Source organism: Rhinolophus sinicus, chromosome 18 (assembly GCF_057876585.1).
Source record: "Rhinolophus sinicus isolate RSI-liver-muscle chromosome 18, RSI-T2T, whole genome shotgun sequence".
Taxonomy (NCBI): Eukaryota; Metazoa; Chordata; class Mammalia; order Chiroptera; family Rhinolophidae; genus Rhinolophus; species Rhinolophus sinicus.
The window spans coordinates 104,655,457-105,232,172 of record NC_142518.1 but is presented as its reverse complement, the minus strand read 5'-3'; the positions used below and the strand labels follow the sequence as shown (position 1 = coordinate 105,232,172).

At 37.9% G+C, this 576,716-nt stretch overlaps 1 protein-coding gene, 2 long non-coding RNA genes, 2 other non-coding genes and 4 pseudogenes across 9 annotated transcripts; 7 read left to right on the top strand and 2 right to left on the bottom strand.

Moving 5' to 3' along the window:
• The first annotated feature begins 16,644 nt into the window (after positions 1-16,644).
• LOC109456650 (putative MAGE domain-containing protein MAGEA13P) lies at positions 16,645-122,204 on the top strand. Of its 5 annotated transcripts, none has more exons than XM_074323735.2 (5): positions 16,645-16,915; positions 20,889-20,993; positions 51,783-51,923; positions 117,283-117,450; positions 120,778-122,204. In XM_074323735.2, the coding sequence occupies exons 4-5, from the start codon at positions 117,433-117,435 to the stop codon at positions 121,681-121,683; spliced, it is 924 nt and encodes a 307-aa protein (XP_074179836.2). In that variant the 5' UTR covers positions 16,645-16,915; positions 20,889-20,993; positions 51,783-51,923; positions 117,283-117,432; the 3' UTR covers positions 121,684-122,204. The 5 variants fall into 5 exon arrangements, with proteins under 5 accessions (XP_074179836.2, XP_074179832.2, XP_074179834.2 ...); XM_074323731.2 differs by having other exon boundaries at positions 120,576-122,204; XM_074323733.2 differs by having other exon boundaries at positions 20,889-21,011; positions 120,576-122,204.
• LOC109456642 (translation machinery-associated protein 7 pseudogene) lies at positions 103,609-103,791 on the bottom strand (annotated as a pseudogene).
• Positions 122,205-148,307: 26,103 nt separating the features above from the next.
• LOC141569766 (U6 spliceosomal RNA) lies at positions 148,308-148,413 on the top strand. Its single transcript, XR_012493566.1, has one exon. It is a non-coding gene; the product is annotated as a U6 spliceosomal RNA (small nuclear RNA).
• Positions 148,414-287,725: 139,312 nt separating this feature from the next.
• LOC148754690 (uncharacterized) lies at positions 287,726-318,532 on the top strand. The gene is made up of 3 exons (XR_016020005.1): positions 287,726-287,861; positions 290,791-290,893; positions 318,487-318,532. It is a non-coding gene; the product is annotated as an uncharacterized LOC148754690 (long non-coding RNA).
• On the top strand, positions 318,529-575,688 carry LOC148754689 (uncharacterized). The gene is made up of 5 exons (XR_016020004.1): positions 318,529-318,641; positions 366,007-366,188; positions 462,574-462,749; positions 575,056-575,151; positions 575,478-575,688. It is a non-coding gene; the product is annotated as an uncharacterized LOC148754689 (long non-coding RNA).
• Positions 340,955-342,624, top strand: LOC109456649 (ATP synthase peripheral stalk subunit b, mitochondrial pseudogene; annotated as a pseudogene).
• Positions 360,268-360,689, top strand: LOC109456647 (small ribosomal subunit protein eS24 pseudogene; annotated as a pseudogene).
• On the bottom strand, positions 382,102-382,208 carry LOC141569842 (U6 spliceosomal RNA). The gene has a single exon (XR_012493623.1). It is a non-coding gene; the product is annotated as a U6 spliceosomal RNA (small nuclear RNA).
• Positions 552,839-560,964, top strand: LOC109456646 (neuronal membrane glycoprotein M6-b pseudogene; annotated as a pseudogene).
• Positions 575,689-576,716: the final 1,028 nt, after the last annotated feature.

Below are 576,716 nucleotides of genomic sequence, written 5' to 3'. Positions count from 1 at the left end.
TCTTATTAAGCCTTAAAGACAAGATATGTATACGCTTTTGGAACCAGACATTTTGTAAATTGTTTTTAGAGTGTGGAATATTTAATTTGGTGCTAAGTTTCATTTTGAAGTGTTTTTTTCCAAAGGTTAAAGGACTGAAATTAAATAAACTGAAAACGTCCAGAGTTCCCACTCAACACCAGGACCTCTGCTAGGCTTTGCAGATATGGAGGCACACATAAGGCAGAGTCCCTGACCGCAAGAATCCTGCATGACCTCAGAAAACATTTGAGAAAAGAAGCTAAGCAGAGTTTTTTCACCCATCAGCTTTTAAGTCAATGATATGGTATCTTTTATCTGGACTGCAGATCTCTAATTAAATCTTTCTGGCACTTTAACTCTAGGGAAACCCAGTTGATGATTCAAAGCCAGTCATTGAATGTGATTTAAAATCAATAAGAGTGAAAGACACCCTGGGTGTGCTGTCCTTTCAGAGGAAGTAGGAGCACTTTCATGCCTGGTTTGCAGAAAATCGATTATCTAAAGCAGCTACCAGGATAATATAGACAGAGAGAGCTTATGTCTATGGATAGGCCACCGTTGTTATTTCTGATCTGCGTACATTATAACCATTTAACACTATTACATTGAATGCTCTGTTATAGGACCTACTGAAATGCTTGCTGTTAGAGTAGCGGGTTACAGATTTCTATGCCTGGAGAGCTGTGGTTGACCAAAAGCAAATGTTAGAGTGCCTTGTTTCCTAAAAGAGCCCTGCTATGTATTGAAATATTCATGGATACATTGCCACATTCCACAAAGAACTGTGGATACTTCGAGTTAAAAAAGGATACTTAGGGTTAGACAAGAAACATAAAGAAGAAGCCATGAACAGAGAAAATAGATATCTAAATAGAAAAACAACAACATAAGATCAGTATCAGATGGGTGTTGCTCCCCTTGGAAAGGATAGCATATTATGCTTCAGACAAGTCACTGCCTATTGCAAAAGCTTGCTCCTTAGTAATTACAAACTACAGTGCAAACCTGTTAGACTTACACTGAAGGTCCCCTATAAAGAGACCTCCTCTTACCTTTCTTGTAATAGCCATAACAATCTCTATTCAAGCAACTTATGCTCCAGAAAACGTCACTAATGCAGTGATTTCCCTAAGCCCCCTGTTTCCCTCTTTTCCTGTATCAATGCTATCCTGTGACCCAAAACCTAACATCCTCCAAAATCCAGCATAACTGCAACCTCCCAAAGACCTTTTCTCTATGACTCCATTAAATATTAGTTTTTCCATTCCCTCTACTCACTCATTTTATTGTTTACTACTTGCTGCCCTTATGAGCGTTGAATACGTGGCCAGAGGGGTAAACTTATTAGAAATCAGCAGTGTGATGTAAAATATTATCAGAAGGAGTTATCTAGGACTATAAGGGGAGAGAATCACTCTACTCTGCAAAGTAGATCGAACGATCTGTTTTGAAAATACAATTTTACAAAATAGACAAACTGGAGAGTAGCTAAGAGGTGGAAGGAATTCAAACCAGAGGCTTCTTTCATTAGAAGTCAAGGGGAATTCTGTCCTTATATTAAGAACATCCCTTTGCAGAATACCACGGGCAGAGGCTAAGAGAGTGCCCATGGACTCACAATAAGAGCACCACCAGATGACTGGCCCAGAGGCTTCTTTCAGCAGAGGTCAAGTGAAAGCCCCAGAATTCCACATGCCCCTGGCAAGGCCCCTTACCCTGGTGCCTTCGCTACAGACTTTGTCACCACTTTCTGCCTTGAGATGATCACAACTAAATTTCATCCTGCCTTCTCTTCAAAGAATGATGCTGGGAACTGGATATTCACATGTAAAAGAATGAAATTGGACCCTTATCTGACATCACACAAAAATAAACTCAAGGGCAGCCGGTTAGCTCAGTTGGTCAGAGCTCTTAACAACAACGTTGCCAGTTTGATCCCCACATGGGCCCCTGTGAGCTGCGCCCTCCACAACTAGATTGAAACAACTACTTGATTTGGAGTTGATGGGTCCTGGAAAAACACACTTAAATAAATAAAAGTTTGGGGCAGCCGGTTGTTTCAGTTGGTTAGAGCGCAATGCTCATAACACCAGAGTCACCAGTTAGATTCCCACATGGGCCGGTGAGCTGTGCCCTCCACAACTAGATGAAAACGACTTGACTTGGAGCTGATGGGTCCTGGAAAAACACACTGTTCCCCAATAAAAATTTAAAATAAATAAATAAAAGTTTTAAAAAGTAATAGTAAAAATAAACTCAAAATTCTTTAAAGATTTAAGTATAAAAATCCTAGAAGAAAGCATACCGGAAAAACTTCATCACATTGGTGTGAGCAGGAATTTCTTTCTTTTTTTCTTTTTTTTTCTTTTTTTGGCTTTCTTGTACATGACATCAAAAGCATAGGCAACAAAAGTAAAAATAGAAAAGTGGGACTACATAAGAATACCAAGCTTCTGCACAGCAAAAGAAACATCAACAAAATGAAAAGGCAACCTACCGAATGGGAGAAAATATTTGCAAATTATGTACTTGATAAGGGTATAATATCCAAAAAATATAAAGAACTCATACAACTCAATCACCAAAAAAATCTAATTTTAAAACGGGCAAATGACCTGAATAGACATTTTCCCAGAACAGACATACAAATGGCCAACAGGTACATAAAAGCATGCTCAATATCACTAAACATCAGAAAAATGGAAATAAAAACCACAATGAGATATCTCTTCACACCTGTAAGAATTGCTATTATCAAAACAACAAAAGATAAGGGCAGGCTGGCAAAGATGTAGACCAAAGGGAACCCTCGTGCACTGTTGGTGAGAATGTAAATTGGTACAGACACTATGGAAAACAGTAAGGGAGTTTCTCAAAAAATTAAAAAAGAGATCTACCATGTGATCTAGCAACCGCACTTCTGCGTATATAACCAAAGGAAATGAAATCAGGCTAGATAGATAGATGATAGATAGATAGATAGATAGATAGATAGATAGATAGATAGATAGATAGATGAATATTATTCAGTCATGAGAAGGAAGAAAATCCTGGCCTTTGCAACAACATGGATGGACCCTGAGGGCATTATCTTAAGTAAATAAGTCAGCCAGAGAAAGGCAAATACTGTATGATCTCACTTATATGTGGAATCTAAAAAAACCTGAACAGAGAGTACTAAGTGGTGGTTACCAAGGGGCTGGGGGGATGAAGGAAATGGGGAGATGCTAGTCAGAGGGTACAAACTTCAGTTACAAGATTAACAAGTTCTGGGGATATAATGTACAGGATGATATTATAGTTAATAATACTCTAATATATACTTGAATGTTGGAAAGAGAGGTCTTAAATTTTCTCCCCACAAAAAAAGAAATGGTAATTATGTAACGTGATGGAGGTGTTAGCTACGGTTATGGTAGTAGTCATTTTGCAATATATAAGTCTATCAAATCAAAACTTTATACACCTTAAACTTACACAATGTTATATGTCAATTATATCTCAATAAAGCCGGAAAATTAAAAAAACAAATAACCAACAGGTGTATGAAAAGATGCTCAACATCACGAATTATGAGAGAAATGCAAATCAAAACCAAAATGAGGTATCGCCTCATACCTGCTAGGATGGCCATTGCATATTATATATATATGTGTGTGTATATATATACACATATATATGAAATATATATATGAAAAAATATATATGGAAATTATATATATACATGCATATATACACATATATGTGTATATATATACATATATATATATATATACATATATATATATATATATATGTATATATACGAGAAAATAACAAGTGTTGGCAAGGATGTGGAGAAATTGGAACCCTTGTGCATGGTTGGTGGGAATGTAAATTTAGTACAGCCACTACAGAGAACAGGAAAACAGTATGGAGGTCCCTCAAAAAATTAAAAATAGAAGTACCTTATGACCCAGCAATCTTACTTCTGTGTACTTATCCAAAACAATTCAAATCAGGATCTCAAAAAGGTTATTTTCACTACCATGTTCATTGCAGCATTATTCACAATAGACAAGAGGTAGAAACAATGTATAATAAATACCTATTGATAGATAAATGAATAAAAAAAAGTGTGGTATATGCATACAATGGAATATTATTCAGATTTTTTAAAAGAAGGAAATTTTGACACACACTACAACATGGATGAACCTTGAGGACATTATATTAAGCAAAATAAACCAGTTACAGAAGGACAAATACTGCACGATTCCACTTATATGAGGTATGTAAAGTAGTCAAATTCAGAGAAGCATATGTGAGAAGAATGGTGGTTCAGAGAAGAATGGTGGTTGCCAGGGGCTGAAGGGAGTGAAAAATGGGGAGGTGCTGTTCAATGAGTATAGAGTTTCAGTCATGCAAGATAAAAATATTCTAGAAGTCTGCTGTACAACAATATGCATATAGTTAACAAGACTGTACTGTACACTTAAAAATTTTTTAAGAGTTTAGGTTTCACATTACATGTTTTTTGCCACAGCAAACAAGAAAAATAATTTCGTAGTATTTTTAATATATGTTGATGAAAGTTACCACAAGAAGCAGGAGTCCTAAGTCACCCATCCTTCATGGACTGGACTCTAAAAGCCATACTGCAGTGTCTTTTCTATTTCTCCCAACTCCTGAAATGTATTCACTGGACCCTCTGAAAATGATCACCATCAACATAAACCCCTTCCATTTGCAAAGGATCTCATCTTTTCACAGCACAGACCCCATTGTCCCTCCTTTTTGTTGCAAGCATTCACACATGCTTGGCTTCCTGTAACTCTCCAACATGTCACTTTCTCCAACACTATTCCTGTCGTAATTCTGGGCAATTTCAGTATAGACACAGGAGGTTCTACCAGTCCTTTGTCCTCTTATTTCCTATCTTCTCCTCCAGTGAGCTTGTTTTGCAGTCCCTTAGTCAGTCACTCCCATGGCCATATCCCAGACTGGATCATTTCCTATAACCACACAACTCCATAAACCCATTTTTTGACGAAACCTCCTAACTTTTCAACTCACTCCCAATAGTACCACATCTAAAACATTCTTTGATCCTTCTAGGATCTCTAATACATTGAACCTACAGCCTTTTGTCATCTGCCACCCCACTTATATCCTCAGATCCCACCTTATCCAGATGAAATTATATAGTCAAGAATCCAAATCCTTAATTGCATGCATGCCTCTTTCTAGTAGCTGTGCTGCTGTACTCCATTGGGTAAATCACAACTATGATAGGTTAATATTTCAAATGTTTGGCCAAGAGCTCATTGTTACATAAACCAATAATACATTGAGGATGTATTAGAGGGGGTACGTTTGAGTTATGGGAATGAAATTGACAAGACATACTGACAACAGGTGATCAGAGAGGGTGAGTTACTAAGGGTGACTTCTATATATCTATCTTGGGAGACAGAGTAGAGATAGTGGGGACATTAACTGGTTTAGGTTAATACAAAGAGGGATGTGTGTATGGGAGAAGATAATTAATGTGCTTCCAGTTCCACTGAGTTTTAGTTGTCTCTGTCACCCAGGTGGAGATATCCAGTCAGTAGTTCAAAACTACGGCCTCAGAGCTCAGAAGAAAATTCAGAATAGGAGTTATTGAAGTATAGTAAAAGAGCTAAATCCATATGAGTGAAGGAAATCCTTCAAGGGAAACACTATAAAACGACACAAAATATAAAGAGAAGAGACTGCATCAAGAACAAAATAAAACCTGCTTTGAGAATGTTTGCTTTAGTTTTGCTTTTACTATTTATTGATGTCAATCACAGTGTGTAATCAATATACTAACGCTCCCCCAAAAGAAGGAAATTATACAAAAATAGAGATACATTTATCTCCATAATAACAAGCTATATAAGTCTTCCCAAATACTCACTTTTTGCATAGTTCCAAAGGGATGGATTATTAGAAAAATTGTTTTCTGGTTAAAACATTACCTATCACGACAAGAAAATGCATTGCTTTATTTCATTCACATATATTTTGGTCCTAAGGGCTTTTTCCTTATGATTTAAAATCCACTATAAACATTCATCTATTTATGTTAGGATCTCTGTAAACAAAGCCCCTTCTCAAATATTGGGTCTGAGTGCCTGAACTATTCTGATTCTCAAACAAACTCCAGCATTTGCAGGTGGTATGTCCTAAGTACTGGAAAGAGGGAGATTTATCAGAAATCACTGAATGCCCATTAAATTCTAAATGATTGCACAGGCAGGTTGGAGCTCAGTAGCTGTGCTTGGTCATTTTCCTGTTTGCTTTCAGAAACGTTCTTCCCTCAAATATAGCATCATCATCCCTGTAACAAGAACAATTCCATTTCCTGAAGTTATCCTCAAATTCAAAGGCAAAATTGGGTTACCAACTTGGCCCAGCTTTTTGTTAGCCATGTAATAGTCCCCAAAACCTTGACCTCTTTAGAACTCAGTTTCCTTACATATAATATTTTAAAAATACTTTATATAATTACCAAGAGGATTAAAAAAGATTGTTGTGTGACATGTAAGGTATTAACTCTCAAATGCAGTTGCACGAAAAGAGCAGTTTTTTCTCTGTTGTGCTTATTGATGGCTCCCAAGGGCCCAGGAGAACAGCGGACATAAAGTAGGTAAGGTATGGGATAGAAGCAGTGTTCTATAATCTCATTAAAATCTCAGTCCTTTAGTGTGTCCCTGGACTGTGGCCTTCCCAACTGTTTCGCAGCTTCCATTCCCCATTGCGTGAGACAGGAAAGCTAGAGGGCGCTGGAGTTGAATAACTGCCCTTTTCTGGGGTCTGAGAAGACTTTGGTAAAATCTTTTCCCTCGGAGAGTAGGCCTTGGTTATAGAGAATGCTCTGTTTCAAAATGGACACTTTTTTCCTCCTCCTACCAGAGCCACGAAGGAATTTTCCTTGGCTCTTCAGCATGAGGACCTGATGGGAATCCTGGAACCCATAAAAACATGGAGGCCTTCGGGAAGACTACAGCCTTGAGAAGTTTCTCATGCTCACCCCAATCCACACTCAGCCTCTAGCAATGCATCAACACTTCTGTTTAAATGCACACACCAGTTTGCAGCTCCAGTGTACTCTACTCCAGGTAAAGTGAGCTCAGCTGTGATTCTCTGTGTTTGCCTGTCATCCGCATGTGGGAGTAGATTTTGCCCGGTGACTTCAATTCCCTGATGGGTCCAAGAAAAGCCATTTATTTTCAGTTTGTTCAGCTTTTTTCTGGCTTTCAGGATGGGAGTTTTGACTTTCAAGCTCTTTACATGTCAGAGCTGAAACCAGAAGTTCTCGATTTCATTTTCTTATGCTTAAGAATCACAGAGGTAGTTTAAATTCTAGAAAATCAAATGTACTAATTAAAATCTTCTTCTATTTTTATCTTTGTTTATATTTAGCCTTATGCATGATTTGCTGTTTTCACTGATGGATATTCTTCAAAATTTAATTCACACAATTAAAAGTTGAAGGAAATTCTAATTTTCTCCATTTGGAGATGAAATGAACACTTATTTCTCACATAATTTTGTTGACAGATTATTTTATTTCTTGTGCACACCTGTTTTTATTTTTTGAAGCTTACCCATGTACAGAAGGTTATTTATTTAAAAAAATTAAAATTCAGCAGCTCATCGTTTCATACTGAAGTTTAAGATATGCTGTTGAATCGCAGGAGAAGATGTTCTTAAAATAACACCAACAATTTTATACAGAGTTAGAATCGGGCAAACTAAATACTATTTAGAAACAGTATTCTGTCTCTGCTTAACAGCCTAAGGGTGTCTCAAAAGAAGTTCACAGCCAGAATTCTCTAATAGGTTCAATAAAATAAAAGTCACAGGATTAGAAAAGTAAGGATTTGTGGAGATCATGTGACTTCTTTTGGCTAAAGAGAAACAAACGAATACTGGGAAATAAAATACTATACGTGTTTGGGTATGTGTATAGTAGAAATATGGAAATGACACCTCTGTGAAATTTTGCCTGCCTTGAGATTTATCACTGACTTTGGATGCCAAATGGGACAAATATCTTAGGTTTTTTTTAAAAAATATCAAGAATAATAGGTTTGAATAATATGAATAATTTGAAATAAATGGCAAAACATTATGGAAAGTAACATTATGAAAAGTATCATGAACAAAGATGTGACAAATGAACAACTAGAAACATCATGAAAATTGTATGACATACAATATCCAGATAGTTTTGGTTGCAAGTGACAGAAAACTTCCTGATTTTTAGAAATTTCTATTTTCTCAGCTTGCAGAAATTTCTGGCATTAGTTATATGACAGCTCTGGATCTATTGTCTGTGTTGCTATTGATTCCGTACTTTCTAGTGTTGGCTTCATCCTCATTTTGGCTTCCTTCATATTCATAAGATGTTTGTGACTGGCAGCTGGGGCTATATTATTCTGTTTGTTCCAAGGGGAGAAAATGTTCTATCTACTTCCCATAATCATCAAAAAATTTCTTGAGCTTATTTCTGATTAGATCACTCTTAAACCAAATCACAGTGTTCAGGGAATATTTCCATCACTTAATTTACTTAAGCTTGGGCTAGTACCGTTCCCTGTGGAAAGTAGGGTGTAATAACCCCAACTGTCTTCATTTAGTGTTCCTCCATTGGAGTGGTACTGGCCAGCTCTGAACTAATTAGTATTGGCTTAGGCCTGAACTAATAACCAGGGATAAAAGATGGAATTATCCTCTATGGTCTAGACCAGGGGTGTCCAAACTTTTTTCAATGTTTTTTACCAAGGGCCATATGCGGTAAAATACACAAACAGCCGGCTACTCACTCAAGGTGAAGTACGTATTGCCTCACCTAGTTTATTTAAGTAAACTAAATATATTTTTGGAATTTGCTGCGGGCCAATTAAAAATGGATTGTGGGCCGCAGTTTGGACACCCCTGGTCTAGACCAATCAGAATCTACTCCTGGCCCTGAGAGTGGGGTTAATCTATTCCAAACCACCTGAATGCTAGAAAACTGAGAAAGGGTAAGTTTAATGCTGCAGAAGCAACTGCAATATTTACTGCCTAGACAAAATGCCAATCGTTTTTTATAAATAAAAGTTATTATAAGTAAGGAAAAGACAAACACAAAATGAAAAACAGCAAAGGATGTGATCAAGAAACTCACAAAAGAAGAAATACAAGTGATCAATACCAATAAAATATAAAAAGATATTTTATCTCACTAGTAATCAAATATATACATATTTTAAAGTGTGGTTACTTTTTCACGTATTGTATTTGCAAAAATGAATAACACTCTTCCTATATTAGATTGTCAAGGGTGTGAAGAAAATGGCATTCTCATCTATTTTCAGTCAGACAATGAATTGGCGACGAGAACTTTTCTGAAAGATAGCTTGGCAATTCACGTAACAAGTCTAAAAACAACATACATTTTCACTTAGCATTTTAACTTTCAGGCATTTAATCTAAAAATATTACCAACGAGTTTGTTTGAAGCATTGTTTGTAACAGCAAAGGTTGAAAAACAACCTGAAAATCCACAATTAATAATTAAGCACATTATCTAGGTTTTTATATTCCAGACACTCTCTAAATGCTAGGGATATGACAATGAATACGACACACGTGCTCCATGTCTTCACGGAACTTGCATCCAGCAGGGGATATGCAAGAATCTGAAAACTACAGTAGTCATTCAAAGTTCACAGACACTTGTTTGTTGACATGGAAAGATTTTTTTCCCAATATATTGTGTTGAAAGGGAAGGCTGCATTGACTTCTGGATTTACTAGTTATAAATAACATGACCTTGCATAAGTGCTTGACTATCTCGTTTGATAGAAGATAATAATACCTACCTCAGATGTTTATTAAGAAGATTAAACGTGAAAATGGCTGTGAAAGCACAGCACAATACCTGACATATGAATAAAATAAATTTTAAGTGGTTAAAAAAGAAAGAAGAAAAGTTGGATTCCATTTCTATAAATAAAATATATATTCATTTATGTATATGCACACATCCTATATATTATACACATTTTAGCAATATATAATATACATAATATATAACATATATTATAAACATTTAGGGTAGAACAATAAATACCAAAATCTTAAGAGTACATATGTCTGTGAGATGGTATTATTGGTGCTCTCTAATTTCATTGTTTATACTTTTTTTGCATTTCCAAATTGTTTTGCATTGAGTATATATTTATAATCACAAAGTAGTAATAAAACTCTTTCAAAGCCGAGTAATACAGCCATTAAATTAACATATGCCCAGGTTTCTTACCTTGTTATATCTCCAGGGCCACGTTTCTTCCCAATCCCCCATCATACCTTAGATTCCAGTCATATTCAATGCATGTACTCCCAAGGAACCAGTGTTTTCTTGGGTCTCAGTGCCTTTGCAGATTCTTCCTCCTCCTTTCCCCTGGAAAACACTTTCCCACCTTTCACTGGGTTACAGATCTACTTCTGGCATTTTAGGATTGATCTCAGATGTCCTCCCTTAAAAGCACCCTTCCCCCACCTCCTTGCCTTCAGACTATGACAAACATCCGTTTGTGTGCTGTGAACCAATCATCATGTAAATGGGAGAATAGATTTAATATTACTTTCCTCCTTGTCTTGTTCCCTCTCACCAGCAACTCATCTCTTTCTACTCTCCTCCTCCTGGTTCCACTTGCACCAGCTTCCTTGCTTTTTCAGAAGGGCACAGACCATACCAATTTAGGGCTTTTGCTCTGGCTGTTTCTTTCGCCAAGAATTTATCCCCCAAGTTATTCACACAGTCAATCCCTCACTTCTTTAAATCTTTGCTTAAATGCCCTAGATTAATAAGGCCTTCCCTCACTAACGGGGGAACTCCCCATTTCTTATCACTACAACTTTCTCTTGATACCGTATAATTTACCATTTTGTTGTTAATGTTTACCTCCCATCTTCCTGGACCAGAACATAAGCTCCATGAGGGCAGAGATCCATATCTCTTTGGTTACAGATGTGTCCCTTGTACCCACAACTGTGTCTGAAACAGTAGGGGTTTAATTAATAGCTGCTGAGTGAGTAAACAGTACACCACAGAATTCCTCTTCCTTTTTACTGTCAAATAAAAACAAACCCAGAATTATGTAAGAAGAAACTTTATTTGAAAACACTATTGTGATAGGGAAGAAAGCTCTGATCACAAGTTCTGCATGTGTTTCAAAACTGAACAGAAAACGGAGATGAGGGTAAGGGGGATCAAATATATGGTGATGGAAGGAGAACTGACTCTGGGTGGTGAACACACAATGGGATTTATAGATGATGTAATACAGAATTGTACACCTGAAATCTATGTAATTTTACTAACAATTGTCACCCCAATAAATTTTAAAAATAAATAAAAAACAAAAGAAAACGGGGTTTCTTTCATAGGGAAATATAATCAAGGATAGCAGGAACTTTGTGAGGGGAGCAAACAGCATGACTGCTTAACAGGAAATGGTGCTGTGTGTGGTTAGTTGATTCTCAGAATGAGCTGCAAGGGAGGGAGATGTCGGCATCTTAGCGCTTTCTTAAGATTGGAGGTGAACCAAAGTTCAGGGCCCTGTGAGAAGGACAGAAACCTGACTAAAGTTTGGTCAAATCAAGTCAGTGGGTACGTGATGGATAATTGTGAGCACCTGGTCAGTCGCTGCTGTTGTTTATGATAAGCAAAGTCTGTCCTTAAACACTATTAGGGATACTCATTATGAGGTTAAGGTTGGTAAACTAGGTTTCAGGGCTGAGCTGGCCTTCCCGTTCTTGCTGGCTTTAGGGATAAGCTACATTACCTGTTGAGCATGTTATCAACTGACAGCCATTGGAGGGTCTTAGAGATAAGCCACTGGTGATGGGTATGGCTAGAAATATAATTTAAAAGAGTGATTATTAAAAGTTGAGTAAGGGAGTAAAACCAACATCTGAGGTTGGGAGGGTGCCAGTCAAGAGGACTCCAGGACATTGGACCCAAAGTGTCCTTAGATGGCAGAGTGAGAATCACAGTGGTGATCTGATGAATTTGCCGGTTTGTGTCTTGACTATTTTGGTGATGGCATAGACATCAGAGATGTTTAGGGCAACCCATACACAGCAGCCACTTTTGACCACTGACCATTGTGTAAGAGGCCCTCTGGGAAGCCACGATCACGTCCAATGCCAGACAATTTTAGAGGACCATTTGTTGGAGTTGATGTAGTTCTGTGGTGATCATGTTGGTAGATTTGGTAAGACTGTCCACAGTCCTGGTTACTTCCCAGAGCAAAAACTGAAAAATGTGGCAGTTTGTAAAGAACTTTTAAAAGTGAGACGACTTTAGTTTCTTAATCACAGATACGAGAAAATTAACACAAAAGCCTAGGGAATTACTCGGATACAACACAGTACTTCTGTCTTTTAGGCAAATTACTTAGAAGTCAAAGAAAAAATTTATAATTTCTTTTTAAGAGAAGACCAACAATCGAAGAAAAAATTGTCATTCAACTGAGAGAAAAACCAAATTCCAGTTTTGCCTTAGTATAATGTTTGACATTAAATTTACTTTTTAAGGTAGATGAGGGTAAAGGGGATTCAATATATGGTGATGGAAAGAGAAGTGACTCTGGGTGGTGAACACACAATGTGATGTATAGATGATGTAATACAGAATTGTGCACCTGTAATCTATGTAAACTTACTAACAATTGTTACCCAAATAAACTTTAATTAAAAATAAAAACAAATGTACTTTTTAAAAAATTATAAATAAACCCATTAATCCTTCTCCAGCTTTGACCAAAACAAATAAAATTCCTCTTTACAACTTTTTATCTCCAGCCAAATTTTATCCTACATTTTCTTCTTTTTTATTTTGGAACAACCAGTCATTTCACTTGAGGGTAAAACATTTTTTTCTTAATAAAAACGTATCTTCTATACTTTACATACAGTGTTGTTCTCATATGCTACCAGTGCTCTTAGTAGTTTTATTCACATAAGTTGATTAAACATTCATTCACAGGAACTTATATTTTGGAGAAAATCAGGAAGTGGATAATTGTGAACTGTCTGTCACACAGTATTTTGTAGCAGACTAGCAGGGCTTATGAATATATTAGGTTGGTGCAAAAGTAATTGCAGTTTAAAAGGTTAAAAATAAAGGCAAAACCTGCAATTACTTGTGCACCACCCTAATACATCTCACAATTTTTTAGTCATAACTGTCCCTTATACAGTACAATTCAATGAGGTAAAAATGAATATGTTCATTAATAGATCCAAACATATATAGCCTTAAAAGTATGCATAGGAATTAATATTTCAGTATTTTATCTTATTTTAAAATGACCTAGTTATTTAATAAATATTCATTAATTAATTTAGCATAAAGGTTTTAACTTACCAAAAGATCTTAAAAACTGTTTTCAAGCTGACATAATATAAAACATAATTAGTGTTAAAATAAATTTGTCAGGATAATGATTTAATTTAGTTAAACATAAATTTACATTTTTTATAATCTTAAATATTTTATAGATGTAGTGCTAATCTATTCAATCAGTAAACCTGTGTAAGTTTAGGACAAATATCCCAAATAGAATAAAAATGTATGCTTATATTTTAGCTGAACTTTATATCTCAGGAGACAGCTGATTTTATTAAACTATTCATGTTTGCCAAGATTTACTTAAATTATGTGAACTTAAGTTTTTAAAATATGTGGGTTCATTTCTACAAGAATATTTTTGAAAGTCTTAGATGTACATTTCCTTAATTTTTGAGAATTTTAGGAACATTTAATTTATAGAAGTACTTATTTGTCTCTAAGCCAATCAGAATATAATTCCTTTGAGGCATTTTATAATCTAATATGGTAGTACTATCTGGAGGTAGGAAAATGACATACATAATATACATACATAAGTACCCAGACAGGCACAAATAGAGAACTGATGGCTTTAATTTAAAAATTTTAACTCATTGGTTTATATAAAAGAGCTGGCTCTTGCCCTTGACCACCTTTACATTAAAAAAAAAAAAAATCAGGATTGCATTTCTGGTAGATGGAGCAAATTGAGGTTACCTACTCAATAGGAGAGCTGAAGTATCCCCAACAATATTAGTGGAGGAGACCCTTAAGATTTTATTTGTCTTGATATGCCATCTTATGGAGGCTGTGAACTGAATTGTGGGCTAGGGACTGAGAATACACCAAGTGACATTTGAGTGTCTCTAAAGCTCGGTATCTGTAAAGTTCATCTGAGTTAATAAATCATCCATCCTGTTTCCAATTCGCTTTTTCAGTATTGTTTGCTCTTGGGATCCCTGAGCCCTCAACAGAGAGACGGGCCTAGAGTTCAAGTGAGTATAGGACATGGAAGGGCTGAAGTGGGATGGAGAAGGTTTGGCAGAGTTGAAGAGAGGGATGGAGGAGGTAGGAGTGTTGAAGGGGGGCAGACAGATCCAAGGATTCAAGGGAGCTAAAGGGGAGTCTGAAGGTCATGACAAGGAGGAAGAAGGATGGAAGAGGGGGTGATGAGAAAGGATAGGTACTTGATGAGCCAGAATGGGGAGATCCCATATTTCCCAACGAGACTATTGAAATTCTAAGTTGCCTTTAGTAAAATTTGCCATTTTCAAGATATTGAACTGAATGAATGCCATAATGGTACAGCATACAGTTAGCAGGGAAAGAAGAAACAGAGTGAGAGTTACCCATGGGATTAGTTAATTAAATCAGAGAGAAGCCCTTAAAGGAGCCAGGAAAGAGTAATGCTAGATTACTCCCTGGCACTGTCCCTGTCTGAAGGGCCAAGGAAATTCCCTCCCCCAACCCCCACTAGGGGAGCCAAAGAAACACAGAAGAGTCCTCACACAGAAGAGTAGGGGAGGTTCCTGCTCAAAACTCAGGGAATGATTCCTCACTCAAAATACCAAAGAAAAATTTCTTTGCTCAGAAGACTCAAATTCACTCCTAACTGCGCTGTAACAGACATAATGCCCGGAGCACTGGTTTGAGAAGTGAATTCACCAACGGATTCCCGAATTCAAGAGGGGAGTTCAAAGGATTTGCAAGGTGCCATTAATTACCTGGGCAAGGATGACAGGGTTCCGTGAGTGAGGTCCAATCTTGAGTCCAGTCATGGCACCGTAAAACTGTCAAATAAAACAAACGCAGACTTAGATAAAGAGAGACTTGATTTGAAAAGACTATTGCAATAGAGAGAATGCTCGGACCACGAGATCCACAGGTGTCTCAAAATCAAACAGCAAAAGGCTTTTTGTAATAGGGAGGGATAAGCGGGGCTAGCAGGAACTTTGCTGGGGGGTGGGGGAGATGTGGGGGTGAGTAGACAGCATGATTGGGGCAGTTTAATGGGAAATATTTCTCTTGTGGACAGTCAGGAATAAGTTGCATCTTAGTCCTGTTTAAGCTTGAGAGTGAGCCACAATTTAGGGTTCCGCAGAGAGGAGAGAAGCTCAGAGTTGGTTAAACTAATGGGTTACTCATGAGTAATCACATGAGCACTTGGTCATTATCATTCTGAAAACTCTTTTCTGAATTATCACGTGGTCGTTACCACTCTGAAAACACTTTCCTCAGTTCCCACTTTGCATCACTCTTCAAGTTGGTATTGCTCAGTGTTCTCAAGAATGATAAAAAAATATACTTTAGAAAGTCAAAGCCTCAGAGCAGCTAAGTTTCCAGTGTAACCATGTCCTCGGCTTCTCAGACTTCAGTGCTCCCTGGTCAAACTTCAATGTGATCCCAGACTTTTTCATATGTCAGACATGTTACTCAGGGCTATTTCTGTCATTAGCTTACAAGAAATAACTATGTAATCATGATGAGTAGCTTTAATTAAGTAGATATTTCACAGCGGTTTTTCTGACAGAATCTCAACTCCCTATGCAGACACTCACTGAAATTTCAGGTGAAATAATAGTCACTTCTCAGCAAGGAGATGAGATCATGATATCCCAAACTTTTACTCAGGGTTCAGATGCTCCCTGTCCACATGTGCTGTGACCATTGCAGCCACCATCCCCACAGGAAATGACACTTGGTAAGTCACTTTTTTTTTTCCAACTCGGTCTCAAATTCCTAAAAGGAATTGAATGTATCTCAGGATATGCAGTAAGAAATATCTGGATAAAATAGTATTGCTCACTGGTTTGGAACACAATCTCTAACTACATCTAACTACACAGGGCAGGAGAGATTTCTTTCTCTCTTCTTTTCTACCTCCCCCACCCCCCGGGGGAACCAGAGTGAAGAGCCACCCTAATCTATCTGCTTCAGGACCACTTGGGCATGCCTCCTCCACCTTCACCACCATGGTCCAGTTTTAAGTCTTTTCTCTGGTTCCTGATTGAAAATGCTGATATTTACAAAACTGACTTTAAAGCTTTAGATTAGGTGTATTGAATGGGACCATATTTATTATTAATAGCTCCCAGGCCCTTAGCCTTTGCCTGGGCTGCGGAACTACATTACCCAGAAGGCTCTCCACCGTGAGCCAATGGAGGAGCCGGAGAGGGATGTTTCCGTGCCTTGGCGCCACATCGGGGCGGGACTTTGGCCCTGTTCTCGCGGCGGTTATTTTATCTGTTCTGGGCTTGGGCCACTGGATGAGAGGCTCCGCAGCACTATGTCATACCCGAGGTGACGGGAGGGAAAGCGTTGTCCCCACTGCACAGATGCAGGTCTGAGGGTTGGCAGTGTCGCCGCCCGGTGTCACCCGTCGCTGGGGCCGGGCTGGGGACGACGGAGCCCGGATTCCCGCCCTGTCGCCCGCTGCTCCCGGCCTCACTCCGGCTGCAGGCTCCGATGGCGGCGGCTGCGCTGTTGGACCTGGCGCAGGTGGGTGCTGCCATTCCCAGGTCGTCACCCGACCCGAATCCCAAAGCCCCGAATGAGGGCACCTGCTCAGATCATTAAGCCCAGGCCGCTGTGGTCAGGACAGTGGGGTGCTCGTTAGTGGGGTCCGCATATCTGACAGCCAGTGAGAAATGTGGTAGACTTGCAGGCAGGGGAGCCAGATTGTGAAAAGGCCTAAATGTGCTACTGAATGGGGAGCATTTGGGAAACCTCTGGGGAACGCAGGATCCATGTGTTGGCTGAAAGGAATAGAGCATGATGGGAGTCACACCTGAAATGGCAACCTGAACTGCTGGGCCTTCATTCCTAGGGCGCACCAAGCCAGGGGCATTGTGAACAGAAGAGGGACACAAGATTTTTAAAATTTCCTAAAGGTTGGTCAGGGGAGATTGGGGGCTGGAGGGAGCCAGATGAAGGTGGAGGTAAGGAGACCAATGAGGCTGCTGTAGTGGGATCCAGGACAGTTGTGATGGGGTCAAGACCAGAGTGATGGCAGTGGAGGAGGCCCAAGTCATCCGATTCCAGATAGATCCTAAGCATAGAACCCTCAGGGTTTCCTGCTGCGTCAGATGATGTGAAGGAAAGTAGGGAATGAAGTACCATCCTGAGTTTCTTTTTCCTGTTTTCCTTATACTTTTTTTTTGGTTGTTGAACATCTGGAAGCATGGAGATGGAGAACTTGTGTGGATGGAGTAGGTTGTGGGGGAAAGGTCAAAGGTTGGATTTTGGACTTGGTGATTCTGAGCTGTTCCAGAAGCGAGTGTGTGTGTGTGAGAGAGAGAGGGAGACAGAGACATGGACAGCTGGACACACGTCTGCAGTTTTAGGAGGGGTCTATACTAGGGAGATCCAGAGGGGCTGTAGATCTGGACCAGGGCATAGCCTGGCGATCAAATTTCGGACACGGAATGTTAAGCTTGTCTTTTCACATGGGCCTGAAGTGAGAGAGGAAAGGGCTGGAGGGAAGGCATAGGAGGTGAGCATACCTGGTGCTGTCTCCAGAGGGGAGGGGCCTTCAGTGCCAGTGGGTTGTGGCTGTTAGGTGACAGAAGGAAGGCCTGTAGTGCAGAAGGAGCCAGGCAGGGACAGAGATGGAACTGTGCGATGGAGTATGTTTAGTGTTCTGTGGGCTCAGCAGGACTTTGTGTGTACCCGCTAAGCGCAAAACAAAAGTTAGCTAGGCTGCTAGAGCAACCCAGGCCAGACCAGGGCAAGAGTGTACCAGCATATCCAGCTCTTTGAGGCCCTCAGCAGGAGGGTTGATCCAGTGTTTCACTGGAAGGTTCCTTGAGCAGGTTCTTCAGGAGAGCAGGCAGGCGGTATCGCTGAAGAAGCTAACATCCCACTTGCCTGCTCAGACCTACCCTCAGAATGTATTGATTGATTTACGGAATAACTGAGTCCTTAAACATTTCTCTAAATAAAAACACAACAGAAATTGAACCCTTAGGGATTTAATGAGTTAAATGTGTGCCAAGTCTTACTAATTGTTTGAAAAAATATTTCAAAACATTTGATTAAAATCAAAAGTCTTAAATCTCACATTCTCTGAAACGCTAAAAAAGCAGGAAAGTTACCCACGTTCTCAAAAGCTCGTCACCTTATTTGCACCACAAGTATTTACCAAAGCGTTAATCCTGTGGCCAGTAAAAGAAGACACTCAGCACCTGCCGTGTACTAAAGTGTTTGATAGCAACAACAGCCCTGTGAGATGGGTACCGATATGCCTATTGGACAGATGAAGAAACTGAGGCACAGAGATTGAGTCCTGTGCAAGTTCTTGCAGCTAGTAGGCAGTACTGTCATTTGAACCCAGGTGTCCCTTGGGCTGTCAACATGTGCCAGGCCCAGTTAACTCTCCAGCAGCCATCCTGTTTACTCTCATCATAGCCCTGATCGCTGTCAGGACTTGCCTTATTTTTAAATTTGTCATCCATGTGGCTCGATCCCTCACCTCATTCTAGGCTCCCCCAATATCCCCTCCTCTGAGAAGCCTTCCTTGTTTGCCCCATAGGAAGTTACCCCCATCTCTCTTGTCTCCTCACTCTTATTTTGTTATCTTCAAGATTCTCTTGATCATTTTTTAAATTCCTGGGGGATGATCTCCAGCCCTAAAATGTGTGAGCTCCTCTTCAAGCTGTATCCCCAGGCCTTAGAGCACTGCTGGTCTGTATCAGGGGCCTCCATAAATGAGTGCACGACACTCCCCTTCCGGGGCTGTCATCACACTTAGAATAAATCCAAGCTCCCTGCCATGCCTTGGAATGCCCCCTCCTGAGGGACCATCTCTGTCCTTGTCTCCTATTCTCTTGCTCACTGCCATCTAGCCGCGCTAACCTGAATATGCCCAGCTCTTCCCTCTTTCCAGCCCGTGCCCAAGGAGTTCCCTCTGACTGGAATACTGACGTCATCACATCTCTCCTTGGCTGTCCTTTCCCATCCTTCCAGGCTCTGTTCAAATGCTACTTCTTTGAAGAGGCTTTTCCTGGCAGTTCCAGCTAAAATAGCCCCTGTCCCCACCTGCCCTCATTTTGGAATTTTTTGTGCAGGGAATTTGGCACAATTACAGAAGCAAAGATACAGGCTGGGTTGAGCTTTTCCAGGTTGCTGAGGGAGCAGATGGGGAAAATACTAACAACAAAACAATCATAAAAGTTGGTCTTCATTGAGCCCTTGATATGCAGTTATGATGTACCAGCTTGTTTAACTCTCACCTCCTTAGAATTAGATTCTGTTGTTATCCTTACTTTATAGGAGAGGAACTTGAGGCTCAGAGAAGTTCCGTTACCTGCCCAACGTCACAGAGCTCTTAAGTAGGAGAAACGCAAACTCACTATGTCAACCATCAGAGCTTCTGCTCTTAACCATGACGATACTTAACCTGGGGGTGACACCTCAAGTTAAGTTTGCAGAGTGGGTTTAGGCTTAGCGATGAGGAGGGCATGGGGGCATTCCAGGCAGAGGGAAGCGCATGGGCAAAGCAGGGATATATATTGTTCAAGGAGGCCCAGGAGGGCCTGTATGGTTGCTGAAGGACCCCTCCATCTCCTGAGACATGTCCCTGAGGGCCAGACTGTGAGATCATTTGCTGGATGTTCATCCCCACCCCCCACCCCCATTGCGGTGATGGAGGAATATGGGGGTTATGCACACGGACCCTGAGCCAGAGGGACCTGAGTTCAGATCTGTGCTTATTAGACATGGGACTCTGTTTGACTTCCGGTTGACTGTCCCTGAGCCTTAGCGCACTGCCTGTGACAAGATGGTGATAGCGTTGACTTCATGTTGCAAAAACACACGGAGCACAGACATGGGCCCGGCCTTCCAGCGTTTGCCGTGTGAGCATTTTCTCTTTCATTCTCACCACAAGCCTGCTGACGTGGGAACTATTAGTGTATTGATACGGAAATTGGTGCACAGGAACACAAAGTGACACCCCCAGGGTCGCACAGCGGACAAGTGTCAGATTCCAGAAGTGGGATTCAAACCTAGGAGTCTGTCTGACTCCAGTGCTGGGGACATTTCATCACTTTAATATGGCATGTGAAGTGCTCAGCACGGAGCAAGGAACCTGCTGAGGACCAGAAAGACTCAGCAGCTGCTGCTGTTGTCATTACTAGTGTTGGGATTACTGTTAAAATGATTTCCTCCTTCCTCTGACGTCCTCCAGGCTTACTACGTATCTGGTCCTCCCAGGACATGGGGGCTTGCTGCTGTTTTGTGTCATTCTCCAATGGCTTCCCCCGTAGAAGACTTTTCACTCTCGACACACTTGTATTCTGTCCAAAGGCAGCATCTGCCTCCCCCTGAGCCCAGCATAGAACTAGGCCCTCAGGAGATGCACAGTGATGCAGACCTTGGGTCCCCCTGGACCTTTTCCAATTACTGAGTGACAGATGCTAATTGCATCCTATGGCTACAGGACCAACATCCCTGCCTCTCTTTGACTTTCTAGAGATTGGTGACCTTTGAGGATGTGGCCTGACCTTCACTCGGAGGTCCTGGCCCAGAGGACGGAACCCAAAGGACCCGGTACCAGGAAGTGATGCCACAGACCTAGGCAAGTTGCTCTCGCTGGGTAGGTCCTCACCCATGTCCCCTTAGGGAGCCTGCAGCCTCCTTCAGTCTGCCCTCGCCGTCCAGACCGGGCTGTTCCAGAAGGCATGGGGGTCTGCCCTCCCTCCAACCCCACAGCGCCTGCCTTGTTTGGGTCTCATTTCCTGCCTGGTCTCCCTGTGTCTCTACCAGGGATTGGTAGGGCTAGAATCAGAGTCCCCATCAACATGATTTGGAACAAAGGGAGAATTTATTTGAAGGGAATGAGGATATATTGCAGAAGCCAAGGGCACAATGTCCAGCTGGACCCTGTGAGACACTGAAATCAAAAAGGGAAAGGACCCACGATATGTCCTGGCCGTGGCTCTCTTGTCACCGCTTCTCTCTTTGTGTCTGCTCGTGCCACGCTTTGCTGATTGGCTCTTTCTGCTGCAGTGAATTTGAGGCAGGAACTGGCCAGCCCTGTTCTCAGTCTCAAAGGCTCCAGATTCTTTGTCTCTACTTTTCTCTGCAGTTTTCCACCTTTTACTCTCAGTCTCTCTTGCAGTTGGACTTTCCTTCATGGGCATTCTTGAGGCAGGAAGTGGCCACCCAAGGCTATATTTCCCTTGACTTCTCACCCCAGTGACATCACAGGCTGGCTTCAGTCTGGACCCTTACCCCATAATTTCCCAAGAGGAATGCTGGCTGGCCCAGCTTAGTTGGTGGGAGGAGGGGGGATCCCCACAGCCTGGCTCCCTCACAAGGGTCTCAGGATGACTAGGGTACTCCCGCTTCACCAATTACCCTCTCCTCCCACCCCCCAAAAATGCTTTCTCTTCATGAGGATTGCTTTGTCGAGGTCATCTGCCTGCCTCAGATTTCTGACTATGTGGGGGTGCCTTTTGCTAAGTGATGTAGACCTGTGCTTTTCAACCCTCCCTGCCTCCTTAGGCTGCACTGCGTCTCCCCCTTATTCTATCTAGGAACTCCTACTTCTGCGTTAGGATCCAACTCGTGGGATACCTCCTCTGGGATGCCTCACTAGTCCCTTTCTCATCTCACCTGGGCCTGGTTAGGCACAACTTCCCTGCACTCTCGTCATATCAGCAAACATCCTCTGTCAGATCAGACGCAGCACACAAAGTGTCTTCATTACTCTGTCCACTCACCCCCACTCTGCACTGCGAGGAACAGATCCCACTCCGGTCCCTCTGTCCCCTGCCTGAGCCTGCCTTCCCGGATTTCCTTTCCAAGGTGTCAGGAGTCCAAGGCTCAGAAAAGAAAGCAATTGCAAACATAGGTTTCAGAAATGTCAAAACACAGCAGGCACAAGGACACTCTTTTCATCTCTGTTTCCCCCCTGAAGTGGTAATTTTGCTTCTTCTCCATCTCTATCCTAATAGCCTACTTTTATATACAAGATTCCCTTCAGGTGACTGAGCAAAACCAGACACCACAGACACTTCCACTTCTCAGCTGGCCTGGCCTGAAGGATCCTCGCTGCAGGGACAGCTGACTCAGGGAGCCTTAGGGGAGTCCAGATTGGGGGGACCCATGGATCAGTAAGAAGGGCCTTCAGAAATGGAGGAAAGGTGCCCCAGGCCCTCGCCAAACCTCTAGTAGAAGGCCTACCCTAGGAAATCGAGCCTTGAAAACCATAGTCTAGGGACAGATGACAGGATGTGCTCAAGGGTTTTGCAGCAGCCATTCTCTCTGGGAGATACTCCCTATGAGTGGAAAATATCCAAATGCGTCTTTGCTAAAATGGCACATTAACAAACACTACTGATCTAATAGGTTATGATCTAAAGCAAGACCGGAAGAACGCAGTACCTAAGGTCAATTTCATATTTTACTTGCTAATCCTTAATCACCACTTAAATTTGCCACTACTTAATATAACTACCACCTTCCCTAAATATAACATGTCTTCCAACTCTACTGTTCTCCTTAAAGTAGTGAAAACTTTTGCAAGAATAGTTTCAGCTCTGACATGTCTGCCTAATTTTCTGTGAAAAGCTTTTGTAGTTGAAAAGTAACTGTCAGAGATCCTAAGGACTGGTCCTTCTAAGGGTGTCTACACTTGGGAAAATTTTATTTCATTGACCTTGACTCCCGGTAAACAGTCAGGTGTGTGTGTGTGTGTGTGTGTGTGTGTGTGTGTGTGTTTATTTTCTTAGATGCTAGCACGCAGTAAGTGGGCACGCATGGCATGTGTTCAGTCCTCAGAATACTTGGGAAGGATCAAGACTTTATATATGTAGAACCTCTGTGAGATCAGGATGGGGCAAGATTTTTTTCGGCAGGTAGAATCTTTCTGCTGTATGAGTAGTATCACTGGCTCCTGCACATCTGGTCCCCTCGGAGATGTTTTATGGCTTTTTCTTAATCACATCACTGTGCTCGGCTAATACCTGTGCAGGAGGAGTCTTCCTTCTGTTGATAAAGACCTTGGTTCCTCACACAACCAGTAACAAGATGCTGAGTTTCGTTCCCAGAGTTCAAAGTTAGCTAGCTGAAGGCTCAGCATGCCTGATTATTTAAATTTGGAAAGAGAGAAAAAAAAATAGTCATTAGCACTGTGCCTCCACGGTCAGCCCTGTGATCATCGTCTCACATTCAGAAGGACATTTCCCAGCTGTTTGATTGCATCTCTTAACCTTAACTCTGTGTCCATTGAAGGTGGAGCTTTGATGGTTCAAACATAAACTGAATAGTCCCTTAGCAACCATTGAACTCACTGGGTTAGGTACTAAACTGTAATGTGGTAGCAAATGTCTCCTAAAAAAATAAAATAAATAAATAAAAAGCTTTGAGTTACACAATCCAGACTTATTGAAAGCTAAATTAAAATATGCCACATTTAATTGGTGTAAGAAGATTTTTCAAACAGATGGAATGTAGTGTCACTACAGCGCCAGTAAGCTTAAAGTGGAACATTCCTCCTTCTTGTCTTCACCTAAACCAAACCAGATTTGGAGTCCCGTGTGTCTCTGCTCTGCTGGAGATTGCCTTGCTTGTTTCAACGCTGCTAGGGAAGTGCACACAACAGGCACTCAAACACAGGAACTCACTATTTAAGCAAGTGGAATCAGAAAGTCAAGGATGCTCTGCAATTAAGGAAAAGACAATGACTCTGGCATTTTGAGGACTCCCCCTTAACTGTGACACTGGGAATTTATTCACATGGAAAATCAAGTAAAGAAGTCTATAGAATTGGATACTCTTCTCTTCCATGGGGCTTTTGTTGTCTTTTCCATCCTGGAGCACGAATTTGGAAATCCCAAAAAGGTGGCTGTTAAACTTTACAGTGCACCCATATCATGTTTTCATTTAAAGTGCAGATTCCCAGGAACCGTGTTCCAAAGTTGTATTTTACTAAGTGTTGTCTAGGGTGTCAGGGACTCTGCCTTTGTAACAAGCACCCCAGGTGACTTGGTAAAGGTCAAAGTTAGACTATAATTTAAGGAAAACTTGACCCTGGTGACTTCCTGAAATCTGGAGGCGTAAGCTGTTAGGCTCCATCCTGCTACAAACATAGAAATGTGGGATAAGATTTAACAAAAACTGGTTTAATATGTACCTGAGTTTAAACTAAGAGGAAGTATCCTCGTGCTAGAAAAAAGAGACATAAAAGCCAGAAAACTTATAACTACTTTCCAATAAATTTGTTTAATTTAATTCTCATGTTTAATTCTCACAACAATGCTTCAAGGTCTGACCAGTATAAATACGCTATATATAAGATATATGCTAGGTCTAACTACCATGATGAAATTGAGATACAAAGACGTGAGATAACTTACTTAAGATTATGCCATAATTTCCATAACTGTGATTGAAATCAGGAAATTGGCTACAAATTCAACACTCCTAACCACTCCTACAATTTCAGATAATAAGCAATAAGGTATCTATCATTTGAAAAGAAAGGAAGGAAAGTTATTTGTAGATGATATGATTATCTACATAGAAAATACAGAAACATCTATAAAATAAGTTTTAGGAAGAAGATTTTATCAGCAATTTGTACACATAACAACAAGGTACCAAAAACATTTCTACATAGCCACCACCGCCAATTAAACAAGGTTACAATAATTAAAAAATTCACACTAGCAATCAAAACTCTGGGGTGTGTGATAGTTAATTTTATCTTTCAACCTGACTAGGTCACCAGCTGCACAGACATTTGGCCAAACATTATTCAGGGAGTGTCTGTGGGGGTATTTCTCGATGACATTGACATTTGAATTGGTAGACTGAGTAAAGTAGTTTGCCCTTCATAACAAGGTTAGGCCTCATCCATTTACTTGAAGACCTAAAAGAACAAAAAGGATGAGTAAAAGGGAACTCCTCCTGCCTGACTGCTTCAGTTGGGACATTGGTCTTCTCTGGTCTTTGGATTCCGACTGCCATATTGACTCTTCTCGGGTCTTCAGCCTGCCAGCTTTGTGACTGGTACTTACACCATTGGATCTCCTGCTATCCAGGCCGTTAGTTAGACTAGAAATACACATCAGCTCTCCTGAGTCTGCAACTTACTGACCGAAGATTGTGGGACTTGTCAGCCTCCATAATCATGTGAGCCAACTCCTTGTAATCAATCAATTTGTCAATTTCCGTCTCTCTGTCTCTCCATATGTAAATATACATAGGAGGTCTGACAATTTAGTTCACGAACTTGTTGCCATGATGTTGCTAACCTTTTTTGATATCAGAGGGATTATTCATGATGAATTTGTACTAATTGGACAAACAGTGAACCAATTTACTATTTGGAAGTGCTGAAAAGGCTGCGTGAAAAAGTTAGACGACCTGAACTGCTTGCCAACAATTCATGGCTCTTGCATCACGACAATGTACCAACTCACATGGCACCATCTGTGAGGGAGTTTTTAGCCAGGAAACAAATAACTGTATTGGAACACCCTCCCTACTCACCTGATCTGGCCCCCAATGACTTCTTTCTTTACCTAAAGAGAAAGGAAATATTGAAAGGAAGACATTTGGATGACATTCAGGACATCAAGGGTAATACAACGACAGCTCTGATGGCCATTCCAGAAAAAGAATTCCAAAATTGCTTTGAAGGGTGGACTAGGCACTGGCATTGGTGCATAGCTTCCCAAGGGGAGTACTTCAAAGGTGACTTTAGTGATATCTAGCAATGAGGTGTGTAGCACTTTGTCTAGGATGAATTCGTGAACTTAATTGTCAGACCTTTGTATAGCTATATACATACATATACACACACCTATTGGATCTGTTTCTCTGAAGAACCCCTGACTAATACAGGGTGTGTAGGAATTACTCAAATAATGTACAAGGTCTGCTCATGGATAGGAAGAAATAATATTCACAACATTCAAACACTGCTAGCTCTTCAAGACTGAATCAGGGCATAATTTCCACCTACAGGCTCAGGTTCACTCCGTCTTCTGTCCGAATGCTGAATAAAACAGGAAGTGTAACTACCCCCTCTATGCTGTCCACTGCCACCATATACCAGGGCAGTGGTTCTCAAATTACAGCCCATGGGGCAGCAGCATCAGGAATAGCACCACCTGGGAACTTATTAGAAATACTCCACCTCAGATCGATTAAATTAGAAGCACTGGAGTTGGATACCCAAAATCTGTTTTGGAACAAGCTCTCCAAGTGCTGGGGTCTGAGAGTTACTGTGCTAGATCCATGTTTCTCAAATTTAGTGTGCATGGCCATCTCCTGCTGGTCATGTTGAAATTCAGATGTTGACCCAGTAGGTCCGAGGTTGGGCCTGAGACTCTGCATTTCTGATAAGCTCAAATGCACTGCGGTAGCTGCTCTAGGGACCATGCTTTGAGTAAAGATGGTCTAGGATTTACAATGAAATCATCCTCCCAGATCCAGGGTTCCCAGTAAACAGGTGGAATTCTTAAATTTCTTCCTCAGTGTTGTTGACAGCCAGACCTTGATGTCAGAAACATACCTACTTCCCCCACTCCTAGTTATTTCCCAGTCACATATCTTCCTCCCTGTAATCCTTTCTACTTGTGTGTGTGTGTGTGTACACGCACATCCTCACTTACTTACAAAGGTCGGACAATTAAGTTCATGAACTCGTCCTAGGAAAAATGCTACATACCTCATTGCTGAATATATCACTACAGTCACCTTTGAAGTACTCCCCTTGGGAAGCTATGCACCGACGCCCGCACCTAGTCCACCCTTCAAAGCAATTTTGGAACTCTTTTCCTGGAATGGCCATCAGAGCTGTCGTATTACCCTTGATGTCCTGAATGTCATCCAAACATCTTCCTTTCAATATTTCTTTTATCTTTGGGTAAAGAAAGAAGTCATTGGGGGCCAGATCAGGTGAATAGGGAGGGTGTTCCAATATAGTTATTTGTTTACTGGCTAAAAACTCCCTCCCAGACGGTGCCATGTGAGCTAGTGCATTGTCATGATACAAGAGCCATGAATTGTTGGCGAAAAGTTCAGGTATTTTTCACACAGCCTTTTCAGCACTTCCAAATAGTAAACTTGGTTAACTGTCCAGTTGGTACAAATTCATAATGAATATTCTATCTGATATCAAATAAGGTAAGCAACATCGTTGCAACAAGTTCGCGAACTTAATTTTCACACCTGGTACTTGCCCTTTCACTCAGGCTCCCCAGGGCCTGTAGGCTGGAGGTGATGATGGTAGGTCCCTACCTCTTACTTCGGACCAAAGGACCTATTCTGTGTCCCATGCCCTCTACTCTGAATTTAAGTCTGGTATGTAATGTTCTAGTTTTCTGACTTGTTCATGACAGGCCTTCACCCTAGGCCAGGTCAGTATTTTATGAACTTGGCAAGTTATCTCAAGAAAAGATAAGTGCCCAAGAGTCTGTGGATCATAGTTTGAGAAAAAGTACAATAGGATCTAAAGGATGTCACTCTAGGTGGTCATTTGGTGCCATTTAAACACAAATGGAAATGCAGGGACACTGATACATGGGCAGAACTCTTTTGATGATCATAATCCAAATAATACAGAATATGCTTTTATTAATTTTTGTAGATTATCATGAACATGGAAATAAAACATGGAACAATCCTCACAGAGTTCCCAGTATGAAATAAATACTGGCTTAGAGCAATGCCTACATTCCCAGCAGATAGCTACTCTCCCATCTGTGTCATAACATACACCACAGTGTTAATGTTTAAGAGCCAAGCTACCTGGAGTTCCTTCCTGGTTTTTAATTATTTCATTTCCTGGCTGTGTGACCTTGGGCAAATTATTTTATTGAATGTGGTAAGCCCTCAATAAACGTCCTTTTATATACGTGTGTGTGTGTGTGTGTGTGTGTAGTATGTGTATACACATACACATATGTAGGGTCACTACACGAGAGTGAAGGAGGGTGTAGATGGTTTCTAGACTGTTCTGTTAGAGGGCAGATTTCTGTATTAAGGATTAGTAACAACGTCAGTATGATGCAGAAGTTGATTTGGCTCATGCTCTTTTTTTTTTCCCATCACAGCGTAAACTTTTGTACCATTAAATAACAGGGCTGAATGCAAGTAGATTGACAGTGAATCCAGAAAGCCACAGAGGAGTCCATTAGTGCATATATGTGTTAAATTGTGTCCCCCACCTCCAAAATACAAAGGGTGTCATAAAAATGTGATACACTTTTTTAGATACATTTTAAGAAAGGAAAAAACTATATTAAAATTGTGCTGATGGTAACCACTTTGAGCACCTCTTGTAATTGCAGAAGCCAAACGTGACTTGTATTCATCTTTTGTTATCGGTATATATTGAGTATTACAATTGTAACACAGTATTTTCCTTTCTTAAAATGTATATACATGTTTTTGGCACCTATTTATTTTGGCACCCTCTGTATATGTTGGCGTCCTACCCCCCAGTAGCTCACGATGTGAACTTATTTGCAGATAGTGTCTTTCCAAAGGTAATAAGATGAGGTCCTTAGGGTGGGCCCTAATCCAGTATGACTGATGTCCTTATGAAAAGGGGAAATTTGGACACAGAGATACGCATAGAGGGAAGACGGTGTGAAGAGACATAGGAAGAGACAGCCATCTACAAGCCAAGGAGAGAGGCCTGGGACAGATCCTTCCCTCAGCCCTCAGAAGGAACCAACCCTGCCCACACCTGATCTTGGACTGCTAGCCTCCAGAGCTGGGAGACAATACATTTCTATTGTTTAAGCCCCCTAGTCTGTGGGTCTTTGTTATGGCAGCCCTAGCAAACTCATACACTGTACATGATATCCATTCCCCACCTTGCTTTTCCTAATGGCTTAGACAACCTCCTCTGCTTGGAAAGTACTTATCATTCAGTTCTCTCAGCTCTGTGCATATTGGACCTTTGTCCAAATGACTAACACTTCCTAACTCAGTCCTAACTCTTCCTTACGCCAACTTTCATCAAGTTACCTTTAACACTTTTGGGTGAGGTTAAGGTGTGTGTTTACTATAATATTCCTATATTTGTTAGTAATTTACCATCTTTTAAATTTTCCCAGGATTTTCTTGTTCTTGTTTTTGTTTGTGCTCCATTCATACCATTGCATGATTTTTAAGTGGTTTGTCACAACCTTGTTTTTCCCATAAACACTTTTATATTTTATGTATGAATGTATATACTGAGTTTTTCCAGGAATATATATATTGCATTGTATTAGTCTTCTGTTGCTATATAAGAAATTAACACACACGTGGTGTCTTAAACAACACGTGCATTTGTTACCGTGTTTCCTCGAAAATAAGACCTAGCTGGACAATCAGCTCTAATGCGTCTTTTGGAGCAAAAATTAATATAAGACCTGGTATTATATATTATATTATATTATATTATATTATATTATATTATATTATATTATATTATATTAATTATATTATATTAATTATATTATACTACACTATACTATACTATATTATATTATGTTACATTATATTAAAGACTGAGTCTTACATTATAGTAAAATAGACTGGGTCTTGTATTAATTTTTGCTCCAAAAGACGCATTAGAGATTATCCATCTAGGTCTTATTTTTGGGGAAACAGGGTAACTCAGTTTCTGTGAACCAGGAGTCTGTGGGCATGGTTTAGTTGGGTCCTCTGTTTCAGAGTCTCATAAATCTGCAGTCAAAATGTTTGCTGGAGCTGAGATTCTCTTCTGGGATCTTGATTGAGGAAAAATTCACTTCTAAGCTCATTCAGGCAACTGCAGAATTCATTTTCTTGAAACTTTATTATTAAGAACCCTGGATATTTACTATCAGCTGGAGGCTGACTCCAGATCCTAGAAGTCACTTGTAGTGTTTTCCCTCGTGGGCTTCTCCAACATGGCCGCGTACTTCAAGCCTACAAAGAGAGTCTCTCATTCCAGTCTGTTAAAATGGAATCTTATATAATGTAACATAATCACAGTTGTGACACCCCATCACCTTTGCCATATAATGTAACCAAATCATGGGAGTGATATCCATCACCTTTGAAATCTATTGGTTAGAAGCGAGTCACACATTGTGTCCACTCTCAAGAGGAGGGGATTACACAAAGGCATGACTAGGAGGTACGAGTCACTAGAGGTCACTTTAGGATATGGCAAGGTTATCTTTAATATGAGACTCTTGTAGCCCACTGCATAGTGTGTCAATTAAGAAACAGTCAGTGTAGCCAGGCCACCCAACCATGGTGAACAGATGTTTGGGGAGGTCTCAGCTCCATTTTCTTCCAGGTGTACACATAATGTTTCAGGATTCAGACATGAACTCTAGTATTCAAAAATTCACAACCAACATCTGACAGAAAAGACTGCCTCATGAATCCTGTAAAACCTCTGTCCCTTCCCATTTTCCTGGGCTTAATTTCTCTTCTCTTTTCTTTATGGAGCTTTAAAGATCCTAATTTCATAGACCGGGGTGGAAAAGGGGAGGTCTGACAACTGCTTCTTCCTTCAGTGTTTTTGTTTTGTTTTTTTCTACTTCCCTGGCCCTGAATTTTTTCCTGGCCTCGATAGTCTGACACTCCAACTATGGATTCGCCAGTTTATTCATCATCTTAAACTCTGTGTCTATCGATTCCTTCGTGTTCCGAGGTGTTTACAATGAAGGACACCCACTTGATGCTTGCAAGAGCAGCACCTTGAAAGAAGTGTCTAGAAAAATGGGAATTGATTTCTTCATAGCATTTTAAACAGTGTGACATTCTATAAGTACCCATTTTCAGAAAAGCCTTGCTGTTCTTCACAAGAGGATAAACTGTGGCTTGTACAAATAAAGCATGCAGCCTTTTATTTAGTCTTCCTTTATAACCATGTAGTCTCGAATATCTTTCCCATATGTCAAATTATTTTTAATGTTCAATGTATTAGTAAAATGGCTCAGTACTAACCACTTGGGTATTTTCAAAGAGAAGTGTGGTCGAATCTCCCAAATTGCATTTACATTGAAAGATGCTTCATGCCAGTGACTCAGATCTTGACAAACGAGGCACGACATTCATTAGTTTAATGTTTTTCCCCTTATTGTGATAGAAATACATAATGACACAGCCTAAGTAATGTGAAATTATTCAGCAATGTGAGAAAAAAAATTCAATAAGCAGTGCCTACCAGTTACAATTCTTAAGCTCATCTTTAGATTTCTTCAGTTGAAAATTCTTTAGGAGAATGTGGAAAACTTGCTATCTTTTTTATTATAAACTTAACTAAAATTAGCACCCCTGATTGATATTTACTCATTTTTTCTCAAAACAGCCAAATTAATACATTGAATTCTTAGCTTCTATGAATCTTTAGGATAAAGGATACAGAGAGTCACGAAGAGGCTAAGATAGCTTGATTGTGGTAAGCATTTCACAATGTATATAAATGTAAAGTCATCACATTATACACCTTAAGTATACATAATTTTTATTTGTCAAGTATACCTCAATAAAGCTAGAAGGAAAAGAGGATAAGATAACACTGTTACTAGATATCAGTGTGTATAATCTTGTGCCAGGTATTATAGAATCAGAGATTTTACCTTAAAAGAATGAAGGCAGTGTCAGGAGGTCATCTGTCCAATCTTTTTGGCTTTAGGCAGCACTACATCTAAACCCTCTAAAATTGCATGATGTAATGGAAAGAATGATAGCTTAGATATCAGGAGACCGCTGTTCTAGTCCAGGCTCTGCCTTATATTTTCTAGAGTTTAGTCTCTTCATTTACAAAATAAGTGGTTGGACTCCTCTAGTCACTAGATCACAAAGTACCTTTTAAATAAATTTCAAATTAAAGAAGGATCTGGATAGATCCATTAGTGAGTTCTTTTTATTTTATATCATTCACATATTTTTCTATTTAAATACCATTTTTCTCCTTAATTATGAAGTCAAATAGTTGATTACTACTTTATAAAGTTGTGCATCTCCTTCCCTAATACATAGGTATTATTTGATCCATCAAATTGCATTGTTCAGCTCTGACATAAAGCAATGATTCACTGTGCTACATTGTAATAAGGACAGAAATTGTCAACAGGTTGACCTGGGTTCAACCCCTGGCTCTACACATTTCTAGGTTCATGATATTGGGTGAATCTTTGACCTTCTATGAGCCTGTTTATTTGTCTGTAAAGAGGTCGATCATTATAATCACTCCTATATGTACACTCACAATTGCTCATCTCTCATTTCATTATATTCCTTTAGCAAAGCCACCCCAGGTTGAATACAACTCTCAGGCTATTCTATATGTGTATGGCAGGGCTGAGTAGGTTAGAAACAAAGCCACTCTGTTTTAACTGGTCTCACTTGAAATTCCTAATCACAAACCTAAGGTAGGCTTTCAGTGCTTCTAAAGCCATACTATTTCCATCACCATATATTAGATCCCTTTTACCCTCATCTACCACCCCCTCCACCCCCTTACCCTCTGGTAACCACTAAACTATTGTCTGTGTCTATGACTTTGTTTCTCCATTTGTTTGTCTTATTCCTTTGTTGTTTTCAGTTTTATATATCACATATTAGTGAAATCATATGGTTCTCTGCTTTTTCTGTCTGACTTATTTCGCTTAGCATAATAATCTCAAGATCCATCCATGTTGTCCAAATGGCACTCTTTCATTTTTTCTTATGGCAGAACAGTATTCTATTGTGTGATATATAGATGATGTATTACAGAATTGTACACCTGAAATCTATGTAACTTTACTAACATTTGTCACCCCAATAAACTTTAATTTAAGAAACTGAATAAAGGGGGTGGCCGGATGGCTCAGTTGGTTAGAGCGCAAGCTCTGAACAACAGGGTTGCTGGTTCGATTCCCACATGGGCCAGTGAGCTGTGCTCTCTACAACTAGATTGAAGATGATGAGCTGCAGCTGAGCTGCGGGATGGCTCAGTTGGTTGGAGCGCGAGCTCTCAACAACAAGGTTGCCGGTTCAATTCCCACATGGGATGGTGGGCTGTGCCCCCTGCAACTGAAGATTGAAAACAGCAACTGGACTTGAAGCTGAGCTGTGCCCTCCACAACTAAATTGAAGAACAATGACTTGGAGCTGAGGGGCCCTGGAGAAACACACTGTTCCCCAATGTTCACCAATAAAATTAAATAAATAAACAAACAAAAATAAAGCCATACTACTTTCCCCAGTTTACTTTCCCGCTCTCTTAGATGACTATATTTTACCTTCTCTTTCCTTAATGCTCTCCCAGCTCCCTTGCCTTAACTCTCAGATGATGAGTGTTCTGCTAGGAGTGGCCATGTGACTAACTTTGGGCTTTTGTAACGGGAGTGGAAGTCATGTGTTTGAATTCCAGGCCATCTCACATTAAAATGAACTTCGATGGATTGTTTTTCTCTACCCATGAACTAGGACATGAGCATAGCAACAGCCCTGTTTTGACCATGCAGTCGAAGACAATTTTAGGGAATAGCAGAGCAAAAAGAATATATGAATGTGGTTCCCTGAGTGACTACGTTGACCAGAGTAGCTCCTCCAGCTCAGAGCAGCTTAACTGTTACATGAGAGAAAAATAAACTTTGGTTTTATATAAGCCACTATATGTTGGTGTTTCTTTGTTAGTTACATAGCCTCAACTCTAAGAATACATATTTTATGACACAGGTGCAAATTACATACAATAAAATGCATAGATCTCAGGTGTCCAATTCATTAAAATTTATAAACTCATATGACCAGCACCCCAAAAATATATGATTTTTTTTTTACCCCAGAAATTCCCTTGTCTTCTCTTCCCATTAATCCCCATAGGTAACTTCTTCCTAATTTCTATCCATATAGATTAGATTTGTTTCTTATAACTTTATATAAATGGGAAAACACAGTATGTACTGTTTTGTGTCTGGCTTTACTGAGCATAATGTCTTTGAGATTCATCCATGTGTTACACTCTTATTTTGAAGCTGTAATTTTTTTATATGAATATACCACTTTATCCATTTCCCAATTGATTGACATTTGAGTTGTTCTCCAGTTTAGGCTGTTATGAATTATGATACTATTATCATTCTATGAAAGTCTCTTTTTATGGATCTGTGTTTTCATTTCTCCAGGTAAATATCTAGGAGTGTAATCAATGGATCATAGTACAGATGCATATTTAATTTTTGTAAGAGACTGACAAATAATTATCCGAAGTCATTGTGATATTTTACACATCTACCAGCAATATGTGATAGTTTCTGTCGCTTTTCTTGCTGAACAGTATTTGTTATACTGGGTCTAGTCTGTTATTAATCCCATTGGATAAGTTCTTCATTTATGATGTTGTATTTTCTAATCCTTGTATTTTCTAATCCTAGCATTTTCATTTTGAAATTTTAAAAAATGCTTTCTATCTCTTTAGTGAAATTCTTCATCTGTTACCATACATTGTCCACTTTTAAAAATAAATACCCTACATATTTCTCATAGTCATTGTAAAGCCCCTGCTTGATAATTTCAACCATCTCTGGGTTGCTTCTATTGGCTGTTTTCTCTCTTGATCATCGGTTATAATTTATTGCTTCTTAACATTTCTTGTAATTTACTGTGTGCTGGATATTGTGTGTGAAAAACACAGTCGAATCTAAAGTACATACCATTTGTCCCAGGAAAAGGTCATATCTGTTCTTCTGTTAGGCCATAATGTGTTGGAGGTGGGGCGTCAAGTAAATCTAATCTACAGTTTACCTGAGTATGGACTTTTTTTTTCCATTTTAGTTAGATTTATTTCACCATTGATTTAGATTATTTCATTGGTGGGGTCAGAATTCCCCTTTCAAAGGAGATCAAAGCGTCAGCAAGACTCTGGAAGACTCTTTATGTTTAATGCTGCAGTCACCAGCTTTCAGATCCATGGGAAATCACTGCTTTACAGCTTGGCTGACAGTGATTGCGTTGCCTTAGAATTCTCTTGGCTTTCAGTCTTGCCCCTGGATTTTTGCTCCTTGGGTGATCTCTTCCTTGCCCAAAGCCTTTTGAGGGCCACTGCAATGACCTTGATGAAGAGCCAGCTCTCCTGTCCTATCTTTAGGCCTTTGCCTTTCATACTCAGTCTGCTGTGCTACCCCTGTTATCTTGTTGAAGGCCCATGGGAAAGAGTTGGCAGGTAGATACAGACTTGCTCTGAGGCAGGAGCTCTTAAGAATTCTATCGTCTAACTCCAAGCCATATGTATCTATTAAATGTTTATTAAACTTTTGTTCTTTTCTCCTATGCCTATCTAGTGGATTTTTCTTTCACTTCCCACTTTGGCAGGGATGGAAGCAGCAGCAGTTCTCTTATAACCTAGAAAGGCTTGAAATCTATGTGTTTAGTTCATTGAGACATTCTCAGCTCTCTGATGGGTTTTTTAAATTTATGACTTTGTATATTATCTAGATTCTCCGCATTGAGAGGGTAAGGACAATCTCTTTTGACTTTCTATATCCTAACTAGAATTGGATACAATTTCTATTAATTATTGAATAGAATATGGAATACATTAAAGCTCTGAATATCTTATCCAATACAATAAAATAAAAAATAAGAAATGAGTGATTAACATTGGCAAGGAAGGTATAAAGTCAGTGTTATTGCAGGTAATATTCTCATCTACATAGAAAATCAATGAGAACAAAGTAACAAATTAGAGGTAGTAGAAAAGATCAGTAAAATGGCATTCAAGGTAGCAGCAAGAAAAACATAAAAAGATAAACAGCTTTCCTATATACCAACAATATTATCTCTGCCACAAAGACCTTATCTAACCACCCTTCACTCTGTTAGAGCTAGGTGTTTCTTTCTGCACTTACAAAATTTCTTATACATTTCAATGGCAAAATTGTATCTTTATTATGATTGCCTTATATGTATCTCTGTCCCCCAAAAGACTTTGAAAACTTGAGGACAAGGATAGACTTATTAATGTCTGCATCATGAGCATTTAGCATAAAGCCTAGTAAAGAGGAAGAAGCTTAGTAAGTATTGAACAATCGAGTAAGTGAAAGATTCCAAAGGTCTATTCCAAGTATGAAGATAATAATTTTATAAATCATCCTTTTAGGAGTCTAAAATAACTCATGAAATATTCACACACACACACACACACACACACACACACACACACACACACCCAAATAATACTGCACATACTTAAGCCTTTTGGTATGGTGTGGTTTTTGTAATTACAGTACTTAAAGGTAATGTATGGCAAATCATTAGGTTAAGTCAATGTTTCAGAGGAAGATGGAACAAATGAGTAATGTGATCAAGCTTTGTACCATTGAGTGACCCTAAGAACTGACATTTCATTTGGTTGTTTGCTATTTCTTTAATGAACCACAGCAGTTTTCTTAATTAGCAAGGGCCCATCTGTTTCCAGAACAAATGGCAGTTACTATAACAAGGGCTGAAACAATAAGACAACTTAATTTTGGAGTGCAAATGGCAATACCAAGTGACATAATTACTAGTTTCTGCTTTCCAGATATGGTTTGGTAGGTCTTCTAGAATAGAGGTCAATCTGCTCATCTTGTCCTTTAATAATTCATAATGTACTGATTGTTTTATTTCTTTATAGAAGAGGAAATTGCATCTGTTAAAGGGCAGAAGTAGCTATTTATGAAATAGCAAGCTTCTTTGGGTTTATAATTTGACATATACAATAAGGCTGTTATTTTTTAGGCAAATATATTGTTTGTAACTTGTTTTCAATATTAGGGGTTTTCATAGGAGAAAGGTCTGTTTTTTATTTCTATAAAATTTTCATTACATTTACTATGTAATGAATATTCTATAGTCCTTTACAATTTTATAGCTCTTTTAGGTACTTACCCAATTCCAGGATGACTCCTTCCTTTGGTTAGACGTAATTCTGGTGCCTTCAAAATAAGCAATGAGACAAAATTCTGTATGTACCATCTCTCTCCACTCCTTGTAGGAAGCATAGAACTGCATAGACAATGGGAAAATAGAAAAATCACAAGGAGAGGGCCAAAACTATCTGAATAATATCTGCATGCTGTTTAATATTATTTAAGGTAAAAGATAATGGGGCAAAAGAAAAATATTTAACTGGTTTATATCTTTTGGTTCCTGTAATTTCTATCTCATTGCTTATTTTGAAGGGACCCATGACATGACACATCCCTGGGCAGAAATGATTGACCATAGTAACAGCCAATCACAATTCGATTGTCTGGTTTGCCTCTTTTCTTTCTTTCTTTCTTTCTTTCTTTCTTTCTTTCTTTCTTTCTTTCTTTCTTTCTTTCTTTCTTTCTTTCTTTCTTATTTATTTATTGGTTTGCCTCTTTTCTACTAACACTACTAAAATAGCAAACACAAAAATGAGCACAAATATGTCTCTTGTACAAAAACTACACAAGCATTTCATGTGACATGCTTGAGTTATTCATTCAACTTCAGTTTACTCAATATCTACTATGAGGCAAGCATTGTGCTAAACCATGGCAATATAGCAGTGAAAGAAATAGAAAATATCCCCCCCTCAGGGAGCTTACATTATAGTGAGGAAAGACAGACAATAAATAAAATAAATAAGTAATGATTTAATGAGATGTCACATAGTACTAAGTGTCCTGAGTTAACATGAAGTGGGTAAGGGAAGAGAGAATGACAGCAGAGCTCTCCTGAGCAGGTACTAATTCATGGAGGAAATGAGTATGTATGTCCCTGTCTGGCTGTAAGAGGGTCTTAGGCAGAATAACAAGCAACAGCAGAGATGATACTGAATCCGGCTTAATGTGTCTGAGGGATAACAGTGTAGCACATGTAGTTGGATTCCAATGAATGAAGTGGATAGTGCTGGGGTATGTGGTTGATGAAGTAGGCTGGATCATGTAGCTGAAAGGTCAAGTAAGATGACAACTGAAAAATGACAGCTGGATTTGGCAACTAATTCATTGGAGACCTTGTCTGATGTGTTTTTCCACGCCACGTTATAGTGCACTGTTGGGGACAAGAGTCTGATTGTTCAGTGTTCAAGAGAGAATGAGAAGTGAAAAAGTGAAGACAAGTATAAACATCTCTTTCAGTAAAGTTTGCTATAAAAAGGAGCAGAAACATGGTGTTCATTCATCACTTTTGTAAAAGAGACAGTAAAGTGTCGTAGATGCATACTACGTAATACTACGCAGCAGTGAAAAGCAATGAACTAGGTAAACACAGCCACATAGATATATGTTACAATTGTATGTTCGAGTGAAAGAATTAAAGAAGATAATGGAATCTATACACAATACCATGCACATCAGTTAAAATACTGATGGAGAAAAGACTTAGATATTTCAGAAGCATACGTATAGGTTCAAGGACCTATAGCAATCACAGTATTGAGTTAAAGAAGAAGAGCTGATATTCTTGCTGAGGTGAGCGATGGCGATCACTGCTGTAGTGGTAGTAATTGTAGTAATAGTAGTAGTAGTAAATTTACAAAAATGAAACAAACATATCCGCAACTTAACACAGTTTTCAGAGAGAACAGACAAAAGATGCGGACAAAGATGTTCAAGAATTACCATAAATAAATCAGAAAAATCTAGATCGTCAGAGTCAGGTCAGTAATGGTAGAGAGGATGAAAAGAAAGATGGTATTACTTGGAGAAACTATTGGACTCATGAATATATTTTCTCCAATTACCCAGAAATATGTTGAATGAAAGGCTCAAATATTGATAAGGCAGCCCAGCCTGAGCTCTGGTTTAATCCAAGTTGGCCAAAGAAGCATATCAGTTTGAGTAATTCATACCAGCTTGACAAGTGACTATTCGATCCAGGTTGTTGAATCCAAGAGGTCTGGGTATAGTGAATTCAACGCTGAATTAGACTAACTGTTGAGAATGAGAAGTACTAAAGTGGCCAAGAAAGTGGCATAAGGTACACTGGCCAAGTTATTTCATGATGAAGCAAGGTGGATATTAGACACTGGAGGATGCTGATATTATGAGACAACAATTACAGGAATCCTAAAGCAGAAGCTGGCAAAAATAGCAGATGAAGTGATACACACTTTGCATCCTTAAGAGCCAGAAAAGAGCCGACTGCTAATTTGAAGACAAATGGCCTTATAAGATAAAGGAAGGAAGGAAATGTCTAATCACCATGTTGTTTTGTACACCTGAAACTAATAAAAAAAACATAAAGGAAGGCAGTCAGAAAGCTATTTTGAAAAATCAGTTTTGCTCAGATGGATTGTATCTTACTCTTGGCATTGAGATCATAGTCAACTAAACCCAATCCTGCTAGGTCCTCTCGACACCAACTTGTATTAAACCAACTTCCTTCATACTGTACCTGTGTATAACTGACTTTTTGAAAGGAAATGCAAGCCAGTCCCTGTTAAAAAGGTCTCTATTTTTTTTAGACACAGTTATATGCGCTCTTTGAAATACCTGAGAATAATATAATACATTCACTAGCTAGCTCACCCAGATGTGTATCTGTCAATATACTTTGTGGGCTCTGCTTCCTCTACATACCATGTAACTATCACTGTGACCCATGGTTTTGGCCTCCATTTTTATAACTTCACGCATGGTTCCTGGGTGATATGATTAGCATCTGTGTCTAAAACCAGCATGTATATACTGATGCATCTGTAAAAACTGTCTCAATCCCAGAATTCTCTCCTGAGTTCCAGACTCAGATTTCTATTGCTCACTAACCATCTCTTCTTGACTTTCCCACAAGTACCACAAACTGCACATTTAAAACTAAACATACATAAGCTACAAAGTGAGAATGGAGGCAGGGGGTAACCGTGATTTCCCAGAACACACTGTGGTACTGGGGGCCAGGGGAGGTACTGACAGAAGCCGGAGCAGTGGCTGAGTGGAGGGCTTAGGCCAGTGTATTTGAGCTTGCACAGACTTAAATGAAAACACTCAAGTTTCCAGGATCTGAAGGTCTCAGTGACTGGTGATCACAGCAAGACCACACACAACCATCAACAGTAGAGAGCAAAATACAATGAAATCAATAGAAGAATATGACCTACATCTCAGAGAAAGACAATGGAGACTCCTGGTTACTGTGGACCAGATGCCCCCAGCTCCCTCTGATTTCAAGACAGACAGAAACACCTTCCATCCTCCTAGGGAGAAGAGGGAGAGGGAAATTCTCGACTTGACGATGCAAAAGAAACTGAGTTGTAAACTGGAAGTGACTAAGTTGATTTTGAGTCCGACTGAATCATCTTACCACTGTTGAGTGCCAGTGGAGGCTTCAGTAACAGAAAAATTTACCTTTTGTACGTCTGAAGACACGTCTATGAAATTCAACTATAGGAATTCAAATACATTCAATAAAGAAAATAGAATTCAATGTTTGGTAAAACAGTCTTAGAAAATTTCTTTAAGAAAGACTTAAAGACCACAAGAAGAGTAAGGATGTGCTAGTTTGATAATAGGAAATTTGGGCACATTTAAAAATAAACAAAGGCAGTATCCACCATTGATTGGGCGGGACATGCTCTAGAATTAGGCTTTCTAATGTGGGCAAGTTATTTACCCTCTGTAAGCCATAGTTTCTTTACTTGAAAATAAGGATAATTGTGTCACTAACCTCATAAGAAAGTCATGTGTGTTAAATGAGATACCCCCATAAAGCATTTAACTTAGGGTCTGACATATTTCAATAAATATGAGATATTGAAAAAATTGAACCCATTGTTTCCCATCTTACAATGTTCTCTATCTTTTTACTGATATAACTATTCATCCAGTAGCCACGTCAGAAATTTGGCAGTGATCCTAGATGCTTTTCCCTCGTTCCCGACCATGACCATGACATTTACATCATATGTCTTGAATCAGCTCCTTCCTCTTCATTCCTGTAGCCATCACCTTAGTTCAGTCCCTTATCATATCTGTCCTGGAATACTACAAGAGCCACCTCATGAGTCTCCTGGAAATTCATTTTAGATTTCAGATCCTCTTTTTGGAGGACCTGATAGTAGACTATTTCCCATGAATATTTGAATATCCTTTCCCTCAAATTCAGACTACATGCCTGCCCATGAAATATGTGCCATTATCTGAATTTTATAGATGATAAAAGAGGTTCATAAGAGATTTTTCCAAGGTCTTACAGTTATTAAGTAGCAATGGAAGTACCATGAGGACACTGTAGAAAATAAGAAAATTAAAGCAAAGTAGATGTATTATTTAGAGGAAATGTGATCTTAGAAAACAAATTCCTGAAGAAGGCTTCAAAAAAATGACAGCACTCGCTCATTTGTTTGCATAAGTTACAGGGTTTCTGTACAAAAACATCACTCATATTCCAGTCATTATGCTTTTCAATTATATAGTAGCACTACGACACAGGCCGGTGTCATAAGGACTGTGTTAATATCAACCTAGAGACACGTGATACGAGTTACTTTAACATAAGTAAAAATTCTAGCAAATTAACTGATCCAAGATGGCAACATAGAGAAAGAGACACGGCATTTTCCCAGTTGGAGGTACAGCTCTTCCAGCCCCACATAAGGCCACACAATTGTCAATGATGTTGCATAATCAGGATTAGGATTTGATCAAGTCTTTCAAGAAGATAAAGCCGAGCACTGTCCTGCTCATCTTTTTGTTGTTGTTTTTTCTGGGGGGGGAGCGGTCTCATTCCCCTGTGGCAACCTCTCATTGTTCTGAGAGACATGAAGAAATCCTGACTCCACACCAGCCAGCTGGCCTGATGATGCATAAATCAATTGCATGAGGGTATTAATGCATCTTGCCTTTCAACATTCATATCCATTCAGTCACCTTATCAGTAAGGGAGCTAGTACAAGACTCTGGCCTGGATTAAATCAGAAGCCACTTCCAGGCATCTACCTCATTAAAATGAGGCTTCAGACCTGCCTGAAGTTTCCAGCCTCATATTGGTAAAGAAAAGAGAACAGAAAAACAAGAATAGAAAACATGAAATCTGAATTCAATTTCTATACTAATGTGTACCAAGTTTTTTCTCTATGAAACAAAAATAAATTATGTCCAAAGTAGAATATTAAGTATGTTTAATTCAACACTTATTGAGGGCTTACTATTTGCAAGAAAGGTTACACTGTGGAAGATTACTGATGAGGACAGTTTTGCTGCCATGGAAAACTGACAGGCTAATATAGGGATAAGGGATAGGGTGAGTATTTTTGTAACTGGTAAAAGAAATCCATAGGCCAGTGTGGCTGGAGTGTTAATTGTAAGCAGTGGGTTAGTGGGAAATGAAGCGATGGAATGCTTTGTGCTAGAGAACTTTGATAAAATTAAATTGAGCTTTTGCACTGCCTACCTACACATATGGGAACATTAAATGAGATACATAAGAGGTTAGTTTCGCTTTTCAAATTCAATGAATTGAAAGTAATAGATAATTCCATGAAAGCCAGCATAGTAAAGAGCACATTTTATAAAGGAGAAAGTCAGGCTATTTATTGAACCATCTTCAAACCACATGACACTCCAAATCCAAGGGTAAAATCTATAGAATTGTTCTATTTTGCTGAAGTTTAAAAATCACTTGTAGCTTCCTTAATATCAATCTACACAAGACTCTGTCAGGTCCAAAAGGAGAGGCAATTACTTGTTTTATACTCATAAGCTACAGCTCAGCCAGCTGTCACTCTAGCAACATACCGATGTGAGAACAGACATTGCGAAGACAGCTGCAGATAGAACACACACAAGACACCGTAGACTACTAAGATGGGACAGGGAAAAACGGAAAGAAATTACTGAATTGTATTGACATCAGAGGCAATTCATTCAGCTAGCTAACATACTCAAATAATGGAAGAAAGAAAGGATAAGTAAAAATGTAACTTCAGATCATTCAGGGTTATTAGTACAGGCGAATGCTCTTTGTTTTGGCAACTCTGAGAAGTGCTTCATCAAATAAACAAGTCATATTACACCATAAACATCATAAAACTACCCTTGACAACTAGCCTGTTGTCAGATTCAAGATTAAGCATGTGTTTACCATCCACATCCTGGGCAGGACGTTTTGACATTTGTGACCTCTGATACAATCTCCATGTGCTGAGAGGGACGGGGGGTTTGGTTACCTGTCAGGTCTTTGGTTTTCTTAACTGTCACTGAGTTTATTGTTCATTTTCTTGTCCAAATGACAAAGTAATTTGATTCACAGTCATAGCATTGAAAATCCCAATTGGTTTATGTTTTTAGCTGTGCCAGAGGCAGGAACTGTACATAATATGACTAAATGTAGAAAATATCAGGAAGGCAGGAAATAGATCAGATGGGAATTACAAAGCATTATTTGGTTATGGATAGGAAAATGGTGGTATTTTTTCAATTGGTTTTAACATCTATTTTTAAATTTCACTTTTAGCATCTTTATGATACATATTTTAGTGTTATATGCTTTCATAATTAGATAGATTTTATCTGCTAAATAATCTTTAGTGAAAGCATTATATCTACCAACCTAGGTTTGACACAAATAGGATATAGATAGATTTATATGAATGAATAAAAGAGAATAAAGACTTCCATTTCCAGCAATATGACAGCCTAGATATCCTGAAAACCCTCCAGAAATCCAAAACCAAAACCGACCAAGAAATGCTGGATAAAATAAAGTAACATCATCTCAAATAAATACCCGAACTCACAATAAAATTAGGGAAATGCCCAGAGAATGAAATGTAGCAAGAGAACAGAAATCCACCGCAATAAGTTGTTTGGGGAATTTTCTTGTCTTAATAAGGAAGAGGCTTGTATTTGAAAGGTCGTAAGATTACAGGAGACCTTGAACTCGTACAAGGTGGGGGTTTATATTTAAAACACTTTTTAAAATTTCTTTGTTAACCCATGGGTTTGTTGGTAGTATACCAGGGGTGCCAAAAAAATGTATACACATTTTAAGAAAGGAAAAAACTGTATTAAAATTATAATACTCAATATATACTGGTAACAAAAGATGAATACAAGTCACGTGTGACATCTGCAATGACAAGAGGTGCTCAAAGTGGTTACCATCAGCATCCAGACACTTCTGATTATGGTGAACTACTGCTTGAGCAACACTGACCAAAGTGTCCACTTGTACACATTTTTTGGCACCCACGGTGTACTGTCCAAATATGGGTGGGAATATTTTTGTTTTCATATTTTTAATGTAATTGAAGCGAGATCTGAGATCATGGTTTGTATGACACCCAGTCTTTGAAATTTTTTGAGGTTTTCTTTATGGTATGACCTAGTTCAATATTTTACTTTCCCTGTGTACTTAAGAAATTATGGATATTCTAATTGTTGGAAGGCTATCATCTATCTATTATCTATCTATCTATCTATCTATCTATCTATCTATCTATCTATCTATTTATCTTTCATCTATCGACCTACCTACACACAAATATACTCGCACATATATCCTAATTTCCATTACACAATATCCTGATATCAATTATATAACATCTGAATATCCATTAGGTGAAGCTTAAATGTTTCATTCATATCTTTTATATCCTTTTTAATTTTATTTTTATGATTCACCTATCAATTGAGAGTTGTTTTGAAATCTTCAAAAGGAAGATAGTTCCATCACTTTATTTTTGCGATTCTACAAATATTACTTCATAAATTTTAAGGCTATTTTAGTAGGTCCATACATATTTCACATTGCTAGATCTTCTATTATAATGTAAATATTTAACTTTATATGTGGTGAACTTTACCATCCCTAATGATATTTTTGTGTGTGTTAATGTCTAATTTTATCTGATACTAATATACCCATGCTAGCTTTCTTTGGATTTATGGTTTCTTCATATGTTTTTTTTCCATCATTTTACTTACAACTTTGTATGTACTTAATGTACCTCTAGTACACTGCACTTATTTTAATTTTCCCCAATTAGTCAATCTTTGTCTTTTAACTGGCCAGTTTATTCCATTTGCATGTATTCTAATTAGTGATATATTTAGACCTATTTCTGTCATACTATCATATTTCCATTTGTCCCCTAATTTTTCTGCTTCACCTTATCCTTTGTTACTTTATTTTATTGTCATAAGCCAAGAACTTTAGTGTCATCACACATTCATTGGTCTCCCACACTCCCAACCTCCATCGTGGAAATACTTGAACTGTGAGTTACTATGAATAGATTTTCTCCCCTTTTCCCCTTGGCCTTAGGTTTTAAAATGCTAGCATTGAATCTTGCCAACATATTTGATCACCTTCATTTTGTTTATCTCCTCCCCTTTGTTGTCTCTTGTTTAAGCACTTCACTCAAACTATTGCAGTCTGAGGCTTTGTGTGGCAAAATCCTGGGGTCCTTTTACACTTACGATTTTTATAATGACTTTACATTTGAAAGATGCTTTGGCTGAATACAAATTGCACGTTCTCAGTTATTTTCCTTCTGTACTTCAAAAATTCTACTCCATTATTGTTATAAGTCCAGTTTTACTGTTGAAAAATCTAACGTGAATTTGGTTTTTGTTCCTTTACATGTCATCTTCTCTTTCTGAAAGATTTATTTTTCTATTTTCTATTAATACTTTCCCCGCTATGCGTGTCTAGGTCTGGCTTTTTCTTATTCTTCCACATTGGCCCCCTATGGAAGCTTTCGCTCTGAGGTCTTTCATTTTTCAGTTGGGGAAAGTTTATCTTTGTTATTGCTTCAAATCTTTCCACTAATTTTTCTCTTTTTTATATGCTGCCTACTTCTATCATCCATATTTCTTAGCTTTTCTTTTATAGTTCCTATTTTCTTTTCTTACTCTTTTTATGAGATTTCTTCAATCTGGTTTATAAATTTCCTGATTTCTTCCTCAGTGATATCTATTCTGTTCTTTATCTGATGTATTTGTATAGTTTATTTCGATTATTATGTAGTTTTTTCCACTTAATACAATTTTCTTCTTCATCTTCTTGTGTTCTTTTTTTATATTGCTTATATCTTTTAGTAAGTTTATTAGACTAATTACGTGTTATTAGCCTCCCTGTTCTAATGCTTTTGCTTTTGTGGAATTCGTATCTAGAATGCTAGACTTTTTTACAGTTTATGCTTCTCAATTCATTGTTATCTTTGCCTGTTTGCTCCTCCCCCTTGGAGTATGGGCTCTGCTGTTAAGTAATGCTATGTCCTTTTGAAACACTCCTTGGAAGCCACCTGCCAAGCTGGGAGGAAGCCTAAGCAACCATTTGGGAATGCCCACATGGGAGAGAAGCAAGGTCAACATCCCCATCTGTGTTCCCAGACAATTGGTAGCCATATGAATGAAGCCATTTTGGACATTCCAGCTACCCCCACGCCCCAGCTACCATGACCACACTAAGTAGAAAACCACCCAGCCACCTCATAAAACAATGAGAAATAGTTGTTTTAAGCTATGAAATTTGGAGGTGGTTTGTTACACAGCAACAGATAACCAAAACACATGGCCTTTCCATGTAGCTTTATACAGCATGGTATTTGGGTTCCCGGAAGTAATGTCTCAAGATGACAAACACTAATCGCTAGTACAGTGGTACCTCGGTTTTCGAACATAATCCGTTCCAGAAGATCGTTCAAGTTCTGAAACTTTCGAAAACCGACGCACGGTTTCCCCATAGAAAGTACTGCAAAATGGATTAATCCGTTCCAGACCTTTAAAATCAACCTCTAAAAGTGCAAATTTAGCATGAATGTTACTATCTAACAATACCATAGATCCATAAAATTTGCAGTGTTTGTAAACCGAAATGTTCATCAAGGGAGATGTTTGAAAACCAAGGTACCACTGTATTTATAAAGTTCCATCTTGTGTTCTTATTGCTAATGTTTCATTGTCCAGAGCTTATCAAATGGCCAAGTCCAGAGTCAATATGGTAGGCATATTGTAGAAGGGAATGAATAAAGGGAGTTGTCGTACACTGAAAGCCACCAAAGCAACAATCTACCATGGTACATGTCAAAGAATACAGACCTCATTCTTTGGCCACAGTGAAATTGAGTTAGAAACCAATAAGAAAAATATAAAATTTTAAAAATCCATAGATTTGGAATTAAAAAGAAAACATACCTTAAAAAGTCAGGAGACAAAGAATACATAAAAATGGAAATTAGGAAACTAGGAAACTGAGTGCTAATGAAAATAACCATATCAAAATTCATTGGATTCAGCTGTCATATTTAAAGTGAAATGTATAGCATTTAGTTCTATATTTAAAAGGAAACACTGAAACTTAGTGGCCTGTACATCTAACTTGGGAAGTTAGAAAAAGAATGGAAGAATTGCTGTTTAAACAATACAAACAACTTAAAATTGCATTGACTTATAATTGCTGAAAGAGCTTTCGCATACATTATCTCATTTAATTCATTTATAATAATTTATTTATAGTCCTTTGGTCATGAAAACCCAGTGAGTAGTTACAGCAGGTATTATTAAAGCCAATTTTAGAGATAATGGTGTTGAGGTTCAGAGAGTTTAGTGACTTATTGAATAACACATGGCTTGTAAATGACAGTAGTGATTCAAAACAAGGTTTATGGATCTAAGTCTGGAGATCATTTCGCTACATTATAGTGATAGCTTATATTAGGAGAAAGTATATCACATGGATGGATATAATATGACCACCATTGAACAGGTATTTGGTTTTCTTTTCATCTCCTAGAACTGCCTACCCCACATTCTGAGCCACAGGATTAAAGAGGTGGCTCCAAGCAACTTTGTTTCTGCTCTGTGGCCTTGTATTTACCCCAATCTGAAATAGTTGATTTATTAAAGTCAATCTGGTCTTGAACCAATCTAGTCCTAACAGAATGCCTTTCCTAAGAATTTGGTATTAGGACAATGAGACGACATGATTCAGACTCTCTTAGGTTTTTCTGGAGGATCACATATAATCTCAGAAAATGTATGGTGCATCTCTTCCGTTGACCATGTGAACCAGAGGAAAAGATTCAGCTTATGTAACCACTGTGGCTTAAGCTTAAGAGAGAGTTCTAGGAAACTGCCATTGTAGTATCAGCTACTCTTATGATCTTCAGTAAGAAACTACAAGTCATTCAGCGCTAAAAAGAAATGAGCTATCACACCATGAAAAGATATGGAGGAAACTTAAATGCATATTGCTAAATGAAAGAGTCAACCTGAAAAGGTTCCATGCTGTATGATTCAAATTATATGACATTCTAGAAAGGCAAAACTATGGAGACAGTCAACAGATCAATGGTTGCCAAGGGTTAGGGTAGGGGATGGGATGAATAGGAGAAGCACAGAGGATTTTTAGGGCAGTGAAAATGCTCTGACATTATAATTATGGATCCGTGTCATTATACATTTATTCAAATCCATAGAATGTACAACACCAAAAGTGAACCCTAAGGTAAACTATGGACTTTGAGTAACTGTGATATGTCAGTGTAGGATCATCAGTTGTAACAAATGTCCCACTCTGGTGGGGGAAGTTGGTAATGGGGGAGGCCGTGCATGAGAGGGGGTAAGAGGTATATAGGCAATCTCGGTATCTTCCTCTCAAATTTTCAGTGACCTTAAAATTACTCTAAAAACAAATCAAGTCTTTAAAAAAGAAACTGTCAGAGAGTGAGGCATGCTCGTTATCTTATCTGTCCGTTTAGAACCACCCTTCACCCTTCTCTACCCAGCTCTGTGCCATGGTAGGCTGACCCACATGGACTTCGTCAGCGATTTCCCTTGACCTTCAGTATCTGGCTGGGATCTGACCATGAGAAAAAAATAGATGGGCAGAAGAAAAATGAGCTCAGGGCTTTCATTCCCATGCTGCACACTCTGTTGGGTAACCATGGTTTAGTCCCTTTATGGAAGCCCACAGCTCCTGCCAGTGAGCCCTCTCCATACATCTACCGACTAAATTTCAGTAGCTGGTCCCTCCATTTGTACTTTTAGGTCTAACAGTCGTAAGACCTACCTGTTGTTAGTCCTGGGATACCACCCTCCCGTCACTGGTTTTCCTAAACCCTGAACACAGCTGTATTAATAGTCCCTTTACTATTTTATTTTCAAATCACTCATTTTGACCATGCCATCAATGTCTTTCTAGGGTGCTGAAAGATTAAAAACAACAACAAAAAAACACAAAAAAGTCCCCCACAAATGTTGAATAATAAGTGCTGCGATCCATGGTTGTTCACCTGAAAATCTAGAATGACAGGGAAAGCTCTGTTAAGGAAGTCCTTTCTGACTTCAGCCAGCGTTATTGAGACTGCTGAAATGTCTATAGTCATGAACTTTGCTGAATGGAAGTAGTCAAATTCTCTGTAGCGGCCAATTTCTAAAATTAAAATAGGTGTACTGATTAGGTAAACAAGTGCTATATTGGTTTAAATGGGGAGCCAGAGAAATTGGAGAAATCAGAAACTCAGGGCCTCTCCAGTGCATCTCCTGCACTCTCACTAATAAATAAAAAATAAGTGATAACGGGACATACTGGAATGAAGCACAGAAGCCAACTTTACATTCTAAGGAAGATTAGAGATGTCCCCTACCCCAACGCGCCAGCCTAATGGTGTTCTTATCCGAGAGAAAAGAGTTTTGCATCCAGGAGAAACAAAGAAGCCCCAACGGGTTCATTTGCTCACTCAGGGATTCAAACTGCATGACCCAGTGGGGCTTTTGGCATTACTTGCTATCAGATAGAATTCTCCAGAATGACTTGTCAGGCAGTCAACTAAAGTTTTACTTGATCTATAATTCCAGGAAGAAAACAAATCTGGCAGAGACTGGTGCTTGCTCAGCCTCTCAATCAATCGTAAATTCCCAAGGCCAGAAGCAAGAAGTAACGGGCATCTAAATTAGTAGGAACAACCACCCTGCTCCAGCTTTGGGGAAACCCTTAGTAATTTGTCAGTGGGATTGAGGGGCCCTTTAAAGGGAAATCATCTGAATAGGCAGAAGCAGAGATGGCCAGACTGACCATATAAGGCACTGCTTATTTGTCCAGGAGATGCTCGTGAGTCACTGATCCAATCACTGAACTCTCCATTCCTGTCCAGCATGATATAATCACTCTTTGGACTAGTAAATAATGAATGTTGTGTCTTCCCCACACTCCTTAAAAAGAAAGCTTTGCATAAATATTTACTGACGATGACAAAAGCAGTTGTACATGAATTTACTCCTGAATATATGCATAAGATTATGGTTTCATTTTTAAGTGCTTTCAGAACTTTCTTTACATTATGAAAATTTCAAACATACAATAATATGAAAAGTATAATATAATGAACACCTGTGTTCCCATGACCAAGGTAAAGAACGAAGCATTACCAAAAAAAAAGTCAAACTCATAGTAACAAATAATAGAATGGTGGTTACCAGAGTCTCCAGTAGGGGGAAGGGGAGATATTGATGAAATGGTACAAACGTTCAGCTATAAGAAGAATAATTTCTGGAAACCTCATTTACAGCATGGTAACTATAGTCAGTCATAATATATTTTTTACTTGAAATTTGCCGAGAGAGTAAATATCAACGGTTCTCATCACCCCCACACAAAAATAGTAACTGTGAGAGGTGATGGATATGTTATTTAGTTTGATTGTGGTAATTATTTCAAAATGTATACATATATCAAAATATCACGTTGCATACCTCAAATATATATAACGTTTTTGTCAAAAATAAAGAACAAAGCATTACAAATTCAATTAAATCTCCCGAACCTCCTTGAAATTACACTCCCCTCCCTCTTTCACCCTTTCGCTTTCCCAGTGCTGTCCACTATCCTAAATTTGGTATTTATCACACACATACATGTCTTAATTAGTTTACTAATATGTAAGATTCCTATATCATATATATATATATATATATATATATATATATATATATCATGTAAAATGTAACCTTATACAATTCGTTTTCACTATGCAATATGTTAAGGTGTATACAAGTTGATACTGCTCTAATTCATTGATTTCCACTGATGAAAACATTCTATTGTATGAATATATCATAACCCATATGTTATTATAATTCCTTGCTTTCTCATTACACTCTAAGATTCATGAGAGTATGGTGTGTCTCATTTATATTCATCACTAAATCCCAAATTCCTAGTACAGGTCTCAATAAACACTAGACACTCAATAAACACTTGTTAACTGAAAGGTTGCTTTCATGCATGCTGACTCTGCTCCTTTAGCTCATATTCCCTAGAGGTGCAGTTCTGGGTAGCTATGTGACTCAGTTCTAGCCAATGGAATGTGAGCCAAAATGAGCTGTGCCACTTTAAGGCCTGCACTGTAAAAAAACAAAGAAACAAAACAAAAGAAAACACTTTATCCATCTCTGCTGTTTTGCCCTTTTAGGTGGATGGAATGGAGATGACACCTAGGGAAGCCCTGAAAGCCAGAAATTCAATATGGCAGAACCTCCATTAGCCAGAGGCTCCCAATGACTGTGTGGAAGAGGGTAGCCCTCTGAGCTCTTCGCCTACACTGTACTTTTACGTGAGTAAGAGATATACCTCTGTTGTGTTTGAGCCATTCTATGTGCAGATCATTTGTTATAACCACAAGCCTATTCTAAATAATAAAAATGTCTGTATGAATTTACCTCTGAGCTGTGATTGAGCTATTATCTTAGAGTTCCTTATATATACCATTTTCATTGTTGCTATTTCCTGAGATTCTAACATTTTCGTTGTGATTTGCTCTGTGAATCAAGTTGTTTGGTAGAGGATTTAAATTTTATTTTGTATTTAAGTTTTCCAGAGAGGATGAATATTTGCTTTTTTAGTTTTATAATCCACGACGAGTATTATTGTTCAGATATAATGATCAGAAAATGTCTGCCCTGCTTCTAATGATTTGGGGTGTATTAATTTTTCTTTAGGGTCACTGTAGTGAATGCTTTATGTGTATTGGAATAGGGTGGAGGGTTTCGGTTTTCAGGTGATAGAGTTCCACATACATCAATTAGCTTTACTTGATGTCAGGTGATTCAGTCCCTTATCCTTATCACGGAAGATAGTGTTTTCCAAAGATGACCACAGGGATAACGCCTATCCCCCATGCTCTTCTGCAATGAGACTTGCCACGCTCCCATCCAAAGGAGCCTGCTTCTCCACCCCCTCGAATCTTGACAAATCCTGTGATTGTTTTGACCAATGAAATCATGCAGAAATGGCACTGTGCCAGTTCCCGGCACAGCACATAACGGACCTGGCAGCTTCTACCTCCTGCCTCTTGGATGCCAGACAGCAGCAGGAAGTGTGACTAACCTGAGAATGACATGCTGTGACAAAGCCCTAGACCATGTGGAGAGACTGACAGTTCCCAGCTTTTCCAGCCACCCCAGCCCAGGAACCAGACATGTGAGTGAAGATGCCTTCACTTGATTCCATCCATGGCATTTGATGGCATCCTAGTGAGAACCATTCACCTGAACTCAGTCAACACCAAGAACTGTGAGAAATATAGTAATAAATTATTTTCCTGCCTCTAAGTAATCAGGTATTTTGTCATGCAGCAAAAGATACATTTTTTTGTTTGTTTACATGACATTTCAAGGGCAAAAGAAGGAAATGAAAGGCTATCTTTCTGATCTATTTATTGCATGACTGTTTTAAGTGGTCATGCCACAGAAGTGGGATGGACCCTCTCATCCCAAATTTGGTACAGATGTTAAGACCGATAATACCACATATGTACCAAAAGTGTTTGAAAGCGGGTAGCTCCCAACGAGGTCTGCAAACGGCTTGATAGGGCAGGTAAAGGAGACTGGCTTGAGGTTTCCATCGTGGATGGGGCGGGGTGGGCTGGAGTGGGAGTTCTCCCTGTGTGGGCCTGGGCTCGCATGGCTGGAACTTCCCACCAGCACTAAAGGGGTGAGACTTTCTTATCACCGTGCAGAAGGCGAGGAGTAGCGGGGCTTGACTGCAGTTAAACAATGATGGAATCAGACTCTTTATCACACCTGTGGTATCACAGTGTACATTTTGATGCCATGTTATTTGGTACATAAAATTCGTAACTGAAAACATGCATTGTTCATGGTTCATTTTTCTCACTATGAAGTACCCTTCATTGTGTTGTTTAATGCTTTTGTCTCTGATATCAATATCATAACCTATTTTGATTCAGTCACAATTTATGTCAAGTGAAATGCACAGATGTTCAGTGTAGATGTGATGAATTTTAATAAATATATATGTCCATGTAACCACCACCACACAGAGTATTTCTGTTACCCCAAAATATTTCCTTTTACCCCTTCCAGTCCATTCCCATCCCTGTTGTCAATAACTGTTCTCATGTTTGTCCCCATAGATTACTTTTAACTGTTCTTAAATAGCATATAGATGGAATCTTACAATCTGTACTCTTTTGTGTCTGTATTATTTCACACAGTATGACTTTTTAAATATTTTGTTAGGAACTATTTCAAACATATTAAAAAGTTGCAAGAGTTTGAATGTGAAAACCCATATACCACCCCAACTAGTGTCTACCCTTAACCTTTTATTCTACTGGCTTTCTCACATGTCTATCGATACGTCTTAGATTTTGATACATATCAAAATTAGTTGCATATATTACTATAATACATCCTAAACACTTCAGCATGCATATCTTTAATTATAGTTTAAAATGTCCTTATAGTTCCTTTTTTCCTTTAGTGGTACATTTTACATATAATAAAATGCTTAAACATTAGGAGTACTATTTATTGAATTGGAACAAATACATACATCCGTGTATTCACAGCTTTTAAACTATAGAATATTACCATCATTCCAGAAAGCTTCCTTATGCCTGTTTTTAGTGAAGCCTCCCTTTCACTTTAAATTTCTGAATACTGCTTGAGCTGTATCCAACAAAGTTTTGGTAAATCCTATTTTAGAATAGCTTTAGATTTACAGACTCATACAACAAATTTTCATAGGTTCCTTTATTACCATTTATTTAAAAACATTTTCTAGTTTTACTTTTGATTGTGAAAGACTTTATGTGCTGTGCTTCATGGATGCAGATATTTTTTTCCTCTACTTTAGTATTTTATAAACCAATGGTTCACATCCCATTAGACCATAAAATAAATTTAATGGCTATAATAAGCCAGCATTTAAAAAATTAAATAATATGTCCCAAATAGCAGAATGTAAACATATAAGAAAATTAACTGTTGTTTTGTTACATTTTTGTTTCAATTGTATACGTGTGTGACTGTGTGTATGTGACGGTGTGTGTGTGAGTGTGTGTGTGTGTGTGTGTGTGTAGGTTCATGTGCAAATATGCATTTGTGCATACGCTGGGTTCTGATAAACATAGTATCTCTTCCTATAAAGTTGCAGTGAAAAAGACTGACAAACACTGCTATTGAAAATTGGATTTCATGTAGAATAACATGATTACATTTACATTTTAGAAATACAACTCAGGCAGCAGTTTGTCGGGTTGATTATAGGTGGGCAAAAGTACATGCAAGGAGAACAATTAGAAACTTATTATAATCCTCCAGACAACAGATGGTTTTAGCGCAAGGTTTAGAAAAAAAAGGAGAAATGTACCACATAAAGGGACTTTGTCATTGATTGAAATCGGAATTGAGTGAGAAGTCTAGGTGACTCACATATTTCTCGGATGGCTGCATAATGCCATTATTCAGATTAGAAAATAACAAAGAAGGAGAACATTTGCAAGGAAAAACATCCATATTAGGTTTTGGCTGTATTTAGTGCAAGATTTCTGTCTTTGTCCATTTGGGCTGCTATACCACAGATACCGTTGACTGGGTGTCTTATAAACAACAGAAGTTTATTTCTCACAGTTCTCACATGATAGATGGGACATCGGAGCCCCTGGGGTCTCTTTTATAAAGGCATGAATCCCATTCATGAGAGTCCCGCCCTCATGACCTCATCACCTTCCAAAGGCCCCACCTCCTAATAACATCACATTGGAATTAGGTTTCAACATATGAATTTTGGGAGACACAAACATTCGGTTTATGGCAGTTATTAAAAGATATCCACTGAGGGATATGTAGACATTTGCCTATACAGGGGTACCTTGGTTTTCGAATGTAATCTGTTCGGGAAAGACCGTTTGAGTTCTGAAACATTTGAAACCGAGGTGCAGTTTCCCCGTAGAAAGTAATGCAAAACGGATTAATCCATTCCAGACCTTTAAAGTCAACCCCTAAAACAGCAAATTTAGCATGAATTTTACTATCTAATGATACCATAAATCCATAAAATTTACAGCATTCGTAAATTGAAATGTTCGTCAATGGAGCCGTTCAAAAATCAAGGTACCACTGTATAATGCCAAGAGAGATATCTAGGCCAGAAATAGAGATTTAATAACTTATCAAACCATAAGGTATTAAACCTTGTGAGTAGCTGACTTTGTCCAAAGAGTGACTATTATAAGACTAGAAATCTTAGGTTAGAAGAGCTTGGAATATCAGTATTTAAGATGTAGGAAATAGAAGAGAGATGAAAATAAGGGACTTGGATTGAACTATGATAAAAGCAAAGGAGTGAGTTCTGTAAGCTAAGAATATTTCACATTTTAAAAAAAAGAGTCATTGAGTGCCAAATGCTACAAAGAAATCAAATAAAAAAGAATTGACTTTAGCAACTAGGAATTGGTGACTTTGGCAAAAGCAGTTTCATTCAATTTTGACAGTATCATGATATTGAAAGCTCTGGTGTTCTGGCAAATGTTTAACGAGCTCTCAGAAAAAGTCTGTGGTATACATATATATTTTTTAAATAAATGTTAATGATATCAAGGATTGTGCAGCATGCAATTTACAAATACTATTAAAATATACAATATTCTTTTTTTGTACCTTATTGTCAATTCTATATAAAATTATTCTCACAGAATGCATTTGTTGATTTTTGCCAAACTCCTGTATTTAGGTCACAATTGATCGATTAATGTAGTTATGACATAAATGTTGGTTGATATTTATGTTAAGAAGTAAGATGAAAGTGAAACATCAAAAGTGAATATTGAAACTTCACTCATTTTGTCAAGGACGTGAGTGAATTTGTGCTACATTGGATGATAGATTTTAAATATTGGAAGAATAGTCTCTCATTTATTTCTGCTATTCACAACATAATGTCTACAGTCATGGAACACTTTTATGTTACTCTGCATTAATGTTTTCTCTATCACTATATTAGATCTAGAAAAGCACCAGGACAGTAAACCAAGCTCTGGTTTGTAGCATTCGCTGATTTCCATGGTGTAAATATGGCTGATTTCAAGCTACCAACATGACACCACTATGGTTTATTTCAAGCTACCACATGATGTCACTGAATGGGGAGCCTGAAATAGATACACAGCAGGGCCCCATTGTATGTTATTTCCACCATACAGATACAATAGCCCTAATAACCTCAAGAACACAGATAATAAGTATAGTAAAAGAACGAGGAAGTGATGACTTTTGAGTATTTATTAACTTTCTAAAATATGATTTATTTGATAATAGGCTTATACAGTTTACTTTTTAATAATGGCTGAAAAATCCCTGAAAATGTAACAATTGGCCCTTGTACACCAGTAGTACAGGAGAGCACCAGCGAGCCACTGGTTGTGAGAAAAGGGGAACAGTCCTATATATGAATCGTGGCTACGGTCTACCATTGGATCCAGCAAGTGTGATTTTGATCAAGTGATTTTATTCTTTGGAGTCTCTACTTCCCCGTCTTAAAATTTAGGATCTTAACATTTATTTTCATGTTATTAAGATCACTAGAGTTAATGAATACAACTCATACATGTGAGGCCTCCAATATATAGAAATAGTTTTCATTCTTTTCATGACTGCTATTTAAGGACTGGTGATCGAAGAAGTCCCATGGGAATTTTTGCTGTTGTTAACTTATTTTTTAACTATTCCATATGATCTCTTTTGACTTGGAAGAGCCCAGTTGATTTGTAGGCTATCTTCTTTCTTTTCAACTGAATTTCCAACCAAGTTTCTAATACTTCAAGAGTCTTTTCAAAATTAACTGTAAATTCCCATGCTGCCTAACTAGTTAGGCATTTCCTTCTTTGAATTCCTAACACAAGAGTCGATCGGGAAGGATGATGCAATTTCAGGAAGATCCGAGAAGTGCCATCTTATTAGGTGATGATTGATGTGAAGTAATATACCCACCAATTATTCACATAGGCCTGGGGCATGGGGAAATGGAGGAGATTCAGCTACTCTAAGTCTCTAAACAAAAGCGAGCCTGTTCTCTAAAATAATCATCTTTCTCCTCTCAGTTCTTTTCATTCTTTCCCACAGATGTGATATCCTTGACATCATCCAGAAATGGTTACATATACTGAGAATTTGAATGTCAGATGAATGGCCTTGAATGCTGCTTTTGAGCTTCCTACTTTATTTAATCTATTTATAAGTTCTATTTTGCAAAGGAAAAATCTATTACCTTCTGAAGTCATATTAATAACTACTTATCTATGTGTTTGCGTGGCATTATGACTAATAGTTTAAGACTACTTCATTCCCCTTAGTATTTGTGAGATCAAAATAAAGCTGCAGAGCAGTCTAGATTACTTAGCAAATAAAAAAGAAATATATAACGTACAACAAACTGGTTATATTTTACCCTTTAAAATTATTTTTGTTGAAATAACTTCATGAACAAAAAAATTTTAAGTGTCTGATTCTCTGCTACATATCATTTTTATTTTCAACACACAATTTAAAGTTAATGTGGCTAATGGAAATAAAAGATGAACACAGATGCTTTATATGGAAATCATTTTACATCATTTAAAAAACCCTTTAAACCTATGAAAATAATCATGAGTTTCCAAACCTATGAAAATAATCATGAGTTTCCAAATAAGATCATTCTAATGATATTTTAGCTAGGTTTAAAGACCACAGTCATATAAGAAAACTTAATATGTGAAAGAAAATACTGATAAAATGTGACTATGCTAAGAAAAGTGAGTGATTGCCCAATTGAAGGACTTATATAATAAATTATCAGAGCTATTATTCAAATATTTCTTTTTATTCTCTCCTCTAGTTTCATGGGAGGATTGCATTCTGTGGCCCCTTTGTGGTTGCGTGAACTCATGCGGCTAGTTTGAAACAATGAGTTGTGAGCAGACGTACCATGCTACTTCCGGGCCAGGCCAATTAAACACCACTGTGAGATCTGTCTCTCTCTCTATCTCTCTCTCTCTCTTTCTCTCTCTCTCTCACTCTCTCAATCATGCCTACTTAATGAAACCACAATAAAAAGCCCCAATAACAGTCTTGACACCAAAGCTTGGCTGAGCTTCCCTGGTTGACAATACTCTGTGCTGACAGGATGATCTGTCCTAACTCCACAGGGAGAACGCCATAGAAGGTTCGCATTTGGGATACTCCCAGACCTGGCTCTTTGTGTCTCTTTTGTCTGGTTATGATTTGTGTTCCTTTTGCTATAATAAAACTGTGATATTAAGTGTAACACTTTCCTGAATTCTGCGAGTTGTTCTAGTGAATTATTGAAACGGAGGAGAGAGTGTGAACCCAATATTTAGCTAGTTGGTCAGAAGTGTGAGTGGCCCTGGAACCTCCAAGCTTATGGCTGATATCTGAAGTGAGGGCAGATGTGGAGAACTGTACCCTTAACTTGTGAAGTTTGGCCTAACTCTAGGTGGTTCGCATCAGAAGCCATGGCACTGAGTGACTAAGCTGAGTAGAGCTTTCCTGTTGATCCACAAGAGAGCTCTGATATGCGGAAGAAATATTGCTTTGTTGCTTTACATAACTGAGGTGCTAGAGTTCTGTACTACTTTGCATTTCTCAGCTGACATGTATGATGCAGAAATACCTAACAGAAAACATATGGACAGAGCAATGCAGTTATCGTCAGTTCATACAAACGCATGGTTGGAGAGGCCTTAGAAATGATCTGCCTATCCCATCCTCGCTACTTGAAACACCTCTGCGATACCTCTGCCAAATGGCTATCCAATCTCTTCTTAAAACCTAAATTGCTCCAACGTTCTCTTGAGGAACCTCATTCTTTTAATGGGAAGTCTTTAATAGTCCAACATTCCATTTTTATTTTAAGCCAAATCTTCTGCCCTGCCATTTCTGCCACAGGTCCCTATTCTGTCCTTGCGCACCATGGAAACCAAGACTAATCCCTTAACAGTTCACAAATATAATGGCAATAAAGGGACCTATACCATGTCTCTTCTTCCTGTAAAAGCTTTCAAATTCATGTCGATAATCCTCACGTGACATGGTTTAAGGTCACTTTACCATCTGGTTAGCCTCTTTCAAACACAGTCTAGCTTGACTACGAGCTCTGACAATTAAGTTCGAGAAGTTGTTGCAATGATGGTGCTAAACTTTTTTGATATCAGAGGGATTATTCATTATGAATTTGTATCAGCTGGACAAACAGTTCACCAAGTTCACTATTTAGAAGTGCTAAAAAGGCTGCATGAAAATGTTAGACAAAAATTACCTGAACTTTTCGCCAACCATTTATGGCTCTTGCATCACAACAATGCACCAGTTCACACGACACTGTCTGTGAGGGAGTTTTTAGCCAGTAAACAAATACCTGGATCGGAACATCCTCCCTACTCACCTGATCTGGCCCCCAGTGACTTCTTTCTTTACCCAAAGGTAAAGGAAATAGTGAAAGGAAGACATTTGGATGACATTCAGGACATCAAGGGTAATATGATGACAGCTCTGATGGCCATTCCAGAAAAAGAGTTCCAGAATTGCTTTGAAGGGTGGACTAAGTGCATAGCTTCCCAAGGGGAGTACTTCAAAGGTGACTGTAATGATATTCAGCACTGAGGTATGTAGCACTTTCTGTAGGATGAGTTCGCGAACCTAATTGTCAGACCTCGTATATCCCTCCTGGAATGCAATGCCTAGAACTGAATGTAGACAGACCATAGAGAAGTGGATGGATCCCACATGCCAGGTTTTTGTTGGTCATTTCATAGAGTTCACATATTTTATGTGTACCAACATTCAAAATCCAAGCCGTTTCTATGTGTACTGCTTTTAAATCATGTTTAAAACATTATTCCTTCACCTATTCTTTTAACTTATAACATAAGAGAAATAGCAAAGACTTAGAGTCTGACAGATACAGTTTCAAATCACTACTCTTGCACTTATTAACTGTAACTTTGGAAGTTACCCCGCCACCTTGAACTTTAATTGTCATATATGTTAAATAGGATTAATAATTTGTACCATACAAGGATGTTTTGAGGATGCATATAGAGTAATCTTGTGCCAGAAAAAACTCAGTACATAACAAATGATAATTAAAAACAGTAAGATCAATTCAAAATACCAAATCAGAAGCATGGAAATGAAGAAGTAGCCTCAATTATGAAAACTGTAAAGGTTAACTTGTTTGTTTGGGTTTTCGTTTCAAAATTTGGCCCAATATTTCCGAAAACCAAGGCAAAAGGAGACAAACCTATGAACAGCTGCAACAACAAAACCTTGCGTAATCCTCATTATTATTGCAAAGCGGAAAGTTCATCCATCTCTAAGGAAACCCAACTTTTTTTTTTCCATGAAACCATATTGTAAGATAATCTTGCATTTGAGGTTTTATTCAGAGGCCCTCAAGAGACGGAGGGGCCATTTTCTTTATACCAGATGCCATAATAAGCAACACAAAGTGAGCACTTAGTAAATGTATTATAGCTAGGTGGTACGTTAAATACATGACATATGCATTATCACATATACTAGTCACAGAAACCCCACGAGGACGCATTCATAGCACCTATATATTACTGAAGAGAAAGAGGATGATTGGAGAGGAAAGGAAGGTGTGTAAGGTCACACAGAGCACAACTCCATCCTCAGTCCATTTGAGTCAACTCCCCATCTTTTTACTTCTTTGCTCTACTGCCCATCTGATGGTTATTAAATCTAGTTATCTCTGTCTCTCAAATCCATGGGAGCAAAACTTCTTTTTCATTGACCTTTCTTCTTTGTTGTCAATTTCTAACTCTATAGGAGTGCACAAAAGTTGTTTTTGCCAGCTTTGTTCCAACACTGACTGTTTGCAGCAGAATCAGAACCACTTTGGCCACGTTTTTCTCTGTCTCTTTCTCTATTGCTTCGTCCACATCCTACACCCAAATGCTGGCAATTTTCCAAGTGTCCATCCTAGGTTCTCTCTGCTTCTGTTCTTATGCCCTATCGCCGAGCTTTAACCATTGCCTCTATTTTCCTTGAATTTTGGGGAGTAGGCCTCCTTTTCTACTAGGCTTCCATTTTTCATTTCCAACTGCCTATTCTATGTTCCATGTGGAGGACTTACAGGTCCACCAAACCACTATGTCCAGAGCATGTACAAACTTGAACTCAGCTTTCGTCCAGTCGTCCTCCTCTTTCTGATCCTGTATTGCAGTGATTGGCCATTACTGACCATTCTTTCATTATGTCTCACTGGGATATTTAAAAGCTTCCTAAACCATGCTAATTTTGTTTATATTTCTTTCTTCAAAATCTTCAAAGATTCCCAATTGCTAACATGATAAAATTAAAACTCTTTAGCGCAGTACTGAAGACTCTCAAAAATTTCAGCCCAAACCACCCTTCCAATGTTATGTTCTATTTGCGTCCTTCACACACTCATTTCCAGCCCAACTGATTTAGTGATCATACTCCATCAACCTCCTACATTATTCCCCTCTCTGTTTTTGCTAATATTGGAATAACTAATTGAGGTTCTTCTTGTGTCCAACTGTGTATAGCCCAAATCTCACCACTGTCCCAGGCCCGACTCAAATCCTAATCACTAATTTGTATTCAGGTTGATACAGCCACAGATGTAGGTTAAGAGGTGTTCTTGCAGCAGCCCTAGCCCAAGGCGACCCCTAGTGGTTAGACCTGCCCAGATCACTCCCTGATGAAGGTCATAGCTTCAAACCAATGAAAACACAAACTGAAACCTGAGGATTACTTTTCCGTTGATGTAGTAAGACATTACGTGAATAAAATATAAAATCAAGTAAGGCAACGTATTGATTGATACCTTACATTAAGATCATGGTTTTCTCAGGGATACAAATAAACTGTGAGTTACTTGGTCTATAAAGACTCCTACAGCCATGAGAATTATTTTCCTAGATAGAACAGCCTTAAATTGTTTTTACAACTTCTTTTGGCCTGTAGTAATTTGTACTGACTTCCTTAACTAAATAAATTCCCCCTTTTATATTTTCTCTTAACCCTGTGCATCTCCAGCATCGGCGTTACAGAATTATAATTAAATTGAATAAATGATTGGCAAAAAAGCTCCATGAGGGCTGGGGTTAGTGTAGTATCTGGTACGTCACAGGGACTCACATATTTCTGGGATGAATGACCCCCTTCACCAACCCTACAAATATGGGAGTTCACATATCTGTTGAATGAACAAACTCCCCCCACAAAAGTTTCACTCACATTTCTCAATATGAGAAAGAAAATTCACGTTTGTTTTCTGTGCTCTAATCTGGTACCATCTGGCTATGCAACTCTCCCCTTTCACCTAGGTTTCCATTTCCCTAGCTGGGCCATCTAAGACGGCTTCCAGCAATGACATATAACTCCTATTATAGAAGTAAATATGATTTACATAAAATCTCCCATCTTCTAGTCCCTCACTTTTCTTCAAAGAGTGCAGCTCAGATTTTCATGAGTGATACCGGCAACTTTTGAACAAATGTTGTGAGTTAGGTGTAAGCTGATTCTCTTTCGACTAATGAAAACACTAGCTGCAATAGAGTGCAATGTCGTTGGAATGCTAAATCATTCATTTGAAAAATGACAATGTTTTCAGGCCTGCAGAATATAATTAAATCAATCTAAATTTGCAGTACTGAAGTAATTTCTCCTCATTTTCCATTAGCTTACTTCGTTTTGTTTTCATTCACATAAAAAATTAGAAGAAATCTTCAGTGAATCCCTATTGCCTAGGGAATAAAGTATGGGCTTCTTATCCTAGTATTAAGATCTACCACAGTTTGTGCAATGGTTTGAATAATTACCTTGAAAGGATCATACCGACACACACAAGATGATAATCAGATATAGCTACTGTTTACTGAGAGCTTAGATTCGAAGTTTAAACTATTTTGAATTCTCACAGTGATCCTGAGATAAGCATTATTTATACCCTTTTCACAGATTAGAAAATAGGCTTGTAGATGAAGAGTAATATAAAAGAGATCGCAGGAAGTGTCTGAGCTAGAATTCAGCTCAGCTCTGACTCCAAAGCCTATATTTCTTTCATTGAGGTATGCTGCTCCAGAATTAACGTCGTTTAATGAAAAGTCAGAGTCCATACTCCATTAGTACTGGGGCATATTTCAGTCTGTTGTAGCCAATATGTGTTAGCAGAGACCCACGGCTTAGTTCACATGCACAAATGGACTCTGCCATAACTGTACCTCCAGAAACTGGATGAGAAAGGATCTTCCAGTAGATTTCAAAGTTTAATGTCACCGTAGTTTCTTCTTGCTAGTAGGCTGGTATTAATTTTGCCTATTATGAAAAATGATATGCTGGGGGCACATGTCAAACACCCATTTCTCCTGTAACCTTTTACTGTTAAGGTTAACATCCCATATGCATGGGCTTATCCACAAAAGATACCCTAAGTAAATGTATATATCACTTGGGGGTTTCACCGTGCAACCCTACGCCCTTGCAGCTGGAATAAACCCATTTAAGAAGCAAGATAACTTTACTAAACTGGAAGACACATCCACTGGCTTTTAGTCATTTATGCCCCAGGCCTCACCCTACTCTTTTATATCAAGATATTGTTATTCTAGGTTCATTTATGCTGGACACCCAACTCTCTATCTTCACAATCTAGTTTATCAGAGTGAATTCCATGATAACAGATCTGATTCTTCTGTGGGGTAAACTGAGTGAAAGGCCTTGAACTCTGCTTGAGGAGAAGTTTTAGACCTGAACTTACATACTTTTAAGGAGTCCAAGTATAAGTTGCATGCACTTTAGAAAGTATTAAGTTTTTTATGTGAATCATAGCATATACATATTCAAAAACACTTGAGAGGGAAAGGTTCACTGCTTTCATCAGAGTCTCAACAGAATCTTTGGACCCTCCCCTAAATTAAGAACCACTGCCCTAAAGTTTAAGGCGTAGCCAACACTTTCCTGACTTTTGTTCTTCTCCTGTCAACTCAGTGAATGTGACAAGCAAGTGGTCGTCAAACAAGTATATGGCCATCAGTCTGGGTGGGGAGGCAGGGAGATTAATGGAGTCCAAGTAGGAAATACACAGTTCAGAATAGCTCGGAAGGTTGAGAAAACACAGAAATGTGTAAATAAGTCCTAGGAAGTAATGAAGTGTTGGGGCATGTACCTTGGGCACGTAGTAAGTTCTGTAGAGCACCAGATGAGGAATTAAGAAATCTTGGTCAGGGCAGCCCATTAGCTCAGTTGGTTAGAGCGCAGTGCTCTTAACAACAAGGTTGCCAGTTCGATCCCCACATGGGCCCCTGTGAGCTGCGCCCTCTATAACTAGATTGAAATACTACTTGACTTGGAGCTGGTGGGTCCTGGAAAAACACAAATAAATAAAATGTTTTAAAAAAATAAAAGAAATCTTGGTCTTGGTAGGGTGGTCTCACAAGTAGTACATTGACTGTCATCGGGGAAAGAACTATCTGCAAGAAGTCTAACCCCTTTTTGAAGCCTTGACTTTCTTCTTAAGCACTGTAATCTCATCCAAACGTTTGAAGACTCCTACTTGATAGTGTGCTGGAAATTCTTCTAAACAAAGCAAACTAGGCTTCAGCATTTGTAGCACACTACATACCAAAGAGAAGAGAAAATCATAGACCTTTTCCTCCCGTAGTTTTCTTTTGTCTTGGCAGTGATATTATAAAAGCATATTCATGTGATAAATGGGATGCAATGGGTGAGTGAAGATGCAGGATTCCCTGTGATCGTATGAATGTACCGGGAGAATACAGTTAACCTCAGTCTACTCGTTAATAATACTGTGTCCGCTCAAACTCCTATCACAAAGCTCTTAGCACTCATAGGTCTTACTGTGCTATTACTAGTTTCCACTTCACTTCATACCATAATATGTTTCATTCAAATCCTATACTATCAACTTCATCTTCACATTTATAACTCCACTTACTGTCTCATCTCTCTAGCTCATAAGTTGCTTCTGTGCAGCATATTGTAGTGCTGTTAGTGCTGTATTCTCATAAATGGCATTTAGAATGTGGAACACTCAATTCAAATTCATTAGCTTGCTTTTACACACACACACACACACACACACACACACACACACTTGATTAAAAAAAGAGGGTTTAATACCATCTCTGGTAAATTCAATTGTGACTATTTTGTTGATCTCTCTGTCATCACAAGAAATGCAATGAGATTTCACTAAAGAATCCTTCTTATATTCTGGACCACACCAATGAGGTAAAAGCCAAAAAAACAGATAGGTGAAGGTCATGGGATATTTGTAATAATTTACATTTCCAATTGTAAAGGACATCCACGCTCACTGCAGATAATTTGGAAAATATACATAGATATTTACACACGTACATGCGCATCCACACACACCACATATATATGTCTATATAAAGAAAAGAAAACAACCCATGCAAGTATAATGATCTTTTAATATTTGGGTACATTTCATTCCAGGTCTCTTTCCCACCTATTACATGCACGTGCACATACAAGGAAGACACACACATGTATTCATGAACCATGGCCCTACGATTATTGGCTGCATAATATCAATCAAATCATGTAACTACAAAAGCCTTGGAGTCCTCGTTTTTATCATGGGGAATATAATTTTCCCTACCTCAAAGGGAAGTTGTGAGATTTAAATGAGTAAATGTAAAGCATTTGGCATAGTCCCTGGCACATAGTAAGTGCTCAATAAATGTCAGTTATGGTTACCATTAATGCTACTGTGATTATTGTAATTGCTGTTTATGTACGATACCCTAATACTTTCTTAGTGTAAGTATCTTTTTTTTTAGGACTCAAAAATACTCTACTCATGGACACATTGTGATTTGTTTTACCGGTACCCTCTTTTGAGTGATTTAGATTGTTTCTAATTTTTTATACCCGACACTGATATCTTTTCACAAACTTTTTTTTTTTTTTTTTGCTACATCTCTATTTACTTAGAATATATTCCTGGAGATGGAATTACTGTGTCTTAGATGGTTACAAATCTTGGTTACTGTATTGGGTTTACTTTATTTTCCTCTCATCTGACTTGTTCCTGTCATTCTGAAAAGTTTTCTTTTATAAAGAGACCCTTCTTGGTAGTGATCAACATGTTCTCTTAAGATGTCTTTTAATATACACAATCTGAAAATCATAATAGGATGGCAAATAACTAACTCACCCACATGTTACTCTCCCTAGCACCCTATTAAGTATTGCTGAATATCGTCCCCACTCCTTTATTAAGTACATGATTCTCCATATGTACCAAAGGCACTAGTAACTTATTAAATGCATGTATACCCATGGTTTAGTCTAAAAATTGCCTACACTTGGGATGAATAATTAATATTTTAACAGAAGGGAACCCTAGTGGTTGACCATGGTTTCCCAACCTTAACCCAATATTATAGAAGGATGGTGTTTTTTGAAAAGAAAAGAAAAAGAAAAGATATATCAAACTTCTGGTCAACAAGGCTCAGTGAGTTTATGCATTCACACATACATTGCAATCATATAGCAATAACAGATGAAATCAAAACAAAAAGTAAGCATGTCCATTCTCAAAAATATGATACGTATCTCTGAGGACAAGAAACAGAATAGAATCACAAAGCACTGAGTAGGCAGCCAGAGAACATTCTCCAAGATAACAAGTCTTAGCAAATTTCAGAAGATTAAAATCATACCAAGTATCTTTTCTGATCACAATGGTATGAAACCAAATATCAATAACATGAGGAAAGCTGAAAAATTCAATATATGGGGAAATTAATAAATATAATCCTGAACAACCATTGGGTCAAAAAAGAAATCAAAAGACAATTAAAAAAAAACTTGAAACAAGTTAAATTAGAAGCACAATATCCCAAAACCCTCAGGATACAGCAAAAGCAGTTCTAAGAGGGAAGTTTATAGTGATGGATGCTTATGTGAAAGAAAAAGAAATATCTCAAATAAACAATCTAAATTTACACCTCAAGAAACTAGAAAAACAAGAACAAACTAAGCCCAAAGTGAGCATACGGGAAGAAATAACAAAAATCAGAGCAAAAATAAATGAAATAGAAACCAGAAAACATCAACAAAACTAAGGTAGTTTTTTTTTTGTTTGTTTTTTGTTTGTTTGTTTTTGTGGAGGGTGGGAGGGAAGGGAGATAAACAAATTTGGCAAATCAATAGCTAGACTACTAGACTAAGAAGACGAATCAAGACTAATGAAAATAAATAACATCAGAAATGAAAGAGAAGACAAAATACAACATCTTTTCGTGATAAAAACTCTCAGCAAGTTGGGTATACAAGGAATATACCGCAACAGAATAAAGGCCATATATGACAAAGACAGAGCTGATACCATACTCACTGGTCAGAGACTGAAAGCTTTCCATCTAAGATCAGGAACAATACAGTGGTTCCAACTCTCACCACTCCTATTCAACATAGTACGGAGAATCCTACTGTTTCCCCCAAAATAAGACCTAACCAGAAAATAAGCCCTACCATGATTTTTCAGGATGACATCCCCTGAACATAAGCCCTAATGCGTCTTTTGGAGCAAAAATTAATATAAGACTAGGTCTTATTTTCGGGGAAACACAGTAGCTAGAGCAATCAGGCAAGAAAAGGAATAACAGGCATCCAAATTGGAAAGGAAGAAGTACAGTTACCTTTGTTTGCAGAGGATAGCAACTTATCTAGAGGAAATCCCATTGAATCCACCAAAAAACAGCACTAATCAACACATGTAGTAAAGTTGCAAGATACAAAATCAATATACAGAATTCAGTTGTGTTTTTATACATTAACAATGAGATATCTGAAATAGAAAATTTTAAAAATCCCATTCAAAATAGCATCAAAAACAATAAAATACTTAGGAATAAATTCAACCAAGGAAGTGAAAGATCTGTACCAGAAATCTATAAGACTTTGATGAAAGAAATTAAGAAGAAAGAAACAAATGGAAAGATATCTTGTGTTCATAGATTGGAAGAATTAATTTTGTTAAAATGTCCGTACTATTCAGAATCATCTACAGATTCAGTGCAATCCTTATCAAAATTCCAATGGTATTTTTCACAGCAGTAGAAAAAAAAATCTTAAAATTTGTATGGAACCCCCAAAACCTGAATAGCCAAAACAATTTTGAGAAAGAACAAAGTTGGAGGCCTCACGCTTCCTGATTTCAAACTATACTACAAAACTAAAGTAATCAAAGCAGTATGGTCCTGGAAAAAAGGGGGGGGGGGCGGGAGGGACACATAGACCAATGGAACAGAATCAAGAGCCTAAAATTAAACACTTGCATATACAGTCAACTAATATTTATAAGGAAGTCAAGAATACTTAATGGGGAAAGAATAGTCTCTTCAATATATGGTATTGATTAAACCAGATAAGCACATGCAGAAGAAATTGGAGGGGTTTTGTAAGATAGCCCCTATCTTACAAAACTCACAAAAATTAAATCAAAATGGATTAAAGATTTAAACATAAGACTTGAAATTGTAAAACTCCTAGAAGAAAACTTAGGGGAAAAGCTTCTTGACATTAGTCTTGGACAATGATTTTTTTTTTTTTTTTTGACATGAAACCAAAAGCATAAGCAACGAAAGCAAAAATTAATCTTAGATTATATCAAAATAAAAAGCTTCTGCACAGCAAAATAAACAATCAATAAAGTGAAAAGGAAATCTATGCAATGGGACAATATATTTGCAAACCTTATATCTGATAGGGGGTTAATATCCAAAAGACATAAAGACCTCATACAACCCAATAGCAAAAACATTAAAAACAAACAATCCAATAAAAAATGAGCAAAGGACCTGAATTGACATTTTCCCAAAGAAGACATACAAATGGCAACAGGTACATGAAAAGGTGCTTGATATCACTAATCATCAGGAAAATGCAAATCAAAATCACAATGAGATACCACCTCACTCCTGTCAGAATGGTCATCATCAATAAATCAACAAACAGCAAGTCTTGGCGAGGACATGGAGAAAAGGGAACCCTCGTGCACTGTGGGTGGGATTGCAAGTTGGTGCAGCCACTATGGAAAACATTATGGAGAACCTTCAAAAAATTAAAAATAGAACTACCTCATGACCCAGCAATTCCACTTCTGGATATTTATCCGAAGAAATCCAAAATACTAATTTGAAAAGATATATGCACCCCTATGTTCACTGCAGTGTTATTTACAATAGCCAAGATATGGAAGCAACCTAAGTGCCCATCAATACACAATTGGATAAAGAAGAGGTGGTACATATATACAATAAAATATTACTCGGCCATAAAAAAGAATGAAATCTTACCATTTGTGACAACACGGATGAACATGGAGGGTATTAAGCTAAGTGAAATAAGTCAGATTGAGAAGGACAGATAATACCATATGATCTCACCTATCTGTGGAGTCTAAAGAACAAAATAAACAAAAAAATAGACTTAGAGAACAAATTGATGGTTGTTAGATGGGAGTGAGGTTGGGTGGCTGGGTGAGAAAGGTAAAGAGATTAAGAAGTACAAATTGGTAGTTACAAAATAGTCACAGGGATGTAAAGTACAGCATAGGGAATATAATCAATAATATTGTAAAAGCTATGTAGGGGTGTCAGATGGGCACTAGACTTATTGGGGGGAATCACTTCATAAATTATATAAATGTCTAACCACTACACTGTACACCTGAAACTAATACAAAATAATATTGAATGTCAACTATAATTTTTAAAAAAATAGTCACAAGGATATAAAGTACAGCATAGGGAATATAGTCAATTGTATTGTAATAGCTCTATATGGTGTCAGATGGGAAATAGACTTATTGGGTTCATCACTTTGTGAGGTGTATAAATGTTTAATCACTATGTTGTTTGGTACACCTGATACTAATTTTTAAAAAAAGAAGAAAATTAATCATGGTCCCCTCTTCACTGCCACAGTTTTTTGTTTCAAGTTCTCTTTAAGTACATAGAAGAGTTCCAATCTAATAATTAAGGTCTGTATGTATGGGTTACTATCTCCCATATTTTTTTAAAACACAGAAAATATATCTTTGGTAACAAATATTTCTAGAAAGAACCATACGGCATAATGTGATATCATCAAGTCCATGAAAAGTATGATTAATGTGACCTTGGAACAAGGAGGAATTACCTGGCAGTTTCTTATCAATGAAATAGGGTACTAGTGTATACATAGAGAAAGCATCCAAGTTTTTTTATGTCTGTAAGTAATAATGGAAAAAATATATGCAAATAATGATATAGTCAACAAAAAGTCTAATTGAAAGTACAGTGCCTATTTAGAAGTAAAAAATTAAATAAGTGTTTTCAGCAGCTATGACATCTAACTACTGGCTTGACTGTTGTGTTTGCTTTTTACTTACTGAACTGAGTAATTTGGTCATTATATAGATACAACCGTACTGGTTGATGACACTATACTTGAGATGTGATCAACTCTTAAAAGTGGTGAATTGAAAATACCTAGTAAGTTTGATTTAAAGACCCCTAAATGTATTTCGTAGCTGGGATTCTAGTCAGGGATTTCAGCTATTTGTATACTATTGAAGAATAAAGATTCCTTCATTCACCATGTGGGAAAGCTGTCCTCTTTGATAACATGGCTTCAGAAGGGATGCACATAGAATAGTTCTCACCAGTGTGACACATGAGGAAGACATCACTGCCCAGAATTTGACCGGTGCTTTCTAATGAACCAATATATGGCACTAAAATAGTAATAATAGTAATAATAATAATAATAATAATAGTAACAATAATAAGGAAATACATCAATTTTGTTATCTGTAAGGATAGAAACTTTCTATAAATACTGAAGATTTACTGGATGTTAAGTCAAACCTTATGTCTTACTCATAGTTATCTTTGATCTCCATATTATTACTAGTAGTTTACATTTATAATACAGTTTTTAACTGTTAGAATCCATTTCACCATCTATTATTTTCCTTTTCAGTTGGCTACACATAACAGTTTAGGATTTATGCCAATTAACCATGGTCCATATGGATGTCTGGATGTGACATGTTTGTGAGCATGTAGGGATCACGCGTGATACACCTCCTGTGTCACTGCAAGACATTTAATGCTAAATATGATCTGCCATTATGGCAATGGTTTCTTCTTGGTCAGGAGATAGCTGGATTCTTTATTCTTTTCCTAATTCAAGGTGATACAGAGGAGGCTATTGTTAAGGGACAGTCTTAGCATGAAAACATATGTTAGAGGAAGCAAGAATCTATATATAAGTTTTATTTTCATTAGGATTGAAAACACAAGTGATTCTTGGCCTGAAGGTGAGTCACAGATGGACAGGGCTCAGATGGCACATGAGGATACAGAAGTGAGTGAGATTCCCTAGTGAGAATTGAAAGTGCATCTTGGCAAAAGATGAATTTGTCCCGTATATAGTGGGGTCATTACACTCAATGCTTGCCCATTCCTCCATCTGGTTTCTATGTCAGATAGCATTAATTCGGTTTTTAGTGGTCCGATTCTCAACTAGTTCTAACATAGCAAATATCCAAGACATATACTAAAATGTACATGTATATGGTTCCATTCGTATGTAATTGTTTGAGAGTGGAGAAGAGGTAATGCTCGCATCAATGAAAAGAATAAATGTGTTATAAAGTCAAATTACTATAGTAACGATTTTCCAAGTGCAAGTATAAAAAGAAATCTCATTCTTTAGAAGCCTTTTCTATTATCCTTGTTATTTTATCTTGTACATTGAACCCTTGTCATTGAAAGAGTTACCAGCTTTAGTGAAAAATGCCTGGATAAAAAACAGAAATTAAGAAGTGATTCAGTGTTTGCAAAAATACCACCTTATGAACCACCATTTAAAGGAAGAATAGTTTACTTTCCTCAAAGAGAAAAAGCACTCAGAATTTAATAGTGACCATAAATTCTGTTCTCTACATTGTTTGGCAGTTGATGTATAGCCATTCTAACCCAGGAATAATATCAAGGTCATTTTACCATTATTACTCCTAGATCACTGCGAAATGGAAGGTGATTAACTCAAAGTAGTGTACTTTATTGAATTGTTTTCAGTCTCTGGTTATCTTTGTGCTTCATTGTTGGATCAATTAAAATCCATGGTGAGTCTCCTTGGACATAGATTTCTCCCAAAGAAATAAGTAGTTACTTTAAAATTAGCTTTATCAGCCTGATTGACCTGAAGGGGAAAAGCAAACCAACAAGACTGTGTATGTTTTATGAGTCATTTTGAAATTCTGGAGACAGTCTAGTAATTGCAAACTATTATTAAGGTATCAATTAATTGACTATAGAAAATTGTTATTTGATAGTATCTCAGTGACCTAAGTAAATTATCCCCACTCCCCCAAAAAACTGTAGCAGTTGCACTTAGTGGACTAAGTATACACTGTGAAAAATTGACTGATAGAATGCATTCTTTTACATTGTACTGTGAATATATACATGGGTTGACAGTCTTTAGCATTTGTTGAGTTCCTATTGCATGTAAAGCCTTGTGCTAGTTACTGTGGGGAGATACATGACGTAGAAAATGGACTTCCTTTGCTTGATACTTTCAGTCTCAATTGAGTTTCATAAGAACATATATGCATGGGGCAAATAGACTTTGGAATTAGTATGAAGCAAAATATTAATAAATACGATAGAAATGAGAAGGCAAATGATGAGACGTAAAGGTAAGGAATGATCAAGAGTGACTCAGCTTTTATTGAAAGTGGTTAGTAACTGATATGACTAAACCCTAAGTGGAGTATAGTATAGTCCCATCAATACTTTTGAGCTAATGGAAAGGAACAGCAGAAAGCTATGCTGGCAATCCTTCAAAGGAAAATATGTTCACTGATGACATGGTCCACCTCATATCCAATGTGAACAGATTGTGGAAGGTCAGAGGGGAAAAAAAAAGGATGATGGCAAACAATACAGAGTAGAACTATGTAGAGACCTTAATTAAAGCGACTCTACTTGGCTTCCTGTTAAAAAAAGGGGGAGAGAGGGGGTAAGAAGCTGCCTAAAAGGAAAGAAAACAAAACTGTTTCTACAATATGAATTCCTTTAAAAAAATAACAACTTTACCAAGAATGTAATCTAACATTAGCCTAATAGCATAGATCTGATCATATAACAGTATATATCCTTAACAGCAGCGTTATTGAGAAACATGCTGATTTTGTGCTAACCAAATATAAATGATCACAAGTATAATGTTCTCCTAGAGTTGGTACTGTGTTAAATAAATGCACTTGGTCAGTCATTTTTCCTTGTTAGTGTCATACTCCTGAATGTAAACAACTGAGAATGGATGTAATTACAAGCTATTCAAATAGACTAGCTCTACAGAACTATTTTTAAGCATCCATATTTTAATCAATAGTGCAGAAGGCAACTATGGTAGAAATCTTTTCTATTCTGACTATATTTGCATATTTGTATCAGTTGCTTGATTCAAACCAATTAGACTACAGTTATCTATGAAAACCATATGGTGCACAAAGAAAGCATATAAGACCAGTTAAACATCAAAAGTGTATCGTTTGTATAGTAGAAAGGAACGTTGACAAGGAATATATTTATTATTCAAGAAGTATACTACCTAATAAAGGCACTATCTTTATATTTTCTATCTATATGTACTGAAGCAAATGATAACTCTTCAACTATTTGTTAATATTGTACTAACTTGAGGCAAAGGGCATAAAACATCAGTGATGTGAGGAGCAGAAGTCAGACAACTGTTTCTTGTGAAAATTGTATTTTTCATAGGTAAATCAATGACAGAATGACCTAACATTCTATTGGAATTTCTAACTTAAGCTTTTCTATTATAGTAGGACTACTGTTATCAACACTTAAGAACATAATCATCACTAATTTATTTAATTATGGTTATGACATTTCATTTCTTGAAAGACTGACCTAAAATAAACACATAAAACATTTCATCACTTTCTTTACTTTGGGGGACTACTTTAAAAAAAAAAACACAAAACACACGGCTACCATGTTTAGGTCATCTAGGTCATATACCCACATCAGGCAACCAAAGATGTCTAGGTTTTAACCCCCAAAATTTGTGAATATGTTAATTTACATGGTAAAAAGAACTTTGTAGATGAGATTAAGATTAAGGATTTTGAGGTGGGGGGATTAGCTTGGATTATTCTAGGTGGACCCAATGTAATTACAAGGGTCCTCTTAACAGGGAGACAGGAGGTTCAGAGTCCAGAGTAGGAGATGAGATGATGGAAGCAGACGGGTGTGTCTCTCTCGTGTGTGTGTGTGTGTGTGTGTGTGTGTGTGTGTGTGTGTAGTGGGGGGAGGTGGAGGGAAAAAGGAAGAGGGAGAGGGATAGAAAGAAAGAGGACAGGGAAAGATTTGAAGATGCTATGCTGTTGGCTTTAAATATGGAGGAAAGGGCTATTGAGTCAAGGAATAGGGGTGGCCTCTAGCAGCTGGAAAAGGCAAGGAATGGACTCTCCCCTAGAACCCTCCAGAAGGAACCCAGTCCTGTTGACCCATTTTAAATTTCTGACCTCCTTAGCTGTAAGATAATAAATCTGTGTCATTTTAAGGCAGTAAGTTTGTATCAATAGGAATTTTCAGCCAGTAAGTTTGTGTCAGTAGGAATTAATACAGAGTCCCTCCCCATGAAAGTTCTCAGCTACCACCTAAAACTTTTCCTGTCTCTTTCAATTGTGCCCTTTTAATAGACATATCATCAGGGAGTGACTTGGTCACTTACACAACACTTTTACCTTGGAATATCCAACACATCTATACGTCCTCTGGTCCTTCTAAGAGAGTCACTCATCTTTTTCAAACAACTCTTTTTTGTAATGTGTGCAACAATATACTGGACACAAAAATATCACACAGCCATTATCATTTTCAAATATTTCAGAATTTTGTGTTGTTTTGTTATATTATATGACAAGTCATAGTACATGCACCTGGTTCAAGTTATGTTTGTTCATGTTGGGACAGCTTTTTTCCTGCGAGCACAGCCGCTAGGAGCTTTCCGTCCCCCTCCCTCCTCCGACATCTTATCAGAGCAGTTTTCCTGAGAGCACAGCAGTTAGAGGCTTTCCCATCAAAACAGTATTGAGCGATCACAGCTGTTAGGGACGGACCTCCCCGGCACCCCGGCCAGATTTAACCAATCAGTAGCGCCGCAATAGCAATGGCGAATCCCCCCCCCCCAAAACCCGGAGGCCTAACCCTATAAAACAAAGCGCCTGACCCCAGTAAGTGCTCAGTCTTTGGGAACAATCCCACTGAGCCCGCTGGTGTAAGTAATAAAGTTGTGTTCTCCCTGATCTCTGCGTGCCGCTTGAGTCTCTCGGTCTCCGCCGTTTTCCGCAACATTAAAACATAGGTGTATGATCAGACTTATAAACTAGAATGTGACATAACTTTGAATAGAGTTATGTCTGGAGTTATATTAATCCTTTAAAATGTGGTTCCTTGATAACCAATGATAAATGTTGAAACAGTATTCCCCATTTCCCATAGTGTGAAGCACATAGCACAACTCAATAAATACTGGTTATAAATAATCAATGAAGTAAGTAATCTTAGAAACACAAACTAAAGAATTTTAAAATCAAGGCATAGCCTCTTCACCATCATCTGGTGATCAAAATATCTGTAAAATGCAAATAATACATAAAAAATCCAACACACACCATTTTAATCTTTAATTATGATAGTGTACTAATTTACAAAAATTTCTTCCATGTTGATAAATGCATATAAACTTCAATCTTTCAATGAGCTATTTGTATAAATAATGCTCACTACCATTCTTGCTGGATTTCAGTTCAGGGATGGAATTCTGTCTTTTTAATATTCATTAGAGGGGTGACCGGTTAGCTCAGTTGGTTAGAGCGCGGTGCTCTGAACAACAAGGTTACTGGTTTGATCCCCACATGGGCCATGTGTGAGCTGTGCCCTCCACAACTAGATTGGAACAACTACTTGACTTGGAGCTGATGGGTCCTGGAAACACACACTTACAATAAATAAAAGTTTAAGATTCATTAGAGTGTAAGGTATTCCCAAATTACTATGGGATGCCTAGTGCCTCACAAAGAATTAAGTCAGTGAGCTCCCTTATTGCTGAAAGTGTTACCACGCAAAAGGTCCACTGCTCCCTCTGAAAGCCAAAACTCAAGAGGTGAGCTTGGTGAAAAGAAAGGCAGATTTATTCAAATGTGGATATTCTGGGAGGATGGCAGACACCTCTCCAAAGGCCATCTCCTGCCTCCCAGCATGGCCTAAAGCTTTTAGAGGCAGGTGAGGAGAGGCAGAACAAAGGAAAAGAGAAGTTGGTTAGGCTCCTCCAGAAAAAAGCTTCCCAGAGGCTGATGTGTCTCGGGGTCAGGAGCAGATCCCATACAAATGCAAAAACCTCTCCCAAGTCACTGGGCCAGGCATGCACTCAACTGGCCTGAAATAAACAGAACCATTGAAACTAGTGGATGTTCATTGTAAACAGAATCATTAGGGTTTGGTGGGAGGGAAGCAAAGAAAAAAAAGCAACTCACCAAGTCCCAAGCCAACCCATACTGTCAAATCTAATTACATCGGAGGTTTAAATCTCAAAATAGAAGGTATAGAGTCACCCTTACAAAAGGGGTGAGGCAAAGTCTAGATACAAATATGCCAAGCACTTTGAAAAAGGGTCTTCTGAATCAGAAAGGAGATTGAATTAGAAATGGACTCTAAGGCCCCTTCCACCTTGAAGAAAGTATGATTCTACCATGTAACTTCAGAATGGCTATCCACATGGATCATAGCAGAATCAGCTTTGACGGTTCAATTCTTTTCACTAGTTACCATGGCTGAACTATTTCTGTACCATCTTATTACATTAATGCAGACTCGACTTTACAGGATCAATATTTTCATCATTAATATAGTCAACTCAGAAGGGATTCCCGTCAGTTTGCTCTTTAACTTTTGTAAGACAGAGTTAGGAAATGACATCAGGTGCCAGAAACAGAATTGTTTTCCTAGGCAGAATGAAGAAAAAGCGAGATCACTGTCTTATAGTGGGAACTCAGATTCAGCATTACAAAACACTAGAGTATGTAAATTGGACTGCCATTCCCCTCTGGCCTGTACCCTTGCCCACAAGTACATTCCTCAGGGAACATGTCATCTCATAGAAAATACATCATTCTATACTCAATGAATCAGAGAGAGCTAATGGATATTATCTTGCGTCAAAACAATACAGCATTTCTCTTTTGCGATGCAAGTTCTCGGTATAAAACATTATTCAGAAAGAGGGGGTCATCTGAATTCAAGAAAAAGATGAGATCGCACAATGTATCCTTATTTGTGGTCCTATCTAGGAGACACTTTAGGAAGTAGCTATGACCAAAGTTTGCCCTGTGTCTAAACCCAAAACAGTCGCTATATGTCTTGGAATTTTACAATCTTTATATAATTTCTTTTTCTTCCATACATAACTGTCAAAAATGTTTGAATAAATCAATGTACCAAAAACCTAAGTATTTCTCAACTGATTACACTGATACAGCAATAATCTGGCTGTTAAAACCCTCTAATTCCCTCCAAAGTTTTCTAGGCTTCTGCCTCATGAAAGGTTAGACTTCTCATTGGAACACAAGTCAAATTGAACTGAAAATAAATAAACAAACAAACAAACATATGTAATTTGTTTAATATATTATTCATATTATAGTGTGTCATATGTTATCATTCTAATTATTATTGTAATTATCAGGGTACCCAAGAAACCTGTTGTTTTATATTGTTAGTGCAGGTTTCTTTAGGCTTTCACTACTAACAAATTTACATATGTAAGTCACATGTTAATATTAAATTTACTTAGTTTTGTAATGGGGACTTTTCCTTTGCAAATTCAGTTTTGTTTTGTTTTCAAATTCAGCTTTTAAAAAAGGCACTCTGGTATTACAAAAGGAACACGGGTCTGTTGGGTTCTTAATCCAGTAGCCATATGGCTAAGTAGGCTGAGAAGGTTCTGAGAACCCACAGTCTTCTTGTCAGTATTGTATAATTGGCAGAGATGGAAGCTATCAGGGTTAGAGAAGTCTGATTGAAGAAAGTCATGGTTAAGGAAAAAAAAATAATGACTTCACACTTCTACACAGTACTAAGTGAGCGGATACTATTACGAACAACTATTATTTATTGAGATTCTCTCTCTCCCTCCCTCCCTCCCTCCCTCCCCCATATATGTGTGTCTTAAAAATACATTTTGAATTTACTTCCATGTAAATAATTGCATATTGTTAGTGAAGCTTAATTTAGCCTTTCATTACTGACACAAATTTACATATGGAATATATATATTCCATGTAAATAAATATATTCTTTCATAATCAGGTACATAAAAGATCACAAAGCTGGTGAGTAAGCAGAACTAGTATTTTGAACCTAAGACTTCCCAATTCAAAACCTCCCATTCTATTCAAAACAGCATACCACCTAAGGCTAATGGGGGAGGGTAGTGATTTATCTTCTAATTTAAACACAATAAAATCCACTTTTTGGTATAGGAGTTTTGGCAAATGCATAGAAGCCACATAATCACCACCACAATCAACATAGAAAACAGTTCCATAATTTCCCCCAAGTCTCCTCAGGGTGCCCCTTTGGACGGAAACCTTTCTCCCATCCTAATCATAGTGAAAAGAAAAAGAAAGAAAAGAGAGGGAAAAAGGGAAAGACATTCCGCCCAGTTCTCAGGTGAACCTTTATCTTGGTCCTCTGGCCATGAAGAGATTTCTCTAGGAGTTTTCTCTTTGGATTTCTGCAACTTGGATCAAAGCCAGGAGATGATAAAGGAGGAAAACAGCAGACAAACAAACAAACAGGAAACACACCATGGTACTTGTTCTTCACATTTTGATTTCCCTCTCCAGACAGCCAATCATTCCTTACTTTTCAAAGTCCTCAGGTAGTTGCTTTTTTATATTCAGTCCATACTTTTTTTTTGAGTAGTGATTGATGGGAGAGAGAGGCTGTCGGGGGGACTCACTCCAAGTTGATTAGCACGAGAAGTTCAGTTTGAATTGAAGGAAGGGGCCTGAATGCTTTGGTAGACTACTGGTTCAACTCCAAAGGGCAAAACACATTTTACTACCATTTAGCCTAGAATAGCACGAGAAGATGCTCTGTCAGTGATACTTAAGATAACATGGATCTAAACCTGAGTAAGTTAACTTTCATCCTGCAGCTGAGTTTTAAGAAGAATGATAAAGTTAAGAATAGTTTTGAGATGTCTGACCAGCAATGAATGAAAGATATTTTGGATGTGTCACCTGTTTTGAGGTAGGAATTTCAATAAATGAAAGACCAGGTTTCTAGCAGGTGTGAGAAGTAGAATATCCTCGGAGTGCCTGAGACCCTTGTTGTTCTTTCTATCTTGAACTCAAAAGTTTTGATCTACTCAATTATTTCTGCAGATCAATATTACATCTGTATATCCATCCCTTTTGTTTTTAAATACAAAGGATATCATAGTAAAAAGAAAACTGTACTTCAAAGGATATGATTGCCCTCTAGTGGGGGCCACCCAAACTGCAAACCACAATTACCAAAGTCTCCAGGAGGCTCTGCGGAAGAACCTGGCAAAATCAACTACATACTGTTATAACATCGAGAACTCTCTTCATGCTCATTCCAAAGATGCAGAATTTGGCTGGATATTTCATTTTCTAAGGTCCATTTTTTTCTGATTTCAATATCATCGTGACCTTCAGAGTTCCTAGTTCTAAATAGCAAGCAGGGGTATGTTTGTGATAAGGAAATAACAATGGAGAAACTATTCTGAGAAGTTCTTCCAAAGGTTGGAACTCTGGCCAGTGTCTTTACTTCAAACACATCAGGGTATATTACTTTACTTTGTATTTATGTTGAACTTAATCATATGCTGTATTTTGTTATTTAAATTAACCCAACAAATATTTATTGAGAACCTGTAATGTTACATTAAGATGAAAGGAACGATTCATCAGGAAAAAGCAACAATTATGCATGTGAATGTACCTAATAATAGAGCTTCGAAATACATGGAGGAAAAAACTGACAAAATTAAAAAGAGAAACAGACAAATTCACAAAGATCGTACGTAGTTGGAGAGTTTAAGTTTCTTCACTAAGTTATTGGTAGAACAATTGGAAAAAGAAATAGCTGAAGATACAACCAAAGTATCTGCTTACAGGCAATATTCTTTGAGCCCAGGATACCACCCTGTAGGTCAGAGTACATACAGTGAATCAGAAACTTTTATCTGACACTGTGTCCTTTTGGTAGGCTGAATGATACAACACGTTCACTTCCTAATCCCCAGAACCTGTCAATGTTACATTTTATGGTAAAAGGGGGCATTGCAGATGTGATTAATGATCTTGAGATGGGGACATTACGCTACATTATCCCGGTGGGCCCTGAAGTGTCCTTCTAAGAGGGGGGCAGAAGGATATTTGGCTACAGAAGAGAAGCTGCTATGATGACAGCAGAAATTACAGTGATGTACTTTGACAATGGAAGAAGAAGCCACAAACCTGTGAACATAGGAGGAGACTAGAAGCTGAAAAAGGCAAGGAAATGGTGCCTCCATAAGGAACCAGCCTTGACTCGAGCCCAGTGAAATTGATTTCACACTGATGACTCCCAGTAACGTATAAGGGAATACGTTTCTTTTGTTTTAAGCTACTGAGTTTGTGGTGATTTGTTACAGCAGCAATAGAGCACTAATACAATCTACACCAATAAGACGACGTGGGTCTGGGAAATTAGGGGTGGAGTCAGGAGTAACTATAATGACCATCACTCCTAATAACTAACTAAAGGAGACTAAAGAGACATGTCAACTTAATGCAATGCCTGTTTGTTTTTTAAATATCATTGATTATGTTGTATTGTTTGCTTGCCTCATTGAGATATAATTGACATCGTCTAAGTTTAAGGTACTTAATGTATGATTTGATACATTTATAGATTGTGAAATGATTACTAGAGTAGGGTTAGTTAACACCTCCATAACCTCACAGAATTACCATTTCTTTTTTGGGGGTAAGAACATTTATTATCTACTTTCTTAGAAACTTTCAAGTATATAGTACAGAATTGTTACTGATAACCACTATGCTGTACATTACGTCCCCAGAAATTATTCATCTTATAACTGGAAGTTTTTTCCCTTTGACCGACATCTCCCCATTTCTCTTACCACTAGTCCCGGCAACCACCATTCTACTTTGTTTCTATGAGTTAGATAGACCCTTTTAGATTCCACATACAAGTGAGATCATATAGTATTTGTGTTTCTCTCTCTGAAATCTCACTTATTATAATGCTCTCAGAGTCAGTTCCTGTTCTTGCAAAAGCCAGAATTTCTCTTTCCCATAACTGAATAATATTTCATTGTTTAATTAATTTAGATACATAATTTATGTAATATATATCATATATATGTCATACATATCACCTTCTTTATCCATCATCTGTACGTGGACATTTAGGTTGTTTCCATTTCTTGCCTGTTGTGAATAATGCTACAGTAAACATGGGAGTGCAACCATCTCTTCCATATCCTGATTTCAATTTCCTTTGGATAAATACCCAAAAGTAGAATTTCTGGATCATATGGTAGTTCTATTTTTATCTTTTTTAGGAATCTCCATACTGTTTTCCACAGTGGCTGTAACAATTTACATTTCCACCAACAGTGCTCTAGGTTCCCTTTTCTCCGCACTCTCACCAACACTTCTTACATGATGTCATATTAATGATAGCCATTCAAACAGGTGTGAGATGATATCTCATTGTGTTTGATTTGTATTTCCCTGATGATGAGTGAAGTTAAGCATCTTTTCATGTACCTGCTGGCCATTTGTATGTCTTCTTTGGTAAAATATCTATCTACTCAGTTCCTCCGCCCATTTTTTAATCAGATTTTTTTTTTTTTGCTATGAAGTTGAATGACTTCCTTATATATTTTGAATATTGACTTCTTATCAGATATATGGTACACTCATATTTTCTATCATTCAATAGGCCTTTTCATTTTGCTGATTGTTTCTTTTGCTTTGTGGAACCTTTTTGTTTGATGTAGTCCCACATTTATTTTTGCTTTTGTTGCTTGTGCTTTTCTTGTCATATCCAAAAAAAACATTGCCAAGAACAATATCAAGCACCTCTTTCCCTGTTTTATATTTTTCCCCCTAGGAGATTTACAGTTTCAAGTATTATGTTTATGTCCTAATTCATTACAAGTTAAATATGTGAGTGGTGTAAGATAGAGACCAATTTCATTCTTATGCATGTGATTATCTTGTATTCCCAAAATTTATTGAAGAGACCATTCTTTCCCCATTGAATATTCTTGGCTCCCTTGTCAAATATTAGTTGACCATATATATGTGGCTTTATTTCTGGGCCCTTAATTCTGTTTCACTGGTTTATGTATCTATATTTATGCCAGTACCATACTGTGTTCATTACTATAATTTGTAATATAGTTTGAAACCAGGAAGTGTGATGTCTCCAGCTTTGTTCTTTTTTCTCAGGATTCCTTCGACTCTTTGGGGTCTTTTATGGTTGCATACGAATTTTAGGATTGTTTATTCTATTTCTGTGAAAAAAAATGCCATTGGAACTTTGATGGGGATTACAATGAATCTATAAACAGCATTGGCTAGTATGGATGTTTTCACAACATTAATATTCTGATCCTTGAACATGAAATATAGTTCCATTTATTTGCTTTTCCTTCAACTTCTTTCATCGAAGTTTCAGTTTTCAAAATACAGATCATTCACTTTCTTGGTTAAATTTATCCCAAAATATTTTGTTTCGATGCTATTGTGAATGGGATTGATTGCTTTCTATATTTCATTGTTAGTGCAGAGACATACAACAGATCTGTATGTTGATTTTAAATCATGCAACTTTACTGAATTCATTGATTAGTGCCAATATTTTTTTGGTTGAGTCTTTAGGATTTTTTTATATGTAAGACCTTATCATCTGCAAACAGAGACAGTTTTACTTCTTTCTTTCCAATTTGGATGACATTTATTTCTTTTTCTTGCCTGATTGCTCTGGCTAGAACTTTCACTTCTATGTTGAATAGGAGTGGTGAGAGTGGCCACCCTTGCTTTGTTCTTGATCTTAGAGGAAATATTTTCAATTTTTTTACCATTGAGTATGTTAGCTATTGCCTTCTCATATATGGCATTTATTATATTGCAGTTTTTATCATGAAAGGATGTTATATTTTGTAAAATGCTTTTTCTTCATCTATTATGACAATCATATGATTTTTACTTTTCATTTTAATAATGTGGTGTTTCACATTTATTGATTTGCATATATTAAAACATCCTTCCTTGCAAGGAATAAATCCCAGTTAATCCTGGTATATGATCCTTTTAATGTGCTTTTGAATCGAGTTTGCTAGTATTTTGTTGACATTTTTTGCACCTATATTTATCAGTGATATTGGCCTGCAGTTTTATTTTATTGTAGTCTGCTTAAGAGGCTTTAGTATCAGGAAGGCTTTCCAGTTTTTGGAAGAGTTGGAGAAGGATTGGTGTTAATTCTTTTTAAATATTCAGTAGAATTCACGAGGGAAACCATCTGGTCCTGAATTTTCTTTCCTGGGAAATTTTTGATTACCAATTGAATCTCCTCACTCATTATTGGTCTGTTCAGATTTTCTATTTCTTCATGATTCAGTCTTGGTAGTTGGAATTTTGCTAGGAATTTATCTATTTCTTCTAGGTTATCCAATTTGTTGGTGTATGATTGTTCGTAGTAATTTCTTATGATCTTTTACATTTCTGTGATGTCAGTTGTAATGCCTCTTCTTTCATTTCTGATTTTGAGTCTTTTCTCTTTTTTTCTTAGCTAGTGTAGCTAAAGGTTTGTCAATTTTGTTTATATTTTGAAAAAACTGCTTTTAGTTTTGTTGCTCTTTTCTAATGCTTTTCGAGTCTCAATTTCATTCATTTCTGCTTCAATCTTTGTGATATTTATTCTGTGTTATAACCTGGGCTCTCCTGGAGAATGTTCTGTGTGTGCTTGAGGAGAAGAATGTGTATTCTACAGTGTTAGATGGAATGTTCTGTATATGTCTGTTAGTTCCATTTGATTTAAAGGATGCTTCAAGTCCAACGTTTCCTTGTTGATTTTCTGTCTAAATTATCTATCCATTGCTGCAAGTGAAATATTGAAGTCTCCTACTATTATTGCATTGTTGTTTATTTCCCCTTCAGATCTGTTAGTATTTGCATATATTTAGGTGCTCTGATTTTGGGTGCATATGTATTTATGATTGTTCTATCTTCTTGAAAAATGAACCCTTTTATAATTATATAATGTGCTTCTCTGTCTCTTGTTACAGATTTTGCTTTAAAATCTATTTGTCTGATATAAGTGTAGATAGCCCTGCTGTTTTTGGGTTGTCATTTGCATGGAATATCTTTTTCCTTCCCTTCACTTCAAGTTATGTATGTCCTTAAACCTGAAGTTGTTCTCTTTTAGGCAGCATATAGTTTGGTCTCATTTTTTTTTTAAATACATTCAGCCACTCTAGGCCTTTACATTGCAAAATTTAATCCATTTACATTTAGAGCAATTATTGATAGGTATGGAATTGCTAATGCCATCTTATTGTTTTCTGGGTGATCTGTTCTTTTCTCCTACTCTTGATGCCCTCCTTTGTGTATTGGTGATTTTCCATATGGTATACTTTGAATCTCTTCTATCTTTTGTGTATCTATAACAGGTTTTTGCTTTGTTGTTTTCATGAGGCTGGCATCAAACCTCTGATAGATACAACTGTCTATTTTAAGCTGATAACAATTTAACTTTGATTTCATATGAACTTTCTACCCTTGTACACCTTCCTACTTCTGTGTTTTTGATGTAACAATTTAATTTTTTTATATTGTGTATTTATTAACAAATTATTATAGATACAGTTTGTTTGTGTTTTAATTTTTATTGGGGAACAGTGTGTTTTTTCAGGACCCATCAGTTTCAAGTCAAGTCATTGTTTTCAATCTGGTTGTGGAGGGTGCAGCTCACTGGCCCATGTGGGAATCGAACCGGCAACCTTGGTATTATGGGCACTGCACTCTAACCAACTAAGCCAACCAGCAGCTCAGCTCCAAGTCAAGCAGTTGTTTTCACTCTAGTTGCTGAGGGCACAGCTCACAGTGGCCCATGTGGGGATTGAACCAGTAACCTTGTTGTTAAGAGCACCACGTTCTAACCAACTGAGCTAACCAGCTGCCCCTAGATATAGTTATTTTTAATACTTTTGTGCTTCAACTTTTATACTAGAGTTAAGTGCCATAATTACAGTATTAGAATATTCTGAATCTGACTGTATACTTACCTTTACCAGTGTTGTATATTTTCATATATTTATATGTTACTAATTAGTGTCTAATTTCTACCCTAAGAACTACTTTCAACATTTCTTGTAAGGCAGGTATAGTGCTGATGAACTCCCTCAGCTTTTGTTTGTTAATTTTTCACCTCTCCTTCATTTCTGAAGGATAGCTCTGTCAGGTGAGCATATTCTGTGGTGGCATTTTTCTTTTATCACATTACATATATCACCCCACTCTCTCCTGGATTTCTACTGAGTAATTTGCTGATAGCCTTATCAGGGCTCCCTTTTAAGTTACAAGATTCTTTTCCTTTTGTTGCTTTTTAGATTCTCTCTTTGTCTTTGATTTTTGACAGTTTTCTTATAATATACCTTGAAGAATATCTCTTTTTAACTGAGTTTAGTAACCTGTGAGATTTATGAACTTGGATGTCCAAATCTCTCCTCAGGTTGGGAATGTTCTCAGATATCATTTCTTTAAGTAAGCTTTCTACCCTCTTCTTCCTCACTTCTTCTAGGATTCATTAATTTGCACATTGCATCTTTTTTTTTTTAAACTTTTATTTATTTTAAGTGTGTTTTTCCAGGACCCATTAGCTCCAAGTCAAGTAGTTGTTTCAATCTAGTTGTGGAGGGTGCAGCTCACAGTGACCCATGTGGGGATTGAACTGGCAACCTTGTTGTTAAGAGCACCGCGCTCTGACCAACTGAGCTAACCAGCCACCCGTGAACATTGCATCTTTTAATGGTATCCCATAGATCACATAGGTTTCCTTCACTCTTTTTCATTCTTTTTTCTTCTCTTGGATAACCTCAAAGGTCCTATCTTCTTATTTACATATTCTTTTTTTTCCCCATTTATCCTGATGTTGATGCTCTCTATTTCATTTTTCATTTAATTCATTGACCACTTCAGCTACAGAATTTCTGTTTGGTTCTTTTTTATGATTTCTATTTCTTTGTTAAATTTCTCATTTGCACTGTTTTCCCTATTTCATTGAATTATCTTTCTGTGTCTCCTTGTATTAGGTTGGTACAAAAGTATTTGCGATATTTGAAATTATTTTTAACCTTTTAAACTGCAGTTATTTTTGCACCAACCTAATAGTTCATTGGCCTTCCTTAAAACAGGTATTTTGAATTATTTTTCAGATAAATCACAGATCTCCACACCTTTGGGGTTGATTACTAGATTATTGTGATCCCTTGGTGGTGTCAAGTTTCCTGGATCTTTCATGTTCTTTAAAATCTTTCACACTTGGGGCCGGCCCGGTGGCTCAGGCGGTTAGAGCTCTGTGCTCCTAACTCCGAAGGCTGCCGGTTCGATTCCCACATGGGCCAGTGGGCTCTCAACCACAAGGTTGCCAGTTCAATTCCTCGAGTCCCGCAAGGGATGGTGGGCTCTGCCCCCTGCAACTAAGATTGAACACGGCACCTTGAGCTGAGCTGCCTCCCGGATGGCTCAGTTGTTGGTTGGAGCGCGGGCTCTCAACCACAAGGTTGCCAGTTCAATTCCTCGACTCCCGCAAGGGATGGTGGGCAGCGCCCCCTGCAACTAAAAAAAAAAAAAAAAAAAATTGAACACGGCACCTTGAGCTGAGCTGCCGCTGAGCTCCCGGATGGCTCAGTTGGTTGGAGCCTGTCCTCTCAACCACAAGGTTGCCGGTTCGACTCCCGCAAGGGATGGTGGGCTGTGCCCCCTGCAACTAGCAACGGCAACTGGACCTGGTGCTGAGCTGTGCCCTCCACAACTAAGACTGCAAGAACAACAACTTGAAGCTGAACAGAACCCTCCACAACTAAGATTGAAAGGACAACAATTTGACCATTGTTCCCCAATAAAGTCCTATTCCCCTTCCCCAATTAAAAAAAAAAAAAAAAAATCTTTCACACTTGAAGTAGCAGTCACCTTCGCCAATCTTTACTGCCTTTAGAAGAGAAACACTTTCTGTCAGCCCTGTTAGTGATTCTGAGGCTTTGTCAGAGCTTCTATGAATATGTCTTATCCACAATTCTTGCCCCCTCTTGTGGCAGAATTCTTAAGCTTGTATGCCTTCTTTTCATCCTGCAATGTACCAGGCCAAGTGCTGACAACCTCTATTTGGTTTCTCAAGGGCAGAGCTAAAGATCAAGTTTGTGGTCTCTCCTTGGCATGCCTATGTGGTCTGGCTTTCTGTGTATGCTCGCTAGCTAGCTGCCAAAGTTCACGTTTGCCTCCACCAGGAGCATGCACAAAGAGTTAGCCACAAGGTGTGGGGGGGTGGCGGGAGGGGCATGTATGAGGCATGCCAAGCATTGGTGTGCCCAATGGCCAGTGGTGGGATTTGCGAGCGAGGTGTCCCCAGTAGCTCGTGGGCGGGCTTCTTGATGAAGTCTGTGATGCAGTGAATAGGATCCTTGTCCCTTTAACACCCTCCAAGAATAATATCTACCACTCACCCAGCTTCCTTCTACCCCACCCCCAATTATGCAGCATGTGACTCAGTATTGCTCTCTAATGCATCGAAACTTGTTTCCCTTCCTTTCCTCCAATGATGGACTGGAACTTCTCCACTGGAAACTTGGACTTCCACAAAGACTCTCTCATCCGTGGGTGATTGTCTAAGACAGTGTTCACCAGGGGATCCCGGACTACAGCGAAGAGGGGCTGGACCTGGGTCACGGGCCATGGCAGGGCCTGCCACTGGGATCCGGGTCTATACGCATATTACCCAATGCATAGGCAGGCAAGACTCATCCACATTTCCTTGGCATGGGGTCCTGGATCCCACAGCTCCCACAAAGGCACTTTTATCTATGGATGGATGCCAAATTATTGTTGTTGGGGAGGGATAGTTTGAGAGACATTTTATTCGGCCATGTTGCTGATGTACAATGCCTGATTCTTGGCTGTCTCAAGCACTATGGGATAAAAACCTATAAGATTTTTATCTCATTATTGAGACATTTGATATATTTGAATTTTTATTCTAAATTAGATAATAATATTGTATCAGTGCTAACTGTCCTTATTTTAATAGTTCTACTATGGTTATAGCAGTTATGGAAGAGACGTCTTAGAGGAAAGACATCTAAATACTTACGGGTAAATGAGCCATGTGTGCGACTTAATCTCACATGATGGGAGGCAGAAAGAAAGAGTGAGAAAGACAGAGAGAGTGAGAAATTGATATATATATTGAATATATATATAGATATATATTGATATATATAGAAATTGATATATATATAGAGAGAGAGAGAGAGTGCGTGTGCGAGAGAGAGCACAAATGAAGGGATACAAGGTAAACAATTAGAGAATCTGGGTAAAGCATATTCAGGATTTCTTGTACTAGTCTTCTAATTCTTATGCAATTTTATATAAAAAATAAAATGGGGGGTGGCCGGTTAGCTCAGTTGGTTAGAGCGTGGTGCTCGTAGCACCAGGGTTGCCGGTTCAATCCCCACATGGGCTACTGTGAGCTGCGCCTTCCTTAAAAATAATAATAATAATAATTAATTAATTAATTAATTAATTAAATGGGCAGCATGCTTGCCTGGCGGTCCTGTGGATTTCTCTTGCTTCAATATGGTTTAGATGGAACAGATCCAAGGACTCCCGTTCTTCCAGCTTCTAACCACCCTCCAACCTCCTCTCTGGTTATGACTTCTGGGAACGTCCTCTGGCCCATCCTGTGCTTCTGGAACCAGTCAACACTACTTTTTTTTTTTTTGGCAAGCTTGTTACCAACCATGAGCTCCCTATCCCAGCAGCATGGCCAACTGCATCTGTAGGCCTCCCACATCTGTCGCTCTCAGCTTCTGTTTAGAAGGCGACCGTGTGGCCATTGAGAGCCTGGGCTACTTCTTCCGTGAAATGGCCCAGGAGAAGTGCCAGGGTGCCGAGGGTCCCTTGAAGGTGTGAAACTAGTGCAGCAACTGTGCTCTCTTTCAGGATGGGCAGAAGCTCTCCCAAGATGAGTGAAGCAGTAGAGTGAATGCCATGGAAACTTCCATGGCCCTGGAGGAGAACATGAACCAGGCCCTTTTGGATCTACACATCCTGGGTTCTGCCTGCACAGATCCCCACCTCTGTGACTTCCTGGAGAGCCATTACCTAGATGAGGAGGTGAAACTCATCAAGAAGATGAGCAACCACCTGACTAACCTTGATATGCTAGACAGCACCCAAGCTAGGAGCCCTCCAAGGACACAGCTAGGAGGCCTTGGAGCCCAACAACTTTTGATGGGCCTCTCTCATCTCCCTGATATCAGGACTTCTGAGTAAGTCTCTCTCTCTCCCACCACTGGGCAGCTTTTTAACCACCCAGGAGCCCTATCCCAGGCCATGACCAAATGAAAACAATAATATTTTTGCAGCATGAAATAGAATAAAACAAAGTAAGATATTACACTGAAGAAGTCTATTTGCTGTGTCTAAAATATGTACTATTCCAGGGAAGGAGACATTTACAGTATGAGATAAACTGAAAAGGGAAGCAGATTTGGATAGTGGAAGGAGCATTGCCAGCACTTGAGAAGAAACTAAAAATTACTTCCTGGATACGTTAACAATATTTTAATGTTGCAGTAGTTTAAATAATTTACGCTCCTTTCAAATCTTTGTTACAAATATCAGCAAAAGAGTCAGAGCAAATATTTCAGAAATCAATACTTTTCCCAAATAATAAGCAAAAACAACTATTTCTTCAAGAATATTATGTCAGGAATATGATACATTCTAAGATAAAATCCTAATAAAATATTTTAAATATTGAGGTCCTAAAATATTTGATTACATAAAAAAAAATCAGAAAATGCAAATCAAGAGATAAACCCTTTCAGGGTTGTTTTGCATTCACCTTTAAATTATATATAAATAACTATGCCAGAGGCTTTAATAAATTATCCTAACCATTCATCGGAGCAAATCTGTGAGGATATATTACTATTCCCATTATACAGATAAAGAAATGGGTGCACAAAGTAGATAGACACCTTAACATCCCATAGCATATAAAATTTCTGTAAATGCAGATACAGTCTCCTACTCATGAAAATAACATTTAGATAATGAAATAAATGTTCCTTTCAGGTTTCTCAGCAGGGGAGATTTACTTCAGTTTTAGCTCCCAATTTTTATTTTAGAATAGAATAAAAGTAGAGTAGAACAGAACAGAATAGAATAGAATAGAATAGAATAGAATAGAATAGAATAGAATAGAATAGGGGAGTGACTCTTTCCCCCCACATTATTTTGTAATTATGCCATTTTATTTACTGAATAAATATTCTCTAACCTCTTTTTCTTCTCTTTATATATAGTCTCAGAACTACCCTGTTCAAAAAAATTATTTTCCTTTAAGCACCTGAAATGATAAATTGTGTTCTGGTTTATTGGAACAACTTTCAGGTAAGGGTTCCAAGCCACTCTCAGTAATGATTAAGAAATCATAAAGAATGAGAAAAATGATGGAAAAATTACGATAAGCAAATCAACTCATAGGTTTCATAATTAGAAGAAAGCACATTCCGCAGACCATAGTCCAATGTATTTGACAGTAATACCAGACACATGTTTACTGGATTGTTAGAGAGATGTCCTGAGAGCATTTGGAAACCATGACTGTAAAATGAATCTCCTTTGTTAAACGATCACTGCACTGTTGGACTAGGAGGCGGCTGCCAAAAAAGTCTAACTCTTGTCACCGATGCCCCTAACGCTGTACTTCATCTGGTCCACATACTGCGCCAAATTTAAATATCTAGTTTTAAATAAGAATTTGCATAATTTCAATATCAATAGTAAATCAGAAAAGAAACACAATATTAAAATTATATCCCAAATGAGCACTGTCGGCAGCAACCTCAAAGGGGTTCATTAGCTACAGCAAATTTTGTATTGTTTCTTTGCTCTGGGCAGGATAATATTGCTCAGCATTAATTTAACAAGTGGTGTTTTTTTTAAAAAAAGTTTTAAGATGACTTAAGGATTTGACTCATGAAACTGCGATTGGTTTTTATCAGGAAAACCCTGCATCATGTGATCTATAATTGCTTTTCCAGCTGCCATAGCATTTCTAAATCAAGCCCTGATTGTTAATTAACATGTGGAAATGGGAACGATATCATTATGCTCTCTGTATCCAAATTGTTTCCATTGTAGTCTGTGTTGCAATTCTACTTAAGAAAGGATTTGAAACGTTCCTGAATGTCTTTAAGGCTTGTAAGCAACTCATTACTTTCATACTGTAGAGAATGGAAATGTAAAAATCCTAAATCTGTAACTCCATTTTTAGGACCTTGCCAAGTTTTCCCCCAGACATTATACAATTACTGACAAATCCCTATGAAAGCGCTTTCTATTACTGCAAACTTAAAGTATTCTCCTGGCAGTGAACCCCATTATAAAGCTAGTATTGAATGTTGGGGGACAGGATCAGCCTATCCTTATGACAGACACCAGATAACAAGTACCAAGTTTTTCTATATATAATTTCAACTTAATAATATGTAACTTTTACCTCTAGTTATAAAATACTGAGCAAAAAAATGTAATAGAGAGAAAAATATTAAAACGAAGAAAATACCTATAGTTTAATGACCTCAAGATAAAAACTGATGTAATTGTATGTTTTCCAAGTTTTCTCTATTTGAATGTATTACTTGCCTACATTTTACCCACAAATGAGGGTCTTACTTTATGTGCTCCTGCTTTATAGGTTTTTTCAATTTAGTAGTATACCATCACCATTATCCCATTATATTAGATATCCTTATAAAATATTATTCTTACAACTACATAGTTGCTATATGTTTAAGGTCAAAGCTTAGATTTATGACCTAGCAGAAGCAGCCTAATACTTTATTTTGATTATTTAACTTATATGCTATGATTTAATCTTTTGGAGAATATTTCTGTTCTTAGTTATTTAAACCTAATATACCCAAAATATACTGTTCTAAATAGTCCATAACTTACATATGTTTTGCCTGTCATCATTTTTAGCATTAATGTACAAAAGACCTTGAAGCAGATACACTATTTCAGAGAATTTTTTGAAGTGGGTATAATTTTTCTACCCAAATAATTTGACAGAAAGCATATATAAAACTAGCATTCCTGGCTAGTCTGCAAAACTTTCTCTGGAGAAAACAGCAAAATTCAAGTATATGAGATTTACATTTAATGAAATTTTCCATTGTCATTTCCCAAGTAACAAAGATAGAATTTCTCATCTATCATTATCCATACCATTCATATATATTCTTAAATGTAATAAACGTGATTAGAAAATCCACTAGATTTGTTTCTGAAATATTCAGTATAATTTGAAATATATTCATCTTGTCCGCTTCTGCATAATTTGTTCAAAAGCATGGAATATTTTCAATTCTCAAAGTTGAAACACATTTGTTTTGTCAACACTTTAATGTAATGAATGTATGCAGTAATTTCTTTGAATTAAAAATAAAATTCAAGGTAATGAATTCCGAAAATATTTACTGTTTTTTCTTTTTTTCTATAGTTGTTGTTATAAACACTAAGTTTTACAAAAACAGATCTGTTGAACACATTTTGCCCAACATTTGTGTGACTGTGTATGTGTACATGTGAGCAAAGCATGCAAATATGGTTTTATATCCTCAACACTGGAGCTTACCAACCAGTCAAATGACATCCAGACAGAAGAGTCTGTTGTATTTTCAAGGAATATATTCAGAAACCCTGGAGAATCTCCACATTCAAGAATAACACTACAGCATATAGTTTTCTTCAAAAACTCCTAGTAATAATAATAATTACAACTAACATTTACTGAATAGTAACCATGTACTTAGCACAATGTGAAGTACTTTATCTAACTTTAACCTCACAACAAGCCCATATGGTAGGAACTATGATCATCACAAAATTTAAAAAAAGAAACGTTCCATTGCCAATAAATGACAAAATCAGATCTTGAATCCAAGTATCCAGGGATAAAATACAGGCTCTTAACCAGTACATTATTAATACCATCTGCTACAGACTTAATCGCATCCCCCTAAAAAATTCATATGTTGAAGCCCTACCCCTCAATGTGATGGCATTTAGATATGGGACCTTTGGGAGAAAATTGGAGTTAGATGAGGTCATAAAGATCGGTGGCCTTATAAGAAGAAGAGATGAGATGATTGGCTAAAGAAGATGTGGTGTATAGACACAGTGGAATACTATTCTGCCATAAGAAAAGATGAAATAGTGCCATTTGCGACAACATGGATGGATCTTGAGATTATCATGCTGAGTGAAATAAGTCAGACAGAAAAAGTCAAGAACCTCATGACTTCATTCATATGTGGGATATAAAACTGAAAGCAACAAAGAAACAAAAACTCATAGACACAGACAATAGTTTAGTGGTTACCAGAGGGTAAGGGGGGTGGGGGGTAGTAGATGAGGGTAAGGGGGATCAAATATATGGTGATGGAAGGAGAACTGACTCTGGGTGGTGAACACACAATGTGATATATAGATGATGTATTATAGAAATGTGCACTTGAAACCTATATAATTTTATTAACCAATGTCACCCCCAATAAATTTAATTTTTTAAAAAAAGAAGAGATGTCTCTCTCTCTCTCTCTCTCTCTCTCTCTCTCTCTCTCTCTCTCTCTCCTTCACCCATATGCATGAACTGAGGAAAGGTCATGTTAGGATACAGCAAGATGGCCATTTTTAAGCCACAAAGACAGCTTTCACCGGAACCTAACCATGCTGGCATTGTGATCTAAGACTCCAGCCTCTAGAACTGTGAAAAAATAAATTTGGGGTTTTTAAGCCACCCAGTCTATGGTATATTGTTATGACAACCCAAGCTAACTAAGATACGATCAAAAAGTAAATAATGGGTTACAGTTGTGCCCTTATTGGTGCTCTCAAAAATTGGGGTGGCTGGAACCTCATTCCACCTTCCCCCATCCCCCATCCCCCACATCAGCTTTCTACAGCTCTAGGCATCCCTCTGGTTTGGAAAGTAGATAATTATTTAAAGATTGTTACAAGGAGCGTGACGTCGACATCGTGGCAGCATAATATGTCCCTCCTTCTTGTCTCTTCTTGGTAACAACTAAATTCAGTACTCACCCACAAACACAAGTACCTCTGTGGGATTTGTGGGATCCAGGAATATATGCCAAGGGACCTGGTTGGGTCTAATGTCCCTCTGTATGAGGTGTGAGGCAGAGAGACCACAGTATGGGCTCCAGAACCAGCCAAAGCCTCTCTAGGCCACAGTTGGGTGAAACCAGGAGAGTGCTGACTTGGGCAGACACCCACAGATAAGAGAATATTTGTAGAAATCCAGCCTTCTCAAGGAGAGACTCCACTGTGTTGGAGCAAAAAAATACAAGTTTGGATGCAGTGGAGAGTATACGAGAAACTGCCTGCACCACCCCTTCCCTAAGGTCGCACAGTGTGGGGCTCAAGTAGATGGCAGTGACCTCTCCTATGGGGGACAGGGAGAGAAGTGAGTGAGTGCCTGGCTACCCCAACTGTGTACCTGGGGTACACAGATGCCGGTTTCTCTCCAGCAGCACCCAGAGTATTGAGGTGGGACCTCCGTGACTGGGGGAAGGGAGGAGATCAAGAAAGAGACAGATGAGACTATCAAAGGGCATTTAAGGGATGTGGCTCCTGCTGGCTGCTTTCAGGACGCCAGCAGGAAGCCTGCCCATTAGCCACTGGGAGAACCTCAACTTGTGATTCCCCCACCTGGCCCATGGGCGCCCTCTCAATAGGAATTTAACATTTAACATATAGTAGACAATGTGGACGATAAATGATACGTTAGATATCATCTCTCAGCTCCTAGAGATTATAACTCAGGACGCTGATCACATCGTACCTAAGACCTCTCGGGCCATCATTTTCCTCTGACCTTGCTGATTTCTCTCCATACCTTGGTCTGCTCTTCCCCAATCTTCCCATGAAAAATCTATCAACATGAATTCTATCATATTTTTGCTGCTTGTACACCAAACTAATACACTCTACTGAGTATTTATGTTGTGCCCGGCACAGGTGTTTTATGTATGTTATCTTAATTAATACTTAAAAACTCCTACAAGGTGGATATTATTGCCCCCATTTGAAACAATGTGTTAACCAAATCACGGAGAGATTTAGTAAATGGCCAGTGTCATATATCTAGTAAGTGTTACTGTTGTGAATTTGAACCAAAATGTTAATATTTCTGTCTACTTACTCCAAGTGGTTAAATGATCCTTTTATTTGTGCTTTTGGGGGTGGGTAAAGAGTCGGGGATAGGGCGGCAGGTTAGCTCAGTTGGTTAGAGCACGGTGCTCTTAACAACAAGGTTACCGGTTTGATCCCCACATGGGCCACTGTGAGCTGCACCTTCCACAACTAGACTGAAACAGCTACTTGACTTAGAGCTGGTGGGTCCTAGAGAAACACACTTAAATAAATTAAAAAGCTTAGAAAAATAAATAAAGAGTACAGGGCAGAATTGAGAAATAGAATTGCAGTATTAAATGTGATCATTTCTAAGTCTACATTTGACTGCTTTAGAATACCAAGTAATTAGAGTACATTATACTTCTAATAAATATTGTCTTAATTTTGTTTCTTAGAATCAAAGGTTTTATCATTTTTATGCTGAAACAAATGCATTTTTTGTTTTACTTTTGTGTGTTTTTTTTTGTTTTTTTCATTTACTTATGAGTGTCTAGTTCTTTCAAGGAGACCTAGATATTTACAAGTTTCCAATTGTTCTAACTCTTCAACAGTTAGCTTTTTTGTGCACGGTGAACGTGCCTGTTCTTTCATACTTTCTGTTTATTTGCATTATAAAAATCAAGCTCTGTCTTAATATAATTGCTAAAGTAACTGGGAATTGTAAGTGGTTTATGAACCTATTTTCAGAGTTGGCATTTTTATTGATTATTGTAATTATCTTTAATAACAGGTCAATTACTCCTGGGGGCACACGTGATATTTGAATATATCCACACTTCAAAGAATTAAAGTATCACATCTCAGAGTTTGAAGAAACCTTATAGGTCAACCAACCAAATTTAACTTTAAAATTTAAAAAATAATCCCTATTCAAAATATACACGTATGACCCAGACCAACTCAAGCAAAACATACATTGAAGGACATTTTCCAGTAGTAGTCAGGGGAGGAAAAACATTACTTTTTAACATTTAGATAAAAAACAAAGTAACTATGTCAATGACACTTAGTAATCAGAGCACTCAAGATGTGCCAAGCACTATTCTAAGTTCTTACATGTATGAACTCATGTAATCCTGGATAAAGATATGATTATTATTCCCATTTTACAGACGATGAAACTGAGGTGCAGAGGGGTGAAATAAATCTGCTCAAGGTCACACAACTAGTTAATGACAGAGCTAGGTTTCAGATTCAGGCAGTCTGACTACAGAACCCATACACTTAATGGCTGCACTATATTTTCTTCTTTAATCTGGTAAAACATCATCAGAACATTTGTTCACTGATGGAGTTTGGCCTTTCTACATAGATTTTCCAACTTTCTCATTTAGATGGACATTTTGGATTGTACAGGGCTTTGTAGCCAGATTATTCTAACGCACAAGAACAAGAGGACAGGATACCCACCATTTAATCACAGAAATATCTACGTTCTACATTCTGTTGGAACTTTTGTTTTTTGAAGAATATATTTATTCTTACCATTGGAAATGCACAGCTTCAGCTGCGAGTCAAATACATCTCAGTGAATCTGTTACACTCAGTGTTTGAAAAGAATGTGCATCATTTCTTCAGTCAGCTGGATTTCTTTCCATAATGACGCGCTACATTGATCAGCTGTGAAAATATTTATAACCCACCTCATCTTAATGGAACTATTAATACTCCTGATGTTATAACAAACAGCATTAATCGTTTTAGTGTTGACATATTGACAAACGATTTGATAAGTGGAAAAGAAAAATATAATCAAAGACAACCAAATTACATCTTTCAGCTGCTCATGGGAAAAAATAATGTTAACATAATTTAAAGTTTCAAAGAAGATTAACAACCATGCTGGTGAGACTGTACACAACAAAAACAATCTAGTAATAAGTTAGCAGTAGATGCCGGCAATAAAACAAGATGTGCCAGTTATGGACATATTATATATTATAAAATTATACCATTCCAGAATGAAGCATCAATATTAAATTTGTGGAATTAAATACATAATTCTGAACCTTTACTTATCTCATTGGTTTGGTTTGCAAGCGTCATAATAAAGTTTGACAGGGAGGATATTATAGGCTAGGAGTCTTCAAACTCATTGTACCTTGTAGACGGTGATGGAAATCTCTAGAATTTGGTTTATGTTAACACCATGAATAGAATAGATGACAGAAATGATAGACATTGATATGATTTGATGATAAAAAGCACACTATAAAATATAATCAGAGAATATAAAATAATTTAACACTTACATGTGTACCTATAAGAAATTACACATTCTTTCTATGCAAATTAAACATACTAACTTTGATACATAGTAAGCCTTATACGTTCAATGAAGGTGTTGCTTCAAAATAAAACTTGCTCCAATGCTATCGTTAGTGCTCAGAACAGGTTGGATTTCACCATTTAGAATTTTCTTGGAAGCCTGCTGAAAGCCGTTTGAGAAATTTGCCTAAGTAATTACTCCCTCTTTTTTTAGACCGAACTATTAGTCAATCTCACATTTATTAGAGTAATTCACATTACTTTTTAGGTTTTAAAAAAATCTTATCCATCTGATGGGAACAATACAAAAATGGTGACAGGTGCATGGAAGATGCTAAATTAATGTTTCGTGGATAAATGATTGCGAGGCACACGCTCCAGAGATAACTCCAAGAACGGAGCTTCATGAATTATTTGAGCAGTGGCTTCATCACTGAAATAAGTTTATGTTCTCCCATGTGGACGACTTAGAAGGGGATGACACTTATTGGGATGGATGAGTTCAAATCTTCCCATTCTAAAATCAATCATCATATTTTTAAGTCACACTTTGTATATTCAGAGTTTAACTTCTATTCCAAGATTTTTCAGAATTTGAATTTATTCAAATATATTTTATATTCTGTAAGGCAAATCAGAAGTTATCCACTGCTCTATAAATAATGCATAGGGAATAGGAACAGAGGTAATAACGTGAAGTTAGACTATTATGAGGGAAAAAATATTTAACATCAATTCTGTTCAAATACAACTGAAAAACATGAGCAATGCTTCATATTCTTTGCCCTCTCTTTATCAATAGTCACCCCACTGGCAGGCTACCATTAGAGCAATGCTACCCTGAGGTCCTCAGGCAGATTTTTCTATGCCAATAATGAAGGAAATAGTATCAGCCAAACTCGCTAACCAATGGATTGACTTCAGTGAAATGGCCAGGAATTGGGGGTGGCGATGGGGAGGGGTTATCTACTGTTAGGTAACAAGTTTGTTTGAATTTTTCCAATTTTCAACCGCTTATTTAGGTGCAATATACTTTCAGTACGTCAGTAAGGGCAAAACATAACAGAACAAATAAACAGGGACTGGATTAGAGCCCTCGAATTCTGTTCACACCAAAAGCATAGTATAATGAAAAGATGACTGTTCTAGGAGTTTCAACAGCTAGGACATCCTGAGACTAAACTTTATGTATTTTTGAGCCAGTTATTGTTGCCATGGCTCCTTCTTCAAGGTACCTAGGAATCCCACGGAGAGAGTAAATGAAGGAAAAGGAGCCATCTTTTTTCTTGCTGCCAACTTCGGGATTATAATATAAGCAGCTTCCTCTTTGAGTTTACAGTGAAACTTACCCTTGATCTTAAAGTTTTGAAATAGAAAGGGTACCTTCTCCTCACAGAATCCATGGGGCCGATTGTCCTACTGGTAATTTTTAAAATGGATATTGAGTAACTAATGAAACTCTTGAAAGCATGCTGAATTGCTTGCGATTTCTTCCTGTCTGCTTATCCTTTAATATTCAGATTTTACTTGCAATCTGAAAACCGCATTTGTTTCTACTAATGTCATATAGAAACCAGGACATCTGCCAATAGGAACACCATGCAATAGTTACACTTTATATATTAGCTTTGCTCCAAGGACGTGGCTAATATGGCTATGAATTATCTGTATTTTGTCTTAAAGGAAATAACCTTACAATTTAGAATACGTAGAGAGAAAAACATGAGGAAATGATTTGTCCAACGTTCACTAACACATGGAACTGGAACTGGAATGTATTTTGTCCTAACACAACATTTCTCTGGGGGTTGAGAAGCATTGAATTAAAATCAGAGGACTTGGGAACTTGTGTCCTGTGTTTTGTTTGTAGAAGCATATCATGAAGGACAGAAGGTAAAGTTGTCAAAAACAATAAATTCTCGAGCATCTCCCGGCCTATTGCCTTGAATTTGATTGCAGATTTAAAGAAAACTGTTAAGAAGGCCTGTATACTCATTTTTTAAAATTCATTGTTATAGTCCATTCTCCCTGTCACCGAATTCATCTAAGTTTTCATCATTCTCTCTTTCGCAGTTGAGGACTAAATGAGTTAGTATATGAAAAGTGCTTGGAACAGTGTCTGACACAGCATGATTCAACCTACTGAACACCCACCAAGGCATTACAGGAAACAGAGAGATGTTTAAGCCTTTTAAGTACCCAGAATCCAGTGGGCAAGACAGAAACGGAAATACCTGCATTGTATGGCAGATTATACCCAGTGCCATAATAAAGCCACAAATAAGGATGAGAAGTGTAGGAAATGTACCTTTATGATTACACGCTCATTCATTCATTAATATAAATTTACTCACACTCTTATTACAGTCTTGTAAGGTAAGCTGGATAGATGTTCCTCTGAGCATTTATACAGTACTTGATAATTTATAAAGTGCTTTCATGCGCTGTCTCTTTTATTGTCACCCTCACAACAGCTTCATAATGGAGATGCTGCCATTATTTTTATTGCATAGAAACGAAACTGAGGTTTGGAAAGAATATTTGATATAGTTCGTGAAATGTCACAGGTGTTCTGATGTCAAAGCCAGGATGAGGAACCTGAGGTCCAGGGTGACACAGACTGGCCCAAGGTCACACACACGTAGCTATTTAGTAGGAAAAGCTCAATGTGAGATCTTATTTTGTAAAGGCAGATTCAGGACAGGAAGTCCACACCTCAGCAGGGATGGAGTGAACAATGTATCTATTTCCCCCACCCTCTAGTCCCTGGGATGTCTGTTAGTATCTAGGAAAAAAACCTACTACATAGGACTTGTTAGAAGCTGCACGGCTATCTGCCTTGAACTGCTTTCAGGACCTATCTTCATAGCATATGACTCTTGTCTGGCATCCGGTACAGCCTTTGCAGATAAGAAAAATGATGACAGCAATTGACATTTTAAAAAGTGTTTTCAGGAAGGGATTGGTGGAGTGGCCAGTTAGCTCAGTTGGTTAGAGCGTGGTGCTGATAACACCAAGGTTGTCAGTTCAATCCCCACCTGGGCCATTGTGAGCTGCGCCCTCCACAACTAGATTGAAACAACTACTTGACTTGGAGCTGATAGGTCCTGGGAAAACACACTTAAAAAGAAAAAGTTAAAAGAAAAAAAGAAGGGATTGGCAAGTAAGTCATTTTCATTTGGGAGGCTTACCCTTCCAGATTTAGTATTTATATTGAGAGTGCATTCTTTCAGAGTGCATTGCTTTACATTAAATACTGAGGGAATATTTCAAATTAGTCTCTTATGTGGACTCATTTTTATTAGAATGCCAGGAATATAATCAAGTATAGCATTGTTAATCAGAGTAAATTTCTATGCCACTTATCCTGCAGTGAGTTCTACAATATGGGTAGGCTGATGTAGGAATAATTAGTTAGACCAAGTGATTTTCTTTTTCTAAATAGTCAAATGAATTACCATTAAATGAACAGAATGGTGAAAATAGTTATGTATTAACTTGAACTTGTCTCCCATTTAGGATGTTCCAAAATTCATTTAAATCAGGTTTGTAAGTAAACTTAGAAGATAAAAATTATATATTACTGCTAAAATTATAGAACTAGATCTCTGAAACTCATGTGAACATATAATATTTTAAAAAGAAAGTTGAGATGTATGGATAGTTTGGTTAAGGATTATAGAGCCTTTTGTAGAGAAGTGATATATTTATGAATGAAAAATCAAAAAATTCATAGTATTGCTAATGTCTATTTGTCCATCAAAATTCAGGTCAAATAAGCATAGTATGAAAGCTGTACACAAACATTTTAACAATGGGTATAAGGGTACTGTGGTAGACATTGTTTGTTCACAATTATTCCCTTCAAGCCCTTGTCATGCCTTTCCTGCAAGCAGAATATACTCCTGTCCCACTGATTTGGGGTTTGACCATGAGATTGTAACCTGTGGAATAAGAGTGGCAGTTACAGTATAATACTTCTAAGTGAAAGCTTTAAGACCATTATTTGTTTTTCATCACCTTGTTATGCCCATTCTCAAAATACTCTCATTTCTAAAGAGAAGAATGTAGCTCAGAGACTTGTTTGTAATCATATATCAGAGGGATTATTCATTATGAATTTGTACCAACTGGACAAACAGTTCACCAAGTTTACTATTTGGAAGTGCTGAAAAGGCTGCATGAAAAAGTTAGACAACCTGAACTTTCGCCAACAATTCATGGCTCTTGCATCACGACAATGCACCAGCTCACACGGCACTGTCTGTGAGGGAGTTTTTAGCCAGTAAACACATAACTGTATTGGAACACCCTCCCTCCTCAACTGATCTGGCCCCCAATGACTTCTTTCTTTACCCAAAGATATAGGAAATATGGAAAGGAAGACATTTTGATGACATTCAGGACATCAAGGGTAATACGATGACAGCTCTGATGGCCATTCCAGAAAAAGAGTTCCAAAATTGCTTTGAAGGGTGGACTAGGCGCTGGCGTTGGTGCATAGCTTCCCCAGGGGAGTACTTCGAAGGTGACCATAGTGATATTCAGCAATGAGGTGTGTAGCACTTTTTCTAGGATGAGTTCGTGAACTTAATTGCCCAGCCTCATATAGCTCATGAGTTTTTCAAATCCGTAAAATTTGGAAGTAGCATTCATCTTTTATACCTTTCAAAACTTCTGTTCATTCTAGTTACTGTTTTCTCAGAATATTTTTACCCAAGTCACAATGAGTGTTTTTCCACAATCGTTTGTTCATTGTGAAGAGAAAAGAAGAGTGATGAGAATCTTCTCAATTCACACTAACGGGTCACAGTAAGTGATCTTTTTTCTTTACAAAAGTTTCTTCTTCAATATACAACAGGCTCCAAGACCACAATTCATTCTAGCTATAGGTGAAAACAGGTGTTATGGCAGGGAATCCAGATGTTAAAACCGGAATGGAATTAAGGATCACCATTGCCCCAGACACAAGGAATAGCTCACTTTTTGCCAGATTTCTTAATTCCACCTGTGACCAGGGCGTCCTTCCACTTAGTCTTCGCCTTTAGCTCCTTGAGTTTCTTCTTTTGCTTCTGCCTGAATGCCTTATCTTCCTAGTCCATCTCCTCGGCCTACCTCTCGGGCTGTTTCAGGGACTTCTTGCCACCTTCACAGCCGGACATGGCGCCTGCCGCCCCGTTCCCAAACCCTGCCCAAGTGATCTTTTTCTGTACATTTGGGCATAAATAATACGATTTGACTCATAATGTCATTTAAGAAAACTGTAAGATAAATACTAGAAGCTGGGCTTAACTCTGGCCCTTTAAGACCATAGTTCATCTTTTTTAACATCTGTCGACGGTGAATGCCTATTGTGTACTGTTGCGATTCCAGGATCTTTACCCACAGCTTCAACATCTGGCTCCTGCCTTTTATCTGTGTTTAAGACTAACCTGAAAATGACTGAAATCTACCCTAGACGATCCAGTGTCAGACAGACACACATCATAAATTCCATTCCATTTTTGTAGACTGAAAATGAGAGAAGTCAAATTGATGGTTTTTGTACACCAACTTGTCTTTACATATAGGCTTTTCCTCATGCTGAACGACCACATTTTGCAATCAACTAAATTTCATTTGCAAGGTATTACCATTTTTCAATTGTTTCTCCAGGTATTCCTCATTACAGAAAAATGCAGGAATTTGCTCGAAACCCCTGCTGATGGAAACAAAATCTGCATTGCTATTCAAATTATTATGAGTTACCTACAGCACTTGGCTAAAGCAGTTGCATGGAAACTGTTTCATAAAACATTCTCCCTTCATAAAGAAAGTGTGACAAGAATAGGATGTGATTTCATCATTTCAGTAAATCTCTTCCTCATTCAACTAAAAAATGGTCAGGGTGAAAAGAGGTAACAAGGAATAGTGAGGGGTTTTCCAACTTGACACTCTGGAGCTCTGATAAATCAAAACCTATGTGACATGGGTCACTGTGGGAAGAGAGGAAAGGGGACAATCAAAAGTAGGTTTGACCCCTTCCTTCAACAGAGCAGTTCTGATTTTTGCCTTTATTAATGATGCTTCAATAATACTCCGTTTTTAAAAAGGTCCATGGGAAAATTTTTTTTAAACCACCGAGCTGTACAATGAGAACAGGTTTTAAAATCAGTCAGATTAGGTTTCAATCCTGGCTACAACTATGTGACCTTGGGTGAGTAACTTAACTCTCTAAGCTTCAGTTTCCTTATCTGTAAAATGTGAATAATATTTCTCAGACATATTTTGAGGCTAAAATGAAGTCATGCATCCATGTACCTAGAATATGGCAGGTATTTACTAAAGGGTAACATTTGTATTTATTAATATTGCATAGAATAACATGATATATAATACATGATCTTCACAAATTTATCAAGGGAATGAATCACTTGCTCACTGCCCTTGAAAACTTTACAGCCCAATTGGTAAGATGATACATAGCGTTAAAAAAATCAACAATCAAACAGGGTAGTATAGGCCAAGAACTCATTGACTTGGATTCCCTGGCTGAGAAGAGAAATGGCTGGAAGAAAAAAATAAGTATGTTCAAGCACATGATCTCATCCTCTTGGCATGAGTCTCTGTGTGACCACATTAGGAAGACTATCCCCAAAATGAGAGACTGAAACAATCACTAATTTTCTGACTGCCATGCCACATCTCCATTTCATGGGGAAAATGAGTGCCAAGGGCAAATAGCTATCAACTATTGTTGTTCCCTAAGGGAGAAACAATTAGAAACTATGGTCTCACCACAGATTCTCTACTATGTCTCCACACTATCAGACCATTTGTCAACATTCTTGAAACAAACAAAAACAAAACAACTATATTTTTCAATTGAACTACATTAGCTGAGGGTAAGCAATATGGAAGGGAGTGTAATGTGTAGCAAACACTGTCCATGGTGAAAATGGTACAATGGCTACATGACAGAGAGGATGCAGGGCAGACACGTCCATTCAGAATATTACAATGAGAATCAGTCCACAAATCATGAAAGGGCTGATTGATGAACTTGCGTAACCAAAGCCCAGAGCCTCATCTGCAGCGTTCAGTCATGGATGATGCTGCATCTCTTTCCTAGTGTCATTTATTCACTCAACAAAAAAAGTATGGAGCATTGTTGTGGGGCTAACACAGTGAATAAAACAAGGTTGCTGTGGTTCAGGGCGTTACAGCTCAGTGAGGGATACAAACAAACACCCTTATTATGATCAGATTTGTTTTTGAACAATTACGCTAGGAGAAGAATGGACCAGACACCTAGACACCATTCAAGAGACTGTTGGAGCAACTGCGATGGGGTTTTCCTGGACGAGGAGAGGCTCACCGGAGATGGAGATAAATGAACAGATACAAAAACATTTAAGAAATAAAATAAAATCAACAAGACTTGGTGATCTATTAGATGTAGAAGATGAACACAAGGAGACTTCTAAGTCTTGGGATAAGCACAGCAAAAAAAAACAGATAGCTGCAGAGAATCCCGAGAAAGCATGGCTAGAGATAAGTGGGAAGAAAATAGGCGAGTACACTGTCATAGAACCTAGACGAAAAAAGTCTCCAAGGAGGATGGTAGTGTATGAAGTGATAGTAAGTAATACTAAGCCTTCTTAAATTTAAAAGTTGTTAGTGGATTCAACATCAAGTGAATTACCCGTAACCTGGGCACATTGTCGAAGCAGTTTTAGTGGCACCTAAAAGTGATGAGTGTTTCTATTTCTAGCAATATGGAAAAACGGACAGCCCGAAAAACCACCAAGTACAAAACGCATAGAAATGCAAGGCCCAATAAAACAAAAATCCTTGAAATACATAGCTGAGACCACAAGGTATTACATACAGTTGAGATCATTTTCAAATTCCAGAAGAATTGTAAATATAGTACATAAAGTTTCCATATGCCCTTTATTCAGTTCCTCTAATGTTAACATCTCACATAACCATAGTTCAGTGATAAAAACTAAGAGATCAAAATTTGTACAACATGATTAAACTATAGACTGTATTCAGAGTCTATCAGTTTTTCTACTCAGGTGCTTTTTGTGTTCCAGGATGCAATCCATGATAGCACATGACTTTTAGTTGTCATTTCTCCTTAGTTTCCTCTGATCCATCACATTTTCTCGATCCTTCCTTACCTTCAGGACATTTACAGTTTTGAAGAGCATTAGTCATCTATGGTGTACAATGTCCCTCAATTTAATTTTATCTGATGCTGTCTCGTGAATACATTGAAGTTATGCCTTTTTTTACAAAAATACTACAGATGTGATATTGATAATGTTGTTTCCTTCGCAATGCCTCACGGTCAGGTGGGAATCCTTAGGTCTCAGGAGCCTGGCCTTCTCAGTCCTCTTATTCTTCCTCTAGCTGTAGTTAGTTCTAGCCCCAGAACTCCTGTCACTCCCCCAGAATAGATTTTTAAACATTTCTTCCTGGGGCGGCCAGTTAGCTCAGCTGGTTAGAGTGCGGTGCTCTTAACAACAAGGTTGCCAGTTCAACCCCCACATGGGCCACTGTGAGCTGCGCCCTCTACAACTAGATTGAAACAACTACTTGACTTGGAGCTGATGGGTCCTGGAAAAGCACACTTAGAATAAAAAAAAATTTTTTTAAAGTTAAAAACAAAAAAAAAATCTTCCTTTTTCCCCATTACAATGGATTTTTTTTTTTTTTAAGATTTTATTGGGGAAGGGGAACAGGACTTTATTGAGGAATAGTGTGTACTTCCAGGCCTTTTTTTCCAAGTCAAGTTGTTGTCCTTTCAATCTTAGTTGTGGAGGGTGCTATTCAGCTTCAAGTTGTTGTCCTTTCCGTCTTAGTTTTGGAGGGCGCAGCTCAGCTCCAAGTCCAGTCATCGTTTTCAATCTTTAGTTGAAGGGAGCACGGCCCACCATCCCATGCGGGAATTGAACCGGCAACCCTGCTGTTGAGAGCTTGTGCTCTAACCAACTGAGCCATCTGGCCGCCCCTATTTTCTTTAAAATATTTTAAAAATAAAAATTATTATGTTTTTTATTCATGACCTTATTAGTTTATTTGTCATGGTTTTAATACATCTTATTATTACACTGTTTCTCGAACAAGCCTATGGCTGTAACATTTTACCTGTCTATTTGAAAGTATATGACTCGTACTTAGAGGTGAAGGATCCTTTTGGTAATAACTCAAACCCCATGGCTCCAGAATCTGCTGAATAGTGCATATTTTCCTAAGCAGTGCCCAAAGTGCTTATGTAAATACAATACAAAATGTGTGATTTTGGAATTTACATAAACAGACACATTTTACTGGTACTATTAAAATAGCAATTGGAATGCATTGAGGCACAGACAGAAGTTAAATGATTGCTTCTAGATTTGACTTTATTCCTCAATGTTTAGGTTGTTCTGTTTAATAAAGACATACTTGTGTGTAAAGCACATTTTTGAGTTTTCAGATCTCTTTAAATGTTCTTAATACCCAACAGTGCTGGCTGATATTTTTCAAGTATTCTTATATGTGAAACAGTCTATTAATACACAACAGATAAATGCACTGAGTATTTATTTACTGTAGCTATTATTTACTGCTAGAATAACTTGTACTATGTCTTAAAGGAATCTGATGTAATTACTTGGTCACCAAATTTGCAATTATTTCTGAAATAACTTGTACTCACAATTCACCTTTATCAATTATATATATAGTTTTCTTGTCTAACTCTAGCTCCCTTTAACACCTATGAAGCAAAATTATTCATGACACAGAGGACAGATTATGAACTCTGGATAAGATGAATCTGTATTCACATCTTGGCTCTTCCACTTGACTAATCTAGAACAATTTGCTATAGCTTTCTGGGCCTCAATTTACTCATCTGTAAAGTGACCTCATATTGTTGGCATACTAAGATTTGGAATAATATATGCAAAACAATGAGCAGAATTACTGGTGTATAGCCGATATGCAATAGATTATAGCTATTATTACTATTTTTAATACATCAAAGGGAATGCCACTTACGATAAGACTCAAGGTGGTGACCTTGGCAATAGATAATATAACCAGTTCTATGTTTTATCACTAGAGAAAATTTCAAAAGCTATTTATTGACAGTTGAGATAAAGCATATTTTTTTAACAATACCTAAAGAAAATTTCTAAAACTATTAACTTTCATCTGTAAATTTCTTTTTATTCCAACTTCATTGGAGTATAATTGACAAATACAATTGTAATATATTTAAAATTTATAGCATGATGAGTTCATATATGTGAGTAACTTGTGAAAGGATCCCACAATCAAATTAATGAACCCATCTATAACCTCACATGGTTACCTTTTTCCACTTTTCTTACCTGTAAATTTCTGATCTTGTGATTTTTCTGACTTCAGATGTCACATAATATGAATACCTGACAAGAATGTTTTAGACACTCAGCGCTGCCCCTCACCACTCTCTTCTCTAAATACTGTCCTTCTCACAGGTTACGTGTAGGTCAGCTGGTCTTATTTATCCTCCTCTGAAAGAGGATTTGACTTGGAGGCTTGGGGCTGTATTGTTGTTTTTTGGTTTTTTTTAAAGATAACAATAGCGACTGAACCTCATGCATCCTTGAGTCATGTATCCAGTAACTCAATGATCCCATGCGCCATATACTATACCGGGACTTAAGGACTGAAACATGGATAGGTATATTCTCTTCCTTGGGAAATGCACAATTTACCAGGTATAAAAAGGCATAATATACTGTAATAAGTGCAACACAAGAAGTAAGTAAAAATAGCTGTGTAAGCTGGAGGAGAGAGAAAATGTGATGGCGACATTTGAGGACGGCTTCAAAAAAGAGGTGCTATTTTAGCTGTTCCTGAAAGGGTAAATTGTGTAGTACTAGCCAAGGGAATAACGTTTACAACGAATGTAGTTGTGAGAGAGCTTAGATTTCTCAAGGAACAGTGAGAAGGTGAGTGTAGCTAGAGTGCAGGGCATGAATGGGGTGACAGGAGCTGACACTGCAGGAGGTTGGGATGAGTTTGTAAGAGGTTTCATGTACCTTGATGAGGAGTATGGGTGGCTACAGTGAGATAATGGAGTGAATGTTTTTGTCCCCCCTAAATTCATATGCTGAAATCCTATCCCCTGATGTGATGGTATTGGAGATGGGGCCTTTGTGGGCAGCTTAGGTCATGAGGGTGGATCCTTCATGAATGAGATTAGTGCCCTTCTAAAAGGGAGGGCTGTAGCTCTCTTTCCACCATATGAGGACACAATGAGAAGACAGCAGTTTGCAACACGGAAGACGGTGCTCACCAGAAGCCAGCCATATTGGCTGGCACCCTGATGTTGGACTTTCAGCCTCCAGAACTGAGAAATATGTTTCTGTTGTTTATAAGCCACTCAGTCTATGTTACTTTGTTATACAGCAGCCAGAATGGACTAAGACAGTGAGCCAAGTTCAGGGTATGGTCCTGGTACCATGGTTCTGAAATGTCTCAGATTAAAGCTGCTAAACTCCACTGACATCAAACTCTCAACCAATACCCTGAAGAGGACTAAAATAAAGGCCACTGGCTATTTTATACTATCTGAAAAACAAAGATTTACCAATCAGACATGGCTTCCTAACTCAATAAAACTGATACGCATTTGATGCTCTCAAACATAAATGTCTTTTATCAGACAACTTACTATATTCATGGGCCTCCATTAAATTGTGTCTGAGACTTAACAGGATTAAGTAGTTTTTCCAATTATTCCTCAGTTGTTCAAGGGCAGGATCAGACAATGATTCAGCTCTGTTGCCCTAGTAGGATATAGCTCATTTCATAAAAGCTCTTGTGGAGCCACCAAGGTATAGTGAGTGATAATATTTATTGGTCACTGATACAAGGGTAAGAATTAGCAAAAATTTTTAGTAGATAACTAGCTTAATGGCACTAATGTGCATAATGCCACTTTTGCCCATCTATGCTAGTGGTACCTAACAATCAGACTCACTGTTATGATGATCAGCAGATTCATACTTTTATAGCTTTAAGAAGACATAATTGACATGGCATAAAATTTATCAATTGTAAGTATGAATACAACGATTTTCAGTACATTTATAGAGCTGTATGACAAGCATCAAAATCTAGTTCTACGACATTTGTATCACCCCGTCTTAGTCCATTCGGGCTACTATAACAAAATACCACAGAATGGCTGGCTTATTAAAAACAGAAATTTATTTCTCACAGTCCTGGAAGCTGGGAACTCCAAGCTCACGGCTCCAGTCTGGTCACATTGTGATGGAGGCCTACTTCCTGGTTCACAGCCTTCTTGCTGTGTCTTCATTTGATGGAAGGGGCGAGGGATCTCTCTAGATCCTCTTTTACAAGGGCACTAATCCCATTTATGAGCACTCCCTCCACCCTCATGCTCTAAGTACTTCCCAAAGGCCCCACCTCGTAATACCATTATCTTTATGGGTTAAGATTTCAATATATGCATTTTGGGGAACACATTCAGACAATAGCAACCCCCAAAATTCCCTCAAAATAACTTACAATCAATCTGCATTCGCATTTTAGCCACAGAAAAACATTTATATGTTTTTTGTCTCTAAGTTGCCTTTTCTGGAAATTTCATAAAAATGGAATCATAATATGTGGTCTTTGGATCTTGCGTCTTTCACTTGGCATGTTTTTAACACCCCACCATGCTCTACACAATGCATCAATAGTTTGTTCCTTTGAGTTGAAGAACGTAACGTTATTATATGGACTTACTGCTTTTTAAAAATACATTTACCAGTTGATGACATTTGGGTTGCTTCCACTTTTTGGCTGTTATGATTAATGCTGCTATGAATGTTCCCTTACAAGTCTTTGTGCGGACATGAGTTGTTTTACCGGGTGTTGTTGTAAGTTGATGTTTTAATTTTTAAGAAAATTAACTGTTTTACAAATTGGGTGTACAATTTAAATACCTAACAGCAATATATGAAAGTTCCAATTTCTCTAAAATACCATAAACATTTATTGCTTTTTTAAAATTTTAGCGATTCTGGTAGCTATAAAGTGGTATCTCATTATGGTTTTAATTTGAATTTCCCCAATGACCTTAGCATCTTTGTTAAGCATACTTTTACATATCGGTTCATATACTTGTATCTTCTTTGGTGCAATTTTTATATAAACCTTTTACATATCTATTATTAGGTTGTTTGCCTTCTTAATATTGAGTTATAAGAGTTCTTTATGTTTTCTGGATATGAGTCTGGCATATACATGATTTGCAAGTACTTTCTCTTTGTCTGTGGATTGTCTTTTCATTTTTTTTAATGGTGTCTTTTGAAGTGAAAACTTTTTAATTTTGATGAACTCCAATTTATATATACAGAGGGTGCCAAAAAAATGTATGCACATTTTAAGAAAGGAAAACTGTCTTAAAATTTTAATACTCAATATATACCAATAACAAAAGATGAATACAAGTCACATATAACTTCTGCAATCACAAAAGGTGCTCAAAGTGGTTACCACCAGTGTTCAGACACTTCTGATTACGGCGAACTACTGCTTGAGCAACGTTGACCAAAGTGTCCACTTGTTTTCATGTTGTTGGCACTCCCAGTATTTTTGCACGTAAGACACCCAATTTTCCTAGCATCATTTGTTGAAAAAAACTGTCCTTTCTTCCACTGAATTGTCTTGGCCCTTTTATCAAAAATCAATTAACCATAAACTTGTGTTTATTTCTGCACTTTCAATTCTATTCCATTGATCTTTATGCCAGCACTTCAATCAATACTTCACTGTGTTAATCACTGTAGTTTTATAGCATGTTTTTGAATTGGATAGAGTAAGTCCTTCAACTTTGTTTTTCTTTTGTAATATCTCTGGCATTTAAGAAAAAAGGGAAATTGTGAAACTGGGTGGCCATTGTTGAGTACCAGTGATGCTTTTAAGAGAAAAAGTAACAGGTTTATGTCAATTAATCACCAATTCAAAGCAATGTGTAAGTTAGAGTTCGACTCCTTGGCAGTGTTTAAAGAGACTCCCATCTGCTACCACAGAGTTGACCGAGCTAAAGTTTAGATCCAGGTCTTACTTGTTAGAGTAGCAGAATTTCAGAAGATGTTGAATGGATTCTTATCTTTGGTGAGTGTCATATGCCAAAGTCAGGCCCCTAAACGGGAAGGAGTTGGAAACTGACATATGGGAGAGTTATATTTGTGTAAATGCACTTGAGAGTCTTGAACCTATAGATTTTCTTAAATCCTCTTAGCCTACAGAAATGGTTCACTGCTCCTTGAAAGAAGAGCTCCCTCAGTTGCCTTTTTACTGTTTAAAGGACCTTTATACTAAGCAGAGGACTACAGTGCTACATGCCCTCTTTACATCTGTGCCCATCAGACCAATATCTATGTTCAAATCTTAGTATGACCCCTACAACTAATAAGTAAACATAACAAGGTCACAAGATACAGAGTCAAACAATAAAACAATCCAGTCTCTATATACCGCCAATGCACAATTGTGAAGTTAAATTTTTAAACATACCATTTAAAATAACTCAAAAAATGAAAATACTGAGTTATTGACCTATGAAAACATGTACTAGATCTGTATGCTGCAAACTCAAAAAACATTGATGAAAGAAATAAAAGAAAACCTGCATAAATAAAGAGATGTTGTTTTAATGGACTAGAAGATGCAGAATAATAAATGTCTACCCTCTCCAAATTGATCTATAAATTGAGCATGATTCCAATCAAAATCCCAACAGGATTTTTATAGATCTAGATAAGCTTATTCTAAAATTTATATGGAAAGGGAATGGGACCTAGAGTAGATAAAATAATTTTGGAAAAAGAAGAAGAAAGTGGGAGGAACATCACCCAGTTTTAAGAGATCTGATTCAAGCCACAGTAATCAAAACAATGTGGTATAAGCAAAGGGATAGACGTATAGATGAATGTAAAAGAACAAAGCACCCAGAAATAGAGCCACAGAAAAATGTCCACGGCATTTTGACAAAGGTTCAAAAGCAACTGAATGGAAGAAGGATGGCCTTTTCTATGAATGGTAAAAATGAACCTTCACACCTCACATTTCATCCAAAAATTAATTCAAAATGAATCATAGATGTAAATATAAAGTGTAAAACCAAAAAATTTAGAAAAAAAAAGGGAGATATCATTGCAACTCAGGTTAAGCAAAGATTTCTGAGACTTGAAACCAAAAGCACAATTCATAAAAGGGGGAAAAATGACAAATTAGGCTTCATCAAAATTAAAATCTTTTACTCTGTGAAACACATTGTTAAGAGAACAAAAATAGAAATTCTAATAGCATAAGTAAGAGTGATATACTCAACTTGTAAAATATTCAAACAATAAACATGAAGATATACAACACTCTCTGTGTGATACATCTCAAGTGGTACTCAATGAGAAGTGTAGGCTTAAAGAGATGTATTAGAACACGAGAAATATTTAAAACAGCCAAGCAAGTCAAGAAGCTACAGAATAAATAGCATATTCAATCTAAAGAAGCAGAAACCAGGAAATAATAAAGATAAATGCAGAATTAATAATGCAGAAAACAGCAGAGCCAACACATACAAGCCATTCCTTGGAAAATCTTAAACACATTGTTGCAAATATGATCAATTACTAAAGAGAAAAGCAGGAACAAACAAGTTAAGTAAATTTGTACAAAATTTAGATGCAGTAAAGATTTTAATATAATGGAACACAACAAGTTCCCTTCAGGATAACCAAACTATGGACAGAAAAATGTATCTACACACAAGTTTTTATTGTGCTTTGCTTTATCATGCTTCATAGATGTTGCATTTTTTTTACAAATGGAAGGCAAGACCTTCCACCAGCAAAAAGATTATGATTCGCTTTATTGCAATACTCGCTTTATGACTGTGGTTTGGAACAAAACCTGCAATATCAATGAGATATGCCTGTATAAAATTGTTTACGTTAACTAAGAAATGAGAGAATGATCATTCTGTGAACCCTAAGGGATTAATAAATAAAAGTCATTATCATCAATGACTGCTCACATCAATACAAAAGGACACAACCAGGTATATATACCTCCCAATGGAGGTACTCAGCATCACCTATGGAGTGGTCTTGTGGATGGAAGGAAAAAGGAAGGAAGAAAAGAAAGAAGGAGGGAAGGAAGGAAGGAAGGAAGGAAGGAAGGAAGGAAGGAAGGAAGGAAGGAAGGAAACAAAAACCAGTCTGATCAAGTTTCTACCTCTAACTCTCAATTTAAGAAATACAGGGGCCTGAAAAACCTGTTTAAGCATACCAAAGTGTCACAGTCAGCAAAATCCAGACTATGGGAAATAGGGCAAAACACAAGACTTTTGTTTTTGAATGCAAGGAGAAAGCGGTGATATGGAGGAAATCTATAGATGAAAACAAGGCTTAAAGGATATAATCAGAGTTGTTAGACTGTATTTGGACATCAATTCAAAGAAATTAAATTTTTTAAAAGTATTAGGCTCTCAGATAACTGTGAAAAATAACTGGATATTTGATACTAATGACAAAGATTTTTAGGACTAATAATTGTATTAAGTTTACATTTTTAAAAAGATTCATTATCTTTTAGAAATGTGTGCTGAAATACTTAGATGTGATACCTTGGACTTGCTTCACATTGTCCCAGTTGCAGAAATGGGGGGTGGGGGGCTAGTGGGGGGGGTAATTGGAAACACATTGGCCATGTATTGATAATTGTTGATGCTGAATATCACGTATATTGCCTTCATTATCCTATTCTTTCTACTGGTGTATAAGTTTAGGAGTTTCTGCAATACTTTTTATTATAAATATCGTGCCATTAACCTTGAAATCCTTAGTAAAATGGACCACTTCTTAGAAAATAAATAACCAAATTGATCCATTAAAAAAACTTCAATGCAAAAATACAAATGGAAACTATTTAAAATTTAAGCCACTCTCAAATATCCAGAATAAGACCATTTTGAAGCCACTTCTACCAAGGTCAGGGAAAATTAACTGCTAGCTTTTGTGAACTTTTCCAAAGCATGAAAAAAAAAAAAAAAAAGGAAATTATTCAACTCATTGTCCCTAGCCAGCTCTCCTTGATTCAAAAACCAAATGAGAACATTGGTCCCCACTCACACAAAGAAAAACACTTGAGCCAAGCTATTCACATAGCAGTAAATAAATAAATCTTAAATAAAATAGCATAGTCAACACAGCAGTGAATTAAATGAGCAAATAAATGGTGCCGAGGAATGAAAACATGATTTAACATTAGAAAATACTTTGAACTGTAATCCCCCACATTAACAAATTAGAGGAGAAAAAACATTTGATTGGGCCGTCCTGGTGTCTCAGGCAGTTGGAGCTCTGTGCTCCTAACTCCGAAAGCTGCCGGTTCGATTCCCACATGGGCCAGTGGGCTCTCAACCACAAGGTTGCCAGTTCAATTCCTTGAGTCCCGCAAGGGATGGTGGGCTCTGCCCCCTGCAACTAAGATTGAACACGACACCTTAAGCTGAGCTGCCTCCCGGATGGCTCCGTTGGTTGGAATGCGGGTTCTCAACCACAAGGTTGCTGGTTCGACCCCCACAAGGGATGGTGGGCTGTGCCCCCTGCAACTAGCAACGGCAACTGGACCTGGAATTGAGCTGTGCCCTCCACAACTAAGACTGAAAGGACAACAACTTGATCTGGGAAAAAAAAGTCCTGAAAGTACACACTGTTCCCCAACAAAGTCCTGTAAAAACAACAACAACAACATCAACAAAAAACATTTGATTGTTCCAATAGGTATAGAAAAAGCCTATGAAAGAAATTCAACGTGAGTTGACGGTACAAACTTCTGGCAAACTCAGACGGGAACTTCCTTTTTCTCAATTCTACAGCAAACATAGTTAGATGTGAAATGGTAGAAGCGTTCTCATTGAAATCAGGAACAAGACAGATATAGACTCTCACCTCTACTGTTCAAACCTGCAGTGGAACACAAAGCCAGAGCTATGCATGTAAAAATAAATAAGAGATATGAACATTGAAAAGAAAGAGATGCTATTTGGTAACAATATGCCCATCTGCCTAGAAAAGTAAAAGGAATAGGCCTGTGGAATATACAAATAAATAAGGAAGTTCAGAAAGATAGTGTACGGAAGGTTACTACACCAAATCAAGAGCCTTACCCCACAAAAACAGTAACTAATTAGAACACATAATAGAAAATATCCCACGCGCAACAGCAACAAATCCAAAAGTTACCTAAGAGAAATTACAAATCATAAAAATGTAAGCGCTCTTCGTGGAGACAGATGTAACAGTTTACTGATAGATTCAGATTTTTAAAGAAGTCCCAAATAGATAGAGAAGTATACCATAGTCACTAATGTGAAACAAAATATTGTAAACATGTCAGTCCTCCTGAAATTATTTACAGACTTAGTGCTTTACCTGTAGTTGCCAAAAGGACAATGACGTTTGTGCTGCTATCTTCCGCTCCCAAAATCAATCCTGGAAATCTGTAAAAGGGAGAATAAAAACAATGATGTATCCTTTTCCTGGGGCTGCTGTATCAAACTACCATGGACTGGGTGGCTTAAACAATAGAAATTTATTCTCTTACAGTTCTGGAAGCCAGATGCTCAAAATCAGTTTCACTGGGCCGAAATCAAGGTGCCAGAAGGGTTGCACTTCCTCTGGAGACTGTAGGGTAGGATCCATTCCTTGCCTCTTCCAGCTTCTGGTCGCTGCCGGCATTCCTTGGCTTGTGGCGACATGACTACAATCTTCAAGGTCAGCATCTTCAAACATCTCTCTGCTCCATGTTCACACTGTCTCCTCTGTTTGTTGACTCTTCTCCTGCCTCCGTCTTAAAAGGATACATATGATTACATTTAGGGCTCACCTGGATAATCCAGGGTAATCCCCCCCATCAAAAGAGTATTAAATTAATCACATCTACAAAGACTCTTTTTCCAAAGAAGGCAGCGTTTACAGGTTCTAGGGACTGGGGTAGACTTTGGGGTGGGGGGAGCTTTTTCAGCCTACCAAAAATATCAACAACAGAATCTAAATAACAGAACATGAGAAACCCGTGTTGAACTAGTACTTGTTTCTGGTGGGGGAGTGGGAGGCGCCAGTGAAGTTTGGGAGGGTCCATAGCCTGTAATAGATGGCAGATGACACCGTACGTAGGAGGAAACCTTTAAAACTTCTGCCCCTGCTTCACTGCACAAATCTGAGACATCAGTTCAGACCACAGGCCAGGAACCCTGGCATAGTATCAGATATTGGGCAAGATTGGCTGGATTGATGCAGTGTGACTCCAGAGTCTGTGCTAATAACCACCTGAAACCACGTTAGTGATAAAGACGGGCCTTTTAAAACAATATTTTAATAGAATAAAAAGAATGGACTAAAAATGGAATGGCAAGCATCAGGGTGAACAACACACAAGCCTCCCCCGAGCCCCCGCCATTTCCGGATCAGGGATGGCAGGGTAGAGATGCAAAATAACTTCTTAATTTCAATGAGACTTAAGAAAAGTGGAAATGACTGTACTGAATGATGCAATGTCAGACAATCTCAAAAGAGCAGTAACTCCCCAAATCACGCTGCTCAGTCACTTCAGTGTAGAGAATAAGCTTTTGGAACAAAACGTTTCCAAAGTCTACATCTGGTGGGTGAAGACACGTCATGGAAAGGTAGGCTTCTTTTCTGAATCTCCACCACCTGTCAGGGGGGCTGCTGCTCTCCCATCTAGCATTTAGCCTGGGAACCAAAACCTTTGTCTGAAAGAGTTGCAGTTGGGCAAACGCTCCCAGCTGGCAGAGAGGATGGAATCTCCCAGAGAGTATTTAATCAAGGAGCTGGGAGAACCCTCATGAGGAGTGAGGGCTCCACCCATCCCAGAATAGTGTGGACCTCCCACAATACCACTCCACCCCTGATGTCAGTCTTGGGAGACCCTATGCAGGGGCCTTGGGTATAGTGTTTCCTGACTTTGAGCTTTGGAGTCTGAAGGAGATCAGGTTTCAACCGGGGTGACTAGACTAAGGTCAGCAAGGTAAGGGTTCCCAGATACTGCCAGTCGTCAAGGTGAGGATCCTAAAGAAACCTTCCCCCTGCAGACAGCCTGTTCCCACAGACACCTGCCTGTGCTATCAGCCCTGTGAGGCTCCAAGCACGCTTGACAGACAAAGCGCCCTCCCACCCCCACTTACCTTTCGGGGACTCAAGAGATGGTGGCCTTGACCTGCAGGACATATCCTCGGAAGGAAGGGCTCCCAGGCCCTATTAGCGGTAAAGATGAATACCTTGAGGAAGACTGAGATTACCCCCCACCTCTGAACCAGAGAGGTCCCCACAGAAATTCAGACCCTGGGCAGTGCTGGAAGGATAAGCCTCTCTACCCATCACCATTTCAGGATCAGGGATGGCGGGGAGATGAGATCCCAGGTCTGAAGGGGCTAGCCTCAGGTCAGCAGGAAGAGGAGTTCCAGGCCCTGCCAAGAATCAAAGTGAGAACTGTGAGGAAGGGCAGGCTTCCAGATGAGGACGCTGAGGGAAGACTAAGGAAAGTTTTCTGTGTACACAGACAAAGCCCCGCCTACCTCCCGGCTCACTCCAGTTGTCAGCCTTGGGCAAAGCTGTGAGGCAGCGGCACCTCCCCCCAGCCTCTGCTTTCTTGATGGTGATTTCAGGGAGATTGAGGCCATGGCCTGAGGGAGGGAGTCTCAGGTCAGCAGAATGTAGAAGGCCTAAGCCCTGTCTAGAGTAATTGTGACTACACTGAAAAGGGTTGAGGGTACCTCCCCACTCCAGAGGGGGCACCCACAGAAACCTGCCCTGCTCCTGCTGCCAGCCCTGCGAGACCTCACGCAGGAGTAGCTGGATGTGGCGTCTTTTCACTTTTGTCTCAGTGGTGTCAGGGAGGTCTGAGGACGAGTCGACAGGTGGGGGCGGGGCGGTTGAGGCCCTGCCAGATGTAAAGTTGAATACTCTGAAGGAGTACTGAGGGTACCCCTACCCCCAAAAAGATGAGGCCAGCCCCAGCTGTCATACCTGCAAGATACTAAGCAGACATGGCCAGTTGTGATAGGCTATCCCTTCTACCATAGGGGTGGTGGACGAGGTTCCTCTCAGAGAGTGGAGGCTTCAGTCTGTGGATGCCCGTCAGGTCAGCTGAGGTGGGGAAGGGAGCAGGCCCTCTCAGGAGTAAAGATTAATAACATAATGGGCCCGCTTAACCTAGACAAAGGAGGCCCCACTGAAGCCCACACGGTCCCTGCTATGGGCCCGAGGAGGCCCTAGGCAAGTATGGCTAGATGTGGTGCCTCCTCACTTCCTCTGCTTAGGAAGTGAGAGGAGGGAAGCCCATTCCCTGACAGGGGAAAGATTAGGATTCTGAGTGAGCACTGAGGAAACTACCCCAAAACAAGCGGGACTTCAGAGTCTGGCCCCATCCCTCCTGCGAGCATGGGGGGAGGGGGGCAGGACTGTGTCTGTAGTCTGCATCCTGAGGTATCCCCTCAGTTCTTCTAGCAACTAGGAGGTGAGGGCCTTGGTCTGAGGCACGTGTCCTCAGGTCAGCCTATTAGAAGAGGCCCAGGAAATACCAGAAGTCAAGGTGAGGTGCACCCGAATGTCTACTAAGGGTTCCACCTACCCCACAACAAAAGGGCCCCTCAGTGCCTAACCCTGCCCAGCCTTTCAGCCCTGGAATCCTCAGGCAGTGTTGGCTGGCTACACACTGAGGAGCCGTCTCACTTCTTTTCAGTTCTTAGCAGCCCAGAGAACAGGAGCCCTGTGAGGACAGAAAACCCCCGTAAAGAAGAGACCTATGAGTTGCCTTTGTCAGAGCCATCATGGGTGAGTTTCTCAGCTAAGGTCACTGACACTCTCCCTCTCTCCCCAAGGTCTGTGGGTCCCAATTGCCCACCCTCCTGCCAGCTGCCCCCAACACAAGTCATGTCTCATGGTCAGAAGAGTGAGCACTGCAAGCTTGAGGAACACCTTCAGGCCCCAAGAAAGGCACAAGGCCTGGTAGGTTTGCAGGCTCCCATGGCTGAGGAGGAAGCCACCACCACCTCTTCCTCCTCTCTCTCTTCTTTGATCCAGGGCACTCCAGAGGAGATGCCTGCCACTGGGACACTGAGTCCTCTCCAGAGCTCTCAGAGTGCCTGCTCCTCCCCCAGTGCCATCACAGCCAGCCCAGCGAGTCAATCTGATGAGAGTTCTAGAAGCCAAGAAGAGGAGGGGCCCAGCACCTCACAGGCTCCACCAGATCCTGAGTCCTTGCTCACCGACGATGTGCTCCACAAGAAGGTGGCTGAATTGGTGCAGTTTCTGAGTGTCAAGTATATAACAAAGGAGCCCATCACAATGGCAGAAATGCTGAAGAGTGTCATCAAGGAGCACAAGGAACACTTCCCTGTGATCTTCAAGAAAGTCTGTGAATGCATGGAGGTTGTCTTTGGCATTGAAGTGAAGGAAGTGGACCCCACCAGCCATTCCTATGTGCTCGTCAAAACGCTAGACCTCACCTATGATGGGATGCTGAGTGATGGCCAGGGCATGCCCAAGACCGGCCTCTTGATACTTATCCTGGGCGTAATCTTCATGGAGGGTAACCGTGCCCCTGAGGAGAAAATCTGGGAAGTGCTGAAAGTGATGGGAGTGTTTGCTGGGAAGAAGGACTTCATCTATGGGGAGCCCAGGAAGCTCATCACTGAAGATTTAGTGCAGGAGAATTACCTGGAGTACCAGCAGGTACCCAACAGTGATCCTCCACGCTACGAGTTCCTGTGGGGTCCAAGAGCCCACGCTGAAACCAGCAAGATGAAAGTCCTGAAGTTTTTTGCCAAGATCAGTGGGGCTGATCCCACTTCCTTCCCACACTGGTATGAGGAGGCTCTGAGAGATGAGAGAGAGCGAGCCCAGCCCAGAGCTGATGTGGATGATACTACTGCCACAGCCAGGGAAAGTTCCAGTGTCACGTCCAGCAGCGTCTACTGTCCTGAGTGAAGTCTGAGGAAGATTCTTCACTTTTCCTTTGAAGGCAACGGCCAAAGATCTAAGTATTGAAGGGCCAGACTGGATCTGGAGGGGACACAGTATATACCATCTTTGTGTTCCTGTTCAATCTGGGTGATTTGGAGACGTCATTTTTTGTTGTTGTTTTTTGTTTTTCAAATGTTGTTTCTTGTAATAAAAAGTTTAATTAGCTTCAGAATCAAGTTTATGAATGACAGTGGTCACATATTGATAGCTATTTCTCAGGTTTAAGAATAAGAGTTTTGCAATTTTGCACCCATCTTTTTTTGGTAATCTGTCACAAGATAACATGGCATTAGCATAGGAATTTCCTTGTGAAAGAGCCCAGGAAAATAGAGAGTTTCGAGGAACAGAGGAAAAAACATGCAGGATGGCGAATTTATGGATTCATTTATTCCTTTTAGTCTGTCATTCTGTAACATTAAATTATATATATTTGTGTGGCTAATTCAAGATTATAGGAGAAATTAAATCTTAAATCTTAAATGAAATATCTTTCTCACCGGCTCATTTATTCCCCAAACATGAATTAAGTGCTTGCTCTTTAGTCCTCCGAGGGCTAACAAACAAGACAAGGGGAGAGGTGGTGGGACTCCAGATGCGAGCAGTCAAGTAAAAATGCCCTGAGCCACTGCAGATGGGGGCTTTGGGAAACTAAGATTCCTTCTGTGGGAGATGATTGTAGTGAAGCTGGGTGGTGGCAGGGGCCAGACTCTCACAGAGTGTGTCTTACCATTGAGAAAAAAGTCTAGAATGGAAAACTGCGTTTAGCAGTTACTCTGGGATCATGGATAAACCAGAGAGAAATCTCCACCTGGGGTAGGTATGGACGGTGTCCTGAACTCTTGTAAAAACCCAGTGCAGTGGAACATAGTATATGATGTAGGTGTTCTAGACACATCATCTGCAAGAATGTCCAAAAAAAATGTGTGATGTTCCCTTGAAGTGATGCCCAGAAACCACTAGGCTGGCACTCTTTTCCTTGGCCTGGGAGAGCCAGAGCCCCTCTATTAAAATGGCATCTTAATTAGGTTACCTTCAGTTCACTTTGGCCAACTCTAACAAGGACTAGATTTTTGGTGGCAGTGACATGAATGTAAACAGTGTTTTGGATGGAAGAGCAGCCCGGAGGGAAGGAAAGAGTTGGTCTTTGACTTCAATTCTAGGAACTTCGAGTTGAATCCAATTGGGAAAGACTAAACCACACCCAAATGAAATAATGTATTCTCTAAGAGAACATTTACTGAATTTTAGTTATGAAGCAGCATTTTGGGCTGATTTGGTGTCCAGTGTCTAAGAATACCCACTGCATAATCTCTGAGAGGTCTTGGATACAAAACAAATTCCCAGAGAGGGTGGCCGATTCTGAGGTCAAAATAATATTAGAAACAACTGCCATGTTTCTAACATTATCATATTATCATAACAACTATCATGAGCTGGAGTGCGAGCTAAGCTACTAGGTGTCAGAGAGGCTGATTGAAGCTACCAGCCAGATACAGTAGAGTTCAACCTTTGATCACTTCCTGTGATGGCATAAGAGTGTCAAATAGGAACAAGTGCCGATTCCTCCTGTTCTATTTTCCTCCACGGAACAGCACACCAGTGTGGGTTGGGTGCATCAGCACAGACCTGGGGATCACCTTGCTGTTCAGGGAGCCAGAACACAGGGCTCTGGCAGTTTTGTGGATCCTGGAATCAGAGGAAGAAAAGGAGGAAGGGCTAGCAGTGGAAAAGTGGTGGGAAAAGCATCTTCAAGGTTTCCTCCTCCTGCCTCCACAAGGAGGCCTCAGCAGAGGCCCTGCAAAGGACATCTGTCCAAGGCCTCAGATACAGACACTTGAGAGTGAAAGCACAAGGGCTACGAATGCAATGCCAGTAGGAGAAGAGAATAACCTGCCAGACGGACCTGAGTCTTTGACTGCCACCCCCTTCCAAGACCGCAATCCATCGGTTGTGCAGTCTGAGGTGGGGAGGGCAGCGTCCTCCAGGAGGCCTGCCAGGTAAAGCCTTTGTAATTGCCTATGCTCACACCCGAAAAATCACACATTAGGATTTTTAACCAGAAGTTGGATTCCTCACCATTCATTAAAGATCCAATATATGCCAGGCGTTGTGAAAGGGGCTTTACATACCTACGCGTACTCCAACAGTTCTACAAGACAGGACTTTCTAAACTCACTGCACAGGTGAAAAACTGAGGTTCATAGTACCTGATAATTTCCCTATGATCACATGACTAGTAAGTGACAGGGTTGAGACTAGCCCTCTGGTCTAAATTCATCAGGAGTCCATGTTGTTTTCACACCTCCTAGCTGGAGGCAGACCTTTCATCTCTTAATTTATTTCCTTTCTCAGTTCTCCATAACGTCTTTCAGGCCACACACACACACACACACACACACGAATAGGTCTCTGTACCAGGATACGAAAAGCAGGCCTAAAGAAGGAAGGTGACAATGCGAATCAAACGTGATTTGGGTACTGCCTGTGGGCTTTATTAAACTAGGGTTTTACTGCCCAAATCCCAGGATTCCTTGAGAGTTGATTCTATCTTTCTTTCTGATCCCAGCACTGTCCTGAATTATAGCACCTTTCCCCTGGTCTTCCCCTGTATGCCCCTTTGTCCAACTCTGGAGCCTAACCTACTTACAAGCTCTTCACTACATCTTCCTCTGAAGGCTGTGCCCTACTCCCAGTGGAACAGTCTAGAATCACCCACCCTTCCCCTGACATAAAGCATTCCTACTCTTTTCAGAAGACCCCTTGCTGCCCCATCCCTCACCCTGGAACCTCTTTGATAGCAACAGCCCGTTCAACTTGAAGGTTCACTTTGGGTGCTGACGTTCAGATGCTTGGTCACTCCCCCCACCACCTCGGCCTCTTCGACCACTCTTCTAGTGTTTCCCAGCAGGACTTGTACGTAGAGTCCGACTTGGCACACAATCTACTGGTTCGGGAGTTATAACCCTGAAATTAGAGAGTTTTCTTAACCACTCTGATATTTGCAGTAAGATTTTAATAGGGTGTCTTTTTTGAAACTGGCCAGTGAACACATACACAGGTGAATGAGCTCACCTAGGAACTAAAAACCAAAGGATCCCTCATAAGTGGTAGGTGAGGAAAGGCCATAGAAATCGCTGTGGAGCAAACATCTACTAAAGATGAATTCCTAAAACCATGGAGTCCTCCTAGGAATTGAAGATTGGTTCTTTGGTGGATATGATAACTCTGATTAAAGAAGAAAAAAATATTCCACTGCCTCTGGTCTGTGTACCTGCCGCACAAGAAAATCCTGGTTTTCAGTTTGCTTAATAGCACCTGTACAGGTGTTCAGGCATGTTCGGTCCTGTGGACGGTCGCAGAGGCTCCCAAGTTAAAATTTGACCATGCATCAAAAGGAAGGAGAACATTCTCAGCCTATGAGATTATAGAGGTTATTGCAAAGGGCAGTACAGAAAAGTGCTGCTGAGTGAAGAAGCATATGTTTTCCCTGCTGACATTCACATGACCCTTTGAAAACCAGATGTGACCCTGTGTTTGAAAGCACCTGTCATATAGAAGGCACTTGAAAATTTGGAGGGTTTCAAAGCAAATCTGGCTTTCTCAGGAATTCCTCCAAGAAATGAAGAGAGTTTATACACATTATAATGATTGATTTTGTTGAGTGTCTACTATTGACAGCTTGTGGGAGAAACTACAAGTACTTATCCACATCTGATCTTTCTCTTTTTCCTGGACAAAGGGGAAAGTTATATTGCCAGACAATGTGTCATTAGACAGAAGCCTGTGAGCCATTCCTATGCTTTCTCTTCCACTCGGCAGCAAACATGGCTACCCCATGTTTCCACGGTGAAGCAAAAGGATGGAAGCAGCCTGGATCCCTGAGTCACCTGAGAGCAGAGAGACCCTGCCAACTGCCATCAGAATATATGTAAACAAAAGTAACTTTCGTTGTGTTGTTAAGCCAGCCAATTTTAGGTTTTGTCTGTTGTATCAGCTAGCAGTTATGTTAACCAGGAACATAGTACATAGCTGATATTTCTATTGTGAGGAGTATTTAAATATTTTAATTACAAAGGTAGTATTGCATTATTCTTTTTGTTTCTTTTTCTTCAGCTTCATGGAGGTGCAACTGACGTATAAAAATGTAAGATATTTAAACTGTACGTCATGGTGATTTGATATACACATACAGTATGAAACGATTCTCCCATCTAGTTAATGAACACATCCATCACCTCACATATTTATCTTTTTTTTTTTTTTTTGGTGACAACATTTAAGTCTACTGTGTTAGCAAATATCAATTATACAATACAGTGTTATCAATTATAGCCACCAGGTTTAACATTAGGTCCTCAGACTATTGGTCTTATAGCTGCAACTTTGTACTTTACAAACCTCTCCCTATTTCCGCCACCTCCCGCCCCCAGTAACCACTTTTTTATTCTCTGTTTCTATGAATTTAACTTTTCTTTTTTTAGATACCACATATAAGTGACACCATGCAGTATTTGTCTTTGTCTTCCTGGTTTATTTCAACTAGCATAATGCCCTCAAGTTCCATCCACATTGTTACAAAGAGCTTCAGCTTTAAGGGAACATGGGGAAATGGTCTATTTTTATTTGAAGGCAGCCCGATATTAAAATGTATATTATAAACCCTAGGGTAACAACTGACAAACTTTTTAAAGGGTATATATATATATATATATATATATAATGAGTAAAGAGAAAGATAAAATTAAATGAAAATGCTCAGTTAACCCAAGTAAAGTTAGAAAGGAGTAGAAACAAAGAAAAGATGAAAGAAATAGAAAATAGTGATATAGATTTTAATCCAACCCAATCAATGATTTTAAATGAGTAGCCTAAACATACCAGTTAAAAGTCAGAGATTGTCAAATTGGATAAAATAAAGCAAGACATAAGTATATGCTATTTTCAAGAAACTTACCTTATGTATAAAGATATAATGCACCTTAAAGTAAAAAGATGAGGAAGTTAGGTAGTGCATATGTTAAAACGAAAGCTGAAGTAGTTTTGTTGATGTCAGAGAAAGTGGAAATCAGAACAAGAAATACTATCATGGATAAAGAGAAACCTTACATTAGACAACGATAAAGTGGCCAATTATTCAAGGAGATAGAACATAAATACTTTATCCTGGTTACAGCCTTAAGAAGTAGAAGAGTTGAGGTTTAAACAAAAGCTCTTTCATAATATAGTTCCCGTGTGTATTCAAAATTCTTTCTGACCGTGCAAACCAGTTTCACTAAGTTATCTGTTAATTTCTATGCCAGTGCCACACTCTTAACTAACATTGCTTTGTAGTACATTTTAATTCCTGTAGGGGTTCATTACTTTGCTATTCTTTATGGAAAGTTTCTTGATGCTTTTTGTAAATATCCTTCAATATTAATTTTAAATGATAAACAATAGATATGATTTTTATTTTTAATGTGTTAAGATTTATTTTATGACACTAAGGGTGTGTGCCCCTAACAGCAGAGCTTCAAAAATGCATGAAGCAAACGAGACCTGAAAAGAGAAATGGACAAATCCGCAACTGTACTTGGAGATTTCAATACTCATTTCTCAGTAATTGATAGAACAAGTATGAATAATATTAGTAAGGATACTGATGACCTGAACTATACCATTAACTCCCTAAATATAATTGACATTTATGGAACTCTACTCAGCAACAGAATACACTTGAGAGTGGTACTCAAATATGCATGGGATGTTTACAAATTAGACCAAATTCTGAGTCATAAAATAAACTTTAATACATTTAAAAATAGAAATCATATGAATTACGTTCTTGGTCCACAAAGGAATTAAAGTTGCAATAAGTAACAGAAAGATACCTAAAAAATCATCAAATATTTTAAAATTAAATAACATACATGTAAACCTTAAGGGAAAAATAAATTATTGAAATGAATTAAAATTATAGGGGAAAACGTCAACGTTTACGGGATGCACTTAAGCAAAACCCACAGACTATTATAACATTAAATGCTTATATTTAATGACATTTATTGTATTAAATTATGTTTAATGAAGCAGTAAAAGAAAAAAGTTTTAAAATAATAACCTAATCTTCAACTTGAAGAAATTCTGGGGAAAAAACTAATTAAACACAAAACAAGCACAAGGGAAGAAATAATAGAGATTTGAGCAGAAATAAATTCAATGGAAAACATAAAACAATAGAAAAAGATCAGTCAAATGAAAAGTTTTCTTGAGAGCAATAAAAATCAGTAAACTTCTAGCCATTCCTGCAAAGAAAAAAGAGAGAACACAAATTACCACTATCAGGAATGGAAGAGGAGGATACATTAAATAAATACTACTGCTTACAGATACATTAAATAAATAAGAAGCGAATGTCACAAACAACTCGTCCAAAATCTTAACAATTTAAATGAAATGTATGATGAATTTCTTCAAAGATAATAATCTCCAGAACCCACTCGAAATGAGAGAGATAATCTGAACAATCCTACATCTACTAAAGAAATTGAGTTTGTAGTTAAAAAACTTTCCAAAACCAAGAAGACTCCAGGCCTAAATGGTTTTACTGGCAAATTCTATCAAACATTTAAAGAACAAGAGATACCAATTCTATACAATATCATCCAGAAAGTAGAAGAGTAATAAATACCTCTTTTCTCATATTATAATTCCAGCATTATCCTAATACCAAAAATGGACAATGACATTACAGAGCAGTATCTATACAGACCAATATCCCTCATGAACAGAAATGCAAAAACCATCATCAAAATTGTCACAAATCCAATCTACTATACATAATAAGGATAATACACCAAAAACAAGTGGGTTTCATTCCAAGAATGAAAGGCTGGTTTAACATTTTAAAATTAATCAATGTATTTTAACATATGGACAGACTACATAGAAGGAAATCATATGATCATTTCAATAGATTCACAAAAATTATTCAACAAATGTCAAAAGCAAATCCTAATAAAATGTCAAGAAATGTGGAATAACCTCATGAAGGCCATTTATTAAAAACCCTGCAGCTAACAACATACTTAATGGTGAAGAGTATGAATACTTTTCCCCTAAATTCAAGAACAAGACAAAAATGTCTTCTCTTACTACTGCTTTTGAACATCATACTTTAAGTCTTAAACTGTTTTATAAGTCAGAAAAAAATAATTTGAAATAAAGAATTCAAACTCTCTCTAGTAGCAGATAACATTACTGCTTATGTAGAATACAAGGTCAAATACGAAATAAAGCATGTTCTTATAACAGCAATGAACAATTGGAGTTTGAAATAAAAAATACAATACCACTGACACTAACACAAAGATAATAAATACTTAGGTGTGATTGTAACAAAATATGTGCCAGGTCATTGTGTAGCATGCTACAAAACTGATGAATCAGAAAAGACCTAAGAGAGATATTTCATAATCACAGATTGGGAGACTCAATATTGTCAAATTGTCCGTTCTCTGTAATTTGATCCATAGGTACAACATAATTCATCAAAAGAGCAGCAAGCTTTTTGTAGCGATTGACAACCTGATTCTAAAATTTATATGTAAAGGCAGAGGAACTAGAATATCCAAAACAATTCTGAAAAACAACCATGTTTGAATATTCAAACTATTGGATCTCAACATATTACCACGTTTCCCGGAAAATAAGACCTAACCGGAACATAAGCCCTAGCATGATTTTTCAGGATGCTCGTAATATAAAATAAGTCCTGCCATATTTCCCCAAAAATAAGACCAGGTCTTATATTAATTTTTGCTCCAAAAGACGCATTAGGGCTTATTTTTTATTAAGAGCATCCTGAAAAATCATGCTAGGGCTTATGTTCTGGTTAGGTCTTATTTTCGGGGAAACATGGTATAAAGCTACAGTTAACACTGTGCTGTGGCACTAGGAACTACACTTTTATCTATGTAACAAATATCAGACCCAGAAAAGTTCCCACACAAATAGACTCAAGTGATTTTTAACAATTCAATGGATCATCTTTCCAACAAATGGTGGTAACACAATAGAACATTCACAAGCAAAAAAAAAAAATGAACTTTGTCACGTACTGCACAATTTACACTAAAAGTAGCTAAAAATTTGTGTGACTTTAGGTTTGTCAAAGAGCTTTTAGATAAAACACCAAAAGCAATAAACTGATAAATTGGATTTTATGAAAATTAAAAACTTTTGCTCTACAAAAGACATTGCTAATGGAATGAAAAGACAAGCTGCAAACTGAGAGAACATTTTGCAAGCAAGATTTGATTATATGATTACACATATTCTCTATGGAATAGAAAGTTAAAACTCAACAAGAAAAAAATAATAATATTTTTTTTTTGTTAATCTGAACAGACATTTCACCAAAGAAGATATATGGATTGCAAAAAAGCATTGGAAAAGTTATTCAACATCACTATTCATTAGGGAAATGAAAATTAAAACCACAATATGATAGCCATACACATTTACTAATAGACAAAAATAAAAAAAAAAATGTACTGTTGAGAATGTATCTGTAACTCTTAACACAATGGGTGGGAATGCAAACTTTGGCTTTTTCTTACAAAGAGAAGCAAACACTTGCCATACAACCAGCAATCCCACTTCTAGGCATTTACCCAAATGAATCGACAACTTATGTTCCCACAAAAAACCTGTGTATGAATGTTTATTCATAATTGCCGAAATCTGAGAAAACAAAATAAAACAGATGTCTCTCAAGGAGTTAATGTGTAACCAAACCACAGTACATTCAAAACACACAATGCTACTCAGAAATGAAAGGGAAGGAACTATTGATCTATGCAACAAACAATATGAATGGTTTTCAAGTATATTTTTCTAATTGAAAGAAGCCAGACAGAAAAGCTGCATGTTGTATTATTCCATGATCTTGCATTCTGGAAAAGGCATATGTATAGGGATGGAAAACAGGACCAGTGCTTTCAGTGACTGGGGAAAGGAGGTGGACTTCAATAGGTCAGTACAAGCTAATTTTTGCAGTTTGGGACCTGTTCTGTATGATACTGTGATGCTGGAGACAGGACTTCAAGCATTTGTCAAAACCCTTAAAACTCTACACTACAAAGATTTAGTTTTAGTGAAAAAAATCCAAAATCAAACAGAATGTCCTAGGACCTCAAGATGGCATGCAGCCTCACAAGTGAATCTAACTGTATTAAAATGTAGATCATAACCATACTGAAAGAGATGGGGAAGAGAGAGGCAGACTTTGGTAACTTTGACTAGATACTGTAAGATTAAAGACAACAAGACTTGTACACAAGCCTCGTACTCTCATTGTTAAATTTGTTCTCCACAGGAGTAGGGGTTAGCAAATCTGAAATCACTGTACATGTATCCTGGGTTTTTAAAAATACAATACAGTGTAGCAATGAGAGCCAACTTCCTCATTGTCAAAGAAAGAAGTTACAATTAAGCCAAGGGGAGTGCTAAAATGAACGCTGTGGTGGTGGATTAGTGTTGGAAATATCATGAAGAACTCATGTTTGTTTTAGTATGTATACAGTTACAAAAATATAGAGCAATGTATATTTACAATTATACAAATACATATATATTTTGTATACTTGAGTTAGTTTGCATACCTTAACTTACCTTTAATTCATAAGTCTTTCTGCCTAGAGGGCTAAGAAGCAATGACACCCCAACAGCACCACACACACCTAGCACCCAGATTTTGGTCTTTAAACACCATTCACTAATAAAAGGGGCCAAGCAAGGCTCCTTGAGTGATGATTAATTCCAGGGCTTGGTGATGCACCTAGAATATCTCGTGATGCCAGAATGCACAGAAGTGCAAAAAAGAAGGGAGCCACAATGAGCATTAATGTCAGAAGGACATAGGTGCCGATCTGAAAGAGATCCAAATGGCCCCAGTTGGAACAATGTGAAAAATAAAAGAAACAATGGCAGTTGGGGATTAAAACCCAAAGAATGCAATTGATATCCATAAGCCCACACTGATGTAAATAAATGAGCAAAATCATAAATGAATGGTGATGAAAGGACAACTCCTGATTACAAAACCAATTAATAAATGGAGAGAGAATGCAAAAATAGATAACCACCATTAGGACATCACAGTAATCATTGTGGCAGGCAAGATCCACTATGAAAAGTACCATTAGTGGGCAAACGTTTAAGAGAAACAGGACATTTGCATAAACCTAAAGTATCTCCCTCCCAAAATGAATTACGTTGGTGGTTTTAACATTTGTACACAAATTTTTTGATATACTTCAAGAGGTGTAGCTTAATTTTCAAACACTTGAGCATGAGCAGGCCTTAATTACAAGTCTCTCAGGTATAGTATATGGAAAGGAAAAATAACTTTAGGGTGGAGAAATGTGGCAGATACCAACTTCACCAAGCGATCAAGGTTTTCGATACCAGCCATAGGTTTTAGTGATATTACGGATGTCCTTATGTGATGCAATGAAAGTCGCATCACCTCTGTGGTATTTGTCCACCAAATCTATAACTTCAGTCTAATCAAGAAAAAAAATTATTAAACAAAAACAAATTGAGGGACATTCAACACCTGGCCAGACTTTCAAGTTTATGAAAGAAAAGGAAAGACTGAGGAATTGTCACAGATTGGAGGAGACTAAGGGAACATAACAATGAAATAAAATGTGGTACCCTGGATTGGATCCTGGAACAACAACCAAAAGACATTATTAGTAGAAAAACTGATGAAATCTGAATGAAGTCCACAGTTTAGTAAAGAGGACTGTACCAACGTAAATGTCTTAGTTTTGCTAATTGTCTCATGCTTATGTAAGATAACATTAGAGGAAGGTATACAGGAACTCTCTGTACTCTTTGCAACTCTTTCATAAGTCTCAAATTATTTTCAAATAAAACGTTAAAAAGGACACAACAGACTGGAAGACAATATTTTGAGGATACATGACAAAAAGTTATTCCTAATATGTAAGGTGAATCTATATGTTCAAAACAAAAATAAGCCAATAGAAAACCAGGCAAGGAAGATACACAGGATATTCACAGAAAAAGAAATATAAATGATTAGTAAATATATGAAAAGATGCTTTAGGGAAACAAACTTTAAATGATTATTGTAAAACACTAGTGGTTCGGTGAGGCATATGGACACACTGGAATACATTTCTTAGATCAGTGTGCGTGTATGTTTGTATATGTGCTAATATTATGAATACATGTAGATATATGTTGTACATATTTATGAATACAGATACGTATGTGTTCTAAATGTGTGCATCCAAATGTGTGATTTATGTTACATACGTGACCATAATGTTTTCCAAAATTCAAATTCATTTATAATACAAACAAGATCTTTTCGATGATTATAACATTCCAGAAATAATGAAGGAGCTGAAATTCTATTGCAGGAGTGAGAATGGAGAGAAGACATTAGACATGAGAGGGGCACACCCTTGGCACAGCTTACTAGAATGACTTCTTCAAGAACAGGACGTTCAACTTTCATTTTCACTGCTGCTTACAGGCCAAGCACATGAATAAATTCACAGTATATTTTGAATCAAACTAACTATGGGTATGAAAAAAAGAGGAAAATAATCATAACATAAAAATAACTACTTAAAGAATAGAGAAAAATCTATGATATACAATTTAAGAAAAAGAAATGTATGAAGTTATAAACAGACACTTTTTGCCAATGTAAGTAATATGTACTATGAAAACCTTTAAAATACAGGAAAGGTTTTGATCTCACTTATAGCATTCTACAGATGTCAGATTGAATCAATTTCAGTTGCTCAACCAAATTATTCTTAAGGCCATTCTTTCACTTCATTCCAACTCTATTTAAAATGTCTTAATGGTTCTCTAATGTAACTATTGTTACAAGTAATAAAATGGAAATGCATATTTATAGCCTTCATGCCGTAAATATATTTAGCATATTTTGGTATATCAGACTTATGTCTTAAAGTGAATCTTTATTCCACTTGGTTGGAAGTGTGGCAAATCTCATATTTATATTCAATATATGCACGAATTCAGCCATTTAGAAGGTAATAGAAGACATTGGGCACTGTCTTTGGAACATATATGAATATTACTCTTATAAAAGTTCACTAATGATATTGGATTAAAGAAGTTATGCCAGAACACCAAGTATGTCAGTCTTACCACTGAGAGTGGTATTTCAAAGTCAATAGTAAAATTATATTTATATATTTATATATAAAGTAATAATTAAGAGTGTATGCAAATGTTGAGAAAAATAAATTCTAAAATAACAGCTATTAATAACAGTGAATTTGGAGTAGTTTTCGATTTGCTCCTTAGAGCTCATTGTGCTTTAATTTGGTCTTTGTTAATATTTAACGATGCAAATTTAATTTGATCTTCATTGATATGTGAAGATGCAAAAATTTTACATGCTATTGATGTAGGATATTTTCTTTGTGTTGGGATGGTGTCTCGTGAAACTGAAGAATGGAAGCACAGACCAAGGAGAGGCGAGGAGCTGTAAAAGAGGATGGTTTATTCAAAGTAAAGAGTAAAGAGTCGCAGCTCTGGGAACGAGAGGGGGTCAAGACTGGGTTGCCCAGTAACTGAGGCAAAAGTTCTTACTTTTACACCTTCCGTTGCCTGCTTGGGGAGGGTGACTGGCATCTTCTAATGGAATTCATCTATCAGTTTTGTCCTATTTGCCCACCCTAAAGGGATTAATAAACCCGTCCTTATCTATCAGATCCTGAAGGGATTAACGAACCCATCCCTATCTGCCAGATCTGCTCCTTTGTCCCGCCAAAAGGGATTTATGAGATAATTTATTAACCTCAAGGCACATTCTCATGTCTTTGTCCTGGAGTGAAGGAGACATTCCAGAACCTAGAGTTTCAGGATATGGCTGCTTTTTGTTTATTCCACCAGGGACCTCCCTGTCTACCTAGCAACATGCTAACTAACTTGTCTCACTATCAGTTTTATAGTGTACCTATCCACATATATGTATTTATTAGCAAGGAAAATATAGCAGGGTAAAGTGATTTCATGATGTCTTCTATTTGAAATAGGTATTGATGCTAGGTGCTGATAGAAAATATAAGTTAAATATGCTATCATCGAGTGGTAGTTTGTCAAACAATGTAAAATGCATAAATTCTAAACCATTAGAAGAAAAATGAAACAAAGAAAATTCCATTAATTCAGCAAGAGCATTCTTAAGAAGCAAAAACACGAGGGGTGGCTGGTTAGCTCAGTTGGTTAGTGGGTGGTGCTGATAACACCAATGTTGCCAGTTCAATCCCCGCATGGGCCACTGTGAGCTGTGCCCTCCATTAAAAAAAATAAAAACAAAAAAGAAGAAGCAAAAGCATGAAAGCATGGAAATTTTTTTTTTAAAGTATATAAAATAAGATATCAGGGCTAAAACCAAGCATTCCAGAAATTGTAAAAAATGTCAATGTGTTAAATTCCCCTATTAAAAGTTAGAGATTTCAAAATAGAAGAAAACAAAGCAAAACATACAATAGTAAAACAACTATAAGCTGTTCACAAGGGACACTCTGAAAGCATAATGATACAGAGAGTTTGATAATAAAGGATGGAAAACGATTTATTAATGAAATGCTAAAAGAATCAAAGCAGAGGAGTATTAGACATATTAGATAAAGTAGGATTCAAGGTTAAAAAAAATCACTGAAAAGGATAAGCAATGATGCATTTTTTTTGATAAATGGTATAATACACCAGGATGCAATTTTAGTAATCAACTTCTATGAACTTAATTACATAACTTTAAAAAATTAATTATTTTTTATTGTTGTAAAAACACTTACCATAAAATCTACCCTCTTAACAGATTTTTAAGTGTAAAATACAATACTGTCATCTAGTGACATAATGTTGAACATCAGATCTCTAGAACTTATCTTGCATACATGAAATTTTATACACATTGATTGGCAACTACCCCCACCCCAGCCTCTGACAAGCACCATTCTGTTCTTTGCTTCTACGAGATTGTCAATTTTAGAAATCTCATGTAAGTGCACTCAAGCCGTATTTGTCTTTCTGAGACCGGCTCATTTCACTTAGCATAATGTCCTCAAGATTCATCCATATTATTGCATTATTGCAGGGGTTTTTTCCCTGCTTATTGGAATATTATAATATTCCATTGTGTGTATAAACCACATTTCCATTATCCATTCATTCACCCATAGACTGACATTGAGGTTGTTTTTCACATCTTGGCTATTATGAATAGCACTGTCATGAAAACTGAATGCTAATATCTCTTCGATATCCTCATTTCAATTCTTTTGGGTAAATACCCAGAAATGAGATTGCTGGATCATATACTAGCTCTATTTTTAAATTTTAAGGAGCCTCCATACTTTTCTCCATAGCAGCTTACATTATTTTGCATTCCCACCAACACTGTATAAGGATTTCAATTTTTCCACATCCTTGCCAAAACTTGTTAGGATGGCTACTATCAAAACAACTATTTACAGTTTTCAAATATAAAAAGCATTAGTTGGCAGATGCATAAGGAAACCAGGAACGGGACAGATCTACAATTCTAATAGGAGACTTGAACACATCTCTTTCAGAATTCAAAACGATCCATATTGAAACCAAAAAACAACAACAAAAAAATGAAAACACAACATTTTTGATGAAGTAGAACTATGTATATATAACCCAGGCTACATATGCATATATGATGCATATATATGATCTATATACATGTACATATATACGTATATGTGATTTTTCAAATATTTCTGGAACATATAAATTCACCACATATTGAGCCATATATTCCAAGAGAAATAAATCAAATGGGCAATATTCTCTCAATATAGAATAAAATTTAGTCAAAAAGTATTTTTTATATTGAAGAAAAGCTTCTTTTTATATACTTCAGAACTTTCAGAATTAGTAGAAACAAATGTCAATGAGTTTACCATTTATTAAAACTTGTGGGGCAGCCGGATGGCTCAGGTGGTTGGAGCGCGAGCTCTCAACAACAAGGTTGCCAGTTCAATTCCCGCATGGGATGGTGGGCTGTGCCCCCTGCAACTAAAGATTGAAAACGGTGACTGGACTTGGAGCTGAGCTGCACTCTCCACAACTAGATTGAAGGACAATGACTTGGAGCTGATGGGCCCTGGAGAAACACACTGTTCCCCAATATTCCCCAATAAAATTAAAAACAAAACAAAAAACAACTTGTGAACTCTTAATGGTTTTTTGTTTTGTTGTGTTTTTTTAATGTGGGGGATGTACAGCTGTTCATTTAATCATTGTTCTTTAAATAGTGCATGTATATTATATACTTTTTTCATATTTATTTCTCAATTGTTTTAGAGGAAATGAAAGCCAAAGAGGCTAAAAAGGGCTGAGGTGCATCGAACTGCTTTGGCATTAAATAGCTAATTTTTAAAAGAAATTTTGTATTGTATAAAATATATTTTTCTGGTAATTTTAAAATGCATTTTGTATTTATTCCACTAGGAAATTCTATCTAACTTTTAAACATTTAGGTCGAAAGATTTTTCTCTCCTTAGTCCTAACACATACATATTATTAATTTACTCTATACTTTAGCATTTCAACACATCACATTACAATGATACTTATGTTAAAATTACCACGTTTTATATTTGAAATGTTATTATTACCTTTACCTAATCATATTTAACCCTGGCAATTTCAACTTTTGAATAGAACCGAGGCATTCTGTTATTTGATCTGAGAAGATGTTGATTTAAAGGTTTATCATAGAAGTTTTTCTGTACCAATCCAGGGAAATGTTGTAATTGAAGTCCCTAACTTTCAATAAGTATGTACAATATGATTTCATTTTCTATACTAATTTCAGGCACAAAAATAGTACTATGCACCAACTTGAAAAGTAAACTACAAATGGTTATAAAGAAGAAAACTTGAAGTTGCAATGGAACTAAAAAGACAATTATTATAATTCTGGTCAAATATACATAGCCACTTTGCAGCAGTATATTATTAACTGGAATTTTCTTTGGAGAGATATTCTCATTTTAATTAAGACTATTGTACTTCAGTGTATAGGTAGTCTGTTCATTCACTCTACAGTTGATTGTCACGGAGATGACTGGCTTATTTTGAGAATTCCAAAGATACAACTTGATTTCACTTTCCCTCTTTTTGTCTTTCCCATCTGTTACTTCTTAGCTTAACTCTAGTTATCTGTTCTTAACAATTCTCTTGACATTGAGTCCTTTGACATTTTCAAATATAAATGAATAAATGGTAAAAATATTTCCTATCAAAGAAGAAGTAGATAATTTGGGGGTTTTTTTACATTTCTCTCTTTTTTTTTTTCTTGAGTGCATCTAATTTCCCAGGACCAGTCTTTGAGTGTCAATTGAGAGAATGAACTTAAACTCCGAGAGCCTCAGACTCTCTTCAGGTCTCCCCTACTATATACTATAATAGTTTTATAAAAGGACAGCTGCCCTGGATGATACTGCATTTCACTTCTCCAGTTTAGAAATAATATGTGGAATACCAGGAACACAGACATCTTTGATTTGCCTTCTTCCCCATTCAAAATGAGCGGCAGCTGTGATTCCTTGACATTTCGAGAAGCGTTAAGTACGTATGTGGTAAGGTTTTTCCATTATAAATGCTTTTCCATTACACATACTGCCGCTCCAGGCACACTGATTGCATGATGGTGTTGTTAGTCCATTTCTTCTTGATCCATTTTCAAGAACCCCACTATTCAGGGTTGACGCTTTCTCAGATCTCCAGTTTTTCTTACAACCTTTGAAAATTAAGAGATTATAACTATGGTTTTCATCTGCTAACCCAGTGTTGGAATCTCCTTTACAACCACAACAAATTGTAACCTCCCCACCTCACCCCATCTCTGGGAATCATTAATAGGTTCTCCATCTGTATAATTTTGTCATTTCAAGAATATTATATAAATGGAGTCATACAGTATGTGATCTTTTGACAGTTGTTTTTCCACTTAGCATAATACCCTTAATATCCATCCAAGTTGTTATGTATTTTAATAGTTAGTTCCTTTTCATTACTGAGTAGTATTCCACAGTATGGATATGTCACAATTTTTTCAGCCATTCACATTTTAAGGAATATTTTAATTGCTTTGAGTTTTGGACTTTAGAGGTACTGTGAACTTTTATACACAGGTTTTTGTAATAAGTTTTCGTTTCTCTGCGATGGACGTCCAACAATTGCAACTGCTGGGCTGTATGATTATTGCATTTTTTAAAAAAGATTTTATTGGGGAAGGGGAACAGGACTTTATTGGGGAACAGTGTGTACTTCCAGGACTTTTTTTCCAAGTCAAGTTGTTGTCCTTTCAGTCTTAGTTGTGGAGGGCACAGCTCAGCTCCAGGTCCAGTTGCCATTGCTAGTTGCAGGGGGCGCAGCCCACCATCCCTTGCGGGACTCGAGGAGTTGAACCGGCAACCTTGTGGTTGAGAGCCCACTGGCCCATGTGGGAATCGAACCGGCAGCCTTCGGAGTTAGGCGCACAGAGCTTTAACTGCCTGAGCCATTGGGCTGGCCCTGATTATTGCACTTTTGATTTTGTGGAAACTGCCATATTCTTTTCCAAAGTGGCTGTACCATTTTACATTCCAAACTGCCATTATGAGTGAGCCAGTTTCTCTGAGTCCTTGCCATCATTTGGTTTTATCACTATTTTTTTTCAGCTTTCTTAATATATAATTGACATACAACATTGCATAAGTTTAAGGATATACAAAGTGTTGATTTGATGCACTTATATATTTCAAAATGATTGCCACCATAGTGGTAGCTAACACTGTCAACACATCATGTAATTGCCTTTGTGTGTGTGTGTGGTAGAACATTTAAGATCTACTCTCTTAGAAACTTGGAAATATATGATGCAATATTATCAACAAAAATCACCATGCTGTATATTAGATCCCCAGAACTTCATCTTACAACTGGAAGTATGTAGCCTTTGACCAACATCTCCCCTTGTCTCCAACTCCCCATCCTCTGGGAAACACCATTCTAGTCTGCTTCCATGAATTTCCTTATTTCAGATTCCATATATAAGTAAAATCATACAGTATTTGTCTTTTTCTGTTTGATTTCTTTCACTTAGCATAATACCCACAAAGTCCATCCATTTTACTGCCAATGGCAGGATTTCCTTCTTTCTCATGGCTGAATAATATCTCATTGTGTGTGTGTGTGTGTGTGTGTGTGTGTGTGTGTGTGTGTGTGTGATCTTGTGTATCCACTCATCCACTGATGAACACTTAGGTTGTTTCCATATCTTGGCTATTGTGAATAATGCTGCAGTGAACGTGGGATACCTCTTTGAGATCCTGTTTTCATTTCCTTTGCATATATGCCCAGAAAAGGGATTGCCGGATCATATGGTAGTTCTACTTTTAATTTTTTGTGGAACCTCCATTCTGTTTTTCATTGTGGCTGTACCAGTTTACGTTCCCACCAACGGTGTACAAGGGTTCCCTTTTCTCCCCATCCTTGCCAACACTTACCTTGTCTTTTGGATTATAGACATTCTAACAGGTGTGAGGTGAAATCTCATTGTATTGTTACCACTATTTTTTATTTCAGCCATTCTGATAGTTTTATAGTGATATTTCATTGTGCTCTTAATTTACATTTCCTCAATGGCAAATGATATTCAATATCTTTTCATGTGCTTATTTGCTACCTGTATGTCTTCTTTGGTGACACGTCATTTCAAGTGTTTTGCCCATTTTTTAATTAGGTTTGTTGCCTTTTCACTGCTAAGCTTGGGGAGTTCCTTATATATTCTGAGTACAAGTCTTTTGTCGAGTATGACATTTACAAATATTTTCTCCCAGTCTAGAGCTTCTCTTTTCATTGTCTTAACAGTGCCTTTCACAATGCAACTTTTAAAATTTTGATTAAATGTATACTTGAGTATTTTATTTTCTCTGGAGTGATTGTAAATAGCATTGTATTTTTAATTTTGGCTTCCAGATGTTCATTGCTAAAATATAGAAACATGACTGATTTTTCTGTGTTGTTCTTGTACATGATGACGCTACTAAGCATGCTAATTACTTCTAGGAGACTTGTAGATTCCTTAGGATTTTCTATGTACACAACCATGTCCTCTGCAAATAGGGACAATATGATTCCTTTCCAATCTGTATGCTTTCTCTTTTTCTTTACTTTTTTAAAAAAATATTGCATTATTGCACTGCCTAGAACTTCCAGTACTATGTCGCATATCACATTTGGAAATTCCAAATTACACTTTATCTATCACTTCATTGGTCAAATTTTTCAATGTTATACTGTTGATATTTAGTTACTTCTTTCATCAAATAAAGTAAAATTCCATATTTAAGTTTAATATAACAACAGAATGGCTCATATTCTGTCCATAAAAGATCACCTAATTTCTTCTATATCCATCAAATAATTGTGAATTTGTTTATTCTAAATTACAGGATTTTATCAATCACTCGTAATAAGGATACAAGATGGAATTTTAAGACAGAGTTTCTTATGTCATTTACATGACTAGTTTTACTTATGAGGGCAGAGGACAACTTGAAAGTCATTTTCCTAGGGTTGCAGATGTTTAACTTTCTCCAACAATTGTCCTAGTACTTTGGTATTCAGTGGTCATTTCTGTGACAATTCACATCATAAAAGCTCTTTGAACTATGGATATTCTTTTTCCCTATTAAAGATGAAGAACTTAGAGACAGAGTTTATGAATGTTATTCCAGTGGCAATACTGAACAAGGTAAAGAATCATGCCGTTTTATTCACCGGACAGCTGTCTTCATTTCATGAATAGTTAAATGAAGGAATAGCCACATTTAATGAGAAAAATATTTTCTTGGGCTTCATGAACTACTGTGATTTTTATGAGAATTATTCCTTCCTTACTCCCACAGAAAATTGCTTGCATCATTCTTAGTGTCTTTGACTCTGCTGTTTCTCCTAGTTGCTTACGTACTTGTCTCACCTATTTTATTGCAAACTCAAAAAAAGAGAGAAACATTCTTTGTTGCACACCGAGAACCCCCAACTCAGTGGCTAGTATATTATAGTCAGAAAAATGATTGAACTAATGATTTCTTGTTCGTCTCAATACCAAGGAACTACGTGTTATTAGCTCAGTGCATGCTGTTCATCACCCATCTACGACTTCCGGTTTGCAAACAATCAATAGGTACAAGTTAATGTTCAATAGGCCACATATTCTTCCCCAAGTAGATTATACAGTGTGAGGATTGGCTCAGTGAGAAGCTCAGAGATGTGTTGGAGTCTTTAGAAATCCTATCACAGTCACGTGCCACATAATGACATTTCTGTCAATGATGGACTGCATATACGAAAGTGGTCCTATGAGATTATAATAGAGCTGAAAAATCCTATTGCCTAGTGACGTCATAGCCATTGTGACATCATAGCACAATGCATTATTCATGTGTCTGTGGTGATGCTGGTGTAAATAAACCTAATGTGCTGCCAGTCATATAAATGTACAGCATATACAATTATAGTAATAGTTCAGTACATAACACTTGATAATGATAATAAATGACTGTTACTGGTTTATGTATTTACTATACTATACTTTTCATTATTTTACAGTGTACTCTTACTTCTTAAAAAAGTTTGCTGTTAAACAGTATGCCGTGTTACACCAGCAGCAGCCTTGTACATCTCGAGTTGACCACATCTCTTGATTGCATCATTTTCTCTTGTGCTCAATTTAATCTCATGTTGTTCTGTACAGTGACAGGCTGTACATACAGGCTTGCAGCAATAGGCTATACCATACAGCGTAGGTGTGGAGTAGGTTCTAGCACTTAGGTTTGTGTAAGTGCACTCTGATGTTTGCACAATGATGAAATTACCCAATGATGCATTTCTCGGTACATATCTCAGCCGCTAAGTGACACATGACTATACAAATAAAGATGCTATAAATATTTGTGTATATCTCTGTGTGTATATATGTACATATATGTAAATACACATACACTTTCATTTTAGTGCATGTTTAACTTTTTAACAAACTGATAAATTGTTTTCCAAAGTGACTGTACTGTTTTGCATTCTCCTCTCAATGTATAAGAGTTCTAGCCACTCTACATTCTACAAACATTTGGTATGTCAGTCTTTTTAATTTTAGCCATTTTAATAGGTGTGTAGCAGTACCTCATTGTGGTCTTAATTTGCGTTTTAATAACGACTAATAATGTTAAGCATCTTTTCATGTGCTTGCATTTGGAGATATTTTATCTCAAAAAATTTCCTCCAGTGTATGGCTTCTCTTTTCATTCTCTAGTAGTGTCTTTCAAAGAGCAAAAATTAATTTTAATGAAGCCCAATTTATTAGTATAATTTTTATGGATTTCTTTTATATTATGAATTTGGTGTAGAAATAATATTTCCATTAATCAAGGTCACACAAACTTTCTTTCTCTTACAGTTTTAAATTTTTAGAATTTTACATTTATGTCTTGACCCATTTTGAGTTCATTTTATATGGAGCTATGGTTCATTTTTTTGCTTCTAGATAGACAATTATTATAGCTCAATTTGCTGAAAAGAATAATTTTATTCATTATATTGCCTTTGAGCATTTGTAGAAAATCAGTTAACCATATGTGTAAATTTTTTTCTTGTTTTTTAAATATGTTGCACCAATCTATGTGTCTAACTTTATACCAATACCACATTGTAGCTTTATGATGAGTCTTGAAATCAGATGCTGTAAGTATTCCAACTTTGTTTTACTTTAGCAAAATTGTTTTGATTTTTCCAGGTCCTTTCAATTTCCATATGAACTTTCGAACAAGCTTGTCAATTTCTGGCCCCCAAAACACACAATGAACCCCCCAAAACAAGCCTCTCATTTCTGACTTGTTTTTAATTGTTTTTTTCTCATTATGAGTTGTATGTTTTGACTGCATGCCAACTAATGTAATTTTTACCATCAATATTATTGTACATCCATAAATTGCAATTTCCTACCAAATTCCCAGATAATGTTTTAGCATTGCGTTAAAGTTGTTTTTCCAAATTACTGCTTTATAAGGAAAATTCAATACATATGTAAGAAAATGTTCTCAAATTTTTTGTTTTGCCAAGTCGTCCTTGAACAATTTGGAAGCGTCTCACTAACCATCATATGCAATAAGTGATTTATCTAAAGTTATACAGATAGTAAATGGTAGAGCCCCATATAAGTCCAGTCAGTCTGACACCAGTAGCTATATTTGTAATAGTTATACTTTATGTCTTTCCAGGGGAAATAGAATCAAAGCTGTACCTTTAAAAGTATAGTATGACTTGATAGGAATCTTTGAGGAACAAGAGGAGTAAATTTTTTTTTGAGGGGGGGAAGGGGAACAGGACTTTTATTGGGGAACAGTGTGTACTTCCAGGACTTTTTTCCAAGTCAAGTTGTTGTCCTTTCAATCTTAGTTGTGCAGGGTGCTGATCAGCTTCAAGTTGTTGTCCTTTCAGTGTTAGTTGTGGAGGGCGCAGCTCAGCTCCAGGTCCAGTTGCCGTTTCTAGTTGCAGGGGGCACAGCCCACCATCCCTTGCGGGACTCGAGGAATCGAACTGGCAACCTTGTGGTTGAGAGGATGTGCTCCAACCAACTGAGCCATTCCGGGAGCTCAGCGGTAGCTCAGCTCAAGGTGCCATGTTCAATCTTAGTTGCAGGGGGCGCTGCCCATCATCCCTTGCAGGACTTGAGGCGTTGAACCAGCAACCTTGTGGTTGAGAGCCCGCTGACCCATGTGGGAATCGAACCGGCAGCCTTCGGAGTTAGGAGCACGGAGCTCCAACAGCCTGAGCCACAGGGCCGGCCCAAGAGAAGTAAATTTTGAGCAAAGTCACAAATGCCAGAGTATTACAGTTGATTTGGCAGAAACACTAATATACCAGGTTAGATAGAAAGTATAGTGCATGGGAAGATGTAAAAAGTGCTAAAGCTGGGAAGGCAGGCTTGAGCAAAAGAGTAAAGAACCTTGATTGAAAGATTGAGGTGTTTTTCCTGAAGTTTTCTGAACAATGGAATGTTATCACCTAGCTGTTTTCTTGTGTTTGTTTTTTTTCACCCTACGCAGCCTGCCCTCACCACCTACCTGTTTTCAAAGAAAGTGTCCCTGGTGTTATAAGAAAAACAGATTATTGAGGAGAGAGGAGGTGACTAGAGACAGATCATTTAGTCCAGGCTTCAAGTATTAATGTTCCGAAATAGGGCAGTGACAGTGAAAATGGAGATGAGGAAATAGATGCAAGCAATTGTACAGAAAAAGAACAGATAGAGATAAGGAGTAAGTCAGAGGGAGCTAATGATGTGGAAGGAAATAAATTTAAAGGTTAATTTTAGAGAAAGCAATTCATATATTCAAATGAAGACAATGATCTTTGAGTGAAAATGGTCTTCCACTTTTTTTCCTGTTAATCTAGTATTTTATTGGCTCCTGTAAATTTCATTTAGATTCCAAAAGAGCCAAAAGGTTTTTCATGGTTCTGAATTAGTTTTCTAAGGAAAAGATTAACACAGTATTAAAGAGAGTCATCTTAGAGATCTCAAATATCATCCTCCAACCATTACCCACTCCAAAAGTAGAAAGCAATAAAATGAATGTAAACTGCAGGCTGGAAATGTAGTTGTTTCCAACTATTTTTAAAGGAATCACAAAAATATGCAGAAATGTGGTGACAATCAGTATATATAATGTAGTACTAGCAATCGGTACTTGAAATGTTATGTTAAAAACACTTATATGTTAAAAACTCTCCAGAAATCTGTTTTTCATTTAAAGTCATTTCTGTTGTATGTAATAGCTTTGAAAACACTTAAAAATTACTTCAATACATTCAAAATTGTCGGTTCTGTTAACTGAAAGTCACAAAGGCATTCTAAATGTAATTAACAATTAGTTCAAGAAATTTCAAAACCAAATGATAGTTATATTATAGATGCAACTAAAATAAAATACTTGAAACATATAATTCATATCAAAATAGAAAATTCAATATAACTTCTAGGGATGTAAAAATGGCCAAGGTATTTTTCAAGCGATTAAAATTAATGAGAGGAAACATTCCTTTCTTCTTTCACTACAAAGGGTTATTGGACAAAGAAAATATGCAAATGTTAAGATGTGACAAGTAAGATGTTAGTTTGCAGAAAGTGATGGTCTGTTGTTATGTGATGTCCCAAAGAACAGATATAGAATCACTATTAGAAGCTATAGCTGAAAATGAAACTGCAAACAAGCAAACAAACCAGTTCAGGAAACAGAAGTACAGAATAGACAAATACATCCAAAGACAGGTTATCCTGTTCAGAAAGTACTGAGTTTATTAATTTAATTGCTGCACGTATTTGAGCACAGGTTAAAGAATGTCTCATAGTGTAGGTGCCTTATACTTCATAGAGAAATTTAAGCATATGAGACATATGTTCCTTGAAATTATTACCCAGTTACCTATGAATTTCCCCACCTTCAGGGTGTGAGGTTCTTATTCCCGTTTTGAGAAAAATCCCTCATTGTTCAGTATTGTTCCATCTCATCTAGGATGCTATGTAGGACTTTCCAAATGTATTTTCAAATTCTCCCATTATTTACCATTTTCCTATAAAAACTAAAAATGCTCAAGAAGCTCCTATTGTAAAACAAAAAAAGAAACACAAAAGAGGTCTTGGACTGCCATAGCCCCTTTAAATTACTGCTATACTCTCTCGTCTTTGTATTACAGTCAATGTCCTCAAAAAAAGAAAAAAAAATCCACAAATGACATATTACCTTCCTCAGCAACAGTGTGGTTTTTCAAAAATAATTTATGAAATATTTCTGATGTATAAAAAAAGTGTAAAAAATAGTAAAACAAACAGCCATATACCCACCAACTAGACTAAGAAATAAAATATTATCAGGACGGTCAAACTATGCTATGTATACCAGCCGGATCACATGGCCCTCCACCTCCCACTCTGTAGGGCTAACCTGGGTCCTAATTTAGGTGTTCATTGTTGCCTAAGACATGTCTTCTTCACCTTGTACAAAATAAGTTAAATAGATAGTACAAACTCTGGAAGTTTTATAAGATTGACATTAGCTATTTTCTGGATATTGGATGGAAATCACCTATAAAGCCACCAGAGTCCATTCATATATGGCAAGGTGGTTAAGAGTAGATTTTAACTACTGACTCCATTTTTTTAATGGTTTTAAATCTATCAGGTTTTCTGATACAGTAATCCCCCCTTATCTGCAGGGGATACATTCCAAGCCCTCCAGTGGATGCCTGAAACTGCGGATAGTATGGAACACTATACGTGCTGTTTTCTCTTGTACAGACATACCTATGATAAAGTTCAATTTGTAAATTAGGCACAGGAAGAGATTAACAACAAAAATGAATAAAAGAGAACAATTATAACAATATACTGTAATAAAAGAATGCTCTTTCTCTCTCTCTTTCTAATAGCCCAGATGGCTATTAAGTAACCAACGAGTGGGTAGCACATACAGGATACAATGGACAAGGGGACCATTCAATTCCCAGGCAGGAAAGAGCGGGATGGTGTGACACTTCCTCACGCAACTCAGAACGATGGGCAATTTAAAACTTACAAATTGTTTATTTCTGGAATTTTCCAAATAATATTTTCAGACCACCATTGGCCACAGGTAAGTGAAACTGTATAAGGGGAACTACTGTACTTTATCTTCTTGAGTTATGGAATCCTGGATTTCTCCCAAGGACACCGCTTCCCCTATGCATGTTTTTCACACAATCCTACTACTATTAGGCCTGAAGATGCCGTAGGAGTCCTTCTTGATCCTCTTCACTGCTTCTAGATTGTTCTTCCCTCAAACACGCAGTTTTGAATCGCATATTTTTAGAATATGCCACCCACTCTCCCTCCTCGTTGCAGTAATCTACATATCCCTGGATGCTCTTCCTCATTTCTTGAACATTTAATTGCAGTCTCACTGACATGCACTCTAACACTCTCCTTGTCACAAATAGCGGTGATTTCATCATCTACGCTGATGGTTCTTAAAACATGTCCAACATTTTAACCTCTCTTGCATGTTCTTTATTCCTTTCTACTGCTGCTACCTATTTCCGTGGTCATACCTGAAGGGAACCAAAATTTTGCCACCCTGAAGCTGCTTTTTGGGATATTGATTTTAAGCTGTTTATTAACAAACAAGACTCAGAAAGAACCTTTGAGCCTCCCTCTTTCCTGCCCAAGAGATTCAGACAGGAAATCTTAGAATGCTGCCTTAGCCGAATTTGAATTAAGTATGATACAAAGAGGACATTAGGTAGGCACCTGTTAGCTAAATACCCCGTGTTGTTTCTGAGTGGCAAGTTTCTAGCAAGAATTTGCCCGCCTTGTGTGTTCTGCTCTTCCTCACCTACCTGTAAATCACCCATTCTCACTTCTGAAATCTAATACTCCAACTCCTGTCTTTTCTCCTTTGTCAAGAATGTCTGTGCTCCCTTCCGCAGCACATATACTAAAACTGGAACAATCGGAGAAGAAGAGCACAGACCTTGTGCAAGGATGACACACAACTTCATGAAGCATTCCATATTTTTATGACCAATGTGCTTGCTGTACAACTGAAGCTGAAGTAGAATAATATTGAATGTCAACTGTAAGAAAAAAAATAAAAAGAAAAAAAAAATATATATATATACATATAGTCACGGGATGTGGAGTACAGCATAGGGAATATAGTCAATGGAATTGTAACAGCTACATACGATGTCAGAGGGGTAGTAGATTGGGGGAGTTATCACTTTGTGAGGGGTGTAAATGTCTAACTATTGTGTTGCTTTGTACACCTGAAACTAATTTTTAAAAAAAAGAAAGAAAGAAATGTCTTATATACTCAAGGTTGCTTCACTGTATTTGGAATTTTCATGCTTATGTGAATTACCCACACATATGTATTAAAATTTTGATTTTCTCCTGTCAGTCTGATTATTAGCCCAGCTAGAAGAACATACCAGGTGGGAGGAAAAATATTATTGTTTTAGCCTCCCTAGACCCTCATCATCCTCATGCCATGATTTGAATCATTAACCATTTAAAATTCATGATCCATCGATAAAATCATTTGGCTGCGTACACTCTCAACTCTCCTCCACTTCACTTGCTTCATTCTCTTCGTCTTACTCATTGGGAAGAACCCATACCCTGGTTAAACTGAACTCGGCCTCTGCTCACATTTCCCCAAGAAGTTTACCTGGCTGAGAAAAGACACACAGCTATGCTGACTAGCCTTGCTTTAACCTGAGGATTGCTATCTCAAGTAGGCATGTAACACATTCACTCTCATTGCTCATAGAAAACTATTTTCTATCTTCTCCTTTCTCTTAAAGTCCCCAGTACTATCCCCCATCCTTATTATCTGCTGATATTGCTTATTTACGTACTTATTTCCTCGCTTCCTAGTAACTAAGAAAATTAAAGAAATTAGAAGAGAATTTCCATGAGCTGCCACCATCACAACTTCCTACCTACATCTGACTCCATATACTCTCCATTCTCTCTCCTATTATATGAAATAGTGGTGTGCCTAGCTAATTCCAATCACTCCAGTTGGTGCTGGATTCTTCACTGCTTGCTTCCTCTTGGCAATGCTCACCTCTCGAGCCTGCGTCACCATTTCCCGCCCATAGTGCCTCTTTTCCAAATTTATATTAAAAACTCTTGACACACAGTTCTCTGTGTAGCTGTTAATCTGTGTCTCTTTTTACAGCAAAACACCTCAAAATTGTGGTATATATTCACTGTCTCCATTCTTCTCTTCCCATTCTCTTGGAATCCCTGCTAATCTCGATGCCTTGACCAAAACTGCTTTTATAAAGCCTACCAATGACCCCTAAATTGCAAAGCCCAACGTGATTCTTCTTTTTTTTAAATTTAATTGGGGAATAGTGTGTTTTACCAGGGCCCATCAGCTCCAAGTCAAGTAGTTGTTTCTGTCTAGTTGTGGAGGGCGCAACTCACTGGCCCTTGTGGGAATCGAACCAACGACCTTGGTGTTATGAGCACTGCACTCTAACCAACTGAGCCAACTGGCCCTCCCCCAATGTGATTCTTACTTTAAACATCAGCAGCGTTTAACACAGTTGATTACTCCCTTATCCTTGAAATGCTTTCTTTAATAGGCTTCCCAACACTTTTAGTTTACTGTAAAAATCCTTCTCATTATTTTGTACTTCTTCTTCCTTATCTACCCTATCTCTAAAGTTTGGGGTACTCCAGAGCTCCATCCTTGAGTCTCTCCTCTTTTCTAGTTATCCTATTAGTGATCACAGCCAGTATTATAGCTTTTAATACCATTTATCCCCAGCATAGATCCCTCTAGTAAACTCTTGACTCACATATCCATCCAATGGCCCCAACATCCCCATTTGGAAGTCTACTGATATGCAAATTTGATCTTCTTCTCTCACAAACTTGTTTCTTCAACAGCCATTTTCATCTTAATTAACGGTAATTCTATACCTATAGGGCTCAAGGACAAACATTTTGATATCATCCTTCAATTCCCTTTTCTCTCATTCCCTGTCTCCTCCATGTCAGAGCGAATTGGTGGCTCTGTCCTCTATTTATATCTGATCATCTCTGACTACCCACACTGTTATCACCCTGGGCCCAATACACCATCATTTTTCACATGGATTTCTTCTATAGCCCATGCTGCTGTAATAATCTCTTTTTAAAAAAATCTCCCTGCTTCAACAACCCTTGTCAAACAATGATACAGGCACAAGCAGCTTGTAAGAGAACAGATAAAATAAGTTAATTATGATTGACAGAATTAGGAAAGTAGGATGTGGCATCCCAGCTCCAATACTTCTTTTTTTTTTTTTTATATTAGTTTCAGGTGTACAAAACAATGTAATAGACATTTGCACCCCTCACAAAGTGATAACCCCCCTCCCCCAATCTACTACCCCTCTGATATCTTATATAGCTGTTACAATTCCTGGACTCTATTCCCTATGCTGTATACTCCACATCCCGTAACTATATATATATAATTATAGCTGACATTCAGTATTATTTAGCTTCAGCTTTGGGTGTCCACTGCAGTGGTCAGGCACCTACACCGTCCATGAAGTGGTATCTCTATTAAGACAAGTGTCCATGAAATACCCTGCAAAATCTTTACACCATTAGTGATTATTAATTGTGACTTTGAGCAAGTTACTTAAACTCAACGCTTCAGTTTCCTCATCTATAAAATATGGATAATAGTAAGACCTACTTTGTTGGTCGTTCTGAGTATTACACAAGTTAATGTATATGTAAAGTGGTGAGGAGATTGCCTGGCAATTGCTATATACCTGTTAAGATATTATTATGAGATAAGCAATGAAACACCAGTAGAGTTTCCATAAGTAGATAATGTATAGAGATGGTTTTCTTTATGCAATTAAGGACCTTTTGAAAAACTTAAATGAATATACAACAAAACCATGTTACATTTCATCTCCATAATTTATCACTAGTGAGAATTTTGATAAAGGTTATATTTACATTTATCTTTTGTGATCAATAAAAAATGTTTCTTACAACATTAAATTATATACTTTAAGGATTATAGAAAAGTTCAATTCATTCAATTCACTGAATAATTATAATTATATTTCTGCTACCTTAATTGTAAGGGTGAAATTTGGTAAATCAATAACATAATTAGACTTAGCTAGTTTGCAGTTAGATCCACCCTGATATTCAGCTGTATTCTCTTTGTTTCTCTGCTCACTGATTAACTAATGAACTCTATTTTATTCCCTTTCACAAGACTACCCATACATTGTTAATCCACTTAATTAACAAAATCCTAACCTGGAAAGGGCAATTTTTTAGTCCTCAGGTACCCAGACACCGGGATACACAGAAAGCCCCAGGCTGCATCCCAGAGTCCAGAGATAACATTATCTTAAAACAGACCAGACCCCAGGAAGTCACGTCAGCCCTGGACCTGCCTGACCAACTCCCCCTGCTTTTCTTTCCACCAACCATGTCTCTTGATTTTTAACTTTTTCAAGCGGCAGGCAGCCGGATCTTAGCATGTGTGGGGGCGGAGCCCCAGAGAGTAGTTTCCAGGCTCTCGGCCTCACATAGAAAGGTGTTGGCTCAGGTAGTAAATGGCCAACTGTGATTGCATGGCCATCAGCTGTGGCTAGTTGGCCGTCAGCTGTAACCAGTGAGCCATTGGCCACAATATAACTGCTGTGGCTACGAGGAGGAGAGAGAGAGAAGAAAGATGGCGAAGGGAGAGAAAGAGAAGAAGGATGGGGCTAGCAAGAAGATGGCGGCTGGGCTGGCAAGCGTGGATGGCGGTTTGCGGACAGTGTGTATCCAGCCTCCAGTGAGAGTATAGTGCCGCCAGAGAGAATAAAGTGGTATGACTCCCCTACCTATGGCTCCGTGGGTGTTCCTTTTTGGCCTCACCATGTCCTGCGTTCTTGTATGGGGAGCGGGAGCAGAGACCCCGCAGGCCTCCCCGCATGACAAATGGCGCAGCGAGCAGGGTCACCCGCACGACACATGGCATAGTCGGCAGGATATGGTGCTGGCCAAAGCTCTCCAAAGGACGGTGGAGCAGTTTGTGTGTATGAACACTCAGTCTGAGGAAGACCAGGAGGAGCAGCTGCCGGAGAGCTGGACCCCCGTGGAGGGGTGGGAGGACGTGGACGGTTCTCCCACCAGCACAGGAAAAGCCATGCAGCTGCTGCAGAGCTGGAGCCCCGTGGAGAGGTGGAAAGATGTGGACGGTTCCCCAACCAGCACAGGCCGGAGAAAGCGAAGGTCGTTGCAGCCCTGTGGGCTGGGGAAGATCCTGCTCAGGCAGCCCGGATGCAGGACTTGTAGTCCCAGGAGGTAACGCTTGCTGAGTCCTCCGTGGGAGATGAGGGTGAGGTCAAGGTCATCCCTCACCCCCAGGACAGCCCTGGTGAATGACTATGGACTATGGGGAATTGCCTTCCATCTCTAATTTAATGGACCGCTTGACTGTTTGTTTGGGAACTGTTGTTAGTGGAACTGGGGGATATTTGCTTTTGTCTCTTGACTGGCCGCCATTGAGAATATGTAAGCACCTTGGTTGTGAGTCGCTGTTGTTCCAGCAGGGTACCCTGAGAGGCACAGAGAGAGTGGCAGTGCCCTGAGAGCCCTGGCTGAGTCCAGGAAGTCTGGCTGAGCCCTGAAGATACCCTGGCTGTGCCCAGGAAGTCGGGCTGTTCCCAGAGAGAGTAGAGCCCTGGCTGAGTCCAGGAAGTCTGGCTGAGCCCTGAAGATACCCTGGCTGTGCCCAGGAAGTCGGGCTGTTCCCAGAGAGAGTGGCAGTGCCCTGAGAGCCCTGGCTGTGTCCAGGAAGTGTGGCTGTGGCAGTGCCCTGAGAGCCCTGGCTGTGTCCAGGAAGTGTGGCTGTGCCCACAGAGAGTGGCAGTGCCCTGAAAGCCCTGGCTGTGTCCAGGAAGTGTGGCTGTTCCCAGAGAAAGTGGCAGCGCCCTGAGAAATCCTAGCTGTGCCCGGGGAAACTAGTGGTACCCTAAGAAGTCCAGGAAGTCTGGCTGTGCCCAGGAGTACTGGTGGTGCCCTGAGAAACCCTGGCTGTGTCCGGGAAGACAGGTGGTACCCTAAGAAGTCCAGGAAGTCTGGCAGTGCCCAGGAGTACTGGTGGTGCCCTGAGAAACCCTGGCTGTGTCCGGGAAGACAGGTGGTACCCTAAGAAGTCCAGGAAGTCTGGCAGTGCCCAGGAGTACTGGTGGTGCCCTGAGAAACCCTGGCTGTGTCCGGGAAGACAGGTGGTACCCTAAGAAGTCCAGGAAGTTTGGCAGTGCCCAGGAGTACTGGTGGTGCCCTGAGAAACCCTGGCTGTGTCCGGGAAGACAGGTGGTACCCTAAGAAGTCCAGGAAGTCTGGCCGTGCCCAGAAGCACTGGTGGTGCCCTGAGAAACCCTGGCTGTGCCCAGAGAGCCTGGCTGTGTCCAGGATATTGCATTCACCCCCAGGCTCCTCGCACAGGTCCCCTCGCGGAAGACGCTTGTCGCGTAGATTGTGAGGCGAGAGCCTGTAGGGGTGGAGTGTGGGGGCGGAGCCCCAGAGAGTAGTTTCCAGGCTCTCGGCCTCACATAGAAAGGTGTTGGCTCAGGTAGTAAATGGCCAACTGTGATTGCATGGCCATCAGCTGTGGCTAGTTGGCCGTCAGCTGTAACCAGTGAGCCATTGGCCACAATATAACTGCTGTGGCTACGAGGAGGAGAGAGAGAGAAGAAAGATGGCGAAGGGAGAGAAAGAGAAGAAGGATGGGGCTAGCAAGAAGATGGCGGCTGGGCCGGCAAGCGTGGATGGCGGTTTGCGGACAGTGTGTATCCAGCCTCCAGTGAGAGTATAGAGCCGCCAGAGAGAATAAAGTGGTATGACTCCCCTACCTATGGCTCCGTGGGTGTTCCTTTTTGGCCTCACCATGTCCTGCGTTCTTGTATGGGGAGCGGGAGCAGAGACCCCGCAGGCCTCCCCGCACGACAGCATGGTATCACAATGAGAATTATATACAATAAATGTTGATGCATATGCTTTATATAAAGAAGATAAATTTCCCCCAATGTTAATTTTATTGACGTTTGGGAAAAACATAAAACTGTTTAAATAGAAAACAGCTGCTAGGGCATCACTTTACTATGTACATTAAGAACAGCTTGAGTAAAAGTAGGTTTGTAGCATCTTGTTTCTTTCCTTCTTATTATTCGTTACCAAAAATACTTTTGTTTATTGATTCATCTATTTTCTGCTCCTCTCTCAAGACAATGTAATCTCCCTGAGGCCAGTGTACACAACCCTTTTTGTTCCCCATTTTATGCTCAGCAACTATAACAGTGCCTGGGACTTATAATAACTCAGTAAATATCTTTTGGAGGATCACATAAATGGCTGCATAGATACACGGAGGAACTAATAATTCAGAAATTCAGCTGAAGCAGGAAAAAAGATCGAGGGCCCTGGTAACAATGAACTTAATGAAGCTCATTACAGGCAATGGGCCCAATTCTAAACTCAGTATTAGTATAAAATCATTACTCCATTTTTCTTGGGATATGGGACTATTCCAGACTCATTTCTCACCGGCAGCTTGGGTCATGGATCAAGGAAGTACAGGCATACCTTGTTTTATTGTGTTTTGCTTTATTGCACTTTGCAGATATTGTGTTTTTTACAAATTAAATGTTTGTGTCAACCCCGCATGAACCAAGCCTAGCCCCACAATTTGTCCAACAGGCTCAGATGATGCTTAGCACTTTTTAGCAATAAAGTGTATTTTAATTAATGTATGTACACTGATTTTGAAGGCATAATGCTATTACATACACAATATACTACAATAAGGTATAAGCATAACTTTTATATGCACTGGGAAATTTTTTAAAATTGTGTGACTTGCTTTATTGCAATATTGTTTACCATGCTACAGGTCTGGCTGCTCACCGCATGAAAGCCAAAACTCGAGACGAAGGTTGGTGAAAAGAGCAGGTTTATTCAGAATGCCAGCATTCTGGGAGGATGGCCGAGTTCTGTCCAAAGGCCATCTCCGCCCGCCCCCGCCCCCTTTCCCCCAGCATGGCCAAAAGGTTTTATAGGCTCCTAAAGGAGAGGCAGAACAAAGGATAAAGGGGGATGGGGAGATGGACTTGGCCTGGAGTAAATAGAACCATCGAAACTGGTATGCGTTGTAAATATATAGTAAACAGAATCATTAAGGTTTGCCTGTTGGCGGGGGGTGGGTGGGGGGGGTGGGGGGGGTGCGGGGGGTGCGGGGAGGGGGCAAAGAAAAGGAAAAAACTTTCCAAAAAGTCCCAAGCTAAACTACACTGTTAAATTGAATTACACTAAAGGTTAAATCTCAAAATACAAAATACAGTGTCACCCTTACATTATTCTCTTTATTGCAGTGGTCAGGAATGGAACTGAGACAGGTTAGTGAGTATGATTGTTAGGTAGATAGGTAGGTCCCTGGTAAGATAAAGAAAAGACAGCCATATCCTACAACTTCAGGTTTTGAAATCACTCCTTCACTCCAGGACATACTGTAACAAGGCCTTGAGGTTAATCATAAAATTCCTTTTGGCCTGACAAACGGAACAGATCTGATACACAAGAGTGGGTTACTTTGCTAATTCCTTTAGGATGGGCAAGCAGAACCAACCTGGTAGACGAATTTCATTAGAAGGCGCCAGTTCCCTTCTTCAAACAGCTCCCCTTCCCCAAGCAGACAAGGGATGGTATAAAAGTAAGAGCTTTTGCCACAGTCATGGGGCACCCCCCATTCGGGACCCCCTCCTGCTCGGGAGCTGCAACCTCTTCTCCTGCCTCTAATAAACTCTCCTCTTTTTAAAACTTTTTGCCTGTCCCTGGTCCGTGTTTCCATTCTTCAGCTTCACAAGACACGATCCCGGCCTGCACTCAGAAACTGCCAGCAGATCCAACATCACCTACATCAGAACCAGCAATATATCCCCAAGGTATGTCTGTAATTTTCAATGTGATACCCAACCTTTCCAAAAAACCTTACTGATGGAGGAATATTTTTCCTGTGAATCCTCAAATGATGTAGGTGATGTTGGATCTGCCGGCAGTTTCTGGGTGTGGGCCGGGATCCTGTCTCATGAAGCCGAAGAATGGAAACACGGACCCAGGAGAGGCAAAAAGTTTTAAAAAGAGGAGAGTTTATTGAAAGCAAAGAATCAGATCTCCAGAGCGGGAGGGGGTCCCGAGTGGGGGTGCCCCATGACTGAGGCCAAAGATCTTACTTTTATAGGTGTCTTACTTTTATAGGGTAGGTGTCGTCTGGTGATTGGCTCAAGGTGTGGCTTGGAGGGGGTTATGCGGAAGTGGGCTGGGGCTTAGACTGGGGACTTCTCTCTCCCCGCTGGGGCCACCATTTTAGCTCAGTTCCACGTGGCAGGGAACCATTTTAGGTCAGTTTCCCCATCAAGCCCACTGGTGTAATAAAGCTGACTCTCCTAACTCTGAGTGCCGCTTGGGTTCTTTCTGGTCTTGGATTCTGCTACAATAGAAATACACAATGAAAAATGGCTAGGAAGTAAAATCAGAATAAAACAATAAAATGAAAGATGCAATGTTTTATTAAGTTTCTAGAATACATTACAGTTTTTAAAAGTGAATCCTGAGCAAGAAGTGATATTCCTTAAAGGGGGATTTTTTGAAAGGTACATTAGCTCTATGTTGAAGGATTATCTCTTACATTATACATCACAAGAATTATGCTATTTAATAACATTACCTGACTCCAGCGTCCATACTCTTTCCATTGTTCTATAGAATCTTCCATACTTGCTACAATTTCGACCCCTAAGTTACACTGTTCTATGACCATCCCCCCTCGACATTCATTACAAACTTGTATTCCTACCCTCAAGTTTCCTGAATGACAGTAGAGGTCACAACTTTCAGACCAAGTTATGGAAGACTGAGCAGAACTTGCCAACACAAAATATGCCTCTTTAGCATAAGAATTATTTTGAGCTGGCTAATGTTAAGAAACAACAAAACAGGGAGAAGCTCAGAAAACCTAGTAGAAGTTACCTTTGTGGTAGAGACATTTACATTCATAAGGGAAATCTCCATTTGTAAGGGTGCCCCCACTCTTAGTACCTGGAATAGGAGGAAGACTCTAAATGTCTAGAAACTCTTATCAATGCAGAAGGGAAAGACCTAAATCTGCATAACAACAGTACCGTTGTTTACTGAGCTTTGCCTAGTAACCTCCCATAAACGACTCCCCACCCCCAACATCATCTTTTGTCTTTAGCTGTAAATAGTTTTTAAACTAGTGGCTGGGGCCATTTTGGGGAGTTAACTCAGTTTTCCTGAGTCTCTCCCATGTATGCAGGAGAGATCCATGTTATTAAACTTCTGTTTTTCTGCTGTTCATCTGTCTTTTGTTACAGAGGGATTTCAGCCAAGAACCTAGAAGAGTAGACGGGAAATTATTTTTCCTTCCATACATTTGTAAGACAGATGTCAGGTATTTAGTAATGGTTAAAATTTTGAAAGAACTCAGGGAAAAATCCCACATCTAAATCACTGTGAAAATACGCCCAGGAAAATCTGGCTCCTTAAATTAATTACTTGCCCCATTGGACATGAATGCATCATTACTGTTCAATATATCAACTTGTAGACCGGGAAATATTTCTATTTGATTTATTTTCTAATCACAATTATTTTTACTATTTTGTTTCATGTAACATTTCAATTTCTTTTCCCTATTGGTGCAATGCAAAATAACTCTGGCATTTAGAACCCAAAACTATGTGTTCATCTCATTATCCTAAATTGATTTTGCAAAAATATATTTATAGCGAGGTCATGTTTCAATGTCTTTGAATGTGTTTGTGTTTCAGGTTCTTTGTATCTCATGGAATGTGTTTTTAAGCTTTCTATTGAGTGCTCCTTTCTCACCATTGTTCATAGGAAACAATGAACTCTGGAGAGATGGCTGACAGGTCTACTCCATCATTAAATCCCATTACCTAAGCAGACTGTAACTGATTATTGGATATAACATTTGAATGCTTCTTAACAACTTGGCCCCTTTAAAATTCAGGAGCCAAGAGAGAAAGTTAACTGAAAAGTTAGCTAAATATGAAAAGAAAAACAATAATTGACATTAATGCATTTTAGGACACAGTCGACCTTAGATGACCATTACTGAAAGTGATTCATTTTATAATAAAGCTATCGTGTATTAATCATTAACTGTGTGACAATTAATCCTAAAAATAACTCTCCCAGGTAGGTATTATCCTCCAATCACAAATGAGGAAACTGAGGTTCAGAGAAGTTAATAGCTTGTTCTAAGAGTACACAGCTAAATAAGAGGTGGCATGTTGTCCTCACCTGTTTCATGACCATGATCAAAATAACACCCTGGCGAGGCTTTCACTACCATTCTATTTAAATCTGCAAACACCCACCCCCAGCACATCCTTTCCCTTCCCCCGATTTATTTTTATCCATGTAACTTATTAGCATCTAAATGACTATAATTCACTTATTTGTTCCATTTATTGTCTGTCTCCCTTCCCTACAAGGTCAATTCCATGAGGGCAGGGATTTGTGTCAATTTTGTTAACTGCTTAACCCAAGCATCCAGTACAGTGCCTGACGCATAGAAGAATTCATTGACTATGTGGAGCAGGAATCCATAAACCAGAAGGAAAGTGATGTGATCGGGCAAACAGTTTGTCCACCCAGCGCTGCAGACAGCCAATTACGTTGACACTAGGGTACAGTGAAAGAAAGTGGCGTTAACTGTGTGGCACTACACAATGGAGAACAGGCAGCTTGTGCTGGAAAAATCCGAACTACTAGATGTTTACGGACAAGGGGTTTTTATAGATCAAAAATGGTCATGAGTAAGGGTTCGGGGGTCCTGGGTCTTGCTGATTGGTCAAGAATGAGGTAAGGGTAGTAAATCTTTATTTCAGGATTTGAGGTCGGCTTCTGTGTCCTTCCGTCTGGTTTCATGAGGATGTGGCCAGGGGGTGGGTCTGCTTTAGGGCTCAGGAGCTGGAACACAACTGAAGCCATGATGTTATCCTTAGCTTAACAGAAACCCATGCCTGGGGCCCTTAGTCCAGACATGGCCACTGTTTTTGGCTGCTCCAGGGCATTAATGACCGGAAGGAAAAGGGCTAAAGCTCACAGGGCCCACTGTGAACAAATGAGAGAGTGCTGGGGATACGTATTAAATCAAAATCATACATAAATCAGGACCCTGGGTTTCAGTTGGTCGTTCGCTTTGTGGGCTGCAACACATCTTAACAATGCACGTTACTAAGTTATCTTGATGTGCAGGTGCGGAAGCTATACATCTTGTGACTCCTACTCATTGTATGTTATTATTATTTCTGTTGTCTTGGTTATTTATTTAACAGGCCCTAAGATACTTTTTTTTTTAGCATTTAATTTTTTTTTAGCATTTAATTTCTTTTTTTTTTTAGCATTTAATTTTTTTAAATTTCTTTTTCAATTACAGTTGACCTACAATATTATATTAGTTTCAGGTGTACACCATAGTGGTTAGACATTTACATAACTTAGGAAGTGGTCCCCCGATAAGTCTAGTAACTACCTGACACCATCCATAGTTATTACAATATTATTGACTACATTCCCTGAAGCAACTTCTATAATGGTTAACAGGGTGCTATGTGACTTCTTTCTTGTGGCTGTTAGTCCAAGCTAGCATACAATCCCTCCCGCCCTTTTTTTTAATGAAAGATATTTTGTGAAGAGTTTCAAATCCTTGGCTTCAGTGAGAGGCAGTTAGTGTGTGTGCATATTTAATTACCATCTTCTTATTTGACATATTGGATTTTAAAAGTGAGGGAAGTGGTAGTTATTACACTGAACATTAACATATAAACATAAGGGATTATTTTCATTATTCCATCCTTTAAACCAGGGGTGTCCAAACTGTGGCCCACGGGCCAACTGAGGCCTGCAATCCATTTTTAATTGGCCCGCAGCAAATTCCAAAAATACATTTAGTTTACTTAAATAAACCAGGTGAGGTAATACGTACTTTACCTCGAGTGAGTGGTCCAGCTGTCTGTGTATTTTACTGCATATGGCCCTTGGTGAAAAACGTTGAAAAAAGTTTGGACACCCTTGCTTTAAACATTTTCTCTGTCTATTGAATCAACGACTATAACATGGTAGAAAAAAAAGGGGCGGGGGGTCGGTATATGTCCTTACCCTGAATCAGATAGCCTACTTTTACAAACATGTTTAGAGGAGAAAGAAGGAAGAAAAACTTCTCTTTTCCTTGGTAACTACAAAGTAGTTGAGAGTATGGAAATGCTCCCTGTTTCCTGGGAAACATTTACACAGATTATCTGATTTTAAGGCAAACATAATAGAGGCTCACAAACATGCTTCCACAAAGCCTAGTATATTTGATTAACATCAGGTAAAACAAACAAATTTTCTCAACGACGCAAAAATTTCTGAGGTGTTCTAAATTAAATTACAGTAGCCAGAAAGTTCGAGAAAGAGACAGAACAGTTAGCCTGTTAATAGCTGTGAGCCAGCTCTGAGAAAAGACAACTCACTCTCCTTAGTGTATGTTGGAACTTTGAATTGACTTCCGGGTAGCTATTTCGTGATTATTCTAAAGAGAGAGCCGCCAGTTGCCTTCATACCCCGGGAGCCTATGCTTCTTATTTACACATGAACTTTCCAGACTTGCCCACAAACTATGCAAGGAAGCAAACACAGTTTCCTTGGACTCTGCGCCTATCCCAGAACCAGCCCTACTTCCCCTTCTCTGGTCCCCTTTGTCTACAGCCAATGGACAGGGTGGCTGGTTTGCTCACTTGGTTGGAGTGTGGTGCTAGTTAACACCAAGGTTGCCGGTTCGATCCCCGCATGGGCCAGTGTGAGCTGCACCCTCTTTAAAAAAAAAAAAATAAGGTTCTACAGCCAATATAAATTCCTTCAGAATGGCCTCATCTTTCTCCCCCTTACTTGATGTATAAAAACACTTGCAAAACTCTGCAATGGATGGACGTGTTTGTCTTTCCTACCTAGCCATGCTGCTGCTGGTTTAGACTCCATGTCCCAAGACTCATCTTCCTTTTTGCTAGCAATGGCCTAATAAGCCCTTTCTTTTAAAAAGGGTTTCAGCCATGGAGTTAACACCGACTACAAAAGAGAAGATTTAGACTTTGGGTCAGAGGATTTTCCCTCTAAGGTGAGATAGTCAGGAAAAGAAAAATCAAGCACAAGTGGAGGGGTCATTCTCAGAACAGAAAATAAACTCATTTTTTATGAGTGAGAAAAGAAAGGATTAGGGACATTCTGAGGTGGGAAAGAAGGAATATGACCGTCCATGTTAATATGACTCAAGCCCTTTTGGAAATGGCTGGGGACTTCATTTGCTGAAAATGTTAGAGCAGGTTGGGTCTGGCCATTTCCTGTGTCTCTGTTTCCTCCTTTGTTTGTGATAAATTTGCCCTGCCTCACTCCCAGGATTCTTATGAGGTTCAAAGAGCATACTGCCTGAAGACTTCTTTTTTTTAACAGATACATTTGCATTTCACATAAGGATAGTGAACAGTCTGTTCTTTACAATAAGCAAAGGAAATGTAGAATTTCCCAAAAGGATAATTCGTTATTCAACTGTAGCCTCCTAATTCAGAGGCAGGCAGGTCCCAGCTACCCTGGGTCTGTTAGAAGTGTTGAAAAGGAACAAGGGCCTGCCCAGACACCTTAATCATCCCGTATCTAGACTTCTGTGGGAGGACGGAGACTCAATGTAGGGGTTGTGGCTGCCATCTGCTGAAAACTGTCTTGTCCCTTGGGGGGCTGATTCATACTGCTAAAGATGGGGTAAGATATATACACTCTGCAACAGCAGGCAGAGTTAAGAGGCATCAAGTTTCTGTCCTTCGCTCACCCAGAACTTTTCTCTCCTGTACCATAAAGGCAGAAGGGGGCTTCACAAACAAGAAGAAAGACTGGTTGGTGTAAACTGCAAATAAAACATGTATCGGGATGGCTGGTTAGCTCAGTTAGCGTGGTGCCAGTTCAATCCCCGCATGGGCCACGTTGAGCTGCTCCCTCCTTAAATAAAAATAAAAATAAAACATCTATTATCTATTTTTAGACTGAAGTTATATTTGAGAAAACACTGATTCCTCTTTTGTTTTTGTAAACAACCAGCTTCATCCTGCCAAGGTTGAAACCTATGCTTAAGCAATGTAAGAAAAAAAAAGGGGGGGAATAGATGCTTTGTGCACCGTTTCAATTTCCTGAGGAAGGAAGGAATAATCTGGTAAGAAACTATTTTAGAGAGAGCAATAATAGGTTAAAATAGGTTCTAAGGTCTACTTTTACTTTCTTCCTCCTGATGTTTCTAGAGAAAACTATTGAGGGCATTTGGAGCATTAACTATACACTTTGCAGCACAGCTGTGGAGGTCTAATGTGTTAGTCCATTTTGTAGACACTCTGAACTCAGATATAAGATTCAGCTCAGCATTTATCACAGTGTATCTCTTACTCTCAGGATGTTTGTTCTGTGTTTTTCTTTAGACTTATAGTTCCTTGAGGTCAAGGATGATGTAGACTAAGTACTTGATGGATCTAATAAAATTGATAGAGGATCCATTAGATTGATCAGAACTAAAAGAAAACCAGAAAGTCGCGCCAAGAATGAATCAGTTGATGACAAAAGGGAAGAGGGGGTGAAATGGACCCATCTTAGGGGATCCATTTGAAGAAACAGGAAGATAAGTCATTTGTTCGGTAGTACTTAGTGTACAAAACAGACAAAATTCCTGCTCTTGTTGGGTATCCAATATAGAGGATGAGAAAGGTATTAAAGGGTCCCTAATAATAATGATTATTGTAATAAAGACTAACAAGAAATTCATGGAGCTATAAGAATTTTAAGCAGAAGGACCTGATCCAATCATAAGAGTGAGGGGAGATTCCACAGAGAAAATCTTTTCAGCAAAGAATTGATGGAGTTGAGAGTAGGTGATGAGATCCATTGGATGAGGAACCAAAGACCATTTTCACAAAACTTAAAATTATGGTGTGAGAAGGCATGAGAGGGCTACAAACAAAACTCCAAAAGCATACACCTGAGAAGCAGCCTGTTTGATAAAGAAGACTCGGTGAGGGGGTGGCCAGTTATCTCAGTTGGTTAGAGCGAGGTGCTAATAACACCAAGGTTGTCGGTTCGATCCCCGCATGGGCCACTGTGAGCTGCGCTCTCCTTAAAAATAAATGAATAAAAAAGAAGAGTTGGAGTTGGTGATAGCTGAAAATACAATGCTATACATATACGAGCAGACATTTAAGAGATGTTTGATTGCTATCATGAGCTCAGAGTGTGGACTCTAGTGTAACAATCCTAGCTCTCAGACCTTGGACAAATGACTTAAACTGTTCATGTATCAACTTCTTTGTAAACTGAGGTGTGTAACAGTACCTGTCTCCCAGGCTATTGTGAGCATTGAATATGTTACTATATAAAAAGCACTTAGAACACTGCCTGGAGCATTCTACCTGCTGAATATATGTTGGCTGCTATTATTTTTGTTACCACTATTCGTTACAATGGTAAGAGCCAAGAACCATATTAGGGAAAAGTTAGTAGTAACATTAAGAAAGGATTACAAATTTGTTCACAGCTAACTTGCTTGTACGAAAGAGGAATAAGCCTCATACCCAGAGGGGAAACACATTTTTTTTTTTTTTTAAAGACTTTCCTTTATTGGGGAAGGGGAACAGGACTCCACTGGGGAACAATGGTCAAATTGTTGTCCTTTCAATCTTAGTTGCAGAGGGTTCTGTTCAGCTTCAAGTTGTTCTTTCAGTCCTAGCTGTGGAGGGCGCAGCTCAGCTCCAGGTCCAGCCACCGTTGCTAGTTGCAGGGGGCACAGCCCACCATCCCTTGCGGGAGTCGAACTGGCAACCTTGTGGTTGAGAGGACAGGCTCCAACCAACTGAGCCATCTGGGAGCTCAGCGGCAGCTCAGCTCAAGGTGCCGTGTTCAATCTTAGTTGCAGGGGGCGCTGCCCACCATCCCTTGCGGGACTCGAGGAATTGAACTGGCAACCTTGTGGTTGAGAGCCCACTGGCCCATGTGGGAATCTAACCGGCAGCCTTCGGAGCTAGGAACACGGAGCTCCAACCTCCCGAGCCACCGGGCCGGCCCAGGGAAACACATTTTTGCAAGCCCCTCAAAGTACGGTGGGTCCAAGGAGTAGGAAGGAAGATGTAGGGTATACATCAAAGAGTAGGAAGGATTATGGGGGAATAGATTATATTTTAGTTTAGAGGAAACTGATTGTTTCTCGTTTGCTCAGCTATCTAGAGGCAATGTAATAGGAAATCTGTTTATTTCAACCTGCTGCTCACCAGAAGGTTCCAGCCCTACAAAAACTCTTATCCACTGTTTTGCCTCCCTGAGCATATCACTCCCCACCTCTTACTGCTCACTCCAGGAGTAAGCCCTACATACCTATGAATACATATAAAAGCCCTTTTTATTCTGTGGCAGGAAGGAAGAACTAAGGGTACCTCAGCCTGGGTTCCTTCTCATGCTCAGAAATATAGAACATGAGATAAAATGGCAGGCTTATTATATCTTTATTTGTTCAACTATTTCATGCCGAAAGCAAAACTGAAATGTGTTAATAACCTGATCACACTTTTATTCCTTCCCATAAAACATTCTGTAACTATCATCACAAAGATAAGTTTCACAGTCTCTTCTATTACAACACTTTTTATCAGTTAACATATCAACATATAGATATTCACACATTTGCTAAAAATCTCACCAAACTGCTCTCCTATGGCATATTCGATGATATGAAATTGAGTTTTTATACCACTGAAAGCTACTTATTAAGCAGTTGTTGAATCAGCAATGCTATATCCCTGTTACTTCTACTAGGCAGCCTTTATCTTGATGGAATTTTAAAATCATCTTTGCATAATTAACCTAATTCCTGGTATGCAGTAGGCACTAAAGAAATCTACTGTTTCCCCAAAAACAAGACCTAGCAGGACAATCGGCTCTAATGTGTCTTTTGGAGCAAAAATTAATATAAGACCTGGTTTTATTTTACTATAATATAAGACTGGGTCTTTAATATAATATAATATAATATAATATAATATAATATAATATAATATAATATAATACAATACAATACAATACAATACAATACAATACAATACAACACAACACAACACAACACAACACAACATAACATATAATATAATACCGGGTCTTATATAAGACCAGGTCTTATATTAATTTTTGCTCCAAAAGACGCATTAGAGCTGATTGTCCGGCTAGGTCTTATTTTCGGGGAAACACAGTATGTAGAATTGAGCTGCTCCTGGAGCTCAGTTTCAGTTGTTCAACAGAAAGAATGGGTGTCAGAGAAGATATTATGTCCAAATGAGTAGAACCATGAAACAATACGGTACATTCAGGACTTGATATGACCTTGAAAACATCCATGGAAGTGTGTCACAGGTGTTTACAGTGTCCAGTATGTGTGTTATGCTAAACCAAATAATGTGGGAAGTTCCAGTAGTATGTTGAATAGAAGTGGTGAAAGCATGCTTTCTTGCCTTGTCCCTTATTTTAGAGGAAAAGCTTTCAGCCTATCACGGTTGAGTATGATACGACTGGAACCTCTATCCCAGATTATACGAGAAGAAAAAAGGTATAGTCAATGCATATCATGTGACAAAAATCAGATGATTTTGTAAACACAATATTTATTCAACATTCTTGAGGTAAATGATTTCTATTTCACTTGAGGAATGCTCACTAAACATCTTTTACATTCAGTGAATTCTAATAAACATTTAAAGAAGAACCAACACCACTATTTCTCAAAACTTTTCCAAAAAATTGAAGAAGTGGGAACACCTCCTAACTCATTCTATGAGGCCAGCAAACCTAGTTACCAAAGCCAGACAATGACACTACAAGAAAACTACCAACCAAATATCCCTTTTGAACACTGCTGGAAAATTTCTCAACAACATACTAGCACACCAAATTCAACAGTGCATTACAAGGATTATACACCATGACCAATTGGGATTTATTCCTAGAATATAAGGATGGTTCAACATAAGAAAATTAATCCATGTAATACACCATATCAACAGAATGAAGAAAAAAACACATGATCATCTCAATTGATGCAGATAAGCTTTTGACAAAAATCCAACACCCTTTCATGATAAAACACTCAACAAGCTACATAGGAATAGAAGGAAACTGCCTCAACATAATAAAAGCCATATACAAAAGACCCAAAGCAAACATCATGCTCAATTGTAAAAGATTGAAAGCTTTTCCTCTAAAGTCAGGAACAAGGCAAGAATGCACGCTTTCACCGCCTCTATTCAACATAGCACTGGAAGTCTTAGCCAGACCAATTAGGAAAGAAGAAATAAAACGCATTTTAATTGGAAAGGAAGAAATAAAATTATTTCTGTTCACATGATAAAAAGGCAACCTATGGAATGGGAGAAAATATTTGCAAATCATATATCTTATGTGATTAATATCCAGAATATATATAGAACCCTTAAACCTCAAAAACAAACAAACAAACAAACAAACAAACAAACAAACTCAATTCAAAAATGGGTAAAGGACTTGAATAAACATTTCTCCAAAGAAGATATACAGATGGCCAACAAACACATAAAAAGATGCTCAACATAACTTATTATTAGGGAAATAAAAATTAAAACCACAATCAGATACTACCTCACACCCATTAGAATGGCTGCTATCAACAAAACAGAAAACAAGAAATGTTGGTGAGGATGTGAAGAAATTGGAACCCTTGTGCAGTATTGGTGGAAATGTAAAATAGCGCAGCTGCTGTGGAAAACAGTATAACGGTTCTTCAAAAAGTTAAACAGAATTACCATATGATCCATAATTCCACTTCTGGATATATACCCAAAGAATTGATGTAGAGTCTGGAGCAGATATATCCACACCCATGTTCACAGTAGCATTATTCGCAATAGCTGAAATGTTGAAGCAACCGAAGTGTCCATCAGAAGATGAATGGATAAGGAAAATGTGGCATATACATACAATAGAATATGATTTAGCCATAAAAAAGAAATTCTATCATATACCACAACATTGATGAACCTTGAGGACATTATGTTAAGTGAAATAAACCAGTCACAAAAAGGCAAATACTGTATGATTCTATTTACACGAGCTACCTAGAATAGTCAAAATAATAGAAATACAAAGTAGGATGGTAGTTGCCAGGAACTGGGGGAGGAGGAATGGGGAATTATTATTTCGTGGGTAAAGAGTTTCAGTTTCACGATATGAAAAGAGTTAGGAGATGGATGGTGGCAATGGTGGCCCAACAATATGAATTTACTTAATGCCACTGAACTAAATACCACTGAACTTAATACCACTGCAACTAAAATGGTTAACACGACAAATTTTGTGTTGTATTTTATCCACAACAAATTTTTTAAAAGCTCATGAATATGCAAACATTAATATGGGATACTCAGCCACTGAATGATTTAATTTCCTAATCATTGCAGCTCAATCTAGTGTTTAGAAGTCCAGTGTACTATCCATTGCACTATGAAGCCAAGTCTAATTTTTAAAGTAACCTATATTCTCTAAGCCTACAAAATCTCAAAATGAGCCTTAACAAACAGGAAATGTTCAAAGTGTCAAGTACTGTTGTAAGAAGTATATACCCAATAACAGATAAAGTGATAGCAAACTAAAGAAAAAGTAGAATGGGTAGCTTGGGGGTTCTCTAGAAACATGGGAAAATGTGTGAGAATATGATATATATGTGCACATTTGGAGGAAGGTTAAAGGATAAACCTAGTGAGAAGGGATTCAAGGAGATACTACGTATACGGGGGCAAGTTTCAAGAGACCTTCTCAAACCTAGAAATTCATGTGTCCCTAGAAATTTGAAGGACAGAATCACTTGGTATTTTACACTTTCAAGAAAAATGGAAAGTACAAGAAATAATTGGTTAACTGCTTTGAGGGCATAATGAAGGAGAAGTAAGGCAGTGAACATGGTGACTTGAACTCCAGATTTGTCCAGGCAAAGTATGTTTGAATGTTTCTGGATGTGGGCTACCCATAGGAAAGTTCCAGAAAGGGGAAGCTGAAGGAAATGCAGGTTGGGTAAAGTACTAAGAATGGAATAAGGGAGCAGACAGATACTTTATCTTGTCAAGTGGACTGCACATATGAGAAACCTAATGGAGGAGAAGCGCGGAGGAATGCAATACCCATAAGGCAAAAAGTCAGTTTTAAATTAATGCTAGACACAGAAAGCACAAATATCTGATCACCAGGCAAATCAGAATTCTTACACTTCCTTTTATTCTTATTCCCGGTACTCTGGAAAGGTCGGATATAAGGTTGGCAACATAGAAGAAAAAGAATAGAAGCTGTAGATAGGAAAGCCACAAGAAAGCTGCCACTCCGGCCTTCTCCAACTTCAGGCTTCCTCTTGGAACATGGCGGAACTTGCAGAAAGGAAAAAGTCTGACGTAAAAGAGGATTCAAGCAATACCAATTATATTGGGCAGGGCATTGTAACTCCTAAACTAAGAGTGGTTCTGTTTGTTTGGTTTGGTTTCAGATAAAGAGTTCGAAAAACTATTACGTAGAAATGACTAGAAAAATTCTACCAAAGTTGGAATCTGGGGCAGAGAAAGCACAAAGGTGACAGAAAAGACTTAAAGGAGCAGTGGGAAGAAAAAAATTGTGTCTTTGTAAGCACGTTCTATGAGTTTTGCTTTCTCGTTTTAATAGCTACACATACATCCCATGTGCTTTTTGGGGGGAAGTTACTAAAATATTAAGAAATATGGGTAATTACAAAGGCTCACGATGGTCTGCTGGAAGAAAATTTAAACTAATTTTTGGAAATGAGTGCAAATATGTGAAGTTTCTGGTAACAAAAATATTTTTAAAACATCATTGAAATTACCATTACTGCAATGAACAACTTAGGTGACACATTCCTCTGAAGCTAATATGTCAAGGCATTCTGGAATTTTCTGAATATTTTCCTTCAGATCCATTAACATGTTTTTTGCAATCCAGATATTCTCCAAAGACTCATTGTCCCTAACCTTAATTCTGTAACTGGGTATGTGAGGTGATAGAGATATTAACTAATGTTATTGTGGTAATAATTTCACAATATATACAAATGTCAAATCATCACACTGTAAACCTTAAACTTCCACAATGTTATTTGTAAAATATATCTCAATAAAGCTGGAAATTGGAAATGAAAAGTATTTATATCTCGGTGCAAAAAGAAAAAGAAACCTTTGGATATATACATTTTAAGTATAACAATAAAGTCTTTTACCTTTCTAAAAACTAAAATTGAAGAAGAGACTTATTCATACAAGAAATTTTTATTCAAATTGGCAACCAAGCAACAGTCATCTACCAGGGATGAGAGCTGTATTTCGTTTCTCTTTATTTCATGTATGTATCTACATATGTATTATGTATGTATGTGCATGCTTATGAATAGAGCCATTATTCAAATCTTAAAAAAAAAAAAAGGATCCTGTAATTATTGAAAGAGTGTGGTCACTCTGGATAGCAATGTAACCTTTTAGGTAACAAAGCAACAATTCGTGAATTTAAATGCATTGAATAAACTAAGTATGAATGTTAAAAATCAAAGCAAGATAAACATGTGTTTCACGTCTGTGAGGATTTTTTTCTATGGTTCCCTTAAGTTCACTGTGCAGCTGGTTGGACTGGGGATGTTAATAAATATGACAATTACCAATGACCACATGGTTACCATATACATTAAAGACCCTTTCCAGGTTGTTACCTGTGGGAAATGGAAACATCAAAGTTCAAGTTTTGAAACCGCTTTGGAATTTGCCTGGAAATTCAGCCATAGCACTAGAACTACTTGATACACAAGTGGATTGATTCATCATTCCTTTCTGTTCATTACGGCCACCTAGCTAAAGAGATACTTCTTTCAGGATCTACATTAATTCAGCATATAAATAACTGCCTCAAAACCCAAGCCATTTAGTTTCTTGACCTACTTTCACTAAAGAGTCAGTGTTCTTCCTAGTGTATGGAGAAGAATGTGCCCAGCAAATGAGAGCTTTAGTTTATCACCATTACGTGGATGTGAAGGAAAAAGTTGTAGCAGTAATAACAAAATTCTGATTAATCATACGTTTCCAAAGAATAATGCAGTCTAGAAGTAATGCACATTATAACTTTCTGATTTTCCCATCTTTCTTGCAAAGGAATTCTTCCAACTGCTGAATTTAAACAGTAAATTTCATGTTTTGATATTAACACAACTATAACTTGCCATGGTCTTCAAGTTATTTTGGACCATTTTATTAATGCCAACTGAATATTAGAAATTATACTGAAAGCTTTTCTTTATTTTTATTTTGCTCTCCACGTTGAGATAGTTTAGTTATGTCCTCTACATGAAATGACAGTGACCTTTTTATACATAAGCTACACTTTTACCATCTGCAGTGATCAAAAGACCACATTAGCATGTCGTTAATTGGTTGTGGTAGAACGGTCATAGCAACGGCGCCATTTTTTTAGTAAAGTTGAGCTCCTGAGTGCTCAGGTTTAACTGTCAACCCAGACATTGTACATTCAAAAATCTAATCACTTGTACTTCTAGTTAATGCAAAATGTAAACCTTAGGAGAAGAGTTCCCTAGGATTCACCCACTGCCAGACAATGTACCAATATGTAAAGAAAGGTATTATGAATAAAATATTTGGATTGATCAAAACGTCCTTCCACAGGCAATTGAATAAACCAATTATCCAGTCATTAAAAAGATGAAGCATATCTGGGTGTGCTCATGTGGAAACATATCCATGAAATAGGATTGTTCTTTTAAAAACACATCCCGTAGAAGAATATGTGTAATGGGATCCTATTTACATTTTTTAAATGAAAAATACTTATGCTTACATATACATTAACACTTCTGGAATGATGCACAAATGCTAGTGGGACTGAAGTATGGGGAAATGACTTTTATATGTATATACTCTCTTCTACTGTTTGAATTTTGTACTGTGAGCATAAATTTTATAATTTTTAATAACTTTTTTACACTGGTATTTCCAGACTCACTTAGATAATAAATGCCAGAGCCAGTACATGGTTTGTGCTTTCAAAATCCACATACCGTGGTCTTTCCATTATTAAACCAGTGGGTAAATTAAGCATTATCAATACGTACAATGACCTTGCCAGTTTCCATTCAGAAAATGTTGTGATGGACAATTTTAGTTTTCAATGAATGTGTACTAAATTTTTAATTCTCCAGGCTATGCTTAACTAATTATATACATTAAAGTATATATAGTATACTTTATCCCCACTTTAGTCCCACTAGCTAGTGGGACTTTAGTCCCACTAGCATTTGTGCATCATTCCAGAAGTGTTAATGTATATGTAAGCATAAGTATTTTTCATTTAAAAAATGTAAATAGGATCACAGTACACATATTCTTCTACGGGATGTGTTTTTAGAAGAACAATCCTATTTCATGGATATGTTTCCACATGAGCACACCCAGATATGCTTCATCTTTTTAATGACTAGATAATAGTAAAACAGTAGCTAATATAACTGGCTAATATGCTTAGAGAATGTCCACATTTTTAAAGTTTAGAAGAAAGGTTTACAAAATGAGGTTATTTTTCTATTGTTTCCATTTTTCAGCTTAAATTCCAAGGACTCTTAATGTTTTTCACCAGTTTGTTACCCAAGATTAGTACGTCTATGAAACTCTCTTCTACCTCTTTAGCTTTATTTGTTTTATTTTATTTGTTTCAGGTGTACAAAACAATGTAATAGTTAGATATTTCACCCCTCACAAAGTGATAACCCCCCCTCCCCCAATCTATTGTCCCTCTGACATTGTATATATCTATTACAATTCCATTGACTCTATTCCCTATGCTGTACTCCATATCCCGTGACTATATATATATATTTAATTATAGTTCACATTCATTGTTATTCAGCTTCAGCTTCAGGTGTACACTGCAGTGGTCAGGCATCTACACTGTCCATGATGTGATCTCCCTAATAAGACATGTGCCTAGCCTATCCCCTACAAAATCTTTACAACATTATTGATTATATTCCCCAAACTGTCTTTCCTATCCCCATGGCAATATTGTGGTTACCTCTTTAGCTTTATTTTTAACTGAGAGTGTTCAAAAGTGATAAAAATGTGATTCTTGACAGGATTCTGTTTCAACAAGAAATTCTCTGAATACTTTTGTTCAACCAAACAATAGTCACCCATTAGAGAAGGATGACTATTGAGTATAATGGCTCATGAGAGGTAATTCAACATTTTAATTCCTAACATGAAAAAATGATGAATGCAAGGAAACCTGCCATATTTGCGATCATCTCCACTGACTTGCTGCCCTGCATATAAAATAAAAAGAGGTTTGGCTCAAACCGATGGATGTTGCTAGCTTTCCTTTCCACACCTTATCTTAAATAGCAGTTGACTCTGATGTTTGTAAGAGAACAAAGCATATGAAATTGTTAAAATCGCTATCAGGCTTTGTTTTGTTTTGTTTTGACCTTTATTTGCTTTCTCTCCCTCTTCCAAGGATAATGTACTGCTTCCTAATGTAAAAGCTAGAGGTAACACCTCAACAGTAAATGTCAGCCAGTAGCATTCAAAGACAGGGCTAATTTCGTATCTGCGGAGTTTAACTGAGTGGGAGCGAAATTATGAAATTTTCCCCCCTCCATTTTTTGGGGAAAGGGAATAATTAGCTTGCTTTTAGGAAATACATTGTTCATGTTTACAAAATAAAGACTTCAATACATATAGTGAAATGCTATAAAATTGGCTCCGTTACTATGCATTTTGAATGTTTTCATTTTCAGGAGATCTCATTTTTACCTATTAAGGTATATTGTTGTACATGGGGTTTATTATAATTAGATTTTCTGAGAAAACGTTGCTGCAATGAAATCATCCCAAACTTAGATTCTTGTTCAGCTGTAAGATTTTGTCTTATTTTTTCTTGATTAAGATATCAGCAGTTTACCCAAATTAAACCCTTATTATAGTGTATTAAAATTCGTTCATACATCTCACAATTTGCCCCATTCATATCTCATTTAATGAAATACAAGGTCAGACAATTAAGTTCATGAACTCACCCTAGAAAAAGTGCTACATAACTCATTGCTGAATATCACTATGATCACCTTCGAAGTACTCCCCTTGGGAAGCTATGCACCAACACCAGCACCTAGTCCACCCTTCAAAGCAATTGTGGAACTCTTTTCCTGGAATGCCCATCAGAGCTGTCATCCTATTACCCCCTGATGTCCTGAATGTCATCCTTTCCATATTTCCTTTATCTTTGGGCAAAGAAAGAAGTCATTGGGACCAGATCAGGTGAGCAGGGAGGGTGTTCCAGTACAGTTATTTGTTTACTGGCTAAAAACTCCCTCACAGACAGTGCCGTTGGAGCTGGTGCATTGTCGTGATGCAAGAGCCATGAATTGTTGGCGAAAAGTTCAGGTCGTCTCACTTTTTCACGCAGCCTTTTCAGCACTTCCTAATAGCCAACTTGGTTAACTGTTTGTCCACTTGGTACAAATTCATAATGAATAATCCCTCTGATATAAAAAAAAAAGGTTAGCAACATTGTTGCAACAAGTTCGCAAACTTAATTGTCAGACCCCATGTATAGAAAGTGGTCACCTTTGCATTAGGATGATGTCATCTACCATACCGACTGAAACACCCAAAATATGCTCCATTAGACCAGAATTCCTTTAATCATGATAGATCCTACGGCACCCACTTCTAAAGTTTTTAAACCATTATCCTTCACATCCCAAATTTTAATGTCTCTAAATGTTCACAGCATTTCTCAGGAACTCTATGTCCTTATGGAATTACCTCTCTCTTTCAGCCCTCTCCACACAGCATTGGCAATGTAGAAGTGGAATATACCTAAATGTTTAGGCATGACAGCAAATATATTCTTTGAGCCCTAAGTCAGTCAATTCAGTAATTCCGTTCTCGTTATTTAGATGACACCTCCCTGCAAAATGCTGAAGGTGTGACTAAAAAGCCCCAACACAGACATTAAAATACATCTTAAAGAAATAGTCAAGTCAAAACTGAAGATGCTTTAGTTCAATTCAGGCTCAAACGTTTCGCATCACATAACCTTCTTCATCCTCTATCATTCTTCACGCTTTGCATTAGTTCAAGCTTCTAGAATCATCTTAAAAGGTATGTTTTACACCTCTCCCTTCTTTCCCTTCCTACTTCTACTCCTGCTGCACTCCTATTGATTTCCTTTCTCTTCAGGAAAATGGCAATTATTTTAACTCAGTTTCCCAAGCTTGCCTCTGTGGAACACTGGGTTCCATGAAATAGGTGACTCTTAGGAGTTCCACATGAGAAATATGGGGTTAAATGTGTTTTTTAATTGCAGTATTTCTCAGAGCAATTAAATTGCTAATTTTATTGACCAGGTAACTTACATACCAGGCACCATGGTAGATCTTCTTATAGTATTTTTCTCAAAAGTTATGTTGTTATTATTTGGTTTATCGATCATACAGCTAGGAAGTGATGAGGCCAGGATTTAATTGCAGCTTTGTCTCAATCCAAAATCTCTGCTCTTTCCATATTTCCATTTTCAGACGAGACATCATAACATTTCCTTAACGGTCATAATGTACTCATTAGCGACATGTTTCCTTCTCGTCATAAAAAATGAACATTTTGATATTTTGAAGAGAGAAAATTAAATTTGCTTTATTATGGAGTTGATACTGCAGAGGTTAATGGTATTCATCTTTGTATTAGACAATGTAATTCAAATTTTCTTTCTACAAATTACTAGCTGTGTGAAAAATGATAAGTCCTTTAAGCACTTAAAACCTATTTCTTACTACTACTGAAAAAAACAAAACCTTATTTCCTCATTTGTACAATGGATAAAGTAGTTATTTCAGGGAGATATTTGTCAGGATTAAATGTGATTATGTAGGTAAAATGCTTGGAACAATTTCACACATAATCAGTATTGAATTATAATATTATTATTAATAAATAATAATAGGGTGGCCGGTTGGCTCAGTTGGTTAGAGTGCGGTGCTCATAACACCAAGGTTGCTGGTTCGATTCCCACATGGGCCAGTGAGCTGCGCCCTCAACAACTAGATTGAAGGCAACAACTTGACTCGGAGCTGATGTGTCCTGGAAAAACACACTGTTCCCCAATATTTCCCAATAAAATAAATAAATAAATAAATAAATAAATAAATAAATAATAACACATGACGTTCCTAAGACTCAGTTCTCTGGGTTTCTTGAAGGACAAAAAAGATTAACTTTAATTTTTCCCTAAGGCCTTGTGCCCCAAATACTTACAGGAACCTATTTTGATTCTAAGTACAAAAAACTAGGCATTATCATGCATTCTCTGGAATGGTATAAACTAAGGATGTTGTAGATTGAAGCGGTCTTAGTAAGTATTGATATAGTTTAACAACAATGGTCAACTATAAACTTAGCTATATTCCTAGAAGATGAAGTAGTTTTTCTTGCAAAATAAAGTTGGTAAGCTCAAAATGAATCTGCATTTTTGCATCCACAAAATAAAAATGAATAGTTGTTATAATACAATTAATCATGTACTTTACTATTACATTTGCAATGATAAATTTAAGTCCAATGAAGGAAATGTCTTAAAAGATGTTATTGCATTATATCTAAAGAAAAACTCCATAATTGAAATGCATTATTCTCATTAATAGTCATAGATTTAAAACAGAATCCTATTTTTTAAGTTAGTTGCTTGCTATAATTGATTTATACATAAACTAAAAGATCTTTTAACTACTAGATAGAGCTTTGCTACAACATAGTAAATAACATCCACTAAATCTATGGAAAACTTGTCATGTCTTCTATACATGCATGCTTTGCCTCTAGACATTTGTTTCCAGACCTGTTTAAGGAAGTTCTGAAAAGACATTTAATTTTCTCCTCTGTCAGTAAAGCATGAGTTAGAAATTCCCTTACCTCAAGGCATGCCACTTAGTGTTTTGTCCATAGCTCATTGAGGAAATGAGAATCAATTGGTTTTTCTCTAAGATGCTCTAATGTCAAAGAACTAACTTTGGACCAATTTAGAGAATAATTAATGATTCCTAATTATTTGCATTGTTAGAGGCCAGATTTATTAGACTGGTTGAGATGAAACTGTTTTCATTAAAATATAACCCTTGAGAAAATTCAATTGGACCATCACTAGTGTTGACTTTGAGCATCTTCAGCAGCTTCCTAGAATAGTAGCACATGGTCTTTGAAAGCGCATCAACTACATTATGTGTTTATTGGTCACCTCTGTAGGAACTAGGAAAAAAGACCTAAATACCTCCTCCTATAAAAGAATTGACAAGCTGTCTTGGCTAAGGACCTCTAGGTCTGAAATTACTTCAGCACCAGGGCTGCAGAACCCAAGAAAACACTCACACTTGGCATAATCATTCTCCCCAGATGGGGGAATGTCCATATTTCTACCACTCAAAATATAAAGACCCCAAGATGTGGAAAAGTTATTTCCTACATTTTCAATAAATTTAAGGTAAAGTGCACATGTATGTTCTCCCTCCAAAATTATATCCCCAAATTCATAAGAGATGTAACTGAATAACTGAAGTACTTGAAAATGATGGCAGGGCAACACATTTTATATAAGATTGATCACAAATATATTATGACATAAAGACAAATGTAGATATCAAATTACTTGGCTTGTCTTTGGGTGGTTGGTGCTATAGGTTTGTTTGTTTTTCATTTTCTATTTTTCTGTCTTTAAAATATGAGTTTATAATTGGAAATTGGGACAAATATACTTTAAAAAAACAAAGGAAAATGGGACTAGAGGAAGTTTATATATATAAACATTAGTCCCATTATTAGGCCACTCATATTCCTTTCATTAAGGACAAATCATATTGTTTAGCATTTGAAAACAAAAACAAGACCCATTTTTGCCCTTGGAGGTATTGTAATGTTCAAATAGAAAGACAAGAGTTAGTGTCTGTTTGCTGGTGGGCTCCCTCATTGATTTTCATCTGGAGAGTAATGGATAGGTTCTTGATCACTCTGTTAGTATTTATGTAACTGGACATAGAGTGAACACTGGTATCGGGGATTGAAAAAACATGCGTCTAATCCTATGGACAGACATGTACGGGCAGGCACACAGCATAGCACGCATACACATGTGTGTGTTCGAGTGCTTGTACACACGCGCGCATACACACACACACACACACATAGAAGCCAGTGGCATGCTGATTCAAAGAACTAAAGCTAGCCTTATTTCTGAGTTAAGACAGCAGTATGAGCATGAGGAAAATCACACAACTCCCTTCTCCTAAATTATCATTGATCAACTAAATAAATATACAAATGGGAAAAGCCATTTTCATCAGCCATGAAAACAGAGTTGGTATTCCACACCAGAAAGTTCTGTTCGAGAGCCAGGGATAGATTGAAGGAACCCAAAGAAGGAACCCATTTTGACAGAAAGTGATGTTTCCAGGAAATAAGGGGTGGGGGAACCCACTCAGAACTGACACTGATATTCTGGAACTTATAGTTATGGCTGACATTACGTGTTTCTGAACATAAAGGCCAAAGGAAGAGCTGTTAGGAGTTGCAACAACTGGGTTCCTTCTCACCTCTGGAGATGGGTACCTTTGAGATTCCGTACTGATGTGAGGCAACACCTCCTTACATATCCTGACCCTCCTGGTGGCTCAAAGCAGAAGCTTTTAGGTAGCCATGTTTCTGATACAAGTGGGTGATGATCTGAACTGGTTATCAGCTGATTTTGTTAAATTTTTCTTTCATGAGATCACAGTGCAGGCTGGAAGAGAGAAGGTAGCGTACTCAGATTAGGGACCATGGGCATTTGGTTCACTTCTTCATGTACCTTACTTGTACCTTCCTGCTCTACTCAGGTACAGTCACACAAATTCCACTTCCAGAGTGCTGCTGTGTAAGCCCAACTTTATAACTTGGTGGGTCAGACAACATAGGTCCGACAATTAAGTTCACAAACTTGTTGCAACGCTGTTGCTATCCTTTTTTGATATCTGAGGGGTTATTCCTTATGAATTTGTACCAATTGGACAAACAGTTCACCAAGTTTACTATGTGGAAGTACAAAAAAGCTGCGTGAAAAAGTGAGACGACCTGAACTTTTCACCAACAATTCACGTCTCTTGCATCACGACAATGCACCAGCTCACACGGCACTGTCTGTGAGGGAGTTTTTAGCCAGGAAACAAATCACTGTATTGGAACACCCTCCCTACTCTCCTGATCTGGCCCTCAGTGACTTCTTTCTTTACCCAAAGATAAAGGAGATATTGAAAGGAAGACATTTTGATGACATTCAGGACATCAAGGGTAATATGACAGCTCTGATGGCCATTCCAGAAAAAAGAGTTCCAAACTTGCTTTGAAGGGTGGACTAGGTGCTGGCGTCGGTGCATAGCTTCCCAAGGGCAGTACTTCGAAGGTGACCATAGTGACATTCAGCAATGAGGTAGGTAGCACTTTTTCTAGGATGAATTCATGAACTTAATTGTCATGACGTGCAGCTCAGGCTGCATGGTAAATTGGAGTCCTATGGTCAAGCGTGCAGTCTCCACTTAGGCCCCATGGCAGAACAAGAGCAGTTTCTCAAAAGGAGAGTAGTTACCGTGGATGACAGTAGGGTCTTTCTCCCAAATCCTAAAGGCCTGCAACGTGATTCCTCTATAGGGGCTGCCAAAGGGGTGGCAAACGTCATCCCTCTCTATACTGCCACTTCAAGCACCATTGGATCTGATGGATTAGGTGGCCCAAGGGACAGAGTAGCTTTCATAGCAGCCTGGGTATGTTGCAGAGTCTTCTCTTGTTCTGGGCCCCATTCAGAACAAGCAGATTTTCTGGTCACTCAGTCATAGGAGAGTCACACACACAGCTGAGGAAGATGTTTCCTCCAAACCCAAGGAAGCCCACTAGGTGCTGTGCCTCTTGTTTGGATGAGGTGCCAGATGCAACAACTTATCCTTCACCTTAGAAGTGATTCTTCAGATGCCTCACACCACTGGACCCCTGAAACTTCACTGAGGTAGGAGCCCCTGAATTTCAGTTTTATTCAGGATATATGTTCTACTCTCTGACACCCAGATGACTCGCCAATAAGTCTAGAGTACTTGCTTTTACCTGCTCGCTAGGTACCATCAGCATAGTGTCAACAATGCAATGGACCAGCGTCACATCTGGGAAGAAAAAGATGATCAAGATCTCTGGGAACTAGGGAATGACGTCACCAAGATGGCAGGTAGAAGACCCCAGACTCCACCCACCCACAAAAATCAACAATGAGATAGCTTTCCATGAATGAAAACACACCTAGGAGAGATCAGGAATCAACTTAAGAAGCTTCAGCAACACAGTGGAACAGAAAACCTGAGAATAACTGCGCAGTAAAGGGTAGGAAGAATGGCGTGCTTTGACCTGCATCGTCCTATAACCTAAGCTGGCACTGCAGTGCTGGCACTGCTTAGCACCCACAGGGAACCCCCAGGCTCAACAGACCTATCTTTGCTGGGAAAAGGACATCAGGCTGAGTGACAAGCTACCACAGCCTTTCAGGCACTACTCAAAGGATTCAGTTTCACCTCACCCAGAGACCCACAAAGCTGAGACAGGTAGACACCAGGAACAAGGCAGAAGGGCACAGTAACCAGTATGAGCCACCCAGCGGGAGCATGGTTCCCAGTGCCCTGCTCTGCAGATGACTCTAGCGGCCTGTGCTGCCAAAAACCTCAACAGCCCTTGTGGATGCTGCGGACCGCCTCAGCTTTCATCACCGACGATCTCATCACAGACCCCAACAGACTGTTCTGCGGAAGATCCCCCACCTTTTGCCACTGAAGAAACCAAAGGCCAGCACAGCGCTGCAGAACTCCTGAAGATTTCACCATGGAAATTGTCACCTACTGGTTTTGGCATTTACAGACACTAGCCTCCTGAGTCCCTCTCCGCTCCCTCCTCTCCCCTCCCACGGGAGCCCGGGATCTACACTGGCAACCAGCTCCAACTTCTATAGCTGTGTGCATGCAAAATGCCAGCCTAGACTGAGGTCCCCGCCCTCGTCGTGGTGCATGCTCTCATGGTTATTTCTGCAGTTACGTACCTGCATGCTGCCAGCCTGATTCCTGTCACCGGCCTCCACTGCCATGCACACGCCTGGGGTGAGACCCTGCAACAACATAAGTGCATGTCAAGTGCCAAGGCCACATACCTGCTCGTGGGCCCAGATTCTGCCCTATCTCCTGCCACTGGCCTGCCCCATTGGGCTCACTTGAAGCTGGCAGCTACAGCAGTGCACCTGTACACTGCCATCGTGACTGCAATCACTGGCCTCCACTGCCATGTGTGTGCCCTGGGAGCCCCTGCATCTGTACTATGCACAATGACAGACAGGGCCCTTGCAGCTGGTAGTGTGCCTATAGTCAAACTTAGCTCTGCTGTGGTCCCCAGCCCTCACCGCTACTTATGTGTATGCAGCCTGTCCCTGACACTACACAGGCCTATGCAGCTGGTTAAGTGTATGCACCAGCTCTGGCCACCACTACCGACCGCCCTGGTCCCTAGCCATTGGATCTGGAGGCACTATTGAGGACCCCAACAACCCTTGGAGGCATTTCGAACCCTCTACAGCACTTGCCAAGGATCATGCAGTAGGTAATGTCATGGACCCCAGTGGCCTAAGCTGATAAGACATCAAGACCTTGCAGCCATGATGCTGGAACTGCCCCATGCCCTCATATTAGGCACCCTGCACCACTAAACCTAGAGTCACAGTATGCTCCAGAGTGCCTCCACTCACATGTGAAGGTCTTTCCTTAGTTAACTTAAATATTATTTGAATATAATTTGGAGGTAAGGTTAATTATGCGTGCACATTTTAAACTCCAGGGTAATAACTCAATAGTGCATGGTGGGCAAACTTTCTTTAAAGGGCCAGACAGCAAATATTTTAGACTTTCAGGCTATATGATTTCTCTGCAACCACTCAACTCTGCTTTTGTACTGTTACATACGTAAAGGAATGGGCTTAGTTATGTTCCAATGAAAACTTATTTATGTGGAAACAGGCAGCTGGCCCATGGGCCATAGCTTATTGACCTGTATTGAATGGTGCAGATTAAATGGAATAAAAACACTCAATCCAAAAGAAAGCATACAAAGAGGAAAAAAGATACATTGAGCAGATGTAATAAAGAGACATCCGTTAGCAAGATGGTATACTTTGAGCCAACCATAATTATAATTTTATTACGTGTAAAGTTCCTAAAACACAAAGTAAAATATAGGTTGGATTAAAAAAGGCGAGACACAAATATAGGCTGTATACAAGAAATTCTTTTCGAATAAAAAGAAATAGACAAAAGTAAAAAAATGAAAAAATACACCGCATAAAAACAAAAAGCTGAAGGAGGGTGAAGTAGCTATATTAATATCAGACGAAGTGGATTTCAGAATGAGGAATATTACCGGAAGTCAAGAAGGACATTACCTATTTATAAAGGAGTCAGTTCTCCAAGACAACATAATAATTCTAAGTGCGTATGCACCTAACAATAGAGCTTCAAATAATAGACCTGAAAGAAGAAATAGACAAATCCACAATTATATTTGAAGACTTCAACTCTCCTCTCCTAGTTATGGATGCAGTAATTATGATGTAGGGATGTTGGATCTGCCGGCAGTTTCTGGGTGTGGGCCGGGATCGTGTCTCGTGAAGCCGAAGAATGGAAACACGAACCAGGGAGAGGCAAAACGTTTTAAAAAGAAGATAGTTTATTAGAGGCAGGAGAAGAGGTTGCAGCTCCCGAGCAGGAGGGGGTCCCGAATGGGGGTGCCCGTGACTGAGGCAAAAGCTCTTACTTTTATACCTTCCCTTGCCTGTTTGGGGAAGGGGAGCTGTTTGGAGAAGGGAACTGGCGCCTTCTAATGAAATTCGTCTAACAGGTTTGTTCTGCTTGTCCATCCTAAAGGAATTAGCAAAGTAACCCACTCTTATCTATCAGATCTGCTCCGTTTGTCAGGCCAAAAGGAATTTTATGATTAACCTCAAGGCCTTGTTACATTATGTCCTGGAGTGAAGGAGTGATTTCAAAACCTGGAGTTTTAGGATATGGCTGTCTTTGTTTATTCCACCAGGGACCTTCCTGTCTACCTAGGGACGTGCTAACTCTCCTGTATCAGTTAGAAAGAAAATCAGTAAGGATATAGACCTGAACAACGTTCAGTCACCTTTCTCTAACTGATATTTATAGAACATTCTACCCAACAACATCAGAATATACATTTTTTCAGGTGTACCAGTGAGACAGGTTAGTTAGCATGTTGCTAGGTAGACAGGGGGGGGTCCCTGGTGGAAAAAACAAAAGGCAGCCATATCCTGAAACTCCAGGTCCTGGAATGTCCCCTTCACTCCAGGGCAGAGACATGAGAATATGCCTTTAGGTTAATAGATAATCTCAAATCCCTTTTGGCCGGACAAAGGAACAGATCTGATAGATTAGAATGGGTTATTTCTTAATCCCTTCAGGATGAGCAAACAGGACAGACCTAATAGATGAATTCCATTAGAAGGCTCCAGCCCCCTTCCCCAAGCAGGCAGGGGAAAGTATAAAATTAAGAGCTTTTGCCTCAGTCATGGGGCACCCCCATTGAGGACCCCCTCCTGCTCGGGAGCTGCAACCTCTTCTCCTGCCTCTAATAAACTATCTTCCTTTACAACTCTTTGCCTCTCCCTGGTCTGTGAGTCCACTCTTCGGCCTCACGAGATACAATCCCACCCCACACCCAGAAACTGCCGGCAGATCCAACATCACCTACATCATTTGGGGACTCACAGAAGAATATTCCCACTTCACCAGTATAGATGATATTCTAGGCCATAAGGAAAGCTTACTGAGTTTAAAAGAATTCAAATCATAAAAAAAATATTTCTGACAACATAGGAATGAAATTAGAATTCCAGAGTGGACAAAAATCAGGAAAATACCCAAATGTTTGGAAAGTAAATGACACACCTCAAAATAACCCATGTATCAAAGAAGAAATCAAGAGAAAAATTAACATTTTGAAAGGAATGAAAATGAAAACACAACATATCAACATTTATGAGAAGCAGCCAAAGCGGTGATGAAGTGAAAATGTAGAGCGTTGAAGTCCTACAATAAAAAAAGAATCTCTGAAAACTTGATAAAATGTCCACCTTAAGAAACTACAAAAATAAGAGCAAATTGAACCCAGATAAGCAGAAGGCAGTAAATAACACAGATTAAAGCACAAATCAACAAAATCGCAAACTTTGCAACTCAAAATATGGACTCCATATATCAAAACACTTTGTATGGCACATATTAAATTGTACTTATTTGTATGCCACATGATTGCAATGATTTCAATTAAGACTCCTATGCCTCCAAAAACCATGCCCCTCTCATCTGAGAAGAGGTGACTGAAACTGACCAAAGTCAACCCAGCTAAATGGTGCTCACAAATGGTATGTAAATTCATTTAATTCACCATGCTTCACTCAAAATTCTCATATACAGGTGCACTCAAATTCCTGCTTCAGTTTTCATAAGAGGAAAAAGAATATATGCCATCACTAACAACTGACCTCTGCAGAACTCACCTTCTCAATTCATAATAGTTATTTGCTGGAGTGTAGTTATTGGCTTGTCAAGTCAATAAATTGTTAAAAAGTAAGTTAATTACTTAAATAAAATATGTTTGGGATGATGCATTGAAACATTGCTTGGCTTCTCAGATTTAGAGGAAAAGGTGAAGTATAATTAACAGAACACTATTACCTAAGAGTGTTTCTCCCGAGGGGTATTTTCTCATGAATTTTCAGGAGAGGACATTTATGGTTACACATGGTAAAATTAGATATATATTGAAAAATATATTATTAAAACAAATCCAAATATTATGGAAATTGCCAAACTTTCAAAAGTATTGAATTCTGTAAATGCAACCATGACATCAGAACAAATTGTTCTAGAATTTCAGGTGTGTGTTTGATTTTCAGGGAGACAACTAATGCCCTTAAAACTCTAATAAATTTAAAATGCTGTTACCTCTCTTTTAATTAATGTTTTAATTTGCACAACTGTCAGTGAAGGAGAAAATACAAATCATGCTAATGAAAGCAAATGAGTATATTTCAATAATAAAAGAGAAAACGTTAGTATTTGTGACTTTAATCTATTGCAAACTATAATTAGTTGATGCTCCTCTAAAACTATGCTGAATATTGCATACAAACTAAATCATTTACAGATTATGCCTACAGCAAGTATGCATGCTTCAATTAAAATAATGGTATTGGATAAATTATCTCAAATATAATAGTTTTTAGGATTGTTTCACATGATTTTTAAAAGTTTGCAAGCCACAATATATAGCATGCTAGCATAAACATAAAGTTTGTGTTAATTGCCAATAAAAAAAATAAAACGCATTAAGTAGGTGAAAGCAAACTTGCAAAGCTTTGTCTTGAAAACACCAAGGGAAGATTATTATTACTGAAATATGCTCATTTGCTTTGACGCTTCCTGACTGCTTGTAGCAAATTTCAAGAAGTGAGAAATGACTTAAAGATGGGATTGTCAAGCAAAAAAGCAGCAGAATTTAAAGATTTGGAAAATTCTTCGCCTATCTATTAATATATTACCCAAAAAAAAGAACGTTAAGGGTGTGGCCAAATGACCATTTGATAGGGAAATTAATTCGAGTGTGAAACACTTAACTTTATCAGTCATCCCAGGAGGAAAACTGCCATTTTGAACTGAAAGGGAAGATGAGAAGGAATGAAGGAAGACTGTTGAACTTCTTGGATTATACAGGTTGGGACTACAGAGCTATTCAGCTGAGAACAGGCACTGTTATTAAAAAAAAGTGAAGAATGATCCTGAAGGTGATTCAGAGATTCTGAGGCTGCCTCCTTAGTTTCGAAATGGGGGTTCCATTGCTCTGCTTTCAATAGGCCAACCCGCTTCCCAGAGTCATGGGGGCAGGGATGCCCAGAGCTGTGGTGGTGGGACCACAAGGCAGAGCCCTGGGGGTGCCATTAATGCCAAGGAGAGCTTTGGGGGCAGTACTTTGGCCCCCAGTAGGTTCAGAAGGAAAGACCTCCGCCCCAGTGGGTCTCAAAAGCTGGCTTGATGATCCAGTGGGTCCAGAAGGCAAGACTACAGCTCCAGTGAGCCTGAAGGACAGAGCATAGAGCCAAAGAGAATTATTCTAGAGCCTTAAGATCTCATGGAATTTGCTGTTAAGACAGGGGATTGTAATGGTGGCACTAAATCTTCTATTTTAAGATTTGGATCTCTGGTCTTTTTGAAAGCTTTCTTTTCTTTGCCTCTTAATGATTCTGCTTCCTACACACTTACTATGCAGACCATTTTCAAAGTTTCTATTTACTTCAACCCAGTGCAGGTCCTGTGACTTAGGAGAGGTTAATGCATTTGTATGGGACCCACTCCTGGCTCCAACTTAAATCTACATAACATATACAAAGGTTGCAGATAACAAGTTTAAGGGCACCTTTCCCCCACTTGAACCGACAAAGCCTAACTCAACAGAAAATTCCACTACAGGCTGAAGAGATTTACATCCTGGTTAGAAAATATACTGTTAGGCCTGGAGCAGAAACCGCCTTAGGTCTGGAGAAGCGGCCGGGAATGTGCTGAATAGAAACCATCTTATCTTAGACGACATCTTGTCCTGCCCCCTGCTTGCTTGCAGCCTGTTTACCTCTCCTTATAAAACTCCAAACCCCTCTTACTCGGGGAGGTTATGGTCTTTTCTAACTTGACCCCCTGCTGCTCAAACATGCCAAATAAATTCTAGTGGACCAATTTTGGTCTCCCACGACTCATTCCTCCGGCTGTACCTAGCATTGGCCTTGCTAGATTTTGGACTTGCTTGACACCCATCACTCCTTCCTTCCTATTTATTTCTTTTGAATGGGACCATCTGTGTTATGTCTGTTCCACCGTTGTTGTTTGGAAGCATATAACTTGTTTGATTTCACAGATTCACAGCTAGAGAGGAATTTTGTCTCAGGATGAATCTTACCTTGAATCTCACCCGTATCTGATTTAGATGACATTTAGATGAAACCTTAAACTTTAGACTTCAGAGTTGATACTGGAACAAGTTAAGATTTGGGGGGCTTGGGGATGAATGACTGTATTTTGCATGCCAGAAGGACATGAATTTGGGGGAGGGTAGGGATAGAATGTTACAAACTGAATGTCTTTGTCTTCCCCAAATTTACATGTTGAAACTATACTCCAATGTAATGATATTGGAAGGTGAGGCCTTTGAGAGGTAATTAGTGTTAGATGACGTTAGAGTCCTTGTGAATGGGATTAGTGCCCTTAAAAGAGTTAAGAGAGAGTATGCATCCCCTCCCTGCTCTCCACCATGTGAAGAAACAATACATCAGCCATCTGCAGCCTGGAAGAGGCCCTTCATTAGAACCTGACCATACAGGTACTCTGATCTTGGACTTCTAGCCTCCAGAACGCCAAGAAATAAATGTCTGTAGTTTGTAAACCACCCAGTCTGTCGTAGCCCAAATGGACTAAGACGGAAGGCATCAGTCCTACATTTACAAAGTGAAAGTTGGAGAAATTGAAAATCAATGATTTTTCTTGGACCCATCAGAGAACTGATGTGACACCCATGCAGAAATCTGAAAAGAGAGGCAAATGCAGAGTCATAGCCAATACCTGCTTACCTAGAACAGAAGCCACTGTGATGATAAGCTGGTAGGAACACTAACATTGGTAATTTTGATGAATTTCTGTAGGTTAAGTGCCAACAAATGGTCAAGTGAAAAACTCCTGGGGCCCACACTCTTGGTGTGGGAAGAGGCACAATTTCCTGGGAATTACTGGCAGAAATACTATCAGTTTACCATGGTGAAAATCCGAGAAAAATACTCCTGGCTCAGGGAGGTTTGGGGTGGTGGTGGTGGAGAGTAATGACTATGACATATACCCAGATTTTTCTCCATAACAAAAACCTACTCTCCAGGAGAGAAACAAAAATTTCCCAGAGCCTTATCCTACCTAGGTGAAGGGCATTCATCCCAACCCAGCCCCCTCTAGCATTCCTATCTCACTTATGAGGTAAGGGGATGGGTCGAGGGGAATCTCCCTATACCACTGGAAAAACACTTGTGAAGATCAGAGCCAACAAACATAGGACTGTTAAAGACTAAACTTTACTAATAAGATTATAGAATGCTTCCACTTCCCAACATTGCCACCATACTAACAAGAGAGGTGGTGGTTGACCACTCCCACTCCTCACCATTCCTTGGGAGGCCTCTGCTCCCCCTACCCCAGTTCCTTAGCGAGAAAGTGGCCGAATCAGTTGTTGGGTTTGTGGTCTTCAAACACCTTTATTCAATGAGGATGCTATGATGTCTATAACTTAGTAGGATGAGATTTTTGGTCCTTGCTTACAGCAAAGGGGTGGAGAGCAACAAACACCACTACGAGGTAGGCAATGTGCATTTTGGGGGTGGGAATGCTACCCCACCCACATCACACTTTCTTCATCTGGGTTCCAGCAATCTAAACTCTGATGCCTCCCCAACCCTCCAAGCCATTCCCCATCTGCGCTCCACTCCACCCCCATCCCAACACACACTCACACAGACACCAAATCCTTTCACTCCTTGTTAGTGGAATAAAATGTTAAGGAGATAAAGTTGTCTTCAGCTTTCAGTCTTGACCCAGTCCTTATCCTCCAGAGTCTGGCTAAGTGTGGACCTGTGGGTCTGGCCCAGTCCCTAAAGGACTCCCCCACTCCTCTGACACACCTGCTTCTCCTTTCCCTCCCTCCCTCCCACCAGAGAACTCAGAGACACACACATCTTTTCAAATCTTGTTAACTTTATTTTGATCATTGCAATCTGTGTACACTGTTGGTGTTACCTTGGTGTAACCTGTTGGTCTCTACATGGTTGGCCATTTCTGTAAAGGTTCCGCTGGGAACTCTGCAGATGGTTGTAGGCCCCTTTATATACAGTGCACTATTTGGATCGGTAGAATTCTCGTGGGTCTCTTGGTTCTCCTCTAGCTAATTTCATCTCTTATTTTGATTCACTGTCTTCACCAGCTGCTGGTAACAGAGAAATATTGTTGGTCATGTTTCTCTTTTGTGCTTCCTTGCACAGGTGGTAGATATTTCAGAGGATCTTCAGGCTGCACACGTTTGCAGGGGCATCTCCACCTGTCTGTCTGCCTTCCACACCTGGAAGGGTGACTGGCTGAGCATTAAAGCATTGCTTGGGGGAAGAGGCTGGAGACTGGACGGGAAGGGGGCTTCATAAGAACAGGTGCAGGCTGAGGAAGGGGTTTGTGCCAGGCAAAGACAGGGTAGGGGTCTTGGGTGGGGGATCATTGAGGAAGAGGAGGAGGAGCATGGGTAGGGTCCTTGTGACCTGGACACTGTCTCTGCAGTTGTGTTGACCTGGCGTCCTCCTCTCCTTCCTTTCTTGAGTGCTTGTGGATGGTTGTTCCCTGCTTGTGGCTGGTTGTTCTCCACTTGTAGTTGGTTGTTCTCCATTTGTGGTTGCTTGGTCTACATCTGTGCTAAAATCCTGTGGTTTGCTGGTAATTTCAGCCACGCTGAAATCTCCCAGTGGTCAGCTCCAGAGCTCCCGATTTCCTTATATATACTCTCCTGAGAGAATGAGTCCATTTGTTTGGTCATCAAGGCACTGCTCCAGCCAATAGTTGCCCTGGGGTGGCTTAAATATGACAAAGTACCACTTCTGACACCTTGAGGGGATGATGAGAAGGAAAGGGGGACGAACAAGGAAATTTTTGTGGGCGATGGATATATTGACTCCCTTGATTGTGTTGATGTATATACAGGTACAAATAGGTTCAAAGCTAAGTCAAATTTACACTTTAAATATGTGCAGATTATTGTAATTCAATTACTGCTCAATAGAGCTATTTAAAGATTAGTTCTTGCAGAAAAACAAACAACTCTGGAAAGAAAAAGAAATTGGTAGGGGGAGGAGTAATTTATCAGTGACATTATTTAGAAATGCTAGAGTATGGTGATAATAAAAAACAAGCCGGGCTTTACTCAGCTTTATTATTATTTAAAAATGTTGTTCCCCTTTAGTGCCCATACAGGGAATGAAATACTCCCACTGCCTTACCCTCCGTAAGCCACTCCACCACCTCGTCACTTAGCAAGAAAGTGTCGTGTTTGTGGTTTCCAAATAGTATTATTGCGTGTGGTGTTGGTCATTTTCTGTAGGGTTAGTTTTTTGGCCCTTTTGAAGGTCTTTTTTTTTGTTTTAAGGAGGGCACAGCTCACAGTGACCCATGCGAGGATGGAACCGGCAACCTCGGTGTTATCAGCACCACGCTGTAACCAACTGAGCTAACCGACCCCCCTATTGAAGGCCTTTAGTTGCTTACAGCATAGGGTAGATTACAACACACACCACAACCAGGTAAATGCCTGGAAGCAATTACTCTGTGTGCTTTTTTGGGGAGTACACTGCCACCCCGTACACATCATGCCTCTCATGTGGGCCCTCCTCTCCCCAGTTCAAGCAGGAACACCAAGCCCTTTGTCGTCCTTGTCTGTGCGATAAAGTGTTCAGAAGGGAAATTCGTATTCAGTGCTGATTGTTCATTCATTGTTTATTCCCAGTGTCTGGCTCACTGTGCACGTGCCATTCTGGCCCTTGACTTTGAAGGACCCCACCTCCATTCCTGCTCACACACCTGCCTCATCCATTCCTTCCTCTCCATCATCAGAGAACTTGCAGAGACACACACTCATTCCCTGGATGAGGAAGCTTTTCACAAATTGTTGATATTACTTTAACCATTTCTATTTACGCAAGATTTGGTCTGTATGTGGCTGGCCATAACTCACTAGCTTGGCCACTGGAGACACAACAGATTGTTCCGAGGTTTGTCTGGCTTTGCTGTATAATTACTGCCTGTCCCAGTCAGTACTTGGAGTGGTAGATTTCTCCAGTGTCTCTTGGTCCTGCTCTGGCTGATTTTGATTCATTTTCTTGATCAGCCAGTGGTAACAGACTACTATTATTGGTGGTTTGCTCTCTTAGGTCTTCTCAACCTCCGTTGAAGGGGTCTGTTTATCTTCAAGGTTTTCCTCTGCACCTGGAAGGGCAGCAGGGTGAGCCCAGAATGGCATTGATTTGGGGGAGGAAGATAGTGACTCAACAGGAATGGAGGCTTTATAAGAAGGGGTGTAGGTTGACAAGGGCACATGTGCCAGGTAACGACAGGGTAGGAGTCTTGGGGGGAGGCATCTTTGGGAAAAAGGAGCACGAGTAGGGCCATCTGACATTGTCACACTGCCACTGTCTCTGATCCTGGGTTGACAGGAGGTCGTCCTTTCCTTCTTTCTTTGGTGCTTCCAGTTAGCTGTTGCAAATGTGTGATAGTCTCTTGTGGTGTGCAGGTCTCCTTAGTCATAACAGAAGCTCCCTGTGGCCTACCCCAGGGAGACTTCCCTTCTTTTTTTGGGGGGTGTGGGTGTGGGATATTGGGGAACAGTGTTTCTCCAGGGCCCATCAATTCCAAGTCGTTGTCCTTCAATCTAGTTATGGAGGGCGCAGCTCAGCTCTAAGTTCAGTCCCTGTTTTGAATCTTTAGTTACGGGGTGAGGGAGGGGGGTGCAGCCCACCATCCCATGTGGGAATTGAACTGGCAAACTTGTTGAAAGCTCGCGCTCTAACCAACTGTGCCATCCGGCCGCCCCTCTGGCAGCTCAGCCCCAGCTCTTTCTCTTCAATGTAGTTGTGGAAGACGCAGCTCACTGGCCCATGTGGGAATCGAACTGGCAACCCTGTTGTTTAGAGCTCGTGCTCTAACCAACTGAGCCATCTGGCCGCCCTGAGACTTCCCTTCTTGTATGTACCACTCTCCTGGACCCAAAAATCCACACCCTTCAGCTTTGCGAGGTCAGCAAGTAATACCCCCAGCCAATGTTGGCTAAGGGTTGGCTTAGACTTCAGAAAGTCCCACTCCTGACACTTCCACAGTAGGGGCATGCTGGGAAGGCCAAGATATTGTGGTTGGAGAAAGGGAGTGTTTCCTCAACACCCTGTAAATATACGCCCCAAACTGACTTGCCAACCCTCCTCCTCTCCCCTTGTTCAATTCTTGTGGTGCGCATGCCCAGGAGCCCACTGATAGAATCCACAGGGAACGGCCTCCCAGGACAGACAGCAGGGTCAGGAAGGGTGGAGAGTGGATCTGAAAGGGCAGAGGGAAGGGGTCCGACAGGATGCAAGACGCACAGTGACCCCAAGAGGCGGGCACCATTTATGGCTCCCATCCACGTGGGAGGGAATTGGGGCTGAGAGAAGCTAAATCACTTGTGCAACATTGTGAAACACAATTCAGACTCAGGTTCCTCAGGCCCCAAGTCTCTTTTTCTTCCTGGTGCTCTGGGTAAATGGCACACGTTCTCTGGGCTTCAGTTCCCGTCTATGGCACGAGGAGATTGGAATAACTGCTGCGAACTTTAAAAAATGTGCTATTATTCTATAATTCTCACTTTCCCCAATATTATGATTCCTTTACACTCTTAGCCATAGGATTGTAACCAATGAGTCTTACAAGCCCAGAGCAGAACACCAAGTGTGGGGCTCTCCTGGCTTGAACAACCCTCTTGTCCTTTCTCATCCATTCGTCACCGGAAGGGCACCAGACCCCGCCGGCCCCCAAGAACACAGCTCTTGGTTGAATCGGGAGGATTAGACCAGAAAGAGGGCGCTTTAGACAGAGGTAAACCATAGAACAAATACCATTCAGTCGCTCAACAACCCTTGAAGAAGCACGTGTTCTCTTAAGCTCTGTGTTTGGCACCAGGCATCTAAAGACCAAGGAAAGGGTCCTTGCCAGGCACTTCGTGAGGAAAATTTCTCTTGCCCATGCCTTCCCAAATGTATACTTCCATATCTGAATAGTCAGGCATCTTCTACAATGCTCAGCATTTTGCTGTTTTCCCCACTGAGAGGCCCGAGGCTAAGGAGTGTGATCCTTTATTACTAAGCCTGACATGAAAGGGGCTGCAACGCCACGTGAGGGAAGGAAATATCAGTTTGCAATAAGAAAGCCCTTCAGTTGTACATATCACACAGAGAGGAAAAAAAGCATCGTGATTTTTTTATTTTACCCCATGGCCTAAGAACTTGAAAGAATATCCTTTTATTCCAAAGAGGCTATTTTGGGGAACTTTTCTGGAAATCAATGCTATATATTTAGGTATTTGAGGAAGAAAAGAAAATTGTACTATTAAAAGTGGCTTTTTTTTGTCTCTCTTGATACTTAGAATACTTGATTTCTCCTATTTTAACTTTGTCATGTTTTCAGTGACAATGTAGAACCGAGCATAATAAAATTAGAACGGTAATTTGCCCTACATTTTGCTTTACCCCCGCATCTATCCTGAGAAGACCTTTCTGTTTTACTCATATTTTAGGTTTAATTATTTTCCCAAGGTCTTCCGAACTCTCACCGGAAAGGTGTTATCTGAAGGTCAGTTCAAAGACAGAGAAACTGAGAACCTGCTGTTCACACTTGGTCTCCAAGGCGAATGCCTGAGGTGTCTTGTCCCTCGAACTGATGTGTAGCCACCAAACAGCGTTTTTTGTTTTGTTTGTTTTTTACTATAAAGATTAAACTGTCTGACATTTTAAAACTCATTTGACCAATTCCTATAGCCTTAATTAAATTGCGCATTTCGGGAAAGGATAGCACCAAGCAGAAATGTCCTAAAGCCACTCACAGCCACGCTGGCATCAAAGATGTCCCCACGCTCCACACAAGACCCACATCACTGAGGGGCACTTCACATTCCACTTGCAAAAAAGCTCTTCACACTTCCCAGGCTTTCCTTTCCTCGTCCCAACTAATGGCAATTTTCAGTATGTGCACTTGGCGGGTATCAACACACTTATCGGATACACTTACGTTGGTGAAAGACTCAGTTCACTGCCCCAGAACATCAACATGTGGGATGCATTGAAATTTTTGTGTCAGAATTGCCTTTCAGTCATTATACAATGAGCAACCTTTTCCTGCTATTTACTTACACATCCATACAGTATTTTAACTCGTTCAGTGCTCCATATTTTATAGAACGTTTGCACCTGATCGAGCATGTATTCTCACACGGGTATGTCTAAGCATCGGAAGAATGGGGGCAGCTTCTCTCACATTGACATTCACCAGAACAGCGTGCTGCAATGTGCAGCTGGATGAACATACACAGACCTCCATTTCTAACAGAGCCGTTTTGCTCTTTCCACGGGGGGCACAATCCATCTTTCGCGTGGGACTCACATACTCCTCTGAGGCCCTTTCAGTTCCATCAGAATCAAGAGCTATGGTTTGCAAACGCTGCCAGGGTGTCAGATAGCGGAACATGGAGACCACATGCTCTGCTGGGGGACTCCAGGAGACGGAGGGAAGTCAGGGCAGAGAGACTTCCAGGTTTTCCCAAACAGGGCTTAGAATGAGCACTGTTCTCACCTGGCTAAGCTTGGCTCTGGGATGAATAACAATTAAGCACTGGCAATGAGAGAGGAAAATACGATTTTCACTAGTGATGATTTGTTTCGTGCAAATTCCTCAGTTAACTGTTTTGCCCTACTGGAAGAGATGTTTCTATTTTGCCAGGATCCCTCTGATCATCTGAAAAATTCTGGGTGTGATACTGGACGATAACTAGGTTTACAAATGACTGAATCCCATGAGGTCAGCACCAGAAACAACCAATTCAAGTCATGAAAACACCTGCACCATACTATTGGACTTCCAGTTGACTTGTAACGAGAATACATTCTACCCCCAGCCAGCCTTCCATTTAACGCCTGCACCAGAGAAGCTTATGGGAACGGCAGGTCCATTTCTGAGCACTTTCTCAGTTGAAATCCCTGATCTTCTACTGAGCGCCTTCCCTGGGCCAGGCACTGAGCTGTGAGGGTCACACTCACAAATCAGACATGGAGCCTCCCTGGAAAAAAATGGTGCAATATGGGACGAGTGAGGGGGAGCAGTTAAAGGGAGGTATGGGGCACTGCTGAGGCTCAAAGAGGGGCAGATCACAGAAGATAGAAAGGGTCTATGGAGGAGGTGAAATCTGGGAAGGGCTTTTACAGATGGAGGATATGTTATGGGGAAGAAAGAAGCCATTCAAGAAGGGGCCGCTTGGGGGAAGGAGGACACGGGTCAGGCTGACTCCCACACACCCTCAAAGCACTGCACATTTTTGCACTTATCACACCCGTTTTCGCGTCTGCTTATTTGTCAGTCTCCCTCACAGTGCTGTGGATCCCATGAGAGCAGGAACTACCATGTGCTCATCTCCAGCGTAAAACAGCCAGTGGCAACCGTAAGTAAGATATTCATCAATATTTGTTCAACCGATGGATACATGGGTGCAGAAATAAAACTCCGAGAGCTAAAGGGACTTGCCAAAGTCACCACGCGCACTTATGAGGTGGGGAGCTGGGAGCCAAACACAAGTTCCACTAACTCCAAACCCAGGGATTTAAAACACTGTGTCATGCTAGACTCTGACATTCAGATGCTAAGGGAGAGAAGGTACAAAGGGGTGCCTTTTCCCATCAGGTGACATAGAAATCATGAAAGTCACACCGTGTCATCTTTCACTGTTTACCTTCTTGTGGGGTTGGAGACAAGGGCTGCCCTAACTGAAAGCAGTAGGGGGCATCCCGAGACAGCCCAGGGTTAATGTCCATCAATGTCTGGGCTTTCCATTTCAAATGAATCAATATCCTGGGAGAAGCTGGATGAGACCTGATGATGAGGGTGAAGCCAGGGCCAGACTTTGAAATCCACAGACATAAGATCAAATCCCAGCAAGGCCACGTGCCACCCCTATGCCTGGGGACACATTCACCAACCTCTCAGCCTGTTTCCTCAGGAAATAAAGTCACCTGTGGCACAGGTGTGCTGTGAAGAGGCAAAGCAGACAATGCCTGTAATCCACTGAGCCAGTCAATGTCGGCCATCACTACTGAGACAAACGCACACACCCTTCCCCAACCACAACTCAGAAGGGGGAACTGGAGGGAGTTCCCCAGGCAGGAGCTGAATGACAGTGAACTGTCACTCAGAGGCATGGCCTTTTGTAAGACTTGCCATAGAGAGGGATTGCATATTGACTCAGAGGTTGACACGGCCATGAAATTGCCCCTGGGGATGTGACAATTTGAGCAGAAGGCCGGAGTTTGCATGTTAATGTTGGAGGTGGGGACAGTGCAGGGTTCTTGGCAGCACAAGTTGTTCCAGGCAGGGCTGCTGTTCAGCTGGTGCAAACCCATCCGGCCAGACCTGGAAGCACAGCCAGTGTCGTTCTGACTGATCAAGGCCCGTGCCATCCCAGTGTCCAAAATTTTACTGTCGCCCCCGCTTCTAGGACGTGCACCTGTGCTCGGACAGGCAAGGGCCCTAGAGCATCACCAGCTGGGCACTGCGTGTCCCAAAGCTCCCTAATGAGGCAGGAACTAGGGGATGGCGTAAGGGAAATGACCACGGGTGCCAGGGCCACAAGGGCCTCCAGAATCTGTGAGAAAACAGACTCCCTGCCCCTCACCATGGCAGACCCTTGCTCCTGAGCTTTCTAAGGGGGTTGGGGCCTGCATAAACTGGGTTCTAAGGATAACATTCTTGTTTCCTCATGAAGCTTTCCTTTGTGCCAGGCACTGTGCCAGGAGCTTTAAAGGCTTGCATGTCATTTGGTACTCCTGACAGCTCCACAAAGTAGGTGGTGTGATCTGCCCATTTTACAGTGAGAAAAGCACTCAAAAGGTCAATGCAAATCAAAAGCGCAATGAGATATCACTGCACACCTGTTAGAATGGCTATTATCAATAAATCAACAAACAACAAGTGTTGGAGAGGATGTGGAGAAAAGGGAACCATCGTTCACTGTTGGGGGGATTGCAAATTGGTGCAGCCACTATGGAAAACAGTATGGAGGTGTCTCAAAAATTAAACATAGAACTGCCTTATGACCCAGCAGTTCTACTTCTGAGTATATAACAAAAGAAAATGACGTCAGAGTCTGAAAGAGACAGCTGCACACCCATATTTTTGCAGCATTATTTACAATAGCCAAGACATGGAAACAACCTAAGTGTGCATTGATGGAAGAATGGATAAAGAAAGTATAATATATATGAATATGATATGAGGTCGGACAATTAAGTTCACAAACTCATCCTAGAAAAAGTGCTACCTACCTCATTGCTGAATATCACTATGGTCACCTTCAAAGTACTCCTCTTGGGAAGCTATGATCTTACACCAGCACCTAGTCCACCCTTCAAAGGAATTTTGGAACTCTTTTTCTGCAATGGCCATGAGAGCTGTCATTGCATTACCCTTGATGTCCTGAATGTCATCAAAATGTCTTCCTTTCAATATCTCCTTTATCTTTGGGTAAAGAAAGAAGTCATTGGGGGCCGGATCAGGTGAGGAGGGAGGGTGTTCCAATACAGTTATTTGTTTACTGGCTAAAAACTCCCTCACAGGCGGTGCCGTGTGAGCTGGTGCATTGTCGTGATGCAAGAGCCATGAATTGTTGGCGAAAAGTTCAGGTCATCTAACTTTTTCACGCAACCTTTTCAGCACCTCCAAATAATAAACTTGGTGAACTGTTTGTCCAGTTGGTACAAATTCATAATGAATAATCCCTCTGATATCAAAAAAGGTTAGCAACATCATTGCAACAAGTTGGGGCACTTAATTGTCAGCCTTTTGTATACATGAGTATCATATATATAATGGAATATTATTCAGCCATAAAAAGGAGATCCTGCCATTTGCAACAACATGGATGGACCTTGAGGGTATTATGCTAAGTGAAATAAGGTAGACAGAGAAAGATGAATACTGTATGATCTCACTTACATTGGGAATCTAATACAAACTAATTCATAAATACAGAGAAATGATTGATGGTTGCCACAGGCAGAGGTTGGGGTAGGGTGTGGGTGTGGGTGAGCAAAATGGTTGAAGGTGGTCAAAAGGTGCAAACTTTCAGTTATAAAATACATAAGTCATGGGGATGTAATGTATACTATGGTGACTATAGTTAATAATACTGTATTGGATATTTTAAAGTTGCTAAGATAGTAAAAAAAAGATGTGTTTGATCTTAGGTACATCACCTCTCTATACCTTAGTTTCCTCATAAAAAATGAGGATAATTGTAGTACCTACTTGTAAGAGTGATTGTGATTAATAAATAAGTGAACATACAGAAAGTGCTTAGTGTAATATAAGTACTTAAATATTTTTTCTTTCATTCATTCCTAGCAGGCTCGCTGTGTAGAATAGTCAATACCTATCATCTATTATTCTATCTATCTATCTATCTATCTATAAATCAATCAATCAATCATCCATTTATCTGTTTATCTGTCTATCTGTATTATACTGACAATCTTTTCTACTAGATTACTACAAGACTACTAGGTCTTGAAGGACTAAGGATTTTGTTTTATTTTCCTTAGCACCACACATACAGCCCAGTGGCTGCAACAATGTAACTACTCAATTAATATTTGCCGAATGAATGACAAATTACTACATTTTCAATGAACGCTCCTCGGATGATTTGATTAACTCCATTAAACATTTATATTCTAATTACAAAATGAAGTTGAGCTAGAGAAATGAAAGAAATGTACTTACCTCACACTTCTAATCCAGCATTCACCAATTGTGTCATTGTTATCACTGCAATCATTTCTTTCTTCTTACTGAACTCTCCTTCCCATGGAAACTTTATTTTAGGGAGATAAAAACACATAATTATCTTTGCAATTGCAACAGACAGGAGATAGATTAGAATTTACAGCGATATGAATGAAGAGATAAAGACTTGAACTTCATAATGAAAAAAGGCTTAATTCATCAGGAATATATAACAGCTGTCAGTCATTTTGTTTTTGCTAACAATGTATAAAAGGATAATTAGTACAACTATAATGAGAAATTGAAAAATTTTGCAAACATAGCAAACTGGTCTCAATAATGGACAGGTCAAGCGAACAAAAATATTAGTAAAGATATTGAAAATTAGAATTAAAGCATTAACAATTTAAACATCATAACTGCTGTATAATTCCTGAAGAATACAAATTCTAAAAACCACACGCTGCACATTTGTAAACACTGACTATACCCTTGGCCACAAAGCTAGTCTCAATAAAAATCAAATGATTTTAATTATGGAATATTCTCTTTGACCACAGTTACATCAGCAATCAATATCACAAAGATAAAATAAAAAATTCTCATGTGTTTCTAAATATAAAAACTACTCTTTAGGGGTGACTGGTTAGCTCAGTTGGTTGGAGTGTGGTACTAATAACACCGAGGTTGCTGGTTTGATCCCTGTGTGGGCCACTGTGAGCTGTGCCCTCCTTAAAAAAAAAAAATACTCTTTAAAAATCTTTGGGCAAACAAATGAGTCTTAATGGAACTTAGAACTATTTGGAAGTAAAAGTTAATACAAATACTACATCTAAATGTCTAGGATGAAGATAAAGTCATGCTAAGCAGGAAATTTATTCCTTAAATACATATATTAAAAATGAATGAAGGATGAAAATCAATGCACCAATTGCCTATTTCAACAAGCATAGAAAAAAAAAAACAGAAATAGACCCGAAAAACATGAAAGGAAGACTATTAAAAATGAGAACCAAATTAATGAAATAGCAAATGAATATATAATAAAGAGGATAGAGTCAATCAAAATTGGTCCCTTGACATAAATAACACAATTGATAGATTTCTGGTTTCACCACTGATGTGAAAGGGGCTTGAAAGTTGTCATTTCGATCCTTACAAAAAGAAAAAAGCTGAACAAATTAAAAATCAATAACTTTGCTTGGCTACTTCAGAGAATTGAGGTCTCAGGGACCCCCCCCCCCCCCAACCACCCAAAATCTGTAAAGACGGGCAAATACAGAGGACCATGATGAAGTACTAACCTGTAGCAGAAGTCACTGGAGCCATAATTGGTGAAAACACTTAAATGGTAACATGAAATGCTGGAATTTGAGTGTGGCCTAGCAAGGGAATGAGAAATTCCTGGGGGCCCAATCTTAGGGAGAATCCCAGGCTTTCCTGGGCTTTCACTCCAGGAATTACACCCTGTTCTCAAAGTAAGGATCCAGGAAAAATTTCCCCTTGTTTCTGGCAGGAGGGGAAAAAAAAACAACAAAAAAACATTTTGAAATACTGCCAGAGAGTTCTCCATAACAAAGACCCACTCTCCACTGGAAAAGATTTTAACTGAGCCTATTCCACCTAAAGAAAAAGGCATTTACTTGACTGCCAACACCCTTTAGCCTGTCTGTTTTACCTGAGAGCGGGATGGATATCCAAGAAACACTTTTCATTTTGTATTTTTTTATTTATTTTTTTTGTATTGGGGAAATTGGGGAACAGTGTGTTTCTCCAGGGCCCATCAGCTCCAAGTCATTGTCCTTCAATCTAGTTGTGGAGGGCGCAGCTCAGCTCCAAGTGCAGTAGCCATTCTCAATCTTAGTTGCATGGGGCACAGCCCACCATCCTATGTGGGAATTGAACCAGCAACCTTGTTGTTAAGAGCTCATGCTCTAACCAACTGAGCCATCCGGCCGCCCCTCTAGCAGCTCAGCTGCAGCTCGTTTTCTTCAATTTAGTTGCGGAGGGCGTAGCTCACTGGCCCACGTGGGAATCGAACCGGCAACCCTGTTGTTCAGAGTTCACGCTCTAACCAACTGAGCCATCTGGCCGCCCTGAAGAAACACTTTTGAAGTTCACAGCTCAGGGACATAAGACCACTAAAATTTTAATCATAAGATCATAGAACATGCTCTCTGACATACACACCACCAACCATAGCAATAGGACTATAATATAATTCAGAGTACTACAACTGAAAGAACTGCAGGACACAGACTCTGAGAAATTCTCAGGAAAGCCAACAGACAACAGGGGAGACAAATAGAAGGATATGACAGGAATTCAAAGCTTCTGGAATCTACAGCAAACGCAAACATTAAACATAGGCCAGCTCTTAACCAGACTGACATAAAACATCACACTAGAAGTTGAACTTGGTTTGTATTACTCAGAACATCATGCCTGGTTTTTAACAACAAATTCAAGGTATGAGAAACAACAAGAAAGAAGTCTGGAAAGACAAAGTAAGCATCAAGGCAAGACTCAGATGTGAAACAAATTTTGGAATTACCAAGCAGGAAATTTAACATAACAAGGAGTAATATGTTAAGGAGTGTAATGGAAAAGTAGATGATATGAAAGAAATAGATGAGTAATATAAGCAGAGACACAGACATTATAATAAAAACTCAAATTTTTTGTTTGGAAAACTAGAGCAGTGTGACATAAATGAAGAATGCCTTTGATAGGCTCATCGGAAGAATGGTCATGCTGAGGAAAGAATCAGTGAATTTGAAAATGTATCAATAGAATCTTAAATTGTAATACAAAAGGGGGAAAAAGAATGAAAAATTAAAGAACAAAATATCCAAGAATTCCAAAATATGCCATATATGACTAATTTGACTACCAGAAAGAGAAGAAAGAGAAACACAGTAGAAAAAACATTTGAACTAGTCATGGCCAATAATTATCCCAAATTAATTATAGACAACCGACAGATACAGGAAGCTCAAAGAACACCAAGCAGAATAGTTAAAAAAACATACACTTAGACATATCATATTCAAACTGTAGAAAGACAAAGTCTAAAAAGAACCCAAAGGAAAAAAACACACCTTACTTTATAGAGGAATAAAGATAAGAACCACAGTGGAGTTCTCATAAAATACTATGGAAACAAGAAGAGATTAGAGTGAAAAATTCAGTGTTGAAAGATAAACCCACCAACCTGAAATTTTACATCCAGCAAAATTTTCCATCAACAGCAAAGGAGAAATAAAGATATTCTTTATCAAAACCTAAGGAAAAAAAATTTCCAGGAGACTTGCGCTGTAAGGACCGTTTAAAAAGTTATTCAGGTAGAAGGAAATTATACAAGTGAGAAAGTTAGACCTATATAAACAAAGGAAGAGCACTGGAGAAAAAATAAAGAAAAAATAAATTCTTCTCTTCATCTTCTTCTTAATTGATCTAAAAGGTAATTGTTTCTTTAAAGTAATAACAGCAATAATGTATTGAGTGATTATACTCTATGGATGACGGAAATAAAAGACAGCAATATCATAATGATATGAGGTAGAAATTGGAAATTCTTTGTTATAAAATACCTATACTACATGTGAAGTGGTTTGATGTCATTTAATAATGTTATTTTATAACTTAGACTAGTTATAAAAATATATTGCAAATGTTAAGGCAAACACTAAAAAAATTTACAAAGAAGAATAATAGATAAGCTAAGAGAGGAGACGAAATAGAATCGTGTATAATAGTCGATTAAAACCAGAAAATGCAGAAAGAGTGAGAAAAATAAAGGACAACTGCAATGAATATAAAACAGTTTCAAACTAAATATTAATCCATCTGTATTAAAAAATCACTTTAAATGGGAATGGTCTAAAATCAATTACAAGCGACTGTCAAAGTGGATATAAAAACAACCATACATTGTCTACAAGACACTCATTTTAAATACAGAGACTTTGATTAAAAAGAAAAAATATATACAATGAAATAATATGTTAAAACCAATCTAAACAAAGCTGGCATTGCTATATTAACTTTAGATGAAGCTGACTTCAGAGAAAGAAAATTATCAGGGATTAAGAGAGATGTATTGTGCAGGGCTCTCCAGAAACAGAAACAGTAGGATCCATATACAGAGAGAGCTGCCAATGGAGTCACCACTTGGTTAAGTTTATGATAGTTCACTGACACTCTCCCAGATCCATCTGTCTTCTGCACAGGCCAAATAGGAAAGCTGAATGAGGATGTGGGGGAAATCACCCGCATCTTTTAAGTCCTGGATGGTGGCACTAATCTGTACAATTCCTCAAGGGATGCAGTATTGCTTTTGATTTACGATTTTCCTACATAGAGGCAGGTCTTGTTTGTTTTTTGTTTGTTTTTTAATTTTTATTAAATTTATTGGGGTGACAATAGTTAGTAAAATTACATAGATTTCAGGTGTACAATTCTGTATTACATCATCTATAAATCCCATTGTGTGCTCACCACCCAGAGTCAGTTCTCCTTCCATCACCATATATTTGATCCCCCTTACCCTCATCTCCCAGCCCCCACCCCCCTTACCCTCTGGTAACCACTAAACTGTTGTCTTTGTCTATGATTTTTGTTTGTTTGTTTGTTTGTTTTGTTCGTTTTTGCTTTCAGTCTTATGTCACACATATGAGGGAAGTCACTCACATGTGGGATAGAGGCAGTTCTAATGGCCTTTCCCACCATGTTAGTCCTCACTCTACAGGTCAGGACACCAACGTGGGGATTCTGCCAGAGGCTGAATATATTACAATTATGCATTCTATAACTGGTGAAATAGCCACAGAATGTGTTCAGAAATCCACTGGACTCACTGTGAGATGGACAAGAGCTAAAACTCTATTTGAACTTGACTTCTATGAGCCCCTATCTGACTGGAGGGCCACAATTATGTTTCAGGTCTCCTGGAATCAGTGTCAGTTCAGAGCCAATGACCAGTAGTCCCCAAAGGTCTGATTATTTTCTTCTTTCCAAAGTACAATTACCCTGGTGAAAGGCTCCTTTGGGGAAGGCTGTAAGAAAGAGTAACAGTATAAATATTTGGTAGTCTGCTAGGGTCCTTCCTCAAGAGGACACGGCCTCCCCTCCATTCAAGTGGTTCAGGGTCTGGGACCTGGCTCAAGCCTGGGACAAAAACTCATTCAAGTAAAATTAGATAATCTTCTGAATAGGCCTAGAACTATTACAGAAAATGAATCAAAAATTAATAACCTTCCAAAAAAGGAAGCATCAGGCTCAAACGATTTCACTGGTGAATTCTACCAAACATTTAATGAAGAAATGATATTAATTCTTTATAATCTCTTCCAGGAAATAGGAGCAGAGGGAACACTTCCTAACTTATTCTATGAGGCCAGTATTACCCTCATATGAATACCAAATAAAGATATCACAAGAAAGAACTACAGACCAATCTCTCATGAATATAGATTCAAACATCTTCAATAAAATATTAGCTAATTAAATCCCACATATATTAAAACATACATACCATGACAAAGAGTGATTTATTCCAAATATGCAAGGCTGGTTCAACATTCAAAAATCAATGAATGTAATCCACATCTATCGTTTAAAGAAAAAAGCATCATGTGATAATGCCAGTTAATACAGAAAAAGCATCAGACAATATCCAACATCCATTCATAAGTCATGTTCATAGCACATACCCTAACCCTAGTCTAATGATAAGAAAAGCATCAGACAAATACCAATTTAAGGATGTTCTATAAAATACCTGATCAATACTTCTAAAAACATTGACATCAAAACTATAAGAAAAGCTTCAAAAATTGTCACTGCCTAGAAGAGCCTCAGCAGACATGGCAACCAAATGTAATTGTGGGATCCTGGATGAGATCCTGGAACAGAAAAAAGACATTATGTGACAAGTAAGAAAATCCGATAAAGTATAGACTTAGTTAGTAATAATATATCGATATCGATGGCTAATTTTTACCAAATTTAGGGTATTAATATAACACATTAATAATTGGGGAAACTGGATATGGAACATACAGGAAGTCTGTACTATCTTTGCTATTTTTCTGTAATTAAAACTATTCTAAAAATAAAGTTTATTCTAAAAATTCAGTAAATCTCTGCCAAAACACATTAAGAATGAACAGCAGAATATTGTCAGAGATTCTTCAGACATTAATAAAATAATAAGAGAATGTCATGAACAACTTTATGTCAATATAGTGAATATAGAAAAGAAAATTAGTCTGACATTTTAAAGGTATGTTATCTTAGACGTGAAAAGACAATAGACAGACTCACTTAAAGTAAAGATTGACCTTTGTCAAGGAAGCTACAGGCCTAGAATGTGACTACCCCCATGACCCGCTTTTAGTTAGGAATTTTTATGTTCAGACCACCTTGTGTGGTTAATTTTGGTCTCTGAGTTTGTAGGGCCTGCCATGGTGGCCTCCCCTGAGCTTGTCAGGTTTAGTATGCGGCCCCTTTTTTGTCCACAAACCCTTGTCGACTAATGTTGGCTGGCTGGCTTGCGTGTTTCAAAAGGCAATATGATGTGAAAAACATTGAACTTGCAGGTTCTGCAAATCAGGAGGCTGCGGAAGAATTTTAAAAGTATCTGCTAAGTGTTATATAAATAAAGAGAAATGGAAAGAGCAGGTTTCCAATGCTGATGAGACTGGCTTGTCTTATAATGATATTTGTAAACGAACCCATATGACACAAATGGTGTTTCAGTTGATGAAAATGTGACCAGAGACTCAAAGGAACCTAATCCTGTATTTTTCCTAAGAGCATAGTTCAACATTTGCTAACTCAATGTTCATGGTGACTTTATAGAACATAACTACTATGAATAATGAGGATCAAATACACACACACGCACACACACACACACACACACACACAGGGTGTCAAAAAAATGTATACACATTTTAAGAAAGAAAAAAACTATTAAAATTGTAATAATATATACTGATAACAAAGGATGAATACAAGTCACGTCTGACTTCTGCAGTTACAAGAGGAGGGAACTCAAAGTGGATACCATCAGCGTCCAGACACTTCTGATTACAGCAAACTACTGCTTGAGCAACGGTGACCAAAGTGTCTGCTTGTATACATTGTTTTGGCACCCCTGGTATGTGTGTTTGTGTGTGTGTGTAATATATATATATAATATACAATATAATTGTTGATTATATTATATATAATACATATATCCTACAAATCAATTTAAAAAATGGACAGCACCTCTATAAAAAAAATGGACAAAATATTTGAACAGTTCCTTGAAAATAGAGGCATTCCACATGTCCAAACATCATATGAGTTAGTACTTAACCTCAATGGTAATCAGAAAAATACAAATGAAAACCGTGGTACGAGATCATGACCCACATTCCAGACTGTCAAAATTTTATAATCTGACAACATCCAGTGGTGAAAAGGATATCATTCTAATTCTCTACTGGTGGGAATACACAATTAGTACAACCACTTTGGAAAACAGTTGGGAATTATCTAGTAAGGTTGAAGACGTACTTACTCTGTAGTCTAGCAGTTTGACGCTTGAATACATATCATAGAAAAGTGCATGTGTATATGCACCAGAAGATATTGAAAAGACTCTCCATAGTAGCACTAGTCCTAATAGCCAAAACAACAACAAAAAAATCCACAGGCACATTATTGGTGAAGCTAGGAATAACATGTGGTATATCTTCTCATAGGGAGCCTAAGAACTCTAACAGGGAGAGCACCCATATTTTCTGAATGATTACTATGCTCACGTTTTGTGGTTTTTGTTTTTAAATATTTGATCTCAGAGCAGGTTGCAGAGAATGGTAGTGTGCTTTAGTCTAAGAGTAACTGAAATCTTTTACCAGATTTGCTCTATTTTTAAAAGCATAACAATTTTCATTTGCTTAGCTTAAGATTCCATTATTTAAAATATTTTAAGTGTGTCAGCCTGTTAAAATCCACATAAAGTTCAAGAAGCATTACCCTGCTGTTGTTATGTTTATGGGCATGTCATTTAACTCATTTAAGTTTCATTTTCCTCACCTGATAAATGGTGATGAATCAACAGCATTAACTAGGAATGTATTAACCATTAACGGAATACCAGAGTAACCGTGGCTCAACCAAATAGGAGCTACCTTCTCTCACAATAACAAAGATCCAAAACTGAACTCTTGCAGACATTGTTTCAGGTGCTCAACAATGAATTAAGGGACTCAGGCTCTTTCTAACTTTCTGTTTCACCGTCATTGCCATGTGGTTGCAAGATAGCTTCAGAACTTTCAGGCATCGCATCTGTGTGTTACAGGAGGAACGGGGAAAGAGGGAAACAGGCTACACCGACTACAGCTGTTCTTCTTTTCATCAGTAATCAAAATTATTTCTCAGAACACTACTTAGATTTTTCCTTCTTCATATTTTTGGCTAGAACTACGTCATAAGGTCAGCCTTGGTTGCAGGGGACACTGGGAAACCAACAATTCATCTTCCCAGCCTGTAGAGTAGAAGGATGTAAAAGAGAAAGTGTGAAGGAATAAACATGTATGAACCAATGCAATGCCAGGCACATTATTGGTTAAGCTGGGAATAATTTGCAGTATTTATGAAGGTGAGGTACATTCAACTTACCTTTGTCAAAGGGTCGTTATGAGGATTGTGCTATCAGACTTGAAATTCTTTAAAACTTACAAAGTGCTAATCAAATGTAAGAAATCATTTGCTCATGTTTTGGAACTAAGCATCATTTGGTACTGAACTCAAAATACGATTCAATGATTAATTACAGAGAAAATGGTCTCTATGAAAACATTATACTAGATGATTTAAATCTATTCTTATCTATTTCGAACATCAGCTAGCAACTTCTAGCTTGGGACTTGGCTCAGGGTAGAATATCTCAACTTAATGAACCAGTGTGAAAAATCCCTTTCTTTTCTAGGAGATGAATCTGGAAAGCTTGTCATATTATTTATCTCTGACGAAAGTTTCTACTGTGGATAGATGGAAGGCAAAGAAAAAATATTCCCTATAGAAATAGGCAAGGGAAAACTGATATTGATTTTTGCAAAATAAATTCAGAGTAACTCTCACAGCCATTAGGTGTATCTAGGTCACTGGGAAAAATAAGACTGAAACATTTTGCTGACAGATAGGAGAAATATGGTTATTTCTTACACATGGCTATTAAATGGATTCAGAACCTTTTTATTATTATACCAAGATTATTTCAACCAAGTAGAAGCTATATACATATATTAACAGAATGCAGGAAAATAAATTTGACAACACTATGCATTTAGATCAATTTCCATAAGGAATGGTTAAATTAACTTTAAAATCCCCAATAAAATCACTTATCAAAACTTCACATCATTTAAAAGTGACAGCTACTTCACACATAATTATGCGGCCCTAAGAGAGTCTAGTGGTTATTTCTCTCTGCTTGAACTCCAAAATCATTCAATGTGCCACAGGGGCATTCTAGGAGCTATCGAAATGACTAGTCTTAAATATTGACAAAAGTAGTAATTTAGCAATCCCAACGTATGAATCCAATGGACTAGAAAGAAAAATATCTTTATTAGCTAAGAGTAAACAATAACGGTAGCAATAACATCTTTGTCTACCTAATCAGGCAACAAAGCTATGTTAAACACCTAATATGAGCCAGGCTCTATGCTAAGCCCTAGGAATACAGTGGTGAATAAAAAGACACCATATCTGTCATATCTTTTCATAGAGCATACAGTCTAGGGTAAACATACGAGGTCTGACAATTAAGTTTGCGAACTTGTTGCAATGGTGTTGCTAACCTCTTTTGATATCAGAGGGATTATTCATTATGAATTTGTACCAACTGGGCAAACAGTTCACCAAGTTTACTATTTGGAAGTGCTGAAAAGGCTGCATGAAAAAGTTAGATGACCTGAACTTTTTGCCAACAATCCATGGCTCTTGCATCACGACAGTGCACCAGCTCACACAGTACTGTCTGTGAGGGAGTTCTTAGCAAGCTGGAACACCCTCCCTACTCACCTGATCTGGCCCCCAATGACTTCCTTCTTTACCCAAAGATAAAGGAAATATTGAAAGGAAGACATTTTGATGACATTCAGGACATCAAGGGGAATACAACGACAGCTCTGGTGGCCATTCCAGAAAACGAGTTCCAAAATTGCTTTGAAGGGTGGACTAGGTGCTAGCATCAGTGCATAGCTTCCCAAGAGAAGCACTTCGAAGGTGACCTCAGCAATGAGATGTGTAGCACTTTTTCTAAGATGTTTGTGAACTTATTTCTTACCTCGTATACTTAAATGAGAGCATTCTTAAGTGCTTAACACAATATCCAGTGTAATAGTAATCATTCAGTAAATGTCGACTACTACCACTATTGCTGATACATACATACATACATACATACATACATACATACATACATACGTGCGACATGCTATGAAAACATAAAGCAGGAGGACTAAATCTATTTTGGACAGGTCAGAAAATGCTTCTTAAAGATCTGATATTTAAACTGAGTTCTGAAGGATTGGTAGGTATTATTAACTCAGCAAAAAGAAGATATATGCCTATTAGTTTCTAAAACGAGCGTCATATGATGATTGCTCTATTCACTGATCCCTAAAAATACCTTGCAATTATATGCTGATAACTTTGCTCAAGTCAATATCCCGTGTTAATGAGTGCTCTCACACCAGTTTTCCACGAATTCTGATCCCATTTCTTTGAGCCTAAATCTGTTGAATCACTCTGCCAAATTCCGTCTTCTTTCAAAGGTGACATTTAGTTTTAATCATCAGTTATCTAGGAGCTAAGATATTTGGGATGTAGCGGTAGATGCAGTACAATATTAAATAAGTCTTATATATGTGCAATTGGACTCCCAGAAAAAAGGCAGAAAGGACAGAAAAAATATTAGAAGCAACATTAGTCAGGCATTTTCCAAAATTAGTGACAGCAAACCAGAGATGCAAGAACCTCAGAGACTCAATACACACACAAAACCCCCAAATAAACATAAGCATAGCATATTCAAAATGCTGCAAAACAAAGATAACTTACTATTTCAGCCCCAACATGCAAAGAGCTTGGAAATGCTCACTCCCATACATACGAGAAAAAAAACCCTGAAGAACAATGACCTTTCTTGAAACCATCAGACAAGAGAAGTTTCAGGGCAAAATGCTAACCCAAAATCTGGAGAGAGAGGTGAATGCAGGGAAGAGTTGAGATCAGCTTACTGGGGTCAGAAGCCAGTAAAGACATACGCTGGTAAGAATTAAACAGTAACTTGGAGAAATTACTGGAGGCAATGTGTAAACCCAAAACTCTTGGGGGCTGAAGTCCTAGGGTGGCCTCCACACTTGGAATCCCACCAGGTTCTCATGTTAAAGAGCCAAGGAATATTCTCTCCTGTCTCTGGCAGGGGGTCCAGGGAGTAACTAAGACCCAACTCTATGTTATCATAAGGGGAAGCTGAATGACGGACACATGGGAACTCTTTGTACTATTATATATTTATAACTTCTTGTGAATCTAAAGTTACTTCAAACTATAAAATTAAATAATGATTAAAACAATTAGAACAATTTTGATCATTTGTGTTAGCATTGAAGATGGATAATCTCATATGATCCTCACAGCAATCCTATGATTTAGAAAATATTATTAATTCTATATCACAGGATTGCCATGAGGTATCAGTGAGGAAGTTCTTTTGGAAGATTAAAAGCAACATAGAAATGTAAACCATTATATTATCACAACATATCTCAAATTTTGTACACGTCCCTTATAAAAGCACACACATCCACTTACATATACACATTTACAAATTGAAATACAATATATAGAAACACCCTTACTATACACCATGAAATCTCTTATTCTTTTGAATTTTTTCTTATGCCTTTAAAAAATAAGATAACTCCTGCTATGAGCAGCCAACCAATGACTGGTGACCAACTACCTCAGCCTGAGGGTGGGGGACAGGCGGGAGTGGGGGGTGCGCAAGGCTCATAATACCAGCATGGACCAGGGAGCTGTGTCCTACACAACTAGACTGAGAAACAACAGCTTGAACCGGAGTTGGGGGTGGGGGTGGGGGGGAGTGGGGGGTGGCGGAAGAAGGGAAAAAAAAAAAGATAACTCAAAAGAATAAAAAAGGAAAATAACATCACTCAAGTCCACTGATGTCAAAACTCACAAATAGCTCACAACTCATATTTTGAAAAACATTAATCTATAGTAATGTCCACACTACATATCTAAGATAGAAAATGATTTACAGAAAAGTGTGTGTAATATTGTTCTGTATTTCACTAATTAAAAATAAGCAGTGATACCGTATCTATGTCAGTTATGTGGTTTTGATATTGTATTAGATTTATGCAAGATTGGTGGAGGCTGGGGGAAGAGTGCTTGGGATCCACCTGTACATTTTTTGCAATGTCCTGTTGATGTATCCTTATTTCAAAATGAAAAGTTTAAAAAGGTTAAAAATCCATAAAAAGAAAAAGAAAAAAGTAGTTACATTTTCACACACATTGATATATTTTTTTATGTTTAAAATGGAAAATTTAGACTGAGAATGAAAAATATATTGATCAAAATATAGTATAGATCATAAATGAAAATAAGGGGGTGGCTGGTTAGCTCAGTTGGTTAGAGCGTGGTGCTAATAACACCAAGGTTGTCGGTTCGATTCCTGCATGGGCCAGTGTGAGCTGCACCCTCCTTAAAAAGAAAGAAAAAAAAGAAAATAAGCTTACTCTATTTAATCTCCACAAGATATAACTTTTCCTACTATTACAATAAAGTGATAATTTATGCTTTTATACCACTAAAAAGTGCAAAGATAATTAACCTTTATTTAATTCTTAACTTCCTTGACAGCTAGAGTGCTTCAAAATTTCATGTAGATTATCTCATGGAACCTTCAAAAAATATGGTATTGAAATTATTATTGACTCTATACCACAAATATGTTGTGAACATTGAATAACAATATGAGAAAATATTTTTGTAAACGATCAAGCAACGTGAAAATAGAAGCAACTACATTATTCTAACATTTGATTCCCTAACAAAATGTTTTCCTAATACACACTTATTTTCTATTTAGAACTGAAGCTGTCTGAAGAATACATTTTAGTAATTAATTTGAGTAATATTATTAATTAGCTATTATTAAAACCTACTATTATATTTTTTTAAGAAAAAAGATTGTAAGTTATTTGTTTTCAGGAGATTGCCAGAGCAAACCTGGATAAGGTGGCAACAAAATCACTTCAAACTTGATCCCAAAATAGAGGTAAACATCCAATATCTAAAAAGTACATGTCAAGAATGGTGTGACCTATTAAACTGGTGAATATAATTGTATTAAAATTGAGTCTCCCTTCCTGAGCTAACAAAACACAATAGCAAAATGCAATAAAAAGAAAAATTTAAACAATCACAATAGAATAAAGTGACCTAAATTCCAAGGAATAGCCTTAGATATTGTTATAATATTTATGAGTAAGAGAAGAAAATCTCATTGAAGAATAGAAGAAAAGTAAGTTTGATAAAAATGGATAATTGCACATATCAGAAAAGGAGAAAACTCTGGGCAAGATCTTGTATTTTCTTTAATTAATTTAGTCATCCTAGAATAAAAAAGCTGTTATGAATTTGTCAAATTAACACTTGTTCAGTGGTGCACAGGGTGCCAGATCCCAAGAGAAATTGAAATAAAGGAGTTTATTACTCACAGGTCCTGGAGGAAGTACCCGGCATACCTCAAGAGGCCGCAGGAGGAGGTTCAGGAAGTAGGAAGCCAAAGAGAGACGGGACTTGGGTGGGACACATGCCTTTGTTAGGGTCCACAGGTGGAGTGCTTTGGGGTTCCCAAGCTCAAGATGGATTGATCAATTCGAACCAAGAGTGGAGTTTTGGTAAGCCTCACTGGGGCCTTATCTAAGGGACACGTAAGGGGAAGGCCCTGGGAGGGACGGGAGACCTTTGACCACAGGGCTGTTGGGGGAGTCGTATTAAGTGTACTTATATAGGCTGCTATCTAGGGCATGCGATGACATGAGGGGCTAGTGTCAATTTAAGGTCACCGTAGTCTGCTTGGCCAAACAAAAGGTTTGCCAAGGCAACATTACCATGGAGTAGCTTAGCTAAACTCTAAACAAAAGCCCGAAGCGACATTTTCCTAAATAAGGAAAGCAGATGTTGATGTTAATATCTAAAAGCAAATGGGTGGAATATTTCATGAAATCCTTAAATAAAGAGGATATTGCAGGCATTTGAAACCAGGTCCTCAATGGTATTATAATGTTATAGTAATGAAACCTTGGGGTATTGACTCAATTATTGACAAATATCAATAAACTGAATGGAGAGTTCTGCTCTTGCATAAAGTGGGTATTTAACAGAAATGAGCATCCACACAGACATTGTCAATTTATAACATACCCAAACTCCATCTGCATATATTAAAATTTGAATTTAAAAAAGGGCATTAATTACTTTCGCCCAGATGGAGGTTCCTGATGAGTTATTTAATGAAAAAGATATATCGTGAGAGTAAAAGGCTAGTGTGTTTCAAGGTCTCCTGTGAGTCACGGGATCAGGATGTAATCATAGTCAAACTCTATAAACTCCCTTGGAAAATCACTCCAAACTGATTACCCAGTACTGAAAAGCCCAGCTAAAGGTCAGGTGTTGAAGTCAGCAACAAAAACACACTGCAGAATGTGAATAGTATAATCCCATGTTTCTAGAAGCTGCCAAGGCCAAACTCTGTAGGCTGGCTTTGAAGAGACAGAGAAATAGAAATGTTAGTATCACAGTGTTTGATTCTGTACAAAGACATGCCTGAATACATGCAATTTTGGAGGATGATATATGGTTCTGAATGTGGCAAATCTTGAATAAAATGAAGAAGGCAATTAATATTGATTAAAAAAGAAGTCTGAAATGAAGGGTTAGTGGAGAAGGTGTTACTTTGTCTTTATTATTATGTCTTGTTGCCTGGTATCACTAGTGATGGTGAAAAATAATTTGTAATATTATTAAGAAAATTATTTTGAGAAATAATAAAAATAATTGGTACCATACACCAGTTATTTGATACGATATTGCAAATAATAAAAATAATGATAATAATCATTAGCACAATGCTTACTCTTATGTATCTGGCAGAGGGCTTAGTGCTTATATATAGTTACACTTTACCCTCAACAATCTTACGCTATAAAAATATTATGAATTGTATATACAGAATCATCATGAGAATTCAGTGAGGCAACATATGGAAACACACTTTTGGAATCTGAGAAGTAACAATAGAAACATAAATGGTTTTATTATCACAAAATTAAATTTTATAAAAAATACACACTTCATAATCACATTTGATTTGTTGTGTAGAATACACTTTCCTACCTATGAAATACGAAGTTGGACTAGGTTGTTACTCATAGTCCCCAAAATCAAAGTGCTGCTTAACTTGTTTCATATGATTATTCATGAAAATTCTGATGATGACGTAGTGTGTAGTTTGGTTTTAATATTCTAATACCCCCCAAAATAAACGTTATTATTAATCACCTAAAAAAAATTAAGGAAATCCACTGGAAAAAAAGTCAGTAATGTCATTTGATAAGAGAAGCAGTATTTAAGGAAGTAAATACAAATAATGGTTTCCCTATGTGTTAGGAATGAATCTTTTAAAAATAACAATTTATTAAAGAAACTATCCACAACAGGAAGAAGAAAATGAAAAAAGATGCCAATGAAAAAATTTAAATGTACAGAACACTCTAATTGTATGTAAATACTATCGTGTGTGTTTGTGTATGTGTGTGTGTGTGTGTTCACACACATAACAGATCCTGAATAGAAAGAGAATATACTGAAAAATAGTTAATCAGATTATAATTTGAAAGTAATTTTGTTTTTTGATATTGGACATAGTATTGTTACAATTCAATATGCAAGAACAAACAGTGGGAATACATGTGAGAAACGTAATAAAGAACACCAATGAATAATATTTGATGTGTTAAACCGTACTATAAAGCTATAATAATTAAAAACACCATCAAAGAGTATCAATAGCTCAAATAAATATGGGAGAATTCAACAGCTGCAAACTCATTTCTCACTGTTAAATGGATGCATTATATACATTTTTGAAGGTTGTACTTTAAAATATCCAAAAACTAAAAATCAACTAACCAGCAAATACAGCCATGATTGTTGAAAGCAAGTAGTAGCTGAGTTTATAAAGCGTGACTCCTTTTTTGTGAAATAAAGAAAAAGTAAACAAAAAAACAAAAAAAACCCAACTCTCTATGTTTATATGTCATGAGTGAGTATATATAATTTTATGGAAGGAAATGATGAAGAGAAATTCTCACATGCTGTTAGTAATGGAAAAAAGTGGAAGCTAGGCTTCCATTGAATAATTTTGATAATTAAGTGAAACTATCAGGAAATATTCTCCATTGCAACCTAACCCATTCATTATCAGAGGTGTAATGTGAAAATAATAAAATAATGACTTAAAGAAGTTAATTTCAATACTTCGGCGCTTTACTTACATTAAAATATATGTTATGCATCATTTCCAAATACCAATGTTATTTTTTAAAAAATGATATGAAACACTACCGTGTTTCCCTGAAAATAAGACCTAGCCAGACCATCAGCTCTAATGCGTCTTTTGGAGCAAAAATTAATATAAGCTTCGGTCTTATATTTCATAAGACCTGGTATTATATTATACCTGGTCTTTGTAGTAAAATAAGACCGGGTCTTATATTAATTATTGCTCCAAAAAACGCATTAGAGCTGATGGTCTGGCTAGGTCTTATTTTCGGGGAAACACGGTATCCCATACCACATGTAATACCTTTAAAATTCTTCTATTGATAATGCTACTAGCAACCAAGTTAATTGGTTTCTTGACCACTAAGTAGGACACTGAAATAGAACAAATATGGGTATTAAGATGGAAAAACAATGGGGAAAATGTGTAAGAGTAATCCTGTATTTTTACCAGCAAAACAACAACAAAATAGGAATACATTTGAAGATTTATTAATATATAGTTTCATTGGTAAAATGCAGTTAAAATTGTGAAATGGATTTGCAGAAAGAAATTATTAGATTTTTTTTTATTATATGAATTTGCCCAGTTTCACTAATGAGACTGAGAAAGCATTAGTTACTCAAAATGAATAGAGATAATACATTTAAAAAGGAAAATAAATGTAGGTCACTTAATCTCCAATAACCCCATGTTTTCCTAGTTTTAAAAGGTTTAATACTACCATCTCATATCATTAATAACCATATTTTTTCCATTAAATTTTACTTAATGTCTACTTACCTGTTAGGTAGAGTTCTAAGTGCTTTCATGTAGATTATTTCATTAACCCCTTACAATCAACTAAATATATGGTAACTATAATTAAATGTATGCTACAGGTTTGACATGAACTTGGATAAGGTAACATGCGAAAATAGTTTTGTGAGCTTCAAAGCAAAACACAAGCAACCGTATTCACTTGTCATTCATTTCACTAACAAAATACACTTGTTTAAGAAATGTTGAGTCTGTACTTACAACTTACCAGCATGTCAGTAACTTGAATAGGTCTATTTACTTGCTAATATTAAATTTCACTATTAAACTCACATCTGAGTGTTGCTTGGCTTTCAGATGGCTGTGAATGAAACCCTGGATGAGTTGGCATCCAAGTTACTACAAACTTGTTTTGTGAACGCCTGGATTCCAAAATACAGAAGTGTATCGAAGGTCTAAGGGGCACATATTAAGCATAATCCCAAAATAAGTACCACTTGAATTGTTTGGGAGAAGAACAGAAGGTATATATTTTCAGGATGAGATGTATGGAAGATTTTTTAAGATTTTGATTCATGGAAGAGAGAGCTGTTATTAGTCACCTAGGAAAATCCAGAAATTCATATTGAAAAAATTGAGAACCTGTACTTTGTTCAAGGAGGATACAGGCAGATAGGAATTATATAATAACCAATAGCTTTCCCAATTATCACATTAATCTATCAGTAATGAAAATGGAAAGAAACAAAACTAAAAACAGAACAGAGAGATATCATCTAAAATCCTAAGGGATATTTATCAGGTATTTTCAAGGACATTTATGATGAAACCGAAAACCTACACAGAAAGATAAAAAAAGAAAGTTGAAAAATAGTAATAAACACATATAGAAAGAAAAGGCTCAATATTGTAAAGTTGTTTAATATTTAATGAATTAATTTACAGTCATTTTGGAATTAAAAGTTCTAATATAACCTAATGTAATTTTGATAAATTTAATAAAGTGAGGTGATGGTAATCTTTAAAAGTAAACCGATGATATGTGGCATAAAATCAATGGCTAAGGAGAATAGGAAAAACAATTGAATAACAGGATTTTCATTACAATAACGCTGTAATAATTTAGACAACTTGCTGCTGGCTCAATCATTGGTCATCACAGTTTATTTGAGAGTTAGCTGTAGCACAAGTTGATATTTGGCAGAAAACCATACATAAATCCTCAATTTAAAACATATACCCAAATCCAGCCCACAGGAGTCAAAATTTAAATTTCGTAATTTTCAAACATTAATCCATAAAGCAACCTGACTTAGACATCGGTGATGTACTTAGGTTTTATATAGTGTGATGAAAAATGAAAAAATATATTTATACAATATTCCCCATTGTAAAAATAAATCTCCAAATACCTTAGAGTTTGTATTCATGTATGTGTATGTATGTCTATATTAGAGTTTTTCTGAGCATACAGAAAAGTATGGAGTAGATGCACTAAGTAAGCAATCTTCACTGTTTATAAAAGGACTGGAGAAATATGTGGGGTGTGTTGGGAGATCATTACATTTTCATTTATGTGTCTATATTATTTACTATTTAAAATGAGCAAACATTTCTCTTCAAATAAGACACGATTTAAAAAGAAAATACAATGCTGTTAAAAACAAGAAGAAATTTTGCTTAATTCTTTTGTGACTGACAAGCAGTACACTTAGTGCTTTTATGTGGATTGCTTTGCTTGATCTTCACTCACAAAAAGCATATACCAGTAGTATAGTTAATTCTATGTTACAGATTTGTCAGGGTGACTTAGCAAATTAATATGGGGGAAAATTATTACTTAAAGAGTTTACAATGCTCTGGTCCATCTCCCAAAATAAAACAAATATGAATAAAAGTAAAATAAATAAAAATAAAAGCGTTTTCCCTGCTGGCTTTTAAGATCCTATTTAGAAATCTATTTGAATTGTTACTAAAGTTAATCACCTTATCAACCTCCAATTTTGTAGAGTAACATATATACTATAATTCTCAGTTCATAAAAGAGACAGTTAAAAATCCTGTTTATTTGTATATATTTGAATACATACAGGCATATCTATTTTTAAGTTTCTTTGAGCAAAGAGAATGATTAGGAAATATACCACAATTGTTAACATTTCTAACTAAAAGAGGCGTATGGCGTAGAGGGTTGGTGTAGGTAAGAAGGCAATTGCTGATTTTTATTACATGTCCTTAGCTAGTGCCATTTGAGATGGTGGAAAGGAGCTATTTTGTTATTTAAAGTAATCAGAGATAAAGAGATAAAAAAGGAAGATTCTACAGGAAAATCATTTAATGTGGAAATTGAAAAGGTCACTTAACTTCTAGAAACCATACATTTTCTTGTCTGTAAACCAAAGGTATTAACCATACTTATTATTAAAATTGGACAAAAATAATAGCAGTAAAGATTATTAAGATTTAAAGACTACTTACATGACAGGCCGACTGCTTGGTGTATGTTTGTGGATAATCTTACTTGAACCTTGTAAAAGTTCTGTGGTACACATGATATTATTAATTCTGGGGATGCAATTTCTCTTGGAAATTGAGAAGAGATTAAAAAAAACAAGGTATTAAAGCACCATGTTTGCTTCGAAGCCAAAATACACATTTAATTATGTTCTCTTGATATCTCCTTTAGAAGCCAATTATCTACATTATCAGAATGTGGTTATCTGGAATAATCCTTTGTATTCTCTGTGATTAACTATCACTGTTCAAATTAATTGTCATTTTATGCCCCAAGGTCTCAGATGAAACTGAAAAGCAAGAGACTGCCACAGGCAAAGTCTGTGAATTGGCTGCCATGTGACTGAACTGACCAGGTGAAGATCAGAATTTTAGAATAGAGGTGAAGATCCCAGGTCTGAAGAACATGAGTAAGAAATGTTTAAGAGTGTCTATTCTGTTGATCTACATGTCTGTCTTTCTGTAAGTATCACACTGTCTTGTTTGCTGTAGCTTTGTAGGAAGTTTTCAAATTGTTCAGTGTAAGTCTTTCACTGTTGTTCTTTTTAAATATTGTTTTGGTTTTTACAGGTCTCTTGCATTACTATATGAATTTCAGAATGAGCTTGTCAATATCTGTGAAAAAAGACAGCTAGCATTTTGATAAGGACTGTGTGGAATCTATAGATCAATTTGAGAGTATTGCCATCTTAATGTTATTGATTCTTTCAAACGTTCCTCCATTTATTTAGATCTCATTGAGTATCTTTCAGCAATATTTTATAGTTTTCTGTGTACAAGACATGGGCTTTTTTTGTTAAACATATTCCTCAGTATTTTATTCACTTTGATGACATTGTGAATGGAATTGATTTATTCATTTCCTGTTTCGATTGTTAATTGCTAGTATTTACACATACTATTTTTTTTTTTTTAACTTGTAAGCATGTTTTTCCAGGACCCATCAGCTCCGAGTCAAGTAGTTGTTTCAATCTAGTTGTGGAGGGCCCACAGTGGCCCATGTGGGGATCCAACTAGCAACCTTGTTGTTAAGAGCACCGCACTCTAACCACCTGAGCTAACCGGCCGCCCAACACATGCTGTTGATGTTTGTATGTTGATCTTGGGCGCTGAGACCTTGCCGAGCTTGTTTATTAGTTCCAGTTTTGTGTGTGTGTGTGGATTCCTTAGGATTTTCTACGTACAGGATTATGTTTTCTGCAAATAAAGACAGTTTTAATTCTTCCCTTCCAATCTGAATTTTTAAACATTTCTTTTACTAACCTAACTGTATTGGCTAGAACCACCAAGTACAATGTTAAATAAAAGTGGTAAGAGTAAATATCCGTGGCTTGTTCCCAATCTTGGGGGGAAAGGCATTCTTCCACCATTATATCTGATGTTGTTAGCTGGGTTTTTTTTCCCCCTCTCTTTTACTGGTACAACCTAAATATTGGGGGTGCCAAAAAAATGTATACACATGACTTGTATTCATCTTTTGTTATCAGTATATATTGAGTATTACAATTTTAATACAGTTTTTTCCTTTCTTAAAATGTGTACACATGTTTTTGGCACCCTCTGTATTAGGTTCTGTGGGCAGGCCGTTCTCAGCAATGTTGCCCCTCCCTCAGCTATAGGAGACCCCTAATGATCTGAGCCCAGATCATTGTCCTGTCCCTCCCCCAGGAGTAGAGACTATTTTTCTTTCCCTTATACTCAGCTTCAATGGATTATTCCGTGCCCTGGGTAAAGCAAGATTTGCAGTCCTACCCCCAGAACCCTAGAACAATAGAAAAGACTTTTGGCAGCGCTTCATGACTTTCTCTTAACAATGGCTGCTCACCTGGTCCAAAACTTACCCCAGTGTTTCTTCTTATGACTTTCGTGGAGATTACCTTGCAAATATTCACGAGCTGTCCCTCAAGGTTTCTATACCCTTGCGAGGAGTCTGCATGCATTCTTTGGTACTTCGTTAAAAAAATTAGCTGAATATTTCTCACCTGTTTATCATCATAGTACTGAAAATTATATCCAGCACAATAAAACAAGAAAAAATAAACAAATGCCATACAAATAAAAAAGGAAGAAATAAAAGTGCTTTTATTTGAAGAAAGCATGGTTTTCCACACAGAATACCCAAAACAACTCTCCTGAAATTAGTAAATGAATTTAATTAGGTCACAGGATACAAGGTCTATATACAAAAATCAATTGTATTTTGATATACTAGCAATGAACACATAGAAATAAATATTTGAAATACGTACCATTATAATCACTCAATATGAAATACATAGGTGTAATTTTTTTTGGAAATAAGATTATATTCAAAATATAAAAAGCAATAGACAAAATGCCTGGTACAGTATCTCATGAATAGTAGGCATGCAGACATTTTTTGAATGAATAAAAATTAACTATTAATATTCATAAATTAATGAATAAAAATATGCCAGGACTTATATTTAGAAGTCTTTGATACATAGAAATACATACTGTATTCTTAATATAAAACTTTATGTAGATACATAAAACTTTTCAAGTTGTTGGAATGAATTAACAACTTTGCGATGGTGACTCTTCCAATTCATGAATATAATATGTCTTCATTTATTTAGATATTCTTTGATATTTTTCATCAATATTTTGTAGTTTTCAGCATACAACATAGGTGTAATTCTAACAAAACATATACAAGGCTTGTATGCTGTATATTCATTGAATTGGAAGATATTCGTAAGTCCTCTCCCCCCAAAAAAGAACCTGGACCTAAACTTCACAATTTATAGAAAAATTAACTCATCACAACCAAATAACAATCCATAACTCACATAGATTTTAATTAGCTTACTTAATTATTTATGGTGATTAAGTTACAACCTAAACTATGATCCTGATACTCATTCAATAAGAAAAATATGACTTTTTAATTACATTTTTTATGAATAGTTAATTTTTATTTTAATATAAAACATGCAATGGAAAGCGCATGTGCCTGTAATACTTTCAAGTATATTCTATCCTGATAATTTGCTTACATACCAACATGATTTTTATGTATTTTCCAATACTTTGAATATTGCTAATCTTGAGACAGGCTCACCTACAATACCAAATAGATATATTAATTGTGCTATTTTTACTATTGCAAATAATTTTAGTAAAATTTGCTGGTTTTCTAATGAAAAAACAGACTTCCAAGCCTATATTAAATGACAACTTCACGTTAGTTTTAAAAACCAAATAGCTGCCATACATTGATCTCTGCAGTCCCCATGGCAACCATGTGATACTAATCTTTTTAATAAATATTAAAATCTCAACCAAACCATTGCACATTGTGCAAAGAAAATAAAAAAGATAAGATTTTATCGAATCAATCTATTCAAGAGGAAATTCTTCATAAGAATTTTTAGGATTTTTGGTTAGAATTATAGTCACAGTAATATTGAGCAATTTATTAGAATAATAATTTAAGGAAATATATAAACTCAAAATTACTAGAATCAGTTTTTTTTTAAAAAAAGGAAATTATCCATAATGTTCTTTAAGCACATTTATGTATTTATTTATAAAGGAATTCATAGAAACTAATAGTCTGATATGTTTTTGAGTTTATAGATTATTATTCATTAACATTATAACAGTAGTGAATAGAAAATTAAATGCTAAAGGGTTTTCTCTACTGCCTTTATAGATATTTCTATATTACTGAAAATAATATATTTATTAATGGAATTATGTGGAAATACCTCAATGTGAACATAATGTGACATCAGGGAACACTCAATGCTCTTGAACTCTTTCAGCATCAGTTTTCACTACTACAAAATTAGGAGATAAATAAGTGTGCAGTTACATATACAAGTTAGGTAAGTTATTTAAGGCAGATATTAGTATTTAAAATTATAAATGCCTGTGGGCGGTTGGTTGGCTCAGTTGGTTGGAGCACAGTGCTTCCCACAATTAGATTGAAAAACAATGACTTGACTTGGAGCTGATGGGTTCTGGAAAAACACACCGTTCCCCAATATTCCCCCATTAAAAAAAATTATAAATGCCTGTAAATATGTTTATTTATTCAATTTGAGATTATTTTAAGTCCGTAAAATATAATAATGCAAATGCTTCAGTTACTACGTAAATTATTCATTTTGACCACAAACAGGTTTCAATTGGAATAATAAGGTTATAAGCCAGCTCCATATTCTTAATGTTCTCATTTAGATTTCATTTAGATTTAGAATCATTTAGATTTCATTTTCATTTAGATCAAAAGCCTACACTAAATTAGTAAAGACATTGCACCTATTTCTTTAAGCAAAACATGCCAACTTTTGAAAAAAATCTATGTGTAAATGGTGAGAAAAATTACCATTAAATAGCATAGTCAAAAATTTTGTAGGATATACTTATACCAAAATAATTGTGTTTATCTAAAATTCAAATGTAACTGGGCATCTTCTATTATTTTTTGGTAAATATAACAACCATACCTTTGAATAATACAGATTTAGGAAAACATACATTTATTATATGAAAATATGACAGTGAATCTGACACTCCCAAATGGCCCTTCCAGTTAGATGGGAGAAACTGTTTCCCACCTGCGTTTCTTTGTTCAGAACATATTAGTTAACATTAAAACTATTAATTACCAGGTATTGTGAACAGAGATAATAGAAACATCATTAATATCCAGTCAACTTAGATAGATGATTGAAAAATAAAAGTTTTGAGGGGACAGTCTGAAGCGGGTAAAATAAACTCTAGTTCCTCAGGAAATAGCATTTTAAAATTAGTTAAATGTTTCAAGGACCACATTGAGATAAGAGAACAAAAAAAAACCATAACTAGTGCCAATAGAAAGAGTCGTTTTTCATAGGGACTTATGTGCACAAAAACAATTTGTCTTAGGGAGTTAGAGTGAAATAGGCAATCCGCATTTCCCCCTGTGTCTTGCTCAGAGTTAAGAGGATTATAAATTTGCTTTCATCATTTTGAGACTTGAAATGAAATACCATAATAGAGGATTTCTAGTATGAGCACATTAGTTTAAAGTCACTTATCTTCCTTCTCCTCTTGGAATTCACAAGGAGAATAAGGCAACAGAAATGCACACCTCTTATATGAAGCCAGCAGCAGCCGAAACCCCAAACAATGAAAAGCTTTCAGGGTTGCCAAATGCAGTGGAGATAGGACAGTCGTATGACCGGGAGTAAGTAGAGAGGATATGCCACAAATGCAGATCCCAGAGGTATCTGGCAATGTACAGTTCTTGAATTTGAAGACAGGGGCCTGAGTTGAAATGAGAATCTCCCTGTGTGTAGCAATGGGAAGTGTGTCCAAAGGCTGGAGGTGTGATTTTGTTCTGAGAGGCATAGAGCAACCACATAGATAAGAAATTTTAGTTTGAGGAAATCTTTCAGGAGAAGCAAGAAGAAATGAAAAAAAGAAAAAAGAAGCTAAGATATATAAATTGGTTTGTTACTACCTGGACAATAGAACCCCAGAAAGATAGAAATGAAAATGCAGAAAAGGATTTGCAAAGCCAATGGAGATAAATTTCTCAGACTTAATGAAACACAGAAGTAACAAAATGGAAGAAATTCAGAGTATTTTAAAAATGGAAAAAGAAATAAATTGCAACACACAGACATTATTACAGTAGAGTGAATTTTTTTCTAAATGTCAAAGAAAAGGAGGAAATTCTAGACGCTTAGAGACATAAAGCAAAAGCAAGAGTCATATTGATATCAGATGTTTGAATAGTAGCACATAAAGCAAGAAATTGAAGAGAAAGAATGTAAATTTTTTTTTTTTAATTTTTATTGGGGAATATTGGGGAGCAGTGTGTTTTTCCAGGACCCATCAGCTCCAAGTCAAGTACTTGTTTTCAATCTAGTTGTGGAGGGAGCAGTTCTCTGGCCTATGTGGGAATCGAACTGGCGACTTTCGTGTCACTCTAATCAATTGAACCAACCAGCTGCCCAAGAATGTAAAATTTAGCATATATTTATCCAAACTGTCATTGAAATATAAGTGCAAGATGAAATTATTCTCAGGCATACAAGCCCTAGAAGTTTTGTTCCAAAATATTTATAAGCAAAACAGTACTTAAATAAGAGGAGAAAATATTCCAGCAGTTGCTTAAGGACATATAGAAGAAAAGGTGATAAATTATATTAAAGTTCATTGTGGTAAAAAACAAGTAGATGAGAGAGAGAGAGAGAGAGAGAGAGAGAGAGAGAGAGAGAGAGAGAGAGAGAGAGAAGAGACTAGCCATAATTACACTGAAATAAAAGTCTATAAAGTATTAACATGAATAAAAAAAGACATTAGTGGAAAAATTGTTGAGATCTAAAAAATCCTGGATTTTTGTTAATAGTAAGCTACCAGCATTAATTTCTTAGTTTTGAAATATGTACCATGGCAATATAAGATATTCACATTAGTAGAAACTCGGCAAAATTGTACTATATTTGCAACTTTTCTGTAAATCTGATGTAATTTTCAAATAAAAAGTGTGCTAAAACACCAAAAAATTACTCAGAATGGAAACAAACTGTAAAAGTATAAAACTTTAAAAAAATAACATAAGAGAAAAACTTCAGGATCTAGGGTTTTGTGGAGATTTATTAAACATGACGCCAAAAGCGTAATCCATAAAAGAAAAAAATGACAAATTGGACTTTGTCAAAATTAAAAACTTTTGTTGTATATAAGACCTTTTAAGGAGGATAAAATGATAAGCTACAGACTTAAAGGAGATGTTTGAAAACCACATATGTGGCAGAGGACTTATCTCTAGATTACATAAAAAACTCTCAAAACTCAACAATAAGAAGAAAAACAATCCATCTAGAAAATGGGAAAAGATGTGAGACATTTCACTGAAGAGGAGATAATGGGTGGCAAATAAGCTCATGAGAGGATATTCAATATCACTAGACATTATGGAAATATAATTAAGGCCACAATTAGATATCACTACACAAAGAGCTAAAATATAAAATAATCACAACACTGAACGCTGACAAGGATGCAGAGAAACTAGATCTTTTATACATTGCTGGTGGGAATATGAAATGGTGCAGCAACTCTGGACAAGCTTGGCATTTTCTTAAAAATTAAACATACCTCATCTCACAATTTCACTCCTGGGTACTTATCCCAAAGACATGAAAACAAGTTTACACAAAATCCTGTACACGAGTGCCCATAGCAGTTCCAATTGTAATAGCCAAAGTGTGGAGACAACCAAAACGGTCTTCAATAGGTAAACAGTGGTGCAGCCATTATAGAATTCTACTCAGGAATTACACACCAGCTTGGTTGGCTGTCAAGGGCATTACACTGTACAAAACAAAGCCAATCTCAATAGGTCACATATTGCATGATTCCACTTAGATACCACTCTTGAAAAGATAAAATAGCGGTAGGAGACAGATTAGTTGTTGTTAGGAGTCAGCTCCAGTGGGTGATATGGAATGGTTGTAACTATAAAGCAGTAAACTGAGTGAGATATTTTTGATTCTGGAACAGGTTTGTATCTTGATTGTGATAAAATGACACAAAACAAAACACACAAGTTATGCCACTGTCGAATTATTTTTGATATTATAGTTTAACTATGAAAGATGTAACCATCCAGGGAAAGTGAGTGAAAGGATACACGATACCTTTCTGTACTATCTTTGCAACTTCCTGTGTATTTATAAGTATTTCCAAATAAAACCTTTAAAAAAAATGTTAGGAAAAAGCTTATCGTACATGAAGACACACGAAATTACTGAACTTGTTTATTAGTCATGATACACATTTGTCTAATGGCATATTTTTTTAATTGTAGAGGACCAGGAAGTTAAACCTGATTAAGAAGATATGGAACAAATAACTTTCCCATATATTCTCCAATTTTCCTAATTATGTTGAGATAACAGTACATTTATTGCTAAAAATAGAACCACCATATGATCCAGCAATTCTACTTCTGGGTATTTATTTGAAGAAAATGAAAACACTAATTTGAAAAGATATGTGCACCCCTATGTTCATTGCAGCATTGTTTACAATAGCCACGATATGGAAACAATCTAAGTGTCCATCGATAGATGAATGGATAAAGAAAATATGGACATATATATATATATATATATATATATATATATATATATACATATATATGTTGTATATAATGGTATATTATTCTGCCATAAAAAAGAATGGAATCTTTCCATTTGCAAAAACATGGATAGACCTTGAAGGCATTTTGTTAAGTAAAATAAGTCAGACAAAGACAAGTATTATGTGATCTCACTTATATGTGAAATCTAAAAACAAACAAACAAACAAAACAACCCTCCCCAAACCCCAAGTTAATAGATACAGAAAACAGACTGCTTTTTGCCAGGGGTAGAGGGGATGGGAATGGGTGAAGGGGGTTAAAAGGTACAAACCTCCAGGTATAAAATAAATGTCATAGGGCTGTAAGGTATGGCATGGTGACTATAGTTAGCAATACTGTATTGCATATTTGAAAGTTGCTAAGAGAGTTCTTAAAAGTCCTCATCACAAGAAAAAAAAATTGTAACTGTGTGGTATTAGAATAATGATAGAAATATGCAAACAGAATGTGAGAGTCCAGAGGGGGGAAAAAAAAAAAAATATATATATATATATATATATATATATATATATATATATATATATATATATAGTAAATTTCACAATCATTTTGGGAAACAGCTTGGCAGATTCATAAAAAGTCACATATATAGCTACTGTATAATTGATCCATTCTAAACCTAGGTATTTATTCAAACAGCATGAAAACATGTGATACAAAGAATTATGCACAAATGTTCATAACAGCTTTATTCATAATTATGAAAAACTGAAAACAACCCAAATGTACACCAACAAGGGTATGGATAAATGAATTTTGGTATATCTATATAATGGAATACTATTCAGCCATAGAAATGAATGAACTATAGGTACACATAACAGCATGCATGGATTGATTGCAAAATAATTATGCTGAGTGAAAGAAAGACAAAAAGGAGTGCAAATTGTGTGATTCTGTCTATGTATATCTCCAGAAAATTCAAACTGATTTATCGTCACCTGGCTTCTCCTCTGAGGATGCTGCTTTCTTTGGATCCTTCTCAAGTGGTGGCTGTTTGCTCTTCCTCACTCCTGGATCTCATGGTACTCTCCCACCCCATTGTCACTTCCATACCATTCTCTCCCTCTCATGCCTTAAAACCCCAGTTGTAAATCCATTGCTTTTAAAACTATACCAACTATACCACTCACTTTCAATCCTTGTTGCAGTTATTCAGAGACTCCCAGCATCCCTCTAAACCATTTACAAAATGACACTAACCTAGGGTGGCAGGTTGGCTCAGTTGGTTAGAGCGTGAGCTCTTAACAGCAGAGTTGCCAGTTTGATTCCCTCATGGGCCAGTGAGCTGCACCCTCCACAACTAGATTGAAGGACAACGACTTGGAGCTGATGGGCCCTGGAGAAACACACTGTTCCCCAATATTCCCCAATTAAAAAATAAAATAAAAAAACAAAACAAAGCACGACACTAACCTAATTCTCCCGGCATTCCCTCTCCTTAGGAGTTGTATTTTTCACCATAGCATGTATCACCACCTGATATACATACAATGCATTTTACTTCTTTTATTATTAATTGTCTACCACTCCCCTCTAGAATGTAGACTCTACAAAGACAGGAATTTCGTCTGTCTTTAAGCATTGTAACCCCAGCAATGAGAATAGTGCCTAGTATATGGAGGTACTAATTAAAATTTCCTAAATGCATAACTGTCTCAGAAATAGATCTTATCTAGGAAATTAAAATATTTATACTGAATATATACTATTTGATTTGGAATATAAAAAAGTGATAATATTAATAACACTTCCAGAAATAATTCTTGGACTATATAAATCTAATAAAACCCCTTTTAAATTATCTCTAACATCCATTTAGGGATCCATTTAGTAAAATATTTGAAGAGGAAAAAACTATGAGGGAAATGTAAGTTATAAATTAGTAAAAGTAAAATTAATTAAATAAAATTAATTGGTAAAAGTATAAAATGACTTAAAGACAAGTAGAAATTTTCTCTTTTAGCTCCCTATCTTACGCTCAGCTGTCTCATATGCCACACTTTTTTTTTTCCTACTCTTAAGACACTTTTCTCTATTTTCTATGTCTACATAAGTTTATGAACTTACATGGAGAACTTCACACTTATTCCTATGAAATTTCAAATTGACTTTGGTCCACCATTAATTAAGAAGATGTGTTTTAAAGTATCTGTTTGGCTGCAGTTACCTGTACAAGTAAGATGAAGATGCTATTTTTTATGGAGATATAATTGACACATAACATTGTATAAGTTTGCGGTATACAACATAATGACTTGATATATGCATATATTACAAAATGATTACCACAATAAGTTTAGTTACTATCCATTGTCACACATAGTTATTTTTTTTTCTTGTCATGAGAACTTTTAAGAAAACATTGGGGGCTGGAGGGTGGGGGAAATAGTAAAAGAGTACAAACTTTTCCTTATGAGATGAATAAGGTCTGAGGATCTAATGTATGACATAGTGACTATAGTTGTTAACACTGTGTTGTCTAATGGAAATTTGCTAAGAGTGTGGAACTGAAATGGTCACATAAAACTATATATACCATATATATTATATATACCATATATATTGTATTATGTATGATATATATATAATATATACGATAAATTGATATAGATATTGATAGTGGGGTGATGGATATGTTAATTACATGGGAGGAATCCTTTCACAATGTATACATACCAAATGATCATGAGGTATACTTCAATATCATACAATTTTATTGTCAATTGTACCTCAAGAAAGCTGAAAAAAGTAGAAAACAATTTATATCATTCTTTTTCTGGGACCTGGCAAATGTCTTTGAACAGTCACTAATATCCTCCTTTTCCTAAATGTATTAAAATTATTGAGTTTTATTAAGAAAACCAATAAGAATAATGATCACTATAATCATTTACTCAGTGCCTACTCACCCCTCACTCATCGAGTTTAGTTTATATTTTTTGATCGTTTCATTTAATTTTGACAATTCCAGGATCATTTACATATTTAAATGATGAATAATTTTGAGGGAATTTACGTCTAAGATGCAAAGTTTGTGTCTTTCCTCATTTATTTCCGTATGGGCATCCATTTGTACCATCACCATTTGTTGATGATGACTAAAGACCACAAGACTAAAAAGACTAAAAGACTATCCTTTCTGTCTTGAAGTGTCTTTATTCCTATGACGAAAGTCAAGTTGTCCGTATTTGCATAGGTCTCTTTGTGAATGCTCTATTCTGTTCCCTTTATCTATGTGCCTATTTGTTTTAAAATATCATGCTCTCTTGTCAATATCCACAAAATACCTTGTGAGATTTTTATTGGGATTGCACTGATTCTTTAGGTCAATTTAAGAAGAATTGACATTAATAATAATGCCTTTTGATTGCAAACAAGGGATACAACTCAATTGATTTATTTTTCTTTCATCACTTTCAAGAGTGTTTCATATTTTTTCGCACAGAGATAGAGATTTGTAAATATTTTGTTGGATTTGTACTTTAGGATTTTCTTTTTTGGTGTATTATAAATGGTATTGTTTCTTTCATATTTCAGTTACTTGTTACTGGTATATAGAAAATCAACCGATTTTTGTATATTGATTTTGATCTTAGCTTCATAGTATCTCTATAAATTCTCATGTAAGCATAGAACAATGGGTTCCGTTTCTGTGTGAAGTTCCTGAATTGAGGCACTGAATAATCTCAGTGCTGAATTTCAGGGATTCACCAAGAAGAAGCAAAGCAACCACTAAACTACGGTAGGTGTGCGCTTCTTGCGGGGCCAGTAGGGGGCGCGCGAACCCTCCATTTCTGGCCTGCGTGACACGCATGCGTGGTCCGCCCACAGATGTCTACACCTGGTCCACGGTGAAGACGAGCATTTAGTTTCCTGAGGACCAAGAAGGTGCCCCTACAGCTCTACAGCTTCAGGACAAGTTGGGGCCACGTCAGGGGTAAGAAAAAGTTTCCTGTCCATGGCCCTTACGCCTGAGGAGGGGGCTTTGCCACAGTTTCTCCCGGACGTTTTTCTAAATAGTGAGTATAGAACTTTTAATTTTCTAAAATGTTACCACCTACTTTCTGCTTTACTTTCTCGTATAATATGTTAACAAGAATTAATTTGCAAGATTCTCCATTCACTGAGAGTTTTTAAGGGTCGAATTCATAGCATCTGTATCGTTTAGTAGTTACTTTTCAGGATTGTTTCTCGGCAGAAATCGCAATACAGTTTCAGACAGAGGGAAACACATAAACAGTCTTGAAATTAATATAAAACTTGGGACTAGCCAGCCTTCCATGTCGTAGCCCGAGGCAAAGGAAGAAAAGTAGCCCCTCAATACATTCTTTTGTACTGTTAATTTTGTACTCAGCACAATCATTTGTATTGTTAATTTTTCTACCAAGGACTCAACGGAGAGCAGATCTGTGCTTTATTCCCACTCAATTCCGGAGACCCCACAAGCATTGCCTTGCTGAGCAATACTCAGAAAGGTGCAGTTCATATTGTAATCTGTGTGAGGCCACCTTCCTGGCTAGAGCACTGAAAGCGGTGGGGCTAAATATGGTATCCCCGTTTTCCCTTCCTCTCCCTAAAACTTAAGAGATATAATTTTCATACTATACAATTCACAGGTTTAATGTTGTACAGTTCAGTGAGTTTTAGTAAACTGAGAGGTGTGCACCCATCACTACAAATTTACAAGATTACCTTCTCCCAAAAAGAAACCCACCGCTCATTTGTACTTGGCTACCTGTGGTATGTACTCCCAGCCCCAGGCAAACACTGATCTGTATTCTTTGCTTTAGATTTGAATTTCTGAGCATTTCATATAAATGGAATTATACCATGTGAGGTAGTTTATGCCTGTGTTTTTCAATTACATTATTCCAAGGGACATAGATGTTGTAACATGGATCAATACCACATTCCTCTTTATGGCTGGGACACTTTTCCATTGTATGGAGAAATGCCGTTTTGTTTATCTGTCCATCAGTTGATGGACATTTGGATTGCTTCCATGTTTTTGGCTGTTAGGAATATGAACAATGCTACAATGAGCATTCAGGTACAAGTTTTGACCTATGACCTATGTTCATTTCCCTTGGGTATATAATTAGGTGTGGGCATGCCCACTTGTAAGGAAAATCTATGTTTAACATTTTGAGGAATAGCTAAGGTGTTTTCCAAGGTGGCTCGATGAACCTTGAAAATTTTATGCTGGGTGAAAGAACACAGATATAAGATAGTGCCCGTGCCTTGCACCCCTCCAGGGACCCTTCCCTTGGCCATCTGAGATGGGCCAAACTCCACATGAGGAATCGAACTACTTCAATGGTTGGCTCAAATATTTGGTATATGCTAGTGCAGGGTTAGGAATGAGGACCCAAGATGCTGTGGTGAGGTGACAGAGCAGGAACACTGGGCAGGGATGGTCTGAGTTCAAGTAACAGCTTGGCAGCAGGCTGTGAGATGCCGAGGCAGTTGTTAAACTTCTTTTCCTTCTCATTAGTAAAAAGGGGTGTATATTCTAGCTCCTACGTCATAGGGTTCTTGTAAGAACTCAATAAATGCATGTGTATGAACAACTTCAAATAACCGTTGGCACGTTATTATAAGCATTAGTGTTGATGGCTGTCCTCAACATTTATGTTGCTGTTTCCTTGGGTAAGTCCCTAGTCCATGTGTGACTAAGGTATCAAATCTGTGAAATGAAGATAGTAACGCACTGAATACACATGGCCTCTTCCAACACTAACATTTTTAACAATTAAGGTAAACTACCATAAAACCTATCCTTTAAAGTCTGCAACTCAGTGGATTTCAGTTTATTCACAGGTTGTGTAACTATCACTACCGTCTTATTCCAGGATGTTTCTATCACCCCCAAAAAGAAACTCCATACCATCAGCAGTCACTGGATATCCCCCTGCCCCAGCATCTAGCAACCACTGTTCTCCTTTGTATCTCTATAGATTTGCTTATAACGGACATTTCATGTAAATGGAATCATATACTATGTGGCTTTTGTGTCTGTGTTATTTCACCTAGCATAATATTTTCAAGGCTTATTGATGTAGCCTGTATGAGTACTTCATACCTTTTTATCACTGAACACTATTCTATTGTACAGATAGATATGTCACAATGTGTTTGTCCACTTATCTGTTTCTGGTCATGTGGGCTAGTTCCATTTCTTCGCTCTTATAAATAATGGTCTGATGAATATGACTGTACAAGTTTTTGTGTGTGCATATGTTTTGACTTCTCTTGGGTATACAACCAGGTGGAATTGCTGGATCATATGGTAACTATGTTTAACGTTTTGAGGAACTGCCAGGCTTTGTTCAAAAGTGTCTTTAATATTTACATTCCCACCAGCAATGGTTTCTCAACAACCTTACAAAAAATTGCTATTGTCTTATTAAAAATTTTTAGCTATTTTTTCAGGATGCGTAGTATTGCATTGTGATTTTGACTGCATCCCCCTACGCCCCTCATGACTGATATTGAGCATCTCCTTATGTACATATTGACCATTTGTTCATCTTCTTTGGGGAAATACCTATCCAGATTCCTTTTCCATTTAAAAAGATTAGATTTTTTTTAATTGTTAAGTTGCAAAAGTTATTGGTGTATCCTGGATAATACCGTGTTTCCCCGAAAATAAGACCTAGCTAGACAATCAGCTCTAATGCTCCTTTTGGAACAAAAATTAATATGAGACCTGATATTATATTATATTATATTATATTATATTATATTATATTATATTATATTATATTATATATTATACTATATTATATTATACCCAGTCTTGTATTAAAATAAGACCCTGTCTCATATTAATTTTTGCTCCAAAAGACGCATTAGAGCTGATGGTCTGGCTAGGTCTCATTTTCGGGGAAACACGGTGTGAACGTTTGTGACAGAGTTTGTCGGGATGTGGTGTTGACTTCTAGTCTCCTCCCCGTGATAAGAGTGAATCTTCTGTGATTGATGAAACTCCCTAGGAAGGGATTTATGACAACTGAGTTCCTTTTGGAGGATCTGTCTTTAGACAGATAAGGGGAGTTCAGAGAAAAGTCTCTCTCCCTAAATTTGCTATTTATCAAAAGCCTACAGCCCCAAATTATCAAAATACCAAAGTGGCATATTTGGGAGTGGCATATTCTGCTACCCTTCAAGGACTTCCTTGATCGCTTTATTTAATTTTACAACCAGTGCTCATACCAGAATTCAGATCCCCTTTAACCTTGATGTTCATTTTTTCCCTTGACCTTTTTCTTCATCACCTTCTAATGGTATACAGAGGGTGCCAAAAAATGTATACACATTTTAAGAAAGGAAAAACTGTGTCAAAATTACACTGATGGTAACCACTTTGAGCACCTCTTGTAATTGCAGAAGTCAAACGTGACTTGTATTCATCTTTTGTTATCGGTATATATTTAGTATTAATACAGTTTTTTGCTTTCTTAAAATGTGTATACATTTTTTGGGCACACTTTATACAATTTACTTATGTCTGTGCCCCCTCCCCCTACGTAGAATGCAAGTTCCATGAGGACAAATATTCTTGGTTCTTTAAACGATGGCATGTAATTAGCACCAATCAATATTTGTTGATTAAATACCAAATGGCAGTGTTTAACTATTGTAATTAAAACAGTTGAATATCTGGTTCAAGAAGTGACTAAAGCATCAATGTAACAAAATGTTTTGAGGCCCAATTTTATATTAGCAAAAAAAAAAAAAAAAAAAAAAGTAAAGTTAAAAATCTCGTCTTCCCAGTACTTACCGAAATAAATTCCACATGGGGTGAAGAGGTAGTGCATAAAATATGAACTATGAAATCTCCTTGATCCAGAGAGGGACATATACTATCTTTTGTTAAGGAAGGAATGCAAGTTGCAGAAAAATGTTCTTATAAAATGAGCTCAACTTGCACAAACAAAAAGAAGGTGAAAAAGGAAAAAAGCCTTACATGTGTACATATATGAGTTAGTGGATTGTTGTATGAGCAAGGAAAACAGTGTAGACAGATAAGTACAGGGTTGTTGGTAATGGTTGAGGCGGGGTATGGGGATTGACTAAGCATTTTTTTCTATATATAGTTGTTCATTCTCTCAAATATTAGAATAAGCTAGTGTCTTTTAATTAAAATTTCACAATTTTTTAAATTAAAGTAAACTTAGCTCCTATCACATTAAAGAAATTAAAGTCTTCAAAATCTCAAGCTTCCCAATCTCTAAAAAGGGATAATTCGTGGCCTTATCAGTGGTAATGACAATTATGATAATGACAATTATTAACATTTGCCGCGTTTTCCCTGACATTTCAGGCAGTGCCTTTATGTGGTTCTACTCATTTAATCTGCATAATAAAACTCATAACAGGTAATATTATTCCATCTGCCTCAGTGATCTATCAGGAGGATTAAATGAGCCAACACATGAAAATACTGCTATAAAGTGAACACAATCTAGAAATGGAAGTAATTACATCATTGTAAAAAGCAGTCACATCTCACAAGACAAATTTATGGATAAGTTTATTCCTTGAGAACTTGTATACCTAGCGTTCAGCATCTGAGCAGCTGAATAATCCAACCTATTAGCTAAGCTTAATTACCACTAGGGTGTGACCATGTTGTTGAGTATGGTAGCTGCTAGCCATGTATGTCTACCAGCACTTAAAATTATGTGGCCTGTCCAAGTGGAGATGTGCTGTAAGTGTAAAATGCACACTAGATTTTAAGCATTTCGAGTGAAAAAAGAAAGGAAAAGATTTCATTGATACGCTTTTTATATTGATTCCCCGTGGAGATTATACTATTTTGGCTCTATCCAAGTAAATAGATTGCTAAAATTATTTCAACCTGTTCCTTTCGTATTTTTTTTTTTTTAATGTAGCCACTAGAAAATTTTAAATGACATATGTGGCTCTACGTCTGTTTCTATTGGATAGAGCCGCTTCATACCAGATTGTTTCTAGGGAGTTTGTTTTTTTCCTGTGGCTAGTATGGCATTCCTTGATCAGTGGCACCCAAATCCTTGTGAAGCATATTTTACTCAAGGCCTTTCTCAGAACACAGTTGAAACATTCTGGAGTAAAATGAATGGTTGTGGTGGTGGGATGGTCAATGGGGTATAAACCCCAAAGCAAGGAGATTGAAAAATGTTTCAGTTTCAGAATTCATCGGTAACATTTATTGAATGTGATGACCCAGTGTGTTTCTTGTGAGGACAGAGTGAGCCAACCAATGTGAAAATAGTTTTGTGACCTGGGAACTGACATAAAACGATGAGGGGTGATGACAGAGTGGTTTCCAGGTCTAAGCAAACACTTGCTGTGCACATTTGGCTACTGGGAGCCCATATACCAGGCTGTGAGCACCAGAGATGAGTCCATCAGAGGCTCCAGTTCACCGGCAGGGCTTCATGACAATTCTTGTTACCAACATGTGTGTTTGGCTCTCACGAGGCTGCCCAGACAACTGGGGTTTCTGTCTGACTCACCGTGCTGGCCACGCACAGCCCCTCCTGTGTGTCAGGAGACGGCTCTTCTCCAGGTTGGAGTCTTGCAAAGCATCCCCCGTGTGGGATAAAATGCCCTTCCTGAAAACTCAAGGACATCAGGTAAAAATCGGAGCGCTCCACAGAGGGTTCAGCAGGGTAGGCAGACAGGAATAAAGACACAGCCGAGCTCTCAGAGCCCTGAGCCTGGAAAAGAGCCCTGCAGTACAGAAAGAGGAAGGCAAACGTTCTAGTGAGAAACCAGTAAAGCTTTGTCTCGGACCCGAATGAAGAAACTCACAGAACTCCCATGAGGGCTGGAAAGGCGTGGCACGTGCCCGTGGCCCTGCTTGTCCTGGGTCCACGGTGAGATGGCCTGAGTCCACGACTGCCAACTGAAATCCCTCTGTGGAGCCATGACATTCCGAAGTCAGTGCAGCAAACAGTAGTAGTGAAACTCATCTGCAGCAGTAAATGGGTGAGAAAATGCATAAAATTACTCATAAAAGCAGAGTAATGAGGGACACTTGCCAGGCCCACGGTGCTGTGAAATGAAGGTATTTCAAACGCTACCAGGGAGATGGGTGCTGACGCAGATCCCAGGATCAGAATCAAGAGCTCATCTGACACGGGGCAGATTGGATGTTTGTGGGTGAGGCTCAAGGTGGGGAACAAGTTAATCCTCGCATCTCACGGAAAAGTCACACGCACACACAAATTCAAAATTGTTTCTGATCAGAGTCTGAGAAAATTCTGCATAGGATCAGGAAGTTGAGCCTTTACAACAGGAAGCGTAACCACATCCCCTGAAGGGGTGTCCTGGGGCTCTCCTCCCGGAGGAGAGTGAGTTATAGGACAGTGTGCCGACTGGGACCCCCCACGTGTAGAGAGAAGAGATCAGGCCTGCCCTACTGTGTGCCCGGCTGGGAGGGGTCCGGAGAGGCTGGAGCCCCCACGCATAATCTCCTAAACTTTCCTCGTCCTGCCTCCACCCTACCATGGCTTAGGCAATTGCAACAGTAAATTATGTGGTCACCCTATCTATGAAACACGTAGAAGTGCACATAAATGAAAATAAAGGGATAGCGAGTTATATATGAGACACGTGTAAGCTAAAGGAAAGACAGCATTTTTATGTCAGACAAAATAGAATTTGAAGTGAAAACATCATAAAAGACAAATGGGGTGTTATTTACTGATAATAGGAGAAATGGCTCAAGATCCATGACAATAGCACTATAAAGCTGTAAATGACAATGATAGAGAAAATACTTGATGAAAATTTTACTTGGTAGTATTAACACAGTTCTGTTGGAAATTGATGGACAGGGATACAAAAACAAAAAACAAAAACAAAACCCTAAAAAAAACTCCAATGAATTGGGAGATTCAAATAGCACAATTAAAAGAGGAGTGATAAGTAGTATATAAGAGCATGGACTCTGAAGCCAGACTGCCTGGGTTCAAATTTCACCTCTCTACTCTCTTCTAGCTGTGTGATTTGGGGAAAAGTATGTAACACTTCTTTGCCTCAGTTTTTTTCCTTTGTAAAGTGGAGATAATACATACCTCACAGGATTTGGGTGAGGAACAAATGAGTTACTATAAAGTGCTAAGGAAGTATCAGATACACATTAATTATTATAAATAAAAGTGCATAAATTTATACCCAACAGAGAATATACATTATTTTTTTGAGATAAAATTGATATATAACTTTGTATTAGTTTTAGGTGTACAAGAATATACATTATTTTTTAACACAAATGAAATGTTCACAAAATTTCACAGTGACACAAAAGAAGTCTAAATATATTCTAAAGAATCAGCATCATACACAATGTTCCTCTGACCATAATGAAATAAAATCACATATCAGTCAAAAGAGATGACTTAAAAAGGCATTGTCTAGAAAAATATACTAATAACACTTTAATTTAAAAGTAAAAATAAGGGAAATAATGGAATACTTAAATGGGAATGATAATAAAAACACATGTCAAATGTGTGGAACACAGCTAAAGCAGAACTTGGACAGACACACACACACACACACACACACGAAGTCAGACAATTAAGTTCGCGAACTCATCCTAGACAAAGTGCTACATACCTCACTGCTGAATATCACTATGGTCACCTTTGAAGTACTCTCCTTGGGAAGCTATGCACTGACACCAGCACCTAGTCCACCCTTCAAAGCAATTTTGGAACTCTTTTTCTGGAATGGTCATCAGAGCTGTCGTCGTATTACCCTGGATATCCTGAATGTCATCCAAATGTCTTCCTTTCAATATTTCCTTTATTTTAGGGTCAAGAAAGAAGTCACTGGGGGCCAGATCAGGTGAGTAGGGAGGGTGTTCCAATACAGTGATTTGATTACTGGCTAAAAACTCCCTCACAGACAGTGCCCGGTGAGCTGGTGCATTCTTGGGATGCAAGAGCCACGAATTGTTGGCAAAAAGTCTTTCTAAAGACTTTTGTCTTTTTTACGTAGCCTTTTCAGCACTTCCAAATAGTAAACTTGGTGAACTGTATGTCCAGTTGGTACAAATTCATAATGAATAACCCCTTTGATATCAAAAAAGGTTAGCAACATCGTTGCAAGAAGTTTGGGAACTTAATTGTCAGACCAGTGTGTGTGTGTGTGTGTGTGTGTGTGTTGCAGATGAACTTGGAATTGGAATCTTCCTTCACAAGGTTTGGGCTTGATGTCACATTATAGCACATTGCCCGTCAGTGTCACTGAGTAACGGCTTGTTTTCCCATTGCTGGGATTCCTTCGTCTGTTCTCATAAACGCATACTACATAGTTTATCTGTGTGGTATGTTCTAATTCGGTATAAAGGAGAGCTACTGCCAGCAAGAATTGGGAAGGTGGGACTTGGGTTATGTAACAGCTTTCTCTTGTTACAAGGTTAAAGAGTAATGTAAATTAAAATTTTCCATTGTAAAGATGAATTTTACTGATACTATTGTTACACTCCTGCTTGCCACCATCTGTAACAAAATCTCCAACCATTGGCCCCGTCTCACAATTCTTTTGGTGTATTAAGTTTTAATTTGTGTGGAGTCTGTGGAAAGGTAGGCGAGAAAGGAGAAAGGAATGACGTATGTGTTGCCAAGGCTGGCTTTTACTGGAAATGTACAAACCAGTATAAAAGATAAAACAAAGCTGGACATTAGTTAAAGTGTTAATGACAGATTTTAATCAGTAATATACTATTGTAATAGGGAAGAAGGTCCAGGGTTGAACAGAATTCAAGTTTGATTTGTATAGAGATGACGTTGTATTTTAAAGGGAGAAGGAGGGAGTAGGGATGGGGGAGAGTCAGGGAGTGTCATGCTAGGGATACGGCTTTAGGCTTTTAGGTCCTGTGTTAATGTTTGTTCAGGTCTTGTAATGTGTGTGCGCAAAATCATTTGGGCTGAGAGTCTGCATATTATTATCAAAGTGGCCCTAGGACAAAATTGATCAGGAACTACTCTCTTAAGGGAGAAAACACAGAGGCCTAATAATAATCTGCCTCCAAGATTTCCCCCTCAAATCCCTTCTCTATACTGTCATTTTAGTAATCTTTCTAAACTTATGACCATGTGACTTCCTTTTGTAAAACATATGATGTATTTGTTATCTGACCATCAGAATTGAGAAACTGCCTTTCTCACCTTCAAATTACCAATACCTAGCAAATAGGTGCTGACTGCATGTTTATTACGCAGAATTGATGCGGAAAATCTTCACCATTTGTTTATGCAAAAAGATTGGTATCCAAAAAAATGGCAGTGGAGAAAGAGAGGAGGGGAGACATGGGGTCATGAATTCATAGAGATCACATTTTCTTGGGCGGGGGGTGAGGAAGGTGGGGGGTGTCCCTGTCTCCAAATTCATTTCTTTATGAACAGTTTTACTTAATTTTTCTTCTTAGCCTAAAAAAATCTAATCTTTACAAACTCTTAGTGCTCATCTGAAAGAGGTGATGTTGTGTCTACTCGCTCACGGGATGTGAAAGCATTCACGAGGCAGGTAGAAATACAGAAGGAAAATTTATTAAAGAGAAGGATCGGCTGGGCAGAGTCTGCTGGAAACTACTGGAAACTACTGCATCAATCTTTGTTTGGTCTCCTTTTATATTTTCTAACCAGGTTGGAAGGTGTGGTTAAGCTGATTATCACAAGCTTTGCATATGTTATGTAGATTTAAGTTGGAGCCAGGAGTGGATTCCATACAGATGCAAAACCTCTCCCAAGTCACAGGGCCTGCACTGGGCCGAAGTAAATAGAAACTTTGAAACTGGTCTGCATAGTAAGTGTGTAGGAAGCAGAACCATTAAGAGGCAAAGAAAGAAAAGAAAGCTTTCAAAAAGTCCCAAGCTAAATTACACTTGTTAAATCAAATTATACCGGATATCCAAATCTCAAAATAGAAGATACAGTACCACTATTACAAACCCCTGTCTTAATGTAATTTAAAGACTAAAGTTGCTAAAGGAAGATGTCGTCCTAATAAATTTGTTTCAACAATCTTATACTCTCTTCTGCTTATGTTTTGTTGAGACCATTTAAGTGAAAATGAATAGATAGGTAGGTAGATAGATAGATAGATAGATAACGGAAGGATGGATGGATGAATGGACGGATGGATAGGTAGATTGGTAGATAGGTCTGTACACAGGCAGACCGTCCTGAAAATTTGTGGTATGTGTAATCCTAAAAGGCGATTCATCCAGAAATTATTTATGACTCATTGAAGGATTTTTTTTTTTTTTTAATTATTTTATGTAATTTTGTTCTTCAGATCATTTATATTTGCTTGCATCCTCTAGCACAAGAGAGAAGCAGCATAGGTGGCCACTCTGTAAGAGGTAATCAGTTGACTTTCCAGTCCACAAACTTCACTCAATGAAAGCAAATACAGACCCTCATGAACAGCAGTGGGGGATTGTTTTGCTGGAAATCTAAAAATAAAAGTATCAAAATGCTTCTTTAAAATGGGAGTAATGGCAAAACAGCACACCTAAGGCCATTTCCCTGGCATGTAAGAAATGTATCATTCTGACAACAGAGGATGGACAAAGGCTTCAGCTCTCTTTATGCATTTAGGTATTTTAAACATCTAAAAGAAAAGAACATTCTGTTGTTCTCCGTAAATTTCTTTGTAGTTTAAAGCCAGGTGACTACATGGAGAAGGCTTATTTTAAAAGCTGCGTGTCATTTAATCTAAAGGCGTCCTACAAATCAAAACAAATCTTGGAAAGATAAGAGATGCTGGCACCGGACCTATGATACGTATTAATGTTCAAGACACTAGAAAAATATCAACTTCTGTCTGTATAGATCTGGTGCAAAGAAATTTCTCGAGACTCAACACCTTGTGTAAATCCATAGTAGATTAAAGAAAGAAAGGGAAAATAACATTTCGTCAATGTCCTGTTAGGTACCTTAGCAGGAAATAACTTCTAAAAATAAGTCCTTTCCTCTTGTAAACAAGTTCTCAGAAGCACAATAATCCCCACAGGAAGCTGTTAAAACAGGTGAGCTCCAGGATGCCTGCTAGTAAAAGGTGGCTCTTTGGCATTTTAACTACTTGCCAGTGTGGGTAGGAGCAGAGCTGCAGTGTATCCTAGGAACAGTTGTGGTCACATAGTAACATTCACTGAGCATTGACCTCAGGCAAGATGCTTTGCTAAATGCTTTAAATGAACCCATTATGGTAGGTGCTCGGGAAATATTTATGGAAGTGTATAATCATCATATTTAAGCATTTTACCACCTGAAGTAACATAAATCTGACCATTGTAACAATACATTAATAACGATATTGCTATCAGCATTTTCCAGATAAACTCACTGATACACAAAGAGATGAAGTGGCTTAACCAAGGTCAAGTAGCTTGTAAGTCAATCATGTATGAGGTCACACAATTAAGGGCGTGAACTCATCCTAGAGGAAGAGCTACATACCTCATTGCTGAATATCACTATGGTCACCTTCGAAGTACTCCCCTTGGGAAGCTATGCACCGACGGCAGCGCCTAGTCCACCCTTCAAAGCAAGTTTGGAACTGTTTTTCTGGAGTGGCCATCAGAGCTGTCATCGTATTACCCTTGATGTCCTGAATGTCATCAGCATGTCTTCCTTTCAATATTTCCTTTATCTTTAGGTAAAGAAAGAAGTCATTGGGAGCCAGATCAGGTGAGTAGGGAGGGTGTTGCAATACAGTTATTTGTTTACTGGCTAAAAACTCCCTCACAGACAGTGTCGTGTGAGCTGGTGCATTGTCGTGATGCAAGAGCCATGAATAGTTGGCGAAAAGTTCAGGTCATCTCACTTTTTCACGCAGCCTTTTCAGCACTTCCAAATAGTAAACTTGGTTAACTGTTTTTCCAGTTGGTACAAATTCATAATGAATAATCCCTCAGATATCGAAAAAGATCATGTTGGAAACCTTTAGATTACTGAGTGATTTAGTAAACTAGGCCCTTGCTTACATGCCTCCAATCTTTAACTAAATTTCCTCCCAATAGTCTCCATAACAATGGGCATCCCTTCTACCTTACTGAAATTCTCACAGTTTCTAGCTGAATTCTAAAACCAGTGAGGATGCATTGCTTATAGAACACTCCAGTTTAAATGCTTGGGTACTGTGATAGTTAATTTTATGTGTCACCCTTGACTGGGTTAAAGTATGTCCAGATGGCTGGTAAAAACGTTATTTCTGGGTGTGTCTATGAGGGTGTTTCCAGAAGAGATTAGCATTTGAAGCTGTGGACGGAGTATAGATCACCCTCACCAATATGGATTGGGCATCATGCCATCCATTAAGGGCCCCAAGAAAACAGAAAGTCAGAGGAAGGGCAAATTCACTCCCCCTTCTTGAGCTGGGACGTCCGTTCATCTTTTTCTGCCATAAGACATCAGAGCGCCTGGTTCTGAGGCCTTTAGACTCCTGGACTTACACCAGTGTCCCCCAACCCCACCTCCCTCAGTTTCTTAGGCCTCTGGCCTTGGACTGGGAGTTACACCATTGTCTTCCCTGGTTCTAAGGCCTTTGGGCTCAGACTGAATTACACCACTGGCTTCTTGGATTTCCAGCTTGCTCATGGCAGGTTGTGGGACTTCTCAGCCTCCATAACCACGTGAGCTAAACCTATAATAAATAAATAAGTATGCACAGTGGCAAGTTCAGGGTGTGTGTGTGTATGTATATACCGGGGTGCTCAAAAAATGTGTACAAATGACTTGTATTCATCTTTTGTTATCGGTCTATGAGGTCTGACAATTAGGTTCGCGAACTTGCAGCTGTGTGCTTACATTGGCAGCACTGTACAAACAGCTCGGTGAGGTTTCATAAGTTGGTGTATCAGTGTCTCACAGCTGTGTTCATGTTGATGTGTGATGGTGTCTTGCTGAGTGGTGTTCATTATTGCGTATTTTTGTGTGCCGTCACGAGAATGTCTGAGCTTGAATTAGAGCAGCAAACAAACATTAAATTTCTTGTTAAACTTGGCAAGACTGGAAATGAAGTCAGGGACCTGTTAGCCCAAGTATATGGGGATAATGCCATGAAGAAAACGGCAGTGTACAAATGGATTAAACGTTTTTCTGAGGGGAGAGAATGTGTCACTGATGAAGAGAGGTCAGAGCATCCAGTAACAAGCAAAACTGACAAAGCATTGCAAAAAATTGTCAAGTGGCGCGTCACAATCGTTGGCTGACTGTGAGAAGCATAGCAGACCAAGTAAACATCGATAGAGAAACAGTTAGGAAAATCTTAATGGAAAATCTTGGTGTTAGAAAGGTGTGTGGAAAAATGGTCCTGAAGGAGCTCACCAATGAACAAAAGCAAAGGAGAGCTGAAGTTTGCCAAGACCTTTTGGAGAGACAACATGATGTTTTGGGCTGTGTTATCTCTGGTGATGAAACATGGGTGTACCAATACGACCCTGAAACAAAGCGTCAATGTGCACAGTGGAAGTCAGCCAATTAATTATCCACGACCAAAAAAGTTCCGTCAGTCCAAATCAAGAGTCAAAACGATGTTGCTAACCGTTTTTGATATCAGAGAGATTATTCATTATGAATTTGTACCAACTGGACAAACAGTTAACTAAGTTTACTATTTGGAAGTGCTGAAAAGGCTGCATGAAAAAGTTAGATGACCTGAGCTTTTCGCCAACAATTCATGGCTCTTGCATCACGACAATGCACCAGCTCACACGGCACTGTCTGTGAGGGAGTTTGTAGCCAGGAAACACATAACTGTATTGGAACACCCTCCCTACTCACCTGATCTGGCCCCCAATGACTTCTTTCTTTACCCAAAGATAAAGGAAATATTGAAAGGAAGACATTTTGATGACATTCAGGACGTCAAGGGTAATGTGACAACAGCTCTGATGGTCATTTCAGAAAAAAGAATTCCAAAATTGCTTTGGAAGGGCTCGTCCGGTGGCTCAGGTGGTTGGAGCTCCAGGCTCCTAACTCTGAAGGCAGCCAGTTCAATTCCCATATGGGCCAGTGGGCTCTGAACCATAAGGTTGCCAGTTCAAGTGCCACAATGGATGGTGGGCTCCGCCCCCTGCAACTAACATTGAACACGGCACCTTGAGCTGAGCTGCCACTGAGCTCCCGGATGGCTCAGTTGGTTGGAGCGCATCCTCTCAACCACAAGGTTGCCGGTTCAACTCCCGCAAGGGATGGTGGGCTGCGCCCCCTGCAACTAACAACGGCAACTGGACCTGGAGCTGAGCTGCACCCTCCACAACTAAGACTGAAAAGGACAACAACTTGAAGCTGAACGGCACCCTCCACGACTGAGATTGAAAGGACAACAACTTGGAAAAAATCCTGGAAAATACACAGTTCCCCAATAAAGTCCTGTTCCCCTTCCCCAATAAAATCTTTTTAAAAAAATTGCTTTGAAGCGTGGACTAGGCACTGGCATTGGTGCATGGCTTCCCAAGGGGAGTGCTTCGAAGGTGACCATAGTGATATTCAGCGATGAGGTATGTAGCACTTTGTCTAGGATGAGTTCACGAACTTAACTGTCCTTGTATGTTGAGTATTACAATTTTAATACAGTCTTTTTCTTAAAATGCGTATACATATAAATGTATATATCTATATCTGTATCTATATCTGTAGCTATGTCTATGTCTATGTCTATATCTATATGTATATATCTATATCTAGTGATTCTCCAGAGAACCGTGACTAATATAAGTATTATCTGGGAAAACACATTAGCCAAACTCTACCATCATCTACTGGCCAGCTTTCACATTGGACCTGAGAGAATGATGCATACAGTGTGTGCATTTGGGATGCCACATGGATCAAAAGGGATTTAATATAGAGAAGACAAGTTAGAATGCTGCTGTGAAAAGAACTGATGACAGTCTAAATGTGTGCATTTGATAGAGAAAGAATATTCCCAGGAGAAATATCAAAACTTTGAAAAGTATAATTTATAAGATGTGTGTAATTCTGAGTTATCAGACTTCCCCCCATGCTTAGCTGAGGTATGCATAATAACTGAGAGAAAAAAAATCGGGGTGTTTTTCCTTTAAAATAAAGTATTTTGCTTGTATTGCCTTTGAAGCTAAATAAAATCAGGTGTGACCTTATTATAAAGTTATTTACACCATTTATCTTAAAGATGGTCTCCATTGGGAATAAAAAAAGATTGAATCCATAACATATTAATCTATTGCTGTTGTGCATAAGTAACACATTTCTATATTGAGTGTTTGCATATTGATTATAGCTTGACCTTAACAATTTATCATTTAGTCTCGTCCCATCACCCTCTGTGATAGATGTTACAGCTAAGGGACTAGCAGCCATTTCATTATAGTCTTCATGTTTCAGGGTTTCATAAATAAGCAGTCAAAATCTACTGCAGGCTATGAGATGTTTTAGTTTGCATATCTTTATTATCATTTTAGTTGCATAGTGTAGCTTCCATCCATCATCTGTGGAATCATTTTTCATTTTCAGAGGCAGTTCCTATAAGAAACCATTTTAATGACCATCAAGCGAGGAGAAAACTTGAAAAAGAAGGTAAAGAATGGGTATTAAATCCCATTCCTCCCCACCAATATAAATAAATTGAATGGATTAATAATGCAAATTCTACTCTATGATACATACAGATGAGGTTTACAAATGCTTATAGAAGTAATCAGTAAGCATGTAAACTGACTGTTTATTATGGCCAAGCCCAGTAAGTATATGCTTAATGTATAAATAAATAGGTTAATATTGTGGAACATATAAATTTGAAGGCTATGCCCATGACCTCAACCAACTTAAAATCCAAGAGGGGAGATAAGATAGATAAAATTATTCTGGAAAAAATAATTCTAGAATGGGGTTTAATACCTATCCCTTCTCTTTGCATGCTATCTGTCAAAAATGACTACTACTACAAGACTTGAAGGGAAAGAAAAATACATTTGTTAGTGCTTATGCAACTGTCCAGTTACCCAAATGGTTAGCCCAGAAAAGGGTAGTGTGGGCTCAGGCAATCTTTAAATTTCTCTCTGCCTTGATATACACAGGCCTTGGGCCTACCGGAAGCGTATGATACTTCTGACCCTGCTATGCTGCCTGTTTTAATATCACTTTCAACACTGAACTCTCACAACCCCTCACATCCATTGTATTTCTGCTCATATTAACCCTTTTCTCCTGTTCTGCTTGGATTAAAGTGTCTTTCTCTGAATTTCCCACATGTTTAAATTTTAGCAAGTCTCTTTACTTTTCTGCATTTCAGGATCTTCATCTATATAATACATAATAATCATACTTATTTATTGATAGGAATGTTATAAAAATTAGGTGAGATGATGTGCATAAAAATTTTTCTGTGTGCTCTAAAACACACACATACATGAAAAGTGATATATTAGAGGTAGTAATAATAGTAAACTGTAACAGCCTGTTGAACTTACTATGGTTAATATTGTAGTACTAATACTGATACGTGTAGTGGGTCGAATAATGTCCCCTCAAAATTCATGTCCACCCAGAACCTCAGAATGTGATGTCATTTAGAAATAGTGTCTTTGCAGATGTAATTAAGGATCTTGAGATGAAATCATCCTGGATTGAGGGTGGGCCTTACATCCAGTGTCTGGTGTCTTTTATGAGAGCGGGAGATTTGGACACAGAGACACCGGGAAGAAGGCCATGTAAAGATGGAGGCAGTGACTAGACTGATACAGCTCTAAGCCAAGGAATGCCAAGGATTTCTGGGAGCCATCCAAAGTTAGGAAGAGGAAAGGAAGGATTCTCCCCTTGAGCCTTCAGAAGCAGCATGGCCTGCTGGCATCTTCATTTCACACTTCTGGCTTCCAGAATTGTGAGACAATAAATTTATGTTGTAAGTCACACAGTTTTTGTCATTTGATGCAACAATCCTGGGAAACTGATAATAGTTTTACTTATTTTCAACCAATATACATTGTTCTGTGGGTAAAGAATATCTTTTTTTTTTTTTAATTAAAGTTTGTTGGGGTGACAATTGTTCGTAGAGTTACGTAGGTTTCAGGTATACAATTCTGTAATACATCATCTATATATCACATTGTGTGTTCACCACCCAGAGTCAGTTCTCCTTCCATCACCATATATTTGATCCCCCTTACCCTCATCTACCACCCCCTCCCCCCTTACCCTCTGGTAACCACTAAACTATTGTCTGTGTCTATGAGTTTTTGTTTCTCATTTGTTTGTCTTGTTCTTTTGTTGTTTTCAGTTTTATATCTGACATATCAGTGAAATCATATGGTTCTCGACTTTTTCTGTTTGACTTATTTCGGTTAGCATAATAATCTCAAGATCCGTCCATGTTGTCGCAAATGGCAATATTTCATCTTTTCTTATGGCAGAATAGTACTCCATTGTGTATATATGTATATATATACAATAGTATTCCATTGTGTATATATACCACAACTTCTTTATCCATTCATCTATTGAAGGACACTTTGGTTGTTTCCATGTCTTGGCCACTGTAAATAAAGCTGCAATGAACATCAGAGCACATATATCTTTACGTATAAATGTTTTCAGATTTTTTGGGTAGATACCCAGAAGAGGGATTGCTGGGTCATATGGCAATTCTATTCGTAATTTTTTGAGGAACCTCCACACTGCCTTCCATAGCGGCTGCACCAGTCTGCATTCCCACCAACAGTGTATGACGGTTCCTTTTTCTCCACAGCCTCTCCAACATTTGTTATTGTTTGTCTTGTTGATGATAGCCATTCTGACTGGGTGAGGTGATAGCTCATTGTGGATAAGGAATGTCTTGGGATACCTAATTTAGTGGATCTTGTTGAATTATCCGAGGTCCGGGCCTGGGCTCTGGTTTCAGATGTGCAGAATGTCCTCTAAGTATTGTTGGTCACCCCCAATCCCTTCCCACTTAATAGAGTTGGTTGCTGAGCTACATATTCTTGGTCTAAAGTACTGGATGTCTATACTGAGTGCAGTCTTTGGTGGAATGGGGGACAGCTATGGTGTCATGGAAAAATTCTGAGTGAGAGACAGAGAAACATGCTGTCTATTAAAAATGTGAACTGAGGTATGACACTTAATTTTGGCCTTGTTTTCATTATCTGTAAAATGAGACTAAATTTTGATTCACAAGATTGCTATAGAAATCAAAAGAGAAAACATGTGAAAGCACAAAGCACAATTCCTGACCTTGTGCACAGTTCATAAATCTTCCCTTTACTCCCAATGTGCCTTTCATGTCCTCTTCTTCTGTTTTCCTTTGCACAACCCCACTTTTTCACAATAGGGATATGGAACACAGAATTTTAAAAAGAGTATGAATTGACTCAGTGACAATTATGGGTAACCAAGTTTTTCTCAAAAGCAATAGAACAAATGTAATGTCCAAATGGCCATCGTTTGTGAAATATTTTAATTTTTAAGTATGTGCTGGTGGAAAGTAAGACGTAGCTGCTGCCCACCCCCATCACCATATTTTAGGAAATATTGCCACAGAATGGATTTTGATAACATGAATCAGCAATGCCTAATATGTTTATTAGATGTCTTAAAAGTGCTATGTATGGCTTGAGACAAAAATGGATTGCTTTCAGAATGAGAAAGTGAGCCGCGAATCTCTACTGAGTGGATAACTAAAAGAATTGAGGAACATTATAAAACAATAGTAAGTAGTCTGCAGTGATCTTTTAAAAGCAGCATAGAAGATTTGTTAGAAATACAGTGTACTTTTTGTTATGGAAGGTTAAGTCCTGTTTTTAGAAACATGTCTACCTTAGATTATTCTCTTCTCCATCTCATATCATGATTCCCCAGAACCATCACCCACTTTATATATACAGTGGTACCTTGGTTTTCAAATGTAATCCGTTCCGGAAGACCGTTCGAGTTCTGAAACGTTGGAAAACAGCCAACAGCTACTAGGCCTCAGGATCTTGCACTCAGCGGAAGCCCCATGACATGTTCGACTTCCGAGGCGTGTTAAAAAACCGAAGCATTTCCTTCCGGTTTTACAGCGTTCATAAACCGAAATGTTCGTCAACAGAGATGTTTGGAAACCGAGGTACAACTGTGTGTGTGTGTGTGTGTGTGTGTGTGTGTGTGTGTGTGTGTATAAATAAAAGATAAGTGATTGAAACAGAGGACTTTTTGGAAGGTATGACCTTATCCCAACAGAACTAAAAATCAGGCAGAATAACTCTGCTTCCTTTGCTTCTGTGTCTATATGTATATGTCACAATTACCTTCAGGAAATTTTAGATATCACTCAGACTCATAATCTTGAATTCTTAGCAGTGATAACAGATCTTTTGTCATTTTTCTGCGGAGGAGAGCGTAAGATAAAAAAAGTTAAGAGTGTTTTTTATTCTTTTTTATGTTTATTTTCCTGATATACATATAACACAAATTAGCTTCTTGAGTTTGTCTTTCCTGAGAGATAACTTTTGAGGCAGGTCTCACTGAACTTCTAAAGAAATGCATTAGAGAACCTGGTAACCTTCCTGCTGAAAAAAACACACCAAAACAGAGAAGACATCCTTTCAAAGGTATAGTTGAGCTTGGAAAAAAGTAAGGGACATTTCTAGATTCCAAAGGCAAGGAGGGCTGGTGGCTTATTTCCTTGTACAAGAGGCTTGGTTTTTAGTGGTCTCATATGAGCCTGCATGAATCTTTGAGGGGGAATTTTAGCCTCTGTATAGGTGAAATAGAGGAACAGCAAAAATTCACTGGTGAAAACAGAGGGAGATGAAGAAAACATTTATCCGTCTATTGGGCTTTGTGGTGGGGAGGGAACTTTACTGAATATGTGTAACCAGACACCTGCCCCCAGTGGGTTTCCCCTTCCCCTTTCTTCCGCCTCCCCCCCTCCCACTCTGCTTCAAGCAGTTGTTTCTCAGTCTAGTTGTGTAGGACACAGCTCCCTGGCCCATGCTGGTATTATGAGCCTTGCGCTCCCCCTCAGCTGAGGCAGTGGGTTGCCAGTTGGAACCGGTGACCTCAGGGTTAGGAGCACGATGCTCCAACCACCTGAGCCACTCAGCTGTCACTCTCCCCTCCCCCCCAGTGTTTTTTCAGGTTAAACAGACACTATCTGCAAAGCATAGAAACTCTCAAGATGAAAAATTAGTATAAAAAGTGTTACCAGCTGGTATGTGCAGAAGAAAACACAAGGTCTCTTTGGAGGGATATGCTATCAACTTGCAAATATCACAACTATCAAGCATAAAGCTGAGGAGGAATTTGCAATCCGAATTTCTAAAACCACAAAGAAACAATCCAACGTGAGAGTCAGTCAACTGACATTAAAAAACGCAAGATTATATTTCCAAGAACATCTGACAATAAAATACTCAAAAGACCATAAAGTGGGTACGTTTTAAAAAGTAAATGTATCAATCTAAAATGTGAGAAAAGAATGAGATATTATTAAAAATGGATCGATCATACTGAAAAAAGGATCCACAGAACTGGAAATGAAACGTGTAATCATTGCAACTGAACCTCAATGGCTCTCCTAGAAAAATGTCGTAGAGAAACTCTTGCACATGTGTACCAGCATTAGTTTTATCAGTACTTCTTCCAAAGATACAAGGAGTAAGTTCCAAACTTACACAAACCCCCTGGTTTTTTGGGGAAAAAAATTGTCAACTCATTTAATGGAACTAGCAAAACTTTAAAACCAAAAGTGAGGAAGGACAGTATAATAAGGAAAATTACAGGGCACCATTTTCATGAACGTAGATGCAATGATCATTAATAAAATAATAGCAAAACAAATTCTCCTGTATTTTAAAAAGACAAAGTTAGGTTTACCCCAGGAATGTTAAAGAGATGTCAGGGAAGGGGAGAATTATCCCCCTCTACCATTCCTGAGTTCTTTCGGCTAGACTAATAATAAAGTTGATGCAAGACCAAATTAGCAGGAGAAAAAACAGTTCATTACGTGTGCACGGGAGATCATAAGTAATGCTCATAGAAATGATAAACCAGCCAGTTTTTTATACCGTTTATACAAAGAAACAGTAAATTTGTGAAGAATTGACAGGACAAAGATACACTTAGGTTTGGGTGCTCAATTAGTGATGAATCTAACCAAAGTTTGGACATCAGTAGTAGATTGGTAAAGGAGTAACAAGCTTTGTTTACATAAGCTTTTCAGCCCTGGATTCCTCAACTCTGGTGATCAGCGCGTCTCTCTTCGCTCCCCCCAGAGCAAGGAGGGCACTTTTCACAGGGGACATTTACTTCCTGCATTCAAGGGGACAAGTGAGGTTCAACGTGCCCTTTTTGCATCAGCTGCTTCTCAGAATTCAAAGTCATCATCATGCCAATCTGGGGTATTTGGGAACAGCCTACCCTGGGCCTTGACAATGGCATTGTACTCGGAAATCAATGAACTGACTCTGTTTACTTATTCATGGGGAAAATAATATGACTGCCTGCATATGTGCCAAAAAAAGTTTGATAAAATTAAACACCTACTCTTTATTAAAACAGAAAAAAAGAAACTTTAGCAAGAATAGAAGACTTCTTTATTAGCCTGATAAAGGGTGTCTATAAAAAATTCACAGGAAGCATCATAGTTAATGGTAAAGTAATGGAAATTTTCCATTTAAAATCTGTAATGACAAAAGGTTTCCCACCGCCGCTACTTCTGTTCAGCGCTGTGCTTAATATCAGAGTCAGTGTAGCAAGGCAAGAGAAAAAAAGATACAAGGATTAGAAAAACGCTACTCATTATCTGTATATGATAATCATTTATGTACAAAATCCAAAAGATATACAGATAAATGAGTCTAATAAATTATTAGAATTGATTGCAAAGTGATGGTATGCATGACCAACACACACAAAATGGATTTCTATCCTGTAGCCATGTAGAGTTAGAAAGTATAATAAAAATGGTACCAATTATTAAAAAAAATCAATAATTATAAATTACACAGGGATAAATCTTACTCAAAAACATCCAAGACCTTTGAGGAGAAAATTGTATCATTTTACTGGAAAGCATTAGAAAAATCTAAATAAATGGAGAGAATCACCACATTCATGGATTAGAAGGCTCTGTGTTATAAAGGCATCCCTACATTGATTTGTAAAGACAATAAAATTCCAGTCAAAATCCACACATTTTCCTGTGGAACTTGGGAAGCTAATTCCTAAAAATGGAAAATCAAAAGTCCAGAATAGTCCTGAAGTAAACACCAAGTGAGGTGTTACCAGGTTTCAAGAATGTTTATGAAAATATGGCAGTTAAAGCACTGTGGGATACTGACACAGAAAGAGACAAATACCATGTTTCCCAAAAAATAAGACCTAGCCAGACAATCAGCTCTAATGTGTCTTTTGGAGCAAAAATTAATATAAGACCCGATGTTACATTATATTACATGTATTACATTATATTACATTATATTACATTACATTATATTATATTATATTATATTATATTATATTATATTATATTATATTATATTATTATATTCCCGGTCTTATAGTATAGTAAAGTAAGACCGGGTCTTATATTAATTTTTGCTCCAAAAGATGCATTAGAGCTGATTGTCCGGCTTGGTCTTATTTTCAGGGAAACACGGTAGATGAGCAGTATAGAAAAAAGAGACCAGAGATGGAGTCACTCATATTTGGAAACTTGAATTAGGACAGAGGTGGTACTGTAAATCAACTGGGAAATGCTGATGGGACAAATGCTTATTCATATAAAAAAAGCAAAATTTGAGTCCTACCTCAAACCAGAAACAAAAATCAGTTCCAGGTAAATTAAACATTTAAATGTGACAAAGAAAACTATTAAAGTGTTTGTTAGAAAGAAAGGTAAGAGCGTTAGGTCCTTGGGGTCAGAAACTATTATATCTCTTAATATAGAGAAAGCACAAACTGCAAAGAAAATGTTTGAAAGTCAACCATATTAAAATTAAGAACACAGTTCTTGACAAGACCCATAAATAAAGCTGAAAGACAAGACATAACTTAGAAGAAAATTGCAACGCATGTAATTCACAACAGGTTAGTATCCACAATATGTGAAAAACATACTTAAAAAACAGACAAATAATCCAGTAGAAAGACAGGCAAAGTAATTCAGAGACACTTTAAAAACAAATGGCAAATAAATGTCTGAGAAGATGTGCAGCCTCTTTAGTAATCAGGAAAATGCACATTGCAATAATTGAACATCATTTTGCACCCATAAATTTGTTAACAATATAAAAAAATCTGACAATATCAAATGTTAGGATGTGGAGAAACCCAAACTTGTCATCACTGTACATAGGACAATAAACTGGTTCAAAAACTTTGGAAAATAATTTGCTATTATCTCAAAAAATTGAAGGGACACATCCCGTATGACACAGCAAGTCCTCTTTCAAATTATTATCCCAGTCTCTTGTGCTGGTGAACAAGGAGATGTAAATAAGGACTTTTATAATTGTTTCTTTCTTTTTTTTTTAATGGGGTGACAATTGTTAGTAAAATTACATAGATTTCAGGTGTACAATTCTGTATTACATCATCTATAACTCCCATTGTGTGCTCACCACCCAGAGTCAGTTCTCCTTCCATCACCATATATTTGATCCCCCTTACCCTCATCTCCCACCCCCATCCCCCTATAATTGTTTCTAATTGCAAAAACCTGGAAACAACCCACATATCTTTCAACAGCAGAATGAATAAATACAGAGGGTGCCAAAAAATGTATACACATTTTAAGAAAGGAAAAAACTGTATTAAAATTATAATACTCAATATATATGGATAACAAAAGATGAATGCAAGTCGTGTGTACATTTTTTTGACAGCCCTGGTGTGGCGACAAGATGAAATGTTAAATGGTAATGAAAAATTAATAAATTACAGCCACGAAACTACATGGTTGCCTATCAGGGAGATAACTATGAGGTAAGAAAAGGAAAAAGAACACATTTAGTGTGTTTCCATTTATAAAACATTCAAAACCAGGCAAAATTAAACAGTATCCTGTTTACGATGACAGAGATGTATAATAAAACTACATGAAGAAAAATAAGGAGCTGATAAATGCAAAATATCTCTTCATGTGGCTGGAGAGGTGGGAAGGAGGTGAGATGAGAAATCACACAAGGAGTGTTCACAGGTATTCATTGGATTATTATTTCTCATATTGTACACTGTTTATAAATATCCCTTTGCATCCCCGTAGGAAACATAATCAAAGAAAAAAATGCCCCCAAACCAACCCCAAACTACAGAAGATACAGCACGCAAAAATGGGCTTCATCAACAGCGGATGCCGCAATGAGATGATTTTTCTCTCAGACTCCTCAGAGTTAGGGGAATTAATTGTGCTGGTGGCTTAGATATTTGAGAAAATCCGGGGTGGGTTGTACAGACAAGTGACTGGCAGGGGGAAACGGGATATAAGGAGGAGAAAGCTCCGTAAATGGAGGTTAAGAAAACCCTAATACCTGAGAAAGCAGTATTTTAATGCTGAACTCACTTTTCAGCATGAAGTCTGTCCCTCAGACAAAAGTCAGTGAAGGGTATTTACATGTTAGCACGGGGTATGTGGGATGGGGATGGGGAACCTACGACAAAGGTTGAATATTAAATGACTTTCAGTGTTTTACTTCAAAATGCTTTTATGATTGAAAAAGCCCCATAAATCGCATTACATGTCCATGACCAACTTTCTCAGCACGTTTTTATTTTTAGCTGAGGAGTCAAAGAACTTGAACTAAATTGGTATGGTTACTGACTACTAGCATTCATGCTAAGCCTGCCACCCCAAATCCGATAATAAGAAATTGGGTAACTATTAATAACAGCCTGTTCATCATTTTATAGCGGGGGTTATTGAAATCTTGATCTAGTATATTCTTAAGGCCCTTTATTATTCTGAGTCTCCATAACTTTCTGTTTAACAGTACTTAGTAGGAAATGGTCACTTTTACCCCAGTCCTGGTTTAGGAGAGATACTGCTTCTGGGATCGTTTCAGGAAGGATCACAGTGGATTTTTTTTTTTTTTTTTAAATTCATTGGGGTGACAATAGCTAGTAAAATTACATGGGTTTCAGGTGTACAATTCTGTAATACATCATCTATATATCACATTGTGTGTTCACCACCCAGAGTCAGTTCTCCTTCCATCACCATATATTTTATCCCCTTTACCCTCATCTCCCACCCCGTTACCCTCTGGTAACCACTAAACTATTGTCTGTGTCTATGAGTTTTTGTTTCTCATTTGTTTATCTTGTTCCTTTGTTGCTTTCAGTTTTATATCCCACATATGAGTGAAGTCATGGTTCTTGACTTTTTCTCTCTGACTTATTTCTCTTTGCATGATAATCTCAAGATCCATGGCTCTGAAATGACAAGAACACATGTATGTCAGAGTTTGGATGTCGTCTTTCTGCATCCTAGACCAGGCCACAGACACTGCAACCACAGAGTTGCTTGGGCCTCTGAAATCTGGCCCAAAAAGAGCTCAGAACTGTTACCCCTTTTTGATGACATCTTCAAATCATCAAACCTTAAGGATTTTTTGCTTGTCACCATACCGGTCTGGTTGTCAGGAGATAGGGCTTCTAATTCTGCCTCTGACTGTAACTTACTGCATACCTTTGGGCATGCTATTTTCAGGACCTCAGTTTCGCCATTGATCACATGAAAGATTTGGACCAGGTGGTCTCTAAAGCCTTCTCAGAGGTCTGACATGCTAAACTTTGATTCTAGCTGATTTCACCTACTCTCATGGTCCCTTTCTTAGGTATGTTGGTGAAGAACCCTTCCTCAAGTCTATTAAATGAATGCACGAATAAACAAAACAAAAACAAAAAATACTGGCTTATTAAGGCTGTGGCTTTCAAAAGTCCAAGAAAAAGGAAATATGAATGTATTACTACTGATCCTACCCTTCTACGGTGTCATTTATTTTTTTCCATTTTTACCAATAGTATAGGATAAATATTTTAGAATGAAATTTGAAAGAGTTGGATGAACACATTATGATGCTACAGCTTAAAAGTATTGATAGCAATAATTCTGTAACTGGTAAAATTAAGCTGCAGAGCAAGATTTGTATGATGGGATTAAAAAACACTATTGTTCTTCTGCCCCCTTGTGGAACTTTTCGTGTACTACAACATCCTAGGCCATGCATCTCTTGCAAAACAGGTTCTCAGTCCTAAAGAGGTTAAGAGGTTCTCTGTAAAAGCCCAAGCCCATTCTGCATGTTCCCAGAGTATTTTGTTATAATTTTTATTACTCCATTTAAATCAAACTTTTTTCTGCATAACTTTGAGAATTCTTCAGAGATTTCTATAATTTTTTTCTAAGAGAGATCCAGTCTGAAAGACTACTATAAAATCTAAAATCTTTATAGTTCCCCAACCCTGCCAAGGCTTACTTCGACTGTGTATAATTTAAAAATCAGTAGTCGCAAAACTATTCACTATCATGTTTTTGAGAAAACCAGTACATTCTGATTGTAAAATGCATGTTGATTAGAGAAAAAATTTAAAATCCAAAAGGTACAAAGAAAAATCACCAGTATTTCCAATAAGCACTATTGACTCTTTCAATTATTTTATTCTGCATTCTGCTAGAGCAAATTTTGTACTCTTTTATCTCTTCCATGTCCAGTGAAATATGCCAGGGGCGCTTTCACCTTGTTGATAAACTTTTCTAAACATACAGCAGGTTCTCAACTTACGTTGTTTTGTTGAATCTCATTTCATTATAACATTGATGAGAAGAAAAAAAAACGATTCCCCGGGTCAGGCCACGGTCTGTGTGGTTTGCATGTTCTCCCCATGTCTGCATGGGTTTTCTCTGGGGACTGCAGTGTCCTCCCACATCCCAGAGATGTGCCCATTAGGTCACCTGGCATGTCTACACTGTCCCAGTCTGAGTGAATGTGGGTGGCCCTGCGATGGAAGGGCGTCCTGTCCAGGATGGGCTCCTGCCTCACACCCTGAGCTGCCTGGAGAGGCTCCGCCCACCTGGGACCCTGGACTGGAATAAGCGGGTTGGAAAATCATGATCTGTTTCATTTGTGTTTATTTTCTCAAATGGATGTATAGCTGACATTTATTTCAGTAGTTAATATTAGAAGTGATTTGGGTCTTTATTTAGAAGTTTGGTGATGTTTTGTGGTCAGAAATATGCCTTAGGAACTTAACTCTTGTTTATGTTAATTAGCCTATGGTAAAATTGGTTTCATGATATGTCATTTTGCTTAAGTCACAGTTTCCAAGAAACCTATCAACGATGTTAAGTGAGGACTACTGTATTTACCATTGTTGCTTATAGTAGGTGATTAGTAAACAATTGCTGAATACATAGGAATATATAAGCATCTCCTCTTTTCATTAAATGTCATTTGTAAACATAATTTTAATCTCGAAAATAGTCACTCAAATTAATGTGTAATCACACTTCATTATGTTTTTATGGTACATGATAAATCTTAATATGTTCCAGAAGGTGTGCACTATTTAATATTCCTACTAGGATATAAAGTTATTCATCTCACTGAACCCTTGCCAAAATTCAATATTGTTTATGTTTTTACTAAATTGAAGGATGGCAATGTATCTCACAAATGTCCATCCTTTCATTTATCTGTGTGTGTATATACACACACATACACACATATGCATGTGACAAATATATACATGTATGCATAATATACATAGAGAAAGGTGATGCAGTTGGCATTTTTGTTTTGTTTTTATTATGCTCAAATTTTAATGTTTCACATAAGCAAATATCCATATTTTCACTTGTAACTTCTTCCTTGCCTTCAAACTTTAAAAGTATTACCGTCAGCAATTTGATAATCACTTGTATTTTTATGGTTTGATTTTTTTAAAAAATCTCTCTTATTTAGTATATGCCACACTAAAAATTTCAGATGAAGCGTACTGTAGCTAAACAGTGAATATTCATTTAAATTTAATGCGTTTCAGGGAAAAACCAATTTCTTCATAGGGTCAGATGTCACCACAGTATATTTAAAAATCAGCTTATTAAAATACAGATTTTTGGGGCGGCTGGATGGCTCAGTTGGTTAGAGCGTAAGCTCTGAACAACAGGGTTGCCGGTTCAATTCCCACATGGGCCAGTGAGCTGCACCCTCCACAACTAGATTGAAGACAACGAGCTGCCACTGAGCTTCCAGAGGGGCGGCCAGATGGCTTAGTTGGTTAGAGTGCGAGCTCTCAACAGCAAGGTTGCCGGTTCAATTCCCGCATGGGATGGTGGGCTGTGCCCCCTGCAACTAAAGATTGAAAACGGCAACTGGACTTGGAACTGAGCTGCGCCCTCCATAACTAGATTGAAGGACAACGACTTGGAACTAGGAAAACATCAAGGTGCTTAGGCTAATTGTTCAAAAGTCGTACAGCCCAATTAGCGTTTCTTAAACATAGCTGGTATTATCTGGACTCTTCCTGAACTGGCATGAAATACGAAACCGCTGAAAGAACTTGGAACCTGCATTCATTCAATTTCAGTGATTAAGAATTGAGCCTTGAGAAACTTTTAAGACTCTTTCTTCATCTCCAAGTCTTTTAAAATATATAAGAATCTAGTTGATGACTTGCAAATAAAGTATGTTTCATAATGGAAATAATTTGAGAAATTTCAAAATGACTGACTAACTTGGTTGATAACTCCAAAATATTAGATTGTTCATGTGGAATTCAAGGGTTTTTAGGTGCGGTGTGAGGCCCAATATTTCAGAGATTTCTTAACGTGAACTCTTGCTTTCATTAGAATGAAAAATAGATTCTAGTGGATAAGTTTATCAACAAGGTGAGAGTGCCCATGGCATATTTCACTGGACATGGAAGAGATAGGAGTACAACATTCGGTCTAGCAGAATACAGTAATATTGAGCACTTATTATGTGCCAAGTTCTATGGTAAATTTGATGTCAGTTTTTAATTTTCATGTAGCAACTGTATGAAATAATTACTGTTATTGTCTATTTAACAGATGGGGGAATGGGGCTTAAAGTTGTTAATTACCTTGTGGGAGTTCACACAATTGATAAAAGCATTCAAACTTAGGTCTGTGTGATGTCACCAGTTTTAACCCTTTACCATCTGTGCTCCATTGCTGGGGATACACATTTGTGAGCCAGATTAGATCTACTGTAGAAGAGAGAAAGTTTTCATAAAGGTCTTGGGTAGGTAGAACTTGGATAACGAAAAAAGAGGAGAGGATTGTTTTTCAGGGCCAACAGGGAGAGCCAAAGCAGGGAGGTATAAATAAGTCATAGAGGAAGTGAAAAAAAACTTTTTTTTTTTTTTAACTGTATGACAATTGTACTGTTTTCAAAGCAATTCTGTGTTTTGAATAAAACAATTTTAAAAACATACAAAAGCACAAAAGGAAATTAAAATTACCCACAACCCCACTTCTCAGAAATATATAAATATAGATTTTAATAGTATCATTGCATATAGAAGTCTGTGTTTTTAACTACATATCATTCATATTTTCTATCCCTATGATATTATTATTTACTTTCGTTGTCAATCTAATTGCCCTGTTGTAGATTTATAATGAAAGCATCCACCAAAGTTGGTTTATTTTCATTTTTCCTTGTAATGTTAACAAATGATGACTCATCATGGATTTTTGCCTTTTATCAACATAACAAGTCCCAGAAATACTCTGAACGAGTCACTGAAATTGTTTTCTTTTGCATCTGTATTCCTTTGTCAGTTCTCTTATTTTTAAACCTTTGGCTCAATTTTGTTTTAGGTAGATGTTTTTGTTAGCTCCTCTGTTGTTATTTTTCTTTTAATAGATAGTTTTCAACCAATTTTCATTATTGTCTTGCTTCTGTTATTTTAAGCTTGCTAATTTTAATGTTTTTTTTACAATTTCTTTTCTATTCTGATTCCTGTTATTGTCCTGATTGTTTTCTCTTCCTCACCCTCTTTTTCTGCGGGTTCTTATTCTTTCACTGCTAAATAACCAGTAATATAAGTAAAGAGCATCCTGACATTAAACAGCAATAATTTTTAAGACAGACTTGTAGCAACAAAACTTGGAGAATTTGTTTAAGTCTCTAAAAGCCCAAGGCAATAGGTCTATTTTCAGAAATTCTTTTTTTTTTTTCATAAAGCCCAAATCAGTGTATTATTAGTCACATCAAATTTATTGGAGGGAATAGATTCCAAATTTGTGAAACATTATTTCACATATATAAACTGGCAAAATTATCACCTTGAATATGTTTCAAATGTAACGTCAGAATAATTAACAAGTTGCAAAGATTTCAGAAGTATGTGAATTAATTTTTATTAGTTTCATGTGTACAAAACAATGTAAAAGTTAGACATTTATCATTTATATCCCTCACACAGTGATAACCCCCCTCCTCCCATCCACTATCCCTCTGACGTCGCACACAGCCATTACATTTCCACTGTCTCTATTCCTAATGCTGTGCTCCACTTCTTGTAGCCATATATATATATATATATATATATATATATACACACATAAACTTGTAGTTGACATTCAATATTGTTCAGCTTCAGCTTCAGGTGTACAGTGCAGTGATCAGGCATCTACATCATCCCTGAAGTGGTCTCCCTAATAAGACAAGTGTCCATCGGATACCTTACAAAATCTTTACAATATTATTGATTACAGTGAAGTAATTTTTTAAAAATTCTGTAAGAATCTACACTTCACGGGTAAGTTGGGGGTGGGAAATTCAAGACATACTATCTCTTTGGTATGAAAGTTTTATAAATATATCAAAATGTACTATGAAACTTAAAGATTGTGAAGTAAGAGTACACAAGGGTATACCTACCATGTTTCTCTGAAAATAAGACCTACTTGGACCATCAGCTCTACTGCATCTTTTGGAGTAAAAATTAATATAATACCGGGTCTTATATAAGACCCGATATTATATTTCATTATATATTATATCATATTATATTATGCCTGGTCTTATATTATTATAAGACCTGGTATTTATATTATATTATAGTGTATTATATTATATTATATTGTATTATATTATAAGATCTTATATTAATTTTTGCTCCAAAAGATGCATTTTAGCTGATGGTCCGGCTAGGTCTTATTTTCGGGGAAACACGGTAACTTACAGAAACTTACTAAGAAGCTTAGCCATTTTCAGTGATTAGGTCATGGAAAAATCCAACAATAATTTTTCATGAGAAAAATGGATGTCTCAAAGCATTTTGCAGTAGACATTAATTAGGCTGAGTTCTAATCCTATGATTTTCTCTAGGAAACAGCATGATATTGTTTACTAAGCACTTAACTATCACGTGCCCAGTGAGAAATACAGGTCGAGCAAGACAACACTTCAGTTTTTAGGATGGAAAAGTAAGGAGTCATAAAACCACTTGCTTGGGACCTTCATAGTATTTACCAAAAGTAATGATATAACCGAATCCTAGGACAGGTGACTTCTTAACCCTTTTGCATAATTTGTTAGTTTAGCCAAAGGGAAATGAGTCCATTTTATTCTCCATAACATCGAAGTATTATTTTTATTGCTTAGATGTTAAAACCACAAATATTTGACTGTAATTTTTGAAGTGAAGTTTTAAAAAAGTCTTTACATATTTTGAATTCCCTTAGATCTGTGGAGAAAAGGCAATATTTAAAGCGGTCCAGTTTAATGTTTTTTTTCCCTCAAAATAGAAAGCATTTAATTACAAAGAAAAGGAAAGTGTTTCCCAAAGCTTGGATGATCTCAGGCAATTACAGAATCACAACACATCCTTTGAAGGATGTGTTTAAGAATGCAACCTGAGGTCGTTGTCCTCCTGTTCTATTTCCCAAACAGGAAAAGATGCTAAGACCTAATACAGTGGTTCTCCACAGAACATTTCAAATACTCTGCTTTGGTTCAGTCCCTGTGAGACCCAATACGCGTATGCAAACGAAGTAAATACCGATGTGAACCACAGACTTCTGTGACTTGTCACTTTAACTTTTGGATTTGAGGATTTGGGAAGCTTTTGGTGAGTCCTTTCTATCATCACATTTCCTATGAAATAACTATGGAAAACTAACAATCTGTGAAAAAGTCTAGCCAAGGGAAGGGAGCCATTTTGTGGGAGGACACCCCTGCACCTCCTACCCCTTTAGAAGGTTCTGGAAAACCCCAGCTGGCTTTGTGTACCGAAAGCCATGAGAAGAGGTTAGATCCCTGGCTTGCTGGATTCATGGCTTCTGTGTTTAATTTTGCATGAGAACATTTTGATATTTTTCCTGGTTGATAGTTATTAGAATTGTATATTTATCTAATTCAGGGTTCTGCAAAGTTTTTCTGTAAAAGGCAAATATTTTAGGCTTCATGGGCCATACAGTCTGCTGCAGCTACAGACAATAAGTAAATGAATGGGTATCGCTGTGTTCCGATAAATCATTATGTACAGAAACAAACTGGAAAACAGTAATTGAGGATGGAGTGTAAAGCATCTGTGATGTCTCCTTTTCCTAGCTTAATGTTCCATGGGTTGAGATCAAGCAGAAAAAGGGTAAATAAAATTGATTTTTAAAGGAATTAAAAATACAGGCTGGGATTTATACCTAGAGGCCCCACTTAAATGCTCTTTGCAGGAGTGTTGACTAGTGTGAGGCTCTTTGATCCAACTGCTAAAAAACAAGTCCTCGTCACCTGTAACTCACCCTCATAAACACTGCTGATGCAATTTTTGTCCGTCGTGGTCATCCTCCTACATATTTATGTTCCAGAGAAAATACGTAGTAAACAAGGGAATCTTTATTAAGGAAACTGTGTAATTTTTGTCTCTGCCAGATGACTTTTTTACTTATCTGGCGTTGGCGCCAAATGCTAATGGCATTTGGGCACATGACACTGCCACATTAAACTTAGAGACATAAGCTAATATGCTTTTTGCCTGTTTATTGCTTCTCTTTGCCTATGGTTTCCTGCCCACTGCGGTACATCCATAATAAGGCAGATTTCAGGAGGGTCCTTACCCCATCACTTAATCCTTTCCCCTTTAACGGCCCATAAATTTGACTACCATTTGCCTTCTTCTCTGCTTTTATAAAACAATGTTCTCATTTTCAAAAATGTTTTGAATAATTTAAAAGTTGTTTCAAAAGTAGAACATTTTCCCAAGTGGCATCCCCAAAATGTGGGTTGGTTTTATAACTTTTACTTCTCACAGTTCTAGTGCCTTAATCGACCTCCGTTGATAGATATATTTTGAGCATTTACTATGGGCAAGACATTCTATTAAGTGCTGTACCAAACTAATATCTGCTGTTCCACTGGAGCAATTAGATAAAAATTGGAGACAAATATCAAAGGTACATTTTTAAGCTACCAAAAAAATCAGTTTCACATAGGATATTGTCCGCAGTTATCTGCACACCACACTCTATTTTCTGATTGACTTTGCTGGAGGAGATTTAGATACAGTGTTCTCAATACCAAATATACTGGTATATTCTGAGAAAATCATCATCCAAGTTAGTTATCTGTGTAGTGAAGATAGAAATACGAGCTTCTTCGGTACAGCATGATATATTCAGAACCTAGCCACTTCCTTAGACCAGGGCTGTGCCTACGTGGAAAACTATGTCGTTGTGATCACGGAGAATACATGATTTTGTACTCTTGATTGTTTTCATTTTAACACTATAAAATGAGTATTTCTCCATGTGATTATAAGATAATGTTTAATCACTGCCTGATAAATGAGATACCGTTCCCCTATTCTTTTACAGGTTGGATGTGTCTGTTTCTGAAAGACTAGTTTTTAAAGAGCAGTTTTAGGGTCACAGCAAAATTGAGAGGAAGGTACAGGGGTTTCCCATGTACACTCTGCCCCCACACAGGCATAGCCTCCCCCACTATCAACACCACAACCAGAGGGGTGCATTTGTTACAACTGATGACCCTACATTGACACATCATCACCAGCCAAAGTCCATAGTTGACATTAAGCATCACTCTTGGTGTCGTACATTCTGTGTTGTTGGACAAATGTATAATGACGTCGATCCATCACTATAGTTATCATAGAGTATTTTCACTTTCCCCCAAACCGTCTGTGCTCTACCTGTTCATTCCTCCTCCACAACCCTGGCAACCACTGCTCTTTTTATCGTCTCCATAGCTTTGCCTTTTCTAGGCAAAACTCAACTTTTATAGTTGAGATCATACAGTATTTTGTGTCTGTTTTTCACTGTGTAAATTATGATACCATAAAATAATCTACCCGTATCAAGATTTTTCCACTCTCAGGATTATTTTCTTATGCCAGATTCATACACAAACTGAATGAAAGGGACATCATTATGTATTTCATTTTACAAATTGACTATTTTATTTTATTTTTTTAAGTTTGTTTTTTATTTTATTTTATTTTATTTTTTAGCATATTTTTATTAGTTTCAGGTGCACAAAACAATGTAATAGTTAAACATTTATCATTTATATCCCTCACAAAGTGATAACCCCCCTCCCCCTGTCTACTACCCCTCTGACATCGCACACAGCCATTACATTTTCACTGCCTCTATTCCTAATGCTGTACTCCACTTCTTGTAACTATATATATGTAAAATTGTAGTTGACATTCATTATTGTTCAGTTTCAGCTTCAGGTGTACAGTGCAGTGATCAGGCATCTACAAAATCCCTGAGGTGGTCTCCCAAATTGACTATTTTAGTAGATAGAAAGTAGAACCATACATTGTTTGATGAGAAAAATGTGACTTTATTTTTTGCATTTTTATTTTTTGGACATCTACTCATGTTGAATCTTTTTCGCCAATGTATTAGCAATTTCTTTTTCACTATTTGTGAATTATATGTTGCTCAACTTTATATAAATGGTTTTAACAACTTTCTTAAACATTTATATTGAGCTTTTAAAATAAATTGCCATATTCATTACATTTCTCAATTTAGTGTTTGCCTATTTATTTTCCTAGCTATACTTTGAAATTCAGATATTTTGTGATTTATTCTAGTCATTTGTATCAATATTACTTTATGGTTTCTTTCTGCTCTGAGAGTGAGGAAGCCCCCCTGCCCATACTTAAAAAAATATTCATGTCTGTGTTCTTCTAGGATTTTATTGATTAATTTTACATTTATTTATGTAACCCAGCTGAAATTTATTTTGCTGCATGAAATAAGATGAATATATAAATTATTTCCTCAGTACCTAAAAAATAGTACCACCATCATTTATCCCTTTCCCAGTGCTTTATGATGTGCTTCATCATATATTACATTTTATATATGACAGGATCTTTTTTTGAATTACCTAGTAGAGGTCTCCAAACTTTTTTGATCCCACATGCCTACCAATACAAATTATTTGTGTATGTACCGTCAATATATGTATATTTACTTTTATTATATACTTGTACTACTGTCAATTCATATGCTAGCAGTAATATTAATTTATATCTTGAGATCAGATGGAAATATACTTTCTAATATTTGTCATCCCGCCTCTGGTGAATTTATTTTTGCATGTTACACACTGCTTATCACATGGTTTCTATTATTTTTAGCTTTGTTAAAAATTAGATATTACTATCATTACAGTTCTTTTCTTTTTTTACAAATTTATATTGGGGAACAGTGTGTTTTTCCAGGACCCATCAGCTCCAAGTCAAGTTGTTGTTGTTTTCAGTCTAGTTGTGGAGGGTGCAGCTCACTGGCCCATGTGGGAATCGAACTGGCGACCTCGGTGTTATGAGCACCACGCTCTAACCACTGAGCAAACCAGCTGCCCCTGTTTTAGCTTTATGTTATACTTTAATTTCCCTTATATCTAGTTTTTCCCTCAGGGTTATTCTTTCTTCAAACATTTATTTGATATTCACTTCTACATAAACATATGTATCATTTTGTAGTTTCCTGAAAAATCCCATTTGGACTATAACTGTAGCTTTATTGAACTTATGTATTTTTCTATTTTGCCATCTTTAGATGGTCTTCTACTTCTTGGTCACAGTATAGCTTTTGTCATCTTTATGTCTCTTGACAGAAGTTTGAAAATGACTCTTAAAAATGATTAATGTTACTTAATTCCAGGCACTGTATGTATATACTTGCTGCTATGGAAACTTGATGTTTTCTCTTTTTTCTATGTTATTATTATTATTATTATTATTATTATTATTATTATTAGGGAGGGCACAGCTAACAGTGGCCCATGCAGGGATCGAACCGGCAACATTGGCATTATTAGCACCGCGCTGTAACCAACTGAGCTAACTAGTCACCCCTCTAAATTATTTTTAACAGGTTATTGCAAGTATAGGGTGACTTTATAATTTTAACATCCAAACCAGTTTAATTTTGAGAGTGAAAGGGGGCACTATTAATTCTAACACTGGGATAGCAGGCATAAATGAATCTCACCTAGGGAAACCAGGCTGCTTGTTAATTCTAGGAACCCAGAAAGCTTTGTACACTGGAGAATGCAAATGTAGAAAATTCTTGAAATAACTTCCTCTGTGAAGGGAAGGAATAAGAGAATGGTAGAGGCAGGGCAACACAGGATCAAATACTGTTGTTTATTTTTAATTGAACCTATTTAAATATTGGTAAGAAGAAATCAGTAAAAATAGAGATGTTCAAATTATATTCGAAGGGTGAGTAATTAATGAAGAGAGGTCTGTGCTTAGTAGGAAAAAGGGAAAGATGGCTTCGTATGAAAATCAATTTGCAGGTAGAGGCTGGGTACCAATGTTATTCCTGTCACCTATCAAAACATATACCGTGTTTCCCCCAAAATAAGACCTAGCCAGACCATCAGCTCTAATGCGTCTTTTGGAGCAAAAATCAATATAAGACCGGTCTTATTTTAATATAAGACCGGGTCTTTATAATATAATATAATATAATATAATATAATATAATATAATATAATATAATATAATAATATAATTAATATAATATGATACCAGGTCTTATATTAAATTTTGCTCCAAAAGATGCATTAGAGCTAATGGTCCAGCTAGGTCTTATTTTTGGGGAAACATGGTACCTTGGTGAAAAAGACACAACAAACTGGTTATTTAGTATATGTATGTGCTGCTGAAGCAAGCGAGCACTGAACTGGTTATTTAAAGAAGGTAAAAGACTTGGTTTACCTATCATACGAGGTCTGACAATTAAGTTTGCAAACTCATCCTAGACAAAGTGCTGCATACCTCATTGCTGAATATCACTACGGTCACTTTTGAAGTATTCCCCTTGGGAAGCTATGCACCGATGCCAGCACCTAGTCCACCCTTCAAAGCAATTTTGGAACTCTTTTTCTGGAATGGCCATCAGAGCTGTCATCCTATTACCCTTGATGTCCTGAATGTCATCAAAATGTCTTCCTTTCAATATTTCCTTTATCTTTAGGTAAAGAAAGAAGTCATTGGGGGCCAGATCAGGTGAGTAGGGAGGGTGTTCCAATACAGTTATTTGTTTACTGGCTAAAAACTCCCTCACAGACAGTGCCGTGTGAGCTGGTGCATTGTCGTGATGCAAGAGCCATGAATTGTTGGCGAAAAGTTCAAGTCGTCTCACTTTTTCACTCAGCCTTTTCAGCACTTCCACATAGTAAAGTTGGTTCACTGTTTGTCCAGTTGGTACAAATTCATAATGAATAATCCCTCTGATATCAAAAAAGATTAGCAACATCGTTGCAACAAGTTCACAGACTTACTTGTCAAACCTCATAGGTCCAGTCCAGGGCAGATGTTTTACAAGGTGAGTATGGTAGTGGATAGGAGTAAAAGGTGCAGGTGAGAGGGGCCTGGTATAGAGACGGAAGAGGCCGGTAGGGAGACAATTAAATGTGAGAAAATGGTAAAGTCGAGGGAGACAGTAATGGTCTCAGTGACGCTGAAGAAGCAAGGTGGTCAGAGTCAGTGGGGATGTGAGAACTGGGAAGAACCCCAGTGACTTATTTGCACTCTTTCCAACAGATGAATCTGTTCTACAGTGTTTCTGAGTGAGGTCCTAGGTGCTATGACGTTTAAAAGATGAAGGCACTAAAAGACTCAGTGGAGACATGAGAAGTCCACACACACAGGGAATTGCCCTGGGAGGATGGATGGGATTGGATTACACATAGTAATCCGCATTCCAGAATGCCCAGTGAATATTAGCGAGTGCTCAGGGGGGGTCCTGGAGATGACCATAATGAATTGGCGTAGACTATGGTTTAGTGAGGTGGCATGAGTTTCCAAGAAGCAAAGCTGTGTTATTTTTTCTACATGAGTGTAAATATATGTAGAGTGTTGGACAGTAAACAGGCTCTGATTAAGAAAGTTTCAGAGGAATGGCGTCCTCTGATGGAAGTCAGGTTTTAGTTGACTTTTGTGAAGAATTTGTATGTAAGGGATGTAGGAGCATAGCATTGAATGAGGCTCATGGAGGACCCAGTGCAAAGATTGGTTTTTTTGAGGGGGCGGTGTTCTTGTATTATTGAGAGAAGTACAAACTAGTATGAAGAGAAGAGTAACAGGGATGTGTGTGCACTCTGGTATCGCGTTGACTTGGCCTAAATCCTAGGGCCCCCAGTAAAAGCCCTGTAAGTGTGAACAAGTTATTAACTTGAGTTCCTTGTTTGTAAAATGAAGTTATAACATATGCAGCTCATAGTATTATTGTAAAGAGTAAGTAATGAGTTAATGCACGTGTACTGCTTAGCCCATTGTAAGTGCTAAATAAAAATATTAGGTTGGTGCAAAAGTAATTGCGGTTTTTGCCTTGATTTTTAACCTTTTAAACTGCAATCACTTTTATACCAACCTAATAGTTATTATTATTAGGATCAATGACAATAAAGAGATGACCAAAGATAATAGAGACGTGAGGCCTAGTGGCATTCACTGACTTGAACGCTGAGTTAGAAATCTGGGGATGTTTGTATCTCTGGTCTAGTATGAGACACTTAGGCCATCATTTTGGAACATGGTGCTGGGGCACCAGTGGGCATGCCAGAGATACCCATCTGGTTTATCGGATGCCATGCTCAGGCCTTCAATAGTGGCAAGAGTAACAGTGGGAGTTAGAAGTGGGAAAGTAATGGGAAAAGTAAGGGTGATTCTACTATCCACTGTCTTACACTTTGCTACAGAGAGAAGTCACATTTAGGGGAAGAATTCGGGACTGTGAAAAAGATGAACTAATTGCCACTTAAAATATGTTTTGTTACTATTTTGTGGTTGTGGCTATTCTATGTACTCAGTAGCCCTGCTAGATCCGAGGATTATTAGGAAGCATAGCTTATTTTTATATTCTTCCCTGAAAACCCTGGGTTCTTGCAGAAATCTTATGGATAAGCTACAATGTCCAATGGAGAATAGGAAACATCAAATCCACTACTTTTGAAAGATACTCTCACCTTAGAATTAGATCAACTAGGATAGAAAAATCACCCTCTAATGTAAGGTTTGAGCTGTGTGACCTAAACCCCTAAACTCTTAGCCTAATGAACCATCTCTCTCCTCCATCTTATGTATACTTTTTATTTCTTTTTTAATTGTGAAATATATCAAAGATAGAGAAAAGCATGGAAGAAAATATTAATAGCTAACATTCCTTGTGTTTATTTTGTACTGGCACTGTTCTCTGTGCTTTACATGTATCAACCCACTTAATCCATAAAACTAGGCTATGAGATAGGCTGTTGTTAATATTCCTAATTTGCAGATGAAAATAGTCTCAGAGAGGCCATATCATTTCTCTAGGATCACACAGCTAGTAGGCAGTCTTTCTCTTAACCACTTACACTATAGTGCTTTTCATGCGCCATCTTGAACAAATTTTGCATATTTGCTTCAGATCTTTTTTAATTAAAAAAATTACAGAATAGAGTTCAAATCCCCTCGCTGTGTACTTCTACTGAATCCTTTCTCATCTTTCTTCCCAAAGGTAATCACTATCTTGAATTCGATGTTTATCAATTCCATGCATGTTTCTCCAATTTTCCTATATATGTATTTCTGCAAAAATACTACATAGAAGTAGTTTGCAAACTTTTTACACTTTGTTTTTTATTCTTAACATAACCTTTTTCAGATGTAGCCTTGTTTATATAGAGAGCTGGAGTTTGTTCATTGTTATTGCTTTAGAGAGTACTCCAGTGAACAGACACTGTACCTGTTCTCTTATTAATGAACCTGTGGTAGATTGCATTATTCCCAGTTCTTCACCCCTCCCTGTATGTATACCCTTTTCAGTGTGACTGTTTAATTTTTTCCATTAGTGTCAGAACATATTTTCGCACCCTGTTAATGTTAGACTTAGCCATGTGACTTGCTTTGACCAAAGGAATGTTAGCAGGCGTGGCACAAAGGGGGCTTTATATGCGTTTCTACATTTGAACTTGCCCTCTTGCATTTCTGCCAATGTCATGGCAGGAAAAAAAAAAAAAGCCCTGGCTAGTCCACTTGTCCAAAAAGAATCAATGGCACATGGAGGAAATCTAAATCAAATCTGCGGCCTGGAACAAAGACCAGATTAGCTCAGCTGAGATCATTAGAGTCTCCTTAGGCAACCTACATATGTGAGCAAGAATAAGTAAGTTGTTTTAAGCCACTGATTTTGGGTGTGGGTATAGCTAACTGAGACAAACTTTGTTTGTTTCCCATATTTTACTACTAAAAACAATTGTGCTATAAATGATGTACAGATTTCCTTGACTATATCTGTGGGTTTCTCGAAGGTATACATCTCGAAGTTGAATGTCTGGATTATAGAGTATGCACGTTTTCAGCCTCACTAGGCACAGTGCTGGTTTTCTCTGCAAAGTGTAACTAATGAAATATGTTTTAGTGTTTGTTCTCTACCTCCTCACTAATAATTAATATTTCCAGAATTTGGTTTGCCATTCGGACAGGTGTGCAATCATATCTCATTTTACTTTACATTTCCATGATTGCTAATAAGGTTTAACCTATTTTTCATATTTATTGACTACAAGGAGTGCCAAAAAAATATATACAAGTGAACACTTTGGTCAACGTTGCTCAAGCAGTGGTTTGCTGAAATCAGAAGTGTCTGGATGCTGACGGTAACCACTTTGAGCACCTCTTGTCATTGCAGAAGTCAAATGTGACTTGTATTCATCTTTTGTTATCAGTATATATTGAGTATTAACAATTTTAATACAGTTTTTTCCTTTCTTAAAATGTGTATACATTTTTTGGCACCCTCTGTTTGTGTGTGTGTGTGTGTGTGTGTGTGTGTATCTTTAATTATAGTTGACATTCAATATTATTTTGTATTAGTTTCAGGTGTACAGTGAAATGGTTAGGCAGTTATATAATCTATGACGTGATCCCCTGATAAGTCCAGTACCCATCTTACACCCTACATAGTTTTTACAACATCATTGACTATATTCCCCATACTGTATTTCATATCCCTGTGACTATTTTGTGACTACCTATTTGTACTTCTTAATCACTTCACCTTCCTCACCCAACCCCCAAACCCCTCTCCCATGTAGCAACCATCAGTTTTTTTCTCTGTATCTGAGTCTATTTCTGTTTTGTTTGCTCATTTATTCTGTTCTTTAGATTTCACATATAAGTGAGATCATGTGGTATTTGTCTTTCTCAGTCTGACTTATTTCACTTGGCATAATGTCCTCTAGGTCCATCCATGTTGTTGCAAATGGTAAGATTTCATTCATTTTATTCCTTTGCCCATTTTTCTGTTTATTTTACAAGATTTTTAATGTTTCATATCTATCTGTTCTTGTTTCATTTATCCCATTGCCAATAATTTCTTTTTTTTAATGGAGGTAATTGCTTTATTTATCTCTTTGAGCACCATAGAAACACTTCTTTTAAAGTCTTTCTCTAATTCAAGGACATGCAGACATTTTTCTGGAAAAGGACAGATAGTAAATATTGTAGGATTTGTGAGCAAGACTCCATTACAACTACTGAATTCTGTCATAGTAGTGTGAAAGCAGCCAGAGACCATACACACTTGAATGGGTATGGCTGTGTTCCAATAAAACTTTATTTACAAAAACAGGCATTAAGCTGGACTTAGCATGAGGGCCACCGGATTACCTATGCTCTACAACTAATTTCATTTGGAGTAAATTCCTATTTAGGTGATTGATTTTGTTTATTGTTCTTAGCAATATACAGAGGGTGCCAAAAAATGTATACACGTTTTAAGAAAGGAAAAAACTGTATTAAAATTACACTGATGGTTACCACTTTGAGCACCTCTTGTCATTGCAGAAGTCAAACGTGACTTGTATTCATCTTTTGTTATTGCTATATAGTATTACAATTTTAATACAGTTTTTTCCTTTCTTAAAATGTGTATACATTCTTTTGGCACCCTCTGCATGGCTCTGTGTTTTAGATTGTGGTTTCTCTTTAAGGGTAAGTGCTTTTCCCCAACAATTGCCTTCACCCAGTTATAGAAACCTCCACTCAACTACAAGTCAGGTAATATTTGTGAAATCTCACAAGAAAGGTGATACCTCTTTCCTCTAGACTATTTATTTATGTTATATATAATTCTGTCATTGAATATATTGCACTTTGTATTTCTGACAGAGGAGGAGAGTGGGGGGAGGAGTTAAACCCATATTTTCTAGTATTATTTTTATTAGTCTCAGGTGTACAAAACAGTGTAATACCGTACTTAGACATTTGCACCCCTCACAAAGTGATAACCCCCTCCTCCAATCTACTGCCCCTCTGACCTCGTGTATAGCTGTTACAATTCCATTTCCATTGACTCTATTCTCTCTGCTGTACTCCACATCCTGTGTCTATATATTAAATTATAGTTGACATTCAATGTTATTCTACTTCAGTTTCAGGTGTACAGCGCAGTGGTCAGACGTCTACACAGGTCATGAAGTGGGCTCCCTAATAAGACAAGTGCCCATCTGACACCCTACAAGAATAGTGATCAAAACAGCATGGTACTGGCATAAAAACAGACACATAGATCGGTGGAACAGAATAGAGAGCCCAGAAATAAATCCGTACCTATATGGTCATTTAATCTACAACAAAGGAAGCAAGAATGTACACTGGGATAAAGACAATCTATTCAATAAAAGGTGCTGGGAAAACTGGACAGACACATGCAAAAAAATGAAGCTGGACCACCTCTAGTATGTTTTTAATTCCTTGGAAACAGAGTCTGTGTATTATTATTTCTCTGTGCCTAATGACGAGTAAAATATTTGCTGGACCTCTTGGTCTATTTTCATTATGAGTTTTAGAGGAATGTAGATTTAGAGAAAATACTAAAATTGAATCAAAATATTTGATTTCAAAAGGTTTCTTCTCTTCCAATATTGTACACTGCTAACTGTGAAGTAGAGAACCTTAAAAGGTATTTATAGACTCTTACTTTCTTACTACTTGATTAATCAGAATTGACCTGGAATGAGTTCTTACTGTAATGAGTATTCTGACAGACTCATTTGAAGAAAGTTAATAGAGACAAGGCTCTTCCTTTAGTATAATAACAATGATTATAATTAATAATTGTACATACATTTTTATCCAAACATAATTTGAATCCATTTACTTTGAGAGCCCTTGTACACAGAAAAAACATTAAACTGAATGAAAAGTTAGAAGTCTCAGAAGAGTTTCAAATGAAGCGATTAACACTGAGGACATAATTGAAGGACTGTTAACGGGAGTATTTCAAAGAAATGCTTTTCAAATGAAAGTCTTATTATATAGTAGTTAATTTTATTTTCTGACCTAAAAAAAGCATCAAAGGCTTGACTATATGCAGTTGATTATCAGTTTGCTTGTTAGCTCTAATTGCTCATAATTTGCATTTTTTTCTTAGCTTAATGCCAACATCATGCAGTGGACCCTGTCTATTTTTAAGTGATTTTTCACATCATAATTTCTCTTTTATATTGTGTAAAACATATTCCACTTTTCTTCTTCTTTACCTGTTACTATATTTTAAGTTAAATGCTGCACCATTATTTTACTTCAATGCAATCACATATTGAAGAGTTTTTGCACAATTTAAGAAACAAAGAGTTTTAAATTGGCACCATTCTGGGGGTTAGGATTTCTTTTTATTTTGTCCTTTCAGTTGAAGCTGGCCTGTATTTATCGTAGTCAACACATTTAAGTTACGCGTATGATCTATATGTATCTCTGACCAAAGATTAAAATGGAAAGTATCAATGTGCATTCTCGCCTTGAATAATCCCCACTAAATTATTTCAGAAAAAAGGGCCGACCTAATGTTATAGTCACTTTTGACTCCAGGGGGCAGTATAAAATAAGAAATGATAAGGTCTTACAGACTTGCAGTTTATATTTAATGTAATTATCAAGGCCAGAGGGAAATGATGGATTTTATGAAGCCAACCAAGATTTCACTATGTAAGTTATATCCTTGTGAGATGGCTCTTTAAATGGAGCCAGAGTGTCCATTTGAATCTTCATGCGCAGGCTAATAACTGCCGCCCTGCCATGTTTCAGTGTTTTCATCTGCACATCTTGTATGATTTTAACACAGACAATGTGGTTCCTCTAAAGGACTTTAAAAAATTCTCTATATTTCAAGTGGACCTTTCCTTATACATACACACGTACAAGTGAACAGGCAGGCTTACACCTACGCGTGTCATATAGACAGTCCGACATAAGAAGCTGTTAGCATACTCTAATGGCGATATACTTAAGCAGATGATGTACTAAAACGGCGGTACCAAAAGCTGTTTATTAAGTACCTACTTAATGGCAGGCTCTGTGCTAGGACGTTTATATATTCAATCTCATTCAACCCTGTAACAAAATCCCATTTTTACAGACAAGGAAATTGAATTTCAGCAATTTACCCCAAACTGCCAACTAGCAAATGGCTAATGAGGATTCAAAAACATGTTATTTTTAATGTGGTAACCTCTATGCCTATACTCTACACGGCATATATTTTGTGCAAGAGAAATAAATACCAGTTAGAAACAGATTTTATGATCTCATTCTGGATGTCTGTTTTAGTGCCACAGCAGTTATTTTAAAAGACTCTCAGTTTTTGTTTGAGAAGAACAATTTTACCACTTCAGTATTTAGTGTGCACTTGCTAAAAATCACATCTCCAGACTAATGGATTTTAAAAGACCACCTTTCTCAGCTCCTAAAGTAATTCTGTCTCCATCGCAAAGGCTCTTGTGTTCAGTGCATAGGGTCTGGTTGTACAGGCTAGAATTACTTGACTCATCATATTAGAAAGACATGCAAAGAGCATTTTTGGCTACACAACCAAGGAATTAATATTTGGCTATTACTATGCTATGATCAGTCCATTATACATCCTGCCTTATCTACTTCACAGAGGAGTGCTAAGGACATCTGAGAGGATAAGCACTTAAAATCCTTTGTATTAAAAAAACACAAATGAACCAGGATCCACCTTCATTTTCACCTTCCCGTACAGTGGTGATATGGGTGGACTAGATTAAATTAGGAATTCAGATTGATAAATGGTGATTGCAAATCCTTGAAGAACATGTGAGTTAAGCTCTAAAGTAACTGGTATTAATAAATATTGTAAAATACTTACCAGTGCTTAGAGTGATAGATTGTTAGACATGATAGAGACCGTAAAAGTTCCCTTCCTCCAATTCCCTCCTTTTACACATGTGGAAATTGATCCGTGAAAAGGCTGAGATATGTGCATTGTGTAGCAAACCCATTTAAGAGTAAACATCATTATGACATCATTCCATAAGAGGTACTGTTTACATGACCTTGACAAATCCAGTCCCCAAACCTAGATTATAATTGTCCATTACATATTACTAGTCTGTATATACTGGGGGGAGGGGATGCCAAAAAAATGTATCCAAATGGACACTTTGGTCAACGTTGCTCAAGCAGCAGTTCGCCGTAATCAGAAGTGTCTGGACGCTGATGGTAACCACTTTGAGCACCTCTTGTAATTGCAGAAGTCAAACGTGACTTGTATTCATCTTTTGTTATCGGTATATATTGAGTATTATAATTTTAATACAATTTTCCTTTCTTAAAATGTGTATACATTTTTTTGGCACCCTCTCTCTATATGTGCAACAGGAATTTCAGAAGGGGCTCTTTAACTTACAATTTATAAAGATAATAAAATGATTGAGAATAAAGCAGTGTTCAGATATTCGTTTAAAATTCCCTTTCAACAGGAAGAAGTGCTGAAACCCTGAGGAAAATGGCTGCCTTCTTTGCTCCTTGACTTTTTCTCCAGACTCTTTATCTGGGTACTGCTTAGCATCCTTTTAGATCCCACACTGTGGGGGTCTCCCTGGCTATCTTGGCATGATCTCTCTCTTGTAGTAGGACCTTAATTACTAATTGCAGAGGTGTCTTGGTCTCTTTTGCATCTGGAATTGTTTAAAGTTCAGATTTTTAAATAACAACTCTTCCTCAATTGATTCTAAAGGAGGCTGTTTTCCTCTAAATTGGATCTGCAACATGACTTCTCATTACAGGAAATGGCTTATCTCTCTATTTGTATGGGTCTGCAGGTTTCTGCTTCTCTGAACCTCTCCCTCTACTGCTAGTGACTTCTCCCTGCTGAGACACTTAATGGCAGGCTGCTGGGATGGTTATATTCCTTTCATTTTTGTGGGTAGTCTAACATCTAGGTTGGGATCTGATCTACAAAAATTTCCTCCAGTGGAAAGAGGCATAGATCTATAGTACTTTATAGAAATACAAGTCCATGTCCTCTGGTTATGGCAGGCGTGAAGTTTACTCTTCAAACCATTTAATTTCTAGTTTGTTCAATAAACATTAGGATTTTGACCATTTATAACATTGTTTTAAATTAAAATTTATTAGGGTGACAATGGTCAACAAAACTACCTAGGTTTCTAGTGTACAATTCTATAATACATCATCTATATATTGCATTGTGTGTTCACCACCCAGAATTATTTCTCCTTCCATCACCATATATTTGACCCTGTTTACCCTCTTGTACCACACCCTTCCCCCCTTACCCTCTGGTAACCACTAAACTGTTGTCTGTGTCTATGAGTTTTTGTTTCTTCATTTGTTTGTCTTGTTCCTTTGTTGCCTTCAGTTTTATTAGTTGGTGCAAAAGTAATTGCAGTTTTTGCAATTATTAACCTTTTAAACCACAATTACTTTTGCATCAACCTAATATATCCCACATATGAGTGAAGTCATACGGTTCTCGACTTTTTCTGACTTACTTCACTTGGCATGATAATCTCAAGATCCATCCATGTTGTCGCAAGTGGTACTATTTCATCTTTTCTTGTGGCAGAATAGTATTCCATTGTGTATATATAGCACATCTTCTTTATCCATTCATCTGTCGAAGGACACTTTGGTTGTTTCCATGTCTTGACCACCGTAAATAATGCTGCAATGAACATCAGGGTACATAAATATTTATGGATAAATTTTTTCAGATTTTTTGCACAGATACCCAGGAAAGGGATTGCTGGGTCATATGGTAATTCTATTAATTTTTTGAAGACCCTCCATACTGTTTTCCATAGTGGCTGTACCAATTTACATTCTCGCCAACATAACTATTAAGTTTATTTTTGGTATTAGCTGAATAATTAAAGCATTCAGAAGGGAACTCTATGTTTTGTCCCCACATAATCACCCAGACAAGTTGTCTGTATACACGTATTCTCTCCACCTTCTTTTCAATGACAGTAGAAACACCATCATTCTTATTAAAGCTCCTCTTGTCCACTTATACCTCGTATCCCATTTCTTCTTGCATGTTCAAGAATAGTAGACCCTCCACCATCTCCTTTCCTGTATCATCAACTTCTCATTCTCTGCTGGATGCTTCTCAGCAGTAAACAAATGTACTCTAGTTTCTCCCATTTTAAAGTCAAACTCTTTCTTCATCCCTTGCTTCTAAGTTCTGTCTTTCCTTCACATCAAAGCTTGCATATTTGCATTTGCCTCCATATTCACTGTTATTTCTTTAGCTGCCACACATTTAGGCTTGTGTCCCCTCCACTCCACTGAAACTGCTCTGGTCAAAGTCATCAACAACTTCCATGGTGCCAAATGCAATTATTAAAAACATCATTATGACATCATTCCGTAAGAGATACTGTTTACATGACAGTACCTCTTATTAAACCTTACATGTTAATTCTCAAGTCATTCAGCCTATTAAGTGTTATTCCACAGAGCTGACCCAGCCATCTGTAAAACTCATCTCCTCTTGCCTTCTGGAATATCACACAATCCAGGTTTTACTGCTGCCTCACTGGCCACTGTTTATTAGTCTTCTTTTCTGTGCTCCTCCTCCTCTTTCTAATTCTTACAGTTTGGAGTTTCCAGGGTTTCATCTTTGGCCTCCGTCCCCAGCTGTACTCATTCTTCAGTCCTATGACTACATTCTGTCTATATTGTTACAGTTTGCTAATTTTTATATATAATTTTTTTTTAAAAGATTTTATTGGGGAAGGGGAACAGGACTTTATTGGGGAACAGTGTGTACTTCCAGGACTTTTTTCCAAGTCAAGTTGTTGTCCTTTCAATCTTAGTTGTGGAGGGTGCTGTTCAGCTTCAAGCTGTTGTCCTTTCAGTCTTAGTTGTGGAGGGCACAGCTCAGCTCCAGGTCCAGTTGCCCTTGCTAGTTGCAGAGGGCACAGCCCACCATCCCTTGTGGGAGTCGAACCGGCAACGTTTTGTTTGAGAGCCCACTGGCCCATGTGGGAATTGAACCGGCAGCCTTCAGCATTAGGATCACAGAGCTCCAACTGCCTGAGCCACTGGGCTGGCCCCCTAATTTATATTTTTAACTTGAATTCTCTCCAAGTTCTAGACTTATGTTTTCAGCTGCCTCTATGCCATCGCCACTTGGAGAACTTTCTTAAATTTAACATGGCTGAAATGGAAGTTTTGATCCCTGCCCTTTCGCTCTCACCCCACATCTACTCGTCTCCTATTATCCATCTCAATAATTAGCATTATCAAGAAAAAGGAACCCTCATACATTGTTGGTGGGAATGTAAATTGATACAGACACTATGGAAGGCAGTATGGAGGTTCCTCAACAAAATTAAGAATAGAATTACCACATGACCCAGCAATCCCTCTCCTGGGTATCTACCCCAAAAATCTGAAAACATTTAGCCCTATGTTCATTGCAGCATTATTCACGGTGGCCAAGACATGGAAACAACCAAAGTGTCCTTTGGTAGATGATTGGGTAAAGGAGATGTGGTACATATACACAATGGAATACTACTCTGCCATAAAAAGGGTGAAATAGTGCCATTTACAGCAACGTGGATGGATCATGAGATTATCACGCTAAATGAAATAAATCACAAGAAAAATTCAAGAACCATGTGATGTTACTCATATGTGGGATATAAAACTGAAAGCAACAAACAAGACAAATAAACAAAAACTCATAGACACAGACAATAGTTTAGTGGTTACCAGAGGGTAAAGGGGGTCAAATATATGGTGATGGAAGGAGAACTGACTCTGGGTGGTGAACACACAACGTGATATATAGATGATGTGTTATAGAAATGTACACTTGCAACCTATATAATTTTACTAACCAATGTCACCCCAATAAATTTAATAAAAAATTAAAAAATATTAACACCACCATTTATCCAGTTGCTCAAATCAAAATATTAGGTGTCATTTTTTTATTCCTCTCTCTCGTTCTCTATATCCAATCCATAGTAAGTCCTTTGAGTTCTGTCTCTCTCTCTGTCTGTTTTTATCTGTCTATCTCTCTTTTGTAATCCTTCAAACTTGTCCCTTTCTGTCCATTTCTCCTCTTGTCACTCTAGTCCAAACCACCATCACTTATATCATGAACTTAACCAGTTTCCTTGTTTCCTTTTGTAGCCAAAGTGATCTTGGTAGAACATAAAGCAAATTATGCTACACTTTTGCTTAATAGCTGCTAGTGGCTTCCCGTGACTTAACAGTAAAACCCAGACTCCTTACCGTGACCTCCAGGGCCCTATATGATTTAGCTCTTGTCTACCTTTGTTAACCAGTCCCTATTGCTAACTTTGCCATGCTGGCCTTCCTTCTGTTTCTCCAACGTACCAAGCTACTTCCTACGTCAGATTTTTGCATTTCCTGTATGCTCTTCTGGGAATCATGTTCCTTAATATCTTAGTAGGCTCGCTTCTTCCCTCCCTCAGCACTTTGTGAAGTTGCATCTCCCTCACCTGTTACTATCAAACTACACTGTTACTTAAAAAAATAAAAATCTTCCTAGCACTTATCTCTGATCTTACCTCAGCTATTTGTATATTTTCTAAAAGTTGCTATCAGAACCCACTAAGCTCCATGAGAAGAGGAACCTTGGCTGTCTTGTTTATCACTAGATCCCTTGGCTTTGAACAGGGTCTGGCTAAAGTAGGTGTGAGGTAACTATTTGTTAGATGATTCAATTTTGCCTGATTTTCAAGCTATTTGAATTTTTCCTTTTTTATGAAGATGTATAACTGAATCTGAGATATCTGACAGTTTGATGTGTAAATTGGATGCTATATGTTGAAATAGTTTCCAAAATGTGATCTGCCTTTATTCACTGTATCTGTTCAAAATTAATATGTTATTTAATGCTCCACAGATGGTTCATATTTTGTTGATCTAATTTTAAGATGACATAGCAATTGTCCATATTGTTTGCTGCTTTTACATTTTGTTTGAAGAACACAGGTTTCTTTATGACTATACACACACACTATTAAGAACTAGTTATGTTTGTTAATAAAGATAGATTATTTAAAATTTGCCATTTTATTACGAAAATTTTAAGTATGTAGGAAAGTTGAAAAAATTTTTCAATTGACACCTATATATCCATCACCTAGACTCTAATATTGACATTTACTATACTTGATTTATTGCATATCTATCCATGGATACATCCTTCTTTCCCGATAGATATATTTTTAAAGACTTTTAATTTATTTAAGATAATATTTTCCTAAGTTCTTTAATTAGAAAAGAAGCAAGTTGCTACATATTTTGACTTCCAGACCATTAGAATGGAATCTTATAGTATGTGAAACCACTGCACATACGACTTAAAATTTATAGAAGCCAAAAATTAAAGTTGAGTTTTGAAGCTGCTACTCATATACAGTGACAGATAATGTCATGGTGGGTGACAAAGGAACTCGGTAAAAATGAATTTTAGCATTTAATTGAAGATGTTAATTCTAAACTAGAAGCAATGGAAAAACTAAACATTGTAATTAACAAGGCTATTAGAAAAATAACCAGAGTTGACTTCATTCTTCTCTTGGTGGACATTGATGGCCATTGTCTCTTTTTCACCTTCATTTAATTAGTCTGTTTCACTGCTAATGGACACCTGTGCTAGTGAGTAGTGAGGGGAAAGTATAAATGACAGCATCCAAATTGATTTAAGTCATGCAATGAGATAATGAATTATTTCATTGCTAATTAATTCATAGAATCATAGAGTATTGATTAATAGAATCATATATAGAATGTCAGAAGCAGAAGGTCCTTAACAGATCACCTAGTCCAATTGCTTCATTTTACTAATGGGAAAACTGAGGCCCTGAGCAGGAAAAGCATGTTTTTCAAAGTCACACTTTTCTGAATCATGCATAACTGAAACACTAAGCTGTGTCTAGAAGCTGCCTTCCTTCTTTGCTTTCAGAAAGTCATAAAGAAAGATTTCAGTTTCCTGGCCTAGATTATCACTTGTGTTCTCCTAGTTTTGACATTTGTTCATTATCTGATTGGGCTTCAATTGCACCCTGTCGTTTTCTATGTTTTTAAATTGCGTTGACAATATTTTAAATGACACTAGTACTTAGGGTTCAATTAGCAATAGAAATTATTAGTGTAATGGACAGTGAGTTTCTGTTTAATTTGCATATTCTTCTGGATTTTTTTTTTCCTGCTGAATCTTTGTCCAGTTTTCCTGAGTTACAAAGACTTGACCAAAGGTGGGAAAAAAACAACAACAAAAAACAACAACCTAAAAACCTCTAAATACCATCAGAGGCAGATGCAGGTTTTGTGGCCTAAAGTTTATACAGTAGGGTGTTTAAATACAAATATAAAGGCAAGAAAGAATATTTTAATGGGCTCATATAAGTGAGGGGCTCTGAAGCTTAAGCTTCATTAACTTCACTGTAACCTGCCTCTGAATATCAGAGCAAATAAATTAGCTAGGTAAATATTTTTTATTGTATAGGGAGGGAACAAAAGGAAGCTAATACAAGGTATGATCACAAAATATGGTGAATGTTTAAATTTTTTAAAAATGTATTACAGTAAAAGACACATTACCATGAACCCCCCTCAAAATACTTCCCTTTGCTTTGAACACACTTATCCCATCGTTCTTGCTACTTTCTGAAGCAGTTCTGGAAGTCCTCTTTCGTGAGTGTCTTTAGTTGTGCTGTCGTGGCTGCCTCGATGTCTGGAATTGATTAAAAATGTTTACCTTTCATGGTCACTGACTTTGGCAAAGAGCCAGAAGTCACACGGTGCCAGATCCGGTGAATAATATGGATGAGGGCACACCATAATATTTTTATTTGACAGAGATTGCCATCCCAGAAGCAATGTGTGACATGGAGTGTTGTCATGATGGAGGATGAAACCATTTGCCCATTTCTCAGGCTGTTTTCTACACACATTATTTCTTAAATGCTTGTAGAGACACTCACGAAAGAAGACTTCCAGAACTGCTTAAGAAAGTGGCAAGAATGACGGGATAAGTGTGGTTGAAGCGAGAGGGAGTATTTTGAGGAGTATTCATGGCTATGTGTCTTTTACTGTAACAAAAATTTTATTTAAACATTCTCCGTATTTTGTGATCACACCTTGTATTGTCTAAGTACCTACTGTGTGACTGGCGTTATGCTAACCACTTTACACATAGTATCCTATTTAACCCTCAAAAAATGATGAGACTGATACTACATATGGGCTGTGTTTCATAAGTCGGGCTTGTCTAATAAATGGCAAAAGCAGTGTTTGAACCTAGGTCTTTCTGATTCCCAAACCTGTGCACATTCTACTGTACCCTTATAGGAGAACAGCTGTTACCACAAAATGTTTGTTTTCCTTCAAAATTCATGTGTTGAAACTTAATCCCTGATGTGATGGGATTTGGAGGGGGGGCCTTTGAGAAGTGATTAGGTCATGAGGATGAAACCCTCATGAATGAGATTCGTGCCGTTATGCAACAGGTCCCAGAGAGCTCCCATGTCTCTCCTGCCATGTGAGGAGGACACAGCAAGAAGATGGTTGTCTGGGAGCCAGGAAGACAGCCCTCACCATACACTGAATCTGCCAGCACCATGATTTTGAATTCCCAGCCTCAGGATCTGTGAGAAATAAATTGATGCTGTTGACAAGCCACCCAGTCTGTGTTGTTCTGTTATAGCAGCCCGAACCGACTAAGACAGAATGTAACCACTAATATGGTGGAAATATTAGATCAGTGGTTCTCCACCATGACAGCACATTAAAGTCATGTGGGGAATTAAAAACAACAACACATGCCAGGGCCCCACCCCAAAACAATAAAGTCACAATATCTGGAGATGTGATCCAGACTTTGTTTCTAATGTGCAACCGAGCTTTGAAACCACAAGATTAGATTAACCCATTTGTAACATTGTGTTCTTTGCAACAGAGAGAGCCTCTGTAGCACCAGGGTCACCATGTGGCACAACTACAACGAGCATAAGTCACAGTTTAGTGTGTGTGCATGGCGCCTCCCAGAGTTGTGCAGTACACAGCCTGTATGACAATAAGGGGCGATCCTGATAAAAACGCTCTAGAAATTGACAAGAATACTTCAATGCCTGTTGAAGTCCAATGGTTCTCTTGGGGATAGATGTCTTCAATGGGAATTTACCTATGGACACCATAGTGTGGTAGTTAAAATGTTGGGCTCTGGAGAAGTAAACAAATAATACAAGAAAATATACTTGAACTAAGAAATGAGCTCAATCTGATGGCTTACAGCTCACTGAAGTTAAGGTTGGATTGATGAGAAATATGTATACCTTAGCATTTTCTGGTAATATTCCTCTACTCCAGGGGTCAGTAAACATTTTCTGTAAAGGGTCAAGAGAGTAAATATTTTAGGTTTTGGAGTCCACAGAAGGTGTCGGCTGCATAGTCTTTTTTTTTTGACAACCCTTTCAAATGGTAAAAATCACTCATAGTTACAGACTGCACAAACATAGGAAGTGTGGGCTATAGTTTGCCAGACTCTGCAAGGATAAAGACAAACTCTTAGAAACATTAATGCAGAAAGAATAAATTACCTAGAAAGGAAAAAAAAAATCAGATTGGAATTGGATTTCTCATTTGCAACACTGAAACTGGGAAGCTCTTGAAAAGCATCTACAGACTGCTGATCAAAAAGCATCACCAAGTAACAATCTTAGACCAAAGCAATGGGATCCGTTGCCATCGTCCTTCAGGCGAACACTCTGGCCTTCCTCTGGCAATGACCTTCCTCACAGGGCAATGAGTCCCATGACCCAAGGGGCCACACCCCCTGGATGGCCATTGTTCTGGGAGTCAGCAGCTGGTTCTCCCTGTGCCCTCACTTCCTGGTACAGAACTGGAGTCAAGGGATTTTTTTAAAGATTTTATTGGGGAAGGGGAACAGGACTTTATTGGAGAAAACTGTGTCCTTCCAGGCCTCTTTTTCCAAGTCAAGTTGTTGTCCTTTCAATCTCAGTTGTGGAGGGTGCCGTTCAGCTTCAAGTCGTTGTCCTTTCAGTCTTAGTTGTGGAGGGCACAGCTCAGCTCCAGGTCCAGTTGCCCGTTGCTAGTTGCAGGGGGTACAGCCCACCATCCCTTGCGGGAGTCAAACCGGCAACCTTGTGGTTGAGAGGATGCTCTCCAACCAACTGAGCCATCTGGGAGCTCAGGGGCAGCTCAGCTGAAGGTGCCGTGTTCAATTTTAATTGCAGGGGGCGCTGCCCACCATCCCTTGCGGGACTCGAGGAATTGAACTGACAGCCTTGTGGTTGAGAGCCCACTGGCCCATGTGGGAATCGAACCGGCAGCCTTCGGAGTCAGGAGCGCGGAGCTCTAACCGCCTGAGCTACCGGGCCGGCCCCAAGGGATTTTTTTTGGAACCTGTCCTTTCAGGCCATTATAAAGATATGTTTATCAAGGTGGGATACTAGAACATGATTTTGGTTTATAGCTTTAAAATATTTAGATACATAGTATGTAGACCTCTATTTTTATCCTTCTCTGGGCCCCACAGATGTTATTAGGTCTGATCATAACTCAAGAATCATACTCTAGCCATGCTGTCAATAATATGTCAAAGATGTAATAAAACAGATACTTGGAAACATGAGAATTTAGAGATTATATCATCCCTGTACCTCATGTGAAGAAAATACTTGAATGTAAAAAATAACCAAACATTAAAGGAACCAAAAGGGAAACCTCAAGATAGAAGAGAGGAAGAAGAGAGAAAACTATGATGAGCAAGATTTTATAGAAACCAATGGAATAGGTTAGAAAATTACAAAATTTAGAATATGTGCCGTATGGGCAAAGTAAGTGCTCTAGAAATAAGATAGATATAAGGGAAATGTGAATTACTGCAAACCTGTCTTAACAGAACCTAGAACCTGGGAATGGGGAACGGACAAAATAAATGCCTTCCAAAGGTCTTTTTGCAGTTGTGTGGTATTGCTGTGGGAATAGCTAGAAAAAGTGAAAACCATGCAGATATTCTAAAGGCCTCAGATTGTTGAAGAGGAGGTAATTAGGGAGCACACGGAGAATCTTGGCAGAGGACACAGTACTTCTTGGTATGGGAAATACGGGAGTGGCTTTTAAACAACCACGAATATGTTTACGTGATGGATATGATGCAGTGTTTCCCCGAAAATAAGACCGGGTCTTACATTAATTTTTGCTCTGAAAGATGCATTAGGGCTTAGTTTTCAGGGGATGTCTTATTTTTTCATGTACAACAATCTACATTTATTCAAATACAGTCATGTCATCTTCTGGAACATCGTCATGACGTACTAAATGCGTCCATCTGGCTGACAATCTTAACTGGGGCTTATTTTGGGGGTAGGTCTTATTTTCAGGGAAACATGGTCTTACCAAAAGAGTCACTTAGATTTATACCAATTGACTTTGAAGGGCTTTCCCTGAGTGGTGGTGTGTGGAAAAAGACCAATGCAGTAAGGCATATGAAAAAATGATCTATCTCACTGTTGTAAAACAAGTAATTGACAGGTGAAACCTCTTCTATATGTGCATGTTGTACATATAAAGTTGTTAACACAGGTTACCTGGGCTGTGGTGGGTATTGGATGGGAGGAAAAGAGGGAAATGTTACAGTCAAGTGAAAAAAGAAAAGATAAAACGTCCATATGAAAAAAAAGACAGCACTGCTCCCCTGCCTTCAAAATAGCATTTCATTCTCAAGAAAATCTGTGAAATGCTAGATTGTACTAAGTTAAAATAGGTTTCTTTACCGTAGGCCTTCATAGAACCTTGGATCTATTAGGTATACACTCCGAACCCTTAAGAGAAAGATACATTAGATAGAATACATATTTTGTGGCACACTTTGAAAGAGTATTTTGCAGGACAGTTTGGGACATGCTGCTTTAGTCATGTTTAATATGAATGTATTGATATTGCCCTCTGGGGTGTGTGTGTGTGTGTGTATATTTTTTTTTTAATTAAAATTTAATGGGATGACAATGGTTAGTAAAATTACATAGGTTTCATATAATTCTGTATGGTAGATATATTATTATGACTCTTTGGTTCCGTGTCTTTAGTAAATACATAATTAAAGTACCTTGTCATGTTGCTTACCATTATTTAGCACCCCCAGATTATTTGGAAATGATTGTGTAGGCCTTTCACTTTCTTCTCATGCATAGTCTGTTGATTTGGTGAATGCTGGATATTTGTTACCTCGATCATGTCTGGTAAGTATTCCTAGTGCATTCTTACTGCGAGTAGATTGTTGAGATTTAAGTTTATCTTTTTCTTCCTTCATTGCACTGCCCTCTACAATTTTCAAGGATCATCATGACTCTATATTAAATGGACTACTTTTTCAGATACTAAACAACACTTTTCCTTTTCTTAGCTTGAGCTTGTACAAGCTGACAGTTTAATCCAGATACTGTGTAATCCCTTGAATTCAAAGCTTGGACACTGCTGGAAGAAAGAAATACATGTTTTCTATCATCTCAGTCAAAAGACAGAATTGAAAAAGGAAATGTTGAACTGTAAGTATTTTCATTCTTTTGCTGAATACTGTCAGGTTTGGAAAGGTGCACAAGTGTTTTGATAACTGACTTCGATGTTTTCAAGGACTCAGATGATAGGATTGAGAGGTTGCTCATTTAACAGGCACTGGCTGACATAGTTTCACCAGCTAGCGAATAGTGACAACTTTTGTGAGCAGTGGCTTCATTTTTACAGTATTTCAGACTCTGAATGTAAGGCGCCATATAATATGGAATCATAGAATCAATCTCAAGAAACAACCGTGTTAGGATGAGCTAGGGTATGCTGCAGGAACAAATGGCCCCCAAATCTTAGTGACTTAAAGTAACAAAATTCATGCCCTACTCACACTACAAACCCTCCAAGGATTGGCTGGGGGCTCTGCTCCTACATTGTCCTCCCTCTAAAACCCAGGCTGTTGAAACAGCCACCATCTGGAACGTCGCCAAATGCTGTGGCAAAGGGGAAAATTGACTGTAAAGGCTCTCAAAACTTCCATTCTGCCTGGTGGTGACGTGTGTCACTCTTGTTCACATGGCACAGGCCAAAGCAAGTCACATGGCCACACCTGATTGCTAATGGGTGGAGAAGTGCCATCAACCTAGGTCCAGAAGGATAGCCATGATCTTGTGAAGAACTACTTACCACACGGTGCTTCAAAAGGCTGTCCAATCTAACCCTGGACAAAATTCTGTGTTTGCTATGGCTAGTTTGTACATTCACACACACTCTCCGAAATCATATACTCATAAAGGGACACTATATCTTTATCATTACTCTCAGTATTACAATTCCTTACCTATGAGCAGGGTTCTAAATTTGAATAACCAGCCCAACATATGATTACATTATTTGTTTAGGCTGAGCGCTGCAGTTACTTACCAGGATTTGTGTGTGATTTTCTGAAATAAATACATTTTAGAGAATATTTTGTTTAACACAAATGGTGCTTGTTGTACAAAGAGAACGAGGAAGACCTAGTCTTCAAATACCTTATGAGTATTTTTTTTGCGTGTGTGATATCTCAGGAGCTGTGCTCATGACCAGATGTTTGAGGGTGGGGAGGTTGAGTGAAATAAAGAGTAAGGAGAGAATACCTGGAACTTATTTCTACTCTTCATAAATCAGAATTGGTGTGTGTGAAAGATGGTTTGATTCAAGATAAATTTCATTCTATTTTGTTTTTATTGCATTAGACTGCAGCGTTCAATATTTTCTAAATGATATGTTGATAAATCACATTAGTAATAAAAACTAAACATTTGAAACTACATATGGAAATGAGTGAACATCTTTCGTAAACCAGTTTTGTTAAAAAAAGAAAGGTAGACTCAAAATATGTGAAGGGTAGATTAGAGCTTTTTAAATTCTCATAATTGAAAGCCTAATTCTTTTCAAAATATATTTTTGGAGAATCTCAAATATTACTACTAGGGGCACTTAGGGAATGATTTTCGTCTGGAACAGCTCTGTGGCCTACATGAGGTCACACAGAGCGAGAGATCAGCTTTCTAGTCTTTTCAAGTTTTGTGGTTTTTTTTTTCCTTCAGGAAATATCTGGTAACTTCTTTCCAAGTCACTATTAACAGTTAGCATCTCGCCCAGCTGCTCTCATGCTCATTTGGAGAGTTTTCTGGTTTTGCCTTTTCGGGGGATGAAAATCACCAAATTCTGTGAACACTTATTTTGCAACTTGATGCCTCGTACTTCAATGATCTCCAGCTTATTGCATTTTATGTAAAAACTGATCTAACAGAATGAGTATTTTTCTCGATTTTAAAAGTAGGAAAACGGGGGCCGGCCCGGTGACTCAGGCGGTTAGAGCTCCATGCTCCTGACTCCGAAGGCTGCCGGTTCGGTTCCCACATGGGCCAGTGGGCTCTCAACCACAAGGTTGCCACTTCAATTCCTCGAGTCCCGCAAGGGATGGTGGGCAGCGCCCCCTGCAACTAAGATTGAACATGGCACCTTGAGCTGAGCTGCCACTGAGCTCCCGGATGGCTCAGTTGGTTGGAATGCGTCCTCTTCAACCACAAGGTTGCCGGTTCGACTCCCACAAGGGATGGTGGGCTGTGCCCCCTGCAACTAGAAAACAGCAACTGGACCTGGAGCTGAGCTGCGCCCTCCACAACTAAGACTGAAAAGACAACAACTTGAAGCTGAACAGCACACTCCACAACTAAGATTGAAAGGACAATTTGACTTGGAAAAAAAGGCCTGGAAGTACACACTGTTCCCCAATAAAGTCCTGTTCTCCTTCCCCAATAAAATATTTTAAAAAAAAAAAGTAGGAAAACTGAGAATCAGAGCGATTTAATGACTTGTCCACGTTGAATTAATATTTGAAACAAAGTCTCTCTTCTTTCTAAACCTGTGGTTTTCCACTGTACCATGATGCTACCCTAAAGACAGGAGAATATTCTACAGTAGAGAAGATCATTGTTCACAGAAGCTCTAGCCACTTTATGAGAAATTTCTCATTAATCCTCATAACACATAACATACCTAGGATTCTAACCATTTAACAGCTAGAAAAAGTAAGACTCAAAGATGATACGATTATTACCACATCTGCAAGAGAACTTGTTGTATTGGTATATGCAAAAGACACAGATAATCCACCTTGAAAAAGTATGCGCTTTCAACACTTCGGTGATTGATTACTAATACCATAAGTTGGAAGAAAACTGAAAACTCATTATTTTTCTGTGGTCTGAATACCCAAACAGATAATCCTTTCAAAAGATTTGTATTTGTCTCTTTGGAATTGCTCAGCATACTTCCTTTCCAATAGCCCAGAATTGCACTGAAGAATATAATTAATGGAATGAAGAAAACACTCTCAATAATTCAAAATTTCATGATACTATTTCATCTAGAACGATGGCACTGAATATAACCTTGATTATCTTTTTTCTTTTCTTTTAGTTGAACAGTAAAAAACACAAGACGTGCTTGTTATTCTACTTTGAAACATTTTGGTGAAGTACAGCAGTTCAGATCATTGAAAACAGCACGTCGTTACACTGAGGTTGGTTTTTCTGGCTTAACTCCTTTTCCTCTTATGCTGTAGAATGAGTAGAACTGTTACATGAATATGGTTAAAGTGTTCGCACTGAGCAACTATCTCACCTAAATAACACAGAGCACTAGCTGTCACCTCACACCCCTTGTACACGTCCATCTCCTACCCCACTCAGTCAATAGTCACGTTTGGACTGATATTTCGTTTATGTGGTGTATCCCATTAATAAATTTGCATATGTTGAACCATCCTTGTGCCCCTGGGATGAACCCCACTTGATTGAGATGTATAAACTTTTTAATGTATTGTTGTATTCGATTTGCTAGAATTTTGTTTAGGATTTTTGCAGCTATAGTCATCAGAGATATTGGTTCATAGTTTCCTTTTTGTGTGGTTATCCTTACCAGGTTTTGGTATCAGGGTAATTTTGACCTCATAAAATGAGTTAGGGAGTATTGCCTCTTCTTCAATTTTTTGGAAGACTTTGAGGAGGACAGAGGTTAAATCGTCTTTGAATGTTTGGTAGAATTCACTAGTGAAGCCATCTGTTCCTGGACTTGTACTTTTGGGAAAGCTTTTGATGACTCTTTCAATTTCTTTGCTGTTGATCGGTCTCTAGAATTTCCAGTTTTTTGTGATCCAGACTAGAAAGGTTATATATTTAAAGAACTTGTCCATTTCTTCTAGGTTATTGAATTTGGTGGCATACAGTCCTTCATAGTATTCTTGGATGATCCTTTGTATTTTTGTAGTATTCATCATAACGTCTCCTCTTTCATTTCTGATTTTGGTTATTCGTGTCTTTTCTCTTTTTACTGTAGTGAGTCTAGCCAGTGGTTTGTCAGTTTTATTAATCTTTTCAAAGAACCAACTCTTTGTTGCATTATTTTTTTTTATTAGTTTCAGGTGTACAAAGCATTAATTTTTAAAATTGCCTTTTTGTTCTCTATTTCATTTAATTCTGCTCTAATTTTTATTATTTTCTCCCTCTACTGACTTTGGGCTTCATTTATTCTTCTTTTCCTAGTTCTTCAAGATGTAATGTTAGGTTGTTTATTTGGGGTTTTTCTTGTTTCTTGAGATTGGCCTGTAATGATATAAACTTCCCTCTTATTACCGTTTTTGCTGTATCCCCAAAGTTTTGATATGTTGTATTGTCATTCTCATTTGCTTCTGTGTATCTTTTGATCTCTCCTTTTATTTCTTCTTTGACCCAGTTGTTCTTTAGTAGCATGTTCTTTAATCTCCACATATTTATGGCTTTTCCCACTTTCTTTTTGTAGTTGATCTTCAGTTTCAAAGCATTGTGGTTAGAGAATATGCTTGGTATGATTTCAGTCTTCTTAAGTTTGTTGATATGCTAGTTTTGTGTCCCAACATATGGTCTGTCGTTGAGAATGTCCCATGTGCACTAGAGAAGAATGTATAATCTGGTGTTCTGGGATGAAAAGTTTTATAAATATCGATTATGTCTGTTTGGTTTAATGTGTCATTTAAGGACGATATTTTCTTATTGATTTTCTGTTTGGATGATCTATCTATAGCTGTCAATGCGGGTATTTAGGTCCCCTACTGTAATTGTGTTTTGTCAGTTCCTCTCTTTAGTTCTGTTTGTAGTTGCTTTGTATATTTCAGTGCTCCCTGATTGGGGGCATAAATATTGATGATTGTTATGTCTTCTTGTTGTATAGTCCCCTTTATCATTATGAAATGTCCATCTTTGTTACCTTTTTTAGTTTGAAATCTATTTCATCAGGTATAAGTACAGCTACACCCACTTTTCTGTGGATGCCATTTGCTTGGAGTATTGTTTTCCACTCTTTCACTTTGAGTCTGTTTTTGTCCTTTAGCTGAGATGTGTCTCTTGAAGGCAGCATATAGTTGCGTTTTGTTTATTTACATTTAGGGTGATTATTGATGTATGAGGATTTCCTATAGCCATTTTCTTTTGTTTTCTAGTAGTTCAGTGTCTCCATTGTTTTTTTGCCCTTGTGTTTCTGTCTGTTATTCTAGTTTGGTGGTATTCTATGATTTTTTTCCCTCTGTTTCCTCTTTTTCTTTGTTATGTGTCTCAGTTCTGGATTGCGTGTGTGTGTGTGTGTGTGTGTGTGTGTGTGTGTGTGTGTGATTACCATTAAGTTTATGCAAAAGAAAGTTTCATATATACAATAGTTCTTTTTTTAAGCATGCATCTTATCTCCAGTCCCCTTCTCAAATTCAGACTTTTTCCCCCTCCCCTTTTACATTTTTGTTGTCACAATTATCCCTATTTGTTCTGTGAGTTCATTTCCGAGTTGCAGTAGCTATGTCTTCTTTCTCTCTGTCTGTTTTGAAATACTTTTATCTCCTTAGACCTTTATGTAATGTTTAAGTGTATGGTACCCTATTCTGAATAAGGGTTGCAATTTCTTGCTTTGGTCTGTCTGTTAGTCATTTTACTCATTGTTTTGTATCCTTTTGTCTTTTTATTTCAGGTAGAACAACCCCCTTCAGTATTTCCTATAATGTAGGCTTTGTGGTGGAAAATTCTGTCAGCTTCTGTATGTCTGGAAAGGTCTTTATTTCTCTTTCATATCTAAAGGATAACTTTGCTGGATATATTATACTTGGCTAGTAATTTCTCTCTTTCAATGGTTTGAATTTTCGATTCAAGTTCCTCCTAGCTTATAGAGTTTCTGCTGAAAAATCTGATGATAATCTAATAGAATTTCCTTTATAGGTTACCATCATCTTTTCCCTGGTTTCTTGAGAATTCTTTCTTTGTCATTAATTTTTGACAGTTTTAATATAATGTGCCTTGGAGAAGGCCTTTTTGGATTGAGATAATTAGGCGTTCTGTTTGCCTCTTGGATTTGAGGATCCAGTTCCTTCCATACTTTTGTGAAGTTCTTATCAACTATTTGTATGAATAGGCTCTTGGTTTCCTTATCCCTCTAGTATAGCCATTATTGTCATATTGCTCTTTCTTTTTTTTTTTCTTTTCAGATCTTTTAAAGCTGGTGTGTGATTCCCACCATCTTGCCTTTTTTTAATTTTTAATTTTATTTTATTAAATTTATTGGGGTGACAATTGTTAGTAAAATTACATAGATTTCAGGTGTACAATTATGTATTACATCATCTATAAATCCCATTGTGTGTTCATCACCCAGAGTCAGTTCTCCTTCCATCACCATATATTTGATCCCCCTTACCCTCATCTCCCACCCCCCACCCCCACCCCCCTTACCCTCTGGCAACCACTAAACTATTGTCTGTGTCTATGAGTTTCTGTTTCTCATTTGTTTGTCTTGTTCTTTTGTTGTTTTTCGTTTATATACCACATATCAGTGAAATCACATGGTTCTCTGCTTTTTCTGTCTGACTTGTTTCGCTCAGCATTACTCTCTCAGGATCCATCCATGTTGTCACAAATGGTCCTATATCATCTTTTCTTACCGCCGAATAGTATTCCATTGTGTATATATACCACAACTTCTTTATCCATTCATCTATCGAAGGACATTTTGGTAGTTTCCATGTCTTGGCCACTGTAAACAAAGCTGCAATGAACATTGGAGCACACGTTTCTTTATCTCTAAATGTTTTCAGATTTTTTGGGTAGATGCCCAGGAGAGGGATTGCTGGGTCATATGGCAATTCTATTCGTAATTTTTTGAGGAACACTGCCTTCCATAACGGCTGCACCAGTCTGCATTCCCACCAACAGTGTATGAGGGTTCCTTTTTCTCCACAGCCTCTCCAACACTTGTTACTATTTGTCTTGTTGATGATGGCCATTCTGACTGGGGTGAGGTGATATCTCATTGTGGTTTTGATTTGCATTTCTCTGATGATTAGTGATGTTGAGCATTTTTTCATATGTCTATTTGCCATTTGTATGTCCTCTTTGGAGAAATGTCTCTTCAAGTCCTCTGCCCATTTTTCAATTGGGTTGTTTGTTTTTTTGTTGTTGAGTTGCATGAGTTCCTTGTATATTCTGGATACTAGCCCCTTATCGGAGGCACTGTTTGCAAAAAGCTTCTCCCATTCAGTTGGTGGCCTCTTTATTTTGTCAATGGTTTCTTTTGCTGTGCAGAAGCTTTTAAGTTTCATGTAGTCCCATTCGTTTATTTTAGCTTTTACTTCCATTGCCTTTGGAGTCAAGTTCATAAAATGCTCTTTGAACCCAAGGTCCATAAGTTTAGTACCTATGTTTTCTTCTATGCAGTTTATTGTGTCAGGTCTTATGCTTAAGTCTTCGATCCATTTTGAATTAACTTTGGTACATGGTGACAGATAGCAGTCCAGTTTCATTCTTTTGCACGTGGCTATCCAATTCTCCCAGCACCATTTATTGAAGAGGCTGTCTTTGCTCCATTGTATGTTTTTAGTTTCTTTGTCAAAAATTATCTGTCCATATTTATGTGATTTTATTTCCGGGTTCTCAATTCTATTCCATTGGTCTATGTGTCTGTTTTTCTGCCAATACCATGCTGTTTTGATTATTGTAGCCCTGTAGTACAAGCCAAAGTCAGGAAGTGTGATACCTCCATTATTGTTCTTTTTCCTTAAGATTGCTTTGGCTATTCGGGGTCTTTTGTGGTTCCAAACAAATCTGATGATTTTTTGTTCTATTTCTTTAAAATATTCCATTGGGATTTTGATGGGGATTGCATTGAATCTGTATATTGCTTTGGGTAATATGGCCATTTTAACTAGGTTGATTCTTCCAATCCATGAGCACGGAATGTCTTTCCATTTCTTTGTGTCTTCTTCAGTTTCTTTCAAAAATGTCTTATAGTTTTCAGCATATAGGTCTTTCACATCCTTGGTTAAGTTTATTCCTAGGTATTTATATTGCTCTTTCTGATTGAGAGCTAGAGAATTCTTGTAGAATTCTTTCTTTCTTTCTTTCTTTCTTTCTTTCTTTCTTTCTTTCTTTCTTTCTTTCTTTCTTTCTTTCTTTCTTTCTTTCTTTCTTATATTCTCAAGTCTCTCTCTTCTTCCATCTGCATCATTTCCAGGTTTTCTATCCTTGATATTACTAATTTGTTCCTCTATATGGTCAGCTTTATTTCCTAAGCTCAGTATTTCATTCTTCATCTCTTTTATTGAGTTCTTCAGATCCAGAATTTCTATTTGGTTCTTTAAAGTTTCAATCTCTTTGGTAAAGTATTTATTTTGTTCACTGATTTTATTTCTGAGTTCATTAAACTGCCTATCTGAGTTTTCTTGTATCTCATTGAGCTTTTTCAGAACTGTAATCTTGAATTCTCTGTCATTTAAATCACATATTTTTATATCTTTAAGTTTATTTTCTGGATATTTTTTATTTTCTTTCTGAGCTGCCCTGTTACTTTGGTTGTTCATGGTATTTGATGGATGATTTCTTGCCTAGGCATTTATGGGAATGAACTCTGCTGCTTTTTTTTGTTTGTTTTTTTTCTTTAAGAGTAATACCTCTTTAGCAGGTTGATAAGAGGAGGTATTTTTTTGTTTCCCAGTAGGTGGTGCTGAAATATTTTATATTCTTTTGCACTGCTCTGGCTTCTTGGATCTCTGATGGGTGGTGCTAGATGCCATGTATTCCCTGGGGAGGTGGGCATCTCTTCTGTGACCAGGTACCCCACTATCAGGGTACCACCCATGTGGGAGAGTAATGAGTGCTGGGTAATGGGGTTCCCAGCCCCTGAATTCCCAGCGCTGCTCCTGCAGCCAGATGCAGTGCTGCACTGCCTGAGCTGTTCCAGGTGCCCCTCCGGGAATCAGCAGCAAAGGGTGGGTGTGGGGGTACTGGGAGAGGCTGCTGGTGTGTTTGTGGTTTTGTTCTCCTCCCAGTAAAGGTGACTGCCAAATGTCAGCTGCCTCACCTCTGTATCTCCACCCTTATCGCCGAGATTAGCGTCAGTGTGTCTCTTCCACTCAGGAACTCTCTCTCCAGTTCTCAGGGCTGTAGAAATTCTGTTCTGTAACCTAACACTCACAGTTTCTTCTGGGGCTCACTGCTAGTTCTGGGAGGGTGCGGGGAGGTGAGCGCTGGGAAGGTTGGGGTAGGCGGGCTGGCTCTGTGGCTTTATTTTCCACTGGGCAACAGCAGCTGCTAGAACACAGCTGTTGCACTTCTATATTCGGTCTCTGCCACAGTCTTTGCCCCAGGTCTCTGCCCCACTGCGTTCAGCTGTATTTTATGCTGATCACTCAGGCAGAAAAGCTTGGGGCCACAGAGAGTGCAACTGCAGCCTGGATCTTCCCGTCTCTCAAGACCCGCAGTGAGCTCTGGGCTGCATCTGCAGCCTCTGTCTCTTCTCCCTTCCCTCCTACCTTGTTCGCTCCGATTTGCCCACCTTCAGGTGTTTAGATGCACCAATCTCTCAGACACATTTGTGTGTTGTGCAGGGTATCCTTTGTTGAATTATAGCTGTTCAACTTCTTATAACTTCAAGGGGAGAGATCAGAGGGACCTCTCACGCTGCCATGCTTCTGATGTCACCTCTCTAGAGATAACAACTTGATAGTTTCTTCAATGAACCTGTACCCTATTCAGAATTAAGTTTAATTCATGAACATCTCATACCTTGTTCAGTCTTTCCCCCATAACTGGTCTCATCCTTTTTTAACCATGCACCATCTACTCCCATACACATACACTCACACTTCAGCCATGTCAAACTACTTAAAAGACCATTTTGCCATATTTTCTCATGTCTCTATTCCTTTTATTCATGTTCACTCTATTTTTAACACTCTCTCTTCTGGCCCTTGATGAGTTCTCTCTTTCAACTTAGCTATCATCTCTTTTAGGAAAAACCTAACTTGCCCTCATTACACTCATTGTAATCTCTAGTTAGCTCAATTCTAGCCTTTATTATAGTGTATTATAATTGCTTTCTTATGTATTTGTCTCCTCCATTAAACTGAGCAAACTGAGGGCACAGACTTTGTCTCATTTATCTTTGTGTTTCAAATGCCTACCATAATACCAGTGTATCCTAGGATCACATAAATGTTGAATGAGGAAATAATCATTTTATGAGCATGAGCTTGATTTTCCATGCTGAAGAATAAGACCATTTTGCTCATGGTCCTTAGTGCCTTTTATGGAGTATAGCTTCATAGATACTATTCCTTTCTCCCTCTCTATAAACTGAAGTCAAGGTATAGAAGTTGCTTCCAAAGGTGCATCAACAGCTGGCAGCACAGCTGCTGTGGCATCTGGAGGATGCACTAGTCCATGAGGAAGAATATTTTTTTTTTTTGGTGCCTAGAAAGTATAGGTTGTTTTTATTCAAATACATAAAAAAGTAAAAAATCAATTTGTTAATAGCAAAATAAAGCACATTCTTGGGTGTTTGAACTGTAATGATTTTAGAAAGCCTTTGCTAAAAAGTTACACGTAATTTTTTTTTTTTTCAAATCAGGAGGGGAGTATCTGGATTGGATCCAGGAATAGAGAAAGACTTTAAATGAAAAAAAACTTGTGAAATCTGAGTGAAGTCTAGAGTCAGTGTTGGTGTCTTAGTTTTGACAAATATTCCATTATATTGTAAGATGTTGACAATACTGGAATCTGGGTAAGGAATATGTGGGAAGTCTGCACTATCTTTGCAACTTTTCTGTGAATCTAAAAGTATTCCAATAAAGGATTTATTTTAAAAATAGGAAGAGGTTGCACACAATGTAAATATATACATGTACCATGAATTGTACACTTAAAACATGGTAAAAATAGTGAATTTTATATTGTGTTTATTTTACCACAATAGGGAGATTACTAGGTATGCTGGGGAAGAGCGATAGTAAAGGGAATGAGATATATTTTTTAAAACATTCTTTGTACTTCTGCAGCAAGCCAGGCACTGTTCTAGAAATAAAAGGGGTTTTTATCTCCACTGTTACTGATGAGTTCACCAAGGTTACATGAGTTTAGGTAATATTATATCTAGGCCCTACTCTGGGCTTGCTTTAATCCATGCTTAAGAGACAGAGGGACCCTGGGGTGTATAATTTATAAAGAGTGATTTTGATGAGTCCAATGTTGAGCCAAGTTTGAGAACCACTGCTCTAAGGCTTTTATATCCAATGCCTTTAAAAGACTATTTCTCTTATCTTGAAGATGAAAGTGGACAGTGTAGGATCTTCTATAATGTGGACCCTGAGAACTGGAAAGACTCCTACAGCCCAAGGCTAAAGCCTTGAATACTGCAGTAGAACTGGATCAAATATCATACTCCACATAAAGCTCCAAGTCCAGAGGGTAATTTGCCCTGAAGATTTCTGGTTGTGTATTACAGACTGAAGTCAGCTCCACATTATCAATTGAAATAATTGGCCACTTCTTGTCTTCTATCTCCATAGATGTTATTGACTGCAGAGACCTCTGGTCACCAGGGAATTTTCAGATAGAGTAAAAAGGCAATTAGAGGCTGGCCGGGTGAATGGATTAAGGCAGTATGCTAGGAAGTTCAGAAAATAAGTAAGCAAACACTCAAAGAAACAAACAACCATGCTCCCTATTTCACTGAGAAAATAGAAGCAATTAGAAGAGACTTCCCCAGTCTTTTAGTGCTATATCTCCTCACTTACCTATATCTGTGTTCATGTATGAGGTGTGATCACAAAATACGATGAATGCTGCTGCCAGGAGCCATCCAACGGAAAGGCAGGGATCTTGAATACGGGAATCAGTGTATTGAACGTTACTAACGGTGTGTGACAAGTTTCAACTTGTTCAGTGCAGTCAGTCGGGTGTGAGCTACGGTTGAGAGAAGGTGTGTTTTAAAGTGTGCCGTAAATCATCCTTCAGCATGACAACGCCCCGTGTCACACATCACTTATGTTATACGGCAATTTCTGCCAACTAAAAACATGACGGTGTGTCCTCATCCACCTTATTCACTGGATCTGGCACCGTGAGACTTCTGGCTCTTCCCCAAAGTGAAAATGACCATGAAAGGAAAACGTTTTGAATCGATTCAGGACATTGAGGCAGCCACAACAGCACAACTGAAGACACTCATGAAAGAGGACTTCCAGAACTGCTTCAGAAAGTGGCAAGAATGATGGAATAAGTGTGTTCGAAGTGAGAGGGAGTATTTTGAAGGGGATTAATGGTAATGTGTCTTTTACTGTAATACATTTTTTTTTATATAAGCGTTCACCAGATCTTTTGATCACACCTTGTGTACTGTCTTTTCCGCTGTAACTGGAATGAACTGTGCTCCTACCTAAAGACTAATCTGTCCACTTCTTGCATTAGACTCCAAACTCTCACTAACGTAAGGACAATGCCCAATAATCCTACCCACTCCCTCCTGCCTTTTCCTACCAGATATTTCACTTTAGAAGACCGCTATGCTGTTACTTCCCCAATCAAAAACAAACAAAAATCAAACAACAAAAAAAGCAAACACAAATCTACCGTGTTTCCCCCCAAATAAGACCTAGCCGGACAATCAGCTCTAATGCATCTTTTGGAGCAAAAATTAATATAAGACCTGGTATTATATCATATCATATCATATCATATATCATATCGTATCATGTCATATATCATATCATATTGTATTATGTTATATTTTATATTATATTATATTATATTATATTATATTATATTATATTAAAGACCCGGTCTTATTTTACTATAAAATTTTATACTAATTTTTGCTCTAAGTGACACATTAGAGCTGATTGTCCGGCTAGGTCTTATTTTGGGGGAAATACGGTAACTAAACAAAACAAAATCACCAAAACCAAAAATCAGCTCTTAACCTCTTGATCACCCTTACCCCTTAGCCATCCACCACCACGTTCACTGCCCTGCTTCACAGCAAAGCTCTTAAAGATAGTTGTCTATGTAACTTGCTTTGAAATCTCCTCACATTTTCCCTTGAATCCAGGCTCTGGCTTCTGCTTCTCCACCAAAAGTGCCCTTGGTCACGGTCACCAGCAAACTCTGCATCGCTTAATCCAACGGCCAGTCCTCATTTCTCAACTGATGAGACTTAGCAACATTTGACAAAGCTGATTCCTCCTTTGTCTCAGAAATGCTTTCTGCACTTTGGCTTCCAGGACCATGTTTTCCTGCTCCCTGACTGGCTGCTCCTTCTCAGCCTCCTGATTTCTCCTGACCCTCCTGTCTTCTAAATTTTGGAAAATACCAGGCTCAGTCTTGGACCACTATTGTTATGTATACTCATTCCACTGGAGACCTCTCTCGGTGTCTTAATTTTAAATTCCATCAATTTGCTGGTGTTTCCCAGATTTATACTGCCCTTCTGGAACTCTCCCCCGAATTCAATATTAATCTATCCAGCTGCCTCCTTAACATCTTCACTTAGATATCCAATATGTCCAACTAAACTGCTAATCTCTCCCAAGCATGCTTCTCCTGCAATTTTCTCCATCTCAATTAATGGCAAGTCTATCTTTTTAGTGTTTCAGGCCGAAAACCTGTAGTGATTTTTGAATCCTTTATTTCTCACAGCCCACATACTATGTTTTACGTCTTCCTAACTAGTCTTACCCTGTCCAGTATAACATCCATACTATAGCAGAGTAAAGATTCAGAAAATGTAAATTCAGCACCGTATTTTTCTGTTTAACGTAATGTCTGAATTGTTTAGCGTGCCATTCAATGGTCGACATGAACTGCCCCCTCTCCTGCCTCCTATTTCACTCTTCCCTTACCCCCAAAACCCTCTGATCCAGCCCTACTGACATGCTTGTCGTTACCTTCAGCCACCAGATACTTCAGGACATCATACATTTTTCATACTCTGTTCTCCAAAATGGTTGTTTCCTGAGTCCTTGAGTGTGTATTTGGAATAGACTTACCTGGTCATTGGCAGAACCTGCACATTAGTTTCTTGGCCTATGAGGTAAGCCCATCAGACTGAGGGACCTGTTTTACGCTAAAGGAAGTGTAGCAGTGGGCACATAATCATGAGATCTACTAGGCCTGTCACATACCACATGACCAAGATGCTACCAGCCCGAGAGTGGTGAAATAAACAAATACAGCTGAGTGAGGCATGATCCTCATGGATGCAGAATGTGCTCGAAATTAAGCATCAGTGTCTTCGTCCATTCGGGCTCCTCTAACAAAATACCACAGACTGGGTAGCTTAAAAAAGACAGAAGTGTATTTATCACAGTTCCGGAGGCTAGGAATTCCAAGATGAAGGTGCCAGAATGGTCTCATTCTGGAAAGAGCCCTCTTCCTGGTTCGTAGCCAGTGACTTCTACCGTGTTTCCCCAAAAATAAGCCCTAGCTGGACAATCAGCTCTAATGCATCTTTTGGAGCAAAAATTAATATAAGACTCGGTCTTATTTTACTATAGTATAAGACCTGGTCTTATATAATATAACATAACATAACATAACATAACATAACATAACATAACATAACATAACATAACATAACAATATAATACTGGGTCTTATATTAATTTTCATCCTGGAAACTTTCCTCTTAGATGTTTCCTTCAGGAAAAGCCCACCCAATTCCTAAAGGATCTGCTTCCAGAAGTTACACGAAGCACATAGGCCTGAGTGGAACAAAGGTTGGATGGTAATGGATGCTGTGCTGTATCACCCAATTCTCCTTCTTCCCAACACCTACAAAACTGCAATACTCATCACCTCAGCTCTTGAGAGTGTAGGTGGCTGGCAGTTCTCAGCTGAGCTTCTCTTCATGGGTTGTCCATGGCTAAAGAGAACTGCTTTTCCTAAGGTTTTATCTCATCTGAGTGGCTGGGGGAGAGGGAGCCTGTAGGCAGTGACTGGCTTGTGCAGGGATTTAGAAACCCAGACTCCTTACCTCAGTTTCAGAAAACTCCTAAGGGCCATCCCATCCCCCGTGCTCCCCATGAGACGAGCTATTGCTGTGACTGTCACAGACCAGCTTCTTCCTCTTTCTGATCCTGCTTCATTTACTCCCCTACAGGTGTAGCTTCTGAGAGCACCCCTAACAAATTTGTTGCATGCTAGTCTCTGTCTCCGAATCGGCTTCCCAGGGACGCTGACACATGTCAAATGCTTCTTCCGTCCTTTCTTTCCTTTTAGGCTCCCACTATATATCACATTAACGTCTTTTTATGTACGTCTTCCCCATTTAGACTCTATGCCTCTTGTGAGCAGGGAGCATCTGCCTGTTCATTGTATCCCCAGGACTCGGAAGAACATTTATCACATGAAAAGTGCACCCCCGTGGCACCACGAAATGGTTTCACTCGGGGATACTGCATTTCAGCCTGGGGGCAGAAGGACATGGAAGTGAACTGGGAGTTTGATGGGAGTTAAGTGGTAGGATAATTTTTATATTAGATTTTTGGAATTTGTTCCGATTGAAGGATTTTTAAGGAAAATTATTCTACCTGATTAAAGGTCAGTGTAAGTAATGGAATACTATTTTGCCGTAAGAAAAGATGAAATAGGAACATTTGTGACAACATGGATGGATCTTTAGAGTATGATGCTAAGCGAAATAAGTCACACAGAAAAAGCAGAGAACCATATGATTTCACTGATCTGTGGTATATAAACCAAAAACAACAAAAGAACAAGACAAACAAATGAGAAACAAAAACTCATAGACACAGACAATAATTTAGTGGTTACCAGAGGGTAAGGGGGGAGAGGGGTGGTAGATGAGGGTAAAGGGGGATCAAATATATGGTGATGGAAGGAGAACTGACCCTGGGTGGTGAACACACAACGTGATATATAGATGATGTATTACAGAATTGTACATCTGAAACCTATGTAACTTTCCTAACCATTGTCACCCCAATAAACTTTAATTTTAAAAAAAGTCAGTGTAAGTAAAGTCGAAAGTTTGAGCACAATGAGATTATGAATAGGATTTCCGAAAATTCCTGTTACCTCAGCAAATTTTCAAATTTCCTCTAAAGATTTTTCCGTGTGGCTAGTGAGCCACCTGGATAAATCTGGGAATTTTGTGGTGGGGAGAAAAAGGGATTACTACTGTTAAATTCTTAAGATTATTGAAAAATACTTACAACTGAGTCAATGAAATTTATGGATCATTTGATGAAAACTGACAAATGTTTGTTTTTAAGCCTTAGTATTTTATAAAATTTGCTAAATCTTGATTCATATTTAAAAAGGAGGAATCCTAAGCTCATTGGCAAAAGCCAGGACTCTTTTTTCAGGATAGGTAACATTGTTCTACTGATGGATTGATGGGTCTTAGATAATGAGAATTACTCACTAGGTCTGATAGAGAAATTTCATTTGTAAGTAGACTGTTTTGCATGCTGTCCGTGCTATGTGTGCCTCTTCTTTTCAACTGTGCCGTATACCGATTTACTCTTCAAATAGTGGAGAAGCAGGGTCATTAGATTTTCTGATACTTGAGTTCCCTTTTACAAAGAATATTTGCAGTTAATATACTTATGCATTTATAAATATATCCACCTTCTCACTTCAGCTTTTAGTTTGTGATACTGTGCTACCTGAGATGCTGTTAGTATAGTTCCTTTAATGACATAGAATTTCTTTGTGGGCAGGTAGTTCATGTGGGTAGCACTATTCTGTTGGCATCATATTTGATGACTATAACGGCAACTCCATGACAAAAAGTTCAAATTTATGCCATGAGAACAATGCCACACACTGATTGACTGAATATAACACTGTTATACTGATTGGCTTGGCATTGTATAAATACGGCGTATTTCTGAGGATTTGAACAAATGAAGAAAATCCAATAGATGTTTAGTTGTCATAGGAAACCAGCAGAGACACAGTTTTTTAATATGAAAGCCCAGGAATAGCTATTACCAGAAGATCTACTAGAATAGGAGTCAGGCCTCCTAGTTTCTAGTCTAGATTCTATTAAGAAGATAACCTGTGCCTGGCAAGTCCCTTTATTTTGCTGGGGCCATGTGTTGAATACCTCCTATCATCTCATTTTCTACCCCAAACAGCTCTTTGAGGATAGGTATTATACCCATTTTACAGATTAGAAAACTGAGGCTCAGACAGTTTAGGTAACTTGCTCAAGGTTGCAAAGAGCCGGAATCACAAGTCTATGCTTTATTCTACTACAATATTTTGTCTTATTTTCCATCCAAAGGACAGAAACAATAATACCTGTTCTGCCTGTTTTAAAAGTGTGTGTGTGTGTGTGTGTGTGTGTGTGTGAGTGTGTGTGTGTATGTGTTTGAGAGAGAGACACAGAGAGAGAGAGAGAGAGAATGAAATAAGGTGATGATTGTGGAAAAAGTTGTGTAAATTGCAAAGGGCATCTAAATGTCATCACTACTGACTGACTCAGAGATGTATTGATGAATTGTATGCTTTAATTATACCATTAGACCCTTTGTTAAGTTATTTATGCCTTTGTGAAAGAAGCTTATACTCGTGAAAGGAAAAATGGTGCATGAGAGGGCAATAAAGAGCTATCCATGAGGTATGACAAATCAAGATATTTGTTTGAAGGTCTTATGCTTTGTTGTAGTGACTGGAGGCTAGGAAGTGATTTTTAGGAGAGGTGCAAGAAGAGGATATGAATCCATCCCCTTGGGTTAAAAAAACGTGTCTTGCATTTTTATTTAGTCATAAACACCTTCACTCAGACCTCAAAAGTTCTGGGGTAGGTCTGGCCTTTAGCTGCCCTTTGAGGTCAGTGTTATGCCATTTCATAGATGAGATAAATCAAGTTGGGTGACAATAAGTAATTTACCCCCAAACACATACTCGGTACCATCGTCAGGCTGTGGACCCAGGTCTGTGATTTCAAAGCCTTCCTTCTAATCACTAGCTTAAACTGCAGGATTGTGTGTCATTGTTGATCACGGAGTGGGCACGAGTGGGCCCACGGGGGAAGGAGGAAGCTCATCCTGTAATTGTTTGTTGAAGCATTCAGATGTAGAACTGAGGTTTGCTTTTGCTCCCTTGACATTCTCATGTCTTTCACATACGTTTTGTTTGTCTTAGAAAACAATAGTCCTCTTTGTATTTTTTTTTTTTTGGTCTGTGTGTGTGTGTGTGTGTGTGTGTGTGTGTGTGTGTGTGTGTGTAACAAAACCAAGTTTCAAGACCGACATTCTTCAGGCCAGGCAGAATACAACCCTCTGTTCAACAAATTTGCATTAACCACGTACTACTGCTGCCTAGGAGGTGCTGCAATATGTATTGGGATCACAAAAGAAAATGATTGGAATATAATGACATTTCTAAAATAACGATATGTATGTACTCAGTGCTGTAAGAACACAGTGAACTGAATGACTGCTTTGAATGTATTTTATTTAAATTTAAATGTAAGACAATTTGTTTGTCTTCTATCTTTTAATACCAGCACCGCCGTATAATCCTGGTGCTTTCCATTTAACTAAACAACTTAAGTCAACATCCTTAGTTTTACGTGTGTAGAAATAAAATAAGCAGCTATTTCAGTATTTCAAAATCCTAATTATTGTTGTACGTGTTCCCATCATAAGGCTGAACAAGCTAACCAAAATGTCAACTATCTTTGCTTTTGGGCTGGCTTATATCAAATCAGTGTCAGAGAAAGAACACCTGATTGGCTCTCGATGACATCATAGGAATTTCTGGGCGGGTAGTTGATGCCCCAGTCCTGGAGAACAGAGCCCCATGTGAGATAGTCACAGTACTCAAATTCAACACACCCAGTGTGTGACTAATCTTGGACTTGGGCACAGATTGATGGCCACATTCAAATGATTGGTATCAGTGAGCAGTACATAAGTTTCTGCAGGCTTGCTTGATTTGTAGCTTATCACAAACATGACAGTGATTTATGTGATTTCATAATATTATTATAAAACCTTCATAATTATGGATTGTTGGTTAAAATCTGAATCAACAGTGAACCTGGAAAATAGTAATAATACAGATGGCATGAATTAATTATGAGTTACTAAATGCAGTTTAGAAAGAAAAATAATTACAATGCATGGCCCAGCGAGGAAGCAAATATTACATACAAAAGGTGGTTTGAAGGTTGAAAACCAAGGGACTGATTCATTTGCGGTCCCCATTTTTCCTTCTGTATCTCCTACTTTTCTTCCTATGAACTCTGGACTTCATTTAAGAATTATCTCAAGAAAAAACAAGTTTAAATACACACACACAAAAAGAATCATCTCAAGTTTTATATGTAATGGTGGAAATTATTTAGTTCCTTTTCTTCTGAATCATTATTGTAGTGTATGTTTATGTATGTAGACAGCATAACTTAAAGAGTAATTGATATATTTGTCTCCACAGAAACTGATGTGAAAGTTCAATCTCTATTTTAATAACACGTTTTTTTGTGCTATTCAATAGTACTGATTCTGATTGATTCCTGGGTATATGATTCCCACATTATTTTTCATAGGTCGTGGTCCTGCCAGAATCTTCTCATAGATGCAGTGTCAAATGTTCTTATGTGTAATGTTTTAGCATTAACAATTTGTCTGCATGTATTATTTGGTTTCCTTGAAGGGTTGTCAAATACATCATCCTATTGTGGTTGTCTGTGCACACAGAGCCTGAGTGATCCTGATTTCTCACTGTTTCACTACTCATGAAGTATGTGTATGTGTCATATATGCTACCTGTTTTATGTGGTACCACAGATCAGAGCTATGCAATCGTAGGTAAAGTGGGCATTCGGAAATTACTTGCTGAATTTAATGGCATTTGGATGGTTTGGATGAGGAAATGTTATGATTGAATCTGTTGGGAAATGGAGGCAAAGCAGATTTTTCTCGTGAATTGTGTAACCTGCCCATATTGTTTTGCCATATATCCTCTTTAAAAAATTACTGTGGACTAAAAATGAAGAGAGCGCCTGTTGAATAAAAATCTAAGGGCATCATGGCATGGCTCTAAGAAAGCACTGAAAACAGCACAAGTTTTTAATGGTAAAATACACATAAGATTTACCATTTTAAATATTTTCAAGTGTGTGCTTCAGTGGCATTTAGAACATTCACATTCTCAATGTCCTTGGGAAGCCACAGAGTAGCCCAAGTGTTGATAGAAGAAAAGCATTGGAGCTAGTCCCTCAGGGAACCACCAGACCTACTAAAACACACAACCCTAAATTTTTGTAGGGCAATGTCCTTTTTTCTTCTCTCTTTTAAAATTTTATTGGGTAATAGTGTGTTTCTTTTTTCAGGACCCATCAGCTCCAAGTCAAGTCATTGTCCTTCAATCTAGTCATGGAGGGCGCAGCTCAGTTCCATGTCCAGTCGCCGTTTTCAATCTAGTTACAGGGGGCGCAGCCCACCATCCTATGGGGGAATCGAACCAGCAACCTTGTTGTTAAGAGCACGCGCTCTAACTGACTGAGCCAAACGGCCGCCCCCTGTAGGACAGTGTTCTTACTGCACACCCTGGCATTAACCAGCCACACTTGTATAGTAAGAACAATCTGAGAGCATCAGGTGGACGCAGAGAAAAGAGAGATTTTTAAATATTCAGATGCTATATTCTAGAGGGGTAGGGATTCAGACACTGTTTTCTTACTCAAAATATATAAAAGGGGATGCTATAGCAGAGAAATTGAGGAATCCACGTCCTACAATAGCCACTAATCCTGTAAAACCCTGGGATTGTGTCTTCATTTCAGGAGAAGAGTAATTAAAGAGTCTTGATGTGCTCTGAGGACAAAGTTTTTCTCTCAAGAGAGATATTGTGTCTTCAATAATGAACCTGAGGACAAAATAGTTGTATTTGGTCTCTGGAAACCTTATGTCCCTTTTGAATCATATGTATTGGTTATCTATCAATAACCTAGAACGTATTGAAGCAAAGAAGGAGGTCATCTACGTATTGAATGAGGATTGAATGAAAACCAAATCCTTTAAATTTGTGTTTAATGTCTGCCAAAAATAGGTGTGTATGTGTGTGTGTCCTGTAAATCCCTGAGGCATAATAATCCAACTATACTGTTTATTTTCCCAAGTAAAAGCAAATCGTTCTGGGAATCAGAATAGAGGGGTATGCTGAAGAATGCAGAACACAAGTCAACAATAAAGTAAGTAGCGTCAGGGAATATAGAAGTGAGGATGGTATTAAGATTTTGGGGGCAGCCGGTCAGCTCAGTTGGTTAGAGTGCGGTGCTCTTAACAGCAAGGTTGCCAGTTCGATCCCCACATGGGCCACTGTGAGCTGCGCCCTCCACAACTAGATTGAAACAACTACTTGACTTGGAGCTGATGGGTCCTGGAAAAACACACTTAAATAAACAAAAGTTAAAAAAAGGGACTCATGGGACCTAGGTTTATGGCTTAGAGACCTTCGATTAATTGATACTAGTTCCCGTTAGCATTTTGCACAGGGAGAAAGTGAGGGATGGTTCTTTTTCACGGAGCCCTTAAGTAATAGGCCTAAGACTTCGAATTGCTTCAGGTATCAAAGTATACTCGTATGTAGGTAGTTTGGGGTGGGGGGTGAATAGTGGGGTCTCTTTCCACCTTTAAGGACTCGGCTTCCCAAGAAGCCCTATGTCTGTTATCCTGTAGCTCAAAGAAACTCAGGAATGTGAGTGACCATGTTCTAAATATGAGGGCTGCCAAGGGCTTGGGGAAGAGTGTGTGTGTGTGTGTGTGTGTGTGTGTAACTGGAATGATCTATCACAGCAGTTAGGGCAAAGGTGAATGGGGGAGCAGATTTGAACTTCAACGTTAGTCCTCTGGCAAACAAATTAATATAGCATCACAGAAAACCTCTCACTAATCGATTAATAGGGGTTGTAGAATTTAACAAAAAGCTATGTTGGTCATCATGGGATCCAAGAGATAGAACAAAAAGGGTTTAGAGAGGGGAAAAGCATATGGGAAAGCATGACTCCACCACTGATTGAGATGGTTTGGTTACTCTGAGGGATTATAGTGGGGAAAATGTGGGGTGTTGAGGGTAGAGTAGGAGACCCCAACGTCTACCAGAAAAGTAATCGGGTATCCATTGACTGGGGATGTTATTTCACACAGTGCATTTAAGGTTATCAGGGGATAGACAAGAGCAGATCCCTGGAAGAGACTCACTAAAATTCTTCAGGTAGTCAGATTGTTTTTCTTTTTGGACAAACTTTAGATCAATGTGCCTTTTCCTTGCAACATCGACAGGTGTCTTGGTCTACAGGAGTTTTTAGGGAAGTCTAGAGGGGCTCAGAGTTCTTGGAGTCATTTCCCTCGAGTTGTTGTAGTTGGAGAGCCATCCGTTTATGTTGCGTTAATTTAGCTCTATCTGTCTGTGCATCTTCATGGTGCTGTGATAAAGTATGGATCTCAGAGGGGAGGGACATTTTGCCAGTGAATATGGTGTTTTTGCTTAGTCTGTCAGTTCACAGACTCAATTAACAAAACCAGTGAGTAAAGCAGATGGCCATGCACTCATCTAGGGTTAGACCCGAATAGTCTTTCCAGATGTTTTCTAAGTGATATCTGTAGTTAGAAATTGATTCATCTTCTTGCTGTTTGCACTCTTGAATCTTTGACCCATCAATTTTAGATAGGAAATCAATGGGAATAGAATCTAAAAGTTTTTCTCTGATTTCCTTAGCTCTGTGATAGGTTCTGGGTGTATTTTGGTTTACTCATAAGTCTTCATTAATTATGACCAATAGGCCTTCTTAAACCTTTGGGAGGCATGTCCAGGTCCTATATGTGGAATCTGGAGAACAAAATAAACAAAACAAAAGCAAAACAGAAACAGATTCATAAATACAGAGAACAAACTGATGGTTACCAGATGGGAGGGAGGTTGAGGGGCTGGGTGAGAAAGGTGAAGGGATTAAGCAGTACAAATTGGTAGTTACAATTGATAAATGCATACTTACATACATACATACATACATACATACATACATACACACAATAAATGCCTGGACTCCAATTGGAATTTAAAAAGAGAGCGAATTAGACAAATTGGTAAAGATCTGGAAGCCCTGGAGAATATCCCCCTAACATTAACATAAACTGTGTAGAACTTTCCTGCATGTTCTTTCTCAGATCAGGGAAATCCTTTACTCTAGAATGAAAGTCAGATCCAGACCAAAGCTTAAAAATGACTGGTTGAAGGGAAGAAGCAATTGAATTCCTGTAGCTTCCTCCTTGGGATGTGAGGACCAGGGGCAGAGGATCGTGGTCTTGAATAACCACAAGAAACCCAGCAAAACAGGGCTAGGTTTAGGGTGAGTTGAGTAGTACATATAAGGAGAGTTGAGACTTGGGGTGAAGGTGATGGGGATTAGTGTGAAGGACCTGAGGGATAATGAGAAGGAAAGGAGGAAAAAGGAAGTGACTGAGGTTGGAGTGGGTAAGGAAACATTTGAAGGGGACAGAAAATCTTTGAGAGATTGAATAGCCTCAGATGTGGCAGACCAATATTGTTGAAGGGCTTGGTTAAGCTTGACCTGCACATGCTATTTTTCAGTTTCCTGACTAAAAGAATGAGTAAACTGTTGTTTATAGGGAATTTTAGATGCACAGGATTCAGGGGTCCCCCAGAGGTGGACCCTAGAAAGACCATTGCAGTTCCAAATTACTCTTATTGAGAGTAATTGAAGGAGACACAAGTACATGGAAAGATATCCCATGTTCCTGGATTGAAAGAGTTAATATTGTTAAAAGGTCCATGCTACCCAAACCCATCTATAGATTCAGTGCAATCCCTATCAAATTTCCAAAGGCAATTTTTTCACAGAAATATTAAAACAAAAACAAAACAAAAAAAACTTAAAATGTGTGTGGAACCACAAAGACCCTGAATAGCCAAAGCAAGATTGAGAAAGAACAAATCTAGAGGCATCGTGCTTCCTGATTTTGAACTATACTACAAAACTGTAGTAATCAAAACAGTATGGTACTGACTTCTGATAGACTGTGTACCATATCTGGTGTGGGGATGGTAGATTTTCCCCATGAGGCCTGCCAGGTAAAGCCTTTGTAATTACTTATGGTTGGGCCTGAAGGATCACATGGAGGATTTTGGGCCTGGAGTCTAACCCCTCCTGGTGACCCCATCACGTGCAGAGTCAAATGACTAACAATGTCTAGAGTTGATGCACTGCTCCAAAGTTATTAGAGAGCTGGGTTCTCAGAACTAGGTATCTGCAAAGAGGGGAAAAAATAATAGTCAACCTCAGTTATCAAAAACGTATTCTTTGTAACAGGTCAGTGTGAACTGACCTGTTCCAGTCCAAATCACAGGTTGTATATCTTTGCCTCAGTTTATACAAAATGTTCAGCAGTTGCTTTTGTGAGAACATTTTGATTTGCTGAAAAGTCCATGTAATTTGTTCTGTTGAATGTTCCATCTTTTACATTTGTTTTGTTATCTTCTTGTGATTTAGCTCATTGCTCATCCGTGTATAGTTAGACGCAAGTTGAATATCCTTACCAATGTGAGAACAACAGGTAATGCTGTTTATATTATATTACATAGGGAAGCATGACACCTGTCTGTGCTATTAGTCATGCTATGATTGGCTACGTGATAAAAGCCTGATTCCACAATTGCTCTTCCACTTATGGCTAGAAAGCAATCTGTGTGTTGTTTTCTGGCACCACATAAATGTCTAATCTCCTAACATCCGTTTACTTAGTAACAGTTGAAAACTCTTGCCTAATTAATAATCTCATTAGGAATCGTATATGGTGATATTCCAATATTAGCTAGATGCCTTCTGTAAAGTGAAACTTCTCCCCATCAATTGTGGTTCTTCGGTGTGTTCGTTTTCTCTTAGTGTATAACAAATTCCCATACACTTAGTGGTTTAAAACGACACTCATTTATTAGCTTACATTTATATAAATCAGAAGTTTAAACAGGCTCAACTGGCCTCTCTGCTCACAAGGCTGAAATCACACTGTTGACTGGGGTTGGTTCTTATATGGATGCTTTGGGAAAGAATCTGTTTCCAAGCTCACTCATGTTATTGACAGAATCGAATTTCTTGCAGTTGTAGGCTAAAGTTCCTCTTTCCTTGCTGGCTGTCAGCTAGGGGCCAACTCTCTGCTCTGAGAGGTCCCCTGTATCAAGTCGTTCTCATGCTTGAAATCTCTCTGACTTCTTCTGCCACCAGCCAGAGAAAACTTTCTGTTTCTAAACTGTTTGTGTGATTAAATTAGGCCCACCAGAATAATCTTTGCCATGTAAGGTAATATAATCACAATCACGGGAGTGATATCTCATCATGTTCATAGGTTCCATTCATGGGGGGGGCGTCATTCTTAGAATTTTGTCTAGCACATTTGGTTACCGTGGAACACAGTTTTCACTGGGAAACTAATAAATGTTCGATCTCTTCTCACCTTTAATTACCTCTCAAATTGGCATTTGGCCATAACTCACTGAGTATCTTTCTCTAGGTCTCCAATCAATTTTGATTCCTTTCGGTCATTTTACTAATTCAGTAAAGTTGCCTACCATCTCAGTTATCTATTGATATGAAAGCACCTACCAAACTTAGTAGTGTAAAACAGCAACTGTTTATTATTTCTTAGGATTCTGTGGGTTGACTGGACAGTTCTTCTACTTGACATAGTGTCAACTGGGGTCTCTTGGTCTCATGTTCAGTTTTTCTTAGCTCGTGGCTGGGCTGAGCTTGGAAGAGTCATAAAGATTTTTTCACATATCTGAAGACCTGGTATTGACTGTTGGCTTGAGTGCCTTTGTTTTTCCTCCATGTGGCCTCTCTATATGAGGTGTGATCAAACAATATGGTGAATGTTTAAATTAAAAAAAAAAAATTATTACAGTAAAAGACACATTGCCATTAATCCCCCTCAAAATACTCCCCCTCACTTTAAACACACTTATCCCATCGTTCTTGCCATTTTCTGAAGCAGTTCTGCAGTCCTCTTTTGTGAGTGTCTTTAGTTGCACTGTCGTGGCTGCCTCGATGTCCTGAATCATTTTGACTTTGGGGAAGAGCCAGAAGTCACACGGTGCCAGATCCAGTGAATAAGGTGGATGAGGACACACCGTAATGTTTCTATTTGACAGAAATTGCCCTACCAGAAACGATGTCTGGCATGGAGTGTTGTCATGATGGATGATTTATGGCACACTTTAAACCACACCTTCTCTCAACCATAGCTCACACCTGACTGACTGCACTGAACAAGCTGAAACTTGTCACACACTGTTACTAAGGTTCAACACACCGCTTCCCGTATTGAAGATCCCTGCCTTTCTGCTGGATGGCACTTGGCAGCACCATTCTCTGTTTTGTGATCACCCCTCGTATATGGTGTCTCATCTCCCAGGACTTCTTCATATGCCTTTCTCTTTATAGCTGGATTCTACTTGCGTCATGCATTCTAACCTCCTGTACTGAGTTGAATAGTGTTTTCCCCAAATTCATGTTTATCTGGAACCTGTAAACATGACCTTATTTGGAAATAGGGCATTTGCAGATGTAATCAAGTTAAGATGAGGTCATACTGGATTAGGGTTGGCTCTAAATCAAATTACTGGTGTTAAGGAGAAAAAGACACATAGACACACATATGAGAACACCATGTAAGGACAGACACAGAGATTGGACTGATACAGTTATAAGAAAAGGAATGCCAAGGATTGCAGGGAGCCATAAGAAGCTAGGAAGAGGCAAGAAAGAATTCTTTCCCCGAGCCTTCAGAGGGAGCATGGCCCTTTCGACACCTTGCGTTCAGACTTTAAGCCTCCATCCAGATCTGTGAGACAATAAATTTGTTTTAAGCCAACCAGTTTGTAGTGCTTTGTTACAGCAGCCCTAGGAAACTAATACATCTCTCATTAGTCAAAGCAAGTTGCAAGCCAGAGCCCAGAGTCCATGTGGGAGGAGGCTAGAAAAGGGTGTGAATACCAAGAGATGTGGTTGATAGCCATCTTTCTCCTTGTGGTGCATGTTCCTCCCCTTATCTAAATTACTTCCAGATGTAGGTGAAGTCCCCTGGTTGCTGCTCCTCAAATGTAGAGACCTGTGAACTAGAACAAGGAACCTTCCCTCCATGTACTCAACATACAGTGGCAAGACGGGGTCATAATAATTGCGATCGATGCTGTTGTCTTCCCAAAAGGGGATGGGATGGGAGGCAGAAAGTACTAAGCGCTCACTGATTTATAGAAGCTCTGAAATCCAGCCGAGCAACTGGTAACAGTTCCTCCTACTGCAATCACAGGGAATTTGAAAATAGTTGTCAAATGAAAAAAATGGACTTAGATCAGGAGAAACTGTATTTGAAAGGATTATTGCAAAAGGGGAGAAGAGGGCCATTGCAATAGGCAGAAGGCTCCGTCCAAGAGATCTGTAAATGTCTAAATGGTCAGGTAGAGAAGGCTTTTCTTTTATCCAGAGGAGTAGACAAGTCTAGAAAGAACCAGGTGCAGGGATGTGGGATGAATGGGAGCAGCATGATTGGACAGTTCAAGGACCTGGGGGAAGGAGAGAATCTTAACCGAAGTTTGGTTAACAAGCATGTTGCTGCAATTGATCAGTGGGGACAAAACTGCAATGAATGGCTGATGACGCCAAGAATGGGAGCTTGGAGGATCTGTACGTGGGAAGCTTTTTATACTAATGATACCCAAGACCCATATTCAGAGATTCTGATTTAATTGTTCTAGGGGTATAGACTGGCCATTAGTATTTTTAAAATGCATCCTAGGAATTTCTAACGTGCAGTTAGAATTGAGAACCACTGTAAAGGGACATATGTCATACTCCATGTAGTCTGCTTCCTTATGAATGGGTTACTTTTAGCATTAGAAGACTACTCCTTGGCTGAGAACAAGATATCTGTAATATTACTGGCAATATTCATTTGGCTTTGTAGTAGTTGGGGCCCATCATTTGACTTTGTAGCAATTAAGCTCATTTCCCCATTCTTTGCCTATATCTGACAGCGACCTCCTTGACCTTGCTCTGGGGGTCATTATTGTGGCAGCATTAAGTTGCCCCTGAATCTCTCTCCAGAGCTGTGTGCTCCCCTTCTTAATGTGGTCTCTCATTTGATTCCCTAACATGGTGCACTAATATTTTTTGCTCATTGCTCGTTCTTACTGGGACACAGTTCCTTTTTTAATTATATTTTTAAAGAGATCATATCACCTTTCTTCTATTCCAGCTGAAGTCAAATAGAATGGGGTACAAAAACTCCATGGATTATCCATGTTATTTGCATGTCCTCACAATATTTTTGTCATAAAATATGTTCCCTGATCTGAATAAAAAGTTTCACAAACCTCCTATTTTTGTGTGTACCGCCTTTCCCCGAAAATAAGACCTAGCCGGACAATCAGCTCTAATGTGTCTTTTGGAGCAAAATTAATATAAGACCCGGTCTTATTTTACTATAATATAAGATTGGGTCTTTAATATAATAATATAATGTAATTAATATAATATAATATAATATAATATAATATAATATAATATAATACCAGGTCTTATTTTACTATAACACCAGGTATAATATAATATAATACTGACTCAGTGTTATATTAATTGTTGCCCCAAAAGACGCATTAGAGCTGATTGTCCAGCTAGGTCTTACTTTCAGGGAAATATGGTAATATCTCCAAAACTTTTGTTTTGTTTTGGTTCACCATCACAAAGGAGCAAATGTAATTCCAAACCCCAAATATAAGTAAAAGGTAGTAAAACCAAGGTGTTTTATTGGTGCCCTTTTCGAGGTCCTGTAGTCAGTCTGCCAGTGTTGCCCCACAACCAGTCCTCTGGGAGCGCTTCTGGAGAGTTATTCATAAATGTCTGAGTCAGTTTATCTGCTGGATGTGTGATCCTAATTCTCTTTTATTCATTTCACTCACTTAAAAGGGCAGTGGCCACAGGTGCCGTTACCTTGTTAGCCCACCTTCTTAACACATCTGTGAAAGGGTCTGATGCTAGACATCCCATTGTCTTAACTGCCCCCTTTAAAATTTGAAAGGCCATATGGTTCTAGCGTCTCTACTGCATTTTAAGACTGCTTCTTCACCTTTTTAGTAGGCTGAAACATGACACGTTACATTGGGGTTGATAGTGCATCCCCAAAGTTACTTTCCCCAAGTTGTTTTCCATTAATTATCCAGTCCTTTTTTCTTTTTTTTTTAAGATTTTATTGGGGAAGGGGAACAGAACTTTACTGGGGAACAGTGTGTGCCCACCATCCCTTGCGGGACTCGAGGAGTTGAACTGGCAACCTTGTGGTTGAGAGCCCACTGGCCCATGTGGGAATCGAACCGGCAGCCTTTGGAATTAGGAGCATGGAGCTCTAACCACCTGAGCCACCGGGCCAGCCCCCTTTTTTCTTTTTTACCTACGTAATAATATAGTCATTTCAGTAGTCATCAGACACAAACCCATGAACATGTGGACCTCTGGGTTGTTTGATTTCTCTGCATGTTACACTGCTATGACTGTCTGAATTTTGGCACAGTGTCCTAGTTGGTCTGGCCGGTCTTTGCCTGTTTTCCCATTTTGAGTGAAGGGAAGGAGCTTTTGTGTGGACCCATTCTGGTTAGAGTGGAGTGTTATCCATTAGCAAAATCGTAGTCTCTACCTTCCTCCAGAAAAAATTCTCTCACGGCTGTTTTCACGCGGGGCGGCCTGCGGGGTCTCTGCTCCCGCTCCCCACACAAGAACGCAGGATATGGTGAGGCCAAACAAGAACACCCACGGAGCCATAGAGAGGGGAGTCATACCACTATATTCTCACTGGCGGCTGGGTTGGAGACACAGGAAGCAGCAGCCACACGATCCGCAACCCGCCGTCCACTTGTCTCTGCCAACCAACCTCACTTGCTAGTTGCAATCTGCCTGTCTGCAATGCACAATCCACACTCCACCATGCCACGCCACTACACACCACTATATCACCCTTTGCTAGTTTAGCCACGGCAGTTATATCAGTGGCTAATGGCTAACCAGTAACAGCCAATGGCCAACTAGTCACAGCTGATGACCATCTACTACCCGAGCCAGCACCTTTCCATGTGAGGCCAAGAGCCTGTAAACTGCTCTGTGGGGCTCTGTCCCTATAGCTGTTCATTTAGTAAGAGGCTTTCTTTCACTACTTGGTGACATGGACTCTCCTTGAAGCAGCGGGGGAGCAAGTGGCGGACTGGCACCTCCATGTGTAGTGCCATGGGGGCTTGGTTTGGCCCTTTTCTGAGGCAGGTCCTTGCAGTTTTATCTGGATGGTCTGAGCTTCTCCCCGATTTGATTGGACCCAGGGCCTAACTGGAAACCCTTTCTCTGGTAATAAAATGGTGTTGAGGACCATCGAGTCTTTAGTTTCAGATAGACCGAGAAGGTGGGGAGTATTTCATTTTCTGGGGGAGAATGGGAGGGTATCAGTTGCCTTTGCCTCTGGGAATTTCTTGCTGGTTTCTGGAGCATCACCACAGATGGGTTCATTGAACATTAATCCGAACCTCCTTCTCATCCCCTAGGGGCTAGAAAGCCCCAAACTACACTTCCTACGCTGCTCTGTTTCTGATGAATTTTAGGTTTTCAGATTAGATCTTAATCAGGAATTGAGTTAAGTGGGTGAGAGAGGCTGCAGCCAATGATGCATTCATTTTGCTGATGGCACATCCAACAGATATGGAATGGCTCGTAATGACCTTCATAATCCTCCAATCATAGGTAACGCACCATTGAAGGCCATGGTTGCAGCAGCAGTTTACTGATAATGGTGAAGGTGGTCTGCGCCTGGATCCAGCAGTTTAGACAGTGGCCTCCTACGTCGTCACCTTGATTCACCATCGTCCCGACTGACCCAGAGATACTTTCCTTGACAGGTTGGTTCTGTAGTGGTGTTCTGGGAATTAATCGAAGACAGAGCCTAGAGCCTGCTGCCTTGGCCCGGCCACAATTTTGTAAACACTTCATTTTCTACAGTAAATACATTTTTGATTTTAATAGTTCCTGATGCTGAGTGATTGACATGTCTAAAGTAAATGCTTGGCCTACTGGGTTGTCGCTAATAATATGAGTATACTCTGCTCAACAGCTATTTTAAACTAGTATAAATGGTTGTTGTCTCCTTCCTTTACCTGCTCTCCTCAGTAAAATACTTGCTTTCGAAATTGATATAACCCTACTGGAGGAAGACAAAAGTATATTACATTCCTTAGAAAATGATGGCAGGCTAATTCACTTTTTTTTTCCAGTTGGTGTGTTGAAAAGCATAATAGGCAAGTCAATTACAGGTAAATACTTTTCAGGGCTTTTAATTAATTCGTTAGTGATTTGGACAGTATAGTCAATACACCCACTGTTTTAACAATTAATGATTAATGTAAGGCTTTCTTAACATTTATCCTAGAGAATTAATTGAGATATTGTTTTGCAGATCACCCTATCTCTTTTCAAATATTTTATATTTGGGGAGGTTTCAGCTTGTTTCCCCTCCAATTCATCTTTGTGAAATATTACATATACGTATACATTTCTCTGTCTGTCTATCTTTGCTGGTAACATTTTCTTGATTTGCAAGGAAAATACACAAATGTTCAGTTGATGCTTATCTCTTGAGTTTTATTTTAATTGTTGTAAAATACACATAATATAAAACTTAACCATTTTAAGTGTACAGTTCATCAGTGTTACGTATATTCAGATTGTGCAACAGAGCTCCAAAAATTTTTGATTTTGCAAAACTGAAACTGTACCCATGAAAAACTCCCCTTTTTCCCCTCCCCCCTCTCCCACCCCTGGCAACTACCATTCAACATTTTGTTTCTATGAATTTGACTACTCTGGGTAACTCGTGAGTGGAATCACTGTATCTATCCTTTTGTGAATTGCTTGTTTCACTTCACATAATCTCCTCAAAGTTCATACATGTTGTAGCATGTGTGCAAAAATGTCCTTCCTTTTTAAGGTTGGGTAATATTTCATTGTACGGAGAGACAGCATTTTGTTTATCTCTTCATCCCTCAATGGACACTTGGATGGCTTCTACCATTTAGCTATTGTGAATCATGCTTCTATGAACATGGACGTGCAAATATCTCTTTAAGACCCTGCTTTAAATTCTTTTGGATAAATACCCAGAAGTGGGATTGCTGGATCATATAATAATTCTGTTTATTTTTTTGGGAAAACTGCTGTACTGTTTTCCATAGCAGCTGCATTAAATATATACTTTGAAGTAGGTAGTTTGACATGTTGTCATTTAGCCTTCTGACCATAATCATAAAATATTGAACTTGTTTATCAGATTTAAAAACATCTTCCACCACCCTAATCTATTCCAATTATTCACTCTGAAGTTCTGGCTACTACCTCTTTTCCATGCTTCGCCACCTGTTTCCAGTTTAATCGTAGTTTTCATTCCCAGTGTGTCTGTATTACCAAAACCTTTAAATAGCTCTGTCTTTCCCTGAGCACTCATCACTTTGGAGCCATTGTTAGTTAATACTAATTCCCTATGGGACCTTTTGAATCTCATAGGATGATCACTCCTACCTCACCCCCAGAGGAGCTTTGTGGATCCCTTATCGATTCTCTAATTTTAGGGGGCTGCTACTCTCTCAGACTGAGACATTTAGGGACAAGATCAGCTTGGTTTATTTGGCATTGAGGGGCCTTCTCTCTAAGCCCCACTGCCTCCTCTGATTGCCTCATCAGGGATTGCCTCTGGAAAGTTAAGGTTTCCTCCGTACTTCCTTAACTACCTCATCTGACTGTCAATTGTATCCTTCAAGACTCATCTTTCTCTCAAAAATTATCGCAGCTCTCTTCGAGTTAACTTATTGCCCATTTCTACGGTTGAATGACTAGTCTTACAGAAGCGTTCATCTACTAATTGCAGAGCATCTACTGCCCTTCCCTGGTCTCTAAGCTCCCTAAAATGTTAAGTAGAAAAGTCCTCTTGGTGAGATATGCTAAGATTTCCATTTCCTTCATTAAAAACAGTTGTCAGGGTATCCTGGCTCTTCTCTAGTTCCAGTGGGGTTTCATGCGTCTTGATAACCCATCTGTTTAGGGCTGGCATCATCTTTGGCTTCAAGAAGAGCTCTTGTTTGCCGCTGAATCTATTGAATTAGCTGAGAACCAGCTCCTTCACCAGCCTGCACATCTTTATTCTGTGGTGAGTGGGAGAGGGGTTCTCCATCCTTGAAAGGACTCTAGGCTTTTTAAAGGATGTTCCAAGTCTTTCTTCATGGGGAGATTTCCTAAACTTCTAATTTCATTTTTGTTGACATGATGGTGTCTGTCTCCCCCTTTAGTGTATATTCACCAAGCCAGGGCTCCCTTTTCTAGCTCTTTGGCAAATTCTTTCCTACAGTTAGTAACTTGAGTAGGGTGTAAGGCCTTACTTCCTACCTCTTAAAATCTTAAAGCGAAGCCAAAATCCTTATTTAAAAATATCCTCCAGAGTTCTTTTTCCCCCCTTTATGCAACATGAAAACCTAGAAATAGCAATAAGCTCATACTGCTGTAATAACTTCCAAATTTTCTCTTTTGGAAAGTAGTCTGTTTGCTCCTTTTGCTGTATACCTAGGTAAAAACTACCTACTTGGTTGCACCAGATATTACAAACTGACCTAAGTTAATTTAGCCACTCAGCAAATTGTTAGGTTCTTTTGGTAGTTTTCATTGGCCTCTGGAAATTAGAAGTAGTCAGTGCTTTATATATTTGCTTCCCTACGATATCAGGTGATATGAAAGCAAATCTTAGATGTAATTTTGCCAAAGATACACAAAAACAGGCAGAAACAATTAGGACTTCCTGTTCTTATAGTTCAGGAGTCCCACTCTCTGCCCTGAGTTCGTTTGGCTACTACTTGATAATTGGATTAGCCAGCTTTGTTAGTTCAGGGAAGTCTTACATGAAATAAACTGGCATAGAACCAATGGGTATTTAGACCTTAAGGACTGCATTACAACTGATAGGCTGCTGGGCTTTCCAGATTTTTAAATCTTATTTATGCAAGGGCAGCGGGACCTAAGCAATGTCCTAACCAGCAAAATATCTTGAAAACCATTATTTCTCCCAAGAAAAAATTATTGCTAACATCCTTCATGCTAATTAACACACCCTCAGGGTATAGATATTTATATCCAATCAGAGGTCTTAATAACCTCCTTTGGAATATGGAGTTCCTGACGAGGGTACATCATAACCGTACTAACCGCCTTTATTGTATAGATGACAGTTGTCTTGGATACGTCACAATTTCTGTTGCAGAAAATATAAAAGCAAGCCATGTAATTAGATAGCAGTTAAATGAAAAGAAGAGAGAAAAATCTGAGTTGTTTTCTACACTACAAGGCAAACTTGTCAATTACATGGAACCTTTATCTTTCCCAGTCTTTCCTTTAGTATAGTAGCTCTTCTACCACTCAATGGTGGCCCTCCTCCTGCCCTGAAAGCATGTGGTGTTCTCACAATCGTCCTCCCTCATCAGAACAGGTTCTTAGAAAAGGATTTGGTGAACTCACACACAATAACAGAGTGAAGAAGGTGGGAGCAAGTTAAAAGCTTGTTGTGTGCTAAACACTGAGAATATTTACATATTTCAGCATGCCTGGGAAGCGTAAACAGTGGAACAAAAATCCTGCCATTTTAAATCACCATTTACCGAGCCTGCACTATGCATCTACTCTGACACACAGTGTGTTAGTCCATTCAGGTTGCTGTAACAGAGTACCACAGACTGCGCGGCTTATAAACAACAGAAATTTATTTCTCACACTTCTGGAGGCTAGAAGTCCAAGATCAAAGCACCAGCAGATTCAGTGTCTGATGACAGCCCAGTTCCTTCATAAATGGCCGTCTTTTCCCTTTGTCATCATCTGACAGAAGGGACAAGGGAGCCCTCTGGTGTGTCTTCTATAAGGACACTTACATGACTTAATGATTTATACGACTTAATTACCTTCCCAGGGCCCCACCTCCAGATACCAACACATTAGGAATTAGGTTACAACCTATGAATTGGGGAGGGGGGAGGGGTACAGACATTCAGTCTATACCACATGTTTTATTTTTATATATGTATGTGTGTGTGTGTATACACATATATTCTCATGCAACGTTCACAACTTCCTTGTGCGGCAGGTAGCATAATTTCTGTTTTATAGTTTAGGAAACTGAGGCTCAGAGAAGTTAAGGAATTTTTCTAAGGTATTGTAATTGCCTTCACACTGAAAAGATTTCCTGGGGCTTGCATTTTAACAGTGAACAATGCCTTAGGACATAGGAATTCATTTCTCATTTTGATTTCCAGGCGTCATTGAACTGGTGGGAAAAGTGATTGTCCCATTAAACAACTGATCTCTTCTGTGGTGGGAGATCTCAGTGAGGAGTTGGCAAGAAAAATCATCCATGTGTACTGAACCTCTACTTGAATAGTTTCATCTGCTGTTGTTCTTCCCCCTGCCCCAACTCCGCCTTCCTTATACATACACACACAAACAGATACATTTGTTTCTTGCATATTTAACTAATATTACTCTACAAAAGTGCTGTATTTAGAAGGTTATAAGAGATTGTATTAATTTTCACAAGGAATATATATAAAGGCCTAATAGCATTCCCACTGGTATCTTTCTTTTTCTTTTTTTTAATTTCATCATTTTATTTAATTAAATTTATTGGGGTAACATTGGTTAATAACATTGTATGTTTCAGGTGTACAGTTCTATAATACAACATCTGTATGTTGCATTGTGTACTTATCCAGAGTCTACTCTCTTTCCGTCACCATATATTTGACCCCCTTTATCCTCTTCATCCTCTCCCCATCTTCTTTTCCCTGTGGTAACCATCATACTGTTGTCTGTGTCTCTGAGTTTGTTTGTTTTGTTTGTTCGTTTGTTATTTTATGTTTTATATCCCACATATGAGTGTATCCTTTTCCATCTGTCTTATTCACTTAGCGTAATAGTCTCAAGATCATCCATGTTGTCGCAAATGACAATATTTCATCATTTTTTATGAGTGAGTCCACTGGTATCCTTCAGTGTCAGGGTATTCTGCCTGCTCATTTGCTATAGTCAAGAGGTCTTGGAGGTTCTTCTATAAATCTTTGTGTCAACTGTCAGCCATTTTGTGGTTAAAACTGATTGCAAGTAAGTTTTACATTGACTTTTACACGTTAATTATTTTGCATAGATTATTCACAGCTCTGTATTTCATCTTTTTTCTTATTAATTGGGAAAAAGAACTCATCTTCCATCTTATTACAGTGATCATTGAATACACACTATTAGTCATTATTTCATGATGATTTTCACCAATGTAATAGTTATTAACAAAATGTCACCATCTTGTACCTTCATTAATGTAATGATAATTATTATCTGTGTGTCATCTCATATAAACAGGGCATCCATGAACTATGCCTATTGTCTATTACTGTCACATGTAAAAAAAAGTTATGGAATAAATGTAGAACTTCTATTTAAGATGGTATCGCATGTTCATGCTTTGAAATCCTCTATACCTGATACGTATATGGAATCGATAAGAGATAAGAGAGAAAAAGATAAGTTAAAACAATATATCTGTGCTGAAAAACAAGGTAAATATCTGTCTGTAAGTGAAACTGAACCAAGCACCTGGACCTTGAAGTAGGCCAAGGTGTACAAGACTTCATTTCCCTTGTGGTAAAAGGCATTAAATAAAAAGAGCCCCATTTGATGTGGGATACCAAATGAAGACTCGTTGCCCTGTGTAAATAATGAAGACCACACAAATGAAAACAAGCAGAGGCTGTTTATGCAGAGCTTTCTGTGGTAAGGGGGTCAGCCCCCATCACTTCAGTTTGGCAGAGATCCAAAGGTGGTCAGGAGTGAGAAAGTTTTATAGTGGGAAAAGGAAGGATGGCTTCAGGTATGTTTCCATTGGATTTTGTTGGCATAGGGTAGCTGGAAGCAGGCTAACTAGAGTGGGACATCCTATATGATTGGTTCGGAGAATGTATATATATATATATATATATATATATATATATATTTTTTTTTTTTTTTTTTCTTAAAATTTTTTTTATTGAGGTGAAATTCAGATAACATAAAATTAACCATTTTAAAATGAACAATTCAGTGGGATTTAGTGCTTTCACAATGTTGTGTTACCACCTTTGTCTAGATCCAAAACATTTTCGTCATGGCACAAGGAAACCCATCACCACTGTGAGAATGGTTCCCATTTCCATGGGAGCATGTTTCCCATTCTCCTCTTCTCCCTGTTCCTGGTAACCATCTTTCTATCTCTAAGATTTTTCTGTTCTAGTAATTTCATTTAAATGAAATCTTATAACATATTATCTTTTGTGTCTAGCTTCTTTCACTTAGCATAATGTTTTCAAGTTTCATCCATGTTGTAGCATATATATCAGTACTTCATTCCTTCTTATGGCCAAATAATATTCCATTGTATCGATGTACCACATTTTTTTTCACATTATAAAAATATAATTTTTGACTTGTGACTGACTATAGAACTATTTAGGAGTTGAAGTATTAGTGCATTTACTTTAAAAGGTTATTACGTATCATCTCCCTCCTGTGAAAATACTTTTTTTTAGTTAAAATTCATTGGGGGTGACAATGGTGAGTAAAATTACATAGGTTTCAAGTGTACAATTCTGTAATACATCATCTATATATTGCATTGTGTGTTCACCACCCAGAGTCAGTTTTCCTTCCATCACCATGTATTTGCTCCCTTTTACCCTCATCTACCACCTTCCCTTCTTACACTCTGGTAACCACTAAACTATTGTCTATGTCTATAAGTTTTTGTTTCTTTATGTGTTTGTCTTGTTCCTTTATTGCTTTCAGTTTTATATCCCACATATCAGTGAAATCATATGGTTCTCGACTTTTTCTGTGTAATTTATTTTACTTAGCATAATAATCTCAAGATCCATCCATTTTGTGCATATGGCACTATTTCACGATGTACCACTTGTTTATCCATTCATTCATTGATGAGCAAATTGCATTTGTAACTTAAAAACATTAAAGATAAAAGAAAAGTTAAACCAATAAATCGTGAAATTCCAATAAGTTGTAGAGTCTACTTAATGGAGGACATATTTCTCTTCTTGGTCCTAAGCACTGACTTTTGATAATGATTAAAAAAAAAATCCTAGGAAATTGATTCTGCTACCTGAAATAGTCGTGTTCCCATGAATAATTTTAGGTTTCTTATCATTAATCAGTGTGGGCTTTGGAGCTAGGAAATAGACTTCTTTATAACTTTAATTGGCCTATCTGTATTTCCTTCCATTAGTAAAAATAAATGTAGTTCAAAAACAGGTTTTAAAAAAGGAATAAAACAGGGATTCCCCAGTTTTTCTTCAGATTATGACTCACATCCACTCATGATATTTATACTGAAATAGAAGGTTTAGAACAGTGAAGACTACAACTTACTAGTTATGAAAATTGTAAAAATTAAGTGGTAACATTCATATTTTCTAGAAAAATAATCGCAAAATATTTAGTAAAAATATGACTGGCCCCAAGGGTACTTAAAGATTGGGAAGGTTATTGCAGAGGACAGTATCACACACTTGCCTGCAAATATCCCGTAAGACTCACAAAGCTCCATAGGAATTTATCAGACAGAAGATCTGAATTACACATAAATGGCAAGAGGCTGATTTTTTTTTTATTAGTTTCAGGTGCACAAGACAAAATAATACTTGGATGTTTATCATTTATATCCCTCACACTGTGTGAACCCCCCTTCCCCCATCCACTGTCCCGCTGACGTCGCACAGAGCCATTACATTTCTACTGTCTTTATTCCTAATGTTGTACTCCGCTTCTTGTAACCATATACATATATATATATATATATATATATATATATATATATATATATATATATAAAATTATAGTTGGCATCCATTATTGTCCAGCTTCAGCTTCAGGTGTACAGTGCAGTGATCAGGCATCTACATCATCCCTGAGGTGGTCTCCCACATGGGACAAGTGTCCATCAGATACCCTACAAAATCTTTACAACATTATTGATTACATTCCCCAAATTAATTTTCAAAACCTCATGGCCATCTTGTGGTTACCAACTGTTTCCTAATCCCCTCACCTTCCCCCTTATCTCCACCCCGCCCCCGCCCATCTAGCAATGGCTAGAGCTGATTTGATTGCAGTAATGATGTTTTCCTGCCTTCCACATGACCTTGATCAGAAAAGGCAGAGTACCTATTGGAGGGTAGCATTCATGAATCTGATAATGTTAGATCCACTACAACAATGTACTGGTTCATGTGACACAATAATGCTATGCTTTTTAGTGAGATAATGTTTTAGAATATAAACTTACTTATTCTAAAGCTTTAAATCCACGGTAAAAATGAATACAGTGCATCCAATTCATACTATTTATCCTGATAAGCAATGTACATTGTCTGTTTATTTATTTATTTATTTATTTATTTATTTATTTATTTATTTATTTTTGTTTTTCTTAGTTTCAGGTGTACAAAACAATGTAATAGACATTTACACCCCTCACAAAGTGGTAACCCCCTCTCCCCCAATCTACTACCCCTCTGATATCTTATATAGCTGTTACAATTCCATTGACTCTATTCCCTATGCTGTACTCCACATCCTGTGACTGTATATATATTAAATTGTAGTTGACATTCAATATTATTCAGCTTCAGCTTCAGGTGTACAGTGCAGTGGTCAGGCATCTACACAGTCCATGAAGTGGTCTCCCTAATGAGACAAATGCCCGTCTGATATCCTACAAAATCTTTACAACATTATTGATTATGTTCCCCAAACTGTCTTTCGTATCCCCGTGGCAATATTGTGACTACCAATTTGTACTTTTTAATCCCCTCACTTTCTCCTCCTATCCCCACCACCTTCCCATCTAGCAACTATCAGTTTTTCCTCTATATCTTTGAGACTGTTTCTGATTAGTTCATTCACTTATTCTATTCTTTAGATTCCACATATATGTGAGATCATATGGTATTTGTCTTTCTCTGTCTGACTTATTTTACTTAGCATAATGTTCTCTAGGTCCATCCATGTCGTTGCAAATGGTAAGATTTCATTCTTCTTTATGACCGAGTTATACGCCATTGTATAAATGTACCACAGTTTCTTAATGCAGTCGTCTACCGATGGGCATTTCAGTTGTTTCCATGTCTTTCATTTCAAATGGTCTTTAGCTGTCAGGCTTTGACTTCGATTATCCTATCTAAATGTCAAAGTGCTTCCCCCAGTGAATACTTTCAGTTTTCCTCAGTAATCTCTTCACTTTTTTTCGCCTTTCATTGGAAGAATCAAGTGTCCATTTTCCCTTTTTATTATTAACAAACCACTGATAAATTTAGATCCTTCTAAGTTTTGTATTCTCCTTTATTTTTACTGGACAGTGTGATTCGCATCACTGCAAATTCTGTGACTATGTCATTTCGCTGAGGCTCCTATACCTTTATTTTGTAACTTGTGAGAATGTTGGTACCTCACTTTTTGTCCTCCGTTGAGTTTTGAAAACTGGATTAATTCCTTACAACATTATTGAAATTGCTTATTACAATTAGCTTATATCGCCAAAGCCAATGGTCTTGTCTCAGTTTTCACCTACTTTTAAAGACTTTGTGGCATGGCACAAGGCTGACCAATAAAATCTCAATCTATAGGTAGTCTACTGCTGTACTTTGTATTGTAGTGGGGAGGTAAAACAATCTAGGTAGCCATCAGAGGAAGACTGAATGGATAAAAGGTACATGTAAGGGAATCAAGGTTTTGTGTTCGGTATCTCCTAGGCATTGTCTGCAGACTGGCCCCTGGGAGGGGTGCATCCCAGGGCAAAGTAGTCCCATGAGTCCGAGAGAAATATTCTGTAGAGGATGCGACTGTGAGCCTTCAACAATCTAGATTCCTTCCCAGGATCTGGGAAATGAGTGCATTGGCCCTGAAGAGGGGATCTAGGGAGAACACTTTAGTATCCATGACACTATACTTTGAAAACATGCCCTAAATGCAACCACTTCTTGTCCGGTCCGCCACGAACATCCTGTGTTGATCTGTTATCCTATCTCACCTGGCTTATTGCCATAGCCTCGTAACTGGTCTTTCTGCGTACATTCCCTGTGCCTCTGCTGTTTCTTTTCTACACGGTAGCTTAAGATAACCTTTAAAAAGTGTGTCAAAACATGCCACCTTTAAACTCAGAGCTCATCAATAGCTTCCCTATTACACCTAGACTAATTTTCAAAACCCTCAACGTGGCCTTTGTGACCATTCTTGGTCTGTCCTCTGTATATTTCTCAGAACTTACCTCCTACATCTCGTCCTCTTGGAGTGCCACTTTAGTTCCTTGCCATTCCTCAAACATCCTAAGCACACGTACCATATTTTGGTATGAAGTTCTCTTTTATCCTGGAATGTCCTCTAAGTCATCTACTTGGCTCATGCTCTGTTTTTCTTCTGGGCATGTGTCACCTTGCCAGAAACAACTTCTGTGACCAACATGTCAAATATTATGTAATTCCCCATCTTCACTTGTATTTTCACACAGTACTTATCACCATGTGACCTAGTCAATATTTATCGATTTATCTCTCTCCTACCATTAGAATGTAAAGTCTATGAGGTTAAGAACTGTGTCTTGTTCTCAGCTGTGTCTTCATTGTGTGACCCATAGTAGGTGCTCAAAAAGTCTTTATCAAAAGAATGACTCAAATAGTAAGCCAAAATCTTAACCATTTCTTTCAGAGGTCTTTTGAGATTCTTTTGTCTTCAAATTCTTTATATATCAGTCTTATGAAAGGGAGGCTAACTCTGGGAATGAGGTTCTTGAGGCCAGACCCAGAACCTTCTTTGAACAATAATCGGCCAATTTCCTAATGAAACACGTAGCAGGGACTGCTGACTTTTCTCCTCTTCATCTTGCACACACAGGTACACTACATTTCCCAGCCTCCCTTATGTCTAAATGTGACCGTGTAACTCACTTCTCGTCATTGGAAAGTGTGTAGAAATTATTTATGACATGTTGGGGCCAACACTTTTAAGAAATGGGTTTGCCCGCTCCATACTTTTCCCCCTTTTGTTAGCTATATGCAGATGAAGAGGAGACTAATGATAGAAAAGTTAGAGGATGGATGGTCTCTCGGTCCTTGAAACACCACATGGAAGAGAGACATCCCCATACCAGAAATACCCACCTTGGACTGTCACATGAATGAGAAATAAACTGGTATTGTGTTTAAACTCTGTTATGTTTGGACATCTGTTTGCTATAGTTTAAACCGACACTAATTGTGTTAGTTTGCTGGGGCTGCCATAACCAAGTGCCACGAACCAGGTAGCTTAAAAAACAACAACAGTAATTTATTGTCTCACAGCTCTGGAGTCTAGAGATCTGAGATCAAAGTGTTGGCAGGGTTGGTTCTTACTGAGAGCTGTGAGGGAGAATCTGTTTCATGTCTCCTAGCTTCTGGTAGTTTGCTAGCAATCGTTGACATTCCTGCTTGGAGATGGCATTCTCCCTGTATCTTAACATCATCTTCCCTCTGTGTCTCTCTCTCTTTTCATATCTTTTTTATAAGGACACCAGTCATATTGGATTAGGGCCTATCCTACTTCAGTACTCATCTTAATTTAACTAATTCTATCTGCAACTGCTCTATTTCAACATAAGGCCAGATTCTGAGATACTGGGGATTAGGACTTCAACATATAGTTTGGGGGAGCACAATTCAACCTACATCACTAACCAAAATCGTTTTGCAATATAGTTGTGGAGGTAAGTACACCTCTAGCTAGAAATGACTGGACATGTTTCCAGGTCATGGAGCTTAGGCTGCTGCAGGGTGGAGGCTAGGAGCAGGTGCAAAAAGGATTCTGGGAGGATGGAAGATGAATCGCTCTTTTTTGACTCATCTACTTCCAAATATATGTGTCTCTCTTTGTGTGTGCTGTTGACCCCCAGAGGTTTCCTACCTGCTTCCCTTCTCCTAACTCCTAACACGGCAAAGTGATTAAATAAAGGATCTAGAGATGGGAAGATTATCCTGGATTATCCAGGTAGACCCTAAATAGAACCACATGTATCTTTATTAAAAGGAGGCGGGGGATAGTTGATAGACAGTAGAAGACAAGGCGATATGACCATGGCAGTAGACATTGGAGTGATGTGGGCACAAGCCAAGGAGTGCTGGAAGCCACCAGAAACTAGAAGAGACAAGAAATGATTCTCCGTTAGGTCCTCCCAAGGGAGCATGGCCCCGCCACCATCTTGATTCCACTCTGGTGATACTGATTTCAGACTTCTGGTGTCCAGAATTGTAAGAGAATAGAGTGGTAATTTTGTGGTCATTTGTTACAACAGACACAGGAAACAAATACACATAGCTTAATAATATCAGATAAGGATGATCATATCTATCTCACAGTATCGTGGTAAGGATTAAATCAGGCAATATATTTAAAAGTTCTTAATAGAACCAGGCATATGCTATATAAATGGGAACTATCTTTACAGTGGGTACTATTATTAAAACTGGACCTGATGATTTGGGGACTTTTTTTCTTTTTGAAAAAAGGAATTTAGGGTAAATAGCATGATTGGAGTTGAGTGTATATGTTGGTCAGGAGGCGAGGGAAAGGAGAGTGTAGTGAAGAGTTCGGGCTGCGATGGAATAGCTTCTGATTTTAGACTAGAAAGTGGCATCTGTAGTCATTCATTGCTTTCCCTGCTTCCTGATAAATCCTTCCTCCACAGTCCTGTCTTACTCCAGCCCTGGGCAAGGTAAAGAGGAAAATGAAAAGTAGAGGAGAGAAGGAAAGAGAGTTTTTCTGTGAAGCAGCCCACCATAGGGAGACATGAAGAATTTTGCCTAAGGGCTGCTACCCCTGGCTGGTTAATATATAAAAGGCCATACAGAATGGAGTCACATAAAAGTCAAGAGTTCGGGACAACATATTTTTTCCTTGACAAACAAATGTGTTCAGTTGTTGACCAAAGCAATGATTTTTGCTGTGCAGCCCTTCTGATTCAGTTCACCTGCTTTTCATCTTGGGGTTCTACAGTCAACTTATTGCGTGAATAGTCTAAAGGACTGATCATTTCATGGCAAAATTTCTGCTGGTGTATTTTTGTGGATGGCATTAATTGCTACAAAATTTGGCATTGCTTTGTAAAAGCTGAGAATTTTACCCCTGGTATACCTCCTAGGGAAAAATTAATAAACCATATTTTCGATAATACCTGGTTTTCCACAAATAAATACGACTCCAAAATCCGTCAGTGACATAAAACGTACAACAAGCTAGTTGCCAGATTTGAATTGAATAATTAGTGAGCTGAATTAGCAGGCTATAATTGTGTCTAATGCAGAGGAGGCTTTTCAGCTTTTTAATTTTTTTCTCCAGCTTTCTCATAGGATGTATTGGAGCATCTAGTTATTTGACTTTCCTCTGACCCCTTATTCTTCTTCTCCCACCTTATGGGGTGGGAGCTCAGAGAGCTGTACGTATCTGAAACAAAATGAGGAAACTGAATTCAAAATAATTGACCATAAGAAGAGAGAAATGATAATGGGACACTTATTAAACCGTGTCTCATATTCCTATTTTTCCATATTTAACAAGGTCAGCAAAATACTGAACTGTAAGTAAGGAGACCTAAATTACTATATTCACATCTGCAACTAGCTAACTAGGTAACATTAGATGAATTAATTTGCCCTTACAAACCTCAGTTTCCCAATTTTTAAAATGCCACAGTAGATTAAACGATCTCTAGTCCCGCTTTCAGGAGCCAACATTCTATAATTCTGTATTAATTGGATTTTAGATTTCCTTTCAGAAAAACACTTTTGACTTCCGAAGTGTAAATCAGTGCGTACTGGGGCCAAAGTGTCCTGATCAGAAGATGCAATGAATCCCAGTTTCCCAAGATAACTCTTTCTGTATGTTTTCTAAAATCTGATGTCCAGCAACCTCATTCCCTGCTGCCTTGTTTCATTTGTACTATAGCCTGTGGTCACTGGTTGTTGTCTTAGTTCACGTGGCTGTAATGAATTACCATAGACTGAGTGGCTTAAACAATAGCCATTTATTCCTCACAATTCTGGATGCTGAGAAGTCCAATATCAGGGCACTGGCAGAGCTGGTGTCTGGTAAGGGCCCACTTCCTGGTTTGCAGATGGCTGTCTTCTTGTATTGTCACATGGTGGCAAGCAAAGAGAGATCCTTTGCTTCTTCCTCTTGTATCAGGACATTAATCTTATCATGTAGGCTCTACATTCATGACATAATTACCTCTCAAAGGCCCCACCTCTAAATAGCATGACAGTGGGGATTAGGCTTGGACATGTGAATTTTGTGGGGATACAGTCTGTAGCAGTTGTACTTGGCAATCAGTGAGTCATGGCATAGTCATTTTCATAGGACACTTAGCAGCCCTTACCAAGGAGTGTTTGATAGAATTTTCCCATAATCTTGGCAATTTGTTACCATAATACAGTGGTACCTGGGTTTTCGAACATAATCCGTTACGGAAGACCGTTCGAGTTCTGAAACCTTTGAAAACTGGTTTTCGAAAACAGCTAGGCCTCAGGATCTTGCACTCAGCAGAAGCCATGTGACATGTTCGACTTCTGAGGCATGTTTGGAAACCGAAGCATTTACTTCCGGGTTTATGGCGTTTTAAACCGAAATGTTCATCAACGGAGACGTTCAAAAACAGAGGTACTACTGTAAAATGTATTAGAGAACCAAATAAAACTATCTGGTCTTCCTGCCATTTTAATACTGCCTTTTAAAATCCATCTTTTAAATGAACCAGCAGATGCATTTGAACTTGGCTGATCACTTCTCCCTCAGGTATAAACCCTCAGTGGGACTGTAGCATCACATGAAATATCCAGACTTCTTACATGGTTTATAGAAACCTTTGTAGTATGATATGACCCCTGATAATCTCTCTCACTTCGTTTCTCAAAACATCTCCCACCTCACATTGCACCTTCCACACATGACACACTCCAGACACACTGAAAATACTTGTGGCTTACCAAACACACCACAGTATGCTGACTATTATCTTAGTCCCTTTGTCACACACATTGTTCCCACTATCTAAAAGGACCCTCCCCATCATTTTAGTACTTTGCTGTTTTGTATTTCCATTCTTCTTGTTTTCCTTTGTTTCTGCCATCCTTTGTAAATTGGTGGTTTTCCATGGTGGTATGCTTTGATTCGTCTTTATCTTTTGTGACTATTCTAGGTTTTTGCTATATGGTTACCATGAAGCTTACATAAAACATTTTATAAATAAAACAGTCCATTTTAATCTGATAACAATTTAACTTTGATCATATGCAAAAGCTCTATCCTTTTGCTCCCCATTTAATATTTTGATGTCACAATTTACCTCTCTTTATATTGTATACGCATTAACAAATTATAGTAGCTATGGTTATTTTCATACTTTTATTTCTTATACTACAGTTAAATAGTTAACACACCATCCTATTACAGAATTTCTTTTCTAAGTCTGACTGTATATTTATCTTTACCAACATATTATATACTTTCATATGTTTTCATGATACTAATTCGAGTCTTTTCTTTTAGCTTGAAGAATTCAGTTCAGCAGTTCTTGCATGGCAGGCCTAGTGGTGATGATCTAACTTCCCTCAGCTTTTGATTGTCTGGGAAAGTATTTCTTCTTCATTTCTGAAGGACAACTTTGCCGGAATCAGTATTCTTGGATGGCAGTTTTTTCTTTCAACCCTTTGAACATATCATTCTACGCTCTCCTGGTCGGCATGTAAAGCTTCTACTGAGAAATCCGCTGATAGCTTAATGGGGATTCCTTTGTAGGTTATTTTTTCTTTCTCTTGCTGCTTTTAGGAGTCTCTTTTTCTTTGATTTTTGAGTTTCATTATAATGTTATCTTGGAGAAGGTCATTTTGAATTGAGATAATAGGGTGACCTGTTGGTTTCATGAAATTGGGATGTTCAAGTCTCTCCCCAGGTTTGGGAAGTTCTTAGCTATTATTTCTTTCAATAAACTTCCTGTCACCTTCTCCCTCTTCTTCTGGAACTCCAGTTTTTCTAATATTTGTACATTTGATGGAGTCCCATAGATTATGTATGCTTTCGTTGCCCTTTTTTATTCTTTTCCCTTTGTTCTTCTCTGATTAGGTTATTTCAAATTTCCTATCCTCTCACTCACTGGTTTTATCTTTCAGGTGGTCTGCTCTGCTGTAAATGCTCTCTATTGCCTTTTTCATTTAATTCATTGAATTCTTCAGCTCCAGAATTATTTTTTTAAATTAAAGTTTATTAGGGTGACAATGGTTAGTCAAGTTACATAGGTTTCAGGTATGCAATTCTGTATTACATCATCTATATATCACATTGTGTGTTCGCCACCTAGAATCACTTCTCCTTCCATCACCATATATTTGATCCCATGTACCCTGATAGCAACAAAGGAACAAGACAAACAAACAAAGAAACAAAGCTGATAGACACAGACAATATTTTAGTGGTTACCAGAATGTAAGGGTGGTAGATAAGGGTAAGCTCCAGAATTTCTGTTCTTTTTTTTTTTTTTAATGTTTTTTTTGGGTCAAATTTCTCATTTTGTTCCTGTATTGTTTTCCTCATTTTGTTGAATTGTCTTTATGTATTTTGTTGTAGCCCATTGAGTTTCCTTAGAACAGCTATGTTGACTTCCTTATCAGCTAGATCACAAAATTCCATGTCTTTTACTTTCACTATTGTAGAATTAGTGCTGTCTGTTGGTGATGACATGTTTCTGGATTCTTCATGTTCCCTGTAGTTTTTCATTGCGCTTTCACATTTGAAGTAGCAGACACTGTTTCAAATCTTTACTAGTCACCTCAGATGGCATATACTTTTGTTGGTCCTGTTCTATCTGAAGCTTTCTCCAACCTTGCATGGTTATACCTGAAGCACCCTTCTTGCTCTCTCTTGTGGCAGAATTCTTAAGCTTTTATGTCTTCTCTGGTTCTCACGACTCACAGTCTGGCTGCTGGAAACCTCTCTTTTGTTTGTCAGAAGGTGACACTACAGCTCAAGTTTGTGGTTTCTCCCTTGCCCGCAGGTCCTGGTCTGATTTTCTGAGTGCAACCCATTTATAGGAGCTCTCTCTCACCACTGCACCTAGGAACATGAGTAAGGAGTCAGGTGTGGGTTTAGCATTTGCGGTGTTGAGGTTGCCATGGGCCAGGTGGGGGATCCTCACGTGAGGGTCACCCAGAAGCTTGTGAGTGGACTTCCTGCTGAAATCCTGAGCACAGAGGGGAAAGACAAAAAGTTCAGCAAGAAACATTACAACATATGCTTAGGATGGAATTGAACGAAACGCTTACTTGAGGTTTTTTTTTGTTTTGTTTTGTTTTTAGGAAAGGAAAACTGTATTAAAATTGTAATATTCAATATATACCAATAACAAAAGATGAATGCAAGTCACATTTGACTTCTGCAATTACAAGAGGTACTGATTGCAGCTCTAGTCATAGTAGTCAACATAGGGAACTAACCGAAATGCCCATCGGTAGACGACTGGATAAAGAAACTGTAGTACATTTATATAATGGAGTATTACTCGGCCATAAATAAGAATGAAATCTTAATATTTGTAATGCTATGGATTGACCTATCGTTATGCTAAGTGAAGTAAGTCAGACGGAGAAAGACAAATACCATGTGATCTCACTTATATGTGGAATCTAAAGAACAGAATAAGTGAGCAAACTAAACAGAAACAGTCTCAGAGACATAGAGGGAAAAACTGAGGGTTGCTAGATGGGAAGGAGGTGGGGATGAGGAAGAAGGTGAGGGGATTAGAAAGCACAAATTGGTAGTCACAAGATTGCCACGGGGATACGAAACAGTTTGGGGAATATAATTAATAATGTAAAGATTTTGTAGGGTTTCCAATGGCCACTTGTCTTATTAGGGAGATCACTTCAGGGATGATGTAGATGCCTGATCACTGCACTGTACACCTGAAGCTGAAGCTGAACAATAATGTCAACTACAGTTGAATATATATATATATATATATATATATATATATATATATATATAGTCACAGGATGTGGAGTGCAGCATAGAGAATAGAGGCAATGGAATTATAACAGCTATATACGATGTCAGGGGTAGTAGATTGAGGGAGGGGGGTTATTTGTGAGGGGTGTAAATGTCTAACTATTGCTTTGTTTTGTACACCTGAAACTAAAAAAAAAAAAAAAAGTAGTAGTAGTGTCTGGATGCTGAAGGAAATGCTTGCTTGTAAATTCTGAGTTGTAAGAATTAAGAAGGGCCACTGAGTTTATTGCTTTTTGCTTAACAGGTTGTGTGCAGGTATATTAGTTTCCTAGGACTGCTTAACAAATGACCACAAAATTGGTTGCTTTAAAAAATGTATTTTCTCACAGTTCGAGAGGCCAGAAATACGAAATCATTTTCAGTGGGCAGAAATTAAAATGTCAGCAGGGCCATGCTCTCTCCAGAGGCTCTAGAGAAAAATATATTTCTTTTCTTACTTAGCTTCTGATGGTTTCCAGTGTTTCTTGGCTTGTAACAACCATGCCAGTGTTTGCTTCCATGGACATGTTGCCTTCTCCCCTTCTCTGGGTCACATTTCTTTCTGCCTCTCTGAAAAGGACAGATGTGATTGTATTTAGGACTCACCTAAATAATACAGGATAAGATCTTGAACCTAATTCCATTTGAAAATACCCTTTTCCAAATAAGATGACATTTATAGGTCCAGGCATAAAAATCCAGTATCTTTTGGGACCATTTTCCAGACTACTACAGCAGATATCTCTACTCCTTTTCCTTCTCTCTTTCTTAAGTGACTCTACTACTTGATTTCTCTTTCTCTAAGCTCTCTTAGGTGTGAAGGTCAAGTTGTTGTATATATGCCAGGCAGTATGATTTAGCAGAGCGGTAGATGCACCTTTTAAAGGGAATGCTTGCAGAGAAAGTAAAGACTCATTGCTTGGGACAAGCATTCTTCTAGAACTATGTAATGGAAATAGCATTAAACTTGGCTCATAAGACCTGTGATCTTAAAGAATATTGGATATCCCTCTCTTTTTGTGTAAATTTCATGCACGTGAACTTGAAAAATGTTCCCTCACCGATTTAACTGAAGTTTCTTTTTCTATAAAATTAACTGATCTCCAAGTACACTTCCAGATTCAGTATTCTTGGATTTCATGGTATTTAATATAATGGGCTTGCTTTGTGGCAAGCTTTCTTTTCCCCTAGGCATTGTAGATTCTCTTTCCTCTTTTTCTTTCTAGGTATATCAGTTTTCGTGCTTCTCCCAAAACTGTGCCCTTTACATGTGGCAATCAAATTGTGCTCACTTATAGTGTTAGATCCCCAAGCTAAGATGTTGCAGCAGGTCCTTGAATAATGTTATTTTGTTCAACATTGTATTGTTATAATGTTGATGAGATGCTGTGGGAACTTAACTCTTGTTTATATCACTTAACCTACAACAAAATTGGTTTCCTTGTATATTGTCTCACTTAGTCCCAGAACCTATTGATGACTTTCTATATTAACAAAATTGGTTAGAAATACTGACATCTCACGGCCTGGCAGAATCTAACTAGAAACCACTTACACAGAAATTTTCAAATCTCAGAGCCAAAAGCAGTCTACCCCTGAATAAACAACCCTTTCTGAATGACAAGTCATAGAGTCAAGTTACGCATCTTAAAGGAAAAATTATTGCCATTGAAATCAGAAACCTCAGTGGACAAGATAGAGATGAAGAATTGATGAACTAAAAGATTGAGCTTAGAAACTACTTGGAATGCAGAGAAGTAAAAAATAACTTACAAAATTATGTGAAAAAAGAGGCATCATACACAGAGTTAAAAGACAAGCCATAGTTAGGAAGAAGATAGTTACAATATATAAAACCAAAAAGAGATTAGCTGATATTTGCTGATATGGGGAAACATGTTGGAGTAGAGGGTAGGAGCAGATTTGTGGGTCAGTGGAAATCAAGAGTTTGATTTGGGTCATGTGAAACTTGAGATGTATTTATAGATATCAAATGGAGAGATCAAGTACGCAGCTAGATCTAGACGTCTAAAGTTCAGTGAAGAGGTCCAGGCTAGAGAGAGACATTTGTAGTCTTTGGCACATGGAACAGGATGGGTTAGATACATACAAGCATTTTTAAAGGACTCAAACCCCGGGTGGTGGTCTGTGGGGAAGACAAAGGCCAGGTTATGGGAAGTACAGCAGGGTTTCTAAGAGGGAAATTACTGTAGCGGACGATTGAGCCTGGCCTGGTTGCACAAGACTGAATAAAGGAAAGAATTAGTTCCAGTATGGAATATCCAGCGTTTGTGGAGTGTCTACAATATACCATATATTAATTCATTGTGCCTTTATAATGACCCTATGGATAAGGTTTCATTATTATTTCAATTTTACAATTGAAGACACTGAGACATACCTGTCAATACTTTGCCTAAATATATACAGAGTTAAGGAGCAGGGCTGCTCTCGGAGCTGCTCTGGTGACTGGTGGAATGCCCCCAGTGTTATGCTTGTCACTGTGAAAAAGAATACCAGGGCTGTGTGTAAACTGAAAGCTCTGCCTCAGTAAACATTCATACTTTAGAGTCCCAAAGACCCTGCTACAGGACCCTCCCTCAAAGCGACCACACCTCAAAGGGAGGGGCCACATGCCTATGTTTGGGGATAGGACCAGAGCTAGTAATACAAATGTGACCTTATTCATACCTGCAGGACGATAAAACTTGAGGACATCTGAGTTATGTTGTGAGGATATTATTGAGGTCATTTTTATTGAACAGAAGAGCTGTATCTGGAGATCAGAAGGGCTCACCATAGATGAGGGATAATTAATGAAATACAGCACACATCTACCATATTTTTGGTAAAAGTTCTGATATTGGAAGATGAAGGAAGAATTATACAAGCATCTAAGCAAAAAATCAAGTTATCTACAGATGGAAAAAGTCAGGATATGTGCTTCTTGGAAAAAAGATTTGAAGAAATAAACCAACCAACCAACCGACAAATGATAAAATATAGCTTTAAATCCAAGTTAATGTGTAAATGTGATTATAAAACAATGCAAATGTAATTCTTGAGCGAAAGCATAGATAATAGAAAAGTAATATAATAATATTGAAGTAATATAATAATAAACACCATTTCCAGATCACAGCAACAGAAACTGGGTAGTGTGAGGTTGTGGGTGTGGGGTTGGTGAAAAATGAATGTGCTAATCCTCAACTTACCTAGGGGAAATCATTAGAAATGGTTTATTATTAATGCTTATGATTAGAGAAATGGAGGCTTAAGTACACATTTCAAAAGGTAAAATAAGAACTAGTTGAACTAAAAGGTTATGGTTTACCTTCTATATTAATTGGTGAGTGGAGAGGACTGCAAGAGAAAACACCATAAACGCAAAAGATTGAAGACAAAAGGACAAACAAGAAAGCACTGAAAAACAGGAAACACTTGATAATACATATACACTAGATGCATTCACTAATTAAAATAACAATTTATCAGACTAGGTCAGGATATAAAATCCAACTACATGCTATCTACAAAAGCACACTCCAAATAAAGCGACTCATGAAGATTAAAAGTAAAAGTTGGACATTTAGGTAATTTAAAATAAAAGAATCACTGGATTCATATTGATATCAGATATGACAGACTCATTTGATGAGTAGAAAACACTCTGTTCTCAAACAACCATATAATCTTGACAAAGTTGGTCATTTGTTAAGCCACCCAAAAACCAGTAAGTCACAAATAGAAATAGCATAGACGGCATTCTTTGTCAACAATACACTATGAAAATAAATGACAAAAATTTTAAATGCATTTCTAAGGAAATTATGAGATCATAAGAAAATCCAATATAGACCATTTATAAAATAATAGTGTTGAGATCAGTACATACGAGAATTCGTCGGATGAGGCCAAAGCCATACCAGAGGCTGTGTTAGGAGAGTTCACCAAAGTCATTTGACATCAGAATTTCTACTGTTAGGTCACTGGGGCACTCAGACAGCCAAGTGGGCCCTTGCTGAGCATGTTGTCCCGGGTGGTACTTTCTGCTGCCACCACAGCAACCCCCTATCTGAAGAACGCAGCCCTCCTCAGTCCAGTGGTATTGCAGACAACAAGGGTCTTTCACACTGGGCAGCCAACTCTCACCCCTGTACCACCCCTTCCCGAATATGGAGAAAAGTTCGTCATGAGCTGATTCCTGAGGAATTCTTCCAATTCCTTTATCCTAAAACCAGTGTAACTGGACCCTATGTGCTCGGAACTGGGCTTAGCTTATATTTCGTGACCAAAGAAATAAATGTGATTACCCCAGAGACCATCTCTGCCATATCAACAATAGGGTTGATGGTGTAATTAAAAAAATATAGTGCCTCTATTGGGGAATTTGCTGATAAACTCAATGAACAAAAAAGTGCTCAACTAGAAGAGGTGAAACAGGCTTACATCAAATGCATCCAGAATGCAGTTAATCTGGAGAAGTCCCAGCAGGCACTGGTTCAAAAGTGTCATTACCTTTTCTATGTCCAGAGAAATAACATTGCTATGGCCTTGGAGGTTACATACCGGGAAAGGCTGTGTAGAGTACAAGGTGTGATCCAAACATATGGTGAACGTTTAAATAAAAAAAGTGCATTACAGAAAAAGACACAATGCCATTAATCCCCCTCAAAATAGCCCCCCTCACTTCAAACACACTCATCCCATTGTTCTTGCCACTTTCTGAAGCAGTTCTGGAAGTCCTCTTTCATGAGTGTCTTTAGTTGTGCTGCCGTGGCTGCCTCGATGTCCTGAATCAATTCAAAGTGTTTACCTTTCATGGTCATTTTGACTTTGGGGAAGAGCCAGAAGTCACACAGTGCCAGATCCAGTGAATAAGGTGGATGAGGACACACCGTCATGTTTTTATTTGACAGAAATTGCTATAAACCAGAAATGATGTGTGACACAGAGCCTTCCGTTGTGATCAAAACTATGGTGAATGCTGCTGCCGAGTGCCATCCAAGGAAAGAAAGGGATCTTCAGTATGGGAAACAGCACATCGACCCTTAGTAACAGTGTGTGACAAGTTTGAACTTGTTCGGTGCAGTCAGTTGGGTGTGAGCTACGGTTGAGAGAAGGTGTGTTTTAAAGTGTGCTGTAAATCGTCCTGCATCATAACAACACTCTGTGTCACACATTGTTTCTGATATATGGCAATTTCTGTCAAACAAAAACATTATGGTGTGTCCTCATCCACCTTATTCATGGATCTGGCACCGTGCGACTGACTTCTGGCTCTTCCCCAAAGCCAAAATGATTCAGGACATCGAGGCAGCCACAACAGCACAACTGAAGACACTCACGAAGGATGTCTTCCAGAGCTGCTTCAAGAAGTGGCAAGAACGTTGGGATAATTGTGTTTGAAGCGAGGGGCAGTATTTTGAGGGGGTTAATGGCAATGTGTCTTTTACTATAATAAATTTTTAAAATTTAAACATTCTCCATATTGTTTGATCACATCTCATATACAAGGAGGTAAAGAACTGCCTGGGCTATCATATCTCTGTGCAGAATATGATATATTGAAAGGAACAAGAGCACATGATAAACTGGATGGAGAAGCACGTAGTATAGAGCATCTCTGCACAGCAGGAAAAAGAGACAGTTGCCAAGTGCATTGCAGATCTAAAGCTGCTTGCAAGGAAGGTCTAAACATAGCCAGTTCTGTAAATGCAGCTATTCTGATTGAGACAGCTAGAAACAGTTGACTGACTAAATAGAAACTACTCTATGTGACAAAATCTTTCTGTATTGTAGTCTACTAAAGTTGATTTTGAGGGAGGGTAAACTCCCTCAAAATAAAATGCTTGAGTTTTATATAGTGAGAGAATGAAAACAAACAATCTGTTGGCCAGTGAGATGTTTCTTGTCGTTCTTGCTCTGCATTTTGAGTTGTTCCATAATCACTTTTTAAAAAAAAGATGAATACAAATCATGTGTATACGTGTTTTTGGCACCCCCAGTATTGGGATGGCTTGTTCTGAACCCCCACAGTGTATACTTGCTAATATATATACTAGTTCCTATGTTAACTCTTGTGTTTAACATTTTTTAAATTAGTTTCAGGTGTACAAAACAATGTAATAGACATTTACACCCCTCACAAAGGGATAACCCCTCTCCCCCAATCTACTACCCCTCTGACATCGTATGTAGCTGTTACAATTCCATTGACTCTATTTCCTCTGCTGTACTCCACATCCTGTGTCTATATATACATTAAATTATACTTGACATGCAGTATTACGGAAAGCATTGGTGGTTCAATGGTAGAATTCTTGCCTCCCCATAATGACTTTTGAATAAGCACTTTGCTTTTAATAAAACTGGGTGCCTGACTAAAGCCTACCAAGTTATGGTTTAAATTTGTAATTAATTTTACCATCTTGCAATACACTGATAGTTGAAACACAAAAAAAGGACTTCTGCTATCATAATTCAAGAGCTTAACAAGCATTTTTGTTTGCTTTGGCACTTCCCGCCTAAGCCGCTAAGGGACAGCGACCACCCCACGCCACATTTTGCCTGACTTCTTATTGCTGTGGTTGTTGATCTTGGTACAGATGCAGCGATACTATTGCAATTGATGCTGTGGGCACTGCTGAATGGGGTGGCTGACAGGAGGCCGAGTTCTCTGGCCCGACTCTGTTCATTAGCTGCAGCCTGGGGAATACTCGGGTGTTTATCGGTTGTTTTCGCCACTGTGAACAGCTGTTGCATTGAGAGACAGCTTATCCTATGCTGTGAATATTCTAGCCTCCCTACCAATCCATTTTCCACACTGCTGCCAGGATGATCTCAATCTGAGCATGTCACCTCCCACTTTAACGTTCCTCCTTGGTCTCTCATTCACTATAGAATAAAATCCAACCCTCTTAACTAAGCATAGAAGACTCAGCATGTTATAATGTTTTGCATAATTGTGTCTGTCTGTTCCTACCACACCTCCGCCCCCCACCTCGCTTTGCAGAACTGTTTGCTCCAGCTCTGCCAAAGTACTTGTTTTTACCTCTTCTTGGAGTGATTGATGCCTTAATTATTATGCAGAGATTAGCATATTAAATTATAAGGAATCTGGGGAAAATATACGTCAGGAACATGACAAAGAGTTAATACAGAGAGTTGCTATAAATTAGTAGGGAACATAAAAAAAAACCACAGTAGTACATTGGACCAAAAAAAACATGAAAAGATGATTAACCGATGTGACAGTAAATTATTGATAAGCAGCCAGGGTATAAACAAAAATAATTTCATGAACAGTTGAGGATATTCAAATGAAGATACCACCTTTGACTTTATTTCAAACAATGTAAAAAAACAACAGTGAAGTGTCTTGTTCTAGCAAAGTCAGTGTACTAGAAGGATTTTCTAAGAGATGAAAATGTCGTGAAGAAGGGGCACTGTGGGGACAGAGCCCCAGAGAGCAGTTTCCAGGCTCTCGGCCTCACATAGAAAGGTGCTGGCTCCGGTAGTAGATGGTCATCAGCTGTGACTAATTGGCCATCGGCTGTTACCAGTAGCCATTAGCCACTGATGTAACTGCCGTGGCTAAGCTAGTGAGATGTGGCATTGTGGTGTGGCATGGTGTGGTGGCGTGGCATGGCGTGGCGTGGCGGAGGGTGGATTGCGGATTGCAGTTAGCAAGTGAGGTTGGTTGGCAGAGACAAGTGGACAGCGGGTTGCAGACAGTGTGGCTCCTGCTTCCTGTGTCTCCAACCCAGCCGCCAGCGAGACTATAGTGGTATGACTCCCCTACCTATGGCTCTGTGGGTGTTCCTTTTTGGCCTCACCATATCCTGTATTCTTATGCGAGGAGCTGGACCAGAGAACCCACATGACACCCCTGCGTGACAGGGACCTGTCCAACTTCTCACCAAGGTCCTATACTTGCTAATGGTTGCCCTGTGCATGGTACTTGCTGTCTGCCAGGTAATGTCCTAAGAACTTTATCCGTGTTTATTCCTTTAATCTTCAGAGAAAACCCTTTGAGGCAAGTACCATAATTTTCCGTATTTTGCAGATGAAGAAATTGCAGCCTGCAATTCTTCTGCAAGAGGTTAAGTAACTTGCAGAAGATCAAACAAATAATGAAAGGTGTAGCTGAAGTCAGACTAACAGTCTGACTGTAATATATTCGCTTTTAACCACTTGCCTACTGGCTCATATATGTTTGTAGTTTTGCGAGTGTGTGTTTCATGATATCTCATAGATACAGACAAGGGATATCCATTGCTATCATTTATAAAACAGTTATATGCCAAACATCGGGCTAAGCATTTTATCACAACCACGTGAGGTAGGTATTGTTAATTCCATTATGCATTTGAAGAAAACGGGGCCTAAGAGCTTATGTAACATGCCTGTGGTAATTCACATAGTATTACAAATGTGGCAAAGCCAGCATTTGAATCAATTATGTCATACTCCAACCTCGCATACTTTTCACTGCTGGGTAATATTAGTGCAGAAATATCAACATATACGAGTATAGAAATAAGTGTAAGTCTGAACACTTAACTCCCCTAATCCAGTTTTCCACTGACTTCTTACCACACTTGGAATGAAACCCCCGTTCATTACTATGGCCTGCGGGGGACCCTGTCATGTCCTGGCCCCTGCCTACGTGTCCATCCTCATCTGCTACTCTTCTCCTTGCTGTCCTCCAGCCACAGATGCCTCCATGCTATAGCCCAAACGCACCAGCTGCATGTTCCCTTTGCCCCCATTGCTTTTGTCCCAGATATTTGCATGGCTCACTCCTTTACTTCCTTCAGGAATCTGCTCCACTCTTACTGTGACTGCCACGTCTAAAATGGTGGCCTTCTGCACTCTGATCTTTCTTCATAGTACGTAGCACAACCAGATATTACATTATAAACCTACTTCTCTGTTGTCTGTATTCCTTATCAGAATGTAAGTCCTAGGAAGCCAAGACTTTGTTCACTACTGTGTCCTTGGAGTCTTAAATCAGGAGTTGACAATTATTTATTTGTTTTTTTTGCAAAGACCCTGATGTTAAATATTTAGGCTTTGCAAGCCATATAGTCTCTGCCACAACTACTCAACTCTTCCATTGTAGCATGGAAGCAGTCATAGGCAATATGTAAGTCAATGAATGTGAAAATGAGAAGGCTGTGTTTCAATAAAACTTTATTTACAAAAACAGGTATTGGGTTGGATTTGGCATATGGGCCATAGTTTGCCAACCCCTGGTCTAGAACACTACTTGGTTGAGACTCAATATATATTTGTTGAATAAAATTATATCTGCATAATATACACATGCACACACACATATATACATACACATATATACATGTGAGTTTGTGTATGTATGTGTGTTTGTATGCACCAAAAGGACACTGGAAAGAATCCAATCAAAATATCTCAGTAATTATCTCTAGTGGCAGGATTATGGCTTTTAAAATGAAAAGTTCTCTTATATGTTTTCTTCATTCTCTAAATTTTTAATGAATATGCATTAATTTTGTTTTTAAACTTTTTTCTTAAAGTACAATATAAATACAGGAAAATGTACAGTTCAGGATTGTACAGCTCAAAGAAATTTTACAAGTAGAACACAGTTATATAACAAGCACCCAGATAAAGACAGAAGAGTATCAGTATCCTCGGAACCCCTCTTGAACCCCTTCAGTCACTTGTGCACACTTTCCTGACTTGTAACAGAAAATTTGTTTGCCTATCTTTGTATTATACTTTACATGAATGTGATCATGGCATGGTCTCTTTTGGGACTGACTTCTTACAATCAACATTGTATTTTTTTTGGTTTTTATTGGGGAATATTGGGGAACAGTGTGTTTCTCCAGAGCCCATCAGCTCCAAGACGTTGTCTTTCAATCCAGTTGTGGAGGGCACAGCTCAGGTCCAAGTCCAGTTGCCATTTTCAATCTTTAGTTGCCGAGGGCATAGCCCATCATCCCATGCGGGAAATGAACCAGCAACCTTGTTGTTAAGAGCTGGCGCTCTAACCAACTGAGCCATCTGACCACCCCTTTGGCAGCTCAGTGGCAGCTCATTGTCTTCAATCTAGTTGTGGAGGGTGCAGCTCACTGGCCCATGTGGGAATCGAACCGGCAACCCTGTTGTTCAGAGCTCGCTCTCTCACCCTCGCTCTCTAACCTACTGAGCCATCCGGCTACCCCTCAGCATTGTATCTTTGAGATGTCTTCACTCTGAGGTGTTGAGTTGTAGTTCATTCATTCTGGTTGCTCTATAGTATTCCATTGTTTAAATTTATAGTATGTATTGTTCATAAGATATTAATTGGTATTCGTTGTCTTTGTATTTTCCTTTTTCCTTTGTTCCATGCAGAAATCCAGGATCTCTCCCTTAGGAATTCATAATTTCAAACGTTTTTGTAGGACTAAAGGCAGAAGCATCTCAAAGTGATTCTCTTTCACAAAAACCTAAGCCCATTCAAAAGGACAATGAAGAAAGATCGGAGGAGAGTGGGGAGAGTGTATTTGAGAAAGAAAATAGTTCCCCCAAAATTTGAGAAAGTTGAGAGGGGAGAGAGCAGGTCACTCTCACAGAGAGAGAGCTGGGAGTCACATGTAACTTAATTGTATGGCCTTAAGGAAATGACAAGTCCCCTGAGCAAATGGTTGTTTGGAGCAACTAAGGAGATTGGACAGTAGGTGCTGTGTTTTTAATCTCAGCGTGGAATGAATGTCTAGACCTAAAGGGATCACTGTGGCCATAAAAATGATGGCAACAGCGTTGACCGCAATAGAATGCAGGTCAAGATCTTTTGCCCATTTTGGAGGCATCACAGAACAATCCTGTATTCTGGGTTCAGCTCTAAGAAGAGATGTGCCCGGGAAAGAAGGAATTTTATTTCCTAGCAGTCTGATGAGATGTGGGCTCCAAGTGAGACTTAATTTGATCTAAAAAATAATTCTTCTGGTTCTTTTTATAGATCATTGTCAAATTTAAGTAATTCCTGAGTCTTTAGGACAATGATCCCATTTTATTTCAAAATCATTTGTTTTAAAAATTAATGTCACCTGATTAACTTTCTGGTAGGTATGGATCCTTGTTTTGGGAATCAGAGTATATACCAGTAACATGGTAAAGATGTGAAATTCCTGTGTGTTTTTTTTCCATGAGATGTGATACTCTTCCCTGTTTCCCAAGGTAAAGCATGGAAAAGCCAATGGGGTTTCCACCCCCACCCCCACCCCGCACTCCAACTCAGTTGGAAATTCCTTACAGATGCTAGTAATGGCGTGTCAGTCTTAGTTTTTATGGCTGTTAATTTTTAATTTTCGTGTTTCTTTTTGTTACTTTACTAGATGACTAAGGAGACATTGCCTCTAGATCTGTTTTCCAGATATCATTTTGAACTAAACATGACCTAGATTTCTTGGCTCCTTGTTTTAAGTCTTTCATGTTACCGTTTCCTTAGAAATATACTTTTTTTTTTTTTTTTTTAGCAAAACAGGAGCTCATACCCTCCACGTTAGCTTTTTAGGTCCCCTAGACAGTGATGATAGTTTGAAAAAAATAAAGATGTACTCAGAGGGAATCTTACATCCTTAGGTGGTTTAATATCAAACATAAAGAATGGAAATAAATTTGCTAATCATTTAACTCAAGAAACTGAAAAAAAAAAATAGCAACAGGGTAAAACTAGGGAAGGCAGGAGAAAGGTATTAAATGCCAAATAAAATAATACAACAAAATTATTCAGCAGATTACTTAAATGAATACAAAAACTGTTTTTTTGGTGGAAAGACTGACTATAAAATCTCTAGTAACTCTAATCCTAAAAAAAAGTGAAGACAACTCCAGGAATAAGAATTAATAAGATGTCAGATCTCTCCAAATTAACCATAGATTTTATGTAATTCCAATTCCAATTCCAACAGTATTTTTAAAACTTGACAAAATGATTTCAGAGTCCCCTAAAAAATATTCAGGTGAGATTAGCCAGTAAAACCTAAAATTGAGCAGTAATAAATGATGACTTATCAGATATTTAAAAATAACTTAGTAATAAAACCATCCTGAAGTTTGGTGCTACAGTAGGAAAGGCAGATAAATCACATGAAAAGAGTAACAAATACAGAAAGAGCCAAGTATGTATGAAGATTTCATCTAGATGAAGGTAGCATTTTATATTGTTTGGAGGGATTATTCAACAAATTGAATCAACTCTACCCATTTGAACTAGCTACATTATCGCAGGTTAACAAACTCAAATGCCTTATGGAGCAGGGCAGGTGATATGTATGAGGAAATGTTTGAATAAGAAGGGTGAAAAAAATTCTGGGGGTGCCAAAAAAATGTATACACATGACTTGTATTCATCTTTTGTTATCGGTATATATTGAGTATTACAATTTTAATACAGTTTTTTTTCCTTTCTTAATATGTGTATACATTTTTTTGGCACCCTTGGTATATTAAAAATAATAGAGAATCTGGACCGAGCTCCCTATGTGTGAGCAAGATAAACATCTATTTATGAAAACTATGCAAATAGATATCACCTGAGTATGCAAAAGATTATTTCCAATAAAAACATTCCCAGCAAGCACCTCTCACAATAAAATTAAGTAGGAGCAAGAATTCAGCAAAGTGAATACTCAAAGAAAAATGATAAATTATCAAAATTTAACAGGCACTATCCAGCATAATATAAATATTAATATGTTGTACTAACACTCATCAAACATGAACAAAACAAAACAAAATTTTCCCTTGACTCCTCCCTCCACTATTTCTAAAATTTACTGCCCCATTCTCCCTTCTCCCATTCCTTCTTGAAGAGTCTTACCAAGCTTTTGACTCACCACTCTAATAAAATAGCTCTTATTGGTTTGTTTATAGCTGCAATATTTTCCCTACACTCCAGATCGCTATATCTGCCTGAGTAGTTGACTTCTTTTCCTGGAGCTGTAATAAGTGCTTCAAATTAAACTTGTTCAAAACGGGATTCTTTGGCCTCTAAACCTGCACTTTCCTTACCATTTCCCGTCTTGGTAAGTGGAACCACCACACTCATTCAGTTACATACCAGGTCCACAAAATCCAGAACTATCTTTGATAAGTTCCCTCATACTTTACATCTAACATATCATTAAATCTACACACTCTAACTTAAAAGTATATCCCAAATCTCCATCTTTATCTCCTGCCACTCTTAAGTCTTCAATTATTCTAGTCTAGACTTACCATGTTGCTGTTTATGGAACGTATCAGGCAAGCTTCCAGCATAGGACTTCTGTATTGGTGGGTCACTCTGCCGGAAATGTCCCTTTCTTCCCCCAAATCTACAACCTCCTTCAAATCTCTCTTCAAATATCACTTTCTCTAGCCATTCTATTATAAGTAGGACCCACTCACCATTTTTATACCCCCTTACTCTGTTTTGTTTTCTTTATACCACTTACCACCACAGGACATAGTATAGTCGTTGTCTTTCTGCGTTATAAAGTAAATTCTGCAAGTGTGAAGATGTTGCTTTTTCTTATTTTTTAGGCTGTGATGCAGAAATCTGGGTTTTTAAAAACTCTGATTTAACTAGATTATAGTTTTAAGAAAAACAAGATATCTACACTCAGGGAATTTTGGAATTTACTTTAAAATGGAGATGTAATAATTATAATCTAGTATATTTTATACCTGTTGATTTTGTTTATTCCTAAGTAAATGATTATATTGGGTCATATTTTTGACAACTTTATTTCTTCCCTTCAATTATTATACCTTTCATTAGTTTTCTTTCCTTATAGAATCAGCCAATCCTTCAAATGATATGTTACACATTAACACTGACAGTGACCATGGGTCCTGACCCTTATCTTTTTTTTTTTTAAAGTTTATTGGGGTGACAATTGTTAGGAAACTTACATAGATTTCAGGTGTACAATTCTGTATTACATCATCTATAAATCCCATTGTGTGTTCATCACCCAGAGTCAGTTCTCCTTCCATCACCATATATTTGACCCCCTTTACCCTCATCTCCCACCCCCCTCCCCACTTACCCTCTGGTAACCACTAAACTATTGTCTGTGTCTATGAGTTTTTGTTTCTCATTTGTTTGTCTTGTTCTTTTGTTGTTTTTGGTTTATATACTACATATCAGTGAAATAATGTGGTTCTCTGCTTTTTCTCTCTGACTTATTTCGCTCAGCATTATACTCTCAAGATCCTTCCATGTTGTCACAAATGGTCCTATATCATCTTTTCTTACCGCCGAATAGTATTCCATTGTATATATATACCACAACTTCTTTATCCATTCATCTATCGAAGGACATTTTGGTTGTTTCCATGTCTTGGCCACCGTAAATAAAGCTGCAATGAACATTGGAGCACACGTGTCTTTATGGATAAATGTTTTCAGATTTTTTGTGTAGATACCCAGGAGAGAGATTGCTGGGTCATATGGTAATTCTATTCGTAATTTTTTAAGGAACCTCCACACTGCCTTCCATAACGTCTGCACCAGTCTGCATTCCCACCAACAGTGTATGAGGGTTCCTTTTTCTTCACAGCCTCTCCAACACTTGTTGCTATTTGTCTTGTTGATGACAGCCATTCTGACTGGGGTGAGGTGATATCTCATTGTGGTTTTTATTTGCATTTCTCTGATGATTAGTGATGTTGAGCATTTTTCATATGTCTATTTGCCATTTGTATGTCCTCTTTGGAGAAATGTCTCTTCAGGTGCTCTTTTCAATTTGGTTGTTTGTTTTTTTGTTGTTGAGTTTTCATGAGTTCCTTTTATATTTTGGATATTAGCCCCTTATCGGAGGCACTGTTTGCAAAAATCTTCTCCCATTCAGTTGGTGGCCTCTTTATTTTGTTGATGGTTTCTTTTGCGGTGCGGAAGCTTTTAAGTTTCATATAGTCCCATTCGTTTATTTTAGCTTTTACTTCCATTGCCTTTGGAGTCAAGTTTTTTGTTTTGAATCCTTCCTCTTTTCATTGTGGGTGGGATTCTTTTAAAGATGTGCTTTGTTATTAAATATCTAATTTGATTGTAGTAGGAATGGAGAATATGGTTTCTGAGATATTGATTCTTTGAAATGTGTGAAGGCTGCCTTGAAATGTGTGATGGCTTAATATATGGTACATTTTATTAATAATTTATGTGTGCTTAAAAATAATGCATATCCATTTGTTGAGTGTATGGTTATCTATAAATCTAATAGATGATACTCAATAGTATTTATATAAGAAATGATCTTATGTGTTCGTGATGCTACTTCTACTTTTGGAGCACAGAGGAAGAATGCATTTCATCAGCTCTGTGTGAAGGTGGCTTGGGTCCTTGTGAATGACTTCAGGACAACAATTCGTCAGCATAAGCGATATATAACATATTCCAGCCTGGCAAATAAAACTTTCTGTGCCATATTTCCTCCTCATCCTCTTCACTGACATGTCCACCTTTGAAGTCATGTATTCCATATGTCGTATCGCCATATAAAATACAGGATGCTGAGTTAAGTTTGAATTTCAGATAAATATCAATTTTTTTAGTGTAAGTATGGCCTAACCGTTGCACGATACATATTTATACAAAAAGAAATCATTGTTTATCTGAAATTTGGATTTAACTGGGTGACCTGCATTTCCGTTTGCTAAGTTGAGGGGGTGGGCATGAGGATGAAAAAGCAGAGAAAGAAAGCATATTCATGAAATATGTCTAGAAATGAAATATTAGGTATGGTTACTGCTACACAGAACTGGCTAGAAAAGCAAATAGGTCAGAACCCTACTAAGTATCTGAGACAATTTTATTGCCCAGAAAAGCACAATTCTTGAGAAAAAGTTTTTGATTGTTCCAGACTTAAGAGAATCTTTGAACCTCCAACCTTGTAGAATTGACAAATTTGCTGAGAGGGTTATACAGTTCTCCGTTTCAGCATATTTCCCCAACACCTACTTCAGGTGTGGCCAGGCAGAAACAGGGAGAATATGAAACAGAAGCACAGAAGGTAAATGCAGATACCACTGGGAACAGTGGAAAAGGAAACTCCCAGGGAACAGAATCAGAGTCTAAGCAAGCAATCGCTTTAGTCCCTAGGTTTCACAGACCTTCACTGTATTTTTCAGCAGTTCTGTTGACAGCCACTGACTTCTGTGTCTCCCACAGCCCCTTTTTTGAATGGGGATGTTTACCGTAGTTATTCTCCTGCTCCACCATTTAAAATTGGGTGTATGAGATGGGCATAGCAGATGATTTGTCTTTTCAGTGCATAAGTCCTGGGAACAAGAGGAACTTTGTCCTAGACCCGGGGCAGATGCAATGACAGGTTAGACTTCAGGTCGTCTCCCTTGGGAAGGGAGTCTTTTCTCTGTGTAGGAAGAAAAACTGAAGTTTCATGACCGGAAGGGCAGATTGTGACAGAGTCAATACCATGTGTTCACCCCACCATTTCCACCTCATGGGAACACGGAAAAGGCTGTATTTCCTAGTCTTCAGATCTGTTGGGGGCTGAGCTGGGCCTATGATGTATAGACATAAATGATATGTAGCAGTCGGTGTATACAGTCAGGTAAACCACTAGATACACCAACCAGCGACAGTAAGCAAGGAGTTAGTTACAATAGGGTTGGAAGGACTGGGAGAGCAAAGGGAGTAAGAGGGCGTCCCACATTTTTCCGAAAGACGCTACTGCCCTTGGACTGGAGCCTACAATTCACATGCCCAGGTAACCTGATGGCAATTGTCACTACCGTGCCCCTGCTGCGAAACAGGACTCAGGAGTCTGCCCTGCTGTTAATGCTGCTGAAATTGCTGCAGATGCTGCCTTTGTAACAAATGCAATTATGTTTTTCATCACTTCAGTATCCTTGCTTTCCTTTTTTTCCTGCTTGATCTCTCAGTGTCTGAGAAGGATATTTAAAATCTCCCTACATTTCTGTCAGTTGTTCTTTATAAAACGGCAGTGACTTTTTTGAGATAGTATTGTTAGGTCCACATGTGTTATCAGTCATCTTCTTGCTCATTTCCCCTTTTATCAATGTGTCATATCTTTAAGGATTCTTTAGGATGTTTTTAGCTTGATTTATAATTTGTCACATGTTAAAATTTCTATCTTTGCTTTATTTTGAGTCAGTTGGCTAGCGCTGTTAGCTACCTACTTTTTTTAAAAATTAAAGTTGATTGGGGTGACAGTGGTTACTAAAGTTACATAGGTTTCAGGTGTACAATTCTGTAACACATCATCTGTATATCACATGTGTGTTCACCACCCAGAATCTACCCATTTTTGAAAACCTCTATGTGTCTTAATTTTCACAGATCTTTGTTTTGCATTTTTGGAATACATTAAAAAAAAAATCCAAACAGAGAACTTCTGTATTTGAATGGCTATGATGAACCAATTTATGTTTACTTATTTTCAGTTTTCATAAGGCACATATTTGCCATCTTATTTATATATTTTCCATCTATTATAGTTTCTTTTTTTCTTCCTTCGTAAATTCCACTGAACGTGTCACGTTTTATTTTGCTGATTTAAAACTTACACTTTTTATTTTTGTTCTGATGGCCCACAGTGCTATGTGGGCCCACACTCATGTTCATTTTCTTCTATTGATTTCTTGGACTTGTCAGTATCTATATGATCTTTCTTTAAAAAAATATAAATATGCTCTCATACACCTTTAATCCTTCCCCCATTCTTTATCTTATTTTTTTATTTTCAATTACATTTGACATTCAGTATTATTTTATATTAATTTCAGGGCACAACATATGGTTAGACGTTTATGTAATTTAAGAAGTGATCCCCCTGACTAGTCTAGTACCCACCTGGCACTACACATAATTAGTACCATATTATTGGCTATATTCCCTATGCTGTACTTTGCATCCCCTTGACTATTTTCTTTTTACCTTATTAATGTTGTACTACAATGTAGCCCTAGCTTGCTATAAATATACTTTTTAAAATGTTTTTTGGTGCTAGCTTTGTTTAGGAAAAAAGTTTTAAAGATATTTGACCATCTTTAATTCCCATATATCTTATTGCATCCTCCTAAATTTATTTCTCTTTTCACTTAAAATGACAAACTGTCCCTCCAATATTTCTGTCCTATTATCTGATTTGTTTTTTGCAAAACAACTTACATTATACTGGGAGTGCCAAAACAATGTATATACATGACTTGTATTCATGTTTTGTTATTGGTATATATTGAATGTTACAATTTTAATACAGTTTTTTCCTTTCTTAAAATGTGCGTACATTTTTTGGCACCGTGTGTGTGTGTGTGTGTGTAATGTATACACACATACATACATGTATACACACACGTATATACATATATGTATGTACACACGTGCATATACATGTATGTATATGTTTGTGTGTGTATACATTATACACACACACCATATATATACCTATATACATAATTTATTTTATGGTAGATAGTTTGATAGATGTAACCTTACCTTTTAGAATGTAAGCTTCTTGAAGGCAGGGGTTTTATCTGCTTTTTTTATTGCACTATTACTAGAACCTCATAGATACTTGGTCCTTGATAAATATTTGTTGAATGAATGGCTGCAGTTGAGTGTCTCCTCTATGAATGATTTCAAAGTGGGTTATTGTGTGACTGAGAAAAATTTTATTACATGCTCACATTGAAATGATAAATAGGCTGGATATATATTTTTATATCTAGTATTCTTTTCTTTCAATATTTTGAAAAATATTCCATTCTCTTGTATTTAGTGTTGGTGGTGACAAATCTGATGTGGGAGTTTTCAGAATTTTCTTTCTGTTTTTGATGATTCTAAGTTGTATTTTAATGTGTACAGTGAGGATTTCTCCATATATCTCCTGTTTTGCATTCTGTTAACCCTTTGCAAACATGGTCTTATTTTTGTTTTTCAATTACAGTTGACATATAATATTATAATAGTTTCTGGTGTACAACATAGTGATTAGACATTCATATAACTTACAAAGTGATTCCCCTGATAAGTCCTGTACCCATCTGACACCATATACAGTTATTACAATATCGTTGACTAGATTCCCTTTGTACATACCTGGTCTTTAAGCTTCATTTCTGAGATACCTTCATAATTTCTTAATATAGTTCTGTGGCAAAGACTGCTACCGTGTTTCCCCGAAAATAAGACCTAGCCAGACAATCATCTCTAATGTGTCTTTTGGAGCAAAAATTAATATAAGACCCGGTCTTATTTTACTATAAGACCAGGAATATAATATAATATAATATAATATAATATAATATAATATAATATAATATAATATAATATAATATAATATAATATAATATAATATAATATAATATAATATAATACCGGGTCTTATATTAATTTTTGCTCCAAAAGACGCATTAGAGCTGATTGTCCGGCTAGGTCTTATTTTCGGGGAAGTACGGTACTATTCATACCATAAATAATTCTCATCTTTTTTCCTGTACATACTGACAAACCACAATTTCCAGACTCCTTCTGATTAGGCCAGTTCTGGCCAATGGAATGTAGGCAGAAGTGAAATGATATGTATCACCTCTAGGCCTGGCCTCTAAAATATCTCACATGCATCTCCTCACACTCTCTCTTCATTCATTGTCTGGCTGGAAACAAAGCATCCAGTGACAGACTCTGAAGGTCTAGAAGGTGAAGAACCTCCGTATGGTAGGAGCCTGGGACCCTGAGTGACTTCAGGGCGTCCAGGCACCTCCAGCCCTTTGACCTATAGTTTTGTGACCTATAGTATTAGGCCCCTGAGCTTTGGGGTGATTTGCTATATATGTAATAGCAGATGGCATTACTTTCTCTACTTAGTACAATCCCCATCTCTCTTTTTTCTTCTCATTTTGGTGCACCTGTTGAAAATTCTACGTATAGCCTCCATGTCTCTTTGCCCTTCTTATATGTTACTACTACTTTATATATTCTTGCTACTTCGGGGGGGAAATTCTCAGTATGATTTCCCACAACATTGAATTATTCTTTAGCTATATCCATTCTCTTATTCATTCCATCTGTTGTGCTCCTGGTTTCAAATATTATATATTTCATTCCTAACGTACCTTTCCAGTTAGTTCTTGATGCAAATTTTTGTTTCTGTTTTAGATTGCTAGTATCTTTCATTATCTCTTTAAGAATATTTGAAAGTGTATATCTGTGCGTGCGTGTTATAATAGCTTTATTTCAGTTGGTATATGTTCACATATCTGGCAAGTTTAAAAAGAGCTGTGAGAACCCACAGAGCTGCCCCAGGAGAACCCACACTATTCCAAAACTGCTGTTTCTGCTTTGCTTTGCTGCCCCTCCATCAGGAAGCTTCTCTGATCACAAAGACAATATTGGAAAGAGGCAGTTTCCACCAGTTCTGGGAGCTTAGAGTGGAGGAGGATGGGGGGTGCAGGGCATCCTAGCTGAACTGGTCTGATACCCCTTTGACACCTGCCGCCTGGAGTATTGCTGCTGATCTCAGTGGAAAATGGACAGGGAAAGATAACTAGGGAGAAAAAGCAAGAGGAGAGCCTAGGCGACTACTTCCAATCTATCCTCTCACTGCCATTCTGCCCCCACGACCCTGTGCCCTGAACTGCAGTTCCCCCCCACCATCCACACTCACACACACACTCATAATGACACCATCTCAGGTCAGCCTTACACTTGACCAGGACCATCTCACATTTTGTTTCCTCTTACATTGCTGTTAGTTTCGCTGATGGATGCTTCTCTCGAACTCGTGTAATTTCTTCAGGGTTCATTTGGAAGAGGCTTCCAGCAGTCCATGCTATTTACCCTCTCAACAGGAAAGGGAAAGTAATTAACACTTAAATGAGTGTGTGGAATGATCCCGATTTTGTAAAAATATGTGTCTCTCTCCTTTCCTTTCTATATTTATTCAAATACAGTTGTGTGGGACGATGCTCTTCTTTATGAAAACTATGCTTTTTTTCTGGGTATGATACCTAGGTGGCATTTTACTTCGTCCTTTGTAATTTTCTCTGTTGTTCAGATTACTTATAATGTGTGTTTAACATTTTTATAAAAACAAAGTTAACCCTTCTTAAAGGAAAGAAAAGGCATAAGCGATGAATCAGTGGTGTTGTGTAATGTCATTTAAAGTTGTCTTATTTGACTCATTACATTTGAGAAATTGTCTTAAGTTTGTGTTGACTAATATGCATTTGGGTTTCTAAATAAACATCAGCTGGCAGTTACTATTTCCAATTTATTTTTTTTTTACTTCCAATTTCACAAAAATGTTATCGGCTATTTTTCATCTTTCACTTTAATTCAGTTCCTCAATTTTGAGCCCTTTCCATGTGCCATGCTCTGTGCTAAAAATTGTCAGCAAAAAGGCGAATAATATAACATCATTCCTTGAAGAAGTCATGGCCAAATGAGAACTATATTTACATAGACCACTAATTATAATCTCAATAAGAATAAAGACAGACATTCTATGATAGTGTTATAAACAGTTATATTAGCCAGAGCGTGGCACGGGGGCGGGGGGGGGGATCCTAGTTGTGCTGGAAACTATTAGTTGATATGAGGCATAAATTGTAAGATTCAAGCTGGATCTTTAAAAAAGTAGAAGACAGAGAAGAAGGACGTTCTCAATAGAAGGAAGAGTATGCGGAACAGCATCGAAAGGTTAAACACGATTATGTTCAGAGTTGGGGGGGTGCTGGGAGCACTGCTTACAGGGGAGTATAGTGAGAGGGAAGCTGTAGAAGTAAAAATCATGTTATAATGGGCCTTGCATATATTGGTAAGGATTTGATCGTTATTCGTAGTAATGATAGCAACCAAGATACGTATATTATTAACTTTAAAGGATCTGGAAAGATTGGAGGAGGGCAGACAGGGTGGAGAGGTTGCAGGGCTGGTAATTTGTCCTTTATTCAGTCACTCAACAGTTGATTTATTAAGCGCCTCCTATGTTCCAGGTACTATTCTAGGCACAGGATATACAGTGGTGAAGAAAACAGACAAGTTCCTGCCCTCATCGAGTTCATATTTTAGTGGTGGAGAGACAAGATAAATTAGTGACACAGTATATTAGATAGTGATAAGTAGTCAGAAGGAAAATGAGAGGAAGTGTTCAGGAAGCGCTTTGTGGTGGATTTTTTTTTTTAATCAAGTGTAATAGTCTGAAAAAATGGGCCCTCAATGATGTTTACATCTTAATCCCCAGATACTGTGTATCAGTTACCTTACGTGGCAGATGTACTTTGCAGATGCGGTTAAGAGTCTTGAGATGGGGATTGTTCCGAATGGTCCAGGTGAGAGCCAAGAAACACTCAGCATCTAGAGACCTCACATAATTCCTTGTCACATGGTTCCTATAGTCAGTTCACAACAGGGCTATTTCGTTTCTTCCAAACAGCCAGGGCACTACTACCCTCTGACTTCTAACCCCCCTCCAGTATGTTCTGATGGAGTCTCATATAATGTAATTTAGTCCAAGGAGTGACTATTCCTACACTCAAAGTCGGGGATTATATGAAGTATGGAATCTCGGGGGCCATCTTGGAATTCTGCCTATCACACTGGATTAAACGTGGTTTGTAGGGGGACAGGAATGACATCAGATAGACCCACCAGAAGACTGTTGCAGTTATCCAGACCAGAGATGATGGTAGCTGGGCCAGGGTAGTATAGAGGAGGTGGTAAGAAGTGGTCAGATTCTGGATGTAGTTTGAGGTTTGATTTACTTTGAAGATGGAGCAGAAATAATTTTCTAACAGCTCATGTATGAAAAAGAGAAACAGAGGGGCCAAGGATGATGTCAAGGGTTTGGGTCTGAGCAATTGAAGGATGAAGTTGCCATTTACTGATATGGAGACTACTTCAAGACAATCAGGGGGGTGGGGGCAGCGACACTAGAATTTAGTTTGGGACATACATTCAACATGCCTGTTAGACATCCAGGTGTAGATGGTGAGTAGGTAGTTAAAAGCATCTGGAGTTCGGAGAGATGCAGATTAGATGTATGAGTTTGAACGTCACCAGCATACACATGATACTTAAAGCCACAACACTGAAGGAACCCACAGAGGGTGTGAGATAGATAAGAAGTCTAAGGAATTAATTCTGAGGCACTTCAACACCATCCTGGGTTCGGGCGATGAGGAGGAACCAGAATGATCCTGGGAGGAACAGTCAAGTGAAATGGGAGAAAAAACTGGACGGTGTAGTTTTCTAAAAGGCCAGTGGAGAATGTATATCAAGAAGCAGGAAGGGCTTTTTTCCTCCCTGGTTGCTTGAGGGTCGGCTGCCATCATGATGACACAGTAACTATCCGGACCAGGGTGTTCATGACCACTAGACCACGTCAACGGAAACAAATGGTCATCGACGTCCTTCACCCTGGGAAGGCAACAGTACGTAAGACAGAAATGTGGGAAAAACGCCAAAATGCACAAGACCACACCAGATGTCATCTTTGTATTTGGGATTCAGAACCCATTTCAATGGTGGCAACACAACTGGCTTTGGCATGATTTATGGTTCCTTGGATTACGCAAAGAAAAATGAACTCAGACGTAGACTTGCAAGACATGGCCTGTATGAGAGGAAAAAGACCTCGAGGAAACAGCAAAAGGAATGCAAGCACAGAGTGAAGAAAGTTAGTGGGGCTGCAAAGGCCAATGTTGGTGCTGGCAAAGAGACAGGTGGAGATTGGACGACAGGAGTGAAGATTCGTCAGTGACTATCAGTGGTGAGTGAGCAGATTTTTCACGAGAGGACTAATAAACTAAGAACTTTAAAAAACAACAAAAAAGAAGCAGGAAGGGAGCACGTATGGCAAATGCTGCTGATGGGTCTGTTGTACTGAGTCATGTAGAGGTTACTGGTGATTATAGTAACACAAGTTGTAGGACGCGTGTTGGGGTGAAAGCTACACATCTAAGAATGATGATGCCTGATGGCTTCCAGGAATCTTTACGTGACTCCACAGTACCCAGTTCTTACTGTTTCCATTGTAAAGCATTTGTGTTCAACTCACTATTTGCATTTGTGTACCTGTCGTCCTCCCTTGGTAGTGAAGATCTGCTATTTATTTCAGCTGTTCATCTCTAGCTCCTTGTAGGCCCTCAGTAAACAGGAGTTGAAAGACATAGTTAGTGGATGAAAGGCACTGATCTTTCCTATTCCTTGAAAACAAATCCCTTTGCCGTTCAAAACAATTGTCCTCCCTGAAAAGTGCTAGGCTGATCATTCAGCACTTCTGAAGCAGCTCCGTGAATTATATATGAAAAAGAGCACCGCCTTAAAAATAAGAAAAGCAGAGCCACATATTGGAGTAAAGAAGACTGACCTTGTGGCTGGTGGATTCTCCCCAGCTTGAATACTCTTTGGGTGGACTTCTTCTATCATACTGGCCTATGCTAGTACGGTAAAACGTAAGGGGACATGGCAGGTGAACCTAACTGGTGATTACGAATGAGATTATTTCACAAAAAACCGTCAGAATATTTCTGATCCAATGAAATAAAAGGTGTCATGGTTTTTGGTTCATTTTCCAGTGTTCCTTTTCCATGATATAACGTTGGATGTAAGAACAAGAAAATGATCCTGTTTTCTGAGAAAGCTAATGGGAAATTTTGACCCTTTCACTTTCAAGTTTCCCAGTGCGTCTGTGCTACGTTACAGTTAGTTCTTATTTTTCGTTTAGTATGTTGAGCTTATTTCTGCTATTTCACAACGCAACATTAAAAGTCTTTAGAAAAATTGACAGCATGACATCAAACATCCGTGTATAAGTTAGGATAAAAAAGGACAAGAGTAACAATTTTTCCTAATTCCCACATAATAGTTTACATGTTATGCATCTCACTAATGCATAGCTAGTCGATGGCCTTCAAGAGATTATTTGTAATCTTGAATTACTTTAATAATAATTAAAAAAACAGAAGCTAGCATTCACTGAATAACAATATGCCAGATATAACATAACAATTATGATGTATAGATGAAGAAAATGGAGTAACTCATCAAAGGTTACACAGCTCATAAATAGTCGAACTGGGATTTAAACCCAAGCATCTCAGGAACAGAGTTTCTCAATCTTGGCGCAGTTGACATTTTAGACCAGAAAATTCTCTGTCATGGAGGCAGTTCTATGCATTGTAGGATGTTGAACAGGCTCCCTGGCTTCTACCCATTCATTCCAGTAGCATCTCCCAACAGTGACAACTGAAAATGTCTCCAGACATTTCCAAATGTCCCCTGGTGAGCCACATCACCCCCGGTTGAGAACCACTAGAACAAACGCTCTAGCCACACTGTTCTATGGTCTTTGAAGTAAGCTCTTTAAATGCAAGAGAATAGCTGTGGCCTCCATCTGTAAACTTGAATCTTAATTCTCCTCAGTGACCTCGTCAGTTTTTAACATTGTAACTCTTAGGGATGAACTCAGTCTTTCACTCATCAATATTCAATTGCCTGGCATTTATTGACCATCTTCATTGTCCCAAGTGCTGGAATAGGACCTAGGATCCTATTTCATGTGTTCTTCCTGTAGGAAGTACCCAGTGGTGGAATACCTTTAACAGTCTTAGAGTTTCAGAGCGATGTCATTTGACCCCAAGAAGGCATTTCTTTATTGCAGTTTTCTCCATCCGGGGTATTTGTACTGAAACATCAGGAAAGTCATAGACAACAGGGCTCATAATGGAATTTATTTTCCCAGCTTACAAGTAGGCAGATCTATAAAGTCCTTTCTGCTGCCAGCAAGCCCAGACAGTCCAGAGTCCTTCAAGGAAAGCCCGTGTTCTCTGCATTGCTCAATTTTTATGTCGCTGGAAGGGACAGGAATAGTTCATAAACTTTTTGAAGTTGAAGCAGAAAGATAGTAACATAATCAGAGCTTTAGCAACATGTAAGAATAATAATAACCATGGCTCATGTTGAGTGCTAAGCATCCCTTTAGGTCCACTCAATCATCCCATTTGCTGTACATAGTTGTGTTTTACAGATGAGGAAACTAAAACACAGACTAAGTAACTTCCCAATGTCATACACGCAGTAATTGGCAGAATGAAAATTTAAATGGAGGCACTATGACTATCAAAGCTATACTGCTTCTAAAATATTATTTTTAATAAGCTGGATACTTTCATAGACATATGGGTACGAGAGAGAGAGAGAGAGAGAGAGAGAGAGAGAGAGAGAGAGAGAGAGAGAGAGAGAGAGAGAGAGAGAGGGAGGAGAGGCAAGGTTTGAAGGTTAGGTATGCTAAGTATAACCATTCTAGGAAAAAATGTGCAATTAGTCAAATTTAAATATATACACCCCTTTTGACCTAGTAATCGCACTCGTGTGTGTGTCCAAACAAATTCTTAAAGAGGTCCGTCAGGAAATATGCACAAGGATGTACATTGCAGTGTTATTTTGGGGAGTGGGAGTTGGAAGCAGTCTCAGTATTTATTGCTGGGCAAGTGAATAGATAAAATGAGGTACTTGCACACCTGTAGTACTATGCAGTAGTTAGTAGTATTCAACAAGATGTAAATACACACGTGGATGATTCAGAAAGCATAGGACTGAGTGAGAAAAGGGAGAAACAAATGTAGTATAGTAAAATACCATTTTCATAAATACAGCATGCATGCACACAGAATAATATACCTTTTGCAAAACCATAGAAACAAAAAAGGTGTGTATTAAACAGATTGGGATGGTTCCCTATGGAGGGAAGGCCGTGGGAAACACACATGCAAAATGAGATGGAAAGATAAAAGAAAAGAGAGGCCTGGCTGTTTCCAATATGATAATGCCAATACCTCAACTCTGCACTTTAAGTCCAAGAACAAAAGCAAAACCAAAGTCTTGTCTAATACTGGGCTCCAAACTAATCTAATATGAAAATAGGAACCATTAAAAAGTTACTTCCTGAATAAAAAGACAATGGCTTATCTTTACCTGACTTTAGCATCATTCTGGTATGTGCGTTACAAATATGGGAAACCCCATGGGCCTGTCGAAGAGTGATCCGCTACCTGGTTAGCTGTCCTTTAAGTGCCTATATTGTTCTGTTGCTGTCACTCCAAATGTATCTACCCTATCTGTTCTATAAGGAGTACATACCCTACCTATACTGCAGAGAGTTTTGGATGGGGAAGTGGCTTCCATCTAATGAATTTCCCTAGGACATCTCTCCTACTCTGCTTCATTCATCTCTGCTCTCCTTTCCCCTGTCGTCTTGATCTAATTTCTTTGATCTTAATGATTAAGTTCTGTGCTAGTCATGAATGATGTTCACCAAATATCGGGGGTGCCAAAAAAATGTATACAAGTGGACACTTTGGTCACCGTTGCTCAAGCAGTAGTTTGCTGTAATCAGAAGTGTCTGGACGCTATGGTAACCACTTTGAGCACCTCTTGTAATTGCAGAAGTCACACGTGACTTGTGTTCATCTTTAGTTATCCGTATATATTGAGTATTACAATTTTAATACAGTTTTTTCCTTTCTTAAAACGTGTTTACGTTTTTTTTTGGCACCCTCTGTATTTCTGATTCTTCCCTGTTCTGGATACACAGCCATTTTCTGGCTTCCTTTGGGTTGGATGAGACTGGTCCTCCAAAGCTGCTTTTTCCATCTGTCAAACGACTAGCAAATTTGGGGATGATGGATGCTCCTTTTGCCTAAATCTCTGAACAACTAAAACACACACAGAGTCCATCCAGCCTACACTGGACATGTCAGATCACTTAAAATAAATATTTTTTGTCTTAAACCACTGAGATTTGGGATATTTATTTTGCTGAAGTGTACCCTAATATATCCACACTGATATAATTTCCAACGATTAAATCATTGATGAAAATAATCACTTTGATCTTAAGATGGTTTATACTAGAGTATCCATTGACGTGGCTAATGAGTTGATATTTACTGAAAACATGAAAACGTCAACTGATGTTACCTGATCAAGTCAACATATTCATTGTCTCCTATGGTGTAACATGAAAACGTGAACTCAAGTCCAGATGAAGAATACCTTATGTATTACTTGTTACTAATTTAAAAGCCCTGTGTTTGTCATATATAAAAGGAAGACAGATTGATAGAAAGAAGATTGGTTCTTCTTAAAGTATCATTAATGATTTCTGAGATTTTTTAACAGACCTACTGATTTATTTGTGGGTGACTTCTTTTTTATGTTTTCCCCCTTAAGACAGAATGTTAAGCCAACTAGCTTGTCCAGTTCCTGGCGAAATTTGTCAGAACATAGCCCCTGGTTCAGTGAATTCACCCTTGCCTTTTTTCACCATGACTTTGCTATGTAGCAAATTTTACTGTCATTATGAAATTATTTTGTTCTCAGTTGAATGAAAAATAATTTGCAATTAATTTGACAGTTACAAATGAACATGTTCTCATTTGCTTTGTCTGAGAGGTCTGCATAAACACTGTTTTTGAGTAGTATCTTCAGTGAAGGCAAATGAAGCATAGCCTTTTAAATTAATGTGCCAAGAGGGATCGAATACTTGCCATTATCTAGGTGGCCTTGTAAAGGCACCAGGTATATACCAGTAGGTATACAGGATGTGTTTGTTTATAACAAAAGCCAGGTAGAGTCAATTGAATACTTTTTAAATGTATCCTCTCATGATGGTATGTATGTATTAGGTTCGTGCCAAAATAATTGCGGTTTTTGCAATTATTTTTAACCTTTTAAACTGCAATTATTTTCACACCAACCTAATATGATTATGTGAGGGGTAGTAAAAGTGGTATTTACTGTTAGGTTCAGTGGAAACTACGTCCTTTCTCCTTGATACTGGGTGAGCTTTTGTGATTGATGTATGTAATCAAGTAGAGCAGAAATGATATTATGTGACTTCTGAGATTGTCATAAAAGATGATAAAATGTCCACCTGATGCTCACTCATGTTCTCTCTCTCTCTCTCTCTCTCTCTCTCTCTCTCTCTCTCTCTCTCTCTCTCTCTCTCTCTCTCTCTCTCTCTCCTCCACTGTCACTCTCACCTCTCTCTCGCTCTGTTCACCCGTGGAACCCAGCTGCCAGACTGTAAGGAAACCCAGGCCACATGGAGAAACCATCTGCAGGTGTTCCAGCTAACAGGCTGCTCTGTGGTCCCAGCCAACACCCTGTGTTAACAGCTAGACATGGGAGTGAAGAAGCCTTCAAGATGAGTCCAATCCCACTTGTCATCTGACTGCATTGGTGTGATGGATCCCAGGTGAGAACCATCTAGCTGAGCACAGTGAAAATAATACTAAATGATTGTTTCTGGGGTTTTTGTTTTTTTTTGGTTGTTTTTTGTTATCACTAAGTACGTATGAGAAGGTTTGTTTTGTAGCAATAGATAACTAGAAAAAAGACCTAGTGTTACAGTGAATTGCTTATGGTCACACTGCAACTGGGTTGCAAAACCCCAAGGATTGCTTGTCATCTTATAAATACAGACCTTCAGATTTTTGTACATACAACCTATTCTTTGGAGAAAAGAAACCATGTACGTATATACAAGGTCTGACAATTAAGTTTGCAAACTCGTTGCAATAATGTTGCTAACGTTTTTTGATATCAGAGCGATTATTATGAATTTGTACCGACTGGACAAACAGTGAACCAAGTTTACTATTTGGAAGTGCTGAAAAGGCTGCTTGAAAAAGTGAGACGACCTGAGCTTTTCACCAACAATTCATGGCTCTTGCATCACGACAATGCACCAGCTCACACGGCACTGTCTGTGAGGGAGTTTTTAGCCAGTAAACAAGTAACTGTATTGGAACACCCTCCCTACTCACCTGATCTGGCCCCAATGTCTTCTTTATTTACCTGAAGATAAAGGAAATATTGAAACGAAGACATTTGGTTGACATTCAGGACATCAAGGGTAATATGACGACAGCTCTGATGGCCACTCCAGAAAAAGAGTTCCAAAATTGCTTTGAAGGGTGGACTAGGCGCTGGCGTCAGTGCATAGCTTCCCAAGGGGAGTACTTCAAAGGTGACCGTAGTGATATTCAGCAGTGAGGTATGTAGCACTTTTTCTAGGATGAGTTTGCGAACTTAACTGTCTGACTTTATGTATATACGTACACGTGCTCATAGGAAAATACTCATGGAACTTCATGCTCCTTATCCACTGATAATAAATAGTAAGGTTTTAGAAAATCACTGCTAAGCTCCTGCTGGAGTCTATGCCGTAGTATTTCATCTTCTTTTTTGTTGTTGGTCGGTGGGAAGGGGTTGGGCATAGCGCTGTCATTTGGAGTATGCTTTCTTTTACATGACCATAAGATGACAAGTTTAGAGCAAAAAAGAACCCAGATTGGGCCGGCCCGGTGGCTCAGGCAGTTAGAGCTCCATGCTCCTAACTCCAAAGGCTGCCGGTTCGATTCCCACATGGGCCAGTGGGCTCTCAACCACAGGGTTGCCGGTTCAACTCCTTGAGTCCCGCAAGGGATGGTGGGCTGTGCCCCCTGCAACTAAGATTGAACACGGCACCTTGAGCTGAGCTGCCGCTGAGCTCCCGGATGGCTCAGTTGGTTGGAGTGCATCCTCTGAACCACAAAGTTGCCAGTTCGATTCCTCGACTCCCGCAAGGGATGGTGGGCTGCGCCCCCTGCAACTAGAAACGGCAACTGGACCTGGAGCTGAGCTGTGCCTTCCATAACTAAGATTGAAAGGACAACAACTTGAAGCTGAACGGCACCCTCCACAACTAAGATTGAAAGGACAACAACTTGACTTGGAAAAAAAAAAATCCTGGAAGTACACCCTGTTCCCCAATAAAGTCCTGTGCCCCTTCCTCCCATAAAAAAAAAAAAAAAAAAAATCTTAAAAAAAAATTCTTTAAAGAAAAAGAACCCAGATTGTCAGACTTGTGTATGGATCTAACACCTGCTAGCTCTGTGACCTTGAACAAGGGCCAAATGAATCAATACTCATTTTTACAGATGAGTAATCTAAAGGCCAAAGAGGTAAACTGACTTTCCCAAGGTCATTTACCAGTTCTTCTCAACTCAAATCAGGTGTTCTGTCAATTATATTATGCTGTCCTATTTGTAAAGGTATTTGTTTACACTAAGGAAAGTGAAAGAGACAAAGAAAAGCATTTATCAGCTTCTAAAATGGAGTAAACAAAGGTACCATGCACATCCAATTTAATCCTTACAAGGATCCTTTGCAATTGCTGCTGTGTTAGTGAACAATTGAGTTAGCTGAGGTTCTTTTTTTTTTTCTTTAATTTTTATTAAATTTATTGGGGATGCCATAGGTTTCAAGTATACAGTTCTGTAATACATCATTTGTATATTGCATCGTGTGTTTACCACCCAGAGTCAGTTCTCCTTCCATCGTCATATATTTGACCCCCTTTTCTATCTTCTACCAATCCCTTCTCCCCCATTACCCTCTGGTAACCACTAAACTGTTGTCTGTGTCTGTGAGTTTTTGTTTCTCATTTGTTTGTCTTGTTCCTTTGTTGTTTTCAGTTTTATATCCTACGTATCAGTGAAATCAATATGGTTCTCAACTTTTTCTGTCTGACTTATTTCGCTTAGCATAATAATCTCAAGGTCCATCCATGTTGTTCCAAATGGAACTATTTCATCTTTTCTATGGCAGAGTAGTCTTCCATTGTGTATATATACCACGTCTTCTTTATCTAATCATCTATTGCAGGACAACTTTGGTTGTTTCCATGTCTTGGCCACTGTGAATAATGCTGCAGTGAACATATGGGTACATATATCTTTATGGGTAAATGTTTTCAGATTTTTTGGGTAGATACCCAGAAGAGGGATTGCTGGATCATAGAACAATTCTATTCTTAATTTTTTGAGGAACCTTCATACTGTTTTTTGTAGCAGCTATAGCAGTTTACATTCCCACCAGCCATGTATGAGTGTCTTAATGCTAGCTCAAAGTCATAGATGAAATGTATGCGAGGCAACATTTAGATTTATACTTGAATCATTATGAGCTTATTTACTCTGCCATCAGATCATTGTGCCATATTCTTGATTCAATTTACTTCGTGTAATGTTTATTTATTTTAAATTGGCATCTCTTTCATTTTTTCAGATTGAAAGTTTCTTTCTCTTCTCTAAAAACTTAAATTAATTTTGGCATTCTTTGCTTTGTATAGTTCTGTTCCTTAATTAAAAATACATCTTAAGTGTCATGTCTTTTTCAAAATCATGGAGAGTTATTTTGTTTGAAGTTTCTGAAAAGATAAAACCCTGACTGAAAGATACTTTTCATCCATCTTGCTGCTCTGTATTCTTTACCTCTAGCCTTTATATTTGACTTTGCAGAAAGAATTTAGCTCTGAGCAATGAAAGGGCATAGCTCCCCTCTGAGAAGCACTGCCCTTCATACCTTAGTACCAGAGTCATTCGGGCAGACCTCAAACGCAAATTAACCCAATAGTGATTGGGGGACTGGGCTATGAATTACCCTGTGATCCTTCTTTTAAAATCTTGACAGTTGACTATATACATCATGGATGGCCCAGAATATGATTTGTATTCCATTTATTTTCTTACCTTATGGGAGGAGAGATGAAATTCTAGATATCAAAGACCACCAGGAGCATAGCTTCTGAATTTATTGAATTTCAATCATGAAAGTACTTCATCAAATTTGGTGAAATACATCATGGAGGAATAATGGCTTCCGACTCCACTTAAAGAGACTTACTAATAACTCTTGGGGAGTGTAAGCATAAAAAGAATTATAAGAAAAGAAAAACTTCACATTGCAGGTGGGTTTATTAAAAAGAATACATGCTTTGTAAATAGGTCTGGGTTGGTGGGCAGGTGGTGCAATCTTTTTGAAACTCAGCTTCCTTAGCTATCATATAGGATGACATTACCTTACAGAGTTTTGACTAACATTAAAAGAGATAATGCTTTTAAAAGATTAGACATGCACTTATTAGTATATAATAGGTGTATAATTACTAGTGTATAATTTCTAGACAACAGTGTTACAAAGATGGGTTAGATTTGAAAACCCCTGTTTTAAATATATTGACAGTAGTCATGAACTCAAAAACGTCTTCAGTGCTAGCAGATTAATGCTCCAATTCAGTTTTGTTTTTTTTCCTGGAAATGAAAAACTTTATTTTTGTGTTTAAACATCATTCTCCCACTCTTGAAAACATGGACCGTCCCCACTTCCCGACACCCAAAAGCTTCCCACTTTGAGACAAATTAATGACAAAAGGATGGTTTTGGTGTGGTTTGTCTGCTTTCGGTCTTGGGTCTAGAGTTCTCTGAATTGGTGAGAGACAGGCTGCCAATCCAAGCCATACCCCCCATCCTATATGAGATAAGTTTGTTCAGTTCAATTTCACATTTAAATTTCTCTGTTCCGTTTCAGTTTTTAAGAGAAGCACTATACTAACTGAGAAAGCCTGTGTGCTTTGTTTGTATCCCAGTTCAATACCCATGACATTCAGCAATATTAGACAAAATTCCTACTTCTTCTTACATCTAAGCAGTCTTTTTAATAAAACATTTATTGATTTTCTGCCTAATTAAATAGCTAGTAAATCAGTTTCCCGCAACATGTCAGTCTCATTAGAAACACATGGAAATATGAGATTAAATATATCAAAATAAAAAAATTCATTATGTAGGTAAATTTTAAAAAAATCTTTAGGTACTTGGAAATTAAGAGATCATTTTCAAGTTTGGCATTAAATATGAGCTGATTTTTGCAGTGGCCCATACAGTTTTCAATGCATCATATATGCTTTAGTAAAAAGATAGGTTTTTAACACCAATGGAGACAAGCCATGTGAGCCAGAATCTACAGGAGGAGGAGACACAAAAACTCCTGCAGAAAGGGAAATGCCTTCAAGAACTGTCCCATCTGACAAAACAGACTGTGATACCTTTCACTAATGACCTGAGGATACTGTGAGGACACCTGCCATCTGTGCCAAGCCTTCAGTATGGTTCAGCCTTCAAAATCTATCATTTTAATTCACCATATTAACAGGTTGAAAGATTAAGAGAAAAAAAGTATTATAATCTCAAAATATATAGATAGTGTATCTGATCAAATGTAATGCCCATTCATGAATAATAATAATTTTAAAAGCTCTTAGTACGCTACAAATAGACTCCCTTAATCCAGTAAAGGGAATCTAGCAAAATAAAATTCTATTCAACATTGTGATGGAGGGCCTAACCATTGCAATTAGAGAAGAAAATGTTCTTAAAATGTACGAGAAATGAAAGAAAAGGAAGAAATCAAATTGTCTTTATTCACACACGATAGAGTTATCTACACAGAAATTGCAAAGACCTCTACCAACTATTAGAACCAAAAAAGTAACAATGTTTTGGGATAAACAATTAATGTGAAATAATTTATAACTTTCCTGTCTACTGAAGTAGCAACTGTCAATTTGAAGCTGTCATAATAAAGGAAAAGTTCTTATTTTTCATAACAACAAATTATAACCACCTAGTAATAAATCTCACAAAAGTTGTGGAAGATTTTGTGGAGAAAATTACAAACATTGAAGGCAATGTGTTGGGGTTCTCCAAAGACACAGAAGTAATGGGAAACCTACAGAAAGATTTGTTATGAGGGATTGGCTCTTGCAATTATGGAGGCTAAGTCCTGCTATCTGCGGCCTACAAGCTGGAGGCTGAGGAAAGCTGGCAGTATATTTCCAGTCCAAGCCTAAAGTCCTGACAAGCAGGGCAGGCAATAGTGTAAGTTTCAGTAGGAGTCTAAAATCTTGAGAACTGGAGCGCCAATGCCTGAGGGCAGGAGAAGATGGATGTCCCCACTCCAGTACAGTAGCGAGTGAATTCGCCTTTCCTTTATCTTTTTGTTCTATTCAGACTCTCTAGGAATTGGATAAGGCCCATCCACATTGGTGATGGCCAGCTTCTTTACTCAGTCAAATAATTCAAATGCTTATCTCTTCCAGAAGCACCCAGAAATAATGTTTTATCAGCTACCTGGGTATCCCTTAGCCCAGTCAAGTTGACACATAAAATTAATCATCACAGGTCATAAAAAAAGACTTTATTCTATCACTTAGGGATTGTGTTCAGGTGTTTGTAACAGGAAACATTAAGAGTGGATTATATATGTGGGATATAAAACTGAAGGCAACAAACGAACAAAACAAGCAAATAAAGAAACAAAAACTCATAGACACAGACGATAGTTTAGTGGTTACCTGAGGGTAAGTGGGGAGGGGAGTGACAGACGAGGGTAAAAGGGGATCAAATATACGGTGATGGAAGGAGAACTGACTCTGGGTGGTGAGCATACAATGTGATCTATAGATGATGTATTATAGAATTGTACACTTGAAACCAATATAATTTTACTAACCAGTGTCACCCCAATCAATTTAATTAAAAAAAAGAGTGAACTTATTGAAAAAAAGGAAATGTTCTACTTTTGTCATGCACAATGAATCCTGGAGGAGGTGGATTAGGGCTGGTACAGTGACTACATAATACACCCAGAGACTGAGTCTTCCTTGAGCTTTCCGCCCTACCATCCTTAGCATATGGCTTTTATCTTCATAATCAAAGGACAGCTGCTTAGTGTCCAGCACAGCATAAGCATTAGAAGCTTGAAGAAGGGGAAGGATGAAGGGCAGGGGAAAAAAAGTTGATTCCAGTAAAGTCTGCCTCTTTTTAAAGAGCTTTCTTGGGAGTCCTGTCCAGCAGCTTGCACTTTTATTTTATTGACCAGAAATATGTCACATGGCTCCCCCACCTGTGAGGAGGCTGTGAAATGTAATTTTCCACCTGAGGATATTGCTACCCTGAACAAAATTGGAGTTTTGTACTTAGGAAGAAGACAGTATGGATTTGGATAGGGAACCAGCAGTCCATGCCACACATAGTAACTGGAAAACTATTCTGGTTTGTACATGTGAAGATTCACTATCAAAATGATATTAATTCTGCCCTAATTGGTACATGAATTCAATGCAATTTTAATTAAATTTATAATTGGATTTTTTTCATGGATATTGAGAAATTCACATGAGAGAGAGCACAGCATAGTGATTAAAATCACAAACTCTGGAGCCCAATTGACTGGCTTGAAATCCAGGCTCTGCCACTTATAAGCTGTGTGACCTTGGGCAATTAATTAACCTCTCTGTGGCTCAGTCTCTCCATCTGTAAAACGCAGATGATAATAGTGCCTCATAGGGTTTTTTCTTGTAAGGGAGAGATGAGGTATTGTTTTTAAAGCACATCGGATAGAACCTGTCACATACTCTGTTTCCCCGAAAATAAGACCTAGCCAGATCATCAGCTCTAATGCATCTTTTGGAGCAAAAATTAATATAAGACCCGGTATTATATTATATTATATTATATTATATTATATTATATTATATTATATTATATTATATTATACCTGGTCCTATATTATATTAAAATAAGACCTGGTCTTATATGAATTTTTGCTCCAAAAGATGCATTAGAGCTGATGGTCCAGCTAAGTTTTATTTTCGGGGAAACACGGTTACAAGTGCATTATATGTGTTCAATATTCATTAACATATGAAGTAAAAAAGAACCAGTAAGACTCAAGATAATTTTGAAGATTACTAAGGACTCCTATTACATATCACAAATTATTATAAAATGGTAGTAATTAATGCATTATTGATGCAGGAATAGGCAGACCAATGTAATAGAATTGGAGAGCCCAGCAACTGATGGAAGCACAGCAGGGAACTTGGTCCATGTCAGAGATGGTCGTAAAATTCAGGAAAGAATAAGATTGTCAATAAATGATGCTGGGAAAATTGGTTTCCCATAAGGGAATAAACAAAATCATATCCCTACTTCACAGCATACTCAAAGATAAATTTCAGATGTATTAAAGATAGAAATATTAAAAAAAGAATCAAACTTTAAAGTCATTAACTAAAAATATAAGAGAATATCTCTATAACCTCCAGGTATGAAAGGACTTCTTAAGCAGAATAAACACAAACTGCCAAGAAAAAGACTGATAATTTGACTACATAAAAATTTGAAACCTTTGTACAATTAAATAAAAACACTATGAAAAAATAAAAAGTCAAACCACAAGCTTGGAAAAGAAACGTGCAAAGCATATTACTGATGAAGGTTAGTAACCACAATATATGAAGAACTCCTACAAATAAATAAAAAACGTCAAACAACCCAAAAGAAAATAGGGGGAAGTATAATTAGGCACTAAATAAAAGAACAGTGATGGGGTCTGTATTTGTCAATATTTATGAAGAGATGGGTTGCCAGATGGGAGGGGTCGGGGGGCAAGGTGAAAAGTCTGAAGGGAGTAAGAAATACAATTGGTATTTCCAAAAGAGTCACAGGGATGTAAGGTACAGCATAAGGAATATAGTCAATAATATTGTAATAACTTTGTAAGGTGCAGGGTGGGTACTGGACTAGTCGGGGGATCACTTCATAAATTTTATAAATGTCAAACCTCTACGCTGTACAACTGAAATTAATATAAAAAAATACTGAGTGTCAAAAAAATAATAAACAAAAATCAGCCCCCAGGAAAAAAAATACTTATGAAGACATGCTAAGCAAATTAAAGCAATGCAACATCATTTCATATTCATTGAATTGGTAAAATTAGATCTGATACTTCCAACTGTTTGAAGAGATGTGGAGAAATGGCATCTCTCAACGTGCCTGGTTGGAAGATAAATTGGTACAGAAGTACTTTGGAGGGTTGTATGCCATTTTATTGTAAAGTTGAAGATGAATGTACCATATGTCTCAACATTTCTATTTGTAGGTATAGAGAATATCTCTGACATGTAGAAATGTATTGAGGGATGATTATGTAACTCAGTACTGTTCTGAGTGCTTAACGAAATGTCTCTCTTAACTAACCTTCACATGCACTGGTGTCTCTGTTTTACAGATAGTAAACCAAGGCAGAAAGAGATGAAATAACGTAACTTACCCAGGTATGCATAGCTAATAAGCAAAAAACCTGGGATTGAAACAGGCAGTCTGGCTCCAGAGTCAGCATTCTTATCTAGCACTATCATATCTAGACCATACACAAATGTTCAAATTGTTGGTAATAACAAAATAATAATAGTAATAACTATTATTAATAAAATTACCTACATGTCCTTTAGTCTTAAAACCACATGCCAGGTAAAATAAATGAAATAGATCTACATAGATCAACACAGATCTCAAAATATAAGATTAAGTGATAAAACAAAAATGTAGAAGGTTGTTTTGTACACCTGAAACTGATAAAAAAAAATAGTAAAAAAAAAAAAAAAGCAGGATTCATACATGTGTTTTGTGTAACTTCCAAAACAAAATAATACTTTGTTAGTTATGAACACAAACATACTTAATAAAATAGTCATTTATTGACAGGAGTGGTATAAACTCACTTTAAAATAGTGGTCACTTTTCGATAAGTTGAGGGAGTGAGATAATGGGATCAGGGGCAAATATAAAAGGGATTTAAACTAGATTTTTAACGTTTTGTTTCTTTAAAAATCTGAGGCAAACTCCTACAACTCAATAACAAAAAGTCTAACAACTCACTTAAAAAATGGGCAATGGACTTGAATAGACATTTCTCCAAAAAAGATATACACATGGACAACAAACACATGAAGAAATAGATGCTCAACATCATTCGTCATTGGGAACATGCAAATCAAAACCTCTTCATACCTACTAGGATGAAGAGTGTCGGCAAGGATTCGAGAAATTAGAAGCCTTGTACATTGCTGATGGGAATGTATCATGGGGTGGCCACTGTGGGAAGACAGTTTGATGATCGTTCAAATAGTTAAACGTAGAATTACTGTGTAACCCAGAAATTCCACTCCTAACTGAAAGCAGGGACTCAAACAGATATGTGCGTGACAGCGCTCATTGCAGCATTATTCTCAATAGCCAAAAGGTGGAACTAACGCACATGTTCATCAACAAAGGACTGGATAAATGACATGTGGTGTATACATACAATGGAATATTATTCAGTCATAAAAAGGAATTAAATTCTGATACATGTGACTACATGGATGAAACTTGAAGACATTAATCTGAGTGAAAGAAGCCAGACACAAAAAGTAATATTGCGTGAATCCCCTTATATGAGGTACGTATCATAGGTCATAGAGACAATAAGTAGATTAGAGGATACCAGAGGCTTGGGGGTGGGGAATGGAGGGTTATTACTTAGTGGGTGCATTGTTTCTGTTTGGAATGGTGCAAGTTTTGGAAATATTAACGATGAGTGCACAACATTAATTACATTATGAATGTAATTAGTGCCACTGAATGTACACTTAAAATTGATTAAAATGGCAAATTTTATGTTATGTGTATTTTACCACAATACATATTTTAATCTGAAGCAAATATGGCTAAGTATAAACACTTTTATATTTATAGATGCTTCGGTTCTCTATTATTATTTGAATTTTCTTTCTTTTTAAAATAGTTTAAAAGAAAAGGTATCAGTGGTGGATTTATTCAGAAGAAAAAAGAAATACACTATTGGAAACCCCCCCCCCAAAAAAAAAAACAACTTGGAAAAGTTTCAGATTTCTGGATATAGGGACTTCATTAATTTTCTCACCAATGACATCACAGTGCATGGCATGGAATATTAAAATTGATGAATTAAAGCACCCCAAACCCACTGCAATGATTCAGAAGCTGAAGCAATGAATGCTTTTATGAGTGCAAAAGTTTTAAATGCATTTGAGTGTCAAGCAGACAAAGGGTCATACACTTTGACAATCTCAGCAGTTTGAGGAGAAAGCTGCATTTAAATTTTAAAAGGCAAGCAAAACAGACGTACTACATTTGCACTGTTCCCATTAGAATTGTAGGCGACGAATCAGCAGGAAAGAATGCTATACAGGCTACTTCCAAGTCTATATCTAATTGTGTGAAAATTCTTCCTATTTTATGTCCTATCCATATATTCTACAGTAAGGAGACCTTTTTTTGACACGAATTTTCTAAGAGGAACTTAAGTAGTGGTTCATTTTCAACTGTTTGAGGTTCTGCTTGTAACAATTGAAGCTTCCATTTCTATGGTAAGGAAAAGAATGACTTGGAAATCGTTTTTAAGTGTGCCATGTAAATAAGAAATTAGGATCAGGTGCCCGAACTGAATTTAAATGGTGTGTCTGTTAATTTATTAACGAGGAGGTATTGAGCCAGTTGCACACTTTGTTCTAGGTCGCCATCTCATATAAAAAGGAATTGGTTTGGCATCAGAACAGCCATGCTATACTAACAAGGCTCTTCTTATGTTCCAAAGTAAGATAAAAATGATTTCAGAATCTTGAAGTAAAAGCCCATTTAAAACAGGTTTTTCCATTGGCGGTTACGTCAGAAAATTTTTCTTTCATTTTCTTTTGGCTACATTGAAATAGCAGAATGAACACAATTAAGAGGAAGGTCAAAGTGATAGCGGGTTCATGATGAATAATACTCTTTTAAGGTGCAAAATATCATGTGCGGGGTTTCAGTTTTCAAAACCAACAGGCTGTTGGCTTGCTTATTCCATTGCAAAGCTGTTTTATGTACACCCAGAAGGTGGGGGTAAAGTTTTGTTCTGTGTGACTTTGGGTTTTTGTTCCGATCAAGATTGATCTATGTTTGTCCTTCAAAAGTAATAAGCAGAAATGAGGCAAGTCGATACCCATTATTCTAGAGCAGCCCTGTCCAACAGAAATGATAATGTAAACCACATATGCAATTTGAAATTTTCTAGTAGCCACATTAAAAATTAAAAAGGAACAAGTGAAATTAATTTTAATGGTACGCTTTATTTAACGCACTATATCCAAAACATTACCATTACAACACATCAATATTACAAAAACATGCGAGGTCTGCCAATTGAGTTCGTGAACTTGTTGCAACAGTGTTGCTAACCTTTTTTTGATATCAGAGGGATTATTCATTATGAATATGTACCAACTGGACAGGTAACTAAGTTTACTATTTGGAAGAGCTGAAAAGGCTGCGTGAAAAAGTTGGACAAAAACGACCTGAACTTTTCGCCAACAATTCATGGCTCTTCCATCACGACAATGCACGAGCTCACAGGGCACTGTCTGTGGGGGAGTTTTTAGCCAGGAAACAAATAACCGTATTGGAACACCCTCCCTACTCACCTGATCTGGCCCCCAGTGACTTCTTTCTTTACCTGAAGATTAAGGAACTATTGAAAAGACGACATCTTGATGACATTCAGGACATCAAGGGTAATACGATGACAGCTCTGATGGCCATTCCAGAAAAAGAGTTCCAAAATTGCTTTGAAGGGTGGACTAGGCACTGGCATTGGTGCATAGCTTCCCAAGGGGAGTACTTCAAAGGTGACCGTAGTGATACTCCGCAATGAGGTATGTCGCACTTTTTCTAGGATGAGTTCGCAAACCTAATTGTCAGACTTCGCATTAATGAGATATTTTGTATTTTTCTTCTTACTTGGTTTTTGAAGTCTGGTGATCATTTTGTCCTTAGAATACATTTCAGTTTGGTTTAACCACATTTCAAAAGCTCATGGCTACTGTATCTGGACAGTGCAGGTCTAGAAGACGGCTGTAATACGGCTTTAAAAATGATTTAGTAAAAATATCTGTGGCCTTGACATACCAAACAGGTCACTAGTGGGAAAATGTGCTGATTTTCATAAAGAAGCCCGAGCCAACTGGTGGAGGAAAGTTTTTAGTCCAGTGCCTGCTCCCAAGATCCAAATGTTAGGGCGATCTCACAGGGTGGATAAAAAGTGGCTTAGAGCCTACTTGAAGGTAATTGCAACATGGAGTAGTTTTGCAAAATGAATTTTTGCCAGAGTCGATTTTATTGCAAATATCAGGTGAACTCAGTTCCAATGAATTTGATTAGTTGACTATTTGAGCACAGTGTCACCATATCTGGAAGATGCTGTTGGCAGAGGATGGAGCCTGATTTGTCATTGTCTTCTTATTGCTGGGGTGTCTCCTAGATTAAGCGTGCACGATTGGAATAACTAGGCTGCAGGCATGCAGTGCACGTCTGTGCGTGATCGTTCATGAACTCAGACATGGCTCTTAGGGGTCTCTCAGCTTCCTGAGATCCGCTGCCCCACCCGAGGAAAAAAGGAGTCTGAGAAACCCCGACATATGGCAGAGGGTCCTTTGCTCTTTATTTTAAAGCAGAAGCCCTCAGGCCATTCCTCAAGAACTTTTCCTTAATTTACATACCCAAGTATAATAAGAATAATGATGATAATGTTGCCCTCTGCTTGTATCTCAGTTTTCATCTTGAAATCCCTTTTGCATGTATGATTTATTTTTATTTCCACAAACTTTTCTGCAAATTAAAGAAAGCCATTCTTCCCTACTCTCTCAAGGCCTTGGACGTTGAGAAAATCAGATCAGGTCCCTGAACTTCACTCTTCTTATCCTGTGATTTGAATAATGTCACTTTTCTCATACAGCTTTGGGTTTAGATAAGCTAGCATATTTCAAATGCATTGCGTATTGTAGGTGTTTCCCTCATCAATGGACATTTAAATAAAGAATTGCGCACACTGTCTGGTCAGTTTTAGATACACTGCAGTCATAAGAGCCAGAGTAAATACGTGGGCATATGAAATCTTTGACTCATAGAACGACAAGGAGCTGAGATTCAGTTCAGTAACATGCTTTGAGGAGCTAGAACATGCAAAGGTGATCTCATCCATACAACAAGAGACAGAAGCTGACATGGGGAACTGGTTTAAACGCTCAAGGTCGCATGGTGACTCTATGACAGTGGCGCTAAGATACTTGTTTTCTTATAAGTGCAGGTACTTTTCCCGACACTACTTCCATTTCTTATTCCCCTAAACTCTTAACAATTTTTGTTGAGCTTGTGAGTCCACAGAAACACCACATTGCTGGCAGGCTACACAGTACATGAGTCAGGCATCCTGACAGCAGCCGTTACACTTGACATCCTGGGCTCAAGGGAGGAAGCAAAAGCACTACATTCTTATAGCCCGTGACAGTCTTTGATGTGCACAAGGATGGCCCTGCATCTTCCAAAAATAGATTTGAACATACTAAAACAAAAAATCCCTCTAAGTCAGATTTTTATCAAAATGGTTAAAATAATATGACATTGGAAAAGGTATTAGACAACCTCTAGCCAAGTTGTTTTCAACTGCTTTTTTTTACAGATGTGCTTCCGAGGTCACTAACTTCAGCTTCCATAGAAGGTTTTGTTTGACACAAGAGTTTAAATATACATATACATATACACACACACACAATGTATGTGTGCCTATATACGAAGTCTGACAATTCAGTTCGCGAACTCATCCTAGAAAAAGTGGTACATACCTCATTGCTGATTATCACTATGGTCACTTTCAAAGTACTCCCCTTGGGAAGCTATGCACCGATACCAGCACCTAGTCCACCCTTCAAAGCAATTTTGGAACTCTTTTTCTGGAATGGTCATCAGAGCTGTCATCATATTACCCTTGATGTCCTGAATGTCATCCAAATGTCTTCCTTTCAGTATTTCCTTTATCTTTAGGTAAAGAAAGAAGTCACTGGGGGCCAGATCAGGTGAGTAGGGAGGGTGTTCCAATACAGTTATTTGTTTACTGGCTAAAAACTCCCTCACAGACAGTGCCCTGTGAGCTGGTGCATCGTTCTGATGCAAGAGCCATGAATTGTTGGCGAAAAGTTCAGGTCATCTAACTTTTTCACACAGCGTTTTCAGCATTTCTAAACAGTAAAGTTGGTGAGCTGTTTGTTCAGTTGGTAGAAATTCATAATGAATAATCCCTCTGATATCAGAAAAGGTTAGCAACATCGTTGCAATAAGTTCGTGAACTTAATTGTCAGATCTGGTATGGTATATATTGTATACAATATATATGCCATATATACGATAAGTATATATTTATATATATTTATTTATATATATTGTATACCATACAATATATATCTGTCTGTCTCAACACTGATGTGGTCCAACCACTTTCTGTTGTCCTGCAGGCCTCCTCCCTCCCCATTTCCCTGGGACTACTAGGGTGGACTATTAGACTAGCTCCTGGGATCTGTAGGCTGGGCACATGACTCAAAATGAGCTAAAGAGATCCCGTATCGCAGGAATTTAAATTTTGTACAGAGACATATAGAAATTGGCTGAAAGTAAGTCATCTGACAGTAATACCCTGAAGAGGGAGGGCCTTTTGCTCTAATTTCCAGAGCTACTGTGATGCCCATCTTTCCCAAAGTTTGATTATCTAGCTGTTCTTTTAATTTGGTGAGTTATCCCAGTTTCCTCTCAATAAATCACCTTTAGTTCAGTCAGATTTGGTTTCTTTGCAACAAAGCTACTTAAATGATAGCCTCAGGGAGTGAACGTGATTCTCTCAATGTGGTGCAGCAAAAGATAAAAACTTGACAAGGTAACCATCCCATGATCACCAATCTTGTCTCTGTAGCTAGAGGCACCCCCCACCCCCAATGTGGAACTCACCATTCCAGAATGATTCTGAATGAATGAGGTATCACTGTATCAGGCAAACACAAAACTGAGGGTTAAAATTAAGCAAGGACTTTTCAAGGATTCTTTTTCTGTCTGTTTTATTTTTCTAAATATTAATTTCAGGTGTACAAAACAGCATAATGAATAGACATGTACACCCCTCACAAAGTGATAACCGCCTCCCCCAATCTACTACCTCTTTGACATTGTATATAGCTGTTACTATATATTGACTATATTCTCTATACTGTACTTTACATCCCATGGAGGAAAAATACATACATACATACATATATTTCTAGTTGATATTCAATATTACTCTACTTCTACTTCAGCTTTAGGTGTGCAGCGCAGTGGTCAGGCATCTACACAATCTATGAAGTGATCCCCCTGGTAAGTCCAGTATCCGTCTGGCACCCTACAGGATCTTTTTTTTTTTTTTAAGCTTATAAGAGCTTACTTGAGTCAAACTGACGACTATTGCTGGGAAGTAAAATCTCAACGGACTGAGAAAATGCTCCCCCTATGTGATCTTTACAACATTATTGATTATATTCCCCGTAGTGTATTTCACATCGCCGTGACTATTTTGTGACTACCAAAACTATGGAACGCTTCACGAATTTGCTTGTCATTCTTGCGCAGGGGCCATGCTAATCTTCCTTGTATCATTCCAGTTTTAGTATATGTGTTGCCAAAGCGAGCACTCAGGGATTCTTGAATGTACCTTCAGTCTCTGCATTCAGCACCTAAATCTTCTATTTTCAAGGACTTTGGGAGTTAGGGTAAATTACTCTAAAATGAATGTTTATTGCTCTGTGATTTTTTAATTGTTGAGAATTCTTATAGGAATCCATTAATAACATCATCTATTATAATAGTCACTATATTTACATAATAACATCACATTTCTTGGATCAAAAAAAAAATTAAGCAAGGACTTTTCAGTCCCTGAGCATAAAACATACCTACATAATGTAAATATGTTCCTTGCGTAGGAGTTTCTCTTCCAGACTTGCTTGAAGATCAAAGTGTCCACAAATGCAAAGCTAAATGGCGCACTAAACCTGACAGTATCTTGCTACCTGAGGAAGGGATGGCTAACTGTGCTTCAGTTCTGTATCAGTCATGATTGTCTAGGCTTTGTAGAGGGTTAAAATTAAGCAAAGACTTAATTTGATAAGGTAACAAATCTCATTGGCTTAATACAGAGTAGTATTCTCATTTCCATATGAAACAGACCACTGCTGTTCTGTCCACTCTGCAGACCAGTTCCCTTCCAAGGGTGCCTCGGATATCTTGTGGCTATGCCATCTCAAAAGGAGGCCTCTGTGACCACACTGAGGGTTAAGACTAAGCAAGGGCTTTTCACTTCCTCAGCTCAAAAGAGATGGTGCACTTGGCTTCCGCTCACAGCAGTGGTTTACCTACCGTGTTTCCCCGAAAATAAGACCTACCCCGAAAATAAGTCCCAGTTAAGATCGTCAGCCAGATGAATGCATTTAGTACGTTATGACAATGTTCCAGAAGAAGATGACATGACTGTATTTGAATAAATGTAAATTGTTGTACATGATAAAATAAGCCATCCCTTGAAAATATGCCCTAATGTGTCTTTTGGAGCAAAAATTAATATAAGACCCGGTCTTATTTTGGGGGAAATATGGTAGTATATTTGACACCTGGACCGGGTAGTTTGGAAAAACTCCTTTATTTGACAAAATTATTTTCTGTAATAATCATGGCATAAAATGAATAATAAAAATGACCAGAAAAATAAAGCAGTCAGAATTTTCTTTGTGGTTTTCTTATCAAGCCAATACAAAAAAATAAAAAGTAAAATAAATATTTTAGTGCAAAAAAAGTAATGAATTAACACTTCGTAGTTATATAAAGGTGGGTTTTGGAAAAAGGGAAAAATTACAACTACATACTGATATGACTCAGTAATAATAACTAAAAGTAGTATTACAGTTTCTAACTTTAAGTTTCTGCAAACTTGTCAATGACACATAAAAATCAATCTTCTCGTGTTCATGTTCACTCATAGTTGATTGAAGAATACGTTAGTTTCAATTAAAACTTTTTTCAGCTGAAACAATAGATTTACACATACTTAGGAAACACCTTAAACTAAGTTTGGTAGAGATTTTTAAAATCCAGTGTCACAGGAAATTCTAGAAATTACATTATTATCCATGCTTTGTTTCTTTGGGATTGATTCCAGTGGCTTTTAAGTACTACTGCAGTCCAAAAAAAAATTTTTTTTTTTAAACAAAAAATACCAAGTGGTCACATAGAATGAGAGATTTGTGGTAACTCAAGTTCTAAGTCTTTGTCTTCACAACCACTTTTCTGTCATGGTTTATTTTATATCCACTGCTTAAATGTCGGGAGAGGTACTACCACAGGGATTGGAGACAGGAGCTGTGCTCTGAGGAGCTCAAATGATTCCAAATCTGACAAATTCACTCTTCAAAGGAACTTGTGCAGCTGAGCCTGTGCACCATGGCTGACTGTATACCTGGCAGTTCTTCCAAATTTATTTCCACGTGGAATATACTGTTTCTTGAAGGATAAGTGATAACAGTGCTACTTTGAGACTGAGGTATACAGAGGGTGCCAAAAAACGTATACATATTTTAAGAAAGGATAAAACTATTAAAATGGTGATACTCAATGTATACCAATAACAAAAGATGAATACAAGTCACATTTGACTTTTGCAATGACAAGAGGTGCTCAAAGTGGTTACCATCAGCATCCAGACACTTCTGATTACGGCGAACTACTGCTTGAGCAGCGTTGACCCAAGTGTCCACTTGTATACATTTTTATGGCACCCCCAGTATATTATAAAACTCAACAATAACCACAACAATTATTTCTAACTTTAAGACCACCAAAATATTTCTTTCAGGGGGAATGGTGTATTACGGACACTGTTTAGAATTGCAGGAACGAGGTGACAATAGCTTGGTTTTAAATTCGCTACAGACCGTGCAGCCATATTATATGCACCCGGGTGGACTGCTTCCTCCTCCTTGGTCTTGGAACACCACTGGCCCACAGCACATTGACCACAACTAGTCACTTGGCCCTCCGCTACTGCAAGGGTTCTGGGAAGTGTGGCGGGGGGGGGGGGGGGAGCATATTGATTTTCATTGCTCCAGCTGGGCCCGCCAGCTCTGTGACCCTGACTGTGCAGGACATTTCTGGTCAAGCTGTGTAGGTGGCTGGGGAGGGTGGCATATGTAGTGTGCAGCCTCAGAAATAGCTCAGGTATCAGTGGTTCAGACTCTATGGGGTCTGATAGAGACCATGAGGATATGTTAGGTATACATACAACATACCTTGTTTTACTGTGCTTCGTTTTATTGCACTTCACAGATTTTTGTTTTTTGTTGTGTTTTAGTTTTGTTTTTTTTTTTTACAAATTGAAGGCATGACCCTCCACAGCAAGAAGATTACTCGCTTTATTGCAGTCATCTGGAACCGAACTGCGATATCTCTGAGGTATGCCTGTACTTTAATGGACAAGAGTTTCTAAATAAGACTATGGGGGATTTTTCAGAGAGGTTTCAGAAAGAACATGGCATAAATTATAGCTTTGAATCGGGATTAATTTTTTGATGACTTTCAGGGTCTCTTTCTATTCTCAGAATTCAGTGCTACCTTCTATGGTTTGATTGTACCCCAGATAAGCTGAATCCTGTCGGGTAGAACAGATAAAATTGGGAAAATACACAGTAATGTAGCATTTTCAAAATGTGCTTGCTAAGACTTACCTGGGACAACTTGTTAACTACATAAATTACCAGATCTTTCTCTAGGAAATTCTACTTCAATACTTCTGGGTTAGAGCCCAGGACTCCATAACAAGTACACTAGGTGATTCTCATCTTCAGGCAACTTTGGAGAACATTGCAGTTGTTATAAGAATACTGTACACTGTCTACTGTCAAACAAACCTGGGTTTGGACTCTGTTTAAATTTTGGATTTCTCTGAGTCTGGAGAAAGAATCATTTTCAGCCATCCAGGCCTGACAGCTCTTTGCCTGTTCGAAGGCAGGCCCAGAACTCTTTAGCCACTGTTCTGGCTCACCTGGTCGGCATGGTAGGCAGATATAGTCACAAGAAATTTTCTCAGGTGGTTGTGGGGATAGATGGGAGGACACGGACCTGTAAGGCAGTGGTTTTCGACATGATTAGCAAGAGATGTAGTATGAAGGAATTTTTCCAGGTGCATTTCATGCCTCCTATATCGATGGATCTCAGTGTTGGTTGTGCATGGAATCACCTGGGTAGTTCAAAAAATGATACCTGAGACCCACCCCAGGGGTCTAATGTAATTATTCTTGTGTGTGGCTCCGGCACTGGATCATTTTTAAGCTCCCAAGGTGATTTTAATATTCATCCAAAATTTTAACCTGCTCCCCTACAACCTCCACCTGGCCGGGTAGTGATTGGAGTTTTTCTTATAAATAGACAGGCTCGCCCTTGATAGATTAGGAGCAGGAAGTATAATCAAGGATTCACTTGAAAATGGGTAGACTGTCAGCAAGTTGTGGTGATCCAGGTTTGCATAGAGAGTTTTGGTCAGTATTCCAGATTCTGAAAAGCTGGGGGGTAAACGAGTTTGCAAAATGCCTAGTACAAAGAAGACAATCAGTGTGAAATCATGAATGACGCGGAATCTGACACCTGGAGGAACTGAAATACTTGATAGTGAACAGAAGAGGGCGCTCTGACACAAGAATCATATTGTACTGTGGTTCCCAAACTAGGTATGAGGGTGTGTGTGTGGGGGGGGGGAGGGGTTGGCATGAGAACAAGGTAGTAGCCCAATGTGTGAAATCAGGTTTTAGAAGAAAAGATGATTTGGGTGCAAGTAATAGAATACCCAACAAAAAGTAGCTTTAAAAATAAGAGTACGAGGCCAGACAACTAAGTTCGTGAACTCACCCTAGACACAGTGCTACATACCTCACTGCTGAATATCACTATGGTCACCTTCAAAGTACTCCCCTTGGGAAGCTATGCACTGATGCCAGCACCTAGTCCACCCTTCAAAGCAATTTTGGAACTCTTTTTCTGGAATGGCCATCAGGGCTGCCATAGTATTACCCTTGATGTCCTGAATGTCATCAAAATGTCTTCCTTTCAATATTTCCTTCATCTTCGGGTAAAGAAAGAAGTCATTGGGGCCCAGATCCGGTGAGTAGGGAGGGTGTTCCAACACAGTTATTTGTTTACTGGCTAAAAACTCCCTAACAGACAGTGCCGTGTGAGCTGGTGCATTGTTGTGATGCAAGAGCCATGAATTGTTGGTGAAAAGTTCAGGTCGTCTAACTTTTTCACGCAGCCTTTTCAGCACTTCCACATAGTAAACTTGGTTCACTGTTTGTCCAGCTGGTACAAATTCATAATGAATAATCCCTCTGCTATCAAAAAAGGTTAGCGACACCGTTGCAACAAGTTCACAAACTTAAGTTGTCAGACCTCGTATGTTATTCAGTCTCATAGCTGGAATTTTATGGTAGGCAATTTCAGGTTCAACCAACGGAATGATCTCCGGGCTCTAGAATGGCTTTGCTATTCTCTTTGCTTTCACCTCATACTCACAATATGCCTACCGTAGCGCTAAGTATCTTGCCTTCGCACAGTTGCATACAGAAGCAGGAAGAAAGAAGTTGAGGTCTATCCTCAGAAAAAAATATTTCCTGGCCTCCACTCTGACCTTCCTCTTGCCCCCAGCCCCAGCTGATTTCCCTGTTTCACTGGCCAGGAGTCAGTCATATGCCAACCTCTACTTTAATCACGGTCAATGACGTATGGAACTGCCATGATTGTCCTAGATGGTATTTCATTACCCGGTACCTGTACATTGCTATGATGTATCTTTGACAAGGAAAGGGGGCATGACTATCAGCGGGACTTACACAAGTCAAGATTTGTAGACTTTAGGTTGAGCTTAAAAAGATCAGGACGTAACCCTCTTTATATTTTCCATGCCTGGAAACAGTTTGGTCTCAGGATCTGGATTACTTTGCCCAAAAATGATGATTGGGGTGACATTGGCAACGAGCCAAGTCAGTTATTGCAGAGTATTGGGTACTGAATTTTGTATAAGTGGGCAAAACTGCTAACGAGAGGTCACAGTGAATGTGTATGACGAACAAAGAGTGATGAAAGCCATCTTCATATGCGAAGAGACTACAGGAAGTGGTTCAGCCAGCTGGAAGGTTTATTTTAATGGCTATCAGTTAAAGGCTGGTTGGGATGGAAAGCTGCCAAGATGTAGTGTCTCTGTCCCTCTCTCAGACACACACATACACACTCGGAGGCATACAGAACTTTAGAGGGGAGTTGGTCTTGTTCTTGTTTGGAGATACTTACTGAAATATGTAGGGACAGGTTGGGGGCAAACCGTTACTCATTTTCTCTTAATTGATCCTTCTGTACCTCTGCATGAGTTTTGTATGGCTCTGAGAACCCCATCTGAGTGAGTAAAGTCAAGAGAAGCATGTCACTAGTCTTAGGAAACTTCCAGACTGAAGTGCACTGTTGTATATATTTGATGAGAAAAGGAATGGAAATTGTGCGCTATGGTTTTATGCTTCTGAGCTATTCCCAGCAGCAAAATTAACGCATTGCATATTTCATTATAACTGTCTTCTAGTAAGTTTTTGTATTCATCTGATAGATGACTACTAGCTGACACTGCTTTTTTGCTGAACTGGCTGAGAGCTATAACACGGAATCCTTTCAAATTAAATGTGAGTGAATTCTGGTGACTTCAGATCTTAAAGATTGTTGTAAGCTTTGTCAAGGCCTATCATTTCACCGAATAGATTTAAATACATAGGAACTTTGATTCATTTTAGAGAATAAGAAATTACTTCTTCAGTATTTTGCCTGATATATCCCATGGAACATTAGTTCCGTATAACATTTCATTAAAAAACTTGTTTCATGGTTTTGATGGGTCCATGGTTTCAATAGAGAATCATGTGTTCAATACCCTCTACTTGATGTTGTCAATACATATTGAAATCTTTGAAAAGGTTTACAGCAAATAGATGTTAACTTTCTTTATCTTAGTATTTCCCAAGCATGTTTACGAATAGAATGTTGTTTGTTTGGTTTTTTTTTCTTGTGACATACCATGAAACAGGCCTTCTAGGGACACATTTGAGAAATGCTACACTCCTTGATATTTAGAAAAATGGGAAGACATTTTATGAAATTGTTAATCTGAGAGTCAGTCCTAGAGAGGTTAAGGTACCAATTAAGGTACTAAAACAAGCAAAGGACTGGAGTCAGGGAACAGCAGCAACTGTTTGAAAAACTCGTAATGAGTCCAGGGATAGGTTTGTCATCCTTACTCTAAAGGGCAAAATGAGGCTGTATAGGTAAGTGGAAGGCAAGAAGGGCCTGTATTTTAGGTTCAAGAGTTGGGATTATATTGTGAAGCATTAGTCATTGGAGAAGGGGAAAGCCTTCTCTATTTCAAGAAGATAACTCTCCTCAGCATGGTGTCCGGATTGGTGGCATTAGACGAATTAAGAAAGTAATCACAGTTGCCCAGATGAGAGATTATGGGGCATGAACCTCGGAAGTGGCACTGGGCCAAAGAAGAAAGACCGCTTAGAAGAGTTATTGGAGAAGTAGAATCAGCAAATCTTGATGATCAATTGTACATGGAATGTATGTGGGATGACGGAAGGTGCCTTTGATGTTTACTTTGTGACTAATTAGAAGAATGGTAGTGTGATTAATTAATGAGGAAAACCAGAATATATTGGATATACCGTGTTTCCCCGAAAATAAGACCTAGGCAGACCATCAGCTCTAATGTGTCCATTGGAGCAAGAATTAACATAAGACCCAGTCTTATTTTACTATAACATAAGGCCGGGTCTTCTATAATATAATATGATATAAGACCGGGTCTTATATTAATTTTTGCTCCGAAAGACACATTAGAGCTGATGGTCCACCTAGGTCTTATTTTCGGGGAAACAGGGTAGATCAGATCATATTATTTCCTGCTCATACCCTCCATGGCTGCCTCTTATACTCAGAATAAAATCTGTCGTCCTTGCTCACTACACACCAGCCACAGTGATCCTTGGGCTTTTTCTTGACTACTCCAAACACATTCACACGTCAGAGCCATTGCATTGGCTGTCCTCTTTCTTCTTGGAACGTTCTTCTCCAAGGCCTCCTGATGGCTTCCTCTAGCCTTTCATTCAGGCCTATGCTCAAATATTATTTCTTTAATGAGAATGTCTATACTATAATGTTTCACAAAGAATCGTGACATTGGCTGTGATTTAGCATATTAGTTCAGTACCATTTTTATTTCCCATTTGCTAAAAATTCTGTCAGGGGCAGGTTTTTAATTTTACCAAAAATGTTTTCTCTATTTATTGAGAAGGTTTTCTCATCTTTTAAAAATTTCCATGGGGATGATGTAAGCAACATGGTGGCATAAGACATCCTTCATCATATTCCCTGCTCAGTATCAGCAATGTTGTATCTATTTACGGACAAAAGTGTCTTGTGGGAGCTGTGGGATCCAGAAGCATATACCAAGGGACCTCGCCCACCCATTTGTCAAGTAATAGGTATGCAAACCTGGGTGTCGGCTGTGGACCCTTCAGTGGCCCATGAACCAGTTCAGCCCCTCTCAGCTGTGGTCCCAGAGCCATTGGAGAGGGAAAGAGGACAAGTTTGACTTCATTCCGGTCACTCCTCCCCCAAGGAGTGCCAAGCACGACCTCAGTCCATGAATTCTTTTGTTTGGGAAACTGCCTCCCCCAGCTGTATGGGACATTGCCAAAGAGGCCCATTTCTCCCTTACTCCATCCGGAGTACTGAGTCATGAGCTCTATGGCTGGAGGGTGGATAAGCAGCAGCCAGGTCTTTCACAGGGCATTATGGGGACATGGATCCTACTCACTGCATCTTGGACTCCATCAAAAAGCCTGCGTCCATCAAGAGAGTAGAATGGTGGTTTCCAGGGATGGGGCATGGTGATGGGGAGATACAGAGATGTCAGATGAAGGGCAGAAACTTCCAGTTATAAGATGAATAAGTGCTGGGGATCCAATGTACTGTATGGTGATTATAGTTAACAATACTCTATTATATACTTGAAAGTTGCTAATAGATTTAAATGTTCTCACCACAAAAAAGAAAATGTAATTATGTGACATGCTTGAGGTGTTACTGTAGTAATCATTTTACAGTATATAAATGTATCAAATCATCAGTTATACCTTAAACTTACACAGAGTTATATATCAATTATATCTCAGTAAAACTGGGGGGAAAAGAAAATGTGGTATATACATGCAGTGAAATATTACGCAGCCTCAAAAAAGAAGGAAATCCTGTTACGTGCTATAAATTGGATGCACCTCAAGGACATTATGCTAAGTGACATAAGCCAGTTAAAAAAGACAGATACTGAATCATTCCACACATGTGAAGTCTCTAAAGTAGTCAAATAATAGAAGCAGAAAGTAGAAAGGTAGTTGTGAAGAGTTGTGAGGAGGGAGGAGGGAGAATTAGTGTTTAGTGAGTATAGAGTTTCAGTTTTCCAAGATGAAAAAGTTCTAGAAATCCATTGAACAATAATGCAAATAACTTATTAGTGAACTGTACACTTAAAAATGGTTAATATGATAAATTTCATGTCATATTTTACCACAATCAAAAATAACTGAAAAATATAAATAAAATTTGCCTAGTTAGGTAATTATGTTAATAACTTTCAATTATTATAAAATCCTTGTATTTCAGGGATTAAAAAACAGCATTATGCAAATCAAAACCACAGAGATCTGTCACCTTTCACCTCTTACTGTGGTTATTATCAAAGAAACAAAAGAGAACAAATAATAGTGAGGAGAAATTGGAATTATTTTATGTTGGTGGAAATGTACAATGGTGCAGCCGCTATGGACAAGAGTATAGAACAGTATACAAATTAAACTAGAACAACCATATTATCCAGCAATCTCACTTCTGCTTAGCTATCCCAAAGAACTGAAACCAGGATCTCAAAGAGGTATTGGCACTCCCATGTTTCTTGCAGTATATTCACAATAGACAAGTTATGGAAACAACCGAAATATCCATGGATGGATGAATGGATAAAGAATATATGGCATATCCATACATGGGGAATATTATTCAGCAATTGAAAAGGAAATCCTGCCATTGGCAACAACATGGATGAACCTGGACACATTATGTTATGTGAAATTAGCCAGTCACAGAACATAAGTACTGTATGATTCCACTTATATGCGGTATCTACAGGAGTCAGATCATAGACACAGAGTAGAATGGTGGTAGCCAGGGGCTGGAGTGGGGGATGAAGGGAATGGGGAGAGCTGTTCAATAGATAGAAAGTTTCAGTTATACAAAATGAATAAGTTCTAGAAATCTGTACATCTGGACCTGTAGTTAATGATATTGTGCACTTAAAAATTTATTGAGAGTCGATCTCATGCTAAGCGTTCTTGTCACAGTTCATAAAATCCATTATTAAATGTTATGTATACCGCTAGATTTTGTTGTTGTTATTGTTTTACTTGGTGGTTTGTTTGTTTTTTGCCTATATATATCAGTGTCTAGGAGACTATATATTTTTGGTATCATCTTTCTCATATCTGGGTATCAGAGTAATGTTTGCATTAGAAGCTCCTTTGAGGAGCTTTCCTTCTTTTTCTATGTGTTGGAATGTTTTATGTCACATGGAAATTACTTTTTCTTTCAAAGTGTAGTATAGGGTGTCTCAGCTTTGTCACTGTTGACATTTTGGGCTGGAGAATTCTCTGTTGTGGGGTCAGTCCTGTTCACTGTAGGAAATTGAACAGTATCCCTGGTTTCTACCCACTAAATATCAGTAGCATCCCCACCCCGAATTGTGACAAGCCAAAATGTCTCCAGACATTGCCAAATGGCCCCTGGGGCCAAATCCCCGATACACACCAGTTGAGTACCAGTTGAGAATCATTGGTGTAAAGGAGCTCCACCACTAACTGTCTGGGCCTGGAATCTTTTTAAGAAGTTTGATCGCATTTCCAATCCTTTCATGATTATTAGTCTTTCTAAGTTTTCTACTTATGCCAATTTTGGTCATTCGTATATTTTCACAAAACCACTTATTTCCTCAAGAATTTCTTCATTATTAATAAAATCTCCTCTGTATTATTAGCAATATAACCTTTCCTGTTTCCTTTTTTTTTTTTTTTTTTGTATTTGAATGTTCTCTTGTTTTCATTACATTTGCCGGGGGTTTGTCTATATCATGGCTTTTTTGTTTTAAGTTTCGCAAAGTCACTTCCTGATTTCTTACCACATACTAGGTACTGTATCATATGGGTCAAACAAGTTCCCTGCCATAATAACTCTCGGAGCCAGATTGCAGGAAACCAATTTGCAAACGTCTAATTACAGTGTGATAAATGTTAGGATAACTGTATAGACTTGTGTGCTATGAAAAGATAAAGAAGGCAACTGAATAATAACTCTAAGGTCAGGCAAAGCTTACCAGAAGCTTAAGTTGAGTCCTCAAGGATCTGAAGCAAAATAATCTTAGACTCAACTATGTGGACTTGATTACAAATGTTGTAGAAATTCAACGTAAGGACACTTGAGTTTGAGACATTGTGGGGGACAGGTTAGGTTTTGGACAGATATGTGAGTGGCGGGGGTCATTTCGGGTGGGGAGAATAGCAGACATAAAGCTTGAAAATGAAAACTCAAAAAGTTAAAGTCTCCTTGTATATTTGAAAGAAAAAGAATGCTTTTGAAAATCTCTAGAATGAGTGACAGGAATGTGTATATGCTGTATGCTGAAGTAGTTAGAGGGCAAAAACATCAAAGTCTTCTTTCAATCATACTTATTCATTATACGTCTACACATATCAGGCACTTCCCAACCCTCCTTTTCCCTTTATGACTTGTCTTTTTTTTGAAGTCCTACTTTCATTTACATAACTGGAGGGATTTTTCTGGTGCCTGAGGAAACTTGCTCTTAATGTGGAAAAAAAAAGTGTTTCACACCCCTTAGCATTAGTGTTACGGTCATTGTACATACGCTTCCCAAATTACTTTTATGAGGAGCGGCAGCTCTCCCTGGGGACCCATCCGACTCCTGGCATGATTCCGACTCCTACCCGGCAGTGCACCAATGGAAGAAAGAGGAAGTCAAGGTCAGGGCCGCTGATGAGGAAAGGGTAGAAGTGATAATGTTAGGAAATGAATCTGAGCTGAAGGCTTGGCTTCTTTTAACTTCTCTAGAAATTAGAGCTACCTGGGTTGAGATCTGGAAATGTATACATTGCTTTTCAAGTCATCTTTTGTACTTTTGTGTCCAAAATTGTAATGTGACGTGTTCAGTTCTTTCTTTGTATTCATGCCCCTAAACAGAACAGCTAAGTGTTATGGTACCTTGCCAAGTGGCAAGTGTACCAGCCTGGCTGGGAAATCCCAGGTGGCCTTACAGAGGTAGGCCAGAAACAATGGATCTAATAAAACTATTTTTTACTAGGGAAATCTCTGATGCAAAGCACAGAAGTTATCAAAGATCTGTGCCAACAGCTAGAAGTACTTGGTGTACCATTTGGCTATTTTAAGAGTGTGACCTATATGCGATGAGTCAGTGTAGGGTGGGGTGGGACTCTCATTGGCTAGCAGTTTCTTGTGTTTTCACAAGCATAGGAGGTCAGACAATTAAGTTCCCGAACTTGTTGCAATGATGTTGCTTTTTTTGATATCAGAGGGATTATCAATTTTGAATTTGTACCAACTGAACAGTGAACCAAGTTTACTATTTGGAAGTGCTGAAAAGGCTGCATGAAAAAGTGAGACGACCTGAACTTTTCACCAACAATTCATGGCTCTTGCATCACGACAATGCACCAGTTCACACAGCACTGTCTGTGAGGGAGTTTTTAGCCAGTAAACAAATCACTGTATTGGAACACCCTCCCTACTCACCTGATCTGGCCCCCAATGACTTCTTTCTTTACCCGAACATAAAAGAAATATTGAAAGGAAGACATTTGATGACATTCAGGACATCAAGGGTAATACGACGACAGCTCTGATGGCCATTCCAGAAAAAGAGTTCCGAAACTGCTTTGAAGGGTGGACTAGGCGCTGGTGTCGGTGCATAGCTTCCCAAGGGGAGTACTTCGAAGGTGACCATAGTGATATTCAGCAATGAGGTATGTAGCATTTTTTCTAGGATGAGTTCGCAAACTTAACGCTCAGGCTTCCTACTTATTTTTACTTCTGGGTATCTTTTTCCTCTTTCATGCCTCTTCTCCCACAGGCCTGTCAGTGGGCCCTTACTCATTCTTCAAGACATCTCCCAGTCACTTATGCTAGGAGGCTGTCTGTGATTCATTTCTCTTCGCCACATAGAGTGTGTCATCCTTTTTTGTGTGTCCTCACTGTGACATGTACATTTCTGTCTCATTGAACTTATCATACATTTTTATAATACTTTTTTTTTTTACACATTTGTTTCCTCTAGTAACTAATACACTTTTTGAAGGAAGGAACTGGGCTCTTAATCTTTGAAGCTGAGTGATTAGCATGGTTCCTGTAGAGTGTTCTGGGGAATGAATTGAATATTGGTCTCTCTGCCTCCATCCCTGACTTCCGCATAACCATCACATGTTCTGCAGTCTACAGTGTAATGGAAACATTTCCTTTGGCTTGGGGTAAAGACCCTACTTGTGACCTAGATTACCAAGTGCTTTCTAATAGTAGAACCTAATGAACTGTTTTATAGTTTTCTTTCCCATGTTTGTCTCTTATGTTCATTACAGTGTAGAGATTGTGATTCATCTCTGTATCCCCCAGAGCCTAGTGTTTACCTAGTTCATAATACTCACATACGGTCAATAAATGATGGGTGCATGGATGGATGGATGGATGGATGGATGGATGGATGGATGGATGGATGGGTAGATGACCATGGGAAATAATATGATGGAAGAGTGACTTAGAATCATAATATCTGGATGTAATTTCCAGTTCTGTCCGTTATTAACTATTTGGTTTGGGGCACATTACTTCACTGTTTGAACTCTCAGTTTCCTCAGTTATAAGTAGAAACCATAATCCTGATTCTGCCTTCCTTAACAGGTTACTGTGAACAGAAGGATCAAAATAAAGTCATAGCTGTAAGATTTTTCATAACTTTTAATGGTTTATGCAAAGTTGTAGGTGATTTAAAAACAACTCAAAGAATGACCTAACTGTATCTTGCCTATGTAAAGCGAGAATAGTCTTTTTTATAAGATTTAACGATTCTTTTGATGGTGGGACACAACTCACTGAAACTGGGATAGATGAAAGGCAGAACTTTGTTACTTACAGCTCTGAATGAGAGAAGACAGCCAGGCATAGTCACACAGCAGGGTGTCTCTGGGGACAGGGTAACAGGAACTATAGAGAGCAGCTGATCTGCGCAAGTGAAGTGGGGCTAGCTAGGTTTTGTAGGCTCCCTGGGGATTGGCTCGTTTGAATAACTCCTTGTACTCCTGGGCATAGGGGCTGTCCCTAGTTGTCTGGTACCTGGCCCCAGGTGCGATTAGGACAGGTGCATAGTGGCCCAGAGTGTGAGAGCCAATAAGAAAAGTGGTTGGGGTGTGGGCTTAATTAGCTGCTCAAGAAGGGAACTGGTAAATGTGGTCAAATATATGGTGATGGAAGGAGAGCTAACTGATTCTGGGTGGTGAACACACAATGTGAGCTATAGATGATGTATTACAGATGTATTACACCTGAAACCTATGTAACTTTACTAACAGTTGTCACCCCAATAAGCTTTAATTAAAAAAAAAATAAAGGAAGGGGAACTGACTGGCCTCTAGCCAGCACCTCAAAACTGAGTCAAGACGGCCTTTAAAAAATATCAGAATAGCTATGTATGATGTCACATGGGTACTGGATTTGTTGGTGCGATAGACAAAAAGGGGGTTGGGGGAACTGGGTGAAAAAGGGGAAGGGATTAAGAAGTACAAATTGGTAGTCGCAAAATAGTCAAGGGGATGTAAAGTACAGCATAGAGAATGTAGTCAATAATATGGTAATAACTATGTATAGTGCCAGGTGGGTACTAGATTCATGGGGGGATCACTGCCTAAATTATGTAAATGTCTAACCACTATGCTGTACACCTGAAATTAATATCAAACAATACTGAATGTCAAAAAATGAAATAAAAATAAACATATTAAAGTCTAAGAATCTCTAATACACATATTTTACCTGTAACATCTACATGAGAAATGTTTTTCCCACAGAAAATCCTTGTCTCCATCTAAATCAGTGGATAATAGATACTGAGGACACTGATAAGGGTGCTGTCATCGAAACATCTCTAATCCTCAGCTCTGTTTCAACTCAAGATTCCTGGTAAAATTGAAATGTTATAGATATATCACAGAAACTAATACAACCACACACAGAATTTCTCAGAATTCCTAGTTCCTTTTTTTTAATTGGGGAATATTGGGGAACAGTGTGTTTTTCCAGGACCCATCAGCTCCAAGTCAAGTCGTTGTTTTCAATCTAGTTGTGGAGGGTGCTGCACACAGTGGCCCATTGGGGATTGAACCGGCGACCTTGGTGTTTTGAGCACCGTGCTCTAACCAACTGAGCCAACCAGCCACCCAAGCTAGTTACCAGTGCATTTCATACTGTTTTGGTAAATAGATTATCCTTTGGACCTTTCTGCAGAATGTGATGAGCTGCTGAGTTTTCTGACCTTATATAGTAAATTCTTGCATGCCTACCTCTCTGAAATTTAAAATTTTTTTCCCTACCATATACCATGGCGATTCTGGCGCTTATTTTTCACTTAGAGTGGGCGCTTTTCCAAGTTTTCAGGAGCCATCCTAGTAGCATGACATCAGTCTCTCCTGCCTTTGCTAGATTACTAAATCCTTAATAATGGGGGGTGTCTCCCATATTGATCAACTTACTACTTCCAACTACCCCATTCTGCCTCTCTTGATTCAGCGTCTTCAGGGTGTCACCCCATGTATATCCATCTCCTGCTGGATCCTTTAGTTCTTTCAATGTGTCATCACCTTTCCCTTCCTTTGCCAACCCCACATTTTCCCCAGTTGTGACTTCACCTTATTTGTCTGTTGGCCAGAAAGGGAGGTGGGGATTGACTGCGAGAGGATCCTGATTTGTCCTGCAAGGCAGAAGTCTGTGCATTGTCTTCAAGCAATACGTGAACGCTACTTGAACAGAGAGCAGTAGACTAGTGGGTTCGGGGAAAATTGGCGAGTCAAGAATTTCAAGTATATTGACACAGATGTCGTCATCTTAAGATTCAGAGGCCCTTTCCCTTCCTATGATTGCCCTGTCTGACATAGGGTTGAGAATTCTAGCCTGTCAAGCTCCTCTGCCCTTATAATTAAGTCTGAACCAGATGTCAGCTTTTTCTGCCCTCCAGCTACAGAAGATGAGTTTCTTTAAGTGCTGCCAAGGAATCCCTCTGATTTTCAATTGGTGATTTATCACCCTCACCCTTGCATTGTTTTTCTCCAGTGCATCAGTAATACCCACAAAAGTCGTCCAATTCCGTATTCCTTGTAATTGCTGCTTACCTGAAACCTTTCAAATGCCTGCTCTGTTGAGCACACGGTTGCAATCCTTGCCCTCCAGCCTCCCATTCCAGTTGAGTGTTAGTTTCCGGTATCCATGATCCCAGTGAGTCTTTTAACAGTTGTACCGCTGTATCATACCAGTGGCTATTAGGACTCCTACCACCAGAAGTGAAGTTTTGTCTATCTGACCAGGGAGTAAGCCACCTCTAAAATATTTGAGACTGCTCCTTAGAACTATTACCAATATGAATTGCCTTGGGTCAGCTTTCCCAAGAAAACAAATAGTTGCATATAGGAGGTTCCTTGACAAATGATCTCAGGTGCAGCACCTTTGAGGGAGTGAAGGAAGCAGGGTAAGCAGAGGGGTGGGGTGACTTAGATCTTGACAGAGTTGCAGGAATTGGCTCCAAATTGTCCTGAATTGAGGTAAGGGAGTCAGGACTTTGTTCCCCCACTAAGCAGTCATTAGATGCAGGCTTCTGTCAGAGAGGGGTTGTAACTTTGGGCAAGGTGACTTCTTTAGGTCAAGGTCTATTCCCAGAGAGGGACTCATCAGGGAGCCTTAAAAGCCCCACTACTAGCAAGTAGGGAAAACAGTGGCTTGGTGGTCTCGATGGGGAGATCTGGTTGGAGAACGGCACCTTGTACTACAGTTTCTAAAGAGGCTAGTAGTCTGCGATTATAGATTGTATTATAGTTAAGGACGTTTTCTCTTCAAGCTTAAATATGTTTTCAATAGAGCGCTTTAAAACATAATGAACCATGTAACTATATATTTTTTCAGTCAATAAATATTTATGGAACGCTTGCTATGCCAGGCACTCTGATAGGCGCTGTGGATGCAACCATAAACATGATGCCATTGAAAGAACAAAACCATAAACATGATGCCATTGAAAGAACAAAACCATCCTGTCAGATGGAGACTGTGAATTAGAATCATCCTTGACTTAGAATTTAGTCAGTATAAACATTGTTTTGAAAGCTGCATCTTTCTGTAGTTGAGGGAAAGGCCATAAAGAAATGTATGGCTCAGCAACCATGTTATTGGTGCAAAAGTAATTGCGTTTTTTGCCATTTTTCTTTTAACCTTTTAAACCGCAATTACTTTTGCACCAACCTAATATTTCCCATTCCCCATCAGCTAAAAAATTCCAAAAGGGATGAAGGTATGAAGGAGATGAAGAGGGGGAGCTAATACTTCTCTGTATAATGTAATGAACTAACATAAATGGGAGAGAGGCTGTCTTGCAAACTATGACACAGTTAGTAAGATGAGACTGTGCTATGCTTGAGAATCAATAATTGTCCTTTTCCCTTTTTTGCTTGGTTTTATTAAGGTGTACTCTACATACAATAAATTTCACCAATTTTAAGTGTACCATTTGATGAGCATTGACACATTAACAAGCACGTAACCACCGCCAAAGATCTAGAACATTTTCATCACCCCCCCAAATTTCCTTGTGCTTCTTGGCAGTCTATCTCTTCCCTACTAATTCGAATTCTGACACTGAGTTTGCTTCTTCTGTAATATATAAATGAAATTATACAGTGTGTAGTCTTTTGTTCTGAATTTTGTCCCTTAGCATAACCCTTTTGAGATTCACTAAGAAAAACTTGTATGCAAATATTTATAGCAGCACTATTCACAATAGACCCAAACTGGAAAGAACCCACATGCCCATCAACTGGTGAAAGGATAAACAAACTGTTACACTCACACAATGGAATACTACTCAGCAATGAAATGGACAAACAACTGACAAACACAATGAGGGTCCACTATTTTATATGTATAGTAAGTTATGTTATTACGGATAGATTTAATTTACAAAGAGAAGAAAAGAAAATTATCCAGTGTCTTATAACAGGTATGTGTTCAAACAGGTGCTTGGATATGCTTAGCAGCCAAGAAATGACAAATGGGTACTACTGTTTTTTCTTATGAGAGTGATGCTTTCTGCTAATCTATCTATACCCTCATGACTTCTCTTTCTTATGACCAATATATACTCTTTTGTGAGTTGACTTGCCAAGATTAGGGATGAGCCAGCCTGACAACTGTAAAATTCCCTATGAGAGTCTGAGATGGAACAGTGGTCACTGGCATGGAAATTGGTAAAACACTTTGGGAAATTGTTTCAGCGGTAACAAGCATCTTAAATATAGCCATACATATTAAGTGGATTTACTTATGGGATTCTACCCTACGAAAATAGAAATGCAATCCAAGATTATTATGTGATGTTCAATGCACTTTTATCCATTTCATTTCATTTTAAAGAATAAACTTGTTAGAACTTTTTTCGGTTTACAGGAAAATTGAGCAAAAGTGCAGAGTTCCCACATACTGTCTCTACCACCCCCCCCCCACAGTTTCTTCTGTTATTAATATCTTGCATTTGTATAGTACATTAGTTACGATTGATGAGCCAATGTTGATATATTGTTATTAACTAAAATCCATAGTTTACATTAGAGTTCACACTTAGCGTTGTGGAGTTCCATGGGTTTTGACAGATTCATAAGGTCATGTATCCAGCATTATTGTATCGTAAAAAAATAGTTTCACTGCTGTAAAAATCCCCTGTGCTCCACCTATTTATCCTTTACCCCTCACCCCTAAAGCCCTGGCAACCACTGATATTTCTACTGTCTATATAGTTTTGCCATTGCAAAATGGTAAATAGTGGGAATAATACAGTACCTTTTCCAGATTGGCTTTTTTTCATTTGGCAATATGCTTTTAATCCATTTCTTTTTGTGGCTTAATAGCTCATTCCATTTTATTGCTGAAGAATATTCCATTGTATCGATGGAACCACAGTTTGTTTAGCCATTTACCTATTGAAGGACAGACACCTTGGTTACTGCCAATTTTCAGCAATTATGAACAAGGCTGCCCTGAATCCTTGTGTGCAGGTTTTTGTTTGCACATAACTTTTTAAGTCAATCGAGGTAAGGACCTAAAAGTACGAATGTTATACTGTATAGCAAGACTGTGTTTAGTTTTGTAAGAAACTGCCAAACGGACTTCCTAAGTGACTACACCATGTTGCATTCCCACCAGTAATGAATGAAAGTCCTTTTGCTCCACTTCTTTGCCAGCACCTGGATTTTCTCCTATGTTGTCTTCTAGAAGTTTTATAGTCTTGTGTTTTACATTTAGGTCTATCCGGTTTGTGTGAACGCGTGTGAAAGGTCTAAGAGGTATGAGGTCGGTGTCTAGACTCATTGCTGTTCCCATGTGGATGTACAATTGTTCCAACGCCATTTGTTGAAAAGACTTTCTTTTCTTCACTGAATTGACTTTGCTTCTTTGTCAAAGATCAGTTGACTATATTTGTTTGGGTCTATTTCTGGATTCCCTATTCAGTTTCACTGACCTATTTCTCTTATTTCGCCATAGTATCTTGATTACAATAGCTTTATAGTAAGTTTTCAAGTCAGATTGTGTTAGTCCTCCAACTTTGATCTTCAGTATTGTGTGGGCTGTTCTGAGTCTTTTACCTGTCCATACAAACTTTAAAATCAGTCAATATCCACAGGTAACTTGCTGGGACTTTTACTGAGTTTGCATTGAATCTACAGATCATTTGGGAAGAGCCAACATCTTAATATTGAGTCTCCCTATATGCACATAGAATATCTCGCCATTTATTTAGACCTTTAATTTCTTTCATCAGAGTTTTGTAGTTTTCCTTTTTTAGATCTCATGCATACTTTATTAGATTTGTGCCTAAGTATTTTGTTTTATTCATGCTAATGTAAACGGTGTTATTATTTTTATTGGGGAACAGTGTGTTTTTCTAGGACCCATCAGCTCCAAGTCAAGTCATTGTTTTCAATCTAGTTGTGGAGGCGCAGCTCACTGGCCCATGTGGGACTTGAACCAGTGACCTTGGTGTTATGAGCACCGTGCTCTAACCACAGTACAAACTGGCCGCCCACCAGCGCCTCAGTTCTGGCTCAGGTCTAAGCTCAAGCCATTGTTTTCAATCTAGTTGTGGAAGGTGCAGTTCACTGGCCCATGTGGGAATCGAACCGGCAACCTTGTTGTTAAGAGCTCGCACTTGAATCAACTGAGCTGGTCGCCCGGTGTTATGTTTTTAATTTCAAGTTCCAATAGTTCATTGTTGGCATATAGAAAAGCAATTGATGTACAGAGGGTGTCAAAAAAAAAAAAGTACGAGTATACACATTTTAAGAAAGAAAAACTGTATTAAAATTGTGACACTCAATATATACCAATAAAACAAAAGAATACAAGTCACATTTGACTTCCGCAATGACAAGAGGTGCTCAAAGTGGTTACCATCAGCGTCCAGACACTTCTGATGACGGGGAACTACTGCTTGAGCAACATTGACCAAAGTGTCCACTTGTATACATTTTTTGGCATCCTCGGTGTGTGTGTGTGTGTGTGTGTGTGTGCGTGTGTGTATCATATATGTATATATATATGTATGTATGTATATATGATACATACACACACACACATATACACACATTGTATCCTGCAGCCTTACTATATTTGCTTATGAATCCCTGGAGTATTTTTATTGTTGCTGATTCTTAGGGATTTTTTTTGAAGCACTAACGATCCATTTATTCATTTAACTACATCAATATTTGTTGGTCACTTACTGTGTGCCTGGCACACAGGGACTATAATGACAATTAGAGAGTTTATTGCCAATTTGTAAAGATTGGAAAATCAGTCAGTTATTAGAAAACTGTATAAAGGGGTTGGGGTGATGATACCTAGCTCAGACTTGGGATGTCAGTAAAACCTTTGCAAAAGAGATGGTACCTAACTTGAGTCCTGAAGGATAAGCAGAAGCCTCCCTCTCCCCCTCCCCCTCCCCCTCCCCCTGTCCCTACCCCCTCCCCCTCCCCCTGCCCCTCCCCCTGCCCCTCCTCCCCTGCCCCTCCCCCTCCTTCTCCGCCTCCCCCTCCCCCTCCTTCTCTCTGTGTTTGTTGGATAGGACTGGTGAGTGAGAGAGGAAGGAATTCCAGGCAAAGGGCAGCAGATTTAAAACTTCAGGGTTTAAAGGATTGGCACGTTCTGGAAAGCCAAGTTCTTCAACTCATTGATTCAAGTCTGAATTTGAATGACCCTATGACCTCTGCCAGTTATCTCAAGAACTGCCTTATTAACATTAGCTGAAATAGCATCTAGTTAAGTGTTAAATGTAACTTAGTTCCTGGCTAGTGAGTTGTATCTCCGAAGAATCTCTTAAGAGATTAAGATACTGTAAGCAAGAGAAGAAGGAAGGGTGAAATGACAAACTCTTTGGGATTTTTTTTTTTGCAGAGACAATCACATAATCTGTGAACAAAACCGGTTTTTCTTCCTTCCCAATTGGTGTACCATTTATTTCCCTGTCCTCATTGTTGCATTAGTTAAGGCTTCCAGTACAACGTTGTTGAGGAGGTGTGGTAAGAAGGGACATGTTTGCCTTGTTGCAAATCTTAGGGGAAACCATCTAGTTTCTCACCATTAGGTATGATGTTGACTGTAGGTTTTTTGTAGGTGCTTCTTTATGAAACAGGAATTTCTCCTTTAAGTTTGCTGAGAATTTTTATCCTGAATGGGTGTTGGATCTTTCAAGTGCTTTTCATGCATTTATGGATTTAATCATATGACTTATTTAGCCTGTTATGAAGGATTATATTAATTGTATTTGGAATGTTGAACCAGCCGAGCATGCCTGAAATAAATCCCACTTGGTCATGGTGTGTGATTCTTTTTTATACATTGTTGGATTCGATTTGCTAAAATTCTGTTGAGGATTTTGCATTTATGTTCATAAGAGACATTGGCCTGTTGTTTTTCTTTCTTGTAATGTGCTTGTCTTCTTTTGGTATTAGGGTAAATGCTGGCTTCATAGAATGAGTTGGGAAGTGTTTCCTCTGCTTTTATTTTTTGGGAACCGATTGTAAAGAATTGCTATCATTTCTTCCTTAAATGTTTGTTAGAATTCACCAGCGAAGCCATCTGAGCCTGCTGCTTTCTTTTTAGGATGATTCTTAATTATTAATTCAATTTATTTAATAGATACAGGCCTTGTGGATTATCTGTTTCTCTTTGTGTGAAATTTAACAGTTGGTATCTTTCAAAGAATTGGTCCGTTTCATCTGGTTATCAAATCTGTTGGCATAGATTTGTTCCTACTATTTCTTTATTATTTTTTTAATGTCCAAGGGATCATTAATATCATTCCTGATATTAATAATTTGTGTTTCCTCTCTTTTTTTCTCTTGGTTAGACTGGAGAGAGATTTATCAATTTTACTGATTTTTCACAGGACCAGTTTTTCGTTTTGTTGGATTTCTTTATTGTTTTCCTGTTTTTAATTTCATTGATTGTTGTTCTAATGTTTATTATTCAATTTCTTGTGATTACTTTGGATTTAATTTACCCCTCTTTTTCTATTTTCCTAAAATAGAATCTTAGATTATTGATTTTTCAATCTTCTTTTCTGATATATGCACTTAATGCAATATGTTTTCCTTCAAGCACTGCCTCATTGCATACTAGAAATTTTGATAAGTTGTATTTTCATTTTAATTTGGTTCGAGATATTTTTATTTTTCTCCTGAGACTTTTTGGATACATGTGCCATTCAGAAGTATGCTGTTGAATCTCCAAATATTTGGGGAAATCTTTCTGTTATTGATTTCTAGTTTAATTTAATTGTCTGAGAGCATGCTGTATATGATTTCTATTTTTAAAATGTTGTTAAGGTGAGTTTTATGGCCCAGAATGTCTTGGTAAATGTTCTGTGGGAGTTTGAGAAGAATGTGTATTCTGCTGTTGTTGAATAAAATAGTCTCTAAATGTCAGTTACATCCAGATGATTGATGATGCAGTTTAGTTCAACTATATCCCTACTTATGTTCAGCCTACTAAATCTGTGAATTACTGATAGAGGAGTGTTGTACTCTGCAACTTCAAAAGGGGGTTCAACTACTTCTTCTGGTGGGTCTATCGGTTTTGGCCTCACATATATTGGTATCTTGACAATTGATTGCTGGTGTACATACATTAAGGATTCTTATGTCTTCTTACATGACTAATCCTATTGTTGTATAATTCCCCTATTTATCCTTGATAATTTTCCTTGCTCTGAAGTCTCCTTTGTCTGAAATTGATATAGGTATTCCAGTTTCTTTTGGTTAATACAGTAGCATGGTATATCTTTATCCCTTTATTGAAATCTATCTGTGTCTTTATATTTAAAGTGGATTTCTTGAGGGCAACATATAGTTGGGTTGTGTTTTTTGATCCACACTGACAATCTGTGTCTTTTAGTTAATGCATTTAGACCATTGATATTTATAGTAATGATTGATGTAGTTTGATTTGTATCTGTAATATTTGTAATGGTTTTCTATTCATGGCCCTATGCTTTGTTTCTGTTTTTGTCTCCCTCTCTTTCTGCCTCCTCTTGCTTTAATTTAACATTTTATATGATTCCATTGTCTCTCTTTTCTTAACATAATAATTAGACTTATTTTTATATTTTTAGCGCTACCCTAGTTTGCCGTATACATTTACAACTAAGTTAAGTCCACTATCAACTCTAAACCACTTCTCATATAGTGCAGGTACCTTATGATAGAATATTCTCAATTCCTCTCTTCTGTCCCTCATAAGCTTGATGTCATTCATTTCACTTATCCATGAGCTGTAGTCACCTAAAATATTGTTTCTATTATTATTTTAGAATAAACCATTATCTTCTAGATTAATTAGAAATAAGAAAAATAAAATGTTTTATTTTACCTTCATTTATTCCTTCTCTAATGTTCTTCCTTTATTAATGTAGATAACAGTTTCTGAACTATATAATTTTCTTTCTTTCTGAAGAACTTCTTTTAATATCTTTTGTAAAACAGGTCTACCAGTGACAAATTCCATCAGTTTATTTTTTGTTGGAGAAATTTTCATTTCTCCTTTGCTCTTCAAGAGTATTTTCACTGGATACAGGATTCTAGATGGGTGGGTTTTATTTTTCCTTTCAGTGCTTTATATATTTTACTTTCCTCTCTTCTCGCTTGCATGATGTTTGAAAAGAAGTCTGATGTAAGTGTTATTTTTGTTCCTCTATAGAGAATGTGGGTTTTTTTCCCTCTGTGGTTTAATTCAAGATTTTTCTCTTTGTCTTTGCTTTTCTTTAGTTTAGATATGATATATCTAGCCATAGAATTTTTTGGAATATCATCCTTGATGTTCTCTGAGCTTCCTGGATCTACAGTTTGCTTTCTGCCATTAATTTTGAAAAAAAAAAAAAAAAAAAAAATTCAGCCATTAAATTCATTAATTTATTATATTTTTTTCTCCTTTCCTTTTGGTATTCCCATTATGTGTTGTTATAGTCTTGTAAGGATATTTGTACGGATATTATGTCCAATTTTTTTTAAATTATTTTTTTCCTCTTTGCTTTTCAGTTAGAGAAGTTTGCATTGACAGCTCTTCAAGCTTCCTGTTTCTTCCTTTGCTGTATCCAGTCTACTGATGAGCCCATCAAAGGCGTTTTAAAATTTTTGTTACAGAGTTTGTGGATTATAGAATTTCCTTTTGATTTTTTTTTTTTTTTTTTTTTTTTTAGAGTTTTAATCTCTCTGCTTACATTACCCATCTGTTTGTGTATGTTGTTCATTTTTTCCATTAGAGCCCTTGGCATATTAATCATAGTTATTCCAATGTCCTGGTTTGATGATTCCCAAATTTCTGCCATATGTGAGTCTAGTTCTGATGCTTGTTTTTTCTCATCAGAATATGTTTTTTGCATTTTAGCATATCTTGTAATTTTTTTGGTCGAAAGCCGTACCTTGAAAGGGAATTGTGATAAATAGGCCTTAGTGTGACGTTTCATATTTATCGGGGTAGGAGTTCAACTGTGATTACTGTTTGTTGTAGCTGTGACATCAGTGTAAAATTTCCTCTACTGTCCTTGCTTTTGTCTCCTCTGTCATCTTTGGGTTTCCCTAAAACTCCTTCTTAAATTGTGTCTGAGATTTGCAGTTCTTTCAGCTGTGATCACCTGTTATACAATTCATTTTATTTTGAATAACATTTTCTCTGTTAAAATGTATATATGTACATTGTAGAAATTTTGAAAAGCACGGAAAAACATAACCACCTACAACTGCACTACTCAAAGGTAACCATTGTTAACAATTTGTTGTTACACCCTTTCATCCTTCATTCTAGATGTCACAATTGATAATAATAAAATAATTGACAATTTAAATTATGCACAATTTGCAAATTATTTATTATGCACAATTATTGCATAATAGAGTACATAACAGTATATCTTAAATAATTGTAATATTATGAGCCACTGAAAAAATGTTTATGAAGAGTTTTATGACAGAAAAATGCATATAAGTGAAAAAGCAGATTATAAAATTATATATGAAATATAATAACTATGTTAAAAAATATGTAGAAACAGCCAGAAATAAATATATTTAAACATTACACAAATAATGATTATATTTGGTAGTAGCACTAAGAACAAATTATTTATTTTTCTAAATTTTTCTCTTCCAAATGTTACACACATACACACGCACACTATTAAATAATACTACCTTTATGAGGTATAATCAAACAATACACTGAATGTTTAAATAAAAAAAAATTACAGTAAAGAACACATTGCCATTAATCCCCATTAATACTCCCCCTCACTTCAAACGCAGTTATCCCTTCATTCTTGCCACTTTCTGAAGCAGTTCTGGAAGTCCTCTTGCGTGAGTGTCTTTAGTTGCGCTGTCGTGGCTGTCTCAATGTCTTGAATCTTTTTGACTTTGGGGAAGAGCCAGAAGTTCACGGTGCCAGAGCCAGTGAATAAGGTGGATGAGGGTGCACCATAATATTTGTATTTGACAGAAATTGCCATACTAGAAGCGATGTATGACACAGAGCGTTGTCATGATGGAGGATGATATACGGCACACTTTAAAACACACCTTCTCTCAACCATAGCTTACACCCAACTGACTGCCCCAAACAAGTTGAAACTTGTCACACACTGTAACTAAGGTTTGACACGATGGTTTCCATATTGAAGATCCCTGCCTTTCAACATTGTGGCACTTGGCAGCAGCATTTACTGCATTTTGTGATCACAAAGGGAAAGGTTTTTCCCTAGCCTCCTTTTAATAATAACAGCACCAATAAAAACATGTTTAACTTTTGCACAGCAACTGTGTGTCAGACTCTGGATTCTTTACTAAGCTTAACCCATGCAATCCTCACAATAATCTTGTGACGTATATATTATTATTTTCAGTTTAACATAATATGTCTTATAATTAGTTACTAAAAGGTAAATCCAGGACGGGGAGTACAGTCTACCTCTCTAGCTAGTGCTTTTGTCTTCCAGCTCTGGCTCTCACCTTGAGGACATAATTATGTCTTACAACTTCCTGTATCTATCAGCAACCAGTATAGTGGATGGCATTGTACTCAATATCTCAATGACCGTTTGAAATGAATACTCAAAACAGTATGTTTTAAAACTTTGTAAAATTTCAGTTCCATGTGGAACCCTGGATAAAACTTAAGTATGTTGGATTGGAACAGCGATAAAAAGCCAGTCGATTCTGTAATTATCCTCAACTTTTCTACCCGAGTCAAAAAAGGAAGAACACATTTCCTCTTCTTCTGGGCTTGAAAGCAGATTCCCATGTGGTAGAAAACTCTCAAAGACCCTTTGGAAATCTTAAATTTCACCAATAATATCTACTTCAGATAAGTTCCTTTACTTCACGTACCCTAAGCATTCATAAAAGAAGACTGTACTTAATACCACGAGCTACATTAATTGATCTTATTCTTTTTAGAAGAATTTATTGAGAAGATACTCCACTCAGAATCTGGGTATATGCTGAAGATTTGTGATTGGGCTATGTGGAATATATAACTGAGTAGGAAATGGCCTGAAATGATTCTAATTCATAATTCTGTGGTGCTATTAACACATTCCGGAAGAAATATTCATGCTACAATGACAGTTTAACTGTTAGAGTAGAGAAAACAATGGTCTCTGTGTTGAAGACCCAGGTTCATATGAATGACATTCCGGGTTGGGTGGCTTTTGTGCTACTTCACCTCTCAGAGCCTCAGGTATTTTCATCTTTAAAGAGAGGGTTATAATACTACCTTCATCGTGGGGTCGTTGTGAAGATTAATTGGGTTGACATATATACAAAAGTGCGTTGTACGGGGTTAGACAATTAAGTTTGTGAACACATCCTACAAAAAGTGCTACATACTTCATTGCTGAATATCACTACGGTCACCTTCAAAGTACTCCCCTTGGGAGGCTATGCACCGACGCCAGTGCCTAGTCCATCCTTCAAATCAACTTTGGAACTCTTTTTCTGGAATGGCCATCAGAGCTATTGTTACATTACCCTTGATGTCCTGCATGTCATCAAAATGTCTTCCTTTCAATATTTCCTTTCCCTTCGGGTAAAGAAAGAAGTCATTGGGGGCCAGATCAGGTGAGTAGGGAGGATGTTCCAATACAGTTATTTGTTTACTGGCTAAAAACTCCCTCACAGACAGTGCTGTGTGAGCTAGTGCATTGTCGTGATGCAAGAGCCATGAATTGTTGACGAAAAGTTCAGGTCGTCTAACTTTTTCATGCAGCCTTTTCAACACTTCCAAATAGTAAACCTGGTTATCTGTCCAGTTGGTACAAATTCATAATGAATAATCTCTCTGATATCAAAAAAGGCTAGCTAGCAGCATCATTGCAACAAGTTTGCAAATTTAATTGTCAGATCTCATATACAAATATTTGCCATATAAATACGATCTGCCTCTAATATCAGAAGATGCTTTGTCACATTTGGTTTTTAATAATGTCCATAGCTTTTCAGAGTCAAAGCAGGTCTAGTACAATGTGGATTTTAAACTTCTTTGGCTTGTCTCTTTATTCTACTTCATTCAATAACAAGTTGTCATCTTGTACTTTCTGTTAAGATAAGCCTGCTCCATGCCAATACAAGTGGTAACATTTGTTAACTCTTCAATCAGCTTTGTTGTTCATCCTACAGAGCTGCTGCACCTGCCAAATCTGAAATGTAAAGTTAATTGACAACACTAATGTCCTGTCAGCCATAACTTTTTAAGCCTTTCAATGTATGTCAATTATAGTCCTAATTCCTGGGTTGAATGCTCTCAAATCAAGTATTCATTTGGTTTAATATAAACTAGCTTTGGTTATAGTGCAAATTACTTATGTATCCCTAAATAGTATCCCATATTCATTCATTGATGCAACAAATATTTTCTGAGTCCCTATTATGTGCCAGGCCCTGTTCCAGGCATTGAGCATACAGCAGAGGACAAGAAAGATCAGATAACAAATAAAAAATAAGTAAATATATATTACATGTTAGATGTCGGGTACTATGGAGAACAATAGACAGGTGGTGTGTGAAGAAATTTTGGCATGAGGAGTAGGAAATTATGACTTTTAAAGAATGCTCATTGAAGACTTCATTAAAGAATGTGCGATTTGAGCAAAGATTAGAAGGAGATAATGTTAAAGGAATGAATATGGATCAATAAATTACTGTCAGGTTCTGTGCTAATTAATTAGATCTGTTATCTTATTTCATCTTCACAACCACCAATAAAGTAAATATTGTTGCACTTGTTTTACAGTTGAGGAAACAGAAGGTCAAAGACATTACATCACTTGTTAAAGGCCACACTATTACTTACTTTGTTTCTCATACTTCAGTAGACCTACTTCAGATTTTTAAATTGGTCTTGAAGTTTCCTTTTCTAAGCTTGAAGTGAAAGCGTGTCTCTCCAACATTTTTTCCTGAGCCCATGAGTAATTCTCTTTTAACTAACAAAAATCATTCACAAGTCCTTTTCTTACCTCTCTTCACTTGAACTTTTAACATTTTTGGGCTGTAGAACTTTCTAGTAGGTAGTGTGTTGATCCACCCAGATCCCTTCTTCAGTGCCACAGCTAGGAATATCTTCTGTTGATACCATGTTTCCCTGAAAAGAAGACCTAGCCAGACCATCAGCTCTAATGCGTCTTTTGGAGCAAAAATTAATATAAGACCCAGTCTTATTTTAATATAATATTAAATATAATTAAATATAAATTTTAATATAATATAGGACCGAGTCTAATATATAATATAATATAATGTAATATAATATAAGGCCGGGTATACTCTAATCTAATCTAATACCAGGTCCTATATTAATTTCTGACTTGAAATTAATCTCTAACTGGTTCTAAAGATTTTCCATTATGAAAATCTGCTTTGTATTCTGTAACTTAGTTTTGGAATTCCATGTGAATTGCACTGTGGTGACTCAGTTCAAACATCCAACTTAAAATACTGTTGTAGGTGGAGTGTGATCTGAACAAATTTAACATGAGTTGAAGTAGTTCAGTACAATTTGAGTGAAGAGTATCAAGGGGTTATGGAGAGAAATAAACCGGGAGAGGTAGGCACTGACCAGATCATGACATTTCTTATGGATTTTTTTCTTTAGGCAACAAGGAGCCTTTGAACAGATTTTAAGCAGGAGAATAACAGCATCGGATATACACTTTAGAAAGGTGTCTCTGATGGCAATGTAGAGAAAGGATTGGAGGAATCTGAATAAGACTAGAGGCAGAGGGGACCACTTAGAAGACTAATTTATATAAGACTTAATAAGGACATTGAAGGGAAGTAGAATTTTCCACCTCAAAATATGCCACTTTGGCAAGAGAATTATTTTGAGCTGGCTATTTTTAAGAAACAGCAGAAATGGGAGAAACTCTGAAAATCTAGTAGAAGTTACCTTTTGTAAGAGACATGTACATTTATAAGGGAAATCTCCATTTGTAAGGGCACCTCCCTCTCTGGACCAGGAAGAGGAGGATGACCACATTTCTAGAAACTCTTATCAGTGGAGAAGGCAAGGACTTAAATGTACATAACAACCATGCTCTTGTTTACTGTACTGTTTTTGGTAACCTCACATAACTGACTCTCCTTCACCCCCTGAACATTTTTCTTTCTTGTTTAGCTGGAGATGGTATTTAAGGTGGTGGCTTGGGCCATTTCAGGATTACTCAGTTTTCTTGGGTCTGTCCCATATAAAAAGGAGGTATCCATGTTATTAAACTTCTGTTCGTTTTTCTCCTGTTAATCTGTCTTTTCTTACAGGGAGGTCTCAGCCAAGAATCTAGAAAGGTAGAGGCGAAAACTTTTTTCTCCCCCACAATATGAAATGGTGTTGCTTTAATTATTTATATACTTATTTAAATTATAAACATATATCACTATAGTAATTTTATGTGAATTATAAAACAAACAGAACCTAAGAATTCAAAGGCATGAGATCAAAAATAAATATACATAGAATTTCTGTTATTTTCTTCCAATACCTCAATGAATGGTATTTGTTGAGCTCATCTTGGAATGTTCCTTTAGTGAGAAGTGTTTTATGAGGAAGTAACGAAGGCCTTTTCCTCATTCTTCTGTTTGTGCCAGGAGGTTTTTATTATCATTTTCTGCCATTGTCATCCTACATAACCTATAACATAATAGCTTTCATCACTTCTTACAATGGATGTTATTCCCTACAATTACATTATATGCTGGCACTGCACTGAAAGAACATGCAATGGAGTGTATTTTATACTGATAATGTACATAAATATACTACTGTTGGTGAGATGCTTGAGTCCTTTTCAGGTGATCAGAGGGACCTACAGGTTGCAATGAAACCCAAGGATTTTTTGTCTTATCCCACTTGTTCCCTCTGTATTCAATTCTTTTGTTGTAACATGGAAACCTTCTCAACATCATATACTCAAAAAGGGCCTTCAAACAGTATTTGAACATTTATAATGAATCCAGCAGTAGCTAATGATCATCTTAGCTTCAGAGTTAAAATGAGGAGCAGGAATGACATTTCCCCATTTTGGACCAGCAGCGAAACCTTGTTGGAGCTGGATTTACACCCTGAGCTGAATCCACACTCCAAGTGTCCTAAATCCTTATGCTGTGTTTTGTTGAAAACCTGTGTTAACTATTCCAAATTTAGGTGGAAAAAAAATACTATTTTCTCCTCTGCATGGAGTTACAGATAATTCTTTAATTAATCTTTGATTATTTTTCAAGTACCCACAGGGCAGCAATAGGAAATAATACTTACTACATGGAATATCAGTCCCTTTGTATCATACATTTTAAAGAGTCATTTTTCCCCCCTGATTTTCTTTTTCAGACTTTGTTAGAAAAATCACAACTCGAATTGTTGAAAGCATTCAGTAGAAATGATGTGGTATCCACCAGGGCTGACGATACAGAATCATTTGCTTCTTTCATTTATTTTTTGCAGAAGAAATATGATAGACAGCAATGAATTCATTCCAGCTCATCAGCAAAATTATTCTTCGTAATATTTTTTTAGGCAGGAAGAAATGTGCCCTTATTGAAAATGCCACCCTATAGATGAACTGTCTGATACAGTGACTAGTATCTGGGAAAAATGTCTCCGAACTGCTAAACTCTGTGATTCTTGGGAAAGAAAAGTGGCTGACAGGATGTAGAAGGGCCTGTCTTCCATCCTTTCCCAGAGAAGGGCTTCGAGGAGGTTGTGGCATTCAAGAGTGAAAGTGCCTGTGGTGTTCTGACTTTGTTTCTGAGACAGGTAGGAGGCGGCTTACCTGAGTCATAGCAGCTTGTAACTCCCATCAGTGATTTTCCTGGGAGGTAACTTGTCACCTACTACTTCAGAAATGTTTTACCCCCAGTAGCCTATTAGATAAAAGACAGATTCATCCATGATTTTATGACTCTCCCTATCACTCAAGTTTATTGTTTGTTTTTCTCAAGTACTATATGAACCTTGCCTAATGTCCACAGTATCTTCTAGGCCTCTCGCCTCAGTCACCTCACCACCTTCTACCCCAACTGAGATTCATTCTCTCCCCCTCTCTCCTCTCCCTCTGCCTCTCTCTTCTCTCCCCCTCCCTCCTCTCTCTCTCTCTCTCTCTCTCTCTCTCTCTCTCTCTCTCTCTCTCTCTCTCTCTCTCTCTCTCTCTCTCTCTCCCCCCTCTCCCTCCCTCTTCTTCCGTCTCCCTCCCCCTCCCTATCCCTCTCTCCTCTCCTTCCTCCATCCAAGATTGCTTAATTCCTTTATTGCTGCTTACCTCTCAACTCAACCTTAGCTTAGAACTAGTGTCCCAATCTAAATCCCATTTTGTTCTCCAATCACAGTTTGAGGTGTGTGTGTGTGTGTGTTTTAAATATACAGAAAACTGAAAAACCTAAGTTGCTGAAATTGACACCCGTATACTTACCACCAAGAATTAATAAATGTTGGGGTGGCCGGTTAGCTCAGTTGGTTAGAGTGCGGTGATAATAACACCAAGGTTGCCGGTTGGATCCCCACGTGGGCCACCGTAAGCTGTGCCCTCCTTAAATAAATAAATAAATAAATAAATAAATAAATAAATAAATAAATGTTAACATTTGATTCAAATTTTGTTTTTAATAAAATAAAAATATTGTAGCTAAAGCTATCTTCTCTTTGTATCTCTCCACAGTCCAATTTCTCTTTTTTCTAACTCAAGGCCATTACTAACAGGAATTTGTTAAATCCATCTGGTACTTGATTTTATTCACATGACAGTAGTTGCTTCTATTTAAAATATACTTAGCCTTGGCCAGCTATCATTAATTTGCTCTTCTTTACAAGTCTACACACCTTTCACAAACATTTATGGGGTTTATTTTTTTCAAAATCTGATACATGATTGTTATTCTTTGTTTTGTTTTTCTTCAGATTGCTGGTGAGGTTGAGCATCGTACCTTCTGTTTGTTCTTGGACAGTCCAGTTCTCTCTTCCGCAATTCTCTAGTATGTTTCAGGGATCTGATTATATTTCAGATGCTAAATACTATTTTAAATGAATGTCACAGATTGCTTCTCCTAATCTGTGATTTGTCTTTTAACTCTTCTTTATGCTAGTTTTTATACAGAAATTAAAAATTTTTGACAGAACTCCGTCAATCTTTTTCTTTATGTCTGCTTTTTGTGTCACATTTAGAAGATCCATTCCTACCACAATGTCACAAAGATATCATTTATATTTTCTTATTACAGTTATAAAATTTATTTTAAATATTGACATAGTTAAGTGTCTTTAATTTTTTTGGTACGGTGAGCTTTGGATCTATTGTTTTTAACCCAAGGTAAGCTAATTTCCCTGCTTCGTTGTCATGCCAACCACATCATCAAGTAATGTGTGCAGATGTTTTCCCGGGTCATCTGTTCCATTGATCAGCATCAATACTATTAAGATATCTTTGACTTAAATCTTAATGTATGGAAGAACGACTTTTAGTCCTCAATATGAACTTTAGAATCTACCTAGTGTTAAAAATTTCCTTATAGGATTTTGATTGGAGTGCCTTTGAGTTTACAGATTAATTTCGGGAAGATTTTTCATTTTGTGATATTGCATGCTCCTATTAATGAATATAGTTTATTCTCCTTTTGTTCAGGACATTTATGTTCTTTGAAAAGACAATATACTTTGCTCTTTAAATATCTTTTTTAAATTTTTTTCATTTTACTTCAAGGAAGTTACACTTTGCACTGTTATAACATTGAATCATTTCTTTTCCATTATGTTTTTAAATTGATTATTGCTGGTATGTAGAAACACTGTTGGTTTTTCTCTGTTGACTTATTTAGCAACTATACTGGACTTTTTTATCAGTTTCACTTGTCAGTTATTCTCCTGGTTTCTCTATGTGGAAATCCTATCATCAGCAAACAATGATAATTTTGTCTCTCTCTTGTTTTTCAATTTTAATATATCTTACTTCTTTTTCTTGTGGTGTTTCATTTAGAACTTACAGTACAATGTTAAATAGTACGACTGGTAGCAGTAATATTTGTTTTGTTCTTGAATGTAATGGATGTGATTTTAATGTTTTACCATTGAATGTTTTGTCATGGTTTTTTTTTCTTTTAATTAAAGTTTATTGGGGTGACAATTGTTAGTAAAGTTACATAGGTTTCAAGTGTACAATTCTGTAATCCATCATCTATGTATCACATTGTGTGTTCACCACCCAGCATCAGTTCTCCTTCCATCACCATATATTTGACCCCCTTTGCCCTCTTCTATTACCCCCCTCCTTCTTTACCCTCTGGTAACCACTAAACTATTGTCTGTGTCTATAAGTTTTTGTTTCTTTATTTGTTTGTTTTGTTTCTTTGTTGTTTTCAGTTGTATATCCCACATATCAGTGAAATCATATGGGTCTTGACTTTTTCTGTCTGACTTGTTTCGCTTAACGTAATAATCTCAAGATCCATCCATGTTGTCGCAAATGGCACTATTTCATCTTTTCTTATGGCAGAATAGTATTCCATTGTGTATGTATACCACATCTTCTTTATCCGATCATCTATGGAAGGACATTTTGGTTGTTTCCATGTCTTGGCCACCATAAATAAAAGCTGCAATGAACATTGGAGCACATGTGTTTTGATGAATAAATGTTTTCAGATTTTTTGGGTAGATACCCAGGAGAGGGATTGCTGGGTCATATGGCAATTCTATTCTTAATTTTTTGGGGGAACCTCCACACTGCCTTCCATAGTGCAGCCGCAGTCTGCATTCCCACCAGCAGTGTATGAGGGTTCCTTTTTCTCCACAGCCTCTCCGACACTTGTTACTATTTGTCTTGTTGATGATAGCCATTCTGACTGGGGTGAGGTGATATCTCATTGTGGTTTTTATTTGCATTTCTCTGATGATTAGTGATGTTGAGCATCTTTTCATATGTCTATTTGCCATTTGTATGTCCTCTTTGGAGAAATGTCTCTTCAAGGGTTCTGCCCATTTTTGAATTGGATTGTTTGTTTGTTTTTGTTGTTGAGTTGTATGAGTTCCTTATGCATTTTGTATATTAGTCCCTCATCAGAGGCGTTGTTTGCAAAAATCTTCTCCCATTTGGTTGGTTGCCTTTTAATTTTGTCGATGATTTCTTTTGTTGTGCAGAAGCATTTTAGTTTGATATAGTCCCACTGTCATAGGTTTTTAAAGTAGATTTTGTTTGTCAGATTAATAAAGTATTCGTCTGTCTATTCCTAGTATGTTAATAATTTTAGTCGTGAATGATTAACTCTTATCAAACTGTTTTCTGTCGACGCTGTTTTCTTCTGTGACTGTCAATGTGATAAATTGCATAGATTTTCTGATATTGATGCATCTTTGTATTCCTAAGTTAAAATATCCTTGATCGTTATGTTTATGTACACTCATGCACATACACATATACACATAGCTAGATTAAATGTGATAATATAAAGATTTTTGCTTCTGTGCTATATGCTATATACTTATTTTTTGTACTGTTATTTTCTTGTTTGCTACAGAGGTTATACTAATTCCATAAAATGTGTCAAATAGCTTTCTCTCTTTCTTATTCCTGGAAATAATTTGTGTTATATAGGTACTATCCATTGCTTGAAAATTTGATGAAATTTGCCTGTAAAACATCCTGGCCCTGGTGTCCTTTTTATTGGGGTGGAGGTAGAAATGGACTACTAGTTCAGTTTTATTAATGATTATGGATATATTCAGTTGTTTATACATTTAAATATGTTTTAATAATTAATAATTTTTTAGAATTCAAAGTGCTATTAGTAGTATTCTGTTATGATTTTTAAAAATCTTTAATTGTCGATTTTTCCCTTATCTTGTTCATTTTTCATTATCCTCTTCTTTATTTTTCTTGATCTGTTTTGCCAGTTTAAAAATTTTTATTAGTCTTTTCAGAGAACGAGTCTTTGGATTTATTGATTTTTCTGTATTTTTCTTTGTGTATGTCTTCTGGCATCTGTTTTTGCTGATGCGATGAATCAACCTGATTATGGTCATCTTGTTTTCATTAATTGGTCGCTTTTCTGTGGTGACTTTTCAGATTAATCTTTGTCCTTGATGATTTTCAGTTTTCCTACAGTGTACCTATGTGTGCCCTAAATTCTGGGAACAGAATGTTGAATATCCTCTCCTGCTCCTTTTGTCTAACATTGAGCTATACAGCAGGAGGCTAGCTGACTTGCGCATCAATCATTCCTTCACCCGCCCAACATCCATCATCTGGTCACTGTTCTTGCCTCTTTCTCTCCCGTTACTTGGTCTCAGTTGCCTGACCCAGTGGATGATACTGGCTCTGGATGAAGCTATACCCATGTAGAACTAGTGTGTGCTTCTCAGGTATCCTGAAATTCCCCAAGCTTTGTCTTCTGCATCACTACCTGTGACTTTTCTTAGTTGGCACAATGTACCATGAAATATCTGTGGCTCTGTATAAGAAAGGCAAAAAGAAGGGTGTTTTCATTTTTCTAAACACTTCATGGCCCGGCAATGCCATGAATCAAAGTTTTCGGCCAGTGCCCTAGGCTACCATCTTGATGGCAGAATCAAGCGTGTGTCCGTCTGCTGAGGAATCAAGTTCCCTTTCACTTGGCCATGAATGCTTAGAGATTGCAAGTATGCTACCACCTGGCTTCCCCAAAGTCTGCAAAATGGCTGTTAGGACTCCTTCTGCTGCCAAAATCTGTGCTAAATGCTGTCTGAGTGTAGATTTCCTGGGCCAGTCTCCTCTGTTACAGAATCTCTAGCATCTGTTTAAATGCAGACGACTTTCTCCAGCTCTCTGATGTGTACTTAAGAGGCTTATGTAGTACACACTCTGGTTTTCAGCAAGAAGGAAAGCCTCTTGTAAGCTTGCAGGGATTCAGCCCAAGTCACTTGTATGTTTTCAGAGCCCAAGTGCCTTTGGGCATTCCATCATGTTCTGGAGTTTCTTGGCCTCAGATGCCTTCCGTTGCTACAGCATCTTTTGTGTCTACCCTGAGCAAGATCCAAAAGTCTTTTTTCCCTGAATGAAATTGACATTACTGCAAATCTCTTCAAGTTGGGTAGGATATCATTCCTATATGCAAAATATTCTCTGTCCAAATAAGCTAATCTATGTCTTGAGCAGCACGTCCAGGCAAAGGGCAGTTAGGAATCTTGTGTACCCCAGGACCTGCCACCATCTATTGCTGTATCCCACTCACTCTCAGAAAAGAATTTCCTGTTTTGTTTAGTTTCCGACTTTAGTTTAAAGCAATTTAAAATTGGATCTAGGGCCTTAGACATGAAAATTCATACCGTCTCCCCTTCTGCATATTCTCCTGGGAATCACAGGGAAGTTAATCCCATCAGCAGAATCCAGTCTGAATGCATTCATACCTCTCTTCTTCCCGAGGGTCCCTCCTGAAGGTCATCCGGCCAAGATGGGGTCCAACTTCATGCTGCCACAGCCACTAGCATATAAAAAAGTAGCGATGGCTTTTGAGAGGCCACATTCTTCTCTGCGTACCAGCTCATTAGCAATCGCAGCCGTGAGCTCAAAATGAACCTTCCTCAGTTCTATGAGCTGGAATGATCTAGGCTCTGAAGAAGATGGGCATGCATTCTTTGAAAACCAAGAAGAGCTTCTCCCCATGGGGCAAGTTTAAATTTCAGTACAAGACCTCAATTGGAGAAGATGTACCACATCCTTTATTTCCTTCAATTAACACGTGTTTAGTTTAGAGTCTCCATCTTGCCAGCCAGGAAGAGAAACCCATTTCAGTCATTCTGGAGGCTCAGACCAATCAGGGTAGTTGAGAGGTCCTGAGGTCTTGTATCTACGCACTGGGAAGGTATCTCTGATCGTTGTTAGCCCACCGTGGTTGTCATGGAGACACTCCCACTTGGGTATCCATTCCTCTATGAGGTCTGCCAAGTCCCCTTCCCCCTGGGAAATTCCAGGGATCATAGTGTGATTCCACTTTTCCTTAATAACGAGCCTTCTGTCCATCTCCCATCCCCAAGTCCGGGGAGTATTTCTCTCTCTCATGTCTCTATCCTGCTCCTTACTCCATTCCCCAAATCCAAGCTCCTTCCCCTTTGCTATTTAATAAAAGGCTCTCCAGTGGATTTAAATTTTTGGAAAACAAAAGCTAGGAAAAGAATTGTCTTAGAAACAAAGTCTCCGGGTGTGTCTCTAACCCTAAGTTACTCTTTAAGTTCAAGAAACCTCCACAGAGGTCCAGAAACGCACTACCAAGCTGCTCGGGTTTCCTCCTATGTAATAGCTTTCATCATGTACATGGCACATGGCACACTTTATGTACCAGGTACTGTTTTAGGTGCTTGCTTTTATTTGTTCACTCATTCTCACAACTACTAATGTGAAGCGTCCTCATGTTCCAGGAGAGTAAACGGAGCACTGAGAGGACAAAGAACTTGACCAGGTTCACACAGCTTAGCAAGGGGTGAAGCCAGGGCATTCTATTCCAGATGGCCTAGCTCCACTGTCAGTGCTCTTAACCACTGAGCTATTGCAATAACAACAGCACACCCCTCTTTAGGTGATTCAGAGGATTAAAAGCGGGTGCCAAAAAATGTATACACATTTTAAGAAAGGAAAAAATTATTACAATTACGCTGATGGTAACCACTTTGAGCACCTCTTGTCACTGCACAAGTCAAACGTGACTTGTATTCATCTTTTGTTATCAGTATACATTGAGTATTACAATTCTAATATAGGTATTTTTCTTTTCTTAAAATGTATATTCATTTTTTGGGTACTCTCTGTATATAAAACACTTGGAATGCTTTCTGGAATATTCTCGACAAATGTTAGTTAACTACTGTTTCCATTACATGTTTCGATGGATACAAGGAAGGGGCCAATCCACACAGGAGTAAATAAAAATTACCATACTATATTCAGAAATGACCCTATACTCATACAATGCCTGCTCAATTCTTCTTGACAACATGAATTAGAGATTTGCTAAACTTTTCTTGTAACTCCTCAAGTAACTCGTTCACAGGGGTGGATTTGCCATGATTTCTTGGATCGTTCCTCTTTTACGGAAGGACTCTCCACATGAACACCAATTTTTCTCTAGTCCCTTATATAAGGGCATATACAAGTTAAAAAACCTGAGGCTTCTCATTGTTCAAAATAAGGGAAGAGACTACCCCTCCCTTTTCTTAAGGGATTTACTTTAGAAAACTTGTAAGTTCTTTCTCTGTTTCTTTGAAATGTATGTCAATCTTTTTAAAACCTAAAAAAGAAAAGAAAAGAAAACCAACCTTGCCAGCTTTACCATCCTTTTTCTCAAGGTCTTGGGAACCATCTTTTGAAAGATAAATATCAAGGAAGATAGCATCTCTGTTTCTATAGGAGAGTAGGAACCTAACTTTGGTTGGCACCTTGCTCCAACTTGCAAAACTACTTCTTGTTATAAAGATATGAGAAGTGTATGCTTCCTTTGAATAAGGTCAATTAGCTAACACAGATGGTCCTCCAATTACTAAGTGAATTTAGGGTGAACTATGGGTGACAGACGAAGTATGCTGTCACATCCTCTTACTTGAGGACTAGTTATTGTTTATCTCAAGAAGATGTATGTAGTGGGTTAGATCTTCTGGAATATATGAAAAAGTGAGATTTCTGTCTTTGCAATAATTTAGCAGATTGCAGTCTAGTCTGTGATACGTATCACATCGTGGCTTAATACTTTTCAATAATAAAAATATATTTTTTATTTCTTCTACCTTTGTGGAGGGGTTTTCTGGACTGGAAGATTTTGTTTTTAATCATATTTCCCCAATATTTGTCCCTACAAAGCGGGTGGGGTAGTCAGTTGTAAATTTGACCTTGACAGAAATTTTGTCAGAGATTATATGATGTCTGTTAAAATCTCCCAAACCCAATTATGGTTCCTATTTGTTGTTTTTTAGCATAACCGAGTGTGTCCTTCTTGAAATGACAGTATCCTCATTTTTCTCCAGGAACCAAGCTTTCTGGAACTGTCATTGCATGTGCTTTGCTTTAGGTGACACAGGTTCCAGTGGTAGGCATATAACTGTAACTGGAACCGTAACCAAACAAAATCAGAGCATCACATCTCTAGCTCTGATGACTTGTTCATGGATGGATATGTGTGGCCCATGAGTCTTTCAGAGAGGGGTAGGAGTGTAAGCCATGGACAGTTGATGGCTTGTTTTAGACTCTGTAAGTACCATGGCTTATACCCCTACCCCTGACTGAAAGATATTAGTTGCTATTGGCAGTTTCACCCTAGAGATGCCTTCCCCCACACACCTTCCACTCCCCCCACCCCACACACACACACACTCTGGTTCAAGCTGTTGTTTCTCAGTCTAATTGTATAGGACACAGCTCCCTGGCCCATGCTGGTATATGAGCCTTGCGCTTCCCCCCGGCTGAGGCAGTCTGTCGCTAGGCCGCTCACGGCAGCTCTTGCCAGCTGCTGGCTGCTCACGATGGCTGCCGGCCACTCACACTGGCCACCCGCCACTCATGGTGGCACATGGCAGCCTGCTGCAGCTCACGCCAACCTCTGGCTGCTCACGTCAGCCCAGCTCCAGGGAGAGCTGTTGTTCACAATCTTAGCTGTAGAGGGCACAGTTCACTGGCCCATGTGGGAATCGAACCGGTGACCTTGGCCTTTTGAACCAGCTGACATCTTAACAAATCCTGTGTTGGATCTATAACTATCCTACATTATTTCTCTTTTGTGTGTTTCACTGCCCTTGTAACTTCCTATATAGGCGTCAGTACATACATTTTCCAGGCATGTTTCATTATGGTACAGGGTGTGTCTGCTTTCCCACTAACAGAATGGTGTCACTTTTGAAACCCACCTAGCAAAGATTCTGTACTGAGTCTGTCCACACCTTATGTAAATGTATGTAATTATATATGTTCAGGTCTTATGTAATCACCTAGTGGGTGTACCTGGTCATCAAGGGAGTTTCCCTCCCCAAATTCTCATCTGTTTGACTCCTTATCTGATGCTTTCCTAAAGCCCTTCTCAGTAGTTGCCTGGAGCAGGACCCCTACTGGGAGTCATTCTCATTGGCTTTCCAAGATCTCTCCTCTTGCATTGTGTTAAATTTCTTCCATCACATTCCCTAGTCTAGTAGCAACCCAAATGCCCCCCTCTTTCCCATTCTCATCTTTAATAGCACTTAGGCTTGGATATATCTTATTTTCTTTTTCCTTTCTATCTAGTCTTGCTACTAAGATCTCTCTGCATTATCCTAAGGCAATTTCTTTTCCTTCAGCTCACTCAGCATGATCCCTTCCTCTTTCTTTCTTTTTCTTGCTCTTGTTCCTATTGCAAGAGCTAATTCCATTCCTTCCCAAATCTTCAAGCAAATATAATCTTAGGATGAGAGCTCGCTAGGCATGTACCTTTTTATTGTTTTCAAGTGTTCTTTTTTTTTTCTTTCAGAAAGAGATCTCATAAATCCCTTTATTTTTGTGATGTGAATAATTCAATATTTCTGCTTTCTCTGAAATACTCCTCTGGTGCAAATAGAATTAGAATTAGTATAACCATTCCATAGCCTTGATATGTTTTTTTAATATATAATATATATGTGTATATATATATATATATATATATATGTATATACCATATTTTGCAGTGTATAATGTGCACTTTTTTGCCCAAATTTGTGAGGGAAAAATAAGGATGCGCATTATACATGGGTAGTACTAATTCCATATCTATATGTTTTTAATTCTTTTATGAATGCTTGAGTTAAAAGTGCAATACTAATAAATAAATGCTAAAATTCCTTTATAATACAAAAAACAAGTACCTAAATATAAACAAATAAAAATTTGAATGAAAAAGAAAGATTTTTTTTTTCCCCACTGAAAGTTTGGGCCAAAAACGTGGGTGCGCATTATATGCAGGAAAAATACGACAAAGTATGGTATTTATTTTATGAACACAATCTTGACACCATAATAAGTTGCAAATAAAGTACAAACAACCTTGTTTACCTTCAGAATTTGAGAGTAAATAGTTGACATAATTTCCCATCCCCCCGAATACCTTAGTGTGTATTTCCTACAGTCACGTATGTTTTACATATCCACACTACAATCACAGAATTAGGAAGTGAACCTTGATGTATTATGACCATCTCATCCTTAGACTTCATTCAAAAATTGCCAGTGTCCCACTATTGAATGTCCTTTTTACCGAAAGGATCTAATCCAGAATCACGTGTTGCATTACGTTGTATGCTTCGTCAGTTGTGTTTAGTCAGGGACAGTTTCTCGGTCTTTTGGCTTTCATGGCCTTTGATACTTTTCAGTATTACAGACTGGTTATTATGTAGAATATCTCTCCGGTTGGGTTTCTTGATGGTTCCTCATGATAAGATTCAGGTTACAGCTCTTGGCAAGATTATCACTGAGGTGATGCTATGCTCATCTCAGCGCAGCCTGTCAGGTAGTAGCAATTTCTAGTTAGTTCCTTATTGGTAATGTTAACTGTGATCACTTCATTGAAGTGTCTATAAGCCCTAAGTCTTCCAGGCTCCCCACTGTAGAATTATTCTTTTCTCCTTTGTAACTAATAAGTATTTTGTGGAAAGGTGTTTTGAAACTGTCTTAGTCCATTTGGGTTGCTATAAAAAATACCACAGACTGGGTGGCTTCGAAACCACAGAAACTGATGTCTCACAGTTCTGGAGCCTGGAAGTCCAAGATCAGGGGGTCCACATGATTGGGTGAGGGCCATGTTCTGAGCTGCAGACAGCTCGCTGAATCCTCACATGGTGAAAATGACAAGGGAGCTCTCTCAGGCCTCTTTTATAAGGGCCCTAATCTTATTTATGAAGGCTCTGCCCTCATGACCTAATCAGCTCTCCAAACCCTGCCTCCTAATACCATCACATTGGGTATTAAGATTTCAACAAATGAATTTTGGGGGCAGAAATATTCAGACCGTAGCAGAAACCATGTAAATATCTTGTTTGTTTGTTTTTGGGTTGTTTTTTTTTAGCATGTCCTTACTTTCTGGTGCAACATGTTCCGATCCCCTCTTGACTTTTCCTTTTCCAGCCCGAGAATCAGCCATTTCATTCAAGTAGAAGATGGTCTTAGAAACCCAAGTATAAGCACTAGGTAGTGTCACAGCTCTTGGATTATCACTGATATCAAGATCTCCTCGTGTACGCACACACACATTGACATATTATTTATACCGGGGGTACCCATAAAATGTATACAAGGTGACACTTTGGTCAACATTGCTCAAGCAGTAGTTTGCCGTAATCAGAAGTGTCTGGACGCTGATGGTAACCACTTTGCACACCTCTAGTGATTGCAGAAGTCAAACATGACTTGTATCTATCTTTCATTATCGTTATATATTGAGTATTACAATTTTAATACAGTTTTCCTTTCTTTAAATGTGTATACATTTTTTGGCACCCTCTGTATATCTGTATTGTCACATCCATAGGTTCACACCAATATCTGCATTTTAAGTCCAGTGCTGTGGGGTTTATTTGAGTTTTCTTTCTTTTCCATATTTGTAACTGCTTTCTCTGCTCCCATTGTCTTTAATGTATTTACTCATGTGATCCATCCCTCCATATGGAACCAAGTTACGCTGTCTCAATCCCCGCATCAGCCCAGATGCCCTTCTCACCCTGTTTGGGCTCTAACACACTGTGCCTGGCCAGCTTCTTACATGAATGCCCCTTGATCTCATTTAGGATCCAACACCTTAAACCAGACTGCTGCTGCTGCCACCACCCCACCTGGAAACCCCCCCTCTCCCTGCTCAATAGGGATGCCTCCCACTGGGATGCCTTTTCAGGTGGAAGGTCTCTTTATCCTGCTTGGCTCTGACACCCCACATGGGGCTCTCACCCTGCCCTGGCAATGGATTCTCTGCTCATCCTACTCAGGCTGTGACCCCCCCTATGCCAGGTTTCTCTTCTTCCTCTTGCTCACTTACATCCAGCTCTAGGCTATTCTACTGCATCTGTTTATTGATGAAATACACCCCTCATGTGTGTGGTTAAACTCATAGTCTGAGTATCTGAAATCAACACTCATGATTGGTGCTACTAATGATCAGTCCACAGTCAACCTAATAGTATGTGCATGGGCAGGAATCTTCGGATGTACCATATATGTTTAAGACGTTAGGTACAGGGTCAGGCAGTTAAGTTCATGAACTCATCCTAGAAAAAGTGCTACATACCTCATTGCTGAATATCACTATGGTCACGTTCGAAGTACTCCCCTTGGGAAGTTATACACTGACGCCAGCACCTAGTCCACCCTTCAAAGCAATTTTGGAACTCTTTTTCTGGAATGGCCATCAGAGCTGTCATCGTATTACCCTTGATGTCTGGAATGTCATCAAAATGGCTCCCTTTCAATATTTCTTTTACCTTTGGGTAAAGAAAGAAGTCATTGGGGGCCACATCAGGTAAGTAGGGAGGGTGTTCCAATACAGTTCTTTGTTTACTGGCTAAAAACTCCCTCACAGACAGTGCTGTGTGAGCTGGTGCATTGTCGTGATGCAAGACCCATGAATTGTTGGTGAAAAGTTCAGGTTGTCTCACTTTTTCATGCAGCCTTTTCAGCACTTCCAAATAGTAAACTTGGTTAACTGCTCATCCAGTTGGTACACATTCATAACAAATAATCCTTCTGATATCAAAAAAGGTTAGCAATATGGTTGCAACAAGTTCGTGACCTTAATTGTCGGACCTTGTATATTATGGTTCCTTTCTTGACCCTGGATGCAGTTCTAGACTAGATAAAGAATAACAGAAATTCAGGTTGATGACCTACTGAGGCACACCAATACGCAGCACCAACAATATGAAGACTAAAATACATAGGTATAAAAAGTTTTGAATCAGTTCCCATATACCTTAGAGATGGATTTGAAGCTTGCATGTTCCAGATAGAAATCTGACATCTGGAAATGGCCTATTAGAATCTTCCCAAAACTAAAGGATTTAAAGTGCAGTTAAAATAAAGAGAGAAGCTTAAATATGGAAAGCACTAATGCCATGCCTTTTTCCCTCAAATTATTACAGAATAATTCTTCTAAAAACATCTACATTTTAATTCAGTGAAATGCTTTTACAAAATAATTGAAATTGTTCTTATAGTTCCTAAAAGGGATATAAGCAAACAAACAAGAATTAGGCAGAGACAACATACTGGAAATACAGTGTTATTTGGGTAACACAGAACATAAATATCTGTTGTCATTTGTTTTTGCAGTAATTGTAGTGTTTAAAGCAGGGGTTGGTAAACGTTTTCTGTAAAGGGCTACATAGTAAATATTTTAGACTTTTGAGATACATACCTTTTCTGTCATATATATATTCCCTCTCTGTCTTTGTCTCCCTCCCTTTCGCCATCCCTCCCTCGTGTGTGTGTGTGTGTGTGTGTGTGTGTGTGTGTGTGTGTGTGTGTGTAAAACATTCCTTTCATAATGTAAAAATCATTCTTAGATCCTGGGCTATACCAGAGCAGGCTGAGGGTGGATTGGCCAGTTGGCTGTACTTTGTTGATTTCTGGTTTAAAACAATGCTCAATGGTTCTCAAATTTGATTCCTTGAAGCAGTATCTTCAGCATCCCTGGGGGACTTTATAGAAATGCGAATTCTCACTGCCCCACCCCACTGGATGGAAAACTGTGGTAATCTGTAGTTTAAGAAACTCTCCCTGTGATTTTCTGATGATCCCTCAATTTTCAATCCACTGATTCAGATTCCAACAACAGCGCTTTGGCCAGGTGTTATGTTAGGTTCTGGAGATATAAAGATGAATAACATCAACCTTTATCTGCTAATAACGTATAATTTATTAACAGATAATTTCTTGCCTAAGGAATGTGGCAGATACACAATTCACACTGAGAACATTTGGCACAATTCTAGTACTCAGTCCGTGTTACCATGCGGCTTCTCTGAGGGCATTTCCTGGAAGATAACTTTTCTCTGATGGTAATATTCCTAATTTCTTATTGGGAATCCTCCTCCTCTTTTCCTGTTTCCTTCTTCTCTTGCCTTTCTCATAGCTGGGGCCATTTGATACCAGTTTACTTTCAGAGTCTTCCAGGTTCTGGGACCAATTCTGACTTCTGTATTCATAAGGCTGACTGTATTCATACGTCAGCCTTAGGATCTGAATGTAGCATATGAATGTATCCATCCAAACATGGCTTCTAGATGGGAAATGCAGGGCCTGTGAAATCCGAAACTATTTACTTTTTCTTAATGACTACTACAACCATGGAATGAGGGAAAATAGTTAAAAAAGCAGTTGGCACAGAATATCAATCAACTATCAATATTTTTTCCTAATCTGATTACCAAAAGTTAAGGAAACCAAATAATAATATCTGGTATTGGCAAAGCACGGGGAAATCAGTACTCTTACACACTCTTGTTGGAAATACAGATTGACAATCATTTGTTGAGAACTGTTTGTATCAACAATTCATATGTGGAAACCCTTTGATGTTCCATTTCTATTTCTCCATTTTTTTCTTACAGAAATACTAATTCATGTGCTGAAAAATGTATGGATAGGGATTTCTATTGCAGCATTGTGTATAATAGCAAAAACATAGGAAACAACATAAATGCACAGATAGGAATGGCAAATAATTATGTTATATCCACTCTATAACACTCCATGGATCATGAAAAAATAAAATGAGGCTAAATCTATGTTTACTGACATAGACAGATGTCCAAGATACATAGTTAAGTGAAAAACAAGCTTCAGAATCCTCTGGAAAGCTACATCATTTCCTCCCCAAACTGCCTGCTTTCCATTATCTCCTCAGGTTATCACTTTATTCCTAGGTTGTACAGGATTCACATTTGAATCACTTTAATGTTATAGTTCTCTGTCTCTCAGGAGAATTCAAACAGCTGTTCAACTATATGTCATTCTCCTTCTGTATGTGACGATATGTGTTACAGAAAAACACCAAACCTTGACAAATGATCTCAATAAATAGGAAAGAAATCCAGATGTTTTCCTTTGGGGGAAATATAATTTTAAAAGTGAACTTTCTTAAAGAAAATAAACAAATTACAAAAGTAACACATGAATTTTACCCCCTCAAATGAAACAGGTCAGAAATATATAGAGTTCTAAGTGAAAATACTTTATCCCAAATCCGAATTCTCTTCATAGATAACCACTTAAAACACTGGTTTGGAATATTCCAGACCTGCTCCTAGGCATCCACTTACATCTACCTGTATCTGGATAACGACGGCTCTCTATGGCTAAGTATTCTGTTTTCTTTTTTAACAAAAATGGCATTACACCACACACAGCGTTCTGCAGAGATTAGTATACGTTCTTCGCAGAATGCCTCAGTTAATACGATCCAAATGTTTTTCATCCTTGTGTCATTCATTACTCCATATTCAAATTCTTGAGAAATGACAGAGCAATGGGTCACATGTTCTCCCCTTGCCCAGGAGATAGTAGACCACCTTTATTGATCATTCCACCAAGACTTTCTGAAATAATAGAGGAGTACTTCTCCAAAAGAAAATCGAGGTGTCCTAAGGTGGAAAAGAAATATCAAGTGGGCAACAACAACAGAAGGCTCCATTTCTGTACAAGACTTGCTCAATATACTGGAGAAAACATACAAGAAAACAAAATAATAGAGGAATAGATGAAGTGTTAGGGGTACAAAGATGAGGGAACAACTAACTTTACTTGGAAATTTGGGGAAATATTACCATGGCTTAAGGGGTGGTTAAGAATTTCCCAGTCAGCGAATGGAATTCCAAGCACTGAAGCATGAAAATAGGGTGAAATGGTGATCGTCTGTAACCTACTCACTCTTCAAAGTGAAAATCCCCATAAATTTCTTGATATCATCTGATTTTCCAACTATTTATCATATGATTTCCTCATTTAGAATTTCATCAAATAATATATTACATTTTTCCTAGAGCATTTCCTGTGTATGTGCAGTCATGTACCACTTAATGATAGGGATACGTTAGGCTATTTTGTCATTGTGCGAGCATCACAGAGTGCACTTCCACAAACCTAGATGATGTCTACCTGGGAACAATATAGTCTGTTGCTCCCAGGTAAAAACCTGTACAGCATGTTATTGTATAAAACAACAGGAGATTAAATCAAGCACAAGAGAAATGATGCAATCATCAGTTGAGGTACATATATCTTTACTGATAAATGTTTTCAGATTTTTGGGTAGATACCCAGCAGAGGGATTTCTGAGTCATATGATAATTCTATTCGTAATTTTTTGAGGAACCTCCACACTGCCTTCCATAGCGGCTGCACCAGTCTGCATTCCCACCAACAGTGTATGAGGGTTCCTTTTTCTCCACAGCCTCTCCAACACTTGTTACTATTTGTCTTGTTGATGATAGCCATTCTGACTGGGGTCAGGTGATAGTTCATTGTGGTTTTTATTTGCATTTCTCTGATGATTAGTGAGGTTGAGCATTTTTTTCATATGTCTATTTGCCATTTGTATGTCCTCTTTGGAGAAATGTCTCTTCAGGTCGTCTGCCCATTTTTCAATTGGGTTGTTTGTTCTTTTGTTGTTGAGTTGTATGATTTCCTTCTATATTAGACCCTTACTGAAAGCACTGTTTGCAAAAATCTTCTCCCATTCGGTTGGTTGCCCCTTTATTTTGTCGATGGTTTCTTTTGCTGTGCAAAAGCTTTTTAGTTTGATATAGTCCCATTCATTTATTTTAGCTTTTACTACCCTTCCCTTCCCTTGAGGTCAAATTCATAAAGTCCTCTTTGAACCCAAAGTCCATAGGTTTAGTACCTATGTTTTCTCCTATGCAGTTTATTGTTTCAGGTCTGTTGTTTAGGTTTTTGATCCATTTTGAGTTAACTTTGGTACACGGTCACTGATAGCAGTCCAGTTTCATTCTTTTGCACGTGGCTTTCCAATTCTGCCAGCACCATTCATTACAACTTTATTTACAGTGGCCAAGACATGGAAACAACCAATGTGTCCTTCGATAGATGATTAGATCAAGAAGATGTGGTATGTTATACACAATTGAATACTACTCTGCCATAAGAAAAGATGAAATAGTGCCATTTGCAAAAACATGGATGGATCTTGAGATTATTATGCTAAGCATAATGAGTCAGGCAGAAAAAGTCGAGAACCATATGATTTCACTGATATATGGGGTATACAACTGAAAGCAACAAAGGAACAAGACAAACCAATGAAGAAACAAAAACTTATAGACACAAACAATTGTTTAGTGGTGACCAGAGTGGGGTGGTAAATGAGGGTAAACGGGGTCAAATATATGGTGATGGAAGGAGAACTGACTCTGGGTGGTGAACACACAATGTGATATATAGATGATGTATTACAGAATTGTACACCTGAAATCTATGCAATTTTACTAACCATTGTCACCCAATAAATTTTAATAATAAAAAAAAAAGAGTTGAGGTAAACGTGAGATGTTTGAGGCTGCTGCCAGCATGGGACAGCGTACTCTTCTACAGCAAACTTTTTTTAATAAGTAGAAAGAGTACACTCTAAAATAACAATAAAAAGTGTAGTATAGTAAATACATAAACCAGTAACATATTGTTTATCATTGCCAAGTATTATGTACTGTATATAATTGTATGTGCTGTACTTTTATGGCTGGCAGCACAGTAGGTTTGTTTATACCAGTATGACCACAAACACCTGAGTAATGCATTGTGCTTTGATGTTATGATGGCTATGACATTACTAGGTGATAGAAATTTTTCAGCTCCGTTATAATCTTAAGGGACCACCGTCGTGTATGTTGTCCATCATTGATCGAGACATCATTACGCAATGCATGACAGTACCATGTTTTGGTATTAAACATAAGTAGGTGGCTTATTTATTACAAAAACTAATTAAGATAATTTGAGAGATTAACTATGTCTAGTCTATATATGATCTAATATACGTAAGGCCTGAATTGCTTCTGGTCTTATTAATTTGACCTCTTCCTTTTATTGATAACATTACTTTGAATTAAGGAACAAGGACCCCTATTAATTTTGTAACCCTCCAATAAAATTTTCACTGCCTTATGAGCTGATTTAGTGGAAATACTAAATTGTCAGTATTATTGGTTAGATTGTAGCTTTTCCAGTGCAGACGGATTTGGTCGCTGAAAAGAACAGTATTGTAACTATAGTATGATGAATTTTATTTCAATAAGCTTTCTATCTCTGACCTAAGAAAATAATATTCTCTCACCACTTAGTCCTTGTGGCTTTCGAACAACTGTACATTGCTAATGGAGAGAGAGTTGACATCTGAGATTAGGACAAGTGTATGGAAAGGGAAAAATATACACAAAAGTACAATTTAGTTCTGTATCCCTTGGCCTAATCTCAGAAAAAAAGGATAATGAGGTTAAAAGGAGACACTAAATAATGCTAAAGCTAATAACAAACTTTTCCAAGGCATGTTAATTGATTTCTGCCAGGATTTTTGAAGAGAAAAATAATTGTATCAATTATACATTTATAATTTTTAGAGTAATTGAATCTTTATAGTGGAGGAATATTATATATTAGGGACTGAAAGTCTGTGTCCCCCTAAAATTCATATGTTGAAGCCCTAACCCTAAACGTGATAGTATTTTCAGAGAGGCCTTTTGGAAGTAATTAGGTTTAGATGAGGTCATAGATTGGGACCTTCAGGGTAGCATGAGCGCCTGTATAAGAAGAGGAAAAGCACCAGAGCTGTCTTTGTCCTCCATGTGAGGACACAGCAAGAAAGCAGTCATCTGCAAGCCGGGAAGAGCCCTCACCAGAACCCAGCTGTGCTAGCACCCAGATTTGGGACTTCCAGCCTCCAGAATTATGAGAAGTAAATTTCTGTTGTTTAACACCCCCATTCTATGGTATTCTGTTATAGCAGTTCACGCTGACTACAACATAATATGAAGGTACAAAATGTAAGCTTTTTCTTATACAAAGTTATATTTCAAATCTTTGCAAATAGAGTTTGAGTGAAAATATCAGGACTTCTGATTTCCACTCTAATCAGGATTTCTGATTTCCACTCTACAGAGTGTAAAAGTTGTCATGTCATCCTTATAATAAGACAGCAAGAAAAAGCTGAACATACTGAAAATCAATACATTTTCTTGGAACCATCACAGAATTGAGATCTCAAAGAAAACTGCCATCTTGAAATCTGGAGGGGCACGGTGAATCCAAAGAGTCAAAGCCAATATTTCCTTATGTGGAGCAAACCACTAGAGCTATAACTGGTAACCATTAAATGGTAATTTGGACAAATTATTAGAGGCCCAGTGTTTGCTAGTGTAAGAATGAGAAACTCCGGTGGGTCACAGTCTTACCGTTCCTCCCGCATTTTTTGTGGTTTTTAATTCTCACCAGGTTCTCCTGGTAAGTTGACTAGGGCTGTCATAACAAAATACCACAGACTGCATAGTTTAAAAACAACAAGAATTTATTCTCACAGTTCTGGAGTCTAAAAGTCCAAGGCCAGGTGTTGGCAGTTTGGTTTCCCTTGAGGCCTCTCTCCTTAGCTTGCAGGTGGCTGCCTTCTTGCTGTGTCCACACGTGGTCTTTCCTGTGTGTGTGTGTGTGTGTGTGTGTGTGTGTGTGTGTGTGTGTGTGTGTGTGTGAGAGTGTGCGCGCGCGCGCGCGCCCTGGTGTCTCTTTATGTGTCCTAATCACCTCTTCTTATAAGGACACCAGTCAAATTGGATTAGGGCCCGCCCTAATAACTTCATTTTAGCTTAATATTTTCACTGTGACGTTTGTCTATAGTTGAATGATATTTCCATACCACTGACTGTAGTGTTCGACTTTACCCCATGAGCTCAGTGTTCCAGAAAGGAAGTCGAGGAAAGCAGATGTACATTCTTTCTATATTTTTGTGTTTTTCAAGAATGAATAACAATAGGAAATTTTTTATACTTTAAAGTAATCGTTTATTTTAATAAAATGTAGCACCTTAACTGTATTTACTTAAAAATATAAATACTGTAATTATTTTCTATGAATTTTTGACACATTTTGGAGAATAAACTTGAAATCAGTTCATGCAGTGAAAAGTTTAATCACCTCTTTTAAGGCCCTGTCGCCAAATGCAGTCACATTCTGAGGTACTGGGTGTTAGAGCTTTATCATATGAATTTTGGAGGAGACACAGTTCAGCCTAACACATGATGAAGAGCAAAGAAAAACACCCTGATAGCTCTGACAGGAAGGGGGGGGGAAGTAACCTTTTTTTTTCCAGATTGGAAGATTTTTTCTTTTAAATTCAAGTTTATTGGGGTGACAATTGTTAGTAAAGTTACGTAGGTTTCAAGTGTACAATTCTGTAATATATTATCTGTGTATCACATTGTGGAAAATAACCATTTTGAGATATATATATCTATAATGAAGTCCTCCTCTCCAAGGGGAAACTTTACCTAACCCTTAACCCACTTGGGGAAAGGAAATGTTTCCCATCTCAGCCCCCTTTAGCCTTCTTGTATCTCCTAAGATGGGGATGGTAGCTAAGAAATAACTGTAAAGTTTCCAGCCCAGGAACACGGGCTCTCTCAGTGACTAAGATTTAAACATACAATTATAGAATTCTCCTCTCTGATATCTCGCCACCACACCAATAGGACTCCAATACAATAGCTGTGGCTTAGAGCCGAAAGAGCTGCAAAATGCAGACTCTCTTGAGGAGTACTTAGGGAAGTGAAACGTCAACAGGCAAGACAAAAACAAGAACCACAGAGGAATTTGAAAGCTCTGGAATCTACATCTATAGGAAACTTGAAAGACAACCTAACTCCTTGTCAGGTTGACATGAAACCTCACACTAGAGGTCTATTTATCTCAGTTCTTATTTCCAATACATCATGCCAACATTCAACAAAAAAAGACATATTAAAAGGCAAGAAAAATAGAAAAACACAGTCTGAAAGATAATGCATGCATCAGAATCAGACTCAGATATGACATACAGTTTGAAATTATCATACTAGAAACTAAGATTAACTGTGATTAATATGATAAAGCATCTAATGGCAGAAGTAGATAACATGCAAAAACCGATGCTTAATATAAGCACAGAGATTCAAACTCTAAGAAAGAATCAAAAGGAAATACTAAGACTCAAAAACACTGTCACAGAAATGAAGAATACCTTTGGTGCCTCATTGGTAGACTGGACATAGCCAAGGAAAAGAAGGAGAGAAAAGAGCAAAAGAAATAATGAAGTAATAATGGTTGAAAATTCACCAAAAATGACAGAGAACACTGAGCAGTATACACACCAAACAGCAAAACAAAACTACTCCTAAAAATATCATATTCAAACTGAACAAAGAGAAAGAGAAAACGTTGAAAGAATTCAGAAGGAAAAATACCTTACCTATTGAGAAACAAGGATAAGAAGTACTAAAGACTTTTTCTCAAAAACAATGAGGACTGAAATATAGTGTGTTAAAAAAAACCAAACCCAACCTAAAATTCTATGTCCAGAAAAAAATTTCAAAAGTGAAATAATAAGAAATAAAAGGTGAGTAAAAGAAGAAATAATTTCTCAGACAATGAAACCTGAGAGAATCAATATCAGCAGAACTACCTGGAAATAAATGTTAAGAGAAGTTTTGCAGAGTAGGAAAATTATGTAAGTCAGAAACATGAATCTACATAAAGAAAGAAAGAGCATCACAAAAGGAATATCTGAAGGTGAAATAAAACCTTTTATTTTTTATTCTTAGTTGATAAAAAAAGATACCTTTTCTTTCAAGAAATAATAGTAACAATGTATTAAGTGAGTATAGCATATAATTAAGTGAAATGAATTGCAGCAATGTCATAAGGTATGAGAGGAAGGAATTAGGAATCCTCTGTTTTAAAGTACCTGCCCTGAAAAAGGGGAAGGGATTAAGAAATACAAATTGGTAGTTACAAAATAGTCATGGGGATGTAAAGTACAGCATAGAGAATACAGTCAATAGTATTGTAATAAGTATGTATAGTGCCAGGTGGTACTAGACTAATAGGGGGGATCACTACATAAATTTTATAAATGTCTAACCACTATGCTGTACACCTCAAACTAATATAAAATAATATTGAATATCAACTATAACTGAAATAAATAATTAATTTTTAAACTGATAAAATTGCCATGTATATGTTAAGCATTTGGTGGGAGGTTCTAAAATAAACTCACAGTATCACATTGTGGAAAAATTTGAGATCTTAGTAGCATAAAATTAAGAGAAAAATTTTATCTGATTTTCCAGTTATTTTATTGTGTATTATACATGGGTACATCTTAAAAAATTTTTTTAAAAATAAAGTACCTACCCTGAATGTGAAGAAGTATAGTGTTATTTGAAGGTGGACTTAGATTAGTTAAAAATGTATATTTGAAACTTTAGGGCAACTAGTAAAATTTTTTTAAATAAATACAATCAATAGGCTAATAGAAGAGATAAAATGGAATCATATAAAGTGTTCTATTAAAATCCCCAAGAAAAGTCCGTAAAAGAGGGGACAATAAAGAAATAAAGAACACATGCAATGATGAAAAATGTCATTGATTGCAGATTACATGATTGTCTAAAAAATCCCAAAGAATCAATAACAACAAAAATATTCTGGAACTAATTAGCAAATATAGCAAGTTTGTAGGGTGCAATATATATATATAAGTCAATTGTTTTCCTGTATACCAGCGATGAACAATTGGAATTTAAACACACACTGTTTGCATTAGCATGACAAGATGGAATACTTACATACAACCTTGACAATATATGTACCAGATCTATGTGAGGAAACTACAAAACTCTGATGAAAGAAATCAAAGAAGCTCTAAATAGAGAGATATTTCATGTTCATAGATAGGAAGACTAAACCTTTTTTTTCCATATCATCCAGCAGTCGTGCTCCTAGGCATTTACCCAAATGATAGGAAAATGTATGCCCATCCAAAAGCCACCACATGGATAGTGATAGTTTCTTCATTCATAATAGCCCCAAAATAGAAGCAATCAAGATGATGTTAGTCATTAAGTGAATTGATAATGTGTGGTGCATCCATACAATGAAATATTATTCAGCTCTAAAAACAAATGAGCTATCAAGCCACAAAAAGTCATGGATGCATTTTAAATGCATATTGCGAGGTAAAAGGAGCCAATCTGAAAAGGCTACATACTGTGATTTCAATGTGATTTCAACTCTGTGACATTCTGGAAAAGGCAAAACTAATATGCAGACATATCTGAGTATTTCCTTGTACTGTTATCTGAGATGGCCTAGAAGAAATGACACGCCACCAGAATTGAGCATTCCTAGTGCCCTGATCTTGGTTTCTAATGCCGTTATCCAGTAAAAGGGCCCTTTGGAGAAATGACTGATTCTAGGACTGGAGTGGGAAATATACAAGATGAGTCTGGAGCATCTTACAGTGCCAGAAAGTGAGTGCTTAAAGAAAATCCCACATCGTTGGGGTTACATGTAAGGGGCATAGAGGAAAAAATGAAAGAGCTCTCAATGGCCAAAACTGGAATATTTGACCCACAAAGGAAATACTGGGTCAAATCCAAATATTGGATTATAATTCAACATACACAATAAGTATCCATGACTCCATACTGGTATAAATGACTGAATAAATAAATAAATAAAGTGAATAGACAGATCTCCCAAGCAGAATAATTCCTACACATCTATGTAGATCCTTTGCCCTCAAGGAAGTGGGGCATGACTCCCCACTCCCTGAGTGTGGGTTGTTCATAGTAACTTCCTTCCAAAGAGGACAGTATGAGGCAGGGAGAGAAAAACTTTACAGTGGAGAATCCTGACAGATACCACTCAGCCAGGTGATCAAAGTCAATGTTAACAGTGGTAGGTTCTGTGACTCTGGGTGACAAACACACAATGTGACATATGGATGATGTATTACAGAATTGTACACCTGAAACCTATGTAACTTTACTAACCATTGTCACCCCAATAAACTTTAATTAAAAAACAAATAAACAAACAAAAAACAGTGGTAGGTTCTGTTGATAGTATGTACTATGGACATGATGCAATGAGAATGGCTCTTTACCTCTCTGGTCTTCCAAAAACACATAAGCCCAGCTGAATCATGAGGAAAACAGACAAATCTCAATAGAGGGTCATTCTACAAAATAACTCACCACTATTCTTCAAAACTGTCAAGGTCATCAAAAACAAGAAAGGTCTATGAGACGCTCAGAGCAAGAAGAGCCTAAGAAGACATGATATCTAAGTGTAATATGGTATTTCAGCAGAAATTCAGAAACAGAAAACGGTAATTAGATAAAAACTAAGGAGACATCAATAGGGTATAGACTTTAGTTAATAATAATGATTCAGTATTTGTCCTTTAGTTACAAAGAATGAACCATATTAATATAAGATGTGAAGAGCAGGGGTACTAGGTGCGGGCTGTATGGGAACCCTGTGCTCTCTTTGAAATTTTTCTGTAAATCTAAAACTGTTCTAAAATAACAATCATATTCTAAAAAGGGAAAAGTACATCTCACCAGAGGGACAAGTTTAGAAATCTTAGAAATATCAATAGGAAGAGCATTTATATGGCGTCATCTCTAATAGCCTTTTATAACTCCGCTCCTGTACATCAAAGCAGAACTAGATATTTTTCTGTGTGGTTCCATATTTTCCAGTACTTATTTCTTTCATGACATCACTCATGTAGGTAGGAAGTTTATTATTTGATTCTAAGCTCATTGAAGGCAAGGATTACCTTACTTACTTGTATCCCCATCATCTATCATAGTGCTTGGCACCTGGTGTGTCTCTCATAAATGTTTGTTGAATACGTGAATAAATAAGTGAGGAAATGTGGTTCTTCTGCAATAATTAAGACAACTTGATTCTTAAATTTGTCTAAACCTTCAGAATTCATAGTATACTCAATGCATACAGTCAACAGAATTCAGTGCAGACATTCAGAATATGTCTATAGCTCATAAAAATGAATGAAAGCTTTCCAAGTCATTGTTCAATTGCTTTTTATTGAAGCATTTTGATTATTGTCCTTAGATCTTACTCTCCGCATCCTTCCACAAAAGGAAGGGGATGTGGACATCCAGTCAGTTGTTGAGGAGAGGGTCCTGAAGCTAACACGGATTCCGGTAAGACATTCGGCCCATTTCTAGTTATAATCTTGCTTTAAAATCAGCTGTTTTTTAAAATCTCTCTTTGAAATAGTTGTGCATTATCTTTTACTTAACTATGAATTGTGCCACTTACAAAATTCTTTCAAATAAATTTATGGGTCTGTTTTGTTGAGATAATAAAGAGCCACATTTTATAAACCATGGCATTTACAAAGGTCTTACTGTGCCATCTGCTTTTAATATTTAATTTGCTTTCAGCTTTGCACAGGGTCTCTCAGAATAAAAAGAATCTTAAATCCAAAGAGTTCTCATCACCAGGAGAATTTTTTTTCCCTTTATTCTTTTCTTTTTATTGTATCTATATGAGAAGGTAGATGTTAGCTTAACCTATTGTGGCAATTCTTTCGCAATATACATAAATGAAATCATTCTGTACACCTTCAGCTTATACAGTGATATATGTCAATTATTTCTCAATAAAACTGGAAAACAAAGAAAATGAAAATGTGGGGGGGGGAATCAAGTCACCGTTACTACTATTCCCATGAATTTCATTCTGATTTAGGCTTTTGATCACGTTATTGGGCATCAGTGATTATGTACACTTTCTATTGTACGCTAGTCATTAATAGGCCATATTTTTGGGTAACTACTAATTTTGGGGAGCACAGATATTTTGTTTTAAAATAAATTGTGAAAGGGAACAGAGAAGAAGGGTCGCTTTCGATTTTTTTCTGTATCTGATGTCTTGCAAGCAGAACTCACATTTTCTTCATTAAGTAAATACTCATTAAGTGCCATATTGAGTGTGGCCTGGCTGCCTAGCAGTGTGCTTTATAAGGTTGGTAATGGAAAAGCTCTAAAGACTAGCCACAAAATTGTTCTAATTACTTATTAAGCGTAATTAAGGGTTGTGTTTTTTTTTTTTTTAACTTTTATTTATTTGTGTTTTTCCTGGACCCATCAGCTCTAAGTAGTTGTTTCAATCTAGTTGTGGAGGGCGCAGCTCACAGTGGCCCATGTGGGGATCGAACTGGCAACCTTGTTGTTAAAAGCACCTCTAACCACCTGAGCTAACCGGCCACTCCAAGGGTTGTTGTTTATTACTCAGTTTTATTCAATTATACAAGTAATACATGGTCATGGTAAAAAATTGAAACAATAAATAAAGGTATAAGGTGAAATGTTAGCCTCTCCTCCTTCCTTCCTGATATCACCATCCTCCCATCCTGGAAACAAATGCTTACCAGTGTCTTCTAGAAATCTTCTGTGTATCCAAACATATATTACACACACACACACACACACACACACACACACACACACACACACCATTTCTATTATAAAAACGGGACCTTATTGTAGTAGTCCTGTGTTATCTGCAGGGGATATGTTCCAAGCCCCCTAGTGGATGCCTGAAACCGTGGATAGTACCAAATCCTATATATACCACGTTTTGTTTTTTCCCCATACAGACATACCTATGATAAAGTTTAATTTATAAATTAGGCACAGTAAGATTGACAACAATAAAATAGAACAGTTTTAACAATATACAGTAATAAAAGTTATGTGAATATGGTCTCTCTCTCTCTCTCTCTCTCTCTCTCTCTCTCTCTCAAAATATCTTAGCGTACTGTACTCACCCTCAGTGCCTACGTGATGAGATGAAATGAGGTAAGTGATGTCGATATTGTGACATAGCATTAGGCTACTACAAAGCTTGCTTGAGTGCAGCACTATAATATTGCGACAGCCCATCTGATAGTCTGGACAGTTACTAAGTAAACTGTCAGGCAGGGAGCTTATACAGCGTGGGTATGCTGGGCAAAGGGATGATTCACGTCCCGGGCAGGATGGAGCGGGACAACTTGAGATTTCATCACGCTACACAGGACAGTGCGCAATTAAAAAAAAACCTATGAATTGTCTATTTCTGGAATTTTCCATTAAATAATTTTGGTCTGTAATTGACCACAGGTAACTGAAACCTCAGTAAGCAAAACCATGGGTAAGGGGGACTACCGTATACAAATTTTTCTGCATTTAATTTTGCTTTTTTACTTTCTAAATCAGTATATGGATGTTTACCTCATTCTTTTAAATGGACATATTGGAAGCTACTAAGTAAAGATATGTTTAAGGCATATAGACTTTATGTAGAAATCGCATCTATGACAAATGCAGACAAGTACGTATAAAACAAAGAGCTTTCTATTAAGTACAGAACCAGATATACTGTGGAAAACTTAACTTTCTTTCATTCACCTTAACAAATAAAGCCCTTTACTATATACGGGGAGGAGGATTTTATTAAAATATGTTGACATTCTTCATGTAGATTAATATTTGTATACATTATTCTTTGAGCACCATTTATGATCCAGAATCTGTGCTAGTTGCTTAATACATAGCCTATCATTTAGTGCTCAACCAAGACATTGCCATCAAGAACACTTGGGTTTCATTCCCGAAGTGGTTTGACCGCTATGTAATTTTAGGTATTTCTGCCTCTGTTTCCTAATCTTTAAAATGAGAATAATATTACTTACCCAAATGGGTTTATGTACAAATTAAATGATGTACTACCTCAAGGGTTGTTATGAAAATGAAATGAGTTAATTAATATATGTAGAAGCCCTCCGGGCAGAGCTTCATAAAGAGTAAGTTCCATACAAGTTTGCTAAATAATAGCAGACTGTATTTATAGCACAATTCCCATAGGTCATTCAACGAATAATGTGAGTCACACATTATCTTAGAACTTAGAGATATAATGAAATAGTCTGGCCAGTTGAAATTGGAGAGAATATGGGGTGAGATTGCGCATTATTTAGATATTCCTGTATTGTTTCAATTATTTAACGTGTGAATTTATATTTGACTGGTTATACATGTACACAGTTTTGAAAAATAAAATACAAAAAGGCTTATAATAAGAATCTATCTTCATCTGTCCCACCATCGCTGTCCCTTAATTCTGCACTTGAGAGGCAAGCAAGTCATTTACTGTAGCTGTTTGTACTGGTATTAACTGCCATATTTGTAAATAAGATACATATATTGCTCTTTTTGGATTCATCAGGTTCAGACATTATCTACTGATTATTGAAAAAGCATTCTGATAGCTGAAGATTTATCTTGTTATATTACAGTCCTCCGCCCTTTCCCAAGCCAATTTCCCTATGTTGTTATATCACAGTTTTTTGTTGCTGTTAAATCAATATTCACCATTTGCATCAAAGATGATGGTAGATATTATTCATTATGTGACCATATTTTGCATTATGACTACATTTATTTTCTCTTAAAACATTTCGTTTGTCCTAGACTTAATCGTGTCATCCTTCCCTTCCTCCTCCTCATTCTTTCTTCATTATTTCATTGGCTTTTAAGTACCTATTATTCCATTTTTCTCCGAATACTCCAAAAATATCTGTAAAGGGGCAGCCGGATGGCTCAGTTGGTTAGAGCGTGAGCTCTGAACAGCAGGGTTACCAGTTCAGTTCCCACATGGGCCAGTGAGCTGTGCCCTCCACAACTAGATTGGAGACAAAGAGCTGCCGCTGAGCTGCTGGAGGGGTGCGGCCTGATGGCTTAGTTGGCTAGAGCGCGAGCTCTCAACAACAAGGTTGCCAGTTCAATTTCTGTGTGGGATGGTGGGCTGCGCCCCCTGCAACTAAAGATTAAAAAATGGTGACTGGACTTGGAGCTGAGCTGCACCCTCCACAACTAGATTGAAGGACAACAACTTGGAGCTGATGGGCCCTGGAGAAACATACTGTTCCCCAATATTCCCCAATAAAAATGTTTTAAAAATCTGTAAAGTATCTATTAATAATATCTCCAAATGTTCTAGAACATTATATAACCCATACGTTTCTGTTTCTTTAAACTTAGTGATTTGCCTCCTGGATGTTTCAGTTCCCTCTTTTTGGCCTGGATCAGTTGTTCCTATGCCTGCTTCATAAGCTGTTATTCTGGAACTTCCTTTCACCATTCCCCAAGCCGGGATCTCCTATATCCTGAGTCCCTTGTCATCCCAACTATTCTTTTCTTTTCTGAAGTATGTTCTCCAGTACCTTTCTTAATTAGAGTGCACAGTAGGCAAATTTTTTAGCACTCTCATGTCTAAAAGTGTTTATTCTATCTTCCACTTGATTGATAGTTGGGTTGGTATAGACTGCAAGGCTGAAAATATTTAGTATCTGAAAGTCTTTTTACTGGCTGTTCAGTGTCTTCAGAGAAGAATTCTTCAATGACCTCGTTAAGGACGTCTATGCCTGGCTGCTTGTATTCTGGGAACACGGTAGAGGATGAGGCCACATGTTTAATTTAACTTTTACTTAGGTCTGTGTCTCATTCAACTTTCCTTCTTCTCATGGCATCCCCAAGTTGACAGACTCTCAGACTTAGTTTCTCTCAGAAGTTTAGGGTCACGTGCCTGACAAGTGAGGACAGGAACTAATTTCTGATATTAGCCACACAGCTTACATCCATTTTTTGCATTACCTCAGGGGTCCTTCAGGATGAATTGTTCTGTTTTCCTCAGTGTCTTCCTCTGTTGGCACTTACATTCTACCCTCCTCTGTCCTTCCATGTGAACGATCACACCACTATCTGAAAAAATTTTAAATCTCTCATCTGTTGTCTTCTTTCCTGTTTCTTTTTTTAAATCTTTATGGGTTTATACCTTAGGGTCTTTGGTAGGCAGAATGATACACCCCCCCCAAGATATTCACATCCAAATCCCTGGACCATGTGTATGTATGTCTTCTTCGATATTAAAAGTGACTTTGCAGATGTGATTCAATAAGGACCTTGAGATTCAGAGATCACCCTGGATTATGTAGGTGAACTCAATATAATCACAATGGTCCTTATAAGATGGAGGCAGAAGGATCAGAGTTATGAATATTAGTAAGAGAGGACAGGATGGAAGCAAGAGGTTAGAATGATGTAATGAAGGGGCCATGAGCTAAGGAATGTGGACCTCCTCTAGAAGCTGATTGAGTCAAAGAAAAGGATTCTGTCCTGAAGCCTCCAGAAGTTAACACAGCCGTGATGACACCTTGACTTTAAACTTCTGACCTCTAGAACTGTAAGATAAATTTGTGTTGCTTTAAGCCACCAAATTGTGGTAATTTGTTACAAGAGCAATGGGAGACTACTATGGCTTTTGATAGCGACTGTGGGATTCTGTAACAAATGTGAAATGGGATGCTGAAAATATGAAAGTGGCTTTGGAGCTGAGTAATTGGCAGAGTCTGGAAGGATTTTGAGGGGCATGATAAGAAAAGGCTCGATTGCCTTGAACAGATAGCTAGATATATGGGTGTTAAAGGTGTTGCGGGTAAGAACTCAAGAAAATGAGGAACGTGGTAGGGAAAACTTATATTGCCTAAGAGAATACCTACATTGTGATAAACAGACTGTTGATAGAAATACTCGTATAGATGTTTAAAAAGGCACTACTGCTGAGGGCTCAGAAGGAAATGATGAGCATATTATTGGAAGCTGGAAGAAAGAGGACCCTTGTTACATTTGCAGAAAGCTTTGCTGAATTGTGCTCTATAGTTACATGGAAAGCAGCATTTGTAAGCAGTGAACTTGGATATTTAGCCAAGATTTCTAAGCAAAGTATTGAAAGTGCAGCCTAGTTTGTTCTTGCTACTTAAAATGCAAGAAAGAAAAAAAAAAAAAGAAGATTGAGGGAAGAGCTAGTATGCAAAGAAGAACCAGAACTTGATGATTTGTGAAATTCCCAGCCTCAGTGAAATTCTCCACATTATAAAAGATGTTAAAATTAGGAGATTTGCTGCCTGGAAATCCTACTCTGGAGAGAAAGCAAAGGGTGTGGGTAGACAACCTTCTGCGAGTGCCTCCAAAAGAAAAAGCAAGCAGAGTGTTCACTCAGAGGACAATTTGAAGAGATTAGTGATGTGTGTGATTCGTGGATCCCCTCAGCCATCTCAGCAGGACCCAAAAATACATATTGGAGTATCTAGGAAAGACCAGTGGAGGGGCCTCCTGTCTGATGGAGTGAGTCCTCTTGACAAACATGGGAGACTCAAAGATTTTGTGAATGTTATATCAGAAGAAGCACTGTCATGTGTACTGACGGAGACACAGAGAAAATGACACAAAAGAGAGCTAGCAGATGGGTACTGGACCCGTCAGGGGGATCACTTCATAGACTGTGTAGATGCCTGACCACTGCGCTGTGCACCTGAAGCTGAAATAGAATAATATTATATGTCAAGTAAATTAAATATATATCTAGCGCTCTCTCTCTCTCTCTCTCTCTCTCTCTCTCTCTCTCTCTCTCTCTATATATATATATATATATATATACACACACACATATATATATGTATATATATACACATACATATAGTCACAGGATGTAAAGTACAGCGTAGGGAATAGAGTCAATGGAATTGTAATAGCTACATACGATGTCACAGGGGTAATAGATCGGGGGTTTATCACTTTGTGAGGCATGTAAATGTCTATTACATTGCTTTGTACACCTGAAACTAAATATACATATATATGAAAGAAAAAAAAAGCTATCAGACTTCCCAAAATCTACAGACAAGAAGCATGCTGGTAAAGCTGGTTAGCTGCAAAGACGTGCTATGATTCATAAAAAGGAAAGATGATTTCAAAGGCAGCGCTGAGGGCCCTGAGGGTGGAGCCATAGGCTCAGAGGAAGGAGGCGGGGCCTCCACAAGGTTATTCCCAGGCGTTAAAACCTCATGTAGTCTGTCCAGTTGGATTTTCAGTTTTCTTGGGACTAGTGACTCCTTTTTTCCTTTCATTTTCTCCAATTTCGAATGGAAATGTGTATAACTGTTACCCTATGCCTGCCCCGTCATTGTCTTTTGGGATCAGACATTTGTAGAGTTTCAGAGGTTTACAGATGGAAAGAAATTTATACTGATAGTCTTCCCCATACCAAATTAGGTGATTTAGATTATGAGATTTGTGACATTTGATATGATGGCGATAATTAGATGACATTTTGGACTTGAGTTGATGCTGTAACAGGTTGAGAGTTTTGTGGCCCTTGATATGAGATGAATGTAGTTTGGATGAATGTAGATTTGGGTGGCCTAAAGGGAAGAATGTAGTAGGCTGAATGATGGACCCTCAAAGATGTCTTACGTACTGTTCCCTGGTATGTTACATTGTAAAACAGACTGTGTATGTGGTCGGACAATTAAGTTCGCGAACTCATCCTAGAAAAAGTGCTACATACCTCATTGCTGAATATCACTAAGGTCACCTTCAAAGTACTCTCCTTGGGAAGCTATGCACCGATGCCAGCACCTAGCCCACCCTTCAAAGCAATTTTGGAACTCTTTTTCTGGAATGGCCATCAGAGCTGTCGTCGTATTACCCTTGATGTCCTGAATGTCATCCAAATGTCTTCCTTTCCATATCTCCTTTATCTTCAGGAAAAGGAAGAAGTCATTGGGGGCCAGATCAGGTGAGTAGGGAGGGTGTTCCAATACAGTTATGTGTTTACTGGCTAAAAACTCCCTCACAGACAATGTCGTGTGAGCTGGTGCATTGTCGTGATGCAAGAGCCATGAATTGTTGGCGAAAAGTTCAGGTCGTCTAACTTTTTCACGCAGCCTTTTCAGCACTTCCACATAGTAAACTTGGTTCACTGTTTGTCCAGTTGGTACAAATTCATAATGAATAATTCCTCTGACATCAAAAATGTTAGCACCGTGGTTGCAACAAGTTCGCGAGCTTAATTGTCCAACCTGTGATTATGTTAAGGCTCTTGAGAGAGGGAATTAGCCTGGGTTGTCCAGGTGGGCCCAATGTAATCACAAGGGTCCCTATAAAAGGGAGGTGGGCGGGTCAGATTCATTGGTAATGGTTATAAAGATGGAAGAAATAGGTTGAAGTGACATGAAGAAAGGGCCGTGAGCCAAAGAACGCAGATAGCCTCTAGAAGATGAGAAAGGTAGGGAAAGGATTCTTCTTTTAAGCGTCTAGAAGTAACACTGCTGACACCTTGATTTTACAGTTTAGACCTCCAGAATTTGTGGAAGATAATATACTCGTGTTGTTTCAAGAGACAAAGTTTGTGGTAATTTGCTACAACAGCAAAAGGAAACTAGTGAAGATTTTAATACATTTTAATGGGATTTTATGAGGAATTAGAGAAAAGAAGCACGTGTGTTTAATTTCCCATGTTTTAGCTAGAAATCGATTGTATTATTATTAGGAAACATATTAAAACTCCCCTATGATAAAACCCTACCTGTCTTTTACAGTCTAGCTCTCAGTGGCTACATTTTTTTTAAAGATTTAATTGGGGAAGGGGAACAGGACTTTTATTGGGGAACAGTGTGTACTTCCAGGCCTTTTTTCCAAGTCAAGTTGTCCTTTCAATCTTAGTTGTGGAGGGTGCCGTTCACCTTCAAGTTGTTGTCCTTTCAGTCTTAGTTGTGGAGGGCGCAGCTCAGCTCCAGGTCCAGTTGCCATTGCTAGTTGCAGGGGGCACAGCCCACCATCCCTTGCGGGAGTGGAACCAACAACCTTGTGATTGAGAGGACGCGCTCCAACCAACTGAGCCATCCCCGGGGCTCAGCGGCAGCTCAGCTGAAGGTGCCGTGTTCAATCTTAGTTGCAGGGGATGGAGCCGAGGAGCTGAACCGACAACTTTGTGGTTGAGAGCCCACTGGCCCATGTGGGAATCGAACCGGCAGCCTTCGGAGTTAGGAGCATGGAGCACTAACTGTCTGAGACACCGGGCCGGCCCTCAGTGGCTTATACTTTTTGAACCTGTGTAGTATTTACTGTTTTTACTGCTTCATTTTATATTTAACTATATATGGGATTAGCTTAATCTGAAGACATCATATATTAATTATTAAACCATTTGTAAACATATTTAAATATATTGACTATCAGTGCTAGGCACCATTCTGAGTATTGAGATGCAAGATTCAAAAGAAATCCAAAGAAAAATCCTGCCCTGAAACGCTCACATCATGTCTGCTATTCTAATTTCCTATTAACTTGTAAGTCTCTGCCACTAGATTGTAGGTTCCCTGAAGGCAGGGCATTTTATATTCCTCTAATATGCTTATCATGGTAGTAGAATCTTAGTAAAACTTTATTCATGAAAAAAAGAGACAGGAAGGAAGGAAGAAAAGAAAAAAAATACACAGTAACCTCTTCTAGGACAGCATGGAATTCTTTGTCTTCCCTACAGTCAGAATGCCATCTATGTAACATCTTGCTAGGATAATCTATTAAAATAGTGTGTTCCTGTTTGGGGACAGTTGTCAATAATCATAAAATTAGCCTAAAGTCCATCGTATAGGTTAAATTAGAATAAGTCTCCTTGATTCTTGATCTGTGTGTTATAATTAAAATCAAGACATCTGCAACCATTTTGTGTTGATGGTAATTTAGAATTTTTGACTTGGCCTTTTATAAGGGTGGTGTATTTAAAGTCAAATTGCCAAAAATATATTTTATGTTTCCTCCCTTGACCTTTAAGAAATTCAGTTAGGTAATTAATGTCTATAATTAATAGAGTTAGTGATTTTAGCTCTTGTGCAGCAGAATCTCTAAGAAGAGATCCAATACAGTGAAGGGAAAAAAAAGCATGTTTTAATTTTCAGTACATGTCTTTGGTTCCCATGGAAACAGTTCAGTAAAAGAAGTTTGAGATGTTACATATTATTTAATATCTTACATTCATATAAATATTGCCAGAAGATATGTCATAGCTATTCAAGTATAAAGTATCATGGGAGTTAAGCAAAAGAATATATTAAATTGAAACTCATTGTGGCCCATTGCTCTTGACACTGCTAACCTAGAAGGAACTTCAAAAAGAATCTCAATGACTATCTTGAAAAAATAATATCTTCAGTAGAAAGTATACTGATTTTATTAGTGAGGATTCTTATAATCACTCTATACTCTTCTATTTTGTTGAAAAAGAGTTCAAAACTTGAATTTAGCTTAGGTTTTAGGGAGATACCAAGTTTAAAATTGGCTTACATTTATTCACTTAGATTTATTTGGGTACCAGTAAAACTGGATGGATCTTGAATAAAAGAGGTTATTGGCTTTGCATTATAGTATAAAGTTTCAAAATGTGAACCGTTCCAATAAATATAGTTTTACTTTCACCCAGTTCCATATACTATTGGCCATATACAATCTCAACTATTAAGCCTAATCATGTAGGTGTTTCAGATGACTAAGAATTTTCACTTTGTTAATGCACAAATCTTCTAGATTAGAATAGCACTGGTGGCGGGAACTTTGGAAGATAGTCAAACGTTTTCTTTCATATTTTTGTTTTTTTTTAAATCTCAGCACATTGAGGGAATTTGCTGAACACCATGAAGTCTATACATCACACTTTCTTTTTATTAGTTTCAGGTGTACAAAGCAACTTAATAGACATTTACACCCCTCACAAAGTGATAACGTCCCCCAGTCTACTACCCCTCTGACATTGTATATAGCTATTAAAATACCATTGACTATATTCCTTATGCTGTACTTTACATCCCATGAATGCACATACACACACATACACATATATATACACATATATGTATGTAAAATTATAATTATAGTTGACATTCAATATTATTCAACTCCGGCTTCAGGTATACAGCGCAGTGGTCAGACATCTACACAGTCTATAAAGTGATCCTCTTGACAAGTCCAGCGCCCACCTGACACCCTCCATAATCTTTACAACATTATTGATTATATTCCCCATTCTGTATTTCACATCCCCGTGACTACACTGTCATTATCAATTTATACTTCCTAATCCCTTCACCTTTGCCCCTATCCCCACCCCCCTCCCATTTAGCAACTGAAATGCCTATCAATAGATAATTGATAAAGAAACTGCAGTACATTTATACAATGGAGTATTACTTGGCCATAAAAAAGCATGAAGTGTTACCATTTGCCACAACATGGATGAACCTAGAGGCTATTATGCTAAGTGAAATAAGTCAGACTGAGAAAGACAAGTACCATATGATCTCACTTATATGTGGAGTTTAAGGAACAGAATAAACGAGCACACTTTCTTCTATAGCATGGTTACATTGAGTGTCCCATGCAATTTCTATTTATGGCTGCTACACACCAGCCTGACCATTCGCTAATGCATTAATTCTTTCCCGGACTGCTTAGCTTCAGAATGAGAAAGGCTAAGGCAAGGCCCACACCCACCCAAGTTCCAGTAGTACCTGAAACTGTAATGTTTATTTCCTTGTGTGTCAGTCTTGTTAGACTGTAAACTCCATGCGGCCAGGGGCCATGTCTTATTGGTTTCTAATTCCTCCTTGCTTAGCCTGTCTGAGACGGAGCTCAGTAAATTAATATTAAATAAGTCAATTCAGTCAGAAACATGCTTTGCTAAGAGAAGTATATTCTTGTATTTAACAATATATTTACTGGATAATTATTCTAAATAACTTGAGAAATAATTCTTTGCATACATTTGAGTATGCAAGAATATATTTGACATGGGCCAAATTCTCACACGACCAACTAACTTCTTGCCACACACACACAAAAGTACCTAAATGAGAATGATGCATGATGGGCTTTTAAATAGCTCAGAGGTTAAGACATACTGGTAGAGTGTAACTGAAACATCCACGTGACTGCCTTGTCTAAGAAAAAGGTCATTTCAAAATGTCTCCTTAAGCAAACATTGCCAAGTCTTTTCCAGAGCAGAACACTGATTTACAAACGAAGTGGTACACTGACAACATCTGATGGTACCCAGGATCCTTGCTGCACTGTGACTCACTGCCTGACCTTGTCACTAAACTTGCTTTTTGTGCCTGTCAGTGCAGCTGTAAAACTGCAAAAAGCAGTCTCCCCTGGAAAAGACTTCTTTTACTGAGCTGTTCTGAGATACGTATCTTAAAAAATCAAAGTCATTGTAAAGAAAATGCCATCAGCAATACTGTCAATCTCAGTAGCAAACATTGCCCAAGTACATATTGAAATATTTGACACAAAGAATTTTGAAGACGTTCTTGCATCCCCCATCTCCCTATCCCATCCCCGTAGGATGGGATTAATCTCCTTTTGTAGCATCAAACGCCATAGACACCCATCAAAGAAGCAAGCTGCCACAATTGCTAGGCAACCGAAGTTGATTTCCAAAACCCAGCACACTCAAGGCCAGAAGCTCTGCCTTCTATCAGTGCTAGGGTTTCCTCTCATGCAGCGATGGCCAAAGACGGAAGGGATGTGGTGACGGGGACTCATGAGCTATTTCGTTTATTGACATTGACTGAGGTAAAGTCAGTTATACAACAGTCTGTGGTATCTAAAATATCCTCTTGTATGCAGGTTCAGGACGATTCCTTTTATGTATAATTTCAGTCCATCTTTATATGATCTTCTATTTTATCTCTTGAGCAAGACCCCTACCAAATTCCTTCGCAGTCTTTCCCTGATGGTGGGACTGACTGGACCATATTTTACTCTGATTACCAATCCATTTTCTGATTCCTATGTGCTTCATTTGAAGAAACTTTTTCTGCATTATAAGGGTGACAGGAAATCACCAGGGCAACAGGAGTGAGGTCCGGGCAGTTCAGTCTCAGTTATAACTTCTGTTTAATTTGATCAAACTCAACAATGTTCTTGACTCCCCTCACTCCTGTGGTTGTCAAGAGTGCAAATACTCTGCTCTGTCTTCTTCCTTTCCCTGTCTGCTGTTCTCCAGTGTCTTACCTATACTATTTCCTGATTTCACCGGTCTGACACGTTCTTCTACTAACTAAAGGGATGTACTTCCCTTCTCTTATGCCAGAGATTTCTACTCTGCTTAAAAACTTGTCTAGCAGTCTAACAACCATTAAATCCATTGAGTGAAACTCACTCAATAGGCACGAGAAGGGGAATATTAAATACTGTTTCTGACTTGACCAAACTCTTCACAGAACAACATCTAATGTTTTGTATATCTCCCACTTCTGCAGACCAATCAGTTGAAACTGCCTTATTCTGGAGAAATCTAAGAGCTTCGTTGCATTTCTCTCTTATGTCATACTATAGACATTTTTTTTTATAACTTTGCAGGGTTTTTGGTAAAATGAATTGTCTCAACTCTCATTGTTTAAAACTTTAGTTCAGTTGGCATGATAAAATACCCTTTAGCTGAGTATTCTCATGGTATCTCACACTGTTTGCTCATATTTTCGAGGTAATATTATTCATATATAGAGGTTGATTTTTCAGATCAGTATTATTTAGAAACCAAAGTTGGTTCTATTTATGTTACACATGCTGAAAAGAAATTGAAGTGTGCTTGAATGATGCAGGCTTTTATTTCTTTTGGGAAAATCACTTTTGTTTAACTTTAAAATGTTGTTTTTGATGTAGACGAAAATTGAGAAATAAGTTGAACAGAAAAAAATCTAAATGAGGGGAAATGTGCCGTTAATTATTCCAGGAATATTTTAACTCCAAAAATATGTATGTCACAAAAGTACAGAGTGAAACGTTTGATTAACATATGGTACTTTAACACCGTGTGCATTTACTTTTAAAGGGTAAGTCATTTTATATCAAATGGTAAATATAGTCACCAGAATAGACTCTATCAACTAATGAACATTTACTAAAAAGAAATATAAGTACAGAAACATTTTTGCCATTCATCTCAAAGTTTGTATGCCTTATAAAGCATTGGAAGAAAAAATCTACAGATGTAATTCAAAGTAACTATTATTTGACCAAAATATTTGAATTAAAATATAATATTTTAACCACTAAAACATAATACTTTGGTATAATTAGATTTTCTTATATTGCTAGAGTCAGGGAGCATATTTTGTTTATTTTATTATCTCCTAAATCACTTAGCACAGCTGGTTCAATGAAGTAATTCTCTTCCTTTTTCCTGTTAATTTTCTTTTTTGATTTGAAATTCAGTGTTCACCCTTAATGAGAAAAAAAAAATAATGGCTTGGCAAACCCATTAAAATTCATCCCCTTCCTCTGAATGTTTTGCTGAATTAATTAATCTATTCACTGATCAAACATACACTGAGTGGAAACTGTGTTATTATATGCCAGGCACTATTTAAGAACTGACATAGAGGTGAGTAAGACACAAGAATTCTCCTCAAAATACTCACAAGCTAGTGGGGAACGCACATAATCAGATCATTAAAATATAACCAACAAAAATAATTCATGCATAATCAATGTGATGCATTTTTATCAGCTTTGCATACAAATCAATCAGATCTCTTTTCTTTTAAGCATCTATCATCCAATGTTAGCAGGAGTTCCATAGTTTCTACTTTGATCCCTGCCCATTCCCCTTACTTCCATTTTAATACTCAATAACCCAAAGATTATTTTTGCTTCCCAATATCAGGGAGAGAGAAAACTGTGAAAAGGCATTTTTTTTAATTCAAATATATTGGGGTGAAAATGGTTAGTAAAATTACATAGGTTTCAAATGTACAATTCTGTAATATATCATCTATATATCATATTGTGTGTTCACCACCCAGAGTCAGTTCTCCTTCCATCACCATACATATATTTGACCCCCTATACCCTCTTCTACCACCCCCTCTCCCCCCCTTACCCTCTGGTAACCACTAGACTGTTGTCTATGACTATGAGTTTTTGTTTGCTTGTTTGTCTTGTTCTTTTGTTGCTTTCAGTTTTATATCCCACATATCAGTGAAGTCATATGGTTCTCAACTTTTTCTGTCTGACTTATTTCTCTTAGCATAATAATCTCAAGATCCATCCATGTTGTCACAAATGGCACTATTTCATCTTTTCTTACAGCAGAGTAGTATTCCATTGTGTATATATACCACATCTTCTTTATCCAGTCATCTATCGAAGGGCACTTTGGTTGCTTCCATGTCTTGGCCACCGTAAATAAAGCTGTAATGAACGTCTGAGCACATATATCTTCACAGATAAATGATTTCAGATTTTTTTGAGTATTTAACTAGGAGAGGGATTGCTGGGTCATATGGTAATTCTGTTCTTAATTTTTTGAGGAACCTCCACACTGCCTTCCATAATGGCTGCAACAGTCTGCATTCCCACCAACAGTGTATGAGGGTTCCTTTTTCTCCACAGCCTCTCCACTTATTACTATTTGTCTTGTTGATGATAGCCTTTCTAACTGGTGTGAGGTGATAGCTCATTGTGGTTTTAATTTGCAGTTCTCTGATGATTAGTGAGGTTGAGCATTTTTTCATATGTCTACTTGCCATTTGTATGTCCTCTTTGGAGAAATGTCTCTTCAGGTCGTCTGCCCATTTTTCAATTGGGTTGTTTGTTTTTTTGTTGTTGAGTTGTATGAGTTCCTTGTACATTTTGGATATTAGCCCCTTATCGGAGGCATTGTTTCCAAAAATCCTCCCATTCGGTTGGTTGCCTCTTTATTTTGTCAAAGGCATTTTAAGTCTACCAAGGTTTTCACTTTCATTGTTGCCACAAGGATCTGGATTTCTGTAACATGCTTCGGTTTAAAGTCTTTCGATTCATACTTATATGTTTGGCTTTTACTGCAGAAACTTTGGCCCAGAGCTTCTTCCTATGCCCCATCCTGCCCTGTGTTCTTGTGTCAGCCCTGGTCATCAGCCTAGACAACTTCTAAACTCATGGTGAGATCTAATTTAGAAGTATCAACATCGTTTCTTTCCAATGAATCACAGTAAATGTCAGTGCAATCAACCAGAGAGTTCATATAATATTGAAGCTTAAAAAGTAAGGAGTAAGAGTTATAGCACTTTCCTCTTAGGTGTCTACTTAATCTCTATGAAAAGTGATTAACCTCTTCATTAGATTTTTTTTTAATTAAAGTTTATTCGGGTGACAATTGTTAGTAAAGTTACATAGGTTTCAGATGTACAATTCTGTAATACATCATCTGTATATCACATTGTTGTTTACATTATTTAATTAAATTTATTGGGGTGACAATGGTTAGTAAAATTACATAGGTTTGAAGTGTACAATTCTGTAATACATCATCTGCATATCATGTAGATTATTTTTATTTTTCAGTATTGGGAGGGGCAGTTTTTTCCATCCACACATAACACACCTTTTCCTTAAAGTATCAGCTCCCTATAAGCCTTCAATTTCTATAACAATGGTAGGAGCTCAAGGTCCCCCAACCCCAAAAATGTCTAACTACAGGTGACTGGTCTCCACCTCTAGATAAAGAATAGTGTCATTTATATTTAGTATTTATTTTTTATTTTGGTTCCTGGCACCTAAGGACATACTCTGATAAGACACAAAGTAATCTGGAAATATTGGCGAAACCCCTTCAATTTAACTAATGAGACCTAGAGTAATACATTAGTTCATTCAACAAGTATGTATCGAGTACCTGCAGCTTTTTAGATGCTGGGGATCCAGCAGCAAATATGAGGTCCTAGTTCTTGTGCAACACATATTCTAGCGGTGGGAGATACACACAAAATTATAAATACATACAGAGGATGCCAAAAAAAGGTATGCACATTTTAAGGAAGGAAAAAAATCTGTATTAAAATTGTAATACTCAATATATACCCATAACAAAAGATGACTACAACTCATATGTATACATTTTTTTGGCACCCCCGGTATATAATGTGGCGTATGGTGATAAGTGTTTGAAAAACAAAAATCGGGAAGGGAACAGAGGTTACCTGAGGGTGCAAGGAGGCTATTATATAGAGTATTTTAATAGAGCCCTCAGGGGAGACCTCTCTGCAAGGTGACCCCTGGGCCAAGACCTGAAGTGAAGAACAAACCATGACTATATCTATGCTAAGAGCAATTTATGTAGAGGGAATCGTAAAATAGGAGCATCTTTGGTTTGTTTGAGTCAGGACAGCTGTGGATAGGGTAAGGATGAGGAGGGGGTATTTAAACATGTTTTTAAAAAAGATTTAGATGATTCCATGGTGTATGAGTTTTCTATTGCTGCTATGGCAAGTTACTACAAACACAGTGGCTTAGAACAGCACAGATTTATTGTATTACAGTTCCGGAAATAAGTATGAAAATGGGTCTCATGGGGCTAAAATCAAGGTGTCTGCAGGTCTGCATTCCTTCCTGAAAACTTTACGGGAGAACCCGCTTCCTTGCCTTTTCCAGCGTCTAAAGTCTACCTGCATTCCTTGGGTAATAGTCACCTTCCTCCATCCTCAAAGCCAGCAGTGTAGCATCTCTCTGACTGTTCTTCTTTAGTTGCGTCTCTCTCTGCTCTCCTGCTCTTCTGCCTCCCTTGTCCACTTTTGTGGGACACCTGTGATTTCATTGGGTCCATCTGGGTAATCAGGATATCCTCCCCAGTTGAAAAGCATCTGATTAGTCTCCTTAATTCCATCTGCAACCTTAATTCCCCTTTTGCCACGAACTCTATCATGTTTACAGGTTCTGAGGGTTAGGACGTGGACATCTTTGAGGGACCATTTTCATATATATTCACACACGTATACAGACATCAGAGACTTGGGAGAACCCTTCTAAGTATGATGAGAAGCCCCCTGCTATCATATAAGAAAGGGTTGATATATCCTGTAATTAAAAATGTAAAACTTTTGGGCAAAAATCCTATACACAAAATGAAAATTAGAAAAAAAGAAATTGTATCTTAGATGGCACAGAGGACAATTTTCTTACTAATGCACCGACAACCTCCATGAAAAACAGCCAAAGGACATGAGTACGCATTTCTCAGAAAAAGATAAACAAATGGAGAATAAAGACATAAAGAGATGCTTAATGTCACTCATAATTAGGGTCCCCAGATTTAGCAAATAAAAATACAGGACACATAACTAAATGTAAATTTCAAATAAACAGTGGATACTTCTTCAGAATATGTACGTCCCAAACATTACAAGGGCCATATTTCCACGAAAATTGTTTGTTGTTAACGGAAATTCAGTTTTAACTGGGCGTTCTTCATTTTCTCTGGCAACTCTCCTCATAATGGAATACATATAAATCAAGAAAGCTATGTGATTTCATTTTACTAGCATCTGGCAATAATTAAAACTGATTGTACCTTGTATGTTTAACCTTGTCTGAGTTCTGAATCAAATTAGACCTCGTCCCAGAGTAGCTCAGTGAACCCTGTGCCCCAGGGATCGTGACCTAGAAGTAGGTTTGTTACCCTAAACCTGAGTTAGTGTTTCACAGATGAGCACCTAGGCACTCTTTTGCCCACGAAAACAGAGTTTTCTTGTTTGCTCGAAAAAACCAGGCTCTGCTTTGGTACTCATTAGGTACTATGATTCCGTTGGAGCCTGAAGCCATTTTCTTAACCCCAAACCAGGCACTTGAGTTCTAGAAGCTCTTATCTAGTCTTGTTAGCTCTCTCATCTTTGAGCTGAATTCTTTTTAATATATCCGCAGGACTGCTTTCTGGGTCTTGTTCCTCTTGAGGCAGTATGACCTGGAACCCCAAAAGCTGAAGTTTTTACTGCCTTACAAGCAAGGATAGTTATCAAGGGAACATGGGCTTGGTTTAAAATAAGCCACTGAACTGAACTTTATGCCTATTGATTAGTGACTCCCCGTTTCAGTTAAACAAGACTAGTAAGCTCTAATAAACAACTAATAAACTAATAAACAAGACTAATAAGAGATATGCTGTGCAATATCGTACGTATACTCAACAATAATATATTGTGCCCTCAAAACTTACTAAGAGTGTAGATCTCATAGTGAGTGTTCTCACCACAATAAAATATGAAATACAGTATGGGGAATATAATCAATAATGTTGTCAAGACTATGTAGGGTGCCAGACGGGTACTGGACTTATCGGGGGGATCACTTCACAGACTGTGTAGATGCCTGACCACTGTGCTGTACACCTGAAGCTGAATAATACTGAATGTCAACTATAATTTTATACACACACACACACACACACACACACACACGACACCGGGGTTGCCAAGGAAATGTATACAAGTGAACACTTTGGTCAATGTTGATCAAGCAGTAGTTCGCCGTAATCAGAAATGTCTGGACGCAGATGGTAACTACTCTGAGCACCTCTTGTAATTGCAGAAGTCAAATGTAACTTGTATTTATCTTTTGTTATTAGTATATATTGAGTATTACAATTTTAATAGTTTTCCTTTCTTAAAATGTGTATACATTTTTTGGGTACCGTGTGTGTGTGTGTGTGTGTGTGTGTGTGTGTGTGTGTGTGTGTGTGTAGTCTCAGAATGTAAAGCACAGCATAGGGAATAGAGTCAATGGTATGGTAACAGCTATATACGATGTCAGAAGGGTAGTAGACTGGGGGTGTTATCACCTCGTGAGGGGTGCAAATGTCTAATCATTATGTTGTTTTGTACACCTGAAACTAAAAGTAAAAAATATAAACAAGTATTTAATATCTTTAAAAAATAAAATAAAATCTAAAAATAATAAAGTGACCTGCTGCATCTTGCAGCCTCTCAGACATTCTGCATGTCGTCTTTAGCTGAAGAAAGACTCTCATAGACATGTCACATAGGACAGGAAACAACCAGAACAACTATGAGAACAGAGGCTAAAGTATATCATAACTCTACAACTCACTGGGAAAATCATTAGTACTAGTAGTAGTAGTAGTCAAGTCTTATGAAGTTGAGAAGCTGCACTACTTTATACTGGAAAACCCCATGGAGAGTACGCTGCAGGAGCTTCTGTGTATTCGGCAATGAAAGAAGGCATGAAAAAGAGAAAAATCTGTATTCTCCACGTTCCTGCCATGTAAGACAATCAACCTATGTTGACACTTTCAGGTCAAACATAGTAATACTAGCTTGGTTGTTATATGCTCAGAAGCACTGTTAGCAGAACTTCTCTGTGTGAAATAACAGAGATAAATGGTTGGGAGGTACAGGATGTTTCCAGGGCCTTATCACCCAAAGCAACGGAGATCAAAACAACTAGTAGTTTACAGAAGAATCCTAGGCCTGTGCAAATGCCAAGATACGTTATCACAAAATGAAAAAGCAGATGTGATGACAATGCAAAAGTACTAAGAGCTTTAATAAATAAAGAGCTTTAAAAATCAATATTAACAGTTGAATACCTCTCTGATGTTGCTCTGTTTGCCACTTCACATCCATTCTTTGTCCTTTTCTGCTCTGCTTGGTATTCTGGGGTGCTAACCTCTGAGAATCATGTCACTGAGACTGACTTAAAAGTTGGCTTCAGGGGCAGCTGGATGGCTCAGTTGGTTAGAGCGCGAGCTCTGAACAACAGGGTTGCCAGTTCGATTCCCACATGGGCCAGTGAGCTGCGCCCTCCACAGCTAGATTGAAGGTAATGAGCTACCACTGAGATTACAGAGGGGCGGCCAGATGGCTCAGTGGTTAGAGCGTGAGCTCTGAACAACAAGGTTGCCAGTTCAATTCCCGCATGGGATGGTGGGCTGCACCCCCTGCAACTAAAGATTGAAAAATGGTGACTGGACTTGGAGCTGAGCTGCGCCCTCCACAACTAGATTGAAGGACAACGACTTGGAGCTGATGGGCGCTGGAGAAACACACTATTCCCCAGTATTCCCCAATTAAAAAGAAAAAAAAAAGTTGGCTTCCAGTTGAGTTCAGTCAGTGGTACACACTGGTAGAAGAGGTGAGTGCAGGAAAAAAATGAGTCCCCACTCCCAATCGCCCTTGGAGTGGCTACGCCTCTCAAAGTATTACTTTAACAACTACATTTGGAAAATCACCACGCTTCAGGCCGAAATATATGCATACCTGAAGAACAACACAGATTAGTGGGACATTGTACTTGACTCTTCCGATTCTGCCTGCCTGTAAGTCACACAACTTTTTGCCCTTGGTAGAGAGGGCAAGTGCTACACATTTCACAGATTAAAACATAGCTGGGAGAGTGCCTTATTCTCTAAAATCTCCTCCGGTAACTTTTCAGTTCTAAAACTTTAGGCATCTGGTTGCTAACATGTTGAGAATGGATTTGTGGAGTTTTATACATTTGTCAAGTTTTTATGCGGGACATTTTTATACTTTTATTTTTAAATTAAAATTTGTCGGGGTGATAATTGTTAGTGAAATTACATAGATTTCAGGTATACAGTTCTGTAACACATCATCTATGTATCACATTGTGTGTTCACCACCCAGAGTCAGTTTTCCTTCCATCGCCAGATATTTGACCCCATTTACTGTCTTCTACCACCCCCCTCCCCACTTACGCTCTGGTAGCAATACTTTTTGTTTCTATCCAAACTTTTTATATTTCAGTTTTGTTCCAAACCTTTTTCTTCCACTTATTAGAAGTTATTTCTTAAAGTTAAAGCATTCCTGATCCCTATCCCTCCTCCTCTTAAAAAATGAACAGGATGAGGACTTCTGTGGTCTGACCAGGACAGGTATGTCCTCACCCGACTAGTACAGCACCCCAAATCTCTCTTGTGAAATTGGTCAGTTCTACCAGAGATGTGAGTGGAGAGGGCTGGAGTACATTAGGACAGGCTGCTGGTTATTCATCTCTTATATCCCATCTACTTCTAAAATTAGTGAACTTCTATGTAAAATGTGGATAAAAAGAATGATAAGGGGGGTGGGGGATCAAATATATGGTGATGGAAGGAGAACTGACTCTGGGTGGTGAACACACAATGGGATTTATAGATGATGTAATACAGAATTGTACACCTGAAATCTATGTAATTTTCCTAACAATTGTCACCCCAATAAATTAAAAAATAATAATAAAAAAATTTAAAAAAGAATGATAAAAGAAACTGTTAAGAAAAGGGGAAATAAGTGTACAAGAATTGAGAAAGCAACCATAAATATCACATTCAGTTCTGCACCTTTTAAGAGCTAAAGGTGGAATGAAAGCAATACAGCCCTCACCGGCTGATTATTGAAAAGCAGAGAAGTTTTTCAGGAATAAGGAAACATGCGTTCTGCAAGAATCTGCCCCTCACCTGTTAAATGATCTGGAGCTTGTCACCTGACAATCTGAACATCATATTTCCCTCAGTAGAATAAGGCACATGAAGTCCCAATTTGTATAGATTGCAAAGGAGACATGATTAAATATAGGACAAGTGCCTTGTGAATTGTAAAATCCTGTGTAAGTGGGAATCGCTGATATAGCCACTCAACTGTAGGTAGGAGACACCAAGTGTTCCTTGGCGTTTATTTCTAAGAGAAAATTGTACTGCGTGAGTATTTTTTTTTTTTTTTATTATTGGGGAAGGGGAACAGGACTTTATTGGGGAACAATGGTCAAATTGTTGTCCTTTCAATCTTAATTGTGGAGGGTTCTGTTCAGCTTCAAGTTGTTGTTCTTTCAGTCTTAGTTGTGGAGGGCGCAGCTCAGCTCCAAGTCCAGTTGCCGTTGCTAGTTGCAGGGGGCACAGCCCACCATCCCTTGCGGGAGTCGAACCGGCAATCTTGTGGATGAGAGGACACGCTCCAACCAACTGAGCCATCCGGGAGCTCAGCGGCAGCTCAGCTCAAGGTGCCGTGTTCAATCTTAGTTACAGGGGCAGAGCCCACCATCCCTTGCGGGACTCGAGGAATTGAACTGGCAACCTTGTGGTTGAGAGCCCACTGGCCCATGTGGGAATCGAACCGGCAGCCTTCGGAGTTAGGCGCATGGAGCCCTAACCGCCTGAGCCACCGGGCCGGCCCCGTGAGTATTTTTTATAAAGGACACTAAGTCGGTATTTTTACAGCAGTTTTGAAGATATAGAAATGTTTTCAACTGGTTCACTCTGTGTTGAACAACATATAAGCATAGTGCTTAAATAGCAGATGTTTGATTAAGATTTAAAAACTGCAAATGCATAAATGAATGTATTAATTAACTCTGTGTTTTTATATATGTATATATGTACATGTGTATATTCATGTTTGTGAATATATATATGCACATATATATGAATGTATATGAGAGGCAGCATATAGGCTTATTTGGGTGTTCCTCAGTCAGCTAGATGCCTTGAAACTATTTTGGTTCTTTAGGCTAAGAAGTGCTGTGATACATTCCTTTTTTAAAATTTTTAAAAAATTTCTTTTTCAATTACCATTGACACACAATATTATATTAGTTTCAGGTGTACAGACAACATAGTGATTAGACATTTATATGCCTCACAAAATTATCACCCCAATAAGTCTATTACCCACCTGATAGTGTATATAGTTATTCCAAAACACTAATTCTAAAAGATATATATGTTCACTGCAGCACTATTTACGATAGCCAAGATACGGAAGCAATCTAAATGCCCATCAACAGACAGTTGGACAAAGAAGATGTGGGGCAATCCAGTTTTTATTTCCTTCTCTGAGGAGCACACGTGAACCATTATAACAAAAGTTGCCCAAGGAAGAAGAAAGCCTGTGGTTCTGCTGCCCCCACAGGTAAGCGGGGGACAGTCTTCTGCTGTCCCCAAAGATGCTTGGAAGGAAATGGGGTGTTCTAGGAAAAGATCAACAGGCCATTTGTTAATTAATTGAACCCTCTAGGTTTTCTCCAGAGTTTGAAAAAGCCCGCTGCCAATTCTTACCCCAAAATATAAATTTGATTATATCATTCTCTGGTTCACAATCCTTCAGTGACTTTTCATCCCCTATAATAGATTTTCATAGTATGTGATTCTAATCTCTGTACAATTTGACCCAACTGTACAAGCATGCAGGAGCTGGCCCCTACCAGCTTGCAAGAGCCTGTTATGAGCATCTCTTCTCAATTCTGTGTTCACTGACATATGTTGGTAGCTTGAAATTGGCCATGGAGACAATATTTATACCACATAAACTGGCAAATCGTATATATCAGGGTTTTCGTAGAGCCGAAATTTATCAGCACACCATCGCCCCAACCTATTTTCCCAGGTGTATTTCTCCTTCTACTTCCTCAATAACATCTCTTCTTCCTTCATTCCATTCTCTTTGCTATTACTTAACTCGCCCAATTCTTGGCCTTCGCTCAATCTGTTTGTTTTGTCAGGAACACTCTCCTCCTGCCCCTGGACCTTACCTGTCTATGAAAATCCTACGTATCCTTCGGACCCGACTGAAACCTTCCTCCTATAAATGTTACAAGATACCTCTCGCCAACCACCAACCTAAAATGTGTCTCTCCCCCTATACTCCCAGAGCCCTTGTTCCTCTGATAAAAACAGGTAGTAGTATTGTTGGCCTTGGTTGATGCTTCATTGTGCACATGGTTGCTTTCTTTACAAGTGTGTGACTATTTGGACAGTCGAGACAATTGCATATTCATCTCGCTTTCCTCTGCAGCATCCAACAAAATGCTTTGTACCATAGGAAGTGATTGATGATGATGACGACGATGATGATAATAATAATTGGATTAAAATGCACTGCAAAAAAGCATGAGTCATGATCTTATCATGATGCCCACACTTGAAAATCTTCCAAATGACAAAAAGAAAAATAATACAATGGTGGAAAACAAAACTAATATTCCCTTATTAAAACGCTGTACTGATCATTTTCCTATGGATTCAATTTGCATATTTTTCCAACCTCCATGATGCAATGTGATGCTCAATATTTTTAGTGAACTTACTAAAGAATTTGTTATATCAAAATGTTTTTCATAAGCAGTTTGGCACTTATCCAGGCTTGTAGAATTCATGTATGCCCCTTCCCATTTTCGTTATTGTTGACATCTGCATGATATTTAAACAATTTAGACTTACTGTTATTCATTTTTCTACTCATTGTCTTTGTCAGTTGGTCAATCAGCATACCTCTCTTTTATCACTGTGACAGCTTCAGAAGTACAGAACATTGATTTATAAATGGGTTACCAATACATTGGCCTTTGGACTCCACTACTTTATGCACTTGGGAGTATGGACTGTGCAATTTTTAATGGAAAATAATTTTAATTACATTTTTCTCATTGCAAAATCAATAGGTTCTCATTAACTAAAAAGCAAAGATGCAGATAAGCAAAATGAAGCAATAAAAATGACCTACCATTCCATCTACCCAAAGTTAAATACAATTGTATATCCTTTCCCTTTACATGCATTTCCTTACTCATTTATTCATCATTCATTCAATCATCCATCAAATATGAAAGGTCAGACAATGAAGTTCGCGGGTAAGTGCACAGTGGAAAGTTCGCGAACTTCGTTGTCTGACCTTTCGTATTGATGTGCCAAGAACATTTCTAGGTCTTGGAAATAGACAATTGAACAAAACAAGCAAAACACCTGCACTAGTAGAACCTAAACTCTAGAGATTAATACAAAAAATAAATTAAGCACATATTTGCAAATACTAGATAGCTTCTAAGAGATAAGAAGACTAATGTAAGTAATGGAATAGGAAGTAGGTGGGTGAGTGTTATATAATGCGATGAAGGAAGGCCTGTCTGAGAGGGTGACATCCAAGCAGAGATCTGAATAAAGAGAGACAGGAGGCTATATGGATGCCTGAGGTAAGAGCACTGCAAGCAGAGAGAACATCATGCAAATGCAAAAAGGTAGAAATGAATGTGTTATTTTTAAGGAAGAACAAAAAGTCAAATGTGTTTGGAGCACAGTGAGTGAAGTGGTGACTCATAAAAGATAAAGTCTGGAATATACTTGGCACCAGAATTTGTAGTACCCCACCTGCTGTTTTGAGGACTTTGTATGTTAAAAAGTAATGGGAAGATATTATAGAGTGTTAAATGGGGATGGAGCATAATCTAATAGATATTTTTAAAAGGATCAGTTTAGTTGCTGTGTAGTCCAAAGTGGGACAAAGTTGACAACAGGGTGATGAGCTGTCTCTGGACACCGTTTTATTTTTAATTTATTTTTTAATTGGGGACTATTGGGGAACAGTGTGTTTCTCCAGGGCCCATCAGCTCCAAGTCGTTGTTCTTCAATCGAGTTGTGGAGGGCGCAGCTCAGCTCCAAGTCCAGTCACTGTTTTCAGTCTTTAGTTACAGGGGGCACAGCCCACCATCCCATGTGGGAGTTGAACTGGCAGCCTTGTTGTTGAGAGCTCGCACTCTAACCAACTGAGCCATCCGGCTATCCATGGACACCTTTTAAGAGTAGAGTTGACAGAATTTGATAATTGATTGGGCACGGGGTATGAGATGTGAAAGGGATGTCACGGGAAGGTCCTAGGTTTTTGTCCACAGCAGCTGGTGAAATAGAGTTGCTATTGGAAGAAGAGCAGGTTTAAGTGAGAAAATCCTGAATTTGAATTTTGGATATGTCAAGTTTATGACGCTTATTAGACGTCCAAATGAAAATGTTAACTAGGTAGTTGGACACACAGACACAGAATTGAATGGAATGGTACTAGCTGGAAATAAAAATTTGAGAATCGTCAGTGAAAGGATGTGATATAAATTCAGAGGACTCGGTGATCTCACCTAGGGAGAGGGAATGACTAGAGATGAGAATTTGTCCTGGGATGACCCTTGGAACATGCCAACATTTAGAGCTCTAAAAGAAATAAGAAGAAATTAAAAAAAAAAACCAAAAAAAAAAAACACACCAGACTGCGGGAGTGGGAATGAAGTAGGAGAAAAGAAGTGGATTTGGTATCCTAGAAGCCAATGAAGAAAATAAGGAAGTGATCAACTCTATCAAAAGGACTTAGATTGGCAATTGGATTTGGCAGTTTTGAAACTCATTGGTGAGATTACCAAGGTCATTTTAGAGTTAGCTGAAAGTTAGCATAGATTTTTGGCATATTATATTTAAATGGGATGTGATGAGATATATTAGAGTTGTGCAATTTTTGTAAGTTGCTTTAGTAGGGTTAGACAAGTCCATATTGTATGCTCTAGAAATGTTTAAAAACAGAGACATGATCTCATTTATTCAGTACATATTATTGGCATCTAATATTATAGGCATCTACTACCGTGTTTTCCTGAAAATAAAACCTAGCTGGACCATCAGCTCTAATGTGTCTTTTGGTGCAAAAATTAATATAAGACCCGGTATTATATTATATTATATTATATTATATTATATTATATTATATTATATTTATTATATTATATATTATATTATATTATATTATATTATATTATATTATATTATATTATATTATATTATATTCCCGGTCTTATATTAAAGTAAGACTGGTTCTTACATTATTTTTTTTTGCTTCAAAAGACGCATTAGAGATGATGGTCTGACTTGGTCTCATTTTCGGGGAAACACGGTATATGTCATATACTCTTCCAGGTACTGGAGGTGGGCAGATGCAAATACAATAAAAGTCTTAATGCAAGGAGCTCATATTCCAATGGGGAGAGACAGACAATCAAACTATATAAGTAAAATATATGGTATGTCAAATGGCAATAATCATTATGAAGAAAAATAAAATGGGAAGGGGCATAGTGCATGCCAGGGGAGGAGGAGGAAAGGTTGTGAGTTCTTATTTTCCCAGCTTTACTGAGGTATAATTGGCAAATAAAGTTGTAATTTATTTAAAATATACAATATGATGATTTGATATAAGAGATCTGACAATTAAGTTAGCAAATTTGTTGCAACGATGTTGCTAATCTTTTTAGATATCAAAGGGATTATTCGTTATGAATTTATACCAACTGGACAAACAGTTAACCAAGCTTACTATTTGGAAGTGCTGAAAAGGCTGCATGAAAAAGTTAGATGACCTGAGCTTTTCGCCAACAATTCATGGCCCTTGCATCACGACAATGTACCAGCTCACACGGCACTGTCTGTGAGGGAGTTTTTAGCCAGCAAACAAATCACTGTATTGGAACACCCTCCCTACTCACCTGCTCTGGCCCCCAATGACTTCTTTCTTTACCCGAAGGGAAAGGAAATATTGAAAGTAAGACATTTGATGACATTCAGGACATCAAGGGTAATACGACGACAGCTCTGATGGCCATTCCAGAAAAAGAGTTCCAAAATTGCTTTGAAGGGTGGACTAGTTGCTGGCGTTGGTGCATAGCTTCCCAAGGGGAGTACTTTGAAGGTGACCGTAGTGATATTCAGCAATGAGGTATGCAGCACTTTGTCTAGGATGAGTTTGCGAACTTAATTGTCTGGCCTCTTATGTATACACTGTGAAGAGGTTCCCACAATGAAGTTGATTAACACATTCATCACCTCATATAGTTACCTTTGTGTGTGTGTGTGAGAACGCTTAAGATCTACTCTCTAAGCAAATTGCAATTATACAATACGAGGTGTAATCAAACAATATGGTGAATGTTTAAATAAAGAAATGTATTACAGTAAAAGACACATTGCCGTTAATCCCCCTCAAAATAGCCCCCCTCACTTTGAACACATCTCGTCGTTCTTGCCAGTTTCTGAAGCAGTTCTGGAAGTCCTCTTTCGTGAGTGTCTTTAGTTGCTCTGTCATGGCTGCTTTGATGTCCTGAATCGTTTCAAAACATTTCCTTTCATGGTCATTTTGACTTTGGGGAAGAGCCAGAAGAAGGACGGTGCCAGATTCGATGAATAAGGTGGATGAGGACACACCATAATGTTTTTGTTTGACACAAATTGCTGTCCCAGAAGTGATGTGTGACACAGAGCAGTGTCATGATGGAGGATGAAGTAGATACTCACAAAAGAGGACTTCCAGAACTGCTTCAAAAAGTGGCAAGAACGATGAGATAAGGGTGTTCGAAGTGAGGCGGAGTATTTTGAGGGGGATTTATGGCAATGTGCCTTTTACTGTAATAATGTTTTTAAATTTAAACATTCACTGTATCTTTTGATCACACCTTGTCGGATGGTCAAGAAAGGTTTCTCCAATAAAGTGATATTTGAGCAGAGACATGGAAACGGTGAGGTATTTGGAGGAAGAATTTTCTGGCTGGAGAAAATAGAAAAAGCTAGCATTCTGAAGAGGGAACGTGCCAAACCTGTTTTAGAGAGAGCAAGAAGCCCAGTGGGACTGGAGCATAGTGAGGAAGAGCTATAGTAATAGTAAATGAGGTCTGAGAGGAAAAGGGGTGCAGGCAGGGGCAGGGCCTTTTAGGAAACCGTCAGACCTGTAGGTCAGGTTAAATAACACCTTGTGAATGGGGCTTTTTCAGGGAGCTGTGACACAGGATAAATATTGACAATGCTCACAGTGCTCTGAACTTGGAGCTTTTTGTGGGGTTCCAGATCCAGCCTGAACCCTCCAGTGGCTGCAGAAGCGCTGATGTTCTCAGCTACCATGATTTCTAGGCCACTGGCTTACATGACTACCGCAGAGCTACGGAGAAGGGGATAGGAGAAGACCATGTCAGAATTTGACAAATCCTGCATTGTTTAACCAAGGTCTGGCAGTTTTTCTTGGATAAACCTTCCTACTGTTGCATAAGTCTTTGGTTAATTTCCAGAGTTCTGAAAAAGCTGATTTTGACTATTTTGCCAGTATTTTCATGGGTTTCATGGACGAGCAGATTATGCTGGTTCTCAGTCCATCATTCAGGAAGTGTTCACTTATTCTATGAGGTACTTAACAACGGAATGTTTAAATTGCCAACCATCTTTGTGGATTTGTGGATTTGTCCTTTCACTTCTGTCACTTTTTACATCATCTATTGACCCCTTTATCAATATGAAATGACTTTCCTTGTGCCTGGTAATATTCCTTGTTCCAGTGCCTGTTTTCTCTGATATTAATATAACTTCTACAGCTTTATTTTGATTAGTATTTGTACAGTATATACTTTTGCATACTTTGGTTTTTATTCCATCTATGACTTTATATTTAAAGTGGGTTTCTTGTATATAGCATATATTTGGATCTTGCTTTATTATCCACTATGACCAACTGACTTTTATTTGTGGTGTTTATATTTTTTAATTAAATTTGTTGGGCTGACATTGGTTAGTAAAGTTACATAGATTTCAGGTATACAGTTCTGTATTACATCATCTATATATCACATTGTGTGCTCACCACCCAGAGTCAGTTCTCCTTCCATCATCATTTATTTGATCCCCTTTACCCTCTTTTATCATTTAAATTTAGTGTAACTATTGGTAGGTTTGGGTTTAAGCCTACTATGTTACTGTTTATTTGTCCTGTTTGCTCTTTGTTTCATTTTTCCTCTTTCTTTGCTTTTCCTTGAAAAATTTTTTATGATTCCATTTTCTCTCTACTACTGGCTTATTAGCTCCTCCCCTCCATTTAAAAAAAATACGAGGGTTGCTTTAAAGTTACAACATAACATTTTTAACTTACTACTTTCTACCTTTAAATAATAGTATGTTACTTCACGTATTGTGAAAGATCCTAACAATTTTCCATTTCCATTTTCTACTACCCCGTTTTTGGTGTTACTTTTATCATAAATTTCATTTTAAACCCCACAATACATTATTACATTTTTGTTTTAAACAGCCAATTTTATTTTACTATGACTTTTTTTAAATGAGAAGCAAGTATTTTATATTTATCACACATTTAATATTTTGGGGGCCCTTCTTTTCTTTGTATAGATACAGACTTGTATCTGGTATTATTTTTCTTTAGCCTGTACAACTTCCTTTAATATTTCTTGTAATACAGACCTGCTGGTGATGAATTCTGTCACTGAAAATGAGAAACTGAAAAAATAAAGACACTAAAAATGTCTTTACTTTGCCTTCATTTTTGAAACATAATTTTGTTAGATAAAGAATTCTAGGTTGACAGGTTTTTTCTCTCTCAATACTTTGCAGATGTTGCTCTACTTTCTCCTGTCTTCATAATTTCTGATGAGAAATGTATTGTCATTCTTATCTGTGTTCTCTGTATGCAATGATTCATTTAAGTTTGGCTGTTGTTAAAATTTTATCACTGGTTTCAGTAATTTGATTATAATGTGTCTTGGTATGACTCTCTTTAGGTTTATTTTCCTTGGAGTTTGTTATATTTCTTAGATCTGTGAGTTTATAGTTTACCTCAAATTTGGAAAACTTACAGCCATTATTTTAGCTTAATTTTGTTGCATAGTTCACTGATTCTCTGTTCATATTTATCTTTCATTCTTTTTTCTCTATGTGCCTCAATTGTGGATAAATTCTATTGCTATGTCTTCAAGGTCACTGATATTTTTTTCTGCAGAATCTAACTTGTTGATAATCACACCCAATATATTTTTCATTTCAAATATATTTTGTCCTGCAAGTTTCATTTGGTACTTTTTTCTCTCATCATGCTCCTATTTCTATCTACCTCTTTGGGCATATGAAGTGTGTGTGTGTGTGTGTGTGTGTGTGTGTGTGTGTGTGTATCAGTCGTTATGACATCTTTCTCTGCTAGTTCTATCATCTCTGTTATTTCTGGATTTGTTTCTATTGGTTGATATTTTTTTCTCCTTGTTGTAATGGGTCATATTTTCCTGCTGTTTCACATGACTGTGAAATTTTATCTTTTTGGATACTAGAATTTGTTGTAATTTTAAAACAGTGTTGGATTTTATTCTGACTTGTAGTTTAGTTCCTTGGAATCAATGAGATCCTTTCAAGACTTGATTTTAACTTTGTTATGTACTATAATTTGTAGCAACTTTTGATCTAGAGCTAATCTAGCCTCACTGCTAAGGTGATAACCATTCTGAGGATTCAACCCTATGACCCATATATTACAAAATCTTTCTCCTTTGATTTGTGGGAGTATAAACTTTTTCTAGATGTATGTGGACTTCAGTAATTGCTCTGCCTACTCCTTTCTGCTAGTTCTGTTCAAGAACTCAGGTAATTTCCTGTCATGCATACATGGATCAGTACTAAGCCAAAGACCTGAGGATCTCCTCTGCATATTTCCAGAGCCATTCCATCTTTGTGCAGCTCCCTATTCTCCAGTAATATGTTCCACAATATTTTACTCCCTTGGTGTCCCAGGTTTCCATTTATATCGTCTTAGCTCAGCAAGACTGTAGGCCGCGATTGACTTCCCCCTCCCTGAGATGCAGCCTAGAAACTGCTCCCAGGAAATAAGCTGGTGAAGTAATAGTGCTTACCTTCTTTGTTGGCCTTCTGTCAGGGAAAACATTCCCGACTATTGTCTAATGCCTGCAAACGCTTGTTTCCTTTTTTCCTGGTTTCCTATTGTTTAAAGCAAGAGAGTCAGTTTGATTCTTCTTCCTCCACCTTGACTGACATTCAGGTTTTGAAAAGATCTCTCTGGCTGCTGTGTGGAGAATAGACTGAAGGGGAGGGAGGGTACAGCAGGGAGACCGATGACGAGGTTATTATGCAAAGGACAGGCTAAATAAGATGATGGCTTCGATCTGGGTGGCAGTAGTGGAGGTTGAGAGGACTGGTCACAATTTGGATATTCATTGAAGGTAGAAAGAGTAGGATTTCCTTACAAAGTGTGAGTTCTGAGACAGAGAGGAATCAAAAATGACTAAATTATTATTAACGTTTGATTTCTGATTTATTTCATGGTTATGAGTTCACTTAGGTTGGCTAGCACTTTTTAACTTTGGTCACTTATTTTCTTAGAAAATTGTCCATTCAAGGGAGATTTTCAAATGTATTAGCATAGACTTAGAAATATTCTTCTTCAACTCTGAAACTCTGTAATTATACCCACTTTTTCATTTCTAGAATGTATAATGGGTTTTTCTCTGTCTTACTGTCTCAGCTGGATTACCAGAGCTGTGACTATTTTAATTCACATCTGTCACACAGTATATAAAAGTGAACTGTAATAGAACCAGGAGTCCACAATATGATGTGGGAAATCTCATCATCGTTCTATAGTCAGGAAAATTATGCCCTTTGATTGTATAGATTCATTGTAGAGATATTTTTGAACCGACTCTATAGTCAGAATTTTGGAAGAGAAAGGCAACCAAAACAAAAGATCGTACATGTGTATAGCACTTTGTAGTTTATACAGTGAACACTGACATTGCTTTCTTTGATTGTCTTAACTACACCATAAAAAAAAACAAAAAACAAAAAAAAACACGTTTTCCTCCGTGCTTTACAAGGTACAAACTGAGACTCAAAATGGAAAATTCCTTTGTTTAATATCATTTGTAGTATATGAAAAAGTATGCTTTTTTCCTGCCAGTAACATTCTGCTTTCTATATAAGGCAGTATGTATATGCTGCTGCTGCTGCTGCTGCTGCTGCTGTGTGTGTGTGTGTGTGTGTGTGTGTGTGTGTGTGTGTGTGTGTTCACATGTAGATATTTGTTGTTATTTATAGTTTTCTTGTGTTTGTGCCATTAAAATATGGATTGAGATTATGGTTTATAGAACCACAGTAAGGATGAAAATAAAAGGTCTCTGATGCTGTATGAAATAATTTACATAATTTCATTAGAATGTCCTGAAATTTCTACTGTTTTTTATATCTAAAAACTTACCTATTATAAAAAGCTTTTGAATATTAAATTACTAATTAGGTATAATGAAGCTATTCATAATGAAGTCGGAGTAATTTGAAACAATTATTTAAACCATTGTATGCTTCTGCTTTATGTGTTTATTTCCCCATGGACCTGCATGGGGATATTTGTGAGTGAAATTAAAAAAACGCAAATTATTTTGAAGCATATTGGAGTAAAATATGATTCTGATGACAGAGAACAGTGTAAAAAAAGAAAAGGAGAGAAGGGAAGACCTGCTTGATTTTTATCAGTTCCTTTTATACATTTACTCTTACTGAGTATTGGAAAGTAGTGATCTTGGCACATGACTGAGTCTCATATGTCCACAGGTGTGGTAATGAATTCAAATTAAAAAGACCCTTTTTGAAAATGTACCTTTTAAAATGATAACACTCTTGTATCCCAAGGCACAGTTTGTTTTCCATGCTTATATTCAAGTTGTTGCAGTGCAATTCCACGAATGACTAATTCCGTAGCAATTTTAATTCATGGAAAAAATGCTGTATACCAGACAGATACTGCTCCCTCTTCAGCCATCTCATAGAGAATTTTTATACTATCAGAAGACATCAAACAATAAAATAATTTTAATGTATTTTGGAAAAGACACATAACGTACTTGAATTTGTGAGTGAGAGACTACGGTTTGCAGAGTACAATGCATTTTATAAAAATTCTCACATATTCTCTTTTCCAAAAGTAAAACACATGACCCTTGTTTCACATTGTGCCACGTACACCTGGCTTACATTTAGTTACGTGTAGAGAGCAAAATGACCTAACATTTGTATTCCACACAGAGGCATCGCTGAGGTCCTTTTAGTTGAAAATCTTTCTTTGCTTTGTTTATAAATCTCCAGGACTATAAACAAGACCCACTCACTTATACATTCAATAGCTGGAAGCCGGTATGTGGTGTGAACCTGGAGAGGTTGATTTACCTGGGGATGAGCGTCAGATCACATGAACTGTTTTAACTGAGATGATTACGTCTCGTTAGGTCAATAATAGGGGAGAGTCAGCCTCCCTTACTGTGTCAGCTGGAGTGCTGAAGATGGGTGATAGTTCTCAGAAATATTTGGTTAGGCTAATTTCTATTATAAACAGGTTTCTGGAAACACACACACACACACACACACACACACACACACACACACACACACCACTTTTTAAAAAAAATTCACGTTGACAGCCCTGCCTATGCTTTTTGCCAATAATCCTACCAGCTGGCCTGTGGGAGATGTTTGCACAAATGTTTGCATTTCCCTTCTGTCCCCTCCAAACCTTTGTTTCGCCACAATAATGAAGGGAACAAATGTTCACATTTTCCAAAGGTTTACCATTTTCAAGAAAAACACAAAAGCTCAACTGCAATGAGTGTTCACTTGCTGGGACGTAGCCAAATACAAACAGATGTTCAGCTTTTGTGAACTGACGGGTTTTTTTGTTGTGGTGGTGTTTTCTGGGCTTGATGCTACTTAGAAGAACACACTTGGCTTTTAGACATGGATTGATTTCTAGCATCAGAATTGTGCGTTATGAAAGGGATGATTAATCAGCCAGATCGTGGCTTAGCCAAAAGGTAGTGTACTTCCTGATGTTTGAGATTTTAAGAACAAAACTGTGTGTCCTCCCAGGTGGCTATAGAAAAAGCAGCCCGAGACAGGAGGCCTAGATCTTACTCCTTTGTCACTACTCCTTGTGTGACCATGGGTGACCACTTTCCCTCTCTAAGTTTTAGTTTCCTGTGTGTGTTCGAACAGAAGCTGTCTAAGATTATGTCAATCTACAGCCTCCTTTTGTGTCTTAACTCTTTTGCTGCGTTGATTGATTTCAAGTTTTTTCCCAAGATGTGTCAGAAATCCACAAAAAACAAAAAGTTGATATTTCGACTATTTTATGCATTTAATAATAACAATTTGAGCTGCTTTGTATGTAAATGACATTATTTTTATGTATAAAAATTTTGGATCTGTTCATTCAGCTATAAACGAACGTCACGGCAAAGGGGTTCATACTCATAGGGAAAGTACTGACAGTTTCAAGTTCATGAGAACTTAGTTCTTCATAGATGGGTTCCTCTGTATTCTCTTTATCAAATGGACAACATCTTGACTTGTACATCTTGCAGGGAGTTTAAAATAAAAGTCCCAATGAAAGAGATGAGGCCAGTGGCAAAGACTGCAATAAGCAGAGACTCTAGAGCCAGACTATGTGGGTAAAAGTCTCAGTGTCTTCTACTTACTAGCTGTGTGATCTGGGGGCAATCACATAAATTCTTCAGAAGCTTGAGACATCTCAGTTTCTTCATCTGTGAAATGGATATTGTAATAGTACCTACCACATGTCCTAGTTCTGAGGATTAGGTGAGTTCATAATGAGTACAAATAGTAAGTTCTTAGAAGAGATAGCTATAATTTCTGCACAGTATTATTTGACATGCCAAGAAATTGGAAATCAGACAGAGAAATATAAGGAAAAGATATGCTCCGAGACATTACAGTGATTTTTAAAAAAAAGTGCAGTTATGTTAGGTACACTATTACCAACAACAGTATGCTGGTACCATGATCTACTACCGCCATTACTTTCTCACAGTATGCATGCAGTAAACATTTCTTTTGGCCCTACTGTGCATCAGGCCCAGACCCACCATGATGATATACGCTGTCTCTAACGAGAGAAGTTCAGAATATTGAAATTTTACTACTAACTTCAAAAGTTTGCTATCGCTTCCAGAGTAGTTCAACATGCAACCTAGTTCTATTTAATGAGATTTTATCTACAAATTAATCTCCATTTGACACCAAAAACTGTGATATTATTGATTCAACCTCAGTGAACAAGGGATCAGGAATGCAAAATAACTGAATTTTATAATTGACATATGTTTTATAATTAATATATAGTCAATGTTCTGAATATTGATCAGTGTCCTTTTAGTTTTATTCCAGACCTAATCAAAATAGTACTTTCCCCATATATCAGTAATAGCCAGTTAAAAATACATTTTAAAAATCTATTTATAATAGCAACCTAAACACTAAAGTTTAATAAATAACAAATAATCTTAACAACGAATGTGTGGGACGTACATGAAGAAAGCTATAAAACTATAGTATTGAGGTCATCAAGAAAATCATACCAGATGTTTTTAAACTTGACAGTTGAATTCAAAAGATCATCTAGAAGAACAAATGTTTAAGAATTGACAAAATAATATTTCTCATGATTTCTCTCTCTCTTTCTGTCTCTGTCTCTGTCTCTCTACACACACAGACACACATGAAGGTCTAACAATTAGGTTCACGAACTTCTTGCAATGATGTTGCTATCCTTTTTTGATATCAGTGGGATGATTCATTATGAATTTGTACCAACTGGACAGTTAACCAATTTCACTCTTTGGAAGTGCTGAAAAGGCTGCATGAAAAAGTTAGACGACCTGAACTTTTCGCCAACAATTCATGGCTCTTGCATCACGACAATGCACCAACTCACACAACATTGTCTGTGAGGGAGTTTTTAGCCAGTAAACAAATAACTGTATTGGAACACCCTCCCTACTCATCTGATCTGACCCCCAATGACTTTTTTCTTTACCCAAAGATAAAGGAAACATGGAAAGGAAGACATTTTGATGACATTCAGGACATCAAGGGTAATACGTCAACAGCTCTGATGAGCATTCCAGAGAAAGAGTTCCAAAATTGCTTTGAAGGGTGGACTAGGTTCTGGCATCAGTGCATAGCTTCCCAAGGGGAGTACTTCAAAGGTGACCATAGTGATATTCAGCAGTGAGTTTGTAGCACTTTTTCTAGTGTGAGTTCGCGAACTTAATTGTCTGACTTCATATATTCAGAAGAACCCTAACTAATACAGGGCTTTAGACTGTTAGTACAACTGCCCCCCTGACAGTGTTGTATTGTTTTCTCTGCTAAACGTAGATATATACAAATATGAAACAATAGATAAGATATGGATCTATCTACGAGGTGCTGTATTGTTAGCAGGGTTGTACTTTCTTCAAGAATGGATGAAACGCTAGTGGCCCTGGCTGACCACCTTCTCTTTATCCAGGTACCTAGAAAAGAGCTGCTTATAATCTGGCAACTTGTTGGTTTTGGTTTTCAATTACTTTGTAAGAGAGGTAAAAATGAAAATTCATCCTGGCATTTTAATCATTCCTCTGTAGCTTATTTTAAAATTATTTTATAGATTTCCTGCCTTATTTAATTAATCCTTTTTTTTTGTTTGTTTGTTTGGCACTGAACAGACTATGGGAGCCTTTGCTTTGTCTTTCTCTTCTGCCTGAGCCCTGAGATTTCAGACAGTATTTGAAATAAATCCTCTAACTCTGGATGTCGCTTAGCAGGCAGCAGACTCACCTGGCGTGTTGGTACTGGCATTTCTTTCACTGCAAATACTAACCCACTGTAAGGTCACTTTTCACATAATCGGTAATGGTCTGTATGGTTTGTCATGTACTGTACCTATAGATTAGCTGTCAGGCCTCTTGGGGGAGAGTTCTCTGCAGTTTGGGCACAAACTGATGAAGTAAATATCAATCTTAGTCCAAACATTCAAGTATGCAAGACAAATGACCTTCCTTATTTCTTTGAAATCAGCTTAATGCTGACATTGAGGCCACACATGTTTCTGGGTTGGTATGAGATTCCATCTGAATCATTACCGTGATGCTTTCCATGACACAGAATAATAGGAGAATCAGGATGGCTTTAGAGTATGCCCGGAAAATAATAATTAGAACCACCACAAATCAAATGTATATAACACTTACTTGACGCTAGTAAGTGTTATAGCTTTTAGGTATTAATATGAGGGATTCTAACTCAGATCTGTTGGGCTGTTATGGGCTGGATTGTGTTCCCCCAAAATTCATATGTTGCAAGTTGTTTGTTATCTAAAAGAAAATAAATCCTAATTTGTATCAGTCACGACACATTTATGATGTTGCCTCCTTTTGCTAAAAGAATAAGCTCATTCCTTTATTCTGTTTTGTGAACCTTACTATAAGCTTAGAGAAATGTGAAAACGTTTGGTAGGATGCAGTATACGAGATATGTCATTCCTGTAATGATTTACCTTTGAGTAGCTCTTGATTGAAAGTTTAATCTAGAGATATGGATGATGTGCATTTCGTTGTATGTTCTGCTCAGCAAATGTTTAAAGATACCTTAAGGTATCGCTGATTGACAAATGAGATGTTATTTCTTTGAAGCAGAAAACTGTATCAGGCTGCTGTTAACGTCAGAACAGTGATGGACTATTTTAATTATGTATAGAAAGAGATACCTGATAACAAGGAATAGCTGAGAAAAGATGGGATTGAACCATTTACAAGTGTGTGTGTGTGTGTGTGTGTGTATGACTATCTGGATGGTTCAGGCATGTGTTTAAAGATCACTCCCTTCTTTCTGTGATTTTTGGGAACGAAAAGGTTCCAAGGTTATGAATTAACTTTTCCAATCTGTCAGTATTGTATTACAGAGAGATTTGGAAGGCTCAAAGCAATATTTCACTCTCCGTTGAAAATCCAGAAAAGGCACATTCCCATGTTCTGGCTTTTATGTGGTCCACTGCAGCAGTAGAAAGTGGCACACTGTTTTTACGGCACGTTTTCAACTTGTTTCTTGATGAAAAACAAGTTGGAGTTGGGAAGGTGGAATTATAAAAGTTTCCAGGCGTTCCTATCAGGAAACTCATGAAGTGAGAGGATGTAAATGATATTCTGTCACAATCACAGTAAAACTATTGTCTTCTTATTACGTCAGGTTACAGAGGGCAGCATTTTCCATTTTCAATAACTATAGCCTCTCTCCCACCTTCAATACCCTGCCATTTTTGTCCCTACATATTTGTTATTAGGTTGGTGCAAAAGTAATTGCGGTTTTTGCAATTTTTTTTTTCTACCTTTTAAACCACAGTTACTTTTGCACCAACCTAATACATTCATTGATTCATTGATTCATTCAACAAATACCTGTTGAGCACCTATGATATTCCAGGTACTATGCCGAATCTTAGCGATTCAGCAGGCGATGTGATAGATACAGGCTCAGCTCTAACGAAGTCATGTCTTATTGGAGAGACTGGCATTAATTAAATAGTCAGAAGAATGAGTATAAAATGACACCAAAGACAAGTGGCCCGATGGCGAGTGACATGGGGTTAGGAGAGCTTATAACAGGTTAATTTGACCCAGGGTCTCAGTAAGGAGTCCCAGAAACAAATCTCACTTCCTAAGAAGACTGTTCTTTCATCGTCGGAACTTTTCCTAACTTTGTTGAGGAAGACTACATTCCTTATATATAAAACGGGTTTGCACACATTATACTATAAAAGTGGGAATTCAAGTGTCAATTCCATGTTTGAAATTAAAACATAAGATTGCTTTAAAAATCATTTTATTGAAGTATACATACATAAAAGTGCACATATAATAGGTATCTCAATGAACTATCGAAAAGTGAACAGAGCCATTTAACTAACATTCAGATCAAGAAATAGAACATTACCAGTTCCCCAGAGGCCCCCCTCATGCCACCTCCAGCTGTGTGTTTTAAAACAGTTTGGTGGGTACTTGTGCCTGGGAAACTCAGCCCACAGATGCCTGATTGCCCTCTGTGTCTGGGCAGTGCACTCTCTGCTTGCCTGGTCACTCCCAGGAAGACTCCGGCTGATACTAAATTGATCCCATTAAGATGCAGGTGTGATGAATGTCTTCTTGTAGGAGCCTGACTCAAAGAAACTGCTATCCGGCAGCACATGACCTAATTCCTGGAACAGTCAGTTTGCCCTTAAAAGGTCACGTCTCTGATAAGTAAAGCCCCTTCCTCATTCCGCTCTCTCCTTCCTCATTCACTCCCCACCCAGTTTACCCTAACCCATATAATCTTGTAGCTGCAATAAAAAATTTGAGGCTTGATCAGAACTTTGTCTTGCCTCCATTTCTTCGCGCCTCCTATTTTCTCTTTTCAGGGTGTCTCCCTTCGGTCCCTGTTGAATGCCCCGCTGGTCGGGGCATCTTCTGGGGTACCATGTCCATGTACTTGATGTGTCAGCTCTCAGACCAACCGATGGTCATTTCTCCTAACCAGACAAGGAAACGCTGTTTCCTTGAGAAACCGTGGGCTGTCACACTGGTTTCGTCTATTTTGCTTGACTGTCAATATGCATCCAACTCTACCTGGAATATCTGTAATCCTTGACTCTTCCATTTGTCTAAGGCGCCTCCTCTTTTTTTTCCCATAGGACCTTACTTGGGAAATTGGTGGCAACATTGTATTGTACACAGTTTTTATCCACTCCCTGTGATTCTGTTCTCTGGCCGAAGGCCTGCTCGTTAGAAGGAAAACAGTTGCTCCTAGCTCCACTAGGTCAACTGGAAACTTAGCCCTTAAGCGGTCTAATACACCGAGTCAGGTATGGCAGGGAAGAATTCTTAGGATATGGTACCTTAGGTGAGATCTGAAGGATGAGCAAGTCTAAAAGGGGGAGAGAGCCTTGTGGGTCATACTATGATTTCCCCCCCTTTATATTAAGTGTAATGGAAGCCTCCTGCTTAATTGGAAAAAGGACATTTGTGTAAAATGATCAAATTTGTATTTTCAAACAGATCAATCTGGCTAAAGTATGGGGCACAGCATGTTGGAGCTTGAGTGTAGAAGCACCAATAATAGCTAAGAAGGATTAAGCATTTACTGAGTGACGTATATATACTAACTCATTTAACACTCTGTGAACACATTCTGGCCTATCTTCATTCCACAGGTAAGGTCACACCAGTAGTAAGTAGCACAGCCAGGATTTGAACCCATGCAGACTGGCTTCAGAATCCATGCATCTAAAAACACTAGGCAGAGGGTGGACAGTTGCTCAGTTAGTGAGAGCGTGGAGCTGATAACACCAAGGTCACTGGTTCGATCCCTACATGGGCCAGTGAGCTACGCCCTCCTTAAAAATAAATAAATAAAAATAAAAATAAAAACACTAGGCAGAACTGGCTTACATGCTTTCACACATGTGTGTGCTGATACTCAACATCTTGGGAAGTTTCCGCAATAGGTAGATTTCTCCATTTTTCTGGTGTATTTGGGGAAGAGGGGCTGGGGGAGCACAATGCTTTCCAAAGGAGGAGAATCCTGGTGTGACGACTATATATTTTTTCTTTCTTCCCCACATTGCCTCAGCTTCCTTTTTCGTCCATGATGTAGTGATCACAGGACCAGGGTCTAATCACAACTGCTGGACACAGGGATGATTTTTAAACAGGAGACTGTAACTATATTTTTAAACATTGGCGTCAGAATTCTTAAGGACCTGACGGAGCAAGTTGTGCCTTCATCTGGCAGAATTGGACTTGACAGTGAATAGTTCCGTGTTGCCTAGTGGTCATGGTCGCCTGCTGGTTATACACCTATGTAACCCTACCCGAAATGGATGGCAGTGGACTGGGGGAGGTACTTGCTAGACAAATATTGCAGGCTAGACCAACACAGTGCCTGAACCTAATGTTCCATTCAGAGGTGGGAAAGTTTAGGGGTAACTTAAACTTTCCTCCTGGAAAAAAGGAGGAATAGTAGCTGAGGGTGAAAAAAAAATGTATAAATGGGTTATGTAATGAACGAAATCCAATATTGCATTAACACCTTGAAAGAGACTCAGAGCGAGAGATGATATTGTCTCTTAGCTCAGTTATACTGGCCGGATACCTGAAAGGGTGAAGCCTTATATTGTTGAGACCACTCGCGCTTTTGAAACCTGATGAGATCGAATGGAAGCCTGCAAACCTGAGTGACCTCTCTCTGGAAGACATTTTCACATGCTATGATGAGAGACTTCAATAATTAGTAATGACTGAATGGGACTATAGTAACGTGCCATTATCTTTTCATTGTTATGATCCTTTTATTTTAAAGGATCCATTCATGGTCAAAGACCAGGAGGTGGCCTGTGGTATAGTAAGAAGCATATTTGATCTTTGTCTCTGGTTCCTGGCACAAAGCAACTAAAACTCTTGGAATTTCCTGAGCGACAAAGTGTGTTTTTTGTGTTGTTTTTTTTTTGTTGTTTTTAAAGATTTTATTGGGGAAGGGGAACAGAACTTTATTGGGGAACAGTGTGTACTTCCAGGCCTTTTTTCCAAGTCAAGTTGTTGTCCTTTCAATCTTAGTTGTGGAGGGTTCTGTTCAGCTTCAAGTTGTTGTCCTTTCAGTCTTAGTTGTGGAGGGCGCAGCTCAGCTCCAGGTCCAGTTGCCGTTGCTAGTTGCAGGGGGCACAGCCTACCATCCCTTGCGGGAGTCGAACCGGCAACCTTGTGGTTGAGAGGACGCGCTCCAACCGAGTCATCCGGGAGCTCAGCGGCAGCTCAGCTCAAGGTGCCGTGTTCAATTTTAGTTGCAAGGGGTGCAGCCCACCATCCCTTGCGGGAGTCGAGGAATCGAACTGGCAACCTTGTGGTTGAGAGCCCGCGCTCCAACCAACAACTGAGCCATCCGGGAGGCAGCTCAGCTCAAGGTGCCGTGTTCAATCTTAGTTACAGGGGGCAGAGCCCACCATCCCTTGTGGGACTCAAGGAATTGAACTGGCAACCTTGTGGTTGAGAGCCCACTGGCCCATGTGGGAATCGAACCGGCAGCCTTCGGAGTTAGGAGCACGGAGCTCTAACCGCCTGAGCCACTGGGCCAGCCCGACAAAGTATTTTTTGTTATTCATAACAAGCCCCTTCCATCACACCTAAAATAATACTAATGAGGTAACTCAGTGGACCCTCTAGATAGCCTCAGGGTGGGACTGATCCATCAGAAAGACCAAGTGATTAAATGGATGAAAGTTTCAGCTCTGTCCACTGGCCTCTTGGAAGAGGAAAGGGGAGGTCTGGGATTGAGCTTTATAAAAACTCTTAAACAGTGAGACTCAGGGAGCTTCTGGGTTGGTGAACACATTGAGTTGTTGGGAGATGGCGCCCTGAAGAGGGCCTGGAAGCTCTTTGTCTCCACCCCCACCCCCCATACCTTGCTTGCCCTATGCAACTCTTCCTATTGGCTGTTCCTGATTGTATCCTTTATAATAAAAAAAAATCAATTGGCCGTAAGTGTATAGGTTTATTTCTGAACACTTCCCTACTTGTAATGGAGGTGTTTAATCCATTTCAATGCAGTGTGACATTTTTTATATTTTGGTCAATGTCTACAGTTTTATTTTTGTGTTTATTCTCTGTGTTTTTATTCTTCTGTTTTGCCTTTCCTGCCTTCTATTGAATTGCTTGACTATTTTTTAGTAATTTTTGTAGTATTCCACTTAATTATGTGAACTGGCTTTCATTATATTTCTTTGTGTTGGAGGATGATGTAGATGTCAAATATAATTTAATGTTTACTTTTTCTTTTTTTCTTTTTTTTTCTTTTATTTTATTAAATTTATTGGGGTGACAATTGTTAGTAAAATTGTGTTTTCCATATATACTCCGTTATTATAAATTTTTAAAATATGTATACTGATATCTAATTGTCCCTTTTTAGTTGACAACTTTGCTCCCTTTTTGTGGTTTGCTTCGGTTAATTTATTCCTAGGAGTGTTAAGTTGGGGCCACACATGAAGGGAATTGGATGCCACATGGAGAAGTTCAGATTCATTATTGATAGTCAATAGAAGACTAAGATGCAACCTCCAAAGTGAAAGTAAAACTTTGGCTATAGTTAGGATAGAATAAAATGGGTGGGTGACCTACACAGGATTTAATGCCATGGTTACAGTGTTCTGATTCTTACTCCAGTATGTTAATTGCCCGTTCCGATTCTCTATCAAACTGTTACTCTGAGGAAGATGTCTCTATGCCGATTGTTGGACATTACGGACTATAATGTGTCTCATTCTCATTCTGAGGAAATATGACTTGGCAGTCAAAATTGGTACAATATCTTCTGTTTCTTTTATAGTGCTCTGAGCATTTGTGTCTACCACTAAGTAAGCAAAGCCCAGCCCAGAGTCAGTATCTATTTCTGTCAAGACCCCTGGATCTAAATAATTCATGGGTCAAAGATGAAATTACAAAATAAATTAGAAAATATTTTGAACAAAATGATAATGAAAACAGTGGATCAAAAGTTGTGGAACACAGATAAAACAGTGCTTAGAGGGCAACTTATAATTTTAAGTAAGCTGATATTTGAAAAAAAGTTAAACCAATAGCCTGTAGTTCAACTTTAACGTGATTGGAAAAATGAGTAAAGTAAACCTACAATCAGTGGAAGGAAAGAAATAATGAGAAGAACAGAAAACAATAAAATATAAAACAATGGGAAAAATTTACATAGCTAAAATCTGGTTATTTCAAAAGATTAACAAAATTGGCAAACCCTTGCTAGACTAATCAAAGGTAATAGAATAATATGAACAATTTTGATAACTGTGACAAAATAGGCAATTTTAAAAAAAAAGGCAATTAACTAAAATTAACATCTCATTTTGTTGATTGTTTCTTTTACATAAACTGAACTGATCAAAAACCTTCCCTAAAAGAAAACTGTTGTCAAACATTCAAAGTTTAAAGAAGAAATAATACCAGTCTTAAACTTTTTCAGAAAATAGAACAGAGAACACTTTTCAGCTCTTTTCATGAGCTAACATAAGTCTAATACCAAACCTTACAAAGAAATTTCAAGAAAAAAATATGACCCAGTATCCCTCCTAAATATAGACACAAAAATCTCAAATTATTGTCAAGTAGGTAGATAATATATAAAAAGGGTAATGAATCATAAACAAGTAAGGTTTAATCACAAGAATTCAAGGTTCATTTCACATTTAAAAACTAACCACTGTAATTCATCACCTTCAGAGGATAAAACAAAAACTCCTTATTGTTTCATTAAGTGCAAAGAAAATATTAGACAAAATTTAAAACCAAATCATGGTAAAATCTCTCACCAAAATAGGACTAGTAGATACCTTCTTCAATTGATGAAGGTCATCTATGAAAAACACAGCAAATATTATATTTGTTGGTGAAAAATAGTATTTTGTGATCTTGTATTATCTTGCACAGTGTAATAAAATTATAGAGAATACATGTAAATGTTCATAGAGCAAAATTTTCAAAACAGTATAATGTATCCGAGGATTTACCTTGATTAGAAATATTACATGAATTTGGATTCAGATATAATTCTGCATTTAGTTACTAAGTATTAAAATGAATCACAGCAATTTTCATTAGTTCAATTTTATGACAACTAATTGTTAGCATGAGACCAATTTGCATTTTCTTTCTGTTTGATTGTAAATCTGTCTTTTGAGTTCTGTATCTTTGCATTGCAGACAAATGACAGACTTACATGCTCAATTAATCTCCACGAGTGTCCCCCAGGAAGAAATTCATAGGTACATAGGGCTACAAATACAAACAGAGCATTGGAAATGGTCAGTTACATCCCCTCTTTGAGGAAGAGTTTAAACTGCTTGTTTATAGAGTCATAGATACACACAAATATGAAATAACTATTGGTACACAAATATACATGTGAACAGCTTCCACAGGCAAAATCAGACAGAGCAAGGAAGTTCTACAAATAAACAGAACCCTGAGACATTGTATAAGCCTCCTTCTAATCCATTTTTGACCAAAATAGAGGCATTTACCATTCTTCAGACATAATAGATAACAACCACTGAATGACATTCATTTCTCTTCCTTTCACGCTGGGATTTTGCAGCCAACAATCCACAGCATTTCTTAAACAAAAGAAACACTTTCAGTTGTCAGCAAGTCCACTACTTTACCTCCCCTTTTGACATTTCATCGATTTTCAGATACAAACAGTAGTGTCACAGCTGGGATACCAAGCTCAAGACTTCGGTCTTTAAACTGAAGAAAGATGACCACAGAGGTCTTTCAGACTTCATCTGTAGACCCTCTGGCACCTGAAACAGATCTTTCAGACTTCTTGAAAGTCAATTGCCAGGTCTATCAGTTTCCAACTGGCAGATGGTATTAACATATAAAAGCAAAGACCAATTCTTAAAATATAAAGACCCCTTAAAGACAGATTTTGTTAGGTGGCATCTCTGAAAATATGCTCCATTTGTCTATTCTCAGCTTAAGCTCAATAGTTGGCCTTAGTAGCTCTGAAAGAGGGAGGTCAGGAAGGGTTATAGGATTTCACACGTGCTCCTGTTTCCACATTCATTGATGAAGTGTTGCTCTCTGCCCCAGTGGTTCTTTAGGCGGTGATCACGTCCAAGTAAAACTGCCCCAAACTGTAAAAGCATAGAGCTCAATTGTTAAAAACATAATTCATAAAAATGTGTAGTGAGCATGTGTCAGAGTTTTATTCAATTCATTTTTGAAGGAACCAGAGAAGTAGCAGAGTTAACGCCGAAAGAATTTGAGAAATTGGGACTTAGAACTCTTGGGGACCGACATGTTGATATACATTTGCTGGGTTAGATACAAAGCTGGTTACTATCCTATCGAGGAAGAAAACCATAACCTCTGTTATTATATTCCCCATCAGACAGAAAAACCCATCGTCTCACCCTTTCACTGTTCTACAGATGAAGGTAACTGTAGAACATCTGGGCCCTGATGATCAGATAAAGGCACACTTCCTGAGAGTCAAGGACTTTCAATGGGCTCAACAGGAAATGCTCTGACATGGTATTAAAAGGTCACATAATGATATTTCAGCTTCTTTTTTAAGTTTCCGATTTTTTCCTGAATGCTCAGGACAAGTGATTTCTATGGAATGGCATGGAAAGGATAGAGGCAGTTCTCAAACGCAGTGTAACACAACATCCCAAGTCAAAAACATTGAATCATGAATGGTGTTGAAATGTTTACCGTTAATATTGGAAAGGATTTGCAGATTCACCTCTGATTACATCACACTCATCTGCATTCTAATGCATTCTTGTGTGGAAAAGAGTACTTGAGTCAGAATCTCTGGGAGGAAAGTATGCTTTGATGTTTTTTAATAGCTCCCCCATGATTCAATTAAGAACTCCTGCTTTGGAATGAAACACTACCCAATCCGGCATGATGGCTGCCCCTGACTCCACTCACTCTAAAGCAAGACTGACTGTAGAACAGTCTCGCCCAGTACACAGTGTTCCTTGTTCATTACATATCTATTGCCTCATTCTTAAATATGAACTTGCAATCAAAGTACTTGAGGAAACCCTTCAAACTTGAAGAGAAAGACGAAAGTAAATGAACAGGAGGGCAATGACCTCACACAAATGGAAAATTTCAGGCAGAGGAATTTTAAAATAATTGAATTAAACATGTCGGTATACTAGGCAACACTTTAAGAAACACAAAACACCGCCGAAATCTGAACCTCCTGTGTCCCACCATATCAATTTTTTTCTTTATGTGGAATTAATACATTTATGGCTATTGTTCCTGAGCCGAATATGGCCCAAGGAAAACACACCATCATGCTGTTGCTCACTTTTAAAATATGACCACCAAATTCGTGTGGGTCTTTAATATGCCTGGCAGCACACTGTTTCTCTCAGTCCATTCACTCCCTTTCGCCTCCAGTCCCCAATGTCTCTTCCCTCATCCTCACCCTCATCTAATTACCTTGCTGCCTTTTTAACTGAGAAAATTTAAAGAATCAGAAATGAGTTTCCTCAGATACCACCATATCTACCCACCTCTCAGCACACCTACCCATGTGCTCTACCTTCTTACCTGGTCTGCACTGTTCATGTTCCTGTCCAGTGGTGCCCTCGCCCCATCCCTGTTACCAACTGTAGGACACCTCTCCAGCAATTCTGCCCTTTTTCTCTCTCACATTCATTTCACTTTGCTAGGGGAGCATTCTCCTTCAGTAAACATGCTGTTATTTCTCCCACAGTTAAACGTGTGTGCGCATGCGCGCGCACATGCACACACGCACAGAAACCTTCCCTTGACTCCACATCTCCCTTAGCTACTGCTTCATTTTTTTAAAGTAAAACTCTGAAAGAGTTGTCAACACTTCCTCTCTGTCTCTCCTCCCTTGCTTCCTTGAACTTTCTGCACTCAGGCATTTGTTACCATCACTCCATTGAAGCAGCTCCTGTCAAGGTCACTAGCAAGCGCCACATTGCCAAATCAAATGGTCCGTTCTCAGTTCTCATTTTACTTGACCCACAAGCAGCATTTGACACCCTCCTCCATGAATCACTGTGTTCACTTGGCTTCAGGGATACATCATCCTACCTCACTGTTCACTTCTTACGCTACGTTACTGATTTCTCCTCATTTGTCTTACTAATATCACTGGAGGGTCTCTAGACTCATTCATTGGCCCTCTTCCCTTCTCCATTTACCCTCACTCCCTTGGTGGTCTCGCCCACACAGTTTCATATATCACTTAAAAGGTTCCCATTTTTCTGTACCGTAGAAATGACTCCCAAATTTATATCTCCAGTCTGATCTCTCTCCAGGGCTCCAAGCATTCATTTCTAATAATTCACTTGACTTTTCTACTAGGATTTCTTTTTTTTTTAACAATAAAAACCTCAAGTTTAATATTTCTAATATATTGAACAACATTGGGATGAGCATATATCCTGCCTTATAACGGTTGGTTATTTTTAGTGCTCCTTTCACTATCAAATATGTTCCTGTTTGGATCAAAAAGTATGTGGTTACTAAAAGGAGCATAGTTCTTTGTTTAAGACTACTAAATTGATTTCTTACGCTTAAGGTAATTAAGTTCACCATAACATTCCTTTTTTCCCCTCTCACAAAGAAAAACAAAATTTAATTTGTTTAATGACATTTAAGACCATTTTTTTACAATCCTGTTGTATTTAAGTGATTTTAATTATTTGATGTGTTCTATTAAACCTAAGGTTGGAATTTACTTTTTGATACATTGTTATTTCTTGTGACTCTGCAAGGATTTATACCGTTTTCCCTTGCTACAAAAATAGTAACTAGAAAAATTGTTGTTCAATTGATTTTGAAAACGTGGACTTAAAGAGTTTATGTAGGAAAATTGTATTTAAGATTCCTGACACTACATGTTACTGAGTCTACAGTTGTATTAGAATGAGTGGTTCTTAAATTTTCCTCAGCTTTATTGAAATATAATTGACATATCACATTGTGGAAGTTTAACAGGAACAATGTGATGATTTCATATATGTATATATTGTGAAATAATTACAATAAGGTTAGTTAACATATCCATTACCTCACATAATTACCACTTTTTGTGGTGGTGGTGGTGAAAACACTTAAGATCTACTTTCTTAGCAACTTTCAAGTGTACAGTACAGTATTGTTAACTGTAGTCACCATACTGCACATTACATCCCCAGAACCTATCCCTCTTACAACTGGAAGCTGCCCTTTGGCCAACATGTCATTTCTCCCATTCTCCAGCCACTGCCAATCACCAATCTCCTCTCTGTTTTTATGAGTTCTGCTTGTTTAGACTCCACATATAAATGAGATCATATAGTATTTGGTTTTCTCGGTCTGACTTATTTTACATAGCATAATACCCTCAAGGTTAATCCATGTTGTCACAAATGGCAGGATTTACTTCTTTTTTATGGCTGAATAATGTGCCATTTCATATTGTGTTTCCCTGAAAATAACACCTAGCCGGATCATCAGCTCTAATGTGTCTTTTGGAGCAAAAATTAATATAAGACCTGGTCTTATTTTGCCATAATATAAGATCGGGTATTATATAATATAATAATATAATATTAATATAATATAATATAATATGATACCGGGTCTTATATTAATTTTTGCTCCAAAAGACACATTAGAACGGATGATCCGGCTAGGTCTTATTTTTGGGAAAACACTATATATATGTATATATTATACACACACATATACATGTATGTATATATGAAACATTACATATATGACATTATATAACTGTTTATATATAACATTTATATATATAAATATGGTTGGTGCAAAAAAAACCCACTTTTTTTTGCAGTTTTTGCAATTATTTTTAACCTTGTAAACTGCAGTTACTTTTGCACCAACCTATATATATAACATTTTCTGTATCCATTCAACCATGAATGAACACAGGTTATTTCCATGTCTTGGCTGTTTTGAATAATCCTGCAATGAACATGGGAGTGCAGAAATCACTTCAAGATACTCCTTTTGCTTCCTTTTGGATATATACCCAGAAGTAGAGTTGCTGGATCATATGGTAGTTGTAGTTAAAATTTTTTTTGAGGAATCTATATACTGTTTCCCATAATGGCTGAACCCAATTATCTTTCCATCAACAGTGCAGGAGGGTTGTTTTTTCTCCTCATACTCACCAGCAGTTGTCTTTTTGATAATAGCCATCCTAATAAGTGTGAGATGGTATTTCATGGTCGAGTTGACTTGTATTTCCCTGATGATTAGTGATATTGAGCACCTTTTTTTTTTGCTTATTTGTTGGCTATTTGTCTTCTTTGGGAAAAAACCATGTCTATTAAGATCCTTTGCCCATTTTTTAAACAGGAAATACAGATTTGAAATAAGTACAAACAATATATAACAACGTGTTCCACCTTTTTGACTATTTATGGGGGTGGGGGCAGTTAAAACTTAAATAATCATCCATAAACTTAAATAATATGAACCTGTTTAATCAAAGAATGTGGATCTCTACATATTCACATGGGCATCTGTTCATGATATATTGTTAGCTAAAAAACCACAAGTAGAACAATACGTGAATTATGAATTTATCTTTATAAGTCTTAAGTGCATATTTATTTTGTATATCATATTACGTTGCTCTGGGCTTTTTTTGTGATTGTGTGAGACAGCAGGGCTCTTTTGATGGATGTAATTTGGGATTACATTGGGTTTTGTGCCCTTGGTGATCAGCCCTTGCGACTCTCATTTTTCTAAAAAGAGGACTTATCAGTTTTTATTTATTTGAAACTTATACCCCACATAGTTTGTCAAGAACTTGTGAGAGCTTATAATCAAAACATTTAAAGCAACTAATTTGTTTTTTAAATAAAAAGAATAAAGAAGAAAGGACAGAATACTATAGAGGTAAGAGTTGCAAAGTTGCTCTTATTTTTACAGTTGATTATGTAGTTGATCTCTAAGCTTTCTGAAAGCAAGGCAGAATACGAAATGCATTTTAAAAATAGGAACAAAGTTTTCTGGAGAGCTTGTCTGTCCCAGTGGAATTGAGAGCTTCAATTGTAATAATGGAAGGGAAAATGCTTTACACAATGGGAAGTGCCCTGTAAATGTAAAGGATCGATTTGACTGAGTCTGGAAATTGTTAACTCAGCTTTCTTTGGGAGACTACTAAACAGGCCTTTCTTTGGCTATGAATTACCCTTTATGAACCGAATACAGTAGAGAAAATCTGTCTAGAGTCACTTGGGCTCATTCTTTTAGCTACTCACCGTACTTCCTTTTCAGAAGTGTGCTTTCATCAGTAGCTATATGTCCAATTATATCAGGGACTGATTGTACATTACATTAAAAAGTTCTTGAGAAAGACCTCAATGATTTGCATAGCCATTTAAATGAATCTAATTTATGGATAAAGTTTGTCACGTTTAAAATTTAGTGATTATCCTCAACTCGTTGTTCTTGACGCTTACAATTCTTACACCACATAGTTAATACTGTGCTGCTTGTGACGTCATTTGTGGTTGGTAATGCTTAGATCTGTTGGCATCACTTGAGACTATTGATTATGAAATTCAATTAGTAGAGGAGGCAAGCCAGTTAGATCTTTACTTGATTCTTAGTCATTTTCTTCTTTCAACATGAAGCTCCTAAGCGGTGTTCTACAGTTTTGGAAGCATCATGTTAAATAATCATTGAAGCAGGTGAGAGCTTTTCTTTAAAATGTGCACAAACTCATTAGAAAAGTTTGCCTGAATGGAATAGTTTCTGGAGAAAGGCTGGCAGTTTAGACTCTTTCGTCTTTCATTAACTAACTCTGCAGGATCTTGAGCAGCGACATTAGTAATTGTGTGACTCAGTTTTCTCCTATGTAAAATTGAGACACTAATGGTACCTACCTTAAAAGTTGTTGTGAGAATTCAAGGAGACAATACCTATCATGGCCTTAAGATGATGCTTGGCCACCGGTTTTCAATAAATGTTAGCTAGCTTGATAGTAGCATCACATAGGTCAAAACACGATGGGTGAGAAAACTCTATGACTCCACTAGCACTGCCGCTTCCGCACCCGCTGAAATTAAAGTGGGCATTTGGTGATTCCCTTTGAGTGGAAAAAACAAACAAAAAATAAAAATGAAAAACCACCATGGGTCATGTTCCAGAAACCTTCTCCCTCTCAGGCCAGGTGGCTAGAAAATGCTTTTTAATCAGCTTTGTGTCAAAACAGTTTCTCCAAAAGAAGGTTGCCAATGAAACTGGTACCTGGAATGAAAGAGAGAAGGGGAGGGGAAGGGAGGGGAAGGGTGGGAAGGGGAAAAGAGAGAGGGAGGGGAGGGGCAAGGAAGGTGGGAAGGAAGGAAGGAAGGAAGGAAGGAAGGAAGGGAGGGAGGGAGGGAGGGAGGGAGGGAGGGAGGGAACAGTCAGAGAGGTTTCTTAGAGACAGCCAGAGATGAAATAAAAAGCATTCAGTCCACAGGGCAGACATAGGAGTTAAAATGGGAGACAAAGGCATAGGTTAAAAGCCAGGCAGAGGTAGAGTGGAATAGAGGCAAATAGGAGAATTATGGGGTTGCCCTCACTATTACTTAAGTGGTCAGCTCTCCTCTGTTACCACTTGGCACACCCAGAGCCTGGATGGGTTAGGTTGGCTTAACAGTATAGGGACTGGTCTATTTCTTCTGATGGGTGTCTTCCACACGTCTGTTTAATGGAAAAACAAAATGGTAACTCAGAGTGTGAGGAAATTTAAGGCAAGGGATGTTTATTTAAGGATGAGGAAATCTTAGCATGCTTTTAGGAAAAAGAAGAGCAGCCAATAGCCAGAGACTGAAAATGCCCCCAAGAAGAGGGATTACTGATTGAGTAAGTTTCACAAGAGGCAGGAATGAAGATAGTCCTGGTTACAGATGGACAGATTAGTCTTAGAACGGAAGAGGAAATGCTCTTGCTTTGAGATGGTCAGGAGGAATACTGAAGATGAGTGACCATATGGAGAGGTTGTGAATGAAAGTGAGAAGGTAAAAGAGCTCGCTCTGGATGCTTCCATGTAAGTAAAGTAAGCAGCAGTGTCAGCTCCTTCCACTGGCCCGAGTGGCCTGGCCGGAGGGTGGCCAGGTTTGGGACAGCAGCTGTGGGGCATGCGATAGGAAGTCAACGTGAGATAAGAAAAAGGATGAAGGAATGCTGAGCATCAGGAAAGACTTAGTTGAAATTAAATCACAAGTCTAGCGTGGGTGCAGTCAAGCTTCCAATGGAATTAATGTATTTCTCCAGCCCAATATTTTGCAGTGGTTTGCACTTATTTGCAGTTTTTCATCTGGCTCATACAGAAATAAAAGCTGAGTAAATCGCTGTAGGAGTTTAAACTCCCAAGGAGAGGATAAAGAAAAAATTGAGAGTAAAATGTGAGAGTTCATGGGGGGAGAAAAGTTTAAGGGTAAAAGTTAAGAAAGGAATGAAAAATCTTAATGCCTTTTTTTATTTATTTATTTTTTGGCTTTCACTGATCATTTTATATTGCACTACTTTGGGAACTTAATTACAATACTTAAAAAGAATTGCAAAAGAATTAGCTTCTTAGATAATTTATGTACTTAGGTATAACTTTTCCTTTAAAAAGACTAATGACTGATTTGGCCATCTGGTTAAACTTACTTTATCAATTAAAGTAAGAGTAAATTGAGCCAGCCTTAACAACAAATACAGAATGATATATGAGTTATACCTGTGAACACAATTTGAATAGTGGAAGTATTTAAACTTAAATAAATACTTTGGAAATATATCAAAAAAGTTTCAGTGAACTCTTTCAACATTACATGTAAGACAACAGTATTTCCCAAAGGTTTTATTGATTCTGTACCCAGCTGTAGTGTAATGGCTGCAGGTGATACAAAGACATTGTAAAAGCTAGGCCCTGGTGTTATGACGTCACAGTATAATTTGGAAGACAAAACCAGTATGTATGAAACAGATCACAACCAATGCATATGTGACCTATGTTATTATTAGTGAACGCACTAGATATTGAAAGAATGCCGTAAATATTAACAGTATGAGGTCTGATGACAATTAAGTTCGCGAACTTGTTGCAACGCTGTTGCTAACCTTTTTTGATATCAGAGGGATTATTCATTATGAATTTGTACCAACTGGACAAACAGGGAACCAAGTTTACTATTTGGAAAAGGCTGCGTTAAAAAGACAATCTGAACTTTTCGCCAACAATTCATGGCTCTTGCATCACGACAATGCACCAGCTCACAGGGCACTGTCTGTGAGGGAGCTTTTAGCCAGTAAACAAATGACTGTATTGGAACACTCTCCCTACTCACCTGATCTGGCCCCCAATGACTTCTTTCTTTACCCAAAGATAAAGGAAACATTGAAAGGAAGCCATTTTGATGACATTCAGGACATCAAGGGTAATACGACGACAGCTCTGATGGCCATTCCAGAAAAAGAGTTCCAGAATTGCTTTGAAGAGTGGACTAGGCACTGGCATTGGTGCACAGCTTCCCAAGGGGAGTACTTCGAAGGTGACCATAGTGATATTCAGCAATGAGGTATGTAGCACTGGTTCTAGGATGAGTTTGCGAACTTAATTGTCAGACCTCGTACTGGCGTTAACAAACGTCTTTTATATAATGACCTCATTTGCTCTTCACACTGATCCTTAGAAGGAGTAATCCATTTGCCACTGCTGAGTAGTACACACTCTCACACCTTAGTGGCGTAAAACAATCCTTTTATTATGCTTAAGGATTCTGTGGGTCAGGAATTTGGACAGGGCTTGGCTGGGCATGCCTCATGCCTCATGGTGTCTCTTATGCAGTTGCTATCACATGTTGTCTGGGACTTTGGTGTTATTAAGGCTGTATTGAATTGGATTTCCAAGATGGCTCCCTCATATGGCTGGCAGTTTGATGTTGGCTATTGGGTGGGATCTCAGCGGGGGTCTGTCAGACAGACTACACGCCTCTTCTCCAAGTGGCTTGTCCTTCTTCACAGCACGGTGGCCTCAGGTTAGTCAAAATTCTAACATGGCAGCCCAGGGCTCAAGTTCAAGTACACCAGCAGAAAAGGGGGAAGCTGCATGGCCTTTTATGACTTAGCCTTGGATATCACACAGCGCCCCTTGTGCTGTACAGTCTTGAAACAGTCACAAGGCTTCCCAGATTCAAAGGGAGGAAAGGCAAATAGACCCTATCTCTTAATGAGAAGAGTGTCAAAGAGTATGTGGCTTTTAAAAACTAGCCACAAGTCGCTATTGTTACCTCAACACTCAGATGAGGAAACCGACGCTCCCAAGGTTAAATAACTTGCCTAGTATCATGCAGTAGTAAATGGTAAAGCCCAGATTTGAAGCCACGTCCTTTGATACTAAGCCCAGTACTCTTCCCATTACACTCTTCTTTATTCTAAGAAGTCAGTGTTAGCAATAACAATTAAAAATAAAAACTTTCTGGGAGAAATAGGATTTTGAGCATGACCTTAATCAATTACAGAGATAGTTCAACCACAAAACACCTAATGTACATTATCACATTCCTCGTAACCCGACTCTTTCCACTGTATTTCGATGCTCCAGGCAGAAACTAGGGATCTTTACCTGTTTTCTCTATTATAATCATGTCAACACCAAATCTTGCTGATTTCAACCTCTTAATAGTTCTAAAATATGTCCTTGACTCTCCGTCTCTTCCTTAGTGTATAGTGTATGTCTTTCGTCTACACCAAGGGTTGGCATACCATGTCCCATGGCCAAATCGAGCTCACTACCTGGTTTTCTGTCTCTAGAAAGCTAAGGATAGTTTTTACATTATCAAACGAGTATGGTTGAAAAAGTTAAGAGTAATTTTTGATACGTGAAAATTATATAAAATTCCCATTTCAGTGCCCATACACAATGTTTTATTGGAACATACTCACGTCCATTCACTTACATATTGACTATGGCTGCTTTCCCCCTACAAGGGCAGAACTGAGTAGTTGCAAAGGAAACTGGCCTGAAATGCCTAAAATATTTGCTATCTGGCCCGTTACAGACATGGTGTGTCCTTCCCTATTTTAAACTAGTGTAGGAGCGTCCTAACTGATTTTCCTGACTGTGGTCTTTCTCTGGACCAATTTCTGCACTGCAGCCATGGTGATGTATGTCTAATAAAGTCACTCCCATGCATTGAGGACTTCAAAGCCTTGACATTACCTAGAGAAAAAAGGATGAAATAAAATAGCTTTAGGATGGCGTACAAGGCCTTCCTTCGTATGATGCCTGCTTACTTTTTCAGCCTTATTTTTAGCTGCATTCTTTCTTGAAATGTATTATTTAGTATTAGTGACCTGACTATCCTTTCCTACATGTTCTGTGGGGTTTCATGCCTTCATTCATGGGATTTCTTCATCCTGGAACACCTTTCCTGTCCTCCTTCAAGTTAATTTCTATTAGCCATTCAAAACTCAGTTGAAGTCTTATCTCTTTGAGGAATGCATTTCTGAAACTATACCTTTACCCCATACACGTATAAGCAAGTAATTTCAGTTGGGAGATGGTTGTTGTAAACATATTAAACAATAAAAGGCCTGAACAAAGTGGTGAATGTTCCAACAGACAGTATTAGGTGAATGCATGGGAAATTTTGAAAGTCTAAATGGTTGGTCTTGTTAAGATGGACATAAGGAATTGAAGGCAGAGAGGAGTGGGAAGGCAACATCCAAGTTCTCTAGCCTGGGGAACAAGAATAATAATTACACCATAACAACAAAGGGACCTTCTATCAATGGGCCATAGCACTATGCGCAAAACAAGAGGATTTTCCATATTGGCTGAATTCTTTTGATGAGTAACTGGTTGGAAAGGGAAAGAAAAGCTTTTTTCCTTTTTTTCTTTTTTTAAGGAAAAGATGAATTTCATTTTGGACATATTGAGTGAGTGTGAAAATGTGATATCAAGCAGATATGTCGTATGGGTATCTAAAATCAGAAGTCTAAATCACGAATAAGAGGCTAAGAATACTAGCTCTGTGAGGACAAGAACTAAATTTGTCTTATCCGGAGGTGTTATTTTCATTCCTTAGCAGAGAGTGACACATGCTAAGCCAGGGTGTCTCAACCCCAGCAGGGAATGAGGAACACCTGTGCAACTTTTTTGTTTGTTTTGTTCTAATACAGTTGTCTAAGTCACACAACAGACCCAATTGAGTCACAATTTTTGATGGTGGGACTCAGAAATATCAAGTTCTTAAAGACTCTGTAGGTAATTATGATGCACAAAGTTAAGAATCATTGTAGTAGATGCTCAGTAAATATTTGTTGCATGAATGAATGCAATCATTCACTCTTTTTTTCTTTTTTTAAGATTTTATTGGAGAAGGGGAACAGGACTTTATTGGGGAACAGTGTGCACCTCCAGGACTTTTCTCCAAGTCAAGTTGTTGTCCTTTCAATCTTAGTTGTGGAGGGTTCTGTTCAGCTTCAAGTTATTGTTCTTTCAGTCTTAGTTGTGGAGGGCACAGCTCAGCTCCAGGTCTAGTTGCCCGTTGCTAGTTGCAGGGGGCACAGCCCACCATCCCTTGCGGGAGTCGAACCAGCAACCTTGTGGTTGAGAGGACACGCTCCAACCAACTGAGCCATCTGGGAGCTCAGCGGCAGCTCAGCTCAAGGTGCCGTGTTCAATCTTAGTTGCAGGGGATGCAGCCCACCATCCCTTGCGGGACTCGAGGAGTTGAACTGGCAACCTTGTGGTTGAGAGCCCACTGGCCCATGTGGGAATCGAACCGGCAGCCTTTGGAGTTAGGACCACGGAGCTCTAACCGCCTGAGCCACCGGGCCGGCCCCTCATTCACTCTTTTTGACTCCAGAATGGGATAAGAGGGAAAGGTTTCTTTCTGATGTAACTATAATACCAGAGAGGGAATCTAGATGAAAAGAATAACGAAGACTGTTAAGAGAGAATAAAATACCAGCCAAAAGGAGAGAAAGAGCACAGAGAAGTTTTGAATAGCATTCTCTTTTCCTCATATCTTATTTTTTGCAGAAAAGATGATAAAATCAAAGTTGGGAATATTGTCCTTTCTTTGGACGTATAGCAGTTCAGGCTTTAGAGTATCGATGAGATGGAGACTTACCATGCCGTCATCTTCACTGTAGATGCCATTTAAAGAACTCACCTTCTGTTTGTGAGCCAAATATAACATCTTTATTATGTGTATGGTAAAATAATCATCTGCAACTTAACATCGGTCATCTAGTCCTGAAACTCACGCATCCTGGGGACAGGAGGGAGTCAAAAAAAAGAAAAAAAAAGAAAAAGGAAAATCAGGCATCTAGCATACAACACTAACCGGAAGCCTATTTCCCAATATTTTTTTCTTAACGTATTTTATTTTTCATCCCAAATTACTTTAAAAATAAATACAGATACCTTGCCATTAAATCCCTAAATATGTCATTGTACAACTCTTAAAACTAAGAAAATTAGGGGCAGCTGGATGGCTCAGTTGGTTAGAGCACAAGTTCTCAACAGCAAGGTTGCCAGTTCAATTCTCGTATGGGATGGTGGAGCTGCACCCTCCACAACTAGATCAAAGGACGACGACTTGGAGATGATGGGCCCTGGAGAAACACACTGTTCCCCAATATTCCCCAGTAAAATAAAAAAATAAGAAACTGAGAAAATTATATTATGGAGTTAATTAACACTATAACACCTAGAAAATTAACAATAATTTTCTACTATCATCTAATAATCACTCTGTCTTCAAATTTACCAATTTTTGCAGAGGAAAAGTTCTTTGTAGCCAGCATCCTATTCAAGACCACATATTTTATCTGCAGGCTATGGTTTTTAACCCTTTTTAATACTACAGCAATCCCTTTTTAGTGACACCAAATAGCTGAAGAAATCAGGCTTCCTCTGCAGTTAGCAACTCTTGAATTTGTTTGTTTCCTTGAGGTGTTATTTTTTTTTTTATGTTGTCGCAAAACTGACATACATTAAAGGGAACATATTTAAAGTGCACAATTTGATGAATTTTGACGTGAGTATACATAAAAAAAAACCATCAACACAATCAAGATAATGGACATATTCGTCACCCCTTAATTATTCCTCTCTCTTACCCATTTCTGACCCTGCCTGGTCCCTAGGCAATCACTGACCAGCCTGCTTTGTGTCACCATTGATTAGTTTGCATGTTCTAGAATTTTATACAAATAGCATCATGTATTACGTGCTATCGTTTTGGTATAGTTTCTGTCATTCAGCATAATTATTTGGAGGTCCATTCATGGTATTGGGTATAAGAGAAGTTCGTTGCTTTTCGTTGGTGGGTGGTATACCAATCGATGCATAGATACGTGACAATATGTTTATTCATTTACCTGTTGACATATATTAGGTTGTTTCCAATTTTTAACTATCACAAAGAAAGCTGCTATGAACATTCTTGCACAAGTCTGTCTGTGCACATATGTTGTTGTTTTTCTTGGGTAGATAGCTAGAAGAGACACTGATTGGCCGTATGCTAGTTGTATGTTTAACTTTTTAGAAAAACTGCCAAACTTTTTTTTTTTGAAGTGGCTGTACCATTTTACATTGTCACCTGTAACATGTGAGATTTCCCCTTGCTCTGCATCCTCACCGACACCTACACTTGATATGATCAGCATTTTTTTTCAATTTTACATGTCCTAGTGGGAGTGTAGGACTATCTCAGTGTGTTTTGTTCTACGTGATCCTAATGACAAATGATGCTGAATGTTTTTCCATGTGTTTATTTAATATCTGTATGCTTTCTTTACTGATGTATCTGTTCAAATGTTTTGCCCATTTTAATTGTTTTTCATATTCTAACCACTGATTATATAATGAGATATAAATGTTTTGTTGCTAAATTTTTTTGCAACTATTTTCTCTGATTTGGAGGCTCACCTTTTAATGTCCATTCCATTGTCTTTTGAAGATAGCAAATATTTTAAGTTGATAAATTGCTAATGTATCAGTTTCTTTCTTTTATAAAATTTGTGTTTGGTGATGTATCTAAGAAATCTTTGGCAAACACAAATTGACTATAATTTTCTCTTACGTTTTCTACTAGATATTTTATTGTGTCATCTCTTACAGATACATGAATCATTTTGAGTTAGTTTAGTACATGGTGTGAAGTCAGGGACGAGATTCATCTGTTTTTCACATGGCAATCAAATTGTCCCAGAATCCTTTTTTGAAAATACTACCCTTTCCCAACTGAATTATTTTGATACTTTTGTTGAAAATTCATTCACCATGTGTGTGAATCTACTTCTGCACTCTCTGTTTTGTTCCACCCATCTACAAGTCAATCTTTAAGCCAATACTGCATTGCCCTGATTACTGTAACTTTATGATACATATTGCAATCAGGTAATGTGAGTTCTTGAAATTTTTTCTTTCTTTTCAAAATTATTTTGGCTATTCTAGGTCCTGTGAATTTCCATACAAATTGCGGAATCAACTACCCAATTTGCAAAAAGTATGCTTAGATTTCGATTTTCATTGGGATTGTGTTCAATCTGTAAGTCAATTTGGGGGAACCTGACATCTTGACATCACTGAGTCTTTCAGTTCGTAAACACAATCTATCCATTTATTTAGGTCTGATTTAATTTATTTCATCAGTGTAGTTTTCAGTGTAAAGGTCTTGTATATCTTTTGTCAAGTTCATCCCTGAGTATTTAATACTTTGGGGCCATCATTAATGGTCTACTTTGTAAGTATCAATTTCTGATTGTTCATTCTCAGTACATAGAAATGCAATTGATTTTTGTATATTGACCATTCATTCTGCAAGCTTGTTATACTTACTTATTTTCCTAGCAGTTTTGTTTTGCTTATTGCTTAGCATTTACTAGAAAGATGATCATATTATCTGAAAATAAAGACAGTTTTACTTCCTCCTTTCCAGGCATTATTATCCCTTTCATTTCTTTTTCTAGCCTGATTTGACAGCCAGAACTCCAGTACAATATTTACTACAACTGGTTAGAACAAATATTCATGTTTTTTGTTTTTTTGGTTTTTTTTTCATCTGTATTGGGCTAGTCAGGGATTGGCAGAGAAACAGAGCCATAGGCTGCGTGTGTGTTTGTGTGTGTGTGTGTGTGTGTGTGTGTGTGTATCTAGAAAGATAGCGCTCTCTCACTCTCTCTCTCTCTCTCTCTATCTCTCTATGTATATATAGAGAGACTGTTTTTTTTCATAGACACTGTTTATCTGGTTGAGGAATTTCTTATCAAGTTCCTTCAAGTTTCCTTAGAGTTTGTTTCAAGAATGTATGTGTGATTTTTCAAATATGGTTTTCATAAATCTTTTTATACAATTATATGATTTTTTTTCTTTAGTCTGTAAATATGGTGATTTACATAAGCTAATTTTTCAATATTAATCACACCTCATAATCCTGGGATAAACCCTATGTGTTCGTGATGTATTATCCTTTTTATATACTGGTGGATTTTATTTGCTAAAACATTTTCAAATTTTTTCTGTCTATGTTCCTAAGTGATATTTGTCTGTAGTTTTCTTTTCTTGGTTTTGGTAACAGGTTGATGTTACCAAAATGTTATCAAAGAACATGTCAGGAAGCATTCTCTCTTCTTTTACTTTCAGGCAATATTTTTCTAGACTTGGTATTGTTTTTTAATTAATTGTTAGGTAGGATTCCACAGTGGAGCCATGTGTGCCTGGTGTTTTCTTTCTATCTTTTAAAAAATACCTTATTTTTTTAGAGAAGTTTTAGGTTTATGACAAAATTGAGAGGAAGGTATGGAGATTTCACGTATATGCCCTGTCTCCACAAATGAACAGCCTCTCCAATTATCAACATCACACACCAGAATGGTGTACATAGATATATATCTACTGGGGTTGCCAAAAAAATGTGTACAAGTGGACACTTTGGTCAGCGTTGCTCAAGCAGTAGTTCGCCATAGTCAGAAGTGTCTGGATGCTGTTGGTAACCACTTTGAGCAACTCTTGTAATTGCAGAAGTCAAACGTGACTTGTATTCATCTTTTGTTATTGGTATATATTGAGTATTACAATTTTAATAGTTTTTTCCTTTCTTAAATGTGTATACATTTTTTGACACCCTCTGTATACATATAGATATATATTGATACATTTTTCTTTTTACCAGAGATGAACCTATATTGGCAGTGTACTATTCTGTGAGATATTCTAGTGGTGAATACACAGCATTAAACATTTGTCAAAACTCGTAGAACTTTACAGAATTAAGAGTAAACTTTAATGTATGTAAATTTTGAAAGTCATTTAGGAGGCTGGAGGATTCCAAAATGAAATGCATAATGTGACAGCATAACCTACCTGTATTATAAATATATGAGAGGCTTCACAGAAGGGGTGGTTGGAAGAATAAGCTAAGTAACTTTGGAAATGGGGATTCTGTAAGACTAAAGGCAAAAGCAACTATACATAAGAACAGCACTCTATTTGATAAAGTTGGTTCCCATGCTGGTATGTGTAGCAATTCTGAAGCCACTTTACATACATACTAGAATCAAACAATTAAGTAAATGGATGGTTCATGGTGGGAGCAAATTTCTCAGTGTTGGAGTAAGGAGGTTACAGATAAACAAGGGAAGGAGGCTAGAATGATCCATGTGATAAAACATTTATTAGCTGGATACATAAGTATGAACTCATGTTCAGCTGAATATAGAGACAGATGGTTACATATAGAAATAGTTATAGATACGTGTACACACATGGATTAGTATACACAGTTATATCTTCTTTTTTGGTTAGATGAAGGTCCTAGAAGCAATGCTACCTTAGTAGCAATGAGTACTTCTGTGCCTACCTAGGTCTTGTTTGTGATATTGTTCCCCCCCAAAAAAAAAATGGAACCAGGCTTCCTTAGAGAAATGGCTGGTTCTAGGACTGGTGGAGGGGATATACAAGATGAACCCTGGGGCATCTTATAGTATAGTGGCAGAAATAAAGAATATGCTAAACAAACACACACATACACACACACACACACACACACACACACACACACAATGAATGATGGAGGTATCAAAAGAGACAGGAGCCAACTTAAATGGCCAATGCTGAAATAATTTGAGAAACTAAATAAATTACTATTGAATTATAACTCAAAGTATAAAATAAATGTCCATGAGTCCATACTTATATAACTAAGTGATTGAATGAATAAATTTGGGGAAGAATAGACAAGTAGCTCATGCAGAAGAATTTTTAAAAATTTATATAGAAGATCCACCCTTCAGGATTTTGGCCATTAACGTCTTACCTCTTGTGAGTTGTGCACAAAGACTTTCTTACAAAAGTTGCATCGTGAAAAGGAAGAAGAAGGAATAATTTTATAGTGGAGAAACATCACCAACAGCATATCAGCCAGGTGATCAAGGTTAATGTCAACATTAATAAGTCATGTTGCTAGTATGTAGCCATGACGTAATGGGAATGGCACTCTGTAGTTGAACTCCAAAGAACTCATTACCTCCGTGTAATCATGAGGAACCAGCCAGACAAATACCAATGGAAGAACATTTTACAAAGTACCTAACCAGTCCTGCTTGAAACTTTAAAAGTCATCAAAAACAAGGGCAGTCAGAGAAACTGTCACAACAAAGAGAAGCTTAAGTAGGCATGACCAGTAAATGTAATGTAGAACCCTGGATGGAATTCTAGAGGAGAAAAAGGACGTTAGGGAAAACTGAGGAAGTCCGAGTAAAGTAGGAACTTCAGTTCACATAATGTATCAATATTGGTTCATTAATTTTGACAAATACGCCATGCTAATGCAAACCCAGCAATGCCACTTCTGGGGATTATGCTACTAAGTGAAACAAGTCAGTCACAAAAAGACAAGTACTGTGTGATTCCACTTCTATGAGGTACCTAAAGTAATCAAACTGACAGAAACAGGAAGAAGAGTGGTGGTTGCCAGCGGCAGGAAGGGGAGGGGAAATGGAAGTTGTGTTCAATGGGTCTAGAGTTTCAGTCCTGTAAGATGAAAAAGTTCTGTAGACCTGTTGTGCAATAACGTACATATAGTTAACACTATTGTAATGTGCACTTAAAATTGTTAAGAAGGTTATTAATATTGTGTTTTTTACCACAATAAAGCAAATGTGGTTTAATTCACTTTAAAGGTGAATACATATGCTCTCATTATTTTATAGGAGAAAGGGATGATACTATGTTTCCAAAATAAATAAAGAACCGGTAATCTGAAAAGAATCACTCAGTATTTATTGACTATTTTATGACTCATATACCAGATTAGGTTGTACGTATAAATGCTAAAAGGTCCGTGATCTACCCTGAAAGAATACACAAGGTCTGACAATTAAGTTTGTGAACTTGTTGCAACAATGTTGCTAACTTTTTTTCATATCAGAGGGATTATTCATTATGAATTTGTACCAACTGGACAAACAGTGAACCGAGTTTACTACTTGGAAGTGCTGAAAAGGCTGCGTGAAAAGTGAGACAACCTGAACTTTTCGCCAACAATTCATGGCTCTTGCATCACGACAATGCACCAGCTCACACGACACCGTCTGTGAGGGAGTTTTTAGCCAGTAAACAAATAACTGTATTGGAACACCCTCCCTACTCACCTGATCTGGCCCCCAGTGACTTCTTTCTTTAGCCAAAGATAAAGGAAATATTGAAAGGAAGACATTTGGCCGACACTCAGGACATCAAGGGTAATACGACGACAGCTCTGATGGCTATTTCGAAAAAGAGTTCCAAAATTGCTTTGAAGGGTGGACTAGGCGCTGGCATCAGTGCATAGTTTCCCAAGGGGAGTACTTCGAAGGTGACATTCAGCGTAGTGATATTCAGCAATGAGGTATGTAGCACTTTTTCTAGGATGAGTTCTCGAACTTGTCAGACCTGGTATGTTTTCAAAGTAAATAAAGAACAGTTCATCTGAAATGAGTCACTCAGTATTTACTGATTATCTTATATGACTTTTATTTTATATTTTATATGACTCATATACCAGATTAGGTTGCAGGTATAAATGCTAAAAGGCCCCAGTACCTACCCTGAAAGAGTATGTTGTAGTGGGAAAGACAGGTAAGGAAACAAAGGTGGTACCACGCGGCAAGTGCTGTGGTAGGGGTGCAGGCCGCGTTGGGAGTGAAGAGGAGGGCATCCCGACTGAGACTTACAGAAAACTTTCCAGAAGAGGTGATACTTGAGTTGAATCTTTAACTGATGAATATTTTCAGGCGGAAAATGAGAGAAGGGAATGCCAAGCAGTGGGGACAGCATATGTGAAGGCACAGAGGTGTGAAATACCACATAGATCAGATGACAACTGAGGTATGTGTCAGGGAGACTGTAGAGAGTAACTCTAGAGATATGCAGGAAATGGGTTGAATATGGCAATCTCTGAAAAAGATTGGTAGTTTTTTTCTATAGGAATGATTTTTGAGCATAATAGCTAGAAATTATGACCTAGTTTGAGAAACACTGAGGTAATGGTATCTATGTGTATGACACATCTAACAAGTCATATCCTGTTTCCCCGAAAATAAGACCTAGCCGGACCATCAGCTCTAATGCGTCTTTTGGAGCAAAAATTAATATAAGACCCGGTCTTATTTTACTATAATATAAGACCTGGTAGTATAATATAATATAATAATATAATATACCAGTTCTTATATGAATTTTGCTCTAAAAGACACATTAGAGCTGATGGTCCGGCTAGGTCTTATTTTCGGGGAAACACGGTAGTTATATATCTCAGTAACCATGTAAATAGAATTAATGTGCTACCAAGCCTAAGGTCAGAATATGGATGCTTAATTTTACCTCTGTGCCTGTGGATGGAGCTTAAAGTGTTTACTGACTATGAATGGGAGTAACACATGAACACAGAGGCACAAGGGGAATTTTTTATAAGAGAAATGGAAATGAGTGGGATGTCAAAAAGCCAGTAGTGATTCTTGCTAGCCACCAGTAAGTATTTTGGATAGAGAAAGCAGAAAAAAAAAAAAAAATGACCAAGTGAAATTGAAGTGGAAAAATGTTACGACAATCAAAGATGACGACAGAAGGATTATTATAGAAATTAAGATAGACACTGATTTTAAAATACTCTCTGGCAAGGTCAGGGGAGGAGACAATAAAGATTCTAAGAGCTGAAAAACTGTTAATAAAATGTAAAGTTAGACGTCCTGGATGGATACATTAATTCTTTGTGCAGAAATACGTAATTTACAGAGGGAGAGACCTGCCAGATGTCATACAAAGATACATTTGCTAAGCGAGATAAGGATATCAGTATTATACCAGAATAGATAACCAGAGAGTAAAACAGTTATGTTTAAAGGTTTTGTGATATGTGTTTAAAACCAGAATTCCTTCCTTCCTTATGGTGTTGAGTTGAAATAGTGTTGGAATAATTAGTTATACTCTATTGTAATAATTATTTTGCACATGATCAATACAAACTGTCATGGAGGGCAGAATATATGTCAATGTGTTTGAATGAAACAGCAACAAATCATTTTGAACAACATTGATCAAGATATTCGGTTTGAAGTTTAAAAAGAAAATCTCTAAACAAAGAGGATTTCAGTTCAGTGTTGGATAGAAAAGTACAGGAGATAAATGTTGACATTGACTTTAAAATGTGACAATACTACAAATAATAGATTTGATTACATTGTGAAAAGTCTTTGGTTTTATTCTTCTCTAAAAATCAGATTTTACCTTTAAGATAAAGAGAGTGACATCTTACTTTAAATCATCATACAATAATTTTGTTCTTGTATCTAACATTTTAAGGACATAAGATTGAAATATAAGTGGATTTCTTACTGCTTCATAGTACTATGTAGGAAAATACCATTATTGAACTTAGATTAATAATGAAATATAGTGAAACAGTTACATGTTTTTATTCTATCAACAATTTCAGTCCTTAATATCTCCAAGGAAAATCATAGAAAAGTTCATTTGAAGAGATAAATTTACCTGTTTATGGCATATATCTCTGTTCCCCTTTTTAAGTGAATGACACATAAAGAATACAATGATACGCTTACCTTAGAAGTGTCCATCTTTTTTGATAAGTGGTTTTGATTAACTATTTTGAACATCAGAATGCATTCATCAGATGAGTATAGTCTACGCTGGTAAACCCCCAAATATCAGTGATGTAACACAATAGCTTGTTTCTTGCTTGGATTACAATCTAATTCAGGTTAGGTAGCCGTCCTCCATCGCGACATAGTGTGACCTGTAAGGTTGCATTGACCTGGAAAGAAAAGTCTAGTTTTTAACTGCCTTTGCCTGGAAATGACACGTTCACTTTTGCTCATTGTGCATTAGGCCAGAATTTGTTCCATGGCCCCAAATTGAATATAAAGACACTGGCAATTGTAGTGGAGCTTATGAAATATTTGGTAAGCACTAACTCAGTCCAACTTCCAAGGCATTAGGTTTAATCTGTGGGGATCAGACAGACCCCCATCAAAAATCAGTTTGCATGTCAAGATAACTGATGTCACACACCTCCCACAGCATGCAAAGACATTTATTACTCACATAAGGAGACTTCCAGAGAGAGCAAGGCAGGTTCCCAAGCTGGTCTGAAAATGGCTTGAATGGCTCGAGAGAGAGTGGGAGCGAGTGGCCCTGACTTTTCCTGTGTCCAGGGAGGGAACCAGTGTGCTTTCTTATCAGCCTGCCCAGGTATGGGGCACGAAGAGAAGCTGGAGATGGGCTTGGAAGCTGTCAGCAGTCAAATACCATAAATGGAGTAAGGCTCCTTATTATATGAGGGGATGAATTATTTCATTATCTTCTCCTTGTTATTAATTTTAAACTAATTCTAAAAACATACTTCAGCACATTTTATGTGCCGGGCTGGGCACTCTCAGATCATTTGGATAAATCCCCTACATTCAAGCAATTCATATTTCATTTTTTAAATTTCTGCCTTCTCTTAGCCTTCTAAGCAAGAGCCATCAGTGGTTTCGACATACATGCAAGATAATTTTCGAAACCAGTCCTGACCAGGGCATAGAGTAGGTCCAATCCTACGGCCCACTCTTTGGAGGAATCACAATGAATCACCCTGTCATAGCCCCAGCATTTGCTTTGTCAGGAAGAACGTTTGCTACCCACATGCTCCCTGAATCACAAAATTTCTCTATTTCCTACTTTCTATCCTACCTCCCAAATCTTTGTGGTTTGGATTCCTCCATTTCTCGTGTTGCTCTCCTTTCGTTTTTGGCCTAGACGACAGCAGCAACCTCATGTCTCATGTTTCTTATCCAAGCCATTGTCTATATAGCTAAGTGCTCTAGCTTAGCTATAGAAAAGCTATCTTCTCCCAAACCATGCTGACGTTTTTCTAGTTCTCAAAGTCTCAGTATTCTCTCCCTCCCCAGAGCCTTTGTACACGTTATTCCTTCTTATTAGAATGTTCTTTCTCCCCCCTTCACTTGACGGACTTTTCATCTTTCAGTCCTAGCTCAAACATCATTTCTTTAAGGATGTTTTCCCTGATCTCTTTATTGCTCCACTCAGTCCCCCTTCTTATCCTTTTCAAGACGTTACATTGATTTCAAGTTTGTTCTCCAAAATGTGTCAAAAATCCATACAAAATACTTACAGTATTTCTATTTTTAAGTAAATACAGTCAAGGTGCTACATTCTATTAAAATAAATGATTGCTTTAAAGTATAAACATTTCCTATTGTTATTCATTCTTGAAAAACACAAAAATATAGAAAAATGTGCATCTGCTTTCCTAAACTTCCTTTCTGGAACACTGAGTTTGTGGGGTCAAGTCAAACGCCGCAGTCAGCGGCATGGAAATACCATTCGACTATAGATGAACATCACAGCAAAAGTGTTCTGACTCTTAGTTACTTGATCTACGTGTTCTTAGTGCTTGCGTTGTATCAATATTATGGTCTCTCTATTACTTGTCTTTCTCCTATACTGTGAACTACGTGATGTAGGGCATCGGCTCTTTTGTTTCCCTTGTATCCTCAACATCTAGACAGTGTCACAGGGTTAATAATAATACTACTTCAGTCCTCCTTGGGGACTAAATCCCTACTCTACACATGCGCATGCCTGTTGTTTGTACCAGCAGCCATCTTGAAATCTTGGACAGAAGAAGTACACCCTGAAAGTTTTGCTCCACTGAACCTTAGTCTGCACTCTGCTGAGTTGTTGGCGTCATTCTTTTCGGAAGCCTCAATACCACGGGTAGGAATTTAGTCTTCATCCTGGAGAATGAGTAAAGGGTTCATATCTTCTAACAGAAGAGCGGTGTGGGCTAACATGCGCTTTTGCAAAACCACTCAGGTATCAGTTGGTGTAGGGGGTGACCAGTCAACTTAGCACAGGAGAGATTAGAGTCTGAATTTGAGTATTACCGTGAGAATGTGAGAAGAGAGGGCACGATCGGGGTTTAGAAGCAGAATTGGTTCTAAACTAATTTGGGAGATCAGGTGGAAGATGGTAAAACAACTTCAGAGTTCTTAGCATGAATAAGTGGGATGATAATATTCCTAAACTGTAGGTGAAAAATGGTGTCCCTAGACAAGTTCTCATTATGTGTTATCTTTGACAATCTCTCTCAGTTTATATAAACACTGATCTATCTGCTTTCAGCGTGGTCGATGTTTCTTCCTAGCACTCTAATGATGTTGGGGAATATTGTGTTGCAGCACGAAACCCCATGATCTAAAATATCGTTCAGAGAGGTACCATGCCAGGAAAAAAGCAAGTCATAGTTCTGAGTAAGCCAAAGTGCATAAAGCATGTATTTAAGAAAATTTTCTTTTTTTAAATCACTATTAATTTCTGTGTATCGCTAGAATGAGCAGTGCAGTTGTTATTGGATGTAAAAGATGTAATACTCCTTTTCGTGGTAATTGTTTAAGAGATTCTAATATTAAGAAAAAAGTGTGATTTTTAAAAAATACTTAAATCACCTTCAGATATTCAGCGCAGTGATGAGGCATCTACATCGCCCCTGAAGTGGTCTCCCTAATAAGACAAGGGCCCATCTGACACCCTACAAAATCTTTACAACATTATTGATTACATTCTCCAAATTGTTTTTCATATCCCCAAACTAATAAAAAAAAATATTTAAATCACTTACGAAAAGTAACATAAACCATTTTTTTAAAAAGTCCGTTATTTGAAATGTAAACTACCTCAAATTCGTGGTTCGTATCAGACTTAGAATTTTTTGTCCAGATAATCAGCTTTCAATGGAAATAATGGGATAAAAAGAAATACTGTGAACTTCTAGGTGAAGATAATCCATTGACCATGTTCAAATTCTGGTAAAGGAATTTTAAAAATACAAATGAAAATACCCAAGAACAAGGATACCAAAAGAAGGAACATCAGAGGGCAGACAATTTCAACACATTATGGTCATGTGCTTTATTGCCACCGACAGTGTACTTCAGTATTCCTGCCCTTTTCAATTAACTGAGGGTATTTATTTGAAGCTCTTCTTCTAGTTCTGTATCTCTAAGACATAGATACTTTGTATCTTTCTTACATTGTTTTGTGAAGAGTAAATGAGTTGATAAGTGTGAAACAGCACAGTGTCGGGCATATAGATGATATATAATGAGCTATTTTTTTTATTATGTGCTTCCACAAAGCAAGAAGATGCTATTAAAACGGAACAGAACAAAAGAAAGATCTTGAATACACGATAACAAATTTTAAAAATCAGATTCAATAGAAGACTTAGAATGCTAAGGATTCTTCCAGAAAGTAAAACAAATGGACAAAGACATGAGAAATGGGAAAGAAAATATAAGAACCAGTCTAGTCAGTCCCAAGTAATAAGAGTTCCATAAAGAGACCACAAAAAAATGGACAAAAGAAAATTACCGAAAAAAGAAGTTTTTAATTGCTCAGGCTTAATTCTCTAGGTTTAAAGGGACCATTGAACATCCAGCAAATGAAGAAAACACCAACAAACAAAAAAAAAACGACCCATGTGAAGCCTCATGGTGAAATTTCAGTACACGGGGAAAACAAGTTGAGAGAGGACAGAAAAGATGGTCACATCAAAAAGGACAGGCATCAATTGTCATCGTACTTCTCCCAAGCTATTGCTTGCAAAAGAGGGCACCAATATGCCTTCAAAGTTCTGAGGGAAAGTGAAATTCAACTTAGATTTCTGTACTCATCCAATGTAATATTCAAGTGTGAGAGCCGATAAAAACATTTCATGAAGTAGAGGACTCACACATTCACCTCTTCTGCACCTTGTCTTAGGAAGGAACTAGAAGATATGTTCTCGTGTGCCAAGAAAGTCTAGCAAAAAGAAGACGCCAAGTTCAAGCGACAGTGAACACAGGATGGAATGACCACTGTGCAGCAGACCTAGAGAGTAACCAGGCCAGATTGGAGCCAGTGTTGTCACATTCCAGGAATCTGGCTAAATGCAGATAACAGATCCACTAAAGAGGAAAGCGCAGAAATTTCCAGTAGCAGCACATATGGCACATCAAAATGCTAGAACTACCCTGGAGAAGATGGCACCTCTAAAAAGGATCTACATTATTCAGTGGCCTCTAAAATGCTAAGCTTGGAAGTAAAACACAGATGCCCATGACATTTCACAGCTACGGATTCTCCTATTATACATCTTAGTAGAAAGGACCCAAACTTGACACAGACGTAAGTACAGTGCTGTGGGAAATAAAGTGCTTTTGTGTCTTCAGTTCTGACTTCAGATTATAAAACATGTGATTGTTAGAGAAAAATAGATAAAGAAAGACAAACTGTATTTGGTGCAATAAGAAATCTAGTTTCAAGTACGTTATTTGAAGCCGCAAAGGTGACTTCAAAGGAAGTATCAGAAGTAGAGGATATAAATGTGCTAAATTTCATTTATCATAACCAGAAGTTGATAAATGATGTTCAAAGTTGATACATCAATAAATAGCAATTTGAAATACGGAGGTAACCACCAAAAACCTTTTTTAAAAGAGTTTAAAATATGCAACTAATGGCCTCTGAAGGGCAGGGCTGTGAATGGCAAAACCTTGGGAAGGGGACTCTATTCATTGAAAGCATTTTTGTACATTTTTTTTAACTTGGCATGTATTACCTTGATGAAAATAAAAGATATTATGTTTTCTAATTACAAATGTATAAGCATGTTAATTATTTAAAATTTGAAAATACAGAAAAACAAAAATAAAGCCATTAACACATAGATATATGTTATATGTTGAATTGTGTCCCCCCAAAACTTATCTGTTGAAGTCCTAACCTCTGGTACCTCAGAATGTAACCTGATTTGTAGATAGGGTCTTTACAGAGGTAATCAAGTTAAAATGATGTCATTAGGGTGGGCCCTAATCCAATATGACTTATGTCTTCATAAAAAGGGGGAAATTTGGACACACACATAGGCATAGAGGGAAGATAATGCAAAGAAACACAGGGAGAAAGTGGCCCTCTGTAGTCAAGGAGAAAGGCCTGGAATAGATCCTTCCTTGCAGCCCTCAGAAGGAACCAACCCTCCAGACACCTTGGTCTCAAGACTTTCAGCCTTCAGAACTGTGAGACAGTATGTAATCTGACAGTTAAGTTTGCGAACTCGTTGCAACAATGTTGTTAACCTTATCTGGTATCAGAGGGATTATTCATTATGAATTTGTACCAACTGGACAAACAGTGAACCGAGTTTACTATTTGGAAGTGCTGAAAAGGCTGCGTGAAAAAGTGAGATGACCTGAGCTTTTCGCAACAATTCATGGCTCTTGCATCACAACTATGCACCAGCTCACACGGCAATTTGTGTGTGAGGGCGTTTTTAGCCAGTAAACAAATAACTGTATTGGAACACCCTCCCTACTCACCTGATCTGGCCCCCAGTGACTTCTTTCTTTACCAGAAGATAAAGGAAACATTGAAAGGAAGACATTTTGATGACATTCAGGACATCAAGGGTAATACGACGACAGCTCTGATGAGCATTCCAGAAAAAGAGTTCCAAAATTGCTTTGAAGGTGAAGTAGGTGCTGGCGTCGGTGCATAGCTTCCCAAGAGGAGTACCCTGAAGGTGGCCATAGTGATATTCAACAATGAGGGATGTAGCACTTTTTCTAGGATGCGTTCGTGAATTTAATTGTCTGATCTTGTACATACCCAGGGAAGGCCATGTGAGCACATAGTGAGAAGGTGGCCTTCTACAAGCTAGGAAAATAGTTCTCACCAGGAACCAAATAGGCTGGCACCTTGATCTTGGGTTTCCAGCTTCCAGAGCGGTAAGAAATAAATTTCTGTTGTTTAAGCCATTTGGACTGTGGTATTTTGTTATGGCAGCCCCCGCTAACTAAGACAAAAGCTGTGATGGGAATGTTTCTATTTTTTAATGTGTTGGATTATTTCCTTAGTATAAATTCTTAAGAGTGCAATTGATTTGTGTATCATTGTTTTTAGGGCTTTTAGACAAAGGAAATTGCCAGCTTTTCCTCCAAGTGGTACCTATTTATACTCCCACCAGAAACAGATGCCTCCCAGCTTCCACTGCTGATTTAAATTTGTCATTCTGTTTAGACTTCAGAGGAAGTTGGTGAGTTACATGCCTCTGAGTTTTCATCTTGACTGGAATCTCCAAGAAATAAATGTATTTTAACATTTTATTAGGTAATCATTTACTCACTGTCTACAATCAATATAACCCCCAAAATGCGTTTATTTAAAACATCTTCAGGTTGATGATGCTAGGAAAATCTGAACTAATAAGGAAGACACTCCATCAAAAAATGATACAGAAGCCATATTAGATGACCACACAGGTTTGCATGTGGGCCAGATTAGGTATAATCGTGACTAGGATTCATCAGATCCTATGGTCCCCTTCTAGGCAAATTAGAGAGATCACATAGTATACAATCAAAATAAATTTTGCCAATTTCTGCTGGTTTTTAAAATTGGTGCCTCATTCAAAAGAATATGTTGTGATTATCACCTATGTCACTAATGGGGCAGGTGGTTTCTGTATGTGAGGTGGATGCAGAAAAGTGCAGATGACATAAGAGTACAAAAGCAGGAGTTAATCGTGGTCAATCTGAGGATGGATCCTCAAGAAATTCAACGTGTAACCTGTGGCAAATCATTTCACTGCTCGAAGACTCAGTTTCCTCATCATTCATTAGTTCACTGTTTTCCTCCTAACCCTTTATACGAAGATCTAGTAAGCAGTAAAACAATTGATAGTTTCAGCTTTTTCTTCTACAAAAATAGGAAGACTATTAAAAAAATGGTAAAAGGTGGACCCGCCCGGTGGCTCAGGTGGTTGGAGCGCCATGCTCCTAACACCGAGGTCACCGGTTGGAGTCCCACATGGGCCAGTGAGCTGCGCCCTCTACAGCTAAGATTGTGAACAACAGCTCTCCCTGGAGCTGGGCTGCCACCAGCTGCAGCAAGCAGCTAACCACGACTGACTGCCTCAGGTGGGGGGCAGGGGGGCGGAAGCACAAGGCTCATAATACCAGCATGGGCCAGGGAGCTGTGTCCTACACAACTAGGCTGAGAAACAAGGGCTTGAAACAGAGTGAGGGAGGGAAATAGTGAAAGGCACTAGTGATACATGCAAAGTACTTGAATTTGACTAACTAATAGTATAAATATCACTATTGTTTATTCTTCCGACAGAAATTAATTCTGGATACGGATCACATTAGGTTTTAATACAAATCCACTGCAAGCTGGAAGAATGTTTCCTCATTTTATCCAGCCATCGACCACTATTAATAAACAGAATTTTTCATCTCTTTGCAGGTTATACCAGATTTGAACTTGTATTCCTGAATATAAAATTGAGGTGTTATTTAGCTAGAACTTTGAGATCCAGTTTCCTAGTCTATGTGTGTACCTGAATACATTTGTATATATTTCATATTTAGAGAGAGTATAAATAGCTCAGAGATTAGGTTTTGATATTACAGACTTGGGTTAAAAACCCAGAACTGTTTTGAAAGTGTCTAATTCTTCAGTGTAAAGATCATTGTACCATTTGCAACAATTCTCATTGCAAAAGCAAACATCTGCGTTTTCACTATTCTCTTCCTTCTGAAGTGATCCCAATTAGGGATTGGAAATATCTTGGGAAAACAGTGTCTCTTGGGATATTAATATGTGTTCTTGGGAATGCAGGAAAGGTTCTGTACTCAAATAAGTTTGGGAATATTGAGAGAACAAAATTAAAAGATTTTTTTTTTTAATCACAGGGTTTCTTAGAGTTTTTAACGTATTATTGTGAATTGTAAAGTTGAAAAGGGAATGTCTTCTGCAGTGTTTCCAAATGTATCTGGAACCAAACTATTTAGAAAATGCCACCATGGGTAGCAAAGATATCCCAACCATTTAAAGTCTCAGGGCTTCTTTTTAAAGTTAATATTCGTAGCCCTCAATAATTCTAATTGTACTTTATTATCCGCTGATTAAGAAAATACTTGACAGAAAGATATCATGGCTGAAATAATACGGTTCAATTTTTTCTATTTCCCCCTAAGTATCTATGTCTATTTTAAACATAATAGTATCAGGCGTGTGTGTGTGTGTGTGTGTGTGTTTGTGTGTGTGTGTGTGTGTGTTGTGTGTGTGTGTGTTGTATGTGTATCATGTGATTCATTCCTTTTACACACCCATTTCTTAGAACCCTCAGAGATTTTGGATTTCTGCCAATAACTTCAGTGGTTTCTCAGCCCTTACTAGACATTTGGAGTCGTCTGGGAAGCTTTAAAAAGTGCAGTTTAAATCCTCCATATTGCCCAGAATATCTGTGTCTGAATGGCCTCGGGTGGGGTCTCGGCATTGGGGTTTTTACCAGCTGTGCAGGTCATTTCAATGTGCAGGCGCAGGACCACATTGCTGGTCCTAGGTGTTAGTGAAACAAAATGATCAGAAACCTATTTCATACTCAGATCCACATACAGGATGTCGCAGACATAATTCACATATTGAAAGTAGCTATAATACATGGTCATGACTAAATGGCTTCTATTGCAGAATCTTGGGGAGAAGGAAGGAGGCTCAGGGGTAAAATTGTATCATTGATAATCACGTTTATCGTTGATAAAGTATGTTCCTTGTGAATTCAAAGATCTGTGTGAGGAAACTTGGCTGATTTGTGTATCATCCATAAGAAGAACCCCTAAGCAAACCACAATATCCATAGCCCTATGGGCTTCTCTTTTGTGTTGGGTTGTCTTTTTTGGGGGGGAATATTGGGGAACAGTGTGTTTTTCGAGGACCCATCAGCTCCAAGTCAAGTCATTGTTTTCAGTCTAATTGTGGAGGGCGTAGCTCACTGGCCCATGTGGGAATCGAACCGGCAACTTTGGTATTATGAGCACTGCGCTCTAACCAACTGAGCCAACTGGTTGCCCTGTGTCAGGTTGTCTTATATTAAGTTGGTGCAAAAGTAATTGTGGTTTTTGAAATTATTTTTAATCTTTTAAACCGCAATTACTTTTGAACCAACCTAATATAAAACAACCTGACACAAAGGAGAAGCTCATTAGAAAAGATGTTTTGCTCTTCGCCCCGTGTTGCCTGGCTCTACTTTCCCTAGACATTTATGAATGTGTCCTAGCGGCCTTTATACAATAAGCGTGCTTTAATTCTTATTTTGACATTTTTGTGCTTTTTGATCTTGTTCGTCTACTCTTTTGCTGCACATATTTAAAATGTATATTGCGATAAGTTGAACTGCATCTATACCCATGAATCCACGCTGGTCAACTCCTTCCTTCGCTTCCTTGACACAGCACTCTTGATTCTCTTCCTGCATCATGGCCGCTTCTTTTTTATTCTACTGCACAGTACCATTACCCTCTCCCATAACTTAAATATTGGTGTTCTGTAACAAACCAATGCTTGCTAGATAGATGGGGGGGCTGGGGGATGGGTGAGAAAGGTGAGGGGATTAGGAAGTACAAATTGGTAGTCACAAAATAGTCACAGGGATGTGAAATACAGAATGGGGAATATAAACAATAATGTTGTAAAGATTATGGAGGGTGTCAGATGGGCGCTGGACTTAACAGGGGGATCTCTTCATACACTGTGTAGATGCCTGACCATTGCACTATACACCTGGAGCTAATATAAAAAAATATTGAATGTCAATTATGATCAAATATATAGCATAGGGAATATAGTCAATAATATTGTAAAAGCTATGTACGATGTCAGAGGAGTAGGGGACTTAATGGGGTTATCATTTTGTGAGGGGTGTAAATGTCTAATCATGTTGTTTTTTACACCTGAAACTAAAAAAAAAAAAAAACAAACAAACAAAAAACTGGTGTTCTTCAGGGATGGCGCATTCATTTCAGTCATGTATATAAGCAATTACAGTATATGTGTTAAAGTAGTGTATTATTTTACAAGGACTGCTGTAACGAAGTTCCACAGACTGAGCAGCTTAAACAGACCTTATTGTCTCACAGTTCTGGAAGCTAGACGTCCGGATCAAGGTGTCAGCAGGGTTGATTCCTTCTGAGGCCTCTCTCCTTAGCTTGCAGATGGCCACCTTCTCGCCATGTCCTCACATGGGTCACCCCTCAGTCTGCGTGCTATCTGTGTCCTGATCTTCTCTTCTTGTAAGGACACCCATCATATTGGATCAGGGCTCACCCATATGACCTCATTTTAGCTTAATTCCTTCTTTAAAGGCCCAGATACAGTCACATTCTGACGTACTTGGGATTAGAACTTCAACATACGAATTTTGTAGGGACGCAATTCATCTCACAGCATGTACTGGAGAGGGTTGTGCATAGGCATTGTAGGGAAATTTCCAGACTGTGTCAATGTTAAATAGAGTCTTGGAAAATGAAAAGGAATTAGCTGAAGAATTACAAGAGAAAGCAGTGGGGGAGATAGGCAGGTAATATTAGGTAAAAGGAGTAGCATATACCGTGTTTCCCCGAAAATAAGACCTAGCCGGATAGTCAGCTCTAATGCGTCTTTTGGAGCAAAAATTAATATAAGATCTGGTATTATGTTATATTATTATATTATATTATATTATATTATATTATATTATATTATATTAATATTATACCCGACCTTATAGTAAAATAAGACCGGGTCTTATATTAATTTTTGCTCCAAAAGACGCATTAGAGCTGATTATCTGGCTAGGTCTTATTTTCAGGGAAACAGAGTACAGTGGCTCTCTTGAAATACTATAAGTCATACATTATAGCTGCAACATATAGATCAGGGGTATGTAGCTGTTAAGTGAGCAGTTACATATACAGGTCTGGAGACTTTTCTTGATCCTCTTACCATCCTTTATACTGCCAGAGTGATCTTATCCACACCAGTTGTTGCAAGTTGTTGCAACTAGACTAATAATATCTACTTTCCTAAATCTATCTCAGATCTCTCTATTGAACTCCAGACTCATCAGTCAACTGCCTTTAACATGTTGGTTTTGGGATGTCCCACAGACACCTGAAATTGAAAACTGAAATGTCCAAAAGCACATGTTCTCGTTTCTCTCGCGCTCGCGCGCGCGCGCTGTCTCTCTCTCTCTCTCTCTCTCTCTCTCTCTCTCTCTCTCTCTCTCTCTCTCTCCCCCTCTCCCCTCCCTCCCTCTCCCCTTCTCCTCCTCTTTCCCTCTCTCTCTCTCTCTCTCCCTCCCTCCCTCCTTCCCTCCTTCTCTCTCTCTCTCTCCCCCCCAAATCTGCTCCTTCTCAAGAATTCCTTTTCTTATCGAATGATACCTCCATTTACTGAATAACTAGAACCAGAAACTCAGATATAGCCCTGAACTAGTTACTCTTCCCCATTCATTTACAGTAAATCATTAAATCCTATGGATTACGCTTCGGCTTTTAAATACATGTCCACCTGCCCATCCCCACTGATTGCTGACCCTCATGTACCTTTGCCTTTAGGCCAATTGGTTGACCAGCAGGTGGAGCAGAGATCTGATTATGTTTGATTGAGATTATGCATTCTGCCGAAGCACATAGGCAAACAGTTCTAGGTCCCAAATGAATACATGATAATATTAAAATTTAATTATTAATGACTACCATTTATGGAAGGCTGCTGGGGTGCCAGGTACTTTACAAACTCATCAGCAACTCTATACATTGAATAGTATCTCTGTTTTGAAGAAAAAGGACCTCAAGCCTAGAAACATTAAGCAATATGTGGAAAGCCACACAGCTAGTACAGCAAAGCAGGGATTTAAAGCCTGGTCATCTTGATTTTGAATCCCATGCTCTATTCACCAAACAAGATATCTACCATACTAATCAGTTATCACTATGCATAAAATGTTCCTAAGGGGGAAAATGTTCATGCCAGTGGAAAAGCTGAAACGAAAAATGGTCTCATTTTAATACTATGGCATATTATTGTAATTCTAGTAAGGCAGTACTTTTTTTTTTTTCCTGATCTGAGCCATGATTATTCTATCCACAGTACAGAAAATTGCAACCTTAAATTTAGCCAATGAGGCACTGTGAAGAAGATAATTTACAAGATGGATAATTTCATAATAAATATATCAGCTTAAGTGCCTTAAAATTGGAAATTAGTTTTTCCATGGTGAAGGAATCAAAATGGAGTATAATATACATAGATGAGGAATAGCAGTTCACAGCCTGGCATCCTCAACTTTATTGAGAATAGTTTTCCCTTAAATTACTTTTGCAAAAGTCAATAATAGAAGCTATCTGTTGCCAGAAATATATTTAGAGAAACTGCCATTTATTATAATTAAAATGATTTATTTGCTTGCTAGTTTATTTGGCTGAGGATTTTCTAGAAATTGAGGACAACTAGAAACGTAATTTACCGATATATACAGTATTGCAGCATATTTCATTTTCTGAGGCTTTTTAAGTGTTTTTCGTATATCAGTGGTAAAAGTACCTTGTTTGCACTAGGTATTGAAAATGGGGGTTATTTAAAGCAAAGCTGTGTATCAGAATTTATTCTAAAGCCAGTTATAAGTGGTTCAGGGATGGCCCGAAGAATTTAACAATCGTCACTCATGAAAGGATCAACGAGTAACTGCATTCCATGAGACATCAAGGATTTTTCTCTGTTGATCACCTATCAACTTGAAGAAAGAAATTCAGAGAGAGTTTTTGCACTGTGTTTGCTTCATGAACATAGAAATCGTTTCTTCGTTTTTTCTGGTGGACACAAGAAGTTTCTGTGAACACTGAGTTTGAAACTGGATAATCCTACTTGTTAGCTATATGAGCTTGGGGAAATGATTTAGCTTTCTCAGATTGAGGCTCAGTCTCCTCACCTATAACATGGGGATAATAGTAAGCTTCCTGGCAAGTTTGCTGTGTGGAAAAAAATGACTTAATGTACACAGATTGCTTAGCAGAGTATTTCACATATTTCTTTGCTCATAAAGAGTTGGTCCTCCCCAGCCTGGATGTCCGCAGATGGATGAATGGACAGAGAGGAGGTGGCACATACATACAATGGAATATTGCTCGGCCAGGAAAGGGAATAAGTTCTTCACATCTGCGGCGGCATGGATGGACCTGGAGGGTATTGTGCTGAGTGGAGTGTGCCAGGCAGCAAAAGAGAGATGTAATGTGATTTCACTTATATGTGGAATCTAAAAATAAAATAAACAAAACAGAAACAAACTCATAGATACAGAGAACATATTGATGGTTGCCAGAAGGGAGGGGGATTGGGGATGAGTGAAAAAAGCTGCCTCGATTCATTACTTCTTTAAGGGTTATGCAATGCTAACATCCTAATGTTTTTTTCATTCTTTCTACATTTATGAACTGGGATGATATTTTTAAGTAGAAACTTTTTACCATCATTTGGCCACTTAAGAATGATCCCTTTATAGATTCAGATATTCTATTTAATTTTTTTTTCAATTACAGTTGACATACAATATTAGTTGCAGGTATACAACATAGTGATTAGACATTTATATTACTTACGAAGTGATCACCCCGATAAGTCTGGTACCCATTTGACACCATACAGAGTTATGATACTCTGTATTACTTACACAGACAGCAAAAGCAAGATAAGCAATGGTGGTGTCAGATCCCCACATACCATGTGCCAGGGACAACACAGAAACAATAAGGCCAGATGACAACACAAGTCGTGGCGCACTCTATTGCTGAGGAGTCAATTTCATGCTGCAGTGAATGAGCTCTGTAGACAAACTTGACCTTGATAGGCAGAGGTGTGAGGCAGAACTTGGGATGGAAACTGCCTCACTACAGCCGCCCTAAACTTAGGGCGGTGGGTAAGAAATAGACGTGTAGCAGCAGTTCTTTACAAGATTCCCTGTCATCCCATGTTCTAGGTGTATCGTAGGGTATGCTCCCAACAATGAGGTAAGCAACACTTCCAGCTTGCCTTCGTGTCAGTTGGATACATGCAAGGTCAACAGGGTGCCGGCATGGAGCGATTCTCCTAAGACCCTGAAGTATAATAAATATAGGAAAAGTAAAGAAAATGCTTGACTATTTCCTTTTATTTTCCAGTTTTCAGAATAATGGATTGCTTCCCTGGTATCTTCCAAATGTAATCAATGATGAAATTTAATATAATTATAAACATCAATTTAAACATATTTAATATGTAAAAATCAATTGCGGTTAGTGTGCTCATCGATGCTCAGATTGTTCCATCTTAAGCCAGTGGGATCCCATTCAAGTCCGTTCCTGAGTCCTTTCATATTATCCTACTAGTCTTTGCTAGCTTCCTTGATTTTAATATAAGATGTGTGAGGTTCATCTAATACATTTCTGGTCTCTATCCTTGAATCAGTCATATATTCAAGTATCTCTGTTTCCTTTTGGTTGGAAAGGACTGTTCTCTGGGTGCTAGGTGTACTCATTTCTACTGTGTTTCATCTTTTTCTAGACCTCTTCAGTGCAAAGTTCTAGGAAATAGATATTTTTAAAGATACAGTCCCTCAGGATTTCATACTGATATTTCCCAATCAAATACAGGACCACAGCTTATTTGCTTAGCTTGATCAATCTAACCTCTGTATCTTTCTTCCATGCCAAAGCACTGGTTCTCAAAGGCAAAACTGAAAAGCTCGTTTTCTTTATCCCACAATATGATCTTTGAATGACAAAACCAACACTAACACCAAAGATATAATTGTAAAGCACTTAAAACTTTCTTATTTATTTTTGTCCTTAGGGTATATCTTATTTTTAAGAGATAATATGTTGTGAATTCATACTGATATTTCTCAATCAAATTTATGGTTACAGTGTTTTAACTTCTTTGATTTATAATTTTATGTCTTTTCATACTGAAAAATATTTTTCTTAATAATACAATAACTTGTTTTATATATGTGTGTGTATATGTATGTGTATATATGCATATGTGTGTGTTGTGTATCTATATGTACATATATATATAATTTCTCAATATAAATACCAATACCAGTATCATTACTAAAAATGTCATTATTGCAAACATATAAAAATTAGTTGGCAGTCTTTTTTTTTTTTTTTTTTTTTTTAGGGTATACACTACTGGGTAGGTAAAGTCAAATTATTGTGTGGTTAGGTCACTGTCTCAATAAAGACTTGGGTTCTTTTTTTAAGTTGCTCTTTATTTTTGGATAATTATTCTTTTCCCTTCTTTGTCTTGATATAATATTGTGTTATAATTGTTTAAACAAATACATTCTTCCAAAATCAAATACATGAAATAAGGTACAATGAGAAAAGTGTACCTTTCATTTCTGTCCTTTCCCCTATTTCCCCTCTCCCCTTATAGATACTTAACATTTTTTGTTTGTTTATCCTTATATTGAGAATGTATTCATACAATATAATTTATAATATGTAATAGAATAGAATAATTTTTACAGTTATATGTGTAGAAAATTTTGAAACTCAATAGACTTTTTAAAGCAGCAGATTAACAAAAAATAAATAAATAAATTTTTTAAGAGGAAAGATAGTTCTGAAGAAGTTATCCAAAATAAAGTCCAGAAGATTAAAGAGACCGCAGTTATGGAGTAGAGCTTTAAAGAGTCAAAAGAATAAGAATAATGTCTGACATGTTTATTAGGGATTCGAATATTGTCGATATTTGAGCATGTCATATTTGAGAATTTTCTGCAATTGAAAAACATAAATGCTCAGATTCAGGAAATACCTCAAGTTCCATGCAGTTCTAAAGAAAAATAAATACACACCTAAACACACTGAAATGAAATAAGAGAATATCAAAGTATAAGAGAGAAATAATCTTGAAGCACAAACTCATACCGAGGGATGGTAATTAGACTAACAGTTGATTCCCAATAACAATAGTTCTTGCCAGATGACAATGGAATATTGTCTTCAAAATGCTAGGAGAAAATAACTGTTGATCTAGAATTTTAAACATATAAACTATCATTCAAAAATGGGGGGCAAAATAAATACTTATTCAGGTAAAGACTGAGAGGATTTTCCATTTACAAACTATCACTGAAATATTAAAAGCTGAACTTCATGAAGGAGAAAATTGAAGCCTGAAAGCAATGAGACACGAGAAGTCATGGTTAACAAAGAAATTGCTTATCATTTTTGCTAATCTGAAGAAGCTTTGACTCAAAAAAGCATTAATACTGAAAATGACTAAAATATTATATAAAATAATGTCACAGGTAAGAGTGACTTGAAGATTCAAATGATTTAAGTAGGTTTTGGTTGGAAATACACATAATGAATTACTGAAAGAGCCTTAAACAATTGAAATTATTTTGCATATCAAGAAGTCCAGGGGGCCGGCCCGGTGGCTCAGGCCATTAGAGCTCCATGCTCCTAACTACGACGGTGCCGGTTCGATTCCCACATGGGCCAGTGGGCTCTCAACCACGAGGTTGCCAGTTCAATTCCTCGAGTCCCGCAAGGGATGGTGGGCAGCGCCCCCTGCAACTAAGGTTGAACACGGCACCTTGAGCTGAGCTGCCGCTGAGCTCCCGGATGGCTCAGTTGGTTGGAGCGCGTCCTCTCAACCACAAGATGGCCAGTTCAATTCCTCAACTCCCGCAAGGGATGGTGGGCTGCGCCCCCTGCAACTAGCAACGGCAACTGGACCTGGAGCTGAGCTGCGCCCTCCACAACTAAGACTGAAAGGACAACAACTTGAAGCTGAATGGCACCCTCCACCACTAAAATTGAAAGGACAACAACTTGACTTGGAGAAAAGGCCTGGAAGTACACACTGTTCCCCAATAAAGTCCTGTTCCCCTTTCCCAATAAAATCTTAAAAAAAAGAAGAAAAAAAAGAAGTCCAGAGGTCACCAGTCCATGAGCTGGTGCAGCAGCTCAGTTATGCAACTGAGGACATAAGCTCTCTTCTTTATTGTGCTCCTTGTTGTATATTAAGTGTCTGCTATTTCCCATCATGGTTCGAAGATGGCCAGAACAGCTTAAGTACAATAATCTCATACAAATATATTCATAAGCAGAAAGAAAGAAGGCAGTGAAAAACATCTTCTCTTATATCTTTCTCTTTTTATGAGGTTAAGACATCTTTTCTAGTAGCTTGAGAGCAGACTTTTCCTTATATCCCATTGGCCACAACTGGCACACGTAATTCATCGGCCACAAGCAATCATTGGCAGAGGAGAATGTGACTTACCTGTTTGACTTAGACCAATCATGATTTATTACCTTGTGGTAGGCTCACTATCTTGGAACTTATTTTTTTCAGTATTTGAATAAAACCATGGTTCTGTTAGTAAGGAAAAAGAGAACAAAATGCTTGTTGCTTAGGTAACCAAAATTGCCTGTCTAAGCATTCTTTTTAAATTGAAATTTATTGGGGTGAAAGTGGTTAGTAAAATTACACAGGTTTCAGGTGTACAATTCTGTAATATATCATCTGTATATCACATTGTGTGTTCACCACCCAGAGTCAGTTCTCCTTCCATCACCATATATTTGACCCCGTTTACCCTCATCTACCACCTCCCTCCTCCCTTACCCTATGGAAACCACTAAACTATTGTCTGTGTCTATGAGTTTTTGTTTCTTCATTTGTTTGTCTTGTTCCTTTGTTGCTTTCAGTTGTATATCCCACATAGGGAAATCATACGGTTCTCAACTTTTTCTGTCTGACTTGTTTCACATAGCATAATAATCTCAAGATCCATCCATGTTGTCACAAATGGTCCTATTTCATCTTTTCTTATGGCAGAATAGTTTTCCATTGTGTATATATACCACGTCTTCTTTATCCATTCATCTATCAAAGGACACTTCGGTTGTTTCCATGTCTTGACCACCATAAGTAAAGCTGCAGTGAACATCAGAGCACAGATATCTTTACGGATAAATGTTTTCATATTTTTGGGGGTAGATACCCAGGAGAGAGATTGCTGGGTCATATGGTAATTCTATCCTTAATTTTCTGAGGAACCTCCACACTGCCTTCCATAGCGGCTGCACCAGTCTGCATTCCCACCAACAGTGTATGAGGGTTGCATTCTAAGGCCCTTATGGTGTTTCAGAGGAGAAGAGAGATATTGGCTAACTTTAGACTTTAGATTAATTAGACGTGCTAAAACTGTAAGGTTATGTGCTGTGTTCTAGCAATACAACATATAACTTCCAGCCCATGGGAGAGTAGAAATGAATAAAGAAAAATAGTTTACTCCAATAGAAGGGAATTAAAGAGGTAACCATAGACCACTAGGCACGGTTTTATAGACGGGAGAAGGTTTTATGCACTAGCTCTATCACTGGCTATCTGTTCACTGGAAAGTTACTTCTCTCTGGTACTTGGTTTTCCTAAATGTAAATTTAAGTGGTTGGTATAAATGATTTTTAGGTCCTTTCCAATTCCAATAGTCTGTGAAACAAATGCATGTTTTTTGGAAGTAATTCATTAGTCTATACACGCTAGAAAATATCGTCTCCACTTTTTTCAACTATGCATATAGTGGGCCTTATTTTCATTAGCACGTGAAAATTTCAGGATCATCCAGGAACAGAAAACATTGTGTTAAAGTTGCTTAATTTAAATCCCATAAATGCCTTGCCTTAATAAATAAAGTTACTACCTTTTCCCCTTCTCTTCCAAATTATTTCCTATTGCAAAACAAACTCACATTACTAATTCTTCCATTATTGCATGCCTTGGGGTTTAAATTAATTAAAGTAATTACTCCATGGAATGAAGACCTGATTTAAGAAATCCCCCCCCTCAAAAAAAAGAAAGAAAATCCTGAAAGGTCCTCTAGGTTCCCCAAATTGACTTCTATGCCTTTTATCTCTGTTCCATGTTGGAATAAGCTCTGTATTTTAGCTTTACCCTAAGCTCACCTGCATCTTATTAAGCCTTTCCCTGGGTGGGTACTTAAGTGTGTTCTGTTTGAAGCATTTCCTATTGCATGTCATCAAAGAATAAATAGTGTGAGTTGTCAGCAAACCAGGCAATTCCAACAAGGTCTGCTAACTATCAAGAGAAGATTTTGCTAAGCAAGAAATAAAGCAGAAAATGCAGGTGTTAGCTCTCAAACTGAAATAATTTACCCACTTTTACCTGAGAATTGATTATGCCTAAATATAGAGGGTGCCAAAAAACATGTATGCCCATTTTAAGAAAGGAAAACTGTATTAAAAATTTAATACTCAATATATATACTGATAACAAAAAATGAATACAAGTCACGTTTGACTTCTGCATTGACAAGAGGTGCTCAGAGTGGTTCCCATCAGCATCCAGATACTTCTGATAACGGCGAACTACTGCTTGAGCAATGTTGACCAAAGTGTCCACTTGTGTATATTTTTTTGACACCCCTGGTATGTACAGAGGAGGTGCTACACGATGGTACAAAGGCATTGGAATCTTATTAAAATAACCCAAGAAAAATCTGTTTATGTTATGCTGGAGATATAAATTACAATGGTTAGAGACATAGAGGTTTAGGGATGATAAATTGTCTACTCTACTTTCTCCTTGAGAAAAATGTGGTCTAGCATACAATGTCCTGACATGTGTCCAAATATTTGCAAAAGTTTAAATTAGCAGAGCCTTAGAACAAGATGGCAGGAAAAGGTTCAGAAGGATAATTTTGGTCGATATTTTTATCTTCATATATTTTGCCTTAACAAGGGATACTCGGAAAAAGATAGTAGAGATCAGCCGAAAGAATTTGGGTTTGTTTTGTGACATTTCTCTTTATTCATGGAGGATTTATTGAGTTCCTAATAAATGCCTGGTATTGTAATAGGCACTGTGGGAGATAAAAGATGAATAGGACGAATAATCCTCTCTTGTAGAGTTAGAGGCCAGTTGGGGAATTAGATATGCCTACAACCAGCCATAATATGTAGTAGAAGATGCTGTATGTGCCATAATAAATGTACAGATGGTGTGCCATGAGAGTTCAAAAGAAGGAGAAGTAACATCCAGCTGGGATATGGGAACAAGAGAAGAAAATTTGAACTTGACCTTTAAGACTGGGTCTGATATGAATATACATAAGGGGGCAAATATATTCCTGGCAGAAAAAGCCCTGGAAAAAACATGGAATCCACAAAGCGTGGGATATAGAGGGGAAATGTGAGCAAAACCATTTGGCTGGATATTAATCAAAATAGCTCACATTTACTGAACACGTATTACATACCTGGCACTCTGCCTGGTCCTTAATATAAATTAACATCTAATACTCACAAATCATGGTGAGGCAGAGGGATTATTATTCCTTTTTAAAAGATAAGAAATTAAAATTAAGTATCGTAATTTAAACAACGTGTTTCTTGAAGATGATTATTTTGAGTTCCTTGTCAGGCAATACTTACCTCCATTTGTTTGGGTTTGGTTATTGGAGCTTTATTCGTTTCGTTTGGTGGTGTCATGTTTGCCTCATTCTTTGTGATCTGTGTACCTTGCATTGGTGTCTATATATTTGAAGGAGCAAAGACCTCTTCCAGCCTTTACAGACTGGTTTTGGCAGATAAAGATCTCTTGTCAGTTCCCTCAGACACATGGTATTGCCTCCAGGATCACAGTAGAGCAGACTTAGAACTGGGTCACGTGGCTGTTGTTGGGTCTACAGTGGAGTCTGCAGTTGGAAGTCTTGTTACCAGATGCATAGACGTGCATGGTTCTAGCCAGGTCCTTGGGATGGCTCCTTCTGGGTCACTGGGTGGGTTCCTAGATCGGCAGGACTAGCCCTAGCCCATGGCTGAAAGGGTTTAGAGCCAAATCATAGGGCTGTTTCAATGTCCACAACTAGGACCCAGGTCTGCAGGCCTGTCTCCAGGGGCATGGATGGGCATGCCACCTGCTGGGTTTCCAGTCAGTCAGGACAACCCCTGGACTGGGGCTGAGTGGAGCTGGAGCCAATCACAGGGCTGCTTCAGGCTCCACAATTGGACCCAGTTTGACTCATGTGACTTAATGTCATGAAAGAGCTTATCTCCAAAAGGGTCTCTGGACAGGGAGGACTGCTCCGTGACTGCAGCTGTGAGAGACTAAAGAAAGATCTCAAACAAACCACCTAACTTTATACCTCAAAAAACTGGAAAAAAGAACAAACTAGGCTCAAAGTTAACAGCACGAAGGAAATAATAAAGACTAAAGCAGAAATAAATGAAATCGAGACTAGAGAGACAATGGAAAAGATCAACAAAACTAAGATTTGTTTTTTGAAAAGATGAACAAAATCGACAGGCCTTTAGTTAGAGTAACAAAGAAAAAGAGAACTCAAATAAAATGAATGATAGAGGAGACAGTACAACTGACACCAGAGAAATGCAAGGGATTATAACCGGTTACAGTAAACAATTATACACAACAAATTGGATAACCAAGAAGTAGATAAATTTCTAGAAACATACAACCTACTAAGACCTAATCATGAAGAACAGAAAATCTGAATAGACCAATAACAAGTTAGGAGATTGAATCAGTAATCAGAAACATTCCAAGAAAGAAAATCCCAGGACCAGATGGCTTCATGATTAATTCTACCAAATATTTAAATAAGAATTAATGCCAAACCACCTCAAACTATTCCAAAAAATTAAAGAGAAGGGAACATTCTAAACTCATTTTATGAGGCCTGAATCACTCTGATATTAAAACCAGATAAGGACCCTACGAGAAAGGATAGCTATCGGCCAATATCCATGATGAATAAAGATGCAAAAATATTCAGTAAAATACTAGCAAATCAAGTTTATAAACACATTAAAAGAATCATACACCATGATCAAGTGGGATTTATCTCTGGGATGTAAGGATGGTTAAGCATAGTCAAATCAATAAATGTGAGACATCATATTAACAGAATGAAAGAAAAAATCACACGATCATCTCCATAGACGCTGAAAATTCATTTGAAAAAATTCAACATCCTTTCATAATAAAAATTCTTAACAAATTAGGTACAGAAGAAATGTACTTTGACATAATAAAAGTCACATATGCCAGTCCCACAGCTAACATCATATTCAACGGGGAGATTGAAAGCTTTCCCTCTAAGATGAAGACCAAAACAAAAATGCCCATTTTCACCAGTTCTATACAACATGGAACTGGACACCCTAGCTAGAGCAGTTAGCCAAGAAGAAGAAATAAATGGCATCCAAATAGGAAAGAAAGAAGTAAAATTGCCTCTGTTTGCAGATGAATGGTTTTATATAGAAAACACTAAAGACTCCCCCCCCCAAAAAAAAACCCGAAAAATCTGTTGGAACTAATAAATGAATTGAGTAAAGTTTCAGGATACAAAATCAACATACAAAAATCAGTTCTGTTTTTATACACTGACAATAAACGATCCAAAAAAGAAATTAAGAAAACAACCTCACTTATAATATCATCAAAAAGAATAAAATACTTAAGAATAAATTTAACCAAGGTAGTGAACAATCTGTACACTGAGAACTAAAAGAAATTGACGAGCAATTAAAGAAGACACAGAAAATGGAAAGATATTCAGTATTCATGGATTAGAAGAATTCATATTGTTAAAATAGCTATACTATCCAAAGTGACCTACAGATTTGATGCAATCCTTATCAAAATTCCAATGGATTTTTCCACAGAAATAGAAAAAATAATCCTAAAATTTATATGGAACCACAAAAGACCTTGAATAGCCAAAGCAATCTTGAGAAACGAGAACAAAGCTGGAGACATCACATGTCCTGATTTGTAACTATATTACAAAGCTATGGTAATCAAAACAGTATTGTACTGCCATAAAAACAGACATCAACCAATGGAATAAAGAGCCCAGAAATAAACTTATGCATATATAGTCAACTAATATTTGACAAGGATGCCAGGAATACTCAATGGAGAAAGGATAGTCTCTTCAATAATTGGTGCTGGGAAAACTGGATATCCACATGAAAAAGAATGAAATTGGACTCCTGTCTTACATCATTCACAAAAATTAACTCAAAATGGATTAAAGACTTAACTGTGATACCTAAAATCATAAAACTCCTAGAAGAAAAGCTCCTTGACATTGGTCTTGGCAATGATTCTTTTGGATATGACACCAAAGGTACAGGCAACAAAAGCAAAATTTAAAAATTGCAAGTGTATCAAACCAAAAAGCTTCTATATAGGAAAGGAAATAATCAACAAAATTAAGAAGCAACCTATGGAATGGGAGAAAATATTTTCAAGCCACACAGCCAATAAGGTGTTAATATCCTAAATATATAAGGAACTCCTACAACTTAATAGCAAAAAACACAAGTAATCCAATTAAAAAAAAAAAAAAAACAGGCAGAGGACGTGAATAGACATTTCCCCATGGAAGACATACAAATGGTCAACAGGTACACGAACAGGTGCTTGATATCACTAATCATCATGGAAATGCAAATCAAAACCACAGTGATATACTACCTCACACACAGAATGGCCATTATCAGAAAGACAAGAGATAGCAACTGTTGGTGAGCACGTGGATAAAAGGGAATCCTCATGTATTGTTGGTGGGAGTTTGAATGTTAGTCATGGGGAAATGTTGGTCAAAGAGTACAAACTTTGAGTTATAAGATCAATAAGTTCTGAGGATGTAATGTAGAGCATGGTGTCTATAGGTAATATTACAGTACTTGATACTAGAAATTTGCGAAAAGAGTAGATCGATCTTCAGTTATCTCATCCCATACGAAAAACATGGTGACCCTGTGAGGTGACGGATATGTTGATTAACTTCATTGTGGTAATTATTTCACAATGTATATGTATGTTAAATCATAACATTGTACACCTCAAATATATGCAATTTTTATTTGTCAATTATACCTCAATAAAGCTGGACAAATTTAAATAACATGCTTATGATACAAAGCTAATTTATTTGGAAACCAGATTTTTTGAAACCAGGTTTATTTGCAAAATCTGACCTCATTTGAATATACCATACTAATACTTAGGTACATTGCATGAAGGGTATAATGGAAAATAAGGTTGAAACCATAGCAAACACTTGTGAAATGGCTTTATTTATAAATGATGATGAGGAGGAGGAGGAGGAGGAGGAGGATTAGGTGGTAAGACGAATTGGAAATTATCCCTATTCTAATGTTGGGAAACTGAATCAAAAAGATAATATTGAGATTTGTATTTGTAGTAGTCATGCAACAAAATGGCTCCTAGTGATGCTGCCTGTTGGTACCCAAACCCTTGTGTACCCTTGGGTACTCTCCCAGGATTGTTCTGTGTGACCAATAACATATGGCAGATGTGCTGGTATATCACTTCTGAGATTATGTTATGAAAGACATTGTACTTTCTCTCTGTCTCTCTCTCTCTCTCCCTCCCTCTCTCCTCTCTCATATTCACTTTAGGGGAAGTTACATGTCACGTAGTAAAGCATTGTATGAAAACGTCTGTTTTGAGGAACCATAGAATCTTGCCATAATCCATGTCTGTAGGCTTAGAAGTGAATTCTCCATGCTCAGTCAAGCCTTCAGATGACTGTAGCCCTGGTAGACTTCTTGACTGGAACCCCAAGAGAGACCTGAGCCCGAACCTTCCAGCTAAGCTGCTCCCAGATTATTGATACTCATAAACTGTATGATATGATCAGTGTTTGTTGTCCTTCAGATGCTATTTTTGGGTAAGTTGTTGTATAGCAATAGATAACCAATACAGATTTTGGTAAGCGGAAGGTAGGTGATGCTGTAACACACACCTAAAATCCATGAGTGGCTTTGGAAAAATATTAGTTTTCCAGCGTTCTGTTTTCAGTTCTATTCTTACCCTGCACACTCTTCTTTGCGTGATCTCACCTCACTTTCACAGATTTAACGCCAATCTATATATGAATGACTCCAAAACCTGGATTTCCAATGTAGAGACTTCTTTTGAGTTTCTTGCTGACTTCCTACCTAGCATTTCTATCCAAATTTCCAATAAGCACCTATAGCTAAACATGTCACTTATAGAACTTACCATCTCTACTTCCCAAATCAGCTCCTCATCCTGTCTACTTTATCTCAGATTGAGACACCCCATTCTCCTCGGCCACTCATTCGAGAAACTGAGTTATTGTCATGTTCCGCATTCAAACAATTGTCTTGTACTGCCTCTTTAAACTAGTATTCCCGAGATTTGCACCACTTTTGTATCCCTTCTAACTCTTCCCTAGTTCCCGCTCCTCTGAATTATTTCAACTGTCACCTAACTCGACTCACAAGCTCCAAGCTTGCCCCTAAAATTCTATTTTCCCACTCAGTAGCCAGTATTATATTTCTAAATTGCAAATCTGCTCATATTTGTCCTTTGCTTAAAATCTTTTAGTGGATATTTGTCTTTCTGGATAAAGTCGAAATCCTTCACTGTGTATAAAACAGTTCCTAAGATCTTGATCTCAACCATGTCCCCAGATTAATTTCATGCTTAACTATCGCTCCCTGCACACTTGAACCAAGGTGGTTTTTATATTTCTTTCCCCAAGCACAAGCCTTTTTTTGCCGCTATGCCTTTGCGTGTATTTCCTCTGCCTGAAATGCTATTGTCAGGGGGATCAAATATATGGTGATGGAAGGAGAACTGACTCTGGGTGGTGAGCACACAATGGGATTTATAGATGATGTAATACAGAATTGTACACCTGAAATCTATGTAATTTTACTAACAATTGTCACCCCAATAAATTTAAAAAAAAAATGCTATTGTCTTACCTTTTAGACTAGTTACTCCTTTGTTTCCTTTAGAAATACTGATAATCTCCTTTGGGTAACCACCATACATTACTTCCTCAGAATGGTAATTATCTTTTATTCTGAGTACCTAACACTGTGACGGGCTCAATATAATTTTGTTTCTTGAATATCATCAGAAATTGACAACTGATTGGAGGTTATAAGCTGGAGGGGAGGCTATCCAAGGGTTAAAAAAGATGATTCAAGAAGAAAGGAGAGACAGTGATTCTCAAACTTCATTGTTGATAAGAAGCAATTAGTAAACTTGTTAAAATGCCGATTCCCTAACCTCACCCCTATATAGTCTCATTCCTTAAGTCTAAAATAGGTCCCAGGAGTCTGCATTTTTAGCAAGCACCCAAGTCATTCTGATGCGGAGGTTTTCTGTACAACAGTTTGGGAAACATTGGTGTAAAAATGAAGATTTAAAGTCACCTGATGTGTCTGTAGTTTAGCATGTATGTCTATTTTTCTTATTATCGTTTCAGGTTTTGTGGCATATAAGATAAACTTTACTGCATTTAAACATCATTCTATCATTTTAAAGATTGCATATTATATTCAACCCTACCCTCCACCAGAATTTGCAAAATAAAGTAAGTTTCAGCTTTTCGGAATGACTAATATGGGTCTGCAGTTCACAAACAAATCACAAAGAAATAGTCTGTCGTAAACATATGTTGGGGAAATCAAATCCAGATAGTCTATAATAATTCATTTGCTTGAATATGTTGGCCTCTTTGCTATGCTGCCAGCATTAGTTTAAAAAATGACATTAAATCCCCTTCAGAGAAGGTCAAGTCACACGGGGATTTTTTTCAAGCTTAAGTGATCTTCTTGCAGAGACTTTAGGAAAGCTACAAACCAAGTACACAGCAACAAGATCTGCAGCAACAGTTATTTTAGAGTAATGATTTAGTTGAGAACGTAAGCTCCATCTACTCAAGTGCATATCCAGTTAAACTAATGTCAGTTTTATTTGTATATGAGTCAAGTTAATTTCTTTGCTGTGTATGTGTGGGTTTTACTACTTTTATACCTTCTGAAAATCACATGGACCTAATGTTATTGAATGGACATGGAATAAACGGTATATTCCTTATTATGCTCAATAGACATTTAGAAGAAACTGCTGAGAAGGGGCAATTATATCCACATGGAAGAAAATGAATAAGTTAAATTGTACGTATCTGCAGCCAAAATAGAAAAGGATCTTTTAAAAACATGGACGTTAAAGGAAGCAGCTGGTTATTTTCAATATTGGGAAGCATGATGTTGATAGCAGCTTTCGTTTTAATCCCAAGAATTGGACATTGAACAAATAAAAAGCTGATTATTTGCTCTTGGATCCTTTGTCTGAAATTAGAGCACATTGTTATCAGGCACCGATGCTTTAGTTATGACTTCAAGTACTGAAAAATCAAGTTTCTTTTATTAATATGTTGACCTCAATAACAAAGAGGGATTAGAATATTAATCCACTAAAAAGTTCATAATCTTAAATAGGATCAAAATTGCTTTTATGGCAAAGAAAAAATTGTGACATATAGACTGAAGAATAAAAATGAGATAAATTAATCTAGCATAAATAAATCCATAACTAAACCCAAACAATAGAAGGAAAATGATGAAAAAAACTAGATGTCTCAAAGTTCTGAAGAATAAAAATTGCAAGTGAACGAAAAGCTTAGAAAGTATCCCTAAAACTGATAATTGTCTAGGAAAATATAAATTACCAAATTTATGTACATAAAAATAGAAAATCTAAAAAGACCAAAAAGCGAAAGACATTCTTTAAGTGTAAAAATAAGTTCCTTCCTAAAATACTCTAGGCTAAGAAAGATTCACCTATGAATCATATCATTTTTTCAAAGAATAGATACTTTAATATTTAGTCTGTTTTAGACCATAAAGAATAAAGGAAATTGCCCCTAATACAGTCTATGGAGCTAGTATAACCCTGATAAAAATGTTAGGAAACATAAAAGGTAATTTAAATTATAGCTGGATCATATTTGTGATCATGCAAAATAGAGATGCATGAATACAATATAAAATACTGGCAGTTGAATTTAGCAGTATACTGAAAAGAATATATATTGGCCTTGGAGTATTTATTCAGATTGCAGAAATTTTTCAATATTTGGAAAACCATTTATATGATTCATAATATTAGTAATAGGTGAAAAATGACATCAATATAATAGATACTGAAAAGATATCAGGTTGAGGAAGTTCTGTAGTTTGTTGATTATTTTTTATCATGAATCCCAGTGCTAACATCATAGTTAATGGTGAAAGACTAAAAGTTTTCTCTCTAAGTTCAAGAATAAAACAAGGATGTCTACTGTTACTTCTTCGATTCTACATTATACTGGAGGATTTAGCCAGGGAAATTAGGTATCCAGTTTGGAAAGGGAGAAGTAAAACTACTTCTATCTGAAGATGAGATGATCTTATACATAGAAAACCTTAAGTAATGTGTTTGTGCGTGCGTGCGTGCGCACGCGCGCGCGCGCGCGCACACACACACACACACACACACACTATTAGAGCTAATAAGCAAGTTCAACAAGGTTGTAGAGTATAAAACCATATCCTGCACAATAACACAATCAGCGTTATTTCTACACACATGCAATGAACAATCAGAAAAGGAAATTAAGAAAATAATTACATTTTAATTTAAAAAGGCATGAAAAAGAACCACATAATTAGTTTTAAATTTAACCAAAGAAGTGCAGCCCTTCTACACTGAAAGTTACAAATTACAAAATGTTTTTGAAAGAAATTGAATAAAATCTAAATGAATAGAAAGACATCCATATTCATAGATGTAAATACTTAATATTGACAGAAGAGCAATACTCAAATTGATCTACAGATGCAATGCAATTTCTGTTAAAATTCCAACTCCCCCTTTTTTTATTTCAGAAATTGACAAACCAAGCCTAAAATTTATATGGCAATTCAAAGGATTCCGAATAGCTAAAATAAGTTAGAAACCAGGGGGAGGAGGGTGGTAGATGAAGGTAAAAGGGATCAAATATATGGTGATGGAAGGAGAACTGACTCTGGGTGGTGAACACAGTGTGATATATAGGTGATGTATTACAGGATTGTACACCTGAAACCTATGTAACTTTACTAACCATTATCACCCCGATAAACTTTAATTAAACAGTAATAAAAACAATAATTTAGAAAAAGGCTAACATAATTGGAGGACTCACACTTTTCACTTTTAAAAACTACCAGAAAGCTACAGTAATAAAAACAATAGGATACTGGAATCATCGCACTGTGTTTCCCCCAAAATAAGACCTACCCTGAAAAGAAGCCCCAGTTAAGATCGTCAGCCAGACAGACAAATTTAGTACATTATGACGATGTTCCAGAAGAAGATGACATGACTGTATTTGAATAAATGTAGATTGTTGTACAGGAAAAAATAAGACATCCCCTGAAAACACGCCCTAATGATCTTTTGGAGCAAAAATTAACATAAGACCCGGTCGTATTTTCGGGGAAATACAGTAGACAGATCAATGGGATAGAAATGAGAGTACAGAAATAAACCCTCACATTTATAGTCAATTGATTTTCAACAAGGGTGCGAAGACCATTCAGTAGGGAAGTAAATTTTTTCAACAAATGGTGCTGGATCAGCTGGATATCTACATACAAAAGAATCAATTTGGACCTGGTATTCATACCACATACAAAAGTTGGCTCAAAGTGAATGAAAGGCTTACATGTAAAAGCTAAAATAAAATAAAAATTTTAGAAGAAAATATAGGTATACCATTTCATGACCTTGGGTTAGGCAAAAATTTCTTAGATACCACACCAAAAGGACAAGATATAAATGACAAAAAATTAAATTTCATCAAAACTAAACACTTTTGACTTCAAAGGACATCATCAAGAAAATGGAAAGACCACCCTCAGAACTGTAAAAAATATTTGCAAATCCTGTATAAGGGATTTTTATCCAGAATATATGACCAACTGCTTTACCTCAATCAAAAGATAAATAATCTGCTTTAAAAATTGGCAAAGGATCTGAAGAGATATTTCTCCAAAGGAGATAAACAAATGTGTAATAAGGACACGAAAAGATGCTCAACATCATTAGTCATTAGGGAAATGCACATGAAATTCACAATGAAATAATACCTCACCTCTATTAGGATGGAAATATCCAAAAAGGTAGATAACAAGTGTTGGTGAGGATGTGGATAAATGGGAAACCACATAAACGTTGCTTGTGGGGATATAATATGACGCAACTGCTATGGAAAAGTTTGGTGGTTCCTCAGTAAGTTAAATATAGAATTATCATATGATATAATAATTCCACTCCTAAGTATATACCAAAGAAATTGAAAAGCCTATATTCAAACAAAAACTTGTACAAGAGTATTCATAGTAACAATTTTTATAGTATTCATTACAATGGAAACAACTCAGATGTCTGTCAACTGATGAACGGTAAATGAAAAATGACATATATATATATATATATATATATATATATAATGGAATATTATTTGGCCATAAAAAGGAATGATATAACATGGATGGACCTTGGAAACATGATGCTAAGTGAAGAAAGTAAGACTGAACAAATTCACGTACTTGTATTATCCATTTATATTAAATTTCCAGAATTGGCATATCCATAGTTACAAAAAGTAGATTAATGATTGCCAGCAATTGGAAGGAAGTGGGAATGGGGAGTTACTGCTAATGGGTAAAGGGTGTTTTTGTGGGGGAGGGGTGATAAAAGTCTAAAATTGATCATGGTGATGATGTCACAATTGTGAATATACCAATTGTGAATATACCAATTGTGAAAAACCAATGAATTGTAGACTTTAAATGGGTAAACTGGATGGTATGTGAATTATATTTCAATAAGGCTGTTAAAAATACTGCATAAAGACATCTTTTAATATCATCAGATATTCTTTAAAACATAATTTGGTGGCTTCCTAGTGTCCCTATTCAATAGATGCATAGCATGTATTTCACTCCTTTCCTATTGCTGAATATTTAAGTTGTTTTGATTTTTTTAAATATTATAATCAGTGCTTCAGTGAGCATCGCTATAGTTGAAGCCTTGCACACATATCCTTTCTTATTTCCGTAGGATACATTCCTAGAAGAATTGCTGGTCTGAGCATTATGTACATGTTTTACTTTGGATAGACATTGACAAATCACTTTCCACAGTAGTTATCTCACTAGCCATGGCCGTACGTGAAAATGCCAAGTTCCATGCACCATGCCCACTACTGGGTATTTTGTTCCACAATTACTTTTTCTTTTCCTCCTCTTTGTCCAATTCCATTCCTCTTAATGTTAAAATGATATATTTCTCTCATGTACTCTTTTCAATATGAATTACTGAATCGGTTATGATTTTTAGGAACTTCTCCGGTACATGCTAGGAATTAATGTGATTACAGTTCCTTTTCGACATGGTAGAGCACCATGAAGTCATAAAAGACAGGCTTATCACATTTTCAGATGGCATGCAACTAAGAGGAACAGCTGTCTGTCACACCTTCTCCATTTGTTGGCTACTTTAGTCCTCATAGCATCTCTACCCAACAAGCATCACTATCACTTAAAAATGAGAAACTTGACACTCAAAGAGGTTCAATCACTTACTTAGGGTCACATAATGAGGGTCACTTAATTTGTTTCAATGGCTACATCAAGTGTTCAAACTCGGGTATGTTCAGCCTGACGCGTGTCCATTTTCTACTATACTACATTTGTTTTTTGGTTAAAAGAGTATTTGTTGAAAACCTACTGTGTACCAGGTACTATGCTAGTGACAGAGGATACAGTGATATAGAAAACTGATGGTACTACTCTCATGGAAGTTATAATCTAATTGGGAATGCACAACAAGTCAACAAGCCAAAAGCATGATACATTTAAATAGTGACATGCGGTATGAAGAAAATAGAATAAGTTCATGATAGAAAGTCAGTGGGGAAGAACATTAGATAAAGTGTCCAGATGTACCTATTAGAGGAGATTTAGCTGAGACTTGAATAATGAGAATGAAGTAGCCATGTAAAGAATGTGAGGATGGATGTTCTGGGAAGAGCAAGTACAGACAGTCCCAGACTTATGATGGTTTGAATTAATGATTTTTTGACTTTATGATGGTGTCAAAGTGATATGCATAATAAATTACATGAGATATTCAACACTTTATTATAAAATAGCCTTGGTGTTAGATGATTTTGACCAACTGTAGGCTGATGAAAGGGTTCTGAACACATTTAATGTAGGCTAGGCTAAGCTATGACGTTCACTAGTTTTGGTAAATTCAATGCATTTTCGACTTTACAATATTTTCAACTTACGATGGGTTTATGGAGACATAGCGTAAGTCACAGAGCATCTGTAATTGCAAGTACAAAGGCTTGGACTTGGTAAAAAACAACAACAACAAAAAAACACAACAGCATAATCTAGAAACAGAATGAAGGTGATGTAGACATTTGCAATGTATTCTGGTATAACAGTATCCTGAACCCTTTTCATTGTTTTGCGAGGTCTTCTTTTTATGAGTCTTAGTGGAACAGCATATGCTGCTTTCTCCAAGAGATTAAATACTGAATATTTCCCTTTCTGGCCTTCCTTGCACACAAGGTACAGGAATGTGACCCAGGCTCCACCGATCAGACACGTTTGAAATTTTGACTCAGAAGGTAGAGTCAGAGGAGGGAGAGGAAGGGGATCTTTTTCTCTTTGGCAGTCATAATGGTGCTGCACAGTTATGTTCTTGGCCCAGATGTGGAATGGTGCACATCTGGTGCTCCACAGCTGTAATGGTAGAAGGTTCCTCATGGGATCATTTCTGAAGATGCTTTTGACTGTTGTTTCTGGAAGCATAGCCTGGAACCTGGTTCTCTAACCTTCCCGACAACTTTTAAAAAGAAATTAATCCTGATAAACTCCTTTCCTCATTAATCATTCAGCATAAGCCTCTGCTGCTTCTAATTTAGAACCCTAAATGATACATAGTTCGTATGGCTGAAATACAATGAGAATGGGGGTTCATTGTAGGAGATGGCGGTAGGCGAAATAATAGCCTCAGAACGATGTGCACACCCTAATCCCAGACCCTGCAAATAGGTTACATTACCTGGTACAATGAACTTTGCAGATGTGATTAAGTCACGAGTTTTCAGAAGAGAAGATGATCATGGATGATCCAATCGGTGCGAAGTAATCAAAATAGTCCTTGTAGAAGGATAACAAAGGGGGTCAGAGTGAGTGAGAAGATGTGATGATGGAAGCAGAGGTTAGAGAGACATGGGGCCGTGAGCCAAGAAATGCAGGTGGCTTCTAGAAGCTTGAAAAGGCAAGGAACATGTTCTCTGCTAGAGCTTCCAGAAGGAATGTGGCTCTGCCAACCTATTTTGACCTCTGACCTCCAGAACCATAAGAAAAGAAATGTGTGTGTGTGTGTGTTTAAGTCACCCAGTTTGTGGTAATTTGTTACAGCAGCCACGGGAAGTGATGCAAAGAAGAAGTCAGAGAGGAAAGCACAGGTATGGTCTTGTAGGTCACAGTAAAGAGTTTGGATTTTAAGTATGATGTGAAACAATTGGAGGATTTTAAGCAGGAAAGTCACATGACCTGATACATGATTTTAAAACATGACTTTTGCTCCTATGTGGAGAAATTCATTCGAATGGGGCAAAACCAGAGTGAAGGAGGGTACACCAGTTGGGAGGGTAGTGCTGCAGTCTGAGTGAGAGATGGTGGTAGCTTGGAGTTGTACATTGATGGGCAGGTTGAGTTGAGAGGAAGAAGATAAATACATAAAATGTAAAAGGAAGATGGAATGATGCAAAGCTCTCACAAGAGACAGATTGGACTCAAGTACTAGCAGAGGGATTAGCTTTCGTTGTGAGGAACAACTTCTTTATTTTAATGTTAAGAGAATACTGGGGCGGCCGGTTAGCTCAGTGGTTAGAGCGTAATGCTCATAACACCAAGGTCGCCGGTTCGATTCCCACATGGGCCAGTGAGCTGCGCCCTCCACAACTAGATTGAAGGACAATGACTTGGAGCTCATGGCTCCTGGAAAAACACACTGTTCCCCAATATTCCCCAATGGGAAAAAAATGAAAAAAGAAAAGAATAGTAAAAGAGGATGTGTGTGTCTATGTATGTTTGATATTCAGAATATTCCATCTGATGGTATTTAACTTTAAAAATAGGAGGATGCCATCCTTTCAAAGTGCAGTTAGCATAAACTATTTTCTTCTCACTAGACAAAGATATAAAATATACTTAGATTGAGTAACATCCATTTTCAGTTTAATCTGTCATTGAATATTGAGTTGTATATATATATATATATATGTGTGTGTGTATATATATATATACACACATATGCATATACATATACATACACCTGGGCTGAGGTTATAGAAACAAATCAGATTTGGAAATTTGGAACCGGATGAATGATTGAGACCTGACTTCCAACACAAAAATAAATACAAAGAAAAGAACTCATTTGTGCTTTGTGCTTAGTCTATATCACTATAAATATAATATTCCATCTGAAAAAAAGTCTAATCCTATTGAATGATGTGCTGTTCCAACTATATCTAGACTACCATGGTTATTTCTAAGAATCAGAACATTACAAAGGTATCAGCAAACTATAGTACATTCTGAATAGGACTAAAAAGGTGATGAAGTATCCAAAAGCCATCTCATGGGAAACAGAGAAGGTAGAGATGATTAGCTAATACTGATTTTGTATTTAAAAGGCTGTTTTGTGAAAGAGTGAAAAATCACAGTCATTGTTTAAATGAGAATGATAACAATTCTGCCTAATGCATAGAGTTCTTTGAATGATAAATGAATATATTTCTATATGCATATTATTATTCCTACTATTATTAATATATGAGATCTGACAATTAAGTTCACAAACATGTTGCAACGATATTGCTAACCTTTTTTGATATCAGAGGGATTATTCATCATGAATTGTACAAACTGTACAAATAGTCAACCAAGTTTACTATTTGGAAGTGCTAAAAGACTGCATGAAAAAGTTAGATGATCTGAACTTTACACCAACAAATCATGGCTCTTGCATCACGACAATGCACCAGCTCACACGGCACTGTCTGTGAGGGAGTTTTTAGCCAGTAAACACATAACTGTATTGGAACACCCTCCCTACTCACCTGATCTGGCCCCCAATGACTTCTGTCTTTACCCAAAAATAAAGGAACTATTGAAAGGAAGAGATTTTGATGACATTCAGGACATCAAGGGTAATACAACAACAGCTCTGATGGCCATTCCAGAAAAAGAGTTCCAAAATTGCTTTGACGGTTGGACTGGGCACTGGCATCAGTGCATAGCTTCCCAAGGGGAGTACTTTGAAGGTGACCATAGTGATATTCAGCAATGAGGTATGTGGCACTTTTTCTAGGATGAGTTCGCGAACGTAATTGTCAGACTTTGTATGCTTATTTTGCTAGAGGGCAGAGCCTGGACCAATAATGTTAGAATAAATCAAATATCAGCCAAATATGACTATTAATAATAGGCATGTAAATATAGGTAATCCTGCCTGGTTAGGTAGTGAGATCCTGCCATTAAAATAGTCCAGGCAAAGTGGAGACTTACTGCCAGGATAATTCTGAGGATTTTCCCATTCTGAGTGGAAAGTTGGACAAAGTTGATCATAGAAGTCACATTTATAACTCTAAGGTTCTAAGGTGGTTATACTTTAATATTTAACTTTTTTAGACATCTGGTACAAATAACATTTTTCACTCTCATTTTTCCAACTCTATAGTTCCCCACCTCCTGCTACTCCCAGCTCCAGCCTCAGATAAAAAAATGAAAATGCAGGAATTGGTACAGACCCTATGAAAAACAGTGTGGAAGTTCCTCAAAAAATAGAACTACCAGATAACCCAGCAGTCGATCTTCTGGGTGTATATCCAAAGGGATGGAATCAGAATCCCCTAGAGATCCCTGCACTCCTAAGATTACTTAGAATTTTTTGACTTGTTCAAGTCAAATCACAGTAGAGGGAAATTCTACAAATGCTGTCATTTGCACTAATGCACTAATTCTACAAATGCTGTCATCAACTGTTACTGCCTCACTGTTGTCTCCTTTAGCTCTCACCTGCCAGATATTTCTTTGTGTATCTAAAATTGTTTCTCTTGTCCACCTGGAAGCACTTTCAGGGTAAACTCATCTAGGACCAACTCTGCCATTCATTTGCTTTATTACCTTGAAAATCTCATATGTTTCTTGCTTAGTCTGGATTTTCTGATCTGTGTTAAAAAAAAAAAAAAAAAAAAAAAAAAAAAAAGGCCAGAAGGCCAGGGTATGGATTAGGTGATATTATTCACCTTTTGTGAATAATGTGATTCAGTTCTGTTTTACCCCACGAGTCAGGAGGGTGGTATTACTTCTGAGGAGCAAATGTTTAACAGAAACAATGATTCTTTTATAAACTAAAGGTACTGAAAAGAAAATCAAAGAAACTAGTGAAAAGCTAAATATCCTTGAGGAGCTGTAGATGAGACCTGCTGATAGGCTCAGAAGAAAATTCAGTAGTGTAGGATTGTATTTACTTCTCAGAAAACAGCAGGAGCCATTAAGTGTATACCAAATGCTGGCTAACAACTGTTATTAATGAGGCTTTAGCTGTACGTTTTCATATTTCTTTATAAAGGAAAGGTTACAGCTTAATAAAATACCATGTCTATGGAATTACCTAGCGGAAGATATCAGCTCTAATATTGTCAAAGTGTATAGAAATGCCTCACAATATTATGATATCAGGAAAGCAAGAGCCACCTCCACAGGTTTTATTAATAACTGTGCCTATGCCTGTTGCTTCTGTATTATCTCCATGGAGACACCATGCCCATCGGTATACAGAGGAAGCAAGTGGCAGGTTGCCCAAAGCTCTTCTTGTACTAAACTAGACTGGCTCAGACATTTTTTTTAAAATGGGGTGTAAGTATCAGCTACATCCATTACCAGCTATCTAAATTTGAGTAAGAAAATATACCTCACTGAGCTTTAGTGTCTTTATTTGTATAATGGGAATAACATTAGCCTACCATACTTGTGAAAATTTTATATATATACTTGAGGGGTTCAGCGTCAGTCGCCTCAAGATGTGTCAGTCTGGCCTGCAGATGCTTTCCAGCTGAAAGCAATCAAGGCCCAAAAGGCTCAGGAAGAAGCTTTGACCTTCCCCTTTACTTCTTTAAAAGAATGTAGATAAAGGACTTGCTTCAGGAAGGGCGCTATCATCGTAGGTGACTACTGTGTTATAAACTACATGTGATAGACAGAGAGGAACCTAGCAAGGCCCATTGAACCTAAGTGAAGTCCTCTCTGTGTCCCCTTGTTTCAAGATGGCCCCATACACATTTGTTTACTAAATACTAACTCTTTTCATCCCCCTTCACATTGTCTTACTTCCCCCTCCTCAGTTTTGAATGACATATATACCTCATTTTGCCTGATTTTCTATGGATTTTTCAGTCTTATGTGAATTCCTTGTGCATGCATACTAAAACTTGGTTTTTCTCCTGTTAATCTGCTGTATGTCATTTGAATTATTTGACCAGCCAGAAGAACTAAGAGGGAAAGGGGAAAGTTTCCCCATCCCTGATATCCTGAAAGGGTGCAGAATGTGCCACCCCAAAATATGTCTCTTAGGCCTAAGGATTAGTTTAGGCAAATTATTTTTAAGAATCAGGAGAACAGGGAGAAGCTCAGAAAACCTAGTAGAAATTACCTTTGTGGTAGAGACATTTACATTTGTAAGGAAAATCTCCATTTGTAAGGGTGTCTCCCTCTCAGTACCAGGAAGAAGAGGTTGATGCTAAATCTCTAGAAACTCTTATCAATGCAGAAGGCAAGGACTGAAATCTGCATAACAACAGTACCTTGTTTACTGAGCTTTGCCCGGTAACCTCCCGTAAATGACTCCCCCAACCCCAACATCATCTTTTGTCTTTAACTGTAAATAGTTTTTAAGCTGGTGACTTGGGCCATTTTGGGAAGTTAACTCAGTTGTCTTGGCTCTCTCCCTTGTATACAGGAGGTATCCATGTTATTAAATTTGTTTTTCTCCTGCTAATCTGTATTTTATTACAACGGAGTCTTGTCATGGTTGCTCACGAAAGAATTCACTAGGCACAAAGGAATAGAAGCTAGAAAGTTTATTTAAGAAGAGAAACACAGGCAGAAGAGTTGCCGGGGGCAGAGTCTAGAATAACAGCTGCAGCAGGTTTCTGTTTACCTGGGGTTTTATATTCTCTAACCGGGACGTAATTTGCTTCAGCCTGTAGTGGAATCTTCTATTATGTTCATCTTTGTCCGTTGGGCTGGGGGAAGGTGCAGTTAAACTTGTTATCGCAACCTTTGCATGTGTTATGTAAACTGAAGTTGGAGCCACCCCCACCCCCACCCCCACCCCAGTCAAACAGCTGCTTGTTCCAGTTTACCCGTACCTGTCTTATCAGGTCTCAGGCAAGAACCTGAGAATAGTAGAGGAAAAAATATTTTTACTCCCCTACAACACGCACACACGCACACACCCCTCCTAACATGATGTGTGTAGCAAATAAGGTATCCTGATTCGTATGTTCATATCACGTCATCCCTCCTTGGGATTCTTTGAAGATGCTGGGTGCATCTAGTTTTCTACCACAGTGATAGCTGAAAGTGAAGGGAATCTAGAATGAATAGTGGAGAAGAGAGAGAGACGATGTAGACCCGTGGCAACCCCAAGATCAACTACAATGACAGTGATTGCAGTCTGTTCACAACACTCTCATTTCTCAGGTTCCCCTCCAGAGGACAGAAACACAGGGACCATGGGGAATGCTCCCACCAAAACCTGCTTGGAGAAATGAATCAGTTTGGTGCTAAGGGTGAATCATGGGGGTCATGAAAATGTGCCACTCGGCTCTGTGTTTCAGGGAGCATGACAGGGTGATGGCTCTGAAACAGGGCTCAGTTGGAACCCCCATAGTAGAGGCCTCACCTTTCCTTGATCTACCTATAGCTTAAGGATAGATCATCCCCTTGTGGCTTGAACTAGGAATGTCCTATGTCCCACCCAGTTCCCTGTTTTAGAAAATTACCCTGAAACTTTTCATTAATACCCTTAGCTTATTGATTACAATCTCAGTTTTCTACCGGGCTAATCCCATCATTGTCCCTGGGTTGGTGATGACACCGGAGAGCCATGTTGCCAGAGCGAAGGCTCCATGCAGACCCCCGGAACCCTCACGTAGCCTCTACAGAATGCCCAGATTTTCCCTTAAAAACCCCATGCTGGTCTGAGAATGTGAAGGCAATTTTTGGAGGTGTTAACTTGCTGCCTTCTCAGACCACTGGTGCTCTGATAATAAATGCTTATTCTATGCCCCAACTCCCCTGTCGGTCTATTGGCTGAGCAGTGCAGGCATCATGAGACCCAGACTCATTTGGCCTCTGGTTTCAGCTCCACCCCTACATGCCTGCCAGGGTCTTACTACCAGTGGGCTTACCCAGCCAATGACTGAGCTCGGTGGAAGTACTAAGGCAGACCCATTGTGGAGGGACATGGAACTCCTGCAGTGGGAGACTTTGGCTGGGGTCTCTCCATGGACCTGGCCAAACCACCCTTGGACTTGTCCAGTAATTGAAGCTTCTTTCTACTCTTTATCCTCCTTCAAGCCTCCGTCCTTCCGTCTTTCCTTCCAGAGGTGTGAGACCTAAATCACAGTCTGAAGGCTCTCCTCACTGCCTGCTTCCTCCCCAAATAATCCTTTCACACAGCTGAGCTTGTTTTAGGACTTGGTTTCTCAGCACACCGGAGCCATTGTAAAGAGAGGCACATGAACCACCTCAAGGGCAGCCTGTAAACAATCGGGGTTGAAGTAATTGGACAAAGACTCTATCTTCCCATAATTTAAAGGGACAGTTTTGGAATATATACGGCAGGGGTGCTTCGAGTGTGATCCATAGACACCTAGGGTTCCCCATGAAACTGCCAGGGGTCTGTGAGGTAAAACTTTTTTTTCTTCACTGTGTTGACATTTGTGTCAATGGTGGGTAAACTGCTAGTGCCTTAGCACACATCAAGGAAGTGGCATCAAATTGTACGAGTGGTCATTGTATATTTCACTATCATGCACTCTCAGCTAAAAAAAAAGAAAAATCTAGTTTCATTTGAGAAAGTTTTTATTTTTTATTAAATTTATTGGAGTGACTGATTAGTAAAATTGTATAGGTTTCTAGTGTACAATTCTATAATACATCATCTATAAATCCCATTGTGTGTTCACCACCCAGAGTCAGTTCTCCTTCCATCACCACATATTGGATCCCCTTTACCCTCCTCTACCACCCCCCACCCCCCTTACCCTCTGGTAACCACTAAACTATTGTCTGTGTCTATGAATTTTTGTTTCTTTGTCATGTTCCTTTGTTGCTTTCAGTTTTATATCCCACATATGAGTGAAGTCATATGGTTCTCGACTTTTTCAGTCTGACTTATTTTGCTTAGCATAATACCCTCTAGGTCCATCCATATTCTTGCAAATGGCAGTATATCATCTTTTCTTATAGCTGAGTAGTGTGTATGCGTGTGTGTATTAAAATTACACTGATGGAAACCACTTTGAGTACCTCTTGTAATTGCAGAAGTCAAATGTGATTTATATTCATCTTCTGTTATCAGTACATATTGAGTATTATAATTTTAATACAGTTTTTTCCTTTCTTAAAATGTGTATACATTTTTTGGCACCCACTGTGTGTGTGTGTGTGTGTGTGTGTGTGTAAATATGTATCATATTAAACAGTAAAGATTATTAATTTAATTAATTCTCTGCCCTTGCACACATGTATTTTTTTAATGCTTTGTGGCAAAATGGGAAATACACATAAAGCAATTCTGATGTTGGGACGTTTTTTCCTGCGGGCACAACCGCTAGGAACTTTCCGTCCCCCTCCTCCTCCGATAGATATCCTATCGGAGCAGTTTTCCTGCGAGCACAGCAGTTAGAGGCTTTCCCGTCAAAACAGTATTGAGTAATCACAGCTGTTAGGGACGGACCTCCCCAGCACCCCAGCCAGATTTAACCAATCCCTAGTGTCGCAATAGCAATGGCGCGAATCCCCCCAAAACCGGAGGCCTAACCCTATAAAACAAAGCGCCCGACCCCAGTAATTGCTCAGTCTTTGAGAACAATCCCGCTGAGCCCGCCGGCATAATAAAGCTGTGTTCTCCCTGATCTCTGCGTGCCACTTGAGTCTCTTGGTCCTCGCCGCTTTTCCGCAACACTGAAAGCACATACGAAGTCAAGATTGTTCTGTTGAGGAAAAACATTTGTGCAATTATTTGAGTTATGAACTGAACTAGCTACTATATTTCCTGGTACACCATTTTTTTAACCTGAAAGAATGAGATGAAAAAACTGGTTATTCAAACTTGCATATTTTGCAAACATTTCCTCAGAAATAAATGAAATGAGACTGCTACTTCAAGGAAAACAAATGACGGCAGTTGTTGCCAATGTTAATATTTGACAATTCAAATGAAAATTAGACTTTTGGAAATTTTGTATTCACCACCATGAGTTTTATAACTTCCCAATACTTAAAGCCTTTTCTGCTGAGATGAGTGGTGATATTAAAAACTGTGAATAGTATTTTTCAACTGGCCATGCAGACATTATGAAGCCAACCATGCGAAAATTCATTTGACATGCAAAATGTTCATTGATATGGTTTCAGATTTCACACTGCAATTATATTTAAGAAATTCCTGCTTGTTTAGTTTCATTGTAATATCAAAATTACCCAAAATTATTTGGAAAGGCAATTAAAACTCTCCTACATTTTCCAACTAGATATTTGTGTCAGGCTGAATTTTCTTCATATGCTTCAACCAAAACAGCATATTGTTCCAGATTAAATGAAAAGGCAGGTAGGAAAATCCCATTGTTTTCTATTATGTTAGACGCTGAAGAGGTTTGTAAAAATGTAAAATGATGACTTTTAGTGCTGCATTATAATTCATTTTGAAAAATATAGTTTTTAAACAAAATGAATTATTTTTAACATGTAATGGGTTATGATATTTAAGTGAATTAGTAACTCATTTTGTAATTTTTTTTTTTTTTTAAAGATTTTATTGGGGACGGGGAACAGGACTTTATTGGAGAACAGTGTGTACTTCTAGGACTTTTTTTTTTCCCCAAGTTGTCCTTTCAGTCTTAGTTGTGGAGGGCGTAGCTCAGCTCCAGGTCCAGTTACCGTTGCTAGTTGCAGGGGGCACAGCCCACCATCCCTTGCGGGAGTCAAACTGGCAACCTTGTGGTTGAGAGGACACACTCCAACCAACTGAGCCATCCCGGAGCTCAGTGGCAGCTCAGCTCAAGGTGCCCTGTTCAATCTTAGTTGCAGGGGGCGGAGCCCACCATCCCTTGCGGGACTCGAGGAATTGAACTGGCAACCTTGTGGTTGAGAGCCCACTGGCCCATGTGGGAATCGAACCGGCAGCCTTCGGAGTTAGGAGCATGGAGCTCTAACCACCTGAGCCACCAGGCCGGCCCTATAATTTATTTTTTTTACTTTAAATTATAATGTGGTGAATATCAATTGATATAAACTCTTTAAAGAAAAACTCTCTGGGTCAGTCTTTAGGGTCTTTAAGAATTATTTAAAATTCAAAGGGGTCCTAAGGCCAAAATGTTTGAAAATTGCTGATCTAGCATATTGCTTTTAACCGTTGCATGTTATTCATGGTACAAACAGGAAGGTCCCATTGTTGTTTAATCATTTTCTCATTTGTGCACATTTCAGGTATGTCTCTTCTTTTGCACAATTGCAAACATTGTTTTTGTTCCTATTTGTATTCCCCATCTAGGAATGTCCCCTCTAAGACTTTTCCATTTCAAGCCCTACTCAACCTACAAGACTCAATTCCAGTGCCACCCCCACAAACAAACCTTTTTTAAGGCTCTCATAGTTTTGAATGTATAGGGGTCTCTGAGGCCTACTCTTTTGGGAACTGCTTTGCTACATGGTTCCTTATAGTACACCCTTTACTCTTGTCTTGTTTTTTCCTGTCTCTTTGTTCTCACCCATTGCTGCACTCTTGCTTCCTGGAATAACCTCCCAAATTCTTAGCTCTGTCCTGCTTCAGTAGAAATTCAGATTAATATTGTACTTGACCCATAGTAAGTATTCTAAATGACACATTATTATTAACATTGTTACTTCCTAGCTTTAAGATCAAGGGTAAATCATTCAGAGTTAGTTTTAAAAGGTCTGCTACATCACCACTAAGTCACCTAAATTGTGAACAAGATTTAATTGGTGAAATGAGTCACTCTGAAGTACTTCTGTGTGTTCTGTGTGCTTGGTCTTACATTCCCCTGACCCTTGCATTTCAAAAGGACTAAGGCCTCTCACCCAAGAATAACATTGGCTAGTACTCCACGGGAATATCGTTTCTGCCTCAGAGTTGTTACTGTTGGGTTGCCTGAGTATAGAGGGCAGGATTCCTGTAAGCTACAAAGATTCATTAGGTAACCCGTTTTGTGTCTGTTTGTTCATTAATATAGGTTTAAAATGAATGAATCTAACTTGTTTTATTTTAACATAGTAACCTCTTAATCTTAGCAAGATAAAGGGGTACAAAAAATATAGCCCTTGTCTACCTAACTTTGAAAATCTGAGGTATTTACCAGAGGAATATAATCATTGCTGACTAACCAAAGTGTCATAGGTCAGTAGGGTAGCACTGTATCTTCAAATCCAAAGATTCAAGAGATTACATGTAAAGTATTCTTTTGATGGCATAAACACAAAGCATCAGACTTTATTTCATCTACAGAGAAAAATGTAACAAATGTAGCTAGTTAGGTGAAAACTATAGAGTAACACATAAGAAATTTTCATTTTTTTCAGTGATGGCAATAATACTGTCTGAAAAATACCTATTTCTTTCTTTCTTTAAAAAAAAAAACAGCTTTATTGAGATATACTTAGCATACCATACAATTCAGCCATTTAAACTTTACAATTATTATTTGGATTTTTTTATTATCGAGGCCCACGACTGGCTGCCCCAAAATATCCCACAATGGCATATTAATTATTTTGAATTATTAATAAAATTACTTTAGAAACTGCCAGCACAAGAAGAACACTCTGAACAATCTTTCCTTCTCTCTCTCTCTCTCTCTCTCTCTCTCTCTCTCTCTCTCTCTCTCTCTCTCTTCCCCTGGAAGCAGGAGATAAATCTCCCATATGAAAAGTTGCCCTCCTTGTACCTGGAGACTAATGAGAGAGACATCCTTATCGCCAGAGTTAGGGAATTCAGGGCCAAGAAGCATATATAAACAAACCTTTTTATTTTGTTAAACTAATTTACTTCCCAAGTCCAAACATTGCTTAGATTCTTCACTAATGAGCACCCAAACCCCAAGTTTCTCTCTCCTCTCCAATCCTCATATATTTATTGTTTCTTTGTATAAAAAGTATAAAAAGCTGCCTACTTCGATCATTTCTCTGACCATCATTTATGATCTCTCATGTGTACATATTAAATTGGTTTTTCTCCTGTTAATCTGTTTTATGTCAATTTTATTATTAGTCCAGCCATAAGAACTCAAGAAGGTTAAGGGAGAAATTTCCCCCTCCCAAACATTATGTTACATTGTTTGTATTTTCTAAATTATGGTAAAAATATATAATATAAAATTTGACATTTTAACCATTTTAAAGTGTATAATTCAGTGGCATTATTTGCATTTATTGTCTTGTACAACCATCATCACTAGTATATTTCCCTTTTTTAAAAAAGTGCATGCATATAGCTGCATTTTTATTTAAAAAACAGTAGAATTTTTTTTTTTTACTTCTGCATAAGTATTATCAGGTTGTATATAATACACGTTTGGATCCAAAACTCAGTTGGCTTCCACACAAACCAAGGAAACATTTTGAAAAAAATATTGTCAATAAATATTCTAAACTCTATCTCATAAAATTTAAAATAACACCTGAAACAGCCCCAAATAGAAACATACCAACAAAAGGATCTTAACCCAAAGTTCCTTTTTTGTATTCTGCCACTAACTGGCTGGAATTTCCTAGACAATACCTTACCTACCTCCTCCTCTGTAAAATAAGGATTAGATGGATCTTAAGATTCCTTTCAGTCCTTCCTTTTCTAAAACGACCATCTAAACAAACATCTGTTATCTGGGGGACAGTGTGAGGTGCTGAGAATATAAACAAACTTAATTCTTTCTATTCTTTTTTTTTTTTAAGTTTCAGGTGTACAAAACAATGTAATAGACATTTATCATTGATATCCCTCATACGGCGATAACCCCCCTCCACCAATCTACTACCGCTCTGACATCACACACAGCCATTACATTTCCACTGTCTCTATTCCTAATGTTATACTCCACTTCTTGTAACTGTGTATATGTATATATGTGTATATATATGCACATATATACGTATATATGTATATATACGTATATATGTGTGTATATACATATATATATATATATATATATATATAATTATAGTTGACATTCATTATTGTTCAGCTTCAGGTGTACAGTGCAGTGATCAGAGGGGATTAGAAAGTACAATTGGTAACCACAAGATGGCCACAGGGGTACGAAAGTCAGCCTGGGGAATGTAATCAATAATGTTGTAAAGATTCTGTAGGGTGTCTGATGGACACTTGTCTTATTAGTGAGACCACCTCAGGGATGATGTAGATGCCTGATTCTTTCTGTTCTTGAGAAGCAATTTAATGGGAAGGCTAACACAAGTCAAATGCTAAGAGCACAGAGTTCAAGGAGTAGGGAGGGGTACCAACAGAGGACACTAGAGAATTTCACATGAGGTACGATCTCGGGGACCAGGTTCTTAGGGAATTCTCACTGAGGGCTTATGATAGGCCTTCAAGGCTTAAGTAGCTTTATTTATGAGGACAATTGGAGAGACTTAGAAGCTTCTTGGACCCAGTGATACTTGTAAAGGAACAGTAGAGATGGACTTAGAAGGAATCAGATCATGGGTGGTTCGGAAGGCCAAGTTCAGGAGTTTAGATTATATTTTTTGGGAAAGGGAAGTTAATACTCAGGGGAATGAACTGTTAACACTGATATACAAATTGCTACTCCACAGTGAACATAGAAGGTGATATTTGAACTAGGATAAAAAGGAAGACAATACTTTGAAAAGGTGAATGGTATTTTGACCAAAAGAAATGCTGTGTATAAAGACACAGAATGGAGAAAATGTATTACATATTTAGGAAACGGACATCGTTCCATAATAGCTGGATAAAGGAGAGCATCACATACTATAGTGACAGAAAAAAATGAAAAGATAGGTGGGGATCAACTTAGGAGAGCTCAGAAGAGCATGCCAAGGAATTTAGATGTTATTTTGTGAGCAAAGGAGGCCTTTTAAAGATTCTTAAAGAAGAGAGGCACATGATCTGAACTGCTTTTTAGGAAACTTCAAATCTGGACAACTCTAGCTGCAATCTAAAGGATGATTTGGAAGATACCAATAAGAAGAGTGGCAATTCTATCGTCATTGCCCAGGTGAGAAATGATGAGAGACTGGATAGAAGGAGAACAGGTAAGAAAGAAGTAAATGCCAAAGTAAAAGTAAAGTTGAAAGCAGCAAAATCTAACATTACAAGAGGAAAAGTTCATGCTAGAATAAAACAACAGTAGTAAAAATCATGAAACACTACTACCGTGTTTTCCCGAAAATAAGACCTAGCCAGACCATCAGCTCTAATGCATGTTTTGGAGCAAACATTAATATAAGACCCGGTCTTACATAACATAACATAACAACATCACATCACATCACATCACATCACATCACATCACATCACATCACATCACAACATAACACAACACAACATAACATAACATAACATAACATAACATAACAATATGTGATATGATATGATATGATATGATATGATATGATATGATATGATATGATATACTATAATATAATATAATACCTGGTCTTATATTAATGTTTGTTCCAAAAGACACATTAGAGCTGATTGTCCGGCTAGGTCTTATTTTCGGGGAAACATGGTAATAGCAGTCGATGCAACTTACTGTGTGGTACTTAACTGAGTGCCAGAAACTGTGCTAGGAACTTTACATATTTTATTTAATCCTTATGGTTCCTCTCTGACAGAGGTTATTCCCATGTTTACTGATGAGGCTATTGAGACTCAGAGAGGTTAAGAAATTTGCTTATGGTCACACAGCTAGTATTGAAAAACTACTCAAATATTATGGTGTTTCTTGGTTATTCTATAGTCTTATTTGTGCTCAGTGATCATGCCACATAAATTTAGGTGTTCTGTCCCCTGTGACTTTCTACATGTATACATAATTATTATTTATTTGCCTATCTATTCTAAACCTCTTGAGGGAAGAAATCATATTGTTTTATTTTAATATCCTCAACACCTAGTGGGATGTGCAGCCAATAATGGAAATTCAACAATAATTTTTTAAATTATTTTTCAGTTTTGATTGTGGCAAAGTACACGTTACGTAAAATTTACCACCTTGAATGCAGACTGGTGCAGCTGCTATGGAAGGCAGTGTGGAGGTTTCTCAAAAAATTACGAATAGAATTACCGTATGACTCAGCAATCCCTCTCCTGAGTATCTACCCAAAAAATCTGAAAACATTTATCCATAAAGATATGTGTTCTCTGATGTTCACTGCAGCTTTGTTTACGGTGGCCAAGACATGGAAACAACCAAAATGTCCTTCGATAGATGAATGGATAAAGAAGTTGTGGTATATATACACAATGGAATACTATTTGGCAGTAAGAAAAGATGAAATAGGACCATTTGTGACAACATGGATGGATCTTGAGAGTATAATGCTAAGCGAAATAAGTCAGACAGAAAAAGCAGAGAACCATATGATATCACTGATATGTGATAAATAAACCAAAAACAGCAAAAGAACAAGACAAAACAAACGAGAAACAAAAACTCATAGACACAAATATATGGTGATGGAAGAACTGACTCTGGGTGATGAACACACAATGAGATTTATAGATGATGTCATACAGAATTGTACACCTGAAATCTATGTAATTTTACTAACAATTGTCACCCCAATAAATTTAAAAAAAAATTTTTACCGCCTTAACTCTTTTTAGTGTACAGTTCATTAGTGTTAAGTATACTCACGTTACAGAGCAACAGACCTGCAATACTCTTTTCATCCTAAAAAACTGAAACTCCATACTCATTAAACAATTCCCCACTTGCTCTTCCCTGAGCCCTTTACAACCACTGTTATACTTTTTGCATCTAAGAATGTATCTTAGGTAAGTGGAATCATACAGTATTTCTTTTTATGACTGGCTTTATTTCAATTAGCAAAATGTCCCCAAGGTTCATCCATGTTGTAACATTTGTCAGAAAGACCTTCCTTGTTTCAAAGAATATTTACCATGAGATCTACCTTCTTAATACATTTTTAAGTATACAATACAATATTGTGAACTTTAGGTACAATGCTATACAGCATATTTCTAGAACTTATTTATCTTGCATAACTGAAATTTAATAACAACACTCCATTTCTCCCTCTCTTGAGCCCCTGGCATCCAGTTTTATTTTCTGCTTCTACAACTTGACTATTTTACATACTTTCCTTTTAAGTCTTTTTTCAATTACAGTTAACATTCAATGTTATATTAATTTCAGGTGTGCGCGTAGAGGTTAGACATTTATATAATTTACAAAGCGATCCCCCCAATTAGTCCAGTAACCACCTGGCACTATACATACTTATTATGTTATTATTGACTGTATTCCCTATGCTGTACTTTGTATCCCTGTGACTGTTTTGTAACTACCAATTTGTACTTCTTAATCCCTTCTCCTTTTCCACCTAGCTCCTCCACCCTCCTCCCCTCTGGCAACCATCAGTTTGTTCTCTGCATCTATGAGTCTGTTTCTGTTTTGTTTGTTCATTTATTTTGTTTTATAGATTCCACATATAAGTGAGATCATACAGTATGTGTCTCTCTCAGTCTGACTTATTTCACTTAGCATAATACCCTCTAGGTCCATCCATGTTGTTGCAAATGGTAAGATTTCATTCATTTTTATGGCCGAGGAATATTCCATTGTCTTTTTTATCCATTCGTCTATTGATGGACACTTAGGTTGCTTCCATATCTTGATATCTTGGCTATTGTAGATAGTGATGCAGTGAACACAAGGGTGCATATATCTTTTCAAATTAGTGTTTTAGATTTCTTCAGCTAGATACCCAGAAGTGGAATTCCTGGGTCATATGATAGTTCTATTTTTTAATTTATTGAGGAACCTCAGTACTGATTTCCATAGTGGCTGCACCAGTCTGCAATCCCACCAACAGTGCACTAGGATTCCCTTTTCTCCACAGCCTCGTCAACACTTGTTTGTTGATTTATTGATGATGGCCATTCTGACAGGTGTGAGGTGATATCTCATTGTGGTTTTTATTTGCATTTCTCTGATGATGAGTGATGTTGAGCATCTTTTCATATGTCTATTGGCCATGTGGACGTCCTCTTTGGAGAAATGTCTGTTCAGGTCCTCTACTGATTTTTGAATTGGATTCTTTGTAGTAAGTTGTATATGTTTCTTATATATTTTGGATATTAACCCCTCATCAGATGTACTGTTGGCCCATATTTTCTCCCATTCACTACGTTGTCTTTTTGTTTTTTTTGTAGTTTCCTTCACTGTGCAAAAACTTTTTAGTTTGATGTAGTCCCATTTGTTTATTTGTTCTTTTGTTGCCCTTGCCTAAGAACACATACCCCCCAAAGTATTGCTTACAGAAATATCAAAGAGTTTACTGATTACGTTTTCTTCTAGGAGTTTTATAGTTTCAGGTCTCACATTTAAGTCTTTAATCCATTTTGAGTTTATTCTTGTATATGGTGTAGAAAGGTGAACCAGTTTCATTCTTTTGCATGTGTCTATCTAGTTTTCCCAGCACCATTTATTGACGACACTGTCTTTACTTTATTGCATTGTATATTCTTGCCTCCTTTGTCATAGATTAATTGACCTTATAGACATGGGTTTATTTCTAGGTTCTGTATTCTGTTCCATTGATCTATGTGTCTGTTTTTATGCCAATATCATGCTGTTTTGATTACTATCACTTTGCAGCATAGTTTGATATCAGGTAGTATGATACCTCCGACTTTGTTCTTCTTTCTCAAGATTGCTCTGGCTTTTGGGAATATTTTGTGGTTCTATATAGATTTTAGGATTTTTTGTTCTAGTTCTGTGAAAACTGCCATTGGTATTGTCATACTAATTGTACTGAATCTATAGATTGCTTTGGGTATTATGGACATTTTAATGATATTAATTCTTCCTATCCATGAGCACGGTGTGTGCTTCCATTTGTATTTTCTTCAGTTTCTTTGTTGAATGTCTTATAATTTTCTGAGTACAAGTTTTTATCTCCTCAGTTAAATTTATTCCTAGGTATTTTATTATTTTTTTTTATTTAAATATTTTTTATTTTGTAAACCTAGGTAAATTGATTTTTTAAAAAGAGAACCACATATCAATGTTAGTACTGAAAGTACAGATATCAGTACGTATTCTACAGATTTTAAATGGCTAATAAGAGAATATGAACAAATTTGTGCTGATAAATTTTACAACTTAGATGAAATGGACACCTTTCTTTGAAAAATACAAACTGTCGGGCTGGCCCAGTGGTTCAGGCGGTTGGAGCTCCGTGCTTCTAACGCTGAAGGCTGTCAGTTTGATTCCCACATGGGCCAGAGGGCTCTCAACCGCAAGGTTGCCAGTTTGATTCCTCAAGTCCCGCAAGGGATGGTGGGCAGTGCCCCCTGCAACTAAGATTGAACACAGCACCTTGAGCTGAGGTGCCGCTGAGCTCCTGGATGGCTCAGTTGGTTGGAGCGCATCCTCTCAACCACAAGGTTGCCGGTTCGACTCCCACAAGGGATGGTGGGCAACTATCCCCCACAAGTGATAGTTGCGCCCCCTGCAACTATCAACAGCAATTGGACCTGGAGCTGAGCTGCGCCCTCCACAACTAAGATTGAAAGGACAACAACTTGACTTGGAAAAAGTCCTGGAAGTACACACTGTTCCCCAATAAAATCTTGTTCCCCTTCCCCAATAAAAAAAAGGAAAAGAAAAAAAAAGAGAAAAATACAAACTTTCAAAACGGATTTAAGGAGAAATAGAAAAATTTCGATAGCCCTATATTAACAAAATTGAATTCATAATTTAAAATCTTCCCTCAAAGAAAATTCCAGTCCCAGATGGCATCATTTTTAAGATTTGTCAAACATTTAAGGAATAAAAAATCCAATTGTAAACAAACTTTCAGAAAACAAAGTAGGGAATACTACCCAACTGAGTTTTTTAAAATTTATTTTATTTATTTATTTATTTATTTATTTATTTATTTATTTATTAGTTTCAGGTGTACAAAACAATGTAATAGTTAGACATTTACACCTCTCACAAAGCGATAACCCACCTCCCCTAATCTACTACCCCTCTGACATTGCACAGTTATTTTATTCTTTGATGGAGTTATAAATGGGATTGCTTTCTTTATTTGTCTTTCTGATAATTCATTATTGGTGTATAAAAATGCAACAATTTCTGAATATTAATTTTGAATCCTGCTATTTTTTTGAATCTATTTATTAGTCTAATAGGTTTTTGGTGGATTCTTTAGGGTTCTCTCTATGTACTTGTAGTATCATGTCATCTGCAAATAATGACAGTTTTACTTCCTCCTTTTTAATTTGGATGCCTTTTCTTTTTCTTTTTTTTTTTTCTGTCTGATTGCTGAAGCTAGGACTTTCAATACTATGTTGAATAAAAGTGGTAACAGTGGACATCCTTGTCTCATTCCTGATCTTAAAAAAAAAATAAAAAATTAGCTTTTCACCGTTAAGTATGATGTTAGCTGTGGGTTTGTCATATATGGCCTTTATTCTGTTGAAATATGTTCCATATCTTCCTTTCTAAGGTTGATTAATAGTCTGTTACATGGATATACCACAATTTGTTTATCCATTCATCTATGGATGGACAGTTAGGTTGCTTCCACCCTTAAGCTATTGTGAATATAATGCTGCTATAAACATGGGTGTACAAAGCTTTTTAAGACCTTGCTTTCAATTCTTTGTGGTATATACTCAGAATTGGATCGCTGGATTGTTTGGTAATTATATTTTCTATTCTTTTGAGAACTTGCAATACTGTTTTCCATATCAGCTACATCATTTTAGATCTCTATCAACGGTGTACAAAGCTTGTAATTTCTCCACATCCTCACCAACACTTGTTTGTTTTGTTTTGTTTTGTTTTTAAAGAATAGCCATCCTAATTGTTGTGAGGAAGTCAACACTAATTTTAGAATAAATTAATGAATGCTTAAAAATAAAATGAAATGTTTCTAGCCTAATTTATCCTATTTCCTTTCCTTTCATTGACTCTGTTCTTTTATGGATAACTATGGACTCTATTATTGCTATTATATCTTTTGATCTATGCTTTGTTAGGCTATATGAAAATAGTGCTTGATTGAGGAGTCAGCCTCCAGTCCAGTAGCCCAGCGTAGCCTGCTCAGAGCCCAGCCCATGCACGTGGCTGCCAGACCTGTAAAATTGTGCCATCACCTTCACTCATCCCAGGGGAACCTAAGAGCTGGCAGCCCACTCCCCTCCTTTGGTTTCCAGCCAAGTGCTGCTTCGAATGCTGCATCAAGTGTATGGGCGGGCCCGCCCTATACTTCTCTGGGGGCCACCTCTGCTTCTCTAGAGTCGCCTTGTTCTGTGGCTGTGAGCATGTGGCACTCGTGGGCACCATGGTGATTCTTTAGCAACACTTCTCCAGCAGCACCAGTGACCGCGCCTTGCTGAGGGAAGTAATACAACTGATGGCGTATGTCATCTATGGAATCAGGTCCTTTTTCTTCTTGTATGGGATCGTTCTTTTGGCAGAAGGCTTTTCCGGCATAAGGGCAGTGAAAGAACTGCACAGGGAATTTAAAACAACTGCCTGTGGCCAATGCATCCCTGGAATGTTCGTCTTCCTCACCTATGTGCTGGGTGTGCCTTGCCTGGATGTGTTTGGTTTCTCGGTGGTTCCATGTTTATGTTCTATAGTGTGTGGTCAACTTGTGAAGTCACTGTGTCACCCCGACCAACGGGAGAGCCAGTGTGGAGCAGCAGATCTGCATGGATATTGGCAATGTGGTAAATCATTCCTTGGAATGCTTCCCCAGGAAAAATATGTGGCTGTGCCCTAAACATCTGCGATACAAATGACTTCTACATATCTTATCACCTGTTCACAGTGGCCTGGATAGGAGCTGGTGCCACCATCAGCACCCTGGTCCACTTTCTCATGAAATTTCTTCTAACAGGGCTTTCTTAAAGGAAGCAAGCAAAGTGCAGGCTTACCAGAATATCAAAGCAAAGGAAGAACAGGAACTGCAAGATATCCAGTCACGATCAAAAGAACAACTCAATTCTTACACGTGAATGTTTGCCAGAGTGCTTCAGCCAACGAATTTCCAGCTCTGACAAATCATCAGAGAGCTGCTCTGCAGTCCAGACGTGTATCCCACCAAACAAACTAACGTACAAGTACAAACACTTCACTGTCTGTCTCAAGCTGCTGGGATGTATTTCGAGGAAAACCTTCTGGTAGTTAAATCTTTTTCTTTAGAACAGATATTGGGAGTTTCATGTCGGCCATTTTAAAAGGCAACATTTGGATTGTTCATCCTTTTGAAATTTGTGGCATGTGCACATTTATTGCTAGAGTAGTGCTACCAAGACAGGCAATGAGAATGTGGCATACTTCTTGATAGGGACCTGTGATGTGCCAGCATCAGGGGATGTGACCATAAATGTATGTATGCCATCTGTCCTCAAATAAGTATATCTAAATAGGGAATAAAATAGAATTGGTGTGAAGTTTCATTTCTGACAGCTGACATTTATGAAACTGTAGCTCATCAAAGATAATGTGATTCTTACAAGTGACCTTTTTCTTTTAATTAACTGACTTTTCCCCTAAGTCGAAGACACATTAATATCCTGATCCAATCAGAAATCTTTTTTGCAATAACTCTAAAATGAGCTACTATAATGCTGCTCCACCTACCATTGAAGAAGCTGGATTCTGACTCATTGACATGCTTTCCAGAATCAATTTTGTAATAGATTTCATTTTAATAAAATGACTTGCTTGCCATCATTCTTCTTGGGAAATAAATGTCAGCTCTTCCTTAATGAGTACTTGCTTTAAATTTTTAAGAACTTATATTACAACAGAATACCTAAAATCCTTCATAGGATTTTGTTCCACAAGTGTTTTTCTTAACTAAGAATTGTTACCTTATGAAAATGACCACCATTCTAAACCGTTTTTATAAGGTCTTCTTACCGAACCAGAGCCCACTGTCCTATATGCATAGAAGCCGATACTGTGGCACCGGCTCTTGAGAAAAGAAAGAAGCTTTATTTGAAAGTCAACTGGCAAGAAGACAAGAAGCAAGGTTTATATCTGTCATCCTTGATCCAGGATTTGGGGCAGGTTTTAAGGGATAGCAGTTAAGGTTTCACAAGTGTTACTTGTAATTGGTATTTCACAGTGTTGTTTGTAAGTGGTGTATGCAAGGCTTAAACTTTGCTTCTGTGACTTTTTAGAAACAGGATAGGACCACGTTCTGTGGTTACAGTGGGAATAATTAGTTTAAATTTAATACCAACTATCTAAAACCTAATTACAAATAGACCAAAGACCTACTTTATGAATTTGAACACTTAAGTAATTGAAATTAGGGTTGGTATTTATTTCACTTTTTCTTATTGAAATCTTGGTTTCCTGAAATAATAAAGTTTGATGTTCAGCAAAAACAAGATGCTTGAGTTTAAGCCATTTTCAAAAGGAACTTGCCTTCTAAATCATTGTGTTCCAAAACATAAGTGACTATAGCGGTTGAGTATTAGTGATGATAAATGTTGTGTTGTTCTTTGTGAAATGATACATGTAACTGTTGGGTGCATCAGTGCTTTTTAAAAGGGTCTGCATAACATATAGGATCAACTATGTATATTTATGCTAAGAATTACCTTGTGGTTTGGCTGTTTCCATATACATGTGCAGAAATGTATTAACATGAAAGGAAGCAGTCCTTTATCAAGATGCTATTAAAATTGAATATTATTAAAAGAAATTGAAGAAAACACAAAGAAATGGAAAGATATTCTGTGTTCATGGATTGGAAGAATCAACATAGTTAAAATGGCCATACTAACCAAAACAATATACAGATTTAATGCAATTCCCATCAAAATCCTAATGGCTTTTTTTTTTTTTTTTTTTTCAAGAAATAGAACAAAAGGGGCAGCCAGATGGCTCAGTTGGTCAGAGCATGGTGCTCATAACATCAAGGTCTCTGGTTCGAGTCCCACATGAGACAGTGAACTGTGCCCCCCCCCCCAACTAGGTTGAAAAAACAATGACTTGACATCCTGGAAAAACACACTGTTCCCCAGTATTCCCCAATAGAAAAAAAGAAAGAAAGAAAGAAATAGAAGAAAAACATCATCAGATTTGTATGGAATCACAAAAGACCTTGAATAGCCAAAGCAATCTTGAGAAAAAAGAACAAGGCCAGAGTTATCACACTCCCTAACTTCAATTTATACTACAAAGAGACAATAATCAAAACAGCATGGTATTGGTAGAAAAACAGACACACAGACCAATGGAACAGAATTAAGAATCCAGAAATAAACCCACATATATATGGGCAAATAATTTTCAACAGAGGAGCCAAAAACATACAATAGAGAAAAGAAAGCCTCTTCAATAAATGGTGCAGCGAAAATTGGAAAGCCATGTGCAAAAGAATGAAACTAGACTGCTATTTGTCACCATATACCAAAATTAACTCAAAATGGATCAAAGACCTAAATATAAGACCTGAAACAACAAAATTGCATAGAAGAAAGCATAGGTGCGAAACTTAGGGACCTTGGTCTTAGAGAGGATTTTATGAATTTGACCTCCAAGGCAATGGAAGTAAAAGCAAAAATAAATGAATGGGACTATATCAAACCAGAAAGCTTCTGTACAGCAAAAGAAACTGTCAACAAAACAAAGAGGCAACCAATCTAATGGGAGAAGATATTTGCAAACAACACCTCTGAGAAGGGGCTAATATCCAAAATCTATAAACTCATACAACTCAACAACAACAACAAACAATCCAATCCAATTTAAAAATAGGCAGAAGACCTGAACAGACACTTCTCCCAAGAAGACATACAAATGGCCAACAGATACACGAAAAGAGTCTCAACTTCACTAGCTATTAGGGAAATGCAAATGAAAACCACAATGAGATATCACCTCACACCTGTTAGAATGGCTATTAGCAAGACAAGTAATAACAAGTGTTGGAGAGCTTATGGAGAAAAAGGAACACTCATACAGTGTTGGTGGGAATGTAAATTGGTACAGCCACCGTGGAAAACAGTATGGAGTTTCCTCAAAAAAATTAAGAGTAGATTTACCATATGACTCAGCAATCCCTCTTCTGGGTATCTACCCAAAAAAATCTGAAAATATTTATCAGTAAAGATATACGAAGGTTGGATAATCAAGGTCGCGAACTCATCCTAGTAAAAGTGCTACCTACCTCATTGCTGAATATCACTATGGTCACCTTCAAAGTACTCCCCTTGGGAAGCTATGCACCGACGCCAGCGCCTAGTCCACCCTTCAAAGCAGTTTTGGAACTCTTTTTCTGGAATGGCCATCAGAGCTGTCGTCATATTACCCTTGATATCCTGAATGTCATCAAAATGTCTTCTTTTCAATATTTCCTTTATCTTCGGGTAAAGAAAGAAGTCATTGGGGGCCAGATCAGGTGAGTAGGGAGGATGTTCCAATACAGTTGTTTCCTGGCTAAAAACTCCCTCACAGACAGTGCCGTGTGAGCTGATGCATTGTCGTGATGCAAGAGCCATGAATTGTTGGCGAACAGTTCAGGTCATCTAACTTTTTCACACAACCTTTTCAGCACTTCCAAATAGTAAACTTGGTTAACTGTTTGTACAGTTGGTACAAATTCATAATGAATAATCCCTCTGATATAAAAAAAAGAAGTTAGCAATGTCATTGTAACAAGTTCACGAACTTAATTGTCAGAGCTCGTATGTACCCCGATGTCCATAGCAGCCAAGACATGGAAACAACCAAAGTGTCCTTTGATAGACGATTGGATGAAGATGTGGTACATATATGCAATGGAATATTACTCGGCCATACGAAAAGATGAAATAGGGCCATTTGTAACAACATGGATGGATCTTGAGACTATTATGCTAAGAGAAAAAAGTCAGGCAGAAAAAATTGAGAACCATATGACTTCACTCATATGTGGGATATAAAAGTGAAAGCAACAAAAGAACGATACAGACAAATAAAGAAACAAAAACTCATAAACATAGACAATAGTTTAGTGATTACCAGTGGGTAAGGGGGAAGGAGGATAGTAGAGGAGGGTAAAAGGGGTAAAATCAAATATATGGTGATGGAAGGAGAACTGTCTCTGGATGGTTAAGTGCACAATGTGATCTATAGATGATGTAATACAGAATTGTACACTTGAAACCTACCGTGTTTCCCTGAAAATAAGACCTAGCCGGATAATCAGCTCTAATGCATCTTTTGGAGCAAAATTTAATATTTAAGACCTGGAATTATATATTATATTATATTATATTATATTATATTATATTATATTATATTATATTAGACCCAGTCTTAGAGTAAAATAAGACCGGGTCTTATATTAATTTTTACTCCAAAACACTCATTAGAGCTGATTGTCCAGCTAGGTCTTATTTTTGGGGAAACATGGTATGTAATTTTACAAACCAGTGTCACCCCAATAAATTTAATAAAATGAAAAAAGAGATGCTATTAAAATTGGACATCAAGTATAATATTTCATTTGGATGCTTTTTGTTGTTTCTGGTAGTGCTGAAAAATGCCTGTCTGGAGCTTGACTAGGTTTTTGTTGTTGTTGTTTCTTTGTTTTTCAATTGGGAGAAGCTCTCTTCTGTGTCAACAGTTGTTCCAGAATAGTTTGTTCTTTTTCTTTCCTGTTGCATGACAGACTTAAATATTTTTTCCAGCAGTGGAGGTGTTGTTAGAGTCCAGTGTTCTAGAACAGGCAGTGTCTAACAGCTAATTTTACTTTTCTATTTCTGGTAACTACTACCAGGAATTTTTGAAAACTTTTTAAAAAAATAGTCTAATTTTTTTTATGTAAAGAGCATTCAATTTTGCTACGTATACATTTTTTTTTTTTAAGATTTTATTGGAGAAGGGGAACAGTGTGTACTTCCAGGACTTTTTCCAAGTCAAGTTGTTGTCCTTTCAATTGTTGTTGTGGAGGGCGCAGCTCAGCTCCAGTTCCAGTTGCCGTTGCTAGTTGCAGGGGGTGCAGCATACCATACCTTGTGGGAGTCGAACCGGCAACCTTGTGATTGAGAGCCCAGTGGCCCATTTGGGAATCGAACTGGCAGCCTTCGGAGTTAGGAGCGTGGAGCTCTAACTTGCCTGAGCCACCGGGCCAGCCCTACGTATACATTTTTGTCACATCACAATAAATCAATATTTTCTATCAGTGCCAAGGGTTTCCTGTAGTTCTATTCAAGTGCTATAATGAATATTTGTAGATAATAGTAAAAAATAATAATAAAAGAAAGAACTGCGGAAACTTTGCACTTAAAAGTCATTCTGTATTTCAGAGCTGTTCTTCTCTTCTCAGTAAGCATCTGACAAAGCTTACATAGGATTACCCAGCTGACCTTTTTCATAGTGAACTCCTGGCATATTTGGGTAATACAGGAGTTTCAGACAGGCGCTGGTCTCTGTTTTTCATGTGTAGGTGGTTTCACATCACGGGCTGGCAAGAATATCCTTAATAAAACCTATGAACAAGATTCATTTTATGGCTTAGGTAAACCAGTCAAATTTTGTTTGTTGTGTGTGCATTATAAAACAAAAATGCAGAAAAACATTACCCATAGATGTTTTCTTTGGAAGGAATGAAAATATTGCTTATTCTAAGCCATGTAGCATATAAAACTTGAAATGTGGAGATACTGATATAATTTTTTTTATTGGAACATTTTAAAAATTATTTCTTTTTTCCAGTTACAGTTGACATTCAATATTATTTTATATTAGTTTCAGATGTACAACGTAGTGGTTAGACATTTGTATAATTTATGCAGTGACCCCCCCAATTAGTCTGGTACCCACCTGGCACCACACATAGTTGTTGCAACATTACTGACTGTATTCTCTATGCTGTACTCTACATCCCTGTGACTATTTTGTAACTAGCAATGTGTATTTCTTAATCCCTTCACCTTTTTCATCCTGGAGATACTGATTTTAAATGTCAAACAGAAAACTATCTGTTAAGGTGCTGTGTAGTATTTTTCGTTTGCTTTCTGCAGCAGCAATAAGTAAAAATTTTAGCCTAGAGTACATTTGCAAAAGCAAATAAAAAAGCCTTCATAAATATATGTTCATCTAGTGTTCTTAATTTGAGGTTTCTGCTACCAAAAAAAGAGGGCCTCAGCTATATGTTATACCTATTTTGTTTTAGATCCACTGTTTAGAAGGACTTTTGTCTTTGTAGTGAAAAATTTATATTTTTGTTTTCATTTCTAGAAAATAAATTTGTATCCAAACAAAACGTATATATAAGATGATGTGATAAAATATATGAGATACTGGGCAAGGTTTAGCAGGTGCCTTGTTTGTGTTCTGAACATTCAGAAAGAAAGAACATTGGGTCAAGTGAAGCTAAAAGAAAATGTAGGAGATTAGTTAAAACTGGTGAAAATGAATTTTGTACCACTTTGAAGTAAATTATCTCATAAGACTTTAAAATGCATAATCCCAATTAAATCTTAGGTTACTTTTTCCTTAGGGTTCTCCTTTAATTATTTAGATGCAATTTGGTACTGTTTAATATTGAGTTTTTGGTTTTCATTTTTTCAGTTTTTATGTGACAAAGACCTTAAAAATAAAAAGGAATGACCTTTTAAAGAGCAAGGTGCTTAATTTTCTTGAACAGATTATATAGCTTTCAATCATGGTTATGAATTTATTTTTCTTAGATTCCAGATATGGGGTCAAATTCAGTACAGCTTAGATAATATTCTCACAAGTTCACTTCACTCAATCAGTATTCACTGAGTACTTATTATAATCAAGGCATACGGCTAAGACTAGAGTAGAATAAAAGGGAACAAATTAAACACTAGCCCTGCCCCCGAGGAGCTCACAGTCTAGTGCAGATAAGGCAAGTAAATTTTTTAAAACCTGTGACATAAGATGGGGAGTAAGTGCCATAAAAAGTACAGAAAACATAGAGTTCCGAATAGACCACATACACACTTGTTAGCAGTCAGTTTCCCAAACAGTCATTCAACCTATCGGTAAACTGGAGGAAGACCCAGCCATTGTCCCTTTGGACACTCTACAAGGATTTCACATGAGAGGTTCATTCAGATCGTATGTAGCAATAATCTTGTTTTAAACCAGATGTGGCAAAACCTACTGTAGAATTCCACTATACTTTTAGTGATATCAGGCCGCAGAATCCCATGAAAATAGGTTGGAGTCCTGAGCCGAGGGAGACCTCACAAAGAACATAAACTACAGGGCCCACTTTTTTCTTTTACCTTATTTATGCAAAGGCAGCCAGGCCTGAACGGTATTTCCAGACAATTCATGTATCTGGAATGTTGTTTATTCCTAGTTTTAGACATGAAAACTCATGTCTAAAATTTGTTACGTTGATTAGCACACCCTCTATTGCAGATTTCATGAAAAATGTTGAAGGACTGTGACCAGCCCTGGGTTGGTTCAAAAGTTCAGTTGTTAACTCATTTAACTAATCAGATTCAAACTAACAAATTAGCTTATGGATAAGATACCTAATTAATTGATTAAATAATTATACACCCAAGCATATATCTATCTATATATAGCACATTCTTCTAAGTATTTAAAATAATTACAAACAATGTAATGAACAGTTTCTAAATAATCAGAGCCTTATTCAAAAGTGTCTTACTAATATTCGTTCGTTTGTTTCACGAGCCTATTAAAACTGGTAACCTTTGATGCCTTGTTACTAAACTAAGGATGTTGTCATTTCTTTAAACATATTTGAAGTGACATTTCTCAAGGTGTTTCAGACCCTGGTTTCAAACAATGCTAAAATTACTCGGAAGACTTTATAACCTCATAACAAGTTGACCCTAAAACAATATTAGCACCCCTTTTTCACCATATGTGGTTCAAATATCTTTTACTTCTAGGAGGCCAAATACACAATTGAAGGATAGAGATTTCTTGCTATGGACTTCTGATACAACATGGTGGATGAAACACATGTTTTAAAATCTACACTACCTTACAGAAACTATGCAAATTCTATTTAATAAATATTTATAGTTCTTATATGAGCCAGGGATTGTTCTTGGAAGTGAACAAAACAGAATTGAACAAACAGGCAAACATACTGTCATAATGCTTCTGTTCTTGTGTTTGTTTTTCAAGTAAAAACCCCAGTAGTCCCTCTCCCCTGAACTCCTCCTGATTTTATGTAACCACTGCTGGACTTCTCCAATTGATTGCATTATAGGCGAATCTAAATTAGCATCTCCAAACATCTTGATCTTTCCCCTCCCCACTCACACAATCTGTTCCATTTGGAATCTCTCCCCATCTCAATTAAAAACAATGCTATCCATTCAGTTGCTCAGAACAAAGATCTTTAAGTCACCATTGTCATAGCTTCACAATTCCTGCTTCCAATCCACCGGCAAACCCTGTGCGTTCTATCTTCAGAATATACCTAGAGTCTCACCATTTCTCACACCCTCCAGAGCTACCATGTTGGTCCAAATCACCATCATCTCACACTTCAATTGTTATATGGCCTCCTAACTGACCTAACTGCTTCTTCCCTCCATCAACTATTTTCAACACAGAGGCCAGAGATCCTGGTAGGACAACAGCAAGATGGCAGACTAGGAAGCCCTGTACCCTCTGCCTTCCCATGGAGACACCAGTTTAACAACAATGCGTGGACCAATTTTGTCTGTGAGAAATCCAGAAATCATTTAAGAGGCTCTTACACCCAAGGCAAGAGTAAAACCAGCCCCGTCAAAAAGAAGTAGGAAAATTCCTGGCACCCTCTCTCGATAGTCGCTGCCCTGGCACAGTGCCACACAACTGGGAAGAAACACCCAGCTCCCTGATTCTTCTTGGGGAGGAAAAAAGAAGATTGGACCATAGTCCAACATTCTGACCTTCCAGGAGGACTGCCTGATGGACTAGCTTTTGTTTCACTTGTCTCAGAGTGCTGATGAGATATGACATAGTCTAGATGCCTGGAGGCTGCTGAGAACAAAAAAAGAGCTGGTCCAAAGGACCTATGGTACAACTGACAGAGACTGATACAAATTGGCAGCCTCTCCTTCAGGGGCGTACTGAAGAGTGGAGCATGCATCCCACATTCCAGCTTTTCTGGAGCAACTGGTTTCTGTCTCGCTTGTCTTGGAGTGCTGATGGGACCTGGCATATTCTAGAAGCCTAAGGGCCTCTGAGAACAAAATGAGCTCAGTGACTTGCTCCTGCTCCATAGGACCTGTGCTGTAGCAGACAGAGGCCAAGAGATAGTTCCAACCAAGTACCTTAGATCCAGAAAAATGATCTTTCAAAAATGAGGGGGGTATCACAGCATTTCCAAAGAAACAACAAAAAAAAATTCTTGCTAGAAGATCTGGCTTACAAAAAATACTAAAGGAAGTTCTTCAGGCTGAAAGCCAGTGACATAGGACAGAAATTCTAATCCATACAAAATATCAAAAGGCAATTAAGTTCGCGAACTTGTTGCAACGATGTTGCTAACCTTTTTTGATATCAGAGAGCTTATTCATTGTGAATTTGTACCAATTGGACAAACAGTTCACTGAGTTTACTATTTGGAAGTGCTGAAAAGGACGCATGAAAAAGTTAGACGACCTGAACTTTTTGCCAACAATTCATGTCTCTTGCATCACGACAATGCACAGATCACACAGTACTGTCTGTGAGGGAGTTTTTAGCCAATAAACAAATAACTGTATTGGAACACCCTCCCTCCTCACCTGATCTGGCCCCCAATGACTTCTTTCTTTCCCTGAAGATAAAGGAAATATGGAAAGGAAGACATTTTGATGACATTCAGGACATCAAGGGTAATACGACAACAGCTCTGATGGCCATTCCAGAAAAAGAGTTCCAAAATTGCTTTGAAGGGTGGACTAGGTGCTGACGTCAGTACATAGCTTCCCACGGGGAGTACTTCGAAGGTGACTATAGTGATATTCAGCAATGATGTATGTAGCACTTTTCCTAGGATGGGTTCGCAAACTTAACTGTCAGACCTCGTATAATTATAAAAGGAAATATAAATGTCTTTTCCTTCTGTTAAGTGATTTTTAAAAATTGTATAAAATAATATGTATGTAACTGTGTTGTTGGACCTGTAATATATATGACAGTAATAACAGCACAATGGAGGTGGTAAATGTAAATTGAGACCAGATGAGAATTCAAATCCATAGGAATAAATGAATAGAGCCAGAAATGGTAAATAAGGTTAATATAATGCACTTTCTAATTATACTTTTTCTATTTTCTTCTCTCAGCTTCTTCATATTACATAAAATTATATAAAGTAATAATTAAAGTAGTATATTCTTAGGATTGTATGCATACAGGTCTATTAATAGCTATCATTAGTAGTCCAAAAAAGGGAAGAGAATAGAGCTGTACAATTATATAGAGAATGGAGCTGTAGAGTTATAACATTTTTCACTAGAATTAAGTCACATAAATTCGAAGTAGATTCTGAAATGTTGAGAGGTATATAGTAAGCCCTGGGGCTAAGGAAATATAAACATATTATGAAAAAAAATCAATTAAGGAATTAAAATGTTACACTAGAAAATATTCACTGAATTCAAAAATATTCTTAATATATTCAGAGATAAGAGAAGATGTACCATCCATCAAAAAACAAGTTTTATCTAAAAAGGGAATATTCAGAGAATAATAAATACATTTTAGAAGTTAAATATATGAGAGCATAAATGTTTAAATATCAATACATAATTTAGAATATATAATTGAAGAAATGTCCCAGAAATTAAAACAAAAAGATAGAGAAGAAATATGACATAGAAAAGTTTATTTATTTTTTTATTTTTTAAAGATTTTATTGGAGAAGGGGAACTTTATTGGGGAACAGTGTGTATTTTTCCAAGATTTTTTCCAAGTTGTTGTCCTTTCAATCTTAGTTGTGGAGGGCGCCATTCAGCTTCAAGTTGTTGTCCTTTCGGTCTTAGTTGTGGAGGGCACAGCTCAGCTCCAGGTCCAGTTGCCGTTGCTAGTTGCAGGGGGCACAACCCACCATCCCTTGCAGGAGAACCAACAACCTTGTGATTGAGAAGACACGCTCCAACCAACTGAGCCATCCGGGAGCTCAGCGGCAGCTCAGCTCAAGGTGCCGTGTTCAGTCTTAGTTGCAGGGGGCGCTGCCCACCATCCCTTGCAGGACTTGAGGAATTGAACTGGCAACCTTGTGGTTAAGAGCCCGCGCTCCAACCAACTGAGCCATCCAAGAGGCAGCTCAGCTCAAGGTGCCGTGTTCAATCTTAGTTGCAGGGGGTGGAGCTCACCATCCCATCCGGTTCCACAAGGAGTTGAGCTGGCAACCTTGTGGTTGAGAGCCCGCTGGCCCATGTGGGAATCCAACCGGCAGCCTTCGGAGTTATAAGCATGGAGCTCTAACCACCTGAGCCACCGGGCCGCCACCTAAAATATTTTTTAAATGTCTTGAAAATCATTTCAGCATATCTAACATCTGAATTAACAGAAGTTCAAGAAAGAGAGAATGAAGAAAAGAGAGAGGGAATGTCTGAATTAAGTAAAATTCATACAACTGCAAAGTATGGTTTTCCAAATCGAAGGGACCCAGCACAGCGAAGAATGAAAAGAAGCTTATGATATCATGAAATTTTTGAACACCCAGGATAAAGAGAAAAATGAAAAGTTCACTGAGCTGCTTCTGGCTAGGTTGGAGTAAGACGTATGAGAAGAGCTCTCATGATAACAGTAATAAAAGTGGACAAATCATATGAGACAATTGCGTTCAGGCATTTATCAACAGGCAACACACACTGCAGTCTCTTAGGGAGGCAAACATTCATAAGCTTGTCCACTCACCTGGATTCCAGCTGCAACTGTGAGCTCTGATCTCTGCCTCATCAGCCCAGTGAGACTGTCTTGGCCTCCAGCTCGCTGCACTGTGGTCTGCAGTGTACTAACGCCTGGATGACTTTACAAAAGAGAGGAGAAAGCTGAGCAGACAGTAGCTCTAGAAGTCTGTTAGGGAGTCCCCCATGAGTTAGTCTCTGAGGTTCAGGTTTAACCCAAACCTGGATGAAACTGTCTGAGGTTTACCAAAGAACAGCTTCTATGGGGTGAAAACCAGAACAGAGATACTAAAGGTTCAGTCGTGCCAGGGGACATTAGAGTTCCAGCCCAGCCAGACCAGGAAGACCACATTATCACTTCCATAACGTTCTAGAATGGCAAACATTAAAAAGAAGACACAACCAAGTGCTGTCGAGGATGTGGAATATCTATAACTGTCGTACATTGCAGGTGAGAATGTAAACTCATTCAACATCTTTGGTAAGCATTTTGGTGGTTTCTTATAAAATGAAATATACACTTACAAAATGATTTCACCCTCCTATCTCTAGGTATTTATGATAGAGGAATTAAAAATCTTGTGTACACAAAAACTTGTGTATGAATGTTTATAGCATACTATTGTCGTAACAAAAAATTGGATATGATTTAAATTTTATCAATAGGTAAATGGATAAATAAAATGGTAAATGGTATATCCACACCACAGTACACCGCTCAGTGACAAAAAGAAAGTAACTGGATACGCATAACAAGGGCATGAATCTCAAAAATGTTGTGTTGAACAACAGCCAGACATAAAACAGAACATACTGTATAGTTTCAGCAATGTGATGGTGGTTACACAGATGCATATATTTGTCAAAAGTCTTAATTTTATACTTCAAAGTTTGTTTAAAATAGTAATAGATGAAAAAAGAAACAGGAAAATGCAGTCCGTGTTCATGAAAAAACAGCAATCAATAGAAAGTAAACCCCAAATGACCCAGATATTAGATGTAGCAGTCCAAGTCTTTAAAGCAGAGATTTTAATTTTCCTCAAAGTGTTAAAGGAAAAATATGACAAAAGAATTGAAGGAAAATTCCTGAAATAGAGAATCTCTGCAGACAAAAAAATGGAAATCTATGAAAAGAACTGGATGGAAAAACCAGACCTGAATAGTACAATACCGATTTGCAAAATCCCCTGGGTGAGTTTGAGAGCAGATTGGAGGTGACAGAAAAGTCAGTGAATTTGAATATGGATCAAGAGTAACTTTCTAATCTGAAAAACCAAGATAATATGATACTGCAAAAAAATAATAGAGATTTAGAGTCTTGTGCCACAATATTAAAATCCAATGCATTTATTTGGAGTCTCAGAAGGAGAAAAGCGAGAATGGGCTGCACATTATTTGAAAAATATTTGAAATTTTCCCAAAGTTGATCAAAATAATCAATTGAAAGGTTAGAAAAGCTCAGTGAACCCTGGGCAGGATAAATTCACATACAGGTCCACACATATGCAGGTACCTCTAGTTTTATCTAGTCAAACTATTGAAATACCAAAGACAAAGAAACATTTAGTCAGTGAAAAAAAAAAAGGTATTAGATACAGAGGAGCAAAGATACAAATTAGCTGACTTCCCCTTCAGCAACAACCGTGTTTCCCCAAAAATAAGACCAAGCTGGACAATCAGCTCTAATGTGTCTTTTGGAGCAAAAATTTTACTATATAAAACCAGGTCTTATATGATATGATATGATATGATATGATATGATATGATATGATATGATATGATATGATAATATAATTAATATAATTAATATAATTAATATAATATAATATAATATAATATAATATAATATAATATAATATAATAAATAGGTTAGAGCGTGGAGCTAATAACATTAAGGTTGCCGGTTCGATCCCCTCATGGGCCACTGTGAGCTGCACCCTCCTTAAAAAAAAAAAAACTAAAAGAGAAACAATCAACCCAGAATTCTCTAGTAGATGATGAGACCCTTCCCCCCCAAAAAAAAACGTGAAATAAAGACATTTTTACAGAAACAAAGAGAATCTGTCACCAGCAGACCTGCACACCAAGAAATGCTAAATGATTTCTTCACACAAAGGCAATGATGCCTGGTGTAAGCTCAGATCCACAGTAAGAAATGTAAGACGCCAGAAATAGTAAATTAGTGGGTAAATACAAAAGCTCCTTGAAAGAAAAATATTGAGGGGCGGGGGGACCTAGATCACATACGAAAAAAAAAAAAAAAAAGAAACATTAGAACTATCCTTTAAAAATTCTGAAAGGAGGTCGTTTCCTACATAATATTATGTATTTAGCCAACCAGGAATTGATTATAAAGGTTGAATAATCTCATGTTCAGATTTTTAAAATTCTTTTCCTGCATTCTTTCTCAGGAAAATGCTGAATGATGGGTTACACGAAAACAAAGGTGTAAAACAAGAAAACAGGAGACGCAGTATCCAGAAAACGGGCTCCAACAGAGGAGCGAGGTAAAAGGAATACTAAGACCCTTTCTCAGGAATTCTGCTCCATTGGGTTGGGAGTGGGTCCCATGTAGATGTAGTTTTAATAAGCACTAGGTGATTCTGATGCAAAAGGTCTGATTTAGGAACCAGTGACATATATTTTCTTCTCTGCTTTTATAATAAGCCTGTGAACTTGGCACACCACATATTATCCTCATTCTACAAACTTAATCAAGGTCGTATATTTAATAAATAGCAAAACTAGAATTAGAACTCCGTGTTTTGAGATCGGATCATTCTCACTTCTGAAATCCCAGTCATAACAGTGTTTCTCAAACTGTTGTTCACAGGCCACCAGCTTCGGAATCTGCTAGGATATTTGTTAAGTTGCATATTCTGGGCCCCATCCAACTGAGACTCCAGTGTACGAGGTCTGTGACTGGGCCCCGGATCTGAATTATTAGCAACTGGTCCAGTGCTCTGTGTACTCGCTGAAGTTTCAGAAGCATCATCTATACTCCAAAAGGTGACTACTTACAAAGGAAATAGCCAGAGGAGCCATTGCCAGCACATAAGGTACCTTTGGGTAAAGTACAAAAAGACCTCTCTCCCTGAAATAATTATAGACGCCCTTCTTTCCTATAAGCAGAGTCAGGAATTGGAAGAAAAGAAAGAGAACAGTTGTCCCCATCAGTTATCCCCAGGGCCAGGTGTCTCTGTGCATGGCAAAAATCAATGAAGCTATTGTGGGAGAGGAATCACTTGTATATGCAAATGTGTATGTGTCAATTTCCCATCCTGTCAACAATGATATTGATGGCTATTTTTATTTATATCTCGTAGTAAGCTGGCTAAATATACAATTTGAACCCAGTTACATTAGAATATAGTCAAACCACGTAAAGATACAAAGAACAAAACGTGGTTAGCAGAAGCTTTCCGGTGACCCTTGTTTATCTACCCTTTCCCTTCTTCCCTAGGTAGATTTTGGAGTTACTGATACTCCCTTTCTTAAATCCTCCAGTATCTCCAAACTATATTTAAATGGTGCCCAACCTCTCAATTGAAGGAAAGCGTATTGAATATAAATCTCTTTACTTGGTATTCTTTCATTCCCACATACTGTGTACACCTGTGACTTCTTGGCAGTACATTTGATTTTAGCTCGAAAGAGACATCTGTACATTGGTGTTGCCACACATGTTTTCTCATTTGCATTATGTTCTTGCAATCTTTATTTTTTAAGCCTCTCACAGTTGTTTTCCCTTCAGTTACCCTGTGTGGTCCCAGAACACATGTTTCAATACCTGGCCAATAAAAATAGAAGCTGGAACTAATAGTACAAAAGGAAAAAACCACCAGGAGTATAACTCCTCTTAAAAAGTTTTAGGTACATTAGGATATTTGTAGAATATATTTTTTTCCAACTTCTTTGTCTAAGATTTAGAGAGCGAGTGGGTTCCTTTGGATCAAAGCCAGGCAATCTGGTTTGCTATTCCTGGCACCCTGGAGAATGCAAAGTGGCACTCTAAAGTTTGCAATTCCTTTAGCCTAAACACGAGAGATGATTTGAATGTTAGTGTTTTACA

Coding starts and splice junctions, on each gene's coding strand:
- LOC109456650 (XM_074323732.2), top strand. CDS start 120,628: ATGTCTCATGGTCAGAAGAGTGAGCACTGCAAGCTTGAGGAACACCTT.